This window comes from Phaenicophaeus curvirostris, chromosome 1, assembly GCF_032191515.1.
Source record: "Phaenicophaeus curvirostris isolate KB17595 chromosome 1, BPBGC_Pcur_1.0, whole genome shotgun sequence".
NCBI classification, from domain to species: Eukaryota; Metazoa; Chordata; class Aves; order Cuculiformes; family Cuculidae; genus Phaenicophaeus; species Phaenicophaeus curvirostris.
This window is the reverse complement of record NC_091392.1, coordinates 196,506,918-197,083,633: the sequence shown is the minus strand read 5'-3', so window position 1 is coordinate 197,083,633 and position 576,716 is coordinate 196,506,918. Positions and strand designations below refer to the sequence as shown.

General features: G+C 40.3%; 2 protein-coding genes and 1 long non-coding RNA gene across 3 annotated transcripts; 1 reads left to right on the top strand and 2 right to left on the bottom strand.

Annotated features, from left to right (window-relative positions):
* Positions 1 to 49,406: 49,406 nt before the first annotated feature.
* Positions 49,407 to 74,533, bottom strand: MTNR1B (melatonin receptor 1B). The gene is made up of 2 exons (XM_069850031.1): positions 74,323 to 74,533; positions 49,407 to 50,350 (listed from the first exon to the last, which is right to left on the bottom strand). Exons 1-2 carry the CDS (start codon positions 74,531 to 74,533, stop codon positions 49,482 to 49,484), a joined length of 1,080 nt encoding a protein of 359 aa, XP_069706132.1. The 3' UTR covers positions 49,407 to 49,481.
* A 135,127-nt stretch (positions 74,534 to 209,660) lies between these two features.
* Positions 209,661 to 555,472, bottom strand: FAT3 (FAT atypical cadherin 3). The gene is made up of 26 exons (XM_069883426.1): positions 555,385 to 555,472; positions 531,014 to 534,325; positions 432,856 to 433,170; positions 337,738 to 337,799; positions 314,320 to 314,634; positions 312,142 to 312,352; positions 302,586 to 302,725; positions 292,988 to 293,263; positions 291,202 to 291,412; positions 284,662 to 288,735; positions 277,141 to 277,337; positions 275,972 to 276,125; positions 274,122 to 274,355; positions 259,322 to 259,711; positions 255,792 to 256,006; positions 254,714 to 254,851; positions 251,937 to 252,080; positions 251,211 to 251,408; positions 248,241 to 249,039; positions 240,256 to 240,390; positions 239,098 to 239,255; positions 230,870 to 231,338; positions 222,061 to 222,214; positions 220,217 to 220,872; positions 217,946 to 218,059; positions 209,661 to 211,533 (listed from the first exon to the last, which is right to left on the bottom strand). The coding sequence occupies exons 2-26, from the start codon at positions 534,306 to 534,308 to the stop codon at positions 210,914 to 210,916; spliced, it is 13,674 nt and encodes a 4,557-aa protein (XP_069739527.1). The 5' UTR covers positions 534,309 to 534,325; positions 555,385 to 555,472; the 3' UTR covers positions 209,661 to 210,913.
* LOC138735419 (uncharacterized) lies at positions 419,782 to 424,314 on the top strand. The gene is made up of 3 exons (XR_011339720.1): positions 419,782 to 419,840; positions 419,940 to 419,961; positions 424,207 to 424,314. It is a non-coding gene; the product is annotated as an uncharacterized lncRNA (long non-coding RNA).
* Positions 555,473 to 576,716: the final 21,244 nt, after the last annotated feature.

Genomic DNA, 576,716 nt, shown 5'->3' with positions numbered 1-576,716 from the left:
CAAGGACCCAGAACAGAAAGCAGAATTTTACTTGTGTTCTGATGATAGTTTTTTCCATAAGCATGCTTTGCAGAGTAAGCATCTGAAAAAGTAAGAAAAAGTGTTTTAATGGGGGAATAACTTGAATTTAGTTTTGACATTTTAAAACCTACCTAAGTAAGGTCTATCCATTCACTTACTCCAGAGTTCTGGAGAACAGATGTTGAGATGTACTGTGCCATCACCTACTGAAGATGACTGGCGCACTGATTGTGTATGAAGAAACAACCTTAAAAAATGGTGTGGCTAGCACTGGGTAATTTGCATTAATTACTATCTTTTTGGAGACAGCTTTTCTGAAGCTCAGGTGCACTAATTTGGAACATTATTTTGAAGAGAAGACTCCCAGAGACAGGACACTTTGTTTAACAGCCAAATCACAAGGTGTCTCAGAATGTTTTTTCTACTGTTTCCAGCAGATTTATAAAATGGCATTTTTCAAACTGTTTGGGCTTGGATCAAAAAATCAAATAGGCAATGAAGTACTAGGTCTACCCTCCTATATAGCCTAAATAGAAGCAGTAGGGATAAAGAATATCAAAACATGCAGCACATTTTGTGGACAGGCTGGGGAGACCATAGACGTCTTTCTTGCTCAGACAGCCCAAAGCAGGGAAAAAGCATCTGACAGCAATCATTCTGGATGCACCATAGCAAAATGATAACTCTGACCTTGGCTGCTGCTGATATAAATTAATCACGTGCTAAGCTAAAGGGTTTTGTTGCTTGCAGGCCTCTCATCCTTTATGGGTTAGGTCAGAAGGACCACAACACATGATAGACAATAAGCAATGATGATTCGGCATCATTGGTTATGAGATAGTGTATGATGTTGACTCATGGCAAAACACTGGAGATTGCTCAGAGGTTTTCTTGGATGGACCTGGAAAGAGAATTGTCTTAAATCATATGGGGCTGCATCTCTACAGCAGAATTCATATAAAGGAATATTTTCTTCAGTTAAATCTACAATAGCTGCAACTACCATGACTTCATTGGATACCATATTGCCAAAAAATATACATTTTCTGCTGGCTTTTAATCACAGAGTGATTGGTCTCCAATGCAAGAGTTTTCTTGAAACAAATGTTCCTCAGCTACTTAAGACAAGATTAAATTAAGTAGCTAAAACCCCTTATACCTTCAGTAATTACTAAGAGAATGACCTGAAAGTGGATGAAAGTACATTTGCCCATGGTCAGTAGACTCCTACACACTGCCCTTCAAAATGTTTGAAGGACATAATGACACGTAGACTATTTAAATGTAGACTACTTAGACTGAAAAGCTTCAGTGAAAAATTATTTTTTCTGTAGTCCCAGATTGGTAAGTGTCATAGCTATGTTGAAGACTGATGTAGAAATGCAACAGATCATTGATATTAAAGAAGCCCAAGTCTCAATAACAGAAAACAAATAAACATTTGGAGGTCTGGATGTAGGAACAATTAACTTGTGAAATTCTGGAAGTGTTCAGCTAAACTTTAAATGCTGACTTTCCTTCTCCTTTCTTATGCATGCTGTTTTGGCTGCAGGGCTGTGTCCTCCTTTTAGAAGATCATCAGAGGAATAGATAAAAGCATTGCTATCTTAACTGCTACATAATTCTTCAGTAAGAGACTCTAGAAGTTGTTATGGTTCAGTTGCACTCTGACTGCTGCCTTCTGTGCATAAGACAACTTGATTAGCCCCAATTTCCTGCCATAAAACAGTTCTGATGTGTTAAACACTAGAGAATTTTAGGATTTTCCATCCCAGCAGGAATCCTAAAGTGAGGAACAAGCATTTGTGACAGGTTCACAAAAATTCAGTTTAAATATTATTATGTTTTTTAAAAAAAAACCTGAAAAGCGAAAATCTTCTTTTAACAGTGATGTTGGCATAGTTATTCTAAAAGAGAGAAGTAGAGTAGGATACTAGAAGTCTCTTCCAAACCTGTGTATCTCCTTTTTCTACTGCCCATTTGATAACTCCACCTTCAAGTACACCTAACCACGTTACTTCTTTTTGAGACTGTGTCTTCCAAATTGCATGAAACTATTTCTCCTAATGGGAGAACTGCCCCCCGCCTCCAGTTCTTACAGAATGAAATATCAGAACGTAAAGATTGCATTGATGGTAATTTAGTACCCAGTATCAATAATTTAGAGCTGTGATTGAAACTGGCTTTATGATAGAACATTGCTAAAAGTTTTAGCTGTGGGCTCTTCACCTTCACGCTCCTTCTTGATTTTATAAGTTTTGTTGCAAATACTCCACCCAGACAAGGTGCCTGGTTCTGTACAAGCCATCAAGCACAAAAGACCTCCTGCTTTGCTTCCACTCTCTTCAAGCATGACCAGTTATTTTCCATTTCCACAGCCTGAATTTTAACTTGGCTGGGCTATTTTAAGATGGATTGCTCTGCTAGAAAAAAAAAAAATCTAATTCATTTAATAGAAGTCTGTAATGATTTGATGCTCAAATATTTATTTTAAAGCAATGTTGCTGATTTTTGATCAGAGGAAAGAATAATATGTGGGAGCCTGCTTTGATGAAGACAACTAACACTAATGATTGAGTTTTGATTTTTTTGTTCATAACCCTTAGTTATGCTTTGTCTCAGTTTCCTATTCTGAGGCTAGAATCAGCTGGTGGTGTGCTCAACACAACCATTTCTGTAGGCAAAATTTGACTAAAAGTAATATCTATGGCAACCAGTTGTACAACCCCATAAAGCCATGTGTTAATTTAATTTTTAATATTTCTCTCCTGCTAATCTCTGTCTCCTTGTAGTATACCCACTTCAATAATTTATGTTAGTACCACGTGTAGTGCCTTTCATATAGTGATCTCAAAGTGTGTTAAAGACATTAACTGAGAAGCCTCATCCAGTGGTAATTGTATATGGGAATAAAATGTATTTGCATTATTCACGTTGTTGAAGTAAGGCACAAAGAGGTCAAGCTATTTCATTCATCAAAGCAGCAGAGGAACTAGCAGTAAAACCTGGCAATCCTGATTCTCCTCATTGCAGCTGCACATGGTCCTCCTTTCCCATGACTAAAACACCCACAATATCCCAGTCTAATGATTCCACCCTTCCCCCTGCTACTTCCAATAACAAACTGTCCTGATTTTGACACTGTCCCTTAGGTTGGTTCAAAGATTACATATAATCTTATTATATAAGCTATTATTTCTTTTCAAACAGAATCATGAACTTGTTGAAATTGGGGTCTGGAGGTACAGACGCCCAGGTACAACCTGGCACAACGCCCCCTGAAGGGCCAAGAACCAAATGCCCTGGACCATAATCAGATGTTTTTTTAATATCTTCAAGAATGGAGACACCATAGCCTCCATGGGTGACCCATGCCAATACTCTGTCCCACTCACAGCAGAAAGGCGTTTTCTGAAGTTCAGAGGAAACCTCCTGTGTTTCAGTTTGTTCCCATTGCCTCTGGTCCTGGCATTAGGTTACATGTGAAAAGAGCCTGGTTCTGTCACCTTTGCATCCTCCCTTCAGGTGTTTATAGACATTTATAAGATCCCCCAAAATAGTCCTAACTCTCAGCCTTTCCAGTCCCTTAATCATATTTATGGTCCTTTATCGGGGTCTCTCCGGTATGTCCATCTCTCTCATACTGAGGAACACCAGTACTCCAGGTGTGGCCTTAACAGTGCTGATTGAAGGGGAAGGTTCACCAGTCTTAACCTTCTGGCTATAATTTGTTTAAGGCAGCTGAGGATACCATTCATTGCCTTTGCTGCAAGGACACATTGCTGGCTCATATTCAACCTGGTATTCACCAAGTGCCCCCCAGGCCTTTTCTGCCAAGCTGCTTTCCAGAATATTCTGGTGCATTGGGTTGCTCCTACATAGGTGCAGGACTATACACTTCTCCTTGTCTAACTTCATTAGGTAGCTGTCAGCCTGTTTCTCCAGCATACAGAGGTCCAGCATTGAGACAGCATCCAATCCATATTATTGTGAACTGTTAATACAGGATGCTATGAAATTGAACTGACTTTTGGGGGACCATTGGACAATCCATATGCAAAGTGAACTCCGTGGCATGAGGCCATTCTGGCAGTATGATTTTTGTAGGTCTGTGATTTGTAGGGAATTAATGGTCTGAAACTTGTTGACAAGTGAAAAACATCAGAGCTGGATGCCAAATGAAGGGCACCAAAGGGGAATTGAAAGCTGGAGAAGAATTTACCTCAGGAACAGCAATGAGAGTTGATGTGTTCCAGCTCTGCTTCAATGCAGTAAACAAGGACAAGCTTCAAGACTCACGTAAACAAAAGGCAGCCAAAAATACCTACAGCCCAGACAGCCATTTTTCTTTTTTTAAGAGAGGGGTAAATTAGGAAATAGCATTTAGAAGGCAAATTGGAGGTTGCCATCATTGTTCTCGTGCCTCAAGATAGCAAACTCTCACTTCTCTGTACTCTTGTAGTCCCCAAGTAAGAGTACAGACTTATCAACTCCAAATGGTGTGAGTTATGGGAAAAATCCATCCATACTTAAATTTAAGGTGAAACTGTCACTGAAATGTATGTATATCATGTGTGTGTAGTAAGGGAAAGAAGGATAATGAGGTATGATGGGGTGTGGAGGAGGGCATACTTGCATAAGACTGTATTTTGGGTTAATTTCAGGGGCTGAATGACTCTGATTATTTAATTTTGGTATGAAGGAATTGCTTGGTAAGGTCTGTGTTTATAGACAGGTTTTGTTTGAAGGAGCTTTCCCTTAGGAACACCAGTAAAAATTTGCTTCAGTACATTGTGAGTTTTGATCAGAATGGTCAGTGCTTACATCCTGGCCAGGCAGGAACAATATATGGCAAAATAAGCAAAGGAGTAGATTTTAATACTATGAATGCTAAGCTCCGCCTACTTCAGTCTCCTGATTAATGCCTCTGAATGACTGAGAGATAGAACTTTTGTAGTGCAAGTCCATGTGATGGGTTACTGAATTATGTTATGCAAGTTGGCATCTCTCACCACTCCTGAATCCTGATGGTGCTGGATGCTCCTTCTCATTTGCCTCTAGTAAGGAATGAGGTGTAAAGTAGAAAATGCAGACTGAGCAGTTTTCCCTGCCCGTGTTTGGTCACAGAGGTATCTGCTGTGCGGTGGGCTGTGACATGCAGCTAAGAAACTCCTAGACTAGAAGTGAACATGTTTAGCACTGTATTGTAATGAGTGAGAGAAAACCCCATAACAAACATTTACCTTGGCACCGAGTACAAAAAAGAGAGCAGCCTGCCATGAGAAAAGAGAGTTAGAAGCCAGCAGTTTCTGACAATTTGATTTTTTGATTCTTGTGAGTAATGCTGATGGCAGTATTTGGGGCTGGCAGAAGCTGAGGTGCAAGGTTACCTGAGCGTCTCAGCTCTATTGCAGGAAGGAGGGCAGAGTTTTATTGTCTGCTTAGAAGACACGTCCTGTGCGAGGAGATAACTTCACTTACGGATACAGCCAAGTATGATAAAAGAAAACTACATGAAATGACATTTTTGTTTTGAAAAATCTAGGTTACATGTCCTCAGGAAAAAGAATAATAGGATGATGCTGAATATAATTTCTGGTGGCAGACTTCTCGTCTGCCAGTACCTGCAGTTGAATCAGATCCAATGATTCTATGTTTTGGCAGCTGAAGCCTAGGTGTTCCTTAATAATCTGTTATACAAAGTACTTTGAAGCTCCATGGGAACTATTATATTGCCTTTCTTATTTTTTCTTCATATGATATTTAAGGGCTATAGAATTTTTTTGAGAAATTCGAAAGAAAATCTCTAGTGTTGTGTAAATACACACAGACCTATCCCAACAGGCAGAAAAGTGCCTTTTTGTTTCAATGATAAATGTTAATGTGTAAAACATGGAAGCTAAGAGATGGATGGCTCCTAGAAGAAACACGCAGAATTTTGAAGTGCCAGCTTCTAAGTCTCGTGATTTTTAAAACTTTGTATTTGGGATATTTCACCTGTGTTTGTTGACATTGGCCAGACAGTTCATGCTACTGACTGCTAGTATCTAATACCTAGACTAGAAACAACAAGCTGGACTTTCAAATGAGCTGAGGAAGCCAAATGTATCAGCATGTATGATTATGTAATAGAAAGACACTTTGACCGTAAGATCTACCAGCCAGGACTTCTTGTGTGCTGGGTGAGCAGCCACACTACCCTTTGCTACAAAGGCAATGAATATTCTTCTCTCTCAGACATGTAAGTTTTCATTCACTTTTAAAAATTGTCTTCTTAAGACGCTCTGTCTTAGCTGAAGGTGTAGAGATGGGGTCAGGAAGGCCAAGGCACAGCTGAAGCTGAACTTGTCAAGGGGAGCAAAGACTAACAAGTAGGGCTTCTGCAGGTATATCAACCAGAAAAGGAAGGTTAAAGAAAGTGTACCCTGACTGATGAATGAAAATAGTGACCTTGTAGAGGAGAAAGCTGAGGTACTCAACAAATTTTTCTCCACAGTCTTCACTGACAACCGCTCTCCTCACCCCTTCTTGGTCAAAGGCCAACATGCTGGTGACCAGTGGTTGTAGCTTCTCCCACTGCAGGGGAAGATCAGATTCATGATTACCTGAGGCATTTGAAATTATCTAAGTCTATGGGACCTGAAGGGATGCATCCCCGAGTCCTGAGGGAATTGGCTGATGTAAGGGCCGAGCCACTCTCTATGGTATGTGAAAAATCATGGCAAGCAGGAGAAGTCCCTGGTGAGTGGAAGAAGGGCAAGATTGTACCCATTTTTAAAAAGGGTAGAAAAGACACTACTGACCTGTCAGCCTCACGTCTGTGCCTGGGAAGATCATGGAATAGATCCTCCTAGAAGTAATGTTAAAGCACATGGAGGACAGGGAGATGATTTGAGACAGCCAGCATGGCTTCACCTGGGGTAAATACTGCCTGAACAACCTAGTGACTTTCTAAGTTGGGGTGACTACAGCAGCAGACACAGGAAAACCAATGGATGTAATCTATCTGGACTTCTGTAAAGCCTTTGACGTGGTCTCCCAACAACAACAACAACATTTTTCTCTCTAAATTGGAGAGATATTGATTTGATGGGTGGACTGTTCAGTGGATAAGGAATTGGTTGGATGGTCATATTCAGAGGGCAGTGGTCAATGGCTCAATGTCCAGACAGAGATCCGTGACAAGTGGTGTACCTCAGGGGACCAGCGCTGTTTAATATCTTCATTAACGATATGGACAGCAAGATTGAATACACCCTCAGCAAGTATGCAGATGACACAAAGCTGAGTGGTGCAGCTGTTACACCAGAAGGATGGGATGCCATCCAGATGGACCTGGACAAGCTAGAGAAGTGGGTCTGAGAACCTCGTGAGGTTAAACAAGGCCAAGTGCAAAGTCCTACAACTGAGTCAGGGCAATCTGCTGCTTTAATATAGGATGAAGGATGATGTGGTTGAGAGCTGCCCTGCAGAGAAGGACTTAGGGATGTTATTGATGAGAAGCCTGACACGAGCTGACAATGTGCACTTGCAGCCCAGAAGGCCAACCGTGTCCTGGGCTGCATCAAAAACAGGTAGAGGGAAGTTATTCTGTCTCTCTTGTTGGAATGGGTCCAGAGGAGGGCCACAAAGATGATCAGAGGACTGGAACGCCTCTGCTATGAGGACAGGCTGAGAGAGCTGGGGTTTTTCAGCCTGGAGAAGAGAAGGCACAGGGAAGAACTCGTAGCAATATTCCAGTAACTTATTCCAGTACCTTGTTCCAGTACCTTATTCGAGTACCTAAAGGAGGCCTGTAAGAAAGCTGGAGAGGGAATTTTGGAAAGGGCATGTAGTGATTGAGGCGATGAGGAGGTTGAGTGCCTGTGGGTATAAATCAGAGGAGCCCACCAGAAGGTAGATTTTGTAATGGGAGTCTGTTACAGACCACCCAGCCAAGGAGAAGCAGCGGATGAGCTCTTCTATAAACAGCTGGGGTTAATCTCTAGATCAATGTCTCTTGTTCTTGTGGGAGACTTCAATCTGCCTGATATCTGCTGGAAGTACAATAGAGCAGAAAGGAAGCAGTCTAGGAGGTTCCTGGAGTGCGTGGAAGACAACTTCCTTGCACAGCTGGTGAATGAACCAACAAGGGAGGGTGCCCTCCTGGACCTGCTGTTTGTGAACAGAGAAGGCCTTGTGGGGGATGTGGCAGTAGGTGGACGCCTAGGACAAAGTGATCATGAGATGACAGGGTTTTCTGTTCTAGGTGAAGTGAAGAGGGTGGTTAGCAGGACAGTAGCATTAAATTTCCAGAGGGCAGACTTTGAACTCTTCAGAAGGCTGGTTGGCAAAGTCTCATGGGAGACAGTACTCAAGGGCAAGGGAGCCCATGAGGGCTGGGAGCTCTTCAAAAAGGAAATCCTAGCAGCTCAGGAGAAAGCCATCCCCGTGTTCCGGAAAAAAAGCTGGCAGGGGAAAAAAACAGCTTGGTTGAACAGGGAGATCTTGAGTGATATCAAGAAGAAGAGAAATGTTTGTGGGCTCTGGAAGAGGGGACAGGCCTCTTGGGTGGACTACAGGAGGGAAGTGAGATTTTGTAGAGAAAAAATCAGAAGGGCTAAGGCTCAACTAGAAATCAGATTGGCCAAGTCTGTGAAATATAACAAAAAATCTTTCTATAAATATATAAATAATAAAAGGAGGACTAGTGAGACCATACAGTCCCTATTGGATGCAGAAGGAACAACAGTGACAGGGGATGAGGAAAAGGCTGAGGTACTTAATGCCTTCTTTGCCTCAGTCTTTAATTGTAAACAAAGACGTTCTGTCTGTGTACAAACCCAGGAGCTAGAGGTGCAAAATGAGGTTCCCGTGATCCAAGAGGAGGTGGTCAGAGCCTTGCTAGCCCGACTAGACACCCACAAGTCTATGGGGCCGGATGGGATTCATCCAAGGGTATTGAAGGAGCTGGCGGATGTGCTGGCCAAACCCCTTTCCATCAACTTCCAACAGTCCTGGAAGACTGGGGAAGTCCCACTGGACTGGAGGCTGGCTGATGTTGTGCCCATCTACAAGAAGGGTCGCAGGGAGGACCCAGGAAACTAGAGGCCTGTCAGTCTGACCTCAGTGCCAGGGAAAGTCATGGAGCAGGTGATCTTGAGTGCTATCATGAAGCACATGCAAGAGAACCGGGTGATCAGGCCCAGTCAACATGGGTTCACAAAAGGCAGGTCTTGCCAGACTAACCTGATCGCCTTCTATGACAAAGTGACTCGGCTGCTGGATGAGGGAAAGGCTGTGGATGTGGTCTTCCTGGACTTCAGCAAAGCCTTTGACACAGTTTCTCACAGCATCCTGCTTGAGAAACTGTCAGCCTCTGGCCGGGACAGGCGCACACTCTCCTGGGTGGAAAACTGGTTGGATGGCCGGGCCCAGAGAGTGGTGGGAAATGGTGTGAAATCCAGCTGGAGGCCAGTGACAAGTGGGGTTCCCCAGGGCTCAGTGCTGGGTCCAGCCCTGTTCAATGTCTTCATCAATGACCTGGATGAAGGCATCGAGTGCACCCTGAGCAAGTTTGCGGACGACACTAAGCTGGGTGGGAGTGTCGATCTGCTGGAGGGTAGGGAGGCTCTGCAAAGGGATTTGAACAGGCTGGACCGCTGGGCAGAGTCCAATGGCATGAGGTTTAGCAAGGCCAAATGCCGGGTCCTGCACTTGGGGCACAACAACCCTGTGCAGTGCTACAGACTGGGAGAAGTCTGTCTAGAAAGCTGCCTGGAGGAGAGGGACCTGGGGGTGTTGGTTGACAGCCAACTGAACATGGGCCAGCAGTGTGCCCAGGTGGCCAAAAAGGCCAATGGCATCTTGGCTTGTATCAGAAACGGCGTGACCAGCAGGTCCACAGAGGTTATTCTCCCTCTGTACTCGGCACTGGTGAGAGCGCTCCTTGAATCCTGTGTTCAGTTCTGGGCCCTTCACCACAAGAAGGATGTTGAGGCTCTGAAGTGAGTCCAGAGAAGAGCAACAAAGCTGGTGAAGGGGCTGGAGAACAGGCCTTATGAGGAGAGGCTGAGAGAGCTGGGGTTGTTTAGCCTGGAGAAGAGGAGGCTGAGGGGAGACCTCATTGCTCTCTACAACTACCTGAAAGGAGGTTGTAGAGAGGAGGGTGCTGGCCTCTTCTCCCAAGTGACGGGGGACAGGACAAGAGGGAATGGCCTCAAGCTCCGCCAGGGGAGGTTTAGGCTGGACATTAGGAAAAAATTCTTCACAGAAAGGGTCATTGGGCACAGTGACAGGCTGCCCATGGAGGTGGTTGAGTCACCTTCCCTGGAGGTGTTTAAGGGATGGGTGGACGAGGTGCTGTGGGGCATGGTTTAGTGTTTGATAGGAATGGTTGGACTGCATGATCCGTTGGGTCTCTTCCAACCTGGTTATTCTATGATTCTATGATTCTATGATTGGACAGTAGGGGATGGCTTTAAATTGGAAGGAGGACGATTTAGTCTGGATATTAGGAAGAAATTGATGACAATAAGGATGGTGAGGCACTGGCACAGGTTGTCCAGGGAAGTTGTGGCTGCCCCATCCCTGGAGGTGTTCAAGGCCAGGTTGGATGGGACCTTGGGCAGCCTGGTCTGGTGGGAGATTTCCCTGCCTATGACAGGGGGGTATGAACTGGATGGGCTTGAAGGTCCCTTTCATCTCAAACCATCCTATGATTCTATGATTAGTTTGTGAGGTCTGTTCAGAATTTTTCAGTGGCAGTAGCTTGATAAACCTGTGAAAACTTTCAAACAAAACTGATAAAAGCATACTGAATCTAAAATGAGTCAAATTGCACTGTCTTATCTGCTAACATGGGAGAAAAATACCCTCTCTCAAAGACACTGCTTTCTGCAGCTTCTCTCTATTCTCAGCTGGATGACTATCGCCTGGGATTCCTATCCTGAACTGGTTTGCATTATTGTCCCTTTTTTTCCTCTTTCTAGACAAAACTATCTACTTCTCTTGGTACTTAAAAAGATAAAATATTTATAAGTGTGGGTCATATCAACATAGCCATATAGTTTCACATCAAAGTCAGTGGTCATAATTTAGCCACACTGGAGATCTAATCTTAATCTGACATTTAAATGAAACTTCAGGTCAGTGAGAGCATATCAGCTGAAATCAAAAGCCAGAAAAAAATATCAAGACCTCTGTAGTATAAGGTTAATAAATTTTAATGGCCCTTCAGTGAGTTCAAGCATCTTTTAGTGGGGACATAACATCTCACAATAATTGCATCCTTAAGAAACAGAAGGCTGTGGCTGACTTGCAGGAGAGTGATGACAACTATTTTTCATCTCATGCTCTAGAAAAAAACGAACCTTTCCAAAGTACATCCTGTCAGTCATAGTTAGACACTGTAGACCAACATTCTATTTCATTGTCAATTGTTATATTTGCACATTTTCATAGAAGGCTACTTTTATTATGGAGGAAAAAAGGTTGATTTTAAGGGTAAGAGGTGCTGAACCATATTATTGAAAAAACAGAAAATTATAGTACAACAGAAACATGTTTTAAATTTTTTTGGTATGACTTCTTACAATGGTGAAGTAACGGGATCAGAACAAAATAAAAGGATGTAATTCCTACATGTACATTCCTTCTGCGAAGGCAGATTATAAGCAGCAGCTATAAATGGCACCCTGTTCACAACTTGTAGAAGGAGATGCTTTGGTGGAGCCCCTCTTCTCCCCAGGTCCTCAGCTGGGTAAGGAGGTTCCTGGGTTGAAGCTGCTCTGCTTAGGCACTTCCTACTGCAATTGAACTGACCATGATGCTCTGAATAATTTTTGAATTCTGCGATTTGGTTGCAGTGCTCAGCTGCAGCCTGGACCACTCACCTGGTGTCCCCATGCCTGTGGGTGAAGCATTGATTCTTCTCCATCTGGCTGAGAAACGACTCATGAATCCTTCAGTAGAAGGTAAATGTGCACAACAGTGAGCACGACATTCAGTGGGGAGGCCAGTGTCACTTATCACTGTCTTCTGCGCAAAGAAAAGACATGATTGATTAATTTTACAGGTTTTAACTTATGGCCTCTCTACTATTGACAGATGTCAGCACGTGGACATAGCTTTCATATTTTACAAATTTTCCACAATTTGGATATCCTAATGACTTTCTATTGTCTTATTTAACAAAGCTTCTAATAGTCTCAGTCTTGTTGTGCTTTTTTGATGCACTAGTCCTGATGACACTTGTCCATATAGTTTTCACGCATGATGTTAAGCACTTCCAGGCTTGAATCTCATGACCCTTTTATGCTGAACCCCTTCCCTCTTTAGATGAAGTCCATGTGGGTGAGGAGCGCCATGGTGTTGATATGGTTTGGTATTGCTTTACAAATGCAATATCAAAACAAGTTTTGATTCCAAGCACTGAACTTCTGAGGTTTCACATTCACACTAGGGATGATAGACAGTTAAATTTGGAATACACTGTCCGGTTTTGGGGTCCTTGGTGCAAGACAGAGATCAACAAACTGGAGAGAGTAGAGTGGAGGGTCACTAGCCTGGAGATGGGTATGACTTACGAAAAGAGGCTGTTGAGAACTGGATATGTTTAGCCTGAAGAAAACGAAACAAAGGAATTATTTGGTTGCAGTTCACTCTCTTAAGGAGAATTGTGTAGAAGATGAAGCTAGCATTTCCCTAGAGGTGTGCAATGAAAGGACAAGAGGCACTGGTGAGAGTTGCAGCAAGAGAAACTCTCATTCAGTTTAAGGAAAATAATCCTTACCTTGTGGGTTGTGCAGTGCTGGCATGGGTACTCAGAAAGGTTGAGGGATCTCCCTCCTTGGGAACATTAAAAACACAGCTTGACATGGCACTGGCATCTTTGAATCTAATCCTCCTCTGAGCTAGGGGTGAGTCCAAATGAGCTCCAGAGGTCCTTTCCAACTTAAATATTTCTAACATTCTGTGACAAATTCTTTTTTTTTTTTTGCAGGAATTACTGGAAGTTTCACTAACACTGGGATTACTGAAAGCAATGGAAGTAACAGAGTTTACTGGAAGTGACCCTGGAAATGTCAGTAACAATGTGGTACCTCAGAGTTTTGGCAGGGGTGAAAAAAAAAAAGGATGGTACCTCAGTAAGAAGTGGAAAACAATGCTAAAAGAGAATCAGAAGATTTTACAACAATGTTGAGTCTGGAGGACCATTGAAAGAAATTAATTGATTGCTGGATGCTTTGTTGACAGAAAGAAATCAGTGGAGCATTACATATGAGACCATGAATACTTTGGTTTTCATGGGTACCTGTGGGTACCACCAAAATGCCACAAGAAATTGGCAGGTGAGTGTATTAGATCTCTGCTATGCAAGAGAATATAACTGCACGTTTTGTACCACAGGTTGTGGGCCGCAGGTTCTTCCATCACTAATGGGATAATCCCGGAGAAACCAACTCCTGTAATTGTAGTTGAGTTCTGAGTGACCACTGTTAATTTGCCAGTCTGTAGTCAGTAATTAAATTGCATCTTCTTCAGTAAGAACTCAGAGTAGCCAGGACTTACCTGCTGGCGAGGCTGTATGTGAGCTTCTGCCATCTACAGTGAGGAATAAAGGCTATTACTTTATAAATAAGAAGCTTCCTGGCAGCAACAAGAATGTACCTTTAAATTCTGCCTGTACTTCTGATTAATTGCATAGAGATTGAAGTTTCCAAATAATGGAAAACAGATAATTTAGTTTTGTACTGCAGACAGTCTGGTGCTTTTGATACGTGTTGCTCGATGCATTAACCTTACAAAGATTTTTTTAGACTAAAAGAAATGCAGATAGAAAAGAAGCAGACCTTAAAAGATCCTTTTCATTAAGACTCTAGCTTCTTTATATAAATGAATTCTTGGCACAACTCACTGAAGTTGGCATGTTACCCACAGAAGGGTAGCAGCTTCCTGAGGCAGATATTAACTGCATAGGAGAATTAAGCTGGAATTGTTAATTGGAATTGCTTTTGTCTAGCAACAAAGTAGAAAGCAAAGACAACACAGTAATAAAATCATGGTCTTAATACACTATAGTGACAAAGATTTGGCCGATGAAGTAGAAGTTAGTTATTTGGTTGTTCTATGAGAATTTAGTACTCCAGAATCTTTAAATATATTGTTCAACAAATATATTTTGGAAAAAAGCTTGGGAAGACAAAATATAATGTATATAAAATAAGTTATGAAAGGCATTTCAAAACAGATTTCCTTTGGAAGTTTCTCCAAGGTGAAGTGGATCCATGTCATTGCATTACAGTTTGGGAAGACCGGCAAGACTGTAATACTCCTCAGCCCCCTAAAGCTGGTAGCAGGGCCCAGTTCCCAGAGATCACTTCAAAATCTTTGTCAACATCTGTGATATTAGATCTCTCTTAAAACACGTAAAGACTGGATTTCAAATAATTATGTAAGAGTCATAATAGATAAAAGCAGGAAGCCAAGTCTAGTACTTTCAGAGGAAAATATTTTGGAATTAATTGAAAACTTCAGCTTGTCACTTGTGGCAAATGGACATTTACTGAGGAGCTTAGCTATTTGGAAATGCAAACTGGGAAAAATTAGGGCTAAGAAAACTGCTTTGTATGAGGGAATTGTATGGCAGATATGCAGATATACTGTGATTATCTTAATGCTTATGAAATATATAGAGGTCTTATTTACTGATTGGAATCAAAGCATGATTATTTTTATTAATGCTTTTTAATTCTTTACTAGATGTAGTTTTGCTTAGTAATGAAATACAAGACAAATGGTGCTAATAATAAAGTAATAAATGCTAGTATAAATAAAAATTATTAATTTAGCCAGTAAGAATAGAGGCCTAACCATTAGAAACACATAAAAAATGAAAATGCAATAGAAAAACATGTAAAAACCATGATTAAAGTAAGCTTTCTCAAATAATTCTCCAAATTGGAGAACTGTGATATCCAAACCAAAAGATTTTGGACATTACAGATGCGACTGACTCCTTATCGCTACCTCTTGATCAATACTTGTCTATAATCCTTTTGATAAAAATTTTGCTGTAATTGTGAGAAACAAATTCAGGATAAATACTCCTTATTATCTAACCAAGTTGTTCCTACCAGATTTGCTCCAACAATGGAACCACTTAACTGCAACTGATGCATGGCATGAGAAAAGGAAAAGATGGGACACAGAAAGATTTAAGAAAACATCATGTCTCTTTTACAGATGTACATTAGAATGATGCTTTATGATTTGTTCTCCTTGTAGTCGACTGTTTCCAAACTTTGCAAATATGGTTTAAAAAACGTTATGCCTTGCCAATAAAGCTTGTTGTCACTTTCTTCTTTGATGCTGCGAAAATGTGAACTGAGGTGAAAGAGGACAACTGAGAGTGCCCTGCTTCCATGGTGGCCATGAGTCAGTGTGGTGAGAAGATGCCCCCAGAGCTGATACATATAAGCAATGCAGTGTGGGTCTTGCACTACCAGATGCCCGCTTTGGGGGAGATGGCCCTCCCAGCAGGCAGTCAAAAGCCTTCTTCCTTCTGGTAGCAGATGGCTAAAAGTTATCTGGCTCCCCTAAGCACCTCCAAGGTTCACATGAAAGAACAGTACTTTTTCATTTGTCATCTTGCCAAGGAGATTTCTGGCCACAGTCACTGCGATCCATGATATTTCTGCTCCATTAATCACTGTAGTTTTCTTTATGTGCAGCTACATTTTGAAGACCTCAGAGAAAAGGATATGAGGTCCCACACACAAAAAAGAGACAATGCCTGTAACTCCTTTTATTTAATAAATTAAGCAAATCAACTATGACCACTTCCAAAATACTTCCCTTCTGAGTCAACACACATCTGTGTACGATGTTGCCAATGTTCAAAGCAATTTCACAGATCATTTTCTGAAAGGCCATTGAGGATCTCCATTGTTTTTTCTTTTGTGTCTTCTGTTGAAAAAAACAGTTTGCTTTGAGCACTGCCTTGATCTTTGGGATCTCCACCATAAGCCTCAGACAATAATTGAAAATTTTCCATTGTGGATGTCTTGAGTTTCACAAGAAACTTGATGTTAACTTGCTGATCACTCTTACACTCTGACATTTTCCAACCAAGGCTAAAAAACCATCTATATTTAAACACGTACACATTTGTACTGAATGAAGCAATTGAGCTGAGCTTGGTCTCACTTTGACAAGTTAGAACATGTTCTAAAACAATTTCTATTTCTCTCCTGTCCCACTCTTAGTTCCCGAGCTACAGGGCTAGTCTCGTGGCTTTTTTTGTGCTGGAATTCATATTTGGCAGGCATATGCAAGACTGCATTTTGCAAATGCCTCCTTGTTTGAGGGAATTTCTTAGGAGTGCACAACATCACTACTCTAAGCCGCACTGGCATTAGAAAATATTGTTTCTAGCAAATATCTCTTCTATTTTCTAAGCTTTTGTTCAAGTGAATAAGTCAGCACTGTGAGGATGGCAGGGGAAAGCCTCTACCTAGAGGCACAGAGACTCCTTGATATGTGCCAGAGAGCACTTGGGAGATGAAATATTATTGAAGGTTGCTGAGGCACATCCAGACCATCAGCCAAGGTATGGTTCTGTTCAGTCATGTGAGCCGTGCTAATGATCCTGCACTGATCCAAAATGACCACAAGATGTTGGAAGGAAAAGTGAAGGACTGGTGACTCCCATCTGTCCCTCCAGTGATGGGACAAAGCACACCCTCATAAAGATGCATCCCACAGACAAATGTATGGCTGAGCAGATGGTGCAGTCAGGAGGGCTTTCAACTACTTTATCCAAGAATATTTCATGAGTCATTCATTGACTGATGACTGAGTCCAAAATACATTAAAAGGGAAGAGAAACTTTGAACATTGCTTTGCAAATCTGTTTGGTAGAATTTTAATTCAGGACCAAGACTACTATGGTACAGTAGGCTGCAAAGAAGTGTAAACAATTTGGACAATAGTTGAGAAAATATAATTGACATTTTCTCACTATAAGGCTGAAGGAGTAACAAAGGGGATCATAAAGTAGGCTGTCAAACATTTTAGGTTTCCATATACATGATAAAAACCTTGGGGAATATATCTGCAAACTTGTAATTATTCATACAGATGATCTGAATGTGATTTAATTTTTAAAGCAGACTTGGTGAGAACATTCACATAATTATGTATTAATATAAAAGGGTTTATTGTGTTCATGGAGAAAAGGAAGGAAGTGTTCCTTGCGGATCAAAGACATAGGCTATATCTGAGTTCTTGAATGTAGTCGGAAGTGAATTGTGCTGAAAATCTCTGGGTAGGGATGAAAAGTTAAAGAATACATGTGACACAAGAGTGGGCCAACAAATGAAGAATGCGGATGAGCCTTTGTGAGAAACAAGCACTGTCAACCAAATCTTATAATAGTGAGGAAACTTCACTAGCTAGGAAAGGAATAAAGGAACATAGATGTTATACCTCTTCTGCTGAAGAGGAGGAGACAAGGACCATTTAAGGACAAGCATGCACACTGATTTACTTCCTTACTCTTGAGGAAAAACCTTGTTTAGAGCAGATGGACAGTGCCTGCAATTCACAGCACTCAATCCTGAGTCTACTGTGATCCCCTGTGGCCGAAGGGATAATCATAAATTTGTATGACGTCTTCCTTTGCAATTCAATGTATCTGAAATGACGCAAGGGCTCTCTTATCATAGAATCAATCATAGAATCATAGAATCATAGAATCATAGAATAACCAGGTTGGAAGAGACCCACCGGATCATCGAGTCCAGCCATTCCTATCAAACACTAAACCATTCCCCTTAGCACCTCGTCAACCCGTGCCTTAAACACCTTCAGGGAAAGTGAATCAACCACCTCCCTGGGCAGCCTGTTCCAGTGCCCAATAATCACTCATCAAGCTGGTGCTTTCATAGTGGGAAACTCAGAGCACATGCTGCTTACCCTGAGGTAATGTATGAATGTAGAAGCCTTCAAAAACAGGTTACATCATAGTCATTTGTCAGGCGGGGTTTAGGTTAGGTGTTCCTTCCTTTGGAAGAAGAGTAAAACCGAGGTAGCGTCTTCATCTCTCTTTTCCTGAAAATCCTTGATTTATTGACCAAAATTGAAGAGGGGGTGGGGAGGAAACAAGAGATAAGAAAATTTACAAATTATATAAAAATAAAACTCTGAATTTGGAGAAGAACAATTTAAATAAAAAAAATGTAAAGAGCCATTTCTATGGGTCAAGTGACAAATTTAAAAAGGAAATAAAGGTGTTTTCCTACCAAAAGATATATTGTTAAACAATTATCTTTGACAAACTGTTGGTCAGAAAGTCTTAAATAACATGTCAATATGAATGTCCCTAAAATGTGAATGTCTTATACTTTCCCACTTCAACATTTACATTTTGTGTTCTTTTTCCATAGTTGATGTTCTACAGATTCCTTCTGGGCTTTGTACACACACATTTTCTGAGTTAGGTCTGAAAACTTACCAAATCACTGCAACTCCTGATTTAAAACAGGACATATGAAAAACCTCTATCTCTTTTTGGCTTTTGGAAAGAGAATAGTTATCAGCATTTGTGATATCAGTGTGTGTTTTGGGAAGTTATTGTGTCTGTTTGCTGCACTCATGTGTTCTATTTTTAATGTGCAAAGCGCCTGGAGCACCAGCGAGGTACCTCTATTATTTGTCTATAAATTTGAACAAATAAATGAACTAACTAAAGAAACCAAGAAACCCAGAGGGAGTTTTGAATTTATCTACTGAGGAAAATAGAGGTATGACCAAAATCCTAGAGGGTCAGGTACCTTTCCTTGTGTGATCAGAATGCACAGTACTGATACACAGCTATAGATATTCCTACAGGTAATTCCGAAGTGGACTATTAATCACCTTCATTTCAAATGAATGTAAATTGGCTTGGCTTCCAGTAATGCACCTTGGGTCACACTAATGCTCTGTTCAGAGGGAGAAACTTCCTATTTTCCTTGGCACAGACAACATCCATTTCTGTAAGAGCATGACTTTTACTCATCCACATACTTCAGGGCCATCAGTTGGCATCGGTGTATGTGTTGTGTGCTAAAAGAGGATTGGGACCACTGCATGGGTCTGCATGCTCCTCTTAATATATTCAGGTATTGCTCATCCAACAAGGCAGCCTATGAGAACCCCAAGACCATGCAGTCATCATCGCTGTGGAGTCTGGAGTCTGCCCTTATTACAGGGATCTAACTTCTTACTGAATGATTTGGTCCTCAGGAAAACGTGTGCTACTAATGGGATATTGGGATATCAGTGCCAGTTCAAGTCTTGCAGGAAAGAATTCCCGTCTTTGAGCACAGTCTTTTATCTATTCAACTCCAGAAGATTTCTGAAGCCACCACTGGTGTGACTGTCTAACTTTGTTTTGGACATTGTGTACAACTAACTCAAACTGTGGCATCGCATGCTTTTCCCCACTTTACAAATTGGTGTCAGGTGAGTTTCCTACTAGCTTTGCAGTGAGGCTAATGCAACTAGCCAGTCATTCCTTTCCAGTTTTGGCAAGAAGCTGATTTAAAACAGTAGTCTGCATTGTACTCCACACAATCTCTTACATGGCTTATAGCGTAGCACTATACAGATGTTGTCTAAAGAAAAGATTATTATACATCTTCACAGAATCACAGAATAACCAGGTTGGAAGAGACCCACCGGATCATCGAGTCCAACCGTTCCCATCAAACACTAAACCATAATCTAAACCATAATCTTCTGCCATTAAAAAATGATTGGTCATTAAAAATAACTTTATTTCACCACTCATGATGATGAGTATTGTTAGAAGGCTTCACATTTGACGAACATCTTTCTGATGATTGCTGATGGAACTATTTTTCTCAGGTCCAGCAAAAACAAACAGACTAATTTTTAAGAATTTATTTGCTTTAGCAACCCTCTTTCCACAGTGTTTAATGTTTGATTGATATATGGTGCTAGTTGCTTCATGTTTCTAGTAATGAGATGTACTGGTTTACTCACACTGCTCTGCTTTGGAATAGGAAAATAAAAATACAGTGGTTTACTAGAAATAGCAAGCATAGTTTTGCGACACAAAATTAGTTGGAACCCCTTAGTTCAAAGGAGTGGATGCTCCAGAATAAATGATGAGGAACTCGTGTCTGCTGCCAAGGAAAATGTCTCTTGTAAAGCCAAGTATACACTTGACTAGTGTGTGATTTAAGCAATATAATTAGAGAAGACATACACACTCTCCTTGGGGTTTAGATAACGCTTTATGTTTTGCTGATAAACTTCACAAGCATTGAGTGTGGTGCATCTGTTTTATAACACAGTTTTAGAACTGTGAAACTTACTCTCCATGTTCTAAATAGGAACAGTGAGGTAGCACAAACAAGGTAATTTGCCATTTTAAGTTTCTCTACTTAGGTACATAAATTATTTATGTTTGTGTCTGGTCATTTCAGATAAAACTACTATTTCTTAGTTTCTTCCTTTAACAGTGTTTTCCTTTCCGTGGTTGAGCTTACACAATACTTTAAAGTAAACTAGAAAAAAATTGTGTAGTTCTGTTTACATGAAGAATAGGGATGCTTCATGTTATGCTCAACTCACAGGATTCTCATACTGTGTCAGGGAACTGAACAGGCTGGACTGCTGGGCTGAGACCAACAGCATGAGGTTCAACAAGGCCAAATGCTGGGTCCTGCACTTGGGGCATAATAACACTGTGCAGTGCTACAGTCCAGGGGAAGAGTGGCTAGAAAGATGCCTGGAGAAGGACCTGGGGCTGTTGACTGACAGCTGACTGAACATGAGCCAGCAGTGTGCCCAGGTGGCCAAGAAGGTCAAGGGCATCTTGGCTTGTGTCAGAAATGGCGTGACCAGGAGGTCCAAGGCTGAGGGGAGACCTTATTGTTCTCTAAAGCTACCTGAAAGGAGGTTGTAGAGAGGAGGGATATGGCCTCTTCTCCCAGGTGGCAGGGGACAGGACAAGGGGGAATGGCCTCAAGCTCCACCAAGGGAGGTTCAGGCTTGACATCAGGAAAAAAAATTTCATGGAAGGGGTCATTGGGCACTGGAACAGGCTGCGCAGGGAGGTGGTTGAGTCACCTTCCCTGGAGGTATTTAAAAGACGGTTGGATGAGGTGCTGTGGGGCATGGTTTAGTGGTGGATAGGAATGGTTGGACTTGATGATCCAGTGGGTCTTTTCCAACCTAGTGATTCTGTGATTCTGTGATTCTGTGATTCTGCTCCTCCTCGTATGCCTCAAAAACAGGTAAAGTTATTTATTTGTGGAACTTGCTGCCAGCAAAGCTAAAAAATGATGTTGTATGGGTGGGAAAAAAAAAGAGATGTAAGAAAGGAACAGAGGAAAATCTCCAATGGAAATATATGTTTAAGAAAGATGGCTGGGGACAAGCAGCTAACAATGTATTTCTTACATTAACTTTTGCATGCATGATGTAATGTAATATATTAGATGGGGACTCAAGATAATTTCTGAACACTCAGCCAAATCTTTACCTTGATGAATGAAAAGCAAACCTCCAGCATCATTTAAAGGATTGTTTTAGAGGGTGATTTTTTAATTTTTTGACAAGTGGCCAAGATACTCTGAAAATTATCTTGGCATATTTCAGGCTTCTTCAGTTTTGTATTGGATTTGCCTCTCTTGCTCAACCAATGGAGCATTTTTTTCATGCCCTGATTCATCCTTTTCCTTCAATTTTTCTTAAGTGGCTTATCTGTCCCAAATGATGATCCCAAGGAGTTAGGCTAAATGATCCTAGCAATATCTTTCAATCTGCCGAGTAAAAGGATAGAAGATTTTGAGGTTTGGCCTAACTTTATAGTTCTCATGAGATGAAATTAAAATACATTGAAAAAAGAGGATACAGGAAAGAAAATTGAACACCACTCATTCACTGAATTCTCAATCATCTCTTGTGCATAAAAATACCCCTGAAGGGATTACTTTTTATCACATTCTTGTTAAATGAAGCACATATTCTAATTACAATATTAAGCAAAGTTATAATGATTAAAGGTCAAAATAATCAAGAACTCTCTTTACTCACAGTGTAATTTACTCATTCTTATACAAAGAACTAGCTCAGCGAGCTCTCCTCCCTCGCTGCCCGTGATAAGGAAATCAGGCAATTGTTTTGAACGGAAGTAAGAGCAAGTGACATATTACAGCTAATTAAGATATTGATTTAACACTTGCCCACAGGGAGAACTGAGCAGAATGCAAAGATTTATTTATTTTTTAGCTTTCTTTCCTCGTAAAACTTCACAATCTTATTCACAGTGGCTTTGAAAGATGCAGCTGGCTGAACTAGGCTGGCAGAGTCCCATCCTCAGTCTCTTGGGGGGCCAAGGGATTTTGATTCCACCTCAGAATAAAAGAGTGTGGCACTGCTGCCTCAGAAATTGCTGCACTGTGAGTACACCTGTGGTCTGTAGAAAGACTGGATGGTGGCCAGCAGTGAAATTTACCATAGTCACCATCCTTGGAGATATTAAAAGCCTAACTTTGTGTCCTGGGCAATCTGATAGGTCCTTTCCCACCTCTGCCATGCTGTGATCCTGTGATCCTTTGATATATTTGGCACCAAATGGAGATGCCAATATAGCTGAGATCTTTTTTAGAGGCAGTGGAGAAAGGGAGGGTGTGCCGGTTCCTTACTTCTTGATTTGCTTTTGTCCTCAATGTGGTCTTCATTTATGTCAAATCAATCTCAACACCTGTCAGGTCAAGAAGACTCACATAATTTTTCATAATCTGCCTGGTTTTACATATGTTCAATCTAAGTAACAACGAATTCAGCCAAACTATACCTCAGTTTTACCCACAGCTAAAAAAGCAGATTTGTGGCTCAAACTGCAATTCCTGTAATATAAGGCTGCCTGGAGCTGGCTTTCTTTCTGAATATCAAGCAGAGTTTAGTCACTGGCTTTTAGTTCTGCACCTATAGTGTTGATAATCCACCAGTAAATTTCTGCCTCCTGGAAAATTTTTGGCAGGGACTAGAAAGTATACAGTAGAATAATTATGCATCTCAAGTACCATACTCTCCCACTAATTTTGTCAAAAAAATACCACCCTTGATCTTGGTGGGAGACATTTCAAGTAGACAGTTCATAGATACCGGAGGGTTGCTGTTACGTTCACCTGAGTCTGTCTCTGCTGCAGGCTAAACAAGCCCAACTTCCCCAGCTTCTCCTTGCAGGTCAAGTACTCCAGTCCTCATCACCTTCGTGACTCTCTGCTGAACTTACTCCAGTTTCTTGAGGTGTTTCCACATTTTGGGAACAAATTTAGGTGCAGAATCTAGATGTAGGCTAATGAGTGATCCCATTTTGGATTGCTCTCTTATGGATTTAATTATCCCCTTGTGAATTTCATATCTAGTAACGGAGTTCAAACTCATATATCAAATACAGGAAATTTGTGTCCAAGCTGTAACCCTCCCCATGTGTTAACTTTATCCACATAACAGGTGATGTCCTGGTGTCAGCAATCAGCCACCTCTTTACTTGTCAGGCTAGTGGTGCACAGACCTTCCATATGCTCTTTTTAAGCTGGGAAAAAAAAATGAGTAGGGAGCTGGTGGCCTCAGGAGTTAAACCTGTTTCTCACCTTAGAGATGATTTCTTTAACCACTAGAAGAAGGGAACTACTTTGCCTATTGTGCTAAGGGTTTGTTCAGCTATACAAACTGAAACAGCTTAAATAGCAAAGAAGAAGAACCGTAGTAGCATAGCTTTGGCATGCATAGCAGTCTAAATGTGTATTTGTGGAGATCTGCAGGCCTGAGTTAGCTGTGAAATAGCTTTCTCAGGTGGTGGTAGCCATACAGTACTTGCAATGTAGAGTTCAAAACAGAGTGCTGTTTACCTAGTTTTTGTGATCACTGTGGGTTTTATTTTGTTGGTGTTTTGGTTTATTATTTTAGTCAAACTGTTGGGTTAGGGATAAATGTGGACCTCACAATCCCAATGCCTGCAGCTCCTAGTGTGAAACTGTTTCTAATATCAATATTGGAGCTCTGCAGCCTATACCTTGACAGCAGTATGGATGTGTCTCTCAAGAAAAATACTAAAACCTCCCTACCTCTCATGATGTCAAGCTCTTGTGTGTGGTACCTAACTTTTCAGGGTGGGTACAGTCTGTATCATTATAACAAATATCAAAACTACATCATATTACTCAATAACAAGGGACCTAACCAAATGACTGGGATTTGCTTTACAAAGTTTGGATTCCCCTTGACAAGAAGGGGCACAACCAGCTCCCACATAGTAGCCTACAGTTTAGGAAATCCATATTCACTTCCTAGTTTTGCAACAGCTTCACATTACTTCAAGCAAAGTGCTTGCTCTTTTCCAAACCCTGGTTCCTGTTTATGAAAGAGGGATTATAATCTTGTTTTTCTTCCACCTGCTGTCAGGCTGTAGATGTGAGTTTTGCAGGTCAGACAGTGCTGTGTGGATAGCGTCTGAGCGCAACAGGGTTCTGAACTACCTTGCAGTCACCAGCCTCTAAGCAACACAAGTTGTGACTTAATTAAAAATGACAGGCTGTGCAGTTCTGTAAATGTACAACGCTTGGAGTGTGGCCGTGGTAATCTGAAAGCACCAGGGATGCTGTCTCCTACACAAAAGAGTAAAGACTACTCTGTTCTAGTTTTTTTGGTTTTTTTTCCTATATGGCTTTCATAAACAGCTTACTTCCCAATGCCTTGGTTTTCAAAAGTAGATATAGTATTTTATAGTTCTGTATGGATTTTGACTTTTCAAATCAATGCCATTACTGAGGAATAAGCGTGAAAGGTAGAGAAGGACAACCCTTATTCTGTAGCTAATAGGCAAAGAGCGATTAAAGACTTAAGCAGAGCTTATACAACCAGAAAAGATCCTTAACAGATGTATGAAATGAAGGTTTTTAAGTTTCCTTGATAATTTGCTTCATGATTCTGGAGCGAGTCCAGAGAAGAGCAACAAAGCTGGTGAGGGGGCTGGAGAACAGGTCTTACGAGGAGCAGCTGAGAGAGCTGGGGTTGTTTAGCCTGGAGAAGAGGAGGCTGAGGGGAGACCTCATTGCTCTCTACAACTACCTGAAAGGAGGTGGTAGAGAGGAGGGAGCTGGCCTCTTCTCCCAAGTGACGGGGGACAGGACAAGAGGGAATGGCCTCAAGCTCCACCAGGGGAGATTTAGGCTGGACATTAGGAAAAAATTCACAGAAAGGGTCATTGGGCACTGGAACAGGCTGCCCAGGGAGGTGGTTGAGTCACCTTCCCTGGAGGTGTTTAAGGCACGGGTGGACGAGGTGCTAAGGGGCATGGTTTAGTGTTTGATAGGAATGGTTGGACTCGATGATCTGTTGGGTCTCTTCCAACCTGGTTATTCTATGATTCTATTCTATGATTCTATGATGATTTGACCACATCAAGGTACTCAGCATGCAATGAATTTATAATCAGATTTATAAAGTCCAAAGCTGGAATTTTCAAAAATTAGTTAGTCACCAATAGACTAAATCCTCTGAGCGTTTTTAGAAACTGAAATGATCTGAAGATCTTTTTGAGATCTACTGACTGAATGGTGCCACCAAAGACAACAAAGGGTTAGAAACTATGCATTTCATAGGATCTACAAGGGAGAACTTCTCACCACCAGTTCTACAAAAGCCCTCAAATATGAGTTATAGGGGCAAACTCTCAACTTATTTTAAGACTACAAATGCCATTACGAAAGATCTAAGAATTCATGTGGGATAACAAGGGACTGCATTTTGTGTTCTTGGCATAGAACTTTCAGGCAAATGTTCTCTGAGTGCTTTGAGGATGTACCAAGCCTTTAAGAATCTTGTGTACACAATGGCCAGTTTAGTCTGGTTATTTGAATTTTGCTTTCATATTTAGACTCTTAAATAAATTTCCTGATTATGAGATATAAAAAAACATATTTACTACCTTTGTCCTTAAGCACTAAGATTCCTAAATTGTTGAGTCTGAAAAAACTTTCCTTTTCTCAACATCCAAAATTAATTATTTGGACTGCATAGGAAAATACTGAGTTAGCAGTATAGGTGCATGTGAAGTACTTAAAGAGAAGGAGCTGTTCTTATGCAAACTCAATCTGTTCAAAGCTGCTGGAAATATTAAAATTATTATTCTCCAAATTTCAATAATTCCTCTCATTTCTTTGGTAGTTAGGAGTGAAGAGACATTCTTTGGATGATCACAAGTATTTTTATAGTAACTAGAAATGACATTCATTGTTAGCAGTCTAGGAATATGATCAGACATAAAAAGTAAAATAAAGGAACTGGTCTGAAATCAGATGTGTCAACAAGTACTGGAGATAAATATAAAAACACTGAACAATTTATAATGCCGTGTACAGTGATGTAAGGTTCCTGTTGCATGCTAAGTGATAGCAGGAGAGAAACTTAGGTTTCTGAAATTGAACTGGTGCTTCACTAAACAGTTTATGAAGATGATGTGACTGTTTCCAGCTATGGACAGCTCCCTGGTTGTATCTCCTACCCTTTGCATGACTTTTGGTTCTGACCACATTGCTGCTGTCACCATTGTCTTCTCTTCTAGCGTTGGTTTTGTTGCATTGTGGAAGGCTTTTCACCCATTTGTCGTGGGCTTTCAGGTTAATTTCAGGTTAATGCATTTTTCAGATAATGTACTGAAATTAATAAAACCTCTATCCTATTTTAATAATGCAAATGCTCAAATCAGAAAAAATATAAGCGTAATAAATAAGCATTAGCTCCTTTTTCAAATTATTTTATCAGGGATCTCTTCAGGAAAAGACTCTCCTTTTGCTGTGTGTTTGTACTACAGCACCTCACTCTCTCTGGATGAGACTAGACCACTTGAATGCCATGACAACCAAAGAACAAAACCCAGTAAAGGCCAAGCAGTCACAAAACCAGGACAAGTTTCAGAGCTTGTCAGGATGGTCCTAACAGACATAAATGCTGGGCTAAGAATGTCATTTATTTTTGTGTTTTGTTTTGCTATAAAAGCTCACAGCCACTTATCACCTCTGTTCAGAACAAGGAAAGGAGAAGAGTAGTCATTTTCCTCTATAAATCTGCAGGTTCTCTGCTTTTCCTCTGTTTAGCAAGTGCATCCAGCTCATGTTTGCTGTCCTTGATAAGCTTCAAAGTTCAGACCCGTGGCATTTTGTAGCTTTTCAGGCCAGTGCCTCCATTTAGCAGCCAGAGCTGACCTTCAGATCAAATATACCTTTACTCTTTGAGTCTGGTTTAAGATCTGAGCTCTGTCTGCAGATCAGTGTCAAACAGACAAACAAGAGCTATGGCTCTTTTCTTTCCAATTATGCCACAGTTCAGCCTGAAAGTACATAATTTAATTACACCCTTTTGTCTATAAACCTCTTTTGTATCCAGTGTTCTCTCATTCTTGAGCAAAGACTTGTCTTTCTAATATGTTCTGGAAGCCTTGCATACAGTCTCGTCTGGACCAAATTATATCAGTGTTGATTTATAGCTCAATTCCTCAAATACCAAATTGAAGAATGAAAAAGAGAAGTATTCAATGAAGCTGGAAGTTCTAAGCCCACATTTTTCTCACTCGTGAACAGCAGCAAGTGAGAAGTTGATTTGACCTAATTTGCTTCACGGCTGGTGAACTGTTAGTTCCCTATTGGGAGCACCTCTAGAAGTTCAGGGCAAAATGAGACTTTTTACTCTGGAAGATAGTTTGACAGTGTGTCTGATATTTAATATCTAGCAGGCAAACTAGACAGGACAGAAGTACATAGGCAAAGCTCCACCAAACAACCATTTTGTTGCAGCAGATGCATCCCAGAGTAAATTTTTGTCTAATAAAGTTCAGTAATGGCTACATTAGATAGTGTGTCAATAGCTTTCTGTAGTGTATTGAATTTGGCTGTATTTGATTACAATACTAGAGGTTTGGGGTTTTTTTTACTGAAAACCAAGAAAAGATATTGCTCATATAATAAAAAGACATGGAAAAAAAAAAAGAACATGAAAAACACATGAGAGGCTCCAGGAGAAAAATGTTGTACAAAGAACATTGTTTGATCCACTAGTGTGATGATGATATTTTTTGGAAAAGGCAGAGTGCTTCATTCTTTAAAGAAACCAACGTCCCTGAACTGTGGAGAAGCCTTGTATGTGCCCTGGTATAATAGCCTTTCCTTTTTCCTTCTTCTCCCACTAAATGGTGGTTCTTTCTCTGTTTCTAAATCAGCAGCTGATATCACACAGCTCTGTTTTCAGTTTCTGATCTCACAGCAGGTGTTCTAGTGCACATCCTAATATCTAATTGCGACCCTTTGCAGAGATGACTGACAATGGCACCTTTGGATGTACTGATGCTAAGATCTCTGGTAATCTGAAGAATGTAAAAAGAACAACAAAAAAATTTGTTGAGATGTGGGGTATCCCCTTGGGAAGGCCTAGCAAGTAGCTTGGTCTGAAGAAAGTTTTATTTGGATACCATACAAGAAGAAAGAAAATTTGGAGTGCTCTAGGATGCGATGGCATGTAGTGTTTTTCTGTTGTTGTAGAAGGTATGTCTATGCTTTCCACTTACACACACATTGAAGAGCTTATTGCTTCCTTCTCTATAGTTTATTCCTAAAAGCAAGTTTTTATTTTCATTTTGCGCTAGTCAAGTAGTAAAGTGTAGAGGTGAGGTATAACAAATCTGGCTAAGAGGCTGATAACCATCCAAGAGAGTACTGCCTGCTGTCCAACACTGTGAAGGCTTCTGAGTTGGGAATGACAATGCTAGAAGTTACTAATGGGACGTGTTTTATTTTCAGTCTCTGCAAAAATAGTGCTCATGTTCTCCAGTGGTTAACAAGTGATCTTGAAGTTTCCTCCCCTAACTGTCAATTGTGTGAGTATTAAAATAGTATCTACATGAAGATCTACATGGCTTGGAAACATATGTGGTAGTTTCAAAGCTGTAATGTTATTCTTCAAATAAGAAGACCGACAGCACTATTAGTCAGTGAGCCACTGGCTGTGATGATAAGAGATGTTTTGATACTGTCAGCTCTTCTGGTCTGATGGGAAGAAATTGTTCCAGGGTAATGAAACTCAGAACTGTCACTTTGGAGTCTTACACACAGTGTTCCTGGGTTGTCACCATCTGGTAAATTTAACCCTAAGTAGGGAAAAGAGTCATAGAATAATTTGGATTGGAAGGGACATTTGAAAATCATCTTGTCCAACATTCTGCCATGGGCAGGGACACTTTCCACTGTATCAGGTTGCTCAAAGCCCTGTCAAACCTGACCTTAAACAGTTCAGTGATGGGCATCCACAGCTTCTCTGGGCAGCCTGTGCCACTCTCTCATCATTTGTGTTGAAAAAGATTTCTTCCTTAGGTACAATCTAAATTTACTCTATTTCAGTTTAAAACCATTGTCCATTGGCATGTCATTACAGGCCCTAGTAAAAAGTTGCTGTCCACCTTTCTTATAAGCTCCTTTTAAGTATTGAAAGGCCACAGTAAGTTCTCCCTGGAGCCTTCTCTTCTCCAGGCTGAACAACCCCAACTCTCTCAGCCTTTTTTCATAGGAGAGGTGTTCCATCCCTCTAATCATTTTTTTGTGGCCCTCCTATGTACCAGCTGTAACAGGATCAGTTTTTTTTTGTTGTGCTGAGGACCCCAGAGCTCGATGCAGTACTGCAAGTGGGGTTTCATGAGAATAGAGTAGAGGGGGAAGGTCAACTCCCTCAAAAAGAGATCAGAAAATATAAGAATGATGAGTAATATTCATTTAAACTGTAAAACTTCTTTCAAAAAAAGAAACACTTTAATAAACACTTTTTGTCTTGTGAAGGACATCATAGCAGACTGAAAACCTATAATTAAAAGAGATATGTCTGTGTTACTGTATAGACACTTTTGTTCATTATGTCCATCAGTGGCTTTGGACGAGTATCTTGTTTTTGCAAAGTGCCGTACATAGTGAAGGGATGGAGTTCAGATTGTAGAGCTTAACCCTTAAAACAGTCAGCAGCAGTTGGAAACAGCTGCATCAACACATGACCAGAAGAGAAGGGGACATGGAAATGAAAGCTGGTAGAGCACATTTCTGCTCTGATTAACCACCCAGGCAAGAAGCAAAGTTGAGTTGAGAATTTACCAAGTCCTTCTTAATGTCACTATAAATCTATGGGCCCATCACTCGTGATTTCTTCTTCCTTACTCCCCTTCTCTACTCTACCTTCAGTACTGACTGGTTGAGGGAATGCTGACTGCAGAGCTGTCTTGCTGGAGGTAAATTTAACCTGCCTCACTGCCACCTGGTTTTGTCAGTATGCTCCTCATCATTGTTCCTCCAGCAACAGCAATATATTTCTGGTTGTTATTCTGTGCATCAGAAGCAATGTGTCAAATCTCACCCAAAGCCTGACACTTGAACACTTAACTCTTCTCCAACTTCAATTCAGCTAAGTCTCTGTCCTATGAAGACTAAGTTTGCTTACCTCTGCTAATAACCTGAAAAGCTAAACACCAGCAATCAGCACATTTAATCTTCTTAGCCTGAATCCAATTTACTTCCAGCCCAAACCCTTCCTTTGATCTGATTTTCTGCGAGAGTCTATATAAAAACTACAAGTGGCTTTTGTCTGTGTGGGCTGAGTGTAAAGTTTTTATCTAAGTGCAAAGAGCGCAAGAAATGATCTGGCCAGTTATTTCTTAGAGTTCATTAATTTCACACGTCTTTCTAACAATAATGTGGTAGGAAGCTCTGTTGTTTGTTACCACCTTTACAGCATTGTGCTGATTGAAGACTCACCTATGAGACAATGATTGAGTGAGACCACCCCCAAGAATCTCTGGATATATAATCATCATAGCCAAGCACTTGAACAACCATCATTAACTTCTTAAAAGCCAGACAGATAAATAGCAGGGACTCTACCTCTGTGCGACATTCCAGTGGACTGCCCATTTCAGTCCTCAGACTTTGATGTAATGACATCACCATTTTAATCTTGAGCTTGTGGCTGGACTCTTGTCCCTTGAAACTCTTAGTATTAGACCTTTGAAGTCTACCTATTTAGTGCTGAAAGATTTAACTCTACTTTGTCAGAAACCACACACCACCTGGTGCTTAGTAGCAGATCTTGTTCTTGGTTAGATATCTCAGAAGTAAAGGAGAAGGAGTCTGAAAACATATTCTGGTCCCTCCTAGCTTTTCTAAGCAGACAGCAGAGACATTCCTGAGAAGAATAAATGCTGTCAGAGTTGTGGGCTGCACCCTAAGCTGCATTTTTCTAAACCTGCATTAAAAATGTTTTTCTCTCTTTTCTTCACAACTTTGAAATAAAGTAGAAATTGAACTCTTACTTTTACCCAAGACAGTTTGAAACAGTCTATTTGGCAGCTGTGAAGATATTTCAACAACATGTAATAATATTTTATGTTCACCTGCTTCTGCACTTCCTACCGTGTGGCAGAGGTTCTCAGTTGGAGGACAGGTTGCCACCAAGCCCAAGCACTCCTGTCTGCCTGGAAGGCCTGTGGAAGGATGTTGGTTCTTCCTACTGTGATTCCAAACTCTAATTCGTCTTTGATTTCTTACTCCTGAAGAAGGAGACTTAAAGCAGATTGTTCTGTGTGATTTCATACCACACTGGCTACTTGTACAAAAAGAGTCTCCCGTGCTGTCTCTCATCTGAGGTCAGATGTGTCCAGGTCTTTGTAGAACTTCACTTCTTTTATTAAGCTACTGGTGCTGACTCTGAACCTTTGATCTGCCAGCATAAAGGCTTGGAAATAGTGCAATTAATTAAACATGATCTACCTTATCTTAAACAGTTTAAAATAGATCTCTTGTGGTCCTAATCACATTGAATGAATTATGCTAGGAAGGAATTACATGGAAAGTTATGCCAGTGAATATTAAGAGTAATGACCAGCCACTGGGCACAGGCCAAAGACAGAAAAATTTAATTTGTCAGCCACAGGCAAAGACAGAATGTTTGACACTAATCTTATGGTATTTTCCATACAGGTAAGACATAGAGACATTTGGAGAAAAGATCCTACTACTGAATGCACAGCAAGGTTTAAAATTAACTTTGAGCTATTAATATAAATTACTGAAAAGTCAGGACTGAGTGATTTTGGGGACTGAATCTAACCTGACAGGCTATCTAAAGGGAGAACAGGAGCAATATGAATTTCATGCCCAAGTTTAAGATTGTTGTCTTCCTGATAAAGATTGAAGGAATTTTCTTTGGCTATTTTCTGAACCATTTGGCAACCAGCTCTGCAAAGGGATCTGAACAACCTGGATCAATGGGCTGAGGCCAATGGGAGAAGGTTTAGCAAGGCCAAGTGCAGAGTCCTGCACTTGAGACACAACAACCTCATGCAGCGCTACAGGCTCGTGGAAGAATGGCTGGAAAGCTGCCTGGCAAAGAAGGACCTGGGGCTGTTGGTTGACAGCCGACTGAACATGAGCCAGCAGTGTGCCCAGGTGGCCAAGAAGGCCAATGGCATCTTGGCTTGTATCAGAAATGGCATGACCAGCAGGACCAGAAAAGTGATTCGTCTTTGTACTCGGCATTGGTGAGGCCACAACTTGAATACTGTGTTCAGGTTTGGGCCCCTCTCTACAAGAAAGACATTACGGTCCTCGAGTGTGTCTGGAGAAGAGCGATGGAGCTGGTGAAGGGTCTGGAGAACAAGTCTCATGAGAAGAGGCTGAGGGAAATTGCGTTGCTTAGCCTAGAGAAAAGGAGGCTGAGGGGAGACCTGTCACTGTCTACAAATACCTGAAAGGAGGTTGTAGTGAGGTGGGTGTCAGTCTCTTCACCGAAGTGATAGGTGACAGTACAAGAGGGAGTGGCCTCAAGCTGCACCAGGGGAGTTTCAGATTGGACATTAGGAGAAACTTCTTCACTGAAAGAGTTATCAAGCACAGGAACATGCTGCCCAGGGAGGTGGTTGAGTCACCATCCCTGGAGGTATTTAAAAGACAGATAGACAAAGTGCTTAGGGATATGATTTAGTAGTAGGCAGGTATGGTTGGGCTTGATGATCTCAAAGGCCTTTTCCAACTCTGGGATTCTATGATTCTTTTTCTTCCTTAGAGAGCTGACAATTTATCAAAGCAAGTGTCAGGTCCTCCACAGATCAGGTCTACCCACGACAGACACCTGAGTTCAATTTATTATGCTTTTGTCCTGGCCTGTGTTTCTCAGCTTTAGGAACTGTTTCTCTTTTGGATGTGATTTTTCAGCCTAAGTTCTAGGCATCATTGGGTACTACAGACTTTTAAATGGTCTACATAAGCAGCCAGTTGTCTTTCAACTTAATTGATTTTGTAAGGGTCCACAATATTGTTGGAAATCTTTTCAGAGATTTGAGGTTATTTCATAAGAAAAAGAAGACCCACTGACATGCTTTAAATTACATTAGACATTATTTTTGGCAATTTTATTTAATCACTTTAAGTCATTCACCTGTTAAATGTAGATGCTGTGCTACTAGGTGTTTGCATTAAAGACATTAGTGTGAAATGAATCTGAAAACCTACTCATTATCAGAGTTTCTCTCGAAGGAAAGTGGTGATTTAGAAATATGGAGAAAGTTGAAAACATCATGTTAAACAGAATGCTGTAGACACCATGCTCAGAACTAACTGGTCTGTTGCCTACAGAGTTAACCATCACTCTCCAAATTTCCAGGGCCCACAACAATATGGAGGTGTAATTTGAGGAGCTCTTTGGTGCAAATCTACATTAATGTTGCTAATTAACAAAAGTCATATGTTCATTATTAATGTTGGGAATGCTTTAAAATCCTACCCATTTCCATTGATATTTGCATGTCAGCTTCCTACCTGATTTAGCTTGATTCCTTGCTAGAGTCCCTGCAGAATATCCTTCCTGTTCTGGGAGTGAGCACCCCTCTGAGTCAGCCAGGCAGAGGCAACAGGGAGAGTTGCCCACATCTCCTTACACAGTATGATTCAGATCTGTGTGGGATTGTCCCTAAATGCTGTGCAAAAGGCTCTTGCCTCCACCCTGATGGTGTAATACAGGGTTTTAACTTACCTACTATGGGTGCGCTGTATTTGTTTCCAAACGAATAGTGAACAGACTGTGGATACTATAAATATTCTGTGTAGTTACTTAATAAACCCAAATAATTGTAAATAAAAAGGACCTTTCTGAATTAGTGAGTAAATACTAATTGTTTGAAGGCTTTTTGCCCCAGCGGACCTAAATTAAAACTGCACAGTATGTCAGAAAGCATTTAATTACCTTCCAGAGGGCTCTGTAATTCTGCTTATAATGACTACACCTCCCTATTACTCCTGTGCAAAAATTACTTCTATGATGAGTTTTTGTTTTCGTTTTGTTGTTGCTTTTGAAAAGAAAGAAACAAACAACTCCGAGGGGGATCTAGCTGCCTGTCCAACAGTCCCTCTTGCCCACTAGAAAATCTGCTATTTCTTGGGCTTAACTTCCTTTTTTTCTGGACTGGGTATGATTTTGACACTTCAGTGGGATCAGATAGCTGACAATTTGGTGGGTTATATCTGACATCAGATGAAGATATTAGCAATAGAATTTTGTTCTAAATTAGGATATCAAATTATCTGTAATTCCCTAGAGTTTCTTCAGAAAAGCCTACATTTCCCACAGGTCCTTTGTCATAGATGCCTTAAAATACAGCATCAGATATCTCAAGTTACTCAAAACACAATTAAATACCTATTTTTAGGCAACTGAATGAAATATTGGTTATCTACTGAAGGGTGAGCTGAACTGGTGTACAGATTCCTTTGTGCAATGAGCCCTTGCATACACAGATCACATGCAGACATTTGCGCCTAAATTGAGGTTTCTTAAGACTGATACCTTACCCTCTCCATAGTGAGTAATAATTTTTCTTCAGGCTCTTCTAGCTAGAAGGAACCAAGTGTGCTATGAAACTAGGATGAGAAGCAAGTCAATCTGTATGTGGTCTTATCTCATTTCAGTTAGACTTAGAATCACAGAATCACTAAGTTGAAAAAGACCTCCAGGATTATCGAGTCCAGCCATTCCTATCAACCACTAAAACATGCCCCTCAGCATCTCACCCATCCATCTTTTAAACACCTCCAGGAAGGTGACTCAACCACCTCCATGGGCAGCCTGTTCCAGTGCCCAAGGACCCTTTCTGTGAAAAATGTTTTCCCGATATCCAGTCTGAACCTCCCCTGGTGCATCTTGAGGCCATTTCCCCTTGTCCTGTTACCCTCGGAGAAGCGGCCAGATCCCTCCTCTCTACAACCTCCTTTCAGGTAGTTGTAGAGAGCAATAAGGTCTCCTCTCAGCCTTCTCTTCTCAAGGTTAAACAACCCCAGCATTCTCAGCCGCTCCTCGTAAGGCCTGTTCTCCAGCCCCCTCACCAGCTTTGTTGCTTTTCTCTGGACTCGCTCCAGAGCCTCAACATCCTTCGTGTGGTGAGGGGCCCAGAAATGAACACAGGATTCAAGGAGCGGTCTCACCAGTGCTGAATACAGGGGCAGAATCACCTTCCTGGATCTGCTGGTCACGCTGTTCCTGATCCAAACCAAGATGCCATTGGTCTTCTTGGCCACCTGGGCACACTGCTGGCTCATGTTCAGTCGTCTGTCAATCAACACCCCTAGGTCCTTCTCCTCCAGGCAGCTTTCAAGCTGCTCTTCCCTTAGTCTGTAGCACTGCACAGGGTTGTTGTCTGCCAAGTGCAGGACTTGTCCATTAGCATTTAAGTGTCTGAAAAATACCAGGAATATTGCTTTCAATAATCACCCTAACTGTTGCCTGATGTTGTACATCATCTCCAAGTGAGTGTGTGTAGTGATAGAGGCTGTGCCATACAGGGGGTGATTTCATAATCTTACAGTATTGGAATAAATTGGATTCTATGTTGAGTTCCTGGGAGTCATTCTTTAGGCTTCACAGGGGCTTGTAGAGAGGATTTCTCTCCCTGACTGTAAGAGTGCTGTCCTCTAGAAAGGATTTTTCTGGTGTGCGGGAGAGCATGACCTATAGCAAACTACACCTATGCCTGACAGAATGAAAGAACCTACGAGCTACTGAGTACGCATTCTGGTAAATATGGGTTCAGCCCTTTTTGCTGATTATAGTAAATAGCAATTTAACGTGAAAGGAGACCCAGTCACCTTCATGAAGTGGATATATCATTTAGCCTGCGAAATACCCTCAGTTTAAGGTTAAAGATGCATATATGTGTCTATGAATCCAAAACCTAAAAGTTAGGGTGAAGAAATAGGTTTGATCCTAGTGGATTGGCAGTGGATTTTTATTATGGATTTCTACCAAGAAGATTTTAGAATTATCTATTTACCTGGAGGCTGTATTCATTCATAGAGGAAGATTGGATCCGATATTTCATATCAGGACCCTGTTAAGATGAATCACAAAAACATGGGTGAACAAAAACAAGCTAAAACCTGAGAATCTACTCACTGCATCTTGAAGACTGTCTAGAAACTCATCATGCAGCTTACTAATGTGGCCCTGTGGTGACCAGGAGGTGATACCAAGAAACCCGTCGGAACCTGTATGCCTTGGTGCACTTGGTGGCTTAGTATGCCAGATAGATGGCTTAATCCATTAGCAAAAAGAGATTAACACACTGTATGGTGATGCTCACATGACAGCCTTATGCACAAGAATCAAGCAAATCTAAAATAACATTGTGCTTATGGATGCTCCAGAATCCAGTCTTTTGGATGAAGTATGCATAGCAAGTATAACTATTGTGCCCCTGTAGCTAAGCCCTGAGTTCAGGGAGAAACACGGAGTGTAGCTAGAGCTTCCAAATATATCCTAGTATTTGTTTCTGCTTCAGGAAAACAGATAAAATTTTGTGGATACATTGACCGAAGTAAATAATACCCGATGGAAGGAATTGGCAGCTGATTATTTTCTTATTGTCTTTGAGATCCTGAAGATTTTTTTCTTGATTCCACACTGATCAAAAGGCCCCCTTCCCATTTAATCATGGCAGGGTGAAGTCCCATGATAGTTTTGCTTGCCTTTACTCGCTTAACACCCATGCTTGCAGCAGAACACATGCCATATAGTAGCCATGTGTGATTACTGCTACCTTACTGAATAATGAAAACTGTAGTGTGGACTCTCCCTCTTGCAGCAAAGGCACCATCACTATTACCAGTACCATTGGCAGCTTGGACTTACCTGTGTCTGCAAACTGTACTTGTATCTTGCGTAAATACATCAACTGTACCGATAGATTGATTTTTCTTATGCAGCACAGAATGAGGCTTCTAGCTTGTTTTGTGACTGCCTTTGATAAACACTAAATGTAATCTGAGAATGAATGGCCTCTGTTTTGGTGCAGTTAATCAGTAAACAGCTCAGCTGTGACCACAGGTATATGTTCTTCTGCTGAAGCCCTTGTCTTCCTCTTTTGTCTCTGTAGCTATGGAGACTTGTTTCTGTCTAATCTAGAGGGAAAGTAATTCCAACATGGAAACCTTCATTGTGAAGTCTGGAAGTCATGCAGCAGTTTAGACGTTTGATGTCTAGAAAATAACACATTAACATTTAAATGAAGTGTAAAAATAGTAGACAGCTGCTGATGTTCAAAGTTGAGGATGTGAATTTTTTACAAAGGGCACTTACGTCTTTAAAGCAAGAAAGGTAAAACTTGCAGCCTATGCCATTCCAGTAAATACAAATGGAAAGGGCTAAGATGAAGGATTACAGGGGCTCCATAATAAACTATGCAATAGCTACATGGAAAAAAAACATCTAAAAAAGGTCTCTTAGGCTTAGTTTACTAATTCTTTCAAAATAAGCTACACTTGAGTGACCAGAGGTTTCTCAGTCAAATCCAAGGCATTTGTCTCTGCATGAGGAGATAGACATTACATTTCTAGCGGCTAATGTCTCTGAAGAACCCTAGGAAATAATTCAGCCCTTGTTGCTGTCAGATCTCATGTACTAGAGGAGAAATATGAATATTATGAATAATACTTTATCCTACTTTCCTAAACAACACATGGGTGCCTGCTTCTTCTTTTCCTGGTTCTTCACGCTGCAGGTGAAGAGGTCTACCAGCATACCAAAAGGTAACAGAAGCCATACTTTAAGTATGAGGTGACAAATTATGTGCTTGTCAAGTGGGTTTTTTTAAAAAGATTTTAACTTTTTTTTTCATTTTAAAATACTATGTATTAGAGCTTATCCAATTAAGACTATGAATGAACAGCTTAAATACAACAGGCAAGTGAGCTGCCAGCCACTTGGAGACAAAGAATGTGTTAACTACTTATGGCCTAATTAAATGAGATTATGCTTACCTTCCAAAAGCACACATACCTTTTATAATAGAGAACTCAAAAAAATAACTAATTACTTAATTCAAAAACTCTATAAAATCAAAGCTACATATTGTTAATACCTATACTGCTTTTTAAAGACAGAAATAGACAGTGATGTTTGAGGGAAGAACAAAAGAAACTATGTTTTTTACCTTGAAGCCTATAAATGTACTTCGGTGTCTTAGTATTTCCAGTGGGAAAAAAGGAGATTGTTTCCATATGGTTTTGTTGAGAGATAAAAGAGGGTAATATATCAGTTGTGTTACAGAATCACTCATCCCATTGATGTCAGTGTAAGCGACCATTTTATCCAAAGTTTGAGAAAAGAGAATTACAGGATGGAGTGGGGAATTTCAAGCTGGATTTTCCATGTTATGGGACAAGTTGAAGATCTAAGATTAGACCTTCCAACACAGCTAGTACATTTTGATTTTTAAACTGTGTCCCTCACCGTGGTTTTGCAACTGAATAAATAACAGTTTAATTCCACCCTGCTTTTGCTGAGTCTTTACAGCATAATAACTCTAAGGAGATTGCATGTTTATGTATGAGATTATATGTCAACATATCTATATATATAGCTGATATTTCTTACCTATATGCTGTATTTCTTGTGTACATGCTGCCAGCATACCAAACTTTTACAGCAGCTCTGCATGCTAAGTCTTCCTTTGTGCACATGTGTGGGCAGTACCGGGCCAAGTAAGGATCACAGATCACAAAAAGATTTAAGTTCCTCTGAATCATGAGAAACAAGAAACCACACATTGTGCTGTTCTTCTCTCCTCAGCTGCTTCGGTGTGGCCTATAAATGCCTGAGGTTACTGAGTGCCTTTAGGATTTGTGTGGGAGCAGAGCCCAGGACCTCTGTGGAGTAAATCCAGGAAGCCAGAATTGAAAGCCAGATGAAGGGCTGACTTCTTCCACTTATCTTGATCAGAAGGAGGCATTGTCAAGCTGACAGTGCTAACGCTTGGACGACATTGAACCAATACTCTCTGCTTTGAGTTTTCCGTGGAACCAAGGAAAATAACTGCCTGATTTTAGCTTCATGTCATTAAACTAAGAATCCCATTCAAACCACTTATAAGAAATATCTAAAAAAGAAAGAAAGAAAATACTCTTATTTTATTCTGATTGTTTCTAACACTTGTGGGTTTATCACACATCTCATGATAATTAGATGATTTCTTTAGCATTCAGTCTCATGATACAAATGTTTGTGGTAGGACTAGAGTGGGAGGACAGTAAATATTGCATACATAGTCATTGACCAGTTTTGAGCCTACTTAACCCTTCTCTGAGCAACCTGGTTTTGTAGACATCTGTTTGTACCCCAGAGGAGGATGTGAGAAGTTCATAGAGACTACAAGGTGCCTATATTGTGAATATGATGGGAACAGAGACCATCTCAAGAACCAGTGTCTCATTACTTTTAGGAACAGAAATATGTTGCTTGTTTGACCATTCATCTTACAGCAGCTCACAAAAAAATTTGTCCTTGTAGCCAGTCTAATTTGACCTTTTATTTGTATCTCTGCTCTCTAAGGCAGTATGATTTATGATGTCAGCAAATCTGTAGAGATCAATGGAAAAAAAGCAAAGGCAGAAAATCTGCTTACCTGGACTTGATTTTCAGTGAGCCGTGTAGGACTTTTTATGCTACCAGAGATCCCTGCTGCTCTGGAGAGTATTCAGTGTATGCAAGTAATCACTTATGCATGGTATGAGACATTTCAGAGATCCCCATACCATGGATCAGATTTTATGGATCTAGAGACATCTTTTGTGATTTTTATTCATATGTCATGAATAATAATTATGAGACTTTTAACCACTCTTTTCATTACAGAGAACCTTCCTGGAAGGAATCTGAGTAATACAGATGTATTATTTAATAACAACAACAGCAACAAATTCCCTGTCTCCTTGCTGCATTCTGGACTAAAGACAAACAGAAATGTCTATGGTTTGTATTCATGTTCTTTGGCAATTTCTGCAACTTCAAATGTCTTTTATTAACAAACTATGAAGAATACATAACTGTTTCTGACATGCTTTTAAATTTTATTTAGCTGAGGGAGACACATTCAAATTTACTGTAAAATCCCTAACTAGATGCAAGAAAATGAGCATGTGAGGGTCAGGCTGGAAAGGGCACAGGATGAAATCCATGTTGTAACAAAGCTGTGGTCCTTTGCAGTAAGGTAGGGGAGCACAGAACACCATGCACTGTAAAACTTCAGGATTGGTATACGTTTTCCCAAACAGAAATGGTATTTGAGGCCATTTAGTTCCTTGCATGTAACGCGTTTGAAATATGATCTCTACATATGGGATGTTGTCATGTTGAGTTTGTTTTTATTTTTTTTCAATTGTTCTCCACTCAAATAAATAAAGAAAAACAATGCAGGATGTGCTTTACTACAGAAGACTTGAATGCCATATTAATTTGTGATATACACCAGAGATGGCTATTAGAGCCATTATATTCACCTTCCATATTTCCAGCTGAAAGCTGGGCATTGTAACCAATGACTGAGGAGTATCCAGATCAATCACTGCAGTACATTTTTGATATTCATATCTGGTAATAATATAAAATACTCTAAAATACTAAATGTCTGCTTGAAACTTAGCAGCAGAACATGCTTTCATGGTGTTGCAGTGACACCAAATTTAGCAGCAGAACATGCTTTCATGGCATTGCAGTGACACCACAGATTTTTTGATGTTCTGTATTCAATTATTCGATCATTGTTCAAAATTCCTGTTTCCTGTTGTGTTATTGTGTGAAGTGCTGCACTAAGACTAATCAACCCATGCAGGAATATAGCCCTATGAACATAAAATTTGCATTGATTTCCAATGACATAACAATTAAAGCATAACAGAAAGTTTGCAGTTGATTAAAGGCTAAATTACAGCTTACTATATGAAATGCATTGAGATCAATAGCTTTTGGCTTTATAGATTCTCACATAAGAAATAAGGCATGTGAAGCTCGTGAATACATTAACACATGGAAAAATCTGTCTTGTATTTTGAAAATGATCTGTATTACATATACTTCATATAAATATTTCTACTTCCTTATATTTTAATCAAAGTGAATAAGAAAGGAAATAGAAACTATGTTTGCAGCAGTTTCTCTAGCTAATAGCAACTTTTGACAAGGATGCTTTAACATTAAGAGACACAAAACTGCTGGAACCAGTTTGGTGAGATGGACTTTTGGTGAAACTCTGCTTGAAAGTGAAGAAAAGTGCAGTGTATGATAATAACATTTTCAATGTCAGAAGTATCTTCTAGAAGTCCCTAGATCCTTAGCAAGTTTATGGGCAACACCAAATTGGAGAAAGCATCAATATACTGAAAGGCAGGGCTGCTACTAAGAGCAACCTGGACAGGCTGAAGAAATGGTTTGTAAGGGACATCATAAAGTTCAACAAAAGGAAGATATTGCATGTAAGATGGAATAGCTTCATGTAACATTACAGGCTGAGGATCAGCCAACTAGGAAGCAGCTCTGCAGAAAAGGATATTGGGGTCCTTGTGGACAAGAAGGTGATCATGATCTAGCAACACATTTGCAGTAAAGAGGGCTACATTAAGATAATAGTTCACCAGCAGGTCCAGTGCTTGTAAGACCATATCTGGAGTACTGTGTCCTATTCTGGGCTCTCCAGTGCAAGGTAGAGATCAATATACTGGAGTGAGTCTTGGAGAGGCCACCAAGCTGGTCAAGGGTCTGGAGCACAGGACATATGAAGAAAGGCTGAGAAAGCTGGATTTGTTCAGCTTGGAGAAGATGAAAGGAAAACCTAACTGCTGTCTACAATTATCTGATCAGAGAATGACAGAACTGCAGTCATCTTGTAGGTGCATAAAGATAGGATGAGCATAATGTGAGCAAGTTGCAACATGGCACGTTCCATTTCCTTCAATTAGGAGAAAAAAGCATACCGTGAGGGTGATCAAATATTCATCTAGGATGTCCAGAGAAGTTGTGTAATCTCCATGCTTGGAAGAGGAGGCTGAGGGGTGACCTCATTGCTCTCTATAACTACCTGAAAGGAGGTTGTAGAGAGGAGGGTGATGGCCTCTTCTCCCAAGTGACAGGGGACAGGACGAGAGGGAATGGCCTCAAGCTCTGCCAGGGGAGATTTATGCTGGACATTAGGAAAAAATTTTTCACAGAAAGGGTCATTGGGCATTGGAACAGGCTGCCCAGGGAGGTGGTTGAGTCACCTTCCCTGGAGGTGTTTAAGGCACGAGTGGATGAGGTGCTGAGGGTCATGGTTTAGTGTTTGATAGGAATGGTTGGACTCGATGATCTGTTGGGTCTCTTCCAACCTGGTTATTCTATGATTCTATGATTCTAAGTGTTCAAAGTTGACTGAGCATGATCATGAACAACCTATCTATCAAGATCTGTTTTGAGCCAGAGATCGGAGAAGACAACTTCTGGAGGTCGCTCCCAACCTAAGTTATGATTCTGGGATTCTGACAGTATTATTGAGATTGTGAGGGGAAATTTCCAGCTACTCTTTTGCTGATTACCACTCAGATCAGAACAGTTCAAGCCAGAGGTAGATATTTTAAGGTCTCTTAAAAATGTTTATGGGGTTTTTTTTCCCTTTTGGTTATAGTTGTTCAAAACCAGAAAAAGTGTTGATGTTGAAAGCAATAGACTGTGAGACAGACTGTTCTTCCTAGAAAAGTTTTTTTTTGACAGTTGTAGAGGAAGTTTAAAGCTCCTCAGTCATATAAGCAAATTGTTCTCCTAAAAACCAGGGAAACAAGGCTGGACCAAGCTGCTCCTGATATGAAAAAGGGAGTAACATGAGAAAGAGGTACAGATGCAGTTAAGAGTAAAAAAATAGAGCCCTGGAAATTTGCTGTTGGCAGATAAAAGAAAGACTAGACAATCACAGTATCTGCTAGAAGAACGACATTCCTATTAGCAATATCTGTGGCCTTATCCTCCTATAAACCACCATTTCCAGCAAAAATGTTGATTTCCAGAGTGCTTTGTGGGACTGGCATATTCATTTATGTTTCTGTTCACAGCAATTAGGCAAGCTCTGTTTTGTAAACAAAATAAAAAGCACCGAAATTCTCCACGTTTGGAGATCATTGCGCAGTCTTCCACATTTTGCTGTCATGTTAATCCATGTATGTCTTCAGTGTCTTATGGGGACTGTTGCAAGTTAGGAATTGCAAAGTGCATGTTTCTACAGTAGAGTAACTTTAGCCTTGCAGCAGGGTATTATTATTTTAGGGGTTTTTTTAATTCTGCAAAGCCTTTTCGATTTTTTTTTTTCTGGGATGAAATGGTTACATTTACACTAAACATGTAAACAGAAGATTTGCTACAAGATTTGTTTGTGAAGCAATTTAAAATTATGATCACATGGTTTGATTTCACGGGGTTTTTGTTTTTGTTGTTGTTTCTTTTCTAAGAGCAATACCTAATTCTTCATTAGTTTGAAATTAAAATTGCAGCTGGAATCCATGAGCATCACTTATCACAGCTTAAATTATTAGTTGGATATTATAACATGACTGTGGGTAAAAGAGAACCTTAATAAGTTTACAGAAGAGTAAAATTAGTTGGCACATATTTCAGACGTAAAATATGATTTTTAAAATGCTGTTACCCTTGCCAGCTCTTCTTTATTCTCCCAAAGAATGATTCTTTATACAGGAATTTCAAGGCTTCATTCAGCAGCTGTTGAACTATTTGGACTTTTCCTAGCATGATGACATGAGTTATTTCTTCTGTGAGACGACACCAACAATATTCCATAGGACCTTCTCAGCTGTCCGTAACAACTAGATCCCTCAGGGCAGAACACCAGAGTTTCTACAGTTACTGAGTGTGACAGTCACACCTCTGTGACCAGGTTCTTTGGGGCACAGTGTGTCATATTTTTGTGATTTCAACTGCCGTCTGCAGTTATTAAACTCAGAGTATCCATTCTCTGACAATGCATTTAATATGGTTGTTCCAGGGTAAATTGTGCCACAAAAATATTCTTAAAAATATAGATTTAAAAAATGTTTTCAGTCATCTTTTACTGCAGCTCAAGGTGTTACTAACATGAAGATGAACAGAAATCAGTTACGTATTCTACAACTGACATCCATAGTGGCCGATTTGCGTGCTCATTATAAATTGAGGCAGAATATTAACAGACTATTATAGACCAGGAGTGCAAGATTCAGCTGAAATAGCGACATATCTATAGAAAACTGAAAATAAGTTGTCTTCTACATTTTCAATTAAATGTCTAAATATCTTTAAATGCAAGAAATAATTGAAATTGTTCAGATGACCCACATGACGTTATATACATATTGAGGAATATATACAATCTTCCACATATATTTATTCATGGTGAAATTCCCAGACTTGTGCAGTTATTTAAAAGTGCAGTTTGGAAATAAAAGTAATAATTTTTATCTAAATATGTTCTTGAAGGAAGAATTGAAGAGGCCCAAGAATGAGTCAGACAGAATTATTCTATTCAGTCAATAAATTGATGTGAAACCCCGATCTCACTGAAGTCAACAGATTGAATCTTTAGTTTTATTTCTTACTTGAGAGTGAAATTTTCATTTTCACAAAGAGACAGAATAAGTCTAACACATCACTTCAGTGTCATTTAGACCTCCACTTCCCTTTTTACTGCAACAGAATTTACACGTGGCCCTCACCTATGTATGCAAGGGTAGGTCTTTTTCTAATTAGAATTCTCTTATAAGTACATTTCTAGAATGCATTAATTTCTTTTAATAAAAAGAAAACACAACATTTTTTAATGAAGATCATATTAAATGCTTGAAAACACTCAAAATTTCCTGGAAACAGACTTTGTCCCTGAGGCCCTAGTTTTGCTGTCACTAGTTACCTTGTGCAGAACACAGGATGTACCTGGCTTCCTTCCTCCTTTTTTCTTAAAGTGTCTATATCTGATATGCTGGTATAAATGCTTTAATATAGTAGAAATCATAATTTCCTCAAAGATACATAAATCTGTACAGAAATGATATGTTCTTTCTCAGTATACCTTCAAATCATGTTATAACCATATCACCTATATTGACAGTTAGTTACATTTTAAATTGAATTTCTAATTTTTTCTTCAAAAGTAAATTAAGGGAAAAGAGGTTTTGAATTATAACAAGAAAAGGAGGAAAATTAATGTAAGGTTTTTGATGTAGGTAGATGGATATATTAGTATAAGAAGAAACAGAATGTTGCTACATGAACAAGTTTCACCATGTAAGAGTTTCTTTTACTCCTCTAAACTAATATAATTTTTTTTGTATTTCATTGATTTCCACAGGAATTTTAATTTTATGAGCTCGTTTGATTTCCATGTCAAATCGAATGCAATGCTTTGTAGTAATACATGGTATAAAAATTTACTTTAACAGGAATGAGTTATTATTTGCACATCAGAACTCAATAAGTATCTGGCACACTAAATAGTACCCTAGGCTTTGCAGAAAATATGCAGAGCAGGATCCCATTCAGGAAATGTGGTGGTGGCAGAATCCACACCTAATAACTTAGCACTATTCCAAAATGTTTCCATCATTCGTGAGGAATGATAAAATTTTGGAACCCCTTTCTCTGAATAATACATTACTGTGTTCAAGTACTGTGCTAAGTTCTGGGACTTCCAGCATAAGAAAGACATGGACCTGCTCAGTGGTCCAGAGGGGGGTCATGAATATGATCAGAGGGCTAGAACACTTCCCATATGGGAGCAGGCTGAGAGAGTTGGCTTTGTTTAACTTGATGAACAGAAGATTCTAGGGAGACTTTAGGCCTTCCAGTACTTAAAGAGGGCCTACAGGAAATATGGGGAGGGCTTTTTATCGGGGAGCATAGTGACAGGATGAAGGATAATGGCTTTAAGCTGAAAGAGGGCAGACTCAGATTAGAAGGTACGAAGAAATTTTTTACTGTGAGGGTGGTGAGGCAGTGGAATAGGCTGCTTAGAAAAGTAGTGTTTGCCCCATTCCTGCAAGTGTTTAAGGCTAGGTTGGATGAGGCTACGAGCAATCCGATCTAGTGGAAGGTGCCCCTGCTCGTGGCAGGGGACGTGGAACTAATCTATGACTCTGTGATTCTATAATTCTGTGATTCTATGATTCTACAATTTGTGTTGGAAGGGACCTTAAAGATCATCGAATTCCAACCACAACTCATAATTTTATGATTATGTGTTTCTATACTATTACTCATGTGAGCATTATTTAGGACAGTTGTGGAGATACCAGCACAAGGATTCCTAAAAGTGATCTTTAATTTTTAATGTGCAGAGATATTTTGTAAAATGACTTCATAAAAATTTAAAATCTCCTTCCCATGAGTATGCAGAATGATAGCTGCTCCCTTTTACGGACGAGCAAGTGGTTCCAATGTTTAGATCTGGTTTATGGAGTTAAAACAATAAACGTCATCCACATTCTAGACTGTATTCTGACTCATGTCAGCAAATGATAAACCGAGGCCAATCAATTTCTTTCTACTACTAGTTCATCTACAAGTCAGAACATACATTTTGTCCTTCAAGTCACAATTTTGAGTCTGAAATTTTGAAGTCAGAGAAAGCAGGATTGTCAATGAAGCAAACTTGATGCTCTTTTGTGCAAGTTTTCCAGACTCTTGAAAGTCCTTATTTACTTTGGTGGAAGTTCCACACATAGACATACATTTATATTAGTTCTCTGTTCAGTACCTTGATGTGGGTGTCATAAAGAAAGACAATTCATGTTGGAACTGTGTTGGGCTTAAAAAATTGTGTTCCATGTAGAACCTACATATCAATGATTGCTACTTTTAGCTACAATATTTTTATCATCTACTACCAGGTTAAATTTGTACCATCTCTTTCTTATCCCTACTCACAGAGTTTTCAGCTTTCATCAGGCTACTACTATGTGAGTTCTAAGGTACTGAACTTCAGAAATTATCAGAAATTATCTGAAGAACATGAAAGAAGATAAAAGAATCGTCACATTTGTTACTTTGCTGTACTTTAGATAGACTTTTGGTAAGCAAATAAAGTGTTTAAAATACTGTAGTTCTTTGATGTTTTTCTAGAAGTATAACAACATAAGGCTGATGTTTAACATGCCTTTGTGGCTTCAGGAACAATATATTGGCTACACGAAATAACATTACCACAGAAATGTTTTCAATAATAGCCAAGTCAGGAAGCTCAAACTGGAATGTGATAGCAATCTAAATTCCTTCTTTTACTATTTCAATACTTGAGATGGTTTTACCAGAGAAAAGTTAATTGGCCTCTCTCGTCTTCCCTGAACAGTGCTAGTAAGAGTAATGTACATTTCAAGTCTAATGATAAAATAACATCACTGATTGTATGTTTGCACACAGATCGCTAATCTGATTTAAAGATAATGAGATCACATTGCATAAATTACTATGATGCTGTGGGGTACAACACGAATTGGAAACTGATCTGAATAGGCACTACTACAATATGTTGCCTGAAAGAGAAGAAATTTGAGCTGAGCTTGAAAAGAAAATGGAAAATCATCCTTTTATTTTATAAATTCTGCAGATATGAATTGTACGTACACTAATTATGGGGTTGAGACTGCCTATCTTTGCCTGTAATGCATCTACATGAGCTGCTTGATCTTTGTTATGGTCAACGAAGATAAAATCAGAGAGTTCTGCCAATCAGTTCCCCTGAACAGTAAAGATGCCTGTTTCAAGATAAAATTAATCTTTTCCTAGAATTCCATGGCCTACAGTAGGAATTTAGAAAACAAATAGTGTGCAAACATCTGTGCAGGAGACATCTCAAATTAGGCAAGACAAATAAATCCCAGTCTAGCTATCCAAAGTGAGACATTTGATCTAGTAATCAAAGCTCCATCTAAAGTCAATTAAAGGAGACTGGTACCCTCACAAAGCAATTAGTCTCATCCTTGGAAGTGTGTTTATAATAGGTAGAAGGAAATATATCTCCTTTACAGGGAACCTTGAAGGTTAGCTTGAATTAGACACCAACAGTGGATTTAGTTCAAGATTAGATGAAGACAAGTCATGCTAGTATCTCAGCTACTATGACAGTAAAAACATCTTCTTTTGGTGTAGCATCATTTGAGATGATCTAGGTTACCCTGCCTGGTGTCCATTTGCCACTCCAGAAAATCATAGGTCATACACCAAAATTTCCACCTCCTGCAAATGTGTAAGGTGTGCTAAAGTGCATCAGATCACACTGGATGTATATATTTAGATAAATAAATGGAACACAATGGTAATTCAATCCTCTCTAAAGGAAGAATATTTTTTAAAGTAAATGTGTAAGAAATCAACAATTTGTATAATGTTATGTGCCATATAATTGACCACAGAAGATGAACAGTGTTAATGCACTGTATTCCTAATCTTAGTTTATGTAAGCACAAAAAACCTGTCAGGAAAGGCCCTCATGTTAATATTCACTTTCACACAAATATTGTTCTCTTTGATTTACAAGTGTGATTCAAAGATACTAGTACTGCCACCAGTACATGCACAGAAAAATGGTGTTTGCGTATGTGTGAAAAGCAGTATATCTACTTCACCCTCTTTTTTCAGATACAGGAGGGAGGAATATATCACTCCACAGTCCTGGTGAACTGCTGTGCCCATAGACAAGAATCACCACTACATCTTCTAAGAAATGAATCCTGGCCTTGTATAAAGTATACAAAACTCCCAATGGAGTGAAAAAATGCCTCATTCATGTATCTGGGAGTAGAATTCAGCTCTCAGAACTAAACCAGCTTGCACTCATCTGCTGCTTTAATTCTGAAATGTGTTTTCAATTGACATCATGTATAAATCATGAACTGAGAGCAATGTGCTTTATCAATTAGACAGTATTCCAGTCACAAAGTGCCATCCAAATGAAAAGCCCCTAGAAGTAAGCAAAAATTACCAGAATATTACAACTATATTCTTGGAGTTCTCCGTGACAGACTCTTGCATTGAGTATTACATATTTACAAGGTGTCAGTTTTCATTTGGTCATTGTTGTTTAAAGCAGGAGAAGGCTTGCTCTTCTGGCCATCAGTTCCTCCTTTGGATGTGTCCTGGAAGAAAAGTCTTGGCATCCACAGTGACATTAAAATTCGTTTGTATTCATTCCGAAAGTTTTGGTTAAGAAGTCCATATATTATTGCATTAAGGCAGCTGTTGAAATAGGCCATGAAGTAGCTTATAATGAATAACCATTCAGGAACTTTTGGTGCCATTTCCATAGGATCGATGGCTACAGCCAGTCCAATGAAGTTTAGAGGTGCCCAGCAAAAGGCAAAAATCACAAAAACCACAAACATGGTGAGAAAGTTTCTGAAGTCACTTTGCTTCAGTCTTGGCTTTGTTTCTGACTTGACTCGTCTTCTAACTTGAAGCACTAAAACCCAAATGCGAAGGTAGCAGAAGCTCACAATGGTGATAGGGACGATGAAGTGAATTACCACAACAGCTATCGTATAGTAGGAGCTTGCAGTCTGAACAAATGTGCACGAATAGATGCGTGGATCATACTTCAGAGAACCAACAAAAAAATTTGGCACAGTTGCAATTACTGTTAATATCCAGATTAAGGAGACATACAGCATTGTGTTCCAACAGCTGTACACTTTGTCATAGGCAAAACTATGACATATATAGCAATATCGGTTTATTGCAATTGCAGTGATGTTGAAAATAGAGCCTATTACACTCAGTCCCATCACAAAGCCACTCACTTTACAGTGCATTTCACCCAAAGTCCATCCATTGTGGAAAATAGCTATAAGCACCAGTGGGTATGGATACAAGGCCACCACCAGATCAGCCAAAGCCAGGCTCACCACAAATGCATTACCTAGGGAGAAAAAGAAAAATACATAGACATAAGCAAGCACAGTTGGGAACAAGAAGAAAACGTATTTTATTTCGGATATCTGCAATGCTAAATTATTGATCATGTCAGCAAGCAGGAGGAATGTAGGTCCGTTAGGTCTTCATGAGAAATAACTTGATTTTACAATTCAACTTCTAAGTTGAAACTTGTTGAACATATAGTTGAATGCTATGGAAATACCTGCAGCAACATGATATTTTAAAGCTGCTGGTGACTGGATTATACCCTCTTTTCTATTTTAATCTTTAAAAAAAGTAGTAATAATCAGTGAGCCATTACATAATCACGTGTTGATTTGTTTAAGTGTAGCTAACTCCACAGCTAGACTGGATAAGGTGAAAAAGAAAAAAAGTCTAAATTGTGCCAGGTAGGCAGATTATTATACCATTCTAACCTTTCATTGGACTACAACAAACAGACTCAACAGGCATCAAGAGGAAGGATATAGAAACATTAGGTCTGTAGGGAGTAGAAGGGTATGTTAGTTTATGTCTAAATTGTCACATGATAGTCTGTAGTACAGACAATTTCTGCACCAATGGGTTACCCATACTGCAGTTTCCCACTGACTTGACTAAAAATGAGTGAATTAACTTCGTCACTTTCGTTAGAAAACCAGATTTATGTATATAAAGAAAAAATGGATGAATGGAAGAGAAAGTATTCAAAATTATGGGAGGAGCCATTAGATTATTTTCTGATGATGATATTCAGGGACACTTTAGTGATATAGTTTAAAGATATATTGTTTGAAGGTATCTCTTTAAATAGTGTCCTTTTCATTAGTTTGAAATTTCTGTTCATCATACCTAAGGATACTTAAATGAAATAGTGAGATAGTAAATTGTATTCCTGAAAAAATTAAAATTTTTACTATGATAAGTAGTGCTTCCCTTGCTTTTTAAGAAAAATGTGAAACTATTCTCAGGAGACTGGAACGAGAGGTGCTAGCTTTAAATTCTTGTCACTTAGGTAGCATAAAACATGTTTCTGCTTTGTATACTCACTTTTTTACTTAAAGTCCTTCACAGTGTGAACAGATGAGCAGAAGACCCAAGTATCTTTTGAAATCATGTATGTAAATGTAATTATTTTTTGGTATGCGCAATTATATGCTCAATCCTACAAATTCTGATCTTTCTAGTCATCATTTAGGAAAGCAGCTCTGCATTTAATTATAAGCACAGAAATAATGTTTTAGATAAGGATTTCACTAGCTGGGAGCCATAAAACCGACAGCCTTGTAGGATTAAAACATTTACTCCACCTGCTCTGCATTTGCGGCTTGCTTAGCCTGAATTAAGGAAGGGGCAGTTCCATTTCTTCAACGGGAAGACAATACTCATTAGAATTTGCACAACAGCTAGTGAACCTAAGAGAAAGCAGTATTATCCATCTGTAGCTAGAAACACAGCTCATCTCAGAAGTGCTGTACATCTTATTTTAGACAGTTGCTTGTTATAAGTTTACCAGTCTGTCTTACACTTTCTTTATACTTCAAAGACCATACAAGTGTTTTCATAGCTACAGCTCACTGACATGTTACTGGATGTAAGGCAATAACACCTTAGAAGTACGAAGAAAAACAAATAGCACTGTTGATATTCGTGCCCTCCCAAGCCATGGTCACCCCTTGCATTAGGTTGAGGCAGGTCTATTAAGAGTATGTTGTTGGACCTGCACAAGGAGACATTTCTTGCTGGTTTACATGGACTCTACTGAATACAATTAAGTAATGTAGTGTCATGCTGTTATGAAAAAGGTAAATATAATTTTCAGATGCAAAATCACATGAAGTATTTTTTCTCTCTTAGTGAGGATTGCTAAGGCATTAGGAGAATTACTCCAGACTGGGACTTTGCACTTCAAGAAAGAAGTAAACCCTAATTAGAGCTAATCTAGATCAAAGAAAATAGTTACTAGTTTTACACTCTGTGAGGAAAGACTGAACAAAATAGGTAGAGGGTTGAGGAGGACACAATAATTTCAAATAGATGAAGCAGGAATGATATAAACCATATCCATGACTGTGGTGAACACAAACAAGCTCCAGTCACAAGAGTGTTTCAAATTAGAACATTTTAATGGCAAGAAGGAAACACTGGAACACTTTACTTAGTCTGCCATTAGAGGTTGTAAAAACAAGTTAAATTAATGTTGTCAGTACTGGCCTAGATACAGTGGAACCCTGTCTTGAACATGGGAAGGATGAGATGACTTTGAAGCCTTTTTCTAGCCATTTGATAAGTTACATAAAAGACAAGACTTACAAAGGAGCAAGGGCTTCTTTATCAGAATGTACTTACATCATGGCAACAACAATTTCTCTTCATCTGTTTCATCATTGTATCTGACATTAGGAGATAGAGGATTCAAGAGAAAAAAAGAAAAAAATACTCTTTTTTCAGTTTTAGAATGTCTTTTAGAGAAAGATAGAGTTCAGCCCAGAATGTGTGCTAAAATCAATCTAATCTTTAAAGCCTCCCATCATCAGCTTATATCTAAAATGTAATTGTTCAGTAAAAATCACATGGGCATTCAGATCTTTCAAACATATTTGGAAATGTACTGAAAAATATATTTGGGAAGAGAATTTCAAAATCTTGGATGTAGTTTAAGACTTCCTGAAAATTCCAGCTGCAATAAGAAAGGACAGTTAGCAATGAACTTGTCAAAAACATAATATACCACTTTACAATATAGAAGAAAAATGGTACAACATCTAGAATGGCCTCAAGCCTTTTTTATGGCTGTTTACAGGGTCAGGTGTTCACATTGTGCATTGCAAAGTACGGTCTAATGTGGTTTTTTTTTCTATTTGGCTGACTCTGGGATGAAGTTTAGTATCATATTACTGCAATGAATAAGCTACAGAAGTACGGAGAGACTTTTCTAATTTGCAAAAAAAACCAAAATCAACATTCTGAGAAATCAAAGATCTTATGTATATATATATTTTAAGGGCTTAGAGGAAGTACACGTTCCTTGTTTCACCTAAGACATAGCATTTGGAGTGACTATATTTAAATTAATACAATAATACAAAAGATAACTTTTTGCTGTCTGTAACAAAACAAAAAACACCAAATGCTCATCTAGTTGGAATTATTATTTCCATAATACACCCAATGGACTTTGTTCCTAAATTTCAGTTTCATAAGACAGAAGATTATATTCATTTATAAGAAATACATTTGCTCACTGGAATGGAAAGACTCTACTTAGAAGCAGAAGCAACTAAAAGCCAAAGGAACTCAAAAGGATGCACATCTGCACTGTTTCAAACATTGATAGTTGGGTGCATAGAAAATAAAATAAGTTCTGACATTGACTTTGGGTGCAACAGAACTAGACTGAAGTGTCATGAGGCATTCTTGCACACTTTTTACCCCAGTGAACACGTGGAAGGAAACTTTCATATCATCTTGCACTCTTGATGTAGGAACAAACCTTTTGGTAAAATCAAGACTTCTAAGGGCTAAACATCTGCCTTCTGAAAAGAAAATTGGGTCCTATTGTCTCTAGAAAAAACAGGAGCAATTGTAATCATCAATGATTTTTTAAAGACTTTGCTTATTTTTTTTGTTTCAAACTGGCTAAAATGATTAATTATACTCCACGGTGTTTTATTTTTCATTGCATGATGCTTTGCTTGTTACACGTTTGATTAACAAGTTGCTATATATTACATACAAACACCATCCTCTTGGGTCTATTTCCCACTGGCTGTAGTCATGTTTCTACTTGTCATGTTTGTCTTCTCCTGCATCTGTTACTCTTGTCTTCTTCAGCATTCAAAAGCCTAGTTTAAAGAAAATTGTTTCTACACAGCCTATTGTGTAGAATGTTCCAATTTTTTTGCTGCTCTCTCCTCTTCTGCTGTCAAACTTGGGTTGCTGCGTAGCAATAAATATAAGGAATAGGTAGGGACAGGCATGGCAGAAAGTGAATAAATATGACTATAATGTATTGGCAATACCAAAGAGTGGTGACTCAGGATAGTTATTTTATTTTTCCATTTCCATATCCTAACCGTAAGGAAAAACTCAAGTCACACTTGCAAATTTCTTACTTCATTATGTCTTCAGTTGGAATGTAAGTGGGAAAGCTCTTTGTTTGGGCTTAAGTCTTAAAAAACCCTCTAATAATCAGTGATATGTTTATTATTATATAGCCTTTTTTAATTACTTAAAATGATAAGAACTAGAGTTTTTCTAAGACAACTACCTGTACTGAAGGAAAAGGAGCAAGGCCTTGACTTTAATGAAGTAAGAATTCAATCACCCTATAAATTGAAGCCAATCACTTCACTGCTGAGCTCACCATAATACACATCCTCAAGAAGAAGCTGAGCTGACAGACAAGGCATTTCTTTAGTGCTAGTTGACTCTTCAGCCCCTCTTTTTTATTCCTTTGCCAGACTCCATAGACCCTGTACTCAAAATTAACTTAAATAGGAGAGCTCTGGAAGATTTCCAATAGCTTTCTTGTTATGGTTGATGTATAAAGACAGAATCTGAGCTCAGTTTCTACACAGTATTATAGTCAAAGGCACAAGATACCACTTCAGGGATGCATGCTCTCATTCATTCTGCAAGTCACTTTTATATAAAACACTAAGCATACAAAACATTTTTTTTCTCTAGTTTTTAAAATGTTCACAAAACATGCAAGAGGAATTCAAAATTTTAGTTTTTTCCTGTAAATCATTAAAAGGAAAAAAGGTTTTACAGTCTTGATTATAATTCCAAGTCTCTGCCAGTGCTACACTCCTTGCATACACAATCCTCTCTCAGCTGTGACATCTCCTCTTTCTAATAAAGGTAACCTTGATCCTGATACTAGGCTTGGTATGGGAGTTGCTGGTGCCTTACAATATTTATTTCTAACTACCAGAAATTTGTGGAAATTAAATGCTGTTTTTATAGTTGTAATCTTAATTACATTTTTTTTATACTGTGATACAATGTGATATGATATGAATTATGTCATGTTGTGTTCTGTTGTTTCATGTTGCATCACTGGAGATAAAAGAGGAGAAATCAAAGCCTTTCATAATTCCAACAACTTTTAAAGGAGCAGATTTTACCCTCAGACAAATGAAAAAAGCAACACGTTAATCCCAAGGCACGTTAGACAAGATTCATTACAGCAAGTCACTTCGTGGATTTTTGTTTGAGTCTAGACTAACATGGAGATTGAAGAGGCATAGCAAATGTCATGAAGATATCAATCAGTCCTTCAGTCAAGAAAGCTGTTCCTCTTAGATTTCCCCTTGTCAGTAATTACTAAATAGAAATTCAAACTATGCAGCTCTGATGAGGTATTGTCTTGAACTTTATTGTTCAATGTCATCTTCCAACAACCAGGCATAAATATAATTTCCTGGCTCCAGACTCTATTGAATCAGTGAGTCTCGAGGTGTAGGCCAGATAAAACAAGAGCATACTCAACTAAAAGAAAATTGGTATAAAATTGCCTTCATGTGTCTATGTCTCCACTCCTATTTGTAGAATGACTCTAAGGACCAATTTGCTCAGCCAAATCATTTAAGCACAGATTCTTCTAAGCAACCAGAGTGCAAACATGAGGGAGGTATGAGTGGTTTTCCAGATCAGAGATCATCTGCAACTATGAGTTGTGCTGGAAGCTACATTTGCAGGAGCTGAATTTTAGGCTTATAAGCCATAACTCTTAGATGTTGACATAATCTTGCTGAAAAGAGGCATCTAAGATGTATCATTGATTACTATGGTTTTGTGATCATAATTTTGGCATACTTGGCAGCTAGATATGCGTATAACACAATGAGCAAAGCCGCTCTTCTGTGTGCTCAGACTTCTCCCAGTGATTAATTACAGGAGCACTGGTACTTGCTGAGAGTTCGCTGTCATGAGTTTCAAAACAGACTGCAGGTGTGAAAACATATTTCCAATGCTGTGCTGTTAAAAACTTAGCAAATTTTTGAGATTTGCAACTCCTAGGTGTACAATTTTGCTTGCCCGTGGCTTCCTCTGGTAAGAGTAGGGGCAGTGTGACCTCTACTACACCTAGAGTACCAGCCACAACAGAGACAATACATAGTACCGTCTAGCGTGGTAGAAGGCAAAAGCAAGTGGGTGGTTCTTCCTGAGCAAAAATCTGATCGATAATTGGACAGTAAGTTTACAGGGCAGTAAATACTTTTCTAGGCTTCTAATACTTTCTAAGATAGCAGGAACTTTCCTGGTACTGGATGGTTTCAGAGAGAAAAGGGGACATGGATGAGGTAAGACAGGAACTTCTAGAGAATTCCCTATTACCTAGTGGTTAGAACACTTCCATGGTAGAAGATACCTTTTCTGAAAAAAAAGACTTGAGCTTTAAGTCTCCATAGTCCCAAGAGAGTGCCCTACTCACCAGCCCTGCAGTTCTGGAGTTAGCCTGCTTGTCTCTTTCTAGGTTTTGTTCAAAAATTTCAACCTAGAACCAGAATACCCAAATTATCGCTTATATTGTAGAGTGCTATTCATCAGCATGTTTCAAAGAAAAAGAAAAAAAGAAAATTCTTCTCATGATTTGACAGCTTGGGAAACTGAGATAGATTGGTGCAGGGACTCTCCCAAGACACAGATTAGGAAGAACACTCTAGTTCATGAGCCTTGCTCTTCTCTGTTAGATAATGTTAGGCACACTGTTAGGCACACTGTGGAAAAAAATGACAGTGCCTGTCCAGCTCACTGCTCCAAAATGACACCGCAGTGGTATAATGGCACTGAGACATGGAACCTATAGAAGAGCTGGAGCTATCTAGTGAAGTTAGGCAAAACCAAAGCAAACAAAAGAGGATGTTTTCTGTGGTATGAAGTAAACCTATAGAACTCCTGAACAGATCTTGCAGATGCAAAATTTTACCTACATTCAAGGGAAGGCTGGAAAAGTACTTGAGAGAGACATCATTTGAAGGTTACCAAACAAACATAACAGACTAGGTTCAGGAAATCCTCTGAGCTGGCAGGAATCATAAGTTCAGAGATTACAGAAGTATCATATAGGGTTGCCCTGTTCTTTTTTCCCTGAGTGCCTGTTTACATATAGTTAAAGATGGGGTATGAGGCTAGCTATGCCCTTGGTCTGTACCAATACAGCTGCTTTTATGATAAGGAGAGTAGGTTTCAGTGACACCATTCAGAAGCACAGCTCCTTCTTCGGCTCTCCTGTTGTGCTGATCTGAGTAGTGCGATGCAACATTCTGATTCACATCCGTTCCAGCCACTACTCTATGTAACCAATCTGGTTTTGTTGACAACATTTGTGAATAGACAATAACAATAACCTTGTTGCAACTGAGCTGCATTTTGCAGCAGGTTCGGGGTGAAGGTCCTTTGTATCACTGCTCTCGCACTGAAGCCATCTAGTCTAGAAAGGTGAAAAGCCCCTGTAGCTGCTCAGAGAACATCTCTATCTAGGGTACTCTTGCTTTTCATGCAGGGAATGAAGCCAAGACATTTACTCTGAGTGCTTACTGCCATGGGCATCACTGATGGCTGAGCTTCAAAATCTCCAGTTGCTGAGCACAATCAGTGAATAACAATAAAAACAGGCCGTTTTTTCATTAATTCATTAAAGAAGCTGTATTTACTGTACCTGTCGGTATATATCAGCTTAATTTTCTTCACTTCAAGTAACCACAGCTGTTGATTGCTTCAGCCAACAAAGAATAGGAACCCTACATGAACAACTTCAAGTATGAAAACTCATTTGCTGCCAACAAAGGGGCTGATATAAAAAGATGTAAAACCCAATAGGTGCGATCTAGCCAAATCCTATAAATAGCTAGCAACATATTATTGTAAATAACATTTTTTTCTGTCCCTCAACAGTATCCTGCATTTCATAGAGGAAAAAAATGAAATATGTAGCATTTTGTAGGATGTTATTTTGTTCATAAAAGCCAAAACCTTAAACTTGGTTCAGATCAACTACAAAACACCGGGATGTGGAAGAAAATGAAGTAAGGCCCTTTCACTGCTAACAACTCTGGACAAAACTTTATTGTGTCCTGGCTGATATTAATTTATTTTGTGTGAAAGGCTAGTTTATCTTCTGTTACTGTCACTATTACCTTCTATCACCTTCATCATTGCTACTGTCTTTAGTTTGAATTTGTGTCAAAGGAAATTACATGGGTTTCTTTTTCCTCTCTTATGGCAACAAATCGATGTTCAGGTCCTTAGAATAACTTAGCTTCCACCTTCTTTTAGAAAGGAGGACAGAAAACTGAAGAATGAAAATAAAACCCATGTTTTATTTTGCTAAGCTGGTTCATTTGTTGTTTTGTTTTTTATTTTTTTTTAAGTATTCAGTAGCAGATTACCTGAATTAAAAAAAAAAAAAAAGAAAAACAAAGAAAAACAAAGAAGCAACAAACCCCAGAACATAAAATAATCTTATTTTGAAATATAAAGCTCAAGATATTACAGGACTATTAAAAACATCCAGCAGATATACCAGATGAAAAAAATTGGGACTGTTGCAGGCTATGAGACACACTCAGCACCTGTTAGCAAGGAGATTTGGTTAGTTATGATAAGGTGCTTCCTCAAGCTTTGCTTTGTAGACCCACTTAAACAGAACAGAGGATTTTGACCAGTAAAAATGTTGGGATCTCTCCTTATGGAAATGAAGATATGCAAGTGGCAATTTCCACGGTGATTTACTCAACTGCTCTGTGTGAAGAGCAGATGAAGGACCTGCAGTATCTGACAGCTACACAACCAGAAACAAGTACATGCAAAGCATGTACATGCAAACTGGTTACAGCTGCAAAAACAAATCTAATCTAAGACTGTTGTTGCTATATACTTTTAGGGGTTCCTAGGTTCAGCTCCCAGACACAGGGGGGGAACCTAAGATGGTCTTGTGATTCTATAAAGTGGAATCTGATACGCTACTGTGAATATATTACATGGAATGTCCAATATGGGAAACACTTCGGGTGACAGGTTGCCAATGCCTCCAAGATTCTCTTGGAGAGTCCTTTCATTATAATCTTCTTTTCCCTATTAGCCATTTCTTATTTAGTCAAGGAAGAAAATAGATGATACTTGATGAAAATGACCTTTATAAATTTTCAGTGAGAGAAAGTCTTACCCTTTTTGTTCTGAGCTTTTGGAAGGCCTCATCACTGTACATGCATAGGGAGATGAATGTCTTCAGAAGTTGCTGTGAGCCTCTTCCGTCTGCTTCTTTTGTAAACGAGGTCTTAAACCAAAGTACACTGACATGATTCATCTTATTATGATATTCATATGTTTATAAGTAGCATGTAAACAGATAAGTGAATAACATGCTTTTACAAAAAGTGATTGTTTATTTTCTTCTAAAGAATTGTCAGGTTTGTGTTTCAACTCAATACAGACAAAGTGTGTAATGATCATTTCCTGAATTAAAGTCTTTTCTGAGAGCCAGTAAAAGCCTTACAAAATGATGAGAAAAAAACCTGTTCATCCTAGGACTGGGAGTCATGATATTGGTTAGATAGTTAAATGAAGGGTGATAGGCACAGAATCACACAATCATTTATGTTGGAAGGGATCTCTGATCATCTGATCCAACACTTCTGTTCGAAGAGGAGTCAACTACAGCAGGCTGTTCAGGGCCATATAGTCAGGTTTTGACTATCTCCAGCTGTGGAGACTCAAGAGCCTACCTGGGTGAACTGGGAATGTGTATTTATACAGGATATTTACATTTTTTCTAGGAAATAGAGGAAATATGTTGTTGATTTTGGATCAGATAAGTGCTTTACTTGTTCTACTTGGTGATCTGTGGTCTAGAAACAGCAGTAGGTGACTTCTGTCAGCATAAAATACCAAGTCACACTTATGGGCAGTTTTCCTAGGTAAATACACCTACAAACTGCAAAAAATCAATGTAATTTTTATTAAATCAGGCTCAAATGGAAATAGATTTTGCATATATTACATGGGAATGTTGAGATTCAGGGACATGTGCTTCAATATTTTGTTTGCTTTCTGTGAGCAGACCAGATATTCCAGCTTCCTATCTAGCCAGGATGCTGACCGTTTAACAAGTTTTACAATCTTTGAGGTCCTAGCCTACTAGGTGTTTCACAAGAGTGATTGAAGAGAATTATATTGTTTTGAGATTACCTAAGGAAATGCATAATAACAGCATCTCAAATTAGTTATTTTTGGTAAGCTTTAATGCAACAAATATCCAGTGCTGAAATTAGACTCTGGGTTGCTTAGTTAATGTTTCATACCTAGAATCATCATCATAGGTTAAAATAAATTATTTTACCATCCTTACTAGTTGGTAGTTTTTTCTAGGCAAATCATTACAGCTAAACCATCTTTTTACAAGGCTTGCTTCAACATCTGATTAAAAATTTTACACATCTTATTTCTAATGACTGCAAAAGAAAGCACAAAAAAAAAAATAAAAGAAAGGAAAATCTTGTTTAACATGAAAACTGATTCAGAAAACAATGTGTTGTCCATGGGCTTTAACCCCACCTGTGAATTGAACAACAACTATTTTTGCAGTCATATTAGAGGTCTCATGGGTAGGCTGTGTGTCCTTGAGTAGAACTGCTCTGTATTTCCACAGCACAACTGTAGTTTTCTGTCACTATATTTTATGCCAGTAAAATACTTGGAATATGCCAGTTTACTACCTGATTTTAAGTAGGGGACTTTGAATTTTAAGTTTTGTTTCCATCATGACCTCTAGTGTAACAAGACAAAGGCAAATAAGGATACGATTTCCCTAATAATCAAAGAATTGTTGCATTATCCCAGTATTAGGGCTTTCTATTTAACAGAAAGTTCTTTAAATACAGCATTTTCTGTCAGGTGACTGTGCTGATGTAGTTAAAAGTGCGAGAAGGTATGCTGCTTTGTTTTCCCCTTTGCAAATTTATTTTTATGTTTCAGTTAAGTGTTGGACCAACCGATGCAGAAGACTTGTGAGAGTTAAACTCTCAGCTGCTTTGCATGCCACTGTATACCTCAAATAAAGAGTTCTGCCACCACAAACACTATTCCATGCTTAATAGATGATGTACATACAAAGGTACTAATACGACTGCAATTTCACTTTTTTTTCCTTGTTTGGTCTTTTCCAAAGGAATGAAAATGCAGTGACAGTAAGCAATAAATGACCACATTATAGGCACAAGAAATATACCACCTTTAAACATACTTACACTGAAAATCCCCACAAGATTTTCACAAACCAGGGATCTCAAAAATCAGGATGAGTTAAACCTCCTCTAAGCATTGGTAAGCCAGTGCTATTAATAGAGTCCTGCCAATTATGTCAAATGAAAATCTTTCCACCAGTATTTAGGTTAAAATGCAAGTATTTTACAGCAAGTTATGGCGTCACGCTAGAGCCTTGCAGAATCACCATATCCCAGAATCTTTCAGGCCAGAAGGCACCTCTTGAGATCACCTAGTTCAACCCTTCCTACACAAGTAGGGTCAGTGAGAGCAGCTTGCCCAGGACTGTGTCCAGTTGGGTTTTCGGTATCTCCACAGGTGGAGATTCTACTACTGATCTGGGCAACTCGTTCTAGTGTTTAATAACCTGTACAGTGAAAAAAATTTTCTTGTGTTCAGATGGAATTACGGGATTTAATTTCTACCCATTACCTCTCGTCTTCTCAGTGGGCACTACTTGGAAGTGTCTGGCTTCCTCTTCTTCACTTCCCTCCACCAGGTATTAATACACATGGATAAGAAGCCCCTGAACTTTCTCTTCTCCAGGCTGAACCCTTTCAACCTCTCCTCATACCGGAGATGCTCCAAGCTCCTAATAACTTTAGTGTCCCTGTCATGGACTTTAATCCAGTAAGTCTACGTCTTTCTTGCACAGGACAGCCCAGAACTGGACACAGAACTCCAGGTGTAGCCTTATTGTTGCTGAGGGAAAGGATCATCTTCCTCAGTTTGCTGGCAACACTCTGATGAAGCCCAGGATTCCATGTGCCTTCTTTGCTGCAACAGTGCACTGCTAGCTTATGATCACGTTGTCTACCAGAACCCCCAGGTCCTTTTCTGCAAGCTGGTTTCCAGCTGGGTATCCTACAGCAAACATAGGCTTGTTCCTACCCAGGTACCAGACTTATCTCTTCCCTTTGCTGAAATTCATAAGGTTCCTGTCAAACCAGCCTGTCCCTGTCCTTCTGAAGGCCAGCATGATCTTCTGGCAGATTAGCCACTCCTCTCAGTTTTGTATCATCTGTGAACTTGATGAGGGTACACTCTGCCACGTCATCCAGGTCACTAATGAAGACTTTAAACACAATTGGTCTCAGTTTTGCCCTTCTACTAGACTTTGTGCCACTGATCACAACCCACCTCCTTGACTCAATCATTCAGATAGTTTTCAATCTACATCACTGTCCACTTTTCCAATGTCTACTCTTTCAGCTAGTCGATGAGGATATTATGGGAAATGATGTCAAAAGCTTTACTAAAGTCATGGTAAACAACATTCAATGCTCTCCCCACAACCACCAATCTAATAATTTCATTATAGAAGGCTATCACATTGCTTAAGAATGATTTTCCATTTGTAAATCTATCCTGATTACTACCACTTGCTTGTCTCTCACATTTTTTGAAATGGTTTCCAGGATTAGTTACTCCATCAACTATTCATTACCTTAATAATGAATCAGAAGTGGTACCTTCTTATAGCATCCTGCAATTTTACTGACTGCTTGTCTTCCAACCATTAATTAAGTCAAACTTCATGTAGTTTATGATATAATTAATATAAAAAGCAACAGGCAAGAAAGACACTAATTGGAAATGTGTCACATATAAGATGAGGCTACCCACAGGATTTTAATCCTGTCTTGAAAATAAATTATACATGAAATTTCTGGAAATGTTGTGAAAGGCATTTCAACTCTTCAAATAAGCTCTTTTGGTCTCGGTGGGACTGGCAGTATTTGGGGGCAAAAGAAATTACGTATAGCTGCATTTCTTAGGGTTTCCGAGGTACATACTTCTCAGTCTTTCACAGATGATTTTTATTTACATTTCATGAATGAAGCACATGAACGACCACAGCATTTTACTCAGAAGAGAATGCATGATCAGCTTTGGTGGACCTTTGAATAGTGGAGTTGGTTGGTTTAGTGTAGTTACCAGTTAGTTACCTGGTTAGTTACCTGGATTAGTGTAGCTACCGGTGAAGCTACCAGTTTTATCTGGTAGTTAGCTACACTTTAGTACTGTAGTTAGCCGGTTCCTATAGGAAAGCTTTGGGGAAGGTCATCTCTTTCCTTCAGAGTGTACACAAGTATTCCTTGTGTAAAACAATTCACATCTGCTTTTTATGAATTCTAACTCTGTAGAAAATAGAATGAAAGAATTTTGTACAGAGATGTAAAGTGGGGATTGTTTTGGAACAGCTTGATGCCCAAAAGTTCTTTGACTTGTGAACACTTTGAGAAATCTGGTAATTTCATTTCATGCTTCTGTAGAAGCAATGGCATGCAGCTCTCTGTGTATCTCTACGTTCAGTACAATGGGTAACAGCCATCATTCTTAGCAGCTCTTGGATACATGAAGGATGCAGCCCTTCAGCCTGAATTCAAGAACTGTTAACAGCCTCAGTGAGGGAGGCTAAAAATGCTCTCAGCAACAAGTGGCTTCACTTCAGAGCAGCACAGTGCAGTTACTGCCTAGTTTATGACATCAGAAATGGTTCGCTGAAGCGCTTTTAAGAAAATTGTAGAATTAACTTTAACCTGATAGGCTAAAAAAAGATGGCATTCTATTTTTAAAAGATAACATGGAAGAAAGTAGAAAGGTGTGTCAAAGATGCATACTGTCATGAGTTTGCAGACCAGAAGGTTTGTCTGAGTGAAGACAGAAATTCCAGCCAAGGTATTGTATGAAACTTTTCCTCTGTAACTATCCAAAGATTACACCCTGCGCATTCCAGTGAGTAACAGCTGTTTTCAAATGAGTTGGCTGGAATGCTCAATCTCTTGAATATAGATTCCTGAGAGCCTTAAGAACTGTAAGTTGTAGTTCACAGAAAGGATGAATGGGATAGCTCCCATTTAGCATGTAGTGTCTACATCTCCTGTACGTCTTTACTTGTCCTGAAATGAAGCAGTATGTTCTAATGTAACTTCCTTTCTGCAAAGGAAAAAAATGTTCTTGTTTTATTAGCTCAGGATAGCATAGCTGTTTTGACGCGTATTCTTGGAAACAAGGCAATGTACTTGACTGTCTATGTCAGGTACCAATATGTGCTCGTAAAGGGCAACTTCTAAGAAGCTAAATATCCCAAGCCTAGCTGAAGACAATGGTACTCAGAATAGATCTGAATTGGAGTAGGAGTAGAATTTACTTCTAGAGGCAAAGAGCAAGTTATCACTGATATAATGAGATGAATGTAGTCTCCTTTAACATCCTCAATAGAATGGTTCAAGTCACCTGGTGAATATGTACCTGTTATGAATAGTTGAAAAAAATAGTCTTCTAAAACAAGCCATCCTGGCTGTCTGTGAATAGACTTGGTCTTTTAGCTCTTTAACTGATTGTGTCAGAGACTATGACGAATCCTTGAATTGCTTTTGATGGTCCATCCAATAATAGAGCTTCCCTGCAAAGAGGTCATGTCTCATACAGTCAGTGAGTCTTGCAAAAGAATCACCAGTCCGGAGTCCAGTAGAGAGCTGGCAGCAAAGGGAATGCTGCTAAGAAACATCGGAATAGCCATGGTGCAGCTGCTAAAAAGTCCCTCTAATTTCCTGTATCAGAGGTCGTGTTTGCATTGCTTATTTTGGGGAGATAAAAGTAAACTTATTCATACTCTGAGCTGAATAAAAAAGTCTGTGTAACTGTGTCAGACTCGGATCTATGGAGAGCCTGGGTATGGTGTTTCAGGCGAAGCATCACACTAAGATCATAATTTGGTTTTCTTTCTGTTCAGAACATGGGAAGAGTGAACTTGTGTCAAATGAAATACATAACACAAATATACACTTAGATTCTTTTGTTACAGGTTCAAGAAAGTCCATGTACTTTTCCAGTTTGACTAAACGTTCATCATTCTATTTCCTCTAAAGAGAAGTACATCAATAGCTCTGTTTACCAAGTGGAAGAGAACTTAGAATTATATTCTAAAATGTAAGTGTCTTGGAGCAGATCTTGATGATATACTTCCCATTCACTTAGCAGTATATCAATCACTTCCTCTACAGGATAAAAGAAAACTATAATTTTGAGCTAGCATCAAATATGGTATTGCCAGATGCTTCAAAGGAGGATACAAAGTACCCTATAGCAGAGTAAAATAACCTGCATCACATTACAAATTCATCCTAATCCTTAGTTGCTATATTTTGGCTTATACCTGCCACTAACACATTCCATACTTTCTCCAGTTTTTGGTAGCATTAGCCATTATGTCTCTGAACTCTCAAAGTATTCACTGAAGAGCCAGTAGTTCTTTAAATTTACCAATTTCCCAACTTCAACAGTTCATTTAGCATTTGAGAAAGTGACTTCCATTTTAATACCCTCCATCTCTAGATTACACTGAAAATATCCTTAGTCTCCTGTCAGCAAGGATAACAGAGGCAAGATTCTCTAGATGATGAAAAAATTATATTATTCTAGTCTATCTTCTCAAAAAAAGTCTATCTTCTCAAAAGTTATCCATTATTTTACATAGTTTCCTTTAAAGTCTCCTACTGCTTCGAAAGAAACCACCTCCTCAAGATTCCCGGTAATGCAGATTGATGAAAAAGTTATTTTCCTCCTTTATGATGTTTCTGTACTCCCAGATGTTTCCTTCAGTCCCTTTAGGTTGATAATTTCCTTTCAAACTTTCTACTTCCAAAACGTTTTAAAATTCTATATTTCTTAGATTTCTTCTTATCTACAACTTTCTTGGATCTCTGATTTTCATTTTTTCCAAATTTAATTAAAAGATTTGCTTCCTTTCACTGCAGGATATTTCCTTTGTTAATTTTCCTAATTCACAAATAACAACACTGTCTTTTCACTTTGCTCTTCTACTCTTAGAATTATTAATAGGTTAATAAAGTTTACATTCTATAACTATGAACATTTACTTTATCTGCTGGTTACTATTTGAACCAAATCTCGCAAAACAGAGCATGGAATTGATGATGACCTTATTCTATTTCCTCTTCAAGAAGAGAATAGGAGTGTAACTAGAAGTATGAGATGAGTCATGGGCACATAAGTGAATAATTCTAGAAATGTCATAGAAAAACTTGGTGTGTTGATCATTTGGAGGTATTCTCTGAGAAGAGATTTCATGTCTTCACGGACCGACTTCACCTAAGCATATGGGACAGCAGCTTGCAATCCAAGCTGGCAGAATGAATAAAAAGAATTTGAAATTGAGAGATGGGAACTGAGCCTGAGAAGGAATCATATAGTTTCTTCATTTAACACCCAGGGCAGGGGCAATTTTGGCTTCAGGAAGGTGGTGGCAGCAACTGTAGAAAATAGGAGCTCAAAAACTGAGCAGTCTGACTGAAGTGGTAATAAAAAAAGCAGTAGAGCCAGTAAAAGAATGCCAGGAACTCATGACACAAAATAGGAGATCCAAAACCAGTGAGAAATTAAAATCAAACTTTATGGAAATAATTCTGTTAGAATGGAATTGCACCAATGATCAGAGAAGAAAAATATTAACTGAAAGGAGTGCAGTCTTCATAAAAAACGGAAGGTGGGGGAGAGATAGATGATGATGTTCTGGTAAAAGCCAAAAGTATATTGGGGAATAGTTGCAAAGACAATGTGCAGTGAAATATGCAGAAAACTGCAGTAGGATGAGATCACCTCTGGTTTACTAGGGAAATATTAATCAAACAATTTAATGATGGGACGCTGCAGCTCCTCATACATAAAGGAGATAAGAAATATGCTAATCACTGTTGGATTCTGGACATACATCCAGTAGATTTCTTCAATATAGAGTCTATTTGCCAACATACTCTGGCCTTTGTTTTGATAAAAACAAAGGCATCCTTGAAGAGCTTGTCATAGAAAACAAGGTTGTATTGGAAGCAGATGAGATTATTTTGTTTAAATTAAATGGAAGAATACACGAAACAGACATAGCTTAGAAAGGAGGTTGCACATTTTGATAAATAAAAGAAGCTAATTAGGAAAGTGAAGTCAACTGTGTTGAAGAGCTTAGAGACTTGGATGTGGAGGAAGTTTGGCATTTCTCCATATTAAAAATACAAAAACATCCTCTGGAATTTGCATCCAAAAGAGGGAAAAAATGTAAGAAGTTCCAGATCTAGTTGGAGGAAGAATCTCAGCAAGGATACCAGAGGCAAGAAATGAGGGCAGAAAGGAAAGGATATGTCCACTAAACAAAACTGGTAGAGAGAAAGCAAAAAAATGGATAAAATGGGAGACGACAAAACCCCTAAACATAAGTGGCTTTGCCGAGGCCTCTAAAATTAATAAAATGCCCTTTCACCACATTAGTAAAAGGAAAGAGATGTCACTGGGGCAAGGGAAATCTGAAAATCAACTTAAAATGACTGCTGGTATGAAGAAAGATTTTGCTACAGTTTTTGATAAGGAGAATAATGATGGGCTTAGGAACAAGGCAGGCTGACAGGTGAGGAATTAAGATATCTACAATAAAGCTAAAATGTCAGAGAGATTGAATATACTTGATGCAAGGAATTTTTTTACATCTGTTATCTCAGAGATAGCATCATGGCTCTGGAAGGACAGAGCCCTACACGTGGCACCCATAAAAGGGAGCCAAATGTGTTCTATGGCCCTTTCAGGCTGTGGCACAGAGCATGACTTCCACATGCATCCCAAAGAGCAGTTTTGCCATGACTCACCTGCATCTGTGGTGCTGTCAGAATTTACTACCCGTTTCCTCCTCTTTTGCTATAGTGCTGATACAACTGCTGTCTCTTTTTGCACGAATGGTGCTAACAAGAAGCCAGAAAAACAATTAGTCAGAGAATAATGAAAAAACTAAAAGGGTGTTACCATCTCTGGAAGATTATTTTGTCTACCATAGAGTATGTGCTAACATGGCAGTTGTATTTAAGGTGGTGGATTAGCTGCAAAGGAAGAATGAATTCAGAAATCTTTAGGCTTCTTAGTATCACCTCAATTGTAGACAAGGCTGCAGAAACAAATTGGGAAGGAAAGGAAAACTAATGATGCAGGTAAAGACAAATAGAATAAAATTCAATAAGAGCTTATACAAAGTGGCTGTACCAACTAACGTGATCATCTTTATTTAACAAAAGCTGGACTTCTGGTATCTGGAGGGTTGCTTGAAACTCATCTCACCTTGGAAGCACATATGCTAGGGTACCACACACAGCCTGTTGTTACCACTGCCTGAATGGTGATGAAAGAAAATTGTTGGACTATATTGAACTAATTTTATCTGATTCACAAGTATTATGTCAGAAAACGCAAGAAGAACTAATGTAATTTTCTGATAATAAAAAGTTGAAAGCCCACATTGATACAGGGAAAATTCAAGATCTTTTTTTTCCTTGAGGACTAAAAGAGCAGAAAGACAATAGAGTATGAGGTCAGGTACTGAAAGAGTAATAATTGTGTGTAAATTTTGAGGTTGTCCTATGCAGGAATAGAAATTGGACTCAATGATCCTTCTGGATCCCTTCCAACTCAGGTCATTCTGTGATTCTGTGGACTGAAAGGACAAAAGAGAAAGAAGAGCAACATTAAGAAGTGACTGGACCAAGAAGAGTCATCTATACAATGCTATTTCATAACAGAAAAATGTGGCTCCAAGGTATATCAGGTTCATTTTGTCCATCCAGAGAAGGACAAGACAGAATAGAATGTTATTATTTTCTTTAAAGTATTGGTGGTACCTCACCTGCGTTACTGTGAACAGTTCTGTTTTCTCTTGTTCAGGACAGATTAATTAAGCTGGGATACGTGAACTAAAAGGCCAATCAGGGAAATTAAAAGCCTTGTTTATAGAGGAAACTAAAAGAATTTTTTCTTTTTTTTTTTACCATGGATGGCTGAGAGGTAAGTATGTGTTTATTCTCTATTAATACAGCACAAGAGTTCTCACTATGTAGAGAAATGATCCGTGCAAGTTAAATGACAATTATAGATCTACAAATAAAAATACCCACTATAAGTAAGAAACCAAGAGGCAGAAAGTTAAAATAATGTTTGAACCACAGTATTATTACAAAGATATAGAAGAGCTTTATTTTAAGTGTTGAGTTCAACAAACTTTTCTGAATGTTGAAGTCACGTTACCATGAATTTGTTAGTATTAGGGAGCTCCAAAGCTACAGATCCTGAATGTGAGAGAATGTGAAGGCCAAGCACATGCAGTCGCAGGGCTAATGAGTACATGGATTCAGAGTTCAAAAGCTGAAACCATAAGAGTAGGATGTCACGCACTGCTCATCAAAATATTTTCTCATCAGTATCACTGCTGATATAAAGAGACAATATTTTCAAAGCAGCTTAATGACCCAGAAAACATATTGGATATTTCAGTTGTATGGATAATGATATTTTTGTTAATGTCAGTCTTATCTCGATCAATATGATCTCTTGGAAGACAGACGGTGAGGAGGAGAAAAATGTGCAAATTTAAAAATGGAACTTGACAAGTTACCAGAAGAATTACATGATTACTTCTAACATCATATGTTGATTTCATCTCACCTAAATGTAGGTGAATGCATTGAGATAGTCATTCTTGAATCTCTTCTTTTAGCGGAGAGAAATACATACTTCTGTGGTTTGAATCATGTCATCCTAAGGTAGGTGTCAAAAAAAGGTTAATTAACTATGCCCTCAGAATGCTAATTTTTCTCCATCATTATAAAGGGAGCACAAAAGAATAAGTTTGAAACTTGGTATCTCCACTGTAGTCTTCTAAGAAATGAACTCCACCCCAGGAGACAACTGTCCTCTTCCCAGGAATGGTAATAGGGGAGAAATTAAAGACAGAAAGAGAACTGGTGTGGTCAAAGGGATAAAGAATGACTGAAGAGCGTATGTAACAGAGGAGAAAATATACCCTCAGGTATATTACAGAGAGGTGCACTGAAGGATACAAAACGGAAACAGCAAGGAAAAAAAAGAATACAAGACTTGATTGTATTTCCCAACATGTTTATTTAGTAGACAGATGAGTACCAAATTTACAATTCTATGTGCAGGAATATTTTATTTTGTACAGAAGAACATTTGAGAAATATTGTCTATCTTTACAGCCTCACACACATTAGACAGAACTAAAGATGCAAATACACCCATATTCTTACAGGTAAAAGAAACATGAATTTTGATTTAATTTGTGTTGCAAGAGCACCTTGCCATTCAAATGAATATCAGGGTCTCATTGTGCTGTGTTAGTTGTTATATGTGGAAAGGAAAATAGTGGAGGAGTGAAGAAGGTTGACACAATGCACTAAATATATCATTTTCTGCTAATGTATTCTTTAGTAGTGCACCAAGATTAATATTAGGCCTTCTACCAAAAGTAAAAGCGTCCCAAGTCCTCACTGCTCTTTGAAGTGATATTGATATGTGCCTAATTCTCACCTCTTGCTGATTTGATGCAGGCTTTAAGACAAATGAAATACAAGTGGTTTGCTTTATCTCTCTCCTGTGGGAGAAGCTTTGCCAGTTCCCATCTTCTGAAGTGCTTCCTACCAGGTTCTTACCCCAGCTCACAATGTTATGGTTACAGCTATGGCTATACAAATATATCCTGAAATTCTTAAAAGCATCTAGTGGCTTTGATTGATTCGATGCACCTTCAGGATACTTGACCAACCAGCAGTGGTTGTTGAACACATGTAAACTTTAGTACTTTAAAAGCTGCTATCAGCTGGGCATGCTTAATTGAATAAACCCAAAATCAATAGTCGCTTTTGAAAATTCAGAACACTTCTGACATTTCAAAGAGAAAGACAGGATAATTTATTTTATTATTTCATTATACAAAGTTTTATTTAATTTTATAGTGTGTTGGATGAAGTTACTTTCCTCCCAAATTAGAAATGATAAAAGCATTAATTTCTGTAAATTAAAACACTTTTATAGATCACAAGTTGCTCAGCCTAGAAGACAAGTGTGTTGATTCATACCAATTATGCTATGCATTACTTGGAAAAGCCTTCACAGATTTCCCCCTCCCCCTCCAAAACCAAATTTAAACACGAGAAAGAGGCTTCTGTATGCTATGAAACAATCCTCCTGTTATGAAGCTGGCAAAATTCCCACTGTTTAAGAAGTGAATGAGCAATCTCTAAAAGCACCAGTCCTATCCATTCTCCATTTCTCTCCTGCTGCGCATAATACTTACCAGGGCAAAGGCTAATGGGTTGTTTTATTTCACTCTATTCTTCTGCCTCATATTATATAACAGCATTAAAATGGATTTGCTTTTGATCATGCTTTAATTTTAAGGAGAGTGATACATAATTACATTGTTTGCAATTATCAGATTTCTCTGTTAAGCCTGGGACAGAATAGTGTTAATAAATCCTGGAAGTACGTGTGAGCTCTATTTTGCTTTCTGAAGGGAAGATTACTATTTGTACTAGAGAAGTGGGCAGAGCTGCTTAATTTATTCCTCATAAGTCCCAAACTCTCATCTCTATCCAAGAAAATCTCTCATTAGCTTCTTCAAAGAGAAGTGAGTGTTTATGGTGCTACAACCCTTCGTTTTTTTAATCCAGTCATGAGGATATCCTGTCTCTCGTCACAACTGTTACACTAGCTGCACCTTGCCTCTCTCCAGCATCCCTCACCACAAGTCTAACCCTTTCCTTGTCATTCTTCCTCACCGTTTCATTCTATCACATCTGCTTCCCTTGCAAGCATGAACATGTTGCTTCTGGTTTGCTCAGAAAGGAAAACCTGTAAGTTCACCTGCTTGTTCATCTTCTTTCCTTGACAGAGGCTACGGGCTCCCAAGCTCTGCCTTAGCTCCCCAGCACCTCCCCATCCCATACCAGTTCACAGTCCTCTTCCACTCTGCTTCCTCCATGAGAAATTTTCTCTGAAAAGACCTCTGTGGACATTCACCAGACTACCCTCTTTCAGCTCCATTCCCAAGAGTCATCTCCCCTTTTGAAAAACTAAGAACTGGCAATTTAAAAGGTATTTAACTTTATGAGGATTATGCAGAAGGAACTCCCTGCTGTTCTTCATGGTACTTATCAAAGATGAAGAGATCCTTGAACAGGGTCAGTGACATCACATTAAGGATGAACCTAGAAGGAGATCAATTAGGAGGTATTTAAATTAGAGAAGACCACATCGTATTTCAACAGTCTTGGGACACCACGGAGCACTTTCATCAGTATCTTATTTATCCTGAACTTATTCTTCCAGGCATCCCTCTCTTCCAGTCCAAACCCTCCCCTCTGCTGCGTTCGAGCTCAGGTTGAGCAGAAACCCCTTCTCTTGCTCCGCCCAAGCCGGGATTCGGTGCCCCGGGGTCGGCTGCTCTCTTCCCGGAGAGCCCATTCCCGGGACACCCGCCCCCCCGCGGCTCCCGGCCGAGATTCCCTGCGGGAACGCGCCTTCCCGGGGCTCCGGCGGCTCCCGGGGCAGCGGGGGGCGCTCGGGGAGCGGGGGCTGCAGCTCCCCCGGCACCGGGCGAGGCTTTACAGCCCTCGGCACCGGCTGCCTCCAACAGCGGGATGAAGCCAAACCAAAGCACCGCTCCGTTTCTTCCCTTGCTCCCCCAAACCACGCTTCCAAACGCCTTGAAGCTTGGGATGGCTCAGCCCCACGTACACGGGACCCGCTGGCATCCCCCTCGTGCAGCTGAAGGTGTCATGATTAGGAAGCCCCAGCTCTCTATAAACTGTTTCTGTTCCTAAGCATCATTTAATTCAGAACAAGGGGCACTCAGTGCCTGCTCGCAGAAGCTGGACCGATAGGATACGGAGCCCGCTGGCTCTGGGAGCGCCGGGGATGTTGTGCACCTCACCTCCCTCAGCTATCCGCAAAGTTTAGTTACCCCGACCTGCGTGCGCATCATGAAACGATCACATTCAAGACTTGACGAAGTGAGCATTTTTTTTTGGGAACTCTCTGGTGCTGTGAGAATTTTTGTAGGTATGCTGCTATTCTGGGATCGGAATCTTTCCACTGCACCCATACCCAAGAGCAGCCAAGCGCAGGTGTGTGAGCAGCAGCCAAACTCTGTGCATCAGGTACCAAAGTAGGGGAAGAGTGTCCCCATGCAGTGGGACACACCTGAACCGGGTAAGAAGTTGGCTGGGAGGCAAACGCAAGAAGTGAGTGCTAACTACAGAGTTTCGTAGTTTGAGACACGTGTAACTAAACCAGCAGAGATGGGAAGAGAAAGCAAATTATAACGTTGAGCAAGTAAATCCACATTTTAGCACACGCTAAGAAAAACTATAGACACGGTTCCAGGAAAACACCCCGCTTTATTTGCTGCCTTTTGGTTGAAGGATATTTGGTGAAGAGACAAGAAAAAAAAAATAAAAAAAGAAAGACGATTTCGTGAAAGACTATCGCAAATTCCGATGAAGACTCCGGAGCGTGGACTGAGCCGCTTCCCCGCACACGCGCCGCACCTCGACTTCAGAGCAAGTTTTAAAGTTCCTCCTTCTTTCCTCCGATCGCTCCGGGGACGCTTTTTGTGTCGGCGGCAACGATTCCCGACACCGGGAGCCCCACAGAGACCGCTCAGCGCCTCGTTAAGAGCCACTTACCGCCCCGCGTTCCGAGCCGAGGGGGGCGAGCAGGGGCGGACGGGGGCTCTCCGGTCCCCGCCAGGGCAGCCAGAAGCGAGGACCAGGGCTGCCCGCGGGGCTCTGGGCGCTCGTTCCCACCTGTGGTGGGATGTGGTGGGGGCGGCCGGTTCTCGATCCCGCTTACCTGAGTTCCTGAGCTTGCGGTTCTTGAAGACGGAGACGATGACGAGCAGGTTGCCCAGGATGTCCACCACGGTGGTGAAGATCAGCACGCTGGACAGCGCCGTCACCACCCAGGCGGGCCGCGCGGCCGCCGCCGCCTCCCGCTCCGCCAGGCCGAGGCGGCCCCGCCCGCCCGGGTCGCAGCAGTTCCGCAGGGAGCCGTTCTCCAGCATCGCGGCGCGCGCGGCTCTCGGCTCGCGCGGGACGGCGCCGGGGCTTTTAACCTCCCGCTCCCCCGCCGAGCGGCCGGGGCGGGGCCGGGGGGAAGCCCGGGGGCGGGGCCGCCGCCGAGACCGCGCCCCGCGCCGTGCGGGGATCCCCGGGAGGCGGCGGCGGCGGCGGCGCGCGCGGGGCTGGAGAGCGCGGCGGGGAACCCCCCGCGGATCCCGCCGCCCCCGGCCCCACCGGCGGGGTTGGCTCCCCCCGAGGCTCGGCCCGTCGCCCCCCCGCACTACGAGGGCAGGGAAACCCCTGACCTCTGCCGCGGGCGCGGGACTCAGGCGGGTTTTCCTGCCGCATGCCTGGAATCATAGAGCCATGGAATGGTTTGGGTTGGAAGGGACCTTAAAGCCAGTTCCAGCCCCTTCTGCCATGGGCAGGGACACCTCCCACCAGCCCAGGCTGCTCAAAGCCCCGTCCGACCTGGCCTTGAACACCTCCAGGGATGGGGCAGCCACAGCTTCCCTGGGCAACCTGTGCCAGCGCCTCACCACCCTCATGGTGAAGAATTTCTTCCTAATGTCTAATCTAAGTCTTCCCCCCCTCCAATTTAAAGCCGTTCCCCCTCGCCCTGTCGCTCCATGCCCTCGTAAAAAGCCCTCCCGCAGCTTTCTTGTACAACCCCTTCGGGTACTGGAAGGTCGCTGTAAGTTCTCCCTGGAGCCTTCTCTTCTCCAGGCTGAACAACCCCACCTCCCTCAGGCTGTCCTCATAGCAGAGGTGCTCCAGCCCTCTGAACGTGTTCGTAGCCTCCTCTGAACCCATTCCAACTGTTCCACATCCTTCTTATGTTGAGGATTCCAGAACAGGACGCAATACTCTGGGTGGGGTCTCATGAGAGCAGGGCAGAGGGTTGGAATCACCTACCTACTGGCAACACTTTCGATGCAGCGCAGGACACAGTTGGCCTTCTGGGCTGCGAGCGCACATTGCTGTCTCATGTTGAGCTTCTCATCAAACAGCACCCTCGAGGGAAATCCCTAAAGACTCCTTCCTTTAGTCTGGGCTACTGACCCACAAAGATTTTACATTGACGCTGCTGTGGCCCTCGTGCTTTGTTTGAAGCAAACAGTCTGTCAGATTAAGACTAAGAATGATGCCTGCAGGGAGATAACTGCGAAAGTCACAGACAGGGCGTGCTCCAAGCCAGTATCAGCCTTAAAGAATGAGTGCATGTCAGAGGTTTTTCTTTCAAGCTGCAGGCATAGGCAGCGGGAAATTGATGGACTTTGCTCTGAAATTAAGTTTGAAACATACAGATCCATTTGGGATCCCAAATTGACAGATGCCGTATGCTCACTTGCGTTAAGTAAATAAGATGTGTGGGACAGAGGAGGACAGACCCTGCATGTCTCCGTGCCTGGCCCCCAGCATGGCTGGCATAGTTACCAGATGCAACTGACAGTGATCTGTGGATTCACACAGAGCGTGCTGACAGTTAGGGCTGCTCGTGGCAGACATAACTTGGAAGGATTTCGTGTCCTACTTTGCATGGTTTTCAGGCCAATCAGACCACAGTGGATCATTGTCCTGCTCCCAGGTTTCGCCCCACTTTTGAGAAGGATGCAGGAACCACACCTGCAGAAGGGGTCACTGTGTAGCTATATTCTTCCTCTTTGTTCAACGCAGAGAACGGTATGCCCCATAGTTTGCAAGGAAAAAAAAAAATCTGAGGCTGAGGGAACAGGGGTTATTTCGCCTGAAGAAAAGGAGGCTGAGGGAACACCTTTTCACTGTCTACAACAACCTGAAAGGAGGTTGTAGTGAGGTGGGTGTTGACCTCTTCTACCAAGTGACAGGCAATGGGATGAGAGGAAATGCACCAGGGGAGGTTCGGATTAGACATCAATAAAAATTTCTTCACCAAAAGGGTTATCAGGCACTGGGACAGGCTGCTCAGGGAGGTGGTTGTCACCATCCTTGGAGGTATTTAAAAGACAGGTAGATGAGGTGGTCAGGGATATAGTTTAGTAGCAGACAGGTATGGTTGGACTTGAAGAACTCAAAGGTCTTTTCCAACCAAATAATTCTATGATTCTATAAATGAGTTCTTGAGACAGCCTACCTTGTTGTGTTAATTGGGAAAAACGGGACAAGTTTCTGTCCTTTCTAACAACAACTTATTTATTACAGGACATAGTTTCTTTGAGATTTACCTCTACACAAATGTGCACTGGTGTAATCAACATGCTACAAATTATGTGTGGACTTGTTTTTCCAAATTAGAAATAGTCTATTGTTGTTCAATTTAAATGCATCCTTATAAATTTTAGACATACTGAAGTAGTCCTGTTTGGAATGAACAAAAAAGTGCACATGTAGAGTTTTGCAACAGTTTTGTTTACATTGATGTGAAAAAAAAGCCAAACCAAATCATACCTCAGATGCTTTCTGTTTAATGTAGGCAACATGTATGGCATCGTGATCCTTTTCAGACTACAAAAGGAGTTATCACAGCTTCGTGGCTTGAACCCAAGTAGGACTGTCTTCTGAGAATTATCACTCCTGAATTCCCCAGTAGGAAAGTAATAATTGCACACTTGACAGAACATGCTCATTCTTGATGGAAGCAAAAGTTTACTTGATTTTTCTTCCTTCCTCCAAAAGTTTAAAAAGGAGTTTATCCAAGGAAATACCTGCTTTCTGTAATCATCAGTGCAAAGAAGGATTTTTCTCCAGTAAAGAATAATTTACCTTTGAGAAGAGATTTCACATTACAGTGTCTCCCTTTATCTGCCTCTGTTCCAATTTCCCTTTTCAGAAAGTTGGTATCCTCTCTGCCTGTTATCTATGTACTACTCTAGTCTTATTGACTTTTATGGAAAACTTACAGATATTATCATTTATTTTCATGCCTAGGGCTCTTTCTGGTATCTTTCCAGAGTCTGTCTAAGTGCTTTTAGGAGAAATGTACTGTTTTGTTGTCCGTTATTACTTACTAAAGATTTATCTTTAACTGTTTGTCAAAAGCTTAAACTGTCCCTGAGCATAAATGTGACTTTTCAAGGTAGGCTTGGCTCCTGGCATTCTCCAGTTTGCTATTCGTCCACACAGAAAGAACGCTATATATTTTCCCTGCCATACACAATTGTTATGTATCATCACTCATTTTGTTTTATAGCTCCCAAAAAGGTGCCAAGTGATTTAGAGAAAAATTAGAAAGCTATGGCCTGAATTTGGCCTAAAGCATGAGTCTGCTACAAAATATCAAATAAAATAAGTGTTGCTGGCTTTGGAACAACAGTCTGTCTTTTGTGGCTGCACTGGCATTTGACAGTAGGAAAACAAGTAGGTAGGAATCAAAATGATAGCTTTTCTGCCTCAGCAGGCTGTAAAGAGCAGGTTCTTCATCTGAGCTGAACTTCTACTCTCTTCAGTTCTATCAGTAAGATAGGTCTGAATTCTTATTTAGGGTAATCTATAAAAGGATAAGTTATAAATGTTAATCTTATTTGATTTTTAAAATGATTGATCAAACTGCATTAAACAATCTGTGGAAGTTCTTATTCAGCTTTTTAGTAGCCTTATTTCAAAAATGTGGGTCTGTGCCTATTGATTGTTATGGTCAATAAGAAATAGCTCTTTGCAGAAAGCACTCCATCTCAAAGAAATAGGTATATTCTTCACAGCTCAATTTTTAAGATATTTTTATTTTTAAGTTTTAGGATTTTTTTCTTGTAGATCTTTGTCCCGGAGAAGTAACTGTTCTGTCTTTATTTTTGAAAGATCTAAGTTTTCTAAGGCAAACTATGAAGTCTGACATGAAAAAACTGAGACTCTGCCTGTAACTCCTTTTATTTATCAAATTAGGTAAATCAAGTGATTTAAGTATAATTAAGTGATCACCTTCAAAATAGTTCCCTTCTGAGCTGACTCACAGCTGCATATGGTGCTGACAACATTCAACGCAATTCTGCGGATCGTTTTCTGAAAGGCTGTTGAGGATCTCTGTCATTTTTGCTTTCACGTCTTCTCCCGACAAAAATTGGGCTCATTTGAGCACTGACTTGATCATTGGGAAGAGGGAGCCAGGTCTGTCGAACAGGGTGGATGCTAAAGCATAGTGGCATTGTTATTAGCTAAAAAGTTCTTCACAGACGATGAGTTGTGGACTGTCATACACTGATTTTTTCCCGACCAAGGGTAAGAAAGTGTCTGCATTACTTTAAACACGCATCCACCTTTACTGAATGAAGTGATTGAGTTAAGCCTTTCATTTGTCCTTTTTTTTTTTCATTCTGAGAACAAATAACTGCCTTCTAGAGATACATTCATACATTTTGTTTTCTGTGTTTTGTTGGTCTGATTTTTTGAAAGGACTTACCTTTAACTGAGTCATGGAAGACAAAATCCTTCATGAGCATGAATGGAATTTCAGGACAGATGCTCCTATTAGTGAAATCTCTTGAATTTTGGGTATCCCAGTAGGACAAAGGAAGAAATTATGTCTCTGCTATGTTTGCTATGTCATCACACATTTCTACAAGACCAAAGGACACTTAGAGCTAAAATAATAATATAAAAAGTAATAAGTCTCCAAATAATGCTCCTACTTTTAACTATCTCCGTTTGAGCTGACTGTTTCACAGTGTACGCCATGGAAGAGACTGGAGTTTGGACTTCTATACCTCTTCCATTTCTATACAATTTTGATTTTTTTGAAAATAATTCTTTATCTGTTTTTTTTAGTCAACTCAAGCCCCAGTACTGTTATTTAAATGAAAGCCTGTTTGCCATTCCACTGCTGCCATAAGCCTGTGCAGAAAAGCTGTATCTTCTTCAATAAAGAAGAGGCTATCTTTTCCACAGAACAGAAGATCCACCTAGGAAGATTTTCCAGTCTGACTTTCATCTTTCCCCTGTGCAATGTTAATATTTTTTAGGTAGAAATCATAGCCTTAGTGGGTTATTTCATTGTTCATAATTTTCCAGCCCCTTTTTCCTGCTGGAAATTGCCCATAAAATGAGGTCTGTCATCTAATTCTCAATGATTTATTGGTATTTTAGTCACAATGAATTTCCATGGCACATTACAGAATCCTTTTGCTGTGAATTGTCAGTAAAAAAAGTCAGCTGGGTTTTAAACTTTAATCTAAACAGATTGGGCAAAACAAAGATGAGAGGTGGGAAGGGATTTAAGACAGAGAGATATATCAGCTTCCAAAGGACTATGTACCTTCATTGTACTGTCATTAGTTAACTGGTCCTGAAGGCAGGTGGAATGGATAACCTTGTGCATGTCTTTCTGCTGAAACTGAAGAGGAGCTTCGATGACTAACTTACACCAGATACTTCAATGTCAGGGGATTAAAGGTAACTCTTGCTTGGCGAAAATTAATCCAAGGAGTCATAGCAGGGCTAAAACTAACCTTTGATCTCCTGATTTGGATTTAGTTTCTACTTTTCAAAGCTATCCATTCACTAAACATGCTCACCTTCCCTATTCCTTAGTGTAAGTAGACATATGTATATGCTTTCTATATTTTCTATACATAAACTTTCCGTACTATATGCATATATATATACACACACACTTTCTGTGTATACTTATGTGCAAGCTACTGTTGCTATTCCACTCCTGGGACTGTTCTGCCAATGTGTGTTATGCTTTTATAATGTAAAAGTGCCAGACTGGAATGGAGGATGCTGATTTTCATTCATGACACAAAATAATATTTGAACTTACATTTTTCAGAGGTGAAAGGCTAATTCCATAATCCCATATAACCCTTTGAGTAATCCTTTTTAAGATGGAAAACAGAGCCAAAAGAAAATAATTGGTTTATATTATTAAAAGGAGCTACCACAATGCCTTGTTCATGTAGCATTCAGGTGCTGTTATCTCTGTCCTTCAGCTTGTTTTGCAAGTAGGCCTGCTAGTTTTTTCACAACTAGAAGGCCAGAATGGGCTGTGGAGGGAGCTTTGCCCTGGCATTCAGGAGGTGATGAAGTCCTAATGGTGACTATCTCATGGATTTGCCACAACATTGGGGATAACTAACTTCATTTCTTTGTCTCTTGCCACGTTAAAATGAGGCTAAGGAAATTGTTATGTACTTCCTTCAAGAGAATTGAGAGTTAATTAGTTAATTATTTAAAAAATGCAGCTTATTGTTTAGTTAATGCAAAGCTGTCATGGATGGCCTGAGCTGCATAAAAACCAGCTTGTAGTGCTCTTCCATTACCAGCAGTAACAGATGGTCTACTTCACACGGCTGACCCCGAGTTCAACATGAGCTGAAAATTGGCGCAAAGGACTAACTGAATTCGGTGAATCAAACAAGTTCACAACTTCAATACAGATTTTTTAGTGAAGAACGAGTTCAAATTTGATTGTTCCCTGCTAGTTTTCACCAGTGTTGTCCCAAAGACAGTATGAATTGTGCTGTCTTAAGTTCTGTTATGTTGTCAAGGTATCAGTTGAGATATGAGGTATCACCTGAGGTCAGTCAGATGGCTGACAAAATGTGTGCATGACACAGAGTTACAACTGCCTCTTTCTCAAAGGAGTGGAAGTCTGCCACTTTCTCCTCTAGTCATCTGATTTTCACAAAACCTCTCGGAGTGTAATAATCTCAAGCCTGAGGTCATGACAAACCTGGTGGAATTTACCAAATGTTTAAAAGTTATTGGGAGGGGATAACAAAACGGCAATTGTGTTAACCGAATGTCTAGTTACCATAAGTCCTATTTCCATAAGAAGTTTAGGTTACTGTGGTCTGATACTTAGGGTGCTTTCATCTAGGCTGCCTGATGCTGTATCCACTTGCTTCTTGTATGCCAGGGAATAAGGACTGGGGCTGGAGCTGGAACATGATGGACTGATGGGAATAGGAAGCAAGTCACACTTTGTGATAGCTTGACTAGAACAGATCATTTTCTGACAACCACCATCATACCAACCAAATTTTGGATTTGGCTTTCCATTGTTACCCGTGATTCAGAGGCAGCAGTCCAGCCCTTTCACCCTGGTAACTAACAAGAGTGAGTCAACAGTGGTTGATGGTGTGGTGCTATTCAGTTACAATATGAGATGGAACATGTCTTTCAGGCTTGGGAGACAGAAAAATAGATCATTGTGCAAACTTGAACTTATTGTCTGAATTCATTGCCTTGCTGACTAATCTGTCACCAGAAGTGTAGCTGCTCTTTGGGGGTAATGCATTTAGACTCACGTGTCTCTCTTCTGTTACAGTTAACATAAATTCTAAACACCACTTCAGTTACTGTAATAGTGTTTAAGGGAGAAACATTGTAAGATCTGAAGTGGTGTAGTGCTGTTGTGATGGTCTCATTCTAGGTGAGTTTTAGCCATCAAAAGTCTTTGAGGTGAAGCATGATTTAATGGATATTAAATAATTCACTGCACTAGAATCTTCTTCTTAATGTTGAAATGATACATCTGCTTTAGGATTTTAGTGTGTTGGTTTCAGACAGGGTTCTAAAGATTCTCAAACTACTTTTTCATCTAGGGTGCAGTAATAATCATGCCTTTCTTCTGGCAGTCTCCTAGCACAAAGGGCAAAATTATATTAAAGGACGAAGTTATATTTATGGTAAATGTTAACTATTCATGCATTTACTGGAATTCATTAGCTGGACAAATGCCTGGAGGTATATTTGTGGAAGTGGTTCAGTATTGTTTTTTAACTCAGTATGACTATTAACTCAAACAATAAGAAATGAAGTACTGCCAGACTTGGTATTGCTGGCATGGAGGATATAACTGAAAGCAGAACATCAATTGAAGAATTCAGGAAGCAATTTGAAATATGCTATAGTGGCACTATGTTTAAAACTAACAAAAAGGGAAAAAAACAAACCAAAACCAACAGTAGGCCCCTGACATACTCAAACTGGCAATAAGCAATTATTTTGGCAGGAGAAACCTAATAATCACTTCCCCCACTATTGGTACACTCTAAATTTCATTCACTTGTAGAACAATTCTGTCCCTTACAGATAGTAAGTGGTCATCCAAAACTGTGTCATAGAGCAACAGAAAAAGGGTTGAATTCAGATTTTACCAACCTTAACTTTGCTATTTGTCTGACAATTTCTTCAGTTGCAACCTTAAGCTGCAGTTTTCTAGAATTTTGTGTATGTAATCTCCTAGACTTCTTTTTAAGAAACAAAACTGAACATGGAATATTCTGTCATTCAGGATTTATTGATCTTTGTATGGGCTGTCACTGAGAGTGAACATTATATATTTAAATTTTGTATACAGCTCTCTTCCCTTCGAAGTAATGAGAGAATTAATAGTCTAAATTAGTTGTCATTCTCTTTTTTTTTTTCATCAGCATTAAATCAATCTGAGACTATTGATTTTCATGGCTGCTTGCTTTCAGCAGAAAACTGGAGATGCTCAGGATTCTGGGCTTTATTCTAGAGCTGGGAAAGGATTTGCTTTAATGGTTCTCACCTTTCAACCTATTTCTCCCATATTTGTTTCCTACTGCTCTATCTTGCCCTGTTCCTCCTCTTTTTTCTTCCCCTCCTTGCTTTGTCCCTGTTTGCTTTCTCAGTTCTTGTCCCCCGTCTTGGGATCTCTGTTTCAGATCCCAGTACCTCTTAACCTTTCATTTACTTATATGGCTTCCCAATCTCACCACCCTGTTGTCTTGCATTTTTTTTTCCCTTGACACTGCCCCCATTTTCTCTCCTCAGATATCTGCACCTCAAAAGTATCTTGTCTTGCTGCTTTGTTCACTTTTCATTTATGAAATTATGGCCTAGGCTTCTAGAGCAGTCTAGCCTTTGTATCAGCTGCCTGGCAGATATTCCAAACCTACCTGTTCCTCTTACTATGTCCTGCTTTTGACTTGCGTTGGATTAATTTTTGTCCTCGCCATACTAAGTGAAGAAAACTTCCTTTGTGCGTTAAGAGTGTTAGCATGGTTTGAGGCAAATCATAAAATCATAGAATCATAGAATCATAGAATCATAGAATCACCAGGTTGGAAGAGACCCACCGGATCATCGAGTCCAACCATTCCTATCAAACACTAAACCATGCCCCTTAGCACCTCGTCCACCTGTGCCTTAAACACCTCCAGGGAAGGGGACTCAACCACCTCCCTGGGCAGCCTGTTCCAGTGCCCAATGACCGTTTCTGTGAAAAATTTTTTCCTAATGTCCAGCCTAAATCTCCCCTGGCGGAGCTTGAGGCCATTCCCTCTTGTCCTGTCCCCTGTCACTTGGGAGAAGAGGCCATCACCCTCCTCTCTACAACCTCATTTCAGGTAGTTGTAGACAGCAACGACATAGAAGTCTTTTTGCTTACATTTCCAGTCATAAATCCCATCCAGTCGCTCTCAACAGCCATTTCAGGGGAGACCTTTGGAAGAGCCTATTGCCTGAACAATCATATCCATCTGAGAGGTAGGGAAGGGATGAAATGCATTGAACCACTCGGGTGAGGTTTTGTCGTAGTGACAGAGGAGAGAGTGCAGAGTCTCTGCAAGAGAGAAAACTCATACAGGAGTGGGGAGAATAGGAGCTACAGACAGGGTTGCTCTGTCACTTTAGGGGCAGAATGATGTTAGCCTAAAATTTGAATCTGAGCAGCTCAGTTCCACAGGATCTGTTAACAGGTCTTTATGATGAGGGGTTCATGGTGGGGTCCAGTTAATGATGTCCTTTGGAGGATCTGTAGTAAAATGATTGGTGAGCCTTGAGTTTACTGCATCTTCTGGGAAAAAAAGGTAGAGAGGGAATAGCAACTCCAGAGTGTTCTCTTCCAAGCATTATCCATAGTATCTATAATCTAACATCTTATAGCCTTATGTTTTTTTATGTCTGTCTACTCTGTCATCATAAAGCTCTTTCTTTTTGCCACCTTTTGGAACAAACTGGATCCTTTTTCTCATCCATTTTTAACTATGATTACCCTTTCTTGGCTTCACAGTCGTCCTATCCCTGTGCTTATAGTAGAGTTTCTCCTTTTCTGAATTTCTGTCTCAGTCTTTGAAAAAAGCTTTCGTAATTTCACAAGGATTTCCTTTATTTTCTTACTCTTTGTGTTAAAGCCAGCCAGACTTCAGGGATGGTAAACATTCAGCTTGTCACAGCCAATGCTAGTGCTGTATCTGTAAGAGTAGAAAATCACCAAGCCACCTTTGCTGCACATCAGCTGATCATGGACCAAACATAACAACTTGTTGATCCTGGGGTTATCTTTTTTTTTCTCTTTTTCCCCACCAACGTAATTTTAGAAAGCTCTTTTAAAGGCTTCATCAGAAACCTTTGAAATGACAAGTGTTTTCCTATCTTTTATACTGTGATTGAATCATGATGGCTCATGCCATTATGTAAATTTGCTGTTTCAGTCTCCCATTTCTGGAGGATGGAGGCTGCATTGTTTCAGAGACCATGGGACCAAGTAGGTGAAGCTGGAGGAGGGTAGCCTAATGGGTCTAGCAGAGTGGCAGAATTTATGCTACAGGCAGTCCTAATTAAAAATGTGTCCCTGAAACATAACAATGCAGTGAAAAAAAATCTTATTGGAAAGGTTAAGGAGCTTACAGTAAGACACACTCTTATTCATCAAAATAGGATCTCCCTGTCTTCTGTGAGAGTAGAAAGGCTTTTGTAACTCCTGCAGAAATACTGAAAGTTCACTATGCTATCTTGCAATGAGGTTTTGGTACTTAGAAATCAATAGTGCCTATGACCCTTAACCTGCATTTTGCTAGCGCTGCCTACTTGTACTTCTGGTATTGCTATCTCATGTCAGATAGTAAATTTAAAAATGAATTGTGAGAGCTTTACTTGTTTGGAAAAGAAACAAGTGTTAAATTGAAATAAAGTATATAAGTCTACATCAGCAGAGCCTTTCTGAAATTCATGTTTATGTAAAACAAAGATTTTACTGAAACAAAGATTCCACCAAGAGTTTTTAATATTAAGACTCTAAACTGTTGTACCTGAGATCAGGATCAGGGCAGGACAATGGCTCTTCTTCAAGGCTTTCACTTTTTCCTGTCTGGTCTTCTGATGTGATAAGTTGCAAAGGTCTGATGAGAGCCCATCCTTATCTTCAAGTAAACACAAGCCTGCTACAGTCTACACAATTTGCACAACTACCAAAATCACCCTGATGATTCATAGATTCATAGAATCATAGAATTACTAGGTTGGAAAAGACCCACTGGATCATCGAGTCCAACCATTCCCATCAATCACTAAATCGTTCCCCTCAGCACCTCATCCACCCATCTTTTAAACACCTCCAGGGAAGGTGACTCAACCATGTCCCTGGGCAGCCTGTTCCAGTGCCCAATGACGCTTTCCATGAAATACTTTTTCCTGATGTCAAGCCTGAACCTTCTCTGGCAGAGCTTGAGGCCACTCCCTCTTATCCTGTCACCTGTCACTTGGATGATTCTTCAGGTATGAAGTACAACTCAGTCCACCTTTTAGGTACCATTAGTGTTTGTTGCAATTGAGTAAAATTCACCCCAAAATTTGTATTATAGCACACAATTGCAATGACTCCTTTAATAAGTGTTACTTTAAAATATATATAGTAATAAATAATATCCTTCTATAGATTTTACACACATATATATATACTGTAAATTAGACAGCATATGGTATTTTTGGACACAAAACACACAGAAAGACAATTGGAGCTTATGTAGAGAATTACTGATTGATTGGAGATGGGTGGGACAATTTCATTGTCACTCTTGATCACATTTCATGCATATACTCACATGAGCAACTGACTTTAACAATACTACCTGTGAGCTTGAACTGCTTGTTCTCATGTTAATTGTGCATTTGTTTGGCTTGTTCTGGAGTTTTAAACATTTTACCTATTCCACCAGTTAATTATTCTTTTGTATGGGGTTCTTTTTTTTCCCAACCATTTCAGAATGCATGTTAGAGGAGCTGCAAAACTGATGCTGCCTTTTCTCTTCCTGTTTTCTAATTCTGGGATTCATACCATATTTGGGTCTCCTATTTGTACACCGCTTCACTCTTATCCCTCCTTCTTAGGTCCAGTTGCTGCAGATCATTGTTAGTAAATGTTAAAGCCCTGACTCATTCCTGTGTTTATTATCCCTTTGAGCCTTTTGTTCATCTCTCGGATTTTGCCCTGGTTCTTGGAATCTCTGTGCTAATGCAAATGGATAAATGCTTACCAGTCTGATTCAGTGGTTGCTGCTGCTCAAGCTAGGTTCCAATACTGCTACCCAATGGTTGTCTCTCATTAAACCTGTCTCTCCATAGAGATATCCCTTTTTAAGTGTGCTGTCATTTTTGTTATTGCTTTAGTCTGTCTCGGACTTAAGTTCCTTGTGACAACAATTTGCTTCTACACCTCTAGCCCTTCCCTTTTACTATGGTCTTGATGATTAAAAAAGCAATTGGTTTTTCTCTGCATGACTATGTATATTGCAGATCCTAAAGAGGGGCAACAAAACTGTTACGACTTTGAAACTGCTTACAGGGCTACTGTGTGTTTCTGTCCTTCTGTGCTGTCAGCCCCTCCAGGAGGATGACAGGCATCAGCAGCCTGGCTGATTCTAATGGAATATTCAATTTTTCTTCTGTATACTCCTTCTCTAACTTTCCCTCAAATAATACTTTTGCATTTCATTTGGTTCTTGCATTTATTCCACCAGAGTAGCTTCTTGATTGCATTGGGTCTTGGTATTCAAACTTTTTTTGTTACTTTGATGGATGTGCTAGTACATGGCAGTTTGTTTCCTGATCACCCCTTGGCTCCACCACAGTGGTGGGCCTTCTCCAGTGATCCAGTTCTAATTTGTGATCTGTGGGAAGAGAAAGGTCAGGGCTCTCAAGACTAATACTAGGAAGGAAAGAATGCCCCTTATTGGGGCATTATTGCAGCAATTCAGATCCTCCCCATGTTTCTTAAGCATTTTCTATATATCTGGTCTTGCTATCTTCTTCTGCTGTGTTATTTATTATTGCTACCTTATGGTTTATTCTGTTCTGCCAGTCCTTACTCTACCACCACACTTTTACCTCTTACCCTGAAAAATTATATTGGGGGAATTATACTGTCAAAGGTAACACATCATATAGCTTATAAATTATTGCTAGTACTTCCCTTATTGGTTCCCAGATCTGCCTTAAACTTATTGACCTGGTAGCCTTTTTTGTTTTCCTAAATCAGTTTTGGCTGACCCAGAAGGTTGCACTCCTTAAGCAACCACTAATTCCCTGCTGTGATTTATGTTTACAACCTGGGCCTCTGGTACTGTCTTTCAGTTTTCTCTTGTACTTCTACCCCTCACTGAATGTTCTAGGAGGTTTACTTAGGCAACTTACACCATTTGTATTTACAAAATGAGGAAACAGCCTTCTGTTTTGCACAGCCACATTCCCACTTGGGAATGCTAAATATGGCACTTCCCAGTTTATCACGTTCTTCTAAATTCAAGCCTATTTTTCTCAAATTGCTCCTCTGACCAGGATCTCTTAAGTGCACCTAAACACTTGCCATCAAACACCTGAGAATTGGCTGCATCCTCACAATGAGGTTCTAGTCCAACAGTGTTACAAGGAATCGTCTCAACCCTAGATGCAAGGAAGCTTGTGCAACACTGATAAGTGCATTAGTTTCAGGCAACCATTCAGTCCTGCCTGCACATTGTCTCACTACAAAACCAAACAAATGCCGCTTTCCCGTACTGGTGCCCTCTCAAACATTTGTACTTTAGTTTTGCCTTGAAAAATACACCCCAACAGAAATGGCAAGGCTGAGTGGCAGAAGGTGTGCAAAGAGGAAGTATCATTTGATCTCAGAGAAGCAATGTAAATGTAAGAAAAGTGCTGTGTCTGTCTTCAGCAGGTTTCTGCCTTGCTTCTTTCCTGTCAGTGAGGTCAGCAGTAGGCTGTCAGAGGGGATGTGTGAGGGGAAGAGATCACCAATTTTAGGAGTGCAACTGATTATAAATGAAATGCTTTCACACATTAATATTTATACAGATTGCCCACAAATGGCAAAGGAAGTTTAATTTTAGATTAAGTTGTATTGCAGTGGAATACAAATCTAAAGACGTGTTGCAAGACGTCAGTAGTAGAACCTACATGAAAAAGTGAGGTTTTTGTCTGATCAGTAGGCAATGGAGTTTTACCATAGGTTTTCATGAATGAGTGGAAGTACGTTAATTCCTTCATCAGTTTCACAGCTTGTTGCAGAAAGATTTTAATGAAACTGTGCTGTTAATTATTAAATGAGACCATATTTTCCTTAATGGGCTTGAACCATTACTAAAAATGTTTTAGCTCCTTTTTTTTGCCTGTTCTAATAATAGACTCACCTGTCTCGTTGCATGCTACAATTATGACTACTCTAGAAACAGCAGAACTTTTGATGGTGTAATGGTAGGATACATATAGGTTGCAATACAATTTTGATCTGTGTTCCCTTTTCAAATGCTGTTCTATCAAATCCGTTAAGTGCTTACGATGGACAGGATGAAAAAATGACTATCAGAGAAAAACAAAGAGATGCCATATTTCTGTGTCTCAGTTGACTCAGCAGCAGGTCTGTTGAGTCCACAGAAAAAGTCTAACTTTTATTCCAGAAAACTCAGTTTCAACTCTGATAGTCGTCTGGGCTCTTGACTACCCAATTATCACCACCACTAATGAAGCAAACTCTTTGAAATGCACGCTACTATGCTATGTTGCTTTTGTTACCTATGGAATTGCCCTGATAATCTCCTATTTACTCCATGCAGATCTTTCTGAATTTATTATGAGACTGTGATTAGCAGGGACAAACCTCACCTTGATTTCCAGAGCCCCTGATGAATAAACAGGATTTGCAGTTTAAAAGCCTCATCGTTTTTAAAACTTAGACCTATGAAAATTGCTATTGCAATCAATGGAAGAGTAAACACAGAACTCCAAACGCTTTGAAGAGTTCTGTAATACTTAGGGGTTTTTAGCACCAATTTTAGACCAGAAAAGAAGTATTTACACTTGAATATACTTTAGTTTGACTACGTGTATGAATACCTCCAGCAGAGTTAAGTGGTAATCTCAGTAGTGATCTGAATCCCTCAGAGCAGAGACATGAGCTCCAATGAACAAACCCTTCATGAGGCTGTTTAATGCCAAGCTCCAAATTACACATCCTGGCTTGCTTTCTCATATATATTTTAATAAGCTAAAAGGATGATTTGTTTTAAATAAGGTAATTACCTTTAAACAAGGGATCAGTGTTGTTAATAGCAGAATTCATGCAATTCCTCTACACCCATTTTCACAGACCAATACTGTGTTCAGTTCTGGGCCCCTCACCACAAGAAGGATGTTGAGGCTCTGGAGCGAGTCCAGAGAAGAGCAACAAAGCTGGTGAAGGGGCTGGAGAACAGGCCTTATGAGGAACAGCTGAGAGAGCTGGGGTTGTTTATCCTGGAGAAGAGGAGGCTGAGGGGAGACCTCACTGCTCTCTATAACTACCTGAAAGGAGGTTGTAGAGAGGAGGTTGCTGGCCTCTTCTCCCAAGTGACAGGGGACAGGATGAGAGGGAATGGCCTCAAGCTCCACCAGGGGAGGTTTAGGCTGGACATTAGGAAAAAAATTTTCACAGAAAGGGTTATTGGGCACTGGAACAGGCTGCCCAGCGAGGTGGTTGAGTCACCTTCCCTGGAGGTGTTCAAGGCACGGGTGGACGAGGTGCTAAGGGGCATGGTTTAGTGTTTGATAGGAATGGTTGGACTCGATGATCCGGTGGGTCTCTTCCAACCTGGTTATTCTATGACTCTATGATCTACATGCAGTCTGTTTGAAAAGACACATTCCCTATCTTCTAGCTTCAGAGATTAGATAGTAGCTGGATCAGAAGAGAAATGTTTTTCAATTACTGTTTCTTCAGAAGCTTCTCTTTCTTTCCATGAAATAGTTAGGAGATCTGGAGGGCATTGAATTTTTTATTTTTTAAAAAAAGGAGGGAAAGTGTACTACAGGATGGTAGTTTGCTGCTTCTATAGTTCTAATTTTTTGAACACAGAGCACAAAAATCACAAAGGTCTCATAGGAGCTTGTGATGAATTCTCTCTGTGAACAGGCAAATAACTCCCTTTACTCTGAGCTCCATTGTTCTAATCTGCTAACCTGTGTGTAGTCGTGATTCAGAAAGAATTGTTCCACCTGGGCCTTCTCAAAACAGGGAATCATTTTTATTAAGTCACTAAGTGTCACAAGCAACACTTTTTCAAGATTTTGTTTTTTCCTTACCTAGTCAAAAAAAGAAGAAGGAAGAATCTTTCAGTCAACCTTAACTTTAGATGCATCATTAACAAAGTTATGGTGCCAATAAAGGTTTTGAATATGGTGAACACATTCCATTAGAGTGACTGTGAGACTATCCCACATGCAAAACTCGTAACTCAGAGGACACCTCAGACTTTCTTGTGAGCTCCCAATGTTGTGACATACAGCAGGTCCGTAGACTCTACTGCTTAGTATGGTTTTGCAGACTTCCTTGGACTGTACACTACAGTTCCAAGGTTTAGTGAAAACTGTGGGAACCCAAATTGATAAAAATTTTCCCTCTATAGGATTATGGATTGTAAAACTGCTCTCAAGGTCATCTAAAAAAATAATAGACCATAGCTCTGCTTTCATTGTGGCGGGTTCAAGCAGCTGTTAGCTCTACTTCATCACCATGTGATATATCCCACTGTCACAGCCATATATTTTTATTGCCTCTGCCATGGACAGAGTGCCAGTTACTTTGTCTCATCAGAGTTAGGTTGAGGGTGCTATTCTAGGTAGTGAGCTTTTTTACATGCCAGAAAATTGGCATCTAATAAATTGATGTAATTTGCATGAGAAAGCAAGAGTGATGAGGGGTGGCAGGAAAAGTAGCCAACAGGGCAGTATATACAAAATAAATCAAGACTGCAACAAGACACAGAAATATGACTTTACAAGCGTCCTTGTTATCACCCACCATAGCTACTTTTTTTGATCAGTTTGTTATTAGCTGGCAGCAAGCCAACAACTTTCCCTCCAGTTAAACTGTATTCGTTTGTCAGTATTTTGGAACAGGAGGTTCCCTCTGAACATAAGGAAACACTTTTTTTAGTGTGAGCGTGACTGAGCACTATGATAGCTTGCCCAGAGAAGTTATAGTATCCAAGCATGGGGTTTGTTGGAAATTTTCAAGAGTCAGTGGGATAAAGGTCTGAATAACCTGGTCTGATCTTGTAGCTGGCACTGCTGTGGGCAGGAGGTTCTACTAGAGACCTCCCTGAGGTCCCTTTAAACCTGAATTATTCTGTGATTCTATGACAGTCTCATATATTTATCTTTGAACATCTCAGAGGTAATTCTTGCATTTGTTGTCCTAGCCTATGGCAACTTCAGAGCAGCAGTCTTATGATGAGTGGTTGAGGGAAGTGGGGTTGTTTAGCCAGGAGAAGAGGAGGCTGAGGGGAGACCTCATCACTCTCTACAACTATTTGAAAGGAGATTGTAGAGAGGTGGGTGTTGGTCTGTCCTCCCAAGTAACAAGTGAGAGGAAGTGGCCTCAAGTTGGGCCAGGGAGGTTTAGACTGGAAATTAGGAAAAATTTCTTTACTGAAAGAGTGGTTGAGCATTGGTATAGGCTGCCCAAGGAAGTGTTTGAGTCACCATCCCTGGAGGTATTTAAAAGATATGCAGATGGGATGTTTAGGGACATTGTTTATTGTTGGATTTGTCAGTGTTAGGTTGAGGGTTGGACTCAATGATCTGAAAGGTCTTTTCCAATCTAGAAGGCTCTGTGATTTCCATGTGATAAAAATTTTTCAAGTACAAAGATGCACCCATGATTAGTTCATTGCAGAACCAGGAGAACAATGAATATAAGCCCAAAGATGTAACATGGTAGTCACATGCCATTCCATACTTTTCCTATGTTTTTCAGATTTCAAAAGATGTATTTGATAGACAGCAGTAGACCCAAAATCTTCAGAAAGAAAAATGAAACTCTTCTTCTTGACCATTTCTTTATCTTGACAATAGTAGTAGTAGTAGTAGTAGTAGTAGTAATAATAATAATAATTTATTGCTTTAGAATTTTGCTTTCAATACAGGAGAGCTGAGTGTGTCTTTCTTTTCCTTAGCACATCAGAACCAATGCAGCTTAATTAGAAAAGAAGATCTTTTGCCCAGTAAGTGTTTTACCATCTCAAGAACATGGCGGGGAAAAAAACTCTGCTAAGTGAGAAAGTGACATTATTAGGTATCTTCTTGTCTGACCTTGGTTACATTTTAAGCATGTGAGGGATGAGAAACATGTGTTTTAGCTGGCTGATATCTCATTGTGATAAGAGAGCTAGATTTCATTTTAAAAAGGAAGGATAATTTTGAGCAATTGCTTGCTACCTGCATTGTGTGTCTTCCCAATGGTCAAGTGAAAAAAGGTACAGTGAAGAGATACATATGATAGAAGTATGCAGTGCTTCATTTGAGATAATGCAAGAAAAGTAATGTCAATGTCACCAGGTGCTTAAATCAATTTTAATGACAATATAGAGCAAGATAAAGCAGGGAGGCATTAAAGACATTTAGATAAGTTAGATGGATTAAATTTGTTCAGACCTACTGAAATTCACTCTGAAGTCATTAAAGAACTTAACCATTAAAAATTGCTTGCAAGAATTTCTGTAAGTGACAAGATCCCAGCAGACTGCTGAGAGCAAAATTTGAAATCAAGATTAAATTCAATAGAGCCAGTTGTGGAGAATGGCCATTAGGAAGAAGAAATCAAATGCATAAATATAAAAATGGTGAGTGACTCAGAAGAACTGCAGGAAAAGGATTTAGAGGTGCAGTAAATCAGAAATAAACTCAACAAGTTAACATATCAGAGAGGCTGAGGCACATTGCAATATTTTTTTCCAGAAATGCAAGTTGTTGTGCATTAACAGAAGAGGAAATCATAAGACAGAGATATTTTTTTCAGTCTACTAAGCACTTAGCTAGGCTAAGCCTTACTGAAATACTGCGTACAGTCTGAGTGTCATATTTTAAATAAAAAGTAGACAAATTCTCATTGCTCTCAGACTTCTCCCCAAGGATAATTAAAGGATTAGATAACATGACCTAAGAGGAAGGTCTAAACAAATTGAACATGTTTAGTCAAGAAAAGAAAACATGAGAGAAACTATGAAGGCAACATTCCGATTGTAATAAGTTGTTATAAAATAGACAATGAACAATTTTTCTCCACATTCACTATTATTGGGGGAGACAGGAACAAGAAATCTGATTAATTACATAAAGAAAATTGAGTTATCGTTTTAAGTTTTGAACTGGGGATAGGAGACATATTTCTGTGTGAAGATGATAAAAAATCTAGATTAAGAGAGGCAAACAAGGCTCAGAGAGGAGGCTTAACAGAGAGCTAGGTCCTAGGAAAAAGGCAAATTTGTACTTTAAGGCAGAATTTGTGGAGGCTCTTGAGTACAAATCAAAGAAGGTCATAATTCATTCATGTCCTCCCATGGACAAGCCTTGAAAATGTGCAATTAATTATTCATGTGCCTGACAATGCTGATGTTAAAGAGAGTGACTGTATAAGAAGTGACACGCTGTGTGAAACGTGGGGTCTGATATGGAGCAGAATGCATATTAAACAAGGAATGGACAATGAATGGAAATGCAGAGCACAAGATGACACATCACTTCTGAAAGAAAATTGAAATATTTTAACATCACTAGTACTCTTCTTTGCATTGTAATTGTGCTCTCATTTTGTTCCATTTGCATTTTACATCAGCAATCAGCCAGAGTAGGAAGGGGGAAGGGGTGGAGCTGGAAAGGAAACAGTTGGAGTTGGTTTATATGACAAAAGACACCTGGGCTTATTGAGGAAAGGAGGGATCTAGGAGCAAAGAAGGAAAGCACAGGTTCACTATCAACCAAAGTTAGCTGGGTTTTGCTAACAAGCGAACAGCAGGTGTTGGAAAAGGTAATTAGCATGTGACATTTACACTATTGTGAAATATTCTATAAGGATGGATAATTGTATTAGAAAACCACCTCTGATGTTCGGTGGGGAGCAGCTCTCTGCCTGTAGAGTCTTCTGAAGTGTGAAACATGATGTATAAGTAAATATAATGGTTAAAATGCCAGTTAGCTCAAACTTTGATTTACATGAGGGGAACTGACATCTGTGTGAGTCAGGTATGTGGATCTTGTGTGCAGAAAGGATTTAGTTATTGTTTGAAGAATTGCCAGAGTTTGTGGAATCTTGCCTCTGGTACATACAAGGGAAAATTTCCTCCAGAATTAAAGCTGATTTGTAAGTCTATAGATGTATGTATGTGTATGAGTATGCTTTGTATGGTCAGTAGACTGCATTAAGAACTGTACAGAGCAGAGAATAGGAGTATATAATTTAAAACCCCTTTACATTTAAAAAAAATGTCCAAGTTACTAATATAAAGAAATGTAGCATATCTTTGTGCACTGAAGAACTCAGTCCCACCATTGACCAAATAATTTTATCAGTAAATTCATGATATAATTTATGCTGGTAAAGGAAATCATGTTTGAAACAAAGTGTTGGGTTTTTTTCTCCCATTTTGCTCTTATAATGGATGTATCGACACATTTTTCCAGAGAACAACAGTATATAGATGCTTCTCTCTTAATAGGATGAGGAATGCTAAGAGCAGGGGGCTTATTATCCTGTGAAGACAAGGCCTTGTGAGCTCAGTGAAAGTTTACAATAGGCCAATGTGTCTGTATGTCCCAAAGTCTATCTGCAAGTGTCAACCTGCCTGAACGCCTATGCATCCAGAATGGATGAACAGTAAATCTGAGGTCAGCGTGAGTAATCTTTTCCCTTAAGGTAAGCTTATGAACTCATATTTAAGCCGAGAAGCAGAATAATTCTTCAGTTTCATTACATTCTTTTTTATTTTCCATCTGCTTTAACCTAAGCGTAGGTAAACCATGACAGGCTGTCCATAAACAGATAACATCCAGAAGGTATTTGTGTGGATTCAGCACTCTTACTCATGCTAATTCTTTGATGCTTTCAGTTGTTGTTCTTCTAGAATATCTGCAAGGTGATGTGGACTATTTATGAATATTTGCAGAAGGTATCTTGCTCATTGTAATTATGCTGATGCTAAATAGCTGAGAGAAGCAGATTAGTTTTCTGTATCATCACTGTGCTGATGACAGTTGCTCAACTACTGTTCCAAAGGAGACTGTGCAATTTCTTTGCTGCCCAATCATCTTGCAAAGACTATCAATATTACACAGTGTCTGTTGAGCACTGACAGTGTTTAGTGTTAAGACATGAAACACAGTTCCTTCTGTTAGAAATTTAAATCCTAAAGGAGTCTGGTATGCAATATGTAATCTTACTGTGAAACTCCAAAATAAAGAAATATCACAATTTTTTAATGCATTTCTATAGCTTTTATTGACCCTTTTCTTGAGGACAGTATGGATAAATACAATGAAACTAGGATAAAGCTTAAGAGAACTGTTTAATTCCATTTATCTCCATTTTTATAAGGTCGTTCTTTATTATAGCAGATTAAGCATCTTCTGCATTGCAAACAATGCGTCAGAGAAATTTAGGGTCGATTAATCTGAATGAGTGTGGGTATTTTCAACTACTGTTGAACTACTTGTTTACAATCCCTTTAACCATAAATTAGTGAAGCAGACATTTCTTTGGTGTAATTCCTTGTGATGACTGATTGCCTGCTCTGGCTCAGTGCAAGAAGAGGTATTCTGGCCACAGCACAGGCCTTCAAAGAAGCAGATATATGGGAAAACTGGGAAGTATGCTGTTTTTTTAATAATAATTACATACCAGGTATTGTTAAATTAGTGATATGCATTTAACTGCTTTCAGACTGTGTTATGCAAGTACTAGATAACTAGAATAGCTAGTGTCTGATAGCGTAGAAATACAGGGTGAAGAACTTCTGCCTAGATTGACATCTGTATGTGAAAAACTGGCTTCCCTCTTTAAAGGAAGCCTAATATTACTAGCTATAAAGTTAGCCAACGTGAGTCTGTCTCATAAAGTGCTAAGATATTATTATAAACTTGTAAGACCTGTGTGACTGCAAAGATTAAATTCAAGTTAGATAAGGCAGCATGATGTAGAAGAGGTGAGAAAGGCAGCATTTGTTCAAACTGAGTGGGGAAGCAAATGTCCACTGAGTGGGAAAAGAATGTATCTACCTTTGCTAGCTTGATCCATTGCTGTAGCTGCAGTTGTTTGTGATCTGAGGACACAACAGCCACCACTTCTTACTTCTTTCTTAATGCAGCTTCTTTCTGGAAACAGATTATGCCATACATATCTCACTTCAGCGAAAACAGCACTTCTCCTCCTATAATACAGCATGTGATAAATATCACTCTCCATATATTTTGTACAAGAAAACAGCAACACAGCTCTGCATAGTTCAGCTCTTCACCATTTTAAAGATCACAATCTCAACCTCAGAGTATCTTAGGCAGACAAATGGTATGTGCTATTGCATTCATGCTTAAACACGGGCTGTACTTCTCAAGTCTGTCCTCGGGTTATTAGTTTTTTTTACTGATTTACCTTGTAGACTTAGAAAAGAAGTTTTAAAAAGGATTATAGCCAATGCCCAAACATTGATCAATACAACAACATGAGCATGGGCTCTGTTGTTGTATAGAAACACAGAACTGGGGTTATCAAATGAAAACCCATCCTTTGTAAATGAGGCCAGCCATGTAACTTGTGCTAAAAGCACAAGATCCCCTAACACCCATAGGTCTATATAATTCCTTCTCCACACTGCAAAAGTATTTTTTGTAGGAAGGGAAAAATGCAGTATGTCCAGAATGATTCACCAGAGCAGGAATGTTTTGTCAGTATATACCTGGGACAAATCAGTAAAACTTTTTACCATGGTTTGTGTGATTTTGGCAGCTAGAGACCAAATAACATCTACTCCTTGAAATGATGATGAGAAAAAATCTCTCACACAACATAACTGGATTTGTCACACATATGACTGAACTGAAGTCCACCCTGTCAAATTATAGTTATAATTTAAGCTATGTGGAAGGTGAAAAGTTATTTTCTTTGATGACTTGCTAATTAACTAAGCTGACAGATATGTACCACAGTGAAGAGGGTGTCTGACTGGCAGTTTATTCTTGACAAACAGAAATGTTTTTCACTCTCATTTTTCTTTTTCATTTTTCTTTTCACAGCTTTTAGTAGAAATGCGTTTTATAGGCAGAACAGTAGAAATGAGTTTTATAGGCAGAACAGCCAAACAATGCAGTTTGCAGCAGGTAGTGCATAAAAGTTCATGTAACTTCACCATGGTCTAATGACTCATATAGGTGTTAATGATGAGTGAGACACGACATGTAACTCAAGATCACTAGGTCACTGGGTTCATGTATTTCATGCTCTCTTCCTCAGACTGTCAGCAAGAGTGTGACTATGTACCAGTCACCACTGCTCGTTACATTGAGTGTCACTGCTCCTCATTATACCATATAATAGGCATGAGTGTAATCTCTGTCTCTCCTACACTGCTAGTAGTTATACTTTATCTTGCTTTAAGCATCATTGACTGTCTGAGGTCATCCTACAGTTTTCTGAAGTTGGCTGATCTCATCTATGGCATCTGGGTACACCAAGCTTTGTAGAGTACACACCAGAGTTGAGACAAAACTGTGAAGGATTCAGTTTGAAAATACGTTCCTTAACTTGCAGTGTCTTCACACAGACGACTATATGTGAGTTATGTGTCTGGGCACCAATTATAGTTTGAAGAGATCTAGGGCTCCTTTCAGTTGTCTGCACTTCAATACCTGGTGTTATTTGAGATCCTCGAGGCTGCCCAAAACCTCTGCTTAGGGGTGGCAGATGTGACAATGGTGATACTGCAAACCTGTGCCCCTTTGGAGTGGCATCTCCGAACAGCAACCCTATAGCACATCAAATGACACCAGACACATCTGCTTCCACAGATAAATTGGGCCTCTTTTCATTACAGTAAGGGGAGTCTGCATAGAGCAATTAATTTAATCCTAAAGGAAGCACCTAGTAGCTAGTCATTCAGCAGACTTTATTGATAGCATTGATGAAGACTTCAATTCAGTTATTGGAAGACAGTTTACCTCCATGGAGTATCCAATGTATCCTGATTTGCTACTATCAGTCCAGAACAACACATCTTCACAGGTTCTGTGTTGTGTTAGCCAATTCTACCTGGGTGTCTTGAATACCACAGCATATCTGCAACAGCACTAGAGCTTATATTTTATACAAAGAGTTTGAGCTGTGGGAGCACCAAGACTGTAAAGGGATCTTACTTTCTATGCAGACACACAGAGAAGTGTTCAGGATTGGAAGTCAGCCTGTGATTGCTCTCATTCAACTGTGGCAGGTTGACCCTATCTGGATGCCAGGTATACACCAAACCACTCAGACTCTCCTCAGATGGACAGGGAAGAGAAGGATATAACAGAAGTCCTGTGGGTCAAGATAAGGACAGGGAGAGATCACTCACCAATTACCATCACAGGCAAAACAGACTCAACTTGGAGAAATTAGTTTATTAACAATCAAATCAGAGCAGGGAAATGAGAAAAAAAAATTAAATCTTAAAACACCTTCCCCCTACCACTTCATTCCTCATAGGGCTCAGGTTTACTGCTGATTTTCTCTACGTCCTCCCCACCAAACTGTGCAACTGAAGGAGGAATGGAGTTGTGGTCAGATCACCACATGGTGTCTCTACTGCTGCTGTTCCTTCTTTCTCACACTCTTTCCTCTGCTCCATGGAGGGAGTCCCTCCTACAAGTCAGTCAGCTATGAACTTCTCCAACATGAGTCCTTCCCATGGACTGCAGTTCTTCACAAACTGCCCCAGCATGGCTCCCTTCCACAGGATATAGCCCTTCCTTTGGGCATCCACCCACCCCATCCAGTGTGAGGTCCTCTGTGGGCTGCTGGTGGATATCTGCTCCATCACTAACCTCATGGGCTGCTGGGGGACAGCCTGCCTCACCATGGTCTTCACTGTGGGCTGCAGGGTAATCTCAGCTCTGGTGGCTGGAGCACCTCCTCCTGCTTCTTCTTCTTCACTGATCTTGGTGTCTGCAGGTTTGTTTCTTGTCCTGGCTTCTACTGCACAGCAGGTTTTTTTTTTCCTGTTCTTAAAAAGGTTATCACAGAGATGCTTCCACTATTACTGACTGGCTTGGCCTCAATCAGCAGCAGGTCCATCTTGGAGCTGGCTGGCATTGGCTCTATAGGACATGGGGTAAGGACACAGAGGAAGTTTCCAGCAGCTTCTCACAGAATCCATGCTTTTAGTCAACCCCACTACCAAAACCTGCAAACCAAATGCACAACTAAATCCTCAAATACTAGGCTTTCCATTTAGGAACAAAATTTAGCATTTAAAGACTCAGTAAATGTAAGTATTGATTTGAGGGGCCTTGATGTCTGAGATATCAGTACCTGGGGCTGGAAGGTGCAACAGCTGGGGCCAGCCAGTATATACTCAGGAATTCCACATGGCACTAGTTGCTTGTATTTATCCAGGTTATTAGTTATCTTCAAAATCTCTGCTCCACCATTGCCTTATCCAGGTGTTAACTCCCCTTTAGAAATGCATTTCCATAATTAATCCTAAAAGGTTTTAACCCCTTCCAGACACACACACATTCACAAGGAAGTGTGGTTACAAGCATGAACCCCATTTTAGGGAGTGTGGTGTCCTTTATGTTTAGGGGATGATAGAGCAGTCACAATGAACATAAAGATCCTGGGAGAGCAGTGACAGGCAGAGGAACCCTGGTAATCTAATCAGGAAGAATGTCACCCCAAACTGGCTTCCTGGAGGACCACTGAAGGAGCAGGATCAGCTCACCAAACCTGAGGCAGCCAAAGGAAATTTTTCCCTAGAAGGCTGTGCAGACCGAGGGGATTACTGCTTACAGGGGTAGTGTGCATAACTTTTGGGATAGTCTAAAGGAATTGTGGGAATGTGTGAAACAACTTCATAGAATCATAGAATAACCAGGTTGGAAGAGACCCGCCGGATCATCGAGTCTAACCATTCCTATCAAACACTAAACCATGTCCCTCAGCACCTCATCCACCCATCCCTTAAACACCTCTAGGGAAGGTGACTCAACCACCTCCCTGGGCAGCCTGTTAACTTATGTGCTTAGGGGAAGGATCAGGATGGAACAGAGAGGAAAAAGCATGGGGAAAGAGAGAACAAGGAACAGCTGCCAGGAGAGAGCAGGCAGCTCCTGGATACACCAGGAATCTCAGACTGGATCCTGGAGAGACCCACAGCATGTGTATGTCTGTTCCACCTTCACTGAAGCAGCCTTCAAGATTGTCAACAGGAGAGAAGTAGGATGGTCATCAAGAACTGTTTGTGTCTGTGTGAGTGTGATGCTCCTTTCTGTGAGTACTAACAAAGACAGCACATTCTGCGTATGTTGATCCATGGCCAGTTGTGTTAGTGTGTTGGGGCGGGGCGGTGGGAGTGGACACAGAGCTGCAACAACCTCCACCAATACTACCAGGAAAGGAGGAAGCCCACTGAAGCTTGTACCCCACAGGAATTGGCCACCTCAGACCCCGTGGAGATGTGGTGCTGTAGTTTTACTTGCACCTGTGATGTTCTCTGCAATCCGTTGATCCACACAGTGGTGAGAAAACAAACCACAAGTTTATATACCCCATTACATGGGTCCCTACTTGTTGCACACCATGCCATCAGTCTACCTTCTGGATGAAAGCTTTTCATAGCACCCGAGGGGAGAATGCTCTCAGGCCTTGACAGAAGTTCTGATGCCAGTGGAGAGACTTCCATTGGTGACAAACCAGGCTTTGTCTGCTACTCAAGTTTCAGATTTTTTCCCCGGTTACAAAGGATCATTTCTTTTCATGCTGATTTTTTCCTTGTTCAAAAGTTTCTTTCCATTTCATTAGTTACTGTTTGATTCAGTGAATGGCTGCCTTTCTCTTTAGCATCACTGTTTTTTGGGTAAACACCCTTGCAAGCAGTTTTGGGTATTCTATTCAAGTACAGATTATTTATACCCACATTCCTATTTCACCAGATACTCTTTGTCAGGCACCCCTATGCTGGGACCTGGAGAGACTGACCCAGATAAGATGCAGGCTGGAAACATGTCACCTGTCTATCAAACCAGTGCTGAATGCTGGAGTGGTTTGTGAGTTATTACCATTGAATACCAGTTTTGAATCGTCTCTTCTTTCTTCTGTGTCCTTGAGGATTCAGGCCTGCACTTTACAGGAATGCCATTCATCTGCTCTGCTAGACCTAGCAGCCCTTCAGTTTTCCCTATTTCCAGCACAATAGTGTTGAACATTTGTTCTGCTATTCAGTCAGGTCATTCTAGGAAAATAAAACAAAATTTTAATTTTTTTGGTAAAAACTTTTATTACTTTTTCTCTGATGTAACTACTATTTGTATAATAATGCACTGCTCAAAGACCAGTAAAATAAATGAGTTAAAAATCTTTACTTAGGTCACTCTTAATTTTTAAAACATCCTAGTGAAATTAGGATAACTACATTAGCTAAAATCAATTAAATCTGCTGGATATTTAGTAGAATAAGTCACTGGAGTTGTTTTCAATGTTGATGTAATCAGACTTTCTAAGTCCTTTGAGGTCTTGATAGCATTTTTGTTATTATTTCCTGCAGCATAAAAAATTATTCAAGCTCCAGAAACTGCAATAAGCCATAAATAAGGAACTGGAATAAAACCTTATGGAATCTTCAAAGATTGGCATATATTTTCATGCTAGTCTGAAAATCATCACGCTTATTTGCAGCTATACTTAACTGATTTATCCATAATATTTAAGTTATACTTAATCATACTTGGCTTTTTTTTCCAAAAGAGAGTGAGGAAAGGCACATCCAAAAGGGATATGTGAGGGGATTACTTTTAGCATTTAATCCACCAGTAATCATCTAAAATGGCAAATACCATCTAACAGGCAAAATAATACTTACCTGATAAACTATGTGTGGATACTTAGTATGCATCTCTAGACTCTGATATCATGAAAATCCACACTGTTGCAGAGATTTTAAAGGTATTTAGCACTTATCATTCAAAACAGCAGAAGCTGCTGTAAACTCATAATAAGACTCAGAGCTATGAGATGATCACACTTGTTTAATTTTTATTATCTCAGGAGGAGTGCTAGACCCTCTGCTGACATAAACTGTTGCAGCTTAATTTACTTATAACATATGCCAGCTGGTGATTTGCCCAATACTTTTGATTTGTAGTGCTTAGGATTAGAGTATTAATGTGTCAGTTCTGGAAAACTGAATGAACAAAAATTATGGCATAACCTTACAATCACTACTGATTTTTCTAGGAGCTGAAGAAATGACTTAACTCTTGGACTTGGCAAGATCAATTCTGGAATGAAATTGAGGCAAAACTAAAATAAAAAAGTCCAGATTCAAGCCTTTTTTTTTAAATTCAAGGTTATTTTTCTATGCTAAGTTGTGCCAAAATCTTTCATTTAACTGAAGAATTTGTTGAGGAAGTTGAATGTATGCATGGATTGGAGGACTCGCTAAGGTCACTAGCTTACTTAAGCATCAAAATGTAACCAGATATCACATGCTCTGGACTTTATTAAGGGAAGCTACAGGATGTCTTTCAGTCCTAGAATTTAATCAGTTATGAGATCGCTAAATGAACATATCTCACAAAAATCATCTATGTTGAATCATGCAAAAATGGGAGTAGGAAGAATCCAAAGTGGTATGTTCTTTAGCTTAGGCTCCACTGAAATAGAAAATCAGCAATATATTCAAAGTAAAGTTTAAAACAGAGATTGATATGAGCTTTCAGAAAAAAAAAAGCCTGGTACAAAGCTTTTCTAAACTTGAGGGATACTGAAGTATAGATGTTTTGCATTAGCTCATTCTTCTTTAAACTGAAGTATAGCTGTTGCCTCTGAACCAGGTTTTGTAACTGACAAGTGAACATCTTTGTCATAAACTGGATTTCAATTTACATATAAAAGAACTTGGCCTGGCTTGTAAAAAAGCTGAATTCAATAGAAGTTTTTTTTCCCTTAGGTTGCTTTTAATCAGGATTCAAGTTATAAGTAATACTGCATGGCTGATTCTTTACCTCTGTGATTCCATGGGAGTTAGGCACTACTAACTTACAAAAGTGTAGCTCAAACTGTCAAATCTTTCAAAGTTTTTTTCTAAATGGAAGGTCTTTTATTTATGTGAGTGGCCTTTTCCTTTTTGCAACATAAGTACTGGTTTTGCTTCTCTCAACCTCTTAGGAAAACTTGGTTCAGAGATGACAGGTTCTGTATAATTTCAGGTGTGAACTCCTTTGGGCTTTGCCAATTAAAATTCATTATTTAATATGTCCTTTCTGCATTCTAGCCCACATTCTGATCTCCATGTTGAACTTCACATGAATCATTAGTAAGTTTTTTTTCTGCCCAAACAAAGATCGAAGAAGCTAGTGAATACTTCAGCCTTCTCTGCATCATCTATTATTTGCTCTGCAAATAATATCAGGTCTTGCTAGACCTATGCTCTCTTTTATTTTTCTCATTCCAAACATATTTGTAAGAGTCTTTTTTTATTGCTTTTATATAACCCACTAAGTGAAACTCATTTTTTTTCAGCTTTCTGGTCTTTTATTCATATAAATTTATGCATTCTTTATGCCTTACCATAGTCATGCTCTATAGTTCCCACTTGGTATGATTCTCTATTGATTTTTAAGTCTTTAAAGACCTGTGATGCAGTCATAACAATCTCTATATTTTTCTTCTTCACTAGGACCGTTTGCTGTGGTACATCTGTTTCAGTAACTTCCAGATCTTCTGCTCTCATATATCTCTTGGATTATAACAGGAAATTGTACCTCATAGTTCCCTGAATTTGACACAGACTGAAGTTGTTTGTTGATTGCAACAAAATATGACAGAATCAAAAGAATTGCAAAATCTTCCAGTTGAGAGGAACTTCAGGAAATCACTTCTCCACTTCCTGCCTAAAGCAGGGTCAATCAGGAGATCAAAGTTTTTTAAATTATTCAGAGTTTTTTCCAGTTGGATCTTGAAAAAAATTCTGAAGATAGAGATTCCACAGCCTTTATGGACCAGTTTTTCCAGTAATTGACTGTCCAAAGGTTGAAAAATTTCTTACTATATCCAGTTGGAACTTTTCTTCTTACAATTTATGACCAGTGTTTCTTGTGCTCATGCCACACACAGCTGTGAGGAGCCTGTCTCCATCTCCTCAAAAAACTATTCATAGGCACTGGCAGGCTGCTGCTCTAGGTCTCCCCAAAACTGTTTCTTCTCCATCCTGAACAAGCCCATATTCCTCAGCCTTTCCTCACAGATCAAGTGTTCCATCTCCTAACCATGCTGATTTGATCCAGTTTATCTACATCTCTGTTTAGAGACCTGACAACTTCTCCGAGCTGTCTTTTTCTCTTAGTGCTGCCTCCCATGAGATTCCACCTCCCACCTTCTTGAACAAACTGAAGTCTGCTTGCCAGAAGTCCAGATTCTGTACTTTGCTCCTTGCCTTCCCCAGTCTCTTCAGGCCCTTGAAACCCACTATTTCATTGTTGCTACAGCCAGGATTTCTCTAAGTATCACTTCCCTAAGTAGTTCTTCTTTGGTAGTGAATAGCAGATTCAGCTTCTCATCATCCCAGTTGACTGATCCAGAGACCTGACACCCTCCAGAAATCTTCTGTATTACTTGCATCCCATTATGTTGCTTTTCCTGCAGATGTCAAGGAGATTAATGTTCCCATTAAGAAAAAAAAAATCTGTAATTCAGAGACATCATCAGTTAGTTTCCTATTTCTCCTGTGGTTCTAATGATACTAACAGAAAACATATTTCTGTGTCATATTTAATGACAGGCATCACTAAAAAGCCAAACCAACCCTCACTTACATGTATTAGATGTATTACTGTTTGTATGCTGTCCTGGTAAGCAGGACAGCATATGTTGGCCAAAGTGTTTAAAAATAATATTTACAGAACTAACTCATCTAGATGCTCATATAATTTTGTTATGCTTACATAAAGTCATGTGTTTGCATCTTGGCTTGTTACTGTAACTGAAAAGTAAATCACTGTGTGAGAGATAGATGATATTGCTCAGTTCCTCGGGGAGATTTAAACAAATGTATGAGTTAAGAAAGTATCAAACAGCCTCATAGAACTGCATGTGCTTCATTTGTTAAATAATTTAACTGAGCCACACTTTAGGTTAGAATTAGTGATAGCACAGATTAAAAGAGACCTGGGTTACTTGAATAAGATCTTGTTTAGCATCAGGCTTTTTGAACATTCCTCTTACTGTTTCTCTACTCTGTGGATAACTGCAGTGCCATTTTTGATAGGGTGACATATGGCCATTCTGTAGAGTTTCTGGAAGGAGATATCCAGAAAGATGACTAAGTATTGGCTTTCCCAGATGCTTATATTTGAAACCATGAAAAAAGGGACAGCACCAGACTATCATTTCCCTATGCAAATATACGAATGTCATGCAGCTAAATAGGAGAGCTCACTCACAAGGGCAGCTCTATGCCATTAGTGACTTGTCCTCTATAAATACCCTATGTTGCATGTGAAGTTAATCTTACCACAGGGAGTCTTTTGCTTGATGACAGCCAAAGTTATTATGCAGTCACAGGATCTTAGGATAATTCAGGTTGGAAGGGAGCTCGGGAACACTATTTTGTGCAGTCAGTAGTATCAGTGTAAAATTTACTTCAGAGCAGAACACAAATTCATCATCAGACAATGCAAGATCAGTGCATTCAGGCTTGAGTGGAGGCAGAGATTGAGCTGATGGCTTCATGTGAAGAGGAGCACTTTGACACCAGGAAGACCTAAGGCACATGAATACCCTCTCTTCCCTGGTAAAATGTCCCTGGGTTGACCCTTTCTATATTCCACAGTGAACTTCATTCAAAGGCTTCCTTAAGTCTTTAGAGCAACATGTAGGGTATTTTCTGTACTTGTAAAAATCTTGCTTGAAAATCTGATCTCTGAAGTTTGTTTTGATAACTGCATAATTATATAGGTTTATTATAAATCACAGCGGTAGTTAGATGTAAAATGTGTACCACAGTTCTGGCTTACGGCTCTGTAGGTGGAAGAGGAATAGTCTGATCAAAGTTAGTGCAGATTTATATGGCAGATTTTGAGTTGAGAGAATCTTTTGTTCCCTTACATCTGGTGGTAATGACTAGCACAGGACAGCATCAAGAGTCTGCATACATCCCCACTTGAAAACATGCCCTTTACGTGACACCTTGGAGAGGGGGAGGAGAACAGGTTGCGGTCAGCCCTGGGAGAGCACAGGGCTCCTCCTGAGCTAGAGAAAGCAGCTTTGGAAGAATAAGAATCAGGAAGTCCAGATTATCTGTGGAGTCCTGGTGCTGCTACAGGTAGAAGCATGCATCACTAAACAACAGACTCCAAACCAATTAACTCTGTGCACCTCAGCTACTATAATTGCCTCTGATGGAAAGGTAGTAAGAAATTACACTCATGAGCATACAGTAAAAATTTATCAAGAACAGAAAAAACTAATATAGGGCTGGTGTTTCTCCATTTTTTTTTATTCTTTTTTTTAGCATAGTAACCGTGTACTCAAAAGAAATTAAAAGTCCTTTTCCTATTTTATTTCAAAATTCAGTCATATTTGATAGGAGATTACTGATGTCCTTAAAGAAGTGGGATGAGAATATACTATTTGTTTCTATGTTAGCTTTTAAATTTATATTTGGATAATTAAATTGACAATAGTTTAAGTGTTGCCACATTAAATCTTGGGTAGTTAAAACAGTCACAGGAATTAGATTGTTACAGCCCATTTTCTGTAGACCAAGTCAACTTAATGTTAGCACATGTAATAACTGAGCAACCAACTAACCGCATTTCAGCAGTGTACCTCAGGAGCTGAGACCTTGTACCCTCTGGGCTGTGAAATCATTAAGTAGGAGCTTCTGTGCGGTAGTGAAATCTCTGGACTTCAACTGGAAGGTGAGAAGAAATACCAGTGACCTGCAATTGTTCTTGTGAAGCTTGGGAAATGGAGCCAAACCACAGATATGTTACCTCTCTGTATGGCATCACATAGTTAAACATTGCCTGAGGAACTCAAAAGAAAGTATCCAGGTAATTTCCACTTTGAATAGTATCTCTATGCATACTTCTGATTTTTTTTCTGATCACAGCAGACTACCTAAAGTTCCTTTTTTTTTTCCTTCTTTTTTTAATTGAATAAGTCATAAAACATTGCTTGTGTCTTTTCCAGTATATTACTGCAGCTTTTTTTCCCACGGGGATGGTAAAACTTGGACTAAGGCCTCTCCATTATAGTGACAAACTTTGTACTGATTTTTACTTACGCTTGTAATAACAGAACAACACGGAGTCAATTTTGAGAAGTGGATATACTTTACAGCATGACTGATCCTTATTTTAAAGTGCTCTTTAAAAGCAGATGAGATAAATTACACCTTCAAAATGCCCATTTTCCCCAGATAACTGAAAATTGTTTAATGAGGGACTAGCTCACCTGCAGACAACTACACTGGAGTCATACACAGTGAATTCCAGGCCAGTACTTCAATATGTGAAAAGCTTGATCTCATGGGAATCACAGAATTTTTTTGCAATTTTAGATTGCAAAGGACCTCTGGACCCATCACTCACAGCAGGGCTGACTTCACAGGTAAATGATGTTGCTAAAAGCCTTATCGATGACTTTTTTCTCATTTCCCTTTGCTTTTGCAGATTTTTTTTTTTTTGGCAAACACATGAAGAACATTATCAGAAATTTACGTATCAACTTACCTTTACTTTCTGTAACTAAAATTCATAATAGAAAATAATGTCAGTCAAAAGAAAGCTCATTCAAGACTTTTACAAAGTTTACAAGTAATAAGTAATTTCAGGCTAAAGATCATTGTCCAATGGACAATAAAAAATAATTTACATAAAGTTTTATATTTTACATAAGCTACCTATGTGTGTATATAATATATATGATATTGTGTATATTCTTTGTTTTGAATCTACATATAGCATTCTCCCGAAGTTGTCTGTTTGGGGAAGTAAAGAAGAGTAGGAAATAGTTACAATAGTCTGTTATTATTTTTGGGCATCTTGCCCTCTTTATCCCTCCAATTGTTGTTTTTGGGCAAGCAACTTCTTTTATGATATCTGCACTGTGAAGATGTATGACATAAAAGGAGGTCCATGAGCTACTTTATTGCAAAGAAATAGAGTGAAACAAGCCTGAGTCTACTCTGAGGCAAATAAAAATTGGGTAGACATTCTATAATACCGAAATTTTTATATGGCTCTGAAAAATTCACCTTGTGGTGTATGCTTAGAGGTCTTTTCCAACCTTAGTGACACCATGACTCTATGTTTATTATTTGTAGATTTGTTCTAGCATGGCTAGGCACCAGACAAAGGAAATGTCGTTGTGAAATACTGAATTATGGAATAGAGGCTGTTTGTAAGTATCCCCTGCAAGAAAGGGTGGGACACTTATGAGGCACAGTGAAGCCAAGGGAGACATACAACATACATGAAAAAGTGTTGCATATGTTCCTAAATATTGCCAATAAATTTGTGTGCAATATGTAGGTATTAACTTCAGGGCTAAAGAGGGGCTGAGTTGTGTCTGGCCATTCAATGATCAAAATAACTAGTTCTCCTTAAGGCTGAGATGCTTGTATATTAGCAGTAAAACTATTACATGTTCCAGAAGAGTAGCTAAAACCAATAATTATCTTGTCAGAAATAAAGGTTTCAGAGAAATAAGTGCCAGTACATATTGGTTCTGATGGAAAATATCCAAAATCTACCATGCAATTGCTACAACAATAGGCTGTTCGGAAGCAAGGCATCATCTGCTTATGACTCATCTGTGTCCTTTGAGAGGTCGGAGTGTGTGGGACAGAATTGTCTGTGGGTTTCATTTCTTCTTGTCAGGAATGGAGCCACAGGACATGATAAGCTGATGCAACAACAGAAGTAATCTCCTAGACTTCATTAACAATTACATACTACAAAAAGGCAACGTCAGAATAGATGAAAACCCACTGAAACCTGGAAGAAGCAGATCATCAAAGCTGGCACACAAATGTCATTGTAACTTTCTTGCTTCAGCTTGATTTGCTATATTTTATTAGTATTACAACATTTTCAAAAGGGAACACTCCAGTGAATAACTGAACTACAAAGCAGACTTTATGACTGTTGATATGCTAATGTAGGACAGATACACCAATGCAAGTCAAAACTTGATGATGAACATTTACAATTGTCTAACAGTATGTATATAACCAAAATGTGGTCTATTCCAACTTTGATATAAGACATAATTTACACATTTCTTTGGTAAGAAAGTGTGAGAACATGATTGATGCTGTCAATACGATGACCAAACAACCTTCAAAACCTTTTGGCTTCTAAGAACAGCTTTGTTAATGGTCTTCCTCGGTATGATTTTACTGAGTTCAAGGAGTCTATAAGGAATCCCCCATTTGAACATGACACATAGCATATTCTCTACCAGTCTTATGAGCAATTCCAACTTGGAATGGGAAGACCACAAATCAAGCATCAGTGCCTATCTCCTTTTTCATCTTCAAATAACTGTTTGAAACACAGGACACTCAGATGCAGACACTGTAAGCTTGAGGAATAACTCTGAGTGATTAATTTTACATGATATTATTACAATTTTCATCTATGACCTCCTAGCGATGAAGTCACCAGGACTGGGCTGAACATTTGACAGCTTTGCTAAGGTTATAAACCTATATTATTAAACCTTTATGATTAGTAGATGTATTAAGTGAATATAAATGCTCAACATACTGGAAAACAGCTGCTTTATGTTATCTGTAAAAGATCAGAATGTCTTCTATGAAGCCAAGCCATGAACATTCGGAATTGCATGCTGAAAAAGATGTTAAGAAGCAACACAATTATCAAAGATATTCTATTAATGACGTGGTAACACACACAATTGGAAGGAGACCTGTGTAGAGTTTGATGAAAAGGTTGCTGCTGGAAACTAAAAAGGAACTCCAATATATTAGTAGCATGGCATATTCTTCCCTAACCTACACAAAAAACAGAAACATGCACGCAGAAGATTATCACTTTTGAGGGAAAATATTCATTAATATTAAGAATGTCATAAAAAGTTGCAGATCAAAAGAACATTTTCCTGTGTTTGTATTCTAGATAATCCAGGAACTACAAATGTTCGGAATAGATGTGACTGTTAGAGGAGAATCATTGTTATGTGGTTCTGTATATGTTTCATAAGCAGATGATGTGAGTCTGCAAGTACAAAAGTAGTGGAAGATTGCAGTGTATGATGAACAAAACTTAAGTCTTCAATCTTGATTAAGTCTGGCTTTTCACTACAACAATGGCAAAGAACTTATTCTTCCCAAATTTAAAAATATATTCTTTTTCTGTATGAGCTGAAATGCTGAATTTCAGCAGAAAATGTGCTTCATAATTCGTTATGAGTGTGCATAAACATTACTCAATTACCTGCCACTACAGTGATTGTTTTCCAAGACTTTGATTTGAAACACATGACAAGCTTTTTTTGAGGAAACAGGAAAATAGGAAGAGTCACAAGAATGGAATTTCTAGTCCTTAAAGCATAACACTCTAAGGAGCACTAATTTAGCATGCTGAAATTATTTAGCATATGTCATTTGTGCTCCTTCAAGGGAAGGGGTCTTTGTCCCTTGTAGCCTGTGGCTCTATAACACTTAACGTAAATTAATGTCTTCCACCGTGGACAGTCAATTGAATAGGTGAGAAGAACCAAAAAAAGTTACCATTAAATATTATTCTTTTCCATCTGGGATCTATTTCAGTGACAAACAGTGCTCTTACATTGAAGCTCTTAAGTCAGAAAACCATCAAGACATCCGTGTTACAAAAATAATTGTACAAGTTTCTGTTACTAGATCAGTATGTAAGAGAGGAAGAGAAAATGTGATGAAGTGTTACATTGTAGTGGGAGGTTGAGCAGAATAAATCCAATAGAGTTCATTATTGTTTAGTTTTTGGTTTCACTCTCAAAAATAACTAGAAATATTTCTAGCATATAGGCAACAAAGGATGTGAGGAATTTAGACAGGGCATGGAACTGAACAGAGCAGCCATGATTAAGTGAATTAAGGCAAAATATTTAGGATAAAGACATGTATGAAGAAATTCTAACAAGAAAGTGTAGTAGAGAAGTCTCAAAAACTGCTAGTGTTTCAGCTTTTCTGAGCATGGGCAGAAATAATCAGTTGTCCTTTAGCTTTTTTAGGAGTGATGGACTTATTCTCCCTTTAAGAGCTATGTATCTATTTTTAGCGTGTGTGGCTTTTTCATTGGCTCTTTTTCCGTTTACAAGACTGCTCAGAATGGGGAGCAGTGAAAATATTTCCTAATGTTATCGATCTATGAGCATATTAAAACCAGTGTAAACTCCCTGACTGGGGTGGAATCATTCCACACAGATACCCCTGTGGCATGAGATAGGAGTAACCTTGCTGGGCTAGGAAACAGGATATCTGGGGTGAAGGCCTGAGGTCAAGAGACTAGATAAAGAGAACCTGCGTGTTGGAAAGTTGATAGAGGCTTCTGCCTGGCAAGTCTCAGGAATAAACACATAATGCTAACAGTAAGATTTCCAGCCTCAGGCTTGCTCCCCATGCCTTTGATCCCTTTACAAAGGGAGGAAAGCACAAACCTGCTGGTGCTCTCAGTTCCAGCCCAGGGACCCCGAGGCTAGTGAAGGATAGAGATGGAGCAGTTTTAGCCTTTCATTCTGTTGTTTCTGGCTGACATCAGTTCTAGGTTTGGCATCATGAGGAGAGTCCTATGGGAATGATGTGTGAATAAGGGTCATTGGGCACTGGAACAGGCTGCCCAGGGAGGTGGTTGAGTCACCTTCCCTGGAGGTGTTTAAGGCACGGGTGGATGAGGTGCTGAGGGATATGGTTTAGTGTTTGATGGGAACGGTTGGACTCGATGATCCGGTGGGTCTCTTCCAACCTGGTTATTCTGTGATTCTGTGATTCTGTGAAACAGCTTTCCATAGGACATACCTAGTGAGAATATTTCCTACTGGTTGTCCATATTGTCTCTGAGATGATGATATGATGGGCTCTAAACTCCCTCACATAGACTGTGACTGAATTACTCCCTTTGTCTCTCAACATACAGCTACTGAAACTCCACCTTCTCAAACCTTGCAGTATCCTGTCTTCCCACAGCTGCAATGTCCATACTATTCCTCTTTTTCCCTTTGTAGTCTTGCTTTCCACCTGATATGTTTTGACACCTTTCCCTTTAACGAATCTGTTTCCAGTAACACTGAGTTGTCCCCTTTATGGCACATTTCTTTCCACCACATTCTCACTGATGATGAAAGAAATACATTTCGACCCATCTTCTTCTCTTCAGAGAGTGCTATTCCCTACTCTTCCTATGTTCCTATTTTAGAGATGTCTGCCCTTCTCCAAGTTCCTTCTGCACTCCTCCTACACTCACATACTATCATTCCTCTCTTAACACTCACACAATCTTACTGTCTAGTATTTTCTCTTCGTTCAATGACCTACACAAACTGGGGACTGAGGAGAGCTCCATCTCTATTTAGAATATATGACTTGCAAAGGCACCTGGAAGGGAAATTTAGAGAGGTTGGCCCAGATTCTCAGTTAGCGCAGAACAATTCATTTCCAATGAAATCACTAGTATGAATTCGTTTACACACCTTCAGGAACAGATCTTTCTTTTCAAGAAGAGCATCCTCTTAACCGTACTCCCCTTTCTCTTTTATAATCAGCATTGATCATCAGATGTCAGGAAGACAGAGATTCCTTTCCAAGAACTTAATTTGTTTTTCCTTGTCTATTCCTGAAATGCAACAGCAGCTCACAAAGCAATCTATTTTTTATACATTTGACTCACACTAAGACAGTAAATTTGACCTATGGGCCACTGCCACTGTAAATGTTTAAGGGGAAACAGAAAAATTTTGTGCTTTAAGTAAATACCAGAATTCCTTTTATGATTCATACAGTTAATTTGCACTTATTTTTCTTATGTCTGAGGCCTCTAGAAAGTGCTGATTTGGTGGCAAAACCAGCATCTGGGCAAACTGTAGCTTCTCTGTGGGCAGAGAAAGGTGCTAAACTAATATAAACAAAAAAATAATAATATTTAAAGGTATTTTTTTTATCATGTCTAGAAGTCAATAGTAGTGTACTCAAAGAAACAAAGAGTGACAATAGTTGCCCAGGAAATATGTAAACTAACCCCAGAGAATGCTAATTGCTCTCTTCTTCTTTTCACTACCTGCTAATGCTAATACTGTGAGTTTTGCCAATAAACCTGAACTTGGTAATTTATATAAAATATTCATATACCAAGATAAATGCACATGATGCCTTGCAAGCAAGGTCCAAGGTAAGTTCCTTGCCTTGAACATTTCCAAGTGTAAGGAACCAAACTCAAAAATACCAAAATTAGAACAACAGAGCAGTTGAAATTAAAGGCCTGAGAGAGAAAGGAGAGATGAGATGAGATGAGATGAGATGAACAAGGACATTTCAGAATACCTGCATCTTGTTTTGATTCAGCCTATTTCCCAGACAAACTTTCAGTTGTCTCCAGCCATTCACATTTTCTATTCAAACCAGAGTACTACTGATTACAATCCTATTTATTGCCATAGTACCTAGATTATTATGCAGGGACAAGTTTCCTTTTATAATCACCACATAGGATAAAATGTAAGACAGATATTTGCAGACAGAAAAAGAACATTACTCATAAGGTTGAACAGGGGTAGTGTTCACTTCCAAATCCACAAAGGAGGCAAGTTTCAGAAATAAAGAAAACTGAGACAAAACCTACAACTCTTGGAGAAGAGCTTACAATGGTTTTAGTTTAGCAGTGGGAACTCACTGGATTATAAATGATCCTGATCATTAACCTACTATATAGCCTTCACATTCTGGGTGACATATGTTTTCTCTCCTCAATCCCTTGCAAAAATTGTCAGTCAGTGTAGCACCTTTCTTCCATTGACTGAAGCTTAAACTGAAGCATGTGGTGTCCTCTACATCGACCGGCAATTGTTTCCCATGGATCATTTCGCAAAAAAACCCCGAAGACTGAGTCTGAGTAAAGAAAATGCTATTAGAGACAACTTTATGAACCTCTAGGGCATTCTCAGCATGAAGAGAGTCCTTCAGTGATATCCAGATTTTATGGACAAGCAGAATATATACACAGACTAAAGGAAAATAGCAACAACATATTGTTTTGATGAATTACTTTATATGCTTAATTATTATGTTAGAAAACTTTGTGTTTTTGTAAGATCTGGTACTAGCCATCAAAAAGTTGGTCCCAATTGGATATAAGATTGCTGCCTATAAAATGTTACTATTATTATCTTTTTAGCTAGCTTTTATCTTTATTTTTTTTTCTTCTTTCTCTGTTCTAGTGATATCTGAAGTGATCAAAATCAGTGCCCCAAATTTTTTGGAAACCAAATGCTCAGGTTTGTTCTTATTATTGCAAAATCTTAGTATGGATTCTTAGGGCCCCTGTGTTCCATTGGAGATTCTACCAATGACTGATATAACTTGATGAGATAAAGCTTGAGGAAACTGTATATTCTAGTAAATCCCATTCCTCAAAAGAAGAATGGATGCAATTAAAGATTGATTTTTCATTATACCAGTTGCTATCAGGATGACTAATTGTGTTGTGATGCTTTTTGTACTCTTTCCTGCCCATTTTCTTGTCCTGTGCTTAGATGGCAAATTTCTGGTCCATGGAGGCGGAACTCGTCTGACTGTCTCCAAGTGTCTGCATTGCAGACATTCACATCTGAGTTAGTCACCCTGGTTTCCCTCTGTAGTCAATAACGAGGCACTTCTAGGGCATGATTCATCTCATTCTGATTTGACGTCTAAAATAGGTCACACAAACCATTCCCTGGAAACACCTTTCCTTTGCCTAGCTGAGATGTGGGTGTCTCTAGCTGAGATTTATGCTAACCAGAGTCAGATCCAGAATCAGGATCGATAAACTATTAGTCAGTCCGTATTAGACATTAGTTATCAGGGTTATACATTATTCCTAAGAAGTTTAATCTTAATTTAGTGCTTGAAGCACTCGGTCAGTATTCCTTTCAGATCCAGGCAGAATTGTATCATGTCTATGGTCTCTGAGTTTTTGCTGACCACAAACAGCAAAACTCTCTGCTTATAACTATGAAGAGGTTAGGGAGAGATTCCGGATCTTCTTATTCTCAGACTAATTCATTCTCCATTGGACAGTGGTCTCTTTTACTTCCTAAAAGGACCACATTTCCATTAAAATTTCTGCTAATTGCAAACTCACTTCTGCAAGCCAGCAGTCTCCTTCAAGCTGAAAACTAAAAATGCCGTGCAGCCTGTATGAAGCCATATGATTGCAGTCTGACTAGATAATACATGGACACATCTTTGTATGTTTCTGGATTTGTAACATGCTTAGCCTTGTAATGTGAACCTTGAAGGTCAAGGGAGACCATTCTGCCCCTCTGTTCTGCTCTGCTGAGACCCCACCTGGAGTACTGCATCCAGTTCTGGAGTCCGCAGTACAGGAAAGACATGGATGTGTTGGAGTGGGTCCAGAAGAGGGCCACAAAATATTCAGAGGGATGGAACACCTCTCCTATGAGGAAAGGCTGAAAAAGTTGCATTGTTCAGCCTGGAAAAGCAAAGGATCTGGGGAGATCTTTGTTCAGCCTTTCAGTACTTGAAGAGGCTTTATAGGAAAGATGTGGATAAATTTTTTAGCAGGGCCTGTAGTGGCAGAACAAGGTGTAATGGTTTTAAACTGAAAGATGGGAGATTCAGACTACATAGAAGGAATACATTTTTTACAATGAGAGTGGTGAAGCACTAGCACAGGTTGTCCGGAGAGATTGTAATGCCCCATCCCTGGGGACACACAAGGTTAGATTGAAGGGGCTCTGAGCAACCTGATTGAATTGAAGATGTCCCTGCTCATTGCACTTGGGTTGGACTAGATGACCTTTAACAGCCCCTTCCAACCCAAACTATTCTATGACTCTGTGAATGTGAAAAAATTTGTCCCCATTGAATGAAAAAACAATTTTCAGGCTATGTGATTCTTTCTGTGGCATTTTTTTTTCCCTTTGGCTTTCTTGTCATACTGAGGCAGAAAAAGAGCTAAAAAATATAAGAAGTAGATTGCCTAAAGACCAGGCTAACAAAATTGTCATGTTATTTTAATAATATGAGGAAACAACAAGAGTCTTTCAGCAGAAGATGACGGAAGTGCAATTAGGAAGGGAAGTGCTTAATCTTCCCATTATATCCAATTTTCATGTTCTATTTCCTCTTTTAATTTAAGGAAGACATGAAGACATGATAAATGCAGAGAATCTTTCAGCAAAGAATCATATTGAAAGTTTTTTTCACTATGTGTCCTGAATGAAGAAAATAAAAGATTTTAGTTCACATCTACAAAAATCAGGCAAAATTCTATCAAGTTGCGTGCTGTGATTGCCTGGGAAGCATTATCCAACTGATCACAAGTCATGGTATTGTCCAAAGTTAGGGTGGTGTGGTATGACTGTGCACACTTCCAGAAGTCAGCTGGAGATTGAAGGGAATTGGAAATTGGATTTGAAAGACTAGATAGTCTGACAGACTGTCTGATACATCCCCAGTCCTACTGAATCCCAAGAAAGGGATTCCAGTAAATTCTATAAGTTACAGATATTTGCAGTATCTCATCCTATAAAAGCTATGAGCATTCTTGAACAGTGAACTTTTTGAATGCAAGCAACCTGAATTAATCACATTCTTCAGCTGCTAGTGGTACTGTGGTGATGGTGCCATGACATCAATACTTCTGATGTGCTAATGAATGTTTCCCACAGTGGCAGTGATAAAGGGCAACTATTACTAACCTCATTTGCATCTGGGAAAATGTAACATGGATATTAGGTAGGATGCAGCTTCAGAGGCAGAGATAGAATCATAGAATCATAGAATCCAACCTGGCCTTTAACATCTCCAGCGATGGGGCAGCCACAGCTTCCCTGGGCAACCTATGGCAGTGCCTCACCACTCTCCTGGCAAAGAAATCCTTCCTTACGTCTAGTCTAAATCTGCTGCTTTACAGTTTATACCCATAAATGTAGATGTCTAGAGATGAGATAGGAGTCTGAGCTTCCACAGCAATCAAAGAAGATTAGAGAGCAATGACGCTCACTCTACAGTAGGCATCACTAAATTGCTCTGTAGCTTACATTCACTGTACTGCTCATTCATTACTTATTATTAGTTCATTCATTGGTTATAATGGGAATTTAGACATTTAAAACTATTCAGTTATTTCACCTTTGACGTCATCCAGCTGCTTTGGCAGAAATATGTGAGTCCTATACACCAGTTCTGTGCAAATGTGTTGGTGCCCCAGTGGATCCCAGTTGTGCAAGACTCCTGTTTAGTGGCAGAAGGATCTGAACTAATAGAGGAAGCCAGGATGTGTTATTTGGGGTTTGGTTTCTGCTTCCATCTGCCTGAGAACAAACCATTGCAAACTGATGTATTTTTTTATAGGAGGGGTCTTCACTTACTGTTAGGAATCAGTTTACCTCCCTAAACATCAATAACTAGTAGCATTTGAGATGCTGTGAAGTCTTCCACCTAACTGCTGGTTACATGCTTTTTCTAGGTCCTGTGCCAGCCTTGGGTGGCTGCACCAGGCACCCTATTGGAACTTAAATGACATTAGAAGTCACTGTGTAGGCAATTGTAACAAGTCTTTCTTTCTGACTAAAACACTGGTTTGTCCTTTTTGTTGATAAGCACTCTGACAATCATATATGGTGTTTGCTTATGGCAGGCTCCCTGAGGGTTTGCTGCACTCTGCATGCTCATTAAATACAGTTTTATTTTTCTACTCTAAATATTAAATAATAACTCTCTTGAATTGGTAATGATTTTAAGCAGAGGCACTTCAATCAGAAGCAGCAACTCTACATATTACAGAATCACAGAATAACCAGGTTGGAAGAGACCCACCGGATCATCGAGTCCAACCGTTCCTATCAAACACGAAACCATATCCCTCAGCACCTCATCCACCCGTGCCTTAAACACCTCCAGGGAAGGTGACTCAACCACCTCCCTGGGCAGCCTGTTCCAGTGCCTAATGACCCTTTCTGTAAAGAATTATTTCCTAACGTCTAGCCTAAACCTCCCCTGGCGGAGCTTGAGGCCATTACCTCTTGTCCTGTCCCCTGTCACTTGGGAGAAGAGGCCAGCACCCTCCTCTCTACAACGTCCTTTCAGGTAGTTGTAGAGAGCAATGAGGTCACCCCTCAGCCTCCTCTTCTCCAGGATAAACAACCCCAGCTCTCTCAGCCGCTCCTCATAAGGCCTGTTCTCCAGCCCTTTCACCAGCTTTGTTGCTCTTCTCTGGACTCACTCCAGAGCCTCAACATCCTTCTTGTGGTGAGGGGCCCAGAACTGAACACAGGATTCGAGGAGCGGTCTCACCAGTGCCGAGTACAGAGGGAGAATAACCTCCCTGGACCTGCTGGTCACGCCATTTCTGATACAAGCCAAGATGCCATTGGCCTTCTTGGCCACCTGGGCACACTGCTGGCTCATATTCAGTCGGTTGTCAACCAACACCCCCAGGTCCCTCTCCTCCAGGCAGCTTTCTAGACAGACTTCTCCTAGTCTGTAGCACTGCATAGGGTTGTTGTGCCCCAAGTGCAGGACCCGGCATTTGGCCTTGTTAAACCTCATGCCATTGGACTCAGCCCAGCGGTCCAGCCTGTTCAGATCCCTTTGCAGAGCCTCCCGACCCTCCAGCAGATCAACACTTCCACCCAGCTTAGTGTCGTCCGCAAACTTGCTCAGGGTACACTCGATGCCTTCATCCAGATCATTGATGAAGACATTGAACAGGGCTGGACCCAGCACTGAGCCCTGGGGAACCCCACTTGTCACTGGCCTCCAGCTGGATTTCACACCATTTCCCACCACTCTCTGGGCCCGGCCATCCAACCAGTTTTCCACCCAGGAGAGTGTGCGCCTGTCCAGGCCAGAGGCTGACAGTTTCCGAAGCAGAATGCTGTGAGAAACTGTGTCAAAGGCTTTGCTGAAGTCCAGGAAGACCACATCCACAGCCTTTCCCTCATCCAGCAGCCGAGTCACTTGGTCATAGAAGGCGATCAGGTTAGTCTGGCAAGACCTGCCTTTTGTGAACCCATGTTGACTGGGCCTGATCACCCGATTCTCTTGCATGTGCTTCATGATAGCACTCAAGATCACCTGCTCCATGACTTTCCCTGGCACTGAGGTCAGACTGAGAGGCCTGTAGTTTCCTGGGTCCTCCCTGCGGCCCTTTTTGTAGATGGGCACAACATCAGCCAGCCTCCAGTCCAGTGGGACTTCCCCAGTCTTCCAGGACTGTTGGAAGATGATGGAAAGGGGTTTGGCCAGCACATCCGCCAGCTCCTTCAGTACCCTAGGGTGAATCCCGTCCAGCCCCATAGACTTGTGGGTGTCCAGTCGGGCTAGCAAGGCTCTGACCACCTCCTCTTGGATCATGGGGGCCTCATTATATTCCTCTAGTTCCTGGGTTAGTACACAGACGGAACGACCCTCCTTACGACTAAAGACTGAGGCAAAGAAGGCATTAAGTACCTCGGCCTTTTCCTCATCCCCTGTCACTGTTGTTCCTTCTGTGTCCAATAGGGACTGTATGGTCTCCCTAGTCTGCCTTTTATTATTTATATATTTGTAGAAAGATTTTTTGTTATCTTTCACTGACTTGGCCAATCCAATTTCTAGCTGAGCCTTAGCCCTTCTGATTTTTTCCCTACACAATCTCACTTCCCTCCTGTAGTCCACCCAAGAGGCCTGTCCCTTCTTCCAGATGCCATAAACATTTCTCTTCTTCTTGATATCCCTCAAGATCTCTCTATTCAACCAAGCTGGCTTTCTCCCCTGCCGGCTTTTTTTCCGGACCACGGGGATGGCTTTCTCCTGAGCTGCTAGGACCACCCTTTTGAAGAGCTCCCAGCCCTCCTGGGCTCCCTTGCCCTTGAGTACTGTCTCCCATGAGACTTCACCAACCAGCCTGCTGAAGAGATCAAAGTCTGCCCTCTGGAAATTTAATGCTACAGTCTTGCTAACCACCCTCTTTACTTCACCTAGAACAGAAAATTTTATCATCTCATGGTCGCTTAGTCCTAGGCGTCCACCTACTGCCACATCCCCCACAAGGCCTTCTCTGTTCACCAACAGCAGGTCTAGGAGGGCACCCTCCCTTGTGGGTTCATTCACCAGTTGTGCGAGGAAGTTGTCTCCCACGCACTCCAGGAACCTCCTAGACTGCTTCCTTTCTGCTGTGTTGTACACCCAGCAGATATCAGGCAGATTGAAGTCTCCCACCAGAACGAGAGGCATTGATCTAGAGATTGACCGCAGCTGCTCATAGAAGAGCTCATCAGCTGCTTCTCCTTGGCTGGGTGGTCTGTAACAGACTCCCATCACAAAATCTACCTTCTGGTGGGCTCCTCTGATTTTGACCCACAGGCACTCAACCTCCTGATGGTCACAATCCATCTCAATGGAGTCCAAGTCCTCCCTTACAAAGAGGGCTACCCCGCCTCCTCTCCTACCCTTCCTGTCCCGCCTGAAAAGCTTATACCCCACCATAGCTGCACTCCAGTTATATGAGTCATCCCACCACGTTTCCGTGATGGCAACGACATCATAGGCCCCTTGCCCTATGACAGCTTCCAGCTCTTCCTTCTTATTTCCCATGCTGCGTGCATTGGTGTAAATGCACTTCAGCTGAGCTGCCGAGCCTTCAGCCCTCCTAGAGGGAACAGAGTTCATTCCCAACTGCCTGGTAACTGGAGTAGTTGACACCAGAGTGCCTGCATCTCCCTTGGCACCCCGAGGTGTGTTCTCCCCCACTTTTTGTGCGGTGAGGTACTGGTGGTCCTCACCCGCGCACCCTCTCCCAATCACCAATTCCCCACGTCCAGGCTCGTTCCTGTCTAGCCTGGGCTCAACCCCCTCCCCCTTCATGTCTAGTTTAAAGCTCGATTTATGAGCTTGGCTAGGTTTCTAGCAAGGGCTTTAGCCCCCCTAGGAGACCCATGTTTCCCGCCCTTAGCGAGAAAGCCTGGGGGTGCGTGAGCCCCCCCATGATCAAAAAAGCCAAAGCCCCTCTCCTCGCACCAGGCTCGGAGCCAGGTATTAATCGAATTCTTCCTCCTGGCTTCCCGCTCCTCTCTATTTAGCATTGGAATGGAGCAGAATACTACTTGTGCTCCAGAGCCCTCCTTCATTCTCCCAATTGCCCTGAAGCCATTCTTGATGGCTTTGGCCTTTTTGTTTGTTAGGTCATCATTACCAGTTTGGACTACTATCAGAGGATAGTAGTCTGTCTCGTGGACCAGGGAAGGAAGTTTTCTAGCTACCTCCTTCCCTGATGCACCCGGCAAGCAGCAGACCTCTCTGTGGAGCGGGTCTGGTCTGCAAATGGGTCCCTCCGTTCCTTTTAGGAGGGAGTCCCCTACAACAATCACCCTCCTCTTCTTCTTGATGGAGGATGTTTTTATCTTTCTCTGAGAATGGTGCAGCCTAGGGAAGGATTCTAGGCTGTGGGAGCCACCATCCTCATCCTCAGGGCAAATTCTTTTACTTTTCTCTGGCTGATGCATTTATGCATAACGGAGCTGGTCAAGCAGAACAAAAGTAACTTCTTCCTGTTTGAAAAGTTGGTGTGGCATCCTGTGCATGGGGTATTGGAGTCTCAGGAGAAGATACATGCAGTGAGTAACTGTATTTTGTTCAGAAGTGAAGCTACGCCCATTGGCTAGACTTGCATGACGCACTCTCCACATGCCTTGTGTATGTGCTTTCGTTGGTGATGGGGCAAAAATGACTCACTACTGTGTGGGTTGGCTATCAGCACAGCTGAGCCTTCTAACTTCAACGCAGCTTCTTAATTGACTCTGACAAGTACATATCTATCTTTTATATAATATTTTCTAATGCCCTAAGGTCAAAATAAAGTTCTACTCCTCTTGCTTAACCTTCTTTTACAGAACATTAAAAAATGGACTAAACCAGCCGGAACTAAGTATTATTTAGGTGAATGTACTGTAAAGTAACATTTTCTTTCTTTGCTCACGAACTCTGCAACAAACGAAATAACAAACTCTGTAAATATCAGAAAACCTACATTTCTTGTTAGGGAATGTCAAGCTGGTAAATGTTACACCCTGAGTGGATGGCAGTTGTTTTTATTATTGGCTAGAGAAGTCACCATCCACATGCATATGAAACAGCCAAACTGACGATCAATATTCTGTAGAGCAGAGTGGCCCTTATGCTATGGAGAACTGTAGCTGAAAGGAATGATAATGCTCAGAGTTACGGAGCAAACAAGTAGATAATAATTTTAAATTAAATCTTCTTTATTAAATATGACACTGTTCATGAGCTGGACAAACCAAGTAACTAGAAGCATTGTTTACCAGGAGCTTCTCTGATTTGTATTGTTCTGTTCCTCAACCAACAGGAGAAAACTGATTATCAGAAAGTTTTCATGAGTACTCTATGATGAATTATGGGACACACTAAATTTCACAGATGGAACATTATGGAAATGATAACTAGTGAATGCTAAGGTTGTCAGATGCCCAGGCTCTGGAGATACTGTTCATCTAAGTTTACCTGTCTTGGTATTGAGTGTCTCATTCAGACTAGTCATCTGGTCATCCATGGAAAAAGAAAAAATTACCCACGCAGCACCTCATGGTTTATTTGTCTCTTCTTGGACATCTCTTTTAGAATAGGACTAACTGTCCTCTGAAGATGCTATTCTCACTCTTAATAGCTTAGTCTAAGGCTTAGCTTTTAGATTACTTAAGTTAGTGAACATGAATCCTATCCTTATTTTCTATTTTGAGGAGGAAGTATTTAGCTTTTCTTCCAATGTTTGTGCAGTGACTGGCCACTAGTTTTGACAAGCAGGCCATGGTTTATGGTGGAACCTTCAGTTGCTACTGCAATTCTCTCCCTCACATTTTTTAAAAAAGCTGACTAATTTCATTGAGTATTACTTTAGTTCAGTTCTTTGGGCTGATCTTAAGTACTCACTAGCCCACAATGATGAAGTAGGTAGATGACCAGAAAGGTAAAAGATCAGAAATGTTTTAAACAACTGAAATAATGAAGATGCATATGTTATTCACTGCAAGATAGATGGATAATGGAAAATAAAATAGGCATTTTTTGTGTTATCTGTGCATATTTATCACATGTCTCTGCTGCTGTAGTTCAAAAATGAAATTGCTTATTTAGTGGTTATTAAGTAGTACATTAACATCAGAATCATAGAATCATAGAATCATAGAATCATAGAATCATAGAATAATTTGGGTTGGAAGGAACCTTAAGGATCATTTAATTCAAAACCCCAGGGATAGGGCATCCACAACTTCCCTGGGCAACCTCTTCCAGTGCCTCACCACTTTCAGAGTGAAGAAATTCTTCTTTATGTCTAATCTAAAGAAGATGAAGCCCATATTAAATTCAGAGAGATCACAATGACTTATGGGTTTGAATCACAAAATCACAGAATCACTAGGTTGGAAAAGACCCACAGGACCATCAAGTCCAACCATTCCTATCAATCCCTAAAACATGCCTCTCAGCACCTCATCCACCCATCTTTTAAACATCTCCAGGAATGGTGACTCAACCACCTCCCTGGGCAGTGTTTTTCCTGATGTCCAGTCTGAACCTACCCTGGCAGAACTTGAGGCCATTCCCTCTTGTCCTGTCCCCCGTCACGTGGGAGAAGAGGCCAGCACCCTCCTCTCTACAACGTCCTTTCAGGTAGTTGCAGAGAGGAATAAGGTCTCCTCTCAGCCTCCTCTTCTCCAGGCTAAACAACCCCAGCTCTCTCAGCCGCTCCTCATAAGGCCTGTTCTCCAGCCCCTTCACCAGCTTTGTTGCTCTTCTCTGGACTCACTCCAGAGCCTCAACATCCTTCTTGTGGTGAGGAGCCCAGAACTGAACACAGGATTCGAGGAGCGGTCTCACCAGTGCTGAGTACAGAGGGAGAATAACCTCCCTGGACCTGCTGGCCATGCCAATTCTGATACAAGCCAAGATGCCATTGGCCTTCTTGGCCACCTGGGCCACAGCTGGCTCATGTTCAGTCAGCTGTCAACCAACACCCCCAGGTCCTTCTCCTCCAGGCAGCTTTCTAGACAGACTTCTCCTAGTCTGTAGCACTGCATAGGGTTGTTGTGACCCAAGTGCAGGACCCGGCCTTTGGCCTTGTTAAACCTCATGCCATTGGACTCTGCCCAGCGGTCCAGCCTGTTCAGATCCCTTTGCAGAGCCTCCCGACCCTCCAGCAGATCAACACTTCCACCCAGCTTAGTATCATCTGCAAACTTGCTAAGGGTGCAGTTGATGCCTTCGTCCAGGTCATTGATAAAGACATTGAACAGGGCTGGACCCAGCACTGAGCCCTGGGGAACCCCACTTGTCACTGGCCTCCAGCTGGATTTCACACCATTTCCCACCGCTCTCTGGGCCCGGCCATCCAACCAGTTTTCCACCCAGGAGAGTGTGCGCCTGTCCAGGCCAGAGGCTGACAGTTTCCAAAGCAGAATGCTGTGAGAAACTTTGTCAAAGGCTCTACTCAAGTCCAAGAATAAGGAGAAGGAAACTGATCTGTTTTCTATGAGTCTTCCAGTGGCTTAGTTGAAGGCTAGTATGGTGCCATGGAGGCACCCAAATCAGAGAAGCAGTTTATTCTTACTGTGCAGCTAAAGTAATAGCCAGCTTGAGACTGTGGCTGATAAATACCTAGATAATTATGAAGTTGCCCGCAAGCCAATAAAGAACCAATGAAATACTGAAAGCTGCCACAAAGTTTCTGCATCCTGACATAGATGAGGTGGAGAAGACTGGGAGATATCCAGATCAGACTTTAACAGATGACTAGTAAAAATTAAACACATGGATCTTGCATGCATATGTAGCCCGGGGCTAAATAAATTCACTAATTAAGAATTGTGTGATGAAAGATAGTAAGAGAACAAGGAAAATTGCTGAGATTAACAATTTAAATGGCTGGGAATGTGCCAAATATCATGCAAAATATTGCACTACTGTTAGAGGGATGCGACAAGATGACCACCTGACCTAAAAAAAAAGGCAACAGACCAGTTCAACGAGGCAAACATAGGGGCAGGGTGGGAAGGAGAGTAGGGAGTATGGCTTTCAGTTAAGCAGAGGGCAACTGCACTGCAAACAAAGTGAACGGCCATGTACCAGAGAGTTTATTAGTATTGGGACTTGTTATACCATCCCATCTGCACATCACCATCTGTGGAGACTAGGTGGCATTATTATGCTAAAAGCCAGCATGACTGAACAGTATTGGAAAGAGCATGGAAAGGCCGATGGGAGGACTGGCGATACTAGTGTCAGAGGGAGAGATCCCTGCTGCTGGTAGTACAACTCTTTGTGATTCTGGCTTTTAGTTTACGTGAGGAAGTTATGGGTTTCAGCTGCAGGATAAAAACAGAGACAGGGATCAGTTCAAAAACTTTGAATCCTGACAAGAGCAGAGGAGGGATAATGAAGGCTAAACAATGGTAAGGCACATGGTGGGGAACATGAAGAAGCTAATCACATGAACAGAAGCTTCTTGCCCTCTTCCCTCCCCTCCCCTTTTTGCTTATTCTCCAAACACACACCTCCAATTGCTGCTTCCCACCCATTTTTTTTTACTTATTTGCTTGGTCTGAACACACTGATTTTTTTTATTATTAACTATATGGAAAGACAGCTCTAACCATATAAACCTATTTCAGAGTTTACTAGGTTACCCAGCTTCAAGTGATAATTAGCTTGCCACTGCTCTTCAGCACTTCTTCCATGGGGAATGGAGATTGCTGGCTACTTCTTAGGCTGCTTAAGTGCTTTATTCAGGGCTCCTAACTTCCCCACAGGCCTGTGAGATGTTGTGCTGACAGCAGTGAGGAGCATGTCGCTGGCTCAGAAATATTCCCGCTTATAGCCACCGCCAAAATCAGGACCTTAAGCAACAAAGCACCTGGTACTATAATTCCACATATAACACATATGAAAATAACATAATTCATTGGCCATACTATTCTGGTGTTTTGAGGTTTTCCCCCTTCTTGGGACAAAAATTTTGCTCTTGGCTAAAACTTATAATTTCGTCTATATTTGACAGTGTTCTAATTGCAGACAAAGATTTAGCAGTCTCTCAGAAACCCTGTTATATGGACTGTTTTTATCACAGACTGTCTCTCCACAGTGATGAACACAAAAAGTCTGTGATTTGAATATGTCATCTTAATACTATCTTTGGAAGAATTTTAAATCTCAAGTTGATGACAGTCATCCTTTCCATCAGGCAATAAAAACACCATTCTACTTTTTGATATATCTGGTAATCAAACATTAAAAATTCACTCCCAGCCAAGCTGCGAGGCCCAGGAGAACAGAAGACTAGGCAGTCCAAAGGATATTTAAAACATTAGATGATTTTATGAGACAAGAATGTTTCTGTGACTTGGCAAGTTTAATAAGCACTGCAATATTTAATAAGTCAGCACGCTTAATAGCAGTTTCTTTATTACAATTAGATACCCAGCTAAGTCTGTCATTACTCTAAAGTACACGTTTTTTTTAATCTACTTCCACCCAACTGCATGTTCTACTCTGGGTGCTCCAGAAACCCTCTGTCTTACAATGCGATTCCTTCTGAAGATACCTGATCATTTCAAGTTCAGCAATTTCACCCAGGCAGATTATGGTCTACTACAATACTGAAGCTGTTTCTAAGCCTCACAGGAATTAATATGAATATTGTCTTTTTATGCCGTCATCAAATAAGCCTACATGGTTTTGACTGTTACAGTTCTTAAAAAACCCAACAAATGTCCTTGCACTTTTCTGTTTATCTGAAATATACATTAAGTTAATGGTTGCCCAGCAAAATATAAGACAAGTCTTCACCTTGACGTTATCTGAAGTCCAACTTCAGTGTGACTACAGCAGATAAGAGGAAAAAGCAATGAATCTTGAAGTTGCTTGCAACGTGAATTTTTCTCTTTCTTTCTTTCTTTCTTTCTTTCTTTCTTTCTTTCTTTCTTTCTTTCTTTCTTTCTTTCTTTCTTTCTTTCTTTCTTTCTTTCTTTCTTTCTTTCTTTCTTTCTTTCTTTCTTTCTTTCTTTCTTTCTTTCTTTCTTTCTTTCTTTCTTTCTTTCTTTCTTTCTTTCTTTCTTTCTTCTTCTTCCTTCCTTCCTTCCTTCCTTCCTTCCTTCCTTCCTTCCTTCCTTCCTTCCTTTCTTCCTTCTTTCCTTTCTTTCCTTCTTTCCTTCTTTCATTGTGGTGAAATCCTTGGTTTCTTTATACTTTTTCCTGCTGCAAAATGGCATACTTTAGACTTAAGTGAGTTACTCGGAGTCTTCTGACCAGCATGATAGTGAAAGAAATAGCAGAGACTAAGTAAAGGCTTTGAAAACTGCCTACAGCCAGCACTATGCACAACCATTTGCCATCACATGCAAGAGGGCAAAGTGTCCCTTTTCAGTGTCTTGGTAGCATTCACTGTCCCCATTCATCTATGCAGCATGTTCATTTGTATTAGCCCAATTTACTGGGAATCTTGGGTCACTGTTTCTGTCCTCCTTCATCACTTTGATTCCTCAAGGCAGGGAGGGTGCTAGTGGTAATTAGCTTTGGAGATAGCAGAAGGTAATGAAAAAAAGGAAGAATGTGGCTAGTTTTATATCTAGTTTTATATCCTAATTTGCTTTAGAATGCAGAGCAAAAACAATTGGTTTGCAAGGGTATTGGTGAAGGTAGAATCTCACACTTTATCTGTAGCTTTTTCTGCTTCTTGTCACTCGTACACTCAAAATCTTCTTTATGAGCAAAGAGGAAGCACAGCTTATATGCATATCCAGTAATTTATTTTTAGTATACTTGAAATGTTATCATTCTAATTGCAGTTAGTCCAGATAATTGTTGCAGAAAAAAACAGAATAACAACACAGGTACAGGTGAATCTACATCTGGGCCTAGAAGATATAGAATATTCACATCGTAACTTTTCTATCACTTCATGTCTGTAAGTCAAAGTTGCATAATATTCTGCAGGAAGGAAGGCAAAGAAGGACGTAAAGCTTGCTGCTCAAAATGACATGTTAAAATCACGTAAGTTTCAGCTCTACAGGAAGGTAAACAAAATTGTCTCTCTATCAAAATTATGCTGTCTCCCAAATCAGGAGCAGCTGTTTGGCTTCAGTGGAAGGTGTTCTCAATTGCACTTTGAAGAGGATGCCTGGACATCCCCTTTCCTCAGAGATGAGATGGGACAGGCACACAGAGCCTTACAGATAGCTCTCATCTCATTGTGCCTCCCTTTAAAAACAAAATGTGCCTGAATAGCCATCCCGTGGCCTGACAACTTTTCCTCATCTCCAACCTGCACTCATCTCCTTTTAGTCAAGCTGAAAACTGATCGTTTCTCCTACAATGAAGGTGGAGCAGAACATTATTTTGAAAATCCAGATTGCATGTCGATGTCCATTTTTAAGCCATGAGAATAGTTAAGCATTGGAATACTCTCCCCAGGGAAGTGGTAGATTCCTCTACACTGGACACTTAAGGCTCAGCTTGACAGGATTCTGGGCCATCTCATTTAAACTATTTATCACCTAAAAAGATTGGACCGGATGATCCCTGAGGTCCCTTCCAACCTGGCATTCTATGATTCTGTGATTCTATGATCTCTATCCTCTTTACTTGCCTCATCTTTCAAGCAGGGCATCTTACGCTCTTATCATAAACCTTATTATCCTCTCTCCCCAAACAGCTGTGATCTCTGCCCCAGATGGAACAATAGCTGCTGCCCACCAGCATCCCCACACTAGCTTTCTGAGTGCAGATGCTTCCCTAGCAGGTGTCCAGGTATAGGGCTTTCTTCCCACCATGAGAAGAACAATTTCTTCCTGTGTCATTTGAAGCTTGGATGAAGCACTAGTTATCAATTTTATCCGTTACTACTGTATGTTTGAGTTGCTCTCAATGCACTCAACCCCCCAGGCAGTACCCATGTTTGGGATTGCTCTGACCTATGTACAGGACCTTACACGTGATCTTGGTGAACATCAGGAGGTTCACATGAGCCTGATGGTGCACTCAGTGTCAGCCAGTCCCAGAGATGGGCTCTGGGTACATGGTTGCAGGGCAAATGGGGAAGAGTCATAAGAGACTGCACCCGCACAAACTCGCTCACACACAAGTGCAATACGGTTGGAAAAGGAACTTTGAAGTCTATATCAGAATATGAAGGAGTTAAAATCATCCACTAAGGTGGGTATAGTGTGTGCAGTGGGTACAATTCTTGAGACAGCAGTTGTGGTTGTACAGACCTTGTTAAAGATATTTTTTAACCGTTAAGCTACTCGTTGTGTTTCAACAGCCTGGCCAAGCCACCTTCATATAGGCAAAAATAGGTCTGTCCTTTCCAGGTGGCTGTTTGCAAAAGGACCTTGGAGCTTTTGCCCTAGGAAAACAAAACTGCTCAACCCCAGGAGAATGAGTTGCTAGAGGAAAGTAGGACAGCATGGCCTAAGTCTGGCAGAAACGGGCCAGACGTAATAGGTCCCCTCAAAGTTTTTCAGCATTAAGTGTTGTAAAAGCTCAAATTTCTCTTTTCATGTGTGTTTTATTGTAAAAATCTTCCGCTTCATCAGGACTGCAGAGGAAGCTCTATACACAGTCTATGAAATACCCTGTTAAGGGGTGATTTTCTTTACAATATGTAACATCACAGTGTACTTTATGGTCTGCACACATCCTTATTCTTACAAATAACTCTTTCCCAGTTAGTACTTCCTTCAACACAGCTATAAATCCCATTGGGCATGGTTATCATCTTAAATGAGGAAAAATGTGCTCTTGTACACATTTCTCAGTGTCACCTCAGGCAATGCATTTTTATTTCAGGCATTTGGGTGATCTCCAGGTAAAGAAACTATGACAGTTATAAATACTTTTGCCAAAAACCTGTCAGCCCATTACAGGCCACAGAGCAGTACTCTGCTGTTACTGCAAAACTATCAGGTGTGATGATAGCAACCATCAGCTTCTGTTGTTTAAATTCAACCAAATGCTCACTTTGCCATTGGAAGCTGTTAATTTTTTGGAGCCAGAAGCAAGCTTTGAGTAGGTGCCACACGAAGAAAGGTAAAGCATTAGGGTTGTTGTTGTTATTATTATTGTTATTATTTTCTTGAAGAAACACATCTTGTAAATTACTAGCAATCAAATAATTTTCACTAAAAGAAATGTCACATTGCTTTAAAAAATATCATAGAGACTTTACTTAAAATATACTTTTAAAATGTAATGCAACATATCCTATTTTTCACACCTCCTCCTGATGAAAGCAATAAATCAGAACCTGTCTGAATAGTCACTCTTGGAACAGTGACTTATCTTTAATTTTTTTTTTACTTCTGGCATTTACAATATCCAGTTTCAGATTCCTTCCTTTTCTTTGAAAATAACATAAAACTAGACATCTCCCCTGCCCTGATAGCTATATATTTAGTAGTGGGGCCATCTTTTTTAAAAAAAAAAATCGTAATTATTGGCTAGGTTTAAGAGCTTGCTCCATATAAATGTCTTTGCATCTCTGCTTCTGTAGAAAGATGTCCAAGACATTAAATGCTGATTACAGTGAAATATCAATGTGTTCTTTAAGCATCTGCAAAACTTGCCTCCTGCATTTGTCTCCTGCATTTTTGGATGCACTGCTGCCAACAGTGCATTTAATATTCACTCTTCCTTGATAACTTTTTCTTGCCATTTCTTTCAGTGTCCATTTGTGTTACTTTACTTCTTTGACAGATTTCCACAAGGAACTCTTCCTGGAATCAGAAGACAGAAGCAAAGGAACTCTGTAAGGTGCCACATAACAGAAACTTTGCAAGAAAAATGAGCAGTGACACGTCAAACTGGAAAACTACATTACAAGTTGAAGAGACAGTTGAAAATTGTATTACAAGTCAAAAAGCAGTGTTCTCCATTTGACTGTAGTCACATTTGCATACTAATCCATTCCTTTTCTGATATTCCAGTCTCTTGAGTAGGATAAAACCCAATCTTTTTAGAATTTTCCCTTTTAGAAAAGTGGGGGAGGGTGGCTGTCCTTGCAGGTAAATGTGTTTTCCCTACAGTGAACTATTCTTTAGATCAACTTCACTGCAAGATGATTAACATTCATTTCTGTGACAGTAACATTTTTCCAGTATATCAGTTTTGAGGTCTGAAGCTTCCTTGTAAGACTGTATAGCGATATAAAGAAGCATAGAGCTGGAGTTTCTGAAGGGAGCAAACAGTATTTGTTAGAATTTTGAAGATATCAGACTACCATCCTTGAAAGTGACATTTTCAATACAGAAATGTCACTTTGGAGGAGGTTTTATGATCTTTCTGAGCGTAACTTCTTGGGTTAATGAAAACAGGAGCATTAGCTGCATCTGTGAAAGGATGCAAAATCTTAATATTTTGAGCATGAGAAATATCTGCAAAACATCGTATTTTTTCTGTAACCTATGTGGCATACATATAATAGCTTAAATTTATTTGGCAGACTGAGATTTGCTCCACAGGCTTCAAAACTTTGTTTCCAAAACCTTTGAAGTTAGAATGTCTCAGCGTGCACTTGTTTGGCAAAATTTCTGAAAACTTCAGCTATCACCTTCTATGACAAAACTCTAAACTATGCCTAACATAAACTGAGTTCTTCACACAATGAAGAAAAGACAAGAAAACTCCCATAAGAAGTAAACACACTGAGTAGGTATTTTCAAATGTCATTTATATGTAGTATTTTGTCACTGTTATTTTTTTAGGTAAAAAACAGCAATTGGCAACACAGAAGTTAATGTTGATAACATGTCTGATAATAAGGATGGAACTGTCATATAAAAGATTTGCTTTCAAAACCAGGCACTCTAGGCTTTTTTATCAGGACAGTCTTCTGAAATTCAGGTGGATACTAATTTAATATTTTGCTATTTTTAAATCTAGTTAAAACTTCTGCTGGTGTTCATCTTTAAAATACATGTTTAAAATACATGAAGAGTGACTCAAGTCCCAGGGAAAGTGCTAATAATTACATCTAGTCACATCACATTGTGGGGAAAGTAGATACTGGTGGAGTTTAAACTAAGATTTATGACTTTATAGAACACAGGATTTAGGTGATACATTCATCTAGAAAGACATCCTTATTGGTATAAAATCTGCAAAACAGTCCTGGCCACCTACATGCAGCACAACATCACTGATGACATTTCATGGAACAGAAGTACTGTAACTGAATGGATGTCATTGCAAATGCATTTCCCTGATAGAAGCTTCTGCTGAATCATCTTATGTGCTGTATATTGACACAAATGCAAAGCAAAGCCTTTCCCAGTCATAATTTGTGATTGGAAATTTATTATAAGAAGCTATCTGTGCTTTATAAAGGCAAGTAGTGAAAGATGTCTTATCTGTACATACTGCACCTGCTGCTCTCTTTTCAGGTGAGATATATAGGAAGGCAAGAAAGCATTCTGATTAATACAGTCCTTTGAAACTCAAATGCATTAAAATGTACAAAATTTGGAAGAGCAGTTTAGAATATATACCTTTAGGTAACTTAAGAAGTAGATTGGGGGTTGCTGAATTAAACACTTTACAAGAAACCAAACTCAAAAACAACTGTGCCATCCATTATGTGAGTGTAGGATGTGTGGGAACTTGGAACATAACTGGCTTTCAGCAAGCTGCAGTGTGGCACTCTCAAGTGCTGTGCTGGGAAGCTGTCCAGGGGATATTGACTTCTAGTTTTCTGGATCCAGGAAATAGTGCTGTCAAGTCCTGAGGGGTAAAACTAATCCTTATTTAATTAAGAATTTTGATTAACTGGGTTTGGGTAAACAGGATGGTAAAGCAACCAAAATATCTTGAAAGCAAAATATGGAAACTGAGAGGCATGTCCCTGTTAAGCCTCTTGCCAGTAAAGATACATTCTTTGTCCCCCTGCCCTTGCAGCTGGTGGGGATAAAAATGCAGCTTCCTGGCTGTGGAGGGATCAGCGTGAGCAGAGCTGGGAAAAGGCTTTGGAAGAATTCATGAAAGGCATCTGGCAGCAGTGTTTTTATAGCATTAACTGTGCTATGAACTGTGTTAGAAGAAAAACTGAACCTTCATGCTGGGTCTGATTGGGACAGAGTTAATTTTCTTCATAGCAGCCTGTAGTGCACTGTGAGTTGGATTTGTTACCAAATCAGTGCTGAAAACACACAAATGTTTTAGCTCTTGCTGAACAATGTTTGCACAGCATCAAGGCCTTTTCTTTTTCCCATTCTGTCCTGCCCAGCAAGTCGGCTGGTAGTGCACAAGAGGTTGGGAGGGGAAACAACTAGGACAGCTGACCCAAGCCAAGAGCTGTTCCATATCATATGATGGCAAGGAGCTATAAAAGCTCACAGAAAGACAGAGGAAGAGGAGATGTCTGTGATTATGGAATTTTTCTTCCCAAGTAACCACTGCACACAATGAAGCTCTGCTTTCTGGAAAGTGCTGAACATTTGCCTGCTGATGGGAAGTAGTGAATTAATTCCTTATATTGCTTTGCTTGCATGTGGTACTTGCGTGCGTGTGCTGCTTTACCACACGTAGGAAACTGGTTTTGCCTCAAAACACGGGTGTTTCTTGCTTTTGTCCTTCTGATTCTCTCTCCCATCCTACTGGAGGGAAGTAAACAAGTGATTGGGTGGGGGCTTACCTGCTAGTGGGGGTTAACCCACCACAACCTTGCAGTGAGGGCCTCAAGATAAGTCTTTTCCCCCACCTTCCCCTTAAATCTTCACCTTTAAATGTTTTTCCCTTTTAACTTACATTAATAAAAAAAAATTGCTCAAGAGATACTCAGTAACTGTCCGAAGTAAGGAGCATGTAAGTATGCAGTTGCACACTTAGCTCAAGTGTACAACTGTGTGGACACATGCAAAGGAGGCACTCAGAAATGAGAACAGGCACCTCCTGAGTGAGCTGGTCATTTGATTCTGAAACAAGTGTTCTTTAATGTGAGTGATGTAACTGCTCTGTTTGTGTGACTGACCTCGTGGAACAATATGCCAAAGGCTGTCCTCAGTCACAGTCATGCAAACACATTGATTTCAATGCGGTTGCATAGGCATGGCTGAGGACAGAAGCTCAGCTTGGTGGTGTATCTTCCTCCACTGCATAATCACCCAATATTTAGGTCTTATTTTTGCCATCATAGCTAGTTACTCTTTGCATAACTAATATGACAGTGGTTCTGTTCTCCAGCCTGTACAAAAGCCTGTTTTCCTGAGCCAGTGCCAGGTCATCTTGGGAGGGCTTCCTCCCAAATTACATCCCTTGCTTCCTCAGTCATTAGCTTATCAGTATCCTCTTTGCAATTTATCCAATAAAATTTGATTATTATTTTGTGGAAATGGTTTAGAAAGGCAATGATGGAGAAATGTTTGAGGCACTACCGAAGTTCTCTTTGCAATCAGACTGGCAAATTTTGCTAGCTAATTTGCTTAATTATCCCCACAGTTAAAAACTGTCATCCCATTTCTAGTCAGAATATACCTGTCTTCAGTTTCCAGTTACTAAATTCCAGCAGAGGCCTGATAAGACTGTTAACCAGGAGAGACCACAAACACCTGACTGGGAAGGGTGTGGGAACTGATAGAGCTGTACAAAGCTGGGGGGGACATGCAGGCAGAAGAGAGAGGAAGGAAGAACAAAGCGGGGGAGGGAGACCTGTAGACAAAAAAGGGTCTAAAAGGAGCCTGTTGCACGTAAACCAGGGCTGGTCAGTACCCTTGTCTGGCTGAGCCCTGCACCTGATCACCACAGTCTGTCTTATCTTCTTATTGAATCTTCTTTCAACTATCTCTCTGCAGAATCTCACTCTTTAGCCCATGTGTATGTTTGCTGCAAGAATTGACAGCTGGCTACAGATGAGACTTCTGGAGTCAGTTACTGAAATGAGTGAAGGTCCCTGATAGGATGGGTCATGGCTCTCTTTTTCTTACAGATTTTGAGCCCAGAGTGCTGGGTGGGACTAGTGTGAGTGGACAGGGTGCCAGTTTCTGGAATCAGACTGGAGTGTAGGCACCCCTGGCCCATAATATCAGCACAGATCCAATTTCAGCTGCTGGAGCAAATGGGGGCCTTGGCCCCATCCACTGGAGTGGAATGCCTTGTGTCCTGAAAAAACAGCTGCTGGGAGGGTATATGAGTGAGGAGGATGAGGGGCTCAGCATCAGCACCTGGAGCAGAACTGCATGTCCCATGTGCCTGGTGCCTTCTGCAACTGTGTGTATCTTTCCCAAACCTGGGAGGGGGAGAGGAAGGGAGGTGTGCATGGTATTTTCTAGCAAAATTCAAGCTGGACCAGATGGTCAGTGGGGTGGCCTCACATCTGGGCCTGGGTAGCAGATAGACAAGGGTCTGTAATAGTGTTCCAGAGGTGCTTGCAAGAGTGGAGTGTGGGACAAGAGTGTGACTCCACGTGTTTGCTAGTGAGCATTAAGTTGGACTGGCTGGCAAACGCTGGGCCCATGAAGCAGGTAAGAGGACCCAAGACACCAGCTAAAGAGGAGTGGAAGGGGACCTGGCTGTCTGTTTTGTTCTATGTGATGTCTATATGCGGATGCCATTGAAGGCAGCACCACACTATGTCTGTGGCAGTCGGTGTGACTGGCTGTGTCAGTGTTCCCTGTGGATATCCCTGTGTGTGTGAGTATCTGGAATATGGGCTCAGCTTCACTAGTGATTGAACCAGCAACTGGAAACTGACAGCCACATCCGTGCTGCATGCTGGGCTGTGATTACGCAGCTCCAAGAAATACACCAATTCTTAGGGAGGTTGACCCCTGCTCCAAGAAGACATTGTCCCCTGCTCCAGGTAGACACATCCAGTAACTCCTGGAGAGGACTGAACTCCCACTCTACAAACAGGCAAGTATTGTTCTCCAGGGATCTGCTTGGATCTGTTTGGCCTGGATCCCTATTTGCATGGATCTGTTTTGCCCATGTCCAAAAGAGGAACACACATTAATTCCCAGGGAGGGCTAGACATTCTCCAACTCCACAAAGGCACATGCATTACTTCCTAGGGAGGGTTGCAAAGGCCCACATTTTTTCAATTGGGCATGCAGTGATTCCCAGGGAGGGCAGAATAAGCCCTTTCTGCAAGGATTGATGTGCAGTAATTCCTAGGGAGGCCTCTGCTTTAATGACAGACACATGTTAATTGTAAGAGAGGGTTGAAAGGGCCCCCATAAAAATGATGAACAGGCACTGATTTCTAAATCAAGCTGAACAGGTTCCTGCTGCAAGGAGTGAGGTAGATTAAAGCCCAGGGAAGGCTAAATGTACCCTGCTCTCTTAGATGGGCAGCCCTACACAATGCACAGGCTGAAGAGAGCACTGCTCCAAGACAGATATATCTGCTCTCAGATATATGCACACTAGGCTATGTTTTTGAGAACTCTGAAAAAGCCACCTTCTCTACTCTCTATGAAAATTCCGAAGAGCAGCATCCAGAAAGTGTAACTGTTCCTCCTCTGATCGCTGCAGCAGAAGGGTCTCGATCTGTCTTGCTAGCTGAACTGAACAAGATGAAAAAGATTGTAATGAGACCTGTGAGCAAAGATTATTCTTCTGCCCAGAAACAAATATTACATGAGACAAAGAACACCACAGCCAGACTCCTACAGTGTGACTGGTGCAGTTTGTGCGTATTGTACAACCTGTTGCTGTACAGGTTGAGGAAGATGCCTGCCAGTGCAGCCAGGCAGTTTATGTGGAAGAAAAAAGAACAGGACAAGGAGAGGCAAATGTTATTTCCCAGGGAGGGTGGAACAAGCATCCACTCCACAGACAGCAGGTGCTACCTTGAGTTGTTGCATGTTAAGGTTTAAGATACAGCAAACTCCATTTGTCTTATGCAGGCTGACAGGCTCAGCTGCATCCCGCAGTGGGGCTGCTGTAGAGGCAGCTGGAGCTAGCTGTGGCTGGCACGGGCTGCCCTCTGTGCCCTGAAGCACCCCTGCAGCCCCCCCTGTTGCCATCACCTTGCCACCAACACCCAGTGCAGTCATAAAGAGACATGGAACACCTTACTCCTGAATTCATCTATATAGCATTGCCAACCAACAATATTTCATGCTGTTTTGTGGTAAGCACTGTATAAAACCCAGGAAACCTCCAACCTTAAAAAGTGAAGCCTCAAAGGAGTGTGAAACGAGCAACATGTCTGAGGAGCAAAGTGAACTTCAGAGATTTTTAAAAGATGTTTTCAGTCAAGTTTACATGCCATCAGTTATTGTTATCAGAGTACGTCACCACTCTCAAGACTGTCTCTCTTTCTCTATCTGGATTTTTTCGTCTTATTGCCTCATATCAATGCAGTCTCATTTTCTGCTCCCCTGGGTTCCGCCTGCAGCCAGTCATCCATGTGAGGTACAATGCCGTTGTATTTTTCATCTCTTTCCCATCTTCCCTTTTCAAAGCTTTTCAATTGAGTGAGGATCCTATTTCAGAAAACTTTTTTTTATTTGGCAAAATCTGACATTCCCCCCTCCTTGATAAGTAATACAGGCCATTGCTATGCACAGCCATCTCCTCAAAATGTCATTTCAAAATACACCTGAATGCTTTAGTGCACAGTCAACAAATGAAGGACCAATTTTATATATACCTTGATTTTTTTTCAGCCTTTATCTGTCGCACCTTATGTCCTCAGCAGCTTTAATGACCTGTTGGAGGCAGAAAGCAAAAGGATAAAAAACAAGTGAGGAGAAAAGTTTAGTAAATACACAATTCAAAGCCCATTTCATCTGAGGCCATACATTAGCATCTAATATACACCTTACAACCCACGAGACACAATTTAAGTGATAGATACTTCTATCTAAATCTCCATGGCTAGACTTGTTGTGCACCCAGTTATGCAGAGCAGCAGAGATCAGTGCTGTCAGGAAGCCAGTTAATAGCATCTTGATTTATTCATAGGCTGGGACACAGAGTGCAGCAGGCTAGAGGCTACTTTAATAAAATGCGAGCACATTGTACCTACATAAGATCAGCTGCTTCAGCCCCTTCTCAGCCCTGATAGTTTGCTCGTGGAGGTATCAGGGGCAGAAGAGTATTGGCACTGGCAATGTTGACTGTATGCATCAGAGCAACTAGCAACAGCCTCTTGGAAATTTTGCCTGAGAGAGGAGGTATGATCCTCTCTATAGTAGGATCATAAAGATGAGATACGGTTTTGTCACTTTGTCATCAAATAACTTTGATCAGGTTTTGCTGGATTCTTGACTGGCTTCCTGCTTACAGGGTCTCTCAAGGGTGCTTCCTTCCTCTCTTTGGCTCTGTATGGGCAAGCTGGGTTTTCCGCAGATCTTGCTTGAATCCTGAAGAAATTAGATGCTAACTTTCAGTGAAGTTACCATAGACTAGGACCAGAATACCTTCTTCTTAGAGAACAAAGTGAACTGAGGGGAATATGAGAATGCTAGAAGGAAGAAGATGGAATACACTTCCATGGGAAGCAGAGGACAAAAATAATTCCATTGGGTTCATTATTCATGAAAATACTTAATGGTTTGAGTCAATTCAGTCATCTTCAACTGCCTGAAATATGGATATCTATTCTTAGTAAATCTTCTGCGTTAGCTACTTAAACTAGATGTCTACAATTTCACTTTTCAAAGGACCATAGAAGTTTCACTGAGACTGGACGTGCCACTTTTAGGAAGTAGCTGTAAGATGGGAAGAAACCTGTCCTTGGAGAACTGCAAGATAAAGTTAGAGAATCTGCTCTGGGCTGAATTAAGAAGAGAAGTCTTGCAAGATAGAGGTCAGATAGCAGAAATAGTCTGTGTTTCCCTCGTGCTATGTATAGTACCTTTGGATAATAGACAACAAAACTCCAAACTACTCCAAGTTAATTCCTGTCAACAAATGAAGTGTAGACATCCAGCATACATCCCAGACGAATGAGGTCTCCAATAATAATGCTCAGATCTAGTTATTGTCTCCTGCCACCAGCCTTCCTCCAATAAGGAATGAACCTTTATCCTCCTTTGCCTCTCACTCCCCATCATCAGAAGTTACAATTCACTTTGGTGGATTTACACCATCATGAAACTGTGCCTGCACTTGGAAGTGTGAAATAATCCAAATCATAAAAAATACAATTCTAAGATAAGTGTTCTTCAAAACTAAGATAATTTGACAGAAGCAGAGTGAATGAGTGGGGTTGGGTTAGGGGTGGGAACCACCTCAGCTAAGTGCAATAAGTAGAATAGGCTTTTTTTTCTGTGTGCTCTGTCTCATTCCTGTGACTTAGATGTAGCCAAATTGTGCAGCTGGCTCTCTGTAAGACAGAGACCTGTCTCTCTTGGTCCTGTTTAAGATGCTGAGGTGGAGCATTTGCCTAGGGGAAAAAAAGAGTAAAAAAAATAAGTTGCTGTTGTCTATTTACTATCCACATTATATGTCTGGGTGTATAAAAGCAGCAAAAAGACAAGTTCCTGTCCCTAAAGAGGAATTTAGAAAACCAAGGCCAAGGTAGCCCTGGGAGCTACATTTCACATGGCTGTGATTCTATTGCCTGAATAGGTGTTCAGGGATGTATTAGTCTGAACAGACTATTCTGTCTGTCTTCTAGTTGCCTACATATGAGAACATGAGTCTTATATAGGACTTGTGCCAGAATTTTTATGTTGGCACAGATAACACTATAGTATCCTGATACTCTATGGCATCTCAAATGGATAAAAAGATAGATGTGAGCCATCAATATACACTTGTAGCTCAGAAGGTCAGTTGTATCCTGGGCTGCATCAAAAGAAGCATGGCCAGGATGTTGAGGAAGGTGATTCTGTCCCTCTACTCCACTTTGGTGGGGCCCCACCTGCAGCGCTGCAGCCAGTTCTGGTGTCCCTGTTACAGGGAAAACATTGGCCCATTCGAGCAGGTCCAGAAGAGGTACACAAAAGTGATCAGAGGGATGGAACACTTCTGTGAAGAGCAGCTGAAAGAGTTGGGGTTGTTCAGCCAGGAGAAGAGAAGGCTCTGAGGACACCTTACTGCAGGCTTTCATTATGTAAAGGGGGCTTATAAGAAAAAATGAGAGAAACTTTTTACCAAAGCCTGTAGTAATAGGACAAAGAGCAACAGCTTTAAGCTAAAAGAGAATAGATTTAGATCAGACATAAGGAAGAAATTTTTTTCAATTAGGATAATGAGACACTGGAATAGGTTGTCCAGAGATGTTGCGGATGATCCATCATTGGAAATGCTTTGAGCAACCTGTTCTAGTGAAAGATGCCCCTGCCATTGATGCCAAAAGATGCCAAAGATGCCCCAAACACATTGCAAGGTGTTTGGACTAGATGGTCTTTGAAGGTCAATTTCAACCCAAACCATTCTCTGATTCTATGATTTTATGATACTACTAGTCCACTTTTCTTTAGGCAACTAATTTTACCTTCAGTTCAACTCCTCATTTTTCAGTAAGGGAAATGACTTAACCAGAATTTGAGTCTTGGAAGAGGTAGGAACACTGTAAATTTAGAGGGAAAATAAAAATCTGAGGACAGATGAAAGGATGAATATCTATGAATAGAATGATGCATGTCATGTGGTTTGCATCTCAGTTCAAGCAGATCACTTCCTACACATGGCACAGTTCAGCTGCCTCTCCATGCCTCTCCAAATGCTTGTGGAACAGTTATGGCAGGAAAACCAGCAAGCAGTTGCATCAGTTTAATGCATGGGGCAGTAGTTGTGACTCAGGGACAAGAAACAGTAGCTACTGAAGATACTTCTTATCCCCTATAACCTTGGAGAAAAATCTGTGCAAGATATATTTAGGTGAGCTCGGAATCTGGAAATCCACTATCCCAAAGATAGACTAATATGAACATTGCCACTGCATTTAAGAAAATGGGTTATGAATGATCTGCTGGAAGGGAGAAATCCATATGCATTTTACAATGAAAGAAAGCTCTTCATTTTCTATCTCAAGGAGGCCAGCAGTCCAGCTCTTAGTGCAAACCCTTATCAATGCTATATCACACAGACATTTCACTGCTATTCATTACATGTTAATGTTTCTTTGACCCAGCAAAAACTTGCAGCTGTCAACACAGCCAACCCTAACTACCAGGAAATAATCTGTCTGAGAAGGAAATGTTGGAAGTTATCAAGTCCCCACAATGTGCTAAAACATCCATAGAGGCAGACTGCCAGGTTTTTTTTATAAACTATGGACCATATGTTCTCTTGGCTTCCATAGTTCTGAAGAAGGAAATGTGTCATTAAATAACCCTGAAGGAATGGGATATTGCACTGTACAGGGGAAGAGTCATAATCATACTTCTCTGGGATGGTACCCCAGCATCTGGTTACCTAAATAGTATGAAGGCTGAAAGACCAATAGAAATATAAAAAGGAGGTTGTTCCTAGAGCGTGGATACGAGTGACTTCACTGTATGGTAACTTCAGGAGATGTGATAGATGTCTGAGGAAAACCTGCTGTCATTCATGCTCGTACAATAAACAATAACCTAATGTATGTATCTATCTTGGCTGTATGGTATGTCAAGATATGTATGTTTCACAGGATTGAGGTGAAGCAAGCAGATAACCCCACCATCCAGCCTTGCTGACCATGCTGTTGAACTAGCTCCACATGCATGCAGTGTGGATACGATTAGTGCCGAATAAGAACCAAATCTGGCAAGATAGATCCACATAGGAATGAGACTGAACAGAGGCTACATCAATCTTTACCATCCCAAGCTGGTAACTTTTCAGCTGGATGCCAGTTACAAGTGGGGTTCCCCAGGGTTCAGTGCTGGGTCCAGCCCTGTTCAATGTCTTTATCAATGACCTGGATGAAGGCATTGAGTGCACCCTTAGCAAGTTTGCAGATGATACTAGGCTGGGTGGAACCATGGATCTGCTGGAGGGTAGGGAGGCTCTGCAAAGGGATCTGAACAGGCTGGACCACTGGGCTGAGACCAATGGGATGAGGTTTAACAAGGCCAAATGCCAGGCCCTGCACTTGGGGCACAACAACCCTATGCAGTGCTACAGACTAGGAGAAGTCTGTCTAGAAAGCTGCCTGGAGGAGAGAGACCTCGGGGTGGTTATTCCCCCTCTGTACTCAGCACTGGTGAGAGCGCTTCTTGAATCCTGTGTTCAGTTCTGGGCCCCTCACCGCAAGAAGGATGTTGAGGCTCTGGAGTGAGTCCAGAGAAGAGCAACAAAGCTGGTGAAGGGGCTGGAGAACAGGCCTTATGAGGAACGGCTGAGAGAGCTGGGGTTGTTTAGCCTGGAGAAGAGGAGGCTGAGGGGAGACCTCATTGCTCACTACAACTACTTCTCCCAAGTTACAGGGGACAGGACGAGAGGGAATGGCCCCAAGCTCTGCCGGGGAGGTTTAGGCTGGACATTAGGAAAAATTTTTTCATGGAATGGATCATTGGGGACTGGAACAGGCTGCCCAGGGAGGTGTTTGAGTCACCTTCCCTGGAGGTGTTTAAGGCATGGGTGGATGAGGTGCTGAGGGGCATGGTTTAGAGATTGATGGGAATGGTTGGACTCGATGATCTGGTCTTTTCCAACCTAGTGATTCTATGATTCTATGATTTCTTTATAGGCTAATGTTTTTCTATGCTGATACCAGACTGTGGAATGAAGTTGCCTTTTCCAGTCCCAACTCCTGCTACTGCAAAACACTGCATGTGCTATGGCACATTTTCTCTGTTTACCTGACAGCCAATGTTGCTAGTACCCACAATGACTCTCACAGTTTGATGCAGAGCCGGTCAGAGCTTGGCAACATGTTGACGAACAGACTCTAGGAGAGAATCAGCAGTGCCTGAGGTTGGGAGACGAATCAGTCCATTGGAAACAGAGATTGGAGGACCTGGCAGGTAGGTTTAAGCATAAGTTTCCTAGTAGGCAAGATTAGGGGAGAAGCCGAGTTTTTTTCTTGCAGAGTACGAGGTTGGCTGATAGATTACAAACCAGAAACATTGTTATGAAAGACCAAAACACATTTCACTGTAGCACAACCTCTCTAAACCTCAGTTTTGTTCTTAGCTGCTCTGTAGGATTGTTTTCCAGGAAGTGCCTTGGCTGACTGTGCAGAAGGAAGAGCTCCAGCAGCATCTCTACCCTTTGGGGTGATAGTGATAGAACTGAAACTAGTCCTTTCTTCGCTAAAGATCTTCTAACGCCTTGAGAGGCTGGCCACTCTCTATTTACTTCTTAAGGTCAGTAATTGTTGCAGAAGATCTTATATAAAGGATTGTGTATATAAAAGGTTCTTAAATATGTAAGAGCTCCCTCCTGTATGCAATGGATTGCATGACTTTTGATATAACATCTATGTTAGGGTTTATACCAGCCATGGTTGTCGGCACCTCCTTCACCATTTCCTGTGGTACCTAAAACAAGTTCAATAAAGGGACATTCAGAGGGATATTTCCTTACTTTTTTGTGTGTGTGTGTGTAGAAGGTCAGATTTCTTCCTGTTTTTCTCTAACTTTTCTAACAAGTTATTTCTTCAATTTCTTTAATTTTAAGATAGGGGTTTTTGTTTTCAGCAGTTCTGAGATTGTATTTGAACTTTCTGAATCATAACACATAAATCATAGAGAAAAGTAATTTTTTTAAAAACATGATTTTCAGCTTGCAGTGATGAAAGTTTATATATTTGGTGTTTGTGGCAAGGTTTTCGTAGCAGGGCAGATGCAGGGGTGGCCTTTATAATGACAAGATGGGGCTGCCCCACACTGAATATATCTGGTTCCAGCCAGTTCCAGCCCAATGGACCCAACCAAGGACATAGCTAAGCCCATCAGCCAAGGTGGTGACGCCACTGTGAAACCATATTTGAAAGGGCCAAAAATATCAGATGGAGAGAGAAGGAATGAAAGCAAAGTGAGAAACAACTTAGGCAACACCAAGGTCAGAGTGGGAGGAGGTGCTCCATGGCATGGTGTTAAGAACTTCGTGCCAGAGCAGATTTTCCGACAAACCATGGATAACCCATGCTGGAGCAGAGGAATAGTGTGAGAAGGAAGCATCAGTAGAGCAAAATGCTATGTATTGACCATAGTCTGCCCCCCTCTGCCCCATACTGCTTATCATGGGGGTGAAGGAGTCTGGAGAGAAAGACTGAAGTTCAGCCTAGGGAAGGGAGGAGAAAAGGTGTTGCTTTAATATTTGTCATTTTTTTTCTCACTGCCCAATCTATTTTAATTGACAATAAATTAAGTTCATTTCCCACAGTGAATCTATCCTACACATGGCAACAATTAGTAAGAAAACTTCCTGTCTTTATCTTGACCCAAGAGCTTTTTGTTCTTCTTCTTCCTGTTTTTTCCATTTTGCCACCTCTGTCCTAGTGAGGTGTGAAGTTAATATGCAGCTAGGTAGGAGATAAACTGTTAGCCGAAGCCAACTCACCACAGTACAGCATCCCTATATGGCATACACTACAGACTTCAAAAATTGTGTATTTTTTCTGCCTTATCTCAACTTCGCAACTTTCATAATTTTTGAAATGCCCTACACGCTGGCTTTTAGATGCGTGGAATTATGTCACACTGAAACCTGCAGTTCCATGAGTTTCATATCACATTTGGAATAAATATCAACAGTGTTAATAAAAAAAAAAGTTAACAAAAATATCTGCTTTAATATAAATATTTTAAAAAAAACATTTATTGAGAAAGTCCAGTTCTTCTGTACTTTGAGAAATTACCTATAATTTAGTTGATGGTCTCACAACAAAGTTTTGCTTTTTGAAATCTCTTTGAATAGCTCTTCAACCTTGTCCAGTTACAAAGTTTTAAAGCTTTATTTTGCATGTCCTGTAGAGACTGGGATAAGAGATTGCATTTTTTTCTCTCATGACTATATTTGCATGGTGCATGATCCATCTCCACCGCATGATCAGGACTTCCCTTGTCCTTTGGTGTATACACAGAGTGCATGGATATAGTGACATACCAGTGCCTCAAAGTTCTATGTGCAGCTTGTAGTCAGATGTATTTGAGATTATAAGGTTCCTCTTTTATTGACCCCATTCATAAACGTAAAAAGGATGCATAAATGCTGTGTGGGGACAGTCCAACATGATGCTTTTAGGTCAGCCTTAAGTGCCACAAGTTATGTATCTCCCAACTGAGCATGACTATACTGAGGAATTCCTTCCTGTGTCTTGACACTTAACATATTCTACCTCTGAGAAATTTGCTACTTCTCTGTTTTTCTGAATTGAAACTAATAGAACTGATGTGGTGCAGCTGTGGGAGTGAATCAGCAGAATGGCTCTGCATCTTCATGCACATGACATCCTGTGACAAAAAAATCTCACAATCTGAAGATAAAAATTGTCTTAGTTTCATTAATTTCTTCCTCAAGGGGAGCTAAAATTATTTTCAAGGGGGAACAATAAAATTGAGGTTCCACTACACCAATCTGTCAAGATGGTAAACATGAAAATCATATCAAGAATATGTTATACTTCAAATTTTATTTGATTCATACTTATTTTCATACTTTCCAGGCATAATTTAGGAATATCTAAAGCAAGGCTTAAAATGCAAAACATATGGCAGATGAAGCTGTGCCAATAACAATGGAGACTAATGAGAGGAGAAATGTTTTGCTTACAGGTGCATTTTACTTCATACATTTTTCCTCAGGATTAAGGAATAAACTTGGAGATTGATAGCTGGAGGAGAAAAATGTTAGAAATACTTCAGGACCTGAGTATTTGACCTCTAAAAGTCCAGTGCAAATGGACTGTCATTTTCATTTAATAGAAAATCATAGGAGTGATTGATGAAATAACCTGTTCAGGTTATTTGTTGCTTTTTTTTGTTGTTGGTGGTGGTGGTTTGTTTGGGGGTTTTTTTCAGAGATAGTTTTGAGAGTTCTGCAAGGCCTGATAGTAGAAGTAAGATTCACCCGCTTGAAGTTATGTTTGAAGTGGCTCTAGGTGGTTGTTTTTATCTGCAGTTCTATGTCCCTCTTTCAGCATCTGCATGTAGTACAATGCACAAGGGTTCCTAGGCATCTATTAGACCTCTTTCACATCTGTTCAGTCATCTCAACTCAAAGAAAACATCTAATCCACACTCAGCTCTGCTGCACCGAACTTCCCATTTTCTGGTTCTGTACTAACTGTGGCAGACAAAAAAGAGAACCTGGAAATAAATTGTGATATAAAAAAACACTCATTCTGGCTTGGGGGTAGACAAAAATCTATGCTACAAGGAAGAGATGATAGTAAGGGCAAGAGTTTCCCCAGACTGTTTAGTTTGTGTTATTATGGCTGATGAGACTGTTGTATATGGATAGTGATTAGTCTAGGGAAGGTAGATAGGGTAGATCATTTGGCTGGGAAGTTGCATCAGTGAGAATTCAGTTTGGGGGCTAGAAGAAGGTGAGTGGAGGCTATATCCAAAACCTGAGGGCAAATCAGCTGCTGTAGGTACCCTAATCTTCCTTGTACCTAATGTTCTGAGGACTGTTATCTGGTATGGAGAAGACAGATGGATGCAATCATTGTCTATCCCTCCAGTAATGGGTGACCTCTTACTGCCATTAATTGGGAATGATCCTGAGTCCTTGCTGAGTCCAGGACCCTGATCAGTTAATGGTTAAGAGAATGTTCATTGGACTTGGCCAAAACCACACCAAAACAATTTCACAGTCCAAACCTCCAGGACGTCACAACATTCCTGAGTACTAAGTGACTAATGCCAGCATGTAACTTAGCCAGCATGTTTACTTGGAGAATGCCCTTGTCTCTCACGACTTCAAAGAGTAACTTCTGTCTGTGATAACTTCTGAACTTCTGTTCACACTTGTGCTTCATAGACTTCATGGGCAAATTGCATCAAACTCCAGTGTAAAGACAAATATTCAATTCTCATGTGACTCCCTTAGAAAGGATAACTTCTCAACAGTCCAACCAAAACCATCATTGTCCTTGCATGACAGTACTCTGCTACAAGTTCCTTTCAGCACCAGCTATCTAATCAATGGCTTCTGAGCTTCTGGGCAAACTCATCAATATTTTCAACTTACATTTCTCCTACCTTCATTATACTATTCCATCATACACTTGAACTTTGTCCTTATGAATTGCGAAGTCCTGTACATGGGGAGGAACAACTCCATGCACCAATGTGTACTGTCTGCCACCCACCTGGAAAGCAGCTTGTCAGAAAAGGACCTGGCAGTCCTGGTGTAAAACAAGACAAACACGAGCCAGCAACAGGCCTTTGCCGTAAAGAAGACAAATCACAGAATCACAGAATCACAGAATAACCAGGTTGGAAGAGACCCACCGGATCACCGAGTCCAACCGTTCCTACCAAACACTAAACCATATCCCTCAGCACCTCGTCCACCCGTGCCTTAAACACCTCCAGGGAAGGTGACTCAACCACCTCCCTCGGCTGCATTAGGCAAAGAATTGCTATCCTGTCAACCCCCTCTAATCCACAACTGAAGTACTGTGTCCAGTTCTGGACTCCTCAGTACAAGAGAGTTCAGTGAAGGGTCACAAGAGTGATTAAAGGAATGGAGCATCTCATGTATAAGGAAGGCTGAGAAAGCTGAGTGTGTTCAGCCTGGAGAAGAGAAGGCTCACGGTGGATTTGAAGGGAGTGTGCAATCAGAAAAAAATTAGGCCATTTTAAGTGCTGCCCAGTGACCAGAGGTGATTGGCACAAAATCAGGTTCCCCCTGAACATCAGGAAACACTTTTTTTCCTGTGAGAGTGACTGAACACCAGCACACATTGCCCAGGGAGGTTGTGGAGTCTCCTTTAGAAATACTCAGGAGGTATCTGGACATAATCTTGGGCAACTGACTGTAGGTGGCCTTACTTTATCAGGGAGGTTGGACCAGATGACCCACAGAGAGCCCTTCTAACCTCAATAATTCTGATTGTTTGAACGTCTGTAAGCCATTCCTTCAAAATGCTATCACATAATGACCACACAGAGAAAAATCTATAAAAAACACCTATACTCTGGAAGACTACTGCCCAGAGGAGGCCTGATCACAGTGTTTGGCCTATCTAGTGGGGTAAAATCCACTTTCCACCTCCTAGTGACATTCAGTTGCAATTTAGTTACTAAAAAGTGGGGGTAGGCCAGGTATTTAAAATCCTGTTATAGACAATGGATACCTGGAACAACCTTCAGTTGCCTAAACATATGATTTATGCAGTGCCATTAGAATTTCCCTATGTGAGATAACTGCATAGGGCTGGCAACCATGATAAAGAGCCTATGGGAAACCCATCTCTTTTGAAAGAGGTGGCTGGAGTCCAAGTGGGAATATAGATGCCTAGATATATGAATACTTCCACTAATTGGTGCAATCAGGTGAGAGTAGAAGGTAGTTCAGCAGAAATCAGCCATGACGACTGGTGTCCGTGTGCCCACATCTAGTCTGACCAAATCTAGTCCCCCCTGCACTGTATCCACAATGTGTTCATAAGGCTGGTACCTACACATTCCTAAAAATCTATTACAGGCAGAGTACTCTGGTTTGTTTACCTGGATTGATTGACATCTGTCAAAGTAGTCATGGCAGTTAGATTTCTGACTGTAGGTATTGGCATTGCAATAAACTGCATTTTGGAGGAGTGTCTACCTGCTTTTTTGAGGCCTCTGTTAATGATGTTGAATCCTTGTCTAGAGAACAACAGTTTTCAGAGTCAGAGTTTGCATGGCTTGTACCTGCTGTTGTTTACAGTGTGCTCAGTGCAGATTTACTTGCAAATGTGTGTATGAAAGCATTCTTAAATTAAAAATAGAGCTTCCAAAGGGTGAGGATACACTGGCTCTGTGTATCCTCAAAGTGAAAGCTGAGGATAGGCTTAAGTAAAAGCATTTGCTTTGTGTGGGAGGAAACTTAGGCCAGTGATACAGAATTACCTCCCACACTTCAGCTGGTATGTGTCACACTTTGAAAAGGGTATTAAACATTAGATGAGACAACAGAGAAAGTTTCAGTCAACTGGCATTTCATTCTGCTCTGTCTGCACTCCCTACACTACCCTAAATTCTATCCTAGTATTTCCCTTTTGGCAAAATTCTGTTTGTTTTGTCTCCCATTGATCCAGTGAAGTTTCTACAGGTCTCCTTGCATGGCAGGTGATGCCTGGATCACTCTGGCAGTGTCCTGGGAGAGCACTGCTCCCCCCATCCCACCAGCTTCCTTCCAGTGCCTGGCCTCCACCTTTACCATGGGCAACCCAGCTGATCTCCCTCGTGTATGCCAAGATCTTGTGAATACACATTTAAGTTAAGTCTGCAGTAGAGTTTAACCTTAAAATCAAAGTGTGATCTGTAAGGTACAGAGAGTGAGGATGTAAGGCATGCTCTGCCTTGCCCTGTGGCCTATCAGGCCTAATACTGCATGTCAAATAGTAGCAGTGAGATATTATAATCAGGCAAAACATGTGAGCCTGATCTGAACAATCAGTGGCTTAAGGGTATTAGAGATAAGTCTCTATGTTGTCCTTTTACCATCTTTTTATGTACTTGCTTTCCAAGAATTTAGCTATTACGTTCTTGAACTCGCTTTATTTCTACCTGTAGGGTAGGCATAGGCATCAAATCTAAAAGCTGAATAACTTTCAAGTCATCTACTCCACTAAAGATAAACAACAGTCCAGACTCCTTACCTCCTCGTTAAGTCCAAAGCTGAAAATTACAATAAGCTATTTCATTTCTCAGAAAAACAAACTGTATCCCATCCCACCGGGAGAAAATGTACCCATCCATCCTCCTTGCTTCTAAGATAACAAATTCTGTAAGCCCACATCACACTACTGACCACCCTATATCGTTTTCTTTTTCTGGCTTTGGCTGGTCTTTGGTTATTAAGAGAAAAGCAATCAAAAGAAATCTAGGCTCTCCAAAGGCAAGTACTACTGTGGAAAAAATAATTTATGCTAGCGTAACTGAACCCAAAATTTGGACATTTCTGTCTATTTCTCCCACTCTTATCTTACCCAGCCTCCCACTTCTGTGTCTCATTTATCCTCTCCCTCCTCCTGCAAGGTTTTCCTTAAATCATATCTTCCCTCAAGGCTTTTTTATGTGTCTTTTCCAAGAATATTTTGTGTTTGAATTCCTCTGGTGTATTATACTTGTCTGAATGAGGTAGCACATTTGTCAGGTCATAGGCCTTGCCTTTTAACATAGTGTAGAGAAGTAGGGTAATCCATAACACTGCAGGAATTATTTACAAGTTTAACCTCTGTGCTTTATTTTTTTCTGCCATAAATACAATTTTTGTTCTCATTCACAACCATGCTGGCATGTCAGAGTTATAAACAGTTATCCTTCCTGCTGATTACAGTTGCACAGACGCATTTCAGAGTCAGGGATCTCAAAAAGATTTGCAGTCCTGTAGCACTTCGTTTAAGAGACAGGTAAAGTTTATTATTGCTTTCTGACAGACATTAAACTTCAGTGTTTTGCTTAAGAATTGTCAACAGCTGGACTAAAACCTAACCCAAACATCCACCACTTGTTTTCCTGTAAGTAACTTTTGCTAAGATTCGGTTCATCTCACACTAGCAATCTCAGTATTGGGATGTGGCTTCTACTGTCAAGTGCAGTGAGATGATGGCTTAGACCAAGGTCTAATATTTATATAATAAAAGTCAGGTCAAATGAATCACAGTGTTGGTTGCCATATCATTACTGAAATCTGGGAAGTTTCTTAAGAGAGAAAGAAAAACAAAGAAGGATAAAGATGTGGTTATGTTTATATCAATGAAGTGGTCCAAGGCACAGAATCGATGCTGCATTGCTAGTGCACCCATGGGCTGGAGTGGGGCCATGCTCCCTGATACACTGCCCAAGCAGAACAGAAGACGGCCCGACCCACTCCTGTTAAACCGATTGAGCACCTCTGCTTCAGCTTTGCTTGCCTCTGCCAGGCACAGCCCTCCAACAGTGCTCCCAGGCCTCCCTTTTCAGGGCATGCAACACAAACCCTGAAGTCCTGCAGTGGGTTTTCCGTGGCTGAACATTAGATGCCCACAAAAGCTGCTCTGTTCCTCTCCCTCCTCAGCTAGACAGAGGAAGAAAACTAAAAGTCTCATGGGTCAAGATAAGGATTGGGAGATCACATCCAAGACAGACTCAACTTGAAGAAATTAGTTTATTTTATTACCAATTGAATCAAAGTAGGATAATGAGAAATTAAACACTTAATCCTAGAATATCTCCCTCCCATTCTGCCCTCCTTTCCAGGCTTACCTTTACTCCCAATTTCTCTACCTCCAGCCCCTGTAGCAGTGCAGGGGCATGGGGAATGTGGGTTGCAGTCAGTTCATTGCACATTGTTTCTGCTGCTGCTGTTTGTTCATCCTCACACTCTTCCCTTGCTTCAGTGCGATGTCCCTCCCATGGGAGAAGCCAGTCCTCCACAAACTTCTCCAATATGAATCTTTCCCTTGGGCTACAGGTCGTGAACTGCTCCAGTGGTGGCCCCTTCCACAGGATGCCGTCCTTCAGGAACAGACTTCTCCAGCATGGGTCCCTTGGTGGGTCATAAGTCCTGCAATAAAAACTTCTCCAGTGTGGGATTCTCTCTTCATGATGTCACAGGTCCAGCCATGAGCCTGCTCCCTTGTGGTCTTCCTATGGGGTTACAGCCTCCTTTGGACATCCACCTGCTCTGGCATGGGGTCCTCCATGGGCAGCAGGTAGATATCTGATCCACAGTTGACCTCCATGGGCTGCAGGGGACACTCTGCTCTGATGCCTGGAGCACATCCTCCCCTCCTTCTGTCAGCAGAGTTGTTTCTCTCACATATTCTCACTCCTCTCTCAGGCTGCAGTTGCTGTTGCACAGCAACTTTTTCCTCTTCTTAAATATGTTATCCCAGAGGTGCTACCACCATTGCTGATGGACTCGTCCTTGGCCAGTGGCAGGTCCATCTTGGAGTTGGCTGGCATTGGCTCCATTGGACATAGGGGAAGCTTCTAGCAACTTCTCGCAGAAGCCACCCATGTAGCCCCACTGCTACCAAAACCTTGCCCCACAAATCACATATAACTTTCCACTATAAAAGCAGCTTCCTACTGTTATGAGACCCACAGCCTTCCATCTGCTATGGATCTAAACTTGGAAAAAAACTTTCATGAGCAAAGTAGTAATTATGGTTTAGAACCTTCAAACAAAATATCACAGCTCAGAAGAGACCCAGGGCCTAGGGCTAATTAATCTTTATCCCTGGCCTCACGGCAAGATACTCTCTCAGTAAGATGCTCCCTAACTTCAGTTATATATAGCAAGACAGATGTAATCTATGATGCGGATGTAGTCTATGATATAGTCAAGAGCATATAAACAAGGCACAGTATTTTATATATTGAATCCTGCTTCCTGAACATAGCATCTCTTTAGAGAAGAACCATATGATGATTATTTGACCCAGCTCAGCTCTGGATCAAAGCTGTTGTAAGTGACCAATATTCAATTACCCCAAACCATAAAAGTAATGATATGAGAAGAAAAACATGCTCACATTTTTAGAAGAATAAGAATGTGCTATTTAAACCAAAATCCTGTACTTTCATGCTTTCTGAGTTTTTTTCTGCAATTTAGAAGACATTTTCAGCCTGTGAAACGGTGATATAGATACTTAACGAAGAACTGAACTTTCAACAGTTTGAACTGGCATAGTTCCAGCTAATCCAGTGGCATTAAAGCAATTAAATTCAAATATGAATGTAACTCAATAAACACACAAAAAAATCATCTAATTGTGACTGCAGTTGTCTGGACTGATAACTCCTTAAACAGCATTTCAAATTGTTAGGCCAGCGTCAGTTGCAATGCAAGTGAAATTGCAGGGTTCTTTTGAAATCACTTCAATGAACGAGAGATGTTCTTATCTCACACATGAATTATAATTCCATGGGAAGGGAAAATTGCGCATCCTATCCCTCTGCTTCACACTCTTGCAGTGCCAGTTAATCATTCGTGGCAGAGGGCACTGGGGATTCCCCTGTGCTGGAGTGCAGCCAGCAGCAGGATAATGCCAATGAACTTGAATAGAATGACAGGATTTGGGACACTTCAGGAGGATTTCCATTCTCAGCTAAATGTCAGCACTCATTGAGATTCAGGCAGGTCAAATCATGTTCTCTAATGAGCCAAATGCAGATTGCTGCCATTGCCACAGCAGCACAATGTTACCCAGGCCCATCCTTTGCTCCACGCGGGATACTGAGTGAAAGACAGGCTCAATAAATCGTTAATGTATTCACTCTCCAGGCAGGTCAAATGGTAATTAACCTCATGCTTGTCCCTGCTGCTTTGAGAGCTAACTCTGTATCTGCCATGCAGCTACAATTTGATCCAGTAGCTACCATACAGGGAGGTGATAAAGGCGTGCAGAGAGTTACAGAAGCTGTGAAAGGAAGGGGACAGGCTGAAGAGGCATCTCTTTGAACAGGGTGAATCCAGCGTTCTGCCTACAGGGACAGCTGCAGCACTGGAGCGGCGTAGGACAGATTGAGCAGGCTCTAAAACAGGCTGTGTTCCCTACAGCTCTTGATTAGCAATGTCAGCCAGCCATCCTGATATGCAGGTTCAACCTTACCTAATGGATGAGGTGTTTAGAGGTGGCTCTGCTGATGGATGTAGATGCAAAATAAAACACTTCTTCCTCAGGCAAAGGCTTTAATTAATCCCATGGAAGCACTCCCACAGAAACTTTTCCTTTGGAGATCTTTTCTAGAAAGGCTGGACCTGCCAGTGTGTTTTCTTCAGTGCTGCTTCTCTCTGGAAGAGACATGAAGATCCATCAGCAACAAAAACAGGCTTAGTGCCATGCCCTGGCATCATTGTTGATACTGCACTGTGAACTGTGTGAAAGAGGAAGGATGACTTCCCCTCCAGGCTTTCTCTGTCCTCTTTTGTGTGACAGATTTAATGCTTTTAAGGATGAGCTGATGGCAGTTTGTGTTTGTGGAACAACTGGGAGCACCAAGAACATATTTTTCTCTTGCTCCAAGCACAACATTTTAGCCTTAAAAGAGTATGACATGTTACATACCAAGGGAGAGGAATTTGTAGCTCCATCCCAGGTTGGCAATCCTAACGCTCCTTTGTCATTTGAATACCTGTTGAAAAACTGCTTTCCTGCCCCACCTGTGGGATTAGGACTGGAATTATAAATGTCCAGAGAAGCAAAAGCTGTGGAACAGAAGACTTCTCCTACAGCACTGTGTAGGTCACTGTCTCAGTAGCACTGGCTTGCCTGATTTTTCTGATGGCAAATTATAAATGTGAAGAAGAATCAAACATTGAACTCCAGTGCCAACCAACTTCAAAATTAGATCCTCAAGCTAAATCTGGTTGAATTTTACCAGATAATATAGTGAAAAACAAACTCAGTTGACAGGAATGAATGCCAGTTAACCAGTCAGAAGTCAATTAATATGTTTTGTGGAATATACCTATTAAAAAGCATCCCATGTAATTGCAAAACGTTCAATAGTACTGGAGTGATGGTAGAACTGAGTCTTCCACAGTTTCAAACAGAATATGCTGTGTCTCTTTTAAAGTTTGTATACAGGACTGAATGGGCACATTAAATAACTCTGTGCATGCACCACAGGTTGAAGTACAAGGTAGGAAGGCTATTGCATGCACCCTATACTGGAAAAGATGAGGGTTATTCCATAACTGGAAAGGACTCAGCTATATCTGAGCAAAATACTTGGCTCTTACGACAACTCCTCTTCCTCTGCCTTCTAACCTCTGTTAGAAGATGCTTGCTAGATTTCATATGGAAAACTCCAATTTTCTGCTGGTTTTCTCTTGCTGAATTCTTCGACAAGGAGTGTATGCAGGAGGGTCCTGTGGTATGGATAGCCTCTTGTTTTGCTGTCCCAGTCTCTGAAGGTCCTTGGTAGACAGAAGATGGGCAGACACTATGATTTTAACCACTAAACAGTCTTTTTTAAGACTGGTGTTCATATTGGAAAAAAAAAACAAACCAAAACCAGAAGGAAAATGTAAGACTTGCTGCACTTTCATTCCCCGTGTCTCAAAAGAGATTATAATAATTATGTCTTCTGTAGTGCACAAAGCTTCTGCTGCTTTGTTTAAATTCACTTATATTTTTTGAAGAGTCAAAAATGAAAAAATGAAAAAAAATAACAGTAGGTTCAGTTACAGACCCTTCTTTCTAAGCTGTTGTAATGATCTGGATGCCTGGAAGATCATCGATGGAACAGATTAAGCTATTACAAACTGACTTCCAGCACACCTAGGTCCTGGACTCTGCAATCAAGGATTCTTCTGAAACACGAGATCTTAGGCCCAGGATTAGAGGTTGAGGATATAAATTACACCAACCAAAGCTTGATCAAAATTTAAAAAGTCCCTGAGGCTTACAGGTTTGTTCTGGTTTCTTTATCATCTGCAATAACTTCCCTAAAGAAGACAAGACAACTCTTGTATTGGCTCATGGTAGTTAATCAGTGATCAAATCCAAAACAATTAGATGTTGTTAATCATTGGCTGTTTTAAAACCAAGACATGTGAGTAGAAGATAATTGTCAGTAAAGCAGTAAGTAAATTTTCCAGTCTTTCTTCCCTGCCACAGTTAGCTAGTGTATCTAGTATGCCACATCAAAAAGTGTGAATTGCATATATCATCATTTTTTCCTATGCAACACAAATATTTCTTCCAATGTCTGAGACATGAAAATGGTCTAAATGTGTTTAAGACAGGAAAGGAAAAATTAGATCCCATGAGGTTGAGCACATGGCCCTGTTCCAGGTGAAAGTGATAGCACTGGGCTTCAGAATGCATCTCAGCTTGTTTCATACAGTTAGAGAAGGAGCTGTACCCAGCCCCAGGGAATCAGCAGGGCTCCTGCCGTCACCTTACATCTGTTCCAATGAAGAGCAATACTAATGTTCTGAGGCCATCTACTGTTTACTTTTAACACCTACATGGTAATGTACAGCGTACTGTCCATAGAATCATAGAAGTGCTTGGGTTGGAAAAGACCTCCAAGATCATGAAGTCCACCCCTTAACCTCACACTGCCAGCTCCACCACTAAACCATGTCCCCAAGCATCATGTCTAGACATCTTTTAAATACCTCTAGACGAGGTGGTGACTCAACAACTTCCCTGGGCAGCTTGTTCCAATGTTTGACTGGTCTTTCAGTAAAGAAATTTTTCCTAAAATCCAATTAAAACCTCCTCTGGTACAACTTGAGGTCATTTCCTCTTGTCCTATCGCTTGTTACTTAGGAGAAGAGACCAACCTCCACTTCTCTGCAGCCTCCTTTTGGGTAATTGTAGAGACTAATAAGCCTCAGCCTCCTTTTCTCCCAATTAAATAATCCCTGTGCCCTCAGATGCTCCTCATAAGACTTGTGCTCCAGATGCTTCACCAGCTTTGTTGCTCCAGCACCTCTATGTCTTTCTTGTAGTAAGGGAACCAAACCTGAACACAGTATTTGAGGTGCAGCCTCACCAGTGCTGAATGCAGGAGAATGGTCACTTCCTTAAATGACCCTTCTCAGCCAACTTGTTCCAAGAGAGCAATCTTTTGTTAATGAATAGAAATTATTCCTTATAGGAAGTCTTAAGGAAGACTTTAGGAAGTCTTAAGGAAGACTTAAGGAAGTCAAAGTACATCAGAAATAGAATTCGCTCTACTTTAATAGCCATTGTTTTATAACTATCATCATGCTCAATTTGTTAACAAGATTTTTAACAGAAAATAAATATTAGTAATATTTTTTTACTTCATTAACATCTTTTGCGACGTCCATAAGAATGACATAAAAAGAGCCAGATCCTCCCAGAGTTTCCACTTTCAAGTACTCAGAAGGAGTCTAGATGCAGAGTGAAATCCTAGCTCCACTGACTCACAAGCAATTATTCCCCTTTACATCGAGCTAAGTTAGGGTTTTTCTCTCTCTCAGTTCATTATGACAGGAATTTGCTGATCCCATGCTGTTAAATGCATCTGCTGCCTCAAGCTTTGGCTTGAAGCACAATGAATAAAAAAGAAAGAGAAAAAAAGGTAGGAGGAGAATCAGAAGCTGTTATCCATAAAATGTCCCAGACTGAAAGCCTCAGGCTGAACTTGTGGAGGCCAGTCCCTGCAGTACAACTGGAAATAAAGCTGCAACTCCAGCCACTACAATCTTCTGCTTATTACTAATAGCAGGATTCAGTTGACTCTCTTACACATGGTCTGCCTTCCATTTGAACACTTGTTACACATTTTCAGTTCCTGTCTAGGCATGGGCTCCCAGTTCTTATTATGATACAGGTCCTACTCTTCTTCCCTTCCAACAGGGTCAATTGCCTTCTCAGCTCTCCTCTTTCTGTCTCTTCTAGTAACCAATGGGACACTCGTCTCTAATAACACCAGTCCTTCTCATCAGAATCTGGCTTTTAAAGGCTTCAATGTATCAATCAATCAATCAATCAATCAATCATCAGATGTCAATTAATGCTTCAATGGCTTATTCTTTTTTTGTGAATCCTACCTCACTGAAGCTCTCTCCTATCTGAACGGTACTTTTCAGAGACCTGTAGAAATATGTTTTCCCCAGAGTTCTCTCTCCTTAATTTGCTGCGCCTTGCTAACTAGCTTTACCTTGACTGTACAGGAGGTCTATTTGTGCAGAACCACTGCTGCTGGGTACAGTTTACAAATCCTAAAAAAAAAGAAGTTACCTAGCATGTTCCACAGAGCTGCAGTCACCCATCTCCAAGGAAGGCAGAAACTTGAAGCATGTATAGTCTCACATTCTTTTGAACAGTCATTTTAAAATGAGAGAAAATGCAAGAAATCTTAAAGTATTGAAAAAGGGAAGGCAAAGACCAAATATGTTTGCTAGCCATAAACTTCAAAACACAAAGGAAAGAAAATCAGAGGCATAAGCTAGAAAATCACACTAGCACATGAAAAATTCTAAATCAATCCTAAATCAAAGTGGAACAATTACATCTTCCTCCTAATGTACCTCTGTAACTTATGGGAAAGAATTATCTTTACATGAGGAATCTAAATGCTGGAAACATACTGGTGTTCACACTTTAAGCACTACAATGTAACTGCAAGTTCTAGGAAGCATTTGGACCTTTGTATTTTGCAGAAAGTGATTCCTTTAGGCTCATTGTAATGAGTAACCATCTTTACCCAAAAAGGTCATTTTTAGGAACTGAAATTTTTTTTTAATTGATTTCCTCATCAGCTATTAGACAATACCTTAATATGGTGATGTAAGAGGCAGTTGTTAGTGAGCAGCTGAATATTTTATTGTATGCACCCCCATTCCTCACTATCAATGTAATATAATTGCAAGAAGCTTACCTTGAAGTGTTGTTTCCTTTTAGGTAAAATTATGACACCTTTCTTCCTAAATCAGCCCTGAGGATTTACAGGGCCATATTGAATTCAGAAGAATGAAGTAATTTCTGAAATGAGTACTGACAACCATGCCCTGATTAGTCTGAACTTGTGAAGGCCCCAAGTGTAAGATACATATTTTCTCTTTCACGTGGACAGATTATGCATATAAAAGGAAAATTATTGGTGAAATAGATCATGAGAAAAGTGTGGCCACAAGAAAGTGGATTAAAGGGAGCAACCTTTGAATAAGAGTTTATTAGATTATAGCTACACTGCAAAAGGAGGCAGTGGTCAGAGATGGCAGAGGAAGTGCCAGAGTTTGGTGGCTTAGCCAGTGTGCTCTTCAAATATGAACATCAAATCTAATATATCTTCACGGCCATGCATAACAAGTCAGTCAATGCTAACTTGACACAGTGCTTCCATATTCAGTGAATGTGAGTTCTTACATGGTCAGGATTGTAAAATCCCACAGTGTTGAACTTATGTCCCTTCTTCAGCAGAGAAAAGGGATCAGATGGTGAATATGAATGTAGACACTGATGAAAAATAAGATAAGAAAAATAGCACAAGCTAAAGTGTAAATTATGCATAAAACTAAGGAAATGAAAGGGGAAAAACTAAAATTGAGCTAGCAATAAAGAAGCTCCAGCAAGAGCGAAGTTCTGGTATTAGGTGGAGAGGTATGGAAGATTACGAAATATTAAGTAATATTCCCATTCTAGTCTAGGACTCTATTCTACTGCTAAAGGTAATAATATATGTAACTCAGACTCTTTACAGCATTTAATTTGCATTGACATTCCTGTTAAAACCCAGAAATGTGTCACAGAGCACAAACTGAATGGATTAATCCCTTAGTAAGTCAGATGACATACATACCATTTTCAGAGTCAACATAGATAAAACTGCTGGACACTGTTCCATCTGCTCATCCACTTCCATGCAGCCACAGTGCCACTTACAGGCCGAATGTGAGCCATGTGTCCAGTGTCTGCATTGATTAAAGGCAAACTGCATGGAAGCTGTCCACCCATTTAGTCAATCTTGGCAGCAGACAATGTGGGGTCCATCCAGGAAAGACTAGCAATATGCCCTAAGACTTTTTTCATTACCACCCCTGATGTGGATCCAAGCAAGAAAGCAGATTAGCAAGCAGAATCAAGAAGAGAGTTGGCTCACACTTTGTATAAGGGTCTTGCATATGAGAGGTGGTAGGAAACATGAATAACATCTGAAACACTGGAGTTATTAAGTGTAGGTCCATTGAGGTAGTTTAAGTCATTGAATTGATTCAGGCTGCCAAACTGCAGATCAACGTAACCACCACTAACAAGAACATGCAAGCAGAATTATTGATCGGATCTTCCTAGTATATTTAGTTCATCCAAGCTATGTTTTAATGCAGCCAACAGCAAAGTTACACACGTAGGTACAAGTAGAAGGTTGTAACACCATATAGAGAACACACAGAATGGAAGAGTGACTCCTAAAAAGCAATGGTTGTTAAGTTGTCTTATAGACTGCATTGAACAAACCGATGTGGGAGTACAAAGAACTAATATTACATCTATAATTAGGTTAATAATTAGTAGACATAGTCAGACTGCTTTTTCCCTTTGTATTTGGGACAAATGAACCCACCATTGGAGTATTGCATGTGTTCAGGATTGCTTTTTAAAATCATTAACTGATCAATAAAGAGCCAGAGAAATATTGAGAGCTGAAGTAAATTTTTTCTGGGGCCAAATTAATGAGCTGTTTAGTCTGTTAAGACAAAACTGGACAAATTACTTATTTCCAATCTATAAGAATATCAAAGAGGAATTAGAGAGAAAGGAATAAGAAGAGTCAAAGTCAGAAGATGGAAAAAATCAATTGCAAATGAAGAATTAGGCATAAATTTTTTTATTGGAAGGGATTAACCAAAGAAACAAACCAGCAAAAGAAGCAATGGCTCTGTGTTCCCTGATGTCTTCATGTTTGGACTGCATGCTAGTCTGCAAGATTTCCTTTAGTCTAGGATGAGGCTTGCCCATGGATACCTAGGTGAAATGAGTGGCCTGTGCTAGGCAGTCCTTAGTGAATCACTGAATATTTTGTCTTATACTCCTACAGTTGTGTCTTCTCTTTCCTCCATCGCCAGCTCACTTACATAAACACTGAGCATTGGAAACCTGGGCATTTCAGACCAGTCATCACTATTTATCTTGTCTACAGGTCTTTCTCCTTCAGTGCAGGTTGCAGAGATCTATTGAAACATTAGGACACAGCTAACAGACAAGCCCTCTCTTATTTTATGCTGATCTGACATACACCTTTCACACACACACACACACACACACACAGAATAACCAGGTTGGAAGAGACCCACCGGATCATCGAGTCCAACCATTCCCATCAAACACTAAACCATAACCCTCAGCACCTCATCCACCTGTGCCTTAAACACCTCCAGGGAAGGTGACTCAACCACCTCCCTGGGCAGCCTGTTCCAGTGCCCAATGACCCTTTCTGTAAAGAATTTTTTCCTAACGTCTAGCCTAAACCTCCCCTGGTGGAGCTTGAGGCCATTCCCTCTTGTCCTGTCCCCTGTCACTTGGAAGAAGAGGCCAGCACCCTCCTCTCTACAACCTCCTTTCACGTTACAAATGTACTGTGCAAGCATTTTTGCAGACATAAAAGGACAGTTGTAGTGGATGCACATCTATTTCATAGACTCATAGAATATTTTGGGTTGGAAGGAACCTTAAAGATCATCCAGTTCCAGACCCCACCCCCACCGTCGGCAGGGACACGTCTCACTAGATCAGGCTGCTCAAGGCCCCATCCAACCTGGCCTTGAACACTTCCAGGGAGGGGGCATCCACAACTTCCCTGGGCAACCTGTGCCAGTGCCTCACCACCTTCATCATGAAGATTTTCTTCTTAATATCTTGTCTAAATCTTCCCCGCTCCAATTTAAAGCCATTCCCTCTCATCCAATCGCTACATGCCCTTGTAAAAAACGTTCCTCCACAGTTTTCTTGTACATTCCCTCCAGATACTGGCAGGCCACTAGAAGATCTTCCACAGACTTCTCCAGGCTGAACCCCAACTTTCTCAGCCTGTACTCATAGCAGAGGTACTCCAACCCTCTGATCATCTTTGTAGCCCTCCTCTGAACCTGTTCCAACAGTTTCATATCCTTCTTATGTTGAGGATTCCACAAATGGGCACAGTACTCCAGGTAGGGTGACACCAGACCAGAGTAGTCAGGAAGAATCACCTCCCTCAACTTGCCACACTTCTTTTGATGCAGCCCAGGATACGGTTGGCCTTCTGGGCTGCAAGTGCACATTGCCAGCTCATGTCAAGCTTCTCATCTATCAGCACCCCCCATCATGTACTGAAATGGGGGATTGCCCCAACCTAGGTGTAGGACCTTGCACTTGGCCTTGTTGAATGTCATGAGGTTCTCACAGCCTCACTTCTCCAGCTTGTCCAGGTCCCTCTGGATGACATCTCATCCTCCTGGTGTGGCAACTGCACCATTCAGCTTGGTGTCATCTGCAAACTTGCTGAAGGTGCACTCAGTCGCACTGTCTATATCATCAATGAAAATATTAAACAGCACCACTCCCAATATGGACCCCCGAGGGACACCGCTTGTCATGGATCTCCATCTGGACATCAAACTGTTGACAACTACTCTCTGAATGTGACCATCCAACCAATTCCTTATCCATTGAACAGTCCACCCATCAAATCCATATCTCTCCACTTTAGAGTGAAGAATGTTGGTTTGGGGGGGCCATGTCAAAGGCTTTACAGAAATACAGATAGATTACATCCACTGGGTTTTCTGTGTCCACTGATGTGGCCACCCAATTCTAGAAAGCCATTAGGTTGGTCATGCGGGACTTGCCCCTGGTGAAGCCGTGCTGGCTGCCATTAATCACCTCCCCATCCTCCAAGTGCTATAGCACAGTTTCTAGGAGCATTCATTCTATGGTCTTCCCAAGCTCAGAGGTAAGGCTGACAGGTGGGTAATTCCCAGGGTCATCTTTTCTACCCTTTTTAAAAATGGGTACAATCATGCCCTTCTTCCAGTCACCAGGGACTTCTCCTGACTGCCATGGCTTTTCAAATATCATGGAGAATGTCTATAAACATGGGAGGGTTAGATTTGACCCATTGATTCATGACTGCCTTCGGTTTTCATGTAAGTTTACTTCAGCTTAAAAGTCGTGTTCTTCTTAGAGTGAGATAAAGTTCCCTGTAAGGTGAACTGTCTAATTTGCATTCTGTGGTGACCATTAAAGCAATTTCTTGCCCACGACTGGTATTTTAACAGAGCAGGACAAAAATTCAACCAGTTACATCCTGTGCAACCCCTTTGAGTTCAGTAAGACTGACTGAACTATAAATTAGCACAAAAGATTGGTCCAAACTTTCTAGTGTCCTTTTGGGAACATGTAACACATGCACTGGTACAAGAAGAAAAGCATTTATTTGATAGAACAACCACTTTGACTCCTTAATAGCAACATGAATACAATAAACCACTCGAAAAATCAGTGGCCTTGGATTTTCTTGCACAATTGAAAGTGCCATTTTAAGAGGCATGATTCATAACTACTCAAATTCTGTAGTTTTACAAAGAGCATTTATACATTAACTTGGAAAAAGGGATGTTAAAAATGAGTAAGTAGTGCTCAGGGTTATATTTATTAGAATAGATCACATTAATTAGCCCTGGTATGGAGGGAAGTAGAAGTTTCTTTTGAAAAAAGTGCTGTACTCTGCAGTGCATTATTAATTTTCTCATTCGTTCCTTTTTAGCTCATTAGCTTTTAAATGTTACGGTTTAATGCTGAGGTAAAGCTGGAAGTATCTGTTCACTCTGCCATCCATTTCAAGCCATCTCACAATCATTGTCATTGCAATTAATTTATATTGTGGTGGTACCCAATCTAGAGTAGGGGTGCTATCACCACAGTTTGTGATGATGACAAAAATGAACTTCTAGAGAGTGTTTTCTCTATGTACCATTTTAGGAGATTTTAAGCTTAAAGTGAATTAAAGAATGAATTAAAACTCAAGTAACATTCATTTTCTAAATGCAAGCAGAGGATTGGGGAGAAGTATGCAGTGAGGAGACTGGCATATGATGATTGGCATCTGGAAAGAGAAATGAAGATGGGGAGATTTCTTCTCCAGGTAAAGTGTTGCACTGTGTAAGCTACAACTTAACACGGTCTTTGCACTCTGACTCATGGCCAAATAGTTAAAGTTCAACAACTAAACTATTCATGGGAAAGAGTTGGAAAAAAACACATAGTAACAGCCTGATAAAATGTAATCAACTTCAGCGAAAATGTAATCTGGATGTAAAAATGAAAAACCAACTGGTTTACATGCCCCAACAGTCTCACTTTATGAGATGGAGGAGCCTGACTTTCATTCCTTTCCTTTGAAATCTAGTTATTATAGCACCAGGGCTCAGTTCACCAGGACCTTGAACCTCATGCAGTACTTTAGTCAACAAAAATGCCTCAAAATGCAGCCAGCCTGAGATACAGCAGAGTTTTAAATTCAGTTGGTAGAGGAATGCATAACTAAAGGAAGAGCCAGGCTGTGGAACATCTTAGTAGTGCAAATGCTGATATTTCTATATGGAAGCTTCACGTCATAGTGCCAAATTGCCTGTGGAAAACACATGCTGCCAGATAGGACAAAGTAACTGTACCAAGCAGGTGCATCAGGCAGCAAGCTCAAGAGGGAAGATTATTAGAATACTAATGTACTACAAGGCTCAGAATTTTGGAAGAATCATAGCATCACCAGATTAGAAAAGGCCTCTTGGATCATCAGTCAAACGACTAAACAATGTCCCTGAGCACCTTGTCTACCCGTCTATTAAACACCTCCAGGGAAGGTGACCCAACCACCTCCCTGGCAGCCTGTTCCAGTGCCCAATGACCCTTTCCATGAAAAATTTCTTTCTGATATCTAGTCTGAACCTCCCCTGGTGGAGCTTGAGGACATTCCCCCTTGCCCTGTCGCATGTCACTTGGGAGAAGAGGCCAGCTCACTGCTCTCCACAACCTCCTTTCAGGTAGTTATAGAGAGCAATAAGGTCTCCACTCAGCCTCCTCTTCTCCAGGCTAAACAACCCCAGTTCCCTTAGCTGCTCCTCGTAAGACCTGTTCTCCATACCCTTCACCAGCTTCGTTGCTCTTCTCTGGACTCGCTCCAGAGCCTCAACATCCTTCTTGTGGTGAGGGGCCCAGAACTGAACACAGGATTCAAGGAGCGGTCTCACCAGTGCCGAGTACAGAGGGAGAATAACCTCCCTGGACCTGCTGGTCACACCGTTTCTGATACAAGCCAAGATGCCATTGGCCTTCTTGGCCACCTGGGCACACTGCTGGCTCATGTTCAGTCAGCTGTCAACCAACACCCCCAGGTCCCTCTCCTCCAGGCAGCTTTCTAGACAGACTTCTCCTAGTCTGTAGCACGGCATAGGGTTGTTGTGCCCCAAGTGCAGGACCCGGCATTTGGCCTTGTTAAACCTCATCCCACTGGTCTCAGCCCAGTGGTCTAGCCTGTTCAGATCCCTTTGCAGAGCCTACCTACCCTCCAGCAGATCCATGGTTCCACCCAGCCTAGTATCATCTGCAAACTTGCTAAGGGTACACTCGATGCCTTCATCCAGGTCATTGATAAAGACATTGAACAGGGCTGGACCCAGCACTGAGCCCTGGGGAACCCCACTGTAACTGGCCTCCAGCTGGATTTAACACCATTTCCCACCACTCTCTGGGCCCGGCCATCCAACCAGTTTTCCACCCAGGAGAGCGTGCGCCTGTCCAGGCCTAGTTTCCAAAGCAGAATGCTGTGAGAAACTGTGTCAAAGTCTTTACTCAAGTCCAAGAAGATACATCCACAGTTTTTCCCTTGTCCAGTAGGCGGGTCACCTTGTGATAGAAGGTGATCAGGTTAGTTTGGCAGGACCCACCTTTTATAAACCCATGTTGACTGGTCCTGATCACCCGGTTCTCTTGCATGTGCTTCATGATAGCACTCAAGATCACCTGTTCCATGACTTTCTTTGTCACTGAGGTCAGACTGACAGGCCTATAGTTTCCTGGATCCTCCTTCTGAGCCTTCCTGTAAATGGGTATAACATCAGCCAGCCTCCAGTCATTTGCAACTTTCCCAGTCAGCCAGGACCGTTGGAAGATGATGGAGAGGGGTTTGACAAGCACGTGTGTCAGCTCCCCAAATACCCTTGGATGGATCTACTCGGCCCCATGGACTTGCGGATGTCTAATTGGCCAAGCAAGTCTCTAACCACTTCCTCTTAGATCGTGGGAGTTTTGTTCTGCTCCTCTAACTCCTGGGTCTGTACACACAGGGAACAACCTTCCTTACTATTAAAGACTGAGGCAAAGAAGGCATTATGTACCTCAGCCTTGTCCTCATCCTTTGTTACAGTTGTTCCCTTTGTATCCAACAAAGACTGAATATTCTCCCTGATCCTCCTTTTACTATTGATGTATTTGTTGAAAGATTTTTTTATTATCTTTAACTGAATTGGCCAGTCTGAGCTTTATCTGGGCTTTAGCCCTCTTGATTTTTCCTCTACATGATCTCACTTCCTGTAGTCCACCCAAGATGCCAGTCCCTTCTTCCAAAGTTTATAGACATTCCTTTTCTTTTTGATGTCCCTCCAGATTTCCCTGCTCAACCAAGCTGTTTTTTTTCCCTTCCAGCTCAGTTTCTGGAACATGGGGACAGCTTTCTCCTGAGCTGCTAGGATTTCCTTCTTGAAGAGCTCCTAGCCCTCATGGGCTCCCTTGCCCTTAAGGACTGTCTCCCATGGGACTTTATCAACCAGCCTTCTGAACAGTCCAAAATCTGCCCTCTGGAAGTTTAATGTGGCTGTTCTGCTAATCCCTCTCCTTACCTCACCTAAGACTGAGAATTCTACCATCTCATGATCCCTTTGCCCCCGTTGTCCTCCAACTGTCACATCCCCCACAAGGCCTTCTCGTTTCACAAACAGCTGGTCCAGGAGGGTGCCTTCCCTTGTCAGTTCACTCACGAATTGTGTGAAGAAGTTGTCGTCCACACACTCCAGCAACCTCCTAGACTGCTTCCACTCTGCTGTATTGTACTTCCAGCAGACACCTGGTAGATTAAAGTCTCCCACAAGGACAAGAGCTAGCGATCTTGAGACTTCTCCCAGTTGTTTGTAGAAGAGCTCATCAGCTTCTTCTTCTTGGCTGGGTGCTCAATAACAGATTCCCATCACAATATCTGACTTCTTGTGGGCTCCTCTGATTTTTAACCACAGACACTCAATCCCATCATCACCATAATCGAGCTCGAGGGTATCAAAACACTCTCTAACATAGAGGGCTACTCCGCCACCTCTCCTACTTTTTCTATCCTGCCTGAAGAGTTTATACCCCACCATAGCTGCACTCCAGTTGTTTGAGTCGTCCCACCACATTTCTGTGATGACAACTACGTCATAGTCTCCTTGCCCAGCAATAGCTTCCAGTTCCTCCTGTTCACTCCCCTTGCTACATGCGTTGGTGTAGATGCTCTTCAGCTGTGCTGTACATCTCCCATATGAGATTGTACAATGTTTTATGGCCTGAGGCTGTATTCTCTTACAATATGCTTTTTTGCACCATGTGATGAATGTCATAGATCCCCAATCAACTGACCTACAATTTCTTAGATATAGTTTCACGGGTAAAAATTTATCAATCTCCTTTTAATTCTCCCTTTCCCAGAGAAGGCTCTGTTAGATACACTGCAGGAAGCAGTTCCTTCCACCACTGTGCTAAGGATTAAAAGTACCAGGAGGTGGTGTTTTTTAGGAGATCACTGGAACTTGAGAGCTGACTAAGAGTACTGTGACCCTGCTTTTACATGTCAGAGTGTAGTTCCATGAGGACTATACAGGACAACACAGAAATATTTTTCAGCAGGTAAGTTTCTCCCACACTGTGGAAAACATATGACTCACTTCATGCTAATCACACAGTATTTTTGTAGCAGTACGTGATAGCAATTTCTTCAGTTCTTGTCAGTAATTTACCTTCCTAATTAGGTGGAACTGCTGAAGGGAACTGAGAATCAATAGATGTTGAAAGTCAACAAAACCTGAAATATGAACCAAATGATGAATGTCTTCAGCTTTATACTTTTTCCCATGTTCCCTATCTCCACCACCCTTTTTCCCATAATACCTTTTAGAAACTTCCAGTTATTTTAGTCCCTACTTAACAGAGGGCTCCCCTGCCATGTCTACCTTGCTTACAAAGGACAAGAGGACCATCAAGGTAAAGCATGGCTCTGCCCTGAATAATGTTTGATGAGAGTAGTCCTAGATAGACACCGCTGTGCTGAATGCCCTGTACACCACAGCAACCCTTTTCCCACCAAGACGTAAACTTTATATTACCACATGGTACTACCAGGGGAGAAGCTTCAGTTTTGCTGAAATCTGTGTCCAAAGTCACAAAAAGTTTATATTTCTTAAGAAAGTGGGGAGGAAAATTTCTGCGGTTTTTTTAGCCTTTATCTTTCATTCCTCTTTATGTCTTCACAACAGCATTGGGCCCAGCAAGTGCCCTCTTTTCCATGCCTTATTTTTTTCATAAAAAATAAATAAATGTTCATAATTGATACATTTACCACTATTACTGTTCAAAATAAATGGAGAACCACCATTTTAGTTATAACTTTAAGCAATGGGAATGTTTCTATATCAGCAGCTAATTCAGGACAGGCAATAAAGGATGTCAACACAACGAAGACATGCAAGCCATATGTCTCAACTTTCTTCCAGATCAGAAAGCCTCTTACTTCTAAATGTTCCCTTATTCTCTTCCTAGAAATATCAGCTTGGTTTCTGAGTCAGCCAAGACCACCCAGGTTGATTTAATCCCCAAACTCATTGCACCTCAGTGACAATTTCCACAGCACTAAAGGAGGTCAGACCCCCTTAATCAGACCAATTACTACAGCCCTGGCTTCAAAATCTGAAAAGTGAGAGCTCATCTCAAAATCAACAACCTGGATGATTCTCTTCACTGTACAAAAAATAAACCACTTCCATGCAATTTATACAACCTATTGTTTTTAACAATTTAAGTGACATGTAATGTAACTGATAGAACAAAACTTTGCATTTCCATGGCAGTGGCATGAATTCCTCTCCTCTCCCTCTGTCCTCAAACCAGTAATCTGGGTTTTTCTTGTGAACAAATGAATTGCTGAATTAAAACAAACAGGGGAAAGACATACTACTTAGCTGGAGAGCCGAATTCACATAGCATATTTCCTCCAAGTTTTCCCTTTATTGTTTAAAACAGCATTCTATCTATTTCCCAGCACATCCCAAGTGTTTTCCAGTAATTCCCAATCATGTCTTTTTTTCTCTTGATTTAGAAAAGAGGTTAGAAGAACCTTACGAAAGACACTCAGCCTTTGTAATAGAGACATGGAAATTTCTGGGTTGTACAGCTGACTGGGCATTAAAGAGGTTTGGCTCATCTTGCTTTTGAACAGTGGCTTATTGCAGTTAATTGATGAACAATCTGACAGAGAACAAGGCATGAAAATTCCTCCCCCCTCTACCTTTCTCTCAAGCTCTTCTCTCCAGTTTTTGTTCATTTATCTTTTGTTATAGGGAAGACTCATCAGAGATATGCACTCTGAATCAAGATTCATGTGAGTCATCACATTAGGCATACTACATAGTAGTAGTGGAGGTGGAAAAAGAAAACTGGAAGAAAAGACTTGAGAAACTGGAGCAGAAGGTAAAAACCTGCAGGGACCTTAAATTCTGCCAACTGAAAACATCACTGGCAAGAATTTTTTCTATTCATGAATGCAAATAGACCTGGAAAGGAAGACACGCAAAAGGCAGCTATCTTCATTTTAATGTTAATGGGCTGGACACACTAGATTTAATAGCTATATGTAAGTGAGGAAGAGTATGACAGCTAGACAGTCACAAGTATTTGAAGAGTACTGTGCTTTGAGAAAGAGCGATGCATTTGCAAGCTATCGGCTTGATGGGAAGAAACGAGGGAGGAACTGCTGCATCATTTATAACAAATTTGAGATTGTAGAGTTGAATATGCAGTTTTAGATATTTTGCAGAATCTGATCCCAGATGGGATATCAGAGACTCGAAAGAGAAACAGAACTGCTACAGTTGCTTTTTTAAGATGAGGAAAAGCAGTCAGAATTTGTCAAGCTCCAAAAAACAGCAGGAAATAGAAGGGAAATAGAATAGTGCACAGTGGATTGCAAGATTAGCAAGATCCAACAAAATATGCACAGGAAAAGCAAAATCATATATCCTAAGAAAGGATTTATGAAAAAGAGATTTGCAAGAAGTAGCATGATAAACAAAGTGAGAGTCTGTTTTGAGATGAACCGGTATGCTTCTGAGAAGCAGTTGTTTTGTAAAAACCTGTGATGGGTTGACCCTGGCTGCTCACTAACCTGCTCTATCATTCCCCTTCACAGAAGGATAGGAAGGAAAGGAGACAGGGGGGAAAAAAGAAGATGAAAAAACCCTCATGGGTCACAGCAAAAGCAAATGCTACACATGGAAGCAAGAGGAAGCAAAAGATTTATTCTCTACTTCCCATCAGCAGATGATGTTCAGCCATTTCCTGGGAAGCAGGACTTCAGTATGCATAACAGTCAGGAATACAAACATCGTAATAACCTCTGCCTCCTCCTCCTTTACAATTAGACTTTACTACTAAGCAGACAGCATAAGGTTTGGAATATCCCTTCAGTAAGTTTGGGTCAAATATTCTGGCTATGTCCCAACCCAAGATCTTCCCCAGCCTACTGATGAGATGAAAATATTGGAGAGGCAGTCATGATGCTGTGCAAGCACTGCTTAGCAGTAGCCAAAACATTGGTCTGTTATCAACAGCTTTCTCAATAACGGTACAAAGCACAGCATTATGAGGGCTGCTAAGGGGAAAATTAACTCCATCTCAATAGGTCCAATAAAAAAATCTTCAAAAAAGCAAAGAATGTACTTTAAGAAAAGGATTTCTAGTCTACTTAGAAAAACAGAAATCTTTGTGAGAGCTGTTCAAGAAATATACAGGTACATGCAGTGCATAGATATTACTTTGAGGGCAAGTAAAACTTATACATAGGCCACTGGGGCTCAAATGCATCAAATGCATCAAGTATTGTGTAGATAAAATAGCATCTGGTGGAACAAAGAAGAAAATCTCAAATCTTGCAATAGGAAATCATTCTTTGTGATTATGGCTCTTAGCTGTTAAAAAAAGAAAAAAAAGACAAGCTATAGTTAAAAGCCAAAGTCTGAAATTCTTCCTGCAAACATTGTCTGTTATTAAGTGGGAACATAGCTCACATCAGGAACAGTCTTGCCCAACTTGGGATGTTTGCAGTGTAGGCATCTACATCTGAGCTAGCCCACTGGGTTCCCTTCCATGAAATGGAGAGAAACAAGGGCTTTTGCAATTAAACCAATGCATTTGTTTTAGGTGTCTGTATCAAGATTCAGTGAATTATGCCCTTGAATTGCCCATTTCTCTCTGCCTGTTGGGACACTAAGGGAGGGTGATGGACATGTGAAGTCTGACAAATCCCACCAAAGGTCTTGATAACAGGGTTTATCCTTTAAGAAGGCTAGAGCCCAAAACATTGCAGTCATCCTTTTTTTTTTGTATTCAGAAGCTTACGTCCCATGTATAGATATTCTAAGGGAAACATTACATTGTGTGTCCAATATTAGGCTTGATCTTATCCACCGGAATAAAAAAAAAAAAGCATATCCATGTCCAAAAATAGTGTTGGGTTAAACAGGCCATCTCCTGTAAAGATATACATTTACTAATGTAAATGCAGATGAGGGATACCGCTGCTGGTAATGAGAGATGATCATTACACTCTCAGTACTGTCTTTGTGCTGTATGAGGTCTGATCTGAAGGTACTTGGCATTGCAAGTGAGTAGAGCATCAAAACACAGATGCTCCCTCTCCTCCTCCTTAACTTGCAAAGACAGTGAATGCACCAGGGAGGCACCTAATTGAGCAGCCATAATTTGGGGAAGTGTACTCATCTCTGTAGCCTCCACCCAACATGGCATAGAGGTATCTGTTCAAGGCTGTTGCCTCACCCATGGGCTGTGCTGTGCGTAAAGAAAATGGCATAAAGAAGTCCGGTAAGGACATTGTGTGCTTCTAGCTGAAGACGTACCCGGGCTTTGAGGGGCATGCTAACCCAGGTTGGACAGTCTTATGGTCTGTTCAACATGCTCATTTCTTCAGTTTGACTGCTCTTTCTCTCCAGCTATTTATCTAAAACCCTGAAGTGCTTCTTGCCCCAACCAAAATGGTTTGGGTACTGAATTAATTCAAGAAATAAAAGCAGAGCAGCAGTCATCTGACCTGATAGCCCCATGACACTAATATTGCCAAACAGAGCATATATCAACTTGCTTTTCTGGAGTATATTGAGCTGTTTGTATTTCCTGGAAAGTTTAAATTTGCAGTTCAGAGTAAAAGAGCTTTTTGCTTAGAAGGGCACCATAGGGCTTCTTCTTGTGGGATGATTTACGTTTTTCATGGTTAAGTTGTCAAGTGAGGATTTATAGCATATAACTGGAAAAGAACTCTTTTTCTTATATCTGTGAATTGGTAAACCCATTTCCAATAGCAGATGAAAATTAATCATCACAGAAAGAGCAGGATCAGCCATTTTGTAATCTGTCAATTTTTTTGAGCATTTTGGTGCCACAAGCAAGAATCTTGTCATTACCTTTCCTATCACTGTGTGTCCTCTCGACTGGATCAATTTTGAACATGGTGGGTTCAAGGCTAGAAAAATCTTATTGTGTGCTAATCCTTTCAGCAAACACATTTCGTGACTATTACTGCTCAGAGACACAGACACCCTCTTTTAATAAAGGTCTCCTTCATTAATCATACATTTAGAAGTGTAAAAGTGGGAAGGATAGATAACACCTGTATTACTCTATTCAGCAAGGCTTGAAAAACCTGTTCTTGCAAGTGCAGTTAAGTGTAGTCTGCCAGGTCAAGTAGGCATGGCAAACAGATGTGGTGGTGTCAGTTCTTACTGTGTCATCAAAGGTTTGTCACAGCTCCTTCCTCATTGGAGAGGGTGAAGCCAACCGCGTACATGGGCTTTGGTTCTCAGTGTGCATGCCATGACTGTGGGGGAGCAGTTGAGGCAGGGACCTGGGCTCCATCCTGCTGACTCTTCAGCAAGGACAGCCAGTATTAGCAAAAAGGTGTAACAAGGCTCCTGGAGACATCAGTAACCTCACAGCAAAATTTACCTAAAGCTGTATGAAAGCCTTAGACTATGTATGTGTAAGAACCAGGACTAATATTGAAAGAGTTTTCTCTCCAGCAGGTTTTCTCTCCAGCCTCCTGCTTAAAGATCACTAGCGTTAAAGCAGGATGTCTGAAAAAGCATAATTAACATTATGCTAAGTTCTTTATTAAGGACAAATTTATTAAAGGAATATATTATGCTTTCATTTTATATTGCATTAAAACTGGAGTTCAAGGAAGTTCTATACTTCACTTGAGATCAGACTAAAAGTTTTCAGGGATTCCTTGAAAAGTATTTATAGAAACAATAGTCTTTACCTGAATTATTTAACTATTGAGGAGACTCTAACTATTAAGAAACTACTGTTTCTCTTTCAAATATGTTTCATCATATAGAAAAAAATATTAAATTAAAATTTGAGTGATAATTCAAAACATAGAATTTTCTTTGTGAACAGAAATTATGAAAATATTTTTTTTCGAGCTAATAAAAATACTGTCTTCTCAAATATTTTAATCCTAATTTTAATTCGTCATGTTCATGGCTTAAAACAATTCTCTAAAGGAAAAGCTATGTTTGCCTGAAGAATACCAAATCCAACAATATTGAGATTAGATATTTAGACAACTTGTATTTTCTAGAACTTCAAGGAAAATAAAAAAAAGACAAAAACAAAACAACAGAAGAACCACCAAAAAATTTGGTTTCACTGAATATGGATTTATTGAGAAAAACACAATTATATTCTGTCAGTTCTTATTTGCTTTATGAACAAAGTACTGTGTGTCTTCTCGAACATTAGCCATCTTAGTTGTGTTGGTAGGGAGGATGGAGTGATGGCAACCAGATAAGTATTTGGCTAGCGTAACTTCCCCTTCAGTGTCTTAGGAATCAGCAACTAGATATTTTGGCTCAGTCTCAGTAAGAAAGACTGTAAAATCATTGAGGCTTATGATAAAATCTTTATTGCATGTCTGCACAGCATCATGTCCAAAGGAGCTTTACTCTCAGTTGGGGTCTGGAAGCAGAACTCTGATAATAAAAGATAATAATTAACTTTAAATGAAGGAAAGCACAAAACCAAAACTTGGGTGTATGGGATCTCTCTTGCTCTCTTACACTGGTGGAGCTGATTATCTGCCACACATAATTTTGGGGGGATAAAACCTAACAGTATTCAGATAAAGAAATACAAGTTTTAAAGGTTAAGTGAATTTTGTACCATCTTGGGTTGTATACCAGCACCTTCCAAACACCTGGATACCTTGGGAGTGTCTGAAAGAGAGAGCTAGTGCATTTTAAATAGAAAAGCTTTTATCTTAAAGGTGCCTTATCTAAGTCAAAAAAGTTCATTAAACACTTGAGCTTGATTTGAAACTGCCTTATTTTAACAAAGGGGTTCAACATGTACCTGCACATTTTCCATCCAACACAATGGATTCAATCCACAGAACTTGCATGAGCTTAGGTAAGCTAATTGCAAGTGAATCAGTGCAAACAGTTCACAACGGCTGAGGGATAACCAGTTACATGGGAATAGCTATTTCAGCACAACTGTTCCTGAATATTTCATGAAGAGGTTTACTTGGGAACTTCCAGTACCTGAAGGTGGCCTACAAGAAAGCTGGGGAGGGACTTATTATGAAGGCATGTAGTCATAGGAGTAGGGGCAATGGGTATTAACTGAAGAAGGGCAAATTTAGACTAGACAAAAGGAAGAATTTCTTCACCACGGGAATGGTGAGGCACTGGACCAGGTTGTGCAGGGAAGCTGTGACTGCCCCATCCCTGGAGGTGTTCAGGGCCAGGTTGGATGGGGCCTTGGGCAGCCTGATCTCGTGGGACGTGTCCCTGCCCATGGCAGAGGAGTTGGAATTAGATGATATTTAAGGTCTTTTCCAACTCAAACCATGCTATGATTCTGTAAGTATTGGGTCATGAAATAGTTACTGTCATTTAGCTTCATAACAGATCTTAATCCGACTTAACTCCTAGATGTAGATGGACACACTCTAAAGTTCTCATTTTCCATCCAAGGGTTGAATATAGGTTGGAGACACAGCAAAGGATTTAGTTAGAGAAGCAAAACTTTTTCTTAAATTGAGCTGATGCATCAGGTACATCATGTGGCTTGTCCTTAGCTCAAATATATGGTGGTGAGTAAACCTTCAAAGTCCCTGCAGAGCCTCACCCCTGGTTTTAGTCACTGTAAGATTCTGTTGATTTCTGCTTTGAATCTTCCAGTGGTCTGGCAACAGTATAATCGCTTTTCTGAAGCATGTGCTACAGTATTGGGATAGAGATCCAAAGCATCTTCCCCAGCTTCAGGGTCCCAAAAAAAGCAGGTTTTTTTCCTTGTTTTGTTTACATCCCAAACCCAGCTACAGTCCCTCCTGATCCTTTTGTAGCTCTATTGGCACAAAAGGGAGGAGGGGGAATTGTGATACTCAAAAGACAATACCATGAGTGAGAGGTGGTTTTAAATTAGTAGGAACAATCATTTTAACCTCTAAAATCTTTATAATCTTTTTACCTCTTGGTTAAGGAATTTCCATTTTCCTTAGACTGCAGATTCTGCTGCTGTACATGCCTCATTGCTTTTTAGCCCAAGAAATTAAAATGGCCACATTACTAGAAAGTTATATTAATTTTATTAGATTGTTATTCAAGATCTTTATAAAATATTAATATTTTTATTATTCTATTTTTTAAGATGCTTTCTATTTTATCTAGCAAGGATCATTAACACTAAGAGAACAGTTCTGTTTTCTTGCACGTGTTGCTAAAGAAATTATAATATTGCAGGCATTTTGCACAGAACACATTAAAATGAAAGCTTCACTTTTAAAAGCTCACAGTATCCTCATCATCATACATGCCCAAATTTCAATACCCTTGCTTACAATAAATAGAAATTGAATATACTAGTCTGGAAGCTATGCCATTAAGAACAATGGAGTAGTTTACATAGTAATATACTGCTTGCTAGGAATAAGGATACCTGCACTAGTCCCTGTATTTTGGTGATAAAATAAAATAGGAATACTAATGTAGGCTTATGCTAAAATAAAATGTACCACCAGACGTTACGCTTCACAGGAGATAAGCCTGCTTTCCACTTTTCCAGACTGCTGTTAACCTCATCTTCTGGCACCAGCGCATTTGTCCCCATCTTTACTTGCATTTTGCACAGAGGTCATACTCCATTATAATCATCTACGCAAGGGTGGTAGAAGTCAGCCTGGTATTTAGAGCTAGGAAGGGATCTAAACAGAGTTAAGTGGGCACTTCATGAGCAGAAACATTCTGCACTAGGCACACGTGTACCAACCTGTCACTTTTGTGTGCGAATAAAAGAACCGTAATTGACAGCACTTTATATAATGGACTGTTTTCCATTCTGTCTTCAGATGCAGACATTAATTTTCTTGAGCTGCAATGATGCAACAGACCTTTGCACTTAGGTGAGACTGAAGTGCTCAAAAGGCCAAGGTCTCCAGGGAGGATATTGCCTGTCTCCATTTTTGCTTTTTAAAGCATGCAGAAGTTATATGTATATTATTGCTGTCCATTCACTCCCTCCCCACCACCACCAACTTCTCACACTGCCTTGAAGTTCATGTCAGCCCTGTGATGCTTTCAGTGGGTCTCTGTGGAGTCTTTCATGTCATCACCAGGAAACTCAAATGTCCTTTGGCTGGAGAGGACTGTGCTTTAGTAAACCTCCAAAGGATACAAGTTTTCTCTGATTCAACCAAGGGAATTATTACTAAGGACTTTTCCTCTGGTTCAGTAACTCCTGAATTCAACAGTAGAGGATTAGCCCCTATTTGCTTATCAATTGGCCCCAGGTTCCCCTGCTCCCTCTTCAATGCAATTGCCTTGCTCGAGTAGGTCCCCACCACCTATCCAGCATGGAAGCCCAGCACCCCACACCTGTGAGTAATGTAGGAGGGAGTGAGCACAAATATCCCACCTAGCAGTTGCGATACCTTCCCAAGCTCCTCTAATAATGCACCTTATTTTTCAGTGTAGGTGTATGCACAGTCTGCTGTTTTCCTCTGAGTGGGGTTTTGTCCATGATCAGGAGGTGACTTGACCTTTGGTAAGGAAATCTGAGCTCCCTGTTTGCCAGCAGGACACAGGATGACACATACACTATTTTTACTCTGTGCTGTACTTGGTTTCTTTCTGGCTATGGATACTCACAAGAAGAGGAACTCAGGGATTTGACTGTTGTGCTCGATAATTCTTTTCAACCAGAGCTCACCAATGTGGATCTGTATTAAAAAAGCAAACAAACAAAGCTGCTATTCCCTACTGGTAAACACACCTCCGTGTCTGCATTACCCCTGTTGCCAAGCCCTGGTGCTGCTGGGATGCTGGCAGCCTGCAGGAGCAGACATTGGACCCCAGCGTTCTTTCGTCATGTGTTCATGGCTTCCAGATTCTGCTGGCAGCATCTCACAGTTTGCATCAGCTTTCTTTTAAGCACAGGAAACAACAGCAGCTGCTGCATGCTGAGCATTGCTGATAAAATCATCAAACTTGCTAGCATTTTGGTAAATATTTTTCTTAGTGGAAACAAGCAGACACATAACAGAGACTTGGGTGGTGGTTTGAAGATATAGCTGGTCCTTTTCAGCAGAGAGCACAGAAGAAGGCAGATCATGCAGTGAACTGGATACTAGAAAGGGTTTGAGGAAGCCCGTGTTGGGGAATGGTCTACAGACTGTTTAAGCCCCCAGGGTGGGCACAGAGCACCCTTTGGCAGGAATCCCCATATCACTGATGGACATCTTTATGTCTTAGCCCCAAATGTGAAACGGAACTGACGGCCAACAAAAAATGCGCATTTATAAGAAGACAGCAAAGAAAGCAGAGGATTGAACACAAGGAGAGGAGAGCAAGCAAGGTGTGGGAAAAGAAGGAAAGTGTAGAGAAATGGAGATATGAATCCAGGCAGCCATATCACATTCTTCTGCTCCATTGGTCATGCACTCTGCCTCTTCCCAGCCTTTTAAAATTCATTTTAGCTCTTCAAAATGAGTTCAAAAGCTCGTGATAGAGGACTAGGAAAATCAATGAATCCGTAAGTCCAGACCAGGTTTTCCCTCCACCTTTTCCATACCTTTTCATATCAAAAGAAAATCCTCACCAGAAGACTGGAGTCTTAGGTTAAGATGACATACAAAGGAAGTCCTGCTGGAAAATAATAGTTGATAAGGAACTGATGCTCTAAGTCTGTGAGCTGCTGACAACAGCATTGCTCAGACACTTCTGTAAACCATGTGCTTCCCAGAGTAGAATGCTATTAGCAGATAACATCCACACTTGCCTGATGAACTGGATTAGAAATCTAATCCAGAGAGACAGGTTTCTAAGACTTTCATTAAAAGTTAACTGCAGTTGTCCACTCCTTAAGGCCATGGGAAAAAAGGAAAACAGGAAAAAGCAAGACTTAGGATTTATTCCTTGCCCCTGCAGGCTGTAGTGAATAGCCTTTATTAGAAAAAAAAAATTACTAATAAGGATGAAGTTTCTACTCTGAAAGACCCACAGGACCTGCCTCCCAACCCAACTGTCTTAGCTCAAGTGCTGTTTCTGTTTAAGATTTCCTTAAATGGAGTTTTGTGGTTGGGACTTTAGCTGTGGAATTGGCAGGCTATTCTGGCTTTGTTCTTCATGCCTATGACATGCCCTGAGGCTGGAGCAAAGATATGCAGTCCTTACACAGGCAGGGGAGTACCTAGTATTTACCTCTTCACCCTGGGAGATCTTCTGATAACTCTTATCACTTGTGCTCCTGATCCTTCCTTGTCCTGCTGAGGACATTTTAGCCTGTGCATACTTGGTGTCCCTCCATTTATATGTTCGTATCTTGCTTTTCTAGTGGGTCTTGGGAATGCATCTGAGCAACATAAAAAACCTGGTTTGCGCTGTGGTTGTTCATCGTAAGAAAATTACATTTTACAGAGAATCCAAAGTGACGACAGACATAAAAAGAGCCTCATGAAGCTGAATTATTTGTTCTCCCGACCCAGATTAGATTTACCATTATGACTCTATCTGCCATGTGTTTGCTCAGACCACTCTTGCAAAGATTGTGGAGATGGAGGTTCACTGCTTCATTTTTCCTCCTCTGCTGAATAGTTCCTTAATAACTAACTCGAAATCTTTTGCAAACTCTATATCCATGAGGCTTGCTTAGAACACAAGGTTTCCATCTTTCTTAGAGCACGTGTTGGTGGAAAAAAAGATGCATTATTGTGAACCAAACAAAGAATATATGAATTAAAATACAAAGCCTGATTTCAGAGCATCAGGTATGGTAGGAGCCTCCAGACATTAAGTCAAAAGTAATGTATTTTTCTGTATCCAAGTGGAAGGAGTGAATTTCTCATTGTTTCAGGTCTGCCCAAGAAAAAGTAAAGACAAAGGGCATTTACAGTAAGATCAGAGGTTTCATATAGGAGTAAACAAAATGCACATTTTTCCTTGCAGGAATCATTTCATCCTGGCGGAATCCTTGAACAGTTATTCTGGGAGATCCTTTGCTTGTCTGACATAACCAGCATTAATCTATGTATATCTGTGTCTTCTCTACTGCTGCAAGTACTACTGGGGTTATGCCACCTTATTATGAAGGCCTCTAGACAGAGATTTCTCCATTCAGGAGTGTCATTGCAGTATATTTATTTTGCTTTACACCATCTTCTATAACAGACCTTTAGCAACTGTAACTGCCAAATGCAGAATTACCATTTGAGTGGCTGTGCTCTGGTGCTGACTAAAGGGTGATGAGTAAGCACCTGTTGCCAAGGAAGATGCACAAAGTTGTTCCAAGCAAACTGAGATCCTCACTCTTAATTGGCACAGCAAGAGACTCTTTGCTTGCTGAAACACTTTGCTGCTTTCCTTGAAATGATCACTTAAGTATCCTCCAATATTTTTTTGATTCCTATCAAGGAATCAAATTCCTATCAAGGAATTCCTATCAAGGAATCAAAAGGTGAGGGTGAATATTAGTGTACAAATAGGAGTTATAGTTTGTGCAGTTTAATGTGAAAATAAGATCTAGTTTTCTTTTCCCCCTCGACCTACTAGCAATGGCATTTCCTTGACAGGGATGTAGTTACTATGGAGGCTAATTATGATGTATACCACAAGAAATGTTTTTGTCAGATTGGCTTGTCTTTCATGGTTTAACAGGCTGATTTCTACTGACTGTTCACATTTCTAAGGGCAGGGCATCTGCCTGTATCATAAAGGTGTTTCTTCAGATACACCATGTCTTTGATCAATGTGTTACCACTTCCCCACTATGCGAGATGGCTACATGTGAGGAGATAATGATGTGATCCCTGCCTCATCAGGTAGCATTGGTTTCTTGGGGCCTCCAAGAGTCCTGGAAGTCGTTATGCAGGTACCTGTATTTACTGTATAAGATACAAGGACCATCTGTCTTGCTTTTTCCTGGAAAGAGGGTTAGATCATAGATCCCAGGAGAGAAGATCAGCAGTGTTTCAATGGTGAAATCTAGCAGTGCTGCTTGACTCAGGAACTAGGTAACCATGTCCTGATTTAACATTGAAACAAAGTTGAGGTACGCACAGGCCATCTCCCTCACTGGATTTTCTTTGGAAAAAACCCCTCATCTGTGTGAGTGAGAGGAAAGACATAGTATGCCCCAGGTGATCGTGATACCCACAAAATGCTCTGGAGAATTTTATCTACTGGTTAGTTGTGCCAACATGTTGTATGTATGTGTGATACTGAAGTAAAGCACGGCATTATCTTTCTTTATTCTATTTGTATTTACTTACTAGGCACTTCCCAGCAGACAAAGGCCTTAGAGATGAACTGCTATTGCTTTCTTCGGGGCAGTAGTCCAGAAATGTCATCTGCTCAAAGATCTTACAAGTTTTATGGCTGGCTTTTCTACAATGCAGCAGTATACATTAGTTTGGATCCCAAACAGCGTTTTTGACTGCTTCTGTCTGTTTCTTGTTATCTAATGTGTGGCGAGGTAGCTTCTTGTTTTATTTAGAAGAGCTTGCCAATATTTGTCTCACATTCTGTGCTAAGAATATTATTTCTGCTGGAGTTGTCCTGAATCAGTGCAGGGCATTTAGCAGTTAGCTGTCTGTAGTGCTCTGCTTAAATTGCTACCTTAATGTTTTCCAGGTCATGGGGTCTGTTTCTTTAGTAAAAATGACTGCTTTCTGTGTTTGTCTGGATACTCTGTGAAGCAGGTGACACACCACTGAATCATTCGTATCTTTTCAGATGTAATATGCTTAGACAACATCTTTCAAAGAAGATTTCACAATCTCTTAGCAGTTTAGTTGTGGAGGAGCCGAATTCTCTATTTGTTTTGATATTTTTGTTTTTCCATCTGTCCTGTAGATACCTATTCCAGCTTTGGCACTGGGGTGAGGTGATTTGTAGCTGTAAGAAGACATTACCTGTTAGAATCTGCCTGAGTTTCTGTGCTGCAAGACTAAACTCAGGTTCTTTAATATTTTGTTGTGGGTATGTAATCATGACCCCTGTTTGACTCAAGGTTTGCGTGACATATTTCACTTCCTTTTCCTGTAGGAAGTCTTTTTGACCAGGTAGGTCCTTTACAAGCTGGTGCTCAGCTTCCTACACAGCTGGCAAAAGTCCAGAGACAAAGGCAGAGTGAAGGCAAAAACAAGTGGAGAATGAAGAGCTGCCTTCTATCTCTCTGGCTGCAAAATCTCATCCTTTGGGCTGATGCTTCTGAGTTTTTATACATTAACTCATCTTTTCTTCTTGATGGAGGCTTTGGCGTAACAATTTATTTATTTATTGTCACACAGCAACTACTGCATGTGATTTCAAATGCAGAGCCTTTTTTCCTCTTTTTACTTTGTTACTACGATTTCACATTTTTGTGTTTCTTAGCTTAGCTTGCTTTCTGTTTGTATTTTTATACAAAATTGTGTTAAGATTTTGTTTAGTTTGTGTGTGTTTTAGCCTGGAGAAGAGGAGGCTGAGGGGTGACCTCATTGCTCTCTACAACTACCTGAAAGGAGGTTGTAGAGAGGAGGGTGCTGGCCTCTTCTCCCAAGTGACAGGGGACAGGACAAGAGGGAATGGCCTCAAGCTCCGCCAGGGGAGGTTTAGGCGAGAAGTTAGGAAAAAATTCTTTACAGAAAGGGTCATTGGGCACTGGAACAGGCTGCCCAGGGAGGTGGTTGAGTCACCTTCCCTGGAGGTGTTTAAGGCATGGGTGGATGAGGTGCTGAGGGATATGGTTTAGTGTTTGATGGGAGCGGTTGGACTCGATGATCCGGTGGGTCTCTTCCAACCTGGTTATTCTGTGATTCTGTGATTCTGTGAAGTTCCATTGCTTGTGTTTGTACATTTGAGTAAGTTCTCTGCTCTCTCCAGGCTACTGACGAAGCATCTGTCTAGTTATCATCAATTCTAGTTTTCCTCTGCATTTAAATGCAAGCTTGTTCAGCAGCTTTATGTGGTCTAATGCTTGTGTCAGAGTTTGTGGGTACTGTGACTTTTCTTATTTGACTTCCTATAGCTTGCATGCTGTTGGGGAATTTTTATTGTATCCCTTCAGGTGAATTAAACACCTTTGTTCTTCAATACTAAAAAAAAAAACCAAAAAACAAAAAAAAACCAGAAGGAAAAAAAAAAGAATGAAAGCCCACAGTGCATTGGACAGAATTCTATTGCCATAAGCAGTTCTACTAATCTGCAAAGATGCATCATGGACCAATTCCTTATATACATTTGCACCAGCACCAATCCTGTGACCACTGACGTGGAGTGCCTCAGCCTGGTGTTGGATTCATCCCCTAAAAACAGCTCTGATGCATAAAGGTGGCCCCTGATCCCTCCCATTCCAGGATAGCTACAAGACAATGCTGCGTTCATTCTTATCTCATCTCTAAGGGACACTTCACCTCCTTACTAGGAGTCTGTTCTGTCTCTGGCATTCTTGCTTCCAGCCAGTTTAAACCCTTGAATCTTCTTGCCCTCTGTGCCAGATCATTCCTTGGTCACAAATAGCCACTGCTGAAGTTTAAGTTTCCCTGCCATGAGTTTTGTCAGTTATGGCAACGCAGTGATAATAATTTCTTTATCATAGCTTTTAAAACCACAGATTTTCCACATATAGCTTTTTTTGTGGACTAAAAATGCTTCTGGAGGGCTGTGTAAATACCATCACGTGCTCTTCTGACCTTTTCCAAGCACTCCAGGGCACTACCATTTCTTATTATGAAAGCAGTACGACTACTCATTTTTTACTGTTTTATCCTGCCTCAATGTGGTTGATTATTGAAAGTGATGAAAAAAACGTGCAGCTGCCTGAGCATGACATGACAGTTTCTGCCTCTTCCTCTTACTACATAACAAAACAGAGCCATGAGTATTACTCCTGCAAAATTTCTAATTTCCTTCTTACTCCTAGTGTATTCTTATTATGGTGCAAATCATCACTGTTTTCATCAGATCTAGAATAGAAAATTGATGTACTTACTTAATTACTTTTCTCTGTGTTTCCCTACTCCTTTTTATCTTCTTCTCCATCTGCCATCCCCACCCAATAGATTTGGTTTCTAATTTCACATGCACTTCTGACAGCATGTTGAGAGTCTTCCATTAAGTGCTTACTGAAATTAAATTTTTTCCCTCTTGGTCATTTCCTTATAGAGAGATGGGAATGAGGTGGATGTGTATGTAGCACTTAAGAAAGAAATAAGCATTTTGTCTGCTGGTAATGACAGTATTACTCTTTGAAGGGACAAAATGGCATATGGATGGTTCAGTTCAGCCATGAATATATACTGCCACACTATAAAATTCCTGGATCTATCAGTCAATAAGTAGCTGTAAGCCAGATGTTCTGTCTGAATCCTGAGCAACGTATATCTGCAAACCTCTATTCCTCTTCCTTTCTTTCTCCTTTCAGTGAGTGCTGCAGAAACAAAAGCATATACTTAACAATGTCAACTTCAATTCAGTGTTTCAGCTGTCTCTATAAAACATTTTGGGTTTAGGGTCCAAAAAACCCCAAAAGAGCAATTGCTGATTCCTACTCTTTTCTGGTCAAAGAAGAGTGAGGTAAATCATGTGTTTCCTTTATGAAATTATCGTAAACAAGCTTTAAAAAAGGAATATTCTGGTTTTGTTTTTAAAGTAAACAGAATCCACTGATACAAACTCTTTAAGTATCATTGTATTTTAGAATATAGTGTGCTACCAGGAGAAATAAATAAATAAATAAGTGCATCCCTGCCTCCAGATACTTCCTGTGTATGAGTCATCTACTTAAATGTCAAAGTAAATGCTTGAAATTGGAGCGAAGTTGAATGCAGTGGCCTTCTTGTACCAGTTACCTATAGCACAGTGACTCGATATGGTACTTGCAGAGTCTAAGTTCTCTTTCCTTTTGAATGAATAACCAGGCATCCTTGAACTGTGTTCCCATTTTGCAGAACTTAAGGAGTCTCCCAGAGAAATATTGTTATTCTAGAGCACAAAGAAATCAGAAGCTCGTTCTTTGGTGTGATGGACCCACATTTTTAGTAAGAACTTGAAGTGAGATTATAGACAACTGCCCGACTAAATAATGGTTTCCTTTATTTATTTATTTATTTTTAAAGAAATCTTCAGATACGATATCATTTTCATCTTTTCCTGTTACATGTCTGTAGGCACATGGTACTGCTATCACCTATGAGACGTAAGACAAAGACATGAGATTGCAATTCATTTTCTTTGCTTATCCACACAGTCGTCTATGAACAGCGTTTACTCTGCTGTGGCATCAAAAATATCCTAACATACTCTTTCGTAAGGTCATTATGGAGTATAATTGCTTGAGACAATTTTAATTTATTACATCAAAACTGTTGTTCTTTGAGATGAGAAAGGCTTTTATTCACCACAACAACAGGTTGAAGTCAAGAGATAAAGGAAATACCTATTTTAGGAAGAGGGCTAGTGGAAATAAATCTTAATCTCAATGGGAAATAGTACTAATCCATATTCAAACCACCAATATTTTCCTATGGCCTAATTTTAAAGTGACTTTTTATTCATCTGAATTTCAAAGTGTTTTAAATTTGGAATCAAAGTTTACATGCTGATACTGGGACAGTCTGAAATGCTTTCTTCCCACGGCAAGTGCACAGTCAATTAATTTCATGCAGTTCCTTGCTTACCTAAAATGATGTGCTGAGGAAGGTGAGGTAGTAGAAATGACAATAGGATTTACACTACTGTGATTCAAACAGTTTTCAGGAACAAATTACTTGGCTGTAGATATTCCTTAAATCTCTGAAATGGGGGACTCTCAAACTCATGAGGGGTTAATTTTTCTAGTTACAATGTAGCTGATGTTGGTTAGGTCTAAGACCTATGGGTTCCTCCAGTCCCAGTACAACAGATGCAGCAGCTGGAATGCTGGCAGCCACATAAAAATAAACTTTACTTATATAAACACAAACAGAGACAGCCTGTTCCTCTTTCTCCCTTTGACTGCTGAGGGCAAGAGTTTGCTAATGACCTCACAGATATGAACACATCCACTGCTTGCCCCACAACAATTTAGCAGGTTACTCTGTTATAGAAGGCAATCAAGTCTGTCACAGGCTTCATTTGATTTGTGATAGCCTCCAGGTGGATTTGTTCCATAACTTTCCCAGGGACTGAAGTAAGACCAAGGGGCTTATAATTTCCTGGATACCTCTTCTTTTAGGTGGGGGTGATATTAGACTTCTTCCAGTCATCTGGGATGTGCCCTGGTTCCATGACATCTCAAAGATTATGGAAAGCAGCCTTGCAACAACATCATGCAGCTCTCTTAACACTCTTGGGTGGATATTGTCAGGGACTTTTGATTTGTAAGGGTCAAGCTGCTGGAGTACTTCACATAACAACTCTTCCTTCACTGATGGTGGGCCTAAGTTTGCACCAAGCTGTTTTTTTGTTCCCAAAGCCTGGGGCCCAACAGCACTGGTGAAGACAGAGGTGAAAAAAGTGTTGAGAACCTCTGCCTTTTCAGCATTGTTGGTGACTAATTCACATCTCTTATTTAACAGTAGCCCAATATTCTCCTTTTGTTCCTGCTCGTTGTTCATGTACCTGAAGAACCTTTTCTTGTAGCTTTTGACATCTCTGGCTAAAGTCAATTCAAGTTGAACTTCGGCTGTTCTAACTGCATCTCTATATGCCCTGGCAATGCCCTTGTAGTTCTCAATGGGTATTCACCTGCTTTTCAATCTCTGTTATGCTTCTATTCGGCTTTTGAGCAGACTCAGAAGATCACAGTTAAGCCAAAGGGGTCTCTTGCTCTGCCTACTTCCATTATCTTTAGAGAGGATGAACTTTTTTTGTGCTTCTAAGAGAGTGTTCTGAAGAACTCCCAGCATTCACAAGTGCTCCTTCATCCACCTATGGAATCCTTCCCAGCTAAGCATTAGCAATGTTCTTTTTCATCTCACACACATCTGTAGGTGTTTTACTGTGATTTTGATGCATTCATCTGAGATCTGGTTGTCAAGACTTTATGGTTCTTGTTTCAGGCAGAACTTGTTGCATACAAAGCATGAAGGTCCCACTGCATGCAAAAATATAACCCACTCTCAGAAAATGAGATTTCCATTCACAGGGTAAAGGCTAGAACCACAATATTCACTGGTTTGATGTCACAGTTATGAATTATGAATATTTCTTAGTCATCGCCTCCAGTATGGAATACTAACAAGCAAGTGCAATTTCTCCCATTCATTTACTGTGGGTGTTAAAGCAGAAGAGCCTTTTTACACACATTCAGCTATCAATTCAGAGAAATTTTTCACCCATAATCAAAAATCTTACTAATCTTACTATGTTTTAAGCAGCTGTTATGTTGGTTTTGGTTTTTAAAAGGAACAACAAATTTGACTGCTTGTGTTTTGGACACCTCACAAGAAGTCTGATTTTCTCAGTGTGGTCTGAAAGCCTTTTTAACCACACCATGCCTCAGAACAATCTTCAGAAACCCTGAAGAATAATACGTGCACACACTTTTCTAGCCACACAAATGGCTGTTGCAAGTGTACAGCTAGTGCTCAGGATACCTAGAAGTAAACCCAAAGCACTAAATTTGGATGAGGAGAGGGTTTGCAGCGAAGTTTATTTGCATTCAGTTTTTAAAAGACTGTTCTTTAAAGGTGTATGCTGTTCCAAATCCAGATGTGCATGCTTATTTATATGCATATGTGTGTGTATCTACACATCGTCCAAGCCATATTTAACGTAAGGACCCTGCTTTGCCCAAGGCCCTCATCCACTACTTGTAAGACTTGTTCTCCAGCCCCTTCACCAGCTTCATTGCTCTTCTCTGGACTCGCTCCAGAGCCTCAACATCCTTCTTGTCATGACGGGTCCAGAACTGAACACAGTGTTCGAGGTGCACGTCAATTGGGCACATGTTCACAGTCAAAGACAGGACTAGCTGAGGCATGTTAGCACCTAGGATCATGTAGTAGGTGAGACAGCGATCTATAAATTTAATTTTATTTGCTAAAATTGGAGTAAAATATAAAAGATATTTAATATCTACATTTCTTGCCAGGGACACTCTCCTGATGCTTCACAGCTTTTTTTTGTCCTCGATCAAATTTGTCATAATTGTGTAATAGGTGTTTAAACAGGTGGCAATTTAGATGAGATCAATCCTACCTCAAAAGACTTGCTATTTATGTACTTGAAACTGGTCATCCAATATTAAACCATCTTGAGCAATTTTTTACACAAAATTTTGATTATAGATTCAGTTTGGGAAACTAAATCAAACTGTTGCTTGAAAGCAATTGCTAGAGACCACCCTGAAGAAGTCCACTGAATATGCTCTTCATTCTCTTCACTAGGCACACCCTCTTCCATCATGCTTATTGCCAGCATGCTGTATCAGGCAACCTGGAGATAAGAAACTGAGAGATGCTTACACAAGGCTGTGTGTAACCTAGCTAACATTATTTCAACCTGTTTGTACAGAGAAAATTACTATTTTCACAGAATCACAGAATCACAGAATAACCAGGTTGGAAGAGACCCACCAGACCATGCCCCTCAGCACCTCGTCCACCCGTGCCTTAAACACCTCCAGGGAAGGTGACTCAACCACCTCCCTGGGCAGCCTGTTCCAGTGCCCAATAACCCTTTCTGTGAAAATTTTTTTCCTGATGTCCAGCCTAAATCTCCCCTGGCGGAGCTTGAGGCCATTCCCTCTCGTCCTGTCCCCTGTCACTTGGGAGAAGAGGCCAGCACCCTCCTCTCTACAACCTCCTTTCAGATAGTTATAGAGAGCAATGAGGTCTCCCCTCAGCCTCCTCTTCTCCAGGCTAAACAACCCCAGCTCTCTCAGCCATTCCTCATAAGGCCTGTTCTCCAGCCCCTTCACCAGCTTCGTTGCTCTTCTCTGGACTCGCTCCAGAGCCTCAACATCCTTCTTGTGGTGAGGGGCCCACAACTGAACACAGTAATTTTATTTAAATGTATGACAGGAAAAATGTGATTTTCCACAGACTGAGGGAACCAGAAGACATCATAGATCCATGTCATGCTAGTAAGATCCTGGGTACAGAAAACTTAAGAGGGTAAAACTGTGCGAATAGATTTTTTAAAAAGGAATATTCTCATAAATCCTGGGTAGAGGAGAATGCTAATGAGAGATGCATGGGTGGAAAATCAGTGAAATATTATTCATTTTTAGTACTGAAAAGTACTAAGCATATAGCTTATACCAAAACTTCTCAATGTCCTGATGTTTCAGCTGCTCTGGCAGCTTTGACAGCTGCATTTGAATCCATCTCATCAGTGAAAGCTACAACTTATTCTGAGAGCATGTCACCCAGGTCAGTCAAACCCAGGAACTGTACAGAGTGTCTGAACTTCAGATGAACCTTCCCCAAGAACTTGGTGGCAGATGAAGTCAGCAATGGAAATGAATGTAAATGAATGTCAATGCAACCAGTTTTACAGTATCAGCAAGACAGTTGTTAAAAATCTTAAAAAACTTAGTTGAATACTTGGTGTATCAGCTAGAAATCCAAAAAGCATGGCTCAAAAATAGACTTATGATTTCAAATGGAATATTGTAATTAATCCCGTGCAAGACAAATGTCATCAGACAGAAGGTTACCTGAACTCACTTAGCTAAACCAAAAAAAATGGTATCTCTTTCAAACAAATTTGTACAGATTAGGTTACTACTGCCAGCTCACTTTGTAAGGGGGCACTGAGTTTTGTGTTCTATAGTAGACTGAATTACAAATGTAAGAACATAGGGTGACACTAACAACCCATATATCCTGTCTATGACAGTGACTAGTACAAGATGCTTAGAGAGAATATATGAAGTAGAATAACTGTCAGCATGTAGTAATCCTGGCAAAGTCTCTGCAGCAATACCTTAACCAGAGTTTTCATTCAAACGATTTCATTTAAAAGCCTCCAAGGGATCTATGAAACATTTGCTTTTTGAACTTAACATGACTCTGTTTGCATTTTAAACTCCATTGATGCTTTGGAATCCATAACTATTTAAGAAAAAACTTTCACAAGTTAGCTAAATGTAAATAAGTTACTTTGTTCGGTTTGTTTCAAAATCATTGCTTAATAATTTCTTTGGGTCTCTCTCATCCTGTATTAGAAAGAGCAGTGGATGGTTGTCTCATAGGCATGTTCTCTGTACAAATGTTCAGTGTTTCAAGTGTTTATAGGTCATTGTAATAAAAAATTCTGCTATATCTCTCTAAGAGGAAATGCCTTAATATACATTATCTCCTTGCATGGTAGAATACCACTGTTGCTGTCCTTTTCTGTACCTTCCTGCAGTTTAGCTATGTCTTATGTGAGATGGAAGACAAGAAAATCACAAAGAATTGAAGATAAAGGTGCCTTATGTATTTGGATAGAAATACATTTTTACTTGTATTTTCAATTGATTTCATAATAATTCCTAATAAGAATTGTTTTTTAACAACTTCTAAACAGTGTTGATGTTTTCAGAGGAAACCTCATTTTCATAATGACTGCTCAAATTGACTTTTTTCTGATTTCTTTTCTGAATAAAAATACCTCATTAGATCCCACTATACACATTGTTAGAGCTATTTTTTGTAACATGCAGCATCTGGCATTAATCAACATAAAATTTCATCTGACATTTTATCACGCAGTTACCCAGAATTGTGATAACCTTCTGCAACTCAGTCAGCTTAAATTTTGACTGTCCTGAATAATTTTAAATTATTTGCACACTTTTGTGAATAATTTATGTATATGTTGGAACAGCCCAGATTCTAGAACAGATCCTTCTGAAATTATGTTTTTAACCTCTTTGTGATATTAAAACTCATGACCTTTACTCAACTTTATTTTCTGATGTCTTAACCATGTTTTTCCCCAGAGGATTCTCTGTCTCTCCACATTAGCTTAATTTCTTTGGCCTTCTTTTTCTTGCAGGACCATATTGAAATCTTTTAAAATATCCTGGGCATATTTGTTGACTTCTGTAAAGAATTCAAGCAGATTCATAAAATATTATTTCTGTAAACCAAATCAGTGCTAACTCTCCTCAAATTCCATTCTCCATCATAGTTTCCAGTTGTTTGCTTAGTGCAGTGGTCAATCTTACTGGTCTGTAGTTACCTGCCAAGGGAAGATGTGGCTGCCCCATCCCTGGAGGTGTTCAAGGCCAGGTTGGATGAGGACTTGGGCAGCCTGATCTAGTGGGAGGCGTCCCTGCCCATGGCAGGAGGGTTGGAATTAAATGATCTTTACAGTCCTTTCCAACCCAAACCATTCTACGATTCTATGATTCTACCTGGAGCTGTCTACAAAATTTGGCATCACAGCTGCTGGATTCTGTTCCCCCAGTATTGTTGTTAACTAAACCAATAAGCTTAGCAGTTAGAAGCGCAGGAAATTTGTAACTGTCAGAACTCATGGGGAAATTCAAGGAAAATCAGATATCAATTCACAATGGGACAATCCTGGCTCACTAGTAAATGTGCTTAGGATAAAGTGAATGACCAGATGTGTCAGAGACAACATGAAGTGACACCAGTATTCACACACCAGTGTTGCTTCTCTATAGATAGTACGCGGAAATAACTATAACCCTATTGAGGGTTAAACAACACACAACCCACATCAGTTTAGAACATGTCCTGAGCTTAACGTAGCTTAAGGCTGAGACTACTTAGTGGGAAGTGTCACACATATTCATCCTGTTGTTGCCCTTCCCTGGGCACCTGTTTATTGCCACCAAGAGTTTCTTTTCTTCCCCAAAACGGCACGTTGCTGCCCCCAAGAATTATTGCTCTTTTGCAGATTCTGGATATGGGCTACGTCATTTTGGTGATGCCTGTGGTCTAACCAGAGCAGCAAGAGATCACTGTGTATTAGCCTTGTGCAGACTTCAGAAGTGGAGCAGGCATCCATGAAGTGGGGTTTCTATAGGTGTTCCAAGTCCTCACACAGCTTCTGAGTTCAGGTGAACTTTAACCAGAGTTATTATGGCCTTTTCTACAGTCTTACGCATGTAGGCAAAACCCCTGCTAATACAGTCCTTGAATGCATTCAAGACTTACTGTACTACTTCAGTATTCTTTTTTTCTCCAGTGTATTTAGTTTTAAAACAAAAGGTAATTTTTTTTTTTTCTGATGGAAATTAAAAACTCTAAACTTGATTTTTATTTTGGGGGTAACATGGAGAACAGCAAAAAATTTGTCAGCGCTGGAATGTGTCCCCAGCTTATCCACAGACTTTAAGTGTAATCCAGTTCCTAAATTCCTGTTGTAAATAGATTGATTTGGTTCACTGAGAGTTAAGTATTTCCATACTAAGCCAAATTCTAATTATCCCTTATGCTGTAAGTACTCCATTTATTTTTGGAGACAATCATACGTAACTTAGCAAAAGGGCAGCAAAATTATTGCAGTATTAATAAAAATGCATCACAACAGTTGTGGAATAAACTATTAGGCTTTAAATCAGAGAAGTAATTACAGACCTATTATCCAATATGGCTACAGCTGTTCTGTGTATTTATACACACAATTGCTTTCACATATAAACCAGGAGGATTAGTATGAAATAATACCCATGAAAGAAAGTATTTATCTAGGGAGTTAGAGTAAGAGCAAAGATTTCATTTCCATTCCAAGAAAAATGGAACCAAGCAGCTGCTCAGTTATTTTGGATTCTTGTTCTTGCTTGATAATGATTAAAGATGTTAAGAGCACCAAAATGGCATGTCAGGATAATAAATGAGGTTTTCTTTGTGATCACCATCTATCATCAGAATTTCTGTTCCTCTCAGCAGTATTTAGGTACTTATCAGAAAGTCCTCCTTCCAATAAAGAATACATTATACTTGCTATTTAACACAAATATTTTTTTTCCTCCCTTGCATATTGATACCTTTTTCATCATAAAACTCCGAAAAGCCAAAGAGAGAAATGAGGAAAATAATCAGTAATAAGAGATCTCACAAATTTTCCATTTTAACTGAGTGAAAATCATAGTATTTCAGGAAATCACTACCAATATTTTTATGAAGTCCATTTTGGTCTGGCGGCCTATATCCTGTATTTCTGTTGTGGCCATGCACAAGTGTTCCTACCACGCTTCTCCTATCCAATGTGATATCCAATTGCATTCTATCTTAATTCACAAGTTACATTTTCCAGTGCCACTTATTTACTGTTCACATTGTACTCTGGTTCACGGCAGTTTCTGTGCCTACAGTAGTGTGTTTTAGCCACTCTAACCTGTGTTCTCAGAAAGTTAAAAATAAATGGAACTGACTTGTTTGAAGAGTAAAGTTTTAGTTACAATCAGGAATTGGCAGAGGGGAAGAGATGAAAAGATCCTGTATGTCTAGTGGTAGTCTCATAATCAGCCCCACCGCAGAGCTATCTAGCTTTTAGTTGCGCTGCATTCACAGGACAGATGTATTGCCACTTTGTGCTTTAGGAAGTGATGCAACATATAACCCTGAAATAAAAAAAAAAAAAACCACACCAATCCCTTAGGCAGAGAGAGCAAGTTTGCAGACAACACTAAGCTAGGTGGAAGTGTTGATCTGCTGGAGGGTAGGGAGGCTCTGCAAAGGGATCTGAACAGGCTGGACCACTGGGCAGAGTCCAATGGCATGAGGTTTAACAAGGCCAAATGCCGGGTCCTGCACTTGGGGCACAACAACCCTGTGCAGTGCTACAGACTAGGAGAAGTCTGTCTAGAAAGCTGCCTGGAGGAGAGGGACCTGGGGGTGTTGGTTGACAGCGACTGAACATGAGCCAGCAGTGTGCCCAGGTGGCCAAGAAGGCCAATGGCATCTTGGCTTGTATCAGAAACGGCGTGACCAGCAGGTCCAGGGAGGTTATTCTCCCTCTGGACTCGGCACTGGTGAGACCGCTTCTCGAATCCTGTGTTCAGTTCTGGGCCCCTCACCACAAGAAGGATGTTGAGGCTCTGGAGCGAGTACAGAGAAGAGCAACAAAGCTGGTGAAGGGTCTAGAGGACAGGTGTTATGAGGAACGGCTGAGAGAGCTGGGGTTGTTTATCCTGGAGAAGAGGAGGCTGAGGGGAGACCTCATTGCTCTCTACAACTACCTGAAAGGAGGTTGTAGAGAGCAGGGAGCTGGCCTCTTCTCCCAAGTGACAGGGGACAGGACAAGGGGCAATGGCCTCAAGCTGCACCAGGAGAGGTTCAGGCTGGGTATCAGGAAATAAATTTTCACAGAAAGGGTCACTGGGCACTGGCAGAGGCTGCCCAGGGAGGTGGTTGAGTCACCATCCCTGGAGGTATTTGAAAGATCAGTAGAGGAGGTGCTCAGGGACTTGGTTTAGTGGTAGATAGAAATGGTTGGGCTCGATTATTCAAGAGGTCTTTTCCAGCCTGGTGATTCTATGATTGTATGATTCATTGGGCTCACATCAATAAGCCTGGTTTGTACAGAGCAGCCTCCACTGCTATGACTCACCTAGGTCATGGCCAGAATCGCCAATCAGCCAAAATACTGCAGAGGAGATAGCTGCTTCAACTTGACTATTGTTTCCTCCTTGAATCTTGTTTTAGTTAAAGCTGCCTTTTCATCCACAGTTTCAACATGGTTTCCCTGGGCTATTCTTTCCCTTCATCTTATCCTACATCTTTGTTTATATGCTCTTTTGCTTCTTCATCCAGACAGCAAAACAAAGGTTAGAAAAAGGACAAGATTTCAAGTAAGGACTGCTACAAGGTCCATCCTTTCAGGAAAAAAGAAACAAGAATAAGATGGCAACAAAAAAATCACCCAAGTAATCATGGAGATGTCTTAGCGCAGGAGAGAACTGACAGCTTCTGTCTCACTACTTCCCTGGCTGATGGAGAATTGTTCTTTGCCTGTCAAGTTGCTCTGTGATTCAGGAAGGAAGGAAGGAATATATAGGAGAAAAAACACAGCGTGTTTCCTGGCAAATAAAGAAAGATGGTGTAGGAATACATTTTCTCCATCTTTGGCCTTGGATGTGATTCTATGGTGTAAGGGAGAATTCAGAAGGGCCCTAAATAAACAGGGAGAAGATTTCTTTTGATTGCCATTGAGGCAGCTAACCAACAGAAAAGCATTTAATGGGAGGAATTTTTTGGACTGGATAAGTTTGAGATGTGTAAGTCAATGTACATTATTTCAATGTTTCCTGTCAAGTACTAGCTACTTGACTACACTTTCATAAGAGTATTAGATTATTGTGCATAACTTCACAACTGGAAAGCAAAGAGTAGCAGTGTTGACATCCTGTTGGAAGACAAGTTAAAAACTCAGTTGAGGTATGGCAATCACAGAATCACAGAATCACAGAATAACCAGGTTGGAAGAGACCCACCGGATCATCAAGTCCAACCGTTTCTATCAAACACTAAACCATATCCCTCAGCACCTCGTCCACCCATCCCTTAAACACCTCCAGGGAAGGAGACTCAACCACCTCCCTGGGCAGCCTGTTCCAGTGCCCAATGACCCTTTCTGTAAAGAATTTTTTCCTAATGTCCAGCCTAAATCTCCCCTGGCGGAGCTTGAGGCCATTCCCTCTTGTCCTGTCCCCTGTCACTTGGGAGAAGAGGCCAGCACCCTCCTCTCTACAACCTCCTTTCAGGTAGTTGTAGAGAGCAATGAGGTCACCCCTCAGCCTCCTCTTCTCCAGGATAAACAACCCCAGCTCTCTCAGCCGCTCCTCATAAGGCCTGTTCTCCAGCCCCTTCACCAGCTTTGTTGCTCTTCTCTGGACTCGTTCCAGAGCCTCAACATCCTTCTTGTGGTGAGGGGCCCAGAACTGAACACAGGATTTGAGGTGCGGTCTCACCAGTGCCGAGTACAGAGGGAGGATAACCTCCCTGGACCTGCTGGTCACGCCGTTTCTGATACAAGCCAAGATGCCATTGGCCTTCTTGGCCACCTGGGCACACTGCTGGCTCATGTTCAGTCGCTGTCAACCAACACCCCCAGGTCCCTCTCCTCCAGGCAGCTTTCTAGACAGACTTCTCCTAGTCTGTAGCACTGCACAGGGTTGTTGTGCCCCAAGTGCAGGACCCGGCATTTGGCCTTGTTAAACCTCATGCCATTGGACTCTGCCCAGAGGTCCAGCCTGTTCAGATCCCTTTGCAGAGCCTCCCTACCATCCAGCAGATCGACACTTCCACCCAGCTTAGTGTCGTCTGCAAACTTGCTAAGGGTGCACTCGATGCCTTCATCCAGGTCATTGATAAAGACATTGAACAGGGCTGGACCCAGCACTGAGCCCTGGGGAACCCCACTTGTCACTGGCCTCCAGCTGGATTTCACGCCATTTCCCACCACTCTCTGGGCCCGGCCATCCAACCAGTTTTCCACCCAGGAGAGTGTGCGCCTGTCCAGGCCAGAGGCTGACAGTTTCCGAAGCAGAATGCTGTGAGAAACTGTGTCAAAGGCTTTGCTGAAGTCCAGGAAGACCACATCCACAGCCTTTCCCTCATCCAGCAGCCGAGTCACTTTGTCATAGAAGGCGATCAGGTTAGTCTGGCAAGACCTGCCTTTTGTGAACCCATGTTGACTGGGCCTGATCACCCGGTTCTCTTGCATGTGCTTCATGATAGCACCCAAGATCACCTGCTCCATGACCTTCCCTGGCACTGAGGTCAGACTGACAGGCCTGTAGTTTCCTGGATCCTCCCTGCGACCCTTCTGGTTATACTCAATTGTATAGCTGTAACTTAAAATACACAGCTTGAATTCTAAGTTTCTCAGGACTATGATGGAACTAGGACGCATTGTTAATCTGCAAGCCTTTAGGTTCTTAACAACACATACATGTTAAATGTGTAGCTGATCTTCCAAATCCTGGAAAGCCATATTGAGTTTTTGAAGAAGCAATAACCCCGAAACTCAGCAAAATACACATAGCTAACTTGATTCATCCCTATGCAAAATTCAGTAACTGTCTTCTGTTGTTGAGGCCCATTACATCGTGGCAGTGTCTTTGTGAGTGCTTGCACGGCAATTGGTGCAGTAGTTCCATGGGATGCAGCAGGAACACCTGACACAACAGTTTTCCCTATAACAAATCTCAAGATGTCATTGTCATGCTGCTGCAACACATATTCTAATTTGAAGACCTAGCTAAAAGCCCATACACTGTTGTCTTCTGTGCTGCCAAGAGTTCAGTCATGACCCTTCTTCACCTGTCTGTGTATGGTAACATGCCAGAGCCATTCTTTTCTAAAACATTTGGAGCCAGAGCTTCTGTTGAATGTTTTTGACAATTTAAAGTTTTTCTCTCTTCCATAGTTCCTGTAAGCAGTGAGTAATTCTCCACATGATAAACTCCATTGCTCCCTAAAATTAGTCTCCTGTGATGAAACCACGTCAAAGCAGTGATCTAGTGTCAAAAACGTTTTTGGCTCAAGAAACCAGAGCAAACAAGAGAGAGAAAAAAAAGAAAAAGAAAAATACCTTCCCTGACAATTTGGAGGAGAATTTCTTTCTTCCTACAGAGTGCATGATGAGTAATTCCTTTGCAAATGCTAAATTCTCTCAGGAAGTGTTTTGGAGTAATGTTGCTGGAAATCTTATGGTTTTGATATTGCAGTCAATATAATGAAACATCCCTGGATTAAGAATACAGTTTAAGAGAGAAAAAGTGGACGGTGAAATAAGAAAGAAGTATTACTAGTGATGAATTAGTGCTCATAAATCAGCCTCCTCTCCCTTAATGGCTTCAGTTCAGCACTGTTGCAGCTCTTGCTCCCAGCTGCACACCTTGGTGGAACAGGATAGGCGTCTTGCGAGTCTTGTCTGAGGGGTCTCTCCAGACAGGGTCTTCTCGGCACCAAAGGGATCTTTGCATCTCACAGACCTTTCATTTCCTCTCTATAAGAGGGATAGATTTTGACCACATCAACTAGCTTTTTGTTTACCTTTTTGGGTGATCTGTCAGTTCTCTAACTTTTGCCTGAACAACAGCTTTACTTTTAGAGAGACAGATGGAGATTGTCTTATGGACAGACAGATTTAACACCACAGTGATATAAAGATATCTGTGATAGACACTCAATCCAAGCTGTAAGTGAGTGATTTCTAGATGTTAATTCCCACCCTTTCTATGGGTCTAGTCTGAAATAGACATTTTTTTGTTTCCTCTAGTAATTTTAACCTTTGTTTGATTACTAAATAAACAGAGCTCCCTATTCTGTGTTTGGTCACTGAAGTTTTGATCACCACTCTCAAATCAGTCCTGCAGCTTTCCTGGATGCTTTGCAGCTTTTCAACATCCTTTTTTTTTGAACTGTAAGGATTTGAATGAGTTTACTAAAGCTGGAAATATCATCTGCCTCCTCCCATTTGGTATTTCCAGTCTTAGGCAGCCAGAGATTTTTTCATGGCCATAGATCAAGCTCCCACCATTACACCTAAAGTGTTTATTCAAGGGATTATTTACTACATTATTTCTGAGTTCTTTTTACTGAGACATAATACCAACTCACAGTTCCTCTAACTTGTAGAATTCTGTGTTCATTTATCTCAGATAAATTACTTAGCTTTTATTAAAAAAAGTGCGTCCTTCTCAAATGATCCTGGTTTCCTGTATGCTCCATTCTGTTCTGTATAACCAGTCCAGTTCCAGAATTATTTGCCATTCACATGACATCAATCATAAAAACAGAGTCTTTTATACATTTCCAGATCATTTTTATGAGTGAGATTGGGCCAAGAAGAAAGCTATTCTGTGCTCTTCTGGAAACGTATTTACTGGATTCGTGATTCAAAATTGTTTCATTTAATACTACAAGTTTGATGTCTAAACTATTCAAGAAGAACTTCTGCAACTTTATTCTTTCTTCTAATGCTAGTATTTTTTCATCCAGTTATGTCAACCTCATTCAACTCTAAATGCTGCGCATATCTGTCTTCCCATGTCGTTTAGTTGAGAACTCATTCAAGTTGAGCTCCAGCTTTGCCCATATTAGTTGCCACATACCCAATGAACTTTAGAATAGACTAATATGTAGTGGCTGTATCTTCAAAACTTTCTCATCATATTAAGGAGGCACACAGCAACTCTACACACACACAGCCACAGAACTGGATGTCCATGGCCAGCGCTTTCTGATTGGATGGAAATTGTGGCCTGATTTAACATGAATGATGGAAATTGCATGGAAGAAGGAATCAAAGAGGTGATCGTTGAGTTCTGAATTACCATATATTTAACTGTAGATGTCTGTGGGAAAGCCAGGTATCTGAACTCTGATTATAGTGAGTTGTGATCTAGTCAATTGTTAATTACTCTTGACAGAGACTGAACTACCCAATCTCCTAACCTTAAGGACAAAATAGTCTAAGGGCATTTAATTTTCTCCCTATATTTTGAAAATAGAGTGTAATTAAAATTGGACTCAGTAACACTACACAGGGGAATAGGCTATAAAGGACAATGTATTATGGACTTTCATTCTAATATCTTCTAAACAGTAAGGATAATAATAATTTGATGTAACATCTTTTTGGTTAGAATAAAGCTAGGCAGGATGTAGTATTCAAGGAAAGAGATACTTACAGTGGTAGCAGAGACGACAACAAAAATCCAAGTTCCTTCTAGTGTGTCTTGGGGCTGCCAGAGCCCAGTGCAACCTAATGGGACCAAATGCAGCTGCTCAGGCAGAGTTATTCTAGGCTTCGCCTAAAGGAAAGAGATATTGGTACCAGAGGTGCTAGGTTATTTGGTAGAGTGTTGAGGTCTCAGAAACCCAGGAACCCATAATAATGGGTTCATAACTGCAGGCCACTGGAGAAAGCAACATTCCTAAGGTCTTCCACATTTTTAAGAGAGGGAGCAAGGACAAACTGAGTTCCTAGGCAACCTTACTAACCCTGAGTCCTGAAAAGGTTTCCTTGCTCTCTCAATTGCACTAGTGTACAGCTTGAGGTTACTGTGGTGGATACTTTCAACAGCAGACAATAAGACAGCATCTCTTAGTAAAACTTTGAAATGGAAAGCAGAGATGATAGAATGTAATTTTTTTTCCTGAGGACCTACGAAATAAGATTTATGTTTCTAGTAATTAATTAATGAAAAGCAAATAATATATATAGACAGCAAAGGAAGAATTTCAGTAGAATAGAAAACATATTTTATTTCTTGAGACGGAAAGCACAGAAATAGATAAATTACAGAACAAAGTAGGTTGGGTCTCTTAAGTTCTCCCAATATGTCATATATTCTAGCCCCTAACCCTGTTAATGGCTCCTGTCTGACCTCTCTCCAGTTTGCTAATCTCACTTTTGTCTGAGTAAATATGCTTAAAACAATCACATGAAACAATGATTCCTGATAGTAATTATGTACTGGAGGTGAAATCCATAGGATCCAAATAGAAGTTCATGTCTGAATTTATCATCTGGAATCCTTAATGATCACTGAAGACAAATAAGATCATCTCAGCTACTGTCCTTCTAAAGTAGATATTAACAATAAGTTAGATGACTTTGCATTCTAGATAATGATCCCAAGGATGACTGGCTCAGATGGAGGCAAGGCCACGGTAGATCTCTGAGGATAGATGACAGGAATCTTCCCCCCTTGATTGCACCTCGGTCTTTGCTGGGAAGGAAACACAAGGCACACTGTTTTGCATTGGAAGCCCTGCAGGAAGAAACCCCAGTACTCTAGGTATTAGTCATCGACCAAAAAATGCATAGAAACTCTGCTTTGCTATAAATAATATGGTCAGTGGTTGAAATTTGGCCTCATTACAACTTGTCAATTCACCCTAACAAAAAGTAACATAACAATTTCAGGAGAAAACCTTCCTGATTCTATTTAGGCAGTGGCAATACCCCAGCTCCTGGATTACAAGCATCTCATTCTCAGGAAGGCCTTGTGAAGTTACTGAAAACAACAGGAGTGACCTAGAGGACTTAACAAAATCAGCACACCACGTTTTATGTGTATTAAGGCCAAATTACTTGCACTATTTGATTTCTCACATATTTTTTAAAAGATGTGATCAACTTACAACGTTGTTAACAGTAATTTATGCAATTAATTTCCTGTGCTTTTTAAAATAAAAAGTGATCTGAAAAAAAAGGTTGTCTTCACAGTTTCTGTTTCTTATTCTCCATATAAATGGCCTTGTAAACACTCTCACATAACTCCTTAGTAGGTTGTATCAGGCAGCTGCTTTCACTGCCTGACCAGTTTACAACAGCATTTTTCCCTTGAGAGTAATTCATGGCATGTCTGAGCAAGCCAAGAACTAGCCAAGTGGGACAGCTGGAATCAGCTTCTGTGCAGCTGGTTCTTTGTACCTTCTTTCTTCACTAGGCGGTAGCTTCAAAGCAGCTATGTCCACAGAGCTTGCTGGATTTGCCCACAACTTGTACTGGAATACATCTCCCGCAGGAGCTGCCAGTGGCTGCCCAGTTGATCTAGTGGGACTTCAGGTTAGGTGTGTTTTAGAAAGTTATTCCAACGATGCTGGAAGCTAAAAGCCATACCAAATTGGCAGTGGACTTAGAATTCATATGCCTGTGATTAAGACTCCCTTAATTGTTTTGCATTTGGTCATCCCTGGCCATATCTCACGCATAAGGAACATGGCAGAGGCCTTAGGGACACAGTAGGGTTTTCCTCACTGGGGCTGGTCACCACGTCTCCATCTGTCTGGGTCATGTAAGGAGTTCTATACTAGAGGACCTCTCCTCCACTCCAGAACCAGGAGCACGAAGGTTTTACGTGCTGGTAGGAATTGTTTCTGGAAGCAAATTTAACTGGGGATATGAGTTAAACAAATGTATAGAAAGACCCTTGCTAAGACTGGGCAGAACATACACCTCAAAGAGTTAAACTAAGAGAAAAAGATCTCTAAGTTTACTTTTTGTTACAATTTCCTCCTCTCCTCTCCTACAAACAGATGTTTCTCTCTGCAGCTGGAAGCCCCTTAACCAGCAGGCTGGGGTACCTTTTGGAAAAGGCTTTCTTCCTTGAGGCACTGCTGGCTGAGAAGCGGTAGGGGGGTTCTAAATTGCTCTCTGAACTTGAGAGAAAGTCACAATCATTGCACTGATCTTTTCCCCCACTGTGTGGTAAGATTTGAGGGCAGGCGGGAGGAAAAGTGGAAGCAGGACGTGTTACCAAGCAGGAAACAGTCTTTGATCTGAAAATCATTAAGTTCACAGATAGGAAGGACAATCTCCCTCTCTTTACATCCAGATGACTGATCCTTAGATTAGTGTGGCAGCCCCGGGGTGTTTCTGAAGGACTGGAAATGCCACAGATCTAACTCTGATTTCCATGTTGTTTTGAATTACAGATGTTTCTGTGGAAATTAAAAAAACCGAAAAACAACTGTATGAAAAAACTCCAGGTCCAGTGAAAGCACTAGAGCTGTGGTTCTAGTGGTTGTTCCTTTTCATTTTTTTTTTCTCATTACATGTTACCTCCTTAGATTTAGACCACAATGGCTTCTGCTGCTGTGTGACTTTCTACTCCATGGCTGCACTGCAGTGTTACTGGGAATAGGTGTTTTCCACCATGCTGGGCTGATTACACTGCAAGTTTACAGAACCTGTTACTGTTACACCTGGAAAGAAGAAATAGCTTATTTTTGGCCAAAATTAAGGGGACAACCAGTGGTGGTGTTTCCTCAGTTCTCATCATTTCCATCCTAAAGAAATATTGATGTCATTCCGTACCTCTAGTCTTGCACATTAAATAGAGTTAAAAATTTTAAGTCAATAGTCTTGAAAGTTCTTCAGTCTTACTTCCTTGTAGACTGCTCTGCTCTTTCTCACTGTACCAGTGAGTTTTGCTGAACCTCCATGCTACCTCTGTGGCCACAAATACTTCACTAAGACTGTGTTAAACTCCATCGGAAAAGGTAGAAAAAAGAAGAGCTCCTTTACAATTGGGAAGATAGAAATAGGAAAATAAATAGGAAATTGTCTACAGTAGGGGTCTCATCCATTCTAGGAAAAAAACTGAGGAACACTTGTGAGAAGAGAGACTTCTGATGGTGACTTGATAGTTCGCTTTGCTATGGCTTAAACTTCTGTTTCAAGAATGTTGATAAAGGTTATTTATGCCCCGGCTGGTGGGCTTGCTTCAAAGACAGCTCTGTGTCTTGCATGTTTTAATGGGATACCATGCTGCAGGCAGCATCCCTCCCCGCTGCAGTGCTAAGTGTCCTCCTGGCTGCATCCTGGCAGGGCATTCAAAGAATTCTGGGAGGAACATCTCCCCTTCTTTTTACACTGCAGCTGGGCTAGCCCTGTTTCAGTCCTGCCCAGCTGGGAAAGTTTAGGCTGTGGAGTTAAACAGATGTGATGAAGGAGAAGTAAATGTGGCATTCCTGAATGCAACCTCCTCAGCAGAATGAGCATCAAGCCTAACACAACGATGGCTCTTTCCTGAGGCAGTGCTTACACACCTGAGATTTCCCACCTGAATTTGTCCCAGCTGGTCCCGGCTGCTGCCATGATGCTGGATAATGGAGAAACCCACAGCAGGATGCTGCTTTATGTACCCGTCCCTTGTACTCATGCTAAGCAACTAATGCAGGACAACTGGATTGTCCCCTGAAATTGTCTTGCCTGATGAAGCTCAATCTCTACATGATGTGATGATGCCTTTTACAACATTTGAGGATGTGGATTTAATTAGGCAACTGACATAGCACACACACACCAGCTAAGCAACTCTTAGCAAGAGAGCTATGCAATGCACGTAGGGGCCCCTACAGAGGAATTGTCACATCCATCAGAGAAGGATTTGGGGGTGCTGGTTGATGAGAAGCTTGACATGAGCTGGCAATGTGCACTTGCAGCCCAGAAGGCCAACTGTGTCCTGGGCTGCACCAAAAGAAGCGTGGTCGGCAGGGTGAGGGGGGGGATTCTGCCCCTCTGTTCCTCTCTTGTAAGACCTCAGCTGGAGTCCTGTGTCCAGTTCTGGAATCCTCAACATAAGAAGGATATGGAGCTGTTGGAACGGGTCCAGAGAAGGGGTAAAAAGTTGATCAGAGGGCTGGAGCACCTCCCGTACGAGGACAGGCTGAGAGAGTTGGCCTTATTCAGCCTTGAGAAGAGAAGGCTCCAAGGAGATCTTATAGTGACCTTCTAGTACCTGAAAGGGACTACAAGAAAGCTGGGGAATGACTGTTCATAAAGGCTTGTAGTGATATGACTAGGAGCAATGAGTATAAACTGGAGAGGGACAGATTTAGACTAGACATTAGGAAGAACTGATTCATCGTGAGAGTGGTGAGACACTGGCACAGGTTGCCCAGGGAAGCTGTGGCTGCCCCATCCCTGGAGGTGTTCGAGGCCAGGCTGGATGGAGCCTTGGGCAGCCTGGTCTGGCAGGAGATGTCCTTGCCCATGGCAGTGGGGTTGGAACTAGATGACATGTAAGTTCCCTTCGAACTCAAACCATTCTATGATTCTATGTAAAAATGAAATTAATTTCAAGAATCCAAGAAGCAGCATTTCCTGCAGTCCTGTGCAGAGAGAGCCAATGAAATGCCACATTCCTTGTAGACCTCGTATCTTGTTCCCTCCTTTTAAACTAGGAGAAAACCCAAGAAATAGTCAACACGGCTGGGCTTTTCTTTTTGTTTACTTGGAAAACTTGTTTTAACCATCAACTTTAGCAAATTTTGGCAGTTACAAACCTGTACACTTTTTTTTTTCTTGTTTTGTTTTTATAGCAAAAGAACACAAGACAATACTGCCAACAGCAATAATGAAGGAACAATCAGTTTTAAGATGATGGACTATACCCACTCAAAATGATAAACCCTCCCTTTTGCATAAGATTGAATTTCTTGTCATTGGAGAAATGACATCTCAGAATACCTATTTGAAATGGCATAGAAATCATATCTCTAGTTTTTTGTGCAAAACACATTCATTTAAAAAAAGTCAATAAAAACCATCTTCATAGAAACAGAAAAAAGTTAAACAAAAAGAGCTGAACCCAAAGGAAAGTTACAGTACATTTTGAAATGATTAAAAAGTTTTCAAATCTAAAAATTGTTTTTTGTTTTTTTTTTTTGCTGTTACCTTAGAATTTTAAACCAACTTTGATGACTCTGCAGAATTATATCAAACAAACAAAAAAAAATTAAAGCAACCTGATTGGCATCAAATATCTACAAAAGCCTGGTAATTTGAAACCATTATATACATTATTTTATAAACTTTTTAAAACACCAAAACATACATCTTTTACAAACCAGCCTGCTTGTGACAGGTAAAATTTACAAGACAATCTTATCCGATACAGTGCTTTAAAGAGAACTGCTTTCACTCCTAAACACCTTTGTCACTTCCTGAAAAGTGGCAGTATGGGCTCATTGCATTGTTAAATAATAGCAGTTTAGGTATTCCTATGACAGAAGAATGCTACAGTTCTGAGGGCTCCGATCTCTTTCCATAATACAGTTCAAGTGCACTCTTAACACTGGTAAGGATTACTTATGGCCTTTGTGTAATACAACATATTTGCAATTATTGCTTTTCATTATTACATAAAGAAATGAATTTAATATCATTTCCTCCCCATCCACCCATCCCTTGGATGATGCAGCTAATTTACTAACTGAGTGGTCCTTCTGGTAAAGGAGGTGTTAAATGTCAAATTTATGAAACACAAGCGAAATGCCATGGATAATGGGCAATAGTCTAAATTTCTAATGTTCAAACCACAGTTTGGAGTATTGAGAGGAACAGAGATGCAAACAGGCAAAAAACAGTTTTACTGCATGGTAAATGATGTAAACCATCAGAAAATGAATGTGAAGATGTAGTGCTTTTGTTGGAAATCTATGAAATGTCCATTATTACTCAGTGAATAGCTCCAAAAAATACCAACAAAGTGCTGATGTACTTTCAGTGCTTGTTTTAAATACCTGATTTTCTCCATTATTAAAGATGCTACATTTTCAAACAAAGCTTAGAAGAACTGGTCCAGGGCACCTTCAGCTCTCTCTGCCATCACTGCAATTATTAACTGCTATAAGGATACACTATACCATCCATTTAGCTTTTTCAGGCAGGATCTTGATGAAGGAAAAAAGGTGCATTCTTAACCATCTCTCCTGTCCAGCCTTCATTTCTCTTTACAATGGAATTTATATTCATCCAAGAGCAGCAATTTTTGTGTCATATTCTCAAAGTTTACCACCTGCCTGACTTGCAGAAACAACAGGCTGCTGCCTTCCCAGTAATCAGCATTTCAGTGGCACATGTTTCCTCACTGCGCTGCACCCAGTCTGAGTTTCTGACTGGAGAGGGTAATAACACATCAAGGCTAGCATTACTTCAGATTACCTAGAAAATTTAGAAAAGGTGACAAAATGAATTTGAGGACCAAAATTAAACTTCTTTGTGGGACATTCTGCTTGAGAGATGGAGCACACAACTTCCTGACTTCAGGGAAACAGGAGTAGTAAAAAGCCTTTGACTCCTTCCAGCCTTACATTCCAACTACAGGCTAAGGAAACCCGTGGGATAACCCAAGGTCAAAGATGTCACCAAGCTTTAGAAAAATAGCTTGACTGCCTTGGAATCACAGCATGGTAATGCATCTCTGCATTGCAACATCTCCCTGGTTGCCTTCATAAGCTGTGTCCTATAGGAGGGTCCTATAGGAAGACAACTTTAAGTTGATCTTCTAGTGGGGCTGTCCATTTGGCCTCATGGGAGGGACATGTTGCTGTGGTTCCTTGGTGTCACCTTTGGCTCTTTGCCCTACTACAAGGTACTGACTCAGGACAGTAATCACATCCAGTATCTATGGTTTTGTGAGGGGGTTTCCGTTTTTTTGTTTGTTTGTTTTAAATAGGATGTTTATAATACAAAGGCAAGATACCTAAAAAAGATGAATAAGCCTAATTTTTCCTTTTGCACAAGGCCACTAATGTGGTGTTGGCAGCATTAAGCAAGTTGTTAGTCACTTTAAGGCTCTTTCCATTGCCAGAGTTATTAAAAAGGCTGTCAGTGGGCATGACATTCTCAACCTGATCAAAATGCAGACAACAAGCACCCTTTTACTCTGACTTATGCAACCTTGGGAAAGTCAGTGATTTCTGATGCAAGCATGTATTTGCATTTTAATAATTTTCTTATTTATTTTGTTTGGGTTTTTTTTTCTTCTTCAAAAAGCAAAGACTCTCTTGATTCTAAGGGTTATAATCTACTGACACTTAAAACATACTTTATTAAGTCTAGGAAACCTCTCCTACAGATGATTCCAAAAGAAAATACCGTTTAGTGGAGCCACCTACAGGAATGTGAACTGAAATACAGACACACAGGATAAGCAGAGCTGTGAGAGGAAGCTCTAACAGGAGCAGGGACCTGGCAATAACAGCAGCAGCAGCATAGAAAGCATCATGTGGTAGAAAAAAAATTGTATCTTGGATGTAATAATATCAACACCAATTCTTACATTAGGTTATGAAAATGTTGTTATATTCCATGTTAGGAGATTATGGCTTGTCCAGAGCATTAATTAAAAAGAACATAAAATGGTTTGGATTAACAAGAGAGATGTTATTATGAAAATAATGTTCCCTAAGAGGTATTTCACCTTCAGATCTGCATTCAGGTCTTATCTATCAAAAAGAGCCAGAATAAAACCAGAAAGGCCACAGAAGTACCAATATTCACACAGGTGCATCTGTTTGAAGATGGACTAGGCCTACTCTATTCGGAAGGGGAGATACTGAGGTATAGAAATCATGAGTGAGACAGAGAAGGCTGGATAGGTGATCCTTGGCACCTTCTCAACAGCACTTTAATAAGTAGATGTTCAGTGGAATGAAATGGCAACAACATCAAAACAGAAAATGTACTATACATTGTATTTATGCATATTTTACTAGTAAAACTCACTACCAACAAGATATTACTGAGGCAACAACCTTGGTAAGAACCATTGATTTTTTTTTTTTTTTGTATGGCAATTGCTAGGTTCCCATACTGTTTTCCCTCACAGCGCTTTTGATATGTCCTAGTAAAGTTTTGATATCAGTATCTCAGGCTTACTCAAGAATTTTCACTACAGAAAACATGAAAAGTACACTTCATAACTAGCTTGGGATTTGAGCAGAACCAATTTTATAATGGATAAAAATGTCTCGCATCAAAACTGAGTAGGAGCAAACCTCATGTGAACTGCAGCCCAATGCTATGTGAGTATTAAATTCTCAGAAAGTCATACCAGCTTTAAAACTGCAGCTAAATTTGCAGCTTTATTTTTCAAACTGAGATATTCCTACTCTTGAAGAGACATCAATCTAATTGTACCTGCCTTCCTGCAACATTGATTTCATGAACAAAGCAAGTCATCCTCTATCCGTGCCTCTAGATTTACCAAACCATTTCATGGCTTATTGGCAAATTCCTCAGTTCCTTGCAATCGCAATACAAATTTCCGTATTTTTTTCTTCTTGAAAACATGGGGATAATAGCAGGGAAAAGGGGTTGAAACATACCATGAGCACATTCAGAATATATCACTGTTACAGAAGCATGTTTACTTTGAGAAGACCAAGTGACATTCATAAATTCAATGGACAGAAACTATTCGTAGACAAGTACTTAATAATACTTGTATGTGCAGTACATGGTCTTTCTGAAAGTTTGCTCAATTTATTTATGTACCTGTTCAATGAGCTGTTTTCTAGTGAAGAATTGTTGCATGATCACAAAGAAGATATCTATACGAATCTTTCACAGCTATATTAGCTATTGGAGGAAAGCAGCAACATATCGTACTGACACTGAGAATTTTAGAAATCCTGTTTTATTAAAAGTGTTACAAGCTGCAATTATTTAAATTACGTTCTGGTAATAATTTATTTTTATTTTGGGGGAGGGGGCTGAATTTGTGAATAAACAATTCCTGTATATAAAGAAATAACCCACAATTTAGTTTTGAGTGAAACTCAAGTTGGTCAAGAACATGTTGCCCTGTAATAAAGCTGCTGAAATGATTCATTTAAGATGTTTGACCGAGAGACTGGACATGGAAAGAAGCAAAGGAAATCTGTTAATGAATGTGTTAATCTATAACAATGATTTATGTATTCAATAGCTTTTCAGAATGACTGAATTATGTGTGAAAGGTGTGGATGAAACTCCAGCAGTAATGCAGACTGAAGACTCGCATTCACTGTATAAGGTATAGAGATGCTGCAAAATGCAGTGGTAAAACCATTTCTGTAGTACCAAGCAATGGATATGTATAATCTACTTTAATACATTGAGTGAAAATCCCATATTCCTATATCACACTTTGCTGCTCAGGCCAAATCAATGTGAAAGGCCATTTACTCAGATCAGGCTGAGGGAAGCATGAAAGCATACCGATGCCATGATTTTTCTCATCCCACAATATTCTAAAGTCTGCACACAACATTTGGAAGTACTCAAATCCTACAACATCACACATCTAGTGGAAAACCTAAGGCCAGATCTTTGGCTGCAGCCCATCTGTGCAGTTGCACTGACTGAGTCAGTTTACAGCAGCTGAGAACTAATTCCATAAACTCTAAGGATGGACGTGTGCCAAATGACATTAAACTAACAATTTGAGGTTACAGTAGCATTATATGCAACTGAATTGCAACTGATTTTACTGTAATAATTGTAGCATGATGACTGCTTTTAAAGAGGCCATTGCCCAAGCAAGGAATTTCAATAAAATCAGCAGCGCTTTGTAAACAGTTATGTTTCCTGATGTTTTCACATACATGTGCACACTGCATCCTATGGAAGCTAAGCATACGCGGCTGGGGCAAAGCTGGGCCGTTACTAGGTCAAACTCTGACATTTCTCCAAGTCTTCATGGGTGAAGTTATGTACATGTCCCTGACATCAAGTTTTAAAAAATCGTAACCAAAGTAGTCCAATTTGGATTAATATATGCTGTATGTATGTTGCTCTCTATGCACACAAAACAGAATGAAATGCTGTGTAACCAAAACAAGTACAGATACATATTTATCGAAAAATAAGTGGTTGTCTTTGATAGGTCAATCTGTAAAAGCTCTTTTTTTCAGTCATCTGACCTGTTGTACACAACAACCTCAGCAATCCATTGCTTATACTCTTCTGCTACATAAAATTTCATGCAACAATGTGTCTTGGAATGATCCATACAGTTCCTTAATACTGTGGGGAGATCATAACATCATAACACCGTAACACTTTTAATAATACAATACAAAAAAAAATTTCAAACTTTAGGGGAGAGAAAGAAATTAGTTTTCAGTTATTGTTCTCCCTGCCTCAAAATCTGAGTTTTACTCTTGCTAATAAATAGAAGGTACATAATCTCCAGATTGTCTGTAATAATTTTGCAATGTATAATACTTAACACAATTGATTTCTTCCTGTCTGCACATACAGTATCATTTGTGAACAAGTTAATAATGGGTTATACTGTGTTTTTGCCTTTCCCAATATATATAGATACACATTCAGCAAAATTCTTCTCAATATTTATACTATTAATTGGACCAAATGACAACAAAAAAAAAAAAAAGAAGAAGAAGAGGGAGAAGAAGAAGGAAGCATCCTTTACACTTGCGTCTGATGCTGGGTCTCCACAAATGGAATGTGAACATTTTCTAGTTTGAGTTCCTCCACGCTTTCATAGTCACTCATGGCTACTTCAGAGTCATCAAAGCCACAGCTGGCTGAGACATCAGAGGAGGAGGCATCTAGAGAGTTGTGCAAGGATAAGGGCATCTTACCTGCACTTACATTTTCTGTGTTCTGGCTTGGGGCAACAGCAAAAGTACTAAACTCGTTCCCAGTCTGAGACCCTGTGGTGTCCGTCTCATTGGGGAACTGGTGAGGAGGGAGGTATTGGCTGGGGTGGAAATGTGGCCGTCGCCTGCAATCGGGGCTGAGCGTACTTGCCATTGAGACCGGTTGTGAGGGTGGAAGGGCTTCATAATGGTCCGGATAATCCTCTGGAAGAGGAGGTGGTAACTGGTCCTGGCTTAAAAACTCCTCTTCGTGAGGGGGAGGGTAATCGCTGTCAATGTCGTAACCACCAAGGTAGTAATCTGTTTCCAGCTCTCTTGTACTGCCATGATGAGCCGAGCCTCCATCTGCCATCTCAAAGTTGGGTACTTCCTCAATATCGGACAACCGAGCACTTGGCATCCAGTCAGAGGTATCCCAATGATACGCTGTAGGAAAGAGAATCACAACACTCTGTTAGGATGGAGCTGCTAGGACGGGACTGTAATGAAGTGTCCTGCATGCAGTTGTCTCCTAGTCCTCACAGCATGTTCAAATCACAGCATGCGCCACAGGCCATCGACAAAGGTCAACCATGCTCTGACCAGAGGGGCAGGGGAGGAAAACAAAATTCTATTATGATGCTAATGCAAATAAGCAAAGAAACACAACACGACCACTCTCAGGCATTTTGCTGTTTAGGATGCTACTGGGTTGTATTAGAAACTACAAGGCCAAGAAATCAAAATGACTTTATCTCTGAATTAATGCTTTTCACAGTTATCTGAAAAAAATCTATTAATTAAGTCAGCATGCTTACGGTACCACATCTAGTCTCCCCTTCCACCTCCAATGACTTTATTACAAGAAAGAAGGTGCAAGCAAATAACCTAATTAACTGAAAACTGGATCCTGAATTAAAATCAGTGGCTGGCCATTCCCATGCAGAATTTGAAATCAAAAGAATTCAAACAGAAGAGGACACGTGAAGCAGTTCAAGAGAAAAACAGATCAAGTTGGTGCACTGCCCACCCCAGCCCAGTCCAACAGGCAGAAAGTGTTTCAGAAGAATCACCTCTGTTGTAGTTCTGTCCTTGATCCATAACAGACACTGTCAGATACAAAGCGAAAAGTAAAAACTGGTAACTCGGAGCTTGTTACCAGCATTGTATTACATGTGAAAATAGAAAACTGCATGCATTTTTCTAAAGTAAAGCTGCCTTGGTGTCGTTTTAATAGGATTTTTAATTGCGTTTTTATTTTAGCGTACAAGAAAAGTTTGCCCAGTCAAATGCAGACATATATATAGAAATGATTATGTTGTGTATTATATTCCTTTTCTATCATATCTTAATTATTTACCCTCACTGAACAGATATGGAATTACATTAGAGCTAGAATTCTTAATACAAAAAGGGCTATCTACCGTCTCTACAGTTTATAATTGCAAAGTACATTTCTCTCTCACTTGTTCACTTTGAAACAGAAAAATAAGAATCTACCATTCTCAGGGCCGGTTCAAACAAATCTGGGCCCACCTGGGCTCAGATACCATGGTGATGGGCACGGTATAAGAACCTGAATAGAATAGAATACAAAGCCATTTAATGGGGCCATCAGCTACAATGCCCCACAACCCCACACCCACCTCCCACCTGCACTGCCATGCTAGCTTGTGGGGAGGGAGGCATTCCAGTATGGAGAGGGTGCAGGGGTGAGGGAGAGAGCAAGGAAAGAGGTTTTATGTGAGACAAGAGCAGGGAAAAAGCTGCAGCGTTTTCTAGATGAAATGCTCTTGTTGAGCCACATGTTATTGGGCTTCATGCAAGAAGTCACTGGGCAAGGTCTTCGGATTGCGTAGCTTAGAAGAAGTCTGGCCAGATAAATACACTTTTATGGCATTACAGCACATAACATCCAGGGCTTAGCCACAGATGAGGTCAGAGAATACTATTCTGCAGGTTTAGCAGCAGTGTCTGAACCGGCCCTAACCACTCTTCTCCTTCTTCACTTCTTTTTTGTAAAGCGGATTTTGCTGTATTTCGGTCAGCGTAATGACATTGCATCCAAGATGCATCAGGTCCCTCTGAGCTGTGTAGTTCCAGGATCCAGGAGAACCTCACTAATTTGCTGACTCACACAATCTACAGCAAGTCCCTGGGGAAGCAGCCCCATCCTCCTGCAGCTCTGCGACAGCATGCAAGGTTCATACATTTCACATAAAGAATTGGGAAATGGGCAAAGCACTTTCAGTGACAGCTTCTTGGAACTGCTGCCAGACTGGCTTTATCTGGCCTATAAAGCATTATGGGGAGCCAATGTGTTTGCTTAAGCTTTCCTTCAGGAAGGCATGGCCATTTACACTGCCTATGCTTTCTTTTCAGCATTATTTTCTTACTTTTTGAGTGGGACTTGCAGTTTCAATGAACCTTGGCTAATTAATTTTATTTGATAGCCAGAAGAATGGCACTTTTAAACTTCAGGAAATCAGCAAATATATACTATAGACAAATACTCAAGTGCCATCACTAGCTAGGAGCAAAAGTTATTCTCAAAACTACCATGATGATGCCTCAGGAAAAAACGCGGTCATTTCACAAAAGGAATTTACTTTATAATCTTTAAGCATTACTCAGATTGGATTATCTAAAGTCTGCAAAACCTGCCTTAAATTTGCTCAGACAGATGAAATTTGGGACTTGTGGATAACCTGGGTTGATGGCGAGTTGCCATTTTCCCAAGGATAAGATAAAACTTGTATAAATAAATAAAAGCAATGTTTATCTTTGATAAATTACATTTCCTCCGTGCTTTATAAAAGAGGAAAATAGTGATGTTCTTTTTTTATAGGTAGGGAAACCTGTTCACTTGCAACATGATGTGCCTATGATTACCCAGGGAGTCAGCAGCAGAGCTGAGTATTAGATCCTTGGGGCCAGCGGCTACCTGGCTACATGGCATCCATGGAGCTGTTGTCTACACATCTTCTATTTGACACTGTGTTACTTGGCAGAAACCAGTCATCGGCCTACCAACGCTTTGTTCCTTTCCACATGGATCTGTTGGTAGCACATAGCCCAGCTTTACTGCAGTGTGGGATACTCTACAGCCTTCCTCTGTCTTCTCTTTCCCATCCTCTGCAGCTAGGATAATGTCAATGATTTGGCTCCGCTATCAACCCAGTGCTATTCTCTCTGAAGGCAATAGGAATAATAAGCAAACAAGAACATTGACTTGAAGAGAAGAGGATGAAGGCCTTGACACCTTTTCTACCACCTCCAATTACCCATGATATTTTGTGGAGCATCCCTCTGGTGGTTTTGTGTTTGCTGGTGAACATGCTGATCTGCAAATCCCCATCCCCACCACAGGTTTGCTGGTCAGTGTAGATTAGTGAGGTTCTGCTGGAATGTTTCATAATGAAAACAGGAAGCATTGTTGCATAACAAGTAAGAAAAATAATAAATACCTTCATTTTCTATAGTGTCAACTACATTGTTGACAAGCTGTATGACAGTCACTATGGAAGCTTGCAGGGGAGGGAAAGCAGAAAATAAAGGGAAGGGAAGGACAGCTTCAAGTTAGTATTTAAAACACACATCATACATTACCACAATAAATTCTCTCAAACAGACAGAACTGACATTGAAAAAAAAAAAGGCTGCTGACCAATGTATGATTTATGCAGTGAGTTACAGGACATTTCATTTCATATAATCCCATACATTTTCAGACTGGTGATAAATTCCAAATCAGCATTTCCAGAATGGCATACAGGATGATGTGCATCACCTCATAAATTCAAGCAGACTGGCCAGCTGATTCAATTAACCAAAGCGGTATCTTGTCTACCTGACACTAATTTCCAATTCATCTTGCTTAAAGGTCTCCAGAGACAGTGCCACATGCTCCAAGGGATCATTATGTTTTAGACCATCACACCATCTGCAACAGTGCTAAGCTCTATCTATTTCTTAAGAGGAATGCTCTACTTATTTACTGTTTATGCTGTGTCATGTAATTGCTCTGGGATGTTAAGCAGGGCTGCTGTAATTAGGAGAATACATCCATTTAGATTTGGCTCAAAGTAGATTTGGCTCAGTTTGACCCGTGTTTGACAGAATATTTTCACAAATGCTTTTTGTGTTCTCTGCAGGTGTTTTACCAATACATAATTTTCATTTGAAATAATTAATATAGACCATGTAATTGTTTAAAATGAGGTCAAACCAGCCCAGAATGCATGGTCCTCTGGATGTTAAGCATTTTGGACCAACTAACACTCTTGCATTTAGGGACCTGAAATAAAACCCACCAAAACCAGAGAGAGATCTGGTTCAGTGGGTACTGGATCTGTCCTTTGTACGTCTTCTTTAATTACAAGAAAATAGATTATTTCGAATTACTCTAGAGGAGGCTAAGAGGGGCATCAGAAATGTTGGGCAAGATGTACTTTCTTGTTTCATACCACCAGTAGACTTAAGAGGTCACAGGAACATGTTAACAGTAATAGTGCCGTTTAAATATATGTTGAATATTCTGATATCTTTGTTAAGTTTTGGGTATGGGATCAAGGTTCTCATCCAATTTCCTCAGTCCTTGTGAAGACCTGGCAAAAAGAGCCTTGATAAACCAAAGAAACCACACTCTATGTCTACACTCAGCAACAACAGCATTGGTAATTGTTCAAGGGAGAGTTGTACTAGCTAACACATACTGAACATTATGGAAAAAGAAGTGACTCCATGTAATTAGCTGCTTTGTGGCTGGGAAAAGAGGTGGATGACAGAGGTAAACTGTGAAAGGAGAACAACCAAGAAAGAGGTCAACAATCAGGGCCAGCACAGTCTTCACTGCGACTAAGGGCTGGCTCTGCTGAGAACTGAGCAGAGCATTTCCACAGAAGGGAGGGAAACTTCTACCCCAGGCAGCTGAGCGCAAAAGAATACCCAAATCCAGCATTGCTCATAGGGTAAAAATTGGTGTTATCAACAACAATTCCTTGGACTTATTCCCAGTACAGCCAGCCATTTGCCCGCAGTGAAACGGTAAATCTAAAAAACACTTTTTGCCACATCTGCACATTCAAAACAGCTTACCACGCAAACCTTAACTTCCCTTTCAAGTGAAGTTTCAAAACATTATTGCTAAGGGTGGGAAACATTTTTAAAATTTGTGACTAATAAAACATTTTATTTTGATCTCGCAAATACCACTAACCACTCTCAGAAAGACTAGAGGAGCTGAGCAGTTTAAACACAGTACAAATAAGGTGGGGAAAAAAAAGTAGGCTCAAAATCACACCCAAAAAGAGTTTGCACAGTGGGACAATTCCTATTCAACCCAGCAGAAGAAGGGTCCAGGCACCATGGAGAGGTTAAGTCAAGGCTGCCTGCACCTGATTCAAACTGAACAGTGTAGAGCTATTTGCACCTAGTCAGAACTGACTGACTAGTCTTACAAGACATTGTTGTTAAAGTCATTCTTACAGCAGTGTGATGCTAACCATGTGAACCTCTGGCATTAGCGCTCTTGACTTTGGTGTAAGGAGTGTTGAGAAGGAGTAGCCTGTCCTGTCTCCCCAAAGAGTGTGGATGCTGAATTGCATTTGTTGCCGTTTCACTGACAACCTTTAAACCTTTGCAGAGGTGTAAAGCACAAAGAACTAAAACACCAGGAAGAAGGATTTATGGCTTCAAGAGAGATACTTAGTAGCCCTTATGCACATGTATGCGAACATGCATATGTGTACTTATGCCTGTATTTATATTTTAGGCTCTTTCACTGCAAACCTTCCTTTCTGCTGCAAAAAAAAGGGCACGTGGTCTTCCACCGACCTCTGCAAAATGACTCAGGTGATTTAAGATTCTTCTCTTATTCGCTCTGAAGATGAGGATTAAGTTAGATGCTGAACAGGGGCAAAAAAGCACTGACAAGCTTGACAAAAATACTCATGGTGCTTCAGCCACAGCTGAACCAAAAGGAATTGCAAGTGCTCTTCTCTTTAAGTGCCTTTTTCCAACATTTAGGAGTATAGGTGTGCCTTGGGAAGAGCTGCATGATGTGATTGAGGAATCACATCATTGAGTCTCCAGAGAGTTCATTAACTGGTCAGAAAATGAAGTGAAATTTCCTTGTGCTAATCTTTTCTGTGTATCTGAATGAGGATTCCCTGACATGCATCAACCCTCCCGAGCAGAAACATCTTGCCTTTTCTCAGGCTCACTGCTCAATGTAGACGGGCTGTGGAAACAAAGGTTTGCTCTGACTTTGTTGGCCTTTTTCTGGCTCCATATGGGTCTGCCCATGTCACCCACTGAGATAATGAGGTAGGACATGATAGTGGACAATGACTATGCACTGAACAAGGATTTAATGGTGCTCTATTGTTTGCTGAGCTGTTATTGCCAGGGAGAGGCCAAGCCACCAGGGACTGGCTTGTCCACTCATTCTTGCTGCTGAGCACTACCCGAGTGTTGGTGGGACCATGAACGAGACTTGGCAAACAGCACAAAAATTCCCTTTAATTTGACTGATGAAGGATGAAAGTCATCCTCTTCCAAGAGGGAAAATGATAGAAATTACACCGTTTCACTTGCAATGCATATCTTGGCAACACGACTGTACTGTATCATACCTCTAATACACAGTAAAACTTGGTACTGATACAACTCCAAGTATCAATATTTTAATTATGTTCCTATCATGAAAGAAATGGATACAAACAGAGGATTTGAACCCAGGACTTTCTGACTACTAGCATCATTAAAGGGTTTCTAGATGTGACCTAAATGGTTTAAATAACATTAGTGACTTAAATAGCTTTATCCCCTGCATAATAAAGATAAAATAATTTCTTACCATTATCATCACCAGAATCGGACTGGAAGGAGCTAAGGGACTGTACTTCAGAGTTGCTGCCTTTATTACTTCCTGCAAAACAGGTCACTTCTTCAGCGTCATCAACACCTTTACCTTCATTGACAGCAAAAACAAAGCAAAATGTACTCTCTAGGTATGCATATTTGCCTATTTATACCACAGAGCCATTTAAATCCTGCCAACAAGTGTCCTTCTATTATGTTTCTTAGAATAAAATTATTTCCTTCAGACAGAGGATATTATTTATGGGTCAAGAAGGCAACTGATGAAGATACCTAGACTTCTGAAGTCTTTGAAGCCCAAACAGTCTTTCAGGTGGCTGACACCATGGTAATCATGGAAGAAACATCTGTATCTAGTATAGCCTTTTTAGATGCCACGTAGCAGCAAAGAAAATGGCTTTAAAAATGTGGTATAAACATCTTATACAAGAGATTACAGTTACATTTATTTTCACTGTTCATTTCCTAACTTGATAGCCTCATTAAAGGCACATTCAATACTCAATAAAGTTAATATGCATTTTTTTATTCATATCAGTAGCCCTTGGATCAGATTTTAATGGCTCCACCACTGATACGTGATAGATTCTGCTTCAATATATATTGCTTTTCATCAGAGACATTCAGTCTTGACAACTCTTCTACAGTTCAGAAATGTAACTGCAGCCTATGGTATAAATTCTCATGTAATGAAACAGACATGAATAAACATATTTGACTACACATTATGTGAAGGATAATAAGGAACACAAAAATTTATACTCCATAGTAAGCACTGAGATCGATACCTGAGCTAATGACCAATGAACAAGCTCAGGTTCTGCAAACATGTAAGTACAGATCTCCACCTGTTAGCTGTAGGTATTTCTACCCAGCATGAGGCACCCAGCATGAGATACCCCCATACAGTAATGGCTGATTTGCTCCTGCTGAGAAGCAGGGTATGTAGTAGATGGAGGAAGTGCTGAAGTAACAAAGCTGCAATGCTTCCCACTCCTTGACAGCTGAGGTCCATCTCCATGGCCTGGCCTCATGCTGTGCAGAAATTCATACAGATACCAGCAGCGTCTGTGACAGAAGCACTGAAGAGAATACAGAACAGAGCATGTATGGGGGCTAGCATGCTGATGCTTTCTATCAGCAAAACTGTATTTAATGATTAGAAAGGTCAACCACAATACAACTGTGAAATGCAGCCCAAAGAAATTAAAATAAATTCTTGTTTTTCACTAGAAGACCTTAGCAAATGTGTTGCCTTAGATGAAAATGTGCAGGTGAGGGCACAGGTATGAAGCAGGGCCAGATTCCTCTCTCCATTCATCAGTTCCTGTTGCCTAAAACTATGGGAACGTGAAAACTTGATCACATAGTTTTATTTGACGATTTTTGTTAAAGCTGTGTTGCAACAGAGCTGAAGATGCATTAGGAATAACTACAGAAAAAAAAAAACCCATTATACCTCCCTGCCCCTGTAGGCTCAAGCAAACATCTCCCAGTCCATATGACATGTTCTGACTCACAAATAGGGACAACATAGGACCATAAATCTGTCCCAGCAAACTGGTATTTCCTGCTGTAACAGAATATATGAAGCTTGTGATATCTCCAGCAACTTCTTCAGGAATGGAGGGGGCACCGTGTTACCAGGTGAGAAACCATCACAAATAGGGTAACTGTAAGAATTAGAAATTTTGTGATCTCTCTGGTACCAAATGTGGACAGGAAGGCAATGGACTGAAAAGGTGATCGTATAAGTAGTGCGTGATTTTCTGCTTCATTTCATAGACATTGGAATTAGAGAATATCCGTTCATTTTCCCCAGTTGCAAAACAGGATTGCTTCTAGCAGAAAGTTTAAATGTTTTTAATTCCCTCAAGAGACAAACTGCCCAAACCTAGCAGAGTTTCTATTTGAGAATTCTGCTCCCAATTTTTTTTCCTAAAAGAAAGATGATTGCATTGTATCACTTGAAGAACTAACACTCAGAGCACTTAGTCATATATGCTTTCTGAACAAGTGAAATAAATGTGTTTAGTCATACTTAATGCACAGAAGTAGAGGTCTTGTATGCCTACAGTTAATCATATCCTTTCAAAATTAAACCAAATCACTTCTTGGAGAAATGTAACAATTGTTAAGTGTATGAGGTTGGAGCATTAAAAGTACATGCGCCACTGTACCTGCTGCACCCTGAAGACAACCATTTCTGACGCAGGGAAAAGTGAGAACAGCAAGCAGCGTTACTTACTTTCTGTCCCAGCATCCCATGTGCTCTTCCTGATAGAGTCACAGTCGGAGCGACAAGGAGACACAGCAGGCAAGTTTGGAGCTACACTGCATACCACTACTCCCCGCCTGGCTGTCAGTATTCGAGGGGATTCAGGATGAAACGTTGTCATCTCTTGGTGCTCCACACCAAGCCCATCCACTATCTTGTCCAGGTTATTTCTTGAGTCACTCTGGAAGCACGGGGTATAAGCCATTGGCCTCACCGGGACCTGTGGAGGCCCAACCTCTTGGTAGATATTTCTGGTGTCTCCGCTGTTCCTCATGTTCTTGAATTGGATGCCATTACTCTTGTTGAGCAGGGCAGCAGTAGCTGGATCCTGTACAAGCGTGATGTTGTTGCGGGAATAGTTCTTCCTGAAAACTTTCTTGCGAAAAATGATAAAGAGGACAATCAACACAAATATGACAAACAGGACCACAGCTATTCCTATTAGCTCCTCCTTGCCAACATATGAATGCCCAGCTTGTATATTGGGAACCACCACAGGGCGAAGACCACAGTATTGTCCCACATAGCCGGGGGTGCAGTTACACAGAAATGAACCAAATATGTTGACACAGGAGCCGCCATTTTCACATTCTTCTCTTTCACACTCATTGATGTCTTCTTCACACCTTAATAGAAGAAAAGGAAAAAAGTCTGGAGTCTGGAGAATGCATGGAAAAGCCTAGTTTGTATGTGATGACTTATCTTGTCAAAGTGGTACCACTACTGTTAACACCTTACTGGTGCTTGGCAAGTGATTTTATTATTATCATATTATTAAATGGTATTTATTTTTTTCTACAGCTATTCCATGTTTTTTTAGACAGTACAATAGAAACAATAACAATGAACAGAAGAGTTTAAAGTATTTGATATGAAGGGGCTCCTTGCCCAAAATCACAGAATCACAGAATAACCAGGTTGGAAGAGACCCACCGGATCACCGAGTCCAACCGTTCCTACCAAACACTAAACCATATCCCTCAGCACCTCGTCCACCCGTGCCTTAAACACCTCTAGGGAAGGTGACTCAACCACCTCCCTGAGGGTCACTGAATGTAACAGAGAATCTCAGGCTTTTTATATTGTTTTTAGACTATCCCATGGGAGTCAATATAAAGTATTAGAAGAATTCAAGAAGAAAATAATTAAGAAAAAAATAGTAGAAAAATCAGAATGCTTGTTTAAGAGAACAGGAGGATATGCTGACTGTGTAAAATTGTTTGGGGCTGGAGATAAACTGAACAAATACCAGAGAATGAGGGGGGAAAAAGAACAAGAATCTTAAAGAGAGAAGATAATTGGAAAAAAGAAGAGGTAGTTAAAAAAAAAAAAAAAAAAGAGCCAGAACAGAAAGTATAAATAGGCACAAACTAGATGAAACTAAAAAGCACATTGTTGGGCAGGTTAGGGCATTTTCTGTGTCTACACCAAGCATATCATCAAGACTAGGATTTAAAAAAATAATGCAACAAATTAGGCTTTTATATCAGAGGTAAGGTGACTAGATAATTGATCCATTTTCAAAAAAAAAGACTGCATAGCAGCTTCCACAGGTTCATTGGGATTGCTTGAAAAGCCTCTGATACTTAAGTGTGCACATAGCAGTGAAAACTGTCTGGAGATAGCATCCTGAAATAATAAAATAAGCATTTTTCACCGTCAGCTGTCATTAGATTATACCTGAAATAAGCACTAAGTTTGGGGTTCTTTTTTGCTTGATGAATCATAGCTTTCAGGTGCAAAATACCTAATCAAAAAGCCCTCCATCATTGAATTGAAAAGCTCTTGTGGGCCACCTGAAGAGCATCACTTACGTTACTCCTGTCAGGCCATTTTTGCAGTTGCAGATGAAAGCGTTGCCAATGGGATCGCATGAGCCTCCATTCCGACAGGGATTTGGGAAGCAGGCTGTGATCTCTGACTCACAATTCCTTCCTGTAAACTGGGAGAGGCAATTGCACTGGTAGCCTGGGAGGGAAGGCACACAGAGAAATAAATCAGAAGCCTATCACTGTATCTGTCTGGATGCATGTGGATCTATTTGGCTACCTTACTCCAAAAAGTCTGCTGTATTGTGGGGGAAAGAGGATGTTCACATGCATTCTGGTATGTCTGTGTGGTCCACACTAATGCCAGTCAACAGTTTGTTTATTTGGGAGGTCTGGACAATTGGAGCTCCTGTCTCCAACCAGGGACTGAAGGAATAGCTACAACCCAGACCCATGATTCATATAAAAATAAATGCTATCCAAGCACAACTTTGTTCACAAGAAACATTCTAGATCAAGGATGCATCTCCCAGTATTTTCAAAAATATAGGCCACATTACTTATAGCAGCAGCCCATACTACATTTGGGGCTTCACTGAAGAACAAATACATGAGCTGAGAGCTTTTGCACATCTGCCTTTTACAAGGACGACACAGTTGGGATGTGAATGTAATATAACACTTGATAGTGATAATTACCACTTTCATAAAGAGCATCATCCAGACATGTACTATAAACTTCATAATACTGACTGAACTGGGCAATGCCAGCCCTAATCAAAGATGATTATGTGCAGTGAGTGCTATTAAGAGACTGATAAATTACTGGCTGTGATACAACAGACATAACTCCACTCAAGTGGAGGAGGACCCTGTAGGGGATCCAAGTCCTGCTTCCACATTTCTTGCCAACCTAACTGCTGGAGTTAGAGCTGAAATGGCTGAAAGCAACTCAGTTCAATGTCAAAATTATTGGAGATCAAGTTGACATAGCTGAAATATTATCCCTCAGGTGTGAGCTTTTAAAATATATTTTTAAAAACTAATTATATCTATACATCGGGGGGAAAAAAAACCCAAACCCAAACCAACCAAAAAAACCCCACCTCACCAAAAAATATTTTAAAGGCCACTGTTCTTGGAATTGAGGCAGGAATTTCCAGCATAGTTATGAGGAAAAGAATTTCATGGAAACAATATGGAAAAGCCCAGTGGAGGCATGAGGCAAAAGCAATTCTGCATTAAGACTCCCATTTTTTTATGTTCTATCTGGTTCAATTTGGCTTGTTCAATTACTCTAACTGAATTCCTTCATGACGACAAGCTTTAGAGAATAAACTTGGAACCAGACTTGTTGGCATCTTCAGTCAAGAGTCCAATGCTATTTAACTGAAAATAAATGAAATAGATAATAAATATCACACTGTTTCACTGTCTTTCACTGTCCAGCTGCAAGAAGGGAGAAGCACTGCTGTTTTCAAGATTTCAAAATTAAGAAGAGAAATTATTTAACTTCGGGGATTCCTAGAACACACATTTGGTCAGCATCAGCAAGATGGGATTATTTTTGGTGTTTTGTAGATATATCACCCTGACTATCTGAACAACTTCCTGGACCTGTAGGGATCTGGGACTGAAGAAATACAAAACTGTGACTGCATCAGGCATTGCATTTTGATGTCATCCCTGTGAAAGATTTGCTGTTAGTGGGCAAAACAGCTGATCTAGAACTACTGCAGGTAGAAATCACAGCATGAATAAATAAGGCTGTTTCAGTGCTTCCTTTTATGACTGAACAGTGACATCTATAGTTCAAAATTTTGCAGTTATGTTTTATATATTTTTATGGTCTCAATGAGTGTAAGTGAAATGAAAATGTTCAATTCAGATATAACATTTTATTCATCAACAAATTTGTTGCCATACATAATAGCAGAATTGATATGTTCTATTTGCTACTAATATTTTAAACCTACATAATTTTAAAGTGACTTTAAAACCCTACATTCTATACCTAAGTTATTTGTAAGACAAAGCCTTTCAATCACTTTATTTTCACTTCTTCTGTTTGTTTCAGCTGATTAAGTTCTGGGTTTTTAGTCTGTAACATATTCTGTAATATTTATTCATTGCAGGAAAACTTAAGAAATATTAATTTGGTAAAAGAATTAAACTTTTAGCACTAAGAATAACAGGAACATGGATTTATTCCTTAATGTTGTTGCCTACTGTTTATATTAAAGATGCACTAACTTCAACTAACATTTTATACTAAGAGGAGATGAAACTGAATGGTCTGGATGGGTCAGAGCTCTACTGGGCCATGTATTAACAAGACCAAAATGAAAACTGTGCTTCTGAAAGCCTATATTTTTGGCTGATTTTGATTTAATGATGGTGGAATCAGTCAGATATTAGAAGACTAAAATATTTAGTATGGATTCTAAGTCTAGGGATCAAAGTTAGAAATAAAAAATGCAATAAAACAAGACAGTATTCAATTACAATATTTATCTTTGACTTAGGGAAGTAAAGAGCTGATATGATGGCTCAGTACACAGCATATAGGGACTCGGCCAGCAGACTTGCCACACCTTTTATGCTACTCCAAACCTCTCAGCAGAGACTGTAATTTTGCTCACTACAGCACATTATAGCCACATGGTTGCAGGCAAAGTGCAATCACATAGGAAAACCCTTTTGGTCAGAAGTGCATTCTAGGTCTAACTCAGGATTTTCATTACACTTATAATTTAATATCCTAGTCCCTCATCATCTCAGGATGTAAAAACTCTTTATAGCAATCTAGGAATTACTCCTGTTCACAATGAAGGCACTGGAAGTCTTCAAAACTTATCAGCATTTAAGATCATACAGTCCATCTGAGTTTCCTCTGAGACATACGTATATTTCACTTTGCACACTGATGCTGAAAATGTTGATTTACATTTTCCAAGACAGCAAATTTTCTGATGTCACCAGTGTACTGCTTCACAGGAAAGCAGTGGAAAAAGACAGAAAGCATTGTTAAACACATCTGTAATGTCGCTGGGGTGGGACCACAAGCAGCTCAGCATGTGTCACAATAGCCTGTATCAACAGTTGATGTGAGACCAACAACGTGGTTTGAGCATTTTAGGCTATATCTACGTTAGAACCTGCAGAGCAATGGCAGCAGGTCTGTGGAGCAAAACAGCTGGTACTGAGGACCCATCACCCTCAGTGCACACATTCCAGTGCTTTAGGATCATGTTACTGCACTCCTGGTGCATGTCTTCCAGCTCTAAACTGTCCAGAAGGAAGTGTGGTCCTACCACCTCTCCACAGCAGGAACTGAAGCACAGTGAGAGGAGATGATAAGAAGATTCATATCAAAGCTCATTCCTGATCTAAACCATTATGTAGAGGTAACCCTCTCCTGCTTACACGTGGTCTTGGGTTTTCCGATGTTTTTAATAAGGCTTTTCTGATGTAGTCTTTACCCTCCTGCTTTAACTCCAACAGCTTCCATTCCTGTCTTGTGGGCATGTCCCTGTCCAGTGGAAAAGAAGAGCATCACACTCTAAGCAAGAGCACTACACAGGCTTCCTGCTTGTACCTATTTTTACTTGGCACTTAATAAGCAGAGCCAGTGGCAAAAGGCAGGCATGGTGCCATCAGCAGATGGGATGCCGCTATGCAGCGAACGTCTCCGTTGTTAGCATTGCCAGCCTGAGCATCTGAATGTCTGTCTATCCTCAGGTTTACTTGGCTTTATTAAAAAGGATGCTCTGAACTGCTGCCAATTCTTGTTTTGAACATGTGTATGCTCCTGTTTATATCTATCACATGCAAAAAGAGCTGGCTTTTACCTGTTAGGTGCTTTGGCTTTTGCATTTGCTCCCCATTTAGTTTTTCCCTGCTTTGAAGCTGGACCTGACAAACTCAATGTCCAGAAACAGGCCTGGCCCTGCTCACATAGTGTATCGTGGCAAGTTAACTGATGAGAAGAACTGAAGGTGAAGAAGACCACTCCCAGCATTTGTATTTTGGTATGTTTATAGACACACCAGGCCACCTTCAAGGACTGCGTGTTTTTAAGCCATACATATTCCTGCCACTTCAGATTTAACTTATCTGACTTCAAACAGATGACAGCCTCTTGTCACTAGTTGGTATGAAAATGAACCTCAGTCTTTGTTAGATCAGTGCTTTCCGTGAAAGGATCAGGACGTATGTACTCTGAAACCAGGAATTAAAATCAAGACTTCTAAAAGCATAGCTATAAAAAATATTAACCCCCTAGATTTTCTAAAAAGCTTTAAAAACATTAACTGATATGCATTTGGTATGCTCACATTACAGCATGCTGGATTCTTTGTGTGTGTGAAAAAGTGAGATCTAGACCATAAGAAAGACCAGATCGGTTCATGACTATGAAATTAATGCAACAATTTTTCTCTGATGTCATTCTTATGAAGTACCTAATCCTCAAGAACACTGTGTGTCCACGTTGCCAATATGCTTTAAAACATGTCTCAAATTCACCACCTAAGGGCCAGGTTGCATTTTTCCTTCCTTTTGGATTTTAACTCTGCTCATTAAGAAAAAAAAAAAAGAGAAAAAAAGAGAAAAAATTAGGAGTGGGAAAAGCAATGACTTTATGTCCTCACGTTGCTCTCAGTAGATATTTCTGCTCAAACGTTTCATGCTCAAATAAAATTGCTTACTCCTATAAGACATTTACTTCAATCAAGTCCAGATGTATATAGGACTGATCAAATTAAAAGGAAGTAACTATACTTATAATTGAAAGCATTACATGCACAAAGTTTCTCTGTGGTTGAAAACCTCGGCGCACTGTTTGCATTTGATTATAGTAAAGCTTTCTGTTGCTGTGATTGTTCATGTTGCTATTCATGCACATAAACAAACATTTATAATTGGGAGACCTCGTAACACCAATCTATTATTAAGTTTGTGTGACATTTCCCATTTTAAGACCTCATATTCAGCAGCTTATAGCTTGACCACACTTTAAACACTTGGTTGAATTTTCTTGGGAAATTTCAGTCCAAAGAGCCAAGCTGTTTCTCAAAGTCATGCTGTTTGTCAGGTTTCAAAATGCTAATAACAACCGTCTTTAAAAATATCTTTTCTGGCCTGTATTTATGGGTAGGGGCTGAAAAGTCTACAATAATGTGTCCTGAGTTTCAGGGCTGTGGTTTCCAATGTCTCCAACAAAATTGTCCTAAAGCTATATATAGCAGAAGTCTCTTTATGCTAGGAGTCTCCTGAGCTGTCAGACCTGACACATGCTTTTTGCCCTTTCCCAGAACTTTTAAAGCACACATGGGATCTCCCTGCAGTGTCCCTGGGCACACAGTACCCTCTCTCAGCTTTAACCACTGAATGCTGGCATACACTGATGCTGTGAAACTTGATTAGGATCACATGAGTGCAAGCAGCGGTTCATGTCGTGATCACTTTCTGCTGGACCAGAAACCAGATTTAGAAAGCAGAGAGGTTTTTTCTGCACTTTCAGTGACGTATCAACATCTGAGCTATTCATGCTTTCTCCAACAGGCTAAAATTCCCATTTTGCCCTCCTCTTCAATATGCAGAGGGATCAGACAGAGAGATACAACTAGCCTTGTGCTGACTCTCCTTTTGAGGCAACACCTTTTCTCTAAGTCTCCAGGATGCAGTCCATGCACAGCACCTTCCCTGAGCCATCCGCTTTGAAGTTGCTGTGGATTTACACAGATGAACCCTAACAGCAGCAGTGTGGACACACTCCTAGTGCATACACAACATTTCTTATCCTCCAAACAGGGCCATAATATTACCTTATTCCCCTAATGAAGTGGAATGTTAACAGAGGCAGCTTTTTATTAATGGTAAACGGGGCAGCAGGCATTTCTATTGAGAGGAAGATCTCACAACAAGAATACTATTATGGAGGTTCGTGTTTTATATGACCAATTTATGCAAATTATATGTAAATTGGACACGGCCCCTTTGATTTCCGGCATGTAGCCACAAAGTCTTTCATGTTATAATGCTGGGTAACCTTTGCTTGACTGTGTTCTTTTAAAGTTAGCTATAAATCTGGGCTTTCTCTTTCTCTCTCTTAATTTCCTTGCAAAGCACAGTAGGGTTTTTGTAAGAAAAACGATCTTAACAGTATATGAAATCTGCTCTGTAAAATACAAATTAGAGGATTTATTTATTAAAACAAATCCTATCATTATGCCAAATACTCTCTGTTTAGGGAAAAGAACATTATTCTCTGGAAACTTTAATAGGATATCACACCAAATACTAGTGAAGAGATCTTCATGCTTTTGAATGCCTTGGAATTAGGACAAGGACCTTTGCACTGTGTATTTTTGAATGACTCACCTCACCAAAAAAAAGAAAAAAGCTGCCATTTTCTTTCTTGATGTAAAAAATGAAGAGTCATTACTGTATTTTTTCTATTTTAAATGAAAGCCAGCTGTTAACATCTATGTCAGCGAATACAATGGATCATGATTCTTAAATTCACACTGCAATTTGTGGCTCCACAACTAGCATTTGCAATGCTTTTGGGCTCTCTGCTCTACAGAATTTAATTTCATGGCCCTTTTGCATATGGAGGACACTAATGACAGAATTGCTTTGCCTCTTGGAAACAAAAATGCACATGCCTTCTCCTTGTGGGCTGGGCTGCAAAACCACCAATATACAGTCAGGGCCCATTGCACTGGAATTATGGCTTTATAACAATCCTTTATTTACATACACTGCTGAGGCAGTAAAAACAGCAAACAGATTTTTTAACGGCAGGCAGTCGAAACATCCCTGCAGGGCACATGCCCTCTCGCTGAGGCAGGAACGCAGGCAAGTTAAATCGGTTGCGTGACTGTTTTCCAGCAGCGAATTATGTTGACATGAAAATGGTGTGTGTCATTCCAGTAATAAAATGGGTCCAACTTTCAGTGCTGCCTGTTTCTGCCCCACCTCACATCTCCCCTCAATTTGAATTGGCATGCATATGATGCTGGGAAAAAAAAGAATTACTGCATAGCATTTTGTTAGAAAGGTTTCAATTTACTCATCACAAGATTGCTGAGCAACACTGTAAATAGACTCAAATAAAATCAATAGAAGGAGCTGTTTTCATGCTTCCTAGGATGCTAGCTTGGTGAACGGTTAACCTCATTTATTAAATATGGAGTCTGAATCAAAGCCATGTTATGTCCATGTACATATTAGCCATACTTCCCAGGGACTTAAATAATCTTGCATAGCAATTCTCTCAGTAGCTGCAGCATCAATCTACCTCAGAATGATTTTCTTTCACCCTTGTTGTGCAGCATGCCTTTTATTTCCTTCCCTTGGTAAATAAAGATGTTTAAAACCACAAAGGAGTAGCAAAATTTGTCCTTATACTGCACATCACATCCTGACTTGCCGGTGCTGCGCTTTCTCTCTCCCAACTGTCCTCCCACCTCCTTCCGCCAAAAGGAAAGCCAGTAGCATTCCTGACACTCTTTGCTCTTGCACAGGAGAAGAGGTAGCCAAGGATCCAGAGGAGATGCTAGCTGAGGTCCCTCAGCATCAGAAAACTCACATTGTCAGGGCTTGTTCTGTAAGGGCAAGGTTATTCAAATGAGAAAATTCTCCCTGACAAGTCAGTTTTGCTCAGACCTCACCAGGTGTCAGCCTTGGAAACTAAACTTTTCAGATGTTTAGGAAGTTCCTAATGTTTAGAAAAATCTACCTGGGGGAAGGTGATCGGGAAGGAAACATGAGAACAAGGCTTAAAACAATGAAAACCAGAAATAACAATTATGGGTTTAGGGAATTGCATGGACACATTAAACCGGAAACCTAGACAGTGGTTAAATGCTTCATTAAAAACAGAGTTTATGGAAAACTTCCCTAGGGTATCATGGCCAAAATCACTGACATTAAGTGGATGGAAACCTCTGAACTTGCAGAAGATCTCTCTGTTGAGCATCCTCCTTTTTGAAGGAAGTTTTAGTCTGCCAGAAAAAGTGAGCAATGCTGCATACTAATACAACAGGAGGAACTGGACAAGAAATCTGTACATTACAGATAGAGAGTAATTCTAGAGGAAAGGTCCTACATGTATGCCATTGCTTTTTTCTGGCTAAGATGCTGACTTATGGTCTGGTAACTCATGCATTACATTAGTGGAGAGTAAGTCACTGGCACCACATCACACAAACCACCATATAATCACTGGATAGGAAAATCCAACATGAGCACAATTTAAATCAATGCCCTATAAACTTTGGATAATATTACTTAGACCTTGAAGAACTCAGGCTTCCGAGGGAGCTGTAAAATACGCTTCTGGAGGGTGTTATAATGGGGTAGACTAACTATTTTCCATGTTGACATGTAACCTAATTACCCATTCACAGTAAGACCAAGCTGTCTGCAGACAGCTCCATAACTATTTGTGACAGCTTCAGAAAGAGAGAAAGGCACCAGTGCCATTGAACCTGTGACGGACGTTTGAAATCATCAACTTTCTGTACAGCCTTCGATGCTGCAAATAGATCCTGAAAAATCTAGCTGAGCATTACAGTAATTGTAATTCTATTGGTTTCTATAGAAATAGGATTATGCTAATGGCCAATAAATCAATTTCCTCCTGGAACACTAATGCAATGAGAAGGGGTAGCATTTCACCGTTATTTATAGAGCGAACAGCTTTTACACAGTTTGCAATACCTATCAGAGTTTTATAGAGTTCATGAGATTTTTCAAGCATGTTTCTGCATAAAACCATCTCTGGCAATAAATTGTAGAGGAAAATGGTGGGGAGGGAGCCCATAAAGTAATGCAAAATATTTACCACCAGATGGCACGCTGATACAGGAGCCGCCGTTTTGGCAAGGATGCCTCTCACAGGCATCAGGGTAGAGGACACAGCCAAGCTTTAGTTCAGTCAGGCCAACCACTTCTGCAAAGCTGCTGCGCTTGTTTTGGAGCGGCAATTCATTGTTATTTAGGACAACTGAATCCAGGCATCCCTGAAAGCCGCTCAAGACCTGCGTTGTTCTTTTGTCAGTGAGGCTGCGGACGTTATCCACTTGCACCTGAGCGCCGAAGTAGATGGAGCTATCCGTGCTGAGAGTCTGGAAATAGAGGGGGGCTTTGCGGCGCTCCACGTAGCTGTCATCCAGGGACAAGCTCGTGAAATTGCGATTTAGTTCCAGGAACACTGAATGCCAGCTTCCATCATTAACAGCCCTGCCTGAAATTCCCAGGATTCCCGGGCCACTTCCGCAGTCCAACTGGAACCACAATTTGCCATCGATAATCTGCGGGAGAAAAACAGAAATTGAAGTGCTTCAGGCACTCAGCAGTCTCATAATACACTCTCATGGAGATTCTGGAAACACAGAAGACTTCTAGACAGTTACTACACAGTGTTAAAGCTTCTCTGCTGCATGACAGTAAAGTAGCAAAAAACTGTACCTTTATCACCAGCAACAAACATAAGGCGATAAATATCAGCCTATTTAGAATTCACCCAAAGCCAGTTACTGCAGGCAAACTGAAAATATAGTAAAAATATACATGCAGAACACAGACAAGGACTGGGATAATGGTCTGTCCCACTTAACAGGTCATGGACCACAGGACCCACGTTCTGCTCTTGGCTCTGCTGCTATTCAGTTGTGTCTCTCTGAGCAAGTCCTGCCAGCCGCCCATAAACTGTGATTCTGCCACCAGTGGCTGATGGTACCAAAACGAAAGGCAGGGCAAGGGACCACCTTGGAGTATTTGAGAGATGCTTGTGGCAAAGTCAGTGGCCACTGCTTTCATCTCGGGATATTAGCCACTCTGCTCATGCACACATCCTGTACCTCTGTAGCCTTTTGGGGCATCTCAGTGAAGTGCAGATCTGTCCCTAAGTGTTGTAAGTTCAGTTTCTCTAAGTATAACAGTAAGCTTCTAGTTGACCAAAAATCAGTTATTTTCCAAGGATGCTATACTCCCTGCTCTATGGATATCTCAAGATGACATAAAATGGCTACTGCTTTTCTTTCCTCATATTTATGCTGGTTCATGTCTTTAGAGGGCTTGTTAGGATTTCTTACTCTCCCTCCTTTCCCACACTGATCTGAAGTCCTCAAAAAGGGAAAATCTGTGCTAGCCTGCTGGAACAGGCGAAGTGCAGAGTGAAAGAATAGATATGAAGTGCTGCTTTCCTGATTAGCAGTTTACCCAAAGATTTTAGGTTTCTCTAACAGATGGCAGGTAAGTTTAAAATGGCTGACAAGGCTGGAAATAATTTCTTATGACACATTAATTGGATTCAAGCTCTCTGAAAGCTCTTCCAATTATTTTACCTTTATGTCATGCTCTAGGAAGTATTTATTTCTGCTAACTCCATCTCAAGACACTTCTGTTCCATTATTTATCCCCTTGAAAAGTTCAGACGCTGAATCCTTTTTCATCCTTCCCCGCAGCACACACTGTACTCTTACTGGTTTAACCATAACACGACCCTGCTGCTCTCCTCCAGCAGAGTGGAGCTGCCATAGCAGCCAGTGCAAGAGCCCCCTAGAGCTTTGATGGCCCACTAAACTGGTAGAGCTAATGCAGCTGTGATGCTGCATTGTGTTGATCCACCTTTGGCCTGGGTTTTTTTTTTGTTTGTTTTTTTTGGGTTTTTTTTCTGCTATATCTGGCACAAAAACTTTAAAATCAGGTTAGCTAGAGACATCCCTTGGAATGAGTCTGAACTGGTGCTCAAACCCTTCTCTGCCAGCCTTTCTGATGTGGCTTGAAGGTAAATGGGATAATGTTAATCTACAGGAGCAGACTATGCTGTTGTGTCACTATCAGCACTTACTGTCCTTGAAGGTTCACAAAACTCCTTGGAAAAAAAACTAAGGGTAAAATCTTCAGTTCTGATGATCTCTGGACTTCCTTCTCCTTTCCAGACCTCAGTCTTTTGACCGACTGAATTTGAACTGGGTTATAACATTAAGTCACACCAGGCAGTTTGAGTGTAAACTACACCAGCCCACTATTCCGTAATTGCATGGATGAACTGGGCACATAGATGCTACGCATGTGACAAGCTCCCTGCAAATGTCATCTGCCTAGTCACTGTGCATGGCATGGGAGATATAGAGGAGCCAGAAGAGCAAGCTGGGCAGCTGTCTATTTTGAAGTCCTTGGCCTGTAGTATATAATGAGTCTGAGAAGAAATGTAATGTATGACTGTAATACTACATGCTTGAGGGATGGATATTGCTTGGTAATGCTAAACTTAATTCAAAAAAAGTCTAATGGAAAAAATACAGCCAATTTCTCATTAAAAAAAAAATCTTTTCTTGCAGGACTCAAAACTCAACTGTAAACTATTCCTGTAGATTGAAATTTGGCCCATTAAAGCATCTGCTCAGGGGAAACTTGATAAACAAGATTGCCAGAGATGGAGCAATAGTTTTTTTTCTCTGCTTGCAATGTAAAAGTCCAAAAACCTAGAAGGAGCTGCTCAGAAAGTGTGGTCTGGCTCAACAGGAACACAAATCAAGCAGAAAAATACATGCCATCATATTACAGTTTGAAAACCAGCAATCACTGGATAAGCAGTTAACTTGTTTCTTATTCAAAAAGCTTTTTCCTATGGAAACTGTTCTACTGATTGTGTATAATACACATATACCTCCCTTAAGACTACTTATACCCTGAAGGACCTACTGCCTGCACGTCTATTACCCTTGTTCACAGAACATGCTTTTCCAATTATCTTTATAAATACAACACCACATATGAGCACCTGGGATAAATATTACACCATTTGTATATGGGAAATGATGATCTAAAAGATTTGCCATTAAAATATGTTCTATACATCTTTCTCACCGACTTTTATTTCTTTTTACCAGCAGATGATCTGACGTACACAGTAAATATGTATTGTCTGAAAGGTTATGTTTCCTTCCTTTTATTAAAAAAACACTAGTAACCTCCACCTTAGACTACAGTGAAAGATGGGAAGGATGGTTTGACACTTACATTACTAGCCTAAGATGTGATAGATATGCATGGGAATCCACACTCTGCAACACTCTTCCTCTGGGGTCTCAAGCAAGTCATTAGTTTCAGGTGTCCATCAGTGAAACAGGGATAACGTCATTTCCCTACCTCACACCAGTGCTTTATGGATACATACATTAAAGACTACGACATGCTCAGATACCCCTAGCAATGGGACCATAAAATACTTTCATTAATCAGATGGTCATGGGCCTTACTGTAGCAGGGTAGGGAGGAAATATTTGTCTCCCACTGGCCCCGTAGTTCTAGAAGGTGGAGGATGAACAGGAACAGCCTGTGAGGAGCAGGGGCAACAAAGGGCTCCTGGCTGGCCTATTTAGCAGCTAGGTTGGCTGGGCAGGGAGGAGAAGGGTCCTTCACTCAACACAGCAAAATGATGCCTCCGACTCATAAGCAATAAGAATTTGACAACAGTAATTAATTCCTGGTGTTCTCATGATTCTCCATAACTGCAGTGATGTCAGGGACACTGTTCAATCCTCAGACTGGGCTCTTTAATTGTACCCTGGACCTCTGTACCAAGAAAAGCTGAACTTCCAGTTAACTTCTTACTAAATGAAGTACATTCAAGCAAATACTATGGAAATCCAATGAAAGGCCAATACTGTTGTCCAGGCTCTGCAGTTATCCAGACAATAACCTCAATGGGATGACTTGTCTGACTGAGGGTCAGTAGCATCAAACTCACAGCTCAGGGCTGAAGATGTGACACTGCTTTTTTCTCCAGCTACGTGACATAACACAGCATGGACCTTGAGTTACTCTGTCTCACAGCAGAGAGATGCAAACCCTACAACCCCTCACTAATACAGCCCGTGGTGCCAGCAGAGACCCTCTGCATCAAGATGAAAGCAGAGAGATACTGCTTCATCCTAGCTGGGCAGACAATTCCAACCAAGCCTCCACCTCCCAGAGCCTTCTGGGCTTACTCACAGTATCTCTTGCTATAACAACTAGAACAGTGAAGTCAATGTACCCTTAAGCATGCATGGTCTTACAGACACAAGATTCCTCACCTGCAGAGAAGTTCAAAGAACCAAAAAGGTTCCAAAAGCTGATGTGGTCTGTTATGTTTCAAGAGTTTCATTCAATGAGCAAAATGGAGTCAAATGCATATTGTAAATTTTATTAGAATATTAGCCTGACTAAGATGTTTGGCTAAGATCCATATTTGTGTATCAACACTGGTAATAAAATGATCAAATGGTTCTTCTGAGACCACCTTAGGCTCACACAGTCCATATGTAGTTGCACACCATGGGTAAAGTGTGCTGCCTACTAATCTATCTGGGGAAATATTTCATTAGCTGAATTACATTTCAGGTTCGTTTGTGTAAAAGAGTATATTTAATTAAAATATTACATGTTTCAACTCCAGCCATAACTGGGATCGTATCCAAACTTCAGTCTTATCCAGCATAAGCCATGCAGCAGTAATGCATTAAAATGTATAATATATACACTTAACTAAGCCATACAAAGTTCCACATTAACTGTGTGGACGGAAGAACATATGCTTGCCTTTTACCATTTAACAGCTATATTTCTGGCATGACGGGGAAGTCTTTCTTTATCTATTTTAGATCCTTTAAATTTCACAAAACCAACTGAATCTCCGTTATACTCAGTGGAAAAAAAAATGAAATAAATTACAGAATTGTCTTCTGCAATGACCTTGTGAGGTTTTAAATGGTTAAATCTTACTTTTCTGAGATAGATGCTACACAGGAAAAAAGGAGATTGTGAAACTGCTTTTGACACATGTAATTTTTTCAAAGAAAAAGACACTCATCAACCTGCATTACATTTTGCTCCAACCATCTTAAAAGCAAGAACATGCAATGAAGAAATGGCCAACTTCTCAAAATCAATGGATGAGTTGCTTTATTTGAAACAGTTGAATAAATAACATCCTTATTATATTGTATCAACACAGTGTAGCTGGTAAGCTTTCAGCAAAGTGGTAGACAAGCAGTTTGCTCTGCGGCATTGATTATTCATCCAAGAAGGACACCGAGTTATGATTATGAAATATTTCCGTCCCTGGAGTTATCACAAATGTATGAGCTCCCAAAATTAAGCTGGTCATATAAACATTGAAAACCATATTGCAGCATTAATTTTTAAATAGACAGCAATGGAGGAGAACTTGCTTCAAAAAAATCAATGCCCAACAGTGGTGATGTTTTCTGCTCATTCTCCCACGGGTTCATACTATGTGCTTGGTCTAAACTTCTTCCACCTCTGCCTTCATTTGGAGCTCAGTGTTGGTTCTGGCCCCCCTGGTGCTAATCTAGCAGATACTTAAGTACCTGCTTAAAATTAAGGTATGTGAGCAGTTCCAATTGCCTTCAAAATAGGAAGTTAAGCAAGTGATTAAGTGCTTTGCTGGAGTGATGCCAGAATGCTCAAAAGAGCACAGGATCCCATCCTTTATCCTCTACTTGGAAAGCTTCTCCACATGTTTAATTTAATTGAAAGCAATGCTCAAATGATAACAACTTCACAATTATAGACCTCTAATTAATCTACTTAATGACCTCCCTATCTCACAACATACATACCTGGTTAAAAAAAAACCAAAACAACAAAACAGCAAGCAAACTAAAAAGGCCTTAACTCTGGACTACAAATGAAAACATATGTGCTTAGACATCTAAGGGTAACTTGCCTGAAAGCATCTCAGTTAGGAATCTTCAAAGTACAGCTCATGAGTCAGCTGCCATCCCTAAAGAGATATGCTATAGCTACATCCCTTGAGTATAATGCTATTCATCTGCCATAAAGCACTTTTGTGACACCTCAGTCTGATGTTCCTCTGCTAAATGATCTTCACAAATAAAACTCTAACAATTCCCGATCTTTTACGTGATGCCATTTCTTAAGGAAACACGCTGAATGTAATGCTTTACTTTTCTTTAAGCCCCATGCTTATAGAAGCCAAGGGCTAGACCTGGGAAAAGGACATACCCACTGCAACAGCAAATCCTGCCCTACATAAAAGCCAAGCTTGAAGCTCTGGGAAGGGACCTTCCCTGCCCAATGCATGGGAGAAAGTGGTGCCCTTGCAGCCATAACACCGCATACAAGACCCTGGACCTCTCTCATCAGACACATGAATCAGCAGCTGTGCCCAAAGCTCTCTACCAAGTACCACATGAGATTGGTTCAGAGCTAGGAATGAAAAAAGAGCATGACCTGCAGGTCAGCCTATGAGAATGGAGCAGAATAACCTCAGCTCTTGACACTGCTCCTTCAAGTATTATTTTCTTCTGCCAGTCTCTTTCAAAGCAAAATGGTCAGGTCATTGTGGGAAGCAGTGACTGAGAAAACATAATTCCTACCCACAACTAATATGCCAACCCAGGCAACCACAATGAGGGGCTCTCTTACCTTTTTTTTTCTTGGTAATCACATGAATTTTACTCTTTAGGTGTCAAAATTTCTCAGCTTCAACTGGAGATTTCCACTCAGCTGCCAACGATGTGACCTGCTGTACTCCTTAGTCATGATAGTTTTACACACTAAACTCTATCAAAATAATTTTTCCTGTCATCATTCTAACTCTATTTCAGCCTGCCTCTTTATCACCTCCATTGTTTTCAAATGGCAATTTTTACTAGGGACATTTTTTTTTCCAAAGCATTTTTCAAAACTGCAAAATTGCAAACATTCCCTACTGATAGATGTTAAGAGCAACCATGATGAAGTTTTCAGAGGTCTTCAAGGCTGTGGTATAATTTTGGATATTTTGAACAAAAAATATACTAAAAAGTTCAAACTATGCATTTCTACATGTCTCAAAGCAGAGCTTAAATTGCCTTGTACAAATCTGAACAATGCTGAGAGTCCCCAGTGAATGACAGACAGTACTCTGGCTCATGAAATATTTCAGTCTAACAGCTACAAAATTAGTTGTTGCCCATTAATAACTCATCTAGCCATTTTAACATTACCTAAGCATTCAGACAGAAGAACTCTAAAGATTGCAAATACAGAAACAAAAGGCTCTGTGCCATTTCTCCTTTAGAGGAGAAATTATAGGACATGGCCAAGTTACAGAATTTATAGAACATGGCCAAGTTACAGATGTCAATGTCTTCATTTTGTACCTTAGAGGCTCTAGCAGAAACACTATACATGCAGGCTCTTGGATGAGCCTAGCACTTCCATTTCATCCAGCAGATATTTGCCATTCCACAGAACACAAACAAAGAACAAAAATATATGGAGAACTTATATATATCTGGAGGAATATATGGAGAACTTATATATATCTGGAACAGGCTGCCCAGGGAGGTGGTTGAGTCACCTTCCCTGGAGGTGTTTAAGGCACGGGTGGACGAGGTGCTAAGGGGAATGGTTTAGTGTTTGATAGGAATGGTTGGACTCGATGATCCGGTGGGTCTCTTCCAACCTGGTTATTCTATGATTCTATGATTCCATGATTCTATGATTCTATTCTAACTTATCAATTAGCTACTGATTGGATATCAATCTCAAGCTACCTCATGCCTCTCTCAACAAATAACTGACAGAGTGCAGAAACCTTAAGATTTAGTAGGAGAAATGTCTTAAACAGTTGGTTTCTGGTATTAACTTGAGAGCAGTGAGGGCATCATATCCCCTAACCACAGGCACAGTTACAGGGGAAGAGGAGCTATTTCAGCATGCATTGTTTTGACTAAATGGTCATATAAATATCCAAATCTTACATCTTGTGCAGACTGACTCCTGCAAGCAAACATAATATTCTTATAATGAACATCACCTAAAGGAGGATTTTCCAAGAAAAGTACCATTAACAGGTTTTTTTGATTGTTGTTGTTGCTGCCATTGTTGAAATTGTTGTTTTTCCCTGCTAGCATGAAACAGATGAGACTTGAGATCTTCTCAATCTACAGCTGAAGTAAGGACAGCATTCTACAAGTCAAGAGTAAACAGGAAACATATAATCAAGAAAAAAAAATAACTGTGAAAAAGATAAGTTATTTTAATTACCTTCAGGATTATACAGGGATTCGCTCTGGTGTACATTATAATCCCATTGCTTTGCAGCGTTCGCAGACGGAGAGCCAACTTGAATTCCTCTTTCTTGCTATTTTCAGAAACCCGGTATTTAATGTAGCTATTCCCAGCAAAGCTAAGGGAAGTGTGGCCTGAAATAACCATTTTGAAAAGATATGTTCTTTGAGTAACATATGAAATAAGTCCTCAACTGTCAAGTTAAGTAAAGAATTTATAGAGCTAAAGACTATAGAGAAATAAATAAAACCCAAATTTGATGGGAAAAAAACCTGGCATCTACCACAAAACAAAAGTATTTTTTCGGGAATGATTTTTTTAGGGGATGGAGGAAAGCTCTATTTCTCCTAAAAAAGAGAAGTTTCTACAAGTATACAACATTTTTAAGGCTATACAGTCCTGAAGGCTCTTATGTTTCCTCAGTGACAGCAGGAGGAGTTATAGATGCCTGTAGATCAGGCAGTTGAGTTACGAGTATAAAGTTAGGTGTGGGCAGTTTCCAGCCAAACGCTTGCAATGAGTTTCCTGCAACTGCTGCCCAGGACCACACTGACACAGCGACACAGAGACACAGCTCAGTATCTGCTGTGTTTTCACCAGGGAAATAGCACAGGTCATCTGTCATGCAGCCCTGGATTCACTGGAGTCAAAAGGAAGTTCCATTTCACTGGATTTCCACCTGGCTCTTTAAATCCCAGGGAACAACACAGCTGCAGAGAACTAACAAATGTCCTAAACCTTCTTCTTGGATGGTATAGTATTTTCATTAATAATGACTGGAATTTTAGTAATCTAAATTGTAAGCAGAAGAGTTAATTATAGAGCTTTGCCTGTGGCAGGAAAACATCTGGCATAACAGTCTCTAGGAAAAGTCCTGTTTTCTCAGCAGCCTATTTTACTGATCTGGGATTCAACCAAGTCAGTGGGAATTTCCCAATGGAAACTGGGTCATGGTATTTATACAGCACTGTAGCTGTAAAGTATTTTACAGGGCTTATAAACAGATACACTGAGTGCCAATGCTGAGAAGCGTTAAGCTGTACATCTTCTGCTGACTTCAGTGGCACCTCTCCCTAAAAAATGAGAACGGCAGTATTTTGTTGTTCAATCCCCCTTTACGGCTGTGACTTGCACCTGAGCATTCGCCAAGCTTTCCTGGGGGGCACTGGCAGATGAATGGTCTCCGATTAGCTTCATAGCCCACACACTGCATGTCACCTGGACACGGCTTCTCCAGACAGGGATCGTTAGACCCAGGGCAGAGTCCTCCTGCAATAAGTTAAAATGTTGTCAGGGATACGGTGTAAAGCACGATCTTTCATGACACAAGAGGAGTGAAAGACAGTTATTGATCTCATACTTCAGTACAAGCAAAGAATGGCTTGATAATAATTACAACACCCACCTTCATGGAAGGGACATCCTTTGGACAAATACATAGCAAAAATGTTACATTTATTCTTCCAGGGCTGCCCTAACCCCCATGACACTGTATTATAAAAAACAACCATTACGAGCAGTAACTGGTTTATAATTTGTGTTGTGACTCTCAGGCCAGTAATTTTCTTACAAAGCCTCCTCTGTAGGGGATTTAGGGATATGAGAAAACAAATTACATAAATCTACAGGCTCCTTTTGCCTCAGCACACCCATGAGAAGCAAATTCAAGCAGTTAGAGTTTCCTGGGAGAACAAATAAGAAAAAGCCATTCCTGGGCTACAGAGTGACAAGGGGACTTTTCATCCTCACACTGCAAGGGACTTGCTGCCAGCCCGATCCTATGGCATAAGTAGTCTTGCCCTCTCCCCATCTTACTCCTGACATTTCTAACATCTCACACCCTATTGAGAACATTTCCCACGCTGCCAAAACCTATCCTCCTTTCTTCTGGTTGTGACTACACAAGTCCTGTTGCATCTGTGACTCCATATATCCAGGGACAGAAAAAAAAAAAAAAGTGAAGAAATTTTGAAAGTCACAAAAAAGTTGACTGCATTTATTGACATTACTAACTTGAAAGAAAGAAGCATCTTAATATTCTAAACAGCCAGTTGAAACTTATAAATTGGGAAAAACACCCATGTCTTTTTGTATGTGGGGAAGAGCATAATTTGGACAAAATTATTTTGAATGTTAGTGTCAACTCTTTCCTAAAAATCTTTTATTAGTGTGGAATCTAATCTTGCCTTAAAATAGGTGAATTCAGAGCTAATACTAACTTCATAAGTGAAATAATCTGAAGGGACAGATGAATATCAAGTTATAAATTTGCTTAAAATATTTGTGTGACACAATTAGAGTAAGATTCTTCAAAAACTCCTAAGCTTTTAACATCTAGCAGGTTGAGCATGTAAAGGGCTTACTTTAAAGCCTGTCCCTGCAAAAGGAATTTCTTGCATTCCATGGGGTTTGGCTAAAACTTCTATATAACTTCTAGAAGTGTATGAATAAATCTGTTTTAATTACACTAATCTTAAAAGATTTACAAATACTGCCTACAATAATGCAAACCATGATACAATTATTGCTGTTTAATGTATGAATTCTCAGGGATGTACGGCTTCCACAACAGTTAGCCTTTTCTTGGTTGCACTAGGAAACCTGGTAGATGCAGGATCAGCTTCTACCTTTGGACATCTGTGTGCAGCTGCTATGAAAGTAGCCTTTAAGTGCAGGAAAAAAGGCATTCCTACTCTTGCTTCTGTTGATTCGCAGCCAGAGTGAAAGCCAGTTGCTGGGAATTGGCAGGCATCTCTTGCTTTGCTTATCAGATTAATTTACTTAGTGCATGCAGGTGATGATTTGAACAACAGAAAATCAGCATCTTCCTAGCTATCACTTTCTGAATACTGGCAGTTCTTGTTTATTGCAGGACCCTTATCTCAAAAACTACTTTACTTTTTGAGCATATGTATTTCATTTACAGTTTATGAAGGAAGAAATCAACCTGTTACAGAATAAGTCTCCAAAACTAATGAAAAAAAGAATCTTATTGCTTTCACACGTTAGTACAAACCAAGAAGTGCTCACAGTAAGCATAGCTGAAATTACCTGGCACTGTAAGTAATTTCTGGAAAAAGAAAAATTACTACTATAGTACAAAGTGGACATGGCCTGACTACAAATATGGCAATGACTGTAAATGTCTTGCTTGATTTACAGCACAGTCAATTTAATCTTTAACATCCTCCTCTCCTTTGTCAAACATTTGTTTGAGAGTCTATGAAGTAAACGATTTACAGTACTGTTGAAGCACTGTTAGAAAATGATGCATGGCAATCTTTATTAATCACTATAGTAGGTTACATTAACAGGAATATCAGCTGCAATATACAGTCACACATCTTAAGTCTTATAGACTCGAGAAACAGATGTCATTTAATAAAGTGGGCACTGCAGAACTATGTTCTATTTAAATGTAAAGTCTGCAGAATTTAACAGAGAATATGATGTTTTCTATGATTTTTTTTAGAAAAAAATCCTCATTCTTTGGAATTCAAAGAAAGTAACAATTATTTCTGAAATTATAACAGGTGGTTCAATATTGTATGGGCTGCCTTGTATTTTCTACTTGGTTCTTTTGGCTATTTTAAATCATTCTTATGTGACAAATACACAGCATTCTGCTGTATGCAGAATATATTTCTTCTCTGAACACATTTAAACCTTTTGTGAGGCTGTAATTCAAGGGAGTCTCTGTGTAGCTGACAGGCAAGTCATTTGGACAAAAGCCCCACAGCTCATCAGTGTGGAGAAGAACGGGCACTGAGGTTTCCAAATGTGGCTCCGCAAATTTTAACATCCCCTGACTGTACCTTTGACATGAAGCAAGAAAGCAGTATCTTACTTTGTTATCCATCTCTGCCATGTTTTTTAGTTGATTCAAACTCTGATTTGTACTTCAGAGTCATCCTTCCACAGTCAAAAAATACATGGAAAGGCTCTAATTCATTCAGCGCAACTGTGGAGATGCACTAAAGAACTGCTTATCCTGGCAGGCCAAGAATAGTTCTTCTGGCAAACTACAAGCAAATCAACTTTTTATTCATCCTGCTGCAGCAGGATTTCATAGCTGTCACAAAAGTTTTAAAAAAATTCAGGCTTGGGAGAAAAAATGGGTCTTGTCTGTCGATATGGTTATAAGTACATAGGCTACAAATCTGCATTATTGCATTGCCCCAGCTAACACGCATTTTCAGGCTGATTCACAACTCTGTGGAGCAAAATTGTGAAAGCATTCAAGGTTATGTTGTCCACATCAAAGATTTACTGTCTGAGTTTAAATAAATTATTCTAATGTTGCATTTCCACTCCAAAGAACACTCTATTTACCATTCAATATGAGATTCGGAAAAATGGTTTTGATTCCTTTTTTTCTGTAGAGAAGTCCAGACAATCCATGGCATTCACTTGAAACTTACATTTGTATTATTACAGCTGTTCTCTACAAGCTACCACAGAGACACATTAACTAGCATCAACCAGAGCATGGCAGGAAAAGATGGAATAGATCCACTTGATTTTGAAAGACCATCTTCCGTTTAATTCTCTAAAAGAAGGTAAAACTATTACAATATCCCTACTAGGACACTGAGGAAGAAAACCTTCTCCCGTTGCAAAATAAGATATTTAATTCCCATCCATCTAAAGAAGGTTCACCTCCAGGAATGTAAATATATTTTGAAACTGAGTGCTTCAGTGATTTTAATTTAAGCCTTGCAATATTTAGTGTTTTTTCTGTGAGCCCATTCTCCCGAATCTGTATGAATACCAAAAAAAAAAAAGAGTCTGTTTCAGCTGCAGAAAACAGCCTGAAGGGTGACTCCTGAAGGTGAGAATCACAGAAAGCAAATAAAGCAAAGCTCCGAATTGTTACTTTTAAAACAATCTAATAATTGTCTTAGTGGGCAAGGAAGACAGTCAATTCATGAACTGCACTTTGGTTTTATTTTTGGAGCATGGAAACCAGGTACTGTAAGCGAAGAATACTGAATACATATAAGTGCAGGTAGCACAAACGTGGTTCTGCATGTCAGCCACGCGTTTAAGTTAGCTCAAGCACCCCTGGAAAACCTTGTGTCACACAGTATGTCCTAGTGAATTAGATTTTCTCCCAGTTTTAGAAGATCTAAGGCACTTACTTAACCTCTTCCATCCAATCCTTGAGCATAGCTTCCCAAGTGAAAGGCAGCAGTTCCCACTCGCCCTCATTCTACTGTCATGCCTCTTCTTTGTGCGTCAGCTCTCCAATGTTTTTTGTATGAGATTGTGCATTCTCAAAGTGGGTCTTAAAACAGGAAATGTTTACAGGGAGAAACATCTCTCCTTACACAAGTGTGATGTTCAAAGGACTACAGCCAAATCAAACCTACCAAAATTATCTCAGTTCTTTGCTCCCAAGTACAGGTAGGATACCTTCAGTCTTCCTGACAATCTTGTCAGGACAACTCAAGACTCAATAGTACATGTGTGCTTTCTAAAAATGGGAAAAGCAGTCTTGTACATATAGGAATTGGGTTCCTGATGCCAAATCCTGCAAAACATTCAGGCATTATTTGGAGAAAGTATGTACTCTGTGTACAAGAGGACGCAGACCACCTTTTAAGATTAGGTCCTATATTCGTAGCAGATCTTATAATGCATCATAGTCTGATTTCATTTTGTCAGAACGTTCACAAAATGCTAGATGTGGTTCCATAAAGTCTGAATTGCCTGGTTTCAAGAAAAAGTGATCCAAGACTGCTATTCACTTGATTAAATAACGTGGATGTGAGTGTCTGCACTTTCACTGAACACTTCTGGGTCTAATAGAAAAATTCTTTCAAACTGTTAAGTCAGAACCATATTAAACACTTGAAATGGAATTCATCTCATCTAACTTTAGGGCATGATTCATCTGACTGATTTTAGACATCGAGGGAGAGATGTATCACATCATTAAAAATACTTCATTCTTTCCACTGTCTGCCAGTGCGGCCTGGAATGACCAGCTCAGAGGTAGATATATACCCACATTTGTCAAGATTATTTCAATCCGACCCTCTCCCATAAACATATTAAAGAAACCTCACTTTTGTAAGGTTATAATGCATAGTGACTCTATAGCAAAGTAGTACTAAAAACCCCTGCTTCTCCCCTGTATTTTAGTCTCAACAAAAAAAATCACTTTGCATGATGAAAAAAACCCAAAATGGAATAAATTTTTGCTCCTGAAAAATGAGGATGTAGTAAGAACTACTTTACATGAATATAGTTACTCCAGTCCACCTATCTTTATTTCCCAGAAGCACTAACAGATGTTTGTATACTTCACATCATGTGATGGGGGACCGGCAATTGCATAACCCCTACAGCCACACTGAAACAAACCCCAGTTTGTTACAGTATTTTTCATAAAAATGGAAGCAGATGAGCTAGAGAAGTAAGGAGAGAGTCTGTTATTGGAAAACTGTTTAGTCCAATTTTATTGATTTTAATGGCTTAGATTGATGCACTTGAACTTATGAACTCTGAGCTCTGAAGTTCACCTACTACCTTCTTTACAGTTTCCCTGCATTTTCATGTTAGATGATTCCATTTGCTTACAAGGTAATCTAGGTAAGTTGTGCACAGCTGGTATGCATAAATTGTGCATATCTGTGACATCTGCCAGTGGGAAAAAACACTCCAAGTATGATACATATTTCAAGAACAAGTGAATTAGTTCAAATTCAAGCTTTCTGGGTCATAATTGAATCAGAGCTCTGGAAATATATGCAATATTTTAATGGCTTTGACATAACTCAAGCTAATAATATTTACTGGACTAGGTCATGAAACTATCCTAGTAATGAAGTAGATAGAATACTTTCATTATATTGATATCTTGCTAATGCTGTCTTGGTAAACAAGCCAAAATAAATTTATTCTAGCATTTTGTGTTCTTTTTCCTGACTTGCTTCTTTTACTTGAATGTACAAGAACCAACAATCAAAGGAGTATTTGCATTTTTCTAACTCTTTTATTTGGCCTGATCTTTAGCCTTCATGAAAGTAGAACTATTCTCTAATTAAGATAAACTCAAAAATCTGTGCTACCTCCTATGCGATAAAACACAGTGTATGTCTGTGTATTTACTTAAGACCCAAGACATTTCTTGTGGCTCTTTTAATTAAAAACAGCAGAAGAGACTGAAGTATTAACTTATGTGAAGAAGGGCAAAGCATAGATTGTTTATCTCCGTGCAAGCAATGGGCACCAAGGCTTCCAATTCTTTGGTAGCTCTACTTAAATCAGAACCTCTGGTCATTTTGTTTGCCCAACCTCAGCCCAAGTCTTGCGGATCACCATGGGTAATCACGCATAGTAGCCCTAAACAGGAGCTGTGGGAACCCTTCCTGCGTTGCAGCTGGATATGGACAATCTGCCTGTTGCGACTGTTCCCGTCCAGCAGCCTTCAAGGCCATGATAAATGGTCCAGAGGCTAGGGACCACAGACGGTCTGCAGAACCACACTGCCTCTCCAGCAGCCTGCCAGGCATTTTGAAGACTGACTGGTACATAACAGAAAAAATTTGGAAATTGCTGTCCCAGCTGAATTTTTGTGCTTCCAGTGCAAACTTGCTGTGCAGGAAGGAAAACAGAGAGAACTGCTGGATCAAAACTGTACTGTATTGCAAAGTTCTTTTTTTTTGAGCTAAGCTAAGGGACTACGAGGCAGATCCACTTACTATTACTATCTGAAGGGAATAGCACATCCTTATTGACTTTATTAAGTAGTGAAATGAAATTATAAACAGTGCAAATTGTGGCTGCCAGAAAACCAATTTCTGATAGAGAGGGCTATCGCTATCCCCATGGAGATAAGGATTTGTGATTTTTTGGTACAAAAATGAAAGAAAGCTATGACTTAGAGAATATAAAAGTGTATCAATGGCTCCTAGACTCATCTGGAGGATAGTGCAGCATTGCCCCTTTTGAACCTGTGAAAATTCTTTATTTCAGAGACTTTTGTGTGTAACAAAATGCTGAATGTTGTTATAATAGATGCCTCTTTTTTAAACTTATAATATGATTACTTAAAAATTGACCAGACAGTCTGGTCTTGAATATACATGGAAATACCTCAGATACAGACTTCTGATATTTTTACAGAACTGAACTTCTACGGCCTTATTATTCACATGCTGCAGGAGACAATGATTTCTGGTTTTATGCAATTTATGCCTATTTTCATTCCTATTGAACTTGACAGTAAGACAAGAAATCCTGCTGAATACTGCAGAAACAAAGGTTGGTTACTGAGAGACATGTCTGCTGAATTCTTGCACTGCTCTATGTGCCTGTGTGCTTAAGATGAGGGAGACTTAGATGTATTGATTTCACAGCAGCTTTTTTCACCACTCTTAAATGAAGTGGAATGAGTAACAAAAAGCCTGGCAAACAAAAGAAACGGAACTATTACTATAACTGCCTGAGGTTTTATAGTCCAAGTGCAGAATCACAAGGAAGATGGGCTCTTGAGTCTGTTTGTCATGTGTGTTCACGTGAAATCTCTGCCAAAACATGCAGCAGCCTGAAAACCATCCTGTCACTTACTGTAGCATTAAAGGTTGGGAATAATGCCTGCTTGCAGTTATTTAATAAAATACTTCATTGATTTTCATACCCCTCTGCTAAAATGGGACTGGAAAAGCCATTCTACCTGCACTGCTCAGGTCAGGGGTCCTCCTCCTTGCAGACTACTGGTGCACTGCTGCAGACCAGGCTGTTCTGCTATGGTCACACTCCAGGTTTATTCCAGTGGTGACACTGAGGGGGTAGGAAACCACATCTTTCCCTTTCTTCCCCCTTCCTCTCCTCTACCTTCCCCTCCCCTGGAAGTTGGCTGATGGCTGTGATTATGAAGCCTCCAGGAAAGCGGTCTTTGTCGTAAAAGGCCAAAGTTCATCAACTTCCATTTACATCAGTAAACAAGAACAATTCTTCCTGAGCCTGAGAAATCAATTCCCACAATACATCAGCCAGTCATGCTTTAACAGACTGAATTGAAATGCCCCTTCTAATCTGCATCAGAGGAATAAAAACGATCCTATCGCATAATGTGTAAAGCTGGGAGTGGAAAAGGGAGCGGTACTCACCATTGCACATGCAGCGCACATTCCTGTAAAAGCGGGGGCACACAAAACTAATTCGTGCCGTGCTGTATGTCATCAGGGAATGCGAATCAATAGATAGACTTTGCTCACAGTGTTGTTCCTGACAATCCAGTCCAGAGCAATTCTTCTCCAAGATAGCAGAAATACGAATCACATTTTCCAAGTGTCTCCTTGCATTGGTAAGCTTCTGAATCAAATAGGTAGGCTTATAGAAACCACTGTTGTGCATCTGAACTGCAAACAGCATGTCAAGCTGATTGCTGCCTGCCACCGGCTGAATACTGATGATGTGTAGGCTGTCTTGTTTTTGGGAGAGCACTGCGTTTCGCAAGGTGCGCCTGAACCCATGCATATGAAGGCCCACAAAGTCTTCTGGGGAAACATTCTCAAAACGGATGGTGACTGTATTCTGCAGCATTTCTTGAAGCAATTGCTCCACGTGGACCACAACATCAATGGGTACCTGGAACCGTCCATCACTGACAGAGACATTCAGGACATACTTTCCATTATCGAGCCCTCCAAGGGCAATGATCTTCCCATCATGGCTGTTGACCTTGAACAAACTTTTCTGCTCTGATTTTAGTGTATACGTGAGGACATCATACACATCCTGATCTGTGGCATGAATTTTCCCAATGACCCCCCCAGGAAAATCATCTTCCATGGTGACAATGAAGATCTCTAGTGGAATGGCAGTCGGTTTGTGAATGCTCTCTTCAATAACCCTCACCTGAATGTAGGTGTGGGAGACCTGCTGAGGCTTCCCAGAGTCCTTTGCCTAATGAAGTTTAGAAGAAATTAAAAAATTAAAACCAAAATAAAACACACATATAAAACAGTCATAAACTGTAACTTCTTGCTATAGATTTTCACATCATCAGTAATTCTGAAGATCTCTCAAAAGTTCCTTCTAAACATATTTGCAAAATACATATGTAATGAACTGTCTCAGCCACATCTAGCAGTGGAACTTAAAAACTCTTTAGGGAAGCACAGTTATCTCATCTAAGTGGATTGCAGAGAGAAATGTGTCAGCAGATTGTTTCATTACTCAAACTGAAATGTTCCCAGAATCCCATAGCTATCACTTGTCCTCTTCACAACATAGCCATTTGAGTGGTATATGCTGCACCAAACAGAGTTTGGGCTCACTTCTACTCTGGAAAAGAGACTGATGCGCAGTGAAATACCGGAATCGGTTTTTGTATCGCTTGGTGTGGTCCAAAGTGTTTCAGACCCTGCTTAGTTTGTGTGGATGTGAGGGAGCTGAAAGCTTTTCTGCAGTGCTCTGTACTACTTTACCTGAAGCAACTGAGAAATATGCTTGAAATAAGTAAAATTTATCACCCATTAAAAATTAAATAGGGTGTTTATGCTATTACTAACAATAAAATATGAGAGCAGCACTGCACTTGGAATGATGACTGTATGACCCAGAGCACATATGACAGCATCCTTTGCACCTTTTTCTAGAGACTAAAGGAGCAAATATGACAAAATCCCTAAGGCTACCATGACAGACAGGTGTGCAAACTTGAATTTTTTTAAAAAAGATTTTATGTATTATACACACATGTGCATGCACAGTGATTACTTCAATTTTAACATTAATTTTTAATATACCTAACACAGAGAAGGAACCTGATGGTGGAAAGGAGAGAGCAGCACTCTGGCATATATGAATGGAAAGAAACATATCTATGGTCTACACACAATGGGAAACTACAAAATATGTTTTCAGTGTATAAATCCCTAAAGTAAATAATACTGGAAGGAATTAGGCCTCCACAATCTACAAGCATGGTCTTCTGAAGATGTTGATGCATGATCTGTCTAATATTTCATTTATATGACATATGTGGATCTTTATAGCTAGAAAATGCTGCTTAAGTTTAATTCTCATGCCCAATCTTGTTTATACTGGAACTCTGGCTAGGAAATTGCCCTGAAAGCAGACAATTTTTATGATGAAGGCATAGTAACAATGAAAGGTGAGTTTTTTTTATTTACCTACAAGTCTCAAAAACCAGATTACAGGTATATTAAAAGACAAACTTGTAGAATTGTACTTTGATTTGAACTGTTAATTAGCTCAGAGTTCATATTTTCTGAATTGTAACTGATGATGTTACTGCTATGAACAGCATTAAACGTGTTTATTAAAGGAGCAGGCAGGTTGTATTTTGAAAAATCAATCCCAGCAAAACAAGTGGAAGAAGCCTACATTTCAGATTTAGAGGACAGGACCATGTCCAGTTTCAGTGAAGAGGTCAGTTCATTCCCTAGACTTGCATATTTAGAACCCTACTACATTTTCTCTGGCAGGTCTGAGAAATGTGGACAAATTACTTTTGGATTTACATTTTTTTTGTAATCAAAATTACTTGGTTCCAAAATTCCACAACAATGACTCTAAAGCTAAGTCTGAGCTAGACTTCTATTGCATGTCTCTTTTCACATTCTTTAAAAAAGCTAAGTTGACCTTGGAAATGTGATTTCATGAATTCTTGGTAGGCATCCAAAAATTTATGATTAAATTTATGACTTAAAAGCAGAAGTGATTTTCCTTCCTAGAACAATATTTTCCTGTCACTCGTTCTGGGGTGTATTTATATGTATATAATGTTTTTTTGCTTATTTTCCTTGCTTAGGTACAGGAAAAAAAAAAAAGATGAAAATCTTAAATCACAACAGCTGCCAGCTGCTGCTCAGAAAATCCATTTCATGCGGAGGAAATTGGAAAGGTGGCTGGCTACCTATTTATATTTATATGAAATTAGGTTTAAGGACATCAAAGGAAATATACTATATTGTGCATTTGTAAACTGGAATGCATGGTATTTACTTATAGAATACAATCAATTAAAACCAACCCATATAGGTAATGTGGAAATCATCTGCCACCATGAGGGTTTTTGTTTCTATGCAGATGAAAAAATCAAGTCATACCTGCACGCAGAGCACATATTCGGTCGCAACCATGTGCTTGAAGATTACTGCAGATCTCAAGACACCGTGAGGGTCGAGTGTAAATTCCTCTTCTTCATTGCCAGTGAGGATGGTGAACGTAAAGGGGGGGCCATTGTGAAAAGAGTCTTTGTCTGTCACTACCAGCTGCAAAATGCTTGTGCCCACTGGTTTATTTTCCTTCGCACATACACACAGTGTATAAAGAAAAGTATTAAATGGATGCATATCACAAGCATAAAATATCACGTTTGCTATTGAGAATATTCAACTGAATGTCCAAGACAGCAGCTCAGAAACACTATTTATTTGGCACCACTCATGCCCACGGACCAGAAGTGGAGTTACTCAACACATCTCTGAGGAGTGATGAGCTCTGCCTCATACTGTGTCTGATTAGGACAGACTAACCACTCAGACTTGCACCTTGAGCAAGGTGCAAAGACGTGTGAGCTCATCCTTGCTGAGACTTTTTCAGGCAGAGTTCAATTTCTGATGAAACAGGGACAAATTGTAAAATGTGTGTCAGATGCTGAGGTTAAAAAGCCTCAGCAAACAGAAACTTACTAAAGGGTTAAGAAAGATTTGCCTTTAAATAAGGTCACTGATACATACCGGTAGAGAAACCATCAAAAGCTACTTAACTGAAACCAAATGCTTTTGTATTTTAAAAGTCAGAGAAGTTTTGTATGTGCAGGACAAACTTACTTGAATTACCGCCGTATAGTTAGCTGGAGTGAATACAGGGCTATTGTCATTCACATCGGAAATGTCCACATTGACCGTCACAGATGAAGACAAAGGAGGGGTACCGCTGTCTCTTGCCTGAATAACTAATGAATAACCAGATATCTGTAAAAAGGTGAAAACATTAAATCATCGTGAAAGCGGTTCTAAATTTTAACTCATGTTCTTTACATCCAATGCACCACCTACCATACTCTAAGGAAAGCTGTTTGGCCTCATTACCTTCCCTGCCCTTAGTATAACACTATCGTGTTTATTGCCACACTGTGTCCCAACTTCTGTTTTATATGGCTATCAATAAACATAACAGCCTCACTGTATTAAAATAACTGTATCAGATGATGCATTCCTGAAACAAAGAGGTAGACAAAAAATAAACTCTGGTAATATCCAAACTCAGCCATTAACGCTGTAGCTAACACTTTCATCTCTCCTAGGTGTCAGCTGTGATATGTGACCTGATTCTATTTATCTTACAGTTGGTTTCCAGGGTATTACAGAAATTGCTTATTAGAGCCAACCTCAGTGTTACACACAGTGTTTCTAACATGGTGATGGAGAACCAAGAAAAAGTTCACAGACAGTTGGCTTAAACACACTGGAAAACATTTGGGACTACTAGGGACAACAGTCTCTGTAGCAACAGGATATTATCCAGTATTCAGCTGAAGATACGGGTTTTTGAGCCTACTTGCTTATCACAGACACAAACTACTCAGCATGGTTTGGCTACTTCAGTGCATCACCCGTGGGCTCTCTATGCACATATGTGCCCATGTGTGAGGTGTGAGTGTATGTGACAATTTGCAAAAGCTCTGTCTATGCATAGCTTATGGATGACAGTTTGATTTTATTAACTGCACCCTTATGTCAGCCTCCACTTACATGTTACAACTGCTCTTAAGTGTATATTGCTCTCTGCTCCCTAAGGAGAACTGTTGACACGTCTCCTGGTGAATCCTCCTATGGGAGAGAGCAAAGGGCAAAATGCATGCCAGATAAAACAACCTGCTCCAACCTCTTGGTGCAAGGCTGGAAAGGGGAGCAACACACTTTCAGAGTGGGTGGAAATCCAAAGCCATTTGAAAATTAAAAGCCACTTGGATAGGATGAAAGAGTAAAGGCAAAGTTCATAAAACAAGGAGGCTTCTCCAGGATGTGGGACCAATCTAAACTAAAGGAAATGATGGTTTTGTGGGGAGAGGAGAAACACTGTGATTGTGGGGGCATAGTGGCAGGGGAGGCAAGAAGAATCCTGAACAATGGAAAGTCAAGAAACCAAGGCAGAAAATTAAATATTTTTTCCCCTTTGGAGATGTAATTTCTCCTGCCAGCTAAAAGTCAAGACTGACAGTTTCATAGGGTCCTTCTCAAATTTTGTGTGCGTTTGCTTTCATTTCTGTGTATCCCAGAAAGGTAGATGGCAAAAGACGTGGTTTCTATGTGATTACAGCTCTGGAAATAAGTTTCCTTAAACCACTGAAACCTGGGAGTCAGCACTGCCTTTGGGGATTTACAGCAGATGGGGCATCATGTATCACTTAACCCCAAAGGGGTCAGAAACACCTGTGTGTAGGAAATGTGCCAAGGAAGCAAGAAAAATATAGTATCATAGCTTATTTTAACCAAAGGAAACTTTGGAAAATGCAGACCTAACAGAACTGTTGTTAAATGTGCACATGCTGGAGAGGGTGAATATGTGTGCCTGAATGCAGAAATACAGGACTATACTTAAGGAACTATACAAAGTTATATCAAAAAATAAGGTCTGTGCCAACTACGAGAAATACATTACAGCAAATTGGTAACATGCACAGTCATTGTTACTCTCCTGTCCTCAAAAGTCTGCAGTGAAGTCATTCTGCCACCAAACACTGGCAATTTGATCCTGCCTTTGTGATAATACAGAAAGCATATTTCCCGGTGTTTTAAGCAGTAGCCCTGCTTCCAGGAGAGAAATTTTCCAGCTAAGCCCATACTCTGGGCATAGCTATCTGCTTATCCAGTTTCACAGATGCATTGATTGGAAGCAGTAGGCATGGGTTTCTTTATGTCTTGCAAGACACTGGAAGCCATGTAGCACTCTCCTGCCTTGCTGTAGCACAGGCAACTGCATTTGTTTGTGTTTTTTCTTTTTTTTCTCCAAAAGCTGCTAATTGCTAGCTATAGCAAAATGGTGATAAATCACCCTGAATGAATAATCTAGTGAACAAACAAAGCAGCAGAATCTGTTTAATGAAGCACTCTTTCACTTTCTGTACAGCCTGGCCACTTCATAACATCACCTCCCCAGTGACATGTTTTGCAGAGCGCTAATTAATGGCTGAGGTCTCAGCTCGGTGCTTGGTGCCACAATCTGGAGTATGTTGCAATCACTCCGTTGCACACACCGCTGCACATGTGTGCTTGCACGCGCAGGAGAGAGAAGGCAGCTCATTAACACAGCAACAGCTGCCAGTGGCACCACAGGAGAAATCCAGCGTTGCTTTTTTCCCAAATGTGGCCTCAGCTGCTGTGTTACCGGCAGAATGGGGATGCTATCAGAGCAGTTGGCTTGTAGATAGGATTGGGGAAGGGGTTGGGGTGAGAAGAAGTGGAACAACATTACAAAGACCTGTTGAAGTATCTTAGGCTGATCACTGCAGAGTATAAACAAAAGTTTATTAAACATAAGCTAGTAGCAAAGTTAAGATCAATACACATCTGTAAGTCATTGTAAGAAGTCCCACATGTCTTACCCTTTCTCTATCCAATTTCTTTTTAACCTTCACAAGTCCCAAAACAGGATCAACTGAAAATTCATTGTCTCGATCCCCATTCACTATGGAAAAATGAATCTGGCCATTTGAAGGACTGTCCAGATCTTCTGCAATCAACTTTTTTGAGAGAAGAGTGAAAATTAGCAAACACATATTAAGCCATGGGCATGATACATTAATTGCTAAACATCCAAAAAAGTAAATCTTCATACTTCATCACACTAGTTAGATCTGAACTACACATCTCTACAGCCCAAAGCATTGAGCCAACCAGTTTTTGATAGGAGGCTCCCGTTGGACCTTTTCAAAATTCAAGGCTTAAAACATACAGTGTAGTGATGGACACTGTTCTGAAGTGACAAACGAGACCATTTTATTAAGCGCAAGCTTTTTATACCCCTGCCTCATTGAGGCAGTGCTTTTCCAGTTGCCCAAATAGCTCAGTTATGCTTTCTTGTTTTCCAACCTTGCAAAGTCTGTTTTTAGCCCAATTATCTACAGCTCTTAGCAACCACCAGGGTCCTGCGGTCTCCTCCCTTTTGTATCTCACGGTCTCCTGCCTACAAAGGCAATAGTATCTTTACTGTTTTCGGCTAACAAATCACCACCTGGCCCCACAATACAGGATATTTTAATCTTAATATTCCATATAACACTTTATTTCTGGATCCACAAGTTCCAAGATTAGAGCATTGCAAGGTTTGCATATGGCACACTGCATGCCAGACTACACAAATACTATGTATTTCACTGAAAAGTTTAATTCTGCCTTTGCAATAAAACCCACTTGTTTCTAGCTGACTTATGAAATGCAATGCCTTAAACATGACATTGCTCTTTGACAGCATATTGTGGTTGAAATTAAACAGTCAGTACTACTACTGTTTTGTTTTGGGGGCAAATAGCAGCCTGGAAAGCAGTGGCAGATGCAGAATATTGGCTAGAGAACAGTTTGGGTGATTCAAGATGCAGTAGTTATCATTATTAAGAAGTGCAGCAGTATCTTATTAATGGTTATGTGGCAGAGGGCTTCATCCTGCCTAAATGCCTCACTCACCATTATCACTGAATCACCAACGGCGGCGTCCTCGCTGATGACTGCACTGTAGACCACCTGGCTGAACTTCGGTGCATTGTCATTAACATCTGTCACATTCACATTCACAGTCGTAACGGCACTAAGGGCTGGAGTACCTCCATCTTTCGCTTCCACTACTAAGTAGAAATCTTTACACGATTCATAATCCAAAGCTTCAAAAATGGAAATTGCTCCTTTGAAGCAAGGGAGGGAATGTCAACAGCCAGTAAAAAACAAATAATGCTATGGACTAAAGGATTTGACTGTAGTAAACAGTACAGCATGCTATTTATCACCACGACACACATACAAAAGATGTTCTAACTGTAAAACTGCCCAATCCAATACAAACATTTGGTCAGGTTTCTACTGCTGTTGTTTGATTAAAGAATGATGCCAACTGCAGTTTGGTTACCTCTCCGGAAAGGACGCTCATAAGGCATGAAGCAATTAATGGCTTCTCAGGAAAATACCTTTTATTATATGATTACCATACATGGAGAAGTGGGGGCCATATCCACTCATTTGTCTGGGCTCATGTACAAAGTCTGTGGGAGAATTGGACAGTGACTCTGGAAATCAGCCCTGACAAGTCAACAGAAATTCACTCACATGTAATTAACTTCTCACAAATTAAATACAAATGAATGGAGTATGAAAACCTCTGAGAAACCAGTTGTCTATCATTTATGCAACTAAACAGGGACTCAATTAGGTTTATAAACTTTGAGTTCCCCCACCACATAATCCAAACTAAGGTTATTTGTAACTTTACTCACTCTGTGCACCCAGACCCCCTCTAGTACAGAAATAATTTTTATGCAAGTCCTCCACTTGTTTCCCACGTATCCATAACCTTAACAAGAAGGGATAAGTACCTTGTTCAAAGATTGCTAGTGATGCCTTGAAGAAGGTAACACTGGGCAATGCAGGAAAGACTTGGAAGCAAATCCTTAACCCTCAGTAAGTCAAAACTTTTTCAATATAAACCTGTCAGGAGCAGGGACGTATGGGCCTTAAAGGTCACTTAGTCTAGCTGCTGCCCAACAAAGGTCAGCTAATCATCCTTGATAGTACTCATCTCTAATGTTCTTACAAATTTCCAACACCACCAGTTTCCTCTTCTTAGGAAATACATTTCAGTACATAATAATCATTACAGTTAGGGCTTTCTTCCTACAATTTAACAGAAATAATCTAAATCCAATTTAAGCCCATTCACATTTTTTTTTCCTCAGGAATGCTCATGGACAACAGTTATTCCCCTCCTCCTTGTAGGTACTTTCTACAGGCTTGAATATTAACAGCATGTCTTTTCTATCTTAAACAGTCCCAATTCCTTCAGCCTTTCCTGGTAAGCAACAGTTTACAGACCTTGGATCATTCTTCTTAATCTCATCTGGGCTCTCTCCAAATGAATCCTAGCCTTCAGAATGACTTGCTGGAAGCAGAAGCCCTGAAGAGATGCTTCCAAGTGGCTAACAGAGAGTTCCCACTGACAAATGGAGTAAAGGGCATTATTTTTCAGGCCCTGATCACACATGCTACATCAGCACCCGGCTGTCTGGAAACCGAGCTCCTGCCTCTAAAGCGATAATAACGGAGCTGTCACACATTAATGAATAATAAATAGGGTTTTTTCCTTCCCTCTGTGTGATTAAGCTTCATTATGGGTTTTTATTGATTTATCTCCTTGGCTTCATTGTCAAATGTGAAGTTAAGTATCGCTGTCTAGGCGTATTTATGTTTAAATTTTGTTATCACTAATCAACATTATGAAGATAACAGACAACACACAGTTATGTTATGTTAAGTCCCTTACATGTAAGGCAGTGGACTCTGCAGAGAGATTTTTGCACACAGTAATATAAATGACACTGCATCAATTCAAGATTTTCCAGGTTACTGATTATTACAGCTGCATTCAAACAAGTGTTACCTTCAGCTTTCAAGATCAACATTGTTTTGGTCTGAAGCTCTGATGGCAGATTTGTACTGGTCATTCTGAATGTTATAAGAATAAAAGTTTTCACTACAGGAATCACAGAAGAGTCATTGCTTACTGTCTGTTGATGGATTACAACCTCAATAAGGATAAAGAATATATATCACTAAGGCAATTAAAAGAAAATGAGCCGTTTGGCTCAAAGAAGGCAGCTTTTCTTAGTATTTCATAGAGACAAGTAGCAGCATGTCTTTAAAATTTGTGATATATAACCAAAAAAAGCCCCAATCCAAAACCATGGCCGAGGTCAACTGTCAAACAACACAAATCAGGCACCACCTAAGTCAGTGAAGAACCTTATGAAGTTACACAAAGGCAAGTGTAGGGTTTTGCACCTTGACAGGTAGAACCCCCTGCACCAGTACAGGTTAGAGGCTGACCAGCTGGAAAGCAGCTCTGCAGAGAAGGACCTGGGAATCTTGGTACACAACAAGTTGACAATGAACCAGCAAATGTGCCCTCATGGCCAAAAAGGTCAATGATATCCTGGGGTGCATTAAGAAGAGTGTAGCAAGCAGACTGTGGGAGGTTATCCTCCCCCTCTGCTCTGCCCTAGTGAGGTCACATTTGTAGTATTGTGCCCAGTTCTGGGCTCCCCAGCTTAAGAAAGACAAGAAACTACTGGAGAGAGTTCAGAGGAGAGCCACAAAGATGACCAGGGGACTGGAGCATCTTTCTTATGAGGAGAGGCTGAGTGAGCTCTGTCTGTTTAGCCTGGAGAAGAGCAAGAGGGGGGCTTATCAATGCTTATAAATACCTAAGGGGTGAGTGTCAAGAGGACAGGGCCAGACTCTTCCAATGGTGCCCAGTGATAGGACAAGAGGCAGCGGGTACAAACTGGAGCACAGGAAGTTCCACATTAACATGATGAAAAATTTCTTTACTATGAAGATGATGGAGCACTGGAACAGGCTTCCTAGGGAGGCTGTGGAGTCTCCTTCTCTGGAGATATTCAAAACCTACCCGGACATGTTCCTATGCAACCTGCTGTTGCAGGTGGGGGTAGGGCTAGATGGTCTCCAGATGTCCCTTCCACCCCCCACCATTCTATGATTCTGTGAAGATACATATATTCAGGTGTATAAATGGAAGTTGCCACTTGACATGCCGAGACTGACAGCTATTTGGTCCTGACCACGCTGTCTGATGCTTGCTATGTCCAGGGTGTTGAGACTATATTCAGCTTGTAAGCAGGCAAACATTGCAAGTGTCCATAACTGTAAGGGTTGCACAGTTTTGCTAATAGGTTGTCACATGTACACTGATTTCAACAGACATGCTAATGGAGAAAAGCATTCTCCACTTGAGCTGGGGCAGCTAAGCGTGACTGTAATTTACATCACTCTCCAACCTAAAATTGGATTTTAACTGTGCAACTAATTCCACATTGACAAGCTTCAACTCTCTGTCCTGGGAAATGTTTTGGTTCAAGAGCCTTCCCCAGAGCATTCAGATATTGCTGACACTTTCATTTTGCATTACAAGTAAAAGCAATTTTACAAACCTGTTTTTGAGTTAATCCTGAACTTCCCTTTCTCATTCCCTGATCTGATGAGATAGGTAATCTCAGCATTAGTACCAATGTCTTGGCTTGTAGCAAAGACAGAAAGGACTTCAGTTCCAGGTGAGGTGTCTTCAGGTACTGTAACAAGATAATCTCTTCTTTCAAACACAGGGGGGTTGTCATTGATATCTAGCACTGTTATGGTAACAGTAGCAAATGAGGACAAGGTCAGCACAATGCTTTGATCTGAGGCCTTTACACTGATGTTATAGGAAGACTGAAGCTCTCTATCAAGTGGATGCTCCAAAATAATGATTCCTGATGATCGATCAACTGAGAAGTAACCATCTGCAGAGTCTGTCAGGGAATAGATAACTTTTCTGTTCACACCTGAAAGAGAAGCAAACATGAAAATGATAATGTGAAATAAAGAAAACAACAACCTTTCCCACCTAATCGAAACCCTAAGCAAAATCTGCTATCACGCTGATCATTTCCAGTGGAGGTGGAGCATATAGAGGTAGCAGCACCTGTGGATACAGTATTGCTGAAGGCTTGGGAGATCAAGACATGCTCTTCTCATATGACATATCTCCATGGATAAGTTAAGTTTCTTCCCTCATTGTGATACTTTTTTTAAAAGATCACTTTGCAAAACAGCTGTGTAATGAAACTTGAAAGCAGAATCCAGACATGGTCCTTGCCCAGAAAAGCTTACAATTGAATTAGAAGAGACAGGCAATATGTTGAAATTGGAAATGTCTCAGAGCACATCTCGAAGGAAATGTACATAAGGAAAAAATAAACCCATAAAAGTACATCAGGTGGCACAGAATGTACTAGCCACCTGTGCTGCCTTGACTCCACTGTTGAGCAGCAAAATGTTATCATCAGATAATAACTGTTAGACAAAAGCTGAATGAGAAAACTGCAGAACATGGACATTTTAGAAAGGAAAGTCCCCCACTCCTCTGATTTGAGAGCAAAAATTGAATTGTACAAAAGATATCCTGTGTTTTTCAAATCCTGCCTGTACATCCCAATACATAACAGTTACCCATCCAGCTGCAGAATATGCAGATCTATGCTAACGTTGTTGTTAGAAATAAGGCCTGAAGGGAAGGTACTGACTCGGTTGCTTGCTACACTACAGTGGGATAGTCATTTCAAATCTAATCAAGTGAACACAGACACAACCTAATTCAACTTCCTTTATGCTGGCTGATTTTGTGATTTGGTCCGAGGTGCTTCACTAAGAGGTTGTAACTAAAACACGAAGATCCACTAAAATGGAGAGACTCTGTTGTTAACATCTCTCACTTGACTGTTTACTGCCCTTTTTGTCGGAGAACAGACTTTACAAGTCTGACATTAATCAGATGAACAAGAGCTACCAATCCCTTCTAGGCATATTTTGTTAATTTAAAATTTGTGACAGTATTATTCTGCTTTCCAGCAGCAAAGCACGGTAGAAATGTCTGATCAAAAGCAGCATAAATCACAGTTGTTTTCTGCTTGATGTAGCAGGAGTAGAGCATCCACACAAGGGGGAGCTGGGAGACTCTTTCTTCAATCACACACACATAAAAGCTAGAACAACTACAAAATCCCAGATGCTGCTTGGAGAGCATTAGGAATTACTATTTTGCCTCTTCAGGGAATAAAGTTTTTATGCAGTGCTTGAGACAGTAGAGTATATTTCAAATGTTCCAATGTTTTAAAAATAATGAAAATTTTAAACAAATCATTTTTTTTTTATCATAGTAGAACCTCTCCATGCACCAAGGCATCTCAAATGTGAAAAGTATAGAGGCCCTCCTTCAGAAAAGCAGGCAATGCAGCCAAGGAGGTGACTCCTTTCTTCCAGACAAGTAAGTGAGCTCAGTCCACAGACTTGTTGGGAGTCTCATCTGTTAAAACACTGAGTATATGAATACCCTACAGCTTGCTGGAGACCATGCTCACTTCCTCACTTAGCCTCTTTATACATGCATCCAAATGCTCTGTCAGCTGATGATCAGCCATTCTGACAAGAGTGAAAAAGTAGTAAAGAACTCTGGAAAAGTTAAAGGGTCCGAATGGCAGGAGGTGTGTCTAAATTTCCAGCAGAGAGGACCTCCTTCTGCTAGAAATCCTCCCTGAACTTCAGCTTAGAAAAAGGGACAGACCTGACTAGAACAATTAATGAGCTAGTAATTAGAGCTGATCCTTGGGGATGCTGGAAAAGGAGATTTTGTGTGATTCACAGTATACAGTTTAACACCCAACCTATACATGAGTTTTAACTGTAAAGCTATTTACTATTCAGTACTGCACACTCTTAATGTCTGCCAGTTTCTAAACAGAATTAAATAACTCTCTGAAGCAGGGACCTTAACATACACTTTTCATGGACGTGTGTCTGTGACTTCAGGATCGCCTTAGTTAGGTTCAGGTTTTTCTGTGGCACAACTCCCCTATTTGCTCACTGCAGCATATCTGGGCTCAAGACAGAAGATTCAGATACCATCGTCTTTAAAAACATAAACAGGTAGAAAGGAGATGGCTTCCCTATGACTTGTGTCTTAAAATGCCCAAAACTTCAGCAAGAATATCTTGCAAGAGTCAAAATTTGTTGCATGTAAGATGATGTATGGTGACTTTACAGAAAGGAAGTGATAACTCTGGTGACTGATCTGATTGATACATAATATGAGCGCTCTTCTTCTATTCTACTTTCTAAAAGTGATGTAATTAATTAACCAAATACCAATAATGTTTTCTTTAATAGGGGACTACTAGAGATCCTACAGTAGAGACAGTTCAGATACAAATCACAGTGTTCTGGTTGCTAACTCTAATATAAAGGATTTTTAAGCAGAAGTGGAGAGCTGCTTCTTGAAGGCAAGTGCTTTTATTTTTCCTTCCTGGAAAACAAAAAAGGAATACAAAAGTTCCAGGAATGTAGGTTATCTTGTACCAGTCTGGTTTGATGATGAAAACAGTCTTATTTTTCCCATGGGATCTGGAGGAAAAGCTCTTTCCTATGAAATGCCGTTTTATGTGAGGAGAGAAGATCAGGCAGAGGACCTCAGCTGGGACACTCACTACACCAACACTTGGTGCCTTTCAGCCTGAATGCAGAAACGGAATAGAAGGAAAAACACAGAGGCAGATCTCAGCTACCTGCTGACCTTCTCCTGCAGTAATTTTTGGGGCCTGGAGTTTAATGCTTGCTTCTTGGGAGGAAAATAGATTCAATGAAAAGCTGAGGCAGAAACAGCACTTTGGAACTTGTGTTATATCAAATGCTGTTTGCTCTCAGCTTTCTGACCTGAGGCTGAAAAAAAAGGGCATGAGGCAAAGATGAAGTAGGAAGCTATTTCTACTGAAATCCAAAATGCTTCAGTCCAGGGACTGCAGTCTGATGAGAAAGAAGTGTCCACCAATGTGTGTAAATGGCATCCCTGCCATGGAGGCAATAGTAGATCCTGTTGTGACTATAAATGAGATTTTTTCTGTGGAAAGGAAACAACTGCTCCAACACCATGGTTCCTGCACTGGTAAAGAGCACAATCCTCCCACACTGCTTGCTCACAGCTGTTGGGAGATTAATGTTTGCGAACTGTTGCTTTTATTCACTTATTCACTTAAAATTCTCAGACTTCTAAGGTGCCAATCACAAAATAAACTCCTATCTGAACATGGAAAGCTTTGCAAGAACTACTATTACTGTAAGAGAATTGCAGTATATTTTTAAAATAAAGGAATAAGCAAGCACACTTTCTGTTTAGACTTGTATTAACATATCACAGAATATTGTCCTTTGCAAAATCTCTGATGTGAAGAACTTGTATAGCAAACAGCAGGCTTGTACCTCAAATATCATCCTTCATAGAGGTTTTTTCCTCATTCTCTTTTGTACTAAAACAAAGTGGTATGCACTGAATGTCACATAATACATATTTTGTCATTACTACTTTAAATAGCACCAGGGAAATAAAACAACTTCTCTTTATACTTCAGGAGTATCAAATTCCTGCTTGTGCAACTCATAAACTCAGAGAATTGTTTAGGTTGGAAATCACCTTGAAGATCATCAAGTCCCACCCTTAATCTTACACTGCCAAGTCCACCACTAAACCATGTCCCTAACTGGCACATCTACATGTCTTTTAAATATCCCCAGGGATGGTGACTCAACCACTTCCCTGGGCAGCCTGTTCCTATGCTTGAAACCCCTTCTGTAAAGAAATTTTTCTTAATGCCCAACCTAAACCTCCCCTGGCACAACCTGGGGCCATTTCCTCTTGTCCTGTCATTTATTACCTGGGAGAAAAGACTGACACCCACTTTGCCACAACCTCCTTTCAGGTAGTGTTAGAGAGTGATAAGGTCTCCCCTCAGCCTCCTCTCCTCCAGACTAAACAATCTCAGTTCCCTCAGCCATTCTTCATAACATTTGTGCTCCAGACCCTTCACCAGCTTTGTTGCCCTTCTCCCCACACCCTGTAGCAGCTCGATGCCTTTCTCATAGTGAGGGGCCCAAAACTGAACACAGTGTTTGAGGTGCAGTTTGATTGAAAATAGTGGAGTTTCAACACAATTTGATCCAGAGCAACCCCAATTAAAAGGCTGAGCTTCCATAAAATAGGCACTACTCACATATGATGATGAGTTTCTGCAATGGGCATTACCTGCTGACTGCATCACATGCAAACTATGATGTACATGTATTAAAGACCGTACATGCTATGCTTCTCCTTTCTGTTTCCATCTGTTACACTGAACTCATTATTTAACATATTTCCCTAAGTATAGCTAGCCCACTTCTTCTTGTGTATCTCTGGAAAACCATGCTTAACTTTGTCATCTACTCATTTCCATTCTGAAAACCTACAGAAAGAAAAATAATAGCAAGCACTAAAAATAAACAAAAAAGAAGTAAACCAGAAAGCTGTTCAGAAAGAGAGCTGTACAAGAAGTTATTTATCAATTTAGCAGTGATTTGCAAGCATGGTATCTGATGATTGTGCTTCCTCTTGCCTCTGTCTTTCACAGTGTGATTAACAACAGCATCTACCTATGGTCTTCCCCGATTACCCAAACATTAACCACATCAATTGCTGGAAGTTAAAGTCCACAACTCATTAACAGCAAAGAAGACCAAAGATGAATACTAGAACAAATTTTATAATACTCTACTCCGTCATTTTGAGATGAAAGAGAAAAATCTTGCCAGAAGTGCCTTGCTGAAATGTAGAAGAATATATAGCCCCACAGGGAAAGACATTTCAAGTGATTTTTACAACTTGAGCAGAAAAGCCGGCCAAGTTCAATCCGTAACCCTGCTACTGAGATAGGCTTTCACTGCTTTGTCCCTTTTCTGCAGGGAAATGATAGCCTAACCCCAAAGGCTGTTAACTCACACAAGTGCTCCAGTGGAGTCATGGTACTATGGGATAAAAGCAGGGCCGCAGAGGAAGATAATCAATCCCTCACTGAAGGGAAATACTGGACAAAAGTGGCAGGTGTAAGCTTTTAATGGTATGGTACTTTCCATGGGTGTTTAAAACCCTTTCTGCTTCAGCTAGGTCAGGCATTGTCCTTTTTGGTGGGCAGATGAGATCTGGATGTCTAGGTCTGTTCTTTCTAGGAGAAATTTACACAGCTCAGGGTACCAGCTTACGTGACTTGACATGAGTACTTTTTCCATCACTCTCCTGAGTGATTCAATTCTTTCTGCTACTCAGGCATGAACCTGATAATTTTTCTGAAGTAAGGCTATTTTGGATAAACCTAATTTAGGGTTACACAAGGCAGCTGATACCATTGGGCAATGTAGCCTAAAGCAATGGAATGCACATGTAGAGAGTGATATCTATAAATTATATTCATGTTTATGTACGCATATACATATATACACACACACACACAGACAAATACACACTTACATTTACATGTTTCAGTGATCCAATTTAAATACAGGATTTATTTAGTCAACGTAATTCAAGAGGCACAATTCTCCTTGTTTAGTTCTTTGTCTCCATGTTGTTATCAATGTCTTTGAAATCTCAAAAATTAAATAAATTAATAGAAATGGCAGAGTTTAAAGACAGGAAAGTATATTGTGAGGATGGATGCAATTTATGCCCAAACACAGGCCTATCCTTTGATCATGAACTTGCATAACCTCCTTGGATAAGACACCCCAGTGCCTCACTTTTCTCACAACTAAAAATCTTGTTCTGACTTTTTGCTGAGATTGAATAAAAATAATAAAAGATGAGGGGGGAAAAAAAGAACAAAGGTTGACTTCCTTCCTCAGAGCTACCTGTCTGACATCTGAAGACTGTTATACTTTATCGTCTCAGTTCTCTTTTCCCTGGCATACCCTCTCAACTGTTTTAATATTTCCTGCTGGCACATATTTTTCCAGACCTGTGATCTCTCTTGTGAATCTCCAGGTAGCCCACATCTTCCTGGAAGTGCTGAACCCAAACCTTGACACAGCCCTTCAGGTCTGGATTTGCCAACACCAAGTAAATAGAAAGAACTATTTCTGTTTACCAGCATTACTTTTGTTTACCTATCTCATTAAAGCATTTGCCTTTTCACACCACCTTGAAAATGTAAACATACATTCACCCTGTGATTCACCATAATACAGCTGCTTCTCTCCAGTTCTGCTGCCCAGTCAGTCACTACCCAGACAATACTGAAGCACTTAGGATTTCACACTTATATTGATGACTTGCATTGTATTTTTCCTTAACATTTTTCCAACTACGGAAACTTTTATCGTTTAACTTTTGCAACTCTTAATTCCCACAACTATGACCTTGACACTACCCAGGGTACTTGCAGTGCCATTCTGCTTTCTGACATCTAGCAATAAAGACCTATAGAATCATAAAACGATAAAGGTTAGAAAAGACCTTTAAGATCACCAAATCCAACCATGCCTACTAAACCATGCCTACTAAACCATGTCCTGAAGCAACACATCTACATATTTTTTGAATACCTCCAGGGATGGTGATGCCACCACTTCCCTAGGCAGTCTGTTCCAATGCTTTACCACTCATTCAGAAAAGAAATTCTTCCTAATACCCACTCTAAACCTCTCCTTATGCAACTTGAGTCCATTTTCTCTTGTTCTATCACTACTTACTTGGAAGAAATGCCTACTATCCATGCAAATTTGCAGCCAGTACCTTTCTTAGCTTATCCCTCCAGTGTAACAGTGACTACAGACCCATCTGACAACAGTTTCTTGTAGACAGTGCTTCCCTAGATGGCTTATGAAAATATAATGTGATAAAATGCCAAAAACCTCACTAAATCTAAGCCATACCACCCATATTATTTCTTTCTGTATGATTTCTTTGTATGTTGCAGAAGGAAATGAGATTGGTTTGTTGACTTCTGCTTGCTGAACACAGACTAGCTCTTGGTCACCGTGATACACATATACTCATTATTTTAATACAAGCTGGGTGACTAAGTTTCCCTGGCTGCCTATCTGCAGCTTTAAAACTCTAGCACTTTGAAAGATTCAACAATAGGGTCATATAGACTGACTACTTATGGGATTAGGTCTCCTGAGTGTCCAGGATGGGAAGAAAATAAGCGATATTAATTAGGGCTTGTTTAGGCAGAAACTTAAGCTTTCTATCATAATCCCCAAACACCTTGTTTGTTTTGTAACTACCACTTGGTGAGTATAAATACCACAGAGTCTGACTATTATTTTTTATTTGGCAATTTTTAGGGGCCCAAGGTGCTGCATCTCTGCGTTCCTAGAAGTGTTTCTGCCTTTATTAAGAAGGGAAAAGATAGGTTTTCTCCTGAACAACTCACTGGGTGACCTTGGACCTGTAGGGATCCTCAGGACTGGCCAGCCCACTGGGGGATGTAGAAGACTGCTCTCCTTATGGAACAGAAGTCTAATAGTAAGAACACCTTTCCAGGAAGGAGGAGTACAAGGGTACGTTGACATAGACTTTGCTTTTCATTGATTAAGCCCTGGGGAACAGAGCTCAGAAAGCAATCACTCACCAGGCTTCAGAGCAATGCTCATACCGGTCTTTTTTTTACCCTCTGGCTGATTCCTGAATCCATTCTCAAAACATCTTCAGTGAGAGTGGAAAGGACCCCCTACCTCAATTATAACTTTTTGCTTATGCAATGCTGTTTAGAATAGCTGCAGGAATTAATAATTCACATCTTCCATAGCCTGCATTAGTGCACTAACCCCTGGACTATTTTAAAAGTCATCGAGACAAAGGTGTGGGTAAAGATACAGGAAGTTCCATGTATCTCTTAAGGAGAATGATCAATTCTTGGGAAAGTATCTTGCAATATTTATTTTAAAAAACCTTAGGCAACATCCAGAAATATCATCTAGATAGTACTGGTAACATTGCCAAATTTATCTGCCTATTAGCTGTTGGGTTTTACTAAATCTGTTCTATTATTTCTGTATTTATGTTTCAGCCCATTTTATTTTCTTTTTCAGATCCTGAATGTCTGAAAAGTTTCTAGATCCTTTTAAGCAACCTGTCCAACATAAACAAATGTGCAAAGTAGAGGCTTTGCCAGCAAATGCTAAAACCAATATCTGCTTCAGCATTGCTATTATTTTGTTACTTATCACTATACACAAGTCGGAGAAATGCTCTTTAATCAAGTTGTGACTGTCATGCACTCCTGACACTTTTCCAGTCTCACCATGGCAGCAGTTTACAACAGGCTCAGTTTCACTAATTCCTTCAAGAGCAAAGCCCACCATTGATATGGCTGAAGTCTGTACTCATCAAGTCTATGCACATGTTCTTGAAAGCAGTGACCCACTGAACAACCCAAAAGAGTGATTTTTCATGTCTTGCTCAAGCAGCACTTTGATGCCTCTTTCTACAAACAGGAGATAAACCCTGGAAAAACATATACATTCCTCAGTTGCTATTTCTGATAGATATTTAATTTTTACTGTTGTAATTGTTTCATCATTTTTCCCATTGACAGGAGAGCAAGAAGAAAAAGAAGATATAATACATCAAGTTCATCACCCTACTCCTGGAGGCAGGTATACTCCAGACTGAACTGACTGAAATATAAAAATGAGGCTATTACCATTCTTCTCTCAAAAAGATATTTCTTATTTCCTGCATGCCTGCCTTACGAGAGCATGTGGTAAGGTTTTGTCTTCAGATTTTTTTGAGAAACTAAATCTTTACTGAAAAATCAAAATCACTGAGGTGAAACCTTGCAGACAAAATATTTTTGTCACAGATTTCTTTGAAATTCAAGATAAAACTTTCCACCAGAAGCTAAAAGAAAATGGCACTTCTTCCCCCAGTTCGGCAGGTTCCTCAGCTCCTCATCAGGCAGATGACTGGCCATAGTTTGCTCCCCTGAACTTCTAAGGTGGAGACAGTTAGGGTTAGGGATCAGATGTCTCCTAGTGAGAAGGTCAAATGGCTTCCCTAGAAGGGCTAAGTCCCTTCTGCTGCAGCTCTTACACTTTGTGTGGAGAGGTGAATAATTAGTTCCCCACACAAGAACTAAACTGATTGGAGACTTGATTGATTTAAACTCTCCACGTTATACATAAATGCACGAATCAGATGGCTACAGAATCATCTCATAAATCTATGGCCAAATAATATTTAACTCTATATAACTCTAAAAAACACAACCAAATTCAACCACAATTGACCTGTATAATCTGGTTGCATAAACTTAGCTACAGGAAAGCCTCAAGCTCAAGCTTGGCCCTCTGAATTTGGCTTTCAACATCAATTTTTTTTTCTCACACCCACCTAAGTACAAAAGATTCAAGTACAGCAACCAAATAACAGAAAACCAGGGCCATCATTCAATCTCTCCACTCCCTAGCTAATTAGATGCTTTTTTGTGGAACTGATGAATAAACCTCAGATCATTCCATGTTCTGCTGTGAGGCTAAAAGCCCTGAAGATGTTGAGACGCATCTGTAACTCTGGGCATCCCATACACAAAAGTGAATAAAATGCTTTGAAAAAAGTAGCACACTGCTTATTATCCTTCTAGGTTGCATTACTCAATGTTATTAAATCTGCTCTTAGGTATGGGAGAATATTTACCCAAACAGCACTTTCTGCAAGATGTCACTGGCCATTGATCCTTCATTTCTGAATTATGTTCAGCTTGGAAGAACTAGCAGAGAAGGCATCAGTGTGAGTTTGCTGCCTGTCTCCACTACTCTGCCAGGTTATGGCGAGGATGTTATGCTTTTGCTGGTATCTGCAATTAAGTCTCCAGTTATTCCCAGAAGGTGCTTGGGGTGTCAGTGCTGCACAGCACATGCCACACAGCACACGCTGCACTCAATCCTTGGAGATATCCAACAGCCATTTGGATACAGTCCTAGACAAACTGCTGTAGGTGGCTCTACTTGAGCAGGATGGTTGGACAATCTGACCTTCCAGAGGTCTCATCCAACCTCAACCATCTGTGACCACCTGAATCCTGCAGCACGGCACTTCAGCATCCACAATGTCACACATTTCTACCAAGGCCAAAGTACAAAGCTTCAGTTGTGACTTATCACCATACACAATCCTGTGGTCCTCACCTCCAGCACACAGTGATGGCCCTTCCTGACTCATTTGCTATTTGTATATGCAGTAAAAATGGAGCAGGGGAACACAGGGTCACTCCTGCTGGGAACTGGATTGTCAGCTGTGACAAATACAAGGTATGGACAGAACTATGTCAAAGAACAGGGCTGCTTGGCTGGGTAAGTAAGTGGGTGCAAGACTTTGCTGTTTCAGGTGTGACTGCTATTCAAAGAATCAGATAAGCCTGAATGGTGTCTCTGATAAACGGATGGATTTGGATAGCCAGCCCATAACCTGGACACCAGCTGGCTCCTTGCAGGCTGCATGTCACCATATCTTTAGGATGCACCCATGAACTTGTAAGGGTGCTGGGGATGAAGGAAAAAGGGCATGGAGGTGAGGGGTAGCTGAGGGCAGAGCTTGGAGATCTGTGATCTGCAGGGAACAATTTGCAACCCAGTAAAGGCCACTCCTGCGAAGTTTTTGTTTGCCTACATGCTTGTGTGCTCCTGCACATTGGCTGCATGCAGTATGAGGTGCTGGCTCCAAGACATCCTAGTCCATCTTTACTGGTTGATTGTGCTGCGAATGGGGGAGGACCTGCACAACCAGGTACCAGCCACAGCTTTAACCACAGGATAATGCAGAGGCTGGAAGGTGGCAGCAGCAGTCAAAACAGGGCTGGGTGACAAGGTTGTTCCAATCTTAACCAAAATTAGAGCCCCATATTCATCACAAACCCAGAAAAAAATCAATAAGTCAGTGAAATCACTAAACTGACTACAAATGTAGATGGTGTGGGACTGCCAATGCCCCAGTGGTGATGAAGAGGACTGCAGAAGGACAGATGACGCACTGTTTATATTTAGTACAGTAAGTACTTCTGCCTTTGGTAGACTACACCATCAATCATCACAGAAATAAGCTTGAGCATGGAGGTCATTCGGAAAGCAAAGCAGCTGCAAGTGCGGCAAAATTTAACCACCACTTAAAGCACTGCTGAGCTTGGACCGTGTTGTCAATCATTCTTGCATTCTACAGGCGAGGCCACAATACTGTACGCATGTGGAAAAGAAAAATATTACTTGGAATGAGTATGTACCTGCAGCTCAGGTTTGGGCTCCAGGTTTATTTTGAGGTTTATCTATTTTTCGAATGTCACGCTTACCACACCATCCCATGTACATTTTCTCAGTGTTGCTGCTCTAGCATGACCCTAATTCCTTTGAAACAGACTGAGGTTGTAGTTGTCTGATGGATTTGCTCAGATAATTACACCTCAGCATTCACTCCAACTCCACTTCTGCCTTAATTTGAACAGAACAGGGTAATGCAGTGCTTTGACTTAAAGACAGTGGGAGGTTTAAAATCCACTTCTCCCTGTGAACTTCTCTAAAAAACTGTTAAAAGCAGATTTTCTTTTTCATTTCTCAGTTTGCACATTTCCAAATCTGACAGTGGTGAGTTAGGAAAAAATATTATCTTGTGGAAATCATCAGAATTTCCAGTGGAAGCATGAATGCAGAAGGAATTGCTTTATATTAAAGTTACTGATATGTCTTAACAAAGGCACACATATGTATATTCTCCCTGCTTTAAGTGATCATTTAATTCAAATACTTAGCTACGTAAAGAGGTTATGTAAACTGAACTTGTTTGCTACAAGACTTAAAAAGTTAAAGCCATTTTCTTCTGTTGAATACTGTGAAGAATATCACATCTCTTCTTCAGTGTATCCAGTTGGTATAATTAGTTTCTAAGCATGTATCCAAACTACAAGGATATTAAACAACAATCTATGTTACACCCCTGAAATCTCCCAGAATATTACTAGTTCAGGAAATTCAACAGATATGACAGGTACAACGCAGACATAAGACTATTTTGCTGTTAACTGGAAATTGTCTTATCCAACAATGTCTGATGACAATATTTTAAGTTGAATTTATTTGCAGACCACAAATCAACTTCTCTAAAGTTTCATCTCAATGGCTTCTATACTGGTTCTCCTATCTTTACAGTATATGGTTCTTCAAAGGTCAAAGCAGGAGAACAAATTCCAAGACTGATTGTAAGACATTTCCTGAATATTAAAAACTGTGTTTTATGATCATTACAGGCTCCACTGATGTTTTCATGATAATCATAGAATCATAGAATAACCAGGTTGGAAGAGACCCATCGGATCATCGAGTCCAACCAGTCCTATCAAACACTAAACCATGCCCTTTAGCACATCGTCCACCCGTGCCTTAAACACCTCCAGGGAAGGTGAATCAACCACCTCCCTGGGCAGCCTGTTCCAGTGCCCAATGACCCTTTCTGTGAAAATTTTTTTCCTAATGTCCAGCCTGAACCTCCCCTGGCAGAGCTTGAGGCCATTCCCTCTTGTCCTATCTCCTGTCACTTGGGAGAAGAGGTCATCACCCTCCTCTCCACAACCTCCTTTCATGCAATGAAAGCATGAGGTCTCCCCTCAGCCTCCTCTTCTCCAGGCTAAACAACCCCAGCTCTCTCAGCTGTTCCTCATAAGGCCTGTTCTCCAGCCCCTTCACCAGCTTTGTTGCTCTTCTCTGGACTCGCTCCAGAGCCTCAACATCCTTCTTGTGGTGAGGGGCCCAGAACTGAACACAGGATTCGAGGAGCGGTCTCACCAGTGCTCCACAAAACCTCACAAGAATATCGTAGTCCACCAGTAATATCAATAATATACTTTTCTTAGTGATGGGAACATTACACTACCTGAATTCATTCATTATGCATCAATAGGGAATCAGTGATTTTAGTATGGACTAATAGAACAGTATTTAATATAAATCCAATTTTAGAGACCAGAGTCACTTTCATATGTTACAATGTCTTGTTTGACTTTAAGGTCTAATCAGTAAGGAAGAATATAGCCCCATCTCATTCATCACACATATCCCTCCCTTCTCCCTTTGACTTATACAGTTTCAGAAGAAAGATGTAGTAAGTAGCTCATGTTGGGTTGTTTGTTGTTTTTTCTTTTCCACTGCCAATGATCTTATTATGTTAAGTTGGTGATAGCAAGAACTTTTATTTACAGTATTGAGAGTTTTTAATTCCAGTTGTTTCTGTCTCCCCTCTCTTTGAATGTCATCTGACCTATGAGAAAAATGGTAATTAAGACATCAGTGGAAAACAACACTGAGCCTTCAAACTGTTCAGTAGCTAACTACCAGTAATTGGCTTTTCACTGCAGGACAGTATAGTAATTTTAATTGTGATTTTTCAAGCAAGGCATGTAATGCAGTTCTTCATGGATACATTAATGAAAGCTTGCTACTCCCTTCACCGATTCCTGTATATTTACATTATCAGCCTTAGTAACAACTGAGACTTCCCGCATACACTGTATTTTTTTTAAAAAACCCCATTTTTTAAAAAAAACATATTTTTTCATTCAATAAAAGGTCTTTCTTCATGTGAAGCTACGCAGGCCACAGTTTTCACAAAACATCCTCAAAACCACAGGAAGAAAAAATAAACTATGGGATTTATTTATTCCCGCTGAAAGGAATGAGCTAACAAAAAAAGATCTGATACTTGGTAGGTCTTACTACTGTGTTATGCAAAAAACCCTCCTTTAAATATTTATAATTGGGCCCAGATTTCAAGGTCAAGGTTCTCATATAATAAACTATTACACTTTAAAAGAATGCACAGTTAAATACCCTGAACATTTATAATATACGTTCAAGGCGTACAACAGTAGTTTTATGCTAAGGTAACCAGCTGGAACAAATGGGAGTTATAGCAGTATAAAACTCTACAAAAGCTATGATTAATCAAGTATAGGTCCCTATGGCATGTAACTACATTATTTGCATAAACAGTGGCATGGGTATTCAAAATGAAGGCTGAAGAAAAAAGGTAGAGAGCATTGGAGGAAGCAAGTTGGAATTTAGCCCCAAAACTATAATTTACCTCTGAACTATCATTGATCAAGAAAATAAAAGATTACATGCCTCTGTGGCTTCTGCAACGCTTTTCTGTTTGTAACACCATCATGTCAAGTTCAGCCATGAGCATTTCATTGTAAAGAAACAGAAGAGACAAAAATGGGGAGGATGCTTCAGCAAAACAAGGAAAGAATGAGGAAAAGTAGCAATAGAAAAATGAATCTGTATTGTAGTTCCACCAGCCTACAAAGCTTTCCTGAACATTAATGATTATTGGCAGCGTTACTCACTTACCAACATCAGGATCAGTGGCTTGGACTCTTGTTAGCAAAGCTTTAGTGGCTGTATTCTCATAGACGCACGCGGTGTAGTGATCAGATGAAAACACTGGCGGATTATCATTAACATCTTCTAAAATAAGATGGATTTCTGATTGGCAAAACCTGCCGCCACCATCTGTGGCTCGAGCAACTAAGTTGTACGCAGGAATTTTCTCTCGGTCAAGAGGAGCCAAGGATTTCAGCTCGCCTAAAATTGATTAAAAGCAGCAGCCATCATTACTACTGTAGCAACATCACTAATTCTAGATAGTGTGTCTCAAAAACATGTATTTCACAGGAACTGTAAACAGGAAAAAAAAACCCCAACCTTGGTTATTCCAATGAATGGATTAAAAACTCACAGCAGCATCACTTGTCACTCCTCTCTACCCCAAAAAGTGATCTGCCAATATGAGTGCAGAGAGGTCAAGCCACTCATGGTGGCTTTCAACAGCCTACAGGAACACTGAGAAGAAAATCATTGTGTTTTTTCCAAGTTTGCCTTTCTGTTAATCTCAAGATTTACATACTCCTAGACACAGAAGCACATTCTGAATGCGATTACACTAGCCATAATAAACTCAAGTTTTCTAATGCTACTATCCAAAAATAACATAAACATCCCCCTCTCCCCCTCAAGGCAATCTCCAACCAGCTCTGATTTCCTGTAGGTATCTCTAGCACCTAGTTTAAAACAAACTTCTTGTTCTCATATAGAGACAGGTGTCACAATAAACATTATTACAAAAAAAAAAATTAAAAAAGGCAGGTTATTCGGATTGTGAGAGTTTTACCCATGATCCATTTTCCACTACACAGATAAACAACTGACAAACACTGCCACATCAGCAGAGAGACACTACTAGTTGGAAAAGAAGTTTTGCGTTAATTTTGTAAAGGGTGTAATTTGCCATCAAACATAGCATTTTTTTCTTGACAAGAGCAATACTTCCCCTTCCACACACAGAATACATCTCCAAACACCACCTCTTCAATCAATAATGCTATGGCAATAGTGAGCACTGCCTCATGCTAGTCAGGTGGAGGAGGCATTGCACAGGAAAGGACTTAGTCCATCGTTAGGCAAACCATATTCCTAAGAATAAGAGAGAAGTGGGATTTTTATTCATGGGAATGTCATTTTATCTAGTTTTACTTCATAACAACCATAAAAGATACTGATCTCTGCTCAGATCCTAGCAGAGATCAGTATCTTTTTTCCAGATGTACTGCCTAATGTAAAAGAACTTTGTACCATTCCACTATGCTCACAAATTCATTACTGATATCCTTCCACCCTCAAAATCTGAATATAAAAGGAATGTCTTTTTTACAGGGTCTAAACACCAATAAATCTAGACTAATATGGAAGAACTGAAGTTGGAAGGTGAAGGGTTACCATATTGGCATCTTCCCTTCTTCTGTACCAGAAGAGGCACATGGAGGACAGGGAGGTGATTCAAGACAGCCAACATGGCTTCACCAAGGACAAGTCTTGCCTGCACAACCTAGTGGTCTTCTATGATGGAGTGACTACACCAGTGGACAAGGGAAGAGCTACAAATGTCATTTATCTGGACTTCTGTAAGGCTTTTGACACAGCCCTACAACACACCACAAGAAGCATGGTCAGGACCTGGCGAACAAAGACATCCTTCTTTCTCACTTCTGCCACCACCACTTCAGAAGTTGTCATCCATGCCTGCCATAATCAGAACAACTGGCTGATAACCAAGTATAACCCGACCATAGTTAAGGAAACTAGCACCCATTGATGTCAAGTGATTAGGAATGCTATTTCGAAACATTCAGTTACCATCTTACCATTTTCTGGATCTAAGAAAAATTTATTGTTTCCAGCACCATAGAGAGAATAACGAATTTCACCGTTGGACCCAATGTCAGCATCTTTAGCACCAATTTTAAGAATGACTTTGTTTGATGGGATGTCTTCAGGAAACAGTGCTGTGTATGCAACCTAGAGGCAAAACCAGAAAAATAACCTATGATATAACAGTATTTTATAATTTTTGGACAATATTTTTTTTAAAAACTCTCTGTAGTACATCTTTCTATACAGAAAAAAAAAATCCATAACATAATACATTCCTTGAAATTCAAATTACTCTTAAGCTTTGAGGTGTCTCATAACCAATGCCAAATTATGACTCTTAATAGGGCTCATCTTAGGTGTTAAATGAGGTCTCATTTTCTACCTTCCATTTGTTTCATCAACACCCATGACATGGAAACTTTCATGAGTGTGCTAACAAATATAATTGTTTCTATTGTCTCATCCAGCAGTGTTTGAGGGAGAGACAGACTTATTCCACAGACTGGTGTTTGCAATGACACTGGTCCATTGGTGAAAATGTAATTACGGGAATTATATGCCTATAGACATATACATGTACATATATATACACGATTCTGTGAGCAGAACCATTAAGAAACTCTGTTTCATCATGTCTTTTCTTTTACACAGACCTTTCTATTGTAGTAATATCAATCCCCACATTGCCTTTCCACAGAATAAGAGGCAGCTAGCACACTCCAGGCACGCCCGACAACATGAAAGGGAGCAACATTCTTCTGTCTTTTCCACTGGTTCTCTATCATCTGCTAGGTTCAGGAAGGCTGGAGTTAAACTATATTGAAAACATTTCCACATCGGTTGTAAAGGGAAAGCACATTTTTTTTTTTTCTCTGCAGGGTATGAGTGGTTGCCTAGTGCCACCTCACAATGCTTCATTTTTTTCTAAAGCCAACCGGACAAGATTCCTTTGCTAGCTTTACTAGACCAGTATTCTTTAATCTTAGCTTCACGGGACTAATTTGTCCTGCTCCTTGCCCAGATCACTCTGGATTCTTCAACTAAGCCCTTAAGATGTAAATGGGCATTGCCTGTAAATACCTGTAAATAGCAGGGACATCCATAAGGAAAGTCTTGCTTCCAACACAAGAGACAAATGCCATGGGTGTAGCTAACTCACCTGTTCACAAACTGGATTGTTATCATTAACATCAGTGACGGTAACTTCCACAGCAGCTTGTGTTACAAAGAGGCCATCTGTGGCGGTGATGTTCAGATAGTAAATGTCTTGCTCTTCCCGATCTAGAGGCCTTTTAACATAAACCTTCCACTCATTCTGAACCAGACCCAGACCAAATTTCCCTTTGGGATTTCCTCCTGCAAAGAGACAAGAAACAGGCAATGGGCTGGGGTATCCCTTCAAACCTCTCACCTAGTTTAAACACACAGACACATCACAGAGGACTTGAAGTAAGCAACTGTCATTTGTTTTAAAGTGATTGGTGGCTTCAAACTTGCAGACTCAGGTAATCTGTAATGAGATTACACTCCCTGTGTTCATTGCCCCTGAATGTCTTGTATGAAAGTGAACCAATAACTATCAGTGGAAACAAAATCCATTTAACAGAGCTGAAGATGATCTCTTGTTTAGCTCCCCGTAAGGGCAATCAAATTCAAACTGTGAACAATCAATAGTCCTCTCAGGCTGGTACAATTGTCTTTCCACTTAGTCTCGGGAGAACATGTAATACACTGTAGCTCTTGTTACCAAGACAATTTCATTAGCTGTTGATTATGCAATCAAGGACTGGAAGTGGGTTCTATTAAGGAATCCTCTAATGAAAGCTTTATCATACAGATGCGCTGTTCTTCTGCTCATTAAAATTCTAGTTTTAAAAAAAAGTTCACATGACACAGGAAGACACATTAGTATTAAACAGTCCTAACAAGAGGTCATTTGAGGAGCAGCTGGAAGATAAGCGGTACAATTAGATCAAATGTATCCGGGAATGAAAGCTGGTGAAAGGAGCGCAGGAGACGAAGCAGAACAGCTTTTTATCATGCCATAACATTGGCACTGAGCTTGTCAATGTGGCTTTTCCAGATTATTAAATTCCCTGGTGGCAAAAGCAAGCAGGAAGAGGGAAAGTTTTGGTCCACATCATCCTCAGGAAGGAAGGGAGGACATGTCACATACAGAAGAGCGCAATACAGTAATCAAGGAAGGCACAGTGTTTGATGTTTCCAACAGGTATTTACTCTTTCATCTGAAATGGTAGAGCCTCCTGCTTGCTCTATGAAGAAACCACTTTCCATCACCTTTCCCTGAGCCTGATCTCAACCCCTTGTCAGACCAGAAAGTGCAGAAACTTGAGGACTGAGACAAAGTCAATTTAACAGGTAAAGCTGTGTGTGTTAACAAAGCAAAATAAGGAATTCATGGCACATGTTCTGCCATTTCCAGGAATACAGGAACCTGTAACAATTACTTGGGAAGACAAATGCCATGTCTGAACATCCTCACTTCCTCCTTCTCCCCCTGCTTTTTATTGCTGAGCTTTATAAGGTATGGGGCATTCCTTTGGTCAATTGGGGTCAGCTATCCCAGCTGTTTCCCCTCTCAGCTCCTTGTGCACCCCCAGCCTCTTTGCTGGTGGGGTGGTGTGAGAAACAGAAAAAGCCTTGGCTCTGTGTAAGCACTGCTCAGCAATAACTAAAACACCCCTGCACAATCAACACTGTTTTGGTCATGAAACCAGAACAAAGCTTCATGCCAGCTGCTATAAAGAAAATTAATTCTAGCCCAGACAAAAGCAGTAAATCCAACTACCCAATATTCTGTGCCCAGTGTCTAACATAACTTTGGTCTGTAAAAAACATATCTGCACATTTAATATTTTAGAATAGAACAGTGCAGTCATAGCAAACTCATGTGCTATAGAAACTGAGTATGGATATAGAAAAAAGCATCACACTTCTCTGCTGAGTGAACTTTAATTCCCTCTAACCCACTACTAGCTCTTTCCCCACTATATTAAGTTTGCTGCTGTGCTCTTCCATGCAGAAATGCAATCTGAGAACTACCTTCTGTGTTTCTAATGTATAAAAGTGGTTTAAAAATACTAAGGGAATGCTTACTCTTTCTAGTAACAAGATCAAGAATGTCAAGCATGCTAGTGTACTTTTGCCTACAACTTATTCAGGGTCCTGACACATGTCATGGGATTTGTCCAAATTCAGTGGATAGCCCAGGTTCTTAAATCTTCCTCTCTAGTACTTGTGTTGAACGTTTGAGTAAATAAGTATTTTAAAAAAATCCAAGGCTGAATTTATTTGAGCTGCCTCTACTGTCAAGCAATTAGGTGTTACTGTTGTTGCTTCTGCTGTCACAATTCTGTCAGTTTCCAGGGTCCTTAGCAAAAAAACAAGGCAGAGAAGATCTGAACTTCGAACTGAGCTTAAAACCAAGCAAAAAAAAAAACCTATTGCACATTTCATACCTGCTTTCTACATCAAAAAGCAGAAAAGAGGTCACAGGCTGCTATGTGTGCCTTCTTCATTATCTACCAATGACAAGGTATACTGGTTTCTATTTAATATGAAAACTAAGTCAGTTGAGACAGGCTGAGGAAATCTTCCTTGTTAAGAATCACCATTTCAGCTAGCTCTAACTGTGTCAAAAAAAAAGGGCACGTTGTAGTGAATAAGATTTCCAACAAATTAGTCAGATAGGCATTATCATTATAATTATAAAAGGCCCTCTAATCATACAGAACAAAAACCTGATACAACAAACACACATACAGTCTGTTGATAGAAAATCACCTTTTTATGATCACAAAACCATGCAGATGTCAATTTTCTCACTGATATCTGTGACAGTCTGGAATGATCATCAAATGACTCGGCTAAACCTTGTTTAATCTGTTGTGTGACATAAACACTGATTTCTCCTAAAGAGGGTTACACAGTTTGTCAATGTGCACTACAGGCCAGCTCTGAATAAAGTCTGAAGAAATGAGAATCTGTCCATTGACTTGAGTCTCAGTATGACTTCAAAGAAGGTAGACCCCTGCTGACTCACATTAAATTCTCTCTATTCACTTCAACACTAGCATATAAAAGCTTAACTCTCCTTTACAAAAGGCTGTAATCTTGTCATAGTGAGTTTAATGTTGTAAACCATTAATAAAAATGGCCTTAAATAGTCTTATTTAGCTTCCTGATAGCAATCAGTGCTTTCCTGCATATTAGTCCTTTTGTAAAAGGAAATGATTAACTGTCCCGACCAACTATGAAGCAATACACTTAAGGTATAGGAATCCCATTGCTAAGAAAAGAGGAAAGGTAAAGTCTAATTAAAATCAGCTGGTGGTTTTTATGCCTGGAAGTAACACCAGATTGGAGCAATTTTAAAATCACTGTTGCTTTGTTGTTGATGCAATGACTTTTAAATCATACATAGGAATTTGGGGAATATGCATTAAAAAAAAAGAAAAAGGTTATACTGCATCCCTTTTCTCTCCCTTTATTCCATAAGAAAAGGATAAATTCGAGTGATCAAGAAACCTGTGCAATTAGCAGCAAGTGTGCAGCAGTTTATCTGCATGCTTTTTCATCAGGACTACCTTTCATTTTTTCTTGCTTTCTGGGTCTGGCTATAAAATTTGTTGATGGAAGACAAAGGTAAGTTGTAATATAAAAAGTAACAGAAATAATGAGACATAAACACTAAAATACCATCACAGAAATATTCTTAAAAAAGGAAAGGCAAAAAAATATCCAATGTGGCCCAGGGAACCATTTTCTAGTACTTATACGTATGTCTTGACACAGATCTCATTCTGCAGTGATTAATTAACTTTTTCACTAATATATGTAAGCAGATTCAGTTTCTAGGGGCATTCTAATTAATTAGTTTTTCTCTCTGAATAATGTAGCTTTCCTAAATGGAAGCTTCGTGACTACATGTATTAATGGATTCTTTAAAATCTTCAGCAGTTTTCTTATGTTCTACTTTGAATGTCACAACAGTGAAGTGCTAGCTACAAAACCCACTTCAGTAACTTTTTAGAAAGGCTTTGAGGCAAAAGGAATCAGCACTATCTTTTATCTTTTGTTACTTGAAGTTTAAATAATGTTCTTCCCCCCTTTCTAGTCAGCAAATAGTACAAAGCCAAATCAAGCTCAAGTTTAAGTAAAGAAAGAAAACAGTCAGTTACAAATGAAATGCAGAGACACAGTGATCCAAAATAAACAAACTCTGACACACATCATTACTAAAGCACACACAGAGAGAATTATAACGGCTAAAAGGCAACTGAAAACTAGAAGCCAACAGTATCAGTTTTCACTGCAATGTCCCAGTCTGGGAGGGGAAACTGAATATTTACTAACTTATTTTTTAGTTTCTCTCTTACATTTATGCATTTATTTAGATACTTTCAATTCCCCATCAAAACTCTAGGCATTTGCATCACATAAAATCAATAGATTTATCCTCCATTCCCAGTCTAAGATGTTGCAAGTTTACTGAGCTGCTGAAATGATAAACCCAATCCTCTTAGCTTTACTATCGAAACATTGCAGACCCATTCTTCAGCCTGCAGCACAAGTACTCTCCGAACACTGAACCATCAGTTTTCCCAGAACCCCAGGACCTCAAATATAAAATAAAAACAAACAAAAAGCATCACTTTTTGCTCATACTGGGTAATCCAACATAAACCTACTCTGTAGCTGTTTCTTCCAGAAAACAGTATTCATCTTCCTTGTATTCATCTGAACCAAGCTTAAAGACTTTTCTCTGTCCTTAGACTTATGTGCCTGTTTAATTGACATCCCTGAGGAATACAAAAGCTTTACTGTACCCAAGTCATAGCAACTGACATTTTTCTGGTGACTTTGCCACTGTTAAATCTCAGTAATATCTGTCTGTGTCTAAGCTGGCCAAACATCCTAGATAAACATCAGTAGAGTCCTGGTTTTAGCCAAACTGCCTCAAATGATTTAGGCTATGACCTCAAATGAGCTTTGAAAAGAAAATCCTGTGCTTTCTAAGTGCATTTGTGCCGTATGTGCTGCCTATTGATTTTCTATTAAGATTTATATATAGTACTTTTCCTCTGTGACCATCTCCAGCTGTTAACAACCTACAAATAACATGGTAAGTGCAAAATTTTTTTTTGACACCACCAGCAGATGAAGGTGGGTTTGAAAATGGCAGCCTCTTGCCAGTAATCATAGGAACGACACCTAAACCGAAGGAGTTCAAAACAGAACATAAATTTATCCATCAGAATGTAACTACCTATTTTTGAAGTTGACCAGAAGACTACAATAAGTGTTTGTATTTCTCAATAGAGTGCAAAGGACTTTTCAGTGATCACATCTGACCTAGAATGGTTGTTTCTTTCATTACCTACAAGATGATTTTTTTCCACATATCTTCTGTGTACTACTTGAGCAACATGATCTAGTGGAAGGTGTCCCAGCCCATGGCATGTAGGTTGGAACAGGATGATTTTTAAGGTCCCTTCCAACCCAAATAATTCAATGATTCTGTGATCCTACTTTTCTCCAGATGTATTGCGCAGAGCCGGTTTTGGTGAATCCACATGCCATTCTCTTCTTTTCTCTTTTTTGTCACTGTCCTTTTTTTTTTGTTTTTTTTTTCTCGGACGGTCTTTATTGTATTCACAGAATATTCTATGTCTTAAAATGCCTCCAGAAAGCCCCAGCACTGGAATGTCAGTCTAGCTAATCTGATTCAATGCAATACTCAAGTGCTGTTCCTGAGCTCAGCTTGGGGTAAAGTGTGAATAAACTATTTCATTAGTTAAACTATACTTTAATATGTTTTGGCATTTTAATCAAAAGAACCTAATTTCTCTATATGCATTTCCCAAATGCAAAGAATATATTCAAAGACAGTGGAATTTCTGAGCTCATGCATTTTAGTAATTGTTCAGTAGATGTTAAAGAAACTTTAGGGCTTTGACATCTAATGTTTTCAGAAAATAAAATATCAGTAAAATACCTGACGAGCTTTGAACTGCGGTAGAAATTATGATACATAATGATCTACAATTTTTGAGTCACATGTGACAGTTATTGTTCAAAAGTCCAGTTAATGCTAAACTAACAGCACAGGGATGTGAAAGAAAACCACTTTTCTGTCAACAAAAGCATAATTGATTATAAGAGATGACTGAAGGACTTCAGGACAAAGAGAAAAAACCAGCACCTTCAGCTACTCATCACAGTACACTAGCACATCTTTGCTACAAAAACGAAAGGTTTGCATTTCCTATAGAACTTTCTATACTGGGATCCCCCAAACTCTTTCAAATATCATAAAGTCTCTAAGATGAAGCAACGCTTATTTACTTTCAGATATGTGGGAACTGAGGCACTGGCAGGTAATGCACCTCGCCCAAAGCTTTCAAATCATGCTTTTTATCCACACGACTATTTCTGCCTCTATTTCTAATATCCTACAATATGTCACATGTTGAAAACCTTACAAAATGTCACACTATAAACACACAGTCTTTGCAAACCTTTAAGCTGAATTCAGACTTTCATGTAAGTAGTCAGAATAAATATCTGGCTGCTTTGAAAACAATGCTTCTTCTGATGTTTAACACAGACAATCTATGGCTGGAACATCCCACCTTTCCCTACACACCATCCCACAGCCATTTCCAATTTCATAGCTAATGAAGAAGTCATCTGGTTAGTTGAATGATTTTTTGCCCATAGCCTCCTATTTTCACACAGCCTTTCAAATTCTACCCAGTGAGAAAAATATGAATTTGTCCAATAATGTGGTTATTACTACGGAATTAATATTATTTCCATGCTTGTGAAGGTTGTGACAAAGTGTTTCCCTAACAAAATCTATTGGACAATGCAAGCTGTAGTAAGAAAAATAATTGCAACACCCCATCACTCATAACGTACTTACACAAAAGCCAGTCTGAATCTAGGAGAAAGAAATTATAACAAATGTAGCACAATAAGAAAAAGCAATGTTACTACACTTTGAAAAATATGTCAGTAATGTAATCAAAATTGCCTTATGCTGTATTTAAAAATTCATGGCAGCTAACCAGTCCTTCTAAGTGAATTACTATTTTGTTGGCCAGAAATCTGTGCTTATAAGAAATGGCTTCCCCCTACTTCTTCCAATATAAAATTCCTTCCTTCCTCCATCCTTCTAAACAGTGGTATTTCAAAGTGGCTCCTGCATGCATTTTCCTAGCTCAAAAAAAAAAAGCAAACATTTTTAATGCTTGGAAATTTAAAGATTTTCTCCTTAAGAATAAAATGTTCTTCTTTTGGTTGAAACATTAAGTCATGATGGTTTCCAAGCTGACACGTCAGTTATGATGGATTGATAGGTGACACTACTTTACACTGCAGCAAATTATGAAGCATTAATCTTTGAAATTATAGTCAGAATAATCCAGACAGACAGATACGTGCTTCCTTCCCCTCTTTTTGGCTTTGCTAGTTGCTGTAAATTCTGTCTGAACAAAAAAAGAAAAAAATACAAAAAACAAGGCATAGGTGCAATTGTCTGATTCATAGTGATAATTTAGCTGAAACCCTGCTAAATGTTCACCTGAAACCGTACGCATGCACAGTTCTTTAGTAAATCTGGTTTGGGGAAGAAAGCATGTAAATTGTCTCTTACCTGTAATATGGTAGCTAACCTGCCGGTTGACATCAGATGTGTCTTCATCCCAGGTGCTAAGAACAGCCACAACTTCCCCTGGAGGGTCGCTCTCCTTCACTGATCCTCTGTACACCTCATGTTCAAAGATGGGCGCGTTATCATTTATATCTGTCACAGTAACTGAGACCAAAGTGGTTGATGACAAGGATATAGTTTCCCCCAGATCTGAGGCCACCACTGCAAAGGTGAAAGTAGAATCCTTTTCATGGTCCAGATCCTTCAGTGTGCTGATCCAGCCACTGTTGCTATCAATGGTGAATGCTTCTGTGATCTTCTCCAGCTCCGATTCCACCGCAAGTGTGTAGGTGACCTGCCCATTTGCACTCGAGTCCGCATCAACTGCTTTTACTTGCATGAGTTTTGTTCCTATAGGCATCCCTTCCATTATTACAGCATCATAGCTAGCTGTTTCAAACATGGGCTTGTTGTCATTTACATCCAATACTTTAACCTCCACATCCACAGTCAACACAATGTCTACTTTATCTAATTGAATGGTGGCCGCAACTTTGAAGTGAAAAGCGGGATTTGTCTCATGGTCAAGTCTCTTATCCAGTTTTATGAGCCCCGTGTCTTGCTCTATAATGAAAACTCCATCTTTGTTGTTTTCAGACAGCTCACCATTAACTGTGCTATACAAAGCACCCTGATTAGGCAAAACATGCAGAATATCAATGGTACTACCTATGACGGTGTCTTCTGCTATGGTAAAAGAATACTGGGGCTGAGAAAAGGAAGGCAAAATAGTTTCTGGAGGCAAAACATGGATGTAGACAGGAATAAGGGAATGCTTTACAGGAATGCCACCATCTACTGCTTTGACAAAGAATGACAGAACTGTGTTTTTCAGCTGGTTAAAGCTACCCTTGGTGACCATCCATCCATTGTCAGGATCTATTTCAAGCAGATCAGCTACTGAAACAGAGGCTTCACTATACAGAGAATAGGTAATTCTGGAATTAGCTCCATCATCCGGATCTACCGCTTGCACTTGGGTCACCAGGTAACCTTTCCCAACATCTGCTTTGACACTTGCTCTGTATTCCACCGTCATAAACTGAGGAGCATTGTCATTCTCATCCACTACTATCACTCTCACAGTGCAAAACGTAGTCCTGCCACCTCCATCAAGAGCTCTCAAAAATATACCGATATCACTTTCCAGAGGGTTCTCCCGGTCTAACCTCTCAGTTGTCAGAATCTGCCCATTGTTATCAATCAAAAATCGGTCCTTGGCAAAGTCATTTATTATGGAATAGCTTATCTGGCCATATACACCTGAATCCCCATCTGTTGCCTTCACATGGATTACCTTGGTTCCAGGAGCAGCATTTTCTCTAACCTCTGCAACATAGACACTCTGTGAAAACACAGGGCTGTAGAGGTTGGCCCCAAGGATCTGTATGTGCACCTGAGCTGTACTGGTGAACAGCCCATCTGACACAGAGACATTCAGGCTGTACATGGGCTCCATTCTCTGTTTGCGATGGTTGGAAAGGGTGATAACACCACTCTTGCTGTCCATAATAAAACTGGTGCGGTCATTTCCTGAGAGGATGCTGTACTCCAGTCTGTCAAAATCAGAGCTGTCAGCATCAGAGGCTTGGACACAAGTCACAAAATGACCCCGAGGTGCCAGTTCACTCACATATGATTCATATATTAACTGGTTAAAAACCGGAGGGTTGTCATTCATATCTGTTATTGAGATACTAACAAGAACCTCGCTGCTCAGTGGTGGGAACCCGTTATCAGTTGCTCTGACTTTCAAGCTGCACTTCTGTATGAGTTCATGATCAAGCATCCGGGCTGTCAGAATCAGGCCACTGGTGCTGTCTATATGGAAATAGTCCGTGCTGTTAAACGTGTCCTGGACTATTTGATACTGCACAATCCTGTTATTGTCAGAGTCAGCATCAGTAGCAACAACCTGCAGTACAGGAGTCCCAATTAAAGATGCTTCAGACAAAGTAGCGTTATAAGCTGACTGATCAAAAACTGGAGGATTATCATTAACGTCATTAATGATCAAGTCCACAGTAACTTCAGCTCGAGCACCAGTAAGGGCATCACTGGCTCGGACCATCAGCTTGAAAAGAGAATTTACTTCATAGTCCAGTGGGCTGATGACACTCAGAACTCCAGTATCAAAGTCTATATTAAACTGGTTGTAGGGATCTCCATCAACAATGATATAAATGATACCCTGGCCTTCTGGACTGGTTGCATTTATGCTTAAAATTGGTGTATGCTTTTCTACATCTTCATTCACGGACGCTGTATAGAAGGGCCTGTCAAATACAGGCATTGCTTTGTTAACAATAGTAATTGGGAGCTCTACCAAAGCAGACAACGATGGGTTACCACCATCTTTTGCAACAATGACAACCAAATACTCTATATTAGACAAATCAGAATTGAAGGCTTCTTTTAAAGTGACGCTACCAGATTCTCTGTCGATTTCAAAATGTCCGTAATCTTCCTTCAGAAGATATGACACCTCACCGTTTTCACCCTTATCTTTATCAACTGCTGTCACTCGATATATCAGGGTACCAGGCTCAGCATCGACTTGCACAGCAGCATAGTATGGAAGTCCTACAAATACTGGGGCATTGTCATTTATGTCCTCAACGTAAACCCTCACCACCACTCGAGCAACACGAAGGTGATCTAGTTCACGGCTTGCTTCTACCACCAACTCATACAGCTCTTGCTCCTCTCGGTCAAAGGGGATGCCAGTTGTCTGAATGACTCCTGAGGTGGATTTGATTGTAAATTTGGTGCCTGGGTTTAATATACTGTATTTCAAAGGCTCATTAAGGCGGTTACCAACAGCATTGACCACAGCAATCTTTGTGATATTGGTGCTGTTTTCTGAGATAGAAGTGGAGTAAAAATTTTGTGTGAAATGGAGACCACTATCCATGGCTTCTTTCACTATTATTGTCACCATAGCAGTGCTATAAAATTTCCCATCAGATACTCTTACTATTAGCATGTAATGGTCCTTGGAGAGGCTATTGTTTTTAATGGTGAGTACTCCTGTGCTTGAATCTATTAAAAAATGGTCCATATTGCCTTCAATCAGACTATATGTTAGTTCAGGAGGGATCTCTGAATCTGGGTCCGTAGCCTTGACTTTAAGAACCTCAACACCCACGTATGTGGGCAGGAGCAAAACTGTCTCAAATACAGCCTGGCTGAAGACTGGTGGGTTGTCATTGACATCATTTACCTCAATGGTCACTTCAACTGGACTCTCTGCTGTAAGCTGGGGATTCCCACTGTCTCTAACATGCACATGGAAGTGGAAGTGGGCTATCGTTTCATGATCTAAATTTGCAATTGTTCTGATTGCACCTGTGCTGGAATCCACTGTAAAATACTTCTTTGCAGTAGATTCAACGATCTGGTATACAAGCAAAGCATTCTGGTTGCTGTCGGCATCAGTGGCACGTATCACGAGGGGACTGTTATTTGTACTCCGGACTATGCTATTTACAGGGGCAGCTTCGCTTATGCTGCCTGAATACTGAGAGAAGAGAAAAACTGGTGGGTTATCATTTTCATCAACAATCTGAATATTCACAGTTGCATTTGATGCCATGCCTGCCATATTTGTTGCCTGTACAGTGAGCTGATAGGAGGAAGCACGTTCATAATCAAGTGCCTTTTGACTGGTGATCACGCCGGAATATGGATTTATAGTGAAGACTCCACCCGCATTCCCATCTTTAACTTCATAAACTAACGTGGACTGACTGATTGCAGACAAAGAGAGGACAGAAGTACCAACATCCACATTTTCATTAACCTCTGCTTGGTATTCTTTGAGAGTGAACTTAGGGTGGGAGTTATCTGCCATCGTCACAGATATACGCACAATTGCTGTTGCAGATAGTGGTGGAGAACCTTGATCAGTCACTTTGACTGACAAAACAAACTGTCCCATTGTGGTTAGGTCTGGCTCCTTCAGTAAGGTAATGATCCCTAAAACTGGTTCAATCTTGAATGTGTTTCCAGTATTTCCTATAACACAAATTTTGAAGCAAATTAGAAATTACATACAATGCATTTAATGGTAATTTAAATCAGGAGCAATTAGCTGCAATTTCTTAAAGGCAGTTATTGGAAAAAAAAAAACATAAAAAAATCTAAAGACCCTCAAGTCTTCCTTTCTGAAAATAAGATATCTCAGGTTTTGCTATTTGTATCTCGATTCTGAGTACCAAGATCTGAGCAAGTGCTACACGTACATTACTCCCACTGAAGTGGAAAAAGCATCCCTAAATTATGGGAATTAGTCAAATACATGTACACCTAAGGCAAAGAAACTAGATCAGAGGCTAACAAGCCAATTACATGACAAATGGATAACAACTCAGGCTCTTAATTGAAGGGGATATTAAGCAACCGTAGAGAAGATTACAGTAGTTCAAGACTCAAAGAACTGAATATGAGAAGGTTAAAGTGGCATTTAGAAAAACAAACCAGAACAATTAGCATAGAAAAGAGACTCAAGTATCTTGTGGCACAAAGGTTTACCATATGATGTCTGAGAAGGACGAATCTGGATGAATGAGTTTTAGCAGAAAATGTCATGAAATGTATGTTATGACATAAAACCAGAGATATCATTGCATAAAGGCGAAAAATAAGTTAGGATCAAGGACCTTCTATGGGGTCTTTTGTTCATTTTAGTCTTTTTGTCTACCTCTTGTTTAGCAAGAGAGATACAAAACTTTCGACATGTATCCATGCCCTATAATCAGAGGTCACCTTTATTAGGCAATCCATATTTTGCTGGTTCCTTGAGTGTCTGCTTAAAATATAGGATGCTCTGTGTGTATATGTCGTGTATAAGCATACAAACTCTTTTTCTGAATTTGATTCTAAATAAAACCAGCATGTACTGAGTTACAATGATTCCAATCACTGTAACATATTCCTTCTATTGTAATTTACATTTTAAAATCTAGAACTGCCTCCAATCTTCAGTCAAGCGTCCATCCATGACCTGGAGAGAAATATGTCTCAAATAACTGGTGAGATTTTCTTTTGATGGTGATTGTTACAGGTACTGTGCACAGAGCAGTAAATATGAAAATTGTAGCTGGAACACCAAATACATGGAATCCTAAATGAAGTGAGTCAATGTTAACTATTTTTAAGATGTGATTCACTATCTGTTGTAAATTAAGGGGCTTGGCGGCTCATTTAAGCTACATACTACTGTAAGTAGTTCAATACTGGTAGTGGCTTTCTATTTATATCCATCTTTTCAGATCAGTAAAGTTTACTCTACGAGCTACAACAAAAAATGTGCTATTCACTGAGGAGCTGAGATTCTGCCAGAGCTACAAATTCTCATAAAGATCACAGTATCTGTCACATTTGCAGACACTACAAATGCTGCTGCAGTTACTTTGTCACTGCTTGCTAATACAAATAATTTTTAGCCACTGACTGCTTCATGTAAGGGCAGAGCAGGTTCTTCTCCTTTAGAAATTTCTTATGAAATCACACAAAAACTACTTGCTCTACTATGTGCTTTCTTCACATGGAAGGTGATATAAGCATTTCCTCCGAATGAAAGGGCCATGTACTATCAGAATGTTGCAATTAAAATCAGTATCCTCAACTATAGATTTTATGGATCGTAGAAACTATGGCAGTAGAAGATGGAATTTTGATGCATCTGGTATTGGAACATCTATGGGTAACGAAACTAGGGGAGTGCGTGGCTTACAGTAAATGAAAGTTTGAAGTCTGAGACTGCAGGGAGAGCTCACGACGAAACAGAAACGGGCTGTAATAGAACAGAGAGCCTCTAGAAAAGAGAAAAGCATACAGACTAAAAAGGACCACCTAATAACTAAAACATCCTTTCTAATAATATTTTTCTGTCTGCATGATGTATTATTCTTTTACTAGTGTATGGGAGATTTATTCCTAACATGCCAGGTAACTCTTTAGATTGTGGTAGCATCTATAGGTGCAATTTTAATCTGCTATCACTATGCTCAACCCTAGTTTCAAGAGACATTGTACTCTTAAAATGCTATGGTTCTCTTGATGAGTTTTTAGCAAAGTCCTAGTGTTAGTCTCCATGCTTCTCTGATCCAAATATTGCAAAAATGCCAGGACATACTAGCTGTTGTGACATTTGCTTATGGAGGATCCACTGTGCCAGCAATCTGAAGACAAGTCACTGGCTGGAGCTTTCAATAACTATCTTCTGTTATGGTTTTGAACGAATGACTTAGATGTAAAAGGGCCTGTAACCATTTAGTTTAAGTGAATGAGATTCTGTTCTGACAGGTTTGAGGTATAGTAGCTTCAAGATAAAAAGCAACCAGCAGGAAGATATCTCCTTTGCCCAGCTCTATAAGACAAGGCAGACCAAAGAGGTTCACTTGTCTGTTAAGACAGACCACCATCGCAGTACTGCTCTGTGTATGGCATGAATCACGATGCTACATCTTCTGTCCTAACCTGCTTCAATAGTGTAGATAAGCTCTGCATTTTCTCCTTTGTCTTTGTCCAAAGCCGTGACCTGCAAGACTGCTGATCCAACTGCTGCTGATTCGAACACCGAGGCTTCATACAATGGGCTGGTAAAGTACGGACTGTGGTCATTGGAGTCTTCCACAATTATGATGACTCTGGCCAAGTTCCTTCTGTAAGGGAACTCTTGATCTCGGACCTATAGAAGAAGTGCATAACACACCTTGATAGCCATCTAGTAAAATTTCATAAATATTGCTCATCTGAGTGATAATAATACATTCGATTTTATTTAATACAAAATAATAAGAAAATCCATTTTTCTCAAAGAACAGTCTAAAATACATTCATATGTGGCATGGTAGATAGTAAAATTAAAGAAACAGGAAGAGCATATGGACTTCTCTTTTCACTTATGAAAAAAGTGCATGACAATTAACTATCATGACATGAATTTTTAAATTGGCAACCACATGACATCTTAAATTGGGTTTTAGATTTGCAAGAAATACTTTATTTTTTAATACATGCTAAATGGTCATCACTTTATCCTGCTATCCCCTATAGCATAGAGGCATATATACTTTGCCCATTGCTCCCTCTTTCAAAGAACCACAATTATTTTACTCACTATGATCAGTCACATGCCAGACTAGTGCTCGTAGCTGTCAATGGACATCATTATAAATGCACACATCTTTTCGAAGGTGATGATACCAATAATAAACAGAGTAGGAATTATCTTGAGTGATGAACACTTCCAAAAAAGGTATCGTTTATAACACATCTCTCTCTACTCCATACAAATCTCTCAGCACTGCTATACTGATAATCCTGCCAACATGGTCCCCAAAAGTTTGTCTTCTTAAAAAGAGGAAAAAACTTACTGTATCGGATAGAGATCAAAACCAAGCACCACAAAATGACCTCTTCAGTCATGTCTTTCTGTGATACAGCTCATACATTTTTCTTAGGCGGTTTGTCAAAGGACTTGCGGCTTACTCTGCAAGCTGAGACCCCACTCAGCTCCTGCTCGCTGGATCTCAGAGCAGCTTTTTAATTCCTAGGATCCCCTGCCCAAAGATGGCCCCATACCCAAAACATCAATGCCTGTTCCTTCAAAGACCTCTCCGGCAGAAGTCTTAAGTGGTTAAAGAAAACAGTGGAACAGTGGACTATAAAGTTTAAACTAACACATTTTTTTTTTAATTAACCTCAAGTCTATAATACACAATCTTCACTTGAAAACAGACATATTCTGTAATTTAGGCACACTGAGAAAGAAAGGGTAATTATTTTTTTTCTGTATACCCAAACATTTGGAAATGTTGAGGAAAAGCTATTTTGTGTATCAACAATTTAGGTCCTGAAATAATTCCATAAAAGTAAACTACAAACTAAGTTTGCATTCAGAAAGGCTGTAGCATTCTCTATGACAAGGAAGTTGTTATGTCCCTGTGAATAACTTCTCAAATAACTTTCAGCCTCCCCTTCAGAAACTGTGAAAATTACCTTGAGTGATAGGACCAGATGCTAAGACATTAAACAGCTTCCTGCTTGTTTTCCCTTGAGATAGCAAATCATATCATATTCCATACAATGACTTCACAATACGTTTCCCAAAAAGTCCAAATAAAAAATGTAATGTTAGGCAAAATGAAATTAATGAGTACTTACTGCACTAAGAGCCCTTTGCTCTTGCAAAGGCTAAGGCAGGTATGTGCCTGAAACAGCAGTGATTTTGTTCTGAGCCAAGTAAATGTTACATTCTTACCATGACATTAAGGATGTGCTTATCTTGAGCTTCATGGTCTAATCTCTCAGCAGTATAGAACACTCCAGTGCTGGGATCAATTCTGAATTTTTTCATGCTGACTGTATCAATGCTGCTGTGAATAGTGTAGCTCAACTTATGCTTCTCATCTCTGTCTATGGCTTCAATTTGCAGAATTTCAGTATCAGGGGGTATGTCCTCTGAAATGGTGACATCGTAACTTGGGTGAGAGAATTCTGGGCCATTATCATTGTTATCCAACACTTTTATAAGAACCTACAGTTAATAAAAGACAAAAAAATTTGAAGTTATTGAAATCTGGTCAGATTACTGAATAGGCACCTAGAATAATGTAATTTACTTTAGATGGCTGATATAATGCTGCTGTAAGATGGGACTGAGAAACATAATTTAATATTAAAAGCTTACTATTCAGATCAAAAGAAATAGTAAGGATACGATGTTGGAGGCAAAATGTTCCTAATTATAAGTCCGACTCAGAGCTTGACATATCAGTTTATATTTTCAGTATCTATAAATTGGAAAATATTCCTACGATGGTCTTAGGAAAGGTTTTGTCATACTTGTAATAATGGTTCTGGTTACAAGAGACTTCTAGAGCTATTATGGGATTCCCTTTTCCCTCCACTACCACTAAACCTATAAAAGAATCCTTTTTATGTTACTTAAATCTGCTTCTTATGCAATCAAGATTCAGCTAAATCCTGTGGGTTTTTTTCTGCCCAATACATTGCATTGGGATGTACTAGTAATGTCAAACAGTGACAGCAGTCGAGACTTAAAGTTGCTGTTACATCTTTGACTGTTAGGAACAGTAACACTCAATGAGGCAAGAACTGGAGACATGACGTCATGACGATACTAGCCCACCCCACAGAGATCAATAAATACCACCAAGGACAAGTAATCTCAGGGCACTGGTAACAAGGAAGGATTACTTTTATGGTTTCATCTTTAGTCTTCCTTTGCCGGTGATAGTTGTCTTTACTGCCAACTAATTCACTTTCCCCTCAAACACTTATTTGCCTTCCTTCTGTTCCAGTTTATGAATTGCAGGGCTTCTGCTAAAAATGTGAATGACCGTGGTGCCATTTGATTCACATCTTCCTTTAAGACCTTGGGACTGATCTGTAGAGAAATTTGGAAAGGAGGAAGGCAGCCAGGATGCTGCTTTTGCTGCCTGTGATACCCATTTCAATATTTCACAAGATGACCCTGATAACTAAGAAGAATATCTATTCTCCAAGCTTTGCCTTTCAAATGTTATGTGGCTATACAATTCTATGCATGTGTGGCTCTAATGAGGTATTGTGTTTTTCACAATTGGAGGCATCACTTCCTGGAGAAAATTTGCTTTCTGAACTTTGTACGCTATAGACTACTTCGGGCAGAGTGGCAGCAAAACCCTTGGCAAACTATACAATACTGAAAGATGAAATGCAGAGTTGCCTTTTTTCAGTATTGGAAACAAAAAGTATCTTTTGCAGAATATATCTCTGAAAGCATACACCTAATCTTACAGTGAGGGAAATGGAACAGCTTTTTTATTCAAAAGCTTTGAAATAATAGTCCACTGATTGACATGGGAAAGGCCGTGCACACTGCTCTTCTAGGAAACGTGACTCATCCTTCATGATATTTTCTTTGTTCTGAAAAGGACTTGGCTCTTCTCTAAGCAGATATTTTATTACTTTGCTTGGTCAAGCCCTGTTCCCCCATACTTAACATAAAAAAAAAGCCAAACCAGTTGTATTTTAACTGCAGGATTGCGCAAACAGATGTTGGCCTCAGAGAGAAATGAAACTTTAGATTTCCATAATATGTGGAAAGGTTTGCAGAACACATTACCAGAAGGAACATGAGCAATTGTAAGCAGTAGTCGTAATGAATTAGCCTGGGAACTATTTCAAAGACAGCTGAAATAAAATGCTCTGTAAGTTAAACGGCATAGGGCTTCAACTGTGCATTCCATATCATTTAATTTTCACTAGATTATGGTAAGCCAGAGTGAAGCAAGGCAAAGACTATATTAAACTATGCTTCAGTCTTGAACAGATAGCAATAAAACTGGGGGAAAAACATTTGGATTGTTTTACTGCTGCATTGTTAGCACAGACAACACCAGAATTTATTTTACTCTTAATTAGTGGCCGAAACTTCTGTCATGTTGTTTCAGACAGACTAACAGAGAAGTAAAAAATTTTCCAATGGATTCAATTGAAAATATCAAGCGTGTTTGATTCTGCTGATGCTAGTACAGGATGGCCTACCCTGAGCAAGTAAGCTGCCATGTGATGGATAGGCTTGTATCAGTGAATTTGCTTTTAACACTGCTATGTGCAAGATAAAGCTACTCTTTAAGAAAAAAAAAATATACAGATGCTCACCAATGTGTCTTAAAGGTACTGATACAGTGGTGCTTCCAGTTTGGTTTGCATGCTGTATGATTACTGCAGTGTTGGGGTTCACTTCCCATTATATCTAATGCATTTGGGGATCCATGGCAAATTGGGAAAGCAGAGGAAAGCATAAAGTTTTATCCACCACAAAACTTGCACCGTGACTGAGCAAGCCATGGCTGCATGAATTATGCCTTCACTAGGCTGCATAAAATAAACAGGGTGGGATCAGCATCAAAGACCAATCGTAAGATTATGGAAATTACAACGTGGATTCACAAAGCAGCATTTCTTCCCACTGAAAAAGGTATAAACTCATGCACTAACACACAGATACGGACCATGGTGGTGTTTAAGGAGCGTGAGGCATGGAGAGGTGAAAACACAGAAAAATTGAGGTCCTCATTTGCTGTGGTTATCTAAATTATAGGGAACTATACACTTAAAATTGCTGTGATAGTTTCCAGAAAAGAACTATTTTTGGGGGTTTTTTTTCTTCTTTTTTTTTTCCTTCTTTCACTTCCTACCTAGTGCAAAAACTGATCAAGTGCCTGTTAAGGTGTCAGGCATCCGCCTCCCCAGGGATGACAGTATTTTAATGATTTGTCAAGTGATCCACATTGAAGTACGCATTATTTATTACATACTCTACATTTCAACAGCCACTTCCATCTGGAGAAGGAAGGCAGTAGGTTAGAGATGCTAATGAATAAAGAAGTCATTATTGATTCACAATTTATTCTATTAAAGCAGTCAAGAGTACTTCTAATTTTTGTCAGCTGTCCCTCAAAATCCCCAAAAGTCAACTGTAATTTTAACATTATGGTCTCTCCGTTACTGGGGGCGGATGGGGGAGTGGAATTTCCTTGTAACAAAAGAAAGTAAGATTATATATGGGAATACCAATTATACAGAGCTCTGTAGAAAAGGAGAAAATAGAACTCTTACATTCTTAAAAATTAAACTGTCTTAGGAGCTACTTGAAACATAATCAGCTAGAACACAATGGAATTTAAGTGCCATTTTAAACACATATTATTTTTTTAAGCCTTACAGTATTTTTGAGGAGAAAGCGACTACTATCCCCATCCTTTGCCCAGGAAAACACTGCCTTGCAGCAAGGCTTAATGTCTTACCAAAGCCACATGAAAAGTGCAATGACAGACCTGGAAAAGATGTTTTAGGTTTATTTTCGAGCCAGCCTCCTTTATTAGGTCAGCTTAAAATGCCACCTTCCTATGCAGAAGATTTCCTGCTCCAGCAGGGCAACCTCTAATAAAATGTTACTTAAAAAGAGGGGATAATCTTTTCATTTAATAATGGACAAACATTACACTGGCATGTAAACTAGGCTCATAGGAAACCTGATCCCCCAAACATATGTGAAGTTGAGTAAGTTGAATTCCACCATTGTTAATATGAGGAAAGTTACTCAAATTCATTTAATGGCTGCCAAACTTAAGCCTAAAATCCTCGTAATGCTGGCAAACTTCCCATTGACTTCAAAAGGGCCAGCACTCTGCTCCTTGAAGTCTTAAGCTTTAGCCAGCCTGTAGCACATCTTTCACCCCAAATCAAGTGTTACCCCACTGAAGCAACTCAAAGACTCACAGTGTACTTGTAATTTAATACTTTCTTCATATTTATTTCTAAATGGAAGATATGGTAAGGATGAGCTATGTCATATAAATATCCTTTATTACAGTGTAGGTGCCTGTATTGAGCTGTGACAATACCCACTGTGTAAAATGAAATACAGGCTTTAAAATTTTCTCAACACATCTCAGAAAGGTGATGAATTGAAATCTTCACTATTTGCTTGCTGCTAAGTAGGGATCCCTCTTTGCTGAGGACTGTGCAAGTTTACTGACTAAACCACTTTTCATAGACATACATTAGCTGCAAGTCTTTTTCCACCCCCATAAGCAAACATGCAGCAAAGCAGCCTCTGCCTGGTTATCCTTGTAAGCTCATATCTTTTCCAGTGTGTTGCGGGCTTCAGAAAGGCAGGCTTGCCTCCTTCTGCTTCCATTGTGCAGAGCCTAATTTATAGTCCGAACAAGCACCTTGCTATAAAAGATTTGCTTCTCCCTGCTCACTTCCTATTTCCCACAGTTAAAGCATGTTTCAAATAAAGGATTCATGGGCCTCCGAGCTTACAAATTAGGCAAAGTAACACTCAGAGCACTAGCAAAGACTTTTTATTCAAAATAGTAAGTGAAAAGCCTAGAGAAAAACAATCAAATCAAAGCAGGACAAAACCTAATGCAGGAAGTCCCTCCAAAGCTGTTTTTAATGTTGCCCATCACAAATACCTTTGGTTCGGGCACAAATGCATTTGAGTGAAAACTGGATAAATGCCAGAGCTGCTTTAGAGCCATTTGAAGCTGGAAGAATCTGCTTGGCTAATTGCTTGGTCTGGCCACAGTGTTGTAGTACAACCTATTAAGTGCCTGAATTGCTTAAACTCAGGTTACACTTTCGTATGGGTTTTGAAAACCTGTTTTGATTTCATATTGCTTTCAATACGGTTACCACACGGCTTTATTTGCTACTTCCTGAAAAGTTTTTCTCTCCTCCAAACCCCAATCTTAACATAAAAATGCAAAGTTTCCCTACCAGCCTCCATGACTTGTTACTTATACTTTATTATGCCCCTTGTGTTATGTCAAAGTGGGAGGAAAAGTCTTTGTTTCAGAGGCAAAGCAGTACTGAAATCTCTAGATGGGACAGAAAAAAAAAAAAATAAAGGTTTGGTTCTAGTATGAAGGAAACGTTAACCAAGCAAAAGTGATGTATTGAAATTCCATGTCTTCTTGTCTGTCTTAGAAGAAGCTACAGTCCAGAACCGCTTCCGGCAGGCTCTAATTTCTTATCTACATTTTGACCATGGTTGTCTAATATGAGCTTTCATCATTCAGTTAAAAGAGCTGCCCTCACTTCAAGTGCTTGATCAGCTCCTCTTTGTTAAGAAACAACCTTATAAAGAAAAGGTGTGCTCTAAAGGGTGAGGCTGAATTTGGTGTACTGAAACTCACAGCTAAAAGTCAATCCTGAGCAGAAGAATAAATGAAAGTCCACAGCCTTCTGCGAGGAGAGACAGAAAGGGGCAATGAGCAGTAACTTATCCAGCCTGCTATTCTAACCTAGTTGGCTTCAGCCGAAGGTATTAAAAGTGACCACGTATTGATCTACAAAACCTTTTTGGAGGGAACTGCATGTTCCTTTCTGAACTAACTCTACTGGGAAGTAGTTTCATGGTTTCACAATACATGAAACTGAGGCACTTTTTGCCTCCTACCTTGGAAGCATCAGTCCTCATCCTTTAAAGCACGATTTTAATAGTGGTTGGGATGATGAGAAAGAAGGAGAAGGCAAGAAAATGAGAAAGAAGTAAAAATGTCTTTTTCATATAATACTATGACTCTAGGAGTCTGTCCTTAAAAAAAGAATAATTATCCACTAGTACAATATTCTCAATAAAAGTGAAAAATTGGAATCACTTAGATGACTGTTCCCCTGCACTTCTGTGAGCATTTTAGCGAAACTCAACAGTAGGCACTACAAAGAAATAAATAAATGTTATTCCTATGTTGTGCTTGAACTGAGTGGTTCAGTAAAAAAAGTCTTTGGGATAAACCTGACTCATGACTAGGAGAACCCCTAACATCACACAGCTGAAGTTAGTCAAAAGTGTGGCAGGAGCGGGTATTCAGATGCCATTATACCGATTTCTTACTAGGACATTCCTATCTCTGCTTATGCAAGGACAAAAGACCTTTTCCCAGCCTAAGGCAGGTGGGCGGTGGTGGTGAGAAGCAGAGTTATTACATGGAGCTGCTGTCCCAGCTCTTTCCAGTGTGTGGGACACAGAAGCCCCATTCCATCCCCAGTTCCAACAGCTCTCCTGGCAGCTGCAGGAATTGCATTTCACAGTGATTTACAGCCAACGTATGCCTCCAGCCTTTAATAAATTACCATGTAGCCTTGAGCAATAAAGAATTAAGCTAAGGGAGAAAGCCAAAAGCTCTTCCTGGCTAAGTCTGGAGACAGCCTTCCTAAAAGTTAATCACTGTGACAGAAGCTTTATACCCACACTCTAAATAATCAAGCAAGTCAATGTTTCTTCATCTTTGCCCCCTCTGCCTCTCCCCATCACAGCTGTGCTGCTGGGATGGCTGAGATTCAGCTGGATGGGCAGCACAGTGAGGATGCTGCTGGGATGGCAGCGGACAAGAGATTCTGACGCTTTGGTTCTCACTTTGGAAACTGTATTCCTTTTCGAAATCCTGATCATACCCAAACCAAACAGGATTTCAGTTACAAAGGAAGTTTGTGTTTCGTGGTTTTTTTTAATTAATCCTTATGTTCTTTTTGCCTCTTCACATCAGCGAACCATTAATACGACAGATGCAACTTTTAAATCAAAAAGATTTCTTTTGTCTAATGGTATGTAGCAAACCATGTATGTAGTAAGGCATGAAGGAAGTCAAGAGTTTATCAGAGTTTCAGGCGTGCAGTAACATTGCTGAAGAAACTCCTGCAAGTCTGTGCCAGGGATCAAGTTACCGAAGCAAATATCTTTGGCATTTTTACGCTGCATTTTACCACCTCCAACTGTGTAATCAACAAAAGGCCAGGAAGAGATAAAGGGAAACAGGTGGGGTGGAATAAAAAGTAAGACTGTTCATTTGGCATGGCAATCATCAGCTGTTTCATAATAAGCCATTGCACTTTGCAGGGGGCTTTGTATTATTTTATTGTTATAAAAGGGGATGAATTTATAAAGTGTCTTTCCACATGCTTCCTCTTCTATCATATCTTCTTGCAGCTACTGCGGAAAAAGGCTGGTGGTACTATGTATATGAGACAAAATACTTACAACGTCACTTTATCAAAACTCAGAACAAGGCCATTAAGAACCATCAGTAGATGCTTTTCTATTTCTGTGACATATGTTACTTAACCTATCAGTTTGATTTTTTCATTATTGTTCTAAAAGGAAATAAAAATGAATAAGGTAAACAAAGGCTCCAAATTCCAGTCAAAACCACAATGTCAAAGTTTTGTAAGAGGGAGAGATAATTAGGCAGGCCATAATTCTGGGAGCTCTGAGATTATGACTGCTGTTGTGAACACCAAAAGAAACACATTCTGAGATGTTGTCTAGGCCACAATTAAATACTTAAGCAGTATTCACATGGAGAGAAGGAGGTAGAGGAACGAAGACTCTGTACCCACCAATGATTATCTAATACTATACTATTGCAATCTTAATTTCCTATCTTACATTTTTAAATAGATCAGGCTTCTTTTAAAATACAACAGCTTTACTGAAATATGTTTTTACCATATGTTTTAATTAAAAATGTAGGAGTTTAATCAAAATAGGTTTTGAGGACTGTCATATGGGTCAATTTATTAAATCAAAAGCAGCAAAACCAATAAACACAATATCCATGAGAACAGGAATTACTAGTATCCAGCTTACTTGAAATTCCCTGTGCTTTTTAATATTTGTTTGGAAGAAAAACATATCGTGTTAGGGATTCAACACCACATTTCTGAAATGTGAAATAAGAGTGTCACCAAGATTAAAAAAGAAAAAAAAAGCAAAACAAAAAACTACTCAAAGGCTGAATAAAATGCCTTATGGAAAGGGAATGAAAAGAGGTCAATCATTCTCCTTTGCGTGTTTACCAGAAGACTGGGAGGTGATTTGACTGTTCTGAGCAAATGCCTTCCTGGGGAGAAAATACTGGTTTTTAAAGAGCTCTTTAATCTAGTGGAGAAAGGCATAACAAGTAATACAGGTCAGATATAATTGAGTTAAAAATCAGGGATGTTTTTAGCAGAGATGCAATTAATTACTGAAACTAAAAGGGAAAATAGCAGATTTCCTACCACCTAACTTAATATCAACTGATGTTTTCTTATCAAGAGTGGATTATCAGGAGAAATTACCATATCAGGATATCTAGATAGAGATTTTAGGGCTGATTATAAACAGGAATTCAGATTGAGAAAGCACTCAACAATTTAACAGTCTCTTAAGAAAGCTGGTGCTGTGACTCAGTGAATACAGATTTGCATCTGAACCATTTGAGCAAAAAAGCAAGGTAAAACAGAAGCATCTGTGTATGCATGCATATATGTAAATATAAAAAAATATTCAGGACTTTTTTCTTCATTAACAAAAAGCAAATAATTTCACAACTATTTTTTTCCCTATTTTCTCTATAAACCATATTTAATCTGGGATTTGAGGCTGCACACAGATGTTCCCTACTAGTATGTATTTTTCTGTATGCGTAAGATAATATGCAGGCTATATGCACACTTTACATTTGGACAGTAACTCAGATGTAGGATTTCTGGCCTTTCCTAATCCATACCCCACAATTCCACCTCACATTGATGGATTTTGGTCTTTGGAGTCTCCCTGGTGTCACCTGGATGGCAAAGTCCCTGTCTCTGTGTCATAACCCTTACCGTGTCCCAACTCCAGACTGGTTTGCACTGAATAGATACCAGGCTTTGTGTCAGAGCCTCTCCAACAAAGATGTGTCAAAGCCAGCATTATATCAGCCCTTCACTTTTATCTGATCTGACTTTTTAATTGCTGAAAGGCACTGAGCCTGATAAGCAAGCCTGGTTTCCAAGGGTTCACTGGGGCTGTTCCCCAACAGACAATGTAACCGCAGGCAGTGACACTAAAGGAGAGATCTTCTGAATTAAGTTTCGCCTCTGAACAATTTCTTCTCTGAACAATTGATCCTGTGTCCCACATTTGAGTCTTCGGAGGACAAGAGGTATAAACTCCATTTAAAGCAATCAATAGCAATAATCCCCAACAACACAGAAGCACTATTGTACTTTGGACCATTACGGGGTGAGACAATTGTCAAAATCTAAGCTTCACTGCCTATGATAGTGACTCCTTCAGCTGGAAGAAGGTGTAATAATTTTGCGTATGCACAAAGAGGATAAAAGGAGATATAACACTTAGAAACCTTCAACAGCCGATTCTTTACAGACAGAAAAGCTCTGAAAAATATTCCCTCCATTAGTCTCAGAAGATGAGGTTTTTAGCTGAATGGCAAAATTATTAATTTTTATAGCACATACATTCCACTAACAAATGAAAATCTTGCCAAGAAAGGAATGTGATTTTCTACCTGAGTCGTGGCAAAGTTTGTTCCATCGGTGACTTCCACAGTCATATTATATAGGGACCTCTGCTCTGCATCCAAGGGCTTTGCAATGACAATAGTGCCCACTCCCTTCTCCGCGTCGAAAGAACTATCGTAATTCCCTCCTAATTGTTGCACAAAAATACAATTAAATTAGCCATCTCGGGAAAATTTCCATTGAAAATGTTCCTAGAAGTGGGCATATCTGTTTACTGGCATCCATCTTAATGGCTTGCCTTAGCATACAGAGTACAACTACTGATACTTCTTTGTTCATAACTCATTTATATTTCAAAGCACAGTTTGTATATTGGAAAGCAGATATCATTAAAATGCACTGCAAAAACCAGTCTAACAGTATATTTAAGCGAACCATAACTGTGTCTATAAAAAGAATCAAATGTCTCTAAGCCTGTAAGATGTGTGCCCTTGTAGTTTGGATAATGAACATGCACAATTATCTTTTGGTATGAAAACCATTTTAAGAGGGTTTTACTCTGCAAATTTTATTTTCAGAAAATTCTCACTGATGCTCATGGGTGCAAAGACCGTCAACTGAGTCTTTAAAAATTACTATTCTAATCAATTTAAAAAATGCAAATAGAGATTTGTTATGTTAATTTCAAGGACAATGATAATTACAGGCAGCAAAGGTCAAATTCTACTAGTCTTTTAGGAATTATTTAAATAGATCTGACAGCATACACATCATAAATTTCTTTCCCTTAAAAAAAAACCCCAACCCTTACAGAGTGCTGTTCTGAAACTAATATCCCCTTATGCTGTCACACACTGAGTGATGCAGTAGTGGAAAAACCCTCCTGAGACTCAGGTAAAAAAAAAACAAGAAAAAGGGAAAAAAAATCTATTACAAAGTAAGAGAAAGCCATAAATAATTTGAGATTAAAGGGTTACGGGATTTCTCAGCCACAGCTATAGTTTATAAATTAGAACCACTCATTATGTTCAGAAGTAAAGCACACATTCCCTCCTGCTAAGCTGCTTCTTACTCACTAATCTATAAAATGGAATTTATTATAAGTTGAGCCTGAAATTTTTGGAGGCTGGGGACAGGGAGAGGTGGAACGCAATAGTGATGACAAATGAACTGTTAAGGTTTATTCATCACACAGCAATGCAATGCCACAAACTACAGCCTCTGACAACACAGTTCTACAAAGTAGAAAAGGCTTTCAAACCCCACTGATCATAAAACTTGTGTAAGAGCTGCTCGGACCTCTGGGATTAGATCCACAGGTAGAAAAACATCCATTCCATTGACATAGCTTTTGTGCAAAATATAGAGAGATACATATTTGAATAGCTGGTATATAATCACAAAATGGATCTCATTTTAGGGCTGGAAACAGAGAAGTGAAAAGGACAGTCTTCCTTGCTCTACCATCACGTCTTGCTTCTGCATGGTTTGCTGATCAACAACTGGCACTATTTTCAGAAACAGTCACGCATTTAGTGAGAGGAAAAAGGTTTTGGCATTCCAAGACATTGAAGATTCAGAGGAATCACAGCCCCTGAATTCCTTAATGTGAAGAACCCCCTCACTTCTCTCTGCATCTTGCAGAGGCAATTGCAAAGAAAAGTGTCAGCACTGCTCTGACCATTTCTGTCTTGGAGGCCATTCAGGAAGGGGGAAAATAAAGGGGAGGAGGATTAAGAGTGCAGGTGACCTATGCAAAAGAGAGGCAGAATTGGTGAACTTCCGAATGATGCGATCCAAACATGGTTGTTTCAGACCTATGCTGAATGTATGTATATACATATATACAGCTCTGAGCCTAACAGATACAATTGTGATTCTCCAGGAAAACACTGACACTGGATCTGCTGTGATTTATGATGGATAACAACACTGCTTATTTCTTAGCCTCCTTTCTCAAACCCAAACTGCATATTTTTTCTCAATTGATGTGTATATAGTTAACATTATTTGACACTAGGAAAAAAAGCATAATTGCCCTTGACATTTCACTAGTACCAAGGTATTTGGATCGTATTGATCGTATCTTCAGTGTTTTTTGGGTTTTGGGATCTTTTAAAGTTAATCAAGGAGAAAAAGATGTCATCTTCCAATTACTGTTTTAAATTGATTTACTTGAGGAAAAAACTACCATGAAAACAAAGTCTGAAAAAAGTCCTCCTTTGAAGAAGAGAGTTCCGAGATTCTTGCAAGGAAATCTCTGCTGAAATGAAGCTAGCCTTGGGACAGTAGGCACTTTACAAAGAGACTGTTTCATACTGATAACCATGAAACCAAAATGAAAGCCTATACTTCAAGATGCTTAATAGCCATCTTAATGAGCAATCAAAAATTATATGCTATCAACTGGCATACACTTCCAAAGAAGTGACATGCAAGGATTAGCAATAAATGTTTTAAATGCCCTTCCTCTGTTGGCATAGAACTGGGTTTGCAGGGCACTACGCAGTGTATTGCAAATACACTGACATATTAAAGCCATTCTCATTAAGTGCAGTAGACTCTTTCCCTAAAATCAGATTTGAATCCATCGTATGAGTTTTCTATATGGTATTAACTTCTTCCAAAATGGTCTAGTGATGAAATATATTTCGGTCACCAGCCACTCCATTCTAGCCTACACTTGTAACTAACCAGGCAAAGCAATTTATTTTAAGTTGATTCACTTTCTATTAAACAAGGCAGAAACTGCATCAAAAACTGACATAGGGATAGATCACAGAACATCCTGCTGTGAGATTTGTGGTTATAATCTCTTCTGGAGTGAAAACTTGATTTATTCCTGATTCAGTCTGGTACATTTTAACAGACTATGGTCAGCTGCTGACAAAGAAGATCCAGTCCAATGGCTGAACTTCTGGGAATATTACCTGAGATATTGGGTCCTGCCTCTCATCTGGAGCACAAGAGGCAGTCTGGAAATGCTTTGCATTGCTCCTCAGCTTTCATATATCCTCAAACCAGCTCCTTATATGATGAACCCTTCTGAAATTGCCCTTAAGCACTGATGGATAATTAATGAATTACGTGTAACTGCTAAACTGTATAAGTCTTATAAATATGCACAGTCTATGCAAGGTATATGAAGCACTCAGAGAAGTACCCAACAAAATTATCTTTGAATGACAGCTGTTGAAGGGGCACAGGGAGAGAGAGAACAGTCATGTGAAAACAAACAGGACTCTTCTCTTAAAAGCTCCTGCAGCTGAACTATCCTTGGAAGCTCATGTGAAACCACTTCCTTCTGAAGGTGCTTATGTTGTGGTTGGAGGGCTGAGCCCATAGGATGTGGCAGCTGAGTGTGTCTCAGCTTCATACGTTTCTGGGGTACCTGAGGCCCCCAAAGTATGCTGCCAGGTAACTACCAACACTTTTGAATGGAGTCATCTGTAGTACAGTAAGCATCAGGTTCACCAATGTTACTATCGGCCACTTAGCACTTCTTTGATCACAATCTTAGGATAAAAGGGGGCTAAGGAGCTCAGTTTTATTAATGTGAAATTTTATTACTTATTCCAACACATGGCACATGCTTTCCTTTTTATTTTGTACTATAACCTGCTTTCAGATACAAGATAAATAGATGCTGTCTTCGCTAATGTAATTGCAATTGCATTAGGAAAGAAATATTTCAAATGAAGTTAATGTGAGTTCCTGGAGCATTTTGGGCAAATCAACGATAAAGAAGACAAGCTGATTGTACTGGCAAGTTGGCTAGATAGGTAGTAGTCCTGAGAAAGCATTTTAACACTGAATGACCATGCAGAGACGTCGATTAGTCACTGTTAGTAATACGATTGCAGGCTAAGATGTAATGCTGATATATCTTCAATACAGATTTGACTTCCCTTAAAATACTTTGATTTGGAGAGGGATATCAAGAAAACTCCACATATACTTGAAATGTCATCTTTGCATGAGAAGGCTTATGTTTCAATGATATAAATTCATCTAAAAAGTGCTTTTTCTTGGCTGTTAAGATTCTCAAATACACCTAGTTCAGATAGTTATGTCTACACTTTGGACACCTAAAATTAAATGAGATGATTTCCACCCTTGCTTTCTGTAGATTGATCTTCATGCTCTTGCATAAGCCCTGGAGGCATCATACTTCCACAAGTAGGAGTTTTTTATGTTATGTTAAAGGGTGTTGTAGTTTATATAGGATTTCCCAATACAACTCTAGCCAATTCCAGCTGTTGTCACATTTGGAACAGTTGCAGTAACAGCCCCTGGTACAAAGCGTCTTATTTGTTGACCCTCACTACATCTTCATAAGACTTTCGTAGCACAGCCCTAATTTGAATTTAACAGATGATATAGTGTGGTCAAGATGAAGATCTCAGGAAACTGAACCAAGACACCTCTGAGCCAAAAGACTATACGTTGTGTTCTTGGTATAGAGTAGCCTTCATTACATTGTCTGGCTGAATGTGGAGTGCTACCTTGGTTCTTATCTTGTTTCTTTGCTTGATAGCCACAGAGAACACAGTTTTCGCCTGACAAAAATCCTGTATGATCTGGAAAAATTTAATTTTCCCTTTTATGAAAATATAGCTTAAAAAAAACCCCAAGAAATCCTCACTGAACCTTATATGACTAATGGGTGAGGATCATCAATTTAAAGCTTACCACTCATTTGGTGCAACAGACAGGCCAAGGAAAACTTCTTGTTAAAACTTTCCTGTTAAAAGTGATTTCTAGAGGCCAGATGGAGAATGTGCCTAAGGCAAGAGACAGACCTGGCATTCCCACAGAATATGGGTTCTGAAATTCTGTCGCTTTTGAATTCCAGTGTGGGTTTTGGTTTGTTTTGGTTTTTTTTTTTAATTTTAAATCGTATTCTGATTTGTATTTTGATTACTGCATTTGCTGCAAACAATGAAGTTTTTTTGTTGTTCTTTTCGTAGATAGAGTTGCTTTCTGGGAAGATGTCAAACTTCCCTGTGTTCCCATCAGATGTTGATACGCAGTTTAAGATGGGACTATGCTGATGTGAGGAATTATTTTTTCCTCTGAGAAGAAAACATGTCAGCAAATCTGGAGAACCAGTAGATAAATGAGTCCCATGTGAGGGCTTTTTTCACTCTTCTCCAGTGCAATGATCCAGAAGAGTGAGACTGTATGCACAACTCTGAAGTATCTGATGCCTGCGAAGAATCAGACTTGTTAAGTCTTAGATGCAAAGATGGATCACACTGAACTCTGGAGGACATTTCTAAATCAAATACAGCTAAAACCTGAATTCTTCCTTCACTGGTAGATAGCAAAGAGCATACATGCTCCATGTTCAAACTTAATAAAGCCAGGATAGACTGAGATCCTCACACAAGTCTCATTTGACTTATCATGCCATGATGGACGAGTGAAGAAGACAAAAATAGGAAATTATCTAATTTAGAGAATAGTCCTCTAAAGCACATTTTCTTGAGGTGGAGAAGATTCTTACTTGTCTTGTCCCAAAGTAAACTAACAACACCAAGGACAGTGATGATAAATTGGGGCAATAGCTAAAATTCTCACACTGCTCAGTGCAGAGAATCAGAGGAAAATGCAGAAAAATATTTCACCCTGAAACTCAAAGATGAGTCTAAAGTGCTTCTAGGATTTTCAGGAAAATAAACAAAGCCAAATTTTCCATTTTTCCTGTTTTCAAAAAAGAGGAAATATACTTAGAAACCACATCAAGAAATACAAATTGAACTACAGACTTTCGTTAATCATAACTTAATAAATATTAGTAATGTAACATGCCAATATTTCTTCTTTTATGTACTATGTCACTAAGAAGAAGAAAATAATGCAGACTGAATTTTCAGATAAAACTGTTGTAAGGAGAGTCAAGGTCTTGGGTTTGCTGCTAAGAAGCATAAAGGCATAAAAAGCAAAAAAAAGAAATCAGGAAGGTATTTTAGTTGTCAGAGAAGATAATTCAAAGGAGGCTAGGGAGCTACATGTTCTTGATATTAAGCAAAATTTGAAGCACTGTGAATTAAATGGACAGTTAATTAAAATTAATAGATATTGAAATTATTGCAACTTAAGCACCCTTGATAAAAAGTACTGATGTGCTTTTAAAGTTTGGCTACTTTTTTAACGGCAGAGGCTGGGTAAAGAAGGAAGATAAAGAGGCCTGTTTGAAGAAACAGAGAGATGTTGTGCAACATGCTACTTAAGCAAAAACCAGCACCATGCAGCTTAGCTTCAGTGTTAAAGTAATCACACCATTCCCACCACTAACAAAGGAAAAGACAGAGAGGGCTGAATTTACCTGTCAGAAAGAAAGATCTCTAACTTATTTTGGAGTTCCCATTTGAAATTATTTTATCATGACTGAATAAATTTAACACAACCAAAACAACCTATGTTCAGTCTTTCACATTGTGGGATCTGTACAAACTGAGAATGGCGTTGAATGCAGTCTGAAAACAGAAACCAGGTATGACGTCTCAACCATTCCCAAACAAACAAAAAAACAAATGAAGAGGTAAGCATCCTGTTCCTCTCTAGTTCATGGAGGGTACATAATCTCCCTGACTACAAGGCACCTTCCTCTCTTGGACCTGATTAAATCAAGACCTTAAACAGCTATTTAAAGTGTATATAGTTTAGGTGCAAACTAGATGCTGAAGTTAGGCAGATAGAATGGTGCAGTCAAACTTCATTCACCCTCCCTCTTTTTTTTTAAGCTGAGAGAAAGTGCATGTTATGCATTAAAAAAGAGCTTCTCTGGAACTCCAATGCCCATTTAGTTTGAAAAGGTCATAAACATAAAGGTCAGGCTGCAAACTCTATATTAAACCGTGCCTCTACATAAGCCTTCAGGGCTTTTGCTGACATTACTGTGAACTGTGCATGGAGGTCCAAAATCACAAAATACCAGATGGAGCTGGATCAGGTCTGCGTTTTCTAGCAGCACAGAAACCATCTCTTGCATCAGCAGTCCCATACAGATTTCCATGCATGACAACTAACTTCTACTAAAAATCCTGGTCTTTCACTCTGCTTTTCAGCACTAGCCCTCAATCTTCTCCCAAAAGGAAAGTATCAACATCTTTTTTTACCATGTGATTATTTATACTGAGGAACCAGGAGACAAAGTGGTTTTGACACTGAATAAAGGCAGCAAAGATAACCTAAAAATACAGTTCTCCATCTATAAAATTCTGTGGGGTGGGTTTTTCCTTTGTGCCTTGTACACAGAGCAGCTGGAACAACAAGGTCTTCTGCATGCCCAGGACTGTTGGCTATTCCTGTCGCAGAAATGGGTGTTGTTGCTAGCCCTATTATTTATCACAACAGCAATATTTCATGACAACATTCATATAGCAACAGTATTGAACTGGACGGTCAGGATCACTGATTTTTCATAAAGTCTAAAGAAGTTCTGTCTCCATGACCCTCTTTAGTGATGCGGCATCTTGCAGCATCAGGATCTACAGTCTATAGGGAAACCATTGCGGTTACTTGAATAGCAAAAAATCTTCTAAGTCACTGGAATTATTTTAGCCATAGAGGTCATATTAAATGACAAACTAAAGGCTTCAATTTCATAATGCTCTCCCCATCATCTGTTTCATAGGCAAAAAATGAGATTTTATTATAAGGGATTGTTAGATTGCAAGTAATTCTAATAACGTAAAAGAATGCAGCAGAAAAGTGGGGGATTCTTCCAGGGCTTAACACAGGCAACATCTTAATGAGAGTCAGTGAATTCTCAAGGAAAGGACGAAAAGCCTGTGAAAGGCAGAGGCGTCCAGCAAAAGGTTCAAATGGGGAAAAGTGTCAATAACATTAATAAAGATGGCTTTCTCCTGGGAGGAAAACTAGGGACAGTGAGGAAGAAAAAGGGAATGTAAACATTAGCTAATAAATTGCATGTAGCATACTGAAACAACCAAGGGAATGGGAAGAAAACTGTAGGAAACATATGCTGCCCTTCCCTGGGGACTAGCAGGAACCTTAGAATGTGAGAATAGTTTGGGGTTTAATTTTAATATGGTTGGCACATCAGAAACTGTGCTACAAATTCAAAGAGGAAATATTGCTGCTTCTGTCTTTCATCTGCACAAATTAGCAATAAGAGGTGGTTGAAAATTACTCTGACAGACCCTTTCGTTTGTGATCCTCGTCCTTCCTGTTGGCTAAACCCATCCACAAACAGCTACGCTGAAATGAGAGCCAGGCTCAATCCCTGTAAATAAAGACTGCTGATGCACCCTTTCCACTAAGTCTGTGGCAAAGGCTTTTTGTTTCTCTAATCTTTCATACAGTATTTGCTTTATAACCATTCATTTTAACAACACCTCATTGTACAGACATGGTGTTTTACATCTGAAGATATACAAACATTACATACAAGTATCTGCAAATATTAAGTAGCACAATAAATTTGCAGGGTTGTTGTGCTGCTGGGAATAGTCTCATTTTGGAGATTTTAAATGTGTTATTTTAAATGACATAACTGAATCAGCAGTAGAATTGGAAAAGAAACACTTAGGAACACTGATTCCTGTTTCTCCACTGCAGCTAAGTGAGACCCTGTACTCTCTGCCTTTTTGGCAGCTACATCACATTTCCCTGCAATTTTATGACCATTACTTCTACGGCTTTTCCTCCTCTTTACTATTTCTTCCTCTGTATTTTTATAAGCAATTTTACGTAAGGCAGTTTTATGGTTGAAATCTCACATCAAACCACATTTCTCCTTTTCAGTTTGCATTCAAGACAAACTTTTGGTGGCTCCATTTGTAACCCATATGTTGATGCATCCCATTCTGTTTCACAGTTAAATGGATGGCACTGGACTGTGAAAAGTTTGAATTAATTATTGGTGATAAACTGCAGAAAATCCGTGAATACAATGATAATAATTGGACACAAATATGGTAAAAGCTGTCATAGAAAGAAACGCAGCACATCCATGTGTCGCATCGCATCCTGTCACAGGCATTTATGAAAGATGTAATATAAATTGTCTCAAAGAACTTGCAAAAATAAAAAGGCAGCCTGGATAGTTGTATTTTACCAAATGTGTTTGCACTAAGGGTACCTTCTGTTGAACAGTTCTGCCCACAAGCTGTCTGTAGAATATAGAACATCTCTCGAGCATGCTTGCCACCTTGAAGCAGGGCAGTCGGAAGCAGAAAAAAAAGAACAGAATGCAGAAAAAAAGGTGAAGAAAGAGAGAAATGAGGGACAGCAAGTCTAAGTACCATAAATACATTTAGAAATGAGATTAGCAAAGTATGACAATAGAATTTAAATGACAGACAACATTAAGATTGCAGTAAATAACATAGTATGAAAAAAAAACAATTCAGCCATACAGCGCTTTTTTTCAGCTTAGCTAAGGAGTCATAACAAAAGCAGGAATATTATTATTGTTATCGCTATATTAAAATGGCATTTTCATTTCAGCATTACGATAAAGGGTTTAATTTGAGGGGAACAGTTCACAGTTAGTTTTCTTGCTCTCAAAACAACACATCCATATGCTTTCCTTCCGAAGCTTCCTCCTCACACCACTGGCTCCCAACTTACCGACGATATCAAACCAGAGAGGAATGTTAGATGGCTGCACAGAAACCACCCCAACAATTTCTGTCACTTTATCACTTTCCATGACAGTGAAATTGTAAAAAGGTTCATCGAAAGTCAGCGGCACAGGCGAGGGCGCAGGCTTTTTTATCCACTCAATATGAAGGCGTGCAGTTGAAGATTTTTGGGGCCGGCCATTGTCCACTGCTTTTATCTGTCAGGTAGAAAGAACACAGGACTCAGACTGAGCATCATAGTTTGGCAGTTGAGACCTCAATTCTATTGCATGATGATGCCTGCTTGGAAAATGGCTTTGTAATCCCCTAAGTAAAATCCTCTATGTAAATAGAGGTACATAAGCACTTCTTCCTCAGTTCTAATTCTTTTTTACATTACACTTCAACTTTTCGCCGTAAAGACTGAACTTAAATTGAATTTTTTGTTTTACAAATGCCGATGAGGGGCTTTCTGGAGAGGCAATTCAAATATTCCCCACACAGATCCTCCTCCCCAGAACAAGCTTCCCTCTCTAATTTCACCTTCTTCAAATCCCTCTTGCGGCAAAACTGGGATCTTTATAATGATCCTGTGGGGTGCTGTGCATATCCTAAACATGCCCACCCAGACCATGTTTGATTGCTTTTAAATAGCATTTGTATTGCAGATAAGACTGATATTCCTTATGTTGCCTTCTTCAGGATCTTTAATTGAGTTAAGTAAGTTTCAGATCATTTACCTCATTCTCCAAAATAAATATAATTCAAAATTTTGCTGTATCTATTTTCCTTGCTTTTTCCTCTCTGTCATGTTCATTAAGAGCTGCCCAGCTTGGTGCTAGTTCTTTTTATTAAAATGTCCTCCAGAGGGCTGGATAGACTTGATAGTTGCCTGGCATGCTTTATAGTTTTAGCTCAGCAAAGACAAGATGAGCAGCAACAAACACTGGGCTTAAGGAAAGGGAGAATGTAGGTTCCAAAAGGAGTGCTTTGGTGAATAACATCAATGTCAATAAAATTTTTTTCCTTTTAAAACTAAAGGAAACATTTCTGGCTATATAGGACCACCGGTGTAAACGTGCTGTTACTATGCCTGTTAAAAATGGTAAATATTTTCCTGGAATATCATATCCTATTTTTTTCTCTGGAAATGTGTTAAGTGGGTTTGGTACTAACACATAGCCTCCTGTTCCATTTCAGCTGGGCTGGCCCTATGTGAAAAAGAGGATGAGGGTGTGATGAGCAACTTCAAGGTAGAAAATCTTCAGCTGTTGCATTATAATAAGGGCCAGATCTGAGACGCGACTTCCAGCTCTGTACAGGGAAAGATACTCTGACACTCAAAGGGTGCCCTACTCTGATTACTAGGTATTTCTCAATATTTTGATATTTATTCATTTTCCTGTCACAGTTTCCAACCCTATGAAGGTATCCCAACAGACGTTACTGTAGGTGCCACTGCTTTCCTATACTATAGGCCAGACAGTGGACTTCTGACGCTTTCCTATCACCACCTACATTTTTGGTCAGCTCCATTACTACAACTTATTTGCTTATTGCTGTAGGTGAAGAGTGCACATTCAAGCCCTGTACTGCTTTGTATAAACAAGACTATCTTGTAATCTTTTTTCTTTGACCTTGTCTAGAAGGTTTGAGTTCTGGCAGAAGTACTTTGACTGACATTTCTTTTAACTTAAATTGCTGCAATACTCTTTAATGTGATGAGAAGGGTGCTATAACTTAGAGTACACAGTACTCCTCCTCTCTGAAGCCACCTAACTTGCACAGTGTAAGGACCTTTCCCTGAGTGCAAGCAACTGTGTCCACACAAAAGGCAAATAACCATTTGTAGCTGTACCTGCCCAGTTCAACATGATGTAACTTTATGAGCAGACAAGCCCTTGGTCTTAATTTCTGTGTATTCATGGGAACAACTTACACCAACAATCTGAATGTTGACTGGAAAGTCGGAGAAAAGCTCAGCATGTGCAATAGGACGAATGCTCTCTTTGACTCATTTTTTAAGCAGTAGTTACATGTGAATACTAGATTTCTTAATACATTCCAATCTTACATATAGGTCAAGCTTTAAACACAGTCATATATCGCTTTTTATACAAGAGTGCGTGTTTCTAAAAGAAGTGAGTCAAATCATGGGTTTGTATGTTGATGAAAGAGCACTTACTGTTAAGATGTCGTAACTCCCCGCTGTAAACTGTTTTCTGGAAGAAACCATCCCTGTTTTGGGATCAATAAAAAATTTCCCATCATCATTTCCATCCACAATGCTGTATGAGATTTCTGCATTAGGGCCTTCATCTTTATCATATGCAAAAGCTCTGTAGATTGGCTCCCCTCTCTTCTTACGGTCCCTCTCTGGCAGCTTGATCTGATAGACTTTCTCCGGAAACTGAGGTTTGTTATCATTCTCATCCAGAACCTGGACCACCACCCAAACAGAGGACTGCTTGGGAGATGTGCCCCCATCTGAGACAGTTACCTGAAAAACAACAGCAGTAGAAGCATTATTGTGACTAGATATAGTGGGACTCAATAAATTGGAAAAAACCCCTATAAAACAGATGGAAACATCCATTCCTACCCAAACCTAACCTGCAGTGTACAAAGTCTTCTCTGTACACAAGACATGCTCATTATAAACATACTCAGTGCCCAAATCAGATATGCTCACAGTGGCAAATAAAGGAATCAGGAAGATTTTTTTACTTTTGAGATGAATTTGGAATGGGGAACGTGTGGAGTAGGAACCTATTTGTCAAAATACAAAATCCCTTTAACTCAAATTTTGCAAGTTTATTCCAGAAGAGAGAACTGGAATTAACTCATTAAGCAGGATTCCTGCTTTTTTTGCAAACTTATTTTGAAGTTTCCTCAGCCACACAATGAAATTGAAATATGCATTTCTTCTTAAATCCTAAAATAATCTCTGTCACTTTTTTCCATTAGTTATTTGGAGTTTCTTAAATAACAAAAGGATTTCTGTCAGTTCTTTTCATTCATTACCTCAGATGTGACAGCTCATTATTTCGAAATCTGCTTTATATGATTGTAAGGGGCACAAAGAGCGAGAAATTTCTGCTGCATTGTCTAAAGAGCACACTGTGCTGGCAGAAACATGTAAGAAATAAAATATTAGAGACAAAAGTTAATTAGTAATTCAGCTGCAACTTAAAGAGAATTACTAATGATTTTCAGTCTGAAATACTGTGAAAGTGAAATGATCCAAGATCAACAAGTACTCAAGAGATTTAATAGTATGCCTTCAAAATGCAATCAATACGTTTCAAACTTCTCCCTCAATATTTCGATTGCATTTTTTAAAGAGACGGAAATAAGGCAGAAAGTTATTTCTGATTGTGTGAAAGAAGTTCAAATTTCACTTTCAGCTAGATATGCTAACATGCCAATTCCCATGCCAATTCGGCTAACATGCCGAGTTTTGATGATAGTGAACCAAGATATTACATGCCGTTCTCTGCTTGTACTGATGACTGCACATTGATTGCTTTGCTCGTTAACTCCTTAGTGCTTTATTTTTCCTTAAATGGTTCTGCGTCCCCTTGAAAATCATGCAGTCCTGACATCCAATCCTTAGGTAAAGCAAAATTTTCTGGCAATAATGTCCCTTGCCATTGTCTCCTGCTTGCAACTGGAAGCGTAAATTTAGGATAACCCTGATCTAGTGCTGAGATCAGCAGAAAAACTATAACATTTTCTATGAGACAGGTAAAAGATCTTTTCTATTTCCTGTATTTAACTGTACCTTTAAAATATGACAGTGGAAGGGAGGAGACTGACAGCCTTAGGGACTGAAACCCCTTATTTACAGAAAAATAAACGGTATGGCAACATACAGTGGAAGTGTAAAATCTCCCAAATCAGTTCATAACTCATTTGGAATATGGAGCCTGTCCTCCCTCAGGCCTCTCTCTCTCAGACTGTCACCAGGGCTGGCAGTTAGCACTGGCTGGGATCACTGCCTCATGACAGGGCTGACTGCTGAGCGCTGGACAAGGACCATCCCCATCCTGTAAAGCCACCAACGTGCCATCTGTCAGTCACTGGCGAGGTGTGCAGGGAAAGGACCCACAGTTCATTACCAGTGTACTCAGACATCCAGGTCACACTCGCTACACTTTCCAAAATGGCATTTATAATGCCGAAAGGCTGCACAAGTGGCTGCAAATCTGCCTTTCCAGTTGCTGAGAGCCATACCATCAAAGACCTCAGTTTCTTCACTCCACTGCTCAGGGAGAAGTTCTTAGCTTCTGCAGCAAACAAAAAGACAATTTTGCCCATTTTCCTATTACAGGCTTTCAGCAATAAATAAACTTTTATCTCACTTAGAGGCTGCTCTGTTCTTCTATTTCTGTTTTGCTGCAGTAAACTGGCCAAGCTCTCAGCAAGAGTTACAGGATACAAAGAAAAACCTTTCTCGGGATTTCTGCTGACTCCACAAATCGAATAATCAATGATATCAGCCGGTAGATACTGTAGTGTACAAAATCAGAGATGCACTTATTTAAATGATGGTCAAAAATACCAAGAAAAGATAGACATTTCCTTCAAGCTGCTAGCAGTGACCTACGAAAAAACCTCATGGAGCCGGGAGGAGGTAGGGGGGGGAAAGTTGTTTACAAATAAAATAATAATAAAAGTCTCTACAAACCACAGTGGTATAAACAGTCAAGCATCAGTGATGAAAAAACTGTTTAAGTCAAGAGACTGTTCAAGCAGTAAAGCCATCCTCCTGTCTTACCAATACAGTCTTAGAGTTTGTTCGGTTACTGCTGACATCCTGACTAACACGGTGCTGTGGCAGTAAATTTGTGCTTGCATTTGTTTGTTTATGTAAGCTCAAACGTTTGTGAAATCCCTTTCATGACAGAAGAGTTGCACTGAAAATATTTGCTGACAGCTAATTGAAAATAGTTATGGCTATAACACAAAATGTCAACTAATTAACAGAAATTAACACAGAAGGCCTGAAGTTAGTCAATTCTACTCTGTCTAAAAATTTAGTCCCTGGAGAGGAAAATGCTATGTATCAGTTAAGCCTTCTTCTCTGCGAGACAATCAAAACTTTTCAAAATGACAGGCTCCAGCTCCACTTGAAAAGCTCTGAGTGCCAGACATGGGAGGTGAAGTGCGAGTTAAAGCTCTCTCTTTGCAGGCATGTAAATTAATTTAGCTGCCCTCACACCAGTGATGGGATTATTTCCCCAACTGTAAATCCACATCCTGGCTGACCCCTCTTTTCTGCTTCATCAACCCAACCCCAGGCTGGGCTTTTCAGATTCCAGCTCTAAACAGGGTAAAAGAGCTGCAGAAATACCCTCTGCCCCTATAGAAAGAAGCCACTACAACACATTAAAACAAAATGACAAAATGCTGCCAGTTCAAAATTGTTCCCAGACAAAAACGGAGAGGACCAGAGAGGTCGTTCAGCATGGTGCTCTGCAAGTACCTCTTCCATCAGGGCACTAACACAACAGCACTTAGGGGCCCCTCCAACAAATGCAATTTTGATTCAAACATTACCACAGTTCTCAGCAAAATCCTTAAACAGCTGGAAATTACAGTGAAAAGCAAGCAGGGAGGAGAGGGAGGTTGGGAAATTTGTGGGACAAAGCCTCAAAAGCTAATTCGCATCTGTTATCTCTGGAAAAGTCAAAAGGCAGACGTGCAAGGCACAGGAGAGTTTGCCAGGAAAGGAGATGTAACTCAGGACCAGTGAGGTCCTTCTGTTTGGAAACCTGCAGATGGCATGGTGAAGGAAAGACAGTGAAGAAAGGTGATATGGATGAACGACAAAGAAGGCAATTTCAATGCATGCTTTTAAAGATGTGGCATGAAAAACCCAGCAAGAGGTGAATGGCTAAAACACAGTGCCAGTCTAGCAGATCTCAGTGCCATTGAAAAAAAAAAATTTTGTCTTTAGACAGTCACTCCTCCTATGAATTGGACTGTGACATTGAAATGAAAAAGGAATAACTCTCTAATTTTCTCAGAATATGAATGCAACTCTGAGGTCCACCCTTCTGAATTAAAAGTACAATACTGATTCTCATTAACAAAAGCTTATGACTTCCAAGATAATTACGAACCCATCTGGAGACAGTGGCTAGCAGAGATCTTACTTTAACAAGTATAATAAGACAATCAGCAGGTGTTGAATGTGAGTTATCAAGCCTTGAAAAGATCGAGAGTCTTCTTGCATAGCATTCCTTGGCAAGAGATAGTACTCACCCTGCCCAATTTTTAAGTTAATAGGAACTGCCACATTACTGTCATTAGCATTGTAAAATGCTGAAGATGTCATATTTGCTTGTTTATTTTTGTTCCTGTGATACTTCTTAATCTAAAAATAGTGAGCTGAGGTGCCTGTGTCTTATCTGAGCAATGTGCATAATGAGGGTTTCAGGTAAAAGTCTCTCCCTTCCCCCACCCACAAATGCCAATTTTGCTGCAGAAAACTTTAGAAAAGAGAATCTGGTTGAGTTACTGGAGACAGAAAAATGATCAAAGGAAGCCTGAGATCTGAGGCATACCCCTGCTGTTAGCAACTAATGGGTTTGTTTTTTCTGCCAATGCGCAAACTAGCTGCAATACCTATTGTAAGAGACTCTGGAATTCAGCCCAAGTAAGAGAAATAAAAGATTATAAAGCAGAGCTCATTCAGGGATGAATGGAACTTTAAAGTCAAATACACTAAATTACCATCTCTGCCTACTTCAGAGAGAGACTAAAGTCATGGCTAAATTCTTACAAGGAAATATTTTTCTGAAATGCATTACATTATATTACTGAAGTACACGTCGGCTTATTGTTACAAAGTGGAGGCAGCATAGCTCAAAGATAGACGGATAGACGGAAGAGAAAAAAAGTACTTTTTTTTCCCCCAGTTCAACACAAATACTGGGCTAGCTGTAGTAAACTACATACCTTCTCTTTCTAATTCTTTATTTGGCAGCTGTGTTAAAAATTGGGCAGGTGTTTATTTCATTTATGCTAATAGAATGTAGTGCTGTCCCACAAGACAAATTACTTAAATGCTTCTTATAGGAAAGAGTGACAATCATATCAATATGATCCATCTTTCTTTATTTCCTTTACAATGTGCTAATATGGGAACTCTTGCTTTCAATTAAAAAAAATATATATTCTCTCTAGACAGCTATTAGAAATAAATAATTTAGAGTAAATAATTTAAATACAGATTATAACTTACATAAACACTCTAGGTGGCTGATTACTCAATGGCTTCCAGCCACATTCAAGCTAGAAAATGATGGATAATGGCCTGTTATATCATTTGAGAATTAATGATGAAATCGGGTAATTTCAGCACTGTATTGCCAAAAGACAGGAAGGAAGGCTTTTTCATTTGGGGTTAAATGCTCCCTGCAGTATCTACAAACCTAAATATTAGAAGAGTATGCTGAAAAAGTCTCAGAGGTTTAAAAATTTAACTTTTGTCGCACTCATAGTACTGAGACCAGAAGATGGTAACAAAATGACTTGGCAGAATGAAATATCAGAATGGGTAATTTACTTGAAGGTCCAGAACTATTACTGCTACCACTACTACATTTATTCTGTGTCATACTTCATTCTACACATTGAAACAGTAAACAAGAGTCATAAACACTGAAAAGAAACTTAAGACTTGTATTTTAGCTTTAGTAGCAGTAAAATGAAGGATCTGCATAGCTCTTGAGAGTGACTCTCAGAAAAGGATAGAGTAATTTTCTTTGGGCATTGCTTTTAAAGTTCATTACAGTTTGGAGATTCTGGCAACTTTTGTGCATCGGGCTGTATTTACAGTCTTCTCAAATCAACATATGCCAAGAATAGTGGAGAACCAACCATTACTCCATTAAATTCCCAGGACAATGGAGCAGCTTTTCCTGCATTCTTTAAACAATCTGACTAAGTATCTTCCCCTTCTTGACAATAAGCAAAAAGAAAACTATAGTCCTCAGGAATGCCAAGCTCACATATTTTTCCTTTTGAGAAACTGTAGATGAAACTATGCCCAGAAGTGACTCTTAGTGATCAGTTGCCTAAGGTCCAAATGTGCCTCCTTTTTGCATTGGTGAGTGAAAAATGAAAAAAATCTTCACATTTACTGCCTAACAGTAGTGTGTAATCACTTATGATTCAGCGGAAACGACCTGGTAAGAGAAAGCGTTGCTCAGCTAGGACTTTTCCTGACCTTCTAGGTCATAATATCACCATCAGAAGTGGTACATGAAACTCTGCATGTATCATATCCCACATTAAGCAAAGTTTGTAACTAGAGCATTGGAAAATACAAGATGATCACAGTAGGAACATCAACCTCAATCTCAAAACAAAAATTGTAAAGGTCTTTTGAGTACATCGGGAACTTCCTTTCTTTGTTCATGAAGCTACCACAATGAATCTCACTACCCCAGGATGCAATGAAGAAAAATTTGGAAAGCAGAAGAATACACTCCAAATTATCCTCTAATAAACCCGGACATTTACTGACCTTCAGACTGATATCTTACAAATAAGATAAAGACTGGAATTGCTTAAAAATGATTTTTATATGCCTATGGAACCTCTTTTTGGAACAACCTACTACTAAACCAAAGTGTAACTACTCTAATAGCTTCTAAATGAGAATGTGTATTGATCTTCACAGTAAACTTTGAAGAAGGTGTTTAATTCCTGCTGACAGTGAAGATTGCAATCAAAGAGTTTTGTGATCAGAAAATCTGAGAATATCTCACTTCAAACAGCTTTAAATAACACAAAGCTTGCAAATTAAGATTTTTAGGCAGTTTAATCTTAGTAACAATCTCTATGTCAATTGTAATTCCATTCCTACCTGAATATCTAATTCAGCCATTTGTGGATTTCACTTTTCTTGTGATAAGAAATACCTGTGATCACATATTGCTAAGTTCCCCTCTATGAGATCTACCTCTACAGATAATGCCCTTCTCTGAAAATCTTATCTCTCAACTCAGGAAACAGAGTAATTCTCAGGTTTTGCGCCTCAGAAGAGGTGTGCATCAACTTCCCAGTTCACTGCACTGCCTTTTTCTGAAATATTCAATTACCCTTCATTTTCTATCCACAAAAGTCAATAAGTGAAACTGTGTACTAGTGAAAAAATCATTCATATTAATAAAGACATAAGATGTTATTCATGCTTCCAATACTTTTTTCCTAATATTAATAACTTATTTTATGATTTACTGCCAGCATAAAAGCTGATATGTTCAAAAATGTTAAAAAATATTTGCTGATACATTGCCAAAATTTAATCAAGCTATAGTACTAGTCACCATGGAGTTAATTAATCAAGCAGCAAAATGATATATACTTTATATGCTTTCTTGGGTGTGCAGCTGTGTTAGTCCCCAGGTATTCAAATTGTCAGGAAATTAAGGTACAGCAACTCTTTTAGCAGAAATTTTCAAATCTGGCACAGATGATTTCCTGTTTGAAGCAATAGCACATCACGTATTTTATAGTAAGTCAGTAGCACTGCCTCATGCTCATGTGGTACACGCTGTTGAACTTAGAGTAAGAAAAGACACAGTATGAAGCAGCTTGTTCTACATGACCTTAGAAATGTTGTGGGAATGCATTTCCTGTTAAAACAGAGTAATAACTTCAACTAATACTTCCAGTCTTCAAAAGAAATATTGTTTTTTCTCTTAAATTATAACATTAAAATTTATTTCTAAACCATTTTTGTCATGTCAACAGCCAGTGCTTTCTGGCATTGATGAAACACCGTTAGGTGAGACTCTATGATGATCAGTCTTGAAACAATATCGTGAATACTTAGTAGCATTACATTTCTTTGGTCACCAATGAGATGAAATTATTCCTTAAAGTTATTTAATTTATAGGTAGAGTGTATCTAAACTCTACTCTGCTGTATGAAGCAGAACCAAATATTTTCAAAAGAAAGATAACACTTTTTTTTTTTTTTTTTAAATCACTGTAACAAGCAGCGTTTGGTTGTGCTAACACAGGATGACACCACCTTGTCTCTGGCAGAAAGGCAGATTAAGATGCATCCAGCCCCATCTCCACCACCTCCTCCAGCCATTTGTTCTTCACCTGTCTTCGGTTTGCAGGGACATTCACCCATCAATAAACTGTTTGTGCATCTGTGCTATGAACAGGGCTACTCAAATAATCAGGGTTTCAAATGAACTGCCGAAAGAAAAAGAAAATCCCCCCCCAAAGGCAAATGGTAAATGAGTGAGACGGTGAAAGAGCAAAATGAGGACAGAAAAGTAAAGTCCCCACGTCAGAGGAGGGGGATATTTCTTATGATGTTTTGATCACTAAAGGAGAATGCATCGTGTAACCAATTTTGGTGATGAATTCTGCAGTTTCACTACACATGGTATCTTTGCCTCTCCTCCAAAAAAAAACCCCAAATCACTCCCATAGAATTCATCACTAATCAATAAGCCTTTGATCGATACCAACATAAAGAAATCCAGAAGCATTGATCTTGAGTGAAAAGACTTCGTGTCCTAACAATAATTGCTGAAAACATCTAGTTTCCATTTTACACTATTTTTTTATAAAATGCAAGAAATAATGAGTACTTTCCGCTCACACATACATTTCAAAGATAGTTTTACAGTTGATAGCCTGAAGAGTGGTCTCTGACATCTAAATGCAGTTTATTGTTTTCAGGGTAAAAAAAAAAGAAACTACCACGGGTCTATGTTCAAAATAAAGGTTACTAGCTAAAACTACGTTTAATAAAAAATGGATTTCTTAACCAGGTAGAGAGTACATAAAATCAGACATTGAAAGGGTACAGACTGTTCAAAATGTTTTTTCCTGTAGAGATGTTCTAAACTTGCAAAAGGCAAAAATGAACGTTTTACGATTCAGTAATTTCTCTGGCTGTAGTGAATTGTCACTCTGGAAGATTGCTGTGAGTATGTTCATCACTCTAAAAGGAAAAAACGAAGATGTGATCTTTTTGTGATAGTAAAGTTTTTGATAGAAGTTTCTTTGGTTAGTAATAAGATGTAAAGTAAAATTTTAAACAACTTAGAGGACAATATGATAGCAATTACACACGCATGCAGGAATAAAGTGATTTTTGTAGTTAGATGAGAACTATACTGTAAAATATCATACAAAGCAGTATAAAAATACTTAGAAAATTAATACGAAAAATAAGTAGAATAAGATAAAGGAGAGAAGCATGAACAAGGAGTTTGGTTGTCAGGGCTCTTCCCAAGGCAGTTTTTCATAATGACATTATCATTCTGGTTTTGGTTTGGGTTTTTTTTTTCTGGGGGGGGGGGGAGGGTTTCAGGCCAGGTTAAATTAAATGAAATCAATAATTGCTTTGATTTTAGCAATAAAAAAATTCTGCTTGACTTCTTGATGCCTACTTCACAACTTTCCATAACAAATTAATTTTAGACAGATAATAAGCATTAACTGGGCCGTATTTAATCACTATTTCATCTAATAGGCAACACACACAAGCCTTGTTATCTCAATCTCCTCTTGTCTTTGATTCCAAGTGTCCTATAAATAACTGCTATCCAGTTTTCATTGACATGGGGTCAATTTTACAAGCTGGTTGAGAATGGTACCATATGTAGGGAAATAAAAAAACCCGAAACATATTCTGATTCTGAGGCAAAATTCATATTCTTGGATAAACTTTTTACTTTTTCCAAAGTCGGTTTCCAGCTTTGAAAACTCAGTGTGGAAAATGGGTTTGGGTATTATGTCCACTACAATAGATGTGAAACTGAAATTCAGGTAATTGTTCTGGTGACAAAAGATGAGAGCCATCAGCCCCTTCTCTGATGGCTGCATTAAGACTCTGTGTTTGATCTCATAGAGTTAAACTTTGCTTTTTTTTTCACTAGAAAGGACTGACAGGGACTTTAGGGACCAGTTCATTGTAACCTTGACTTTCATGTAGTCAGTTTAGTTCTCTTTTCAGCTCTGTTGAACCTCTACAAATTTCCACAAACACGTGAATAGCCTCAGCATCCCCAAACACATCACAGGCAGTTGGTTATGCACATGCTGCATGGCTAAAGACACACAGGGAGAGTCTAAGGACAAGTGCTTCCCTGTGGAACCAAGCTCATTGTCTGAGCAGCCAAAGAATTACAAGTCTCTTCTTGGTACAGAGGCACTTGGCCAGCTGTGAAATGCTCTGACTTGGAAATCAATAGGAAATTTCCCATTGACTTTGGTAAGAACAGGGTTGCACCTAGAGCTCAACAACCTCATTTCAGTTTGTTTTTGTTTCTCATTTAGCTTTTGCCCAGCTCTGGGCTCCAGCTATGTAACAATTGCCTGAAAGCTCCAAGCCTTCGACTAAAGGGTAGAGAAGATGTGTACAACCACAGCAGCAGCACCACTACCACCATTGTACATATTATAACTGATTGGGAAGAATATTATCTTAACAACCAGACAAATGAGAGGGTGGGATGTTTACTTTAAAAAGAATCAGTAATTTCATAGGCAATTCTTTTATTTAACATTTTAATATTTTTTTCCTGTTCTTTCTATCACACACATATAGGAAGTGACCCTATGAACTGTGATGTATATGAATAATTTCCAGAATATGCCAAGACCATACCGCTAACATAAATAAGTAGGTGTGCATATAGGAGCAAGGGCATTTGGGGATAACAATATAACAGGAAACACTGTCCCAAAGTTTTAAGACTCCAAATCTGTTGCAAAAAAAAAAAAAAACAGAACACCAAAAACCAACCTGGCCCGAAAAGTTAATTTCCCTGAGTAACATTCAGAATGCATTAAAAATGTTCAGGTTATTAATATTAATTAATCAATTACTACTATTATAATTAGTTAATTACACAGTGCCTGGAGTCCTGGAAAAGGACTGAATAATAAGAAGATGACATTCTACTCCTGCAGTGCGGGAGGAATTTTAAAAGATTGTAACTTTTAAAATACTCTTAGCCCCTTGATTCCTATACAGAATTAGCCTTTAACATGCATTTGTTTTTTGCAGCCACAGGATGGCATTCACTGCTGTGCAATGGGTCAGTGAAAGGTAAGTAGAGGCTAGGAAGTGACCTTTCCACTTGAGCAAAGGAAATATTTAATAAAAAAAGATTAATAAAAATGTACTGTTTTCTAATAAAGACAACCATTTATCCAAGAATGTAGTATCAAAATTCTACCGCTGACAGCACTTAAGGTCCATGTTCTTACTATATGACACCAAGGCTCTCAATAGATAGTTATCTTGCCTGATTCTAGTAACCTGGGACCTTAAAAAATTACAAAGCAGCAGTTCCAACTTGGGATACCAGCAACAGCATAAATCACTTCAGTTTCACTTCCATGTTTTATGGAGTCACAGTAAATCTTGAATGGATTTATATAGCTTCATAATTTACTCTTTATTTTCCCATTAGGACAGCATATGGAGTAGGTGTTGACACATGGCATAACGATGGAAGGACAGTTGGACTGAACACATGGCCAAGGTGACCAATATTTGGATTGCATATCACAGAATCACAGAATAACCAGGTTGGAAGAGACCCACCGGATCACCGAGTCCAACCGTTCCTACCAAATGTCAGAGTGTGGTTGAAAAGCGAGGTGTATCAATCCACAGATACTTTTCTCAGTTGTGAAATTAAAGTTAAGAGGAGTGACAATCAGCTACAAGTAGTTATGATTTACAGAGTTTAGTTTGAAGTCAGTGGCAAACAGCATCCAATTAACTTCAGTAAAGATGTCTAATGCCACTGGTAAAACAACTGTATTTAGAGTGATGAGCAAGAATGTTAGACCCAGAGACAACCTAGTAATGCTATTAACCTTTGTGAAATTGCCCTGCTGATAACGTGATATGTGTGACAATAAAACATTGAAGGAAACAACAGGCCAAATTTTGTAATGCAAGACTGATAGATGGGAGAAGAAGGAGAGTTTTCCTAGAGTCATTTAATGGACCTCCAATTAGCTCTTACTAGGTGAAGGCAGAGAAAGGGAGAAGTAGAAAGAGTCTCTCTAATGGGCTGCTTTGTTGCTTTGTAGCAGAAGAAATTGAAAAAGGAGAGTTTAGAAGTTGCTTTTCTTTCGAGATTGTCTCAGTAGGTGTTAAAAGGGTTGGGTATTTTGTTGGACATAGCCATGAGAAGGCTCCTTATTTATGGGAGCTCTTGCACAGCACAAGTGCATCCTGTCAGGATCAGTACAGGAGGCAAGATCCCTTGGCATTGGGAGATCAGACATGCCAGCCCCATGCGCTAATCCTGATGGTCGGATGCTGGGGTCAGGACCACAGATGCTGATTCACAATGTGGAGCCCTGGCCAACACCATCTATAGATACTGCCACTGCTTCCTTGGAGAAATTGTATGCAAAAAATAAATACACTTGTTTTCCAAAAGTGCATTCAGTTTTAGAAATGGGGATACTAAGTCTAATCCATGGATTACTGATCTGGTGAAATTTCTAAATCTTACTTATTGGCTCAGTGAGGCAAAGGGAGTTTGTCAGTCAAGTGAACGTTACGATGCAGTTCCTGTTTTGCTATATAAGTCTGCTGAATGTGTGATCAATAATTGTTAGAAAATAGAGCATCAATGTGTAATTTTTTCAGCTTCTGCTGTTTAGACATCCAAGTGCGTGTTGCACACCCAGAGAAACCAGGGTAGGGTCTCAAGTTAGGAAGCTCTGAGGAAGCTCTTAATCCATGTTACAGAGTGGAGATGAGGGGACACCAAATTAGCCCTGCAAGAACTGTAGGACATACTGAAAACATGGCCTGCAGCTCTGCGTAATTTTCTCTGTCAGGAAGGAGGATAAATGACAGTATCATGCTGAGCACTATACTGCAGCAGTAAGGACTTCTTTTGGGAGCTCAGCAGCTCACTGGAAGCTGAGCATCCCATCACTGATGTGATCTATCACCAAGCACCCTCCCAGTGCTGCTGAAAACCAAAATCTTCGGCATGCTTCAGACTTCTTTTTATTAAAAAAGCCACAGCTTTCAATTGATACTTTCACACTGACAGTGGGATATTATGAGGATTAAATGCCTGAAGAGACTGCACATAAAGCAAATACTATTTTATTTTTTAAAATGCCGCTCCCTGGCTGATGTGCTACAGTTAAGACTGCAGTCAGGCAGTATCTGTGGTTTGCAACAAAAAATAGTGGAAGATCTTTAACTGTAGATATACTTGGTAAATGCCAATGCAAAAAAAAAAAGACAAAAGATGAGCTTTAGTATTCAATTTAATCCCAGAAACATATGGTAAAGTTACAGAGAGAGTTTGTGCAGGTCCATTTGAATAACAAGGTTTTGGTGAGGAGGATAAGGACTATATGTAAGGAAACTTCAAGTGTCAGTTAATATTTTTATTCCTTCTGCTATACATTATGGTCTTTTGAGACCAAGCCAATGCACTTATTTTATCGCTTTCTGCATCTCTTAGTCAACAGAGGCCATGCTTTTTTGGCATACTCTGATGTATCACATAATAAAGCATAATCTCTACTTAGCTAAAATGTGTAGTGTAAACCATATAGTTTTCTAGAAATTTTTGGAATGTTTTTAAAACTGCGGTCACTTTTTTTTTTAAAAAAAAGCACGGCAGTATAAAACCACGTGTTTAAATTCTCCATGTTTTTTTTCAATTAATTCTTTTAAATACCTGATTTGCCTTGAAGGTTAAGAATATATTTTTATTTATACAATACCTTAAAATTTATCTGAAAAGACAGTGGAAGGAAACAAGATCCACAGAGAAAATTAAATATATTTGAGGCTATGACAGAAAGTATTAAGCTATTTGTTACCGGACTAAAAATAACATGCTTGATTAAAGGTAATATGCTGGCCCTTAGAAGAGTTGAAGCCTTAAATTGATGGACTGGTATTAGTAACATTTGTATTTTTAATTTTCCCAGGGAATGAGAGAAAAAATAATTCATTATTTTGATTCTGACACTTTTGCTCCCAATTATTCATGTTTATCTTTGCGTTTGAATATTTCAAATATTCTTGCCAAAGAAAGTATTAGTTTTTGCCAAAACAGAAAGTGTACTCAAGAACTGCTACGATAACATTTTCAATGTCTCTGTATCACGAGAGATTAGCAAACAGCAATATTACATTTCAGAATGAGGAGATTAATCTGTTTCCTGACAACTGAAATTTGTTAGGCTAGGAAAAGAAAATCACTGCTTTTGAGGCCAGATTTCATAGCACTTGATGCTTCAGGGCCTTTGTATCTGTTTAAATCTGTATCTTCATAGAAAGCAAAATAATTGTTTGGTCTCTGATTATTATCAACCTGAAGTCAGATAAGAAAAGTATTAGGATTCTTATGTCCCATGATAATATATTTAGGGAGAAAAAAGGTGTCAAATATGCTTATTAAACTGATTGTCAACCAGATTAGAGGTTTTCTTATCTCTCGGTGTCTAGTAAATAGTTTAATTTGTGTCATGTTACAAATTACGCTGAATACTCCAATCTTATTTCAGCACATTTCACACAATGAGACACTTTTGCAATAACAAATTATTTTTAAAATAAAAGAAACCAAAACAAAACTGATTTTTTTAGACTACCATGCATTTGCATGACATTTTCGTACCCCTTCCCATATGTCTTTCTTTGCTCAATATGAATGTTGCAGGATGTTTTGTTATGTGGTGGAGGGACAGGGTGGCAATGTGAGAATACTAAAGTACAGATAAAGAGGGAGAATACTTAACATTGAAAGACATTACAGGCTATGGTGAGAAGACTGTAAAGCATGTGATAAGACTCAAAGAAAATGTTTTGTATTCACAGTATACTAAGAAAAGGGTCTCACCAAGGACATGGACGGATGAGAGTAGTTTTGAGGAATGAAGACTTTTCACTGCATCACCAGTACTGGAAACTTTGAGACCCTGGATAATAAAAGCATTACCAAGGTGGAGACATAAAAAACCAGGGTGATTGGATTTGGTGCATATAAATGGTGGCAGCAAGTGAGATCCCTGTGAAAACACCCAAGAAGTAACTTTTTTTGAGATACCAAGCATGAATTCTGAACTGCTGAGTATAAATCACCAGGAAGAAAGGACAAATGTATACAAAACTGTTTTAAGGGTATGTTTCCAAATATTGGACTAATTAAAAGGCATACTAGGAGTTCCTGTGCATATAAATGATTTTAGTCCAGATGCAACATATTCCTAACTGAAGAAGAAGATGCTCCCCTGCCTTAAATGCAATGCCTAGCCCGGTCTTAGCCACAAAGCAAGAAACAGATCTCCACAAAATGTATGTGTGCGTGTGTGTGCATGTGTGCTGAAACACTTACAGACATTAATTAACAGTCTGGTAGCTGATGGGTATTGCAAATGCTACAGAAAATACAATATAGCACCAAAGCAGACATGCTTCAGATAACACAAAGGCTTTGTACATCTAAACCAGATTCAAATCACGTGAAAGATTTCCTGCTGCTTCTGCAGAAGATTAAAACATTAGTACATTCATAAAACAAATGTGAAGATTTAGCAAAGCAGTGTGCCCTTCACAATGACTCTTTGTCTCACCAAGCATGTAGCCTTGCAAAGAGGCAACCTGAAAGGTTATATTTGACCAGTCTGGGCCTGGTAGGTGGGCTCCAGCCCATAAAAAAAGAGAAGTACAGATCTTAAGAAACATACAATGAAGAAAAGCCTGTTAACTCTGAGCTAATCTGTGAGCTAATCCCTCAGCAAGAAAGCAACATTAGACCAAACTCTTAAATCCTGACAGAAAAGAACTTGGTATTGATTAACCACAGAACTCTCCTACACAAACTTAGCATGAAGAATGATTTATGAAATGAATAGGAAGACCATTAATATAACCCTCTCTGTTTCAACAGCATTTAACACATGGGTGCAGACCTAATTTTCAAACCACACAATAATGTTTGGTGTTTCAATAATACTTTTCCATCCCATTTGCATTGATATAATGCTCTGCCATCTCATAGTTCTGCAAACAGAGCAGAAGAAACAGGTGTTTGGGTATATTTTAAATTGCTTTTCTCTTGTGTGTTCACTGACTCATTTCCAGATGTATTTTAGGAAATGCAGCCATGGACACCAATGTCTAATCCTCTCGTTTGGGCAGTACCAGGGATAACTTCAAGAAAATCAGTGCTACTAAAGCTGGACTAAGCACATCCCTCAGGGTAAGAAAAAGAACTCAACTAGCCCACAGAATAATAAATAAGACTCTCCCCTCTGTATGGTGACATCATTTATCTTAACATAATGCTACTTAAACAAAAGGTCACTGTCTTGCAGTGCTGGACTTCACAACTGCATGATGCTAAGTACCATGACATTTTAAATAGGCCTAGAAGGTAAAGGCAATGGTGATACACCTCTAGGGTCCCAGGAGATGCTCAGGACCTTGCAGGGTGACAGCCTGTAGGCTGGATTTGCTTCCTGGCACAATTCCACCTTCTCTGTTACGCCTTTAAAAGAGTGGAAAATGCCTGAGAAGACAGCAAACAAAGCCAATACGCTGAGTAATTCCTTCTATGCTTGCATGCGATGAAGTGCTTAAAGTCCAGGCCTGCTGCTAGATTGCTGTGGGTCCACAAGGAAAATCCTAAATGACACATTTGATGCTCAGCATGAAAAAGCTGAGAGTGCTGGCCTTTGCAGTTTTTCATTTCTTCATTTCATGACCCAACAATTCAGCTCAGTGATTCACAAAGCCTGTAGAACAAGCTCCCTCCCCTCTGCAAACTCTAGATATATGCAAATAATTCCTTAACTAAGGTCAGGCTCTAGGCAATCAGAAATGTGATTTTTCTAATGAGACCTAACAAATATGATAACTGTGATAGCCAGCAGTTTGTGAACCAAAGCCCTAACCCTGGACAACCCTGATCGTGCCATGCTTGTCAAAATAAGAACCATAATTACACTTGCAAAAAAGAAAGTTGGGGCAATATCCTACTATACATGGTGAATGTCATCACATATTCTGATGTACAGGGAAAATCAAACCTCTTCCATGAGCTAAGAAGTAACTAAATAATACATAAACCACGCTAATTTAATTAAAATTAAACCAAATAAATTAACCAAATAAACCAAATAAATTAACACAAGCTTACAATATATTTATAAAAGTTCTATAAAGTATTCATTTCTATAATTGTCAAACATTCATAAAAAAACTCCAAAGTTTTGCATATCGAGCTACAAAGAGTTTTGATTTAGGAAGTTCATTAAACATAAAAAACAGAACTGCTTTTCTTCATTATCACGAATCAATAGAATGGATTAACCAAATAAAAGTTTGATTTTTAATGCTAGACTAAAATCCTTCAATTTAAGAACTTCCATACAGTATCAGATCTCTAAGAGGTACCAGAAACAGATATGTGGATACAAATGATGCACTGAGCTTTCAGCAGTGTGTTTAACACCAGGATGATCCTTTCCATCATCCTGGTGTTAGCATGTGCAGAACATATTTAAAAGAAACAATCTAATCTTGAGAGAATTAAAAGAATTAGATGAACAGCATCTAAAAAAAAATAAAGACTGCAGTCAACCAAGGCAAAAAGCAAACAACGCATCCTCAGAGATGAACTAATGTCTACAAATTTGTGGAAATGTCATAGGCGTTCTTTATGCATCCAGTTTCTTAAGGCTATTGGTATTTCACTGAATAACTGAAATGAACTGACGGTCACTGCTACTATTTGATATATGTGGACTCATTTTTGCCCCTTGCTTTTAGTATATATTATTTCATGAAAGTTGTGTGTACATATCCTACCTGAATTTAACATGGAATAAGGAATTTAAATATATAACTCTCTTCTTTTTTTTTTTAATTCAAACTTATTTTTCCTGACTATTATCATTCAATGAAGTGTTTTTTCTTATTTAATAAGAAAACAAAATTAAAAGTCCACATGCATGAAGAAAAATGTTATTAAACTCAGTTTTCCCAGTGCTTGGGCTTTGTTTTCTGTGTTACTTCTCAAGTTGCTGTCTGAAATAAAGGGACATCTGGGAGCTCTTGAAATTTGCAATAATCGAAGAAGAGAGAATAATCTATATAAACATCATGCCTTAATTATTTTGCAGTTTAAAATTCCTGTTCACACCTCTTGCACAAAGGCCATTCATTTAACAACTGAACTAGTAATATTTTCAGTGACGCACTTGATATTTCTTTATCTTATTGATTCACATTTTTTAGAGACAATAGTCTAATCAAGGACACCACTTATCACTGCGGATAGATGAACACCAGGAGTTTTCCCATATTTTGCTGTGTAAGACTTTCTGCCTGAATACACATGAAAAGCAGTGTGCAATGTCATATGCAAATCTGTCTCTGAAAGGGAGTTCCAACCTCCAGTCATCTCCTGCCTTTGGAAAGTTGTTGGCTACCTCTGAAAATAGTGACTTGAAAGAAAAAATAATAATCAGGAAAGTAGGGGAAAGGGCAGGTGTGCACAGTCTATGCATTTCTAGAAAGCTGAAGCACAATAACAACTGCTGAAGGACATGGTGCAGGATGGAAACTTGTACATGGGATAAGTGAGCTCAGAATGTGCCTTCTACACCAGGAACTGAAGTCTCTGCTAGATCCACCACCACACTGACCTGTCCCACAGGCAACTTCACCCTCTGCTAATAAACCCATGGAAAGGTAGTATGAGATGAATATGCTTTTGATTTATTTTAGAACTTAACTTTTCCTTTCCTTGCCTTTTGCCTTGCCTTTATAAAAAAATCAGTTCTTTTATTACTAGTAAGCACAATCAGTAATAATTTTTAAGCTCAAGCTGGAAATAAGAAGTTATTTACCTTTTTTTTTTTTCATTTCCTTTGCATCATCTGATAGGCTTCAATGTAAAAAGGGAAAAACAAGTGTTTTTTCAGCCATTTAAACCTCAGATAAAATGTTCAGACACACTGCCTCATTTTTACCCTTTCATCAGCATGTCACCAAGAAAAAATGCACTCTTCCCTGCCAAATGTGGGCAATGCTAAAGATCCATGAAACAAATGCTTACACAGATTTGCAATCCAGGATTTAAGCATTCAGTGTTCTGTACAGTACTATTTAGCTACATAAACCAAATGAACTTGAGCTTTTGCACTTCTCCTGTAAAAATATACATGAGCATATTGCCACACGGGTGCCTATTTTCTTCAGAAAATGTTGCAGTTTCTCACAAAGGACCACTGACTTCAGGCATCACCACTAGCAAAGGCTACACCCTAACAGACTAAGAAAGAAAAACAAGGCTAAATCTACGAAGTTTTTGCATGGGAGATGCAAGAAGAGAAAAGGAGGATAGCAGTGCCAGTCCAGTGTTGAACCACCACTGTGGTGTTCGTGGTAAGAACTGAGAACAAGTGCTGTTTTAAAATGCTACTTTTCAAGACTTTTGACCCCCACTCTGTCCTGCAAACCATGGCCATAATGCTTCCTGCAGCAATTTTGCCTGTGAAATTTCAGACCAAAGTCCATGTGTGTTAATATGATAATCCCTCCATCAAAATTCCCCTCACAATTACAACTTCCCATTAAACAAATGGAAATCAAAATTTGTTTTTAGAAGACTACAATTACAGCTGATTATTATGCCTCCCTCTAATTACTGCATATAAATACACACCATGTAACACAGTTTATTTTACCCTTTTAGTGTACTTACAGTAAACAGTAACCAATATGCTGCATTCAGCCCATGTATTTTGGCACTCACATCAGATTTACCAATTTATCTTCATTACAACTCCTTGCACTGTTACTGACAACCTTCTCACAGCTATGCTCAAGCACCACAGCAGGAAGATTGATGAGGCTCATATATACTGATTTGTGACAATAGCAAGGCACTTGAGAGGCATGTTACTATTCTGATAGCACTAAGTTGGCTAAAAATTAGCTGCACTAAGCCAACTCTCTGCTCCTACTTCTCCTCATTAATTATGGTACATCACTTGGGCCTTGAAAGGCTAAGGATGCACTAACAGTATTTTTAAACCCATTGTCTTCGGTTGTTCTGTCACTCTCGAAGACATTTAAAATTCTGACCATGCTTATTAGCACCAATTTTATTCTTTGGAGAGGCTTTGAATAGACAAGTTTTCCACCATGACAAATGTTAAAATATAATTTCTGAATAAATCTACAGTGGTAAATTTAAACATACTTTGGAGGAATAGAGATACTATGGATACAATTTCCAAAACTGGCTAAATGACTTAAGAGCCTGTACCACATGCATTCATCAAGGAGAAACTCAATAGCCTCAGCACTTTAAAAGCACCAACTTAGTATATACTGTTATCAAAAGGATGAAGGAGTCATCTCTCACTACAGATAATTTATATGTGCAATCATAAAGTTTCAAAGACTGTTGCTAGAATTGAACATTGAAGCCCATAACTCCTTTAGCTCACTCTTTTGCTAAATACAGGCATTGCTTCAGTAATTCCCAGCAAACTGGACTCCCCAGCACTGGGTGGTTTTGCAGAGGATTTCCATGTTGGAGGCATGGGTATCTCAGCATCTGCAGCAGTGTGTCCAGAAATCACTCAGGCTGAGAAAGCACACGCTCAGATCCACTTCCTGGGTTGAACACAGAAGTCAATGAGCTGTAGCCTGGATTAAACAACCCACTCCCATCAAGTTGCACATGTACACTGGATAGCAGACCAGGAATCAGTCACATTCTGGATCTCTCAAAATCAGCTGACAGAATACAAGAATGCAGATCTTGCATGAAATGCTTTACATTTTAAACTCAGTATCCAACCTCCATCACTAGAGTGAAAAATAACATAGCAAAATCTCTAGAGTTTCCAAAGCTGTCAGACCAGGACTAGGGAGACACCTACAAATATGTGGGCAGAAAACACAGCCAGACTAGTGCAAGTCCTGTGAAGCAGCCTTGGGTAATGCTAAAAAAGTCATGTGGACGCAGCTCTATATATCCAAAGAAAACAACGAAAGGAGGAAGGAAGAAGAGATGCATGGCTGACCTGGGCTCAGTACTTACTTTGCAACAGGCTTCTTGTGCAGTTACAAGGGAAGTCACTTATATTTACCTTTCCTAAGCATGACATCCTTAAAAATACAAATCTAGTCCTCACTCGTAATTCATTTTTCCTCTGATATGGACAGGGACAGTTGACTCAAGAACAGTCGTCCTAAGCCATCACTGGCGGCAGTCTGGAGACAAGCACTGGCACTATCCCCAGTTAGAATGACTAACATCTGCCGTCTTATTTCAACTTGTTTTCCTAACAACTTTTGCAAAAGAGGTAGAAATACTGTTAGTGATGCAATTTGCTCAGTAAGTACTGGCCAATATGGGTAAAGTGTCCCTGTCAAACTCAGGTAGGGAAAAGACAGGCCCATTAAAAATAATTAAAAATTGTACCCAGGAAAGCTTTGTCAGTGCCTCGCACTTGCGGTGGGTAAAGGGGACCAAGGGCTGCCAGGTCAAGCACTAATCAGAGCTTTTCAAAATAAGCTAAGTTTGCTGTCCTTTACATGAGAAAGACTACTGGAAGAAGGGTATGAAATGAAGCTGGAAGGGAAAAACTGTACTACTGGGACACTGCAGTTATCTTGGCAATTAAGGACTCCCTAGGGGGTTAATTACACATACAGACAGACAGGCATTCTAGAAGATGCTTTCTCAAACGTGCCACAAGAGCTAGCACAGCTTGGCTAGCCTGGCTCCAGATCCTCAGCAGCTTATTTGCTCTGATCCCTGGGAACGTGCCTCCCAAGAGGCAGCAACGGTCAATGTTTCATCACCTTCTCAAAGGTCTGACTTGGCCACTGGGGCTGTGTCCCTGCCAGAGTACGATTCCCTTTCCTGTACAATGTTTTCAGCTGAGCTGTACAACAGTGGTTCTCTCCCCACTTCTCCAAGACACCCTGCTCAGATGTTTCTCTTCTTCTTAGCCTGCCCTCCACTTCACTCCGCATTCCCAAGCTTTGAAGCATCCTATGATACTAATTTCCCTCTGCTGCATCTTGAGTCCTCAAAATCTTGCAGATGGTTATTTTTTTAAATGAGTTAAAATTCAGAAGAAGGAATACATAAACTTGTATTGAAAATTAAAGCCCAAGCCCTATAAGTAATTACTTTTCCTTTCTGCTGTTAATAGTAACTCTTCCTCATCTGTATGGGAATCCTCTGGCAAATGCCAATTTGGCATGTTTCACTGAGGTCTCCGAGGCAAACACATAAATGCAAAAGAGACTGACAGACCTAAGTTTCTCATCAATAGATATATTTCAAAATCAATGCCAATTTCATTCAGTTTGTGATCTTCTCTGACAGTATAAACTAGAAGGCTTGCAATTATTGAACACATGATAACCTTGCTAACTTTCCAACTTAATAAATGATAAAAAGGGGGAAATTTTTTCATTTCTCTCCATTTATTTATGGCCCAGAATGTGCAAGAATCTACAGTGAATAATCAACAAAAAAATCACCTGAATTTGTACAACAATAAATTAATCATTCTCTTCCATGTTCAGCACTAACGAAAATAATTCAGGATTTCTAACAAGCAAAAATAACAACGGAATATGCAAAACTATCTTTTACTACATTTTGCTGCCAGATAGTGATTGCATTGGGAACTGTTTTGTCCAGGTGTTTTTTAACTTGTATAGATTCGAAGAGAATTTCCCAAAATACATGGTAGTAATGATTGATCTTGGGGGACAATATGGTTCTTTTTCACTTGTACTAAGCTGAATGAAAAATTCCTTATTTCAGAAATAGAGAATGGAGTCAAGGTTATTTTACCTTATGGGAAAAACAAAACAAAACAAAATGAAAAGCAACCCACAATGTGGTATACAGAACTGATGAGAAAGAAAACATGTGGTGTAATTTACAAGTATATCACTCCATATCCAATATGTGAGCTACTTATAAAAGAACCCTTCACCGAAGGGCCAAGTGAATGGTTTAGACACTGTTTTAAGAGGACAATTCTTAACTTGAAAAGATAGTCTCAGTAAGTGAAAGCTAAGAAATTTTTAACGGAATCTCATGATACACAAAATGTGAGCAAGGTTCAAAGTTTACTTTCATTCAAGAAAAAAGAGTTTATATGTTACCCCTGAGATGCAAAACTTCAAACATGTTTAATCTAAAGACTGAAAATATTGGCAGGGCTGGGGTGATTCCATAGATTTAAAAAAACCAAAACAATATTTTGCCATGTATATTCTAAATTTCTCTCACTAATAGAATTTAAAGGCTACAATAAAAAAAAATAACTGAAGCAGATTAGAAGTGGAGAACAATTGTGTGTATTTGTTCATTTTTTCCTGTGCTTGTGCTTTGCAAAATGTGTTATTTCTTCTGCATAATCAGACAATTCCCAGCTTTGTGCAAGTCTGTCATACATTGAGAGAAGGCAGATTACCACTCTTCTGGAACAGGAAGAAGTGATATTAAACTACAAAAATCAGTTAACCTTTTAACATATATTTTCCACTTAATCTTACCTCCAAAAAATGCTCTGCTTGCTGTTCCCGATCCAATTTTCTTGATGTGGTTGTAATCAGACCTGTGAAAAAAGATGATATTTGATTGTCAATGCCAGTTGAAAAATATGTCTCTATCGACTAGAAAAAAAATAAATTCAAACACTCAAAGGGAAAAAAATGTATTTGAAGCTATATCAGACACAGATTTCTTGACATCTGTCAAGCATTTTATTTCTTGGTGCAGCCATTATCACTTTCTTACTAACAATGAGTCTTTAAAAGAAAAATGGTACAAGAACAGTAACTAAAGAACAGTTAGCCATGCATCCACAGTTAACATGCTACATTTATTACAGTCAATAAAAAAAAACTTACTAAAGAATCACTATTTGTCTTATGATTAAGTGCTTCAATGAATCATTTGCATTTGACTGAAATCATTCCATAAAAAACCTCATTAAAGATTTCAGAGTTCTCAGACAATTAATGGGATAGGATGCTGATTACTTCCACACCAAGAATACTTGACAAAGAAGGTTATTTCTGTAATAACTACTTGTATACATAATGATTTCCAAATGTAATCATTCTAATGCATTAAAGGTTTTGTACTACAATTTCATCAATTTGTTCCATGTGCAAATTGAGTCTTTAAAATAAAGTACCCTCTTACATGAGGATGATCAAGGTATTTTTTTTTTTTTATTAAAGCAATGTACTTTGACAAATGATTAACCTCTTGTGAGATATATAACCAGGAAAGAAAATTAAATGCTTACAAAGTTCCCTTAAGGAAAGTGATGCATATCATCTGTGAGCATAGCTTAGTTTATTATTTTGCTCTCGCTAGAGATTTAAAGGACAGATTTGAGTTTTCTCTCATACAAAACATTTCTTTGGATAGGAAAATGCATCTTGTGCTTGTTTTGTGATAGATTGTGATGAGTGTAAGGGGATCAACTATTCCTAGAGACATTTTGGCCATGATGCCAGTGGATTAAGTAATTCTCAAGAATTCCTCATCTCTAAGATTACCAAAGGACTTTAAAAAAAAACCCTAAAATACTCCCTGGGTTACCTACTATACTTGTTTATTTAATCAGACCAGCCAAACATCCAAACACAAATCCATGATAAGCCTAAATTCTTCAGAAAAAAAACATCTGCAGCATCTTACATCTATGTAAGACCTCTAGTTTCAGAAGACTTCTATAGCTACAGCTCCTCATAAACTGTCATCTTCTCCTTGGAGGAATCCTCTTATTTGTTTTGTTGAGAAGAGGGGAAATATTTCTTAAAGTGATAGTATGAAATGAATAAAGGAAAGGCCACTCTGCTTCCAATGAGTCTGAAGACTTGTTACAACATCTGCTAGACCACAGAAGCAACAACCAACTGCCCATATTTTAAAAGCAGCAGATCTTAACAGATTTGGCATCCAGACTTAACAGTCAGTCCTAAGGCACAGATAAACTGACCATCACCATTAGTTCTGCAGACCTGATTCCAAAGTATGGTGCTAGCACGAGGTGTTGTTATTACTTTAAAGACAGCTCTACATACGATTGCCAGTTCTAGACAGTTTCATTAGGTTGTTAAATACTCTATAGAATTAATTGATCATATGCGTGTGCAGTTGTGGGGCTCCCAGTTTCCATTCCAGTTCTCCGTGGAACTCTCCAATCTGACTCTTCCAGTCGCTCCACTAAAGTCTCTTGGCTGCTCATTTTCACATATATTACCAAAGTCCTGGATAGATCACACTACACAACACTACTGTTTAAAATATTCATAAAATCAGATCTCAACTACTTGATGTTAACATTTCTTTTATTGTGGTCACTTCTTAGCATGGATGTTAATCTGGTCCTTTGAGATTATAAAAATATATTTCAAAGAATTCTGTTTAAGACCAACCATCAAAACTGAAAAAGAGAAATATATTCTAGTTATGTCTAAGACTCCCACAGCTTTACCAGTCCAGTCTCAAATAAATTAATGTCACGCATTTTATGAAAACTTTTCTGTGTCCCTCCCTCCCGTATTCAGTACCACATCCTATAGATACATAATAATAGTAATATTAGCAGGATATACAACTTTATCCTTGAGATACAGGTGAAACTGAGACAAACTTGGCTTTGCACAAGAGAATATGTCCCACTTTTAGTTCTTCTGTAACTGTATCAAATCGTCATACTTTGTTATGTTGTAAAGGCATTATCTAAAGAAATAACTCACAGATGAAAACAAACCCAAAGAAGTAATGTTAGGCTGCACTGTTGGTTATGATATAAAATCACAAGGGTACAATGATAAAAAATGACCCATTCTTTTTTTTCCATCTCCAATATATGCTATAGCTCTTCTAGAAACAGCCATTTGGACAACTGTCCAAAGACAGCTGGGAAATATAGCACGCATTTATCACAAAACAGTCAAAACCACTAACAAGCTTCAAAAGTCATAGCACAGCTCTCAAATACTGTCTCTCAGATTTCTAGGTAAACACCATGGTTCTGCCAAGGGCAGGAGCTATTTGTAACTGTGATGATTCTTTAAGAACTGCCATGAAAGTGAAGAGGAAAACTGGATCTGATAGAAAAGTTATTTACAATAAATCCATCAGCCCACAAGCAAGATTATGGGATTCTGTTCCCACCATTTCATACTTTTCTTTGATTTTGTGAGTTAAAACATACCTCTGTGCATCCTGGCACATTTGTGCCTCAGGCCATATAAATGAACTGTTTTGTGAAACTCCAAAACATTGCTTGACCCAATATTTCAGCTTGGAGACAACTACATGTTCTTCAAGAACTTGCTTTTCTACAATACCTGCTAGTTTTGCTATTGGAGTACTTTTCCCATCCTAATAAATGAACAATTATTTTTCTGATGTTACTGAGTTCAGAAATACTGGAGGGTGAATAAGCTCATCTGGCAAAACATGTCCTGTTGCACTGCAGGACACAGCTGACACCAACTGGGAACCATCCTTCCAACACCTCACTCTACACCAGACAGGATAAGCCTCCTCTCCTGCATCATTGCCCTCTAAGAGGAAACTGTGCACATGGATGAAGAATAAACAGCATCCCATCACTTTATAATCTGGATGGGAGAGCAAGAGGTTTGGGATGGGCAACAAGGCAGACCTGCCTTACAGCTTAGGTGCAGCAATAGTGACACAGAATAAAGAAGAAGATTAAGACTAAGATGTTCTGGCACTTTAACCAATTCACCAGTCTACACAGTCTTCAGCCAATGTATCATCTTGGAGAAAAATCACTACCTATTAGAGCTCAGATGTGCAATCAAGACACCTGAGCAACACTTAGCACTTATGCCTGGGATGATGCTTTTGGCACATTGAGATGTCAAAAAAAGGGAAAATTTCACTGGAAGAGATCAAAACTCACCCGCATTACTTTACATTTACGAGTGAAGCATGCTGTACTAGAGTGCAAATGAAGAAAGATAACTTACAAGCAAATGATAACTTGATCAAAGGTCTGATGTCTTAGAATTAATGCCAGGTATGCATGTGGATGTATGGATATGTGTGTATTTGTGCATGTGACTGAAAATGACATAAAATCAGAAATAGTTATGAATTCAATAGTATAACAAATGCTTCATAATAACTTATTTTTTAGAAAACTTCATCTTTATTATTAATAAAGCCAGCAAATCTGAAAAAAGAGCAGTGAATTGTTGGTTCTGTTGTGTCACCTGACATATGTTTTCCCATTCAAAAGTGGGAAAAAGTCCTGTATCAACTGGAGTCTTTGGTGATATACTGTAGTTTTTTGAACAGTAGTTCTGCTTGGATGCCAAAACTTGAATCTATGCTAAATGTCTATGTCTGAGGAATATCCCCAAGTACACCTTGCTTTTTGATCATAAGCAGGTAAGAGGCTCAATCTAGCACAATTGCACTACAGTCACAGAAGCTTTGTAAATTTATGCTAGGTAAGAAACTCTGTCAAATGAATGTAATCTTTGCATTTTTATTTCTACTCAAGAATACATGAAAAAAACCACAGAAAATTATCAACTTGTTTAACATAAACAAAGCAAGGCAAACAAATTTATATTCAAATTTATTTTGAGGCCAACAACTTTCATTTCAAAAAGTTCAGTAACTATATTTCCATTTGCATATATTCCTTCCTCGGGAGCTTGTGATACTGCCATGTAATCTTACCAGAGCTCCAAAGTTTAATTTGAATTCTGACATTATTGCCAATCTTTATCAAAGTTTGTTTTGTACACTACTGGAAAAATGGATATACTTTATAGGATTGCCTAAAGCTAACAGATACACTTATGTTTATGGTTATTTTTATTATTAGCTTGACAAGGTATGTGGAATAATATGCAAGCAAGGTGAGAATCTTGAGAAATGGAAAAAGAGTAAAACTAAACAGCAACTTTTCAGATCTTAGCTGAATTTGATGCTGATCAAAATGAGGATGACAAGCGAAGATGGGGAAATAACACCAAAACTACTCTCGCCTAAATTGTTATCTGAGGATCACGTATTTATCAGACAATACTGTTTCATAAATTCCATGAATTATTCACTAGTCATCCAAAGTGGACTATGCACATAAGCCTTAATTTATATGCTAGAAAAGTTAAGCATGTCATTGCTTCCTTAACACTGTCCATTCTGGAAAACTCAAGGTGTTCACTGCCTATGTTCTTGCAGTCAGAAAGGGTGATGGCACTTGGACAAATGTGAACCTGCCTGCAAACTCCGCCTCCAATACTTTAATTAGAGCAGCCAATTCCCAATTAGGATTTCGCATCTCAGTAATCTATACTCTGCATTCAGTTAGCTCTCTTCTTTCATGAATGGGTCCTCATTCACATAAAAGCTTTGTGTCTGTGTGGGCTTAAATTGATTGACCATGCTACACAAACACATACTTATATATACTGTGCATAGAGTTAAATATTTGCGTATGTGTATGCATGTGCATGACACTTATACCCAATGAGGTAAATGTTAAAAATTATCCTAAAATATACATACTTACAGAGGTGTATTTTGCTCTGAGGTTTACCAATGCTCCTTCTTCCTATATACATACATTATTTGTAATATTTGTGTTAGAACTTAATTCATGTACTTAGAGAGACACAAGAAAATGTCACCAAGGGCTGTTAATTGTAAAGGCTATAGCAGAAGAAATTTCTAAGCACTGGATAGCCTGAACAATAGAACACAGAGGGAAACAGTGCTGCGGTTTGTTTCTGCTGATGCTTATTCTCTATGCATTCTGATCAACCCACAGCTGTAGGTGTGACAGTGAACTAAAATGACCTTTGGCTTAGAAGAAATTCACATATTATTCAATATTATGGCACTTAGGGACCAAAAATCAGTTTGCCACAGGCTATTTTCTAACACAGATTGAATTTCCCTAATATGGCTATGAAGCCAAGGAGAGTTCAATAGCTTTCTCCTCACGAAATTAAATCATTTTCCTTCAACCTGTGGACAGCTAACCTTACCTGAGCTGTTTCCTGAAGTACTGCTTAAAAGATAACAGAATCTGGTATGGAGAGACAGCATACTTTACTGCTGTCTCTGGAGGTGCTGAAAACTTCATTGTATAAAGAATAAATGCTTAAAAAATGAATCTTTAAGCAGCTCTTTTACTATTTTCTCATTTTCAGACTTTGTTCAGTCGAAATATGAAAACAGACTATATGACAGGTAACAAGTAGACTAAAGTAAAAGAAGCCAAATACACCTCTTTGTTTTAAGCCACAGGCTGAGTGTCTTCATAGAGATAGAGAGGTGAGTAGATAAGCAATGTCTTCTCCTTCCCTAGCAAAAGACTAACAGGATACAATTCACTGCGTTTTACTATCCATTATTAAATAATTTTTTTTTTCCTGATACAGACATTTATAAAAAAAAATCATTCAAAAAGTGCAAGTGTGGGATGGGTTAGAAGTATAACTAGTGACTTCAGGTAATTATGCAGGGTTTTATTTAAATCTTAGAATATATTGCAGGCTTGCAAGTCATGGAAATACATGCTTTACACCTTCTCCATTTTCAGTGTTAGGGTCTTTGACCAGGACAGCCAGGCAGTACAGGTTGATATATGTCAGGGCTTATACTTCACACAGAGATGCTCTAGATGTATTAGCCAAGGTCTCATCTCTAAGCTTTCTAGTCCCGGGTTGCTGAGAAAAGCTTTCTCCTCATTAAGTTACAAATCCTCATGTTCAAAGAAACGGAAACAAGAATATAAAATGAGAGAGCTTTCTCTGCAGATTTCTTGTGCCCCATGAGATGCTCTGAACATCCTGCAATACTGACACTGTCTCATCACAGTCCAAAGCGGATGTGGTTCCCATCTACCCTTCTCAAATACTGTAAAGAAAACGGATACAGAAAGAAAACCACACAAAGATATCAAAGGAAACATTCTGTAAAGTTACTCTTGAAAGCTTTGCTTGGGGAGAAAAATGCCTTGGGATTGTTTGCTGAAAATACGGTCCTTTTAACCCAAACAGTTAAACAGACAAAAGGAATAAGTAAAATAAATACCGCCTTTCCAAAATTGTTCCATAAATTCAGAGACTGGTTCTACTCACTGCTCATTCACCACAGCCTTGAGGCTGAATTTGCAGAAATTCATATGGGAATGTAAGGGTTTACTGATGAGTTTACTTGAAATCTCAAATATTTATTAACAGTACACACAAAAGTATGAGCACAACCTTTCACAGAATCATAGAATCGCTTGGTTGGAAAAGACCTTTGAGATCATTGAGTCCAATCATAAATGCTCATATACTGAACACAGAAAGAAGTACACATCTATTGAGAATGACAGTCATCAACTGTCCCGCAACTCTTTGAAAGTAAATTCAGGACTTCAGATGGAAAAAGAAAGGGAAGCCACAATAAACAGCATTAGGATTTCCCACGAAAGATTCAGCAAAATAAAACTACTGCGTATTCCTCACCACCTAAAAATGTCAAAATGAATAGCAATAACCAGTGTAATTTTACTACCCTCAGGCAGTGAGAGACGTTGTAAACACTCTAACAGCACATTCATCTCCTGTAATAAATTAGGAATCGACAAAATGAAATTGAATTTCAAAGATAAATGATAGAAAATGATGTGCATTTTGCTTGGAGATGTAAACAAACATATCATTTTATATAATTACACATGTAAACCTCTAATTTAGAAAGTCTGTATTCTGATCTAAATGAATGATACTTCATTGAACAAGAAAGAGAACCCACCAGGCAAGCCTGTGCAATTATGGGGAGGACTGATGCCTTATTGTTTTTCCTGAGGTGACAATGAGAATGAAATGACCTCTTTGAAAAAAAGCAGGGTATAAGAAATGATTGGTTTTAAAAACAGTTACATTTTCTAATGTGTGGTTAGGTCTGGAAAAAAAAAAATAGGAGAAGCTGAAGCAAAACCTTTTTATCCCTCTTTGGTTGTCCCTTCTGTCTCTTGTTAGAGTTCCCTTAGCTTATTGCTGAAAATATCACAAGTCTACCCAAAATGCACAGCAAACATTTACTTCAATGAAGAATTTGGAATATGCTTCCCTTTAAAGGCAGATTTCAGCTTTTTTTTTGTTCTTAGAATCTTTTTAAAATGACAATATGGTGTGCCAGTCTGTTCAGCCTCGTGGAACAGGGGATTTAGAGGGACTCCCTTTTATCTCTTCAAAACTCAGCCAGCGCAGTCCTCAGCAACTGCAGGCAAATCCACCACTTTCCTAAATAGTTACCTCCATTTTAAAAGTGGTCAGGTTTGCTGTTCCCTGTATTCCTCCTGGAAGGCTGTTTGGGAACATGACTGCATGGCTGAAATCCCCTGCTTTCCAGACAGACTGCAATCAATCCAGGAGACTCCTGGACTGCATTGAAGATAGTTTCTTAATCCAGCTAATAGAGACCCCCACCCGAGGAGATGCAATACTGGACCTGATGGCCACTAATGCAAGTAAACTCATCAGTGACATTGAGGTTGAAGGCAGCCTGGGCTGCAGTGATCACACACTGGTGGAGTTCCAAGTCCTGAGGGATATGAGGGGAGTGAGGAGTATAGTCAGGACACTAAATTTCAGGAAAGCAGGCTTCCAGCTCTTCAAGGAGGTACTCTGTAGGATCCCCTTATCTCGGGGATAAGAGAGCAGAACAGAGCTGACAAATATTTAAGGATGTTTTCCATGAGGCACAAGAGTGCTCCATCCCCAGATGCAGAAAATCAGGCAGGAAAGGGAAGAGACCAGCATGGCTGAGTCAAGACCCGGTGGTCAAACTCAAGAGCAAGACGTAACTGCACTGGCAGTGCATGGAGGGACAAGGAATCTGGGAAATATACGTGACAAGCTGAGGAACCTAAACATATAGAAGTCTATGGGACTTGATGAGATGAATCCCTGAGTCCTGAGGGAATTGGCTGATGCAGTTATCAAGCCACTCTCCATGATATTTGAGAGCTCATCTGGAGTACTGTGTCCAGTTCTGGAATCCTCAACATAAGAAGGATGTGCAGCTGTTGAAACACGCCCAGAGGAGGGCTACAAGGATGATCAGAGGGCTGGAGCACCTTCCATATTGAGGACAGGCTGAGAGAGTTGGGGATGTTCAGCCTGGAGAAGAAAAGGGTCTGAGGAGATCTTAAAACAACCTTCCAGTACCTGAAGGGGCTACAAGAAAGCTGAGGAGGGACTGTTTACAAAGGCTTGTAGTGAGAGGACTACGGGCAATGGCTTTAAACTGGAGAGGGGCAGATTTAGACTACACATAAGGAAGAATTTCTTCACTATGAGAGTGGTGAGGCACTGGAACAGGTTGTCCAGGGAAGCTGTGGCCGCCCCATCCCTGGAGGTGTTGGATGGGCCTTGGGCAGCCTGATCTAGTGGGATGTGTCCGTCCCTGCCCATGGCAGAGGGCTTGGAACAAGATGATCTTTTAAGATCCCTTCCAACCCAAACTATTCTATCATTCTATGACGCTGTGACTCTATGATTCTAAGATTTAAGACCAATTTGCACCTTCATTTTGGACAGCTAAACAAGCCAAGCTCCTTTGGCTTCCACTCACCTGACGAATTTGCCATTGCCTTTCCAGCACTGCAGTTCCTGTGCTCATCCCTCCTAAGGCTGCTGGATGAAGGCTGAACGATGCTCCAGATAATGTCTACAAAGGCCTGGTAAAGCAGCCTAGCTACTGCCTTCGGTGGATGCATGTCTAGTAGAGAGTGCCACTTTTGTTACTAGTCCTCAGTGCAGTGTTTGATTTATTCCACTAATGAATTTCAACTCTTTGAATCCTCAGGGATCCTTTCTCTTTCTTTTTTTCCCCTCAACTTCTGCTGTTTGGATGATGCCTGCTAACTCTGGATCAGAGCAAGCTCCCACTTTTGAAGCCAGCTTCATTGAAAAAAACTACCAAACAAGGTCATTTGTCCAGCCAATACTTAAAATAATCTCTTAATGTATGCCCTTCAGCAGGCAAATTTCTCATTCAAGACTCATCATTTTTATTTCCTCTTTAGCCAGACCCATATGCACATACGAATTTGACTATTAATCTCCATGTCCTCATACCTCATAAATTCTGGAGTGCAGCCATATCAAATACATTATTGAAGTCCATGTAGATGACACAGAACATTTCTTAGGACATGATTTATCTTATTAATGACATCAAGATAGGCTGATACGAATTACCTCTGGTAAACACATAAGCACTTTTATTCCATTTTCTATTTATTTCCATGTTTTTAATTATACTGAATTTCAAACTATATTCAAAAGCCTTGCAGATGACAGAGGTCAGACAAATAGTTCTATGATTTCAAGGCTTATTTCTACACCCTGTCTTCTGGTTGTTTATTACTGACACTTCATTACTTATCTCCCAATTGTATGGTTCAAATCCCAGATTTGATAATATCCCTTAACAGTTACTTGCTACAGGTGTTAAATTTAAGGTGCCAGTTTCTTTACATTTCTGGAGTGGAGATATCATAGTTATTCTTACTTGCTAAGAGAGTGATGGCAGTGAACTTGGTTTGGCCAAGAAGAAGCCAAACCCTGAATAACTCTGGACTGCAGGACACAGTCTACAAACCCGCCTGTGTCAAACCCGAGTCACCACCTGTGGTCACTTCAGACCATAAACAGCTTCAGGCATCTTAGTGAAATGCCTGAACTGAGGTGGGATGAAGCTACTGCTCAAACTGCAACCCGAAAAAGCCTACCCGCAAAACCCCTCAAAAACGAACTCTCAGGAACAGAGCAGTGGAGCCACCGTGAAACACAAACAGTCTGCAATCCACAGCTGCAACTTTTAAATTAAAAGATTGGCAATACCCAAAGTGCCGAAGCTGCTCTGGCTACTCCAGCACAATGGATGATTTTTCAATGGTGTCATCATACCCTGAGTTATGTCTCAGGGCTGCAACGCTGTGAAACAACAGAGCAAGCCCCTGAGGAACTGTCATGCAGGGGCAAACTCTCCTAAAAAACTTTGTAAGGGGGTTCAAAGTTTGTGGGACAAGGAGTTTTCCAAGTTCAAATCCTTTATTTAGGCTTAAATGAACACATAAGAATAGAAACAGCATTCGTACCTTCTTTTGTTTTCTTCCCTTATAAAGTGCCATGCCTCCTAAAAATCTAATTGCTAATACGATGCCTCAGCACAGATTTTAACATTCCCCTGCACTGCTTTCATTTTCAGGGAGAAATTACAGAATTCTATTTGGGTTATAATTAGCATAAAATTATTACTGGCAGGAATAGCTATAAATATATATAACTGGTGGCTAGCTTAGTAACCAGCACACATAATCATTATACAATTTTCTTTAATTTTTTTGTGCACAAAGGCCTCATAATTCTGCAAAAGTGATGACTGAGCCTAACTTATATTATAATTTATGCTAATTAATTTCACAGTTTGCAAGAAAGAAGACTTATATAACATCCTCGGCAGGGGTAGGTGGTGCTACTTTCAGTGGAAAGGGGCTATGCAAATTCTCTGCTTCTTGGGTCTGAATACATCATGATCAATCCCTCTCCCTGGCATTTTATGATGTAATAACAAAAGAAGGAAAATCTAATAATAAAAAAGTCTCCAATGTATGCTTTTGTATAACATATGCATAGGTCACAGCATGATGAAGTCCTGGTATTTTCCTTTCTCAATTGTAGAGGAGGTGTGGAGGGTATGCAGGACACAGCCACCAGTTTTTCCTCCTAATCTAGACACCCTTATTACCTTTTAAAGAGAAGTGATTTCACATTTTTCCACACACACTCTCAACCAAGCACTGGTTTTGACAATAGAAAAACAACCCCAGTTTCTCTCCCAACTGTGCTTGAAACAAAGGCTTTGATCCTTCATTACCAGCAATTGTCTCCAGCTCAGCAAAGCCACAGAACTGGGAGAGCCGCCCTTTGTGCTAATTGCAGGTTCCCCAGGTCGAGTCAACCTCATCTTCCCCTCTAATACAAAAATGATTCATTGGCGAGGTGACCTTCCTGATCCGAATACAGAACACAGCTGCAGAAAAACACTTCATAGAAAGATACATGGCTTATGTTTCATGAAATCCTGTATGACCAGCTTAGTGGCTTTCTATGATGGCGTAACCACAGTAGTGGACACAGGTAAACCAACAGATGTGATCTATCTGTACTTCTGTAAAGCCTTTGACATGGTCCCCCACAACATCCTTTTTCTCTAAATTGGAGAGATATGGTAGAATATTAGATTCTATAATTCTATTCTATAATTCCATGATTATATGACATGCAACTCAGCACTGTCAAGATCCACTGCCATTCCCAAGGTGGTCTCTTGCCTATGAAACCATACTGAGACACTGCTGCCTGGTTTCCCGCTTACCCTCTGTCTTGGTCTGTAACCTTACATGAGACATATTGTGTCTCCGTGCTTTGTTTTCCCCTCCCATAAAAGCAGCATAATGGATATCTTTCTTTGTAAAGTGCCTTGTGATCTATAAAGGAAAATGGCTCGTGTAAGAGGAAGATATTAGTATTAACTAACAGTCTCATAAAGCTCAGACAGCACCAAGCACTTTCCAAAATTTATTGTTAAGTAAGTGTAGAAAATAATTTCTTTAAGACTGAAAAGGGTTTTCTGTTTTTTTTTAATTTATTTTTTTACTTCTCTATGCAGGGTTTTATTAAAGTTGTTATCAATGAGTAAAACATAATACTAACTCTGACCCTCCACTTCAGTGGCTCAGCACATAACAAATAGCACAGAAAAAACAGAACCCGAACAGTAGATGCTTTTCTCTGCAAAGTCAGTCCAGTACCTCAGCCTTGCCAACAGCTGCCAGAGCAGAGAGGCAACAGAGTGGGTCCTGGTTCCTTCAGTTGAGGAAAAGTAGCAGAATCATATTATTTGTAAAGAGCTCTCTCTTGCTCTGACACCAAGTGAGAGGTGGGATCCTCGGGCTGAGCTTTCTCTCCATGTGCACATGCAGATGGAGCAGCAGGAGGGCAGGCAGTCTCCACGTTCAGTTTCTCAGTCAGGGGTCTCAGCAGTACCACAAGCATCATTCCTGCTGGCTGTTTTTAAATAATGATACTGATTTATTTATTACTCACAGAGTTAACCACAAAGAACTTGAAGGGGATGGGCAAAAGGATAGATTTTGCTAGAAGTACTGCAGCTGTAGGTACAAACACCAGCACTTGCTTTTTATTTTCTCCTGCCTGAAACACAGCCCTGCTGGTTTGCTCCATCACTGCTCATACACTCTTCTTGTTTTATTTTCTACTTTCTCCTTTAAACTCTTGGTTTGTGCACAAGTCCTCATACTCCACTTCTTCACACCCTTGATGGCCCCAGATAATGATGTTCACCTAGCTGAAAGAGGGATGTGTGTGACTTGATCCAGGCTTCATCTGTGCTTCTCTTCTGGTCGTACAATCAAGATTGCAGTTCTCCAAGACCTGCACAGAAGAACTGTGAGCCCAAGGAACAACCAAAGCTACACCTCTATTCCCTTCTGAGTCCTTCCAATTGAATAAATCAAGTCTCCTTAGCTACCCCTGTCATGTACAATTCCTTATCAGAAATAGATGGGTATGGATGAAGTAGGAATGCAAATGTGTCTAAAAACATCAGAAGAAACAACAGTCAGGTTTAAAAAGATGATCTATATTGATAAACCAAGAAGATAACTGACAGCAGTTAAACAAGTGAACTCTGGGGAATGTGCTGTTTACATCTGGGCAGAGGGCTCTGATAAGGTACCAGCACTGATGACTTGTCAGGAGAAGACCTGTGGTTCGGTAACAGAAGGATGGCAATAAGGCTTCAGCATATCACATATGCCATCATCCTAAGAGAAAGAAAGGTGACAGCCCTAAAGTTACCCAAGAAGAGAAGATGAAGACAGAAGTGATTTATGGAGACAGAAGTAAGCCAGGTTGTGATGCAAAGATAATTGTTAATTCTTAAGTGTTTTAAAAGATCTGTCCCAAACTCAGTTCCTTGTCAGTCAAGAGGAACCCAAGAGACTTAAGTTTCCTGCAAGAGTCATCTTGGCCACAGGACTTGAATTCACATGCCTTGGTGGGTATGGGTACGACAGCCTGAGTAGGTAAAATTAATGTCTAGAGCAAGTTAAATGAAGAAAAAAGCTCTCCTTCCTTCACAAGAACTCACACTGCGTTTTGTTACACTTAACTGAGACACTCTTTTTTTTCAGCTAGTTTTAATCTAAGCAATTTCTCAATCAAATGGATGCCACATTTAACTATCCTGCTGACCACAAGCTGAGGAGAACCATGAGGATAATACACAAGTCCATTGTGAAATCTCTTCTGTGCTAACCTATCATGACTGGTTGTTATTGCACTACTGGATACAAAAGCTCTAAAGCAGAGTGGGATGCTTGGTGGGCTCATTTGCATCTCATTACCCAGCATGCTTTTCCTCCTCAGAGCTATTTTCACCATGGCATTGTTGTCCGAGCCCTGGGAACAAGAGGAAAGATTTGGTGACTTTGGATGCACGCAGTTCTTTTCTACTTGCTGTGCTCCCGCTTTATAATGAAAGGCTTTGCAAAGTGGTGAAAATGAATCAATTTTTCATTTTTAAGGTTGTATGGGTGAGGTTTTTTTTTTTTTCAGTAGTTTTAGCTATCAGGAGCAAATCTTGAATAACAAATAAGATTACAGAAATGTGAGTGTAATGTTCCTCTCAAAAGGTGCTCAAGCATGAAGGTTTTGATCGGGGAGTAAGAAATGAGATTAACTTCCTTCTGATTTAAGTTACATTTGTACAAAGAAGCTATTCCAGCAAAATGTGATTGCAAGCTCATTATTCAGTGAAGGGCAAATATCTTCAATCGCAATCCAGTTAAGATCAGCAGCTTTCTCTGTGTGATACATGCCTCAATGAAGAGAACTGAACATACTGGCTTCTGTCATTGTCTACATCTAAGACTGTGATGATTTCACCCTGTCCAATTCATTTCAAAAGCTGTAGCTTCCAATTAAAAGTATATGTTGTCAGCCAGAATAAGTGTCTATCATTTCAGCCAGAGCAGTTTTGGTTTCTGGCAGTTTTACTGTATCAAAGGGTTGATTTACAGATCAGTTACAATTTTTTTTTTTTTAATTCAGTGCTAAAGGGAATAAAAGAGCTTCACACACAACTCAAAGCAACTCTAAGTTACTTGAGTTTTCAATAGTTTTTGAGATATTTTATCAGGTTGGAAACAAAATTTCATTCCTTGGTGACTTTATAGATTTCAACAGGCACTTAAAAATAATAATTAAAAAATAAAATCCAGAAAAATCTAAGAACCTCAACATCATGTTCTTTAACAATATCTAACATAGAATGATTACACTGTACTCTAAACAATGAATTATGCACCAAAAGCCTATGTGAGGTATGATATTAATTCCTCCCCAGATTAAACAGATTCCTTCCATTTTAAAAATAGGGAACCTTAGATATAATAGTAAAACTACATGTTGAAGACTGGTGCAAATCACAGCAGATACACATTTAAAACTTATTTTCAGTGTCTTAGGTTTGTGTTTTAAGAATGTGAGCAATTTTGATGCTCTTTCTTGGGATAAAAAATGGTTAAATACAGGTAAAAATAATATACAAATACACAACAGAAAGTCTCTGGGCAAGAGAAACGCGAGTTTCTAGGTTGTTAAGGCTAAGACTCAGTATCTCCTTAAAACACACAGAGTGTTTGCTCCTTGGTCTTCAGGCTAAGTGGCGTTTCACAGCAGGATCCTGTGACAATGCTTTTAAGTGTTTGTGCTGTATAGCCCTTGATACCTTGATTAGGTATTCTCACTCACTCATTCACTAAGGCATAAAAGGATGGTGTTTGGCCAGTGGAAACAACGACAGGTGACATGGGAGGACTACAGGGATGTGGTTCGCCACTGTATGATAGAAATTCGTGCATCCAAAGCTCAATTAGAGTTAGAGCTGGCCAGCACTGTGAAGGATTATAAAAAGTTTTTTTAAAAAAATACATGTTAATAACAAAAGACAGTCCAGAAATAACATTGGCCTATTACTTGATGAGCATGGACACCTCATAAACAGGGATATAGACAAAGCAGAGACATTTAATGCTTTTTTCGCCTCAGCCTTCAAGACCTGCTGCCCCCAGAATCCTGGGCTAGAGGACCAAAACTGTGCAAATTATAAACTCCCAATCAACCCCAAACTTGTGGGGCAATTGCTGCTCCAGATGGATCCCTGTAAGTCGATGGAGCCTGATGGGATTCATCCAAGGGAACTTCAAGTTAAATGGCTGATGTCATAGTGAGACCTCTCTCAAGGATTTTTCAATGCTATTGGGAATCAGGAGAGGTACCAGTTGACTGGAAGCTGACAAATGTTGTCCTAATCTTCAAGAAAGGCAGCAGGAATGACCCTGGTAACTACAGGTCTGTCAGTCTCACTTTAGTGCCTCAAGATTATTCTGTGAATTACTGAAAAACACCTGAAAGACAGCAGAGTCATTGGTTCCAGACTGCACAGGTTTATGAAGGGAAGGTTCTTCCTGACAAACTTAATTTCCCTCTATGACAAGGTTACCCACCCAGCTGACCAAGAAAAACCAGCTGATGTAATCTTTCAAGATTTCAGTAAGGCTTTTGATGCTGCCTCTCACAGTATCCTCCTAAACAAAATATCCAGCAAACAGCTGAAGAAACACATAATACAGTGGCTGAACAATTGGTTGATGTGTTGAGCTCAAAGGGTCATAGTGAATGGGGTTACGTTGCGCTGGCAAACATTCACGAGTGGGGTTCCTCAGGGATCCATCTCAGGACCAATACTTCATAAATGATCTGGATGCAGGACTCAAAGGTTTCCTAACAAAGTTCGCCGATGACATAAAACTGGGAGGAAGCTGTTGACACTCTTGAGGGAAAGAAGCCCTGCAGAGGGATCTAGACAAATTGGAGAGCTGGGCAGTTGCCAACCACATGAAGTTTAACAAGGGCAAGTGCCAGATTGTGCACCCGTGACACGGCAACCCTGAATATACATACAGACTGGGGAGTGATGGGCTGGCAAGAGCAGCCCTGCGGAAAGGAATCTGGGGGTTCTGGTTGATGGCAAGTTGAACATGAGCCAAGAGTGTGCCCTGGAAGCCAAGAGGGCCAACCGTGTTCTGGGGTGCATCAAGCACAGCATTGCTAGCCTGTCGATGGATGAGATTGTCCTGCTCTTACTCTGCACTGGTGTGGCCCCACCTCGAGTACTGGGTGCAGTTTTGAGCGGCACAGTATAAAAAGGATATCAAGCTACTGGAGAGAGTCTAGTGGAGGCCGCAAAACTTGTGAAGGGTCTAGAGGTGCAATCTTATAAGAAGTAACTGAAGCCACTTGTTCTATTCAGCCTGGAGGAGGAGACTGAGATGAGACCACATAGCAGTTTACTGCTTCCTCACAAAGGAAGGAGGAGATGCAGGTGCTGATCTCTTCTGTCTGGTGACCAACAACAGCACCCAAGGGAATGGCAGGAAGATGTGCCAGGGGAGGTTTGAGCTGGATATTAGGAAAAGGCTTTTCACTCAGAGGGTGGAAGCGCACTGGAACAGGTTCCCCAGAGAAGCAGTCATGGTGTCAAGCCTAACAATATTCAGGAAACATTTGGACAATGCACTCAGACACAGGGTGTAAATTTTGGAGTTGTCCTATACAGGGACAGGAGTTGGACTCCATGATCCTTGTGGGTCCCTTCAGACTCAGGTCATCCTGTGATTCTGTGAAATTATTCATTTTACTCACAGTATTGTTTTTACAGCAATAGTACAGCCTTAGGTCTAGAAACTGGTCCGATAGGATGCAAAAGACTCAGGATATACCTGCTGTAGGTACCTGGGATGTGCTTGGTGAAATTAAAACAATACAGAGATAAAAGGCAAAGAGATTACATGAATTTAAAACATTTTGAGCCAGTGTGTTGGGCTATCACAGAAATGTGCAGGAACTAGGAGCAGAGACTGGAGACTGCTTGGCAGCCGGGATGGGGCTTCATTGGAGCCAGGATAGGCACAGATCTAACCACATGAAAAAATCCCCACAATTTTCAAAAAGGTCATGATCTCTGCTAACAGCTACACACAGAGCTAAGTGCACAGCTGGAGCACTTGGTCAATCCTGGTAGCTACTGTGCATAGAGGTGATGGCGTTACAAAACCAAGGATGAATGGAGAGCTACAATGGCCATTTCTCCTCTAGATGAAATGTTTGTATGAGCAGACAGAAATGAATCAAGGTAGCAACAGTGCAAAGTAACAAAATAATGAACAATAGTTAATTAAAAAGTGAAATGAGCAACAGGTCATTAAAACTTCACTAAGACACCCTACACCTGAAAATAATTTTGCTTTATCCGTCCAAGGAAGGAAAACAAAGAAGATTAAATGCAATTTTACTACAACAATTTTTGCAAGAGTCAGTAGGTATTCCTCAAGCCACACCACTGACACCCGTCTCAAAGCCAAGGATTAGCACACATGCCACAGATAAGAACAGGACCCTAGTTAACCAGTACAGGTAAGACTCGCTCTAACTACCTGCATCCTAACTGGCTGAGAAACATCCTCGTACAGCCAACAGAGAGACACAGACACTTCTTAAGCATGATTTATATTGTTCACTTTAGTTATCCAAGCTAATAGAAGATAAAACACAGTTTAGGGGTGTCTATCTCCAGTCACTATAAAGGCAGTCTACAAAACCAGCTCAGGTGCAGATGACTAAAGTTTCACAAGGGGAGACCCACCCTCTGTGTCCTATGATATAAAACCTAGCAGGCAGATGAGGGAGGCAGAAAGGGGGCTGTCTTACACCCAAGGCCCTCCTGGATTTGGGGCTGTCGGCATGACTTTATGGCATAAATTACAGCAACCCCAGAAAGCTCTGAAGCAGATCTGAATGCCTTATTTTAGGCTACATCACCCTCTTTCCCGTCATTGGTATTCCCCTTTTGGTGACTATGTGCAAGGAGGGAACTCTCCTGTCCAGAGCTTAGACAGTTCCCTCATCCTTTGGCCACTGGAGTTCAGGGACGGAATAGCACCAGTGACCTCTATTTCTGCTGCTGAAATAAATTCAACTTCCTATTCAATTTTTATTTCTAGGTCATGACAAGAATGATAGATTAAACCTGAAAGAGCTGAGCATTCAGTCTGGAATCTGCTGCAGCGCTTCACTTCCAGGCTGCCCGAGCCTAGACAGCCTCCTGCCTCCAACTATTTCAGTTACCGATTTTTGTAGCAAAACATTTACACTGGCATAACCCCCAATGAGTGCAATTATGTGGGTATAAAGGTGCTTTATACTAGCATAGATTATGAGATAAATAAGCTCATTTATACTGCTGTAAGTGCATTCACTTGAGGGTATTTGTACTGCTTTAATGATACCAGTGTAGTTAAAGCAATACAACTTGTATCTACAGACAAGACCTCAGCCTAATGGTAATTAACACAGACATTTCCAGCCCTGAGCAGCTGAGGTTTATGTTAGAAATAGCAACTGACCCATAACAATTTGCAACAGCATCAGAAACCTCTATAAAACAGCTCCACCTTCAATTGCTTTTGCCACATCTGCAGGAAGGATGTTTATTATGCCCCTTTTAGCAGGAGGCCCCAAGAGCTAAAAGTTGCCTGTGGCCACTTTTCTCTTGAGTCTGGGCAGCAAAACAAAAAAAAATAATCAATTCAGCCACTGACATTTTGCTGTGAAAGAGCTAAAGCAACACAAAACCGCTGTTAAAAGTGGCGGTTAACCCTGTGCTACCCTTATTGTTCTTTATTCACAAGCTCCGAGCATTCGAGCAGCCCGTGGAGCGCAGAAGGGGCTTTGCCATCTGTTGCTAGGGCTGACATCACCCCTGTTTGCTCAAGCATAGCTTCTCTGGGCAGTGTTTGCATCATTAATCAGCACTGGTCCTGTGCTGGCCCATTCAGCAAGGCTTTGTCTGTCAGCTCTTGAGTGCCTCAATGCAAAAGGGACCTGCCAAAGTGCTTGGCCTCGCTTGGAGAGAGGTTTGGATATACATCAAGATTACTTTGGACAGACAGAGTATTTGTCAACTCGACCCAGGAGAAATTGCACCCTGTATGGTACATAATCTGAAAAAGGGAGGCAGAGCAAGCCCAGAAAACAACTCCGCTGTCACATAAGCACCCTCCATGGGTTAAAGTTAACTCCAAAAGACAGAAAAACAGATTGTGATTTCTGCTGAAACTTTATTTGCCAAGAGGATGCTGAACCCATCAATGTGATAATGGATACTAATTTTACTTAGCTTTGTACTGCTATACTCTTTATCTCTTTCCCTTGAATAATACTAGCACAATCTAATGGGAAACTACAAGAAATTCCTTCTAGAGAATAAAAAATGATGTTGAATAAAAATACAATACAGACAGAAGGAAATGCTGCCACTGGACTGTCGGGGAACTGAGGTATAGTGGGGGCTTAGGGACTTGCTTAAGGTCAAACGCATAGACATGCACAAGCAAGTAGAGACTGAAGCACTGTCTACAAAATTGCAACGGCACAGACACTAACTAGACACAAGGACTCCTCATTTCCAATTAGCTTCATTTTTCCAAATGTCCAGGTGGTCATGCAACATTAGGATAATCAAAGGGCATGTTATGTTCAAAATACATACGTCATAAATACGGATAATTCTCAACAAAACTGACACATATATTGAACTTGTTTCCAGGAACATGTAAAATTTCCATTTGCAGGAGTTTTGCTTTTTCCTTTGTGAAGGAAGCAGATCTGTAATTGAAAAATCAGTAATTCAAAAATCAGTAATTTAAACGTGAAACATCAGATAGGACTCATCTGGAGACTAAGACACCTAAATTAGGTGTCTACATGTGATATAGGGAGCTCAGAACATGTTCAACTCTGTTGCATACATATAAGAATCTAGGGCTTTGGAAACTTCTCCTGGCCCCAGCTGTTACACTGGAGAGACCTGGGTCTCTTGAAGATACTGCGGAGTCCTCAGGTATCCCAGAGCTTCTCATTTAGCACTCCGTGCCCACGTCTGGAGTGTTTTTCTCCCAGTTTGAAATAGAAATAAGAAAACATTACTTTGCCTACAACACGATGATGGGAACAAATCAATGAAGAACAATTTAGATCCCTACTTTCAGTGACCTTAATTTAATTTTCATCTTATATGATTGTTTTTCCAGACCCTACCTGACATCAAGCTGTGCTAATTAATACTACCTTTACTGCTCAGCACCAGTGACAGCCTCATTCCCAAGTGATTTTGACAAAATTGGGCATCATATGAAGTGCTTTTCTCACTGACTCTCAGCTTTCCAACTGTTGTGGTTTTTTGCGAAAAAACCCACACCTCTTCATTACAGTGTTTTTAATTTCTATATTGTTTCTCCAATATTAGGAATTTGGATTTGAGGATCCCACTGTACTATCTAATAGTCTCCTCATGCCTTGATGCAGTCCAAGTTCCCACAGCCCACATATCCCAGAGTCCCAACGAGACAAAACCTGATGCTCAGAAGAAGTTGGCTGAATGGGTTTCCTAGCCCAGGGGACTGGGACCTGGAGAAAAGGCGTTGGGACTGCTGTTCTCCAAAGGCAAAGGATCAAACTTCTATATGGCATTTTCTAATTGGGGGAAGAAAAAAACAAAAATAGGCTTGCCTGTGCTTTATACAGTGTTATATAATTTTGTCATGCAACATCCTGTGATAGGAATCGGATGAGTATTTCAACTGATATGATGCCAAATACCACATAGGATGAAAGTCATGTCATCTAGTTTTGGCTAAGTAAATCTGAGTGTCCTACCTAAGCCTGTAGCCAGGTTTCTGGTGTAAAAGGCACAGGAAAGGCTGCTCGGAAGTCTGGACTGCTCCTCTCTCTCCACTACCTACAGATGAGACTGCATGTCTGGCTTAGCACAGATGCCTAACTCTGAAATGGTGAGATTAAGTAAAATCAATTCCATCCTTCATGGCCAGCAGCACCTCCACAAAAGCTGCTCTTTGCTCTTCTCCTCTCTCTTTCCTTGCACATTAAGATATATTCAGTAGGTCCCTGGGCAGCAGCACACTGGTATTCAGAAGTCTTGGTCTCTTTTGGCAATTTCATTCCGAAGTTTAGCTGTTTATACAGGAAGACTTAATGAGTACAGTTACTTGTGTGAAAACACAAGCATCTGTGGTTGTGATTATGGCTAAATTCAGCCTCCAACCTCAGCTGTCAATAGTTTATTATCTTTTAAAAATTATAATAAAATTAAATCACATCCCCTAATTATAAAAGGACTATTTTGAGAAATCTGAAAAAGGTGACCTGCACCTTCCTGGAATAAGCGTGCTCATTATGTGACCTTTCTGTCACCCTGAGCATAACGACGCAGAAATAATTGGGAAATTCCCTCCGATGTCACCTCTCAGATTGCGCTTGCTGCTTCTCAAGGCTGTCATCACGCTGCTGCCTGCTCACAGTAATCGCTGCTGGCACGGGAGATACTCGTACCACGCTGCATTATTAGCAAGCTGTCAGACACCGGCAACGCAGAGCCCCAGTGCCAACACAGAGAGAGTTATAGGGGTAATAATGTTGTCCGTTAAGTAAAAATAACTGAACTTTCAGAATACAAAAAAAAGCACAACGCAAAATCCTAGCCTTTGGTTAAATGCTATTTTACTTCTTTCCCCATGCTGAGCTTGGGAATGGGTTTGTGATGTCGATACAAGCTGATGTTGAAGAACAGTAATTTATTTGCAGAGTTCTTTCTGCAAGCCTACAATGGTTGCCAGGGGGGATTGCTTGCTATGTTTTAATTGCTTTTTACAGGCTGGATAGTGCCTGTAAGCCAAGTCCTAAGTAGGGATGTGAATACAACCTGTACACCAAGAAGAAGAGCTCCAGGAGGCACCATGGCTCAGACACTTATGCCTGAGTCCCACTTATCTCCACACTTCTCATCACATCCCAGAGGCAGTCACCCACTGTGGACCCATGCCAGTAACACAGCCTAGCATGGTTCCCTCTGCTCCAGCTCCCTCTGCTCTGGCTCCCTGGAGAGTCCAGAGGCAGGAGGCAAAGATGCCCACACAGCCTCCATCCACCCACTCCCAGTATGGGGACAGAGAAGTGAGCAGTGACCCCCTGCATGCTGAGCCCCATATTTTGAGCAGCTGGCAAAGGAGGGGGAGATTCGCACTCTCCTGTAAAAAATATCTGTCACAAGTAGAAGTCCAGCTGTCAAACAGTTAATTCCTTTATACCATCTTCCCCTCCATAAGGAACAGCCTCTCAGTTCAGTTTTCAACCTAACACCTCATTTAAATCTCTCCTGGAGGCCATAAAAAAAAAATCTGTGAAAGGCAGTAAATATTTCAAGAACAACAACTCCAAGTTTCTTCCCTCTTACCAACTTCCCAGCATATCCTCTCCTTCTCTTCTCCTGTTTCTTTTATAAACTCAGGCTACAGGAATATCAATAATTTGAAGCAATTACAATTGTTGAAGTATTACAAAGACAATCACAGAATCACAGAATCACAGAATAACCAGGTTGGAAGAGACCCACCGGATCACCGAGTCCAACCGTTCCTACCAAACACTAAACCATATCCCTCAGCACCTCGTCCACCCGTGCCTTAAACACCTCCAGGGAAGGTGACTCAACCACCTCCCTGGGCAGCCTGTTCCAGTGCCCAATGACCCTTTCTGTAAAGAATTTTTTCCTAACGTCTAGCCTAAACCTCCCCTGTCGGAGCTTGAGGCCATTCCCTCTTGTCCTGTCCCCTGTCACTTGGGAGAAGAGGCCAGCACCCTCCTCTCTACAACGTCCTTTCAGGTAGTTGTAGAGAGCAATGAGGTCACCCCTCAGCCTCCTCTTCTCCAGGCTAAACAACCCCAGCTCTCTCAGCCGCTCCTCATAAGGCCTGTTCTCCAGCCCTTTCACCAGCTTTGTTGCTCTTCTCTGTACTCTCTCCAGAGCCTCAACATCCTTCTTGTGGTGAGGGGCCCAGAACTGAACACAGGATTCGAGGAGCGGTCTCACCAGTGCCGAGTACAGAGGGAGGATAACCTCCCTGGACCTGCTGGTCACGCCGTTTCTGATACAAGCCAAGATGCCATTGGCCTTCTTGGCCACCTGGGCACACTGCTGGCTCATATTCAGTCGGCTGTCAACCAACACCCCCAGGTCCCTCTCCTCCAGGCAGCTTTCTAGACAGACTTCTCCCAGTCTGTAGCACTGCACAGGGTTGTTGTGCCCCAAGTGCAGGACCCGGCATTTGGCCTTGTTAAACCTCATGCCATTGGACTCTGCCCAGCGGTCCAGCCTGTTCAGATCCCTGTTTTATCCCAATAGGATAAAATAATTTATGAGTAAGCTGAAATACTCAATAGCTGACCTCCTTTCTGTGCTGATGAAACCAATAGCCAAAATTTTCCCTCCTATGACAACTGTAGCTTAGGAGTTTGGTTACTGTACTTCACTGCACAGTGTCTTCAACTGTGCATGTACAGAGAGTGCAGGGCACGAGGCATGGGATAGCATCTTTCCAAAAGCTATGTGCTACATTAACTGGAAATAAAATGTGACCAATTACTTCCTATCCTCTCCAAGCAACCAAATGTAAGATTCATTTAGAGACATGACTTAGAAAACTGGGCAAAATCTGCATTACTTGCGGTAAAAACTGAGAAATGTACTTCTGAAAAATTTATTTCTTGCTTTTACAAATGGTCAACACTTGTTTGAAAGTAGCATTTCAACCATCACCATTTGTCAGACTGGCACTTAGGAGAACAGTTTCATGCAAGACCATCCTGATATTGAAGACCTATTTTTTTCTGAAATGAACAAAGGCTTCATAGATGCAAAGCCTATAAGAGACAAATGACAATTCCTCAGCCCAAAACATCTCTGAGAGTGAACAGTATGCTGGATTTATGCGAGTCAAACTGAGTTTTGGCTCTGCCATATCATATCAGTAGCTAGTTGGAAAAGGGATAAATGATCAGTCATCCATGCCTGTTTTGTCTCATCATGTTTCTCTAGCAAAGGAGTAAGACTTGATGTGCTGATGAGATGCCCGCCTTTGCAAATCAGAGCCAAAGACCAACAGGAATGACCATAACTAGTGATTGCATCTGCTGAGCTGTGCAGGGCTCCATTTATTTCCACATCCATACAAGGTCCACACAAACATCTACCATGCCAGCAGTATCTCCCTCTGGAGCCAGCTTGCCAAGCAAGCAAGTCTGCACCCAAATAAATTCTAGGTAACTGAAATTAAGGCTCAGCAGGACAATTTGAGTTATTATGCTCTTAGGCATAAGGGGCAAAGTCAGATTTTAAGAGCTACTTTTAATTTTCAGAGGTAATACTTTAGGGTGCTAAAAATGGAGGTACCTTAGAGAAGTCAGGTTTTTAGAAGATTGAAGAATAATATTTTCTGATGCTGTTACTGAAGTAATTATTCCATAATGAAGTATTTTCATAATCACTCTACATTTAACTAACGTCTTTAAAATAAGGGTAAGTAACTCTTGGGTGTTCAAGTTTGGTTCATGGGCACAACTCTTAGGAGTCAGTCTGATCTGCAAAATTCCACTTTTCATGCTGAGGTCACAGATTTTATCAGATATGGTGTCCCTCCCATTAATTGCTGATTGTAAGTTTGTGTTTTTTTCTGATGTCTCCCAACCACGCAGTGACATCTCTGGTGAGAAACCAAAGCCCAAGGGAGGGGCTATGTGCAGCTGGAAGCTGTCTACTACAGAAGAGCAGTCTTACTGCTAGAGCCACTTCTTCATCCTCAGTACTTGTGACTCCAGCTGTGAAATCCACAGCTGCCAGAGGATGACTGATCTTTACGGATATTGAGGCAAAATGAGAGTTTGGCTGCCTCTGCTCTTTAAACAACCTGGAAACATGTAAAGCATGTCAGAGCGGGGCAGAACAAATATAACTGTTGCTCATCTTTGGGTAGAAAAGGGGATAGATCCAGACAAGAAAAACATGAATGCATCTGTACAGATATACATACAATGGATGCAGTAACAGAGCTCTGAAGCTACAACATTTATAGGTATTGCAGGGAATATATTAGGCTTCACTGCTGAACAAGGATGGGAAGAGAGCAAGACAAAGCAATGGTGATGGTGGCCTCGTCACACATCAGTGAACTGATGGATCAGATAGACCTATCTGACTCTCCTGTTAAGAAAATTTTACAAGCATCTGTACGTGATACACTTGTCAGAACATGATGGGTCCAGTTAGTCAGTGATCAGGCTGACAACTGCATCATCTTCTCCTTCGCTTGGGTAGCTCCAAGGAGTAATCAAAGCTGCTGTCAACTAGAAACCATCTTTTAAATTTGGTGATCAAGCACATCTTTTCTCAGTAGTTTCACAGGCACCCTGTTCAGTGCCTGTTTGCAAATGAGATGATATTTTCTCAGCCTAAGTTTATCCAAGATCTACACTTCTGCTTACCCATCTGGTCTTATGAGATAATTCTTGGGCATCTTTTGTTCTCCTCATCCCTAATGCACTCTTCACTTGTTTAGTTAAGCTGAGGAATAACGTAGTTTATCCTGCCCTCAAAAAGGCACCTCTGAAGGTGCTAAGCTATCCCTTTTATAAACAAAATTTAAAAGGTCATGGAAAATGCCATTAATATGTTTTCACACGTATACTTCTAACACCAATATTAGGAGATGACTGACTTCTTTTGGCAGTATAGTTTTTTAGTGGAAAATATCTTTGTGTCCCATCAATATCTTTTTCTACTGGACTGCACTACCAAGAAGGATGACCAGAAGTCCATCCCCAGACCTGGGCAGACAGTTTTCTGTATCTGTTTCCTTTAAAATGGAACAGAACTAGGGGTTAGAGGACACTACTGTGTTCCTTTCTCTAAAGATACATTAATCCTCACACAATATAGAATAAATTGTGCGTAATCTTTATTGATTCAGGTCTAAAACATGAAATGCAAATTTGAGAAAAGCTGTTGGTGCGTCAACATATCTCAGGACTGGGCTCTTGGGCCTCAAATATAAATACAGAAAATTTAGTAAAAAACTAATGGAAAGATGATCAAATGGAAAAAATGTTATTTCCAAATAGTTAGATTTTGTAGGGAAATTCCTCAGTAAGCTTTGCTATGTGACAACATATCTGAAGACAACAGCCCTCATTCTGCAATCTTTTACTAGCTTAACTCCACTGACACCTCTGCGACCGCTTCCCTTTGTAACTTGGATGAGAATTAGGCCAATTGTCCTAATGAAATTTTAATCAATCATTCAGCACAAGCCCCCAAGAATATTTTTAAAACTGCAGCAAGCAGAAGCATGTACATAGAGAAACCGGTTGGGAACGCTGTGATGCTGAGACAAAGAGATGTTGTGTCAAGTTTGTTTTTGAAATGCTGAAACAACCCCAAAGAATACATCACTGACACAGAAAATTACCAAACATTTATAAATAATACAGTATGCTCAAACCTATCACACTGCAAACAAAACAGATCAGCAAGCTATCAAGCAGCTGATGAGAGAGGAAGACACAAAGTCAGACAGCCTGAAGTCAGCCAACTGATGACAACCAGTGTAAGCGACGGGGCAGGTATACCAGGGTTCTAACAAGGGCTGTAGCATGGAGGGGGCTGCAACGGTGTGAGCTGCCTTCATACTCCTTCATACTCCTGACTGTTCTTATAACCACATCAGGTTTCAGCTCCCACAGCTACAGCCATGGCTGGCACCCCTCAGCTGCCGGCAAATTCTGTGAAAAAAACAAGGTTGCGGGAGCAGGAGTGAAAGGAAAAGCCTGATGATGGAGATTATCTCTAGCAGCAAAGTGGAAGTGACATTGAAAGTAAGCTTCACAGATAAAAGACAAATGCAGTCAAGAAATCCTAAGTACTTCTAAAAGGCTCTGCGAATGGATATGTCTATTATGAGAAGCAATATAATTGGCTGTCTTGAAGTTTGAATGTCACTCAAAGAGTTTAGCAAGACAAAGAAGTAATAAATTATATCTGGAAGGAGATTTTTTTTTCCCAAACCGTCACTGAACAGTAATGCTAGATAATAGGTCATTTAGTGCTCCTGTCAGACAGAAATCTAGATAAACCGGCATTGCTTTATTTACAGGATTTGACCGTCAGGGTCACATCATCACAAATCACCACATCAAATAAAAATTGGTAATGAAACTTAATGGATTCTAGCTATATTAATGAAACTGAGATGTAAAATCCACTTCCCTTCTATTGTTGACATCCAAGTGCCACAGACAGGCTGATATACACTTCATAACACACCCTCAGTATAGCCTTTTTTTCTGAAGTAACAATATGACAAGATTGCACTGCCTGATAAAAGCCCTCAATCGCTTTTGTGCTGCCCGATAAAAGCCTGCAATCACTTTTATTAGGTAATTTTGACAACATTTAACAAAGGGGTACAGGTTTCAATGGTATTAATTTGATATAACTTCTTATACATTTCAGGAAAACCAGTAGCTGTATACAGGGTAAATGCAGCAAGTTCAGGAAGGAGGTGGTGGATTTCTCCATGATGACAGGTAGAATTCTAACTCAGCACTAGTGGACATCAGCAGGGATGGCCAGTCCTGAGCTCCTGACCCTGGGGGTGAATCCAAAGCCTTACATCACATCCAACACCCACCCAAACCTTATGGAATGTGTGTGGAAACACAGACCTCCTTGTTCCATCTATCAGCACTGCACCACAGCAAGACATAATATCTAAAATTTATTTGCTCTGAGAGAATGCTTAAACTAAATTACCAATATCGGAACTTATTTGGAGAATCTCACTTTGGAAATCCTCCAGTTTAATTGTGGCCATTCAAATCCAGTTGTGGTTGAGGAAGAAACACCAAAGATACCTTGAAAATAGAGAATGAGGGTCTGAACAATCCTCTCCCAGGTAGATGCCCATAACACTGCAATGGAAAGTCATATTTTCACTTGCTCTCTCTGAAAATGCTGCTTTGCTTTACTTCTTCCATTTCAGAAAATCATGGGGGTTTTTTTGTTTGATTTTTTTTTTTCCACTGAAAGCCAGCCAAAAAGAAAGGGTATGGCAATCATCAGTATAGCACCTCTTACGTAGTACACTGTCTGATCTGGAAATTAAAATCATCTGGAAGAGAAGCCAGCTTGAATCTTTGAGGTGAAAGGACACATAATGTCCTGGAGAAGTGCTGTAGCCACCACGTTAATCCATCAAAAACAGAGCCCCTCCATCCTTCCTACAGCTATCTTCAAAAATAGGGAGGCAATGACAAGGTGCAGGGAACCCAATCCTGTCAACAGACGTTCCTTATATTCAGTGAAACCTCCCTGGACAAAGCCCATTGAGTTTTACATGTGAATTACAATCCAGCCTGATCAGTCCTGTTGAGACCACAGTGATCCAGGAAGGAAAATCACAAGACCTTGGGGTGGCAAAGGCATGCTGTATTAATGGAAACATACTGAAAAGCTGAAGTGGTCTTAGAGTTGTGTTTAAGTAATTATGGCTTTTAGGACTGCAATATTAGATTTAGGTATCTAAATTCTAGGTCTCATTTTAGGCAATTAAGAGTTTTTCTGGATCTGGCCCTCAATGACTAGTCAACAGAAACAGATTTCCTGTTGCCTAAGTGTGTAATAATTACTTTCCAGCAGAGTAACCACCTGAGCGTCCCTTCACAGCCAATGACACCTGGGTCCAGAAATATTGAGTTTTTATAGGTCCACATTTGGTTGAGTACTCTTATCGCAGATGTTCATTTCAGACACAAAACCTCGACACTAAGCCACATTTTCCACAGACTGCAGTAAGCATATGCAGATCCAGGGATTATGTTCAGGGGAGAGCAGGTGCTGGATGCTCGGATACTTGCTGGGAGAGCTGGAATGACCACAGGAGGAGGAGCAGGAAGAAGAGGACGAATAATAATAATAATAATAATAATAATAATAATAAGAAGAAGAAGAAGAAGAAGAAGAAGAAGGGAGGAAAAGGAGGAGGAAGAGAAGGAAGAGGAGGAAAGTACAACAAAAGGGAAGGTTTTACCACACAGTATGAATGCTCCTTCCCAGCACCAGAGCTAGTCTCAGGCACACAGCACATACTTTGACCACCCCTGCATACTGCAGGTCCATCCGTCTCACGCAAAAACCACCACTCTCAGGACTAATGCTGAGCAATTTCCTACAAAGAGTTATAAAACTCAAACAAGACGATTCCACAAAAATCCCCAAAGCAATTTTAGTAGTGAAACACAGTTATTTTCTTTCCTGACGGTCTGTGTTATGAAATAAACTCAGGTGTTGTGGCTCACCCTATACAGTTTAACCTTTTGGATGCCACACACAGTGACAGAGATTCGTGTAGTCTAGGTTTGAGAAATCACATGCTCTTACACCATAAAGTTGTTGCTTCCCCTGGTCACAGCCCCTGGCTACAGACTCTAGGTGACTTCCAGGGGCTGTCAGTCTGGTTTGTGCTCTGTGTTTTACAATGCAGTGGTCATGCAAAAGGGTGTCAGTAAGCTTTAACAGCCAGAAGATCTGAATCATGGCTTTGCACAGGGACAGTAGGTGATTCTCGTGTGAAAACACTGAGGTTACACATGAAATCTTAGGATACTCAGTGGCATTTACTTAAAGAACACTGTCTACGTCAAATCTTGTCTCTGTAAAAAGAAAAATTAAAAATCGTAGGTAGTTTGTAGCTAACTTCCATAAGTTTGCCTGAAAGCAATTAAAAATAATTTAAAACAATACATCCACCTAGCATTTCCTGCAAAACATACTCATTTTCTAGCCATATTTTGCCATTTAAATACACAAGTGCTCCTACACCGATACAGATTTTCAGCTTCTTTAACCTAAGCCAAGTTTCATGGCATTGATTGCATAAAGGCTCCTTCACCCCTAAGCTAAGATATGGGATTCCTCTGCCTGGGATGGAGGTGGGAAGGGGTCTGTGAGAAGCAGTAGAGTATGATGATGCAGCCAGGGAAGGCTCAGTCTTCTCTGCATGGAGCTGTCAGGCTGATGCTGCACAAGGGGTACCCATTTGTAGACCGGACCTGCTCCACAGAGAGGTCTACTGCTTACCAGGGGCATCAGGGAAGGAGGTAGCTAGAAAACTTCCTTCCCTGGTCCATGACACAGACTACTATCCTCTGATAGTAGTCCAAACTGGTAACGATGGTCTAGTAAACAGAAAGACCAAAGCCATCAAGAAAGACTTCAGGGCCATTGGGAAAATGATGGAGGGCTCTGGGGCACAAATAGTGTTCTGTTCCATCCCAAGGCTAAATAGAGAGGAGCGGGAAGTCAGGAAGAAGAATTCGATTAATGCCTGGCTCCAAGCCTGGTGTGAGGAAAGGGGCTTTGGCTTCTTTGATCATGGGGTGGCTCACGCACCCCCAGACTGTCTCGCTAAGAATGGGACACGTGTGTCTCCTAGGGGGGCTAAAGCCCTTGCTAAAAACCTAGGTAAGCTCATAAATCGAGCTTTAAACTAGATGTGAAGGGGGAGGAGGTTGAGACCAGGCTAGACAGGAGCGAGCCTGGACGTGGGGCACTGGTGATTCAGCGAGGGTGTGCTGGTGAGGACCACCAGTACATCACCACACAGAAAGTGGGGGAGAACACACCTGGGAGTGCAAAGGGAGATACGGGCACTCTGGAGATAGCTACTCCAGTTACCAGGCAGTTGGGAACGAACTCTGTTCCCTCTAAGAGGGCTGAAGGCTCAGCAGCTCAGCTGAAGTGCATTTACACCAATGCACACAGCATGGGGAATAAGAAGGAAGAGCTGGAAGCTGTCGTAGGGCAAGGAGCCTATGATGTCGTTGCCATCTCAGAAACGTGGTGGGACGACTCATATAACTGGAGTGCAGCTATGGTGGGGTACAAACTCTTCAGGTGGGATAGGAAGGGTAGGAGAGGAGGCGGGGTAGCCCTCTATGTAAGAAAGGACTTGGACACCATTGAGATGGATTGTGGTGATGAGGAGATTGAGTGCCTGTGGGTTAAAATCAGAGGAGCCCACCAGAAGGTAGTTTTTGTGATGGGAGTCTGTTACAGACCACCCAGCCAAGGAGAAGCAGCTGATGAGCTCTTCTATAAACAGCTGGGGTTAATCTCTAGATCAATGCCTCTTGTTCTTGTGGGAGACTTCAATCTTCCTGATATCTGCTGGACGTACAATACAGCAGAAAGGAAGCAGTCTAGGAGGTTCCTGGAGTGCGTGGAAGACAAATTCCTTGCACAGCTGGTGAAGGAACCAACAAGGGAGGGTGCCCTCCTGGACCTGCTCTTTGTGAACAGAGAAGGCCTTGTGGGGGATGTGGCAGTAGGAGGACGCCTAGGACTAAGTGACCATGAGATGATAGGGGTTTTTGTTCTAGGTGAAGTGAAGAGGGTGGTTAGCAGGACAGTAGCATTAAATTTCCAGAGGGCAGACTTTGAACTCTTCAGAAGGCTGGTTGGCAAAGTCTCATGGAAGACAGTACTTAAGGGCAAGGGAGCCCATGGGGGCTGGGAGCTCTTCAGAAAGGAAATCCTAGCAGCTCAGGAGAAAGCCATCCCCGTGTTCTGGAAAAAAAGGTGGCAGGGGAGAAAACCAGCTTGGTTGAACAGAGAGATCTTGAGTGATATCAAGAAGAAGAGAAATGTTTATGGGCTCTGGAAGAGGGGACAGGCCTCTTGGGTGGACTACAGGAGGGAAGTGAGATTGTGTAGGGAAAAAATCAGAAGGGCTAAGGCTCAGCTAGAAATCAGATTGGCAAAGTCTGTGAAAGATAACAAAAAATCTTTCTATAAATATATAAATAATAAAAGGAGGACTAGGGAGACCATACAGTCCCTACTGGATGCAGAAGGAACAACAGTGACAGGGGATGAGGAAAAGGCTGAGGTACTTAATGCCTTCTTTGCCTCAGTCTTTAATTGTAAAGAAAGTCATTCCGTCTGTGTACAAACCCAGGAGCTAGAGGAGCATAATGAGGCTCCCGTGATCCAAGAGGAGGTGGTCAGAGCCTTGCTAGCCCAACTAGACACCCACAAGTCTATGGGGCTGGACGGGATTCATCCAAGGGTATTGAAGGAGCTGGCGGATGTGCTGGCCAAACCCCTTTCCATCATCTTCCAACAGTCCTGGAAGGCTGGGGAAGTCCCACTGGACTGGAGGCTGGCTGATGTTGTGCCCATCTACAAGAAGGGTCGCAGGGAGGACCCAGGAAACTACAGGCCTGTCAGTCTGACCTCAGTGCCAGGGAAAGTCATGGAGCAGGTGATCTTGAGTGCTATCATGAAGCACATGCAAGAGAACCGGGTGATCAGGCCCAGTCAACATGGGTTCACAAAAGGCAGGTCTTGCCAGACTAACCTGATCACCTTCTATGACAAAGTGACTCGGCTGCTGGATGAGGGAAAGGCTGTGGATGTGGTCTTCCTGGACTTCAGTAAAGCCTTTGACACAGTTTCTCACAGCATTCTGCTTCGGAAACTGTCAGCCTCTGGCCTGGACAGGCGCACACTCTCCTGGGTGGAAAACTGGTTGGATGGCCGGGCCCAGAGAGTGGTGGGAAATGGTGTGAAATCCAGCTGGAGGCCCGTGACAAGTGGGGTTCCCCAGGGCTCAGTGCTGGGTGCAGCCCTGTTCAATGTCTTTATCAATGATCTGGATGAAGGCATCGAGTGCACCCTTAGCAAGTTTGTGGATGACACTAAGCTGGGTGGAAGTGTTGATGTGCTGGAGGGTAGGGAGGCTCTGCAAAGGGATCTGAACAGGCTGGACCACTGGACTGAGTCCAATGGCATGAGATTTAACAAGGCCAAATGCCGGGTCCTGCACTTGGGGCACAACAACCCTATGCAGTGCTACAGACTAGGAGAGGTCTGTCTAGAAAGCTGCCTGGAGGAGAGGGACCTGAGGGTGTTGGTTGACAGTGACTGAATATGAGCCAGCAGTGTGCCCAGGTGGCCAAGAAGGCCAATGGCATCTTGGCTTGTATCAGAAACGGCGTGACCAGCAGGTCCAGGGAGGTAATTCCCGCTCTGTATTTGGCACTGGTGAGACCGCTCCTTGAATACCGTGTATAGTATACTGTATAGTTCTGGGCCCCTCACCACAGGAAGGATGTTGAGACTCTGGAGCGAATCCAGAGAAGAGCAACGAAGCTGGTGAAGGGGCTGGAGAACAGGCCTTATGAGGAGCGGCTGAGAGAGCTGGGGTTGTTTAGCCTGGAGAAGAGGAGGCTGAGGGGAGACCTCATTGCTCTCTACAACTACCTGAAAGGAGGTTGTAGAGAGGAGGGTGCTGGCCTCTTCTCCCAAGTGACAGGGGACAGGACAAGAGGGAATGGCCTCAAGCTCCACCAGGGGAGATTTAGGCTGGACATTAGGAAAAATTTTTTCACAGAAAGGGTCATTGGGCACTGGAACAGGCTGCCCAGGGAGGTGGTTGAGTCACCTTCCCTGGAGGTGTTTAAGGGATGGGTGGACGAGGTGCTAAGGGGCATGGTTTAGTGTTTGATAGGAATGGTTGGACTCGATGATCCGGTGGGTCTCTTCCAACCTGGTTATTCTATGATTCTATGATTCTAAGGTGTATGAATCTGTACACTACAATTGTGATGGAGAAGATGGGTTAAGCCTTGCACAAGCAGGGTAAGATTCTTAGTATCTACACAGGTCAGGCTTTCCAAGACCATGCATGACACCATGGGAAAAACATGGAAAATACAGGATATACATACACAACACTCCAATTCATGCTTCTTGTACAGCTGTGCCCTTTTCTACCTTGCCCTTTCAAAATGAAAAGTTCACAGAGGTCTGAGTCTGGTTAGAGACTCTGCACAGAGATTATACAATAAGAACAAAAGAGCTTAGAGCACAAGAAAAGCTTGCTTCCAAACACTGCAACTAAGAGGAAAATATTTGAAAAGAAAATCCTTTCTCTGGCACAAATAGAAGTAAAGGCACCTGGCATTGTAATATTTTTTTATAAAAGATTCAATTCCAGGAGCTTGTTGCTTTTAACACAGAATAGTTATCAGATTTCAGGATTTAGACTGATGCAGGTTCCAAGATAATGTTCGGGTAGTCACCAGATAAGGAGTTATCTAGAATGAATGGAGATTGGATTAAGTACTTGTAATTTCAGTTAAATAAATCCTGAACTTCATAACTCTCTGATTTGCAACTGGATTTGCACAAGTGGATCCCTGAGCCAGTGTGGCTCTCTGGGCAGCACCAGCTGGATTGACTACTCAGTCCTTGTTTTGTTGCTGCTGAGGGGATCTGTCAGAAGTCAAGTCAGTGACAATTTTCATAAATAATTAATGAAAATTCTGAACAAGAATTTTCCTCATAGAGAAAAATTCAGAGAATCCACAAGACACCACTGAAAAGCATCTGGCAGCATCTCCCCATGTAGCTCCAGTAAATCACTCTGAGTTGAACACTTTTGAAACCAGTCTAAGGCTGGGGGGCAATCTTGCCTTCCCTTGTTTTGAAGGACCCCACTAACCCTTTCCCATGGCTGCTGTTGCAACTCCTGCAGTTAAGCACTGCTCTGCAGCCTGGCAGAGGTTCTGCTTGGGCATTCCTGCCGCTCAGGCTCACATAGCTGCTCAGTAGGGAGGTATGGAGTCCTGTCCCTAAAGCAGAGACAGTACTAATTTGCAATTCCACAGTGCTAATGTGTGACTTTTGCAAGACCAGAGAAATATTTCACCCTGGAGGAAAACCACAGGTAGATCAAGATGGCAGGTATGAAACCCTGAACAAGGGCATCAGAATTAGTCCCTCTATTGCTGTGGAACAGCTTAGAGACCTCAAAACTACTTTACTGGCTGATAAACCCATCACAATGCATTCATAAATTATTTTTGAACCCAAGAACGCTGGAAAAAGACGATAGAACAATTTAGATAAACCCTCCACAATCAAACTCAGTTTAAAATGCTGACCAATTTCTAGCATAAATGATTAAGCTTTACTGCTTTCCTGCACTCCTAGAGCTAGCCAATGTCTTTAGAAGCAGGATAAAACCCCAAATCCAGCGACAACCAAAAAGCATTTACAGGTTATTCCCTAACCATGGCTAGATGTATTGCATCATAAAATGTCAACATCAAAACAATATAGAAAAAATAATTACAGACAGTGTTAGTGTTGTAAGCTGATAAGGACCAGATGGTCTTTTGTATTTATGGTTTGCCTTGTGCATACAAATGCTTTTGGGATCTAATTAGCCTTCTACAAAACTCAAACTGGGTAATTACTATCATTATCCCCTTTTCAAATAAATCTGAAGTCTAAACTGCAATTAAGTTTTTTATCTTACAATTCATATCCATGCATTTTAAGAATTGTTCTTTGCTATCTTTTCACAGATCTTCTTCCAGTGATTGACGTAAATAAAGTGGAAGAACTTAAAATAATTTAAAAAAGGATGATTTTGTACAAAGAAGAGTTTTCAGTTAGCAGAGTTAAAGCATTCCTGAGAAATGCTGCACTCAAAGTGAACAGGTTGCTAATTTCCTGAACATTTGATTCTGCCATCTTCATAGGTTTTGAATGTCCCATACTCCCATTAAATGTCCCATATTCCTATTGACAGTAATCACTAAAAACAAAGAATGAGGCCCACCTGGCAGAGCTGCTGACAAATGGTTATATGGAAATATAAATTTTTTTCCTGTACATACAATGATCATCTTTTATATGACACAATGTGGCAGTCATTCTAATTAGCTTTTGACTTAGGCAACACACAGGCTATGAACGGGTAGTGGTGCAAATAATAAGCAAGAACGTCACTTCTGTTGGTTTCTTGCCCCCAGGACAGCTAATCACATGACAAAGATAGCACGATACAGAAAAGCATGACAGCATAATAACGTATGCCACTGAATTCGTTTAATGGAGAATTAATAAAAATCTGTCCAAAAATAGACAGGAGATGAGATTGCAACCTTACAAGCTAATCATCTTCCACCTCCATCACCGACAAATGATTACAGGTTACAGAAGTGCATTGTCATTTTGTCTTGCAAGAAAGAAAGTACACAGCTAAAAGATGATGCTAAAAGAAATAACACTGCTGGCAACTAAGGAAGGACATATTAGGGGGCTAAAGTTTTGATGCAAATTCCAATTTCCTTGTTTTCATTTTATTCTGCTACTTCTGTGAAGATCATTAAGAGCAGAGTATCAAAATCAGTACTAAAATGAGAGCAAAAGCTCTTACCTTTCAAACTAGATTAGCTTTCCAATAATAATATCAGTGATTTCTCTAGATAAACTTCTGCAATATGATATTATTTATCATGCAAATTGCTTACTCTGGAAATATATTTACATTTGACTGTCGTGTGAACAAAGGTTTATGCATTTTTAACCCCTGCAACTGCATGCCAGATATTTCACATACAGGACCACAAGTTAATTCAAGCTGGGAGGGACTTGGGAAGTCCAGTTTGTAGCATTTACTATGAGACTGCTCATCCTCTTGAACTTAAATGTGTCCAAACAATGTTCGTAATTGTAATTTTTATTAAACATTTCCTTTTTACAACACAAAACCTCGGAGTCTTGAAGTCAGAAGAGAAACACAGGCTCCTATGCCAATATAGAGAGATTCCCAATACCCCTGCTTGGTTTCAACCCAGGCACCAAAATTCCTATCATTGTCCACGTTCCTGAGTGCACATCTGCTGTACGATGAGGAAATAGTTTCACGCCTGGCTGAACTTTGATGGGGCTAAAATTAGGTACCCATTTGTCTATCATTTCATTTAGAGGAGGCAGTGTTGGCTAAGCATGCTTAGAGTTTGCCTAAGCACCCGGACAAGGAAAGGCAAGCATGGCCATCTTGCCTCTCCCACCTCCTCATGCAGAGAGTAAATCCTTCTGCTAAGATACGTGAAATTGAAATTCAATTCTTCCCTCCTCTTGCCTGATAAGGACCAGAGGTCTGAATCCAGGCCTGGAGGAGTACTGCAGTCACCTGACAGGAGTTTTATAAGACATTCCCTCTTATTGCATCCCTTTCATTAGGGAAAAAATAATATATATGGATTCATGGGAGCAGGGGCAGAAAACCAAATTTCTCCTTTCTCAGTTGAATGCCTGTATCACCTGGCTACTGAGTCACTGGCACTCTTTGTGGCCTAATTCTGTAATGATTTCCATGACAACAGAGCTATTCGCTATTTGAATATTGTGGAGTCTGAAAAAAAATGTTAATAACGCAATGAAATATATCACAGATGATATTAAAGAGAAAAGAAAAAACAGTAAAACCAGACACCATCCAGGAAGCAATCATAATTTCTGACTTCAGCAGGCAATTTCTCTGTGTTTGCAGGCTAGTAACAGAAACTGCTCATGTGCATCAAAAGATCTTTTCTGCCATAGTGAGATAAATACAGGCTTAGTTGCTGATTTCCTAATCTTCAATTAAGAAGTACAGCATGTCAAAAAGCAGCCCTCCTTGGTTCCTCAGATATCTGTCCACTGTGTTTTGGGTGGGGGGAATTTTTTTTACTTGCATATTTGATGTTTGTAGTATGCAAGGTAATCTCATTATACATGAAAAAGGCTTCTTATAATTGGAAATTCATAGCTGAAAAATGCCGCTTACTTCCCAGGAACTGGAGCTCTTCATGAAAGCATCACATGCGCATATGCATACTACCAGGGGAGGGAATACATCCCAGCCACTCAGCTCCAAACAATTTTGTTTTCCCAGGTGTTTGTCACAGAGGGCACAGCTGTCCTACCCCTCCATGTGTTGTACATCAAGGGAAGAAAGCTCAGCTCTTCCTTCTCTCTCTCCTCTCCTTTGGCAGAGCCTAGAATGCCACTCCAAGAAAAGGAGGGAAGACAGGAACCGGACATATAGGGACCACTCGTCATAAAAATATTCCCCAAGTAAGTTCTCAGTCCCTGCCAAATGCTTATACAGATGCACAAGCTGCAGATCAAACCCCAGATGACTCGAAGGTGAGCTATGAAAGTCTGAACAGACATGGAAGTGCCCTGGAGACGTGTGCTCCTGATGTCATTGCTACAGCATCACCCTGGGGTATGTGAATCTTTTCTGTGAGAGGCTTTTCAAAAGTCAGGAGTAAAAGCTGCTTCATGAGTTGTAGGAAAACAAATTGACCATTGCAGTTGGGTCTAGGCTGGAGCTGTTGCTGCACACCTTGGTTAATACCAAGGTCAAGTTAAGAGGATTTTTGGGCTAATATTGCTGTGAACTTGATCTCTTTATTGTAAAGATTCATTTCTATAGAGATGTCAGGAAAAACTCCATCTAATGAAGTTAAAACTCAGGGATCCTTTAACATCAAGCAAACATAGTGAATCCCGGGAAGCGAAATTAGTAAGCAAAAAGAGAAGGAAGGCCTTGCATCTCCCTTTCTGAAATAACAAGTGTTGTCTAAAGCATGTGGAGGGGCTTGAAATAATGCTTTTGTCAGCAAATATGGGCTTAATGTAATGAAACACAGATGTCTGTGTGTGGCCTTTATAGTCAATACAAACAAACCCTCCCACCCCCCAGTTTTGGGAGACCTTCATCTTTCGCTAAATGATTCATCTGTAAAACAGGCAGTCTGTACCTTGGAATGGCCTATTTCTTTCTATTGGTTATAGAGTCAGAGAAACACAGTATAATTCATGTTGGAAGGGACATGTGGAGGACAAATATCTCAATTCACTGCTCAAATCGGGGTCAAAAAAGATCAGATTTATTAAGGACTGGTTAAACTGGTTGAATTTTGAGTACCTCCAGAAGTGAAAACTCTAAAACCTCTCTGGGCACCTGTTCCAGCGTCTGACCAATCTAACAGTGAAAAAGTCTTGTCTAATACATACATGGAATTTCCTCTATTGAACCCTGTAAGCCTGGTGTGACAAGCTCCATCATGCATATGTAGATTGCAGATATCTAAAGTTAGGTGAGGGAACTTAGACTGCTGATGTCTAAGAGGTGGGGAGATGAACACTACCCTGACTGTTCCTCCACAGGTAGTGGAAATAATATTCCTTCCTGACCACCACAACTTTCCGATAGCACATATGTAGCACTTGCAGGATCTATAACCTCAAAACACCAACAGTCTTTTGGTATCTCAGCACTGCAAATCAACACAAAGACAACATAGGAACTGTGGGGTGTTTTCCATTACCCTCCGTCTTCCCTGCAGTTCTTTCAGTCTCTTCCTTATCTTTAGACTGCTACACCACAGTTTCAAACTTCTTTTGACTATGGGAACCATTGGGAGAAAAGATAGGTGGTGAGAAAGAGGACCACAGTATTGTAAATGGCTTGCAAGCCTTCTGCTTGAGCAGAGCATCAGTGGCAAACTCATACCACACTATTCCTGTCCGTTCTTGTTCTCCAGTGGGAGGATGAGACTAACTGGCTGCTTACTGACTGATGTAAATCTGTCCCTGAGTCTGCATGTAAGCTTCAATTCCTCCATGTAAAGAACTTCCATTTCATGCCTTCCCACATGCCTCTAAAACTTATATTATCACTTATATTATATTATATTATTAAACTTATATTATCACTTATAGTGATGCAGTGGTGATGATTCATCAAAGGAGGGAGAGGAGTGAGATCAAAATAGAAAAGTCATCTTCTACAGTGATGGAACATAAAATCCAAGGAAGGTAGGGCTCATGATGTAAAACCAACACATCCTTTATGGTGTGATTTGCTTACAGAGTCAACTTTCAAGTGGAAGGAGGGTCCACAGTCAAAAGAGACATTTTAAGGCAGAGCCAAAAGGATAGGATGGATGAGCTGGTGGCATGCAGGCTCAAAGGCTTTTCTTTCATAAGGCTTCCATAATTACTGTGGGAGTTGCTTAGCCCTGCAGGTGTTACCAGCATCAAAGGGAGAGCCTGGAAAGCCCATTTCTGTAGATAAGGGAGCAGATAATAGAACACTTTCCAACTGGAGTTGGAAAAACGTGAAATTCATGGTTAATACTTCTGGACCAGCAGGAAACCTTAGCAGTTGCAGCCGCATCATTCATAAGCATAGTTCTGTGAAATGAAGTGACACCTCCAGGTCCCTCAGTACTGATGGAGATATGCAAGTAAAAGTCTATCAGTATGGGACATAAACATTCCCAGTGCAAGGCTACAAAGGTACGCTCATGACAGCCAATTTGTCATTCTGAAACCATTTTCCGGCCTTGGATTTCACTACAAGTTTTCTCTCACTGAAGATACCACATGTAGCTCAGTCCTCTGCTACAGGAATGGGGATTGACTCCACTAGGAAAACTACAATCAGCTCTCTATGTGTTCTTTCCTGTCCAAAAAGTGGACAACACATAGATACCACAATTTCCACAGACATGGGAGCCCACGGACATGAACTCATAAGCACCTCATAATGGTAATCTCAGGACAGCCAGGATGGTGGCCAAAGGAGCTTGAGTCTGTTAGGATACAATAGAGGCATCCTTATTTACAGAAGCCCCTTGGTTCCTGGTGGAAAGATATTATGTCTGAATCAAAGCTGACCCAAGTGGCTCAGGTTTGATCGTGATTTGAACTAGATTATCTCCAGGGGTGCCTTTCAATCTAAACTCTTCTGTAATTTGGTAGCTGAAAACAAAAAAGTAAAAAAAAAAAAAAGAGAGAGATGAAAGGAATAGAAAGGAACTAATTGATTAGACATATGCAGTATGCAAATGCTCTGTCTTGAATAACAGCAGTAGAGAAGAAAAGGAATTATAAAGTTTCGTCTATGTACCCTTTATGTGGGGTACCTGAAGCACCTGGATACACACATGACATAGAGATACACTAAGAAAAACAGTCTTGGCACTTAGATGCCTGTGGTGTGCGGAGGTCTGCAGTGCAGTGTGTATACAGACAGACACTCTAAGGATAGTTGTATTTTATTCCCCAGCATAAAACCCAATTGTCCCAGTAATGGCATGGCTTGCAGCCAACAGTACTGTTGTGTTTTGCTCCGAACAATAATTGAGTTGACAGTTCATTTTTTCACTGGGGGTTGAAATATCAAGTTTGATCAGATATTAGTACTGATGCTGCTGCATTTTGCCAGCTTGCCAGTTTTTCTGGATGACAGGCGGATTTGTGATCACAGCACCATGACTGAGAGCGGCAGCTGTGGCAGGAGATTGCCTTGGTCATGGATTCAGAGACCGGTGCTGCAGAATATAATGTAGTACAGGAGTGGGAAAAGAGGTCAAACAGACAGGACCCATGAGTGACAGGTGACTGTGAATTCACAGACTCACTGAAAATGCTGTGGTCTGTGATGCCTTTGCTGCCACTTTTCAATCAAACTGCTGCCTGCACTGGCCTTGGGATGAATTAGTATTTCTAACAGGAGGGAAATGCAACAAGATAAGGAATATTACAATACAGCTCTTTTCTGTAGGTCTGTTAAACTTGAAGCTGGTGATTACATTTGAACCTTTCCAGTCACTGGTTTTCAGATTTTTTTCAGGGTTTTATTCACAGAAGCACATCATGCATATGGTTACTCTCCTTGTTTTCCAGAACATGCTTTGCTTAAATGCCTTCCCAAACTGCTTTCTGATATGTATCTTAATGTTGCCTGGCATAACTGCTTAGCCATGTAGCAGCTCACCCAACAAGTTCTTGCTACCCAGATGGCTCATTACACCTCTCTTTTGCAATTTCTGCTGGATGCCAAACAGCTCCTAAGTGAAGCTTAAGGAGCGGTACTTGACCTTCTAAAGCCACGTGTAGTTGATATTGCTTGAGAAGCCACCTTCATTTGCCTTTGTAAAAGCCAAGCAGACTCCCCTGATGCAGTGGCGGTGAACTAAGTTGCTCAGCATAAATGCTTCATGATTTGAAAAGGATGTGAGCAAGTAGGGAGTTCCTGAATATGTACATTTTGATACTTCCTGAACTGTGAAATGCAGCTTCCCCATCAGAAGCTACACCTGCTAACATTCTACAAATCTCAGATAGTCCCTGTTTCCACAGAACCATGACTTAATTGAACACATTATGGGGGCCTGTTGCTCTTCCCCAATAACATTTTTTTTTCTCTCTTAGCCAATTATAACCTTAATTTGAAAGAAAGAGAGATTACTCTATCAAAGTTACTATGAATCGGATGAAAACAAGCAGTCAACTAAAGGATGGAGGTCCACGTTACTTCCTCCCCATGCTTAAGCTATAGCACAACTTCAGCTAATTTAGCATCGATTCGAGAATCCACATGTCAAAAAAATGAATTATTAATGGAGTAACATAGAAAACATGCAACTAATCAGGCATCATCAACAGCAAATGCTTGTCTTTCCTGGAGGACCATGGTGAATACCATCCAATGTTTCATGCACTTGCCACACCCTTGATGATCCTGTTACTTTTTATCATTGTTGGCTGGTATTAACCAAGCATGACAGTGGGACAACTAGAAAATGGAGAAAAATTACCAAGTATTTATCTCAGTTCATTTCTAAAATTCCATCAGTTAATCTCAGCAGCTGCATGTAGAAGCTCATGTGTCACTGTCAGAACACTGTGAGAAAGGGAAGGCAGAAGAGGGGAAATTGAGGGAAGACACAATTCTGGTTTTCAAACTTCAATTTAAAAGCCTCTTTAGTTTTATTTAAAGCATGATTTTGATGAATATTTTTGTAAGACAGAGAACTTGTAATAAGCATACCTTTCGAAAAAAGTCCTAAGTTAAAAAATATTAATACTTATAACTTGTTATCATCAGTTTTAAGCAGCACATCTTTGTTACTAGTTGCAGTCAGGTACCGAGACTAATTAATCTGTGTCAATTTTTAGGTAACAGTAAGGAACACCAATAGGCTGGTCGTATCTGCCCACAGTCAGCAGCACCAAATACATTCTTTTATGGTATAAAACCATTAATCACTCATTTTTCAGCCCAGTAAAAGAACATGGTAATTGCACCCAGCTGCACCAACTAACATGGAGAAACAGCTCCCTGAGTTGTGGATGTCCTCTGTACCTACTCTTTTTTAAGGAAACCTCTCCCAGGAAGTAAGTCTCCAGACAGTGCTTGCAGGCTCATGACCTTTTCTGGACTGGAAATGTATTTAAACCTGCAAGCTGGGAAAGAGGCTCCTGGGCAAACTCCCAGCATGTGCTCTTTATACTGGTACAGAGCTGAGTCAGGATCTCTGCCAGGTGCTTAAAGACCCTCTATGACTTGTTATAGTGCCCAACTCATGCAAATACAGGAGGGCAGTAAGGTGCACTGTGCAATAATTCCCCCAGCCCCCAAATATTTGCACCCACAGCCTAACAAATTGATCAGATGTAAGCAGAATCTTAAACTGAATTTAATCAGGCAAAATGAGCACAAAATCCTGTTTACTTCTATTAACACTTTTAACATTTTTCTATTGGCCTCATTGCTTTCATAATGGATGAAGTTGATGCATGCCCCACTGGCTTCTGTAGTTCTTAGAGAAAAAAATGATTTTGCATTCCAAATAATGATATATTCACAAATATCCACCCCAAGGTATCCCTTTGGAGGAGAGATGATGACACAACTATTACAAATAATCTTGCTTGGTTTGCCAAGCAGATTTGCTTCAGAGAAATGACGGAGAGAGAAACTCAGTGGAGTTTCCATGGGACTTTCGCTAGAGAGAAAACAGAGATCAAGCCGTGCATCAAATGGAGCATGCTGCTAATCCAAAACTGATGGTGTTGGCTTCCTAGAGGTTCAGAGCAGCTGCTTCTTAACAAATTAGAATTGACAATTTAGCGCAAGTTCAAAGGGAACAGAGTCCTGCCACTGATACAGGAACCATGGCACCACATAAGCCCTTCCACTAATACCATTGCTTTGGCTCAGTCAATGCTCCCTACACACAATATATTCCATTTTTCATTTTCACTCTAACCAATGGGTCCTTCAGACCTCAAGACTGCGTACTTGATGTTATGTGGCTCAATCAATTTCTCCTGGCTTTTCCATTCACTTGTCAAACTACCACTTGCCGACTTACTCCATTTTCCCCTAGAACACAAAATTAGTGCTGAAGACAGAGCTCTGGCAGATAGAAACCTACTCTGCTTCAGTAAAACCTCTATTCAACCCAAGATGTAATGGAGCACACTATATAGATCTGATCAGGAGGGGAACATCTCTAATCATCCTCTTCACTCAGCACATACTGCCTCCCAACTGTCACAAGCTTGACAGCATCTGCTACTACCGGTCTGAGAGCAGTTTTACTTCTGTTCTCCACTTAGACTCTGTGTTTATGGTATTTTATGACCATTCACAACCTGTCAACAACCGCCTGTGTGTCAGTATTTGACCAGGAATGTGAACTGGAAGGATGAAGCTGCCTGTGCTCCTTCCTTCCCTGCAGATAGTCCCTCCTGCAGACCAGCTGTCCTGGAAGAAGCAGGGGGTGTTCCTTGAGTTGAAGCCAGAAGGCAAAACCAAAAAAGGACTGGGGCTATACAAACCCCTCCAAATGTTTTCCACTAAAAATGCCTGGCAATATGCTGTCAGACCTGGAATGGTAACACTCTGTGCCTTAAGTATGAAGGAATAATATGAAAATACTTTCAACATGGAATTATCTAAGACAAAACCAATGGATGCCAAAGAATTCAGGTCCCTAATGGTCTTATCACTTTGTGACAGCGACATCTCAAATGAATGTATGTATTTTATTAGATTATACTGTAAACAGTCTGTAATAACTTTAAGACAATAGATCTTTGCATTTGTGACTACTCCAAACATGAATTTGTATGGCCATGAGTAGCCTGCTACTGAGAGTCTGTTGTCTGCACTCCAGCATCAGAAGCCTTCAATCTGTTAAAACACAATGGAATATATATCAATATATCCATGGAAAAGGGCCATCATACTTTCTATTACCCTCCCCCTTTTCACTGCCAGGCTCCTCCAGAGCCAAGGAAGGATATTTTTCTGAGCGTTTGTGTTTCACTGTGCCTTCACTTCCATCAAGACACCCGTAATACATACTGCAGTCTGTTGCAGGCTTCTTTATGCCCTGAGGGGAGAGAGGGCTGTGAGCTGTTTGAATCCAAATCCTTGCATAAGCACAATGCAGCCTCAGAAACTGAACTCCTGCTGCCAGCAGCAGTGAACGAAAAAGTTATTGCACACCAAGCAGTGTTGGCTGTGAGAAAACTGAGTGGTAATGAAATCCTGCATGTAACACCAGTGGAGGAGCTCTTGTCCAGATATAGCACAGCAAGAGCCGTCAACTAACCTGGGATACATCTTAGCAGCCAGGATGCTTCCTGGGACTGGAGAAAGCCCAGTTTAGAGACCTCACAGGCACAGGAGAGGACTGAACTTGGTTCTCCTTTTGGGAGGATTTATTTGAGCATCAGTATATCATGCTGCAGAGAGGCAATAATGCCATTTTCTTTTTGCAAGTCAGTTTTTGTTGCAAATCCATTCTTCCCAAACTCACCTTCCATCAGTCCCAAGAAAGGCAGGACTCAAACTACCCAACACGGACAGGAGTCCTGTGGCCCAGCCACACCGGGCTGTTAAATGCCGGTGCTTGTTCCATACCTCAGTTTTTACAACAATGATTAGCTGCATGAGCTATGCACAGCTCCAGACATTGTTAGAGTTGTCTAGTCTTGAAAATGGTTTTGTTTTGTTTTTGCTGTACCTACAGAAGTCAAAAAATTTTTGCTGTGCTTGCCACTTGCTCTGCAGATACCTACTCTCTAGTTTGTCCAGCTGTAAAGTGAAATTACTCTGTGATTATTTGCCCGTTGACTGCATTGTGGTTTTGAACTTGTTTTAGTTGCATCACTACCTAATTCACAGATTTCAGATCTGCTTAGCTTTGTGCAACTGTAAATTCTTTCCCTCCCCCAAAAAAGAAATTATGCCTTATACAAAGGATTAGCAAGGTATCTAACTGTGGCACAAGCAACCCTCTGAATCAACAGGAGAAGGCAAGCTATGAATAATTCTGATGTTAAAGCACAGAGAAAAATACTTTTGAGAGGACCAAAAACTCAGGAGAAGGAAATCCTCATCATTATGTACTCCTCTTACAAAGAGAATGCAATGCTGACAACTCATCTATTAATTCGTTAGAGGATGGGAACGTTAACATCAGAAGAAAAGACAGATACTTATTCACATAGTTTTAATGTACTACTAATGATCTTTTACAGAAATTTAGTCTAGATTCTTGTTTTAACTGGTCTAATAATAAGCAGTTGTTGCATTTTGATTAGATTGGAAAGACAATTAAAATAAAAAAAATATTCTTATTCTTGCATTCTGATATCAGATGTGGTTTTTCAGTGGCCTATATTTTGTATGGAAACATTTGGAAATCTGTATGTAAAAATATGCACATGTATATAAACACATAAAGTGCTTTACAGAAGACTTATTACACAGCAGTGCAGCTGTGGAAACTATCACAAGGTTGATTCATGAATTTGAAGTAAATCAGACCATGTCAATTGCTGGAAAAGCTGTGTGCTATAAGGAACAGCAATGGATAAAGTGCATAATATCTGTAAAAGTGATCCTGTGAATCCCAGAGTTAATATACCTTTTTTAAACAGATTATCATGAATCATATTATTCCCGTTACTTCAAAATATTTAACTATAATTTGTGTTGCCAAAAAACCTTCTTCTTAGAGATTATACTGGACAAAACAGAAGGCAAAACCTGCTTTTACAGCAAAAAGGGACCCAATCAATGAGTTCAGTGTTGTTCTGAGTAATGGCAAAGCTCTGAATTAAGTCCTTACCCCACAGAAGACGCCTAAGCCAAAATAGACTCTTCTTTTCATAGAATAGAATCATAGAATAACCAGGTTGGAAGAGACCCACTGGATCATCGAGTCCAATCATTCCTATCAAACACTAAACCATTCCCCTCAGCACCTTTTCTTTATGTTACTTACAAGAGTCACTACCAGAAGACATGCAACTTAAATGAAAAATCTTATTGAAGATTTCACTGTTGACCCTTTCAATGCTCTTAATTTTTAGTGTCGCATCAATCTCACTCTCATCGTAACTACTGTCATCAAGCAAAGATAATCTCTCTTTAGAAGCAGTCAAAAGAGGCATCTGAAGGCTGCCAGCAAAGAACAGTTAAGGGAAAACTTTCCCAGTTAATAAATTTTTCCTTCTGAAGACATAAGGTTATAAAATCTCCTTTGAAAATAGATTAAGGCGAAAAGAAGACTTTGTGATTATGGGACAAATTTCATTTGAGGAGAGGTCAATGAGTGCACTCTCAATTCATTATTAGACTATGCAGCAGAGGATCAGATGGTCAACCCCCAGCTCTTGCCACAATCATGTATCACAAGGTAGAATCAACTCTCTCATTTCCCCTGTTGTTTCATGTTGCTCAGAGGGCAGCAAAACAAGAGTACAATCCACTGTAGATTTGTTCAAGTCCACCTCTTTCCTCAGTGAGTGATTACTAAAAATACTACAGAGGTACTCTGATGAAGAATTTATTCAGGCTTGCATAGTGTATCCATTTTACCAACACTTTAATCACCAATTAGTACATACACTGCTGCTATTAATTCACCACAGCTTTATCTAAAGTGAATAAACCCATCAGCTTGTTTCTGATTTAGAAGAAGGCAATAGGAATAAGCAGCACAGGACTGCCTGAGCTAAACAGTAGTTCTGTTTTTATGATGATAACCAAGTCATGCATTAGAGAGAAAGCAGCAGGCATCCTTAGTTTTTCAGAGACTGAACAAATTTCTTCAAAATGCTTCAAGGTCAGAAATGTTTTAAATTAACATTTCAGCTGAGCTCAACACTTAACATTTTTAACATTGTACTGTAGACAGTTACAGAGCAATAACAAAGTCATGCTCTAACGAGACACAATGGTGAGTTGAAATCCTAAACCACTGGAGGTCATTTAAGAATATATGGTACAGCTGATTCAGTAAATCTTTTTTCTTTGTGTGTTGTCTGACTCCTACTATATATATATCTCCTGGTCATTATTTCACCTGTGTTTTCGAGTGTACATCTGACTTCCTGCTTCCAATCATACATTATCTTCTTTTATACTTTTTCCCAAGGAAGGGGAATCATTCCTCCACTGACTAATTAACAGAACTCACGTCCACATAGTAATTCAATCTTCATATAGCTGCCAAACAGTGCATAACCAGCATCTTCATCTTTAAATTTATGATAACTGACCAGTGCCCTGAGCAATTCTTAACTCCGCCAGCTTAACTTTAAAAGGAATGAATACCAGGCATCCCTGAAGAAGTTTCAGGAAGCACCCTGGAAGTTTCTTCACACGTCCCTTCCAATTAACGGCTGGCTTTGAAGCATGAGGGTTTATAATTCTTGATTTGTTTCTCTTTATCCTTCCTAGTACAACTGTGGATATTCTCATTAGCTGGTTTCCTATTAAGTTCCATACCTTGAGGCCACAAGCACCACACGTTCATTGTCTGGCATTCCTTTTAATACTGACTGTTGAGTACTTGAAAAAGTGAGCAGTAAAAATCTCTAAATGCCTTAATGACATGAGATTCTCTAAGGGTACTCCTAATGGGAAATAAAGCCACCTTTTTCACAAGGAATAAAGTACCTGTGGTGGAATAGAGTTTAACATGACCAATGATTGTTCCTTACAAGCCGTACACATGTGTTTATGTTCCTAAGTTTTTTACTAAACATTTGTTATGTGGATACAAATTCTCATCCTACAACTTTGCTGAAGATATTTCAAAAACATTTAAAGCCCTAAAAGCTCTAGTTTCTTTTTCTTTTTCTATTTTTGCAAGCCAAGCAGCAATTTAAGTCCACATAACAGACCCAACAGATTTGCATTAAAAATATGATTTGAACACACAAACAAGGAGCCTTTTGACAAGCTCACTCTACGAACTGATGAATATACTGTACCTAACTGTGATGAAATATTTAATACTACAGGCTATTTGCAGCTCATTTAAAAAAGCCACTGACAACTCCGAGGAAACTGAAAAACATACTAAAGAATTCTGCTGATGAACTACATTTTCAAAGGAAAGAGACGTTCTTCTATTTTCCTAACCAATAAGGTTAGCATTAAGAAACTTCTTATTGGAACTCTGACAATATCATACTGTGGTATCATCCTCAACTGCCTTCACAAGCTATGCATTTGTGACTATGCAATCCCAAGTACTACGCTGAGAACAAAGAATCACAGACGTCTGAGTGAGAAGTAGCAGGACATTTGGCGCTGACAAGACCTAAAAAGACTATATTTTCAGAAGCTTATGCCAGCAAGAATAGCCTTATCTCATATATATATCCAAACACAAATGTTCCCTTCAGAGTTGAAGCTCCAAGTTAAAGGACAGTACTGGGAGAGGAAGCTGGAAATGACACAGGCAGGAGGGAAGGACTCAGGATGCACAAGAAAGAAGAAGGCTCTCCCTTAGACAGTATCCAAAGTGAAGAGACACAGCCAATATGTTTTACAAGAGCAGAGCTAAAAAGGGAAATCAAATGAGATGCAGGACGTGGAGGACAAGGATTGTACCTAATGATGGTTCAAGAGAGGCAAGGAGTAGGGCTGTCCAATGAAATGCAGGCACATACTGTGCGGATCTCCACAGCTCGGTTAGCTCCCCAACACAAATTTGCAGTTAATGAGGAATATCCTTTATCCTTACACAGATGACTGACTTGGGTCTTGATTAGGGAATCTTGAGTAGCTCCAATGCAAATATCCTTATCATTGCTTTTCAAAATCAGGTGACAAAAATTCTACTCAGAAGTCTTACACAACTTAACAATGTAGTTGTTTTTAAAGCATGTGCCCGATCAGCTGTTGGAAAACAAGTCTGGAAATCTGGAAAATTTGTTTGCAGCTAGGAGCAATTTTTAGGAAATGTCAGTGAATTCTAAAATCTAAGACTTCTCGTAATATGTGTTGTGTTGTTCTTTTGATTGCAACTTCTTATTAAATAAAATTCCCTGAAGTCATCAGAATGTTTGTGTAAATCAACAAAACATAAAATAAAACTTTAATGTGATAATTAGGTTAACTGCTAACACCTTAAGCCAGCTACTAAGAGGACTACCCTAACACTAGCCATGATCAAGCGATAGGCAGATTTTATCACACTCACTGTTATTGACTTGGACATACAGCCTGGATATAATGATTTGAGTAGTGGTAATCTGTCAGTGTCTTCAAACCATTGATCTGATTTACCTTGTCACATGCCTCATTCTATTGCAGTTAAAACTCAGGGCTGTGAAAGTAGTCATAACAAACTTGTCATCCACAACTACTCAGGAGCTGTATTGAAATGCTGCATCAAGCCTACCCTTGAATGTAAATTAATTTTATCTTCAAACCAACACCACGAGCAGACGAAGACAAAGGTAATATCTGGAAAGTGGCAGGGGTGAAAGTTTGTGTCCCACTAGGACTAGGATGAAAAGTGAGGCTTGCACGCCAGACAGTCAGGTAGAAGACTGCTCTAGAAGCTTAACCCAATCTACCATCAGGCAACCCACAGCAACTTCCAACCACAGCTTCTACATCAGGCAGACAAACTGTTCCAGCATGTTTACAAAAGGGTTTGAGACTGCAGCAAGACATTATGGAATGTGTAGGCCCCAAAGTTATGAGCACCCTGGTGCAGTAGGAGGGATTTCTCAACAGCAGGCTAAAGTGCTTTTACTCTTACTCGAGCCTTTCATATAGCTTGTTCTCCCTGAATTAATGCAACACAGACACTGAGGATAGGAAACTTGTTCATAGAAACATAGAATGCCAGGTTGGAAGGAACGCAAGGGATCACCTGGTCCAGCCTTTAGATTATATATATTTTAAATGAGATGGCCCAGAATCCTGTCAAGCTGAGCCTTAAAAGTGTCCAGTGTAGAGGAATCTACCACTTCCCTGGAGAGATTACTCCAGTGTTTAACTGTTCTCAAGGTGAAAAGTTTTCTTCTGGAACCCAAACAGAATCTCCCCAGGAGCAATTTACACCCATTGCCCCTTGTCTTTTCCATGTGACTTACAGAAAAGGAGTCTACATCCTCTTGGCAGACAACCTTTGTGTACTGACACATGGTAGTAAGGTCTCCCCTAAGCCTTTTCTTCTCAAGGATGAACAAACCCAGTTCTCTCAGCCTTACTTCATATGGTAGGTTTCCTAGTCCTGCGACCATCTAGTGGCCCTTCTCTGGACCGTCCCCAGCCTGTCTGCATCTTTTTTTGGACAGCGGGAATCAAAACTTGCATGCAGTACTCCAGGTACTGCCTGATAAGTGCTGAGGAGAGTTGATCTGGGACTGTCCATCTCACACTAGGTTTTAGTGATACTGAAACCACCCTACTTTTTGAGGGAAAAAAAAAAAAGTCAGTGTAAGCCAGCATTTCATCAAACTACCTGTGCTGCAGAACATACATACTTACACAAGGAAGACCAAGAAATTTCACTTTTAGAGATGTTGCAAAGTTACCTTATTTAGACCAACAACTCCCCAGAAACAAACATTAGTATCAGGGAAGAAAAAGCCATACCACATAGATATAGTTTTATTTGTATTCTATGATCTGTAATCTATATAATTCAATTATAGATTTCTGCAAAAACATAAAATAAAAATAAATTAACACTCAATAATACCATAATTTAATACATCTGAACAAAGCTACCAGTGTCATTCTTCAATATTGTGTGTAAATTCTAGTCATATGCACTTCAACACAAGCACAGAAACCTCACTGATTATAAAATCAGAGCAGGATTCACAGGAATAAAAGCAAATGCACGAATGCACTTGAGTATTCATTTATAACAAGAGTAAACCCATAAGATTTAATATGTATACAGGATCAGTTACATGACTGCTGATACTCAGCTGCTTACAAATGTTCCATGCTTACTTGCAGCCTGGGAGTTATTTACTTCTATGCTGCATTTCAGAATGGCTGGACTCCTACCTCTCACCACAGAAAAGACTAAGAATGCCCTGTTTTGCTAAGCTTTATGGTACTACAAGAGATTCAGTGACTGACAGCAAGCAAATCAGAAGCAAGGCTTCCTTCTTTCAGTAAGATTTAAAGATGCTGGCAAAGCTGGATGCTCTTCTCAGAAGCTTCTTGACTTATGACCATTTCTCCTTTGAAATGGCTAATGCCCTTATCAAGGTCTATTTATATGACCTTTATAGCCTCCCCATTCCAGTATTTCTGGTCTTTGACAACTCACAGATTCAGAATTTGTATCAAACCCATAGCTGTGAAAACTGACCTCTTTTGACACACCTTAGGTCAGGTATTGTCTCAGTCATCCTAAAAAAAAAACCCTACTGAATTCCTCTTCCTAAGCATCATGCAGAGTAAAAACACTTCCACCTGCTTCACTGTTTAGGTTTTGATTTGCACACTGTCTAACGGCACTGAGGTTGGAGATATATATACAGCCCGATCTCATCAATGGAAAGTCATCACTGTCATTTAAAATGCACCTTACAATTCTGTTTGATTTGTTACACATTGCAATACTCAGACACCCACATCCAGGGTGAACAGTACATTCAGAACAACCCATTATTCAACAAATTTAATAAAAGAATATGGAAGATAGTAATAGAGGGACTTTAAGAAGCTTTGTCCATCTCACAGCCCCAGTCATGGATCAGTAATACCTAAACCTTTCTCAACAGATATTCTGTTTGCTACTTGTACTATTACAAGTATTGCTACTACTCTACTACCCTTGAGGATGTTTTGTGGCAGCTCACGTTTCATCACTGCAGTGCTTAGCTCTCCTTACCTTAAAAAGTTTTCTTTAAAGTTTAGCCTAGATTTCTCTCATTATCATGACACTTACTGAGGAAATGAGCCTGGCTTTTTCTTTTGATCACAAGTCCAGTGAAAAGGTGTCATAAAAATTGATGTAAGAAAATCCCTTGGAAGCCTCCAGCCTGAATATCAAGTAAAGGAGAAGAGCAGGAGTGATATGAGCTGTTCAGGCAGTGCACACTTGCAGACGGGGCAGCCGCATCACCATCTGCTGGAAGGAGTGTATTTAGCTAACATACCAGTTGCTACCAAAGCAGGAGTGAGAAATGCCTTTGGCAGATATGCAACATAATGAGAGGAACATGGGAGATGCTACATGCTGCTCAGTTCACAAGAAGTGAAAAGTCGAACGGCTTTCCTAGGCCACAGAGCAGAATAAATCTACTGTGGTAATCTCAGAAGAGTAGCTTCAGATGCTTTGCATTTTATCTATTAACCATTGCTTATATAGAAACCCTAGCCTTTTAAAAATTCACCTCCTTCCTGGTAGAGGCTATCTGCTATGGTGGAGGACTCCTGGTCAGAGCCAGAGTATACTTCCCACGAGTGAGAGGGAGGATGGGCTCAGAGAGGTAAGGACAGCAGGAGTGCTCATGCTTCAGGATCTGTCCATCAGTTTGCAGGAAGCCAAGAGCAAAGGGAGTGTTAAAGGCTGATAATTGCCTCAGGAACAGATTGGGCTCATGCTGAAGAGGAATTTAGCACTTCTCCACAGGCACTGCCTGGTCAGATGGTGCTCCTTCATGCTACAACTCTCTGTGTGTAGCCAGGCAGCTAATGCTTGCAGTAACTTCCTAATATCTGTTCTCTTCTTCACAACTGCTGTAGTAGCTCCAGGAGTCCTGAAAGAGGCAGAACGGAGGGCCTCCATACACAGTTGGACATCAAACACTCCAAAGCGGAGCTTGGGGGACAGCACTGGGGAGATGTCTCCACAGCCACCATGGGAGCATGAGGCAGTGTGGTGCTCTCTGGGAGGACTCATGACAACACTGATAACTTCAAAGCAAACCAAGGAGAAAGTAGCGTCCCAGTGCATTTGGCCGCTAGATTTGACAGCAACAGCTTGGCTCTCAGTACTGTCATTTCAGCCTTTGCAAGGGCTCATGCTGACAATGCCATGGAGGCAAGTTTCTAATTCACCTACTTCAGCAGCCTGCATTGTTGTTTTTGGTGGTGAGAGCTCAGTCTCCAAGAGGTGTTGAAGAGGATTAGCAGATCAGTCACTGTCACCTTTCATCAGTGATGAACGGCATTGACACATGCCTCGAGAAGAGTGTCTGCAGACACAGCACAGCAACAACCATAAGGGCTCCAGTAACCATTTTTTATTGGGTTTAGCAGTAAAAAAATATGATGAGAACTGGGGCTGAGGGTAGGATGTGAATCACCCAAAAAAAAGTCATTTATGTGGAACTGCTCACCCGTCATCCTCATTTTGTACCATCAAAATTTCCAAAGCTGTGGTCACTCAAGTTCCTGCACCAGGCACCAATAAATTCAGCCAGGAAGCCTTATATTTTAACTGGAGGACTCCATGTATAATTTATCCCAGTGTAGAAAGGAAGTACTGATTAGGCCTTTTGGCCCCTCTGGATATATGGAAGATCACTTCTGGTTAGCTTGCTAATGAGCAGCACAGGAAGGTTGTAACCACCAGCAATTTTAGAGTGAAGCAAGCACAGTATGATATTGGTTTCTGGGTAATAATAAAATAACGCGTCCCTCTCTGTGTCAGCAGAGATGGCCCTGGCATCTCCTTCATGCTCCTGCTGATGCAGTGTGGGTTTACAGCACCTTCTCCTCCATGCCACCGGTCATCTACCCCAGTCCCAGTCCCACCAACCTCCCAGCAAAGCACCAACACCCACCTGCTCTTCCGACAGCACATTTCCTTCAGCCACTTCCCTCCTCTTGCTTGAAAAATGCATGTCAAGGAGTCCATTCCCATCCTCAAGATCTAACTACGTCACTGCATTTAAAATATTTCTGTGGTACTGAAAAGCCGTAGCTATCTAATATTTGAGTTATTTTTAAGATGCATTTGTTACTTGCTATAAGAAAAGACCAAAACCTCACCACTTAATGTCTCAGAGACCACAGGCAAAAGAGATTATCACCTTGTGTCTGAAATTGCTACATTTAATCTAAGTTCCAAAGGAACTGTAGCAAGCGAGCTACCCCTTGGCTGATATTCCAGTGGAAAGGCAACCACCAACACGGCCCCACCCCACATACTGCTAGGAAGGCTGAACATATTTCTCAATTTAAGAGATTTTCTAAATCTAAGTAAGGTGGGATACTGAATTCCTTTTAGCCCTTCCTGATAATTGCAAAAAGTGGCACCATGCTGCTGATTGCATGTGCTTTGGGAACAACTGCCCAAGTTCGCAGTCCACAGCCTGCTATAAACAGCACGAGATAAAACTCTATTACAGAAAACAATAATGTCATAATCATCCTGACATACTGAGGTATTGTACAAGAAATAATGGTCAAGTACAACAAAATATAGCCCTTCACTGTCTACACCTTAGGTTATATATCTACATCTGTATTGTCAACCTCTGGTGGTGTCACCCTTCTGCAACCAATACAGTCCTGGTCTGCTGAGGTGGACGGGACCCAATAGGTGCTCTGAAAGTAAGGTGAGATATGGAAAAATGCAGACGTGTACCACCAATGGCATGATGGGTTACAACAACACCTCATGCTCCTGGTAGTGTTGTCTAAACTTATCAGCTACCAGCTAGAGGAAGAAAACTTTACAAAATGGCCTTGGCAACAGTGTCTCAAATACCCCCTATTTTGCACCTTTCCACCTTTTGACATGATTGCACATCATGCAGCTTTTCCAGTGTTCCGTAAGTCAAGGAATTACAGCACTTGCTTCTGTCTGTTCTTTCCTCCTGTCATTACTTATCCTTATGTCACCTGAAAGAACTTCATCACCTTCAACCTTACTGCCAAGGCTGGAGCTGGTCAATGATCTTAAAATAATATACATATTGGAAGTAAACTCAGCCGCAAAGACACAAATCAGACAATCACAGAAGAACTCAGACTGTAAAAAAATTACTGTGTGGAGGAAATATACTTGATTTATCCCAGAAACAATGTCCTTCAGTCAAAACTTTTTTGAGAGATGAAGAGCATAAGGCTCCCTTCCAAATAATGCCACAGTATTTCTTGAATATAGAGGTTTGGGTGTTATTTAGAAACATCTTCCAGAGCAACACTTTGTATTTAAGTAGGAATCTTCAGAAGATGTTATTTCTGAAAGGAAATACACTATTACAATTGGAACTACTTGTAATTCACAACAGCAACTAAACATGATCTTTTTCTTTATTTACAATTGCAGAAAAACACCACTCCAGAAATAAACCTAGAAGTAAGCAAGCACTGAGGCCTATCCTTTCAGTTGTTCTGCACCCTGTACACTCAATGAGAACAGTGAAAACTGGGTATTTATCACTGCAAGCCTAACTAAGGAGCACATTAATTTCACAAGGGCATGACTATAAACTGCTGAGCTTTGTGGCAAGTCAGGCTTAAACTGCTTATTCATTTAGGACATAGAAAGCTAATGCCAGTATATGTTATTTTGTGGTTAAAAGGGCTCTGAAATCTAAACAGACACCACTGAAAGTAATATATTTGCCTTTATTCCTAATAAAGAATAATTTGAATTGTTTTTATTATGTTCAACTTTAGATGTTCAACATCTAGGTGTGACATTAAGCAATGCCAAGCAACACCACTTTGGAGAGAAATAGGAGTTATAAACAAACATAAAAGAACCTAAAACCCACAAACTATGTAGTGTAGAAGCCCCACTTAGTGCTCAATGAATATGCCATTTAGGATAAGTGTTGACTTGCAGAGGTATTTATGTCCCTGAATAACCATAAAGACACTTAATAGGATATTCAAATGCACTAAACCAAAAATGGCAATCAGGTAGCGCCTAAAACTGTTTTTTTAGGCACTCAAGAACAGCTTTGAAAATCTGGATTTTAGGCTTTCCTGGGATTTTCAGTCACAATCCGTTTAGTTAAGCATTGTACCAGACACCAAAACACAGACCTCTCCTTGGGGAGGTATCACCATTTTTTCAAATTAATACATTGCCCTGTTTACAAGGCTGCCTCGGGGTCACTGTAACAGTGACAATACCTAATAATAATTATTATTGCTTGTTGCCCAAAGAAGTTGTGATTGCCCCATCACTGGAGGTGTTCAGGGCCAGGTTGGATGTAGCCTTGGGCAGCGTGATCTAGCGGGATGTGCCTGCCAATGGCAGGGGGGTTGGAAGCAGATGATCTTTAAGATCCCTTCCAACCCAAACTATTCTATGATTCTATGATTATATGACACCATGGTAAACAGGCTACCAAATATTCATTTTCTGATTTAAATTATTTTGAGCCTGAGTCTCTTCTGGTATCACACATGTGAAACAAAACTGTATTGTGACACTAATCATATCAAGGAACTGAATAAGGGAGTTCAGTGTTCCCACACATCTGGGAAAGAGATTCCAAGAGCAGAAAGAAACAAAGTACTAAATGATATATCAGCTGGACAGAAGAGACTTTAAAAACCATGCAGCTGTTTATACATTCAAGCAATATAAAATGTCTGCCACAGAGGAAATGTCTTTACATATGGTAAGACCGAACCAACCTTTCCAATGCAGGTCCCTAAAAGGTGGGCTGATTTCAGCAGTGTTTGATAGCTGAGATTTCAGATCTTCCAACAGCCATTTATGGACTGCCCAGCACTGCTGAAAGCTGAACCCTGTAGTCTGGACTACAGTTTCCCTCATCTTATTTCTTACAAATCACAGTATAGTTTGGGAAAGAGGAGACTTTTGAAGGTCATCTAGACCAATCCCCCCTGCAATGAGCAGGGACATCTTCAAACTAGATCAGGTTGTTCAAAGCCCCACCCATCCTGACCTTGAATGTTTCCAAGGAGTGCAAGACAACGTGGCCTTGCACAGCCAAGGGACAATCAGTGAGCACACCACCTGAGGGAATCTTTCAGATCTGAGTTCAAATACAGCCCTCAGCACAAGACACATGGATGAGCAGCCCTGCTCAAGAGACTACTTGAATTTTTAATTACTCTCTTGAATTCAAATGTTGGAGCAGGTGACTAAATTTGACACGGTAAATCATCTGAATATGAGCTATGTAATTGCTTATGATTGTACATGGAAAAAGCTTGGATAATGTTCAGAAAGGTATCAGAGAACAATGTTGTATTAAAGCAAGTCAAACTCATGAACAACAGAAAATAGAGTGTCCGGAAAAAGCAAAATGTGTAATAGTGTCAGGAGGAATCTCTTCACCAGAGAGTTCAAGGAGTCCTGTTTGATTCAGAAGCCATTACCCTGCATCTGTATGTTAACGAAGCAGCTGTTATACTGCTAATTGCTGCACCGACAAATTGCTTTTTTTCCAATTAAGATTTTATTATCAGATTTATCATTGCAAACAGAAATAGATGTATTTCAATTCTAGAAAGGCAACAGAATGGTGCAATTATATACCAGTCTTCCAGCCAGACATAAATCAGAATCTGTAATTCCAAAGTTTTAGAAGTTCTTTAGAAGCTGAGCAGATATCTAGATACTCATGCCTTTTGAGAATGTCTGCCTCCACAAGGATGCCCAGATTAGCCTTTTTAAATTGTGTTGCCCAAGCCAGCATTTTAATCATTATCTAGGCATATAGGTAAACAGCTTGATTTTGAGAAATGCTGAATTTTTACAAACCCCATCCTCATTTCAGTTTAGTAGATTTGATGCCTTAATGAATTATTCTTAAAGTAACAGTTTTCTTAAACAGTCCTGTGCTACAAGGCTGCCTATCAAAGTGCTAACTAGGCTGTCAAGTGAAAATTAATAGACTTCTAAAACTGAATTCAGCACTACTTTAGAAATTTGAGATCCAAAGAACCTCTTAATAAGTGCACTTCCCAAAATTCCTGCAATGGTCCACAATGACTGGAAGTACATTTCTCTGCTTACTATTTTTAAATGTAGTAATTTACAGAAGGTCAATGAATACTATGTTAACCACAGCAGAAATGTAAATGTGGTATCCTTGGGTGGAAGATGGAGGCTTTGCAAACCTTCATCCAGTGCTGCACCAAGACCCCAGTTCATGCAGGTGCTTTGGTTTGCAAGTAGCTCCACTGAAGACAGTGGAAGACCTCCTGTGTTTGGCAATAACACACTTAACTTTGCTGCGCCAAAGGAAGCTGTGGAAGGGTACTTAGGATGGTGGGGGATAAAACAAGCCATAAGTAAGGAGGAGACTAAGGCATAAAGCTGCAAAAACCCTAGAATTCTACAGCTTCATAGGCTCAGACATGTAAGTTTGGGAGGATAACATTTCTAAGACACTAGTGGTTTCAGGAGGAGGGAAGAAGAAAATTTCAAAGACATATTTTTTAAATTACTTCTATGAAAAAACTATGCATTATAAACATCTCCCCAACTTGAAGAGATGTCACAGAAAAATCATAGAATATAGAGAAATGATCCCAAGGTCTCTGAACTCGACTTGTGTACTACATGCATCTTTCAAATGGTTACCAGGCCCTAAAACTGTGTATTCACAGGACTGGATGGCTAATTGCATTTTCCTTTCAGAGGAAAGTCAGATGGTTACCATGAAAATAAAAGATTTATCATTGTTGCAGAAAGATCTGAACATCAATTTCTAGTTCAGAAATGGGGTGCACAGGCAAACAAAGAGAATTTCAAGGGCATGTCTGCTTCATACTGCTGCTCACAGCAAATATCTCTGTAAGAGGGCAAACAGCAATCAAGAGTAATACACAGTTATACCACAACTGCAATAAAGGTGGCCAGTGCCAGAAAGCTGCCCCTGTATCACTGGTGATTAGGAAAGATTATGACTGCATTTATTTTCATGTTAATTACTTTTGCTACTGTTCTGTTTATGAACACTGAACACATTTCATACTTTTTACTTTCAAAATACTGCGAGTTTTCTAAAAAGACTTCACTAGCTTTTTAGACAGCTGGAAATAATTCTGACAGCAAATTTATAACTGGAGAAATAAGTACTTTAAATACAAACAGGGCAATAACCATCCATCTATCAAGCACCAGCTTCGACTAATGGATTACAGGGAAGAGCCACTTTAGTTAATCAGGTTGGATTTTGTAATACTTTTGTGTTCCATAAATAATATTCTAACAGGAGCTTTACTGTTAGGGACCACTTTGAGCAAACGGTGAAAATGAGGCAGTCCTTTACTTTGTCAGAAAGGATCAAATAAAACGACACACTGATGGCTGTCTCTGCTCTTTGAAACAAAATATTACAAAATTAATCTCGTTAAAGATGACCTGCACCAGCCCCAGAAAAAGCCTAGCAGACTCAAAATTATACACAGACTGTCAGAAATAGCAAGGCTAAAAGGGCTAAGTCACAGACATGCAAATGTGGTTATTTTCTCTACTTAGAAAAAGCTAAGGAAAAAAACCACCAAAACTTTCAAGGTCTCAGAGCCAATGACTTTAGAATGCAACATTCACCCAGGCACTTTGCTGGAGGGGTATAATTAAGTGGTCATATAAGAATAGCATGCTTAGGTCCTTTTATTTATTTTTCTTCACCAAAATTATCCATAATACATCACACTGAGGTGAAGTGTGGCAAGGCCAATAACTTTCCAGAGACTCTAGAAAGTAAGTTTTCCCAATTACACAAATCCTTTGACTCCCAAGGAACATTCTTTTGAGCTACCCTTAGGAAATCTATCAATCATGTAATCATAGCTGTGAGTTAAAATAATGAATCTAGGAGGAGTCTAGAAACCTTAGAAGCAACACATAATCTTGACGCCTTCAAGCTCCTCATGTCGTTTAGGAATAAGTAAGCATGTTATAATGACCAGAAACTCAATGTCATTCAGTGGGATGTGCACTGCCAAACAGGCATTCCCCTGATTGATAGCTACTACAGCGTTGAAGGCTGTAGGCAATTAGTAAACAGCACATCGTGCAAGACAAAATTCTGTCTAAAGTGATTTGGCAAATTTCTACTGTTACGGAAAGTGGTAATGGAGTGTAATGGCCACATATATCAGATGGGGTCTCAGTCATAAAGATCTCATCCAAGAGAAGAAAACACAATAAAATGGCTTAGCCTTTAATTCACATAACAGGAAAGGATAAACACTGAGGTGATTCTGCCAAGATTTACTTCTGTGGTTCCAGGAAATCAAGGTATTTTTAGCCTGATGTTTAAGGTTAACAATCAATCTCATCTGGCTATTTGCATATCATCGTTCATCCTGAAGCATTCTATATCACTTAAAAAGTAATATACCAGACAGGATCTCTACTCACAGAAGCATTTATTTCTACTCTTCATGCTTTAAGAGCTTGTAGTGCATGCAACAGGGAAATAATGGGCAGAGGCAACATGATGTTTTAAGGCTAGCACAGTTAATTTTCTGCCACTGTTACCATTAAATAAACTTACAGTCATCTAAGCTTTTCCACCAATAAGTAAACAAGACTCTGTCTGGCTCTTGGGTGTCTGCAACTTTCTTTCTCTTGCTTGGAGTGCAGGTCATAATCAAAAGTGAGACACACTGAGACTAGGCTAAAATAAAAAGAATATCCTTGGTGAAAGAGCAGGGTGAACACATCCCTGTCCACTGCTTTTGTATGTTTAAACATTACCCACTGCATCAGTAACATAACAGCTACTCTGACACATCTACAATGAATGCTAATGAGGTTGCACAGAAAACCCACGCTGTAAGGTTAGAACTTCCAACAATAAAAAAGGATAAAAAAAAAAAGTATTCTCTTCCATGTAATTGGTTCCTATTTCATAAACAACGTTTTTTGTAAACTCCATCTGGAGCTAGCCACAAGGACAGCTAAATAAATATCCACAGACAAAACCAATAAGGATGAATGAGTCTTACAATAAACAATGAACCTTGCATTCCAATGTATGTACATTTTTAATTCAAATAACCCATACTTTTCCCATCACTAATTTATTCTCAGTTTCTCTGCCTAGCTGAATATTATTGCCCCTACATCATTGTTATGACAATAACAGTCTTATTTGAAAAAACCAAGTGGTTCACTGAAATTAATCTAGTGTTACATTTCCAATAATGCCCAATGCTGGATGCTTCCCATGGAAGTGCAACATTACTCTCTATAGAAGGATAGACTCTGTGGAGGAAAAGTCTTTTTAACTGTGTCAAAATTCTCTTTCTCCACAAAGAATAAAACCTGGTATCGCTTATTATGTTTATCCTTCCAAGTGTAACAGGAACACCAAATTTCTCTTTCCATTTTTTTTTTTGTTAAACAGTTCTATTACACATCATCAGAATTTCTGCTCTGGGAAGTTCTAGTACTATCACCTTTGCCTGAATGAAGGTGAGACCTTAAAGAACCTAAGAATAAACCATGCCTTTTAAACCCTGTTCTATCAAGTCTATATCAACTTCCACAACATAAAAAGAAAGAGGGCTGCTGGTGTTTAATAGTTAGATTTAGAAAAGCAAGTGACTGAAGTCAATATTAGTTAAAAATAAACCAAATTGTGGGACAGTAAGTGACTTGATTTTTTTTTTATTTTATTTTATTTCTGTGTTCAAATTAAAAAGGAGAAACTTCTAACAGCTACTTTGGTAAATTCCACTACAAGTAGAAAATACCTAGGAAACTGTCTTGGAGACATAGTTTGATATTTTATTCTACAGGAATCATCTCTCCCCCACATAAAAGCACACACAGAAACCTCAGATATAATAATTGCCTGAAAACACTTTTGAGAAAATAAATGACTTAACTCATATATACAACCAATTTCAAGTTCAATGTAATACAAAGACCTGAAGAATCCCACTCAAGGCTGCACAGGCAGACCACATTAAAAACTCTCCCCATTTGCCAAGGCACCACTCCTCCACCATGGCTATGATTTGCGGGACAGTGAACCATTGACTCCAGCGCCCAAATGCTATCAGGAAATGTGTTTTGGAGAAGGTGTGTAGGAGTTCTGTGCCCTCATTCGCTTCTGCAAGATTGATTTCCTTTACTAATACCTCCTTGCATAATAAATTGTTCTTGATGCAGAGCCTGATGGAAACACGAATGACTGCAGTGTGGATTCTCTTTATTAAGGATGTATGAGAGGATACACAAGTTGTTTAGGTGAAGAAGAATGACTCAATCCCTTCTGACACTAATATAAAAAATCCTCTAAAGTGTAGGGCAGTTGCTTGGCTAATTTAGAGACACTGATGGCATAGCATCGGTTCCTTAAGCTTCAAGTCTTTGGTTCTGCTTTTTCTTTTCTTTTCTTCTCTTTTCTTCTCTTTTCTCTTTTCTTTTCTTTTCTTTTCTTTTCTTTTCTTTTCTTTTCTTTTCTTTTCTTTTCTTTTCTTTTCTTTTCTTTTCTTTTCTTTTCTTTTCTTTTCTTTTCTTTTCTTTTCTTTTCTTTTCTTTCTCTTTAAAAAATGCCCATTCCTTTAGAAACTCCACATCCTACTCAGTAGGGCTGGATCTCACTAAAAGATGTTATTCAGGACAAAACTCCAGCCATCCTATGAAACTAACTCACGTAATTACAGTATGTGATGAGATGATAACTGACTGGATGTCCTTAACCCCAGAAGTGCCATTACTGCTCTTTGATAGGTACAAACAGAAGTAAAAAGAAGACAGAACAGCACATTGCACGTTCACCTTTGCATTACACATCCCCAAATTTATTTACCAGAAGAATTATGAATGTTTCAAAACGGGCAAAAAAAACCTTGACTGTTTGATTGAACAAAGTTTAGGGCTTCTCATATTAATTTTTTTCAGTCTTTAGGCAACAGATATTCAAAAACCTCAAGATTTCATAATCTCTTGTATTGTCAGTTATGGCTTGATGGAGATTAACCTCTAGGTTACACTGAAAGCTCTGATGTCTTCTGTTTGCAGTGACTACAACAACTATCAAGTTGCATAAGATTATTCCCTTAAATGAAAATGAAAAGGTAACATAGAACTTTTGTCATATGAAGTCAGATCACACCATACTAAGTCATGCTAAACTGTGAGACAGATAGACAAGCATAAGCAAGCTGAGGACACTAAAAAAATAGCTGTAGTTGACAGATTTATCACTGAACAATTGTGTGCATGCTCCCACTCTGCTGCAAATGCAAAGGAAAGCATGCAAATTTATAACCACCCTCATGGTGATTTTTGCACTGGAATTAGTCAAGCACAGTTGAGGTCCATCACCGTGCTCTGCTAATAAGAGTAATTCATTAACCACAGTAGCTATTGTATTTACACCTGTTGATATCCTCCTCCTACATAGGGCTGGGAAGAGTTGTCTTGGAAGGCATCATTGCAGTGAAGGAGAAGTAAAACAAAAGACATTTCAGACAAAAAAGAATATCAATATGCAGGATGAATACAGAAGCCAAAGGAAACAGTAATTATATTACTTGTGATAAAAATGTACTTTGGTAAAGCAGAAGGAGAAAAAAAAAAACCTTGAGTAACTAGTGAACGTGGAGGACTCCAAAATTTAATTGTGGTTATTAGAGGCAGTTCTGTCATTCTGGGAGATGAAATAACATCTTGACTTGGATTGCCAGTCTCCAAACCACGTAAAATGATATAAATAGAAGTGACTTAAATCACCCATTTTAATCATGATTTAAATCAGCAAGCAGGAAACATTCATTTAAATAATCAATTCTAATCTTGTTTTGCAGCTGTACTTTTTACTTATTTCCCTAAAGTAAGTTTCAGTCCAGTGGCTGGTAATCATTAAAACACACTGAATTGTAACTAGACTGTAACTATACACTAAATTGGAAATCTTTTTCTAACCAGGACTGTACATTAAATCTGCACACATTTTAAAGCATTTCCATGCTTTGCTATGCTAGATTTGAGAATATTGTATTTGCTAGATTACTTTTATCACCTCGTTTTATATTTTACTCCCTTACCAAGTTACACTGTGAAGAAAACTAGAATTCAACTATAAAGTTGATAAAAAAATCATGCATTTCCTAGTATGACATGATAGATTAAATATAGTAAAAATACAGTACAAACTAATTGATTTATTAAATTAATTAAATGCTCTTCAGGAAACTGAACTGTTGCTTTCTAGTCACTCTTAAAACTTCAGATTTTGTGAATCTCAGTTTGTGCCCCTCCAATCTAGTTTAATGTCACAAAAAGTTAATTTTAGAATCATAGAATCACCAGGTTGAAAGAGACCCACTGGATCATCGAGTCCAACCATTCCCATCAAACACTGAACCGTGCCCCTCAGCACCTCATCCACCCGTGCCTTAAACACCTCCAGGGAAGGTGACTCAACCACCTCCCTGGGCAGCCTGTTCCAGTGCCCAATGACCCTTTCTGTGAAAAATTTTTTCCTAATGTTGAGCCTAAATCTCCCCTGGTGGAGCTTGAGGCCACTTCCTCTTGTCCTGTCCCCTGTCACTTGGGAGAAATTTTCTTCCTTTTTGGACTTCAGGCCTATTTTAGATGACTAGGACATCAAAGTGAACTAGCAGAAACCCAAACCAAAAGCTAAACTAAAAATAAAACTAAAGTAAAGGCTTAGACTAAAAGGAACTGGTCCCATTCGCTGACTTGGCATCACCCACCTATTCACAGATGCAGGCAGCACTGACTATTCCACTGCATTTCTGTTGGTTCAGTTCAGGGGCTGTAGCATGCTCAAGTCTTCAAAACTCTTCTTGGGAGAGCAGGGGACAAGTTTCCTGAGTAAGAGGCACATCACAAGTTTGATTGCCATAAGAAGATTCGGGATGGATGAACTCATTGGGTTTCCTAACAAATTTATAAAAAAATCATAATTTTGAAAGGTCTGCTGCCGTGCAATCATTGCTACAGGAGACAGTAAGACGCAACTGGCAGTGAGATCAGTGTATAAACAGATTCATTATTCCAGAAATCACTGTCCTTTTGTGACTGTGCTTCTACATAAGGAATAGACAAAGATATTGATTTTCAGGCATCTGTAACATAGTGATGTTAGAGAACATCACAGGAATTTATTAGTCATCTTACAAGAAGCTGGCTGAATCCATACAGCATTGAATATCAATATATCAGTTTCATAGATTATAAATAGATCAGGATCATCAGAGTGGCACTGTGCATAAGGTGTGCCACTGTGCATATTCACACAACTTTATTCTTGTTTGCACTCGGCTTATCTTACTTTAGAGGCAGCAGCAGACAGGAAAAAGTACATCATCAATACAGGGCAAACCTGTTTTGGTGCCTTATGGGTGAGATGCAGCCCAAGGGACCCTCCCATCCTCCTCCACTGTGCAGCAAGAGTTGGTGCTCAGGCAGAGAACATCCTCCTAACAGCCAAACAGCATCAACATATAACTGTAGCCATTTAAAATGCAAACGCCATTGAATTTACCTAATGATGTACCATACTTCATTTTGAATATTTACAGTTTGAATTTGCCATCTTTAGCATTTTATGCCCCTGCTCTGAGCACTAAGCAAATACAAGCAGTGAAACATGTGAAGGGGCACAAAGGCTATGCAGTCTTGCTGAACGTGTGCTACTGAACAAATGTGACATAATTACTACTATCAAAAGAATTAACTACTTTACTAAGCTAATTCTCTCTCACATATTATTTTTTTGTCGGAAATTTCAAGTGGTTTTGCTATATGTAAGTAAAACTAAGGCTTTTACTGGATTATGTAATGGGCAAGGACTCAAAACAGCTCTCCAGCCATTTGTGAGAGAAGATACAAACTACACCTCGTCTTAAGCTGCTGCAGAGAAAGTGACTGATGTAAGGAAAACAACAACAACGTAATAACAGGATTTAATGAGCTGATGTTTCATGAAAGACAGATTTGGCTCCAAATTGGGGTCTGTGTTGTAAAGGCCAATCAAATAAAATAAAGCATAATTGCAGAGATCACCTCAAAATTAAGATTTCATAGAGTTCTCTGCCTATTAACCTACTAATTAAGTGTGTGCAGAGGCAATGCAGTCAAAAGGCACAAATAGGAGCCTATGGGGTTTTCAAACAGGATCCCACGATGTAAGGGCTCTTTGGAAAATGTTACACATTGTGCTCAGCAACACATCTAATATAGCTACTAATTAAAATACTAGAATATCATAATTGTATTCATTTTGAAAGACAATGGTAATTGCTGCCTCTCTTTCTGGAATGGGACTAGTTGACTTTTAAAACAGTGTTGGATCTAAACCTCTGGGTGGGTTGTAGACCATAAAATACAAAATGTCAGCATGCTGGAACACTGCCTCTGTTTTTAGTATCTTAACGTCATCACCTCACTTTTTTTTCAGCTCAAAATGTGCTCAGAGCTAGATAAAACCGAAGAGATCAGTTCTGATAGTGTTAAAGTCATTCTCAGGATGGCGACTGAGTTTTAATAAAGGTAAAATATTTAAGTTACATTTATCTTCAATTATTAACTATAATTATCAATGTTCTCTTCCATCTGCACTTTCTATAGAACAATCTTCATTATTAATGGAATACAAAAATGCATTTTTAATGTAAAATACTGACAATATTGAGGGCTTTTTTTGCACACATTCAGAATTATATATCCATATATTCAAAACACAAATTACAAAGCTATAACAGACAGAAATCTGCTGAAGAATAGGGTATTCCTGTTTTTTAAAGAACTTCCCAATTTTTCTTTTAACTTTGCAAAGAAATGAGTACAGTAATGTATACATATATATATATGCAAATATCACAGCATCCTCTTTTTTTTTTTTTCCCCCCACTTCTGCTATTCAGTCATTAAAAATGCCAGGGACCAATTCTACATTGATTTTCAAGCCATGTAACGTCCAACACAAAAGACCTAAGACTCTGCCTGTAATTCTTTTTCTTTAACAAATTATGAAAGACAACTATGATCACCTTCAAATTAATTCCCTTCTGAATTGCCGCTGCATACAATGCTGCCAATGTTCAAAGCAATTCTACAGACCACTTTCTGAAATACTTTCGAGAAGCTCCATTGTTTTTTTCTTTCACATCTACTGAGAAACAATGGATTCCTTTGAGCACCGAATTGATCTTTGGGACCTCTTCACCGTGAGCCTCAGTCAACAACCAAAAAAATTCTGTTGTGGAATTCTTCTGTTTCCCAAGAAACTTGATGTTAGCTCAGTGTTCTCTCTTGTACACTGACGTTTGCCAACCAAGAATAAGAAAATGTCTAGGTTTGAACATGTGTCTACTCGTACTGAGTGAAGTGATTGAGCTGAGCCTCATCCCAATGTGACAGGTTAGAACATGTTCTATAACCATCTCTTTGTCTCTCCCCTGCCACTCTTGGATCCCAAGTTATAGGATTAACCTCATTTTTGTGTTGGACTTTGTATGATCCTAACTAAACCAACCAAGTTACACCTGTTAGTAGCCAGTGGAGAACTCAGTTTTCAGGCACTGTGCTATATTCAACCTGTACTTGCTGTACACTCTCTTTTTGCAAAATCAGCTCAAATTTCTGTCCTTGTTAGTACAAAAACAGCTAAACAGATTAAAACCCCTTGGATTGGAATATACAAGTATTGTCTCACAGAAAGGAGATTTTGTTCTATTTACTGATTTTTAAAACATTCTGAGGGAACTACATTCATTTCTTCTGCTAGTTCTTGTTTCCTCCCATGTGTTTAGCTTCGCTGACAAACTGAGACAGACTTGAATAAAATGATGGTAAGAAATATTATTCCAGCAAGTCAGATTATTCTACAGACGATTGCTTGGGTGGGAAATGATGTATTCGAATCCAAAGAGCCTTGGAATAAATCCTCTCCTAGTAAGAAATCAAAATAAAAAGTGAGACCGTGAGGTCCTGTTTTCAGGCAGATGGATAAAACCCATTTCAAAGAACCTCCTTCTGTCCATCCCAACTTTTGCACTGGAAAAATATAACTTAATAGTAAAGACACTGTAAAGACAACAGTGATGGTTTCCCATACTTATTCTTAAAAGCTCTGAGAGCATGAGCAGGGCTTTCCCCTTTCTCATTCTTAATGGGTGAGATGCCAGGCTCGAGGCATAGAATAAATTTCCTCTTCAAGGTATTGTTTTCAATATCAACGGATGCATTAGTTGCGGCTCTGTTGCAGGATGGAGACAACATTAAAGATGGCAGTGATTGTCTCTGAGAATCACACAGCAGACTTTCCAGAATGAAAGAAAAAAACCAGAGAGGTTGGTAAAGATCCTACTGGCTTCCTTTCTCTAAACAGAAAAGGAGTAAATGCAGCCTGCAATCCCACTCAGAACTGCAAAAATACTACTGTGCTGTAGAAAACCTTTATGGTAACGAAAATATTGGACAGAGAACACTTCACAACTTTGGGTTTCTAACAGACTTAGATGAAAGGCCTCTTAGGAAGTCTTCCAAACCAACTGTAACTCTATCAACTGAATTTATCAAATTAATTTTTAGAGCTCCAGCAGGTTTAGGGACACTGATATCCTTTACAAAATCTACACTGATTGTAATGTTGGGTTTAGTAGCCGAAAATTCCTGTATGCATCTTTTGAGATTTTTCTAAAGGTACCATGTACCACAGTGGGGAAAGCTATGAACACAACTTGTGAATAGGGCTACTTTTGAGAGTTAATGCATTGATCCAAAATAGTCCAATAACACTACCACAGAAAAAAATGCTGTAGGTGAAAAGACCTTCCTTAAATCAAAACCCAAAGCAAATCGAAAATAATTCCACCCTTCAGCTTTCTCAGTTAAATATAATCTCAGAAATGTCACTATCTTGCACAGATAACCATGTTCATATTTAACCTATGTGTGGAACACATAAGGAATGACTAAAGTGCCTTAACATGCAAAATACATTGTCTGTCTTGTCTTGTACTAAAGAAGTGACTTGAATCCCTAATGAAGCTCAGCACACCTCTATCTTTCATATGCTGAAAATACTCTACTTTTCTCACAGTGCCACCTGCACTAGAAACGTCATTCATGGAACCTAGCTTCTCACACCAAGCACATAGCACTCCTTTCCAAAAAACTTATCTACAGCAACAGACTCCATTTTATTCACCCGACTGTTTTTATTGGACCCTTTTCTCATGCAAACCTGAGTTGAGAACAACGCTAGGAGTTGTTAGTACTTCCTATGTGCTGGCACATGGGGAATATTTTTTGAAAGCCTCAGGCAAACTGTCTCTTAGATTTAGACATTCCTTTTTATATTGAAGAGCTTGTGCCTCTCCTTGAGTTCCCCCACTGCAGTACAAGGTATGTCTTTCGGCTGCTGCCTTGTAGCAGTTAATAAAAATAATAACTAAGAATCTCAATAAACACAAGAAAAGGGTTTAAAATAACAAGCAAGAAAAGGTGTGCATGTGCCTTTTCAATGTGTATGACAATGACTTCAGAGTATGGTGTATTATTATAAAAATAATTCAACACTACTCTGAGGTCTTGCTGAACTATGAATTTTACAAAACCATTTCTCACAAAATAGAACTACAAGTGCTAAAGCTTCTTCCCTAGTGACGTTGTGGCACTAGACTTTAGTGTAAAACAATTCTCTCCTTTAAACTTATACTTGCAAAATCCAGGTTTGGTTTTGGTTTTGTTTTTTGTTTTTGGTTTTTTTCCCTGTGAGACTATATTAAATATTTTACCTATAACACACCTTTCATGCCGGCTATAGTTTATGCCGTGAATCTCACCTACAGCTGTACCTGCAGTCCTAGTGATCCTGTAGCATTTTGGAACTGAAATGCCACAGAATTGGTTGGCTATGTAAAAGATGCAACCTATAGAAAGTTTGCTCTCAAAATGCAAATGGTCAGAGGGCTACAACATACATCAAACAAAGAGGCAGAAAATATGACAAATACAACAACTGGAGGTTTGTTATCACTGACTTCACAAAATCAATGCCATTTAACAATGGAGTGCCTAATTTTCTCTCACTCAGAGCTAGTCCTAAGTGGTTTGTTACAGAACACTAAGCTATACATTGGGTGTCAAAAGACTGTCCAGAAAGAAATTATTTCTAATTAAAATTTCCTACAACTTGAGTTTTCCTTCTACTAAAAAGAATAATAAAGGGGAAATGGTTTGAATGCCCATACATTGCCTTTTCTGCAGTGAAGAACACAGACTACCTATCTTTTATGTCTGCTAGCACAACTAAGTGAGCCAATCTTTATTTCCAGATGTCCTAGCAGAAAAAAACTCAAACACACGTTTAATGTGGAGCAAAAAGACACTGGAGTGCTCTTTGTGGCGTGTGCGTGCGTGACAAGGAGCCACAATGACAGACCAAGAAGCAGTGCAGCCTCTCCTAACCCTCCTTCACCTTTTTGCTGAAACATAAATCAGGCTGTATTCCTCTGCAAGGACTTCAGGATGTTTTGGTCAGTGTCAACACTGGGAAAATGAGAAGTTTGCCCTTTTGTCAAATTTGCCTTGAAAGACATCGTCACCAATTATATTCAGGGGCTGTTCAGAAGAAAGCTCGAACTGTATGTGATTTGTACGAACCTACTTGACAGCATAAAAATGACCAATGACTCACAGAGCTCCTTTTCTTGTGTTTTACTGTCTCTTTTTATCTTGTTCAAGAGTACTATGCAAAACTACTACACAAAACTACTATGTTCATCATTAATCCATCTTCTAACATGTTACTGTGAAGCAGAGGAAAGCTACCCAGGGTGCTCTGAAGCTGCGCTCTTTGTTCTTTGTAAGTTCCGAATTTTGATCAACAGAAGTATGATTCTGAGACTTCAGTCCTAGACAGTCATTTTAGGTTTGAATAGCATGAGAGGGTTATTCTCAGCATGCTGAGGCAGAGAAGGCAAAATCTGCAAGACACTACTTCACTGTTATCAGTACTGCTGACTTAAAAAATACAGAAACGATGAGCTTGCTCTAGCCAGAATGAAATTTTTAAACAAATGTAAGCAACAAAACATAGAGTGGTCAGATAAGCTGTTTTCTCCTTTTCAGTGATTTCTGAATACAGCTTCCCCAGACCTCACAACATGAAGAAGTCCAGCAGATGTTCCTTGTCCCCTTTTTTCAGGCTTTTCTCCATCCCTAAATTCTTTCCTCATTACAGTGGGGATGAACCCAGCCTGGGGTGGCTCTGCTTCTCTTGCATTGTGCCCACTACAAGTTCACAGTGCTGGGTCATCGTCAGCAAGTGCTACCATGCTGCTTGTGTATGGTTTCATAGATTAAAAAGCTTCCCCTCCTCTACCATCACACATCTTCCCCACCATCAAGCCTCCTCACTAATGCTAATCCCCTGGCCTTCTCCCCAGAGCCAAAGCTGTGTGATATTTCTGAAAATGTCAAGCTCTGCTTTCAGGAGCTTGAACAACAGTAGTTTGTGCTGTGTTTGGATTTCAGACCATACCTTATGCCTACACCTACACAGCCATATTCATATTTAGTCAAGCTCTGCAACGCTCCACGTTACGGTAGTTAAGAGCTGACTGGCCGGCTGAGTTTTAGCAGCCTGTAATTTAAAACTTTGAAATGCACTTCATATGAGAATGGCAGAAGCTACATTCATGGAGTCAAGTAACTATAGTTAAGACGGTAAATATAACATGATTTATTTATTTTGCTGTTAGAAAACCACTGTGAGATATCCAACAAAGGTGAAGTCCAGCAAAGGTGAAGCTAAGATGCAAGACAAATGCCAAGCAGGACTGAAGTTGTATATAAGATGCTTCCTTGGACTAGTGAAGATATTCTCCCTTGTTAGATAAGTACCTTCTGTCGAGAGGTCAGGGAATGTGGGCGACCATCACATACTGCAAAAACCAATGGTTTTTATGGTTACTCCTCCAAATATCTGGCTGGTACTTGCACAGAGGGTCTCCACCACCTCACCCCCTTCTGGTGCATGTGGCCACCCAAACACAGCTCTGCTGTCTGTCCCTGCTATTCTCCCCTTGGAAAACATCTCCAACACCCCCAAACTACAGAAGGCTTGGAGAACTGATATGAGCACAGACTCCTGGAGAAACCCACACAGGCTGTTTATACACTGACAGCTGCAGCAGAGGCAGAACAGACAGAACACTTGCAGACTCAGGAAAACAGCACAGCCTCATTTCAGGAGATCATTTTAATACACAAAATGTATACCCCTCTTTGTTAATCTTTAAAGGAAAAGCTCAAAATGATCAATCTGCTCTTCATGATGGCTACAGCATATTCCTCCTTAATGACATCTGAATAGCAAACAATTCTTAAGAGCCCAGAGCAACTGTGAAGAAAAAAATATTGAGGCTCCAATTTTAAAAATTACTTGCAATTTTATCTGCTTCAATACTGAGTGGTGTGTGTTTGCAGTCGATTAGTCACTGCAGATTACTTTTCAGCCCACATGCCAACAGGTTTTGTGGGTTTTGGGTATTTTTTTTTTTTTACTAAAAACCAGGCCAGAATGGTGAAATTCAATTCTAATTTTCCGATGTCCCCAGAATTATGAAATTGCCTATTTACCAGTGAAAAAATACAGCTACATATCTCAAGGGTATTACAATAAAAGTAAGACTTGAATGGTACTTTTAAAATCACATTAAGATTCTTTCAACACAAAGGAAAAGGAAAAAAAAACTAATAAAAAACCCCAACAATGCCTGGCCCTGTATTCCTCTCAGTTTTGAAATCTAATAATTAAGTAGCATTTAGAAGACTGTACCTTCTCTGGACACTGTCTTGTGAGAGACAATTCAAGTAATATTCAGATTTGCTACGTAAATTAAACGTTGATAAGTCTCACTCAACATCTTTTTTCTGGGTAACGTCTTCAGAAAGATGCATACTCCATTTTACATTTTTCATTAATGCACCAAATCACAGGAGGTTGAAAAGGTTAAAGATGTTTAATTGTTACTAGATTATAATCAGTCAGAAATTATATTCTAGCGTGTAGCTGTCTGGCAAAGATGTTGTATTTTCTGATGCATCCCTCCTAATTCTTCCTTCCCCTTTGGAATTTGTCATTAAGCTGCATTTATGTGTCTTGCATGACACATACAGTCAGGAATCAAACTGAAAAGCCAAATCTGAAATCTTCTTGTCATTTCTTATTTTCTATGACCAAGTAAGGGAAAAAACATATATAACTTCTTTGGTGGAAGAAACGAGCTTTGCTATTTTCATCTTTTATACTTTGATAGCCCTCAGAAGCCCCTAATGTGGACAAGTGTAATTGTTCCAGAATGAGAGTAAGCAAAAGATGAAACCAAGCTGCAGGCCTGTATATTTATATATAAATTCACACTTATTTTTCCTTTGTCATTACAGGAAGTGTTATTGGGTTGGTGCTAGAAAGGAAAGGGAAAGGAGGGTAAAGAACCTTCTCATGCTACTCAACCCATGGTGCTCAGAAGCAGTGGGTATTTGGGGATCAGAGGAAGGCAAAAGAGACAAAGTCACGGCAGTTCCTACCCCAAAGCCTTCCCCTCCTTTCTGGTCTTCTCCTGATCCGGAGACACATATCCTAAGATGCCAGTGGTGAGGCTCCAAACATCCATGTTAAGTCACCTAAGCTTTCTCTAAGACTTTCAAAGAGCCATTCACCTCTTGGTGAATGGACACAGGGAGCTTTGGGATTTGGCAGGGCCCCCAGACCTCACTTCCTCATGGAGACCAGAGGCTGAATTTGAGGTAGCAGTGCAGCTGCTAGAACCAGGGAATCTGTCCTGTGAGTTTGGACCCTGAGAAGGAATGGAATCCCCATGTTCCCCCTCAAAAAATGTGAAAATCTGTTTTCCCTGATTGCTTCTCTCACACTGCAACAGCTCCTTCTGGCTTGAAGACTATGGCTGCAGGTACTGCTTTAGGCTCAGAGAGGAGACTAGGCTGTAAGAAGTTACCATCACCAAGAGTAAAGACACAGCAAAATCTCTAAAAGCAATCACAAAAATTTGTAAACGACTGGAGTCAATCACAGGGATAAACCAAATCATCAGGGCAGCAGCCTCTCAGCACAGAGACCAAGCTCTGATGGGAACCGGAGGAGGACAGGCACGGCACTCCAAGGTTAAACACCTTGACCTGTACCAGGAAGCCCTAAATGCAGGTGAAGGTCTCACTGAAAGTCGGGGAAGGGTGAGAGCAACCAGGGCTGAAGCTGTGTCCTACTGAAGAGATGGGGGATGGGAGGTTACCATGCTGCACCTTGAACTCTTCAAGAGCAGCTGAAAACACAGCAGTAGCGATGCCAAGTGTGACTTTGACTCTGCAAGCTGACTTTGGTGATAGAGAGCATTTACACTGAATTCAGATCGCATTTCCATGAAACTCAGTGCTGCAGCATATTACATCCTTCAAAACAATATTATTAAACTACCATAATAATCATCCTGCTCTTCAATCCAAGGTCTCAAAACACATTACAGGCAGTAAAGGAATAATTCATACACGACCCCAGTGAGGAAGAAGGGGATCATTACCGCTGCTGCTCTCAGCCATAAAGTCATGCTTTCAGACAAAGAATCTCACTGCAGGGAGCCAAGCACACAAGTGTTACCACGTACTTTACTCCACTGAAGTCAGGTATGGATCCTGTCAAGGATTTATCATTGCTTTCCCAATGCTTGGTATTTTAGCTGAACTTGCAGGTCTTGAGAATCTTGCAATTACAAGGGTTTCTCAGCTTTCATTTACAAGAAATAAAATGAAAGCAATCCTCAGGAAAAAAAAGGCTATATTTGTGGATCCAAAGTTGCAAAATCTGTTCAGCCTACCCTAAGACAGAAGGCAAATGAAAACAGCAAAAACGTATTCTCTTTTTGTGCTTCAGATACTCCTATTTTCTTATAGATCTGCAATATCTTCCTGGGAGCTGAGTCAGTATTCCTGACCATGTGCTGCTACCAGCCCTGCACAGCTGGTTTTAAGTCAGCCAGCTGGGACGAGGTTCTGAACTCCGTGTAGGGGAAGCTGCCCCAGGAGGCATTTCCAGATTACACAAAAGTTGTATGGCAGAGCTAAGGAGGGAATCCAGGACTTAATTACCACATGCTCCACATTAACAAGGAATTGTTAATACGCTAGGGAGTTAACTGGCAACTCGCTAGAGCAAATATGATGCAACATCTTCAGGTTCAGATTTGTCGCCGGAGTTCAGAGGAGCCAAATTCATACGCACGACTTTCCCACTGCTTTCGTGTATCACTGAAAGCCAATTCCTCACCTGTGAAGAGCACTAGTTTATTACATTGGCTTCTGTGCCATTAGCAAGGTTTCACTGACAGATAAAGAAATAAGCATCATCCTGTATGTAGGACAGAGCTCACAACTGGATGGGAGAGTGCCAAGAAACAGCTCAGACTTCAGTGCAGGAACTCTGGTGGGCAAACACATGTCCATAGTGCTAAGGACATGAACAAGACCAGACTACTTATTTCTCTTCTGTGCTACACAATGCCCTTATAGAATCATAGAATCACTAGGTTGGAAAAGACCCACTGGATCATGGAGTCCAACCATTCCTATCAAAATGACTGTAAATGATAAACCCACATTGATAGGGCTTGGAATCTGTGCCCATCTGAAATTAGTGGTAGCGAACGGGAACAAAATAGGAGCTTCTAAAAACATCTGCTGTACATTTCAGAAATATCAGAACTTGGGTCTTCATCTTTTTTTTCACCCCATTTTAGATATATAGTGTGACGTTTAGAAAGCTAACAGCTGTCTAAGTTCCCTGCCTCCAAAATGCTTGCTGTGTGTTCAGATGCAACACCAGTTTTTCCAGCTTGTAATAGTAAAGGAAGCATTATATGGGTTACCCAAGCCAAAAATCCTTCCACCTCTAGCCATAAAAATAACTGAATGATTTGCCCTTGGGGAGGAGGGGAATAGCCATGGTGGATTACAAATGGCTAATCCATATGCATTCACTTCCTATTTACACTAAAAAGAAATTAAGTAGCTATCAGCTTACCCTGGAAGCTAGAGACACAAGCAATAATTTTTGTGAACAATAACCTGGCATGTCTTCTGTGCTGCATCGGCAGCTGCTGTTGCTCATGTTGGGAGCGTCCCCTGAGCTACTCCAGACCCCAACATCTGAACCTACCCCTGGTCCTTCCTGGGAGGAAGGGCTTTGGAGGTCATTGTTGGATCATGACCATGAATGGCTTTATGAAGGCAGAACCTGTATTTACCTATGTATAAATCAATAACAATCCAGCACTAATTAAATCAGTGCTTCTTTTCCCCTCTCTGCATTAAAGAACTATACTGTGTTTAACTAATTAATAATTGGAATAAAACACATAAGTACCTGTACAGGGAGAAAATATCAGGGAGTAAAGGGTTCTTTATTCCAGCAGAGAAAGGGACAGCTAAAACTAATGCTTGGAAAGAAGAGGCAGATAAATTCAAATGAAAAATATAACAGACATTGCAAAGAACGAAGGAGATAAGCATCAGGAAAGGAAGGTCTTACAGCCTTTAAATAAATATCTTCCTGGAGTACGGTCTTTCGTCAAACATCAGTTAGACATCTCAGTGTAGGAACAATTAGTTGATTCTCTACAACTTGAACTATGTAGGGGGTCAGAGTAGGTGAATTAATAACCCTCTGACCTTAAGACTATGAATTTGTACATTCATTATCCTACCATACTGGAAAATCTTTGCAAAACCTCTGCTTCCATCTCTAAACCAAAAACTATCACAAGCAGGAAAAACAGAGGAGCTTACATGCACTATGTTGGGAGGTCTAGGGAGAAAAATAACTTCAGTCAGCAAATAAATAAATAGAACAGCATTGCAATAGTGAATAGCACAATAGCAACAAACCTTATAATAAAATATGAGTAAAAAAATGGTGTTACAACTATAGGAAAAGAACTATCATCTTCAATTACTTGGTTTTTTCCTGAGGCTAAAATAGTTTCTTAAATGCAGTAAATTTTTAGGCACAGAGAGTTAAAAAAAAAAATGTCATTTTTTTCTATTTGACATTATATTCCACTTAAAGGGAGGAGATAAATATAGGCGGAAGAGGTGTTTCATACTCATGGCATGATTTATGGTCAATACGCTAGAAGACCTTGGAAATTAGCTCCAACTGTTATCTTAGATGAGAATTTGTTTCTAATAGTCTCATACGAGCCCAGCTAAATATATTTTCTCATTTCACAGTCAGACAATCACTAAGGTTTCAATCCCACACCCATCTGCAGCAATGGCAGAAATCCCATTGACTTCACTGAGAGCAGCATAAGATTAATGCCTTGAAGGTGTTAGAGCACAATTATAGTCACTTTTTAAAAAGTATCCATAAGAAATAAGAGTGGGGTTTGTTTGGTTTTGTTTTTAAAGATCAAATTAGCAAAGAAAATGAAGTAGGGCTGCTTCTACACTAGCTGTGAGGCTGACCTAAATAACCAGGTGTAAGAGCCAAGTGCACAGCACCAATGTGTTCAACCCAGGAGCTCTGTTATGAGACCACACGGAAATCAGCAATGTAATATTTTCAAAACATTTTCACCTATTTCTTCTCCAAAGTCACTTCTAAAAATAATTGATGGGCATTTTTGATGATTTTTGCCTTTGGTCACTGAACCACTTATCCTACAAATCAATTTTGACCAGACAGAATGAAAGATTGCAACACAATTCAAGGTGGGGAAAGGATAAACTCTAAAGTAATAAGATCACGCTGTTATTAATTTATGGTACTTTCACGTCCTGACAGTTCCACGATTTCTCGGAAAGATTTATCTTGTCATAACAAAATAATTTCTCAAGAGCTGTGACTCAAGTGGACCTCTAGAAGAGGGAGGGCTGAGGATTAGGTGCCAGGTGGTTGCCACGGCCTGCCCTGCTGCAGCATGGTATGTCCAGCACCGTGCCACCAACCACACCCTCTCTGGAGGGTGGGAAAAGTTAACCTGTGGTGATTCTGACACCACACTAGTGTGGAAAATATCACCCACTTGGAAAAACTTAAGTCTTTTAAAAAAATCAAGTATACACAACTTTCAATTGTAATTCAGTGAATATTTTTGGCAAAGACTCACTTAGGAAGGGTATTTAATGGAATCTATTCCTATAAAGCATTTCTAAGGCACTCAGAGTTTTTCTTTTTAAAGGCAACTGAATATTCAGATGCACTTTTGTATTTTAAGTGTAATTTCTAATTACATGCACAATTGCTAATCCATCTGTTTACTACATACTGTAAATGTCTGTAGTTATATATGCTTGAATAATTATTGAAAATTAAATATTGTAAACAGTCAAATTAATTTCTCTCCGCATATCAAATTGCAGGAAGGCTGCAAGATGATAAAATATTACACGCTCCCAGAAATGGAAAAAGTCACTCCTACCCCACACCTCGCTGAATGTGCTTATTGCTGTTCTGTAACAGATAGGAAACTTTTTAACCAAAAAAAATTGTAACACGAAGAGTCTGAAAAGCTCCATCACACTCTGCTATCACTGAGAGAGTGACTTGAAAGGAATGTGGTCTGCAAATGTTTCAGTTATGCTGGAACAAGAAAATCCTGTTTCTTATGTGAGGCAAGTAGATGTCAATGCTTTCTTCTTTCTATCCTGTTAAAATCATGATAGGAATGTAAATATAAAAAAATTTTTCTTTTGTGGATTCATTTATAACACTGTACGGTAATAATGCTATTCAAGAAGTCCAAAGCAGGAAAACATGGTAAAACACAATATTTGAATATACAATATCCATTCCCAGAACAGACACGCCTTTTTCTCCCAGCTTTCTGTGTAGAACAGAGCTGCACAATTAAGCCTCATTACTCTTATTGTCATTTTTTACTTAAACTGTGTTTATTATGCATTAATAGGTTTTTAATCCAGATCAGATAATCTATTTTGAGCTTTTGGATAACAATGGCCAAGGAATTTCACTGCTCAGCTCCTGTGCCTGGATCATAACAGTGGAATAGCACCTTTACAGCTAAAATCATCCCAATTCAGAAGAATAAGATTTTTTCTCTAAATTCACCTTCCACTGACTTTCATGCCTTTTATCTGCTAGATGAAAAATAACTTTTGTCGGAAATCCCATTCCCATGAAGACACACATAAACTATGAAGGTAACACTTCTTTTTGACCAATTAAATGGACAGAATTTCTTTAGCTCCTCACAGTAAGATGGTGCAAATTTTGGATTTTAAAACATTCAATTGAGAATCCCAGTGATGTGATTCTTTTAAGCAGATGGCTTGATGGAGTATCCAGATGTGCTTGAAAAGATACGAGAATCTGGATCTAAATGTTTGACTTTACCATTTAATAGTGGGTCCTGCTGCCTACACAGAGAGGCAACTGAAGAAAATGTAGGACCTTAACTCTGGTATATGTGTCTACATGCAAACCATTCTTATCAACAGGAAATCAGGTACATACACCCCGCTATTATCAGTGGGAAATCAGGTACACACACTACTTTCTGAAACTTACTCTGGCTGTAGAAAACAAGTCTCTCTTTAAATCCCCTCTGCAAAAACTCTTGAGCCATGGTGTCAGAGGTAGGGATGGAGATGCTCCATTGCATCGTTTAGTTTTTAACTATGGTGAGGACAGAAGTCAGCTTTCCAGAATAAAAAGGAATTTCACATTTCAGGAGCATAGTTGCGCATCATGTTTGACAAGGTCAGCCTTCCTAGGTGGTTCTGCCCTCATATCCCCATGAAACAATAGCATGTAAATCCTTTCATTATAAGACTGTTTCTGTTCTTGTTTTCTCAAGAAAATGAAAAAGAAGAGGAAAGCAGGAGAAAACCCCCTAAACTGATATACATGCTATTAAAGGAAAAATAAAACAAATCCTCTTTGAATGTTTTGGCTGAAAATTCCTTTATTTTTTTATTTAAAAAAAGCAAAATCAAAACCACCCCCTTTGCAACTTGTATAAAATTTTAGCAGAAGTATACATACATAGTTACGTATGTACAAATTAAGTATTATATATACACACATACATCTCAGAGAGGGGGAGGATAATCTCACTATAGATATAGATGCAGGATATGCATAACCTACATACAATTCGGGGTAAACCCTTTACAGGTCCTCCCTTGCACCTCCACACAGCGCCAGGAGCTGCAGCCCCACGATGAAGCCCACAACACACAAGGGCACACTGGCACCTCACCAGTGAGGGACCAAACTGCCTGCCACTTGACTTAAAAAGTCAGAACTCCACTCCTTCCCATGCCAAGAGAGCCCAGGAACAAACCTAGCACTGATCAATATCGCCGTGGTTTTTCTGCTTCATCCCCATCTGCTTTTTCCCATCTGTTGTCTCAAGCTCCCCTTAAACTGAGAGCTTTTCGGTGTAGCGACCATCTTTTATTCCATTATCCTGCCAAACACAGCAGGGGGCTGCCTCCTGACTGCAGCTACAAAGGCGCCACAAGACTGCAAATATTAAAAAAAGAAGTCATCATTTCAGCTTACCGAAAGGCAGCACAGTTTTTTCTTTTCCTTGGTGAGTTGTTGGTTCTGAATTATTTTTAATTACTACATGAAAATATAAAAAGGGCCTCAAACAAAAAAAAAACAACGATCCCTTTTCCTTTCCTTGCAGCAGTCAAGATGAAGAAATTAAGGTAATCTCAAGGGTTTTTTTGGGGGGGGATTGTCTTTTTTATTTTTTTTAGTCAAAGTTGCTATCAGAGATGAGGGTGAGTATTCATGAGGGCAAAAACCAAATTCATGCAGCCTGTGTGAAACAGTCTTGAATCTGCAGCACTTTCTGTGTGATGTGACTGTCTTATAATCAGTTAAACAAAATATGTATTATTTTCTTCATCTTGTCACCTATTTTCCTCATTTCTTTATAAGCCAAAACAACCTCCCTCTACACACACATTTTCTCTTCTTTGATATTTTTGTTTTCCCATTCAATCTTTAGTTACGTTCTCAGTGCTGCACTTCTGCTGTTAACAAAGCAGTCAGGTAAACAGGTTAGGCTGATGCCTTGCAGAGTGTTTGTAAAATCCCAGCTATTCTGCACAATGACTCCAAGCAGAAAGAGGAAACAGAAGTTTTGGGGGTGGGGAGGACACCTATTCCTGTAGGCTGAAGGAATAAAAACCCCTTGAGATCTTCCCTCCTCAACACCAGGTAGTAGGAGGAGAGAATGAACCAGAAGACTGGAGCAAAGATCAGAGGTTGAGGGTGAAGTCCCTCCATCCAGCTGACCAAAGCAGGACTATATCTAAATGCTGCTCATTTGCTGCTTTGACATCTGGCTGCACATCCCTCAGTAAAGGACTCTGTCCTCAGCAAGCAAACCCAGCTCAAACTGCTGGATTTCCACACATATAAATTCAGGTCACGTGCATCTTATTGAGTCAAAGTTACAGTTCACCCCAGCAGACTACTCTAGAGTTAATTCTGGTCATGTGGTTGCTTTATTTTTTCCCCTCTAATACATAACAGTCACTTAATCAGTTTGGATTACATTAAGTGTTACAAGAAAGAAATGAATCACCCGAGAGAAATCTCCAAAGAAATTATAGACTTGCTTGAAAAATATCTACAGCATCACACATGTCTAAGCTGTTAATACCACCTAACATTTTTCTATCCCTGCACTTACTTTGGGTAATCCTTTGTGTGTTTATTTTCTGTTTAATCAATCTAATTTACACCTACTCAATAAATTAAATTTAGCCACAATTATTCTTTCTGTCATTTGCAGTGTGTTCCCAGGTCCTATCTCAAGAAATGCCTCAAACACCAAGAATAATAAGGAAAAAGAGAAAATTCTCCATTTCTGTTTGCCTCTCTGAATAATATAAGTAATGGGAATACAATGTTTCTTCAGAGATTTTAAAAAAAATCTAAAAATAATAACTTGAACATCTTTGAGAAATTACAGCATCTTTCCATAATAATGTCTTCTTAAGGATAACATGGTAAAATTCTCAGGTGGCACAAACCATATCATTCAGCTGAAGCTGTGGTATCATAGCACCTGTGCTCCTTTAAGCAACTATTTTCTTGTAATACTGCACATTTTATTACATAGTGTCTGCAATTCAAATGAAGGTCAGAAAATGCAAGCATATGGTGAGTAGAAGCAAAATTAATTGTAGCCAAAATATTCCCTTGCAGAGCAGACTTACATTTATCTTCTGGGTTTTGTGGCTACATTAAAAAAAAATTGTGAAAGTGCACTGCTGTCCATACGCTGTTGGTAAGTTAAGGTTCAGGAAATAATACTTAGTTTTCAAATCCCTTCAAGATCTGAAAAGCTACTTGCTAATTACCATACAAATAGATCACTGCAGCACAGATTCCTTGCACGTAACTAGCATGACAAAATCAGGAAGTGTCTCTTAGGAGACAACAAACCCACAGTAGATCATGACATTGACTCATATTCACAGGATGCAACCAGCAAACATGCTCTTGCACAGTAAGTACAAGCAAATGTAATATTAAGAAAGAAAAAGTACGATTATTTGGGAGTAGCCTGTGATCTCAGGGCTCTGGGTTTGCCTCCTCACTCCATGACAGCATCAGACAAGCTGCTTAGGTCTGTGCTGCATTAGCCTGATGGAGAGGGGGTTTTCTTCTCCCACCCAAGAGACATAAGTGAGCTCTGCCCTTTCATGCCAAAGGGGCTTCACCAGAACCATCCACAACTCGCCTCTGTGCAAACTGGAATCCTTTCTCCCCTGTGGACAACCTAGGCTTGCCTTCAGGCAAGAGAGAAAGCAAGGCGAGGGAGGGCTGAAAGGCAGGGATGGGAAACGGTGGGATTATTTGAAACAGGATAGGAAAGAGGATAGGAAATAGGTGCTTCTAGGGCTCCCTTGTCCCCAGATAACTTCTGTGCATGTGGTAGAGAATGCTAGTCCCAGGCCAGCCTTGCATTCAAGGTTCAGCAGGGCATGCTGGGCTGGACCCATGCCAACAAGATTTTGCATTACATGTGGCCAGTGGCTTTGAAAGCAAATTAAGATTAGATCTTCATTACTGGCATAGGATGAGTTAGCTGTTTCCTTTGCCTCAGTTCCCTGCTTAAGGTGTGAAGGAAGTTGTTACCATGGGAGGAGAAACCAAGTAAGTACAACAGATGAGTAAGCACCAGCAGAATTCACAGGATGATCAATGTGAGCAAGGTCCCTTGTAAGGAGATGTTTTTTAAGATTTAACTTCAGAGCTCTTAGAGCTCTGCAGAAAGTTTTGTATAATATGAAAGCTGTGATTAGGGAGGTCTTCCGATATTTAACCCCCAGATACTGATTTATTTTTACACATATTTGTCTACTGTTAAATTAAGCTCTGTGCATCTAGACATATGGCAGCACGATCTGTACAATTATACAGATAAGGTCACATACTTAACTAGCAACAGCACTACTAACTTCAAAGAAGTTGTGTCAATCTTCCCAGGGAGGGAAAAGCACTCTTATTAGCATAAAGGGAAGAGGGAAAGAGAGGGGAGAGTAATTTCAAAGAAAATTATTATCTTTGGTTATAACAATATAACTCTGATGGAGACAGAGATTCAAAGAGGAAAGAGGAAAAATAACACAGATCCAGTGATAACCTTAATTGTGAATAGCCCAGTCTAACTGCACTGCAAGGTGATGATGCTTTGGACGTTTAATAGGCACTGACACAACATCCTACGTGATGGAAGACAAAGAAGAATCATTAGTTGGTGATTACTGACATCATGATGGCTTATGCAAACACACCTGTCTTTACAGTTGCCTTATATTTTCATTCTCGTTTCCAAGTCTTTTCTTTTTTTTTTTTTTTTTTTATTATTCACATGCAGCACGTGTCAATATCATTCTCCCAGACAGGAAATATCTTTGTCTTTGTTTGTTTGTTGCTAAGTAGCAAGGATTAGATGTCAACTGAGAATAAATTATAGCAACAGTCCTTGCCTCTAACTCCCAACCCATAAAGAGATACTAGAAAGTGCTCATACAGTAGGGTGAAGACAGAGCACTTGTGCCACTAAAGGTACCTGTCCCAAGATGACAAAATGAACATATTCATTACAAATGAGCAAAATGGAGAAATGCTGATTCAGCATTGCCTGCTTGGGATTTGCTGAGTCCAACATAAAGACACGTGTAACTCCTCTGACTGTTGAGCAAAAGCTAAGTGCAAGTTACTTTATTGATTAAAAAGTGGTACCAAATAAAAAAAAGCAACTCCCCCCTTCCCAAGCCTTCACCGCATCTAGGCTAACATAACTGCTTTACTTTCCTTCCCAGCAGCTCCCTCTTCACAGCTCTACCCCTGCATGAATGCCCGTTTACAGGCTCCGCATCTCAGCATCCCTACCTCACCAACCTAATGCCCCCTGACAGAGTTCGGGCTTGGACCACAAGCAATTACTGTAATGCAGCAGCATTCGCTGCTATTATCATAAAACTATGTGTCAAGATATGACAAGTATACATAGCATATGCATTGTACATACACTTAACAGGGCTGTGAGCCGGTACTTGCGGTACACAGTTTCACCCCATCATCTCAATTATGCTTCTGTCATTGATAATGACTCTAGCAGGATTATTTGGCTACCTGGAAGTGAGTGCAACAGCCCTAATTACAAATCAGTGAAGGAATAGCACAGCATATGAAAGAGGAGATGGTCTCTTGACCAGTTGCGGCTAGTCATGGCTTCTGGAAAATCATGAATAGAGAAACTGGACTGACAGACAACGTACAAAAATAAGTTTCACAGCAAGGCTTATAGACAAAGTTAGTTCTGAATAGGAAAGGAGTACAAAGTTATCTTTGAAAACAATAAATGATTGCTGTAATGTAAAATAATCTATAATAGATTTATGGGATTATTGTCAAAACTTTTGCAGTTCCAGAATCAGTGCTGAGGCAGGACATGAGGGAGCTTTTTGGGTATCACAGTAGCCTTCTCCATGAGCAAACACTGACTCACTTGCCTTTGTCACATCATTGCCCTTCTGAGATAAGTCTCTACTGAAACAAATAGGGAGTTCAGCTTAAAAACAGATGTCGCATTGAGTAAGTGAGCAAACAATGGTCCAGTCAAGAAAATGGGGATACTCCTGAAGCTTCTTACTGTGAAAGAGAACTTAAAAGGTCATCATGGAGATCTAAAGAAACGTCAGAATTTCTATAAGCCATGTATAAATCTTCTGATTACAAAGCGATGGCATTTGCGAGTAGTATTGTATCTGTTAATGCCATTTTAAAAGAGGCACTTCATACCAGTGACATACAGCAATCTCAACTGCATTCAGTGCTCCACGAATAAAAACCCACTGCTAGCAAAAATCAGTTCTGTTCAGGAGAGATGATAAAGTTGGCTTTATTATTTTATTAATAGCGGCATTACCGTAGCCTCAACTAAGGTGACACAGCTCACACCTTTATCTACTAGAGAGATAACAGACACAGTAATGATGGAATTGCAGTCAGGAAGGAGGGAAGAGATGGGCTGGCTCAGCTCAAATTTTCTCTTTTTAAGGGGAATCAGTGGTCTAGCCACTAGACTATACTTAGTTAATCTAAAAAGGTTTTATATTCCTCTTCATCCTGCATTTCAGAAGTGATGCTCCTCTTTGCATTTATATGCCTATGAATATACAGCTATGCATGGATGTCTATTAATGCCGAGATGCCTGAAAAATCAATAGCTTTCATTTCCAGAGCCTATTTGATCCGCAAACCATCTACTGTGAACTAATCTGCAGGCAATCACATGAGGTAAGAAAATATTTCCACTTACAAAAAAAAAAGGAAAAACTGTGAGGTTAGGTGACTCACTCAAAGTCATAAGAAAAGTTCATGTTACTGCTGAGCTGCAGCTCAGGAATCAATTGAAAGTTTTCTCAGGAGAACAAACGTGCACTGGCAAACAGATGGAATTGATGATTTACATCCTTTCCTCCCTATTTTTTTCACACTCTTTTTTCTTAATTATTACTATTATTATTGTTTTTATGACAAGTTCCTTGAGGCAGGATCTTTTGTCTAACACGCTGTACAATGCCCAGCAGGCTTCTAGGTCCCACTGTGATTAAGCATTTAACTCCAACATTGATGGTCCTTTGATTTGCAGCTAATCCTGGACTTTAACCACTAGAAAGATGGTGTCTAGTAAAGAATGAGCCACCCCAAAAGAGAAATTAAAGCTTTTAAAATGCTCAGGAGCTCCATTTTTAACAGTGGGCATATTATAAAGAAGTCATTAAAAGCCAGGCTTTTAAATAATATTCAGAAGTGAAAGAAAAGAGGGTAGATCATTTAGCATGTGTTGACACAACATGAATTACAGAAAGTGGAAGCCAGCTAACGTGCTAAGGGAATTACATTGCAAAAAAATTTACTAGTTATGAGGAGTTACATACCAGTGATAGATATGTTGGGCTGGACTCCGCAACTGTTGGTAAACTTGGCTTTCGTACAAAGAGAGTTAAAGACCACAGAAGGAAGGGAGACCAATTCCTCAAATTCACCTTTGATTGGAGAGCCTTACAATCAACGTTATTTTCTACAAGTTATTCTATGGTCTCAAAGAGGTCAGGTGAACTGCAGGGACACTTACAGGATGAATGTCATGGCACAATCTGTATATCTGGTTCACATCACACACAGAGATGCCAAACAGGGCTCCACAGCCAATGCATATGCACGAGATGCCACCACACGTCCTTCAGAATGAGCCACCAGTGGGAGAGAGATGATCTGTAACACTGTCAAAACTCAACATACATTTCCCAATTTGATCACTAGAGCACCTAAATGCACCCTGGAGGAAGACTGTAGGTTAGACAATAAAAACAAAAAAGCTAAAGGCCTTTATTTACAAAACAGAAGATCTTATTTCAGAGGAAGCTTATTAAGAGTTTAGCAGCATGCACAGCATCAACTGCAGTGCCAGGTAGGTCCCCCAGTAGTGCAGCCAGCCTTCCGTGATAGGCTGAGAGCAGGGAGATTCAGTGGTAAAGAATGACCATACAAAGTTGTCTGTTCTTGAAGAACAGACTTAGAAGTATGAAATGCCTTTTAAAAGAACAGACTGACAAATGGACCAAGACAGCAGTAAGTTTGGCTTGATATTTTTGATCCAAATTCCCTTAGAAATGTAATCAAAAAGTAATTTTGTTTAATCTTTTCAAATGGTCTGGCTCTTACCTTTAATTAATTACACAGTGACAGGTTTTAAATGCCCCTTGCTTTGCAGAACCAATGTATGTTAGTCCTCCTCCTCACTCAATGCAGCTTGGATTTAAACCTGAAAGATGTGCAAGGCTGTAGGAATGACTAAGCTGCCTCCACTTCCCTTCATTGTCTGTATGGCCATTTGCATCGCCTACAGTACAGCAGCAATGTTAATAACTGAATTATTAAGATCACCGAAGTTTGCTTCCCAGAGAAAGCTGTGTGCCTTTGAGATGATAGTACCACAAAATCCCAGCAGAACTGAAAAATTCTGGAGTATTTAACAGTCTTTGTTCCTCTGCTTGAAAAAGCCACATGACAAACATGCACCTTGGAGAACAAGAATTTATGGCACAATCTCAAGAGTGCTCTCTTGAATGTATAAACCACTGTTCTTTCTCTCTCCTTTCTAGCTGAGAAGAGACACTGGGCAGCCAGCAGCTACACTGCTGGCAACCTTCAGGACACAGTGCAGCAGCAGAGTACTGGATTTGCCTTGGTCTGTGAAAGCAGACACGTGAGGATTTCTTGGGACAAACCAAACAAAAGCATCCACAAAAATCAGGATGTATAGCAGGAGAATGACGCACTGTTTTAATACGGCAGGGCAAATGTGGCATTCAGCTCCTGCAGGACCCTGTGCTGTCTGGTTTTATGAGTGCAAAGGAAAGCAAAGCCCAGTCTACTGAGAGGAGTAGCGTTCCTATCAATTAACTTCTGACACTCACTAACCCCACATTAGCTCATATAAGTATTAATACTACTTCAGCATAAAAATACCCATTCTCTTTCCAAATCTAGGTGCAGACTTGACAGTCAAAACAGCTTCCACAGGCTGGGATCTGCTGCTCTAGAAAGATGTACTGACCTACATATACTATTTCAAATCCCACTAGTGCATCCTGCCTTAAATACCACAGCAAATACTATTTCAGGAGTACCAGAGGTCTGCCTCTTTTAAATGGTGCCAGCAAGAGACTAAGCAAGGTGCAATCAAATTTTTCAGACACACAAGCATAATTTTAGAGTAAATTCTTTAACATCAATATGCACAAGAGTAAAATATGGTCTGTTTACATTTTGGTGAAAAGACCTCTTAAATTAATCTACATAAAACTGAAGAGAAGCCTATTGGGTTTGTCCAATATATGTGGAACACTAAGCAAAATAATGTAGTAGTTTGAATTAAAATTCATTGTTTTCTTCAGAGCACAGAAAAGTAATAAATCTATGCAGTAAATTACCTCTGTGCTGTGCTGTGAAATTAACACCCATATACATGAAATAAAAATAAGAATTTACATCCCTAATCAATCATTTTTTAATAATTCCATCATTCCATGATCTGTTTTATTCTCCTTCCATATGCCTCTCACCCCAAAATAACTCACTGTGCTTGAGGCAGCCACAGCACTCCTATAGGCTTGACTAAGGAGACAGACAGCCCAATCACTCTACCAGCAGCTCTGCCTTCCCCCTCATCCTCCTTGATCCCACCAAGCCCTGTAGCCCTGTGTTCTTCCAAAGCAAGCCTGAGCCCTGTCCTGCACAGAAGTCAGGCTAAGAGGAAAACGCTAGGGTTTAGGCTGACCCACAGTTGCTGGAGATGCTGAGCACTGGGAATCTCTCCATCGCTGCTGGGTGTTATGACACGGCTGGGAAACCAATGTGCAGGGGATGAACAGAAGTCAGGCTAAGAGGAAAACGCTAGGGTTTAGGCTGACCCACAGTTGCTGGAGATGCTGAGCACTGGGAATCTCTCCATCGCTGCTGGGTGTTATGACACGGCTGGGAAACCAATGTGCAGGGGATGCTTTTCCCTGCGGTAACGTAACCTGGAGAGTCACTTCAGGTGTTGGAAAAATGTACCTAACCCTGGACACAACTGTGCCTTGCAGTACCTCTTGCCTACTATAAAGAAACAATCCCCACTTGCTCTCCTGGATCTGCTAAATTCAGGCAAGTCTCCACCAGTCTGCAGAACAAGTCTGCCTTGTTCTCCAGTGTGAATGATTTATGATAATTTCCACACGTATTCATGCGCTAAATTATTCACTTAGTGCTTGTACCTATGAATATCAGCTCATGAAATAAAAGCAAGGGCCAAGGCACAAACTGATGCTTGGCGGTATTTTAGAAGAAATAATCAATGTGAGAAAACAAAGACTTTCAAGGGAGGTGGCCCACATTGCCTTTCCATGCCTGGCAAGATGCACACAGGAGGGCTGCTTATGTTGCTTTCATCCTTCCCTGGAGCATACACATAAACCGCAAGCCCTGAGGGAGAGCTCATGTCACCTGCATGCACTTGTGCTTCCTCTGCAGAGCCAGCCCCAGAGCACAGGCTGCCCAGTGTGACCCTGGTGCCAAAGTCTTGCTCTCAGTGGCTTGCTAGCAGCCTCTGGCTCCCACAGGAGCAACTCTTCCTCTTTCCAAAGGCTACACAGCAAATTGCAGATGATAATCCTGAAAAGTCTGAAGACTGCATTGAAACACATCCAAATGCATGTGATGTATTTGCAGTTCGACAGTACCTAAATTAGCCACCCAGAGCTGTGCCAGTCTACAAAAATGTAGGAAGTGACAGGTTGTCTACTAAAAGATTTCTTCTACCTACAGATACAGCATACAAGAAGCACCATTAGTTCCAGTATCCAGATAATCAATTAAGATTAAGCAAGATTTGGCTGCAGCTATCATCCTGTATCAGAACCAGGAACAAGATCTCGGTCAGTGCCTTGATCAGACGGCAACACAGATGGTGGTACATGTGCCTCCAGAAATATACATGCCATGCGCAGGGTGCAGCAACACTTGAGGAACTACTCTTCCGTCATGGTCGGGGCAAACCACGACATGTAGAAGTTGTGGGCCAAAAGACCATCTTCATTGATTTTACAAGACTTTATACCCCATTCCTGAGCTGCGCGTCCATGCACGATTGGTTTAGCTAAAGACCAACAGTTCATAATTGGACGACTCCTTCTCAGTTGTAACTTCGTAATTGGGTGATTCCACCTGCAGCCTGGCAGCTTCCTAATCTTGTTTACTCAGCTCTTCTTGGCGCCTTCCAGCTTCTCCAAGGATACACGGGCAACTATTCAAGGCCAATGTTTAAGTTCACACATCCTAACTCCTCAGACCAGCCGAGGTTTCCCACACTCTTCATGTCAGCAAGGAATGTCTAAGAAGATGGGATTACCCACCTCATCTAGGCTGTGCTGTGCACATCAATCCTGCAGATATCCGCATCATCTCAGTCAGGGCAGGTATGTCTGAAACACCACCCACCTGTGAGACACACACTATATGCTATGATGTGCCCCCTGTACTCTTTGCACTTTGTAACATACCTAATTTTGTTGATACAAAGCACCAAGCCCTAAAAACAAGAAAGAGGGCACAGGAGGTCAAGGCTAGTAATTCTATTCTCTGGCAACAGTGGGAGATTTCTTGCTGCAATATAGCCAGGTAATCTGAGAAAGCAATCTGTGAACCATGACCCATGGTTCTTTGCAGAGAAGGAAGCCAAACTCCTCTCTCTCTAACCTGTCTTCCTAAGCCTCTGAATAATATGTATTTCTTACTGCAAATACAGCAAGAGCTTTAACCTTTAGCACATTAGCAAAGCCCTGTCAATTGAGCATGGGAGAAACTTCTCAGTACTCTAAGAGCATCCACATGCTCCCTATCTGTAGTCGAGGCCAATTTCTGCTGCTTCCCATGAAAGGATGTAAAAACATGTGGGATGGTGCCTTCGTGCTGCCTCTCAGCACTTGATTAGTCACAGGAGAAAGATGTCAGTTTGTTGGCACTGCTTAAACTTGTAAAGTGACACAGAAAAGAAAAGATTCCCTTTCTCACAGATGACTGTTCTCCGCCAATGACAGGAGCACACTCGCTCAACCAACATTAGCAACAATCGCCACATATTTGGGTTCACATTAAACCTTTTTGTCTTGATTACACAGCACAATGTCACAGTCAGGGCTGCTGTGCAAAGTGCTACATGCGTTATTGCTGTACTGAATCTCAGCAAGCATATGGGGCCAGCATACTATGAATCTCTTCTGTTTGTGCATAAGTCACCTGTATAAAATAACTGGAGCATAAACTGCTATTTTAGAGAAATTAGTGCACGGCAGAAACATGGCTGAATGAAGCCTGGGCAGAGATCACGGGGCAATCTTTAGGCAAACCCATTGTGCTTTTATTCCTTGGACATCAGCATCCCGTTAGCAGAAAACCTCCCAGTGCTGAGGTCAGACAGGCAGAGCTCGTCACACTTCAATGTTTTCTTTCCAAAGGAGAATAAAGTCCTTGTGTTCAAAATGACAAACATTCCTTTTAGAGCAAGGCACTTCCACGCACACACACCCTATCAGCCCCATCATTTTCAAAGGCAAAACCAAGTGTAATCAGTCCACGTTGTCCAGCTCTCGCTGCTTTGTGTTTGACACCAAGGCGCATAGAAGGGGTTAGTTCAACCTCTCCATGACAAAACCCAGCCAGCCACCAATGAGGGTGATCACAGAACACAACGGGGGCCCTTTGGAGGTTGCCCAAGCATGAATGTTACTCATCCAGAAGCCTTAATCCTCAGACAACAATTTCCACAGCACAAAATGGAGGTGAAACATCTTCACCATTAACTGGAAGAATGAAGATCTTGTTAGGAAAAAGTACCCCCGCCCAATGCTCTGGCAGGAGGAAGAGCCACCCCACAGGCTGCGCTAGCAGGCTAGGGTGCTGCAGGGCTGTAGCGTACCCAGCACCAGTCCTCGTCATGGGCTGACCCTGGCTAACGTGCAGGTAAGCGGAGCTGCGCTGAGCAGGCTGCTCTGTGGGAGAAACCGATGGGAGGGAAGCACAAGCATTAAACACTGCAGAATCCTTACTCTGCTACTTTGCCCAGATGGATTTCTTGGAGTGGGGAGGGGGAGAAGGGATGCAGATGGAAGAGCCATCTTCGGCCATTTCAAGTGTTAAAAATAAGTGAGATATGTGCCTTAGGGCTCAGCAGATTGAACACAGTGATTACACATGCTTCATGCTTTTTCACCTGGGCATATGCCTGAAAAGATCCTGACCCTTTCTTATGTCACACACTGCAACAGGATGGCCCAGCCAAATGTTGAAAATCTATTTAGTGAACACCATTTTCCCAGAACAAATTAAAAATGTTACCTCTCATGTCTATGCCTACTGGTTTTCTAGCTGTTTAGAAATTTACAGCTGATATAAATATACTTTTTTACAAAGAGAATCCCCAAAACCACAGAACAAAATCAGCAGCATGAGAGCTGTGTGAATCCTCTGAACTAGTTCAATAAAGGCCATCCTGTTGCTACGAAAGACCCCTCAACTCTGTAGCTAGAGATCATGCTGAAGGGTCCCTGACAGCAAGACGAGCAAGAGTTGGCTGAGTACATGTCAGAATGAAGGCTACCTGCAGCCAAGGACAGGTAGACACTCAGCTGAATATCCACAACCTTGGGCTAAGTCTCCTGAAGCAATTTCTTCACCAATCAAGGAGCTGGGACACCTGGTTCAGCAAAGGCACTGAGGGTAGAGATGTGCAGAGCCAGTATGCACGGGTGCAATGTTCCACTGCCAGCAAACAACAGCTCTTCAACATAAAACAACGACCATATCTGCAACACAACACCCACAGGCTATATCCCCAGCTGTTACAAATCAATGCAAACACATAGATTTTTTTTTTTTTCCAAAGGCTAGATGGACTTTCAGGTCATCATAACTTCGATAGGAATGGTTGGACTCGATGATCCGGTGGGTCTCTTCCAACCTGGTTATTCTATGATTCTATGATTCTATGAACTGTCTTTTTGTAAAAAACAAGCTGTAGAATTAAATCCAGCTACTATGATGATGCAGAACCTAATTACATGTGCTGGACAACTATCATGCTACTCATTGCAACGGTGCTATGCCAGCTTACAAAGGGTGAAACGTTGCTCTAAACTGCAACAGCTTGAATCTGTTTCCTAGAATTGCTCTGTAGACTCAGCGTAGCAAAGTCTCATCCCCATAGACACAGGGAAGAGGCAACAGCCAGAAGCTATTTGGTGATCTACAGAAGAGTGATCACTGCAGCAGCACATCTGTGGTACATCATCTGCCAGTGTGATTGTGCATGGATGCAAAAGAGGATGCTTTAGACACATATGAGATGCTTTAAACACAAAATGAACCAGAAGCAAAGTTTGGAAAGCAACAGAACACATTTGAAGGGAAGCAAGCTGATAAATATTTAAATTGCATTTTCCCAGCGCTTTGACGCAGGATTTCGTTACCTGTTTTAGGATTGATTACAAAGAAGTTCTGGGGATTTCCACTGGTAATCCGGTAAGTCAGTTTTTCATTAGTGCTGGAGTCAGGATCCTGGGCTTGGATCTGAATGACAGATACATCCTTCGGGGAGTTTTCCATGACGGCTGGGTAATAGATAGGTTCAGAGGTGAGAGGGGCATTGTCATTCACGTCCTCCACTTCAATATAGACTTCAATGGTTGTGTAGAGTGGGACGACACCGTGATCAGTCGCATACACTGTCAACCAGTAGGATTTGGTTGTCTCCCGGTCAAGAATATCTGCTGTGTAGATAACTCCTGCAGAAAAATAGCAAGCAGAGGATCTCAGCAACAGGATCAATAAAAAAGGTCATATCTATTTTGTTTTTTTCAGCACATAACGCATGCTCCACCCTTAGAAAAAAATAAGTTGTACATAAAACAAAAACAGAAGCTTGAACTTGGGCATTGTTTCTTGAACCCTGCTCAACATCTCAATCTTATGTCCCAAGAAATTTAGAGGGAGAGATAAAAAATAAGGCTCTTTGCAAGTGTCCTAATGTCATGGCCAATTCTTTGTTGTGACTGCTGCTGGTAAAGTAAAAGAAGAAACACTATAATTTTCTGCTGGTAATTCAAATTTGTGTAAACTTTGGTAGAGAGAGTATCACCATTTTCAATGAATTTCACAAGAGAAAGTCGTTTCTTATTTCAGGCTCCTAAGAGCATGCTTGCCAAAGAAGAAAACCTAGGTGACAGTTGAAAATAAGTCCATAGATGTTCAGAAAATAGACAGTAAATTTAATAATGAGATCACTCATTACACAATGCCAAAATCCTGTAAAACAAGCAATCAAAATCTCACATAGTAGAAACGCTTACACAGCCAGCATATCCTCTTTTATCAGGAGGAAGGAAGGGATTGGTCACTTTACATACCGGTGTAAAAAAACAACTGCTGGTTTCCCACCCAATCCTAAGAAGCTTGTGTGTAATAGAACTGCAGAGAGGAACTATACCTGCCACTCCATGTAACCACCACCCCCATGCCTGTATAATTCCTTCCATGAAAGACTTCTACACACCCCATTTCTGCCTAAAGTGATTTAGAAATCCATTCTCCTCCCAACATGAACACCAAAACCATGATGACTTTTGTAAAAACAGATATAGCCCTTAAACCAGAAACACCTTCTAGCACTATAAGACCTACTTGTATTTGTATAGTCAAAACTGTCACCGACCACAAATGTACAGAGGACCAAATACACCAGTACAACACACACAACCACACCACCATCTAAAGAAGCAAACGCACTTTCCCACCACTTCCACAACACATTTACCAAGAGTATTTTCCTCTCCTAATACAGCATTAATAAATCTTGGGCAACACATTAATACAGAAGATCTCAAGCTTGAGAAAATTTAAAAAGGACAGTTCACAGACCATCCAGTCATGTCATTAGTAGCTGGAAACCGGTAGAGAAGTTCTAGGGCAAGACAGGAACATAGGAATCCTGAACTTAGATGTGCTTGATGCTATTTAGAATAACATTATCAGTTAACCATTGGGGTAAGAGGTGCTGTAATATCACCACTAATAACAAACGTGCATGTCTTTTTGGCTTTTAGGGTTCTTTTTAAGTGTCAGACTGCACTTCAAGTTTCTATAACAGCCTGAAGTCTTAGAAAAGCTTTAAAGACACTGGATTAGGGAAAGAGGCATTTTGTTCAGACATTGGGCACTGACCGCTAAGGAAGGTGCAGGCTCCACATTCAGCCACTCTGCAGAGCACAGGCTACCAGGAAGAGATCCTCTTCACCAGTCCTACCAGGAATCCTTCTTGATGGGGTTTGTAAAGTTCAGATCTAGTTAATCTGCATTATTCCTCAGTCTCACAAGTTATGCATCAAATCTGGCTTATTAGATCATACCAGCAATTATTCCCTTCATGATGCTGGATTCAGACAAGACCTTTGATTTAAAAGTTAAACTGGTGAGCCTATTCCATTTCCTGAAGAGTATCCATGAAAAGGACAGACCTGTGCTCCTGAGACATCAGCAGAAGGGTTGGACTTGATGGCCTGATAGAGCTTCTGATGTCTAACAGCCTGGGTGCAAACTTCCCCAGACATTTCACAGCAGAAGACCTTCTATACTGAAGTCTACTGGCAAACTTTGCTTTTCTGAGGGTAGCAGCAAGAGGTGAATGATATAACTTCTGTCCTATGCAACTACTATTCTTGGCACAAGACAGAGAAGCTCACAAAGCGAGAAGGCGCGCTGCCTGTCTGCAGGGAGTCAGGCCCTGGATCCTGACATCCCCCATCTAACTCTGCTTTGGAAAGGAGGCAGCACAGAAACCACCACACCGTCACAGAGATGCCTGATGTTTTCTTGCACTTATCTATTGACACATCTTTTTAAAAATGTTCTACATATTTTTTTCAAATTTTGGATTTATTAATTATGTTTTTAATGCTAGTTTGAACTGACAAGTTTTTTTCTTACCATTTGATCAGGCATATAGAGATGAAGGGGAAAGAAGCAGTATGAATTCCAGCCATGTAGAGGCTTAGGTCTTTTTCTACTAACAACAGATCCATGTCCTTCTTGCTCAGACATATTATTGACCCAACAAAGGTGAGCAACACAGCACTGCAGGACGAAGGCAGAGTGCATTCTAAATATTCTTGACAGCAGCAGCCTGTGCTACATAATGACTTTCTGTAGAAACATGGATGAAATATGTAGTGAACTGTGATGAAAATGCCTAGAAGTCCAGAAGAGAAATTACATCGCAGGGATGAGAAGACCCTATAATAAATGACACCCTGTGGAAATAAATAAATAAAGTAAAATAAAATCCATATGGGCGAGGATGAGGCAAAAAAGATGATCACTAGCCCTCGTAGAGATGTTGATTTATTCAGAAGACAAGAAGAATTATATTGGATCTTTAAACAAAATTTGAAATAAGTAGGTTTCCCTCCAGTAAGAGCATAGAAGTCTTTAGCAGATTAACCTCTGTTTATGAAGCTGAATTTCACCAATACTGAGTTGATAATAAATCTATCTTCTGAGTCATTCCTTCATTTTACGACTCCTGGCAACAGCTACTTTCCATTTCTGTATTTCAGAAGGAAAGGATCATTGAACAAGTGTTAGCAACTGCCAAATGGGTCTGCTACACTGGTTTTTAGTTTTGATTTAATAAAAGGTCTCAGATATGAATTAATTCCCTTCCCTCAATATAGCTTGTCATTTCAGCTGTCACCACCACACAGCAGCTTGGTAAATAAGAGGGTGGTCTTTGTTCGTGTTCAGGTTTTCCACATGGAAAACCTCCTGCCTTCCTGGCAAAACCTTCTATCACACTCTCGAATGTCCTGCAGGAAGTGTCTCCTTGCTGTCTACCCAAATATGAGTGTAAAGTTAGCACCCACAAGAATACACACGCTGCCCAAATATTTAATCAAACTCTCTTTGTAGGTATGAGTGACACCTTCCAGACGGATGTCAAACTTCATCTTCATACAAAGTGTTAACTCTGAAGACTAATGACACCAGATTATCAGCACCGCTTCTTCATCACTATGGCACGAAAGCAAAAAGGATAATAGATCTGGCATGAGAAGCCACAAAAATATTCCCTGGGGAAGTCCCTAGCTGCATTCTCATTCAATTCAGCTAAGTGAAACTATGGGAAAGGCTGAGAATACCCCTGGATATGACTCCAACAAATTCAGAAAAGACCTCACTTACTTCAAAGCTTATAGATATTAACAGATACTAAGGAAAGAAAGAAGTTTGTTTTCAGGGCCAGGAGAACATAGGGGAGGAGAGGCCTTTGGGAGCAGCTCTAAGGCTCTTCTTGGATGGCTTCTGTGGTGCAGTCTTCCCAGCTGCTTGCTAATTAGAAGAGAATATGAACAAGGTAATGACACCTGAGCTAAAGAAAACAAGAAGAAACACCAGCAGAGATCTTGAAAATATTTAAAGTGATTAAAAAAAAGAAGCTCCAAGATTTTGCAGATGAATTTCTAAATGAGATGGAAAAAACAGATGTTCCTGTCCACTGGGATGCTACACCACAGAGGCAGTACAGCATTTCTACATGAGGCAGCTGAAATTAAACCAAGCAGTTGTAAAACAGCTCTTTGTGTTGCTTTTGGCCACAATTTGCAGTATCCCTGAAAGACTAAAGCCAGCGCTTCCTCAGGCCTGGGGAAGTCTCAGAAATAAAGCCAGCTATCAATCCAAAAAGCAGTGGCTACCAATATGCTTGCCACTGCATTCCTCCAGCAACAGTTGCCCTATGTGAGTTGCCAAACACCACGTGCATTACAAATGCTGTAAGTGAAAAATAACAACGGAGTGCATTAATCTCTGATTAAAATCCTGGGCACATTTATATGTAAACTAAGTGTAGCCCCTGGGCTCGGCAATAAGCCAGCAATGCAAAGGTTGTGTGCTTGTTTCTCTTAAGGGCTTGTTTTCCTTCTTTCCCCAGGAAAATAACAGGATAATGTTTTGTGTATGGCTCCTGTAAGTGGCACGCGGTGAGACACTGCATTATGATGGGCAAAGGGAAAAAAAAAAAAAAAAGAGTGAGATGCTAGTGGCTATTAAAGTGGCTAAGAATCAGCAAACTGGATTTCCTTCCTGCCTTTCCCACTGATTTCCCGTGCATCTTTCAACAGACCACTTCAAATGATGTGGTCCACTAAAAAATGATCTGAAAGTTATGTATTTGCTATAGTCACAAGAAACCTGAGAGGCTCTTAAAACTAAAAGGGATTTGAAAAAAAACATTATTTTTTTTTCTCACCTCTTTTTTGCTCCCTGTTTGTTTACTTTAACACATTTGACAGTACATTGTGTATACATCCCATGATGAATGGACCTGCCAGAGCTCTGCAAGTGAGTGTTTATGGGAGGTGTCAGTCTGGGTGTTTATGTGGGTGCCCATTGCCCTAGATATCTGCTTTGCACATGCAATACTCCTAGAAGTCGCATTATCCTTCTTAAATACTCTCAGTAGTACAAGCATTGAAAGGAGTTCAATTCTGTTTTGTTTTTTTTTTAAGGCAAGATAAAAAGACAACTTGGTAGTCCATAAGAAGCTGGGCAAGGAAAAGACTGCAGAGAGGAACAAGGCCCTTTAATCTGGCTGAGAAAAGCAAATTGAAGCCTGATCACTAGGAGTTGATAGTAGAAAAAGGAGAATACAAACTAGCTGGAGCAGCTGCTTGCCAGGGAGAGGCCAGAATTGCCTGTCATTTGGTGTCTGGTTAGTGGAATGAGACAACATAACCTATTTTCCTACCCAAGTAACTGCACTAGATGCTAAAAATAACGTACCATGTGATTCTGCTGAGTGACTCAATAGTCTGTGTTATAAAGTTGCAGTGTAAGTAGTCATACACTTGCAGTTTCAGCAAATGATGAACAAGACATGAGGAGGTTCCGCCACAGACAGAAAGAAGACTGACATGGAAGTATCTACTACTCTTCCAAAAACTTATATCACACATAAGTACTACAGAAAATACCTTAATTATCTCTTTTTCCATATACTGCAGTGGTTTTGCCATGAGACATCCTATTTAATACCACCAGCTCTTCTCAGTCATTCCATTGAGAAGAGCCTCAAAAACAAGATACTGAGTGTTTTTCAGGAATTTGAGTTAATTGCACAAATCTGCATCTCATACTAGAAAATCAGGAATGTCAAATAAAGCGAATAGCCCACTTAATTGTAGACCTTGACCCAGAGGTGGCCATAGAGGAGGGCAAGAGGCAGCAAAGGCAGAGCCTGTCCTCAGCACCGCTCCTTCAAATATTCCTAGATGCCAGAATGCGGCGTGCCCCTTCCCACCCAAAACCAGCTTCTCGCTAGTACAACTGCATGATGTAGTGGTTAAAATAGATAGAAAAATACATAATATTTAAGATAATTGAAAGATTAAGGGTGATAGATGCACCTTCCTGACTCCAGCCCCCAGGGTACCTGCAAACTCACCCTCAATATGCGCAAGGGCAATTTCAGCTCCTGCCATGGGAAGGATGACAAAAACACACTCCAGAGCCCTAAGTCTGCCTCACCCTTCCCCAGCTTCAAAACAAAGGGGCTCACTGCAAACCAGCTACAAAGGAGAGGCTGGTTTATCCCCAGATAAAAATGACAGGAATGAGGCAGTCGGGAATGCCTCCTGACAGTGAAGCACTCAGGGCTCTGTTTCATCCTTCAGATTCAAAGGAAGTAAAGAAAAAAATCACTGTTTCCGAAATGCTACTAATTATTCATGACCCTCATCAAAGACTGTGAGTCTCATGGCAGTAAACACAACACCTTGTTCACCACCAAGCCATCAGACAAAGGTCTTCACTTGCATTGCCCTTCTGAGGAAAAAAAAAATAAATAAACACAGCTTTAGAAGAAAACAGCTAAATAATGAATTTTCTTTTTTTCAAAATTTGTCACTCTATAATGGAGAGGGAAGAAAGCGCTTTACACACCTCATCCAGCTGCACCAAGATAAAGGTTTTATGTATACCTCCTCATGCTCCTGTGCCTGAGCTCCAGCCATATCCTGCACCCCGCATGATTGTACAGGGTGGGGCATGCAATGATTTGTGAGTTTAAATGCAAATGTCAGAGCTAATCTGGACTCCTTTCACTGAGCAAAGACGTGATTTTTGAAGGACATTTAGCAGAGACCTATCATAGGCAGTAAAAGTTTAAAAATGCTGCAAGCCCATTATTCATCAAACCAATGAACATAAAATCAACCGAAATAGCATGATTTGTAGACAGGAATTTCACACCCAATTAAGGAAGAAAATTTATGATTTCAAGAAAGCTAACATTATGCATCACCTATATATTGTTGTGGTTTTTTTACCTAGGTCCTTCAGATAGAATGGCTCTGTATGTGTAAAAGCAGAGTGCTTACGTCTTTTAGGTAATATTTATTTCATTGTTTCCATTAAAGGTAAACTGTAAATACAACCCACAGGATGAAACAGTTTTAGCGTAACGAATCATGAACCTGAGCCCCAATGCCAGCCTGATTCAGCACACTGGGGCCACCAAAGCCAGTGGGAATTAGAATAAACCATACATTTTATTCACCCCTTTTCTAAGTCCTCTGGAACCATGAATCATCAGTGCCGGTGGTGTATATGGACGGCAGTATCATATCAGCCACAAACTCAACTGGAGCATGAAGGAGACCAATCACTCATCCCCCCCACCGCTTGCAGCCAGCAGCTTTGAAAATCACGCTCCTTACTCTGGTGATTAAATGCTATTTCAGTGCCTTCATTTAAGCCCCCCCATTGTGCAAAGTGTGGCCTTCCGTTTTTATTTTATTGCACAAATTTTGTAGGCTTTACGCGTATTAAAATGCAAACCCAGCTCCTATTGAAGCAAATGGAAATATCCCCATTGACTTAAATGGAGATTAGATCATGCCCAGGAATGAGTCCAAAAGCAATATTAACTCTGTGAGGCTATACATACCTAAAACTTCCTAATATTCTTTTGTCTGGTTAAAATATAAAATATATATAATAAACCATGTTTGTTAAAATTGCAAGACAGATAAAACTCCTGCCTAGGGCTTAATTTTTAATTTTCTCTTTTTTTTAACTGATGTATTGAATGTACAAATTCAGTCTTACAATGCAGTTTCTGCAGTGAATATTATGTCTGAGTTCCCAGAGCAGTAAAAGAGAATTAGAAAGCCAATCCTCAGCAATGCTATTTCCAACGACACTAGGTTAGCCTGCAAATATACCTTTTATCATGTTATTACACAAAATATCACAACCATCCAGGATTGTGATGAGGACATTCAACACATTAACAACTGTAATATATCTGCATGTAATAGAGAAGTAGGTAGGTAATGTACAGGTTTACAACTTATACTGCCCACTTCAAAAGAAGATCAGATTTGAGACTATAAAAAGAACCTGAAGGGGCACAAGGCCATGGCACCTGATGAGATGCATCTACAGGTCCTAGCCTTCCAGTACCTAAAAAGGGGCTACAAGAAAGCTGGAGAGGGACTTCTTACAAGGACAACTAGTGATAGGATAAGGTGTAATGTCTTTAATTTGAAAAATGGTAGATATACATTAGATATAAGGAAGAAATTCTTCACCTTGAGGGCACCAAGGCACTGGAATAGGCTGCCCAGAGACTCTGTGGATTCTCCATCCCTGGAAGTGTTCAAGGCCAGGTTGGATGTGGCTGGTGTAGTGGAAAATGTCCCCGCTCATGGCAGAGAGGTTGGAACTAGATGATCTTTAAGGTCCCTTCTAACTGAAACAATTTTATGATTCCATGGTTCTGTTATGTGCTACTGTGTATTCCAGGGGCAATTTCATGGGCAGGCTCTTTCCAGAGGCTGGTATACAGCAGGGCTGTGAATTGCTTCTGTTTATGGAAGAAACGACCACCACAAAATGGATTAGACCAAGCACAGTCAATTGGTCTGAAATCCAGATCAGGTACGTATGGAAACTTCCTCTGACCTTTGAGGTCTTGGGCCAGCCAACATCCCAGCCAAAATCAGGGATACTTGTGTGACTTGGATGCATAGTGCAATTTCAGATCAGGTCTGCCAGTGGTCATTAAACTAGGCACAGCCCCACCAACACAGCTTGCATGGGCATGACCTTAATACGAGCCTGGAGATGGTGTCCTGTCTGAGCACCAACCCTGGCCAGCTCTGCCTCAGACTGTAAAATACAAATGTAACTTCATCTACTACAGGTAGAGGGGAATTTCAACTAATTAAAAGTGATAATCAAGTTTTGGTCTGGCCAGTGCCCACCCAGATTAAAATAACAGGAATAAATATATATGTATTTTTACACACTTGTAAATATTCACATATATGAATATATTAACATCTATGAATGTATGAATATTTATATATAACATATTCATATATGTGAATAAAAAATGAATTGTGTATATATATATTCATATATGTATGAATTATGTGATTCAAAGGGTAAATGTTGCACACCGAATGAGCAGAGCCACCCACAACAGGTGGCTTAGGGGTCCGACTGCAGCTCCCTGGGTGTCCCAAAGCAGACACCAGGGCTACGTGACTGCTGCCATGAGGGTAGCCTTTCCAATAAAGGAGCAACTTAACAGCTTTGGAATAAAGACACATTTCAGGTTAGGTGCTTGACCTTCCAGTTTACTTACATTTTCATTTTTGAGGTGAGATTCTTCCTTCTTTACCTTCAAATGACTTAAATTCAATGCTGTGGGTTTCCTTTGCTTGCTTCATTTGCAAGGGGGTAGGGGAAGGCTTACAACTTCACATCAAAATGAGCTATCACTTAAATACAACATCTTCAAGGTCACTTACACATCGATTTCAGAGCAATTTTCCAAACATATTATCAAGACACTGAACCAGAGGCTTAGGGAAATAAATTCTCTATCTTCTTCAATTTATGAATTAAATGAAATCAGATGTGCCAACATTTTCACCTGACTACGCTTTATTATGGTTTCTGTACCCTCCATCACATCCCTCTACTTATTTAATGTCATATCCATATTCATCTTGCTTTAATACTTTTTGCTTGGGCAAAAAGAAATAATAAAAATAATCTTACACAGATAAACAAAAATACACAATGGACAGCTCTGGAAGAAACATATTGCCTTCAAAAGCACAAATACTATAAAGAACCCCCCTCATTTATAAATAATCTCTGTCAAAGCTTAACACACTCTGTCACTGCCAAACAATGCAATAAAATCCTGCAGTAAAACCAGGCTGAGAGGAGACCTAGTGATGACTAAACCACTGCCATGTACCATTTCATACTCATTGCAAGTGCTTGAGAATGGTGATACAAACCGTGACACTGCTCTGACAAATGGGATGTGCTGCGAGCCCTCACGACTTGAGCTGCATCATTCAACTTTTATGAATATGTGCTGCTGCTGGCATCCTTTTACCCAGATGGATCCTTCCTCTTCAGTCTCAGAGGCACAGCAAAATACAATGTCTGTTTATGGGATCAACTTTTTGCTATTCACTGGAAATGTGCAGGCTCAACTTTTCAGCCAAAAAAGCAAGAAAAACAAATGGGAAGTGCAATCTTGCTACTGTGGCAGGTGTCATGCAAAATGCAGATAGCTCAAGCTTTTATAAAGGTTTGCAGGAAGACCTACTATGGGAGCGCGTTCTTAATGTAACTCAGGAGAACAAACAGTTGATTTCATTTGATTGACTATGCTTCTTTTTTATATACTTGTTTTAAAAAACTTATGGTCACTGGGTTTCCAACCACACATGAATTACAAACTGTGAATTCTCTTGAATATTATAAGCCCTCTGTATGCATTTATCCCTCTGCATCTGTTTGTCCCTACAGCAAATTACGAGGTCTGCCTTCTTTTCTGAGCACCGTTGGAATTACAAAACTCTTGCATGCCTTCTGCCCATCTCTGCAGCCTTCCCAACCAAACAGAATGTGAGGATGATACCAGCAGAAATCCTCAAGTCACACGACCAACAATGAAAGCTGTTAATCCTCAATAATGACCAATTGAACAGAGGCACCTTTTCATAAAGGGCCTGGCTAATGTCCAGAGTAACCCAGATTTTCTGTAGATGAAGAGATCAAAGTCTGAGGCATGAGACCTTTGCTGGAGAACTGGGAAGCTATTTAAAAAGAGGAATTTCCTGATTATTTTAGAAACCAGCAGAGCAGAACTGAAGTAGGAAGAAGAGATGATAAAAAAAGGCAAAGGCTGCTTAAAAGGATCCTGATAAAAGTCCTGGCAAGGGACAGAATTCTGTGCAGGGTCCTCTTCCTTTACACAGAGCTCTGCCTACAGTTAAAGGACATTATTTTGGGAATCCTTCTGCTATTTTGGGACTCTTTCTCACATTTCTGTGCCAGTCTGCTTCAGCTGTTAAACTGCCCTGGACAGCAAGTGATCCCTCACGCTGACCTTACCTAGGCTTAAGTATAACATAAACAGGCACTGGCTCTTTTGATGGATCTCAGCACTGAGGAGTGTTGGCCCAGAATGTCTGGCCAGAGCAGACATTCCTATTTGGAATACTCCACGCAGAAAATGTCTTTCACATTTTAGTTATGTATATTATACTGGAAATAGCATATTAATATAGATAATGCTGTAAATAGAATCATCTTATCCACTTCACCCCAGCCAATGGACAAATCTTTGGGAAGAGTAACAACATTAACCCTGAACTCTGCCTTTATATTTCACTCTATCCAAACATAAACCCAGAGAAGCAGTCAAAAGGGAGAGAAAAGAATAACTCTGAAAGGCTTTTAACAGCCATGCCGCACTTCAACATGAGCACTGCAGGGAAGAGGGGAGTATGATGCACAGATCCAGCACCAGAGCATCATTTAATCCCCCCCTCACAGGACAGAAGTGTTTCCTCTGCTAGGAGGTACCATGCATGACTCTGGAGTCTACTTTACAAAGCATGTCAAAAAACCTGGAGAAGATGTAAAAAAATTACAGCTCCACAAAAAGTATGAGGTGCAGAGACAATGATTTACAGCAAGAGAGTTTAAGGTTTTGATTTGCTAAGCTAAAAAGAAGATGAGGAGGAAACTTGATTTGAAAACCAGCGTAGTTCATGGGGAAACATTACTGGGACATAAAGAGCTCTTTAATTTAACAAAATGAGGTGGAGTAATACCTAATGATTTGAAACTGAAGCCAGGAAAAATAAAATTAGCAATCAGCTTGATATCCTTCTTTATTATTTATTTTTCTAAAGCAGGTGATTAATTCCCAGAATAATTTCTTCCTATCTCTAGGCATCTGCAAATGAGGGCTACAAGCTGTTGGGGAGAAACATTTCACGGCAAATGCATGCTGTGCTTTAGTTACAGAAAGATTGCTCAGCAAAGAGGTAAAAAAAGTGATATATAATAGTGATATAAAAAGGCTGAAACCAAATGACCTAGTCTGTAAACACTGTGAAAGGATCTTAGAGAGCAGAGGTTCACTGGATGGTGCTGGGCTGCTGCAGCCCTCCCAGCCTGCTCAGATCCACCTCCACAGTCACTGTTTTGTTGTCCCAACAGCCTCTACATTGATACGCCTTCAGAGGGGAGAAAATATACTTAGCGAAATAACAGCTCCTGTTATATATAAGCACATACAAGAAACTGAAGACCACACTTTAGAGACGTGTGCAAGGCAGTACATCTGCTGGCCATGAGCACTGGTGAGCCTGAAACAATGTCTACCACTTCTGTCCAGGCTGAGTTCAGCCTGGAGTTCAGCTTCCCTCGTCGAATGGACACAAGAGCGGCTGTGCTCGCGCTCCTAAGAACAAGAATGACTCTTATACCTCAGACATCTTTCACTAATAGGGAATCACCCTCCACAAAGTAGTCCCCATGAGATACCTTTTGCAGGCGCTGAACCTCTGCAAGGAAACTATGCTGTCATTTCATTATTAACCAAGGAGGGTCACAAACGTCTGTGTATGGCTGGTAACTGATGGCTGAGAAGCTGATTTCTACCACTTTCTGCCCTAAATCACACAGCCAGCTCCTGATGCCCTCATCTGAGCCAACAAGCTAGAAGGCGACTGGCAAACTGAGTCTGGCTCTTCCAATAACTGAGATCCGAACTTGCAGACCTGAAGAACTAGCAAAAGGTCAAGAAGGACAGTCCAGTTCTGGACTATACACTGAATTTAACTGTAGTCTTATTCAAGGAACTGCGGAGTTTAGTCTTTCTTTTGAAGCCTGAATGAGGAGATTGAGGAGCTGCCTATTCAGAAATCATCAGCTTCTAAGTCATTTTTGCAAAACTTGAGTGGCCCAAAAATCCTGCCTTGCATGTAATTCAAATACACTCACCTCCTTTAAAACTTTAGGGGTTTTATAATGGGTCTTATTTTGTGTGGAAGACAGTAGGTTGCTCCTGCAACTTTCTTTGAACTTTCTTTCTCATTTCCCAACATCTAGCCCAGCAGCATACAACTTTCACCAAAACCAATCAGTATTCAAAGATAGTTCACAACTAAGCTGACTCTCTCACAGTATGGCAAAAATATCCACAGAAATTGCCAGGAGCAATCCCGGGTGCTTCTAAGTATCCTTCTAACAGCAAAATCTCCAAAGACAGCTATAGGCTTTGCAAGGGAGGCAGCTCACCTACAGCTGCATCTGTGATTGCAAAAAGTGAAATAACTAGACCTCTTCAGAGGTTTGGTTCGTAGAGCATCATGGGATAAGCCCTGGAAGGGAGCAGTGCCCATGACAGTTGGTTAATATTCAAGGATCGCCTCATCCAAGCTCAAGAAACGTTCCAACAAAAAACTAGTCAGGCAAAAATGCTAGAAGGCCTGCATGGGTGAACTGGCCCAACTCAGAAGCCTACAGAAGATGGAAGCAGGGACACATAGCCTGAGAGGAATACAGGGAAATTTTTCAAGCAGCCAGGATCAGTTTATGAAAGCTAAAGCCCTCAAAGAATTATAGTAATCTAGTCAGGGATGTCAAAGGCAACAACAAAAGCTTCTACAGGTACATTGGTGATAAAAGAAGACTATAGAGAATGTGTGCCCTCTTTAGAAGGAAATGAGAGAGCTGGCTACCCAGAATGTGGAGAAGGATGAGGCACCCAATGACTTCTTTGCCTCAGTCTTCACCAGCAAGTGCTCTAGCCACATCACCCAAGTAGTAGAAGCCAAAGGCTGAGAGAATGAAGAACTGCCCACAGCAGAAGACCAGGTTCAAGACTTTCTAATGAACCTGAAAGTGCACAAATCCATGGAACCTCATGAGATGCATCTGTGGGTCCTGAGAGAACTGGCTGATGAAGTTGCTAAGCCATTAGCCATCGTATTTGATAAACGGTAGCAGTCACATGAAGTTCCCACTGACTGAAAAAGGGGAAATATAACTCCCATTTTTAAAAAAGGAAAGGAGGAAGACCCAGGGAAATATAGGCCAGTCAGTCTCACCTCTGTGCCCAGCAAGAACATGAAGCAGATACTCCTGAAAAATAAGCTAAGGCACTCAGAAAATAAGGAGGTGATTTGTGACACTCAACATGGCTTCAGTAAGGGCAAATTGTGCCTGACAAATTTGGTGGCCTTCTGCAAGGGGGGGCTACAGCAGTGGTGGATAAGGGAAAAGTAACTGACATCATCTGCCTGGACTTGTGCAAAGCATTAGACACTGTCCCACATAGCATTCTTCTCTCTACATTGGACACACACAGATCTGACAGATGGATGACTTGGTGGATAAAGAATTAGCTGGATGGTTGCACTGGAAGAGTTGCAGTCAATGATCTGATATCTGACTGGAGACTAGTGACGACTGGCATTCCTCAGGGGTTAGTATTGGGACTGATGCTATTTAACATCTTTGTCAGCTACGTGGACAGTGGGATTGAGTGCACCCTCTGCAAGTTTACTGATGACACCAAACTCTGTGGTCTGGTCAACATGCTAGAGGGAAGGAATGCTGTCTAGAGAGACCCGACAGGAGACAGAGGTGGGCATGCACTAACCTCATGAAGTTTAACAAGAGCAAGGTCCTGCATCTGTGCTGAGACAATCTCAAGCACAAAAACAGGCTGGGCAGATTATGGATTGTGAAAAGTCCTGGGGAGAAGGATCTGGGGGCCTTGGCTGATGAGAAGCTGAACGTGTCCTGGCAACGTGCATTTGCAGCCCAACTGCATCATGGGCCGCATCAGAAGTGTGGCCAGCAGGGTGAGGGAGAAGATTAAGCCCATTTACTCCACTCTTGCGAGACTCCACCTGGAGTACTGCATCTAGGTGTGGGGTTGGTAACGTAAGAAAGACATGGACCTGCTGAAGTGAATCCAGAGAAGGGCCATGGAGATGATCAGAGGGCTGGAGCTCTTCTCCTGTGAAGAGAGTCTCAGAGTTCGAGTTGTTCAGCCAGGAGAAAAGAAGGCTACCAGGCAATCTTACCAGGCAGCCTTCTAGTACCTGAATAGGGGGGAGGGGTGCAAGGAAGCCAAAGAAGGACTTTTGATAAGGACGTGTAGTGGTAGGACAAAGGGTAATGGCTTTAATCTGAAGACAGAAACATTTACATTAAATATAAGGAAGAAATTCTTCACCTTGAGGGAACCTTTGGGAAGTGTTAGTTTGACATTTACTTCAAAAATCTTCCACTGATAGAATACTCTTCTTCAGTCAACAAAACAGAAGGTATCAGTAAGCTTTGATACACGAGAGACTGTGGAAAATCAGAGCAGCACAATAAAAGCCATAACGCAGACAACCCTACCATGACCATTGGGAACAGTGCCAGTGACTCAGGGGATGCTTTCTTTTGGCTCTGAATAGAGTGAATCAAATAAATGTGCTGTGGCTGCTGCTCTCAAAAGTACAGCCTTTCATGTAAGACAAAACTCAGGCTCTTATCCCACTAGAGTCCTCTGAAGTCTTGGTAGTTTCTGGCAGCTTTCCCTGTCTATTTTTTCCAGGAGATGCTCTGGCTCTAGCTGAGATGCTGGGGAGAAAAGTGGGCAGCCTGGCACCCAGAGGTGCTGAGATTTCAGCATCTACCCAGATGGTCCCTTGCTTATTTAGGGCACAGCTCAAATGCACTCAGTAGAAGCAAGTACTGCATTCCCCAGATGGTGTGTATGTACATGCACATAAACTGCAGCAGCTCAATTTTAAAGTGTTTTATGATGAGGCGGACCATGTTCCCTAAAGAGGCGGAGAAAGTCAACATCTTGATAAAGTAAATAATGAAATGTTGCAGTATCAATATATGCCATGTGATCCCTTGAGGGAAACCACAAGCATGAGCCCTAATGAAATAAGACATAGAAAATAAGGGGTTTGGCTGTTGACACAACCCTTATGTGCTCATTATGCACTGCAGCGACTTCTACCACTTTATCACACTTATTCATCTTGGTGAAATGTTTATACATTTACAGACAGATATGATATGAATAAAAACACGTACACATACATTTGCAGATACACATATTCTTAATAAAAGAGGTCGTAAGGAAAACTGATTTATTTTTATTTCTGTAAGCGGCCAGACCATAAATGCATAGTGTGCCTTCTCTGCATTGATTGCCTTACAAATCCATCACTGCATGCAGTTCAAAGCTTTCATAAACACTTAGCACGTGAATTTGCATTTTTGAATACTTTAGCTTTTTAAAATGTCCTTGTATTTTATGCTTTAAGTTCTCAAACACTCAGTAATACCAGTATGGGCTTTGCCTAGGGGCAATTGATAGAATTAGAATTTCTGTCTTAAGATGGAAAAGGTCTTTTTGTATATTTATACACAATTTTGAAATGGAGATTATGTTTTCGCTGTTTGAAATGCATTAGTATGATCAAATTGTAAAATTTAGTTTAATTTTTTATTTACAATGCAACTTTGCAGAGTAGAAGCAATAAACCCAACCAAACAAAACACAGGAAATTATCCCACATCCAAGAGCAGGACGAAGCATGGCTCCCTCTAATTGAGTTTCCTTTCCTCTTATCTTCTCAAGATCCCTTAGATTGTTTTCCAATTTTCATTTCCATTTCTTCCATTAAATGCCTCTAACCCATGACCTCCATTTACTGCCACCCATTTATCTTCCATTCTTAATTGAGATATAAAGTGTCCACTTGTCCAGCACTGAGCACTAAAACTCTGACAGCATGCTTGATAAATGCTGGCTCCTTCAGGAAAGCTTACTTAGGGAAGTGCAATTCTAAACTCGTTTCTTGAACAGGTTAGTTTGTTCCACTAAACTTGTGTTTACCCTATAAACACACCATGGTGAGGACCAAACCCCCAGTAACAAATACTAATGTCTTTGGGTTTATTTGCTTCTTCTGCTACAAGATGGGATTAAATTTGTTTTGAACCTGAAAGGGTATGGTGTGACAGTGACAATGGGAGAAAAATATATGAGGCAGTTTTCAGCAGTCAATCATTTTTTTATTTCAAATAGAATAATCTTAAATGTGGTGGTTTGCAATCAAACTCCCTCCCCCGAGACTCAGTGTACAGGAATTTCTGAAGGATGGCATTGTTTAGAAAATAGTCAGACCTTATATGACATCATTTCAGGAGTCCTTGACTTACATTAATAAAACTCCCAGCACCCAGGTGCTTCTGCACCTATTTAACCAAGGCGTAAGCCCAGCATCAGAGAGTCAGAAATAAAACAGAAGGGAACAAGAAAAGCTCCAGCTACAAAGTAGTCGTTTTAATCTCAAAAAGTAATGCTAAACTAAAGCAGAAGAGAACCAAAATCTTAGCCTCTTAGAGCAGTAACGTAAAATTAATACAGCACCCCAGGCTACTATTAAATTGTAAAATTTAAGAAAATATATCGTGGTAAGGCATTCAATCTCTCAAAATAAGCAGATGAATCACTCAATTCCTATTTTATGGGACTGAATGTTTGCACCAATGATACCAAGTAAAACACAAATTCACTGTGATCCTCAAGGCGAACATCCAAGAGGAAAATTTTTCATTTAAAACCAAGGACCAGGCTGGAAGGCTCCATATACAAAACATCTCAACAGAGCACATTCCTATTTCATATTCCAGAGGTGTGACTGTGAATGGTGCTGACATACTGCAGACAGCTTTAATTTCAGGTTATGGCTTGGTACTGTTAGACCGATAGTTGCACCAGTAAGGTCTGGAGAAGGCGACATGAACTGCAGCAGGGTGGCTCTGCACAAAGGCTGCCCAATGGTAGCACACGCACATCACTGCATCAGTGGGTGTCGTGCATTTCCCCAAAAACTCCCAGGGGTCACTCCAAAGCAGAAAAAGATATCCAAGGAGGTTGGAGCATTTTGAGTAATACCTATAGGTACCCAGGAACAAGAAATACGGGCTGCTTTATCATACTTTCTGAAAGAAGGTGACCAGGAAACTAGCTCTTTTCCCTGTTTTACAGTAGCGTCTTCAAAAATAGAACCAAGGAAAGTTTTGTTATGTATGTGTGTCATTTACACACAGCAACACTGACAATCAGGTACGTACGTGGCTCCCAGCTGAGCACAATATTAAACCCTATATTACAGCCGTTTATTAACTGAATGCTATGCTAGAATTACTCCTGCTGTATCCCTGTGTTAGGATGTCTGATGGCCACAATGAATCCCACCTCAAGACCATGTCACCCTTCGCCTGTATGCTCAAATTTACTCTCAAAGGGTCACATCTGGATAGCCATTGGCATGGGAACAAGGTAGTTTAAAGGATCTGTTAATTGGCACTTTGACCATGCCACTGAACAGCAGCACAGACATTATCTTAATTTCAGTCTGCAATTCCAAGAGGAACTCTCCTGTGAGGGTTTCTGATCCCGCATGCTGCCAGAGAAGATCCTGAGAAGACACGACAGCATTACTCTGGCTGGTCAGTAATTTTTATGCAACGCACTGGAGCATGCAAAGCAAGGTCCTTGCAAGAGACTTGAAGGCACAACCAAAAAGTAAATCAGAGACTGAGAACAAGGAGAGGCCATAGATGTTTGCTGCAGAAAGCAAACCTGTCCTGTTCTGAGGACAAAATGACAGGGTAAGTGGCAATAGTGCTGCGATAACATAGGAATTCCTGGCATGAACATGCCTCAATGCACTTGCTGCTAAACAAGCATCTGGTACCACCTAATTAAAACACCAGTTCTAGGAGGTGACATCCAGCGTCACGAATCAAATGAAACATCTGCTAATTCTTACAACAGCCAGACAAAACAGGCCTAAAAAAGGGCAAAACAAACAGACACACACACATTACTAACTTCAGCACTGACAACTGAACACAAGAACCATACCAAATTCCCACGTTATTAACCAGTGCATCTTCAGTTTAACTGATCGACTGAACAAATTTGCTACAACACGTTCAGCTGCTCAATGAGCAAAAAAGGACTGACTTTTATAAAAGTGGGTAAATATGCCTCAAAACAGAGCATTGCTCTGTGGAGGCAAATTCTCTATCGAGCTCACACAGCCTAATGGTACAGGCTATTAACTCAGATGATTAAAGGACTGGAGACTGCAGAAATCTCAGTACATGCACAGCCTATAACAGCATAACGCAGGCTGCGTTACCCCCAGTGACAAACAGATGCTTTATTTTTATTTCCCTTATAAATAACTGGGTTTTTCTTAAATAGGTATAGATAATCAGGCATTTACATGGTTTCCAGCAGAGCAGCAATATTAAACTACTACGTTAAAGCCATTCATAAAATGAATGCATCACTGGAATTACTTTTTACTGACATTATTATCCAACAATCTCTACAATATGCATTGTTACTGCAGCAGTAAAATGTTTAGATTCTGGGCATTGTTGGAAATCTGTAACTAACACCATGGAGATGAATCCTTAGTGAAATCACGTACACAAGAACTTCAGATGGTCTCTTATGCTGAACCCCATGGGCTCCTGAAACCAGAGCAGGGACACAGTTCATGGACTCCGTTCTTCCATCTTTTAAACCATTCTTTCCACCAGCAACATTTCATGGTTTAGCCCTACCACAAGCCTACCATACATGTGTGTAACAGCATTTCTCTAAGTGTCTCATTTCAATACACAATCTCATTAGTGCTTTGTTTATTCTTGCCTTCCCTCTTCTCTTACACAAATCTGAATGAACCCTCTGGAACATATCTTCAAATCCTCACTCTGTTATTGTTTTTTAAGCAGCATTTTGTATGAAACAAGTAATCAGAAATCAAGAAAAAGGACAAAAGATATCCTACATCAACTCCAGAGATCATTATGTCCAGCTGGTGCTAAAGGTGGAGATACATGAAAGCATTTTGGAAGTGCTGTTGGAGGAAATTACTACAGTAACCTTTAATGACCTATCTATGCTCAGTGAAACTAGAAGAGTTTGGTTTCGTTCCCTTCCTCCTCATGATACAGAAGAAAACAGGAATTTCAGAAATGGATAATACACAAGCTGATTGCAGCAACTTGCAAATGAACTACCGGGTGTGTCTTGGAATAGATGCTAATTTCCATTCCAGCCGGAATGGAAGTTTCTGTATTACAGGGCATTATTTCTGAGCAGTCAGTACGGAAGAAGAAACTGATGCAATAAAACACGTGAAATTTCTAAGTGATCAGGACCAGAAAAAGAGAAGGAAAGTAACTGAGTTTGCAGCCTTGCTAAATACTAAGATGGGGGGGGGGCATGGAGAAGACACAACTGCCAACGCAGTTGCTGAACAGCACATTTCAGAGATAAGAGGCACCAGCCATTCTTCGAAGCAATCGTAGCTGCCAAGAGCTACAGAGAAAAGAGTGAATTGAAGGGGATAGAGGGGTCAACTGCAGTGAATACGAAAACAAGTCAAGGCCAAGGACAGGCATGACGCTTTGGGATTTGGCCAGGAGGTGATAATTTGTGGGTTTAGTCAACTGCAATCTCAGTGGAGTAGAGAGGGCAGAAACTCAATGAGAAAAGAGAGAATTGGCAGCAGAAAGATGAAGGCAGCCAGAATACAGAGTAGGAATAAGGAGCTTGAGTAAGAGAGAAAAGGAAAAGGGGCACCTGGCAGCTGCAGATATGCTAGGAGAATTGTGGGTTTCTCCCAGTCCACAGACACAAAGGCAGACCTGAAAGTTGAATTAACGCCAAGAGAGAAAACAGGGTTAGGCAAGGTGGCAAGAACATTAACAACTGAAAAAGGTCACAAGGGATTGAAAGAGGAGGTCAAAAGATAAAGTCAGGAGCAGGAAGAACAAGGTCTGTCCATCATGGATCTTGCATGAAAGAGCAAATAAAGAATTTCCATCCTGAAACACTGTCAGTCGCTACTCTTTGGCCGGGGGGAAGAGCCATACTCTCCTACTGCATCCTCCTCAGCTGGTCCTCTGAAGTCTGAGACCTCTGTGTGTCAGCAGTTCGGGAAAATGCTTTCCAGAATTCCCCAAAGAGCAACGGCATCCTTTCACATCTTCTGTTTCAAAATCTGACCTAGATTTATATATGAACTAGGTTAAACAAAGTACGGCATATTCTTATTTTATCTTCCTATCCCTTCTAGTTTAAGCCCTGTCTGGTGAAAAGAAGCAGTGACACGCTGCCATCTGCACTTACTATATGTATAGAGGAACACCACACAGCAGTCCGAGAAGTCTATTTGCCTGAATTTCCATTAAGACTACAGTAATAACCTCTAAGCAAATGTTGCATGAAATCATAATGCCATTCACGCAGACGCTAAATCTCTCACGCCCTCTAAAAAAAATCAAGATCTCACCCTCTGGTTTTAAAAGCCTCCTACAATGGGAGCTATAAAACTTCACTCATCATAATATCATCTATGTGTCAACCAGGTCACTGTTCATACTTGATATATTTATTATCAACTTCAGGATACAATTTATTATGTTATTTACAGAATGCAAAAACATGTCTTGACAGTTTATAGGGGGGAAAAAAAAGTGTGCTATGACTAGACAAGGGCAACAGCATTACAACCACAACTACAACAAAGCTGCACTTACTGACCCCATCAACAAAGGAAGGGTTGGAGGGAAAATATGAGTAATATTTTATATCCTGAACTAATTAAAGATCTCCCTCCCCAAACCACTAGACAGCAAACATAAGCAGTGTCTCCACATGAAGGATTTCTGTTTTGATGGTTACTGTAATGAGCGCATTCCCAAAGGAAACAGCCAATGAAAAGCATCTCCTATCTGGAGGCTGCTGAATGAAAGTTGGACTTTTCTTAATTTTACAGCAATTCCTTACTGCATCATATCAGCCTCAACCAAAGGTCTCAGCTCAATTTTTCTGTAATGAATTTGGAGACTCAAAAGGAAAATTCCATCCCATCTTAGCTGTCTAAATTTCTCTCTCCGACTTAAAGCTGACAATGATGGTGAATAAAATGCTGTTTTAACATCACTGTATGCAGTTTTAATTAAAATTTAGTAACTTGAGAGTAACAATCTCCTTATCACCAACAGGCACTAGAACAAAAATGCCTTTTATTGTATTATTAAACTGATGTTTTAGACAGAACCATCATTACAGTACAGTTGTGCAACTGTTTAGTGGCAAATTAGACTGATCTTTTCCCCCTGCCCTCTCCTCCACTCATTCTTTTCATGTACATTGTGCCTTGGGCAAAAAAGATCACATCAGTGCCTTCTGCAAAATTGTATACCAACAGGTTGATATGTCTGCTGAATCACACACAGCTTTACTTATCAAATTGCTGGACCATTTAGGAAAAACACCTATTTATAGTGCCTTGCCCATCTTTTATAATAAGAAAAGCAAATGCCAGGGGCCAGGCTGTGATGCACCAAGCTGTGGACCATGGGCACTTTGAAAGAAACTCTGGAGTCACTATTTTAGAAGACGCAGTTGAAGTTAAGAGAGGCAAAGAAGAGCACATAAAAGTAAGGAGAAGTTTAAAAAATACTTCTAGAAAAGAGAAAATAAAAATAAAAACAGTGTTTATTTAGAAAATAAAAATAAGCTGTAAACCAGGAAAACACAATACTCTAAAGTGCAAACAGGAAGAGTTTAACATGTTTGGTATACTGGGAAGATGTTATTTGAGAAAATGTGACGAAGAGTTACTATTACCTTCAACGATAAGGAGGAGACAGAAGAAATTAAGAAAATTACTCAGAGAATCTGTTCAAGGGACTTGAAGGGACGTGATGAAGGTGTGATTACAAATGAAACTCCTTAATCCAGTTTAAGAGCGATGAAGGAGAGGATGTCACCAGAGAAGGAATCAGATTGAAAAGAGAGACATGCTGGGGGAGGAGATGGAAAAAAAAAATCAGAGGTTTCTCAGGTTAGATGGCAGAAGTGAGACATGGAACCAAAGGCTAGTCAGACAGGTGAGGCAGGATGGGGCATGACTAAAAAGTACAATAGAATGGAACCAGCAGGGCTCTCAGCAGTGCAGCTCTTAAAATGCAATTTTGCAAGTGGGTTTTATTCATTATATTTCTCTTGCATAGGGTGGAGAGGAACGGAGACCACAGACAGAGATAAACACAACTATCATGACCACTTAAGTCTTTTTTCTTAAGGAGCAAAACTGAAAAAAAAATAAAAAGCAGAAATGGCAAGGAGGTGAAGAGAAGGTTTTTCTTCTTGGTGGAGAAGGCAGGGATTTACTTTGACAGTGGACAGAGCACAGCTAAGCACAAAAAGGTGAAGCTTCCCAAAGGGGGAAGACTCACTGGGCTGAATGGTGAAAGAGGAAATAGGATGATTATCAAGAAAAGCAAAGCAAAGAATCCAATTGCTTCAGTGATAAAGGAAATTCAAGGTGAGAGACAATACACTGGAATAAGTATTTACCGTAGCAGATTGAGTTGAGTGGGAGAATTTACACAGGCTTTGAAAAACAGTACAAACACAGCAAGTAATTACGCCACTATAAATAAACCAGTAGGACACGTGAAAATGAGGATGCCCGACAGTGTGTGTGCACAGGAGATATAGCAATTGTCAAGGGAATCGATAATCACTCCCCAGAGCCTGACTCTGAGGGGCTGCGAGGGTGGAACAGGGATGCTGTCACCATAATGGAAAGAAGGAAGCAAATGCTGCCCTACACAGCCCTCCCTCTGCTAACCTGCTGCATGTAGATTTAGAACAACAAATTCCTAAACATGGGGGAAAGAAAACGATGGTTTCAATTCCCTTTTTCACCTCCTTGAAGATAACCTGCAAAGTTATGCAAACACTGAGTTAGTTTAAGTTGCTGATCGTGAAAATCACCTTGGTTTAATGGGATTTGGCAACTAGCTGCATCCAGGTTCCAGTAATTTTTTATGGCTTTCTAACCAGCTCTCAAACAACACTGTAAAAGCACAAATATTCTCAAAATTATAATGCTTCCTCCTGTAACACTGTGCTTGCCCCACCTTTTATAGCTAGTACAGACTCAAGAAGACCTCTGTCCTACAGGTGTATACCTCCCTTTGTATGTACTACCAGCCATGGTAAAACACCTCTGAGTTTGGTCTCAAGGCATATGGGTATTTTTATACATTATCTAACATTACCAGCTCTTAACTCACTTTTTCAGCTTGATTAAAAACCCGCACCAAACGCTCACCAATCTCACCACCTGTTCTGGCTGGTAGCACTCCACAACACACCAGGCCATGCCTCTTCTGCAGAGAGCACGCTTGTCACTGGGAAAGACTGAAATAGCTAAAGACAATCAGTTCATGCTACAAAGTAAAACCTAGGCATGAAACCACAGCAACACCAGACAAACCCCTCTCCTCTGTATCCCTATTCCTAGTTTAAGTCCAGGAGCTCTCAGGACAAGGCTAAAGCTCAGGGTGAATCCCAGGCACTGTAGAGGGCATTTCCAAGTGAGAGGATGAAGCTTAAGAGAATTAATAATTATTTAATTCAAAATCCATTCTTTTTATTCCTTTTTGACAGGGCTGACATGAAATGCAAATCAACACTGTCCTTGAGATCACAGTTTCTCTGGAAGTTTCTAAGCAAGTATAAAAACTCCTTTTATTTCACACTACATTTAAGGCACTTTTCTATGTACAGGCTCTTCCCTTCGCTGCTTAGTGTCTGGGAGATAAATGGAATAGTTTTACAGCCAACTGAAAATAAATCACATTGGACTCAAAAGATGGTCTCAAAGTGACAATTCCTCAACACTTGTTGACTGTACCTCTCCAAGCACCAACTGGCTTGTAGCTGTACAGTTACACTGGCACTTTTTGCAAACGACTGCCTGTGAGGAGTTGCTCCAGAGGTACACAGCATTTTGCCTTCACCGTATGCCTCCCAGCAGCATCTCTTCCTAATAACCTGCAATTTATTCTTGGACAAAGCACTTACCCACACAGCTTTTCTGGGACTCCCACATTTCATTGTGTACTGCAAGGTGCTTCTAAAAATTCTATCACCTGAATTAATAGCACAAATGAGTGTTTGACATTAACAGACATCTTCTACCTACTTTTTGCCAATTTATGATAAGGCTGGGGCAGAGGAGGAGAAATCGTACCTTCTCACAGGTATAGCCTAAATATAGATCTACTCACTGAGCTAAAGAAAAGCCTTTGGCTTCTTTACTCACAATCATCGTGACTTTGTCAAACTGTCTCAACTGAAAAGAATCCATGTATTGACTGGCACTGGGATGATTTTTAAAACTGGCAGGAGGAAAAGCACATCCCTACTTGTAAGCTTAGTGAATTTGATGAAGAAATGTGCTTGGACAGCTACAAGTCTCTTTTTACAAAGTCAGTTTTCAGACTAAAATCACCCAGTAAAGGCTTTTTCCTGACAATCAGAAGTAATTCCAGCAGCATAGTTATAAAGTGTCTAAAAGATGTTTTAACCTGTCTTGAAGAACCTGTGTGACATCTTTGGCTGTCATGAGAAAGACAAGGATTAAAAACACAGTTATTGGCATGAGGAGTCACTCTTGGAAACTGGAATAACTGGCACACTAAAAAGATATTTTAAAACAGCCACAAAACAAAAAAATCCAAATCTCTGGATGCCTCTTGTGATAAGTCCTCAAAGCAGAGGCTACAACCCCTTTCTCTGACCCAGGAGCTGGGTGTTACTCATCGGTCCTAGAACACAGAAACGCCATGAGAACTGAGGTGCTCTCATTCCTATATCTGCCACACATAACTGTTGAGAAACTGACACTTTATTGAAAAGAAAGAAACCACTGCACTTCTCATTTCAACACAGCTAGGGAGAGGCGTGCTATAGAGCAAACTAAAAACTACATATGCAGTCCAAAACTAGCAGTTTTAATGTTTCATTAGTCAATCCCTTGGGTCCTCCAACTCCAAAAGCCCCTCTAGGTACCGTCTTGTCTTCCTGCCCCTCCAAAGCATGCATCTCCATGCTGACCACTAACATGCCATAGCCATCTAGCCACATAAAGTCTGAAGTACAAAACACAACCACACTAAACACAAATATATAGAAAATCTGCATTCAAGCTTATCATCATTACTTAATCATGTGTTAAACAAGCTAAGAATTAACAGTTAACACATGAAAAAAGTTGGCTTTCCATCAAAAGCAATTATAATTAATTCCTAAGAAATGTATTTCTGGATGCCAAATCAGATGGAAGAATCAACTGGGGGATAGATACGCTCCTTCCGTACATCCACTCAAAATTCTAATTAAGACCAGAAATACAAAAGTGGTTGTGGTGGAAAGGTTAATAGAAAAGGAGGAAATCTCAAGAGAAACTATGCCAAATACTCAGTCCTTCTTCTTGGCTCTTTCTCACTTTTCCTTTAATAGACAGCCCCTAGAGATGAATATATGCAAACACACACACTCACTCTATCTCATGGATACTTAAGCAAAAATAAGATGACCAAAAAATCAGATGCCTTGACACCCTAAAGATCCTGTAGACAAAGACGCTTTGAAATCTTGGTCTCTGCTGCTGTCAAAAATCAGTTGTGTCAGAAAAGTTGATATCCTTGAACTATTGGGGAATGGATAGAAAGAATCTGTAACTTTGAGGACGCTGAGCGTGAATTCTACTTCTTGCACAAGAGTGTTGTTGAACAATTACAGTTCAGACAACAGGATTATGATGCATGGTTCAGAAGAGCTTTCAAAGACCTATGAAACATTATCCTGTGAGAAGGAATTTCACAAGAGACCACAGGACCAGGATTTTATTTATTTTTTTTTCACTTCCATTTAAGAAATTATCCTCTCAGAAAGAATATTCTCAGGCAAATCACCGTGGTCACTCAGACCCACCCCATGAACGGCATGAAAAGAACCCGAGCTTACCTTAGTGACTTAAATTAATTTCATTTAAAAAACCCTTATTTAATGTTCTTCTATTGATGACTCAAATGTCATTTATCTGGAAATAAGGTATCACAGAAGTCTCACTGCCTGTGAATCCCATAAATATTTAGGCTGCTTAACCAAAGCACTGTGCACAAAGGTATATTAAGGATTCTACACTTGTTATCTTATCAGAAATGCTTCCCCTACTATTATTTATCTTACATACAGTGAGCCATAGTGCTTGTGGTTTGGATTTTTTTTATTTTTTTTAAGATTAATTTATTGGAAATTCTCTGTCTGCATTAAGATTAATTTAAACCCACTAAAACTGATAAACTGTTGTTATTGGCCTCAATCCACATTACCTTTTAAATCCTTGGAGTTTCATTCCAGGGCTCTGATGAAAGATTCATTCCAAGTACCTAAAGTAATCTTGACTTTCTATTCTTTCTCCTACACACCACTCTCTTCCAGTATAATCCATTTTATATACTTTCAGTTATAAATACATAGCTCTGTCTACCTGGCACTTTAGATAACAGAGGTCCCCATACAGCAGTCTGCTTCGACCATTTTTAACATCAGTCACAGGGACCCTCTCTCTTACTGATGCTGCTCAACTCACCCTTGGTCTAAAAGTAGAGGGATGAAATATTTCCATAATTAAGGAAAAAAGACAGAAATCATGACTCTGCATCAGGTCTCCACACCTCAGTAAGACACCATAAATAAAACACTATAAATTTATCAATTTGGGGATCAAACCTGTTAAAAACCGACATCCAGAAGAAATGGACAAACTTTACTCAAAACTTACACTTTATTTCTACTCTTCTTTTAACTAACTGAAACAGAACAGCTAAATGCTATGTATATAACTTGCTGCCATTGAAAGCTAAGAATCCAGATGGAGGATATCTGTAAAACTACTTTTTCAATTAGAAGACTTTTCTTTCTTTTTTTAAATTAAAAATCTTAGCACTCAGGAGAAGTTCTGATGCCACAGGCAATAATTATCTGCAAATAAAAGTCTGTCCAGCTTGCAATACACACTAATACAAAGGAACCAACACAGTTATACACTGAGAGTTTTAACTTCATTGGGCATATAGCTGAATTTAAGCATACATGGGTACATAATTTTATGCCAAACAGGCACTAAACCTAAACTAATATTGAGCACCTTAGTGATGCAGGGCAACAAATAACAGGTAACAAATGTAGAAACTTCATAATACAATATTTATACCACTCAACTTTATTTTTCATGACACCTTAGAAGGCATAAAATGCTTAAGAGCGTTAAATAATAAATGATAGAGAAATGAGAGCGAGAAAGTTATAAGGACTAAAATTTATATCATCTGATGAAATATAAACTGACATGGACTAACTGAGGGTGGAAAATACAAACAATCTAGCCCATCCAGGGAAACCTGAAGAGGCTCTCTGGCGTTTATAGAGCCAGTTTATTCATTCTTACCTCAAATCTCATTTTCATTCTAGGATAAGAGAGTATTCACAGGCCATCTAAAGGGTAAGAGCTTTGTTAAAGGAAAACATTTATTAAGTTATCATCAAATATTCTTCTCTTTGTGTTCTGTGGTGTTTTCAGATCTTGGATGAAATTTTGTATTCTTTCAAACAACGCTTGCAACTGGCAAGTTGTTAGTTCTTTTCCTGGGCGCACAAAGGAGTACAATGGCACGTGGGCACCTCCCAGACTTCAGCGGCTATGGAACCATGGTAGCTCAGACACACTTCTTAGAACTCATTATGATATCATCTATTGTTATTGTTATTGATATTGTTATTGTTATTATTATTATTGTTGTTGTTATTATTATTGTTATTATTGCACCGATTATTATCTTTCCTTTAGTATTATATCATTGATTATATTATTATATCATCAACTGTAGCCTCTGCCAGCATGATCACAGGCTTCAGTGACTCTTCAATATCACTTTCACATTTCACTGACAGCAAACTCCAAGAAATATTGTCACCAGGTCTAGTGCATCACTTTAAAAACAATTATTACCAAATACCAAAGCTTCCTACCCATGGCAATATTACACCTCTCACTGAAGTTTCAGCAAGATGGTTACACAGCTCCTGCTCTGCTACCACACACAGCACTCACAAGGTGATACTGCATAAACAACAAATATTCTCTTGAACTGGGTATTTCAATTATTTAGAGATACTTGGCAAATGCGCTGCTAATAGCTGTTTTATAACAGATTTCATGGTATCATACACCTGGTGCTAATGCTTCAGCATATCTAAATGGTTTTCTAAAGATTACACAATCAAACATGATAAGATAAAAATCACTGTAATTGGAGCCCTTATCAAAGAAGAAAGAACTGTTACACTTTACAAACTGTACACACTACAATGCTGACCAAAAGGTAAAATTACGATGGCCATAGAACTAAAAGATCTCTCTTGATCTTACCGCAAAATTTAGGGATCCCATTTCTTTCTGTGATAATGTAACAGGCATACAGAGTCCACACAATAACATAGAAAATAAAAAACATCTCTGATGCACCTGCTCCATTTTAAGCAAAAAAAAAAAAAAATAAAAGAGTTCCTCTTAATATCTAAAGCAGACCAACATCTCAAGTACTGCATCACAGACACGTTTTACTTATCTGGTGGCACCTCTAAGATTAAAAATTTGTAAGTGACCTTTGAGTCACACCTTAAATACTGACTTCCCAGGCAGTGATAATATACTGAAAGCATTTATTCTGATCCCTAAATACTACATAAAGAGGTGGATATTTTCTAGATGCTGCGTATCAAACCAGTGCAGATAATTGTTAGCTTCACCCAGGTGTTTTCAATAAAAGAAGCTGGGTAAAAGTAATGCAATGCAGATTTGCTGAATCTGATGATGGCTTTAGGGAATTTGCTATTAAAACAACACACAGGAATCGCACACATAACTCCAGGTTTATAATCTCTCTGGCAATCCATAAACAGGAAGAGAATTTTTAACTATGCTAATTTTTGCATGCATTTAAATGCTGTAGTATTACTGTGACTGTGATTCGCACAGAAATGGTGTCTCTGCAGGTGTTTAGGTGCACAGATATCCATACCAGGTGAAATTCTGTTTATTGAAATTGCCACTAACTTCAACAGCAATTTTGAACACAAATAGATTATGGAAGACGAGATCACATTAGATAATAGCAGATCAAAGACTGCATTGAGCTGAATAAAACAGAAAGAGGACGATTTTAGTCATAGAATCATAGAATCATGATTTTATGAATAAAACAGAAAGAGGATGATTGATGGCTGAAGCCATGGATACATAGCCCTATGGGCAGCTTCTCCTGAACTCTGAAATCCAGTAGAGTCAACTGGGAGTCACCACTCTCCTCAGTTAATTCCTACAAAAAAGGCCATGATATCGTTCAACAAGCAGCCTCCTCCCTTCTCAGAAGGGTCATTTCACAGGGCACGTGCAGAGTGAAACAGCAGCAACCTTGGTACAGAAACTTTCACCACCACCAAGATTAAACGCTGAGTTCTTAGTTGTCATGAATGAAACTGAATGCCCACCTGCTTCTCAGAGTGGCTCAGTAATACCAATGAAGTTAAAATAAAAGTTATTCTGATTAATCCCCTTCTGTTGTCTTGCCCTCAGGGAGTCACACTCACACTCCAAAGGCTGGAAATAAACTGTTTTTATTAAATCACATTCAATTACAGCAGTATTTATTAAAACCAATAACTGCAACTGGTAAGAATCCCCCTGTGCTTGTTTCTAGGTATTTAAATTAAGTTAAATGCACAATAAACTTCGCATTGTTTCAATTTACATGACCCCAGAGTCTTCAGACATCCCGTAGGCAAAATTCACAGACTTATAAACTGCTATTAAACATGAACATATGGTGGACTCAGCATCCTGTACCGTCGCTGCCCATACAGGAGGGTTGTGAAATGCCTTGCTGCATCCAAATCCACTAAAGCAGCCTTACAGCAAGCCAAAAAAACCCTTTCATCCCAAGGAAAGGTGCTTTGTTTCCAGCAACAGCTCCAGTGAAACAGTGACTGTCCCTCTGCTTTCTATATGCACTAGCATGTGCCAGGCTCTGGATGTATCATCGGACCTACATATTCCAACGCAGATTCACTAATATCACGGTCATCTGGGCCATCACCACAACTTGCAGACCTCAGAGTCGATCAGGGGTATGGATTTGCCCGAGTTCATTAACGTGAGAAAGTCTCCTTACAGAAGGATATCCCCTTGATTGCAGTTGCAAAGTTACTCATGGCTTCTTCCACTACTGTCTCACTAACTGCTCTCAGGGTGGTACTCAGGCTTCCCTACCCACCCAAAATATTCAACTGCTCATATCCAAGAAGAGATTCCTCACCTTCACTTGCCATCCTCTCTCATTCCTATGTGAGCCAACACTCTCAGTCAGCTTTGTTGGGGTTTCCATTCAGAATAGAAGCAAATCACTGAATTTCTCTGGTTGATTCTTGACCCCACTCTTTTTTTTTGCCTTCTCGCTTTTGAGCTCCATGGCAAGATTCAAGTCAATAGTACGTTCAGGCAAATATCCATTTGCTTTCCATTCCCTCAGTAATTCTGCCCATAGTATTTTCTCATGTCCAAAGTTTCCAACTCACTTTCCACAACAAATTTTAACATTTTACACATATTTCCCTGATAAAGACTAGCTTGATTCCTACAGTAAAAGCAAAGCCTAAACTATATACAATATAATACAGCTTCCCTACACAACAGAGTTCAGACAGTATTTTCTGGGACAGTATTTGTTGGGTCATTTGTTATTTTATGACTTAAAATAAATTGAAAATTCATTGGTAGCAAACTGACTCAGAACCTACTCTAACCATATCATAATCCCACAGGCACAACTTAAGAGGAAAACCCCATTTAAAAGACCAATATAATCTGTTTCAGGAATTCATAAAGTATAACACCCCATTATTCACTCACCATAATTATACAGATACTACACAACCTCAGCACAGAACAGAAGAAAGATACTTTGGGGGAAATTATTGTGCATTTCTATTCCTTAAAACGTTCCATTTCTTTTAAGGTTAACCTTAACTGTAGATCCACTGAATTTATTAAGTTTGTTTTGGAATAAGTGCAGTAAGTGCAATATCCCTGTAATGTGCCCAGCCCTGAATTACTTTCATCTACTCTAATCCTTATCTGCATTTTAATACAACTATAATTTTGGAATACGTTTTAAATTATCCCTCTGCAGAACACTACGAAAATTCAAGTTTACCTTGACTCTATGATTCTTAGGAAATGCTTAGTCGAAGTTGAATCACATTTCAGTGTCCCTACCTCACTTCAAGGACTTAAGAGTGTCCAACCAAATTAATTTCATCCTCTGATGAGGACTATACTGTGCCTAATTCTACCATATGCTTCCTATGTTTTTTTTCTCTCCTAATACACAAAAACTCAGTCTACTTCTGGCAATCAAACTCAACATCATCGTATTTGTGTTACACCCTGGTGCAGAGAGAAGAACACTATTTATTCAGCCATCTACATGATTGCCTGTAGTACCTGGATTCATCACTAATGGTCTCTCCTCAAGTGCTGATTAAGTCACATAGTGCTTATCTTCTGACAGCAGGCATTACATGGGAAAACTCAAAGAATGAAAATAATAATCCTAGCCCATCTCACAAGAATTCTAAAATGTCCTTGCCATTAATCACTACGCTCCTTTCAACAAACTTTATCTGGCAGCAAGACAAATCACCGAAGTCAGAACCTGTTTCTATACTAAAAGACCACAGGAAATTTCCCCAAAGAAATCTGGTACAAAGACATAAAGCTCAGATTCTACCTATTAATTTTGACATTTTTTTTCTGGTCAAATAGTATCATACCATGAACTATGTGCAACAGATGTGGGCTATCCATATCTGGAATTGTTAATGGCACATCATAATAGCTTCTAAGGTCAGAAAGAATTATTAGATCACTTAATCTAACCTCTCATATAACACAGACAACACTATTTCACTCATCTGACCCTTGACTAAACTTCAAAACGTGGGCTATACAGCTTATGTATTCCCTTAAGACTTATTTTCCTGAGGACATGGAGAGATGGTGTGCAAGTTGTTCCAGTGGCAGCTCATGCTCTGAAATCTAATCTCAAATTATCTGGCTGCAACCTCCTGTCTTGTGGGTCTTTTCCTCCTTTCTCTTCTACAGTGAAGATCTTCACAGCACCTGGCATTGTCTCTGGGTGAAGGCTTTCAACATGTTCACCAATCACTACTTTTCTGTTTTGATAAACTAAAAATAAATTCTTCAAAAGCAGAGTCCTGAAACTGAAATCGTGTCCATTACTCTCATGACCCCGATATTTTTTCTGCTTCCTTACCAGCTCTTCTTATTCAGGTGAGGGCACAGGTATCATTTCCAAGGCCTCATGGACCATGTTATAATTCACTGTTTTTTTTCTCATTTCCTATTGTTGTCAGTCAAAGACCAATTATTTCATTTGGTTCTGAACAGTATAAAAATACTCAAAATATAAATATAGGTCTAGAGAAATAATAAGTGGGCTTAAATGGTTGTGACAGCTTGAGCCAAAAAGACTGAGACATTTCCATACACCCAATATCATACTTTTTGCTACCAGCCTTCATGCTTGTGAACTTTACTGTCCCATTTGATTCTTAATCACCAATAAACTTGACAGGCTGTAGTGTCCAGCAGCTAGGAATCACTGTTGCATCCCATAACAATAACTGTCAGTAGAGAAGGATGATGAAAAACAAAGGTAAATTTATACTTATGGCATATTGCTTCCTTTTAAGCTGCAAATGTAGTAATTATAGAAGCCACTAATTTCATAAATTCCTAGTACTCTGTGGCATTTGTTTTCTTATCTGCTACACTTCATGCTGCCATCTACTTCCAAAGGTTCATCTCCCTGCTTTCTAGGACTAAGCAATAGTGCCCTGCTCCTGCAGGACTTACTTTCCAGCCAAAATCCAAACCAAAACATAAAAAAAAATGGCTAGCTATAATGCTGAGGTGAGGAAAAAACATCTGCAAGCTTTTAAAAGCACACCTGCACACACACACAGATAAAACAAAGAAACCATTTCAAAGTGAAAGCTATAATAAGAACAGTATGCATTAAAGTCAGAAAAAACTTATGGCAGGAGTCCTAGAACCACCAACAGCAATGCAAAAAGCATCTTCTCTTTTTTTTTTGCTTTTGACAACTTAGATTCAATTACAAATTTCTTATATATAGGGGGAGGTTAGCAATTGCTGCTTGCTGGGCACAGCCATTAATTCAGGGGTCCATACTGATGATAGAGGAAACATTTTCCTCTGGTCTTGCTTCATGGAGGAGGGAAGGTGCTGCTGTTCATTTAGTATCCAGCTGCTGGAGGGAAAGAAATTCAATGAGTTGGACCAAAGCAGAACAGCCTTTGGGATGTTGCAGATGTGCATTTTTTTTACCTTGTTATCGAAATTTCTTTGCAAAAACACGGAAATTAGCAAACTGACTGTTCATATAGAATGACAAACACAGTGTCTATGAACTCAGATGTTCTTTGACTATGGAGACATGTTATACTAAAATTCTCATGGAATGGTTTGAGTTGGAAGGGACCTTAAACATCATCCAATTCCAATCCCCCTGCCATAGGCAGGGACATCGCCCACTAGATTCTTATAATAAAGAACCGTATCTGGTAAAGTCAGCATATACTATACACAACCGTTTTGTGTTGTGTCTCATTGATAACCTGGTGTAACAGAGCAGCAGGTGTGCTGGTTTTGGCTGGGATAGGGTTAATTTTCTTCGGAGTAGCTAGTGTGGGGCTATGGTTTGGATTTGCGCTGGAAACTGTGTTGATAACACAGGGATGTTTTTCATTATTGCTGAGCAGTGCTTACACAGAGTCAAGGCCTTTTCTGCTTCTCATCCCACTCCAGCAGCAAGGCTGCTAGGGATGCACAAGAAGTTGGGAGGGAGCACAGCCAAGAAAGCTGACCCCAACTGACCAAAGGGATATTCCATAACATATTGCATCATGCTCAGCAATAAAAAGTTGGGCGAAGAAGGACGAAGGAGGGGCAATCAGAGTGATGGCATTTGTCTTCCCAATTGACCGTTAAGCGTGATGGAGCCCTGCTGTCTTGGAGATGGCTGAACACCTCCTTGTCAATGGGAAGTGGTAAATGAATTCCTTGTTTATCTTTGCTCACACATGTGGCTTTTGTTTTACCTATTATATTGTCTTTGTCCCAACCTGTAAGTTTTCTCACTTTTACCCTTTCAATTCTCTTCCCCATCCTGCTAAGGGGGGGGATGCGGGGCAAGAGAATAGTTGTATGGGGCTTAGTTGCCACCTGGGGTTAATCCATGACAGTGCAGAAGACAGCCCAACCTGCTCAGTGATCTGCTAGGGTGAACACCATCCCCAGGTCCTGCTTGGGCTCACCCCATGATTTCCTAAGTTTCCAAACCCCAACTGTTACACTGCAAGCAACTCGCTGATGTCCACATGCAGTTTTAAAGTATCTTAGCACCCTCTAGGTCAGCATGAGTCTTTAATTTGGGATTTTGTTTTACTAGAAAGGTTTTCTGAGCTTGACAATAAAAGACCACAAAGAGGACTCAGAAACACAGACAGAAGTAATTGCCAGTGACTCACCTAATGTGAGAGAAATTATTAATATTAACCAAATATCTTACAAATTTTATCTTCCAAAGGAAAGGTAGATGGTAAAACAGCATATGGCTAAGACATGCAAAAATAAGAAAAAACACCTTCAAGACAAACTGACCTGCTTCCAAATGAGAGCTTCAATGATTTCTGGGGTTTAAGTACAGTTATATTACAGCAATGTCTCCTCAAAAACTTCTAAAAATATTATAAAGGACTAAATTAAAAGCTCAGCAAAACAACAGACACCAGGAGGGCTGGATTAAACCAAATCGTGAGTTCATTTTTGTTGCTGCTCAGAGCCAGATGCAAAGCTAAAGCACGAGTACAGAGAGACCTCCCCATGCAGACTTCACCAGCTTTTGGCAACATAAAATTAGAGGATTCCTAAGCCATGAGAAATAATTGCTTCTTGGTAAGTAATAGCTCTTGAAAGATTTTTCATCTGTAGCCCTTTAGAGAGCCCATTTTGGTCCCAGCAGGCAGAGCAGCCAGAGGTGCAGAGCCACGCAATCCCAAAACGTGGTGCTGAGGAACAAATACTCCCCCTTGTTTGCTCCAAACTTGCTGCCTGGTTATTTAATTTAATGTCCTTAGTTCATTTAACAGCCACATCTGTGAAAAATTACTAATTTCTATCTTTTCCTTCTGCTACTTCAGATACCTCTGGCATTTCTGCTCTATGTTACCTTTCCACCATCTGCCGTCCCCATCCATTTAAACTCCTCACACAAAAGCCACTCCATGCACATGAGCATCGCTGTCAGCTTGCTCCAGCTCCCTCCTCGTCACATCCTTTTGATCTACTGATGGGTGTATTTTTACATGTATTTCTTATTTTTTCAGAGTTTCAGTGTCTTGGCAAAGGGGTAATTCTGATGACTCAGCCTCAGATTGTACACACACAAACGTATACATTTGCTCACACACTACATAAAGGGAATGTGCACTTCAAATCCATTCATCATTCATGTATATACTTTTGACTGCAAGACTGTGCTCCTCTGCACGTTGCCAAATGTAAATGATTCAGTATTTAAACTTTCAAACTGGAGATCTGTATCATAGTGAATTAATGATCATCAAATTTCAGGCCAAAGTAAAAACATCTACTATGTTTCTCCATGAAACACCGTGTTTTGTAAATTTTGGTGAGAAAAATCTTGATTTTCATGGGATGAGTACAGATGCATACATGCTAGACTCAACAGGATGCTCTTGGTGTCCGAGCTGCAGATCCAAGATGAGATGTCCTTGTAACTGTTGCTTCAGCTGCAGCAGTGCTGGCCCAGAGAGTGGTGGTAAATGGAGTTAACTCCAGTTGGAGGCCAGTTACAAGTGGTGTCCCCCAGGGCTCAGTGCTGGGTCCAGCCCTGTTCAATGTCTTTATCAATGACCTGGATGAAGGCATCGAGTGCACCCTTAGCAAGTTTGTGGATGGCACTAAGCTGGGTGGAAGTGTTGATCTGCTGGAGGGTAGGGAGGCTCTGCAAAGGGATCTGAACAGGCTGGACCGCTGGGCTGAGACCAGTGGCATGAGGTTCCACAAGGCCAAATGCCGGGTCCTGCACTTGGGGCACAACAACCCTGTGCAGAAGGGAGAAGTCTGGTTGGGGGTTCGGGTTGACAACTGACTGAGCATGAGCCAGCTGTGTGCCCAGGTGGCCAAGAAGGCCAATGGCATCTTGGCTTGTATCAGAAACGGCGTGGCCAGCAGGTCCAGGGAGGTTATTCTCCCTCTGTACTCGGCACTGGTGAGACTGCTCCTTGAATCCTGTGTTCAGTTCTGGGCCCCTCACCACAAGAAGGATGTTGAGGCTCTGGAGCGAGTCCAGAGAAGAGCAATGAAGCTGGTGAAGGGGCTGGAGAACACGTCTTACAAGGAGCAGCTGAGGGAACTGGGGTTGTTTAGCCTGGAGAAGAGAAGGCTGAGGGGAGATCTTATTGCTCTCTACAACTACCTGAAAGGAGGTTGTAGAGAGGAGGGAGCTGGCCTCTTCTCCCAGGGGACAGGACAAGAGGGAATGGCCGCAAGCTCCACCAGAGGAAGTTCAGGCTTGACATCAGAAAAAAATTTTTCATGGAAAGGGTCATTTGGCACTGGCACAGGCTGCCCAGTGAGATGGTTAAGTTGCCTTCCCTGGAGGTGTTTAAAAGACAGGTGGATGAGGTGCTGAGGGTCAAGGCATAGTGACTAATAGGAATGGTTGGACTTGATGATCCTGAGGGTCTTTTCCAACCTAGTGATTCTGTGAGATTCTGTGTGATTCTGTGTGATTCTGTGTGTGATTCTGTGTGTGATTCTGTCACTATGCAGGGGGGCAATGGTACTTTTATACAGTATATTAAGTAGTGTATGACCACAGAATCATAGAATCATTTAGGCTGGAAAAGACCTTTAAGATCATTGAGTCCAATCATAAACCTAACACTGCCAAGTCCACCACTAACCCTCATCTCTAAGCAGCACATCTACATGTCCTTGAAATACCTCCAGGGATGGTGACTCAACCATTTCCCTGGGCAGCCTGCTACAGTGTTTGATCTGGAAAGGGACATCTCAGCATCACTGGATTGTGAAAACAGAGATGGACTAGAACAGGCAGATGAGACTGTGACCAAGAAGGGTGAAGGGCTGTGACAAGCCCTTTCCACACACTTGGGACTGGAATTTGGAAATCTCAGTCTCACCAATTCAGAGTGCCTGCAAGTACCTGTAAAACCCACAGGCAGGTCTCAACACCTGCTAGCCCTGTAGGGCTTTTCCAAACACATAGAGGAATAATAATAACAACAACAACAACAGCAGCAGCAGCAGCAAAACACAACAACAACAATAATAACGATAACAGAACTACTAGGAATTATAATACCACAGTATAACTTGGGAAATGGTGGAAGTTGCCATCATACAAAACTTAACTCATCTCCAATTCACGTATTTATTTTTCCAGCAGCTTGTGTCTTGTATTAGGCATTAGAGTGTAAGTCTCTTCCTAGACTTGAGTCCAACAGTATCATCCCACTATAAAGACACATGTTCCCTCATCACATACAAACTCAGTTTTAATTATAAGCACAGTAATTCACCCTTTTTACCGCATAGCACAGAAAGGCATCCTTTAAAAAATAACAGCAAGAACAACAGAAAAAAAAATCCTTTAAATAGTGCTTCTGTGTGAGAAAATACCAGCGGTGTTATGCAAGGATGTGTAAGAAAGGGGAGCACTGTACACATGCACACACAAGTACAGAGCTTCAGATAAAAGCTTGCACACAACATCCAGCTGAAGAAAAGGAAAGGGGGACAAGAAAGCAACTCCGTACAAAACAAGATTTACTATCAGCAATGCACCACTTCTGCCATGGCATTACAATTCTGTTGATTCCAAGTTTGTGTTATTTTCATTTCTCTTTTGAAACTGAGGAAGAAAATGCTTCTGTGTGCTATATTAAGAAGCTAATTTGCACTTTAAAAATCCTGCTCGTGTTACTGGGTTTGCTTGAACTTCATGGTACAAAGCAAACAGGACTCTCCCAAGACTTTCAAGACTCAACTATAATTCTATTAGTTTTCAATTAGCAGTTTGCCCACGTACATGCAAAATAAATTGATTTAGCACCTTAGTCCTGAGATACCAAAATCTAAATGGAGAGTTTTTTCTTTCTCTATTGTATCCTGTCTGCAAATATTAGTTACCATAACAGAATATCACGTAAATCAAATAACCACCTCTTTTTCATAATCACTCTGGCAGCTGCAGTGCCATGTTTCAATGGCTATCCACTGGAACTCATTAAGAAGGCATTATGTATAGTAAATTAAAATGCAGGGTCTATGATCTGCAGACAAAAGGATGACAAAGCTTATCAAATGTGTGCTGTGGACTTCTCATTAACTCAGGGCTTTAAACAGCATTGTCCTCTCTGAGCAGGTTACTGTGGTCGAGCATCTTTCTGTTTGTAATGAGTAGCCTGTATCTGGTCCCATGGAAATGGCTCTGGAGAAAAAGCTGTTCCTTAATCAAAATAAGACAAAGTTTTGATTGGGATGAGATTACACTCTGAGTCAGCTACTAGAAATTTGGTAATCATTGTACACACATTCAGAGAGCTCCAGCAAATAGTTTGACTCACAGAAATGGGTGCTAAGCAGAGATGAGCAGCATTCGTAAGGACTTGTCTTTGCAACCCCTCATAACTGAGGAAGCAAGAACTGCAGCATGGCAGCAAATGCAAGGACAGCTGAGAGCCTGCTCCCACTGAAACCTTCAGCAAACCTCCCCAGATCCACAGGAGGGTCTCTTCTCTGTCCTCTCAGGGGACAGTGACCAGAATCTGTCCCTTTCTATTTGCAAGACAAAGGGGTTCACTGTCTCTGTGTCTCCTCTCCCTAACACACCTCTGGGCTGCTTCAGCAGCACACACCCAGCTCTTCAGAAGCAACACTGCAAGGGTTGCGTGAGGCTTTCAGAGCAACACTGGGATGTTAGTCCTACATTGCATAGCGTATTTTTGTTAAGCAAATCAAATCTCATCCTTGCTTTATAAAACGTCACAGGTTAGGTGATAGCCATGTTTTTCACTCTGATTTTGAGTTACAGATGATTGTCTTTTTACATTCTAGATAATGCACAAAGCATCTACACCTCATGACATGGTAAACTGTTGTGAAAACAGCTGACACAAATCACGAGTTTAACACAGGTACACAGAGAATTTTTCAGTGCATCTGACAGATGCATTATTAGCTTTGCCCATAAGCTTCACCATAATACTGCTGGACTTGCACTGAGCAGAACAGTGCAGACAACAAGAGTGTGCTTCAGTACATCTCTGATTTCCCCAATGACAGTTCACTTCAAAGAACATCATTCATTCACCAGAAAATTAAAAAACACATCAACAAATTGCAAGTACTTAAATACCCTTTAATACAACCAGGGGCATCAAGACTGATGCTGCTTGCCTCAATTTCAAAAAGAGAAAAAGAATGCAGTCATTGAATATTCTCTGGGCTGCAAAATTCATAAGCAGAAAAAGGGAGGGAGGGAATAAGTGTCAGAGACAGAAAGGTTAATAGTTGCTGTTTAAACACTAACAAGTGAACACATCTTAGACCTTAATAACTGAAGGAGAAAATTTTTCTATTTTCAACACATTTTTCTATCTATTTTCAATGCATCTGAGTAATTTGGTTTTGTTATTTTCCAGTGTTAAGCATGCTGACAAGCAGGACTACATAAAATACAGCATAGCAGTAGGAGAAATAGCACATGGCAGTATCATGTCTTAAAACTACACAACACTTTGGCATCTGTTTGGATGCCAATACAAATAGAGGTTTCCTGTTAGAGAGCAGCCACTGCAATGCCAGCAAAGCAGTTTCCACGAGTACCAGCTTCCAGCTCCACCAGCCTTCTCAAACCTGGATTAAGACATTGGTAAGACAAATGTATTCCTGTGGCCACCCCCTTTTCTTATGCTTATATCTCCCTCCTGTAGGCTCTGCATCACAGGTAGGTCAACGGACGATTAATCCAACTTGACACCCAGACAGAAGTAACGGCTTTTCCTTGTCAGGTCTTCCAAAGTCCTTGACCAGGCCTGACATGTCAGAAGCCACCACCAGATGTCCTCCCGCAGCACCTTGGTCTCTTTGAACGTCTGCTCATGGAGTGTCTTCCCCCAACAGGATTCCCAAAGTCAGTGACACTAAGTCTTCAGAAATGAAGATGAATAGGCAGAGATCGGAGTGAAATTCTGATTCACTTAAACTTGTTTCTAACTCCATTGTGTCAATATTTATCAAGTATTTCTGTTCAATGTAAAGGCATCAGAAATTCTCAGGTGGAGGACACTGAGCAGACTTTCCCTTTCCCCAGCCTGCACTCTACACAAGATGTTGAGACAGAGCATCTACAGCCAATGCAGCCCCTAACTCCCTTGTAGAAAAGCAAACACTATCCTTCAAAACAGTTATCATCATTCTACCAGAGTCAAACTTCTGGAAAACTTTGCTGTGTGGCTAGAGACCATGTTCAAGTCTGTTAGTCCACCCAGGAGGAAAGGGCTCTGGTCAGACCATGTCAGCTCTTCCCACTGATTAGCTTCTGTCTTATCTTCAAAGACCATCCTATAAAATCCATCTCCTCAGTGCCATCTAAAATACCTTAATTGAATGATTTTTCCTCTTCCTTTTTCCTCACCTCTTGGCTGTTGTCTACTGTGAGACTGGTAAGGTCTTTGTATTTAATCACATTTAAGTGAGATAAAAAAATAGCTGGAGCAGGAAAAAGAAAATTAAGATTAGAGCCCAGGAGCTTTATCAAATGCATGAAGCTTATACAATCATTACAGTTTTCTTCAGTATGCACAGACACAGAGAGGAGAAACACGCTGATGTGAGGCCCTGCTCTGCAATTTGGCATGGGCTTAACAATTCATATACCCTGTAACTTTCCTAGAGGATTTTACCTCATTCCTGAACTGAGCCAAAAGATTTGGAAAATTTCAGTAGTGGAGCTAATTTTGATGCCAACAACCCTAGAAAAACACAGGAACTCCTGACAGCCTAAAACTTTTAGGTAGTAAAGACCATGAATACAGCAAGACAGAAAAAAGATTTTCCAAGGAAACAGTTTTGACAGAATGGGCAAAAGAAAGACAAGAGATGACAAAACTTGATCAGCATTTGGTCAGCCTCTGAGTTGTAACAGATTTTTGCATTTTCACAGGGCCAGCAAATAGTAAGCACCCTTGTGCCCCTGAATCATGGGTAGAAAGCTGAGCAACATGTAAACATCAAGTGGTGCTCCCAGGGTAAGAGGTAGAGGAGGAGAGGCACCTGTCCTGTTTGGCACTTCTTTGGTGCTTGATGCAGTGGTCAGCTCTCGCCTCGAGGGCTTTCAGTGGAGGAAATTGTATACATCTGAAAGGAGGTTGTAGTGAGGAGGGTGTTGGTCTCTTTTCCCAAGTGATAGGTGATAGGACAAGAAGGAATGGCCTCAAGATATGCCAGGAGATGTTCAGGTTGGACATTTGGAAAAAATTCTTCACCGAAAGCGTTATCAGGCACTAGGCCAGGCTGCCCAGGGAGGTGGTTGAGTCACCATCCTCAGAGGTATTTAAAAGATGGGTAGATGAAGTACTCAGGGATATGGTTTACTAGTGGACAGGTATGGTTGGGCTGGATGATCTCAAAGGTCTTTTCCGACCTAGTGATTCTATGATTTTATGAAATGTCCTGCTCCCTGTATCACACAACTGCACAAGAGCCTGGCCATGCTGCTCTCTTGAGAGGAACAGAGGTTGCAAACACCCATCCTAAACACAGACACATGATCTTGCCATGATGCTCTTCAGACGACCAAAGAAGAGGAAAGAAATGGCTTTAGAAAAAGGGATGAAAATAACTCAAAGACACTGCAAGACCTGCATTTTGAGATCTCGCATAGGTTTTTCAAGGCTGTGCATTTGATGACTTGCTTAGGTGCGTGCCTCCTCATGGACAGGACACTGCCATTCAGTCCTGATTGCCAGATGTACAGATTGACCTATAAAGTCAACCAACAGGTGAAGGAAGACTCAACCTTCCTGACACAGTAAATACTCAAAAGAGTAAAAAGCACTTGGTGGTTTTAACCTGCATGGATCTCCTTGCAGAACCAAGGAGGCCAAAGCAAAGCTGAGCTGAGCTGAGCTGGGCCATCAGAGGATGACATCACTGTGCTCGAGGCATTTTATCAGTTATGACCTAAGGTCACATAGCAAGCAGACTTCAAAAACATTCAGATGCCCGGGTTGGTTTGTTTTTGTAAGCATTTCAGTTTTTCTTGTGGGTGTCACTAGATGGCAGAGCTTGTCACTGGGCTTCCTAATGATATATTCCTACAGCTTTCAGTATCTGAATTTCAATTAAGCTGTACATTTCTGGGATCTTCAGTAGCTATCTCTGGGGTAATTACAAAATCAATGTCCTTTAAAACAAACAAAGCACACTTACAGGTTAATGATATGAACAATTGACCCATCTTAATACACTCCATGTTTGGGATGATGACATAAATTTAACCTTTGACTAAAAAATTATTTAAAATATCATGCCTGAAGACCAATAAGCTTCTGAAAAGGCACTGTTTGGTGTTACAAGTGACCCAAAGGTCTGAACCTTCCTGACACTCTATGGAGCAAAGGCAGACAGAGAGCCCAAGCTCCTTGTGTTGGGAAGCTTCACACTATCACTGCAAAGCAAAACACCCCAGCCTGGACAGTTAATCTGCAGCTCATTCATGTGCTGCAGTTATTGACAGTAGAAGATGAAAAACAAAACTCACCAGAACCAGAAAACCTGGGAAGCAACCTGCACAAATCCCAGTATGAAAAGTTTGCAGAGGCTGCCCTTATTTAAACCACTTGGGCTGAAAACAGCTTTGAACAAACTGCTACTTTACCATGTAAGACTCATTTAAAACATTAATAATATAGAGCCCACTTAGCCAACTGATCAAACAACATCTTTGCCAAGCCCTGGCATCTACTTAGAACCCCACCACCATCTGAGGAAGGACCTTTGATATGGACTGAAGGTTTCCCCTGGCTCCAAATTTGATCTCCAGTGCAGAGTCACAATTGTCAGTCACAGTAATTTAAACATGCACATAGAGACAAACACAGAGGCATAATATATATATACACACACACAGGCAGGAACAGAAGAGAGCGGCTCAGACACCAACTACTACTATGAATGGTGAATTGGTCGAAAGCAGCAGACTCCTGCTATGCAAATTTCTGATTTGTTTTACATTTGTTTCTACCTGTAAAGGTCCCACTTCATAATATAATAAGCTATATATCAACTGGTTGTTACAGCGCTCTGAAAGGAAGACAAAAGCAGTTGTTACATCAGTCAGAGGTCAGATGGAAAATTTTGGTATTTCCAAAAGAATATCAAAGGGGTTTACACAGCTTGGAGAAAACTGTTCTCCAGGAAATTAAACCTCCGTAACACCTTCATCCTGTTAGTCTACTTACCAACTACTTCCCTCCCCATGATTATAAAGTGCTCAGAGAAATGAACCAAACTGGAAAAATTACATGCGCCTGCTATATGTGATAGCCCATCATTATTCTGCTTGTGACAAGCCAAAGCCCATGTGTTTTAAGAAATTTTCCTTTTTTTTTTCTTTTTCCATAAATGTTGACTGCTTGGACAGTCAAGAGTGCCAAAACCTTGGCACTGTGGATGGCCAAGGGTCACCAGCTTAGCACTGCCAGAAAGACTCTGCACACTGAGGTCTTCCCACACTGGAAACACTGCTTTCTCCATAGCAAAAGGGGCACAAGAAATCCACCAAATCATCCCTTAATAACCATCAATTTTAACTAATATCTCTGGTGTCAGCGAAAGTAGCACCATACCCAAATCCATGGATTATATATTCAGTGCTGAGAAACCCAGCTGAATCCAGCAACGCCATGGCAGAAGCCAAAAGAACCTTAAGAGACCTTAGGATAGAACATACACCTTCCAAGTCCAGTCCTACACAGCTCCTTAAGAATGCCTACATTGAATCTTTCACGATATGATCAGAATCAGTCAACAGCAGAAATAAATGGCAATATGGAACCAGTGATCCCAGTGTACCTTTGCTGGATTTCACTTTAGTGGTCAGCATCACGTGAGCCCATGTCAACACCCATAGGAATAGAGGCAATTTCAGAAAAAAACAGGCCAATTGTGTTACTGATTTTATCTTCCTCTCCAGAAGACTGCTTCTCCTGAGTATTACTTTAGGACTATCTACTCTGAAGTGCAAGCTTTTGATCTCATTTGAGCCATAATTTATTTTGCTGCCAGAGGAAAGGCCGGCCCTGGTCACCGAGTGCATCCAGAGATGTTGTGTGGTTAAATGCTTGAGAGAATTGTGTCTTTTTAACTTTTCTCCTTTTTTTTTTTTCTTTCCTTTTCTTTTCCTATTCAGCTCCTTTACAGGGCTTATTGGAAAAGCTTACTAGTGATAATTAAGCATGTAAATCGCCTTAGCTAACCAATATGAAAAAGCTCCTTGAATATGCACGATATGCAATCCTGGTAGCAGTTTTGAAGGACATAAGGACAGCTGACAGTATTTTGCGTTTGTAAGTGCTGTGGGCCACTGGAAAATGAAAAAAAAAATGCATAAAAATGCATATTCACCCTTTAATGGTCTGTCAAAACCCACCAGAACACAAAGAAGCATTAGCATTTGCTAGCAAATCCTCTGTGGAATAAATGGCTCCATGAAATGATTGAAGGCATTAGTCTTTCATCTCCCTGTCTGCTAGTCTGGACCCCAGGTTAGCAGCGACAGCAAACATAGCTCTCATAGGGCACAGGTGGCAGCATCAGCACAGACCAAAGCTGAAAGGGCATGGAAGAAATACTGTTCTTTCTACAGGCTATCCTACCATGCTGAATTTTTTAAAGGAAGGATTGTAAACATTTGCTCGGCATTGATGACATGGGCCCATGTATGGAAGAGAAATTCTGTGAGCTGAGGCAACCTTTTCCTTTAGAAAATAAATTTCCTTCTAAATATAAATCCAGGAATAAAAGGAACTTGTACACGCATAAGTAATCCCTCCAACCTGCACCAAGATACACTAAACTTCCATATGTTTTCTCAGCTGATGCCTTTGTCACTCATTTGTGGCAACATGACTTGCCATCCCCATTTCAAACACTTCAAGGAATGATTTTACCAGAAAAGCTTTCGCAAGACCTCATGCTACTCTGTGTGGCTTTCCCCTCCCCACTTCTCAGTCTCTCTCCGGGACCTGATCAGTCTGTCGACTGTGATTCCCAGATTCTTAAACCAAATTTTTTCATCTTTGATACACCTCAGTTTTTAAAAATAGTCTTTAGTAGAAATAATATATCTATACAGTATTTGATTTTAGTCTCTATGTGGTAGTATCTTAGTATCAAATTTAGTATAGCAATGTGGTGGTACCCTCAGCAAGTAATATCCCTTAGTATTTGCATGCGAGGATAACAATATCAAGGAATCATAGAAACATAGAATAGTTTGGGTTGGAAGGGACATTACATGGGGTAGCCACAACTTCCCTGGGCAACCTGTGCCAGAGCCTCACCACTCTCATAGTGAAAAATTCTTCCTTATGTCTAGTCCGAATCTGCCCCTCTCCTGTTTACACCTACTGCCCCTAGTCCCCTCACTAGAAGCCTTTGTGAACAGTCCCTCCACAGCTTTCTTGTAGGCCCCCTTCAGGTACTGGAAGGTCACTATAAGATCTGGAGCCTTGACTTCAAATATCAAAGTTACCAATAACAACATGGTTTCTTTCTCCAGTGCACAGTTCTACGTAGCCATACACAGAAGCTTCTGCAAACAAACTTCAAGCTGAAACTCAGAAAGCTGCCATTACAGTGATGTCCCAACTACTCACATGGCACAAGCAGATCCATAACTCTCCCTGAGGCTGCCAACATAGGTTATTTAAGGATGTGGGTTTTCTTCTGTTCGCTTTCCAGGTTTGGAGGCTATGTCAGGCTCACAAGTATCTACTGCTTAGCAGGGAATGAGCCACAGTGGCACGCAGGGTCAGGATCATTTGACTACAGTGCAGCTGGAGCACAAGCATGGCTTAGAAAAGCAACCAGCATCTTTATTATGGCTCAGAGATCACTATTTTCAAATCATCTTCCAATGGCATAGTACACTAGCTGCATGCATGCCCAGAAAAACTTTGTTACTTTAAAGGTTTTCTAATAAGAGGCAAGAATTTATTCTAAGCAGGAAGGAGGAATGTTGAAAGATGATGATTCCAGGCCATGTTAGAATAACATAACAGTCCAGGTTGGAAGGGAACTCAAAAGATAATCTGGTCCAACATTTCATGGGAAAGAGAGTCTAGATGAGACCTTCTAGCACCCTATCCAACTACATCATGAAAACCTCAAGTGATGGGGTCTCTTCCACCTCCCCATGGAAGTTGTTTCAGTGACTGATTGTTCTCGCTGTAAAAAAAAATTATTTCTTATGTGTTTGAGCCTTTTCACCTGGCTTCAGAACTGCAAACCAAAGAGCTCTTCCATCCTCTCTTCACCACTATAAACCAATACGCAGAAGACAGTCCTGTCCCCCCAGTATTTATTTTTACAAACATCTAAACAACTCGTGTTCAGTTGGAGTATGTGACAATACAAAATCATAGAATCATAGAATAACCAGGTTGGAAGAGACCCACTGGATCATTGAGTCCAACCATTCCTATCAAACACTAAACCATGCCCCTTAACCCCTCGTCCACCCGTGCCTTAAACACCTCCAGGGAAGGTGACTCAACCACCTCCCTGGGCAGCCTGTTCCAGTGCCCAAGGACCCTTTCTGTGAAGAATTTTTTCCTAACGTCCAGCCTAAACCTCCCCTGGCGGAGCTTGAGGCCATTCCCTCTTCACTTGGGAGAAGTGTCCCCCCTCACTTGGAAGAAGAGGCCAGCACCCTCCACTCTACAACCTCCTTTCAGGTAGTTGTAGAGAGCAATGAGGTCTCCCCTCAGCCTCCTCTTCTCCAGGCTAAACAACCCCAGCTCTCTCAGCTGTTCCTCATAAGGCCTGTTCTCCAGCCCCCTCACCAGCTTCATTGCTCTTCTCTGGACTCTCTCCAGAGCCTCAACATCCTTCTTGTGGTGAGGGGCCCAGAAATGAACACAGTATTCGAGGAGCGGTCTCACCAGTGCCGAGTACAGAGGGAGAATAACCTCCCTGGACCTGCTGGTCACGCTGTTTCTGATACAAGCCAAGATGCCATTGGCCTTCTTGGCCACCTGGGCACACTGCTGGCTCATATTCAGTTGGCTGTCAACCAACACCCCCAGGTCCCTCTCCTCCAGGCAGCTTTCTAGACAGACTTCTCCTAGTCTGTAGCACTGCACAGGGTTGTTGTGCCCCAAGTGCAGGACCCAGCATTTGGCCTTGTTGAGCCTCATGCCATTGGACCCTGCCCAGTGGTCCAGCCTGTTCAGATCCCTTTGCAGAGCCTCCCTACCCTCCAGCAGATCCACACTTCCACCCAGCTCAGTGTCATCTGCAAACTTGCTAAGGGTGCACTCAATGCCTTCATCCAGGTCATTGATAAAGACGTTGAACAGGGCTGGACCCAGCACTGAGCCCTGGGGATCCCCACTTGTAACTGGGAAACCTTGTTTTAAAAAAAGAACAAAAGTATCATTTTATTTTTTTAAATGATGGGATTTGTTGCTATTCACAGATAGAGAATGTATAAAACGACATGCATGCAATTACACTATATTTTATACTGCCTGTTTCCTAAATTATTCTCCCTCAGGACAGGATATTATAATGTTACTATATTTGTTCTCCCATTATTTATGTTTCTTCAGATTTATTGCAAAAATCCTGCAACAGATTATGAGTTTCTGGCTAGGAGTGGAATTTTTCTGAGAGCAACGTTTTGTTATATTTTGTTAGTAGTGCAATTACAAAAATATAAACATGCAATTTACATACAATAGGTATTTAAAAAGTCAGCGTGTAACCCACTTAAAATATTTGGCAGGATATTTATCTAAACTGTTTCAATTCAATGCAGATGTGTCCTAACAAATAAAATGTGTTTTGAAATCTGTCATCATCCACAGCCAACTAATCAGGTGTCCATATCCTGAAATTGCTGCATATTAACAATACGGAAAACGTTAAGCAAAGTGATAACAACACTAATCATTTTTTATTTACATGTTCATCCCTCCATATATACTCCTGGTGATAAAGTTATCCAGTAAAAATTAGCAAATGCCCTCCTCAAATGTGCAAATTCTTTATTTGAAAGCCTAGGAATACAGATTAACTTCATCACCTAGAAAAACAAGCACTTAAGACCTAATCTTGGCTCTCTCAGCAATGTCGCTGCCTCCACTGACCTGAAGTCTGGACCCACAGGACTTCAGCCATGCCAGACCCTCATTACTCTTAATTCTCTGGCACTGCACAGGATCAGGCGATAGAGGAAAAACCTAGGCTAATACATTCTTGCTAAGGTTTTCACAGTTCCTTTAAGATTACAATTTAATTCAAATATGAAGCTGATAAAAAACAAAAAGAAAACACAGCAAACCACCTCTGCATCCAAAGTCCGCTGAAATCAACACAAGTCTTTGCTCTCTTTCTAGCGGGTTTGACATGGACTCGTCTATGGTTTTAAAGTCTCAGATGCACGCTCCAGCAGGCTCCTGAGCTAACCCTTCCAGCTCCTGCACACCCACAGCATCTAATGTGCAGATGATCACTGCTCCAGGCAGCCCTGGCCGTACCTTGGCCTGTGGAATCCAGGTGACACCTTTGGCAGCATTCCTCTAGTTGCATTAAAAATGAAGGGCTTGATGAAGTTGTATTTAATGAAATGGTATTCAAATAGTAACATATGGCCTCTTCCTCTATTGTTCCAACTTTCAGTTATCTCTAAAACAATGACGTTTGTAAGCTGGCACCAATTTTAGATATTTTGGGTTATTTCATTTACCATGACAGAACTTCCCTGGAGTTTAACAGAGTTCACCTGTACAAGGTGCCTGAGCACAATGTCTGTGCCATAAGCATCTGCCTCAGAGGTTTCTAAAGGTCAGCAGCAAATGCATTTAAGGAATTTCATTTACTAGCATCATCTGACAAGTGCCTGACTGCTGGGCAAAAAAAAGGGAAAGGTCATTTTTTAGGAATGAAAAACATGCCTTTGCATTATTTTTTGCTAATGTTCTTATAAAGTCTCATAAACTGCCATATAAAAATAAGGCAGAAGAATTAGCCTTCAGAAAGCCAAACCAGTTTTAACTGACAAACTTCTGTAGCCAGATAGTTTTGAGGATCATTGCAGAGCACAAACTCTCTAGCTCAAATCCCAGCATATTTGTAGAAAGCACCATTAAAGACAATGCAGGTGCAGCTGGTTCCATACAAGATGGCCATGGCCCTGCTGTCTCAGGTGTGACAAGAAGCCAGACTCCTAGCCACAGCCAAAGTCTGATGCAAAACTGAAATGAAGCTTAGCCAAACTGGAGGTCAAGTCATCCCTTGGCATTGTTCGTGGGGCACCATGATGCCAGCTTACCAAGTGACGAGCTTACTGTGGTCTTGGTTCAATCTGTGATAATTTAAGGTTGAGGTGCAATCCATGCCTGGTGTTGAACACTTTCAAGCAGTGTTTACTGGTGAAGATTTACAGGGCTCAATTATCTATTTTTTCATTACAACCAAAAGCAAGATTAAAATGTTTCAGAGGCAACAGCTCACATTAATCTTTGCAGCAAAGGCAGGGAGAGGAGCTGTCACTCAGGGAAGGGGTGGCATCCCAGCTTCCAGCACCACAAGGCAAGAGTCATTAAAAGCAAATACCTTCTCATAAGACTGGAGATGGGAAGAATTGAGGCCATCCAAAGAGGGTTATTGAATGGCAGCCAACACACACACAAAAGCAGCCAAAATTCACTGACCATCCTCTGCTGATTTCATCTCAGAAAGAAAGAAAGCAAGCACAAAACCAATACCAGTGCTTTGTATAAGAATAGCACTGTATTTTAATAGATCTGTATTTAAATCACCTGTTCCCTTGTGCCTAATAAGGAGTAAAAATTAAAGTGCAGGGAGGATTAATAAACTGGGTTGGAAGGAGGCACTTCAGTGAGGCACCAAGAAAGTTCAGCTCCAAATATGGAGTGGTGAGATACAGAGAGGCACAGGCGAACAGTGGGCATCTTCCCTTCTCCCTCCCAACCTGAGCTGTCTCTGGCTGGACTCGGCGGGTAGAATTTATCTTATCTTTCCAGGGTGAAGAGGCAAGAAAAGAAGAAAGGAAGACAACATCAGAGTAACTTCTTACTAGACTTCAAACTGCACAATAATATCCTCTCCATGTGGAAAAAGATATAAAAAAAACCCCAAAACCACAAGTCACTTTGTCATTTTCAAGGGATTTTGCAAATGCCTGAACAATCGCAGTTATCAACAGTAGCTATATTTTAGTGCCTGATCCACTGCAGTGAGAAATACAGCTCAGAGGGGAGCTGAATGTGCTGCACATCAAAACTAAATAAATCATAATTATAAACTGCTCTGCTGTGTTGCAAGGGGAGACAAACACTGCTTTCTCTGCCTGTCTGCCCACCCCTCTACCTCACACCACCTTTTTTTTTCATTCCTGAAAATAAAAAAAAAAACCTAAAACCAAAAGCGTTTACTGTAATAATTTACTGCTGAGGTCAAGAACGTGCTCCAGGGGTGGTAGATGGCAAAGAGGAACTACAGGGGGAATACAAACAGATACTTTCCTCCTAAGTTGCTTTGATGTGCCATTCCTAGGAAGACTTGCTTTCTTCCCTTTATAGCTTTGGGCTTGTGAAGACTTTACACTTTTTTTTCTTCTTCTTCTTTTTTTTTTTTTTTCCTCCCAGATATCCTTAACGCAGGACCCTTTTCCGACCTCACAGTAATAACAAACAGGAGATGAAAAATCCATGTGCCGCCTTATCAAAGCCATCTGCAGAATTTAAGCTTTCATTTAAAAATAAAAATTAAGCTTCTAGCCTTTAAAGGTTGTAAAGATAACCTTCTGCATGTGAACTGATCCACAGCCATCTTCTATTTCTACCTCCCTTTGTCAGATTTTCTTAAGGTCTGCAACTGCTCCCCATAGTCAAATTGACTATTTGGGGAAAACTTCCACAGATAACGCTGGCTTGTCTTTCCCAAGTAAAACAGAATCAGTTTTCCCTGCTGATGTGTAAAGCTGATAAGCAGAAGCAAAGCAAGGCTTTTCCTGAAATCTTCACAGAGTCACAGGACCAAAACATGCGCATCTATAACACATACGTGTTTAAGCTCAATGCCCATGACTATTATTTAGTTCAGCCAGAGAAAAGACCGCTTTTGGGTGAAATTAATCTCACCAGCCTCGCAGATCTACTGGCAGAGGCAAGCACTTCTAGGTGTGACTACTCAGATGCATTTCAGACACTGACCTTAAGGTGAACCTCTCTCAAGATATCTGAGGCTGAAGGAAAAAATGGCCTTGTTGATCACAGCCCCAACTAGAGACACGGCAGGGAAACAATTAGGGAAGATATAGCAAAAATTACTGTACCAGACAATGGATAAGCCCCATTGCAGAGATGCATTTTTTCCAAGTTCTCCACTAATCATGCCAGGAAAAAATCCCTTCTTCCTTCAAACAGCTGTCACTGGGATCTTGACCACAGAAACTAGCCTCCCTGGCAAAACTGGCAGGACCAAGCATTTGTTCATCATGATCAGTCTGTAATTTCCAAATTAGGTCCCTCTCTCCTCAGGGAACAACAGCAAAACAAAATAAAAAACAGACAAAGAGAGACCCAGCACATCCCAAGGTAATTAAGTATCAAAAAGGGAAGCTATGATTCATCCATTCTGACCCTGGTAGGTAACAAGTCTGAGAGGAGAAACACTGAATTGACTTTATTTTTCAGCAGAACAGAGAGTCTCAAACATTAAAAATCACCTTAAAGCTACACAAGGAATTTCCACTCTCCTCGAGGGCCAGGATGGGAGGGTGAATACATGACTTCTAGATTTCAAGGTCAAGAGCACAAAGCACAACTGTCCAGTAATATTTTTTTATTAAAGTCTCAAAGCTTATCACCTCCAAGGGTCTGCCACCATCCTTTGCAATCATGCTGATATTGACTTCTATTGGTAAGCAACAGTCGCATTTCAAAGTAAAAGATTTCTCACATCAATTTCCACTTATTGGATCTCATCACAAAGATGCCACCTTTCAATAAGTCTTCTATGTGTATCCACAGGGAGGGATGAAGACACTAAGCAAATCTCTCTCTGATACAAGCAGGCAATTGAGATCCTTGCTTTTATATCCTTCTGCAGTGGCTGGAGTCTCCTTTAGTCTCTGCTCAGCACTGCATTGCCAGCACCAGAATGTGATAATTTTGTTGTTGCTGTGGCCAGCTTGGAGGCAGTGTCCTCTCAGCTTCTTCTTTTATACATCAAAGGACTGAATTAGCTCTTTCTGCTCACACTGACAAATAACCTCCTCATGTTTAGCACCCTCACTTACCTTTATGTCATCTGTAAGGATTTCATACCACTCTCTAGGTTGCTGACAAAGATATTTGGTAGCATCAGCCCAAGAACTGTGCCCAGATGCATCTAGCAAGAAACAATCTCCTCCCAGGTACTCTCCCTGTAAAAATTATGTTTTGACAGACCTCATCAAACTAGTTTTTAGCCCATCCAGTTAAAAACCCATCCAGCTGATACCTCTACACAAGCTAAATCAAAACTGCTGGTGGCACTAAGCACAAAGCCTTACAGAAATCCAAGTACACTGTAACAGCAGGCTTTAAGTCATGAAACATGACTCTCAATCCTGGAATAACAGAAACAATCTTTATAGATGTAGTAGTTTCATAATGAAGTGATGCCAAAGGACCTAACAAATAGGTGAGGTATGGAAGAAGATGCAGAAAAGGGAGTAAAAAATGCCCCAAAAATAGTGCCAAAGAAAGCAGGTGTCCACAACTGCAGGAATACAGAGGACATGACAGCAAATTCAGAGCAGAACTGAACACTTTATTCACAGTAAGAGTAAAAAAATCCATCGTATTAAACTGTAAGTTGGTCCATTGTTTCCTAGACCAAAACCGTCTAAGCTATTCATGCTATCATACAGCTGAACGAATCCCTAAGTAATATATTTTTCCCTTATTCAGAAAGACTAATAGGGGTCCTTTCACATCTTAAATTCTGTTACTTTATCAGACAGAATAAGCCCATACCTATGTTCATAACAGTACGATGCAGCTAGGCAGGTCTTTACAGCAAAGCCCAAAGCCGTATGCTATGCACCAAGGGGACGTGCTCCACTCTGCTCCCATTGCTGCTGGAGTGCACAGGTCCATATCTCCCAGTTCAGTTTCCAAAAAAAAGAAGCTAATCTGGATGGTCCAAGATCATTCCCCAATGCAACCGAGTCACCAGATTTGATCAGGATCCAACCAACCTGATTTGCTTCCAAAAAACACTCTTTATTTATCCAAAAACATCTATGCACGTACGTACAACCCAACGAGTCCAAAGAAGGTAAAGGTGGGATGCAAAATGTGAATGAGATCACTAAAATGACAAGAATGTTTTAAGAGTCGGGAAAAACATGTCTTTACTGGTGTGACATTTTGGGTCTGACTCTAAACTGACAAAATCTAAAGTTCCTACTACCAGACACAAGTAGAACACTGTTGATAAGCTTATCGGTAACAAAAATGCCTATAGGACACAACTGCCACTGGGTCCCACCATGTCAGCCATTGAGAAACAGACAGACACTGCCTCAAACAGAATGAACAGCTTGGTGATCTAATCTCAGGATGCTAAAATATAAGTACCTCTGCCTGAATCTGTGGGAATTACAGTTATTTTTGTGTCATGCATATCCCCAGGATGTGCCCAAGCACTCATTCCCACAGATCACCACCTCTGGTAACCATCGTGTAGGAGAGGAAAGCCCTCAATGTAAATGAGAACAATGCACAAGGCACTTACTTGGACTAGAACTCCCACTAAAAACAACAGTATTTCCAAACATTTATTTTCCCCAGCTTTAAGCCAATTCTTTTTTTTGTTGTTTTTTCTATTTTTTTTCCCCCCTGGTATTCTTTGTCTGAAATAGACTGAGTTCTAGCCAACATATTTGATTATTTCTATTTTTACCACAAACAAAAAAGGCACAATCCATGGACTAGAGCTTTTGTTTGGCTTTCAAAGCAACTATCAGATCACATTTGTTTGCATTAAGACTTCACAGATAAATAGAGATGACACACATTGCAGTTAACTGTATGTGTTTGCTTTATCAACTTTTTGTATTTATTGCTTTATCAACTTTTTGTATTTATTATTTATTGCAATGAACATTTACATGGGTTAATGCCTCCCCATATACTCACCCCTCCTCCCCCCAGTATATTATACACCCTGGCAATGGTGCACTCGTTGTTTCTGGAGGTAACCCCACACCATTCTTCAAAACTGTGATCAACTCTATGTACTGCCCTTGTAGTACTTAGGGGTCTGTCTTTATTGTATCCTGTTTCATTTTAAAAATCTTTGTGAATCTGCCAGTGTTCCTTTCACCCAGTCCTCCTTAAGGGATGGGATAGAAACAGGCCTGGGTTAGTATAAGCTGAAATGTTTCATTTAAACAATTATCCCAGGAAAACAAAAGGAAACAACAAAACCTCCAAATAAACAAAACTCAGGCTTGTCCTTCTGCTAGCACTCTTTGCTGCTCCGTGACACAGTGTGCCCTATAAACCTTCCATGAAGAAATGGGAACACTGAAAATTGGAAAAAAAAAGTCACAAAAAGTAAAAATCTCAGTGTAGAAAAACATCTTCCAGCACCCTCCCAAAGAAAGTCACTGATGGTGGCTCCAGCCAGCCTCAGGACGTGGTTTTCTACGACAACGGATATGACGGCTTTGACTCAAAGCAGTCAAAACCTTTGTGAAGAACTACTGGGGTCCAAGTGATGGGCAAGGCTTTGGGCAATCTCACAGCAGCCAAACATGCATCTCCTTCAGACCAATGCTCTCGTGTGCAGTGAGAGTGGCACTAGGAGTCCCTCCTAGGGGAGGGAGAAACACATGTCCTGTCTCTCTTTCTCTCTTTCTCCTCATAAAGCAGGACTGTAAAAGAAGAAGCCTATCATAGATGCTTCACTTCAGTCTTACTTTTGCCTCTCCAGCAGAAGGGAAGGGTTGAATCAGTGACTGCTATAGTGAGAGTATACTTGGGGCCCAGTCCAAGCCTGCAGATCTAATTCCTCCAGGAATGCAGGCATGCATATTTGAAAACAAAATGCAAAAACGCTACCAAGCAAAACATTTCCCCACACGCACACACTGCTCCATGTGGGCAGAGAACGAACCACACAAAAGGAATTCTGATCATTTCACTCACTGCCTAAGCAGGGGGGCAGCTGGACCAGACAATCCAACGATACACTAGAGCATCATTACTGAGGTCTAATGCAAATATGAGGGAGATTGCAACTGAGAAGTATATTTAAATCAGAGGGAAGACATTCTTACAACAGAAAACATTAAGTCATACAATGGGTAATGTGGTATAGAGTTGTACTTTGTGCAGTACATGTTCGGATACTATATGATCTGACTAATTTATCTGATAGACCAACACACAGATTGATGGGTTTGTGGTGGAGGAAGAAATAAGAGGGGAGAGAAGGGTTCCATTCCTTTTAGTTAGGATGCCTATTGGCTTTTGGCATTAGAGAAATATAAATAATTATATCATCACAAGGCAGAGATTAGATCTAAATTATTCCTTGGAATGTGAAACACAGATTCTTAGAAAGCTTTGGTTTGAAGCATGAGGAATAAGGTCATTATTCGACATACTGCCCAAAGAAGTGGTATTTTGTGAAGGAAAGATTCATGTGAGCATTCCTCTTAAGAGACAGCAGAAACAATACTTTGCTTTTCAAGAAAAGTCACATATTACTATCTCATCTGGAGCAAGAGTGAGTTCACTGTTTAATATGCATATGAGAAGGCAAATAGTTTATCCTTAAAAGTCTGCTTGTTTCTCCATGTAACGAATGTCAAGCTTCACCAACATATGATTTTGATGGTGGTGCAGTTTGTTCGTGTGCTAGTTTTCGTTCTCCTTTTTTTAACAAAAGTCCCTAGAATTGTCAATATTAATTTCCCTCTAAATGACCAGTGATCCGTTTAATACCATCTGCTTCAGGGCAAAAGCAGCCTTAGTATGGGCTTGTTGAACTGTAGCCGTTTCAGTAACCAAGTCTCCGTTGATTCCTTTCTCATTTCCCAAGGTGTGTCCTAAACCAGATAACTAGCAAGTTTTTAAGCACGTAAGACTTTTTCCCAGGATGATGAGTCATAGTATATATGCTTATAGAGAAAGTACTAATTAGAATTTTCTTCAGAAATCTTGACAGTGTCATTAATGAGTCTTCCAAAACCTTAAGCTCCGTGGATTCCCTTTACCACCTTCCTGGTGATGCAATGCCATCACGGAGTAAAAAGATACCCAGACTCCGGTTTTAGCAGCCGAGTCCCAGCTGGACAGTGTGGTCAAACTTCTCACTCACATGTGGGAGCGAAGGAGGACTGCAAGGCAGAGCAGAGCCTCAAAAGCTTATTAAAAAAAAAAAAAAAAAAGAAGCACATTAACTCTGCATTGCTGCGCCTGGGATCAGCTTCAAAGATGTTGACATCTACTGGTCTCTCTTCTTCTTTCTGCTCATCCATGCAATAAGAGATAGCCAATTTGAAAGCTCATCAACCCCTATCATCAAGACAAAGTATATTCACTGCCTCAAGGAGAAAGGTTGCATTTGCAAGACTATATCTCAGGGGAGGTCATGTCCCTCTCACTTCAATTCATACTGTTCGAGAGTCCCAGCTCTATCTATCATAAAGAAGGACACAGCAGAAGACTAAGCAGACATCTAGTCTTAAGGCAGAAGTCTTGAGAGTCTTTTTAACAGGTCTTAGTTTTTAAATGTTTTTGAAGCAAACCCAGAAACCTCAGGTGCCACAACTAAAAACCTCTATCTAGTATGAGGTTTTTATTCTTATAATATCCATTTACTCATCATAACCAAGAAAAGATAAAATCAAATAAAGACCATGAATAAACACTGTATATGGGTACCAAGATATCGGAGTGCCATTAAGTTTGGATTATGCTCAAGTTTTCAGGTAGAAGTACCTGGCAGGTTATCAGTTTTCCATCAATAAGAAATAACTATTTATACTATATCTCTACTAGACTGTCAGATCTTCCACTTCTTCTAAACTGAAAACATCATGTATATACAGCATGCAGCCAACTGAAATATCACATATCAACTACGTGTGATACTCAGACAGGGTGCCAAAACCTGTCTTGCAACCAGTTTACGGAGTCCTCAAAGTATCTGCTCTCAATGGTGCGGTAAGAACTTTCAAACAACAGGAACTGAAAATAAACTGAAGTATAAAGCACATTACATTTTATTGTGTAAATCCAATGATATAAAATGGCATGATTGATGGAACCATTACAAAATCAGTTCAGTTGATGCACCTTTTTTTCCCCTCTAAGTGAGCTGCAACAGACTATTCAGCTGGTTTCTCCCTCCCCTCTCCACTTTTCTTTTTATTTTTTTCCTACCCTTGGGGTAGAGCCAAGAATATCAATGTGCCACAATAACCACGTTTTCTTATTTCCAACTCCTGTCTGTAGTATCATATCATATCAGCTCAACCTGGCATCAACATGGTGCTCTTCGCCTATGAGCCCAGTAAGGAATCCAATCTGTTCCTCATTATGTGATGCTTGGGAAAAATGGGAAGATAAAAAAAATGAGAAAGGAGTGAAGAGGGAGCTAATCGGGATAGCAGTGGACAGAATGAGAAATGCTAAGAAGTGAGTAATGACTGACAGAAGTGTGAAGGAGAAACATGTCACTGGGATGCAGAAAGAATGAAAAATAAAAAAGGTGAAGCAATGAAGGAATGGGATGAGTGGGAAAGGAGAAAAACAACAAGACAGCCTGAATTGGAGGAAAGAGAAGTGGGAAGCCCAAAAGAAAACAAACTCTCCTGGAACAGAGTCCTGTCCCCCTGTAAAGCGTAGGTTTCTGAATACTTCTTCCCAGAGCTTAATTCACTGTCAGAATTGAAAAAACCCAACAAAAAGAACTTTTGAGGCAGGTGAAAAGTACTCCCACACTAACTCACACCAAACAGGCTATGATTTCCTCTAATTGCTAGTAAATAATCAGGTTTCCTCTGGGCAAAATGTTAGTGAAAAAAACAGAATGGAATGAGAGAGGGAACACCTGCCTTAATGAGTGGATTTGCCTTTACAGAAAAGCTGGCATATAGGTGCACTATGAAGTCCCACAGCATAGTTTAGGTGTGGGCGTGAGCTTGCACAGTTGATTAGGCATAACTCAATTACATTTAAATGATTAATAATAAAGCATATTTTAATTGCATACAATTTCTATGGTGTGCAAGGCTGTGTACCTTGCAAAGTCCAACTCACAAACACTCGGCAATGCCAGACCTCAGCGTGCCCAGGCTATCTGCAGCCTCATGTACTCTTGCCTTTGGACACAGGCTGCAATTAGTCCAACATGTGTTATTGCTTTCTTCTCAGCCCTGCTTCTCATAGGGCACAGAATAGGCACAGCTCTTGAAATAAAACTGCCACTCAACATATGTTTTAATCTGCCACATTACATTGTGGGATGCCTAAAAGATAAATGCAGAGGAAACAAGATGCTGACTATCTACACTGAACTTAAACTGGCTGTCAGACAAATGCATGTACAGGATCCCAAAAGCCTGCTCCTTGGTATCACCTAAATCTATAGGTCCCTCCCAAGAGGTTTCTCTACAAGGCTCTCTGCTCAGCACACGGATTCAAGGATTATTCATTCTTCAGGCACAAACCTTTGTTTTCTTTCTGCTCTTTTTTGGGGGAGGGGATATAATAAGGGAATCCAGATGCTTCATTTAATTTGCCTGCTGGAACTCCATGCATACCGCTAAGGCTTAATTTAGCTATACAAAAGTATGAAAGTATGGCTCTCGTCCCTATGCTTTAAAGTCTCCCAAAGATTTTGAAAGCAGCTGCTTACTAGATTTGCCATATACGGTTTGCATGATGGTGTGATTAATATGGGTTTTCTTGGAACTAACTCAGATTGGTTTCCACATCTCATAGCCAATTAATCAAGAAGCTGAAGCAGCCCTCTTGGGCCAGGAGCTGATACATATGAGAGATTTTGAGCAGAGAGCAAGCTAAGGGCACCGAGGGATGACTGAGACATCTTTATTACAGGGTAGTGGCTATTTTACTCCTTTCTGACACCATTACACTTACACCAGCTGTGCCCAGCCACACTGTGCCACAGTGAGGCTCCAGGTCAACTGGATAACATCAAACACCACCAAACCCAAAAGTAAGAATGTCTCTGCACCAATGCACACACAGCAGAAAGCTGGCAATCAAAGCAAGAGACATGGATAACTTGGGAAGAAATACAGATAAGCATTTGCTGTTAAACTCATAATACTTAAGTTCAGAAATCTCTATCATATCAAATAAATTGATCTGTCTATTAGAAGTAAACATACAACTCCCAGCCACTCCTGCAGATTCCAGATCCCAATAATTTGTGTTTTATTGAAGTATAGTTTTGTTAGGTAAAACAAGAGTCAGAAAGACCGCTAGCCCTAATTTGAGAACAGAGAGAAAAATCCAACACTTTCAATGACAATTTGTTCCAATAGATTGTAACTGCTAAAAATGTGTTTCACCTCTCATGTGAATTTGTCTGCCCCAGCTCCCAGACACCCCTTCGTGCTATGCCTTTCTCTGCTAGACTGAAGAGCCCTTTAGTGCTTAATGTTTTCTCTCCTTGAAAGTCCTTAATGCTTGCAGTAAAGAACTAGCCATTTCAGACAATTTTCCTTTCAAAGCCTGTTATTTCAGAGTAACTGCATACCAAAGTTAAAAATCACAAAAAGCGTCTAGACCAGTGTATTCCTTCTGATAATGTGCTTACTAAGCAGGATTACTGGCTGAAGCTCAACTTAGCTGGTCAACTGTATAATAGCGTCTTGTTTATTTAATGCTATTTCCAAAGGCTTTACAAATTGCCTGTATAACAAAGTCTGTCTGTCACCGAAATCGTCCTCTTCTTCACTGCAAATTGGTGGCTGAGTGAGCCTGAGCAATGCTCTGTAATGGGGAGCACAGGGAAATCCCAACATGCAGCCTGTCCAAAGCACAGAGTGCTTTCACCCAACATATCCGCGGACATCTGTATCTTGCTTTTCTAAATTACTCCTTCAATAAACTTTAACTATCACAGAGGTTATTATATTAGAATCATAGAATCACCAGGTTGGAAAAGACCCACTAGATCATCGAGTCCAACCATTCCTATCAATCACTAAACCATGCGCCTCAGCACCTCGTCCACCCATCCCTTAAACACCTCCAGGGATGGTGAATCAACAACCTCCCTGGGCAGCCTGTTCCAGTGCCCAATGACCCTTTCTGTGAAAAATTCCAGTGTAACAGTCCAAAATCAGGCTGACATTTGAAACTTAATGCTTACCACTGCTACACAGGAAAATATTTTCTTCATTACCAGCTGTATAAAATGCTATATGGAAAGTAACCAGTTGTGCCACGCATCCACATGCACGAAGACACGCTTGTTAGAGCTGGGATAGGTACCACCACCTAGTGTTATGGTTGCCCCAAAGTGCCTTATACAAACACTGATTCTGATGGCTTATTTGCTTCTTGTCTAAACTGTAATCATTTAGGCTGAGATCTTCCAGGCCAGACTGCCTGCATCATGGTGAATACCTTCAAAATGCATTGAAGACAAAACAACTGTTTCATTACAACTGATAATAAGATTTGTCTTAAGCTTTCTACTATCCACATCTTTTGGAAGACAGACTTTGAACTGGCATGGGAAAAGCTTTTGTGTCAGAGATTGATTTATTCTGTCCATTTTCTCTCCCAAATTATAAACTTTAAAAAAAAAACCTGTCACTCATGAACACTTGCTGCCTATTTACGAAAAACTCAGAGCCAATTTGTGTGACATCCCTGCAAATCAGGTGTGATTCACTCTGTGGCAAACAGGATGTCTCATACTATTGCTGCTTGTAGGCTGTACTGGGCTTTGCTGCCTGTTTGTCCCAGAACTGAGTGCTCTCAGCAGTGTCCCAAGACAGTAAGAAACATTTCCAAAAACATAAGAAAAAAATGTGCAAGTGAGAATGAGGAGGGGAAAAAGGGGGAGAACAGGGATAAGAGGTTCTGCCAAGGATGTTGAGAAGGAAAACCAGGGAATGAAAGGCAGGAGATTTGGGACTGCAATTACAGGAGGAATCTTGAACTCCCACAAAAACAAGAACATGGCTTTCAGGCCATTGGAGAAAGAGGTCTGTGACTGGAAGCCAAGGAAGAAAATAAGTGCAGTTACAGAGTCCACCAGAGCGCTCCCTGCAAAGCAATGAATTCCCTGCCAAGGAGGATAGGGCTAGAACTAAAGCCTCAATAGTGCAAAGTACATACAGATCTCTAGGCTGGACAGATGAGCCAAGAGAGAGGACAGCGAGAGCTAGAAGAGGAGAGAGTAAAAAACAGTTGTACCAGGTATAGACAGCAAAAGCCTGTACCTAATAAGCTCTCCCTCAGCCTACAGTAAGAAAATTACTGAATCGTAGTATTTCCAGGAAAATAACTGTGAAATCCAATGGAAAAGTGAGTTGCATCGATGCGTAATACTGGCCCACACCCGACAGTGTGTTACCAACTGTATTTGCCATTTATCACAAGGGCATTTCTTTTATGTTTCTCTTTCCCAACTGAAGAAATTGCACACTGAAAATTTTGCCAAAATAACATAATCCCTGTTGCAAAGTCAAGTGCTGGAAAATAGAAGTTAGCTACCACTTGTTTTGACCCTGAGGTCTTCCCTACCATGATTGCCATCTCCTTGCCTGCAGGAGATGAGGCTGCTCTCAGATAAACCAAGACCACAGAGCTGCAAGGGCTTCCTCTTCACAACAATGCTCATGCCACTTGCTGCACGAGCTGGAAGGCAGGCAGCTGGAGCAAAGGAGGTTCAGACAAGACCTACATCTGAAATCACCTACAGAAAGAAACCTTTTGGGAGGTTAATCATTCTCTATTCAGAACATGCTCTATCAACTTTTATTAAACAGGGCCAAACTTGGAATATGGAGGAGAAAAAAGTTAAACAGTCATTTAAAATCCAAGCCCCATTCAGGAAGGGAACTGCATAAGGTAAGCAGCTAACAGCAAAAATGATTGTGCAATCATTTTAATTCAAAACTGCGGATAATGCAGAGCATGTGGGAGGCAGGGTACTATGGGCAGCCTTCATTCCACTACTGTTTAACTCTGAGAGCTTGCCTTCATCACCTTAATAATGTTCTTTTAACGTAATTGTTTGCAAAGGATAAGCAAAACCATCACATAACAGGCAATTTGCATCCTTTATGACTGACTACTTTCTATTCTTTTAAAACAAAGTAATAAATATCATTCTTTTGAAATTTACCTGTCCAAAATCAGACACGAGTTGTGTTTGCTTTTTCTATGGGATGTTGTTTACTAAGAGGAAGGCAGAATTATCTGATAGGAAACACAGCTAATGTAGCACAAGCAAGTTATTAAATGGAGTCCAACTGGGCACATGATGAGCAATCCTGAAAACACAGTTCAAGGGGGAAAACCACCATCATGCAACTGAGCATAATAACCTGCTTGCAAGGCTAGAGACTGTGTGGGATAGAAATAATTTTAAATCAGTTAAGTTACTGTTTCTTGGCAATTTGATAGAAAGGAGAAACAGTGTAATTGGCAATCAAATACTCCTTTGGGAGCTTCCAAACAGCCAGCTGGATTTGTAAATGCATGCTAATCTGCTGGGGCCAAATCCTGCAGGCGCTTTAACAGTGGGGTAAATTGCACACTGGATGTAAATTACTCTGAATAGGGGTGTAAACAGTAAGAAAGTACAGCTTGCATGTCAAAGGAATGATGCTTTTGTCCCTAAAAGTAAATAAAAACCTGCTTTCACTCCACTGCCAAAATAAGAGTTCATTGAACATAATCAGGCACAGATCTCCTCACCCTATTCTTGCTAAGCAGTAACCAAATATAGCTCAGGAACAAGTATGCAGTCTGCATGATTAATTAGCTGGCTTCTTTATCTAATTTGCCGTCAACTTATATATGCTTAATAATATCTATTTATTAAATCAATGAGCTTATGTATAAAACCAAATCCATTAGTTTGTTTTAGGTCACTATATGTAGACTGGATTTCATTGCAGGAGCAAACAGTGTGAACAAATTTAACAATCAGCTGGATCAAGCACATGGGAGCAGCGAGGCGGGGACACAGATGCTGATCTCAACTCAAAAGGACATGCATTGCTACGGTCTTTTAAGTACTATTTCAGGATTTACTCTGGAAAGAATAACATTCCAACTGAGCTAATGACCTTACTGCATTTCTGGAAATAATCTTCTTCCAGTATTGATTGTCTTTATTTGATAAACACAAAACTTACCTTATATCCCATGCTGTGAAGGAAGATGACCTAGAGGTGACCTTCCTTGCTTACTGATCAGATTGTTCCCTTCAAAGGGAAAGGTGCTTCTTGCCCATGACAACATCTCAAAACCATCCAACCATGAATCGCATGTACCCAATGTAGCACTGACAGCACTGCCTCCTGCAGAGGCCTCTCTCTATCCATTATGGCAAGAACCCAGACAACTACCTAGATTAAGCATTTAACTTCCAGATGTTTGCAATTAATCTCACCCCACCCTAGCATATCCTTGAAGAAAGGGCAGACCTTCTTCCAGAACTTCACTTCAGTGAGTTCCTGAGAGAAGCCCCACTCCTACATAAAATTACTGAAGGTTTCTGCTGTCATTTTTAACCATGTATCTCCTCCAATTGTCCTGAAAATGAGAGATGGTGCTGAATTCTAGTCCTACTGCTGTCTCTTGAAAGGTGTTTGAAGTAACTCATGAAACCAGACCTTGTAGCTGTAGGGACAGGCATCCTGCAAATAAATGCTCCAAGGTTGTTGTGAGAGGCTGTGCGATGCCAAGCAGACAAGCCACACACCATCTTCTGAATGTCCCCAGGCAGTCTGATATCCTACTGAACCCTGCACTGGACACCAGTGGTTTCTAGGGAGCTTGCAAGCCAATGTGGGTAAAATGTGAGCAGTTTAGGGAATGAAAACGGCTATGGGACAATACAAAAGATGGGGAAGAATAAATTCTTCCCAGGTGAAGAATAAATAGAACACATATCCTGCTCCATGCATTCCTCCTGTGGTAAAGAACACTTACTCCAAGAGGCCAAATTTTCTCTGACAGCGTAAGATGCAGCTCTTCAAGTTAAAAAGGCAGACCAAAATTCTACAACTGCAAAATAATTATGGGAGGGTGGAGTGGAATAAAACCAAAAGCAACCAATAAACCCCTAGGATTTACATCCTCTGAGGAAATACAATTACATTGTCTGTGTCAGTTCCAAAGTTTCAGAGTGAAATTAGCTGCCTCCAGGTGTAGCAATTCAGCAACACAGAAAGTGAATATGACTTTTGTTAATCCTAAACCATCTGAGAGAGATTACTTCACGCTGCATCTGGCATGAAACTGTTATCTAAATACCTCTCGAGGAAAGTGCTGTAACATCCACAACAAGCAAGTATTTTAGAACTAAAACAGACTAAACAGTAGAAAATATAATGGGAGGTAAAACAGAGCACTTTTTCCCCAAAGTGGGCTCTATTACAGCCCTCAGTAGTGCGAAGTACCACAGGATTACTTCCTTTGTCCTGGTTATGATTAAATGCTAATTTGGAAAAATATACCATTAAAAAAAAGAAACCTTAAGAGTTGAGGAAAGACTCCAGTGGTCTTATAGTCAAGGCTGAATCCCATCACAATCAATACAAGGTACTGGCTTCCTTTGTTTACACCTTCTTTTTCTTACTGCCCTACATGTGTAGTTTTTTCTAAGTTTCTTTGCGGGTAAGTCTACAAATTGTCCCACCTGAGCTCACTGGAACACCTCCAGCCACTCTTGCTTTCCATCATCTTTCCTGTAGCTAGAAGGTCAGGTAAGTAAATCTCCCTCGGCTGGCCAGGAACAGGACTACATGAGCAGTGTCCTAGGGCTCCCTGCTTTCTTGCAAAGGGATCCAGACGTAGGCGCTGACGTGTGGTACAGCTGGTCCCTGCTGTACCACATTGGGTGACCATTGGGTGACCATTGGTATGGTTCAACCAGGCACTTCACAGCGATGCAACCAACAAGCAGATGTTGAGATGCATCCCCTGGCCTCTATTGAGCTGGGTGTAAAACAGCAGGCGTTGGAGGTTAGGATGAAAAGTAGGGAAATTCACAATTTCATCCATATGAAGGACAGATGTTGTGCTAAATACTGAACTGAAGTACAGCACCAGCTCTAGCATGGGTTAATCACACAGAAACACAAACCCCAGGAGTCTCCTGAGAAGAGGAGCAAGAGAAGAGCTCCCCGGAAGACATGGGAGAAGAAGGGAGTTGGATAAGACAATTTATTTTTGGCTATGACTAATACAGCATTCCAAAAAACCACTTCACACCCAACTTGAAAGAGGAAGAAAAAAAAAATTCATTTGTCTCTATTAACAACCATAAATACAGTACTTCAGCCTTCTCTTTGACTAACACTGTGATTAAAAGGCATAGAAAAAAAGCAGGGATTTTACATTTGGAGCTGAACAGCAGGGATGTAAATAGACTTATTTTAGCTGTTTAAAGATTAGAAAATCTATTGTAAGGTAATCATTTCAGTTCCCATTATAATTCCTGAAGAAAAAGGCCCCCTATATGTGTCTCCAAAACACAGTTTTTTGACTTACAACATTAAAATGCTATGAATACTGTTGTGGCTAACCTAAAAGATGACAGTGTGAAACAGTGAAGACACCTCTCAGTATGGCAGCTATTTGCTTTCCAGAGAATATATGACATTTACTCATAGAAACTGTATGTAGTGGAGAAACTAGAAATAGTCTGGAATTTTACTCAAAAATATTTTGTTGGGTTTTTTTTTTCCCACTTTCCTTCTCTCTTTCCTTCTACTAAAACCATTAATTAATTCAATTAATTCAGAATTTGGGAGTTTAAAATGAATTAAAAATAATAATATTCTACTTTGAGAGTTGCAGAATGAAAAATGCAGTTTATCATTTCATTGCAGATGTTCAGCTTAAAATGTCACGCTACCTATAATGCAAAAAAAAAAGAAATCCCTAAATTTAAATAGTTGACTCATTTTATCTTGACCCAAATCTGCCAGATTCTTTGTTTGCAAAACTATTTAGCTTTGGCTTTTTGGATCGATTTAAGAAGGGTAAGCCTTCAAAATATCAAAGATACCCATAGGTGAAACCAATTCCTACCAAGAACACACTCTGTGGCTTCTAGCCCCTACATATTTGGGGCAAAATTAAACATAGGCAACTAATATTTTTGTTAATCATTTTGCTTTCAATTTCTAGAAACTTCAGCAGATGGATAAAATAATAATAAAAAATAATAGAGCTCCCTCCCTCGTCTAATAGGATGTACCTGAGCAATCTCTGAACTCAGCCTTTCATTGTGTGATGCCAAATGGACTGTGAAATTGTTTACCTTAATGGACATTGCTGGTTTCTCTTAGAAACAGAATGAAATTTACTGGGTAATCCAAACAAAAACCACCAGATTTTATTCACTTTTAGTGAAATTGCTTCAGTTGTTTCTCTGTTTACATGGCCATTTATTCACTGGGGAAGGTGAAACTTTACCAATAACATCTGCACTCCTGAAAAAAGGGGCACAGATTCTGGATTTTTATTTTTGAATCAAGAATTGTCATTTTTCAGTGGCTACACCATTTCATATACTTAAATCCTCAACCATAAAAATAAAACCTGGAAGCAATAAACATAAATTCCAAAACAAAAACTGAAAAATCACTGCATTCGAACCAAAACAGGAGTAGACACAAAATCCCTGCATTTTACTGGCCTTCTTCAAGGATTATATCAGCAATTCTCTATAGAAACACATGGAATAACCTCCTCTTTTTTAAGACTGCACCTGGACAACAGGAGTCACATACTGGTATAACCCAGAGCCCAGGAACCACAAGTAGGGTTACGGCAGTGATAATTGGGATTGCAGGCCATCCAGAATTCACAGAATCACTAGGTTGGAAAAGACCCACTGGATCATCGAGTCCAACCATTTCTATCCATCACTAAACCATGCCCCTCAGCACCTCATCCACCCATCTTTTAAACACCTCCAGGAGAGGTGACTCAACCGTCTCCCTGGGCAGTGTGTTCCATTACTCGAAATTCAGTCTCCATTGATGTTTAGGTTGTTATTAAAGTAACATAAGTCCATAACAGAAGATCATTCAGAAACTGTTGGATGAAACTCTGAAGCACAAGATCTAATATGCCCTCCAAAATTGTTAACATCAATCTTCATAGCCAAAAAAAAAAAAATCCCTTTTAAAATACACCTTCAACTCACTTCCTGAAAGTTATCAAGCTGATATCAGATGGCAACGTTATCAGCCCAGGGCTATAAATGAAAAAGTCTGTTTCCACAAACAATGCCATAAGCCCTTCCACATTTCTTCAAATTTCTCTTTGGAAAATGCTGCCAGAAGTAATCCTGCAACACAAGACCAGTACGTGACACATGAAGAGGAAACCTCCTCCATAAACCCAGGCACCTCCCTCAAACTGCTAAAGCAGAAAGCTGCAGCATTTGAGTTGTTCTTTATTTCATTTTAATTTTTGAGGGAACAGAAGAGAAAAGAAATTTGAAATTGCTAAAACTGCTATAAATACCAGATGGAGAAACTAAGACAAGCTGTAAAAGATGCAGAGCAGAGACAGAAAACAGGGAAAACTCCAGGATAAACGATTCCCTGATTCTCCATCCGCCCTGACTGTCCAACAGCATGGAAATACAGGAACCTAGAAACATCACAGCATGAAAATGAAAACAGAGAGCAATTGATTTTCAATATAATGTAAATGCCAGAAATGATACTCTAACTTTTGAATAAACAAGTTCGAATCCGAGGAAAATTAGAAGGGAAGAGTTAAAGCTCTCTGATATTTATTCACATATAATTTATACAAACAATTTACAGAACATATCCAAGTCATTACAAAAGCTTTGCTTTTAAATTCATCTTCCTTTCAAATTAAAAGGAAATAATGTACTTCGGCTTCAAATGCTTTTAAATTAGGGTCTTAACCTGAAATCTGTTATGGAAAAAAACATAAGATTTTATCTTGAAATCTGCTAGAATAAAATCTTCCCTTTCCAGCTCACAAAATTCAGAAATGATTGTGTATGAAAAAGGAGAGAGAAAAGATTCCCCTTCTCCACCCCAAGGAGAAAAACAAAAAAAAGAAAAAAAAAAGAAAAAAAACCCATATCTTTTTTCAGCAAAATTCTAAGGTTCCTGGGGAAAAAATAAGATTAAAATTACTTGGGTCTTATTAAGTTCTTCTACTCTGAAATTATCTTTTGTCAAATCTGAGAAATATAAAACTGTAGTAAAACTAACAACAGAACAAAGATCCCCTAATGCACTGAAAATTGCGGCAAGAAGAAAATGAGATGAAGACGACTTGAGGTCCATTCAAACCAGACAGCAACAGAACCATGGGTAGAATAAGGAAGTCCACTGGGCCTAAACATGGATCTGGTGATGGAAAGAGTTGCTTGTTGGCTAGATAACTCAAGGTTGACTTTTACAAACGTGCATCATCCCTAAATTTCACCACATGTGCCCAGAAGGTTTCTTGTTTCTTGTTGCTCCCACCATTACACCAACACATCAGCTCCTTCAGACACACTGCTCCTCTTGCCTCCAACTCAGGGCCCAGCTGGGCTGGCCTCCACAGACATAATGTGTTTTACCTGGTCTATGTGACTTGGCCACAGCAAAATAATCAAAGATTAACTAAGACTCTAGAGTACTGAGCCTAAAACAACAAATCAAAATGTTCCTGGACCCACTTTTCTAATCAGAGAGGCAAATGTTATACCACACAATCAGTGTAATTTTCTGCATTTCTTTTGGAAGTCAGTTTGTATTTGATTTAAAGGGTTCAAATTCTCCCCAATGACCCTTATGTGTCTAAAAGTTTGGTGTCTAGTCCAATCTGATCTGATGAGATTCAGTGTGCATCCAATGGAGAAAGACAGCTGTTTCCAGAGGGCAAATCACCCGCAGCATTTCAAAAGGGCCCATTACAGAGGAAGTTCAAGTGAGCAGATTAGAGACAACACACAATTTCTAGACAACTGATGTCAGGTTAAACACGGGCTACACCATCTGACTGGCAAAACACAATGCCAGCAAGTGTATGAAATACATAAATTAGACTAAGCTGCAAATAAACCTCTTCTTGATGCACTCCTGCTTCTAAAGCTGGGCAGGGTTTTGGTCCCTTCCACTCCAGGGAGCTGAGATCAAGAATGTGTTCCACACAGTGTTGTTAATACCAGGTATCAGAAGCTTATGAAAGATAACAACAAAATGTGTTGACATCAACCCTCCTATAACTGTGAAGAAGTTTCTAGTAAACATGACAATTATTTCAAAGCAGTTTCTAATAAAAAAAGAATCCTTCTGCTGATTAACATATGTGTTGATTAACAACGAAAATTCTCATTACAAGCATCCCGCGTCACCTTTTCAGTTTAACATTATCATTACAACCATGTTAACCTTCCATTTTCAATCACTACATTTCACAAAAATCATTAAATGTAGTTTATTTCTATACATAATTTAGGGAAATAGCCAATCTGCAAAACTGGAAATCCTCACATTTGGCGTTCCTCTCATATCATAAAGTGTACAAATGTAATTTTATCAACATGTGTTTTATTAGCTTCACTAAAATTGTTGGGCTATAGCACTGACACTAAAATTGCTAGAAATTCATTTCAGAAGTATCAGTCAATTTGTTTGGAACCTTACCCTGTCACTAATCATTCTTTTTAAGTAAGCCTTCCATACCACATACCTGCCTTTAACTCAACCTTTCCCTACATTTCAACCTAAATTAATACCATCTTCAAGAATTGCACCAGTAAAAAATATTTCTAAATGTTCAAAAAAATAAAAGTAACTCTTCCATGACAGGCCATGGTATTTACAGGATTTGCAGTGGGGAAAGGGTCAGAAGTGGTGGGCAGGTCAATCAAAGTCACTGGAGAGCTTGGTGCAGGTTGGTGCTGCCCAGGCTGGAGCCATCTGCAGAACAAAGGAGGAGGGAGGGTGCCTGTGCTCACAATATGAGCAAAATGTTCTTAGGAAGCAAAAGGCAGTGTGAGAAGTTGTTTGCCAAGAAGAAAGTGCTGTAAGAGGTAAAAGCAAGCTCGAGTTGGACTTCCCACACACCCAGGAACACTTAAGAAGCTGCCAATGGAACGTGCCAATGGGAAACAGGTAGTTAATTCCAGAGTTGGAGTGGCTGTCAGCTGAGAGCCTGCAGCGCTGGATCAGTGTGGAAGCACCGTGCTAGGCATCTGCAACACACCGTCTTCTAAAAAAAAGAGGAGATGGATGGTATTGTCTTTTATCTGGAAGAAAGCTACAGTCATGGGTTGCAGTACTCATGGTGCGTTTACCATAGCCAAATAAAAGGTTTACTTCAACAAAGCTTTCAACAAGGTTTCCCACAGTCCTGGTAGCCTAATTTAGGGGATCTGGACTGGATAAGTGACTGGCTGGGCTGCCAGGCTCAAATACTAGAGGTCCGTAATTCAAAGTCTCCCTGTCTCATCACACATTCATCAGCTCATCATGAACAACGTTCCTAAGGGCAAAGGATTGAGACCATTGCTGTTCAAACACAACCTGAATGACGGGATAAAAAAGTTTGATAATTACATCAGTTTAGGAGAAGCAATGGATACTGTGGAGAAAACTACACTTCAGAGGCACTGCAATAAGACAGAAAGGTGATTGATGTGGAAACAGTCTAAGAACCACCCAAAACTTCAACAAAGACCAATGTCAAATCCTGCACTGGGATTTACTATCCATCAGCATGGTCTGGAGCCTGGTGGGAGCAGCACAGGAGAAAAAGTCATGGTGATCCTGGTGGGTAAAAAACTGTGTATGAGCCAGCAGTGCGTCCATGCAGTGACGATGGCTAATCGCACATTGGCCTGAAAGGAAAGGAGAGTGAGTCCTCATCTGGCATAACAGGCCCAGTTTTAGACTCTCCAGAGTCAGCAACTAATGACAAACTGGTGTCTATCCAGTAAGTCTGTCAGTGGTCCTAAGCGTACAATGTCCAGGAAGAAGCTAAGGGGATTGGGTTTGTTCAGATTGGAAAGAAAACGATAAGGGTGGCAGAGGGCAGTCGCATTGCAGCCTTCCCCACCTAAAGAGAAGCTGCAGAGAAGTCAGAGCACAGAGAGGAAACAGTCACAAGTTGCAGAAAAAGAAACTCCGATAAGATATAAGTGAAAATGCGCAGCCGTGGGTGTGGTTAAGCCCTGGAACAGGCTGCTCAGAGGCATTTTCTCAACCAGTCTAGCGAAGGCCTGGAGCCACTGGACCCAACACTGAGGTTGTACCAGATTGGAGCAAAAGGATGGGCTAGAGGACTTTTCAATCTAAAAGTTTCTGCAATTTTCTGATGTGCTTTGAAATACAGATTGTTGTATTTTCTGAAAAATCAGCCCTTAAGATTTCTGTATATTTTCTGTCTTTATTTCGTCGTGCCTCTGCTCCCCATCTGCAATGTGTTAATAACATTAACGTCAACGATGGAGTGGAAGTCCAGATTCAGATTCCTAAATGTAGCTGTCTCCACGTAAGCCAAACACCTACGCTCCCCTCATGCTCAATGAACATCTAAAAATTCAGTTCACTCCACACTAGCATTGAATGCCATTTAAGTTTCCCCAGCATATCTAAGAAACCCTCAAGGTCCTGACAGATACGACAGAAATTATGCATGGACCAATACCCCTCTGCAGTTCTCGCAGGAGACCAGGTAGGCGATGCTGGGGCATATGCAATGACCCCACTAGCCTTGCAGCTGACCCAATTCATACTCAGTTCACACTCCTGACATCAAGCCCACATGTCTAAACTTGCAAATCTCAATCTGGGCCTGAATCCTTACTTTAATTTCTAGAGGCAACTAAGGTCATGATTGAAAAAAACAAGACATAGAGAGGAGTGAAAAGCATCAAAGGAAGGCTAATTAAATATCATGGAATTTATCATGTCAGACAAGACCCTCAAGATAGTTAAAAAATAGTCAATTGAGCCAAAATAAATGAATGACAAGGGAAAAGCACAGAAATGGACAGTCCCCAAGAAATTGTGCTTTGAATGAGTAAGATCATGCAAAACTACTATCACTAAAAATAGTGATCATTTAATTATAGAATGCTTGATAATGCAAACAAAGAATGGACAGACTAGATTTGCACACTCACTTCCCTCCCTCCAGAGTTTTTTGGCTTTGCAACCTATATAATACTCTTTCAATGCCCTTTCAGCGTGCAGTATTCCAGGCACAATCATGAGTACATGAATACTTAAGGGTGAAGTTTTCAGAGAAACTCAGTATTGGAATAACATTACTCTCCCTGAAGACCAGGGTAATTTCTTTATGCTTCTGACATCTTCCTCCCTTTCCTCCCCTCCCCAGCTTAAGATTTATTATGTAATTTTATACAGCCTTACTTTTTCTTCTCAGTATCATTCCTGCAGCTTAATGAATTACCTCCATAACCTCATGTTCTGAACACCTATTTTAAGGAGTTTCTTTAGTCTTAATAGTTCATACAGCAAACCAGATGAGGCAGGCAACACCCCAAGAAAATCCAAATTCAGTTACTCCTTTAAAGAAAAGAAGTGAATACTTTTGCATATACACACATGCTCTACAATATAAACTAGCATACAGCTGTGAAATACTTATTTTACAGCACTGATCTAATATTCTATGGATTGTCCTAAAATAAAGGGGGGGGGTCAGAATACACAATACAAGGTCACTTAAAAAATAGAATTTGGCAGCACTTAAGTATTTTTTTAAAAAAATAATTTTATTTCATATCATATTAAATAACATCAACTGACACCAGCTTTACATGCTGAATGAATCCAGATGCATTTCCTGACTGTAAAGAATCAGAGATATAATGTGGCAAGAGACTGGTATTGTGCTCATTAGATCACTAAGGAGCAGCACTTCTAAACAGAATATTTAACTAGACCCTACAAAGATATTCAAATGCAGCTGTCAAAATGTACTTTGAAATTTTCCACCTAATAAAAAAAATGCAAGAGATGAGAAATTATCTCCTTTAAAGTAGAAAGTTCAAGGTGAGTGTTACCTTATTAACTCACTTTGTTATTAATTAAATTCAATAGAAATCCCAAATATGGCATGCCATCCTCTATTAGCATTTCTGCAGAAATAAGAATGACATTATCATTCAGCCAACAAAATTTAGTCAGAGTTAATGAAATATCAAAGAATAATAACATAGGGGAGGAAGGCGTTAAGTTCAAAACATGACACTGAAGGGAAAAGAAGCAGTATCTCCTAGTGAGATTTATAAAGAACACGAGGCAAGGTATTTTGTGACCCAAATGTCATTACTCTGCAATTTGCTTAAATTTATTTATACATACATAAAATTCTTATATATATATATACACACACACTATACAACTACATACTCCAAATGTACTGCATACTACAGAAATAGTAATTTATTTTGATGTGCTTATGATATTTTAAGGGGGAAAAGGTTTATCTAAGAGCAAGAAGAATTCAGACAAATGGTTCCTTACTTTCCTCCCTGTCTCAGCTACAGTTTGTTTTTTCATTTGGTCAAGCCAACTTTTACATCTTACCACATGGTGCAAAGATTCATTTCTCTATACTATGAATTTTGCAAGAAACGGCCTAGACAGTATTTCTGAACTTACTGTATTTTCAGCACTCATGTTAGGCACTTACCACACCTACTCAGCAAAGAAGACAGATTCATGTTATCATGGAAATTGGGCGGCACTGCCCTATTCATTCTGGACAACAACAATGAAGTGCTCTGATTAGCTCTGTAAACTTGGCATCTCTGCTGCTCTGCCAAACTTTTGAGGTATAGGTAAAGAACTATAAGCTTCATAGCTGTCTTCATTCTATATAATTCTATAGTGCCATGCAAATGGAAACTTGCATTAGTTGAAAATACTTCTTGTTAAGCTCAAAAATTTATTCCCCAAGAAGATATGTTCCCAGTAGAAGGAACTTTCTGTGGTATGACCTTCTTCTAGCATGAGGACGAAGAAGGATCTCTCCAGGTACTTGGGTGGAAGAAGTAATACAGAAAGACTCACTTCACAACTTAGCAAGAATTAATGCCCATTTACTATAAAGGCATTGCTATATTTTCAATTTCAAAGAAAGCTGTAACAGGTATTAATTGATGTCATCTGTACACAAGGAAGAATCCATTTGTGACCTAAATGTCATGAAAATCAGTATAATTACACACTTTATTGTTGGGTGATTTTTTCATTAAATTAGGAGTTCAGAGTGTGACTACAGTTTCATCATTTGATTACCTTTCTCTCATGGTTAGCATGGCCTTCCAGCTAAATCTGGAGAGCAATGCTGAGAGTTACATACATATGCATGAACTGAGACAAATGAAGGACATTAAAAGCTGAAATATGCCATTTTTCAAAGTTAGGAACTGCTAGTTAACAAGAGAGTACCAAGAAGCTACCAAATTATACCACGTTGATGGACTATAAGAAACAGGTAGCTCAAACAGGGAGAATGGTACCCTCAAAGGACCAAAAGAAACACTGACTAACTTCACCCCATCTCCCCTCATGGACTGAGACAGCGGTAGACTCAAAGAAAAAAAAAAGAAAAAAAAGAGAAACCTCCAAAAATGTGAGATCAATTCAAAACTTAAACATGCCTCAAACTAAACAGTTACAAAAAACATTCCCAGTAAATTTATCTGTGAGACAAATCCACCATTTCCATTCAACACCACACAGATTATATCAGGAGACAGAGAACTGCATTCCCTCATGCTGCAAGTAATTTGGGAGGTACCACAGTTATTAGCTTAGGGAATAACTAACTGGGTATGAAGACAAGGTGGAGGGGAAGGAGAGGGCCCTTTAATGTGCTAAAAATATAATTATTTATAAAAATGCATGAACTGCAGTGAAAAACGTGGCCTTAAGGAGAGCCCAGGGACATGTCAAGATTCAGCTTCAGCTCTCTGAACTACTGACGCGTGAAAGGGCTTATTTGTCACAATGCCAGACACTTGGATGTCACCTAAGTAATGATGAGTCTGAAGTCAGAGGAGAGGGCAGACTCAAAAAACAGAAATCTTCCTTAATCAGTCCAGCATGCTCTCTGGGAAAGAGGGGCAGGTATGTGGGCACAAAGTTACCTCAAGTCAGATGCTGAAAAGGGAGAAAGAGAAGGTTTCCCATGATGGAGAAGGAGAAGGCTTCCCACAATGGAGAAGGCAGGATTATTCTGCACTTTGACTGAGCACCCAAAAATAATTAAAAGAAAAAGTAGTGTGAATTTGTAGATCCTGCCTGAACACAGTCACACATCCCTACACTAACAAAAATCTTGCACGGTGAATGTCCTCATGTTTGGGACATTAGAAATGAGGGCACAAGGTCATAATACAATGGGTCAGGAACAGCATAAAATGACCTGTGAGGTCAAGGTAATTCTAATCACTGATTTTTACGACTTTACCAAGTACTCAAGATAGTCAGAAACTGAATTATTTCACTTAAAAAAATATGCCATTCAGCAGACTTCTGTACACCCACGCATACACTCAATCCAATGTATTAGTCATGTACCACTACCAAAACAGAATAAAATATATTTTAACAAATTTTGAACAAAGTCAAAACATAATTAATTTACAGACATGTTAGTCCACAAATCTGCTCGCCTATTTAGCTTGGGCTGCCAGAATCTCTTATGGGCATCTATTACCACAGAACTGCCAAACCTGTAACTCACCTCTTGACAATAAGTAATAAATACATAATGCAAAACCACATTTGTCCTTTTCAAAATTCAGCTGAAATCCATTTCTTTAGATAAGACCATGATTGGTCCAAGTCACCTTCCAAAATTCAGAAAGCCTCTCTGCAGTGAGGCATACACTGCAGTCTTCACGTCCTGGCTCCTACTTGAAACGCAAGCATTTGACATTAAAATAGGAATTTATGACCGCTTTGTATGTCATTGGCATGTGGAAGTTCCATGCATAAAGCAGACATTCATGGTAGAGCTCACTCTACAGGCAGAACTGGAAGACAGCAAGATCCATAGTTAAAATTTCCTCAAGGAAAATAGCATGCAGCTAGTTCCTGAGCCCAGCAAATGCTTCATTTTAGCATACTTGAGCTTATACCATTTCTATTAGCCTGGAGGGTGGTGGTTAAACTAACGGTGAACTCTGCACTTTGCAAACAGTTACACTGAAATTGTCTCCTTAAATTTACTTCTGATGCTGAGACAAAAGTTCACATTTAAGGAAATATCTGGCTCTGCACTGCTTTAAAACATCAGTGTTGCCTTTTTGGGGCTCATGTGGCTAGAAAGTGGTCTGTAGTATACAACATTTATAAAACCTCATGAAGATACCAGCCCTGCTGATTAGTGCTTCAATTTTGTAGTCAAGTGGAGGTCACTGCAGTAGGTGTTTTTCAGGGGAAATGATCAGGATGGGAAGGATGTAGGGAGGATTTGCAAGAGATGAAAACAAATTACACTGGCCTTGTAATAAAAACTCTTGAGTGCAGCAGGGAGGGGAAGATGTATCATCATTAGCTCATTTACCGGTTGTGAACTAGTGAGGGCTCATAGCCATGAATCTTTCCGCACCGCATGCACATTTTTAAGAAGTCAGAGAGCTCTAGCACATACCTGTAAGATCAGAACCAATGATCACACGAGTAATATGCACCCCGAGAGAAAAATAACAGTTAAAGTTGTCTAGCTGGCATACTTCTGAAGCCAGCCGCACTTCAAATGGAGAAAGAGCCACAGCAGATACTTGTGAAAAATGAGCCATGCTCTGTCGGGGGAAGTCTTCTACTGGAAGGCTTCGAACACATGCCAGCTATTGCTGGGCAAAATTAGGACTAAGCTCAGTGAAGCACTTAGCCCTAGTAAGTTCAGACACAAATTCTGACCCATAAACACACAAAATTAAGCATGTAGAAAAACATAAGGATACTGGCATTCTTGTGGCTCTTGGCCTTATTATGCATATAGAAACAAGGTTGGATTTTTAAATCTACCAAACAAAAGACTTAGGACATCTGACTTTCAGTGGCACTTGCGCTCCTTCATTACATGGGCAACTCTAAAGAACAGCAGCAGCACAATAAAGCTAAAGTTAATAAAAGAAAAAGGAGACTCTGGATCTGCACAGGGCGAGACCCTTTCAGGGGAGCTACCACTCCATCTGCCACCCCTGGAAAGAAAACCCAGCACCCATTAGGAGACAAACAGAAAGAGATCGTTGCAAGAGACAATGCAAGGGTCTGGCAGCAATTCAAGAAAGATTTATTGGTCTTGTTTTGTGAGCAACAGCAGAACACATCACAGTGCTGCCCCCTACACACAAGGAGTAAAGACTTGGGTATAGCATAAAGGAAAGAGAAGAAACAAACAGCAGCTGTGAAAGGAGGAGGAAATGACACAGGAAAGAGAAATTATTCCCAATGAGGATATTTTTCTTGTTAGGTGATGTAAATGAAAACATTGGCATTTACAGTAAGGCAAAGCTAGCTATTAAATTCTTTCTCCACCCTTGGTCACCTCTCTTCCTCAGGTAGGAACAGAATTGTGCTGGTGAAGAGGAGCACAGAAACCAAGCAGCACACGTCAGTCCTGTGGCTGGTTCACTGGATGTAAATTCTGGCAATAGGGGTTTGGATTAAAAATGAATTTAGAAGTCTAAACCATAGAATCATGGAATAACCAGGTTGGAAGAGACCCACCGGATCATTGAGTCCAACCATTCCTATCAAACACTAAACCATGCCCCTTAGCACCTCGTACACCCGTCCCTTAAACACCTCCAGGGAAGGTGACTCAACCACCTCTCTGGGCAGCCTGTTCCAGGCCCCAATGACCCTTTCTGTGAAAATTTTTTCCTAATGTCCAGCCTAAACCTCCCCTGGCAGAGCTTGAGGCCATTCCCTCTTGTCCTGTCCCCTGTCACTCGGGAGAAGAGGCCAGCACCCTCCTCTCCACAACCTCCTTTCAGGTAGTTGTAGAGAGCAATGAGGTCTCCCCTCAGCCTCCTCTTCTCAAGGGTAAACAACCCCAGCTCTCTCAGCTGTTCCTCATAAGGCCTGTTCTCCAGCCCCTTCACCAGCTTTGTTGCTCTTCTCTGGACTCACTCCAGAGCCTCAACATCCTTCTTGTGGTGAGGGGCCCAGAACTGAACACAGGATTCGAGGAGCGGTCTCACCAGTGCTGAGTACAGAGGGAGAATAACCTCCCTGGACCTGCTGTTCACGCCGTTTCTGATACAAGCCAAGATGCCATTGGCCTTCTTGGCCACCTGGGCCACTGCTGGCTCATGGTCAGTCAGCTGTCAACCAACACCCCCAGGTCCCTCTCCTCCAGGCAGCTTTCTAGACAGACTTCTCCTAGTCTGTAGCGCTGCATAGGGTTGTTGTGCCCCAAATGCAGGACCCGGCATTTGGCCGTGTTAAACCTCATCCCACTGGTCTCAGCCCAGCAGTCCAGCCTGTTCAGATCCCTTTGCAGAGCCTCCCGACCCTTCAGCAGATCGACACTTCCAACCAGCTTAGTGTCGTCCGCAAACTTGCTAAGGGTGCACTCGATGCCTTCATCCAGGTCATTGATAAAGACATTGAACAGGGCTGGACCCAGCACTGAGCTCCGGGGAACCCCACTTGGAACTGGCCTCCAGCTGGATTTAACACCATTTCCCACCACTCTCTGGGCCCGGCCATCCAACCAGTTTTCCACCCATACTGACAGAGGGCTCCTCATTATTCATTGACTGACAAATGACTGCAATCACATCTTTCTTCCCAACAGCATTTTCGCTCTGAACCTCAGCTCTCCATCCGCACAACTGTAGATGGAGACTGAAACATTGCCCTTTAGGGGCTGAGTTTAGTAAAGCTAATACCATTCCAAAACACTCAGACAGATATTTAAATCCCACTGGCTTCATTGGGTTAAAAGCACTTATCTGAATCAGGGCCCCATGCTAGTGGCAGGGACAATAAGAAAACCCATGACAGATAGGCAGGTGGAGAGGACATATCAAGGGATGTATGAATTTGCTAGAGAAGGCTTTGGAAGGGAATAAGAGACAGACTTAAAAAATGAAAGAAAGCTCTCTAGTTAATTGAAGATTAAGAAGAAGAAGTAGAAATAGAAAGTGTAACACAGCTGAAGGTATGATAGGTTCACAGCAGAAGGCAGGAGATTACTTAATAGTCTTACACAATTAAATTAATTCCTTTTAATCTTTTTATACACATTGTAAACAAGATCTCTCTATCCCATGAAAATTACCTTTTAAAGTCTGGGTAAATACATTAACTAATCCTGAAATCCCAGAAATCCCAGTTTAATTTTTTCTTTTTTTGAGAAAACAAAAGCCAAGCAGGGAAGAGCTCTGTAAACAGTTTTGACCTTCAGAAAGTCTAGTATTCTGTTTATCTATTACAAAAATTAAACACTGCTTCAAGCAGCTATGGGGAAAAAAAATGGTCATTTAAATGGAAATGGCAACACCTCATTTGCAGTAACCAAGAGAATATACCCTAAACATCCACAACACTACACAAAACCCACAGGGAAGATAACTGGTACCAGCAACCAGAAGTAAAGTCAGGTGGAAGATAAAACTCTAACTTCTCCCTTTTGGGAAAAAGAGTTTAAAAATCAGTTTAAAAGCATCCAGTAAGACGTGGCAGCAGAAGCAATTTGGATGATGGCTCTGAGTTTACTATAGACAATTAATTAATTGCTACTATCCCTTTATGTACATATTGGCAAGTATCATAATTCCTGCTGATTTTAGCATATATCTTGTACTTGTGCCTCAGGTGAAACAGCAGCACCCTGCACCAGCAGGGGTGCAGACCTAATGGGTACTTGTATGCCCATTTTGGCTGTTATAGAGGGACTAAAGCCACCCTCAAAGTCCATCATTGCCATGGTCCGAGCACTTAGGGCTGTAGGTGCTCAGCACGATCCAACCTTATGCTGGTAGACAAGTGACCCCACACTTTCCTAGCCACCACACAGAGTCCTCTGAATTGCCTCATTTCACCTTCATGAACTGCTTTTTCAGCGCAGAATAACCTGACAAATAATACAAATACACTACACTATTTCTTTGTTAATTTAATTAAGCAATTGAAAGGAGGGTTAAAAGATGGCCATGCAGCACAGTAATCTACAGTTGCTCTGCTACAGTGTGCCAAGGAGAGCAGAAATTAACAGCCACAGAGAATTTTTATAGTTTTACTTCCAAGAGTCCGCTGTAGGGAAAATAAAAATCAAGACAGTAAAATCTGAGATTTTTTTTAAAATATTGTCAATATTATATATAGGAAAAATGATGTAATATAGAGGATACTTCACATTTTACTCTGGTCTAAACGTGTAGAAATGTCTGCTCATTTTAAATACAGATAATTGGGAATTTTGATTACAGCCAAAATTCTTCCTATTCCACCCTAACATCGAGTGTGTAACCCATCAAATTCAGCAATATGGAAATATCAGTTAAAACCAAAACAGAAACATTAATTTATACAGGAGTTTCTTCATGAGAACAGAGATAGCCCTCTACTGCTTACTGCCTGGTTCCCATTCAAGAGAGGAACTATATCTAAATAAATAACTAGCGACAAAAATGTTGATGCCTCCCATGGTGAACAGCTCAGAAGGCAAATTGCAGGAATATTATAGGGCAAAGATATTGCTGCTGATGAGAAATGTGGTCTGGAGGATTTTGATTTGAATCTTCAGCATGATAAACTCAGCAACTGCTGTCAGAGTATAATAACTGGCAAGGAGTTCGGGTTTGGTTTGGGTTTTTTTTTATATATATATTTCTTTTTCACCTGCAATACTGTACATTTTGCTGCCATGACAACTAAACATTTTCTGCCAATCTGTACGGTGACAGAATAGATTTATACATCAGTTCATGAATCTTGTTTTTAAAAGACAGATAGTATTTTCCCAACTTACGTATGTTTTTAAAGCTCTCTTCAAAATGAAACAGGATATTGCAGCTTCTCTAAAATACTGGCCCATAAATCACACCACACAGGCAGTATGTTGCCCAGGAGACACTCTTAACATCGCTCATCACCAAAAATGAAAAACTCAAAACTGAGGCTAGTGACAAGGACCAAGGAACATTACCTCCAACACACATACCTCCCTGTGTTGCCTTTGCTTATCACCATTAGCAATATCACTCCCTAGAAACCTACTTCTTTAATGGCTAATTAGAAACAATGCCATTTTCATTAAAAAAAAGACAATATATGAATGATTAGGGACAGGGAAAGATATTTTATTGCCATATAGTTTAATAATCTTTGAAGTCTTTGTAATATCTTCCTTCCCAAGGCTTCCACATCTTTAGAACGCATAATTCAATAAATAAATTAACTTTAGTGACATCAAGCAACTCAACCAAATCTGCAGCATTGCTAATCTTTGTGCTTCCCTTGTCTTTAGGCACATCCATTGAAAAAAACTCTTCTTCTGCACTACTAAGCCCTAGTCCTACAGCCAGGCCACGCTGTGACACTAGCATACGAAATTATTCCCAATCACAATAAGCAAAGGTTCCTGAATTGTTTAGGAAGAATTCCAATGCTGCACATTAGTAGCAGACTAGTGAAAAACTGAAAAAAAAAATAAATATATGGTTCTAGAACTGAAGTAGTGTAATGTGGAGAAAACAAGGGTTAGATGGGGAATAGATTGAAATTTAGATTGTGCTGGGAAAGGATACACTTCTACATACTGAAATAAAAAAACTCCAACAAAATCAAAAAGAATCCAAACAAGGAGAAAAAATCAACCTTCATGTGAAAGAAAGGAGAGGTCTGCAACTCCAATTGTGGAGTAGAAGTCACTATGTTTATTGAAAGAGAGCGGAAAAATTAGATGAGTATGAGACGTTTGAGCATCCTTCCCTGAAAGAACTACTACCGTCTTTTATGCCACATAACACAGCAAATGATTTGGCAAGGCAGTGGAGCTATGCTAGACGCATTCCTTCAGAACATTTTTGAGCCAAAATATCACGTGCTGTAGGCAGCACTAATCTTCTTCCTTGGCTTCTGTGTGCTGCCTTGAATCACCTGGCCGCCTGCCCAAAAATAGGAATTAGTTGCTCAGATTAATTCCTGTCACCTGTCTGGTGAACTTTGTACTGGATTTGAAACAAGGACATCACATCAGGGCTCCTTACTGACATGGAAATTACTCTAAGAAGGCAGGTTAGCTAGTAGCTGCTGAAACTATTTACTGAAGGTAAATGAAGAGAGAAGCTCTGCTGAGCTCCTGGTGTGGTTCGCCCTCACCTAGAGACTTCCCACTTTGCTATGTTCACATTGTGTGCATCAAACCATGGCACGGATGCAGACGCTGCGTGTTTCTGGCAAGCTTTTCTGTCTGCAGTCCTGCAGAGAGGCACACCTCCAACCACACAGGGCTGAGGGTCCATCCTCTCAATGTGCAGGGGATAATCCACGAAACCTCTGCTTTTGGTTAGCAGCAAAGCCCACTTCATCTCATACACTCTAAAAATTGTTTAAAATATCACAGAAAGGATTATCTGGCTCAAGGACAGCCAAGCAGCTTTTTCTCACAGCACCCAAGACAAAGGAGCACAACTCCTTCTATTGTATCAGAAATGGTGTGACCAGCAGGGCCAGGGAGGTTCTTCTCCCTCTGTACTTGGCACTGGTGAGACCGCTCCTCGAATCCTGTGTTCAGTTCTGGGCCCCTCACCACAAGAAGGATGTTGAGGCTCTGGAGCGAGTCCAGAGAAGAGCAACAAAGCTGGTGAGGGGGCTGGAGAACAGGCCTTATGAGGAACGGCTGAGGGAGCTGGGGTTGTTTACCCTTGAGAAGAGGAGGCTGAGGGGAGACCTCATTGCTCTCTATAACTACCTGAAAGGAGGTTGTGGAGAGGAGGGTGCTGGCCTCTTCTCCCAAGTGACAGGGGACAGGACAAGAGGGAATGGCCTCAAGCTCCGACAGGAGAGGTTCAGGCTGGACATTAGGAAAAAAATTTTCACAGAAAGGGTCATTGGGCACTGGAACAGGCTGCCCAGGGAGGTGGTTGAGTCACCATCCCAGGTGTTTAAAGGACGGGTGGATGAGGTGCTGAGGAGCATGGTTTAGTGACTGATAGGAATGGTTGGACCCAATGATCCTGTGGGTCTTTTTTTTCAATCTAGTGATTCTGTGATTCTGTAACTCCTCTAAAAATTCCTGAGACCAAAATAATCTCCCAATATCCAAGGCATGTTTTACCAATGGAACGTCAAACAGTTCTTTCCACTTCTGGCCATCAGTTCCACAACTGGTGAGTATGGTAAAACAAGTACTGCAGCTTCATCTTTTACCCATTTAAAATGATGCATCACAGGACTAGCTGAAGCATGGAATTACATCCAGTTCCTTGGTCAAGCCAAATGGAGATACTGCAGTTGCAGCAGACAGTGACCAACAGTAAGGGTTCGTCTCACTTAATCTTGAAATTTATTTTCTGTGTTGTTTCCACCCAGGACTGCAGGAAGCCAGGCTTCAGAGCACCATTGACCCAGAGAAGGCTGAAAGGCAACCTGAGCACATTGCTGTTGGGTATGCTCAGTGCAGCCAATGGAACATTTCTATAGTTAATTATTCGGAATAAATGTACTAACTTAAATAGGTCACTGAGATTTTACAGTTCTCCTTGGAGATCAGAGTGGGAATGAAGTGACTCCTGAAGGGATTTCTCCTTTAACACCCTCCAACTCCAAATGCCAAGTGACTGCATTACACTGAACCGTTGCAATGCATTTTGATACGTGTTTCCATCAAAATCACTCATAGTATTTTAAAGCCATTAATCATGCGAGAGTCATAACTGGCACAGAAATGTCTTTGACAATATGATGATCATTAGACTTATTGTACAGACAGGTAAAGTGAGGCATGAAAAGGTTAGTCACACTGCCAGAGGGATTTTATCTCTCTCTGTAACATAGAGTAAGCAGCTTTATCCATCTGATAGTTGTTCTGACTTGTGAATTCAGCCTGAGGCTCGGGGGCCCACACCATAAACACCACGTAGCAAATAAGCATCCTAATCAGCTAACACACCGAATCCCCATGTTAGCACACATCCTGCTCTGTCCATCACAGCTGCTGCTTCCACTCCAAAGCCTGGACAAAGCAGTGGTTCTTGCCTTGTGTCATTTCCAAGCCATTCCTCCATCCTGCTGAAATCACCTCTGGTTTTTCAGGATGCCTCTCTGATGAGCAACCTCTACAAAACAGGGAGTTAAAAATTTCCTATATGGAGAAATTGTATCTGTCTATATATTCTCAGTATGAACTTAATGACAGAAGTTATGCCACTGCAGCTTTGTGCATGGATGCTCTCAAACCCATGGGGTCACAGTCATATTAATCCAGGATAAGATCAAACAAGCATCAAAAGCACAACCTAACTATTACTTTGTACTGATCTTCCATCCCTACCTCCACTAACATGCCTAATCTTTTCAAGGTCTATAAATCCAATCTCAGAATTGATCCTTTCACTTCTTTTCTCTAAAGAAGATGAGTTTACTTCTGATTGCCCTCTTGAACTGGCTCACCAAGCAGCTACATGAAAAGCAGCCATTGCAGGGAGGTGGTAGAAAGCAGCAGTAAAGACCAGGAATGAGCTGCCTTTATCATGGTCAGAATACGTTAAAGGGAGCTGGGAATCACAGCCTTATTTTACTGCAAAGATGGGATTCTTCACAAGCAGTTCAAGTTAATCCAGTAAAAACTTGCTATTTCTGCCTAGCTCTTCAGGAACCATGCTGGGGAAGACTGTCTCCTGGACCTAGGTGAACAGGAAGAGGGGATCATGGTCCCTTTGTCAGAGCTTCCCATCTCCTCCACTGACTTTCCAGGAGCCCAGACCTCCCTGTCAAAGTGGACTGGATTATAACTGACAGCATAAAGCAACACAATTACCTTCCCTGTGACCACACAGTTATTTCTTACCAGGTTCAACGTCTAGACAGAGCTTCCAGCTGGTATCAGAGGAGTTTTGTGGGTACAGAGAAAGAGAAACAGATTTTCTGAGAATTAGCTGGATTTTATCTTTGCCAGTAACAGATTAATGTTCATTATGAAAGATTAAGCAATTAAAGGAAATCCCCATGAAAGAGCTGAAACATATGTAAAAAGTTTTAAACACTGGTATGTTTACACAAAGACAGCATGAACCCTTCTGCACTCCTAACAATATAGGAGTACAGCAATTTGGATTGCAGCAATGGCTACAGCCAGCAGCCTCAACCAGCACAATGGGATTTTTCGACTTCCAGTATCAACAAATTACATTTTTATTTTTTTAGATAATTCAGACATAATTTACACATTACCTTCCATCTTTAGAGGGAAGCATCAATGGATTTTGACAATATATTGAAGGAGGGTCTAGAGTCAGCAGTCCTAAATTCATTAAGTCACATTTATTAAACTGATTTTCTCATTTACTCTTTAGCCAGCATAGCTAAATACCCGCCCTATCCCTCCCTCATAAACAGTATCCACCTCTTCTCCAAATGTCACCATAGGCACAATGTTCCTTTTTGATTATTTTGCCTTTCTTCAGAAGGACACTTTGCAATTCAGAAGCTGCTTGCAGCCCACAGTGAATTACATGTTCCTAAAAGGAACATTCCTATAAAAGGCAGAGTCACATTGGGATGCAAAGGAGCCACACACTCATAAAAATCACTTCATCTCATTAGCAGATGGCTGGTGTAACTGCTCATCATGGAGATGAAGACATACCATTAATTTGCTCTGCATGCCGGTACCAAAGGCATTGGACGCACATCCCCATCCCTGGTACTGTGTGAGGAAAAATCACATGTTAAAAGTTGGTGAAGCTGCTAACAGAAGTAGCTTATGTGGGCTGAATCTGTTGTTGAGGATTTCCTTAAGAAGGATGAGGCGAGTGTCACCGAAGAGCAGTGCTGGGAAAGGTTGAACCAAGAGAGGCTGGCCCTTCCCTGGGAAGTACCCCACAGCTGCTCAAAGCATCCAGCACTGCCCGTAAGAATCAACAGCCACAAAGTCCTGCTGAGGTTTTGCTCCAATCCCCCCTCCAGCTGAGAGCAGCCCTGGGGACCACCATGGGCAACCCAGGGACGCTGGATATCCCTGCATCACGTCGCATTGCTGGTGCTTCTGACTACCCAGTGCTCTTTTCCCCACAGGAAAATATTAGGTTATAATCCCAGAGGAAGCTGCATTAATCACTGATGATGGCTTGGACTGCAATCTGCCATCATCTAAGAGTTACTGCTTAATGAGAATTAAAGCAATGTTAAAAAAACCTCAACTGACATCACCAGTAGAAGTAGTGCAACACAAACCAGTTCAACCTTACTGACCATTTCAAGAAGAAACAACAAAATCCAGTTATTTTAAAGCCATTTCCAAGATCCTGTATAGCATAAGAAGGGTGGTCTCATAGGGAAAGACATGCTGAGAGTCAGAAAAATCTGTCCCATCCGACACTGTATGCTATGGCCAAGCAGTTTCCTCACAGAGATGCAGAACATCTTAAGTTCCTGCTGTTTTTAATGAAGTTTTACATTGTCATTCCCACTCTTCTAAAGTAAAAGATTCAAACTATTAACTTACCTACACCTCTCACACCCTTTCAGTAAAATGGGAAACTACATAAACTTTGTACATCAAAGAGCTTCCTTCATTAAAATGTGAAAAATAATTTGTGTACTTTAGATGAAAGGTGTTCTTGGACTGTGAAGTATTCTGGCAAATTTAATTAAATTCCATAGTTATTTTCTCATAAAAATAAAGCTTTTGGGAAAAACAATATTAGAAATTGAACTGATTCATAGTTAAGGTTTGGGTTTTTTTTTTTCTTTTTGCAAAGTCTTTACCTTATAAACTGAATCACTGAGAAGAAGCAAAACTATTTTTAATAATCTATGTGTAAAGTTACATTTCCAGAACATGAATGCTCAGTAAAATATTCAAACGAAGAGGAAAAACCCCTAAATAATTATGAATGTAATTAATTATGGGCTGCAATGATCTAAAATGAATTTGCTATGCAAATTTGAGTAAAACTAAAAAAAACTGAAGGCTTCAGTTGTGAAAGATAGGCAGATCTAGCCATTGCACTGTGGAAGCAGAGAGCTATTGAAACCACATACAATCGATTACTCTCAAGTCAACGTAAACGTTTCTTCATAATTAGTCCTGACATAAATTAAAGCAGTAAATTTTAATTCCTTATAGTCACTGGGTTGATTACTCATCAGTGCTAATGGATACAGGCTCAGGTTTATAATTAAGAACTGAATTTCACTGGAAAAAGCAGCCACTTGGCTTGACCTACACTCAAAACTCTGCATCTCCTGCACCCTAGAGCTGCACCAGTCCATCACATGTATAGTGAGCACATTTTTCTCAACTCAATGATGAATATATCATCATAGTACCTGAGAAGCATTTCCTAATAGAAGAGCCGTTAGGCTGCCTCTCTCTTGAGGGGTAGTTATTGTAACCAGGTTGTCACCAGTGGGGAACAGCTGCAAAGTTGAGGCTTAGCTGGCCATAAAGATGTTGTGTGTTTACTATCTTCAGGACATGGTACAGACATCCAAGTGCAAAAAAACCCAACATCTGTGTCTAAATGGAGGGGCAGCTAAGCTCTGCAGAACATTCTTACATCCCTAGGCATTTAGATGGGGGGATATGCTGGAGGATGGTAGAGCAGCTCTCTGCAGACCCATGTTCCTTGTTTCATTTCCCATTCCCTTGATAGAGAGACCATGGAGGAAACCAAGGACAGTCCTACATCTTCACACACCTCCTGCTCCCACAATACACTGCAGCAGGACTTGCCTGAGCAGAAAGCAGGCACCATGGGCACGAAATACGTGATCACATTTCACTCTCTGGAGCAGGACTCATCTCACCTTAGTTGAGCAAAGTTTTTACATCCAACCTACATGATACATTTAATCAGGGGAGTAAAGCAATATGAGATGAACGCTGTCCCATATTACGTGTCCAATGTAACCACATGTCACCTAGTTACATTGCCGGGGAGGTTAGCCAGGGCCGAGCCAGCAGTGAGAGATCATGCAGCTTCCCACTCCATGTCCCTGCACCATGATCTGCAAAACACTGGAGGCACAGAGCCTGCAGAGCTGTCCTCAAAACGTCTCCAGAAAAAGAGAAAGATGTGAAAAACTAACCACAACAAAACAGATCTACCTTTCTTGTTTTTGTGAGGCATGGGCAAATTGATCAGGTTGACACCAGTGCACAGCTTAACTCTGAGAAACATAAACATTTATTAGTGTGAACATCTAATGCAAACCAAATGCAATGAAAACTCCCTCCCCACTTGCACTCAGTTTGGCACTCTCTCTGTTATTTCTTATTGGCAACACTTCAATGCTAATAAGACACCATAAGTGTATAAAATGTAATAAAGATGTTTACATTAAATAGGAGACTACAGATTAAAAGAATCTGTTCCGTAACCTATACAAGATCATTTTCGAACACTTATTTTCAGGAAAATAGGTACGTAGAAACAGAATCTGAGAGTGAGAGGATTTTTTTGTATTTTTTTACCTTGCTGACAAATACCTGAGTTCCAAGACTAGAACACTGAAATTAGCCCAACAGCCTTAAAATATGACATAATTTTTTAGCACTGGAAGCAATGAAAGATTGGAAGAGCTTTCCAAGCAAGTGCCTCATTTGCCATAATGCGTAGGCCTTGAACTACAAACAGCTTCAGAAATAGCACCCTTCCAGCTTCCAAGGTTAAGCCTGGAGCCTGCATGTGTACTGAAGCCAGGGAAGAGATACATGAACTTCTATTTTTAATACTCCAGTGCTACCACCTGTCCCTGCCCCAAAACCAGCCCCATGACCAGCTCTGTCCAGTTTTATAGCTCCCTGAAAAAAGTCATATAACCTGTTGCAATGGTTTGATGGCAGGATGTGTTATTAACCTGTTATTGGCCATGGGAGATTTCTCTTTCTTGGACTCATTTCAGGAAAAAATTAGGCAGTATACCTACTGGCTCCATGCAATCGTAGGCACTGTTGAAACATCCTCCTCTGTATGTCTCAGGAGAACAGAACTACTCGTATTTCCCTCCACACGTTCATAAGCTTACAGTTTTGCATTAACGACATCACATCTCAATGTCCCTGGGCTTCCACTGGTGCCTTGGAAGCACTAAAATGGATTTTTCTCTAGTTTCCTTTGAACTATGATGAATTGCTCACATGGGAAGGCAGATGATGGTCTGAAGTGATACCAGGGTAAAGCTGGTGCTCAGATGCTCAGAGTGAACACCAGACACTGCAAGTCCTCTAGTATCATTTAACTGACATCCTTGAGGCTTGGTCCTGTCACTGGCAGTTTGGACATAAGCTTTCCACAGGAGTACCTGTGCATAATTTAACAGACCATGATAATAACATAGGGGTCACTTTTGGGCTTTACATTAAGGGAGAGAATAAAAGAATACACAATACTACAAAATACTCTTGCAAACAAAACTGAAGGGTGATAAAGGTGACAGCTAGAAGGAGATACAAACTGCATATTTCTTTATTAATAAATAAATTGCTCAGAGACTGAGATGAGATGTCCTATCACCAGGACGTCCTATCACCCTAAATAAGAAAGCAGATCCTCTAAACATTTTCCAAAGAAGGGAAAACATGCAAATTACAGCTAGCTATAAAAACTGTACATCATGAGCTGTTTCATGGACTATAAAGCCAAGAGACCTGAACAATGTGAATGGAACAATTCTGCACAATCGGCCTCACTTAGGAAACATTCGAAGTATGTCAGAATGATATTAAGGACCCTTTGAAGTACATATTTTTGTTTAGAGTTCATATTATTAAAAAAAACCTTAAATCCACTTCAGTGAAACTCCTTTTCTAAGTTACAGCTTCAAACTACAAGGAAATTATAAACACACAGACACAGAATTGTTCTAAAAACTTTGTGTTTCCACTGCAACTAATTTTAAAGAAAAATAAAAATTTTAACAATTACTTTCCTAAAATTGGAAATCATAAGTGAAGGAAAGCTTGCACTACTTAAAGCTGCCAGAGATAAGTCACAGAACAATGACAACGTGGTAGCAGAGACTCAGAAATAGCTGTTCCCAGGAATGCTTTGTTCATGCCTGACACAGACGAAGGATGACAGACCAGATTTTGACCAGGACCATGCTCTGTGATCCATCTGGCTCACTCCTTCCCAGAAAGGCTGCTCAGAAGAGCCATGAAAGCCAGGCTGAAGACCAAGGACCTCCAGTCCCAAGTGGTGGCTTCCAATGCCACCCCAACAAGCATCCCCCTTTCCTGAGCCATCTCCTAACAACACTCACTGGAACTCCTCTAACTGTATGGCCTCAAGTTACACTGAAAACTGGTTTTAGAAGCCTAAGATAATTAAGTGACTCCAAAATACTTCCTCTGGGCAATGAAATTTGCCTATACTTACCAGGAAAAGGAAGAACACATGTAATGCTCTTGGATTGAAACACTACAATAAATTCAGTTCTACAAGTGAGTGTGCCCAGATTAAGCCACTAGCTGCTATACACTCAAAATTAAACAGGTCAGCTGGGGGGTGGCTGGAATTATGTATCACAAACCATTTTAATTTTTGTTTGTTTTTGTTTCAAGGAAATGCTAGCAATGGTCCCACGTTAATATTTATCAGACCACTCGAACAGTAATAAATGAAAGTATCCTTCAACTTGCATCTACAATAACAAAAAAGTATTTTAGAAGATGGTGACATGATGCAGAGAGTCTGAAGCAGTAAATCTATTCCCTTCTGCCAGGCAGATATAGGCAGATCTGTTATATAGTAAACTATATATGGCTTTTCTACTTTCCATTATTAATCATTTGAAGACATGATTAGGATCTTCCAACACTGACTGGAATCTTTAGGCTTTAGCCACAGTTTGTCAGGAATTTCACTCATAAGGTATCTTAAAAGTATCAAATGGAAGATTCAACTGGTATCATTGGCACCGTGAATAAATCCATGCAGTCTGTAATAATTTGCATTCTATCTCCACTTAATAGTACCTATAAGATTTCAGCACCACGAAAGACAGGCTTGGCTTAGTCATTTGAACTTCAGGGCTCAAAACACCTAACGATAATAAGTTAACAGGGTCATCTACATCTGGTGTTCTTATCAGGGGGCCTCTAAAGGAGTGGAAATAAGTGCCAGCTAATGTCTAAATTTGAAGTCCCAAGGAAAACCTGGGGACTCATGACTCCTGAATAACCTTAGGAAATGAGGTTAGTAAGTTCTGAAAGCATTGCTTAAGTCCATGCTTACGGGCTTTGCAAGAACTTTAAAGATCCCCTAAGCAGTTCATTTATAAAACTGTTTTATCTCCGTGTTCAATTTCAGTGGGACTTAAGAAGGTGTTTCAATGCTTTCCCGAGAAGTGGAAAAAGACTCATTGCTTCAGATTTCCCACATGTGCAGCAGAGTTAGTCATTCCTAGTATCCCAGGGCCCTTCCATATCAACTGTGATCAAGCCAACAGAGTTCTGTGCATCAGAAGATGCTGAGAATCTCTAGTCTCTCTGCTCCTTTAGAACTCATTTTGCTTATCTGCTATTACCAGTACATTCATGAGTAGCACAGGAATAAATATAGAAATCTTTTGAGTGCCAGGCTGTTAAATCAACTACACACAGAGTAGAAACACATGCCAGATGAAAAAGCGGAGCTTGAGTAAAAAATGTTGCTTAGCTGAACCTCGAATCGTGAAAAAAATGAGAAGGAAGACTCACTCAGGCTAGGACTGATCTCATCTATCAGCCTTTCGAGAAGTCTCACTAGTTGTCTAAGTCCCCACAGTAGCCAGAAAAGAGGCACTGTTAGATAGAAATTTCATTAATACAGCTATTTTATCGCCATGTACAGTTTCAATGGGACTTACAAAAATGTTTCAATGCTGTCCTGAGAAGTGGAAAAAGACTTGTTACTTCAGATTTCCCACCTATGCAGTGGAATTAGTTACTCCTAGTATCCCAGAGCACTTTCATACCAACTGTGATCATGCCTACAGAGGTCTCCGCATCAGAAGATGCTGAGCAGGTCTAGTCACCCAAGGCAGGTGGTATCATAAACCCACCTGTGTATGCTGAAGTCACCACCAGTTCCTGAGAAATAAAAAAAAATACACCATTTTGCTTTGGTATCAGCACTATGAGGGTGTACATAGCAGGGCTGAAAAAATCCAGGGTTCTATGAAGGCAGTAGAGGACCTCTAATAGAGACTGTTTCCAGTAGAGTAGTTTTATCAGTTAGAGCTATCGCTGGGATGAAAACTCAGAGAACACTGTCATCCCACAAAAATCTTTAACAGATCTCTACTCATTTTGTGCTACAGCAATATGCAAATACAGAGGAGTTTTAACACAATTCTCTTCTAAGGAACTGCAATTAGCAGACTGGTGAGGAGTTTGAAGAAACACAAAAGGCAGGAAGTCGTACTAGAGATGAAGACCTTAATGATGTCCGACCAATGGAAAATAGGATAGAATGCTCCTTTCAGCACTACATTATCAGAAAATGAAAAATTGCAAAACACTACCTGTACAACTCTCACCTCTTAAAAACTTTCTTTCCAGTTCTTATTTTGAGAAGCACATTTGTGTGTGGCCTTCATATTGTAAGACAATTCCCTGAAATTAGGCTAAAAATATCAAATCAGTAGAGAGGAGTCTACGCAGATTATCAAGCATGTGAACCTGACAGCATATGTTCTTGTTTATAGGTGGTTTACCATTAACAGGGATGGGTTACATCTGACCTCCACGTTTGAGCTAGTCATACAAGGATCCTTCATTGCACAGAGAAAAATGCACATTTTTAGAGCATGATTCATCCAGCTTTTTTCATATGTTTACTTTAGGATAAAATTAATCATGTGTCTCAATTGCCCATTTCTCTCCGTTGACTATAGGAAAAGCCTGCACTGACTAGTTCTGCCTGTAGATGGTCATATTCCATCATACAGATTACATCTCAGTAGTCCAAGAGCATGAGTGGTTCTGAACAGGGGACAGAAGGGAAAAGAGGATCCATAAATAGCAGGATCACATTACACGTCCCTCAGCGCACGATCTTAAATGGCAAGCCTGTGACATTTACAGCAACAGTCAATAAATAGGACAATGAAGAGAGAAAATCAATGAGTTTGTACTATACATCTAGGCTGGTGACAAACTCAACTTCCACTGAGGCTTGACTCAACAAATAAGAGTTCTCTATTAAAAAAAGAATATATTTTTTTTTTATTTAAACTCTAGACTTAAATTAGTATTTTAGCTATGAATCTTGAATTGAGCTGTAAATCCATGAGAAATCTGGTCTGCTGGCTAAGGTACTATTAGGAAACCAGAGATGAAGTTGGGGGTCAGGAACTGCTGCCTTCTACTTCACGAGAGTTTTTATTGATTTACAAATTTGTACCGGTCCCGCCTCCTGGAAAAGGAATGTAAATCCACTGAAACAAACTTGGAAGTGATTCACAAGGCTGTGGGACCAAATACATGTAAAAATTCACTTCAGGAAATAGTTCTAGCTGGCAAATGCTCACTGTATGTTCCTGGTTACTACCGCATATGAACTGCATTATTTCTCAGCAAATGCCATAACAGAGCGATAATCCTGAAAACTGATTCTCTATGACACAAGGCAAAAAGCAGCACCATGGGAAGGAAATCCCAGCCTCACCCTCAATGCCCATCTTTATCAAACTGCAACAGCACCAAGATTTGCAAATACACCCTATGCAAAGAAGTCCATATTGGCCAATATGGAGGATACTCCCAAGCTCACTGACCACAAACCACCGTTCAGACCTGAACAGAGAACCTACGCCACAAGTGAGGTCAAATTCAGTGAGCCAGAGATGCACCTATATGCACAAGAACAAAGCCACCATGCCAAGAGGCACATGTCAGCACGGTGTGGAGCAGATAGACCATGCAGGCCAGCTCCCCTTTGGATATCTCTGCCCTGTTTCCCCTCCTCGTTACTGACATGCCTCAGGGAGCACAAGCAAATCTCACTCAGCACACAGGGTGACACCATTAAGTTAGAATACTGCAGAAGAACAAAAATAATGCACTTGAGCAGAATTTTGCTGAAAGCACACACTTGGAGTCCAGGCTACTCACATATCAGGATGAATTTGGCCTAGTTTATATCCTAATGATTATAATGGATACTGCAGTCTTCTTTTCATTAAGGCAGCAGCCAAAAATATTGATTTGTTGTACTTTGCGCTCCTGCTTACCTTCACAAATTTCAGGGGAGACAGTGCATAAGCCAATAGAATCTGTCAGTTTAAAAGTGACAAATTAACTGCACTGAAAGTAAATAAACAGCTATCTCCTTGTAAATTAACTCAATATTTGACTTGAGCTCTTTTCTACAGTTAGAAAACTCATTCATCATTCTGCAGCACTTACGCTGCCACCAGTTCAACAGCAAAGTATTAATGTTGTGTCCTACCTGACACAGCAGGTTAAATTCTGCACTGAGGTTACAACAGTGCAACTCAGAGTAACTCCTGAACCCCCAAGCGCTGCTCTCCACATCACCCTGGCTGCTCCTACACACCCAAGTGTTTCCCAAGATGTTTCAAGAAGGCTTCAATTATACTGAGGAGTTGAGGAAAAAAAGATAGAATCCAAGAGAGTCCTTTGATCTGGTAGATTATGAAGTGTCTTCTGGAATGGTTTAGTGAAACAGAACAAGTGACGGGTTTGGTTCATTTTCATGAAAATACTTATGAAAGATTAAAAGAAGTTATTATAGGCTACTGCCCCTACTAGCCTAGACATACAGTAAAAACTGTGATTAATTTATTAATGACTGACACACACTTAGCCTCCCTAACAATTCCTTTCAGTTCAATAAATTTTGAATCTTAAGATTTTCAGACCAATGCTGCAGCATTAGGAACAGTCTCCCATCTCTTCATAAAGAACCCATTTAGTTGAAATTGATGCTACTGAATAAGCCAAAATTTTCAAACACAGGAGCTTAAAATTGAAATTCATGTTCAACTGGCTAAATAACGTTGCCTGAATGCCTTTAACTGCTATTAGCACTGTAGTGTATGTGAGTTCTTAATGTTTCTGGAAATTGGAGTAGGTGCCCTCTTGACCTTTGACACTTAAGTTTGATGTTTCTAGACATAAGGTTTTGACTGTATCATCTGTGCACAGCTGCAGCAGAGGGACTATAGCACAAAGAGAATAAAAATATATTTCACTGCTTATGCTCAGACACAATTCACAGCATTTGTAGTGTTGTCTGGTTTTCATAATGTTCAGTTAAGAAAGTTGACATTTGACTAAACAGTTTGGCTTTGCCAAAATATACATCTTAATCTTATGTTTTAATACCACAATCTCAATTAAAAGCTTCAAAAAAAGACATACATAGTCTGCTTAAACCACAGTAAACCCACAGATCTAACATGTTTAATATAATTTCTGAAACTGTTGACTAATATTTTTCTAATTTCCTCACTACTTCTAGTACCACAGCTGCACCATTTGTGCCAACAGCTATCAGACATTTAAAAAGCCAGCTTGCTAAGTGTTTCACTAGATGGCCTCTTATATTTAGTATTTTCCACATTTTCCCACAGGGTAGTGCAAAAGTGAAGTTCAACATTTTGAAAATATTCATTTCATTATTACTGTTTTCCAACATTGATGTTCATATCATACCACCTCGAAGGGAAAGCTAGCACAGTTGGTTTACAGTTAGCATCTTTCCCTGTATTTCTACCATTACACAAGCATGCCAACACTGATGAACACCACGCTACAAGAAAGTGTATTATACACAATGGCATATCATTCCAGACTGCTAACTCCCATGAAAAATTACTCCCACCAACAATAAGAACAAGACCACAAAAATGTTTCAGGATTAAATGATTCTTGTTTCATGCTCCGTATTTCCTTTCATTGGCTTTAACACTGTATTCGAGGTCATGAGCATCGTGACTCCGTGGAGGTGACCTGAGTAATTTATAATGATCAACAGATAATACTGTGACTGGAAGCAAGTCATTCCGTAACTATCACTGCTTTCTAAATGGAGTCATCATACAGCTGCTGAAAATGAATCTGTATTATTTCACACCCACAGAGTGATAAATGTAACCAGGTAATTAAATCATGTCATTGCTGTGCCTGGAAAATCCTTCTTTATAATTTCATCTTGCCTCTTAAGAAGAACTGAACTTCTCATTAAGGGTTGAAAATAATTATGCCTAAGCTTTGCTTTTGCAAAAGCCTCTATGAAGGGAAAAGGAAGTTAAAAAAACAAAACTCACCAGTTTCTTCATCTATGCTGAATCTCCCCAGGCCGGTGCCATCCCTGATGGAATACTGGATCTCTCCATCCCTTCCAGAGTCCTCGTCTCGAGCAATAACTTGCAAAACACTTGTACCAATGCGGGAGTTTTCTTTTACAGATCCAACAACAGCAAAGTCAGGAAAATAGGGGGTGTAGAGATTTTCGTTAACATCCACCACTTCAACTTCCACAAAAGAAACAGAAGAGAGAGACACTGGGCGCCCCTTGTCCTTCGCACGCACAGTCAGGTTGTAGAACTGCTGCTTCTCATAATCGAGCTCTTTGTTCAAGCGGATTGCGCCACTTGCTTTGTCTATCTCAAACCGTCCATTGTAATCATTCAGCAGTGAGTAACGGACTTGACCTCCCAAGCCGAGATCCGGATCATGAGTTTCCAGCCAAGCTATGACAGTGCCAACTGGCAGGTCCTCAAGGACCTTCACGTTGTAACTGGATGGTATAAAGGCTGGAGAGCAATCATTGACATCATCCAAAAAAACCTTCAAAGGCACAACGGCAAACTGCTGATGGCCACTCTCTGCTTTGTCCCTAGCCTCAATCTTCAGTGTGTAGTTTGCTTTTGATTCCCGGTCTAGTTGATCAGCCACATACACCATTCCCGTGGAACTGTTGATAGCAAATTGCTGGGTGTCTGTCAGTACTGAGTAAGTCACTTCGCCATTGGATCCTAAGTCTTTATCTCTGGCTTCTACCTGGATAATCTCTGTACCAAGACTTGTACTTTCTAAAATATTAACTGCATAACTGTCCTGTATAAAAACAGGCACGTTATCATTTGCATCCTCCACAGTGACAGTCAGCAGTCTCCACGCAGATTTCTGCGGATTACCTAAATCATAAATTGTAATATTAAGGAGATAGAGCTCTGTTTTTTCACGGTCCAAGGGCATAAGAACATTAAGTACCCCTGTCTCCGTGTCAATGTTGAAACAACTATCTACATTACCATCAGAAATTGTATAAACTACTCTCCCATTAAAGCCAGAGTCCGCATCATAGGCTTTTATCCTGAGGATGGTGGCACCAACTGGCAGATCCTCTGAAACCTTTACATCAGTAGGAAAGGATTTGTCAAAATGTGGTGCCTGCCTGTTCACTGAATAGAAGTCAAGAAAACCATCTTCCAAATTCAGCTTCACATTTGCTTTAGCCTTTTTGAGTAATTTTTCTGCTAGCTTCTGAGCAACTCTAGTTTCTCTACAGCTAAAGGTCTTTGAAGATACTTTCCCATGAACTACCGAGATATTAACAAACATGGCATCAGCAAAGTTCTCTCCATCAGTTGCCGTTATTTTAAGGCCAAAAATGCTGTTCTTTATGCCAGAATTAATTAGAGATTTTTTAAGCTGCAGCACACCAGAGTCAGGATTTAAATAAAAAATGCCAAGCTCATTTCCGGAGATTATTTTGTACTTCACAAGCTCTAACTCATCTATGTCTATTGCAGAAACAGCAGTGATGTGACCCCCAACGGGAAAATCGGATGAAATCACTCCCTGACATGCCACTTTTTCAAAGAGGGGTTTGTTATCATTGACATTGCCTATGTATATGGTGACATTCACCTCACTTTCATGGCGGTAGGGAGAACCCCAGTCAGAAGCTCTCACAATGAACCTGTAGCTTTCTGGTGAGGATTCAAAATCCAGTTCTTCAGATGTGCTGATGACACCTGTAAACTGGTTTATTGTAAACGGTAGAGAGTTCAGACTGGCAATACTGTATGTTATGTATCCATTTTCTCCCCTGTCTTTATCAACTGCTGAAACTGCCAAAACACTAGACCCCACAGGGACACTTTCATTGATGAATGTGCTGTAAGAGGGCTGCTGGAACTCTGGCGTGTGATCGTTGGCATCCTCCAACCTGACAGTTACCCGCGTTTTTAAATCACCACCTTTGTTTGCATATACTTCTAATTCATAGAGGTCTTTCTCAATGATTTTCAAAGGAAGAGCAGTAGTAATAAGGCCTGTGTTGGGATTGATCTTAAAATACTCAGCATCCTCACTTGGAGATATTCCATACGCCACACCCTGTGGCTCAGGCTTCAGCTTAACTATTGCAACCACCACATTGGGAGGTGAAAATTCACTGATCGAAACATCATATGCTTCCTTTTCAAACTTCATGGGGATACTTTCTTTCTTGGGACTAGCAATGTGGACCAGTTTGACGGCAGAAAATTTCTGAGGAGATCCTTTGTCCTTGGCTTGGAGAGTCAAGTTATAACCATATGGGAAGCTGTCCCAATCAATAGGCTTTCTTTCTTTGATTTTATACTCATTCATCCATTTACCTTCTTTAGTCAGATAGAACTGTTCTAGAGGATCTCCAGCCACAATAGAAACAGATTCTATTTCTCCATTGGCTCCTTCATCTAGGTCGTCAACATTAACAACTGCATAGGTAGGCTCCTTGTCTGATGGGAAGGGAATATGGGTTACTACATTTATTGTTGGGGCATGTTCATTTATACGTTCAATGTGAACATAAAGCTTGGCAGTGCTGCTTACACCATTGTTTCCATAAAGCTTCATCCCACGGTCCACAGCCAAAATCTCAAGATCATATCTGTTTTTCTCATCATAGTTTAACCGGCCACTTAAGGAGATAACACCACTTGTAGGATGAACTGAGAAGAGATCAACTTTGCTTTTGAAGTAATAATAAAATTCTCCATTGGACCCAATATCCGCATCTGTCGCGGTCACCTGTGCAATGCTAGTCCTTAAAGGAGTGCTTTCTGCAATTGTGACAGAATATGTGGTTGGTGAAAACAAAGGTCTTAAGTCATTCATATCCAAAACCTGGATGTTCACTTTTGTCCATGCTTCCATATCCTCTCCTCTGACAGACCCTTTCACCATCAATAAATAGTTGTCCTGGATTTCTCTGTTCAATATGGCAGAATTCCCACCTTTAGTCCTTATTCTTAGGAAGCAAAAGTCAGCAATGATGACTTCCTCTGCTTTAAAAAAGCCCTCGTCATCACCAGACACTATCCTGTACTTGATATCCCACGAAAGGTCAGCCAAGGTAATGCCCATCCTCATTTGACTGTTGACATAAGTCCTGGCAGCTGAATTCTCATACACGGTAGCATTATAAGTGGAATGTGTAAACTGAAAGCCCAGCGGGGCAGTCCCGTGAACTACTTGGCAAACAGATGCCAGGAACTTGACAATCAGAAGGGCAAGACATGACAGAGGTGGCCGTGAGCCTGACCAGTGGCCCATATTCACCTCCATTACATCATTCTTTCACCCTGTGACAGAGAAAGAAAACAGGAAAGAGTTGATCAAGAGACAGAAACTGTATTGTTAACTGTAATGAAAAAAATTACTCACTAAATTTCTAATTAAAAATAAAACATATGCAATATTTAGTCACTGTATATTTAACAAAATAGAAAGAGAGAACACTACACACACACAAATGAGTTTTGAATTATATTTTTACATGTGTATGAGTGTGTAATAAGCATGCATGTGCACATAATAACAAAAGATATATGTTTATGCAATTTTTTAAGATAAAATAATCCTAAAACCCTACAACATCTATACACACATGGACACAGTCTAGAATAATCATATTGAAAAGAACTAGTATCAGACGTAAGCATTTGATTAAGTTTATATAAGAGAATGAACCACATACAGAAAATATTGTTTTTTTCACCAACTTTGTAGCTGCAACGAAGCCTAAAATGGTTTGTTTTCAGAGCATTTTGGGTAACTCATTTTTAGTCGCAATGTTTGGAATGGAGACAGGATTTTCATTAGGTATGTAGTACTGCGATAGTCAAATGTTACCCATCTTCTTATGGACTGTTAAGAAAGATCACATGGTTGATGAAATTTGAGCCACCAAGAACATTTATTACATAAAAGTCACTATCCAGCTATTACTTTAATTATAGACACTTTCAGCAAAATCAAAATAAAGGAAGAATTTTAGCTAATTAAATGCCGTTGCATACACATATACATGTGCATGCACATACAAGGGAGAAAATAAAAGTGCTCAATAAAGCTCCCAGGTGAAGACCCTGCTTAGGAAACATCACAGCTGAGACAGCCTATCAGACACTAACTCCATTCTTGCATATGTACCACAACACATCTGTAATTATTGTCACCACTTTCCACCAATTACACTGGGTAACATACACTAGATGGGGACACAGAAGAACACATTTTTCTATACATCCATCAAACACTTCATTCACTACGTACTTCTGTCATCCCAACATAAGAAGGATAAAGACCCCTTCCAATCTACTGCCTGTTCTGCTGCCAATGGGCCATCCCACCCGGCAAAAGCATAAACACAGCCTTGCTCAGCTCGAGTGAATTTGAACTTGCACTACATTTCAGTTTGGCAACCCCAAGTAGAATTTGCCTACAAATAAGGTGCACAGCTACATTGCTGGCAGTCTGACTCAATCTAGCTTGTCCCACTCCAGTCACCTGGGTGAGAGCCCTTCCATTGATTTCAGAATGCTCATTTAAAAGTAAGTATTCAAATGCAATTAATAACTAGCCATTTGGAGAAGATGTGAAGTTCCTCCGTACAGTCTGCTTGCAGAATAGCCCCAGTGCCTCACTTTAGGGATCTGAATTGGAACATTAAATGGAGACAAGGTAAGCAGAGACGCTGGGTGGAGGTTGCTTGAGAGTGCTGCAGAAGCTGTGAGCTTGCCACTGAAATGAAAGGAGTCTGAGGAAACTGGGCAGGCGCTTACAGTGAGACAGTGTTCTGAATAAGCTTCTTTGTTACAGAGTACATTTGCTGCCACTCATGTAAATCATGAAAAATCAATTTTCAAACACAATTATTGAAAAAGCCACTTCACACATACATTGTTCTCATTGTCATTTAAAAGCTGCTTGAAAACGTAGTTTTCTCCAAGCTAGAATATAGAGTGGAAAAGGATAGGAAAAGTTGTCGATAATGACAAGGGTTAAATTAAATTTTCAACATCCCCTAGGAGATTTATAAATTGTATGCAAGTTATGGAATATGAATTCACGTTAGTTATCACTTCCAATATAACTGAATGACTACTGCACTTTTAAGTACTAATGGCAATTAATTTATCGCACTGATGTTATAATGTTCACACAAAACACTTAACTTCCTGATCCCACAGTCTATATCCTATTGCTTAACACATTAATCAATTTGATCAATTATCAAGGCACTCAACTTCCAGTACACTTATTTTCACCAGCAGCTCTCCCCCTTCAACTTGTTTGCTTCTTATTTCTCTTCTATTATACCAACAAAATAAGCAAAGTCCTTTTAAAAACAAAATTAAAATGTATAATTACATCACCTCCTGGATCTGCATTCCCCAGTAATAGGCAAATTCCCACAGAACTACATGTGGCAGCTCCTTTTCTGAATATGCCCACTCCACTGTGCACGTAACATGTGACTCCTGTGAACATTTCAACCCATACAGTTTATATATCAAATATGTACAGTTCTCCAATACACTTTACGCACATGAGAGACCAGGTCTCCCTGTGCTCTCCCCGTACTCATGTTTACCCCAGGAGATTCTGGATGGAATTTTTCTACTTCAGCTAGGAAAGAATTTTGTTGTCGTTGTTGCCGTTTCACTCAACTAAAAGATCAGAGCAGTGACACTTTATTTTTCAGCACAGCAACATTCATCAACTTAATCCACCAGTGTGAAAATATCAAAGTCCCTTATTTTCATGGGGCTTTATGTGAATCATTTTGAGTACTGCCACTAAAAGCTGCTGCTTCAGTCTAGTATGGGAGATGATGCTCTCAAGTATAAAATACAACAATACAATATATGGTATGCTACTAAGGAAAAGCCAGCCAAGGGGAATGAGAAATTCTAATGAGAGAAATCCAACTCATAAAAAAAAATAAAAGCCCAGCATCAGCTGTGTCTCTTCTGTGGTGTGGCATTATTAAAATACTCAACAGACAAATAACTGTGTTGCTGCATTTCAGTAAGAGCGCTTTGGCAACCTCTGTCTACACTGCAATACCAGACTCTCCCTAGGAATGTGGATTTTTGCTGGCTTACCATGGAGAATGATGCTATGTTTCATATGAGCATCCAGCGCTTATTTCACCACAGCACAGCAGCTTCCCAGAAATAGGTAACAATGGTGTCACAAAACTAATCTTATTTGCACTTCATTTGGTGGTCTTGTTTCTCCTGTGCACAACATAGTTCAGTCTCAGCTGGCTTCTCTCCATCATTCACGGATATGAACACCAAGTTTCCAGGTCTACGATATCAGAAACCAGTTTTCCTGAGAAATTAATTGCTACAGGCAAAATATATTTAAAACTTCTTCACCTTCAGCTTATCTATACCCAAGGTTACAGACTCTGCTATGCCAGACAGGCATCAAAGTAGATATTTACAAAGCTATGTGATTAGGCAAACCTAATGAAAAAGTTGTGTATATCCCAGGCAATATAACATGGCAACTGTAAGATCTCATTCCATTTATCTATTTATTTATAGAGAAAGCCAGAGCTAAGACTTAATCTCAAATAACACTTCTGTAAATCCAGTCATGTCAATAGTCTACAAAGTTTTAGTGGTTCAGTGTAATCAAAATCAGTCTTGAAGCACTAAATTCCACCTAGAAACAACATGTGTTTGTGTATGTGTGCATACATACTTTAGTTATGCATACACGTGTATACACAAACACACAGTTTGTGTATTTTTAGGTATAATGTCAGGGTTGGGACTGGCAAAATTGGGATTTCACATCAGGCAGCACTTTTAGAGTTTGATTTCATTTCAGCTGTGGTATTCAGAGTTGTAGCAAGTTATTTACCTGTCCATCTATTTCTATGGCCACCGCGGTTATATTATTTGAAAGTCCCAATGGATGAGCCATTAAACCACCACTTGGGCTACTCAAGAATGTTTTATTCATTTACTGAATTCCTTTCTTCTGGGATATTTGTTTTTAAGAGCTTATAATACATACATATCGAACTCATAGGAAATGTAATGTGATAGGTTACAGAAACAAAGTACAAAGCAACCCACCATAAATTGAGGCATTTCTTTTAAAGGCATTTTATGTCAAAAAAATGTTATTATTTCCAGTGAAGAGAAAGGTTGTGATTACTTTTGCTGGATTTCTAAACATTTGGGCAGGAGCTATGCCTTGATATGGTTAATCTGAAGAAAAGAAACAGCTCTAACAAAAGCAGCAACTGAAAAATAAAACAACTCTCTTTCTAACTGCCCAAGGAGGTGACAAGACAATAACACGAAGTAGGAATCCAGCATCTTTTCACTCCAGGTGACTTTAAATACTCTGACCTTGAAGTAGGAAGGAAGGAAGGAAGGAATGGTGAAATAGAATGATACATCTTGATATTTAATAAGCTTTAAAATAAACTTGAAAACCACAGACAGCTCTATAATTTCACATTCAGTTCTCCGATCACTTTCCCTTGTTTCTTGAAAAGAGATTAACTATTTGACCCTGCAGAATAGCTGCAGGGACCTGTAGGTAGTTGATGTTCCTTAGAGGAACTGTGAGAGGTATGAGCATCATTCCTTTTTCTCATTTTGGCTCTAGCAACCTCCCGTCTGGGCTGCATCCAAACATAACACTCTACCAGACTGAGAAGGAAGACTCAAGTCCCAGGAACTGTCAAGGATTCCTGCACACCAAAATAGCAGCTCAAATTCAATCTGCAGATATGAACAAAGTGCTGTGTGATCTTTTGTTTGAATCCCTCTCCTTAGGGTAATTCTTCTAATCCCAAATATTTCCATACTTAAACTCTTTATATATATATATGTACACACACATACATATACCTCTTTGGTAAACTCTGAAAATATTAAACAAGAGCCAAAGAGACTTCGACAGAATATACAGAATATAGCAGGTAAACTAATACAGCAAGCAGGAGGAACAAACTTTTAACAGGTCACAGCAGGGAAAATAAAAATCCTTCTCCTCTCTCCCTGCTTACTCTCCAAGCCTAATTACACCCTATGAGATAAGCTGACCATCAGATAGATTGACTTAGGCAATGTGACTAGATCATACAATATAACATAAGTATTTAGGACCTTCTGCATGCCCTTTGAGAGAAAAGAAAATAATCTGTGCTTTATCTTCCATCTTCACCACAGGGACTCAATGAAACTCTAACTTATAGTGTCTTCTGGGCTGGGAGGAGAAAAAACAGTGTCTCAACTTCAGATAACAAAATTCTGAGTCAAGGTATTTATGAGCCTGTGTCCATGGGGAAAAAGGGTCAAAAAAACTTGACTTAAAGGTTTTCACCTTCATTAGTATTTTTCTTGGAGAACCGGGAAAGGGAGGGTACCTTCTCACACAGGACAGGAGTGGTGAACTCATGGTATGGAAAAATACTACAATTTGGACTTATTAGTCCTTTCCCCGGAGACTTGTCACAATTATCTTCAAAAATTAGCTAACCAAATTCTGTTATATCATAGAATCACAAAATGGTTTGGGTTGAAAAGGATCTTAAAGATCACCTAGTGCCAGATCACCTTCCACTAGATCTGTTTGCTCAAAGCCTCATCCAACCTGGCCTTGAACATCTCCAGGATGGGGCATCCACAACTTCTCTGGGCAACCTGTTCCAGTGCCTCACCACCTGCATAGCAGAATATTTCTTCCTAGTATCTAATTTAAATCTACCCTCCTTCAGTTTAAAAACATTACCCCTCATCCTATCACTATACTCCCTGATAAAGAGCCCATCCCCACTTTCCTGTAGGCCCCATTTCAGTACTGGAAGGCAGCTATAAGATCTCCTTGGAAGCTTCTCTTCTCTCAGCTAAACAAGCCCAACTCTTGTTGAGTGATGCAAGGACTTTTTCACAGTCTGTTTTCAACACTGTAAGAAGGAGGTGGGAGTCCATGTAAGTCAGTGCCCTTTCTTGGAAGGAACCTCTTCCATAGCACGGTACTATGGAAAACTCTTCAAAACACATGGGACTTAATAGTTCAGTCACTTTGAACATATTGATCTATGAGTTTATAGACCAAGGTGTCATTCTACTAGCAAAGCTCAAGCACACGCTAGAGAGATAGAGTGATTAATTTATTTCTATACTCATCCCTCATTACATATGCAATATTACTATCATGTTTTCAAATGAGAATAGGGGGAAAAGGCACATTTAAATAGCAATTCTCTAGCCAAACATCTTCCTTGAGTTGCACTCCATAATAATTTACCAAGCTAGGAAAGGCTAACAATTTACTGGCCAGGAAAAGAAATCAAAATATAGAGTAAGAACTTTGAATTTGTGCCATTCAGAAATTAGTTAAAAATTTGTGTTAGACTCTGGGCAGGAGAGGAAAAAACAACCAAACTATTGACACTGATAGATTCACTGCAAGCAATATATTCCTGGGGCTACCTGCTCCCCGATGAACACAAGGATATGATTTTCCATATATATGATTATATCATGATGTGTTTTTTCCCAAAAAGAGAAGATGAAGACAAAATGACCATTTCTGCAGAGTAAGCCCTTGCAAGAGACAGCGCTATAAATCCTAACCTTCCTTAGAGCTGCAAATCCTCCTGCTGCCTGCATATAATTTCACAAAGGAGAAAGGCTGCTCAGCATGTAGCAAGTGTCATTCCAGGCCGTCTCTAGGAAGTAAAGATTTAGCCACCCAGCCGTATGTTATGAATAACTTTGTTTTGCTAGCAGGTGCTGGGGATTTTTCCATACAACACCAATTTTTGCCAAGTATCAGTTCATCACCAAATGCTTCCACTTGCGAGCAGGAGCCAGGTGTCGTTTTTCTTCCTGGAGAGCGGGTGCAATGGGTCTGTCAGTCTCTCCTTTCCCCTTCGAGGATGAAACATGGCTTGGAGAAATAATTGTACGGGAAGAGGAATAATTTGCCACCATGCGAGATCTGTCAAAAGGGAATTCCTGGGAACCACCTTACAAGGGATTTCAGCTTGCCCCTTGGTGGTCTGCCCCAAGGGAAACAAAGACTGATATTCAGTTTTCATGCTTTGTGTATCTCCAATTCCCCCAGGCTCCTGCTTCTTAATCACTGTAAAATAAAGAAACACTGGGGCAGTTTCAAAATGAGCCAGCTATTTTCATGGGGGCTATGTGCCTCTTTACAAAACGCACTCAAGGGTACTATTTCTTACATCTACTCTGACTCCCATCCGAGGAGCCGTTCTTTGAAATCTCTTTCTAGGTACAATGTCAGTGTCAAAAATCCAGGACTGTGTAGTCTCGCTCCTGTTACTGCTGGTCCTTCCCTGGCTCTGGCTTCACCACACGTTAATTTGGACTGCTGCAAACAGTCAGTTCTTTACAGAGCTGCACCCTTGAGCCTCAGGGGCAAGGGCTCTGCTCACGCACATGGAGAGCTGCTGAAGACCGTCAGGCAGGTCTGCACCCTGCCACGCAGCATCTTCCAGATGCATACATTGGGACTTCAGCAGGATGATTCACCGGGCTCTCTCTCAGTGTTACCTTTACTACAATGTAAGTAATAAAAACATTTGTCTCTTACACAAAACCCTAGAGCAACTCAATCTTTACCTTTTACAATGGCTGGCAAAACACAGCAGTGAAATAAGCACTGTGAGAGCCCCAGCCCAGTACCGATGCAAATGTGGTGTCCCTACAGCTGAAAAAGCATCTTCCGCCTTTCCCAAACAAGGCTCAGTTGCCACTCTGCACTCTCCACTCTCTTCCATAGTAGTTTTCCTGCAAACCCATCCCCACTAAGCCCAGACACCACCAGCCGGTGCTGCTGGTCTGCTCTGTGTTCAGGGTGCTGCACATACTCCTTCTGACAGCTTGCACAAGCTTGTATAAACTATTTGGATATAGTTTGTAATAAGAAAGAAGTCTACGAGATTTACAACTACTGTTTCCAGAGCCATAATAGGTATGTAGGTGTAAGAACTGGGATAAACTATTATGCTCCGGAGAAAAAAGTACTACGTAACTCCCTCAGATACTGTGTGTGAAGTAAGGGCAGCTCTAATGGTCTTGATTTTTACATATGGGTAAAATGAGCGTGGCTGAAGAAGAGATGAATATACAAAAGCTCCTTTCTAGTTGACAACTCCATGTAAAAAACACAACATGAAATGGAAATTATGGGAAAAGACTCATGAGTTGGACTAGCTGATCTTAAAAAGGTCCCTTCCAATCCAAATCATTCGATGATTCTACAATTACAAGATGTTAAGTCAAAATAATGACAGTCCAGTAAAGATTTTACAAAGGGACTGTGGAATAAAGCATTTCACTCCATGTCAGACCTTGGGATAAGCCCAATTCCAGGTTTGTCCCAAAATGATTTGCTGAGTGGCAAAGAGGTGGTCTCAGTGGTACTAGTCCCTGCAGGGGCAGTTAGTGCTGAGAAGGCTGGTATGGACAGAGTCAATAGGAACAAGAGGGAAATGCAGGAGAGGGATGAGCAGGGACAGTGTGGGACCTGGCGCGTAAGGCAAGCCAGAAGGACTGGTTAGTAGCACAGAGGGACACATTCCCCTAGCCAACACAGTGTCATTTATGATGCACAGATGCAGAGGCATGTTCCTGTCCATGGCACACCAGGCTTTTCTTAAAGTTCAGCCAAAGCTCCCGATCCTCCAGTTTCTACCATAAGTTGATGGTGCTTGGTCCATGCAGGAGTGACACTCAAGGTGACCTGAGAAAATGGCACTGCCTGAGCAATCTAGGAAGAAGTATCAGAAGACCAGAATTATCAGGTCCTTTCAGGTGCCATTAAGAAAAAAAACAGCCCACAATTGAACAGAATAACAGTTTGAGAACCAGCTAAATCTTATAACTCTGGAGAAAAAAAAATAAATCCTTCTTGAGGCTAAGAACTACATTCTTGATTTTGTCATGTTTTTTCTCTTTGAGGTGGCTGTGACACATAGCAATAGAGAGAGATCATGCTTGAAGAGCAAGGAGCAAATATTTTGATTGAGATTCTCAACGAGTTTGAGATTTGAGAACGAAACCTAGGTTTAGTAGTGAACATTTTTTCTTTTGATGGGGCAGGAATCCACAAGGCACTAGAATCTGCTTCTGTGCTGCAGGCATAACACAAGAGCTGCTTCTGGAGCAAGCCGGCTAAATTGTCTACAACCAACTCGGGATGTCTACAGGGGTCTGACTTCCAGCCACTGTGGAGCAACCACCTTTCTGAAGGACAGCTCCCCAGAAATGGCCTCCCATTGGCCCTCTGAAGTAGCTTCTGAAAATCTGGACCAACCCTAAGCCCAGAGGTGTTCGTGGGAGAGAAGGGGGGGAAAAAAAAACCCAAAAAAAAGAAAGAGAAACAATCCTTGATGAACACAGTTTCTGCTTTCTAAGTCTTCCAGTGTAAAAAGTCAGAAAGGCTGCAGTTTGTTCCAACAGGCAGCATTTAAAGAAAGGGCCATTGCCACCACTTTTTTAAAACCACATCCAGCTCAGGCCACGGAAATTGGTTAACCAAGTAAGAAGAAATGCAGATACATCAGATCAAATACATGACAGTTTCTCTCAGAGATGTGGAATACACACTGCAGAAATCACGTGGGAAATAGAAAAGTAGATGGAGTCAGCCTTATACTGAAAAAAGTTATGACAAAAACACAGAAATTCACTTTCCAGCCTATGTGGTAAGGCCGAAGCACTGCAAGGAAGAAAGCTTTGTACCATAGTGTCTGCATTAGAAATACCTGAACCCACACAAGGTGCTGAATCCAACTATTTTGCATGGGATATTATAACACGCTAATTCTGAAGCGTATAAGGGAGTGCTGGTGGCAGTCAGACAGAGATCTGCCTTGGCTGCACGGAAGAACCTTTGGTCGCAATTCCACCAGGCACCCACACCCCAGCACCAACCATAGTATCATAAAACCATAGAATAGTTTGGGGTGGAAGGGATACTTAAATGCCATCTAGTTCACCCCTCTTCCGTTCCACTGAAATTTTCACTGCATTCCAACGAGCTACCCACGTATGAATCACGCATGCTTCTGTCCCTTTCCAGTGGTCAGCCCGTGCATAGATATTTGAGATGATAACCACTTTTTAGCTAACCAGACATTAAGTCAAACCACTATGGCTTCAGCTTTCCAACTCAGCCACAGCTGGGAGTCCCTCAAAGCCCGTTCCATGTTTGGTAAGGTCCAGCTTTGCATGCACAAACCAATTAAAAGCTCAACACATCAGAGATCACCATTTAAAGCTGTTTGCTCTTGTTTATTTATAGCATGACCATTAATTGCTAATCACATATTTGTTTGCTGGAAAGTGCTCCAAAATAAACACAAAGTTTAAAGACCATTCCCAGAACACTGAACAGTATCAGGAACAGCGCTAAAAATGTAAATCAGAAACATCAAAACACATCAGGATTTCAACTGGAGGAACAAACAACCCATTATTTCTGTGCCAGAAAAGCGGTTACCCATAAGCCATCAGTTAGCCACACAGTCATCTACAGCCCAGCAGCTAGTTATGTCCTGGAGAATGATAGACACGGGTGCACAGTATCTGTTGAAAATATCTTCATGGCAATCAGCATATGGTAGATTAAATGAGGGACCTCTTAATCGAGAGCTCCCATAACCACTTTGGAAAAGCGCCTTTAAAATATTTGACATTAGAGGCAGAACCTCAGAAGGAGGATAATTTCATTTATTAGCCAGTTTCATATGTCAAAAGCATTAAAAAAAAAAAGAAAAGAAAGAAAAAGAGCTGTGGGGTTTTTTAGCCGTCCTCACTAACAGAGCTTGATGGTCGCCTTGGGAGAAGCTTGTTCCCTCCAATATTGACAGGAATCCTGCATGGAAAACTAACAACAACAGCCTTACAGAGCTACAATCTACCCTTTCCCCATGAAAGGTGTTTCATGAAAGGTGTTTCAAACGAGCACAGCAGCCCAGATGAATGGAAAGCCTCACCACCAGCCCAGCTGGGAATAAGCAACTACTCCACAGCAGACTGCTATCAACCCCTTGAAATCCTTATGGGTAATAGGACCATAGTGGCTCTTCCCTGAAGCACCCACATTCACCGGTTGTCAGAAAAGCTTTGACTGCAAGGCACCTACACCTGCCCCGAAAGCGGCACACACTCATTCCATTTCTAGGTCAGTAAACAGGCACAAATGGCTCAAGCTTCTTGCTCCAGGATACAAAGAAGACCTCATCCATATACTCCAGCTGTCAGCTCTCACTGGCTGAAGAAGATTTCCCTACAAAGCAATGCTCACCAGCATCACTGGCCTCACTTCCAAAACACAGAATCATACAGCTGTGTTTCTCATCACCATTGCGGTGGCTACCGTTCAGAAATTACCATTTATTCACAGGTCACAAGTTTGAGTTCGGTCTTCAAAATTATGTCTAGATCTTGGAAAGTTAATTGGAGACACCGATCATTAAATAGAGAGCTCTACGGCAGAGGTAATAGCAGCAACAACAACGTCATAACTCCATTATGTTGTTGAAAATGTTCAGCCACTAGGAAGAAGAGGTGCATCTTAATGCTTCCCCCTTCTTCATATGTTCTTCTCTAGTCAGGATCATCTGCAACTTTGCTAATCTTTTTTCTCAAACTCTGGACAGAAAGCAAGCACCATATGCACACCAAACACTGGTTGAGGTAAATCACCCAAACACACGAGACGGGATCAGGCTTTGTCCTTCTGGCCATGCATTCATCTTGTCTCACCCCATCTTGCTGCCAGCCTCCTTGATCTGGACTTCTCCCCTTCTGCTGGGAGCCTACTTTGCAGTTGCACCACACACACTCTCCACAGCCCCAGCAGATACCTTCCCAAAGGGATCCACCTCATCCATTACAAGCTTTGACAAGCAGAAAAGTTATCAAGCACCTTTCAGGGCATGGTGCTGAACATCCAACTTAGCGCTTGCCAGTAAATGGGGCAGGTCACATCTCCCCAAGCTGCTGAAACACAGTCAGCCACTGGCTCCAGCTCTTCTGTTTGGGGACCAGGAGGGGAGAAAGCAGTGCTGGCAACCATGTGTCATCCTGCCACATCACCATCTGGAGTTCCAAAAATCTAATACGGCTCTGTTGAGCTGCTCTGCTGCTCCTGCCCTGTGTCAAAGGTGCTGGTGTACAGCGCCCAGGGACTGTCCTGGCCAAAGGCAGATGAATGTTTCATCTTTGTGCATCTAGTAGAAGCAAACTAACACCACGTGTCTCCCAGTCGCACGCTCACCATTTTATTACTTTTTCAATTCTGGCAAGAGATGGGGAAAGCTACTCACCTGAAATAAAATGAGTCCAGTCTAAATAACAAATGTCAGCTCGTACCAAGTGAGACTTGCTGCTGCTGAATTTAAAACACTGATTTAAAATGAAGTTTCACATAGCAAAGCCCTACTTGAATAAAGTTGTTCTTCCTCAAACTCATCTATGCACGGATTGAAAGTCAGCTGCCGTTTCAATCTGACCCCTGAAAATGTCTAGAAAAGTAAAAAAAAAACCAAAAACCTAAAAACCTGTGTTAGAGAGCATCAGGTCAAAGAACAAAGTTATGAGAAATAACTTTGCCTGACTTAAAGCCACATTACCTGTTTCCTTTGTATTTTTAAGATGAAAGCAAAAAAGTTAAGAGTTATAAAATAACAATGCATCAGCTTACCAAAACAAACCCAGCAAAATTACAAATCCATACAGAAGGGGGAAAAAAGAAGCATGACTCACTTACGAAACTATTATGGATAAGGAGAAAATGTCTGTGGCTATAATATATTTCTAAAACTTTCTTATAAGAAAAGGTTCACAATAGCATTTGGCATATGAAAGCCACTACGAAGACTGCAATAAAACTGAGCGTACTGTAAAAGAGCCATCTCACATGTATCCCTAGAATTTATGTTCAAATACTACTGTATTCAATTCTGTATTTTGTGGCTTGTGGAAAAATTATTTTATTTTATTAAATGAACTACACACTATATTGTTTCTCTAAAGAAAATTAATTAGTATGAACATAAAGTAGTTCTTTTAACACTAAAAAAAATAGTTAAAACTGAAAAAATGGTTTGAGTAAGCAAACTGCTAGTGAGTGAAGGTGTATATACACATGCACACATGTACAGCCCGTTTCACCATGCTCAGGTGCCCTCATGCAGCTGCACAGCCTGTTACAGTCATTTAAGAGCTTAATCCCTTGTTGCTGTGTTTCTAGGGGATATCCTAAGGTCCAATGGTTCTCAAAGAACATGAAAACTTTTGGATTTTTTGACATTAAAAAATGCTGCTCCTGCACAGACATCCCTCAAGTGAATAGGAATGCATCCTTTGCAGCAAGTGGGACAAGCAGAAGTGCTGCGCGCTGTGGAGATAACACACACAGAGCTGCACACTCGTGTGCAGGATCAGCAATGGGCCACAACGTGCAGTGCCTCACCACACAAGCCCGGGCATCACAGCCTGACGCTCCTACCAACTTCGCAAGAGTTGCAGACGCTCTGCACAATTGAACCAAAGACCTATTATATTCAGGCACAATCATTTCAAGCCACATCCTGGTTATCAGTTTACGGCAGAATAAGCGGCTGTGGCCACCAAAGCAGCTGTCCCAGGCTCACCCTCTTCCCTCCCCCCCTCTTCATTTTTATTGTGTTTTTTGTTGATCTTGTTCTCACTGGGGATTGAGCTGCCCTATTGCAAATATGCCTGCGAACAAAAGGGAGGGAGATGGAAATGGGTTCCTGGGGCAGGCGGGAGAGAGACTGTCCATGTCCATGGCAGCTAAAACTGTTTGTCAAACAACAGCCGGAGCTGAGGCAACCAAGATGGTGTGTAAAGAGCAGAAAGTACCTTCGAGAAACATACTGAACACTATCAAAATACCCAAGTCTTAAATAGACACATGAAGTATTTAAATGCTTTCACACTCATAACAAATTTTGTTTACTGCCCAGCATTTAAACAGCTTTTTCTCTGTTACTGTAAGATTGTTCCCAAACAGTGTGAATTTGATATTGCAATGAATAGTAGCACTTCAACTCCTATTTACAAGCCATTCAGCGACATAATTCCACAAATAACATGCAGGATTTCCACACTTTATGAAATAAAACCTGTTCTTGGCTCAAAAGAAGTTGTGCAAATTAGCTGACAACAATCACTTCCTTTTGTTTTTTTTTCTCTCTGCTATAGAAAACTAAAGGAAAAAAGGGAATTGCTAACGAAGCAATTTGAAAAACTTTATTAAAACCATTAGAACTATCAAGCATTGTTAGCGTCCCACTCATAATTATATGCAAAATGTTCAGTATCCAAGGAAACAGCGTAGTAATGAAGTCGGAGACTACTGTATAAATGCACCTTCTAAATCACCATCAAGAATGTCTATTCCAAGGGGACGGGCCATTTTATTAGTGTGTGACACCCTGATCACTTAGACATGCTACAGCTTCAAAACAAAAAACTAACAAGATACTTTGGCGTAAAGGACACTTTTGTCTGCCCTGTATGAACAGCCCCCTTAGCATCTAGTTACAGAGTCCCTGTATTCAGGGATATTCACCTTCATGAGAGTTTTGCAGAAATGTCCATGATAAGCAAAGATTAAACTGCATAACCAGCAACAAAAGAAGCAGAGATGCCGTCCTTTGCTCCAACTGCTCAGCAAACTCAGATGTGTAACGGGAGAAATACAGGAACTCCACTCTTCTCCAGAGCCCATTGGTCTGAAATCCATTTCATTAGAACTGAGCACAAACACAAACTGACTTATGCCCACATCATTAAAATTAATTTTAAAAAAAATGATATTTATGCTCCAATATCAACAGTCTGATCTCAGGGATGCTTCCTAGGAAGACAGGCAGGTCTACAGTAAGGAAGCCAAGACAACCTGCTCTTTGGTTTTAGCATTTAGATTGCCATGCCAAATCCCTCACTTTTTAGGCTCAATTTCAGCAAGCATTTGCTTACTTTCTTCATTTCTGTGGCAGCTTATTCCACCCAACAACTAAATATAAAGCAGTTCCAGCCAAGTTAAACCACCCATCACTTTGTGGATGAACTTTAGTATTCCTTCCTTCCAGCACTCGTGACAGCTTTACAGGAGCACATACCTCAACGTGCCCGCTTCTTCCATCAGACGCCCCTGTAATCTTTCTCTGTGACTCTCACATCCTGGTGGAACTGAATTCCCTTTGGCTCATTCTTTTCCATGAATGTAACACCCTTTACGTAAGTAGATAGCCTAAGTTACATGTAGTATTTCCAGTGTGGCCTCAGGCAGATACAGCCAAGTGCAAAGGTAACCCAACTGCCAGCTCCTACCCAACTTCACATACAGTCATGTAACTCTAACGCTTTTTTGGATGCTCTCAGGCACTGTTCTCATTGGTAAAAAAAGGTCCATCATCTCCACGCTGCCTCTGCTTTGGTGCCCTGTCCCTTGTATTTTCAGAAACTTTCCTGTTGTAACCCTTGTCACCTCTGTGCAAATCCAAAGGGAACTTATCCACCTTTCTCTTTCCACCCACACTGCTCTGAGGGGTCTTGCATCACTGAAACAAATTCACATATTCAGTAAATTCTGTTGCTTTCCTTACACCTTTCATCTTCTATATCAGCATGGGGCTGATCCTCATTTCTCAGCACCACAATCAGCTTCATCTCATAAAATACCTCACTGCTTTGTCCGGTGATTTTTCCTCTGAAGCTCACTTTCACACACCACAATAACTGATCTTGCCCAATTAACCTTTTTAGCTGGCTCCTATACCCAAGATATTTTCTTAAAGGGCTATAGAAATGAGGGACATAGCTTTCTTTCACTAGTCCTTTTTTCTCTCTCTTTGTCACTCTATCCCAGTTTTACAGCATGCCCTAATGGCAATTTCTGCATTGTATCAGTGTATCTGCAAAATTGGCTTATAGCACCATAATTATCTGATGCTTCCCTAGATCTCTTGTTAGATTGCCTTCTTTAAACCTCCTCTATAATTTTATAAACGAGTTAACAGACTGATTAAAGAAAATATTTTCTAAAGGCATCGTCTTGCACTCTTGTACTTGAAGCAGTTAAGCAAGTGAACATTCTCATTCCCACTCCCTTTTACTGTACCTCCAGCTCACTCACTTCACCAGCGCTGCATTTTTTCTTTTGCCTATGACCAACAGTGACCACAGCAGTAATCTTGAGAATATCAATCCTCTCTCAAACACCACATCAGAGGTGGAATTACTGGAAACACTACATCAATGAAGTCAAAACTAAGCAATGGTCAAAGCCTGTCAGCCCTGCGAGAGCTGGTTCACTTAGTCAGGCACTTTCTGCTTAATGTAAAATGATACTATAAAGTTACAATTCCAACCAAAGCTGTTTAATTTAGAAAACTCCAGTCTGGAAGGGTGATGGGACATTTCAACAACCTTCCAAAATGTCACTGTTTATGCAGAGTCACCCAGAACTTACTCAGCAAGGAAACGCTGAGAGGATCTGAACTAAGTCAATCTTTAAGAGGCAAGAACTGGATGCAAAACTGCAAATATTAACTGCCTCCACAATGTCCATCTTTAAAAGGGTAGTGCTCTGGCCAGGTCACCAGGGGCCTCATTTCCAGAGGTACAAGGCACATATAACTCCATTCAATGGGAATGTCACTGTTCACTACCATGGGAAAGTTGAGCTCTTTACCTCTCTCTGTTTTAGTTTACTTATTATGGATCATTCTTATCTGCCTGCTGTGAATGTCGTGAGGTTTAATTAGTTTTGGTCTGTAAAACACACTGAGATCCCCTGGAAAAGCTCTATACGCATTCACAGTAGGATCACTGCAAGATAATTTTCTTGGCACTCCTGGAGTAAGCAGCATGAGCAGCCAGCGGACAACTCCAAAGACAAGGTATTTGAAGCACTAAGCTGTCTGCAATCCCGATCTCTATCTGGAAGATCAAAAGTTTCAGGGGCACCATTTTGGTGCAACACATGTTGAAACTGATGTGGGAGTTAACAGTGTTTTTACAGAACAGAGCTGGCAAAAACATTCTCATCAGCATCTTTCTGCAAAAATAAATAAGGTTATTCTCCCCCTTTAAAATGGAAATAATTGGTGGGGAAGAATGGAAATCAACAACACTAACAAAAGCACACTATGTTTTTTTTTCTAAATATCCCAAACAGCTTAAAGTTACCCAGACTTCAGTATTCATTAATTGCTCAGGACAAAGATTTATTTATTTATGGCTCAGAAAAGAATTCCCAGCTCGGAGGCTTTCCAAAGAACAACCCTCCACAGTTCTACATGGCCACCTCAGCCAACTCACCCAGCCATTTCTTATTCTGATGCAAATGCAGTTCAAACAATCCAACTCTGCATTTTTAATCTATCCAATGAGCCTATCTTTAGGTCACTTAGTTGTGTCAGTTTAAATCACAACATTGCCACAGAGAAAAATCTAATCATTTGATTTACATTTTGGGACAGAGAAGGGAGAAGAAAAAAAAGTTCATTATAAAAACGTGGTTTTTGTTTGTGGTGCCTATTTCAAACCTCAATGAAATCTGTATGAATTTAAACAGCAGTTGAACCATGAGAAATAACACACTTCAATTAAGATCTGCACAGTTACCTTCAAGAAAGGATAACCCTGAAAATATCTGACTATGCATAGGCACATCATATTATGTACTTATATACATTATTAGGTCTTATCCAAAGTCTGCTGGAATAAAGGCCAAGATCCCATTGATCTCTGTGGGCTTCAGATTGCTCTCTTTTGTAAAGTAAACCTGGACTCTGTCACTCTGGTTTTCAGAGGCATCCACACAGGGATATTCACAGGGCTTCTCACAAGAGGGAAAAACCATGTAGTTGAAGCCATCCATCAAAGGTACTGGATTTATTCCAGATGTGGAACTGGTTTTAATTAATTTGGAAGCATTTGAAGTATTTGCTCATTAAATATGCTTTGCATTTCACACATGGACATAATAGAGTAAGAAACTCCAAATTTCAAGCCAGAATCATAATGTCTTACTAAAAAGACTCTGATATCACTTCTAGCAAAATTAGGCTCACATGAGGACAAGAGTTACAGCACTGTGTAACACACCACACCAAGACCCAAAGCACATGTTTCCTGCACTTCCCATCCCCAGGAAACCTCACCTTGACCTGGAGGAGTCACTGGTTGGGAGTTCTCCCACCTTCACTTAGCCCTGTACCTCTGTATGGAGTAGTGCCCCATGTGCCCATCCCCATCACCCAGGGTAATACTTTAAGTTGAAGATATCCATCCTCTAGAGAAGAATAAAACAACTTAGGGTAAATCTATGTGCCAAATCATCACCACAGGTAAAAATTTTACATATGATCATACAGAAGAAGATTCAGGCACCCAAGAAGGAAAGACAGACATTTTCTTGAACTTTTGAGGTCTCGAGACAACGCCTACCAGCCACCTGTCGCCACTGGACTCCGATTAAAGCAATCTATGCGCATGCTGCAGTCATCTACAGATGTGAGAAGCAAACAAGAACGTATGACCTCCTGCGCTTTTCAAATTCATAGCAAAAATCTCCACCAGAGACAAAAGAATGAATTTGGACACATGGACCAAGGCTGGGCTCACTCCCATCCAAGACAGGCAAGAGGGAGGTTACACATAGTGACCACCAGGCAGTTCCACATGCAGAAAGCCACGGACAACACATAGACATGTTTCTGCTATGTCCAAACTTGTAACAGGACACCGTTCATCCCAGAAGCGTGGTGTTCATTGACCCGTATCAGCCCATGCTACGTCCCATGCAACCACCGCTGGATACTCCCAGCATGTGGAGGACCTGCTGTGACCAGCAGGTCCAGGGATATTATTCTCCCTCTGTACTCGGCACTGGTGAGACCGCCCCTCACCACAAGAAGGATGCTGAGGCTCTGGAGCGAGTCCAGAGAAGAGCAACAAATCTGGTGAAGGGGCTGGAGAACAGACCTTATGAGGAACGGCTGAGAGAGCTGGGGTTGTTTAGCCTGGAGAAGAGGAGGCTGAAGGGAGACCTCATTGCTCTCTACAACTACCTGAAAGGAGGTTGTGGAGAGGAGGATGCAGGCTTCTTCTCCCAAGTGACAGGGGACAGGACAAGAGGGAATGGTCTCAAGCTCCACCAAGGGAGGTTTAGGCTGGACATCAGAAACAAATTTTTCACAGAAAGGGTCATTGGGCACTGGAACAGGCTGCCCAGGGAGGAGGTTGAGTCACCTTCCCTGGAGGTGTTTAAGGCACAGGTGGACGAGGTGCTAAGGGGCATGGTTTAGTGTTTGTTAGGAATGGTTGGACTCGATGATCCGGTGGGTCTCTTCCAACCTGGTTATTCTATGATTCTATGACCCAGGTCAGATCGAGTATTTCCAGTGCACACTGCAAATCCCTACGTAGACATCAATGGATCCGGTACTCCGTGGAAACAAACATTAACATAACGCAGCTCTTGTCTCCCCTCTAGTGGCTGACCCACCACAACCGACCGTGTGTCTTCTGCTGCTGCTGCCAACAGCACCGAGGGCTGGAGCGTGTCCCCTGGCAAAGCCACCATAAGCTGAGATCCTACGTCTCCCGAGCCTGGGCTCAGTGCCACGGCCAGGCTGAGATGTTGTTGCACAGGGAGAATGCACGAGGCAGAGACGCGCACATCTGGGCAGGAGAACAGCTCTTCTGCTTCCCAGTTTTGAGATGAGGTGAACAAAATCACCGTTTAGTATGAACCACAGCTAAGTTAAGAACACTTTTTTTTATTATTTCTCAGAGACCCAAAAGAATCAGGTATTTGCGGACTAAGAAACACTCAAAATTTTCCTCACCAAAGACTAAGTTTTATATTAGACAATGATGGTTTTGTCACCATGGGTCAAAATTAATTCTAGTGATCACCAGACAAGTTAGTGTCTCAGTGATCTCTAATCAGTTTTACCAAGTGCTACCAAATGTGTGTGATGCTGTCCTGTCCAAAACATTAAAAAAGCTCCAAAACTTTATATTTCTTCACAAGTAATTTTTTTCCCCCTAAAAAACGAGCAGGAACATTCAAGTTTCTTTCCTTTGGTTGCCAGTGCTAAAATATGCTAACAGCATTAAAGCAAGGGACGACTTGCAGAGCTCACAATCTGTATTCAGCATAATTAGCAGATGCCAATTTAACTTATTACTGCTTCTTCCTTTCTATATTATAAAATGGATGTCAATGAAAACCTGTTATCTAAATGACTGTTTTCTCAGTGCTGATATAAAGCAACAATCATGGGAAAATAGAGTCATGGAGCGTGTGTTAGAAAATATCTGATTTTGACATGACATTATAAACAGCTACAGTAAAGAAAGAAATTAATGCCTGCAGACAGGACTTTTCTCTCTTCCTTCACACTTTGCATTTTTAGTCTGTTTTCAAACTGAGTACTATTTGGTGGCATTCCTAGTTATTCAAATAAGCAGTGCAACATTCAAGATGCAGCAATATTACTAAATAAGGTTGGTCAACTGTTAGCCACTAATCATTTTCAAAGCATGAGACATGAACACCCTGAAGGTGCTTCTTCCATGCAAAGAAGTAACAGCTAAGAAGTAAGACCACAAACACCTGCAAAAGAAACCACAGCAAGCGCTAAAAAATCAGCCTCTTCCACGATGCCAAATAACAGACTGTGTCACAGCTAAGGGGACAGTTACCGAGTGCACTTCTCCTGCTTGCAAAGCTGAAACACATTTTATAAAACAAAGCCCTCTTGAACTAAGAGGCTGTTGAAAGATGCATCCAGCACACACACACACAAAAAGCAGTGCACACCAAGGTTATGGATTAAACAGACTTCTAGCACATAAACAATGTAATGATCCAGTCTAGGCATCATTTGCTGCTACTTCTGCTTGGTGAAGATGCCCTCCCACACTTGTTTCTGCATATTACAATGCAGTGCAAATAAATATTTTAGTAAACTATCTTATGACTCTCAGGACTAAGTTGAAAAGCCTTGTAAGGCTATGCTTCTCTGCAGCTTTAATCGATTTCAGCTATAACTTCATTTGTTATGCCTAACAGACAGTGTAAACTTCACTGTTCTCAAGAATTAAGAAACAAACAACATTTCATACTCTCCTGTAAGCAGCATATGTAAAGCACAGAAAAGAACCGCTGTACAAATACCCCCAATTAAACTGGTCTCTGTGGAAACTAATAACTTTCCACAGTATGCACTGTAATCCAAGTAATAATTTTAAACAGGCATAAGCTGCAGTGTGCTGAAGTATGGCATTCTTACCTTGCAAAGAGTGCTTGAAGACCGTTAGTTACAGTAAAAGAGGAGAACGTGCATGTTGCCAAGTATTTGCCATGTAAAGGGGATATGCTTTCCCCCACATGTGCGCACGCACACCCAAACTGGGTGTACGCACACCCCAACTAGGTGCATGCACTTCCTAGGTAGAGAAAGAGGACCAGGAAAGATAAGCAGCAGTGATAATGCCCCAGCTTTATGTCTCAATCAGTTGCGAATAAAGCTGGAGGAACCATTGAGATCAAAAGAGAAGAAATTCCAAGAGACAAGGGTTTTTTCCTCCTCTGGATGAAAAAAGCCTTGCTTGGGCGACCTATAATACCTTAACACAAAAATCTTCATAACCCACATCCCTCCTGAGCCAGTTAGTTGCACATGTCAAATGACACCGCACAAACAATGCACAAAGCCTTGAACAAAAAAAAAATTAAAGAATCCCTTACCTTTTAGTCAGAGTAAGTGACAGATAACAGGCATGAGAAACTCAGTTGGCACAGTTGCTGTACATATTTCTCTGCGGACTTCTCTTCAGTGGTCCCAAAAGCACTGAACATAAAAAAACTCCAGGCTGCCTGCTTCATTCTTCAGCAACAGAGATACATGCTGTCACGGTAACGCGAAAAAGCAAAAAGAACTACAGATCTTAGTTTTTAAAGCCTTTGTGCTTATAGGGAAGAGAAGCAGGGAAAAAGAGGAACAGAGCGAACACTTTTTCTAAAAGAAATCTGATCTTGGCTGTAGAAGTAACCACAGCATAGAATCATTCAGTTTGAATTTCCCTGTTTGCAAGCTCCTTGGGAAAAAAAAAATAAAATCAGTCTTTAGGGAAAAAAAAATCAAATGCATGGATGGGGGGAAGGGAGAGGAGGAGGAGGAGGGTACTGCTCCTATGTGACATACATATGGAATGAGCATTAGAACAATGCTGACAGGACAGCTAAGCAACTGCACTCTGGGGCAGCAGTTTTCAAAGCAGAGCTTTGGCAGCTTTGCAGAAAGGAGAAGAAAACAATAAAAAAAAGCACCCTCCACAAAGGGGGAAAAAAAAAAAGAATAACGAAGGAAAAATACTAGAGGAGAAAGAAGCTGTTAATTCAAGAAGTAGTACTGGACTGAAAGAAAAAAAAAACATAAAAAAAAAGAGTTGCCCGATTTCTCAAAGGGGGGGACGGGTGGGAAATGCCGCGACCGCTTTCCAGCGATGCAAGCAGAAGCCTTGATGTCTAGTGCACTTACATTTTATGCGGCGTGCAGTGGGTCCCCTCCTCCCTGCCTGCCTTCCTCCTTCCCTCCCTCCGCCCTCCCTGCCTAGGAAGCTCTCCCTCCCAAGAGACAAGAATTCCAGTGGACCCAATTAACACTGTACTTCGCTGGTTCTTGGTATGATCGATATTAAATAAGCTGAGCTTTAGCAGCACTGAAAAATAAAGCAGCCATGTAATGTGTGGCTGATGAAAGCTGCATTTTTTTCCCCACACTCCCCTACTCCCCCCGTCTCAAAAGAATCCAATGCAGGGGAAGAAAAAAATTATAAAACCATGTGCCAGCACCAGTGACACAAGCTGCATCAGGTATTTGTTAGAAACTTGATGCAAGCTGAACATCAGTTGCTCATTTCACTAGCTTCAGCAGTACTTTATTAAAGTGGATTTACAAATCAATGGAAGGAATCCAAAGGTTCACAAACAGGCTCTTTCATCAGGTCCACTGCCTGACTGTACAGGAAGTTTGCTGAAGGAGTCTGGGGGCTGTTTCACCAGCACACTTGTTTTCAATGGACTCCCAACAACATGACTTGTTTGGTTTGGTGAAAGAAATGCAGTAAGGGGTTCACTGCTTTGAGGGAATGCAGCCTACTGTGTTTACTGCTTCATTCCCGCAGCACGTGCGACAAGGCACCCTACAAATTGCAAATTATTTTAATTTGAAGGGGGAAGTGGCTGGGAGGCAGTAACCTTCTTTGGTCCTGTTTTCCCTGATCTATCAATCACAGATTGCCATGTAAAAACAATCTACTAAAGGCTCTCTCTCTGGAGGAAAAGCTATTACTAGCATTAACTCTTGCTGCTGCAAATTAATACAATACAGTCCACAACTGATAGAGCCTGCCTGCAAGCGATTATTCCAAGAATAAATCAGTGGTTTGCTTAAATCTAACTGTTCTGAAATTCTCAGGTTAAGAGCTCCCCTTCTTCTTTCCATGCTTTAATTTGCATTTGTGAAACTCAGTGGAAAGAAAAGAAAACCATATTTATTTGCTGGGGGCTGGAAAATTCAAAGCTAACAACACCCATCAGTGAACCTGCCTACAAATACAGGATTTCACCACCAGTAGCTGCTTTTCATTTTTTGTTTCCAAAGTGGCCATAATCTTCAGACTAAACCAAATAACTAGCACTGAGTGAGATCCTTGATTGAACAGCTGGATTGACCAATGACTTGAATCCATCTTGTTAAATTAACATGAGATTGCATTTCCATACAAATAAGATCAATTAAAAAAACTCATAAAACCATGCTACCAAAGGCAGTGAAGAGTTAAATTAATTAACTCAAAAAATCCTCCAAATAAATAATGTTAAAGTTATGATTCTCCCTCTAGCTGAGGGAGGCAAAAACAGCAGGACAAAATAATACTAGTTATTGACTACTAGTAGTAGCTCCAAATGTCACACTGTTTGTCAAAAATTCTTCAATGCCTAGTAATATCCTTCACAGTTACATAAATGTGCAGAATGCAGAAATCCCGAGCAGTGGTCAACCACGCCAACAGATATCACAAACCAAAAGCTTATTTACATGGGAAAACACCAATGAGCGCAGCTAAGTTATTTATGCACATGAAGTGCATTTTTCTTGAGCTACAGTAATTCCAGGCTCCTGATGAGGATGCTGCACTTCACGTATATTGACTTCACAAATATAACCTAGCTGACATAGTTTTTAGGTGCAAGAATGGTCAGGGAAGAAGTACCCCTGAGTAACACAGCACTAAGCAAGGCAATGCTGGGCTGCAAATTGAGTGACAGTAAAACACCAAAACATTCATAGGAAATCATAAAAAACATGCAGATCATCACAGTCCATAGCAATTTTTGACCTAGCACCGCAGCACGGCAAACATACTTGATTTGAAATGAGATACAGAGATTGCTCATAACACCAACCTGATGGTTCATTCTACAAAATTCCATTCCTATTTCAGTCTCCTCTTCTTCTGTCTTCAGTCCCCTATACACTTCTCTTTGCAAAGGGATCAAAGCATCGGCAGCTGTTTTGGGATCCCATCTGAATAAAAGAACATATACGTTCCTTTTGCCACAGAAAACGTGTCCACCTTCTATTAAAGCATGAGACATAAAGCCAAGCTCCAACCAGGATACCTGTGAGGCTCCAGGAAAGTGTTGCAAGAAAAGGGAAACACCCTCAAAAGGTGCATGGTAATGGCCTTCTTCCCCACAACTACAGTCATCAACTGTTGATAAGTCAAGTCCCATCTGACAAAAGGCAGAGGCAACTCCCCCGGCAATCAAATTATTTTCACAGGGAGACACTGTTATAAGGATATAATCCACTGAATAAATCCAGGCTAAAAAGGTCTAGCAGGTAGCTGCATTTTGGGAAGGGCTGAGGTTTACAGCTGCAGAGGGGATCATAAGTGCTCTTGGAATCCACAAGTGATCTGTCAGTGAATCTGTCATCTCAACACTCCTAGGCACTAGAAAAGTCTGTATTATCCCCTTTTAGAGATGACGATTTGAACACTGAAAGCCTAAACTGCCTCCCCAAGGAGATGCAAAAAGTGCTGGAGAATAGCAGGGAACTCATTCCCGGCTTTTCAAGCCCCTTAATTGTGAAGACTGTTCTTGTTTCAAACACAAGTAACTTAATTTGACATATTTTGAAAGTCAAGCTATTTGTTCCTTAAAAAAAAAAATAAATCAGTGTCATTCTGGTCTACTCTTAAGTATAAATCAAAGCACAATTCACGATATTTAAGGAGGTCCTGTGTTGCTTATGGAATCCACACATGTATTCACTGACAAGTTTTATTCCAAATAAAAATGCATCATTCACATAATTTTACTAGAAAATAACTCTAATATCATCCCACAATTAGAATTACTGTCCCAGTTTAGTAGGATATTGCAAGCCAGTGAGGGATTGTGTGGAAGGACACCTCATATGTGTGAAGAAAAAAAGATAGAAAATGTTTCTCAAAATAAAAAAGTACACCAGTATTAGACTAGGTTATCAGTAAACATCTGTGTAAAGGAAAGAGACTTAAGTGCCACAGTGAAGACCCTGGTGGCTAGCTCCTGGCAGAACAACCTTTTCATGATGAAGGAAGGGAAAGATGGATGTGTTGCCAACCCTAACCTGGTCAAGAGGCGCCTACAAAGGGTCTCCCATGTACAGACACTGTGGTGAGATGCCTGGAGATCCTGCTCTCCCACGACATCCCTTGCAAACCTTACCCAATGTAAATGGTCCTCAGAGATCTGCATCACCCAACACAACAAGCCCGCCGGTGCCACCACCATCGGAGCTGGTGCCTTTATTATACCAAAAAGATAATCCATAGAACAGCACGTTTTTTAGCTTAATATAATTTGGAGGAAGAACATATGCTTGCATTGTTCTCAAAATTTGTTTATTCACATGAAAGTGAATTCTACGGAAGCTGTAAAGATTGTTTAACAATGTCCAAGTTGAAAAGATGCACCAAAGAAAAGGACCTGGTACCCAAAGAAAAAGAAGGCAGTATTTACTAAAGGGCAGGAACTAATGACTGCTAATGGGGCTGTACTGTATGACCCAAAGGAAAAGCTATGCAGATTTTCCTCTTTTCTGCTTTTTTTTCTTCAAAAACTGTATTGGAAAGTGTCAGCATTTACAACACTCTTTGGAGGACTATAATCTACCTCAGTGCCCCTCAAAAACCTATGACTGAAAATGCAAACATGGGAGATTAGCTACATGAGATACATGCTGCAACAAAATTTGTAACAGCTAATCCACTTTATTAGAGGCATCATCAACTCTGTTCATTATCTAAACCTTCCAATTCAACTGTTCTCAAAGACAACAGCCTCTGGCACTGTTTAAAGTTGCTTATATTTTCTTTCTAATATACTCGTTTTGATTTTCAAAAGGCAGATGAATTGGTAGATTTTTCTTTCTTCCTTTATATTCTGTTTCTAGTACAATAAATACTAGAAATTACAAGAGAAAACCAAAAATATTTAAATAAACCTGGGCTTCAAAACTTTGCTACTTAGAAAGAGAAACAAGAGTGAACACATGGTGATGTGGTCTTTGCTTAAGAATGTGAAAATATATCTGTGGATATTTCAAATATTTACCAAATGAAGGGGATGCATATCAGGTTGCAAAGCTTTGGATTACACAGACTTTCAAGAGATGATGATTCACATTAATCTACATCAGTAGGCTTGGAGGTTTTGCTTTGTTCTTTTTAATTAATATACAGAAAGAACACATAAAACTAGAAACAAAACCTAAAATAAAATAAAGGAAAACCAACCTTTTAAGGTACTTAACATCAGAGAAGGTTAGTTCAGCCAATTAGGATTTACAACTAGACAATAAACTATGGTAAACTTCAGCTGACTAATGCCCTGCCATTATGCAGCGAGTACTAAAGATACAAGGTCAATTTTCTATTTGAAAATCTGGTTCCAGCAATATGCAGCTGCCAGTCTGTGGGTCTGGGTGATTTCCTTAGCAGTGGCACCCACCACAGAGGCCCAGCAAACCTGAACAGAGCTGTAGCTCCTGCTGCATCCACGTCTATGCCCAATCTCTGGTAGATGTCTGCTCCCCTCAACTAGTGCACAAAGGGGTGACTGCACCCTACACCAAGGCAACCACACTCCCAAGGCAGTCCTTAGCCAGGTGAGCTGGGATTTGAGAAATCTTGTTTAAAGCCTCATGCTGCCAATAAACTCTCCAAAGGTGAGACTTGTAAAGCAAGTTTTTGTGGTATGAAACCAGATCCCGGCAGAATTTTGCACCAACAAAGTGCACAGACCAGCAGGCACATACATGGTGTACATGAGGTCCATCCAGCTACCAGCACCTGTAATTTGTTCCTGAAGCAGTTCTCAACTTTATTTTAGGGTTCTGGATTTTCATTGCTAACTACAAAGGCACTTTATTTCCACTTGCCAACCAATCTCGCTGGATCTAATTTTCACATCTTTTAACTCCTTAGTTAGTGGGTAGTAAACAAACCCTTCTGAGAAAGCTAATGTGAAATAAGACAGAGCACAAATTCAAAAAAGAAATAGCTATTTCTCATCATTCCCACCAGAGATGCTCTTGCTCTGTACTAGCAATGTGTTGATGCTGTACCCACAATCTGACCACAGCACAGATAGGCAAATTTGAACTAATTTTAAACTAGACTGAACAGCATTGCTGTTCACACCAGTGAAGCTACAAATACCAGCATAGACCACATAAATCTAATCAGGATGAAGGAGACTCTGACCACTGACCATACAATGATAAAGCTCCTGTTACTGTGGCTTCATAGCAGCCACAACGACCCAGGCAAGCTTAGTTAAAGCTAGCCAGGACACTTTTCATGCTTTTGACTGTAGCATTAGAAATATCTGTAATTTACTGGGGAGGAAGAAGCTTATTCTAGAATGAACTCAAAGAAAAGAAAAAAATAGTAATTTGGAAGAAATTCATACCTCTTGGTCTTAAGCAAGACTTTTAAGTGCTTGTCTATGGTTCCTAAGGCATCCATAGATAGTACAAGATAGCTCCTGCAGCATCTGCCCGGCCTCACCGAGTGCATGGTCAGCCTCGGACAATGCTGTTGCCAGCTTGACACAGCCCATCCCAGCAAGTATTTAGGGTTATATGATACATGTCTCACCCCTACTCTTGATCCTGCTCACACTGAGCAGTAACACAGGACAGGTCTTTTCAAACAGTTTTTCTATACAACACCTCAAATCACTTCTTCTAGCGCAAACTGAGTTACCATGCTTCAGTTCTTCTGTTTCAGTTCCCCAGCAAGGCAACCTTCCCTCATTACTTCAGCTTGGCAGCTTAGGGATGAAGCTGGCTCAGAGGCAGAGAGAGACTTGTATTGTAACACACAAATAAAAGAGTGCTCATGTTGCTGAGGGCACACCAGCAACTGCCTACTGGAAAATCAAAAACATTGGCCCAGATAGTGGGGAGGGAAAATAAAGTAGGAATAAAAGCATTACAAGTACCAAAGTAAATTGCTATGTCGTCGTCTGTTGATTCCACGGAGAAAACCCTGCTTATGTGATGATATGGCTCCACAGCTAATTTTGGTTACTTGTACATCAGGCCTTCCTATAGGATGTCGTATGCCAATATGGTATATATTTTAAGTGACACTTCGCTTGAATATGTATCTCCAACACATGCTAATAACAGTTTAAACATAAAACCCTGCCACGTCACAGCTGCTCACATCTATTACTTTTGAAGACAGAAAGTAACTGCTAAGCATCATTCTTCAGAAGTGGAGAGAGAATGTGGGAAGGGAGATGGAGGGATTTGGCAAGAGCTTGCAAATGCTTAGGATTTCTGTCTCCCGCTCAGTGCAGGCTTGCGTACTTTACTCCTTCTCCAGTTTTACTTTAGCAGCAACTTTTCAAAGCACCTTCTGCAAGCCAGCTCAACCCAGCAGAAAGCATGTTGGCATATCCCACCACCACAACCCCATCACTGTGGTCAAGCGGTTAAAATCTTCAACGACATATTTTAAGAATATACATTGCATCAGAGTAGTCAAAAGCACTCCTTGTTATATGTGAGCAACTCCCCTGAGGGCCACCTTCTGGTGAGATACAACTTGCAAGGAGTCCAGGCACACCAGGAAGGGATGAGTACTGAGCTAACTTTCCCTTTTTCAGGGGCATCCCTTGAAGGTCAAATAAATTGGTCTCAGACAAAGTAGGCAAAATTACAACACTCTCCTCTGAAGCCTTGTTTTCCACTGGTTTGGTATTGCTTTTCTCACTAAAGCTCTTTTTTTTATATCCCTCCCCCAATACTTCATATTCTATGATTTGTCTATGCAGGCCTCAGTTACCTCTTAGAAAGGAAAGAAGAGAAAATAAAGACAGAAACCACTCCGAAAGACTGTATACTTCAAGCAGGTTTCCACCATGGTCAGACTGATGGACCTGCTATTAGGAGAGGGTGGATTAGTGTAATTGCCTTACAGTTTTGACAGTTTCTGTCATCCTCAGATGTTTTCTGAGTTCTGCCCTATTTGCTAAATGCTATCAAGTGACAATTCCCATCCACTTCAGGGAGGACTCCTGAAGTGAACTGCATGAGCCTTAAAAGAGACTTGTGCTCAGGACCTGTGCTCCTTCAAAGCCTGCAAGGCTGGTTGCCATGGTTGCTGAAGGTTAAACCTGGCAGGGCTGGATGTCTTTATAAAAGCCAAGCATCGGCTGTGGTAATGAGCCCGGAAGGCTGTGGATGCTCCACAAAAGCAGCTTTAGGACTACAGGTCCTGGCAAAAGGTGCTGGAAGGGAGCAGGTCAAAAAATGCAGCACTTTGTTAGAAAAAGGCAACTGGGAAAGGTCTAATCCTGGAGGACTGGTAGGAGTGAGGAAATTTCCAGTAAATGGAGAAAATAATAAAGGATGAGGTATCCCCTCACAAATTAAATTCAATAGAGATGACTCCAAGTTTGGCATAGTAATGGATAGGTACCAGCTCTCTGGTAATTCTAGGACTAACCGGCATTCAGCAACATGTGCTTCAAATTCTGCAGGCAGAGAGGATGGTAATTCAGCAGGTACAGTATACTTCTCAAGATCACAGAATCACTAGGTTGGAAAAGACCCATAGGATCATGGAGTCCAACCATTCCTATCAAACACTAAACCATGCCCCTTAGCACCTCATCCACCCATCTTTTAAACACCTCCAGGGAAGGTGAATCACCTCCCTGGGCAGCCTGTTCCAGTGCCCAATGACCCTTTCTGTGAAAAATTTGTTTCTGATGTCCAGCCTGAACCCCCCTTGGTGGAGCTTGAGGCCATTCCCTCTTGTCCTGTACCCTGTCACCTGGGAGAAGAGGCCAGCACCCTCCTCTCTACAACCTCCTTTCAGGTAGTTGTAGAGAGCAATGAGGTCTCCCCTCAGCCTCCTCTTCTCCAGGCTAAACAACCCCAGCTCTCTCAGCCGTTCCTCATAAGGCCTGTTCTCCAGCCCCTTCACCAGCTTTGTTGCTCTTCTCTGGACCCTCTCCAGAGCCTCAACATCCTTCTTGTGGTGAGGGGCCCAGAACTGAACACAGGATTCAAGAAGCGCTCTCACCACTGCCGAGTACAGAGGGAGAATAACCTCCCCGGACCTGCTGGTCACGCCGTTTCTGATACAAGCCAAGATGCCATTGGCCTTCTTGGCCACCTGGGCACACTGCTGGCTCATGTTCAGTCGCTGTCAACCAACACCCCCAGGTCCCTCTCCTCCAGGCAGCTTTCTAGACAGACTTCTCCTAGTCTGTAGCACTGCACAGGGTTGTTGTGACCCAAGTGCAGGACCCGGCATTTGGCCTAGTTGAACCTCATGCCATTGGTCTCAGCCCAGCGGTCCAGCCTGTTCAGATCCCTTTGCAGAGCCTCCCTACCCTCCAGCACATCAACACTTCCACCCAGCTTAGTGTTGTCTGCAAACTTGCTAAGGGTGCACTCGATGCCTTCATCCAGGTCATTGATAAAGACATGGAACAGGGCTGGACCCAGCACTGAGCCCTGGGGAACCCCACTTGTCACTGGCCTCCAGCTGGATTTAATGCCATTTACCACCCCTCTCTGGGCCCGGCCATCCAACCAGTTTTCCACCCAGGAGAGGGTTCGCCTGTCCAGGCCAGAGGCTGACAGTTTCCTAAGCAGAATGCTATAAGAAGCTGTGTCAAAGGCAAAGATGATGCTCAGCTGACAACCTGGAGGACCCCCATATGGTTGGTTTACTATCTCCAGCAAATAAGCAAAACCAAAGCCCAGTAGAATCCATTATCCCTAGACAATCATATGTTATTGTTAGAAGAAGAAATGAAAAATTATAGCTTCATCCATTTCCCTAGTACATCTCCAACTCCCTAAACCAACACAAGGAAACAAGGGGAAGAGTAGGTATGCATAAATTTATTTTGCCCCTGTTACATCTTGGGAAAGACTATTTAACATTGTTCTAGGCTATTTTGAATGCATTTTTCCTCAGGAAGTAGAAAGGCCAAGAGCAGGGTGGGGACACGCACTACAGGACAGCCCCAGCAGAGAGAGCAAAGAGTGGCACTATCTCCACCACGTGTCCTATGGTTTAAGTGCACTAGGGCTCAATGGCCCCTACTCCAAAACTCAGGTTGGGTCTTCAGCTTATACAGTGCTATTACAGTCAAAACCAAGACTTTATGGTTTCTTAACATTATTCCTACCGTTTTACACAGAATAAAATGTCAGAGTAAAGGACATTCATGTCACATACACTGGGCCACCTCCCACCCCATCTGAAGACAGTAAAACCCAGTGAAGAGGTGACAAAAGTGAGAACAACTGCTGCCCACTATATGCAGCACTGCAAAAAAAACGAGGGCAGAAAAAGACAGAGTGATGGGATAACACACAGCATATCCTTTGAGATTCACGTTGTGGCAAACGCTGGAGACAAGAGATCAGGGTTCACCATATAGAAAGCACAGACTTCAGTTTAATTGTTCTTAAACTACATGCTACATGAGTAATTGGGTTTATGGATGTTCCTGGCAGAGACAGAGGGGAACCCATCTTCTCAGGGCAGCTAAGTGCTTGACTTCTGTGTATTTTTATGTGTTTGTCAAACGCTTAGACACTACAGGCACTTAGCATCCTTTAAATAAATAAAATGCATTGAGTTAGTTTAGCACAAAAGACACTGTATCAATGCATGTTAACAGGATATGGGCATAAGTGCAGCTACAAGAAAAGCTTAATAAAAATAGGGTAGCAGGGAGAGAAAGAAGGAAATATAAAGCTGACAGAATTGTAGCCTGAAAGAAATAAGAACAGTAGATTTGAGAATAGCCCAGATCATAAGATAGAGAGGGAGAAAAAGCACCTCCTGTTTTACTGCGATTGAGCCAGCTTACATTTCATTACAGGGAACCCAGGATAGGCAATTGTGTAATCAAGAGCCAGACGGCTTTACTCATTTATAATTAATTCAGAGTACTTTGAAAGTGAGCTTAGAAAATAGCCAAGTGCTTCCCTTTAAGAAAACCTCTTCTAATACTTCTGCATAGCACTGCAAGCGAAACAGTCAACAAAAGGTTTTCTCATGGCATAAATGAATGAAGTGTTACCACAGGCAGTGAAGCAAAGAACGTGGCCCATCTTGAAGGAAGGCGTTAACACAAGCACTGTAATTTTACTGCAAGAAACACCATTCTGGACTGTTTTATACAATTTTAAGGGTCAAGACAAGACTCAGTACATCAAGGACTGAGATGTAGAGAATTCAGTCTTCTATATATTGTACATAAAAAACTGCTCCCTTAGAGGCAAGCCTGATTTTTGGCTCCAACTCCAACCAGCACTTCCACCTACTCACAGCACTTTCCAGAAGGGTGGGTGTTAAAACCCAGTGTAGTTGCACTGCCGCCCATACAGCCCCCCACCTTCCCCAGACACCACACTGCGTACTGTGTCAACAGCTGAGCTGTTGCATCCTGGCACTTGCTGCTCGTTTGTTCAGATCCTCAGGTATTCATTAGCTGTCCTCTGCCCACACAAATAATTCAGAAAGTTAAATGCTGCCTTCCGTTTTGCGTACTTACTAATTTATCTACACTTAGCTTTTCATCTGTAATTCACATTGACATTAACGGAGAGACAAATATGTGTGTAACAGAACAGAGGCAGACCAAAATAAATGAGAAAAAATGTGATCACCAGAAACCAATTATACATTCAAAACTGCATAGGGGAAACCACCAGAGTGTCAAAATCAAGTGAGGAGGAAAATGGACAAAAAACATACTTGGACTAGGGGAAGAAAGAGGAGCAGGGACAAAGTTGCTAGCACATACAATCAGTCTCAGCCTCATGAAAAAGTATATAAATATTTAGACATGAACAGACCTCTTAAAATACAGTTGCAGAGTCTGCTGGCACATGGACAAACATACAATAAGCCCACCAATGTGGAGACACAAATAAGGTAAATCAGACATGAAATTGGCAGGCAATATATTCAAGATGTGTTCTGTAAAGGCAAAAATGTGTTCACCACCAAATACGAAAATGAATTTTCCAAGACAATCTGAAGCTGCACTATAAAAGAAATAAACATTAAATATTAAAGACTGTTCACCTAAATGCTATCAGTTGGAGCACGTGGTGGCTTTTTCCTCCACCCACATTCTTCTTGCTACAAAAAAAAAAAAAAAGAAGTCTTTAAAGAGAAATACATGAACAGTCTTGCTATTTGAAAGCTGAAAATCTCCCCACATGGCCCTGAAAGAGTTAAGTACTTCAGAGCTCAGATATTCTCCTTCCCATGTCTCACGATAAGTACTAGAAGATTTATGTGCAATGAATTTCCAATTACTGATCTGTACCAGCTGGGCTGTCAATCAGCCTGCCTATACAGTATATATCTTCACCTCCCCATGTTCTTGCACGTAGAGGCTCCTTCTCCCCCTACAAGCACACACAAAAGCATGTAATTCCCACATTCCTATCAACTGGAGTAGGTTAAATGTTGCTTTGGAATTCCCTTGCTCCTCTAGTCCAAGACAGACATTATTTTCTCACCATAGTGTCCGGGAGAACAATTCAGTGACGATTCTGAGACACCAAAGAGTATTTCAAAAGCAGAGTGCCATTTCCTCCAAGGCCTTTCCCATTTGCAGTGATTAGCAGGGAATGCAGAGTATGAGCAAAATCTATGAGGGAAGCTGTAGAATCAGGACACAAAATTCTCCTACATTGGTACACAAGGTCCAGATACAAGGATTAAATAGAAGAAAAAACTCACCCTCTATGGAAGTTTTTAATTATAATTTTGCCCAGGTAAAAAAACATAAGAAGTTTTCAGAGAAGTAGATATGGTAACTTTAGAATCTTCAAAAAGCTCCTCAGACTCACCTGCAAGAATATTTATCTCCCAATAAATACTGAATTCCTTCATGAGTGTCTCATAGTTTAAGCTCAGTATACATAAAGAGTTCATGAAAACAGTTGTCCTGTTCAGGGTCATCATCCACCCCATTATATTGGATTATCATTTATTTCTTTAATACTCAAAGTCACTCTTAGCACCACCACACATTCTTTACTTCATTTCTCAGCTACATGACTAAGGGAAATGCTGAATCAATAAACCTTTGCAGAGCAACACTAAGCAATATAACCAGTGATTAAATTTTGTTTTCAATGTAGAATTCAGCCTGAAGAAACATAATTTAAAAGAAAATAACCACAAAACTTGAAAAAAACAATAGAATTGCTCTCCTGCTCTCCAGTTTTCTAAGATTTCACTAGGCCATAGTCCTGAAATTTAAAAAAAAAAAAAAAAATCAAAACCAAACCAAACAACAGATGTGGCATCATCCTTGAGACATCGCCTGTTACAACACGATATTACCCCAGGCTATTGTTTTTGCACCTGCATTCCACTTCCTAACCTGGGTTACAGAGAAGATGTTTCTTGAAAGGTTAATTAGCAGCTATGTAAACAGCATATCCTTGCTATGTATCAGAGTGAATGTGTTTTACTCAAAAGTTCAACATCCTGCAAAGGGCAGGGCTTTGAGATAAAGCGCGAAGCCAGATCCTCTAGCAGGACCCATAAGTATTTGTGGGGTTTTTCTTCTGTAGAGGCCTTACCAGAGCTCTCTGGAAATTTTCATCCAGGCTCAACTGCCTATAAATAGAGCTGCAGCCCCCGGGGGTTGCGTGGCTCTGTGCTGCTGGTGTGCTCTGAGTTGCTAAGGAGATGGCAGAGCCAAGGCTTGCAAACCGTGTGGGGGAACCAAGAGGAAAGTGCCACTTCTCTGGGGTTTGGCTGACAGCCAGGGAGGTATCCTCCTGCAAGAATCCTCTGGATCAAAAGGAGAACGAAGCAGCAAAAAAGGATGGAAATTCCCTCTCAGCCTGACAGAGACCAGATGCTGGGAACATCAGGGCAGGCATTCCCACCAACAGACTCCTGAGTAATTATTATAAACCATCAACTGTCTGGGTTCTTGCAGCATCCCCATTTCCTGAAGCCAGAGTTGGGTTCTTTTTCTCAGAGGAAAGTAATTATAGTTTAGGTTACACAAAGCCATCCAAAAGGAAGATGTACTTTTGAATACTTTTATTTACTTCTGTGTAGACTTGTAAACATGGCTACCAAAAGGAACTGAGACACTGATGACCCCTGCATATACCTTCTGCAGATACGAATCAATTCATTTATCTTGGGTTAGAGGATGCCTGAATGGAGACAGAGTCTGGCTGAAGACATGCAAGGAAATTATGGGTCACCCTCAGTTTACGTATGTAGATACTACTGTCTATTTCAGCTGTCTATTTCTATTTACACCCTTAAATTAGAGATGACTGACATCGCTGTGATAGTAGCAAACACCAGCAAGACTGAGTGCACACCCTGAAGAAAAGGAAGGCTTCCCATTTCCAGCATGAATGGAGGTACAATTTTACAGGGATATATAAGGATTACTTTAAATTTATGCTGAAGCAACTTTGCAATGGGTCCTGGTGGACTGTGAAACAGCCTGAAAATAAAGCTAACTATAAGAAAAAATCAAGAGTCATTTCTAAGAACAAAACCCTCAGTAAAACAATGATTGCTACAAAAGAAAAGAAAAAAAGAAAAAGTGTAGGAATTCCTCAAAAGAAACAGACAAATACAAGAAGAGTCAAGGCTGTTCCTGCAAACACAACAGAGATGCTCCATGGTATTAGCCATGGGTTAGCACACAGATCACTTGGTTGTGACAGAAAATTAAATCTTTTGTTTTCCCAGACTCACACACAGTTACAATGATACATCTTAGCAGAACAAAGGCAGTATGTCTTGCCAACAGTGTATTAGCTCATCTCTCATTGAAAAAAAACAAAGACTTAGCAGAGAAAGGTATATTTTTCTCTATGGCCACCAATGTTCCAAGCCACAGAAGTATCGAAGTGTGTCTGACAGTTACTCATTAGTAGGCAGGTGAAAGAGAAAAATGAACTTTTTTTCTTTTCCCCAAGACATCAATGAAACCACATTAACAATATCTGAAATAAAAAGCATGTAGAGAAATTGCATGATTTGAACTTTTACTGTCTACCATCTTTTAAAGATACTAATGCTAACACTAACTCACTAACAACGAACCGATGGAAAGAGAAGGAACATATGATCATGGCTTACTTTCCAGTGTATGTATTTCTTAATATAGAAGAGTGTATGATAGATCTGCCACCATCTGATCTTGATTGTTGTAAACCCAGTCATTCTGCCTTCATCTGCCAAAAGAGTTTGAGAATTACTAGGGATATTTTTGGCAGCCTTAAGCATACAGAAGCACTGAGGCATATTCCCAGAGGACAGCTGAAAGTTTCTTGATTTCCATCTATTAAATGCCCCTTTTGCACATTACTTAAGAGGTGTCCAGTGCGATTTTAAGTTAATTAAAGATTATGAAAGTGAGGAAAGAGGCTTCAGGTCTCACTGCTGTTACCACACTTCCTTTTTCCCCACAGAAGTTTTTTATGACAGTCTTAAAACATTCATAGAATCATAGAATAGTCTGGGTTGGAAGGGACCTTAAAGATCATCTAATTCCTGCCATGGGCAGGGACATCCCACTAGATCAGCCTGTCCAAGACCCCATCCAACCTAGCCTTGAACACCTCCAGGGATGGGGCAGCCACAGCTTCCCTGGGAACCTGTTCCAGTGTCTCACCACTCTCATAGCGAAGAAATTCCTCCTTATGTCTAGCCTAAATCTGCCCCTCTCCAGTTTATACCCTTTGCCCCTCGTCATATCACCATAAGCCTTTATGAATAGTCCCTCTCCAGCTTTCCTGTAGGCCCCTTTCAGGTACTGGAAGGTTGCTATAAGGTCTCCTTGTAACCCTCTATTCCCCAGGCTGAACAATCCCAACTCTCTCAGCCTGTCCTCATATGGGAAGTGCTCCAGCCCTCTGATCGCCCTTGTAGCCCTCCTCTGGACCCATTCCAACACCTCCATATCTTTCTTACGTTGAGAATTCCAGAACTGGACACAACATTCCAGATAAGGTCTCACAAGAAAAGAACACAGGGGCAGAATCACCTCCCTCGACCTGCTGGCCACGCTTCTTTTGATGAAGCTCAGGATACAGTTGGCCTTCTGGGCTGTGAGCACACATTGCCAGCTCATGTCGAGCTTCTCATTGACCAGCACCCCCAAGTCCTTCTCTGCAGGGCACCTTTCAATCACGTCATCCTCCATCGTATACTTAAAATGGGGATTGCCCTGACCCAGGTTCAGGACCTTGCACTTGACCCTGTTGAACCTCATGAGGTTCTCACAGGCCCACTTCTCCAGCCTCTCCACATCCTTCTGAATGACATACCATCCTTCCACTGTGGCAACTGCACCACTCAGCTTGGTGTCATCTGCAGACTTGCTGAGGGTGCACTCAGTCTCGCTGCTTATATCACTGATGAAGATATTAACCAGCACCGTTCCCAGTATAGACATATGAGGGACACCACTTATCATGGATCTCCATCTGGACTTTGAGCCATTGACCACTACTCTTTGAATACAACTCTCCAACCAGTTTCTTATCCACCATACCATCCACCCATCAAATTTATATCTCTTCAGTTTAGAGTGGAGGATGTTGTGGGAGACCGAGTCAAAATAATATACAAATTAATATATATTATATATATATAATATACATTAGTTTTTAAAGACCTAGCTTTAACTTCACATTGTGAATTCTGAAAAAAAACAATTTCTACAGTGATTCTGCCACATTCCCTATAAAAAAAACCAAAACCTAATTTTTCAAGAAATTACAAGCATGACTGAACCAATATAATCTGACAACAGGTTGAATACAAATTATTCCTATGAGGAATAATATTATGGCCAAGAGGCAGTGGGCACAACCTGAGAAGGAAATTATTTTTAAATATAAAAATACTCCACAACCACTTTTCTACTGTGAGAGTGCTCAGTCCCTGGCAGAGAGTGACCAGAGAGTTTATGGAGTCTCTATCCTTGTAGATATTCAAAGCCCAACTGGACACAGCCCTTAACAGCCTGTTGTCATTGACCCTGCTCTGACCAAAACTCTGGACGACATGGTCTCCAGAGGTGCCTTCCCACCTCAGCTGCTCTTTGATTCTCTGAACAATAAGCCAAAGATTCCAATTTACCAATCCAAGAGGAAGGATTAGAGACCTGCTCAGCCAATTACACGTTCACAAGTCTATGGGGTCAGACAGGATCCACCCAAGGGCATTAAGGGAGCTGGCAGAGGTGCTCACCAAACACCTTTACATCATCTACCAACAATCCTGGCTGAATCGGGAAGTCCCACTTGAATGGAGATTGGCAACTGTGATGCCCATTTACAACAAGTGTCAGAGGGATGATCCAGGTGACTACAGGCCTGTCAGTTTAAACTCGGTGCCAGGGGAGATGATGGAACAGGTCGTCTTGAGCACTGTCACACAGCACACACAAGACATCCAGCTGATCAGGCCCAGTCAACATAGGTTTATGAAAGGCAGCTCCAGCCAAACTAACCTGATCTCCTTCTATGACAAGGTTACCCACTTAATGGATGAGGGAAAGGTTGTTGATATGGTGTACCTAGACTTCAGTAGAGCCTTTGACACCATCAGCATATTCTGCCTGAAAAACTGGCTGTTTCTGGCCTGGGCAGGTATACCTTCTGCTGGGTAAAAAACTGCTAGATAGTTGGACCCGAAGAGTGGTGGTAAATAGACTCAAATCCAGTTGGAGGCTGGTCGCAAAGCTTGGTGTTGAGTCCAATTCCGTTCAATATCTTTATCAATTACTTGGATGAAGGGATTGAATGTACTGTTACCAAGTTTGCAGATGACACTAAGATGGGTAGAAGTGTCAATCTGCTGGAGGGTAGGGAGACTGGACAAAGGGATCTGAACAGGCTGGATCAATGGGCTGAGATCAACAATACGAGGTTTAACAAGGCCAAGTTCCGAGTTCTGCACTTGCGACACAACAACCCTATGCAGTGCTATAGGCCTGGGGAAGAGTGGCTAGAATGCTGCCTGGCATAGAAGAACCTGGGGGGTATTGGCTGACAGACAGCTGAATATTAGTCAGCAGCGTGCCCAGGTGGCCAAGAAGGCCAATGGCATCTTGGCCACTATCAGAAACAGTGTGGCCAACAGGACCTGAAAAGTGATTCTGCCCCAGTTCTCAGCATTGGTGAGGCTGCACCTCAAATACTGTGTTCAGTTTTGGGCCCCTCACTACAAGAAAAACATTGAGGTCCTGGAGCATGTCCAGAAAAGAACAACAAAGCTGGTGAAGGGACTGGAGAACAAGTCTCATGAGAGGCAGCTGAAGGAACTGAGGTTGTTTAGCCTAGAGAAAAGGAGGCTGAGGGAAGACCTTACCACTGCCTACAACTACCTGAAAGGAGGTTATAGCAAGGTGGGTGTTGGCCTCTTCTCCCAAGTGACAGGCAATAGGATGAGAGGTAATGGCCTCAAGTTGTGCCAGGGGAGGTTCAGATCAGACATTAAGAAAAATTTCTTCACTGAAAGGGTTATTGAGCTCTGGAACAGCCTGCCTAGGGAGGTGGTTGTGTCACCATCTCTGGAGGCATTTAAAAGACGGGTAGATGAAGTACTCAGGGATATGATTTACTAGTGGACTGGTATGGTTAGACTTGATTATCACAAAGGTCTTTTCCAATCAAGCGATTCTATGATTCTAATTGCATTAAAGCTAAATATCAAATCTTAGCTAATTTCAGCTATACAAATAAAAAGAGTTTGGGTTTGGAACCTTAGGTCATAAAACTGATAATAAACTGTCATTTAAAATGAACAGAAGTCTTAAATGATCATATTGCACATTTGCTAGCAATAGAAGAGTACATCTAAAAGAAAAACACCATTTCTTTTTACATACCATACATTTCCAACACATGAAGTGCTGTGCCAAGAAATTCTCTGTTTTCCAATCAAAGGAACAGGTTTACAACATGGATTCTGGATTTCTCTCTGAACATTGCTATAATAGTGTTGATGGCTATGGCTCCTTCTCCTGTCAGTTTTTATTTCCATATGCCATCTGATTGACTGTCGTACTTGCTATATTTCCCTTTATATTTCCCCCATTTCCCAAGCTTTAAATGCATGTAAAGTTTTAAAAACACAATACCATAATAAAGCAAATAAACCACGCAGCTCTTTGCAAGTGTAGGAGAGGTAGCTATGGATGCCTCCTCAACTTCCAGCCAAGTCTGAAAACACCCTTCACATCACTAAACAATGCTCGGTCCAGCATTAACTGTGCAATTCTACAGTTACTACTGTAGCCATCAGTGGTAATGAAGATAAGAGCTGGAAATAAGAGACATTAGCAGTTTTGTCACCTGTTCAGCACAGGCAGATTCATAAGTCTCTGTCAACAAGTCTAAGAGGCATAGGAAAAAATGCAGGAGCACAGGACTGGAGCATGGACAAGCAACCAGAATTTGAAAAGGTCTGAGCTAGGCTGAACAACAACAGCTGAACAAGCAATATGTAGACACACACAAATCTGGAAGATAAGAGCAAGCACAGCAACACATTGGTGCAAGTCACTAGAGCACAGTGTTAGAGAAGGCAAGTATTTGAGGGCCAGCAAATTAAATTCATAGTCATCTGAATTCAGGTATTTCTACAGTTCCAGACAAAGAAACCTTTCAGACAACACACAGTTTTCCTTTAATACACAGTTGTTAAAAACAATTAGAAATGGTGATGGGGTGGGGAAGAATCAAGATAGTAACATACTCATGTGCGTGGTAGGAAGACTTTAAACAATGTCTGTGCCCATTTACTTCTTTCATGCTACTGGGAGAGGGAGAAAACATAGACAGTCTCAATGAGACTTTAAGGTTTGTGTGTGTTAGCACTGCTGCAACATCCTAAATCATGTCATCAAGGTTTTCTTTCTCTGCTGAATCAAAATCCTTCACTGGGTTAAAACTGAATAAAATTTCAATAAATGTGTGGATTCACACAAGTGTGTTTCATAAAAAGTCTACACTGAGAAGTCTGGACTACTCTTCAGCGTTCACTGTCATCTCCCAGAGGTTCAAGTCGCCACTGCTGCCCTGCCAAGGAGGCAGGGGAAAACAGGTGCAGCGAATCTCACAGAGCTTTCAGAAGCTTATTACCATGAGCGCGAAGAGTTAAACACTGCAAGGCATTGCTCTGATCTACACACATCAGTGAAAAAAAAACAGCAGCAGCTCTACCCAAAGAAATGCTGCAAAATAAACATGAAGCTGAATCCAGCCCATAAGCTCTTAAAGAGAACAGTAAGCTAGATACAGATACATATCCCAAGGTGAACCCCTTTTGTACTAATGCAGCCTCTAAATATTATTGTTTAACCTTCTTCAGGATTTAGGTTTGATTTCAGGCTAACAACAGCCATTCAGGTCAGCCATACAAAGTAAATCTGTAGAGCTCCCAAGTATTGAAGAAGAATGGGAGAATCCATCTGAAATAGGTATTTTGCCAAACCTCCACAAAACTGAGAGATAATGTTACTGTCAGCAGAATGGAATCAAGGTTAGTTACACCCTTCATGATAACGTCGAATGATCCATTTGTCACCTGAAATTGATACAGGCTAAGAAATTAAATGATGGGACTTCACAGGTACACCTTTCCTTATCTAGAGTGACAGTACTGCTATTTAAGCTACAAATAAAACTCTTAACAATTCCTGCAGTGTTATCACTGTCCATCTGCACTCCCCACAGGGTTAAAGTTGGAAAGCCCAACTCTGCTTCTCAGTCTGGAGCTTTTTGCTACTGTGACCAGCTGTTAGAGCTTAGCCCTATCATCAGGAATCCAGTGACACTACAAAGGTCTGCATCCAGACACACATTTCTGACTTGAAGTAAGCAGAAAGCAGACCAAAAATTATGCCCATGACTAACAAGTCCCATCATGCTTGCTAAGCGTCTTCAGTATAAACTAACAAAAAAAATTACCTTTTCTCAGAATGTTTTTTTTTTTAAATCAA

Coding starts and splice junctions, on each gene's coding strand:
- FAT3 (XM_069883426.1), bottom strand. CDS start 534,308: ATGGAGGTGAATATGGGCCACTGGTCAGGCTCACGGCCACCTCTGTCA. Junction 314,635..337,737: donor AAGCAGAGCATTTTTTGGAG/GTAAGATTAAGT, acceptor GTTGTTTTTCAG/GTAACTGTCTCAGATGGGGG. Junction 274,356..275,971: donor TTTCTTAGATCCAGAAAATG/GTAAGATGGTAA, acceptor AATCAATTTTAG/GCGAGCTGAAATCCTTGGCT.
- MTNR1B (XM_069850031.1), bottom strand. CDS start 74,533: ATGCTGGAGAACGGCTCCCTGCGGAACTGCTGCGACCCGGGCGGGCGG. Junction 50,351..74,322: donor CCGCAAGCTCAGGAACTCAG/GTAAGCGGGATC, acceptor TTTTCTCCCTAG/GTAATGCATTTGTGGTGAGC.